At 45.8% G+C, this 526,825-nt stretch overlaps 3 protein-coding genes and 1 pseudogene across 5 annotated transcripts; 2 read left to right on the top strand and 2 right to left on the bottom strand.

Moving 5' to 3' along the window:
* Positions 1-139,483: 139,483 nt before the first annotated feature.
* SPATA48 (spermatogenesis associated 48) lies at positions 139,484-199,340 on the bottom strand. The gene is made up of 9 exons (XM_041773510.1): positions 198,782-199,340; positions 190,699-190,796; positions 169,249-169,325; positions 164,547-164,685; positions 162,923-162,990; positions 158,229-158,270; positions 153,846-153,953; positions 143,773-143,880; positions 139,484-139,607 (listed from the first exon to the last, which is right to left on the bottom strand). Exons 1-9 carry the CDS (start codon positions 199,338-199,340, stop codon positions 139,484-139,486), a joined length of 1,323 nt encoding a protein of 440 aa, XP_041629444.1.
* Positions 199,341-202,716: 3,376 nt separating this feature from the next.
* LOC121472315 (zona pellucida binding protein) lies at positions 202,717-291,988 on the top strand. 2 transcript variants are annotated; one of them, XM_041723577.1, is made up of 8 exons: positions 202,717-202,849; positions 204,476-204,556; positions 212,621-212,746; positions 219,030-219,179; positions 228,623-228,841; positions 235,655-235,731; positions 255,384-255,561; positions 291,793-291,988. In XM_041723577.1, the coding sequence occupies exons 1-8, from the start codon at positions 202,717-202,719 to the stop codon at positions 291,885-291,887; spliced, it is 1,059 nt and encodes a 352-aa protein (XP_041579511.1). In that variant the 3' UTR covers positions 291,888-291,988. The 2 variants fall into 2 exon arrangements, 1 of the variants encoding a protein (XP_041579511.1); XR_005982852.1 differs by lacking the exons at positions 202,717-202,849; positions 204,476-204,556; positions 212,621-212,746; ... (2 more) ...; positions 235,655-235,731; positions 255,384-255,561 and adding an exon at positions 282,357-282,441 and having other exon boundaries at positions 291,793-291,927.
* Positions 291,989-314,483: 22,495 nt separating this feature from the next.
* VWC2 (von Willebrand factor C domain containing 2) lies at positions 314,484-410,028 on the bottom strand. 2 transcript variants are annotated; one of them, XR_005982721.1, is made up of 4 exons: positions 409,333-410,028; positions 389,973-390,102; positions 315,327-315,711; positions 314,484-315,241 (listed from the first exon to the last, which is right to left on the bottom strand). XR_005982721.1 is itself a non-coding variant. In XM_041722717.1 (3 exons), the coding sequence occupies exons 1-3, from the start codon at positions 410,026-410,028 to the stop codon at positions 315,560-315,562; spliced, it is 978 nt and encodes a 325-aa protein (XP_041578651.1). In that variant the 3' UTR covers positions 315,250-315,559. The 2 variants fall into 2 exon arrangements, 1 of the variants encoding a protein (XP_041578651.1); XM_041722717.1 differs by lacking the exon at positions 314,484-315,241 and having other exon boundaries at positions 315,250-315,711.
* A 48,208-nt stretch (positions 410,029-458,236) lies between these two features.
* Positions 458,237-464,078, top strand: LOC121501664 (annotated as a pseudogene).
* Positions 464,079-526,825: the final 62,747 nt, after the last annotated feature.

Here is a 526,825-nt window from a genome sequence, read left to right as displayed (position 1 = left end):
CGACGAGGGCCCACCCGGGGGGTGGGAAAAGTTGATCCTCCGCAAGTGAGAGGAAGCTGCAGTGCATTTTCCCAGACAACCAATGGAACACCTCTCGCCTGTCTTCCCTCCCACCTGCTCAGGCAGAAGTTAGGATCGCGCCTCGCATCCCGGCCCGGGCGCACACGCGGGTGCGAAGGCGCCGCTGCGGGAGGAGGCGGCACCGAGCAGCCCCGCGGCGGCCCCGCGGCTCCCCGCGCCTCACACCCCTCCCCGCGAGGCCCAGGCGCGCGTGGAAGGCGCGGGGGCTGAGCCGGGATCGCGGCTCCCACAGCCGAGCCCTCCACGCCCGGGGCCGGGAGCCCCGCGATCCCATTGCCAGGCCCCACGGAGCGCGCACCGCGAGCAGGAGAGGGGCGCTTGCCCTGATGCCCTGATGCCCTGATGATGCCCCGTGGGCGTCGGGGGAGGGTCGCAGGTGAGCGAGCCTCCCGCCCCGCCCCTGCAGACTCAGGGGGGCCTTCCAGGTGCAGACAGGGAACAGGTGGAAAAGGTCGTTGGCGCGCTGAGCGGGGCAGGGCTCGGCACCCCGCCCCGGGAAGCCTGCGGCCTGGCTGCGCCTGGTGCCATCCCGGGAGAAGTCCTCCCCGCCGGACCCACGCGCGGCATCCGGACCCCCTGGGCGACACCTGCCACTCTGCTCCTGCTGCCCACGCTTGACAGATGTTGACTCCACGTGTTTGGAGCCCAGAGGAAGTGGGACTAGTGAGGGAGTCCTTGCTTTGGTCCCCAGTCTGCTCCTTGCCTATGTGACCTCCAGCAAGACACCCAGCTCGCAGCGCCTCATTCTCCTCACCTGCGGAGAGGCCAGTGCTGCTGCTGCATCCAGCGTCCTTGTCAGGATTAAAGGAGGCCGCAAGCACAGGGTTCAAGGGCTTGTCGCGGAGGGGTCACGGGTGGCCTCTGGCTCTTGGGCACACCGCACCCTTAGCCCCCAGGTTTGTAGATGTGTGACATCTTTGAATGTGAGACATACCCCCCCACCCCGGGAGTGGGAATAAAGGACTCAGATGTGGCCATCGGGCGGAGGCATTTCCTCCTGAGGCACAGGAATATGAGGCGAGGGACCCAAGGAGTGTAGACCGTGTGGTCTTGACCGAGTTCCTAAATCTCTCTGAGACTCAGCTTCCCCATCTATAGATTGGCGGTGATCATGGAAGGTACCTCATGGGGTTCCTTTTACATAGGAAAGCTCTCGCCACCTGCCCGGCCCCACACAAGGAGTCCGTGAGTGGTAGCCGGTGCTTATTGTAAACCCTGCTAGCTACCAGTGTCCCGCGAGACGGGGAGCAAGCCCGGGAAAACCGGGCTCTGTGGGCCACTCCCCCCACCTCTCTCAAACAGGTGGAGCAGAAGGAGCTCAGGCTATAACCCGGGGTCTGTGTGTGGGCACCCGGGCCGGGGAGAGGGTGCTTAAATGCTTAAATCAACAATAAAAGCACAGGGGTCCCTGGGTGGCACAGCGGTTTGGCGCCTGCCTTTGGCCCAGGGCGCGATCCTGGAGACCCGAGATCGAATCCCACGTTGGGCTCCCGGTGCATGGAGCCTGCTTCTCCCTTTGCCTGTGTCTCTGCCTCTCTCTCTCTCTGTGTGACTATCATAAATAAATTAAAAAAAAAACAATAAAAGCACATCGGAGAGGAAAACCTATCCAGAAAAATGGAAACATGGGATGCTTTTTTAAAAATCATGGGTGTAAAGTCGTTTTGTTTCTTGAGAATACATACCTTGCCGTGTTTCGTGAACGACGGCCTCCTTTATCCGGACAGTGCCTGCCAAACGATCCATTTTTCTTTGGGGATATCAGCAACACAACAAGGAGCCCGTAGAGAATGAATCACAGACGACTCACCCAGAGCTCACTCTACCAAGGGACGCAGCTACGGGCACTTTTGTTCCGGCAGAGACCGGGAGATTTCGCAGGAGAGCGAGGCCCCGAGCAGACGGACGGTGAAGGGGATATAGGGCAAGAGCCTTCCCTACTCCCTGTGTGAGTCCTGGAAAATCACCCAACCTCTCTGGGCTCCGCTTTGTCCTCCGCAGAGCACACCTGCGGGCCGGTGGCCCCGACAGCCCTAGGAGGGATTCCCTGAGCCTCGGGGGCGCCGACCGCAACTGTATCTTTGCACGTTGGTTGTAACTGTATCTCTCTTCCCTCTCAAAGTATCTGCTAAACCCCGCAGACCAGCCTCCTTGTTGTCCCTTCTACAATGTGTCTAAAATGTTAAAGTCCCGTAGCTCAGGCAGCTTCCTCTCTAAGAAACAGGAACAGAAGGAAAAGGACTGGGACATGGATGAAACTTTTGCAACAAGGACTCTGCTGCTTTGGTTTCTTTTCCTCAGCTTTCACCATCTCCAGCTTCTGCTTCTGCTGCTTTTGAAAGTGAACGGTGCTGGCCCGGGTTCTTGACTTTCTTTCTTTCTTTCTTTCTTTCTTTCTTTCTTTCTTTCTTTCTTTCTTTCTTTCTTTCTTTCCTTCTTTCTTTCTTCTTTTTGAGATTGTATTTATTTATTCATGAGAGACACATAGAGAGAGAGGCAGAGGGAGAAGCAGACTCCCTTTGGGGGAGCCCCATGTGGGACTCGATCCCGGGACCCCTGAAGGTAGACGCTCGACACCTGAGCCACCCAGATGTCCCTTGACCATTTTTCTCAAGGCTTACTCCTCGGCTTTGGCTTCTTCTAAGCACAGGCCCTGGCTGCCACTGCTTCTGGAAGGGAAGGAATGGGACACAGTGGAGGAGCATGGGAGCTCCCACTGGGCCAGGACTGCCCAGCAGGCCAGCAGGTGGGGGGGGGGGGCAGTGAGGGGTGGGAACCTGCCCCATCAAAGGCAAGGAAGAGCCCTCAGGGTGCTCCCTTTCCTGCAGTGTTCCCAAGGCCCTTGCTGGAGGCTCAGTTGCTCCTGGTTTTGAAACCCACAGACATCCAACAGCGCTGCTCATCACTCACATTTCCACCTCTAAGATTTGAATCCAGCATGTGCCGGAGCTGATGACCAAAGTCCTCCCACCTTATGACAGTTCTTTTGCTTTATTCCCCTTGGATTTTGTCCGAATACACTTAGCTTCTCAAAAATGGTGGCTTTTTATCAATATCATTTGGTTGGAAGAGATTGAAAAGCAAACCAGGTCGGATATAACGACTTGGAGAAGGTAGATGCACCCAGAAAGCTTCTGATGAAAAGTTTTCAAAGTGTGTTGGCTGAGTAAAGGGAAAGTAGGTCTTGATCTGAGCCGAACAGATCAGAATAAGGACAGAGGGGTGGGGGTCACCCTCCAGCTGATGCCCCTGTATGGGAACAAGATGAGGACGTGATCTGCGGAGTTAGCAGTCTGCCGGTGGCATGGATTCAGTGACAAGCTCTCCTGGCAGGTGGTACTTGAGACAGGATGTCCCAATGAGGCAAGACCATGAAAGGGCACCAACCTGGTAAAGTAGAAACAATTGCATTTCCATGCAAAACAGGTCAAGGTAAATTCCAATGCAAATCCTGTGGACACACAAAAGGGTGAAGGCTCTGTGGTCGCTAGAGTGGAAGGGCTTTGTGGATGGGCCCAGGGAAGAGGGGAAAGCACAGAGGAGCTGTAGGGAAACGCTAGTCTTCCCCACGTGGTGGGGGCGCTTGAAAGATTCTCCTCCCAAGGGAATTAAGGAAAGACTGGAGGTAGTATTCTGAGGGCTGCCCTGCTGAGCCCCGCTCTGTGAAGGACACTTGCACGCGTGATTTCTCACCTCACAGTACAGGAAAGCCCGCGTTGCCACCTCCATCCCACATAAGGACACAAAGCTCAGAGAGGGTGACTTGCCTGGGGCCAAAGGTTAAGGGACAGACTGCAGACAAGCCACGTGGGGTTGGTAGCTTGGCAAGTCACTAGGCCTCCCTGTACCTCAGCTTCCATTTCTGAAAAATGTGAATACTGACAACAGCATTAGTACTCGTTCCCCGGGTGGTTCATGGTCTGAAGGAGTTTGAGCATGGGGCATACTCAGGGGGATCCCTGACACCTAGTAGCAACGGTTTAGTGTCTGGTATTTTGATGTAGCACATTTTCTTTCTTTCTTTTCTTTTCTTTTCTTTTCTTTTCTTTTCTTTTCTTTTCTTTTCTTTTCTTTCCTTTTCTTTTCTTTTCTTTTCTTTTCTTTCTTTCTTTCTTTCTTTCTTTCTTTCTTTCTTTCTTTCTTTCTTTCTTTCTTTCTTCTTTTTCTTTCTTTCCTTCCTTTCCTTCCTTCCTTCCTTCCTTCCTTCCTTCCTTCCTTCCTTCCTAAGAGAGCAGGAGGCAGGGCAGTGGGAGAGGGAGAGAGGGAATCCCAAGCAGGCTCCAGGCTCAGCATGGAACTGGGGTGGGGCTCCAACTCACGACCCTGAGATCATGACCTGAGCCAAAAATCAAGAGTCAGACACTCAACTGACTGAGCCACCCAGGTGCCCCGGATGTACTCGATTTTTAAGTGGTTGGGCTGGGATACACACCTTGGTCAAATTTCTTAGCTATGCCCCGTACCTGTCCCTCCAAGGACTGATTCCTGTAAGACATCCTTCTCCAATTGGAAGGAAGTATGTCTTTCTCTCTTGTCCTCTTTCAATTTTCCATTTCCCATATGGCCAAATCGCCCATCCTGACAGCACCAGCCTTGATAAAGGGATCAGATGGGCACATCCAGGAAAGATTAAGGTTTACAAACAGACTTTCCAATCCATAAAGTACACGCACACGCGCGCAGGCACACACACACACACACACACACACACACGGAGTCCAGTTATTTCTGTGTTGGTATAGCAACTTTCTCTTTTCCGTGTTAAGAAATCACAGATCTTTCCTGTCTAGTCTTGAAAGGAAGTGGGATAGTTTTGGAGAAGGAGTTGAGAGAGGGGACCCTACAGTGGAAGGCATCCTAAAAACTCCGTGTCTCTCTCCTCCACGCACAAGGTGTGGGCACGTATCTGAGTCACCCTACTTCTCTGAACATCACATTCTCTTCTCCACGACAAGGAGAGTAAATCCTGCTGCACAGGGTCGTCGTGAAGTTTGAGCACGAACGTGGATCTTTCATCCTAGTACCTGGTGATGAGTGTTAGTTTCCCCCTCCTGCATTTCCCTGAAGAGTCTTAAGGTGATAACCAGTGGAAAGCAGATGAGGGAAAAAAAGCAGAGCCCCTGAAATATGTTCCCGGCGTCCACGGTTGGGATGGACCTTGATCTGCTCGCAGATAGGTTGTTTCTTTATCTCAGAAGAGCTGTTGAAAAGTGATCCCACGGTGGTTGGCGTCAAGTGCGGCCGGTTCCAGGAGCGGTAAGTGAGGGTCTATCTGGTGCTCTCAAATTTACACGCACTTCCACAAGCATTTCATTTGAACTTGTTGATACCAGTGAGATAGGTGTGCAGGTGGCCACGTTTGCCTGGGTTTTCCCTGTGTCGTTGGCTTCTCAGTCCTTCCTAAAATGGGGGAGCTCCCTGGACACAGTTCTTAATGTCATCTCTGTACTTGACCTCTGCAGTTCTGACCTTCCCCTGAAATCATGACTCATGCATCTTGCTGCCTCCTCGACACCTTCACCTGGACATCCAGGGGGCATCTTAGGTCTACCATGTCCCCCCACTGAACATCCCTGCTCTTTGCCCTCAATCCTGTGTCCCTGCAGCCTTCTTTACCTGATCAAATAGCAACTGGAAATTGCTGAGGCCAGGAGCCTTGGAGGCATTCTTGATGGTTTCCTCCCCCTTCCCCATCCCTTCACCACGACTCTCCACTGGCTCTGCTTCCAACAGGCATCCAGAATCCCGCCTCCATTGCAACGACACCATCTCACCTTTTGTCTGCAGATGGTGGGGCTCCTCCTCATGGCTCGCTCCTGTCCTTCCCCCTCACAGCACTCAGGGAGGGCCTACTGAAAAGCCCATCAGATCATGCACTTCTTCCCTGGACAGCATGCCAGCCCCCTGGGGACACGAGCTGACATCTGAAGAGCATGTGATTCTCCCCTAGTCCATCATTTCTCTCCCCTACGACTCATGTCCAGCCACTACTGTCTCACTTGCTCACTGGTCTGTGGCCACTTGGCTCTGCTTTGCTATTCCTCAAGGGCGGCTCGCTGCACCTACCTTTCTCTGGATACCTGCCTGCCTGCCCTCTTACCTGCTTCCATTCAAATCTCTGTTCAATGTCATCTCGGCTCTGGGACAGTCACTGCCCACCTTTTATAGGTGCAACAACCCCTACCCCCACCCAAGCTGCCCCTAATCTTCTCTCTTCTTTACATTTGTACACAACACTTATCTTCCAACATACTGTATAATTAACGTTTATTTTGTTTACTCTCTTTGAAGAGAGTGGGTTTTGTTTTGTTTTGTTGATTGATCTGTTTTGTTTCCTTAGTGCCAAGAACCAGAACACTCGGTAGATATTTCCATTTATTGGCACTACTTTTCAAGGGTTCATCTGACTTTTTTCTAACTCAGACAAAATTATTTCCTTTAAATTATATGACAAGGAGTCATCATATTGGTTTTCTAACCTGCAAAGGAAGGGTGTTTTCCTGGTCTTACAGCGGGAAGGAGCCGCCTTCCCTTTCTGTCCTGTCTGGGGCTCTCAGCTCATGCACGTGGTCATGCTTCTTGTCGATCTGTCTACGCTGTCTTGGCAGTGATGAGTTCAGCACAGAAATGTTCTGCGTGTCATTCCTTCCTTGATCCATAGGAAAGTTGATAGCATAGCTTGTCCTATCCTCATTCATGCGCTCTTCTGTAGACTTCCAAGTTGTTTTTCAGAAGGAAGTAAGGAATAATTTAAAAATGCAACCCTTTGGCTTCATAATGAAGTTTCCCTAATCCTGTTCTGGTTGTGTGGGGGCAATTATCCTGAGAGAGTTGATGCCTCTTTATTTCTGTAGGATAAGAACACCGATGAAAATTTATCAAGGCCAGGAGTCGGACTTTTTCTAAGTGGGTGATTTAGAAATTATTTAAAGATATAATGTATTCCGTACCTACTCACGGCCTAATGGCTATGTATTCTTTTAATATTTACTCATAATATCCTTATTACTTGCAGATATGTTTTTCTAATGAAGAAAAAGAACTCATTTTTCTATAATAGGCATCTCGGAAACAGGCAACTTTATTTCCACTTCAGAGCTCAAATACACAATTTCCTTTAGCTTAAACAGTGTTTTGCAATTAAGCCGAAGGGTTGCCTTCACATTATAATATTGCCTGATTCTCTGTGATAATACCTCATGAACATTTTCTGCCAAGCAGCATGTTTCCTATAGGTTGTACCCAATGACCCTGCACTGTGGGAGAAGGAATCATGTTGTCTCAACTTATGGATGAGGGTAAGGCCTACTGTTGTACAGAATGAAGAGCCCATCCTTTGGTACACGTTGAGATAATGGGATTTGTATATGTTTGTGAGACAGTTGACTATGGTTGGGGATGTATTCTATGGCCATCAAAGTGCAATAAGCCAAGTGACTAACAGGCCAGTACAACGAAGGGATTTGGCTTCTCAGGCTAAGCTATAGAGCGCAGACGTGCACTTATTGATCATTCAATCAATACATACTGATTATAAATCAGTAGAACCTGTATGCTAGTTTAATTACCTTATTATTAGACTATAATTGGTGAAGGGAAAGTCAGTTCCATCTGCCCTTACTCCTCCTGCCCCTATTGGCTTCCCAGGGCAGCTCTTGGCCCTTTGGATTCCAATGCCATTAAGCCTGCAAGACAGAGTGTTGCGCCACATGATTGATGCCACTTGAGCTGGACTACCTGATAGAGCAGAGTTCTTAGAGCAGATCCAAATGCAGTGGTCGATAATCATACACTTAGCAATTGCCACTCCACTCCAACAGCGCTCCAGTAATCACCACCAAAATACCCTGGACCCATCTCTCCTAGCACATATTTCTTATACATTTCTGGAGCTCCTGTTGATTTCAGAGAGAGTTCCAGGCACCCAGGGTGGCAGGGCAGCGGCATGCACAGTACTTGGTGATTTATATTTGCGCGGCTTTTGAGCTAATCAGCAAAAAGTACTCATCAATCGTCTCCTCCCTAGGAAGTTGGACTATGTTATTATTCGGATTTTGTGGGTGAAGACACTGAGGAAAAAGAGCTTCCCAAAGTGAGAAGATTGTGAAAAAAAAAAGAAAAAAGAAAGAAAGAAAGCTGCTTCTTGATGACCCAAAAGTCATGTTTGACCTCTGGTCTTCTACCAGATGGTATTGAGCATTTGGATTACTCAACAAAATGCCATTTTATGGAGACATTCACGCCAGTGGAAAACCCCGGTGCTCCACTATGTGGTTCTATTTTACTCTCTGAATTTTTTTTTTTTCAGGTAATGCTTGATCAGCTAATTGATGTGGAAAGGCCAATGGGACCGATTTGTGGCTTAGACCCCTCTTGATCAAGTCAGGGGAGTGCCCATGGTTGCTGCCCATGGGGTGGCCAGCCAAGACTCAGCACCCAAAGCCTTATAGTAATAACCGACATCACATGTCGAAGAGTGCAGAGCATGCCTTGCTTCTTTGCTTCTTCCAGGATAGGTTTGTGCTAGAATCATTTCCTAGGTATAATAAATTTAGGAGCCTCCCACAGTGGAGCTGACAGCAAAGGCAAAAACTGTCAACCCACCTCCCCCCCGTGATGGAAAACGTTTCAAGGTTTTCCCAGCAGTGCATTAGGCAGCTCTGTAAGAACCCACTGTTGTGCGCGTTTTGAGATTTCACGTCTTCCATTAACCAATTCTGAGACAGAAGACCAGTGTCTGTATTTCCCATGTTGTTGAAGTACCTTTACATAGACTTTAACCCAGTTGCTAAATTGCTTGAATTTGTTAAATGTACAAAAGGGCCTACTCCCCGTTGATGGAGTAAAAGTAGATGTTTGATTAAGTAGATAGCTAGATATTCTTTTTTTTCTCCCCATCTGGGTGTGTTAAGGGGGTATGTTTGAAACTTAGCACTCAGTTCATGCCTTTCCTAGGGGGAGGGAAGAGGGTATTTAACAAGGTTAATAATGACAGAGAGAGGAATTGACACCACAAAAGAAAAAGAATCATTCTAGCATTTCATGACAGTTCAAAGACAGATGTCGTTGGCTAAGTGAGAATCTCGTAGACGTGGGGGTAATATACACCTTATATGCATATGGATTAGTGAAAGCAGACTGTCAAATCGGTGAGTGTAAGATTGTCAAATATGAGACATAGCTGCAGAAAACCTGGAGAACTACTTACTATTTATTTCTTCTCTTAAAGACCCAATCCTGTTGTCTTTTCACAGACAAAAGACCAAGTCCTTTAAGAACTGAGGACCAAGGCAGGTCAAGGGTAGGATGGGATGGAAGCTTTGGATTGGGGCCTCCTGAGGACAGCAGGGTTGGCTATCTATTGTCTTCTGAAGTCTATTTTTCACCTTAATTATATGCACACTGTTCTCTTTTGTTTCTGTAGACTTTAGCTCACCCAACAGGGCCACATCTAATTCCATCTTCCTGGTGTTCATGATGAAAAAGTCTAGAATTACAATTGACGAAACCTCAGATTGAGCAAGTTATATTCCAAGCCCCTTGGAATTAATTTAATAACAGCAGTCAACCCTACTGAGGTGATTTTTTGCCTCTGCCATAGCACGAGGTGCATCAGAGAGACGTCACTGGCCTTCTGAGCTTTGGTAGAGGTTGGGTAGAGGCAGGGTGTCACTAGCTACAGACAGATTGGCTTGGTTTGGTTAAGTAGATGAAAAATGTTACTAGTTTGAGTCAGGAGACCTGAATTGGATCATGCATCTCTCTCTAAGTTCATCAGTCCACCCTTCTAAGCTTCAGTGTCTTTATTCATGAGATGAGAATGGTTGATGAGATCATCTCTACGACCTCTCGTAACTGATAGCCCATGACTTGCCTTTGGCTTTGGCAGTGTGTTTCTGTGGGCTGACAGGGAGCTGACAAACAGTCTTGGGGAAAAGCTTTGCTGGCTACTGCCCTATTGTCTCTAAGTTGACCCTACCTCTGTCTTTCAGTGCCATCCCATCCCAGAAGGCCCCAAGCACTGAGGGCCAGCTCTCCTGATGGTGGTCACAATTTATTACAGCCTCAGACACCCACAAACGTGACCACTAACTCCATCCATCACTTACTAACCCATAGTGACTAACCCCCTTTGGCCAAACCTAGATGGTTGGACTTCAGGACCTTGTGAATGAGATTGAAGAAGTTAGGAATTTGCTTAACCTGAATCAAAAATAGAACAAATGTGTGCTGGAGATAAAGACCCACCTGACTGATCTGTGTGGTGCCCTCACAGAGAAGTCTCCTGTGTCTTGCCAGTGGCAGGATTGTCCTTGGAAAGGCCTCCTGAGTAAAATAAGATGGTGCCTGGTGAAGACCAGGACTCCTGGGAAACACTACTTGCTGCATAAGCAAGGGAGAATTAGGGAAGATGAGTTAATATAGACTAAAAAAGTATATTGATCTGGGGGAAATCCTGAGCTCTATTGTGAGTTAGATGGTTGTAGTAAGTGGGAAATGCTTTGGGGAAAAACCCATGACTTCCCCAAATGCCTATGTAAATGCCTACAACATGGAAAATTAGCAGGAAGACCTTGGGGTCTCAGCTCACACTGTCACTTACATTGGAAATACTGAACTGCTCTTCAGGAAAGGCAGTGAAAAATAAGAATCACAGCCCCCTTTAGGTTCAAAGGCCTACAACCATCGTGATGGTCAGAGAGAAGAATGTGAGATGTGCATAGGGAACTGCTGAGTGCTGGAAAAATCTTCTGTAGGAAAAGAGAACCTGGTAAGAATTATAGAAATGTGGTCAGGAAGCCATGCAGAGTAGATGATATTGTCACTGGTTAAATAGGCAAAAAGGCCTAAGGGAAATGACCTGGGGGGTATCTATTTTGAAATGGATATATATTATCCAAAGAGTTTTACATGGTAGGTGACATTTTCTTAGCATTAAAGGTCAGCATGCTGGGAAAATAGCATGTAGTTTTGCATCAAAATGTCCTGAGTAAAAGAGATGCATCTGGATGTATTTATGGGTGAAATGAGCTTTATTTAAAAATATTCCAACAAGGAGTGCCTGGGTTGCTCAGATGGTCAAGGATTTGACTCTTGGTTTCAACTCAGGGTCATGATCTTGGAGGTCAAGTTCCACATAAGGCTCTGCACTCAGTGTGGAGTCTGCTTGAGATTCTCTCTCTCCCTCTCCCCCTGCCTTTCCTCCACTCCCTCCCTTTCTATCAAAATAAATCAATAAATCTTAAAAAAATAAAGAATAAAATGCCCCAGCAAAACAACAACAAAAACAATAATATAAATAAAAAGAGAATTTGAGAGATGGAAGAAGGTTGGCAACATCTGTGATAATTATTATTGGCTCTGGGTGGTGGCTCTATGGGGATTTGTCTTATGATTATCTCTGCTTCATATATATTTGAAAAATGTCTGTGATTGTGTTTTGTTAAGAAAGAAAGAAAATGAAAACCATCACTTAAATATATGATATTTTGAGATAATATTTGCAATGACCATGAAAGAAGGGTTGCATTTGCTCATATACAAACAGCTTTACAAATTTATAAAAAATAAATAAATAAAAAGAAGTAACTCAGTAATGGGCACTGTAAAAGGACTCCATTATATGACTTACAAAGAAATACAAAAGGCCATTGAATTCGAGGAAAGTATTCAACTTCAGTAATGGTTACAAACTGAAAATTAAAATAAATTGTGAAATATACTTTTTATTTATTACACCTCAGGGATTTTTCATGAAAGGGATAGAGAACTGAAGGCTCATGAGTGGCGTCCATGGGGCAGTTCTGAGGACAGTTAAGCATTACATGTTGATATAAAGCAAAATGTAAATGTGTAACTTTTCTGGTGTAACTTCAAGGAATACATGCTCAAGCAATAGGTGTGTGTGTGAGTGTGTGTATTAATATTCATTGGAATAAGGATTTTAAACAAATATTAAAAATAAACCAAATGTTCATCACGAGATAAAACAATGTTCATAGAAATGAGTATTTGGGAGCAGTAAAAATTGATGATGTACGTCTATGTTCTGAGATGAAAAGTTACTAGCTATGCACAAGTGAGTGATGATTCAAGCTGCAGCATAGTTTTAAGCATTTTGCAGGTATTTGGAAGGGGCAACAAAATGCATAATATGCAAAGTGTTTTGAAAATTTATTTAAATCTAAGAGAATAATGAATCCAAGAGTGTTGGATGCAGATATTTTAAAATCCTAATATTTAACTTTATTGAGAAAGTGAATGACTGGGTTTATTGAACACTGGTAAATACAACCCAGAGCTACAGAGTTTAGCAAGGCCCATGAATAATATGTCTCCAAAAGGATTTATGAAGACTGTATCACACATTTCAAGTCCCGAGATTTACCACACACACCTGGAGACCAAATTAACTGAAAAACAAAGTGTATTCACCAAAACAAAATGTTTTTCCAGAGCATGAGATTGAAGATGAGAAACATTGCTGCAACTCCCTTCTCCTGTAAAGAAGCTTGAAACACAGAACAATTCTATTTTTGAACAATGGAAGCACTAGTTTCTGAAACAGAGTTGACCGGTGAAACAAATTCAAATTACACTTTTGAAGCATTTGTCTTTTTTATTGTTGTATAATACACATAACATAAAATTTACAACCCAACCAACTTGAAGTGTTCAATTAAGTGGCAATAAGAACATTCACAGTGTTGTGTAACATCACCACTGTCTACTTCCAGAATGTTGTCATCATCTCCGTGGAACCCCCGTATGGGGGTCCCATTAAGCAATGGCTCCCATTTGCTTCTAGCCCCCAGCCCACTAATTAGTGGCAATCACTAATCTCCTTTCTGTCTCTAATGATTTTCTTATTCTGGATATTTCCTGTAAAGGGAATTCGATATTTTGTGTCTGGTTTCTTTCACTTAGCCCAGTGTTTTTGATCATAATGGTCATCCATGTTATAGTATGTATCAGTATTTCATTGCTTTTCTATAGCTAAACAACATTCTGTCATATGCCTATTTTGTTCACCCATTCATCTGTTGACAAACACTGGGGTTATGCCTACCTTTTGGCTAATGTGAACAGAGCTACAGTAGCTCCATGTTTGTGTACATGTTTTTGTTTGAACACCTGTTTTGAATTCTTTGGGGTAGATTCCTTGGGGTGGAATTGCTAAGTTATATGGTAATTCTTTGTTTAACTTATTGAGGAAGTTCTAATCCTAATCCATTTTTCATAGCAGTTGCACTGTTATAAATTCCCACCAGCAGGGGATCCCTGGGTGGCTCAGTGGTTTAGCACCTGCCTTCAGCCCAGGGTGTGATCCTGGAGTCCTGGGATCGAGTCCCATGTCGGGATCCTTGCATGGAGCCTGCTTCTCCCTCTGCCTGTATCCCTGCCTCTCCCTCTCTGTGTGTGTCTCTCATGAATAAAATCTTAAAAAAAAAATGCCCACCAGCAATGTATGAGTGTTCCAATTTCTCCACATTCTCACCAATACTCATTATCTGCCAATTTTTAGCTTACAACTATTCTAGGGGTTTGTAAGATGATATTTCATGGTGGTTTTAATTTGCATTTCCCTGATGACTAATGATTTTAGCATCTTTTAGTATGTTTGTTGGCCCTTTGGATATCTTCTTTGGAGAAAGATTTATTCAAGTCATTTACTCATTTTTTAATTGGGTTGTGTGTCTTTTTGTTGTTGAGTTGTAAGTGTTCCTCATATATTCTGGATACTTTATATATTCTGGGTATACTAGACTTTATATATTCCAATATCCAGAATTTTTTCCAGATATGTAATTTGCAAATATTTTGGCCCATTCTGTGGCTGTCTTTTCACTCTCTGGGTAGTATTATTGATGCACAAAATTTTTAATTTTGATGAAATACAACTTACTGATTTCTTCTTCTGTTGGTTGTGTTTTCGTTGTCATACCTTAATTTTCATTACATTTTGAGATACTCAAATTTATCCACAAGAGTAATGCTTTATAATCCATAATTAATTATTTAAATTTATTTTATCTTCCCCAAGCAATTTTATTGCTATTTTGTTGTTGTAGTTTTTTAAAATGCATGCTCTTTATCCATTTGGTGAAAATAGAAATTTAATGTAAAATTAAGAAGTTGGGAACTTTTCATAGATTTTATTTGCTTTCTTAAAAAACCTTTGAGCTAAAACTAAAAGTTTCTATGTTGGAAAGATGAAACATGTACTAGAATTGGAAAGAAAGCAACTAAAAAAGTGGAAGTTGATTTTATTCAGTGTGTTTAGATCTGATGATTTATACCCTCTGAATTGTAAGGAATTGAAAGGGTTACATGCTGAACCATTACTTATTCATTGAGGAAAATAGATAAAAATTTAATCTCCAACTTTTCAAATGGATTCAGGATAATTCTAAAAATGATAATATGCTTAATGATATCAATTCTTGGGCTAGAAGAATGGTGACTAGCTGTATTACTAATAGTGAGTCAAATACTTGAGCTCATTTTGTTTTTAGTTTTATGAAATGGGGATGCAGTTTTAGTTCTGGAGAAAGTTGATCCCAAATTAAAAACTAAGAAAGAATCAATGCAATAATTTCATGCAGAAACATGCTGACAGCATTTGCTATCAGAAACCTCATTGTTAGTAGAATAAAAAGGATAGAAGTAACATGAAGAGATGTGAAAATATACTCAACATCACATGTTGTGAAGGAAATGTAAATTAAAACAATGAGATACCCCTCTGCACTTATTTGAATGACCAAAATCTCAAACACTGACAACACCCAGTGCTGGTGATGTGGAGCAACAGGAATGTTCATTCACTGATGGTGGGAATGAAAAATGGTGCATTTGGGAGGTTTGAAAGTTTCTTACAAAACTAAACATACTCTTATCATATGATCCAACAATCACTATCCTTGGAGTTGACCCAAAAAATAAAAAAAACTTGGGTCCACACAAAAACCTGCACGTGGGTATTTATAGCAGCTTTCTTCATACTTGCCAAACTTGGAAGCAACCGAAATGTCCTTTAATAGGTGAATGTTGAAATGAGTTGAGGTCTGTTCAGACAATGGAATATTAATCAGCACCAAAAAGAAAGGAATCGTCAAGCCATGAAAACACATGGAGGAAACCTAAATAATATTACTAAGTGAAGGAAGCTGATCTGAAAAGGCCATATACATAACAGCATGACATTCTGGAAAAGGCAAAAATATGGAGAAGGTAAAACAACCAGTTTGCCAAGAGTTGGGGAGAGGGAGGGATGAATAGGAAGAGTTCAGAGGACTTTAGGGCAGTGAAACTGCTCTATATGATACTATAATGGTGGATACATGTTATTACACATTTGTCAAAATCCATAGAACATATACCAAGAGTGAACCTAATGTAGACTATGGACTTTGGGTGATGATGATGTGTATGTGCAAGTTCATGGATTATTACCCTTCTGCTGGGAGATGTTAATAGTGGGAGGGGTTGTGCATGTATGGGGACAAGAGGTTTAAGAAAAATCTCTACCTTCAAATCGGTTTTTCCATGAGCCTTAAAGTGCCCTACAAAATAAAATCTATAAAGAAGCATACAAGTGGTAGGTCTTTTTAGAATGCCACAGCAGGATTATTCTAGAAAATTAGCTTGAGAGACATACAGAATTGGAATTCCCAGAGTAGGTGACAAAATTGCATATCAAGGCAGGTTTGGCTCCCTACCTTCAAATTAAGCCCGATGAAATTACAGGAATCAAGGGAGAATTAACAAAAATGAACAAAAGCAGGTGAATCCCTTCAGGAGTCTGAGGCTGTCCTGAACTTATGTGTAAGGGAAGACGGATAGTTGCAGCTGGTGGAAGAAAGGGCCAGGAATTGCAGCAGGATGACAGATTGACCGGGAAACTTTTGACTTCTCCTTTTTTCCTTTTGCCCACAAGACGATTTCTCCTTCTTTTCTTTATTTCATGACTCTTCAGCAAGGGTCCAGGCCACTGATGCCAGGAGCTGTGGGGGATATCAGGGCAGAGAAGAGGCTGATTGGTGTGGGATGTTGAAGGAAATGAATGGATAGCTGGAGTGACTAGCTGCTCTTAGGCATTTGACTCCCTACTCCTCTGATTCTGAACCCCCAAAGCCAGGGTCTACAAGACTGCCCCTCTACTACCACTACGCTCTTGGGGAGTGGTTCTCAGAGTTGGGCACGTATCCACAACACCTGGAAGGTTTGCTGAGCCACAGATTGCTGGTGCCCAGTCCAGAATTTCTGCTGCAGTAGGTGTAGGATGAAGCCAGTAATTTCCATGCCTAACAAGTTCCCAGGTGCTGCTGATGCTGACGTCCTTGGAGAACCACTTGCTATGGGTTTAAAGGTGAAACCCTAATTGGAAGAGTCTCCTGGAGTATCTGAAAGTAGGTGTTTGGTGCTGTTGCTCTGGGCTCTATCCCGTCCCATTAAAATCTTGGGACTCATGCAGACCAGGACCGGCCTTTCCTCAACACACATGACTAGAGAAGCTGACGTCCCCTGGAAAATGAACTCACCAGATTAGGCATCCAAAGACAGAGTAGAAGTACTTCAGACAACCACAACAACCAACCAGGTAGCAACACCATCTGAAATACAAGGTTATGCGCTGAGGAAAGAATGTAGAATTTTCCAACTATACACCTTGTTATGCTCTGAATGTTCACGTCTCCCCATAGTCATATGTTGAAACCCTCCCTTCCCTGCTCTGATGATATTTGGAGGTGGAACCTTGGGGAAGTAATACGGTTTCCATGAGGACACGGGCATGGTCCTTGTGATGGGATTAGTGCCCTTAAGAGAATAAGGACAGCTCTCTCTTTCCTCTGTGGGAGGACACAGTAAGAAGACAGCGGTTTACAAGGTCAGGAAGCCAGTCCTCACCAAGAATTAAAACCACCAGCACCTTGACCTTAAACTTCCAGCCTCCCGAACTATCAGAAATAAATGTCTGTTGCTGAAGCCCCCCAGTCTGTGGTGTTCTGTTGAGGCAGCCTGAGCTGAGACACATGTCATTTCCCATCAGGGCCCACATCAGCAGGTGCACTGAGGTGACTTCTCAAATATGCTCTACCTGTTTCCTGACCATTCTTCCTAGAGGCCAGATACTGAACAGAGTGATGAGATCACATCTCTGTTGAACACGTTATAAAGCCCTTGTGGTATTTGACCTGACTGTTCAGAGTTCTGACCACCGGCTACGGTAGGTTGTGCTCACCCAGAAGCTGGCCTTGAAACAAGGATTTATGTGCAGGTATTTTCTCTGGAGTTGAGCCAGGATAGCCCTGGTGGTGGACTGGAAAGTGAGTCAGGGAAACCAGCACTGGTGCATTCATGAGCAAGTGATCCCTATGGGCAACTGAAGCAGAATCCCTAGGGGACCTCTGGGAGGTGATACAGCATAGACCATACTTATGTTCCACCCGGAGGAACGTAGGATATTAAGCCATGGACTTTCATTTATCATTGATAGAGGGCTGCTCCCCAGAGGTAATAATTTTTTGGCACTTCCATCAGTGGCCAGTGTGTGTGTGTGTGTGTGTGTGTGTGTGTGTGTGTGTGTATAGAATCAGTAGGATCCAAGAGGATGGGATAAATGCACCCACATCACCTTGCTACCTTATCTTCTCCCAATTACCCAGAAGACTAACATTTCATTCCTATCCTTTGAAATCCGAATCTGATCTAAGAAGCATCTTTCTCCCTATCTGGTTATTGAAGCCCGATAATCCTCTAAGTAGGGACCTTCTCCAATTAGAAAGCAGGAGATTAAAAAAAAAAAAAAACTGAGCCAAATAGTAGAGTCCAGTAGCCCTTGATCAGAGATCTCAGGGCTATGAACCCAGAAACTGCCTGCAATGCTGAGTTTGTGTATTTTACTGAGCTTTCTTCAGCTATCAGGGCAGGCCTGGGGTGCATCCAGCCAACTATTCCTCCCAAGAAGGTCAAGAACCATTGGCCCAAGTTGATGAAACACAGTCACACTAAAGTGTAGTCCTTCATGAAAGTAAACAGCCAGCAGCACTGCCTTCTTGATCCGACGTGGAGAGAACGCCATTGGAGACATTACGCCTGAGGAGAGGGAAAGGCTACGCAAAGGAGCAGAGAACTCCCTAAACCAACATGGCATTTGGAACTTTTAGTCTTGAGTGAAACCAAATAGCACCTCTGTGTTGATGTCTTGCCTGGCCCAGGACACTGACACGACTGCTTGCAGAGCTGAACCACAGGAAGCATGCCACCAACACTACTATAGTGTCATGTTTGGTATGTTTGCCTCCTTCTCCCCCCATTTCCTTTCGGTCCTTTCCTTTCTTTCTCCAAGTCCTAAATTTTTCTCCATCATAACTTATTCATCCCTCTATTGTCAACTGTTCACTGCTATATACCAGGTAATGGGTGAGGTCCTAAGCCTATAATATGCTAAGATAGGATGATGTCTTCACCCGAGAACCCCAACGTTTAGTGAGAAGGACAAACATGAAATGTAGTGACATTCAGGGTGATAAATACTATGTGGAGGGAGGAGATGAATATATGGAGAGTCCTCAGGAAGTCAGGGGCTGTTTTATAAATTCGTGCTATGGTCTGAATGTTTGTGTCCTCCAAAAATTCATACATGAAGTCTTAATGCCCAATATGATGGTATAGAAAGTGGGACTTTTGGGAAGTACTTAAGCCATGAGGGTTCAGCCTTCATGTTTGTGATTAGTGCCTTATAACCGAGGCTCCAGAGAGATTTCTAGCCTCTTCCACCATGTGAGGGCAGTAAGAAGTCTACAACTGGGAGGAAGGCGCTTAGTCAACCATGGTGGTACCTGATTTCAGATATGCAACCCCCAGAACTGGGAGAAATGGATTTCTGTTGTTTATTAGCTACCAGGTCTACAGAATTTTCTTGTAGAAGCCTGAAGGGACTAAGACATTGCATGTGGTAAATTCTGACATTGAAATCTGCACATAGTTATGGCTCGATATTCTCACTGCCCTCCATTACCCATGTGAAAACGTACTTTTTAATTTCAAACAAGAGCCTTTGGGCTTTGCAATTTTCTTCCAAGTGGTAGATGGGCTTGGCTGTCCTTACTGTCTTGCACACACATTCTGTGGTCACCAGCACACATTGGGTATGGGTTTAGTACTGATGGTCTGTCTGTATCAAAGGACCATGGTACTACTAAATGACCCATCAGTGACCTAACCCGTGATCTCTTAGCAAGCCAATTTGCCCAGTTGATAGATGTGGGCCACCATTGATCATACCCAGAGAGGACTCAGGCCCACTCAATAGTTTCTCACCCCCTGAGGTGTAATTCTAACCAAAGTAAAGAATGCCCAGAAAGAATGCAGATACATCTCTCTCCTCCAAGTTTCCAGAGATGCCTTTTCCTTATACATAGGAGCATGGACAAGGCTTATTAAATACTATAAGCCTATGAAGGTTATTAGCTAGCTTCTATAGTAGATAGGTCCCGGGAGCCCATATAGGTCTCACCCACACACAGAGGATAGGCCTTTGTTATTTCAACCATACCTCACCTCTTCCCTTCAGAGTACAGACTCCTGAACTAAGTTTTATTTCTAAAATGGGCTAGTTTGATTTTCACTCCCAGGAATTTGGAATTGTTACCTAACATGCTGGGTGTTATGCAAGAAAGGCAATGAGGCTGAAGTTAGGGTAGTTATATTTGGTCATCTATGTGCCTCAACAGGGAAATGCATCTTGCAGTTACAGGAATGAGAGCCAAGGAGGAAGAGATAAGACCCTGTAAGACCTGGTGGAGAGGAGAGAGGAACCTAGGTCCCTGGCTGGGTTCAAATTGGACGTTCCTGTTCCTTATTCCAATTTCCGATAAACCCTGGGCTACCTCTTTGCCCTTGGGTGCCACTGACATCCTTTATTCCTTATTGGGGAAAAAAAATTAAAACAAATTTTCACTTAAGGCAGCTTGAGTAGGTCTCTGTTACTTTCAATCCAAAGAACTTGACTAACTGTCCAAAGAGAGAATTTCTCACCAGCGTGAGCTATTCTTACCATTGCTGACCTTAGGCAATTTAATCTCTTGAGATAGTCCTTTAAAAAGAGATTATTATGACCATAATGACAGATAAATAGAATCTTCATGTCCACTGCCTGGTTCTGTGACCCTAGAATATAATGGAAGCATCTGGAGAGAATGAGGAACTGTATGAAAACAGGCTGGGTCGCCCTGAGGGAAATTAGCGTAAGTGTTCTGAAAGAGAGGAACTAGCTGTCAGGGGAAGCAGGAATGTCCCCATCCTGGAGATTTTCAGAAATAAGATAAGCAGTTACTTGTCTAGGATAGCTGGAAGCATTCAGATGACTAAGCTACCCTCCGTTGTCCCTCTTCTTTGGGCCTCTGGAGTCTGTATTCCGGGCTCCATGGTCATGTTTTGTGTTGGGAGGTGGGGTCCTACATTATGGGAATTTGTCTAACTGGCTCTGCGGGCAGGTGGTCCACTTTCAGAACCTTTGCCACAGATTTTATAAGCAGACCTTTGAAAATTCCTTGCTCTGCAATCCCCTGGATTCTGGTTTTCCAGTAGGCTCATTGGTAATGCCTTAAAGATGATAAGAGAAATGAATGATTCAGAGAAAACCAGTGAAACCAAATAGGAAGTTGGAAAAAGTGAAATTTTACAATACATTTTCCTGCCCTTCACTTGTCTGTCTTTTCCTGGCCAGGATTCATCCTGAGAGTCTATTTTTACCCTGTTCCTGACCCAGCGAAACCTTGAGGTTCTGCAAATCTTACCAGATTTAGAGTCCATTTGTGTTTTCTCTGTAACCTCTTATTTCTGGGAAAGAGAGGCAATGAGAAGGGACTGCTTCGACTTGTACTCATTTCTCTCCTACCACACTGACTATGCCTTCGGTCTCTCTTAGGGGCACCGTGTGTAGGACCTCAAGCAGCCCAACTGGGAAAGAAAAGTTTTACAAACTGAAAACAAAAAAAATGAGGCAAGACAAATCTCTTCTCCAAAAGGGCACAGGGAGTAGAACACCCCACAGTTTCTCAGACCGTTGAGGCCCTAATCTTGGGATATCAGAGCTGGGTGAAAGGCAAGTCAAAAGTATGCTTTCTCACTGTGGTTGCCAAAACCTGACACCATTTCAGAGCGGTTCCTCCTGCAGATGTAGATGCAGGCTGGTATCCTCAGGAGGAAAGGGCTTGCTGGGGCCAACTCCCAAAGTGTCGAAGAAAGAACCTTCCAATGCAGAATTTTCCCACACTCAGCAACAGGGCAAGGAGAAACCAACAGGCACAGAGTACTGCGGAAATCACAAGATGTGGTCTGCAGCTGGGGGAAGAGCGGCTACAGTTCTTGCCATTCGGGGCTTCTTCTGGCTGGAATATTCTTAATCCTAAAACTGGTTAGCAGGGGATTTTCAGGTGGGCTTGAGGGGAAGGAGTGAAGAACATACCTATTGAATCTCTCTGTGTCTGTCTCTCTGTCCCTGTCCCCGTCTCTGTCTCTGTCTCTCAGCATCAAAGCAGAACATGCTGCCTTGTCTGAACTGAGAGTGAGACCTGAAGTCTATTTCTGGTCTGCCAACTGACTCCCTGGTGACCTCAGTCACTTCCTCTCATAGCGCCTCAGAGTTCCCTTCTCTGAAGGACTCTTACAACTAGACAGATCCCCCAAACCTAGGAGATGCCAGTAGACACAACTTTTGATCACTACAGTCTGAGACCCTGTGGATTTGATTTTGCCAGTGGCAGGTGAGTTCCAAGGAGAATATTCTCTGGTCATGTTCATCCTGGAAATAATGGATCCAGGGGAAGCAGTTTCCTCCTGTCACTTTCTCTGGTTTCACAAAATCCTCTAGATTAACTCTTGGATTCCATCCAAAGCTGGTAACAGAGGATCCCCGGAGAACAGAAGTGGGGATGAGGAAAATATTGGAAAGGAACTTCAGCTTCAGGAAAAATATTGCCCAGATGAATTCTAAGGCATCAGCTACATTCTTTGTTGGGCTGCAGCTACCACAAAAGTGTGTAAATCAGAAGGATGAGGACTGGGCTTGAGGTGTTCTCAGGTCCTAACATAATCTGGATCAAGCTAAAAAATATTTGTTAACATGCATTAAGTGTGCGTATTAAAACTTCTGTGGTGACCACTAAAAAATGGTCATAAGGCATGTAACTTTCAAAATACTAGTAAAGAAAAACAAACTGAATTCAAAAGGACAAAAGAAAATAGTAAAAAGTTAAAAAGCAGAACAAACAGAAAATGCAAAATGATAAAGAGAAATCAGAATAAGTCATTACTTAAATTTTAAAAGGCTAAATTCTCTAGTTGTGATTGAATTGGATTTTGAGATGATTTTAAAAAATAACCCAAACTCTACACTTTTTATAATGGACATATAGCATAAAAGATTTCAGAAAGATTGAAAACAGAACAGTGGGAGAATTTCTAGTAGCCAAATAAAGACTGAAACAAACAAACAAACAGGTGCAACTATGTTCCTACCAAACGAGAGACTCTATCTAAATTCTAAAGGAAATTATGAGAGAAAAAGAGGGCTACTACATCAGTGTCAGAAAAATATAATTTTAAATTTGTAAACTAAGAAATAGCCTCATAATATAGAAAAATGCACACACAAGACTAGAAGGGGAAAAATAGATAAACCACCTTCGTAGTCTTAAATACCTAGGGAGATATACCATGTTCATGGATTGAATAACACACTATTGCAAAGATGTCAATTTTCCAGATTGATTGAGGAACTCAATTCCAATCAAAGCTCCACTTTTAAAAAGGGTCTTCCTTGGTAAAACAAAAATGAAAGCAGACGAAAACACCATTCTGGTGAGTGGTGTTAATGATGTACATGTGTGGGGGTAGGGAGTAGAAGGGAAATGTCTGAACCTCCCTCACGGTTTTGTTGTAAACCTAAAATCCATCTAAAAAATAAAGACTTAAAAAACTAAATAATAATAATAATAAAGAATTTAAAAATATTAAAAACTTCCTGTGAAGTGAATGAAGAGATAAATTACAAACTGGGAGATTCTTTGACGAATACATATAATAGTCATTTTCAGAATGTATAAACAACTCCTACACAATTGACTTTTAAAGTTGCTAATAAAATGAGAGTAAAATGGCGGAAGGTTTGAATAGACCTTTATGAAAGAAAACATGATGACCTATGAGCACTTGAAAAGGTGTTCATCTTCATTAGTATTCAGGTAAGATGCAAATTATAACCAAACTACCCAGTCACCAGATTGGGAGAAAAATTACAATATTCAAAAATATGAAAGACAGTAGCACTTTTTGTAATAGTAAAGACTGTAAGAAACCAGAAAGCCCAGTGGTATTTTTAAAAACTGTGGCCTATGTTTGCCGTGGGATACTACAGAGCAGTTAAAATGAACCAGCTATACGGTACACATGAATCTGGATAGATGTCATGAACTGGTTTTTGAGTGGAAAAAGCAAGTCACAAGAGAATACAAAAAGTAGATTTTTGGAGCTCCTGGCTGGCTCAGTCAGAAGAGCCTGCAACCCTTGATCTCGAGGTCATGAGTTCAAGTCCCATGTTTGGTATAGAGTTTACTTAAAAAAAAAAAGTATATTTCATTCCTCTGAAAGCCATTATTTATGGATGGAGGAAAATAAGAATAATTTTCTAAAGAACATAGGGAAATAAGCTTAAAAGTCCAGGTGATGAGTTACTTTGAGAGGGGACAGAAGGAAGTGAGATTAGGAAGGAGAGCTCAATGGTAATTATCGATTTTCCTAAAGTGCTAAGTGAGTTCATGGCTGCTAGATGGATATTCCTTATACTTTATGTAGATTTGTCATATTGTATCTACTCAATACTCAAGAAGAATTTAAAATGTTGTGAACAACCTTCTGATGCCAAATGGTCAGTTCTACTTCATTCTTTTTAGAAATACATAATATTCTATAATATGGACACATCATTTCAACTGAATCGCTTCCTATTGACATAATTTTAAGGATTTTGTTTCCAGACTTTTGGCTTTTCTCTAAAAAGGGATCTTAACAGTTAGTAATTTTTATTTTTTATTTTTAGGAAAGGAAGTGTCTTTGTTCAACAAAGCAAACACACCCATGCTTTCAAAGTCCTCCAAGTGGAAGATGTGATGCCCAGAAGCCAGAGAAGAAGGAAGAGAAAAGGCAGAGGGTGGGGGTGGGAGAGGGAGTGAGTCAGGGTGTGAGGTGGGGGTGACCCTGGCTATCAGGTTGAGTCATACCCTGTGATCTTGACCTATTACAAAGAACTCTGTCCGCCTTTTTCTCCATCACAGCGCACTGGGCCATTCACTTTACTGAAACTTCTTCGACCCCTCTGCTAACCAAACGCATGATTCTCTTATGCGGAAGTCCCATATCTGTAAATTTGGCATGTCTCCTTTTTGCCTGCAAACTTCAGGAATTGGATTTGCCATATGAGTATCGGGGAAAATTCGAAAACACAAGAACCAGAAGCTGGCTGCATAGAGACACGACAAGGAAAAGGCATAAATGGTGTAAAGTTCTCTTTGCAAGGAGACCCAGGCTAAGCCAATCCTGGGCATGCAGTGGTCCTCCCGCCTCTATGATGCTTCGTGAACATTTGTTGATTCCTTAATTTGTTGACCAAGTAAACGATAAAGAAGAATTTACTCAATTTACAACTGTTAATAGGTGTGTCCCTTTGTAATAGACAACTTGGCTATTTTCTAATAGGTTGCTGAAAAGATGGCCCAAGATGCCATTTAAATAAAGATGTTACAGTATGTAATGGGTCACAGAAACCACGAACACAATATCCAAGTAATTTAATAACAGTTAGGAATAAGATTTCCATTAGACATGCCTGGAATCGGAGCGTACTACTTTACTGCTTTCTATCAAGAAGACCTCTAAATTCCCAATTTAAAACTGATACGTTTCAAGCTCGTGAATTAGAGTGGGTATCTGAGTAAGAGAATAAATTGGGCCAGAGACTTAGCCATTGTGCTGCTGTGCAAACCTGATTGCTCCTGTGAGGTTATTAAAAATTCTGGGCTAATGTTCTGGAAAGAATGAATTTGCTATTATAGCAATCTTCCTGCATCATGGTACCTCTGCAGTTGAAGCGCTATCTCTAAATTTAGCATATGCTCTAGGAAGGAGATTAATTGAATTAAGAAGTATTTATTAGAGAAGAAATAAATAGCTTTTGCCAATTAATGAGATCAATCAGCCCAACCATTAAAGAGGATTAGGGAGCTCTGCCAGAGGTGTTGGGTTTTAAGATATGAAGCCTGATAGGCAATATTCCAGGGGATGTGGAACCCATTCACGAGCCATATACATTTAGAAGCACAGAGTAAATGAAGTGTAAAAGAGAGTAATGGAGCCATTGTAAAATCAGATTAGGAAAATGTATCACCTTTCCCTTCTCCTTCTTCCCACCCCCTCCTCCCAAACATCTCACTTACATAATCCTCTATACCGACTATCAAAACAGTATGCAGCTAACGATAAGTAGCTGCTTGGGAATATCATCTGATGATATTCGTCACCATTTGGACATTAGCAATGCATGCAGAGTTATTTTCTAATTTGCTGTTTAAAAAGGAAAACGTATTCCGTTTGGACAATCTGAAATCATATCAGATTTTCGCTTTGACTTTGCGGAAATTTCAATTAAACAAAGAGGAGTCCCCCTTTCCTCCAATACCTCTCTAACTTTTTTTTTTTTTTTCTCGGCCGTGTTATTTCTGGACTTCTTAGAACCGAGGAATCATTGGTTTGTACTTACACACATAAAAATGACACACAATATGTTAGTTTCCAGCCGCTGTGTTCTACTAAAGGCAAAATAAGTTTGCCTAGGGACACTCTTCATTTAATTTCCGGATGTAAACGCATCTTCATCCTGCAAATATCCATCAGCATGCTGGTGACGACCCTAAGTAGGATAATCTCTACTCCCGGAATGGAGAGACTGCTGGACCTGGAAGGGACCCCAGGCACAACAGGCACATCGCCGTGGTCTGGGTGGCCTGGATGCTTGTGTCTTCACCAGGACGCATTAGCGGTATCTCTGCAGGCTCCGTGAACCCACGGGGAGCACTTCAGGGAGGGCAGTGCCTGTCCTGCCCTGGAGCGAAACCTTCATCTGTGAAGGAGGGCCCCGGTCAGGAGAGGCGATCAACAGCTTCTGCTCACCAACGACGTCTGGACGCTGTGTGAACAGTGTTTGTGCATCACTGAAGCCTCACAACACCCCTGGGAGGCAGATACCATTACCCCCCTTTTGCAGATGTTATTCGTCTGGGCGGTTGATCAGTTGTGAAGTTAGGATCTGCATTCACATATAATCTGCTTAAATTTACTTACTTTTCCTTTTCCCTATTCCTGCTACTTCCTGTTTCTGCACTTGACACTCGCTGCTTCCCCGCCTGGGATAAGGTGCCGCAGCTAAGAGCACAGAGTCCACAGTGGGACTGCCTGGATTCCAGTCCTGGCTTTTCCTCTTACAGGCTGTGCATCCCTCGGCAAATTACACAGCCCCTCCGTGTCTCTGTTCCTGCATCTGTGGAATGGGTACCTGTCCACAGGGCTGCTTAGAGGATTAAATGAATTAGTGTTTGTAAAGCACTGAAAAGCATGCCGGGCACACAGTCTGTTCTAAGTCACTGTTGTCGTGATCACATAGGGATTACAATGGCACATGGCAGGCACTTAATTAAACATGTTGTTCTAGGAGAACATAATGTGTTCATTTCTGCACAGCTGTTCTTGAGTGTTCTCCATCTTTAGAGACAAGTGTTTAAACTTTGCTCTGCGGGACGGGAAGAGCAAGTTGCAGAAAGTCCACTGTTTGACATCATGGCCCTTCCAGGAGGGGGCTATTTGGATTTGCACCCTCCATTCGGACCGCTCCCCCCATCTTGGTTTAGTCCAATTAATTTTGATCACTGTCACATTATAAGTTTTTAAGGACAGAGTCCTGAGGATTTTTTCATATATATATATATATATATGCAGGTGCACAGTCAATGTTTATTGGACACACCGTTGGGTCCTTATTGCAAAATGGCAGCTCACGCTGATTCTGGAGGCGCGGAAGGCCGCCACCCGGACGCCTGCGTGTGTGTAGCAGGAGGGGCCCCACAGGTAGGAGGCCTCCATTCCACAATGTCCAGCAGGGTCCGTGGCCGGAGGCAGAGGCGGACGGTTAGCTGCTCAGCAGGAAGGTGGGCCTATTCCCCTTTGGTTCCTATCCAAGGAGGAGGGCTCATTGTGTTGAACACGGTGAAATGGCAGAAAGATATTGAAGGAGTAGAGAACCGAATCCAACTCTAATTTTGTTTGTTTGTTTGTTTGTTTTGCTTCACCCTTTTTAAAATTTGGAAATCCTGGACTCTCTGTACAGGAAGTAGCAGAGACAGTGATGTTCAGGCAAAGTTCTATGCAAAACACTGTGTTCCTGGTCTCCTTACTTTGTTGAAATACTAGAGAGAAGCTTAAATGCCTTAAAAGTTATCATTAAGTATTCCAACGTGTCATTTCGTGCGCAGTGAATGCTAGTTGTGGTTTACTCAATTTTGACAGCTAGACTTAATTAAACACGTTATTCTAGGAAAACAGATGACAATCACTGGAGGGCTCTTTTGATTATATGTATAGAAGTAACTCACTAATTTGAGCATCTGACATTAGCCTTCCCTCCCACTTTGTTGCAGGGTTGGCGAAGCCCTCAGCTGGGCGAGGAGGAAGGGACGTGGGGTCAGCGTCCTGAGCGATCGGATCCACAGCATTCACGTGTGTGCCTCCTGCCCCCGTCCCGCTCCGCTTCATCACAACAGGCTCCTCCTGGAGCGGAGCATTTGACCTTGACCAAAGGAGACGCTCAGCCTCTCTGTCTGCAAGTGATCGATGGAAGCGTCCATGACCCGAGCCTCCTAGACACCCTAGCCAGGCTGCAGACCTGAGCAGTGCCAAGGGCTTTATGGTAACTCCCCGTCACACCCCACACTGTCCCAGAAATGACCGTGGTCACCTGCTGCAGGTAGACAGCTGGGGTTCCCTCTACCCCTGACTGCAGAACTCTGGGGGAGCCTCAGGGCTTCCCACATTGGTCATTTATTCTTGACAAAAGAGTTGGGTCTCTAAGTCTAGACTCCTTTGTAAATAGGGTACAAGTGTTATTTGACCGAATCCAAGGATGTTGGGATTAAGCTTTTCTCTGTTATTTTAGCAAGAGTAGGGGGGCCGGGGAAGAGCATTCTTCACGGAGCTCGGCCCGAATATCACTGTCTGCTTATACTGTTGGCTACATGGCAATTTATTCAAATTCCCTAGGCTCCATTCTTAAATGAGTTGGCCCTGGTGTCACCCAGAGCCACATGGCAACACCTAATGACAGCTTTTAGGACACTTTTTGTGTGTGGGGTGGGGGAGTAACATTTCTCTGCTGCCTTGAATCCTTCTGTTTTTCCAGTGTATGTTGGTTAACTTTATTTGCATCGTTTGGGACTTTGATTTTAGTCAGCACAATTAATAATTTACGCCCCGACTTAATGGGGCTGCGGAGGGGATGAGGGAGATCTTGGTTCAAACGCTGCGGCTCCCTGTATGGACAGCTATGGGCATCTTGTGTGAGTTGCCAAGTGCATTACAGAGTAATAAATGTATAACGAGCCGGGCCGCCTGCGCCCTGCTATAAATGAACTCTGAGTTAAGCAAGAGAAGCCTTTCCATCGTGTGGCCTCCGCCCAGAAACTTCAAGAGCGGTGGGGTCCTGCGGGCCCTGCTCCCCAGAGCGAGTGCGGTGCGGGTGCGAGCACGAGCGGCTGCGGCCCCTGTAAATCCTGCATTAGTTTGGAGGCGCTTCTTCTCGAGAAGTTGTTTCAATCAAGAGAGATCCCTAGCCGTGTTCTGAATTATGCGTCATGCGACAGGGCTTTGTGTGACTCAGAATCTTCTCATATTATTATTGAGCTGGGCACGGCTGACACGCTTCCAGTGTAGTTTATGTGTGTGAAATGGTTAAACAGCAAAACCACCAAGATCTGCAGCTGGGGGTGGCGGGGGCGGGTTATTTGCCAACTGGCCACAGTCAATGTGGGAGAGTGAATCACATCCAGGATGAGGGAGAATTTGATCCCCTGGTGCTGAATACAGAGGAGTCTGTACGTCTTCAGATAGTTCATTGTAAAGCAGGGGAGAGGAAGGAGAGGACTCACACCCATGTAACCAAAAAGCTGCCAGAACATTCTAGAGAATACACTGGAGGAAAGACTCTTTTTTAGAGAGTTCAGATTTAAAAGCTCAGATTTAAAATGGTGAGCCTGAAAGTTCTCATCATTGACCGCCGAGATGTTTCTTCTGGGGGAAATGCTCACCAGTTGTTACTTGATTCTGTATGTTGGGCCGGTGGGGCCTTCCCTGGACTTTCCTGGTCACTGCTGGAGAGCAGGGCCATTGTGCGCCTCAGGTGCTGTAAGGGGTCAGGACAGAGCTCCCACGTGGTCTTCAGCATGGAGAAGTGTCTGCCCCTTGAAAAAATAAAATACGGAGATCCTCAAGTGGAGAGAAAAAGAGAGGGAGGAGGGCGGGCAGAGAGCACTCCATCCCCCCGCCCCAAGGCTTCTCCACCTGCCCTTCCTTCCCACTTCACATCTGCAAACCAGTCAAGCATCGCTTAACTAAGCCATTGAGTGTTGTTCATGCCAATTCAAATTGGGCTTCTGTAGCCGGTGACAGAGAGACCCCTGGGAACTACCATGAAAGAAAAAAAAAAAAAAAAACAGAAACGCACAAAAACCAAAACAGATGTATAAAATCCAAGGCCTAATCCTTGGGAAGCCTAATGATGAAGACAGATCCCAGAAATAGATACAGAAGTGAAATATGTGCCAGAAAGCTTTCATAATTCCCAAATTTTGAATGAAAACTTGTATGCGAAATCGGGAAGGGAGCAAATAACACAAATGGAATAGAAGCAGTAGAAAGCTCTGACAAACAAGTCAATGAAGGGAATTAAATGAAAGGGAAAGTAAACTGGAAACAATGTCAATAAATATGACAGAGGTTTAATTGGATCCTCACAAAAATTGGTAAGAAGAAAACTAGGGCTCCAATAGAAAGTTCAGAAAATTGAATGAACAGATAATTCACACAAGTTGATCATACATTTCCAATGTGAGACTTGGAAAAAAAAAAAAGGACCCCAGAAGTACAAGTTAATATCACATTGTTAAAAATAACGGAAAATGTTCAATATAATGGTAAAGTCATGCATCTTCTTGGCTTTTTGGTGGCAGGGTGTATTGACCGGATTCTCTTTAAAAACAGTGAAAAATTCTCACCAAGCTTCTAAGAAAATTAGTAAGCCTTGTCCGGGAAGTCCTTTTCCTTGAAGTGTATCAGAAGAGAACAGGATTTAAGAGCTGTGGTAGGAGACTTTGGCCAGGAACAATGGAATTCCAGCCTCAATAAACCTAAACAATTAAGCACTCTATTTCCCCAAGTAATTGAAAAAGCCAGGGGAGGAATGGCCTCGTAGGCCCGTGGAGGGAGGCTTTCAAGCAAGGCCCTTCTACTGCTGTGTCACCAATTGCCATAAAATCTGAGTCTTAAACCTGTTCCCACTTTTAGGTCACGACTCCTTGGGGTGGACGTCTGGTCAAGGTATGACTGGGTTCTCTGCTCCCGTCTTGTGAGGCTGAAGTCAAGGTGTGGGCTGAGCTCTCTTCTGGAGGCTCTAGAGATGAATCTACTCCCCCGCTTGTTCAGGCTTCTTGACAGATTCATTGTTTGTGGTCGTGCGACCGAGATCCCCATTTCCTCCTGGCCTGTGAGCAGGAGACAGCTATCAGCTCCTGCAGGCTGCTCATGCTCCCTGCCACGTGGCCCCTCCATTTTCACAGCCAGCGGTGGAGAACCTCCCAAGTGACAAATCTCCCCCAATGTTCAACACTCTCACTTCCCGCCTCCGACCTCTAGAGCTGGACTGCAGGGCTCATGTCCAGCTAGACAGTTTCTCTCCTGATTAACTCAAAGTCGGTGGATCATCAACCTTAATAACATCTGCAGAATCCGTTTTGTCATAGAACATATTTATGGGAATGTGATATTTTGTGCTCACAGATTCCTCCAACACTCAAGGGGAGAACATGACATAAGGGCGAGGGTCATTGGGGGTCACGTCAGGCTTCTGCTCACCACACTGTCTGTGTCACGCTCTGTCTCATTGCTTGCATCGACTGTTTTTCCACAGAATGGGTGTGATGCAAGCACCGGGCTCACGTTCCCCCTGGTGTGCAACCATATGCAAGAGAGGGTATTCTCGTCCCAGAGAGGGTGCACGAATCACATGGTCCATGGAATTACCCAGGGACCCCAGGGTGGCTCAGCCAGTTAAGCATTGGATCCTTGATTTTGGCTCAGGTCATTGTCTCAGGGTCCTGGGACGGAGCCCCATGGTGTGTTTCCTGTTCAATGGGGAGTCTGCTTGTCCCTCTCCCTCTGACCCTCCCCCATTCACTCTCTCTCTCTAAGAAAAAAAAAAAAAAAGAAATATAAATAAATCTTTAAAAAAATTACCCAGGTAAGGATCTTGAGATGGTCAACTTTGTCATGTGGTCAAGAGGAGATTAAATTAGCAGTTGACCTCATGCCTTAGTAAAAACATAAATCGAACAATACTGAGATAGAATTTGATACTTAGTCATTAAAACGAGACTTATCTAAACCATATAGGAAATGCATCCGTTCAAAGAAAAAGTCCACAGCAGGGGCAGGAAGAGCCGGACGCAGGGAAATCAGCGACTCCCCATTTCCACGGTCTGCCTGCTGCGGCGTCGGGCTCGGCCTCAGACTGCAGAAGGAGACCTCACTCAGATAGGCTCCACCCTCACGTCCAGACCTCGTGTTCTCAGCTGTACCATTTGGAGGAAGGGAGACTGTTTGCCCTTGAGGCTGTTGCATCAGACAGTTTCTCTTTCCAAAGACCTGGGAAATGTCCCTGGCTCTGGCCCTGGCTCGGGACTGATTGCTCTGGTCGCGTGGAGTGTCACACGCCAGGCATCAGCCACTGAGGCTGCCTCCGTGGAATCAGCGCTGCTGGCATGCAGCTCGGAGGAGCTTGCTGGAAGGAACTGCAGCCACACAGCAGGCATGGCCAGTGGGGAGCCAGCCCGCAGCCAGCGCTACAGGACGGAAAGGCGTCCCCCAGGACACAGGGCGAGAACCGTCGCCTCCCCTAGGAGCCCGTGTGCACCTCCACATCCCAGTCCAGGAAACAGAGCCCCGTGGCTGTCTTGCCCTGAGCAGCAGCACTTCTGGCAGCTGCCTGTCTGGAGCTCCCATTTCCCCTGCACGTGCAGCTCACGATCCGCAGGCCTAGGCCACACTGGCCTCCCAGAGCAGACCCCGTAACTGCCTTTCCAGTAGGCAGGAATCTCACTTCCTTATTTCCAGGCACAAATCATTGCAGATGCAAAACTGCAGCCTTATTTTAGATACAAGGGTGGAGAGGGCGGCTCCTAAGTCCTCCCCGAGAACTTTACCTCTGAGTAGGAGGCCACCTGATGCCTGCTTGCTGGGCCCTGAGGCCCTTGGCTCCTGTAGGACGTGAGCTACAAGACACGTGGCTGTGCCTTCAGTCCCCTCTAAACTCACTTCCATGTTCCTGGGGCTGCTTCTTACAGCCTGTTCCTTATGGAGAAGTTCCTCTGGGTTACCAGACTGCGTGCGGCCTCTGGGAGCCAGTGACACTGGCAATGACGTGGGTGGGGGCTCACGGGGGGCTCAGTGGTTGAGCACCTGCATTTGGCCCAGGTCATGACCCCGGGGTCCCGGGATCGAGTCCCGCATCAGGCTCCCTGCATGGAGCCTGCTTGGGTCCCTCTGCCTGGGTCTCTGCCTCTCTCTGTGTCTCATGAATAAATAAATACAATATAAAAAAAAAAATAACCTCATGTCATTGGGTTACCAGGCAGAGCCAGATACAGGTTCAAAAAGCAAGAAACACATTTTCTCCTTCTTTAGTGGTCTCTCTCTTAACTCCTCATGATTTTTATCTGCTTTTTAAAGTCATCTCCCTCGAGCAGGGGGTCGATCATGGGCGGTTGCAGAGCCCCACGTCCCTGCTCGCCTGGCCCTGTCCGAGCCCCCGAACCCCTGCGCCCAGGTCCCGGCAGGTGGAGGCGTTGGGGGCGTCGGCAGAGAACCCATTCCAGGGAGGGGGCGGCTGCAGACGGGGTTCTGCATGTGAGCTGAGGCCCCTTCTGCGTATGCTCCGCTGCACACACCGGCCTGCACACACAAAACCCAGATCCGGGACGAAAGGCCTACCAACTTCAGGATCGCATGGCACCCGGCCTGAGCGACGGCACTCTCCGTGGGCTGGGGGCTGGTCCTGCCACCGGGCCCAGCAGGCGGGGAGGGAAGCAGCAAGCACAGCGCTTAGCTGGATTTCTCAACTAGCTTCATGCCTCTGCTCTGGATGCGTTACGAGATCATGAGGGCGCGTCCTCACCTCCACGCTGCAGCTCCTCCCAGGGCAGTTCCCAGGGGGCCGAGGATCGCAGTCCTGGCCCACTGTAGGGGCTGCCCTGGGAGGGCTGCGGCCTGGCCCCCGCCCGGACCCGGAGCTGCAGCTGCTGCAAGTGGGGGCCTGGCTCGGCCTGTGGGCAGGAAGGCTGGGCGCAGCGGGCAGGGACCCACCACCACCCTCGGGCGAGCTCAGGGGCGCAGCTGGAGGGTTCACCTCTGGTCCCTGACAGCTGCTCTGATTTGGGATATTCCCGCTTTCAGTGCCCTGTGGCCTCTGCGGGGACCGCCCCTTTGCTGGGCTCCAGAGATCAAGGCCCCACGAGCCCATGTCCCCCAGAGCCCAGAGCCACACATGACGGCAGGGCCACACCGGGCCTCGGAGGCCTCGGAGAGGCAGACGGTGGCTCCAGGCAGCTTCAGGGCCTGGGCAAGGTGCTCAGTTCAGGCTGAGTGTGCAAAGGGCAAGCAGTGGGCTGGCGGGAGAAAGTGGAAGAGAGGTGCCCTGTGCGGAGGAGGGGGTGCCACAGAAGTGGGGGACAAGCTTCTCAGCTGCGGCCCAGACCCTGGGCAGCCTCCGCTTCCTCATTCCAGGGCCTGGAGACATTGGCACTTCCATGTGCCAAGAGCACGTCCCCACTTGCCTTGGGGCCCCTCATCGTGGCCATTGGGGTTGATTCCCCAGGACACAAGTCCTTCCTTTGCACACACCAAACAACGCAGAGCTCGGGGCAGGGGAGTGGGGAGCTCAGGGCACCTGCCCGGTTGCTGGGGGCGGGTGGAGCCCCCACCCTGCTCCTGTTTGGGAACCGGGACACTGAAGCCCATGGCCCCGCGTGGCGGTGCAAAGGGTGCTCTTCCTCGGTCCCGGCTGAGAAATGTGAAAGAGGGCGACCGGCAACATGCTGCACTGCGTGCACGGTCACAGAACACATGAAACGGAGGATCTCAGAACCCACAGGAGCCTGCGGTTTCTGAAATTCGGGTGGGTGGCTTCCTGCAGCTGCAAGGCCTGCCGGGAGGAGCTGGGACTGTCCGGGTGCCACCTCCCCGATGCTGGCTGCAAGCTTTTGCTCCGTGGGGCCGGCCTGCCGCTGCCCAGGGTGGAGGGAAGCCACCCGTTCCCAGGAAAGCGAGCAGCGGCCGCAGCCATAAACCCACGGGCTCCAACAGGACGGGGCCACCTGCCGCTGGGGACAAGCGGGAAGGCCCAGTTCACTTGTGCACGCACGCAGGCCTTAGAGCGTGTGCATGCAGCCAGCAGGTCCTCATCTGTCCTGAAGTCGTGCGTCGGGCTCCAGTGTACGCAGGTTGTCCCTGGTGGAGACAAGCTGAGCTGGGACACAGGGAGGCTGCGGATTCCCTGCTTCCGAAACTTTTTTTTTTTTTTTTTTGCATTACAAATTTTCAACAGGACAAGCAGAGGAGAGGTGTGCCTGCAGGAGGCTGAGGGGAAGCAGCTCTGACAGGCCCGGGGGCAGCCGGAGGGGGACAGCACAGAGGCCAGAGTGGAAAGTGACCCCCAGAAAGGCCAGACGCGGGCCCCTGGGGTCCAGCCCCGCGTCAGCTCCCTGCTCAGCGGGGACTCTGCTTCTCCCTCTGCCTCTGCCTACCCTCCCCCTGCTCGAACTCTCTAGCTCTGTCAAAGAAATAAATAAATTCTTAAAAAAAAAAAAAAAAGGCCAGATATAAAGTGAAATGCACTTGTCCAGAGGGCTACACTGGGGCGACGGGGAGAGAGGTGGGGGGATCCAGGTCTCTAGCAAGAGGGCTCCGGCGGTAGTTCTTGCGAAAGACTGGTTCTCAGGAGGGAGGGAACGTTGCATCATTGCATCCGGAGCCCAAGACGATGGAAAATTCACAAGTGCTGGGCTGCGTAGGTCCCAGTGGGTGTGACGCGAGGAGGCAGTGGGGTCCACTGGAGAGGGGGTGGCCAGGGGCGTGGAAAATAGCCCCCGCCCCGAGCTGGTGAGCTCAGCAGGTGCAGGTCTCTCCCTCCAGGCAGCAGGTAGGACACCCTGTCTGCTTAGTGGGACCTACCACCTTCAGACACAGTGTCTGGCAGGGGAACCAGAGAACCAGGGGAACCACAGTCACACAATCTTCAAGGTCATCCAGTCCCGTCCCAAAGTTAGGCCGCACCTCCAGGAATGGACAAGCCGGGACCCATTCTCCACCTGCCCAAAGACTCCACGAAGCCTCTGCCACTCTGATGGGCAGGATGATTTCTTCTCCCGCAAGGATTGTTGAAAAAAATGGGTACTTGCGGTACTTGTCTTTTTGGCAGGTTTTAATTTATTTTTTATTTTATTTTTTTTTAAAAGATTTTATTTATTCATGAGAGACACATAGAGAAGGGCAGAGACACAGGCAGAGGGAGAAGCAGGCTCCATGCAGGGAGCCCGACGCGGGACTCGATCCCGGGACCTGGGGTCACGACCTGGGCTGAAGGCAGACGCTCAACCGCTGAGCCCCCCGGGCGTCCCTTTTTAATCAGAGATGTTGTTAATGATTTTGCTCCGTAAATGAGTATCTCCTGAAGTTCAGGGCCCAGGACGGTAGTTCGGCCAGGTAAGGGGCTCAGACAGGTGCGGAGGCGGCCGTCCTTTGCCCCTGGCCTCCCGAGCTGGAACCCTGTCCCCTGCCTGTGCCTTTATCCTCCACCTGGGGCTCCTGCCAGAGCTTCGTCCCATACGCTCCACCTTCCCCCCCTCCCCCGGCCTCAGTGACTTGGTCCCTTCCCCATTTTGTTTGTTTAATTCTGGGTCCACTTTAGGACAATCTGGAAAGTAGGGGCGCTGTTTCTGTCCCTCGACTGGAACACCTGGGATGCGTCCTGACGGGACAGCGCCGTGGCCCTTGCGCATTTCCGCCAGTTTCACACTTACACGCGGCGGATGAGGTCGGGGTGACACCCCCCCAAGGCACACGGCCTGACACAGGCGGTCCCCAGGCACCGTCAGGAGTCCCCCTCTGGAGAGGCCATAGTGGCAGGAAAGAAAACGGTTTTTCTCTCCAAACAAGGAGACCTCAAGCCCCAGATGAGGCAGCGGCTGCCGCTGTCTCCTAACTTGGCTCCCTCCTGCCGCCTGAGCCTTCCCCGACCCCAGATGAGCACTGTCTCTCCTTCCTGCCGCCCTCCTGGTCCCAGAGGCTCACTCAGAAATCACCCTGGAACACGCTCCTTCCCCCCGATTCCAAGGTGGCACAGACCGTCTCTTTCCCACATCTTCCCCCCCCGGGGTCCCGCCCTCTTGCCCCGATGCCCGTCCTCTCCGTGACTCTCATGGCCCAGACGCCCCTGCCAGCTGCCCTCCCGGCCCCTCGGGTCCCCGGGCCTCCCTCTTGCTCTGCCTCCCCCCTGCGCCCAACCCACAGGCCCTGCAGGTCACACTACTTGTGACCCCGCACAGAGACCAAAGTCGTTGGGAAAGGCCGCCCCGTCCACCCACTGACCCCCGTCACCAGCCCGTCCACCTGACCCTGTTATCCGTTTGTTCTTCACGATGCTCCCTGCCCTCAGAAGTGATTTCCAATCTTTCCTGATAATTATCTAACCGCCCCATTGGAATTCAGGTGCCATTAGAAAAAAAAAAAAAAATCACATCTCTCCTGTTCTTTTGCTGTATTTCCACACCTAGAGGAACATATTAAGTGATTAAGAGAATACTTCAGAGAATGAATGAATGAGGAGAAGGAATAGTTAAGAGAATAAATCCGTAGAGGATGAAGGAATGGCTCGCTTCAGCAAGGCTCTCCGCATTGCTCCTCTGGGCTCTCACGCTAATCTCCATCCTTTGCTTTTTATTTGTCTTATATGAAACCCTGATATTGTGCTAGAGGACTGGCTCTTCTCAGCATTCCTGAACGTTCCTTGTTCTCAGCACAGAGCAAGGCCCAAAGTGCAGGCCTTGCTCCTGCAGGACCTCTTCACCCAACGTTTATGTGCGCCCAGCGTGATGTCCCCGGAAGCCACAGGGTTAGCATTTCTGCTTCCTGCTCCTAGAGCTTTCTCAGACCTCCCCCCCTCCTGATTCTTTCCTCCTATTTCCCAGCGGAAGGGATTCCCACCTAGACTGAGCAGTACTCCTTGAAGGGTCAGGGAGATTTGGGTTAAGATCCCACCTCCACTAATTACTGCACGTCCTTGTTTGTTTTTAGATCTGTTTCTTTCTTTTTTTTCTTTTTTAAAAAATATTTTATTTATTTGCTCATGGGAGACACAGAGAGAGAGGCAGGGACACAGGCAGAGGGAGAAGCAGGCTCCCTGCGGGGAGCCCGATGTGGGACTCGATCCCGGGTCTCCAGGATCAGGCCCTGGGCCGAAGGCGGGTGCTAAACCGCTGGGCCACCCGGGGTTGCCCCTTATTTGTTTTTATTTGTCAATGGAATGTTATTGGAAGAGACAGGTCAGGGGCCTGGCAACAGGGCAGTGTCCTTGCCGACCTTTTCTGGTGTCTACGGCCTATCCCAGGAAGCTTGTTTAGTCTTCCCATCCCCCCCAAAGGCAGCTCCAGCCCTCTGCCCTCATCTCTTTGATGAATCTCCATCAGAATCTACTAGCTGAACAGTGTGAGGTGCTTACACGTACCTGATACTGTTCTCTAATTTTCTGTATCGACATCACCCCCGCTCAACTGAGTCTTACCCTCCTATGGGGCAGGGAATTCGCTTTAGGTTTGTCTTCTCTTCAGCTTGCTCACCAGCAGGTAGTCTCTAGATGTCCAATGCTTTCATCAACCCATCCCTTTATTTGGTGTTTATTGAGCACCTGCTATGTGGGAGGTAAGATGCTAAGCCTCGTAGTGGGGGCTGCATAGGCAGAAAAAAGACAGATTTCTTCTTTAGGGCACTTAGGTCCTTTGGGCTTCAATCCACAGTGAAAACAGCATCATATAATTACATTGTTCCTCCCACGTGCTGGGGAATATGCTGGTGCTAATGGTACAGTGGTGAACCGAATAGGCATAATCTATGTCACATACGCTCATGCACTACATCATAAGACGGAAACTGCCCAACAGAGATCAGCTTTAATTGTTTTAAGGATTTTATTTATTTATCCATGAGAGACACACACAGAGAGAGGCAGAGACCCAGGCAGAGGGAGAAGCAGGCTCCATGCAGGGAGCCCAACGCGGGACTCGATCCCGGGTCTCCAGGATCAGGCCCTGGGCCTAAGTCGGTGCTAAACCACTGAGCCACCCAGGCTGCCCCAGATCAGCTTTAATTTTATGGGCTTTTAGAATAAGGAGAAAGAAGGATGAGGATGATGATCCATAATGAGAAAGAAAATGTTTCGTACTGAATTTCCACATTGGAAAAAAAAAAAGATCAAGATTGTTATTCTGAGATACCTCGGATTGGCAACTATCTGGGGAATTTCTGGGGTTGAACATACACCATCTGTACGGAGACTCCTCTGCCATCTTCTGCTGGTCTCCGTAGGCCTCTGTTGGTTTGCTTCCCGTCTGCTTCCCGTTTGCCCAGTTTTGGGTGGGTGTGCACCTGCTGAACCGGAATCGGATCCGGCGGGGACACCTTGGCTGTTCCTCTAGACTATAGGAAGGGCAAGAGACAGAGAAGAAAGCTCTTCCTGCCTCCTCTCATTCTGCTCTGGAATCCTGGCCGTCAGGGACAACCCCTCTGAGAGCTCCGTGCAGTGGGGATCTCTGCGTGTATTTTTGAGAGGAGGGATTTGAGACTCAGCAAGTGGAAGGTCTGGGCTGCTGGCGGTCCCACTCTGCCTCCAGGAAAAGATATAACCACTAGGTACAGTGAGAACCAGAAATTCCCCAACAGTGGGGCATGCAGCTGGCTGGGCCTGGGGTGTCTGAGGCTGGAGAGCAGAGAAAAGAGGTAGTTCCTGAGCAGTGTGTTTGACTCTCTCCACTCTACTTTCTGTCAGAAGCAGCCAGACACCACGGTGGCTTGTTGTTGTTGTTTTTTTTTTTTTTCTTGTTTCAAAGACTTTATGGCCCTCTGAAAAATCGGAAGGTTCTGGAAATCAGGCAACAAACCTTCATCTCATGATACTTCCTACCCAAATAGGCACTGAAAGTTCAGAGTTTCCAGATAAGCCTTCAACTTCTTGATGTTTATCTAACTCAAAAGTTTGAGCATTCTGAGGTTCATTGGATTCCAAAGCAGAGGCCACATCATCTCCTTTTCACAGGAGTTTTTACCAGCTATGCCACTGTGAGTTGGAGGAGTGGGGGCGGGGGTGAGTTCTCTATTTTTTTTTTTTGTTTGTTTGTTTGTTTACTCACTTCCCAGGAATAAATATTTTCCAGAAGGAGTTACTAGGGGCGGGGGGAATGAAAAGTTAAAATCCAGTCAGAAAAAGATTGACTTTTCAACAGAACGTGGTGTCCTAGATATCTGAACACCCACAGATACAGATCTCTCCCACACTCAGGCCTACATAGAAACGGGGGCCTCAACCAGTCACGCACTGCTTGTCGAGAGAGCTTGCACACGCTTATAAAGCACACTGATTGATTCACAAAGGTGTGTCCGTTTCCGGAAAAGAAAAAACAGGTCCCAAGCCAGTTAGCGATGATGGAAAGTGCCACCGTCAATTTGTATAATGGCTGGTACTTTTCAGAACAAGTTCACTCTCCTGGATCCTCCTGATAGGCCACTGATGCACGATATGCCCATTACACAGCTGGGGACTCTGAGGCTCATCATGTTGAGCAACCGCTAGAGGACCTGTAGGAAGTGACCCAGAGCAGTTGCTAGAATCCAGGTTTATAGCTCCCTATAAGGAGGTTGTGATCTGGATGTACTAATAATGAAAGAGAAGTTCTGGGAACAGCAGTGGTAGATACAATGAAGTGTGAAATCATGGCCAGCAAGGCAAGTGAGCCTGGTTTCATGAAAACAAGACAAAAGGAAACAACAACAACAACAAAACAGGAAAACCTTGAGTTTTGGAACTACAAGCCTTTTCCATTCCTGGTCTGGCTTCTTACTATTAACGGGATCTCGTGCATGTTACTTAGCTTCTCTCAACCTGGGCTTCGGTATGTGTGAAAAGGAGGGTTTTGTGAAGATTAATGAAATTATGTATAGTAGGCACATGCTACATGTTAGATTCCAACCTTAGTTCTTTCCCTCTTGGATTTACCAGAACCAAATATTCACATTTCTGGAAATTATTACTACTGGTAAGCCAGCTGCTTCTCCTTTTTCATCCTAGAGATTCCCCAGGAGGCCCACACTGTGTTATCTCGTGTATTCACTGATGGGAGATACAGAACTGAAAAGATATAACCCCTTTCTCTGGGGGGCTCAATGCTTATGGGGCATTTCTTCTTTCTTTTTCTTTCTTTCTTTCTTTCTTTCTTTCTTTCTTTCTTTCTTTCTTTCTTTCTTTCTTTCTTTCTTTCTTCTTTCTTTCTTCTTTTTAAAAAAAATATATTTATTGTCTATATAGAGATGTGAAAACTGTGGCCCATGGGCTAAATTTGGCCAACTGCCTTTTTGTTCTCCATCTGTAGCTAAGGATGATTCTTATATTTATAAGCAGTTCTCTATGGCTTTTTCCTGCTACAACCACAGAGTTGAGTAGCTGCCACAGAGATCCTATAGCTCAAACAGCCTAGGTCTTCTCCCCGGCTCATTGGAGAAGAAGTGCACAGATGTGTAATTTATATTCACCCTAGATTACACCATGAGAGTGCTTGATGCCAGGACAGTGTCACCAGGTACCATGAGCCCTTCCTTCTGCTTGCTTGAGTTTAATTCGCTCTCCTTTTTTTCTAGTTTCTCAAGCCTGAAGCTTAGGTTATTTATCTAAGACAATCTTTTCTCATATAGATGTTAAAGTTGTAAATCTCCCTGTAAGTGCTATTTGCACTGTATCCCATAGATTTTGATATTGGTTGATACCGGTTTTCATTTTCTTAAAATTAAAAATATTTAAAAATTTACCTTGTGATTTTTTTTACCCACTGGTTATTTATAGTCGTGCTGCTTAATTTTCAAATGTTTGGGATTTTCCCAGATTTCTTTCTGCTATGGATTTCATTTAATTCTATTGGGCTCAGAGAACATGTTTTATATGATTTCAATCTTTTAAATTTTTTGAGGTTGTTTTGTGGCCCAGAATAATGTTTATCCTAGATAACATTTCATGAGTACTTGAAAATAATATGCTCTCTGTAGTCCATGAGAGTGCAAATGTCAGGGGTGTCCTATAAATGTTAGTTAGGTTGGGTTGTTGGAGAATGCTGTTAGAATCATAGAGTTTTTGATAATTTCCTGATTAACTGTTCTAACAATTATTGAAAGAAGATCACTGTAGTCTCCAACTATTATTGACAAATTGGATATTTCTCCTTCCATTGCTGTATGTCTTTGCTTTATGCATTTTTAGCTCTGTTATTAAGTTCATATGCATTTATAATTGTTAAACCTTCCTGATGTATATACCCTTTTGTCATTATGAAATGTCTCTCCTTGTCTTTTTTTTAATTTCTATTTATTTATGATAGTCACAGAGAGAGAGAGAGAGAGAGAGAGAGAGAGAGAGAGAAAGAGAGGTAGAGACATAGGCAGAGGGAGAAGCAGGCTCCATGCACCGGGAGCCCAATGTGGGATTCGATCCCGGGTCTCCAGGATCAAAGGCAGGCTCCAAAGGCAGGCGCTAAACCACTGTGCCACCCAGGGATCCCTCTCTCCTTGTCTTTGACACAATTACTTTTTCTCTTGTAGTCTATTTTATCTGCTATTAGTATACCCATCTCACCATTTTCATGGTTATTGTTGGCATGTTATGTCTTTTCTCATCCTTTCGATTCCCTATTGTGTCTTTGAATCTAGTGTGTATTTTCTGTAGACAGCATATATTTGGATCTTGTTTTTTTAAATCCATTCTGACAATTCATACCTTTTGAATGAGGCATTTTGTCTGTTCACGTTTGATATAATCATTCATAAGGATGGGCTTATGACTGTCAGTTTTGAAGATCTGTTCTCTACCTGTCTCATGTCTCTGTTCGTCTGTTCTTTTTCTACTGCCTTCTTTTGTGTTCTTTTTTTTTTTTTTAAATTTACTTTATTGATGATGGGGAGGTAGGGAGGAGACCTGGAAGAGGACCTTGTGACCCTAGGTGGGCACTGGGTAGGTACTGAGACCCAGCCACTACTAAGCAGGAAGAACAGAATTGCCACTGAATGCACAAGGGATGAGCAGCTGCCAGTACTCCAGGGCAGCTGTTGCTCCATAAGCACATGTAGGGAGACTTGGTCATTGACCAGGCCCCGCCACTGCATCAGAAATTCCAGGTCCTTGGCCTCATAGTTTTATGTCCAGAAGGCACAGCAAACACCTCCAGGTCATCACAAAGATGCTGGAAATACTTGTCCAGGTGCTCCTCCACCATGTTGAGAGCCTTCTTCTCCATGGGCATCTTAGCGTAGAGGCTAAAGAGTTTCACATGGTGCCTCAGACCAGTTTTGTGGGAATCTTGACGGGGCCAGGGGTTCAGGCCCTGGGAGGAAGCCTAGCTGATGGAGGCTCCAGAGACTATGAAGGTAAGGCTGCAGTGCTAGGAAGCGGGGCTGGCTCAAGAACTGAAGTCACCTGGCCTGAAGAAACTCAGTGGTGTTGGAGGCCAATCCTGGACTTGCTGTCCTAGCAGAGATGACCTCAGCTCCTGAAGATCATTCTTGCTCCTTGGCCTCTGGGATCTGTCTGGTTCGGTCATCTCTGTATGTCTCTTAGGCTGTTCTGTCCTGACAGAGCCTTGTGTTCCTGTTGTATCCTTCACTTTGCTCACACTCAAACATTTCTCCATTAGATAAATATTCTCTTTTCAAAGCTTATTTATTTATAATCTCTGCATCCAATTTGGGGCTCGAACACATGACTCTGAGATCAAAAGTCAAATGTTCTATTGACTGAGCCAGCCAGGAGCCCCTAGACAAATATTCTTAATGCACCATTTTATTTTTTTTCCTAGAAAAAATTTAATTTTTTTTACATATCTTGTAATTGGAGTTCAATTTGCCAACATATAGCACCATTTTAACTTCTCTGTTTTTTACTACACCTTAAAATTTTGTTTTCTTAGTCATTATATTAGGGATTACAATATATACATCTCCTTTTATTCATTCCTCCTTTGAGCTATTACTGTCATATATAGATTATGTCTGTATTGGTTATTAATTTAAGAATACAATGTTACAAATTTTTGTTTCACACTATATTATGTCTGTTAGAGAAGTTAAGTATGTTTAAAGTGTGTTTTGTATTTATCCACATATTTATGATTTCCAATGCTCATTATTTCATCCTGTGGATTTGAGTTACTTTCTGGTGCTAATTCCTTTTGGCTGGAAGGATTTTAAAGCCATTCTTACAAGGCAGATCTGCTACCAAGACATTCTTGCAATCTTCCTTTAGCTGGAAATGTTTTTATTGTTTCTTTTTTTTTTTTTTTTTAGGGATAGTTTTACTGGGTGTGTAAATCTTGGTTTGACAGTTTTTCTTTTAGCTCTTTGACTATTTCCTTTCATTGCTTTCTGACCTCCATTGTTTCTGATGAGAAGAAAGCTTTGTCTTTTTTCTCTTGTACATGATGAGCCCTTTTTCTCTTGATGGTTTTAAAATTCTCTTCATATTTGTCTTTTAAAAATTTAAATGTGTCTAAGTGTACATCTCTTAATATTTGTCCAACTTGGAATTTATTGAACTTTTGGGTCTGTAGATCAATACTTTTAATCAAATTTGGGGAGTTTTAAACCATTATTTCTTCAAATAATTTTAATGTTCTTTTTCCCTCTCTCTTATGTTCTGGGACTCTAATTAACCATATATTGATATACTTGATGTATCACAGGTCTCTGTGAGTTTGTTCATTCTTTAGTCTTTTATGTTTGTTATGTGTTGGATAATTTCTATTGCTCTACTTCGAAGGTTATTGAATCTTTTTTTCTACCATCTCAAATTTGCCATTTAACCCTTTAGGGAAATTTTTCATTTCCATTATTACTGTCTTTTCAACTCCAGAATTTTCATTAGTTTTTTTTTTAATGAAATAGTTTCTGTCTGTTTATTGAGATTCTTTCTTTATTGAGTCTATTTGTTGTATTGCATGTATATTTCTACCAATATTTTGAAGGTAGAGGTTAGGACTTACTGACTTTTTGTACCCAATTAAACTGAAAATTAGATCAATGATATGGAGTGGAAACCAGAAGAAACTTTACCAGCTTTCTAGGAAAATGGCCACACATTATAGGTGTTATAGGGGAAGAAAATAAAGCAATGGAACAGAAGTTATATATATAAAGTCAAAACTGGTGAAACATTCTCTGAACTAATATAGGACTGCACTGATATTCAGGCAACTTTAATGAGCAGAAACCTACCATATCTATCTTGGCAAGATGTTTGAATAATAGAGATGATGATAGCAACAAAAACTCTTATAAGTATCAAGATTAAAAAGAAAAAAATGAAGAAATTGATTATCCACAATGTTTAATACATATCCTTATTTCATAGCTTTCTCTTGTAACAGTATTATGAGGGGAAAAAAAGCAGAAGCAGCAGCTACAGAATTTCTGGTGCAAAAGATATGACTTGAGAATGCGATGTGCCACTAATTTTTTTATTCATATACGGAGACTATGAAAAGACATTTCCAAGTATCCAAACAAAATGTACCACTTTCATAACCTTCTTTTAATAATGACCTAAAAATATGTGTTAGTGAACTAAGAAATAAATGAAAATTAATTGATCAAGAAGAGGAAAATTAAGATATAAAAACAAAACAACAAGATAGCAAAACAAAACAAAAGATATTAAAGGGCTAGAGGTGAAAAGTAAATTTAATTTTTATAAAATTAATTAAGTCTGGGGTGCCTGGGTGGCCTGGGTGATGCTTAGTCAATAGTCAGATACTTAAATAAAATCAAGAGGTTAGCTAGGGTCATGATAATCAGGGTTGTGAAATTGAGCCACATGCTGGACTCTGGGCTTAGCATGGGGTCTGCTGGGATTCTCTCTCTCCTTCTCTCTTCCACTCTCCACCCACCCCCTCCACACACACTCTCTCTCTCTCTCTCTCTCTCTCTCTCTCAAAAATACATAAATAGATAAATACAACTGTTTAAATTTTAATACAAACATTAATGCTATTATGAAAAAGAAAATAAAACAATTTAATAACAGTCATCTAAGGAACAAATGTTATTGTAAGGATAGCACAATTTTTATCTTGTGCATCGCTTCTGACCTCTTTCTATGGCTTCCTATAAAACATGAGTGTAAAGGATTCTGAGGCTACATCTGACTCAAAAGGAAAGGGCTCTGTGATTGATTAGTGGTATTTCCTGTGATTGACCTATAACAACTGAGTGTGAAGTCTCATCTGCCACATTCATGGCTCCATTGCATTTCTATAGCCTGTGAAGAGTTAAAGTCAACATAATCCATAATCCAGACTAATCCTAGTATCAAATGTTTGTAAAGGGTTAAAAAAGAAAGCAACAGAATGAACATGCTATATATATATCAGATAGAAACTGTAATATATCACACATTTGCAAGGTAGGGATTTCATTTGCCAATGGTTAAAACCAGGACCATAAATCATTCTAGTGAAAAGGTCTGTTGAAACATTTTCTGAATAGTGTCCACAGAATACGGGTTCCATGAGATATTAATCTTAATTGGTATGTTAAAAATAAAAATTTCCAGAACACATAACTGGAAATGTTACACATTAAATCAACATCATGGATATTGACAGTACATATTGGAATGTTAATGTCTCTAAGAAATTCTGCACTGAAAACAAGCCATTACAAGTAACTACACCCTTAATCAAACTTACCAAATGTAAAATGGATAATAGGCTTGGATACCAACAGTAATGGTTAAAATAATTAATAAAAATTCTATTCTAAGAATACAAGACAAATAAATAAAATATCCATTAATAGTCCTGAGAAAATGTGAAGAAAATACAAGAAGAATTTCATTAAAAGGTAAAACAAATATTTAATAGTGAGTTATACTGTATTTCTGAATGGAAAAGCTGAAAATAGTAAAGATGTCAGTTCTTGATAAATCTCAGCACAAAATCCTACAAAATTATTCTAGTAAAGCAATAGAGCAACCCGGGTGGCTCAACGGTTTAGCACCACTTTCAGCCCAGGACATGATCCTGGAGACCCAGGATTGGGTCCCACATCAGGCTCCCTGCTTGGAGCCTTCTTCTCCCTCTGCCTGTGTCTCTGCCTCTCTCTCTCTCTATGTGTGTCACGAATAAATACATAATATCTTAAAAAAGAAATAATATCACCAAGGTTTATGCAAAGGCATTAAGAGTTGAAGCTAGCTACAAAATTTATCAAGTTTCTTGGGCACCTGGGTGGGTCAGTAGGTTAAGCATTTGAGTCCTGATTTTAGCTCAGATCATGATATCAGAGTTATGAGGTTGGAGCCCTGCATAGGGCTCCACACTGGGTGAGGAGCCTGCTTAAGATTTTCTCCCTCTTTCTCCCCCTTGATCCTCCTACCACTCTTGTGTTTTTTCTCTCTCTCTCTTTCTCAAAAAAGAGAGAGAGAGAGCAAGAGAGCAGGGTTTGTGTGAAAGTAATACTATTACTATCGTGTTAAAATACTCAAATGCAAACTGCTTCTAATAGTTTTTGTACATAATGTCCAGCATGAAATATCAAATAACCAGGAATATCCATTAATTGGAGTAAAGACCAAATGACTCAAAATAGTAGGAATAACATTTAGTGGAATCAAAATAACAGGGAAATCCAGGAATTAGAATAATCGAACACTGGTTTTAATTGTATAACCTAATAAATTTAAAGAAATAAAGAACAAGAAGGAAAACAACAGAGAGAATAGAAAATAAGGAATGAAGTGAAACATTTTAAAATGTAAAATATAATAATTGAAACCATAGAGATGCATTTAATAGCAAATAGGCAGACATAAAGTGATAATGAGCTGGAAGAAAATAGCCAGATTAAAACTCGAGTAAGAAGTGGGTAGAAGATATGGATGATAACACAGGACATATTTGGGATGTGATTGAAAGGTCATACAGTTATATAATTAGATTTCCAGAAAGGCGAGATGATGGAGCAAAAGCATTGTTTAAAGGGATAATGGCCAAGAGTTTTAAACTTTGACACAAAGCATCAGCCCACAGATTCGAGGAACTATGAGAAACTAAAATAGTATAAATACAAAGGAGATTAAACCTAAGCACATCTCAGTCAGGCTGCTGAGATCCAAATACCAAGAGAAAATCCTAGGAGCAGTTAGCAGCAAAACAAAACAAACTAATTTCAAAACAGCCTGGAATGTCTGGGTGGAGAAGGTAGTCTTAAATCTTGGGGAAAAAGGAGCCTCCTGGACTGAGTCACTTGTGGCTGAGTTGGGAAGTAAAGGGAACCCCCACGGGATGGAGAATTTTTTCCCTCATTCAGAGATACCAGGCATCTGGTCAACACAGATGGGGGAATCCCACAACAAGCTACCTGGTCCTGGAAGCACTCTCTCTCTGGGGTTTGGAGAGTCTCTTTACCCACCTGTAAGTAACAGATATCTCAGCTGGGGAAACTCTTTATGCCCTTGGGCACCATTGACAGGGATCAGAGGGAGTCCCGGCAGAGTCAGATACCAAACAGATGAAAATAGTAGTGCTAATGCTTCAACAACTGAATAGTCACTGGAATCATAGTTTACAAAAGTAAATAAGGGCCTGTGTGCTAAACCTAAGTAGGGTGACTTCCTGCTTTAAAAAATTTAAATAGGGGGATCCCTGGGTGGCTCAGTGATTTGGTGCCTGCCTTTGGCTATCCTGGAGTCCCAGAATCTTTTCACCTAAGAATCCAAATGTCCAGGATGTAACTGAAAATCACTCATTGTACCAAGAACCTTGGATGAAAAACAGACAATCCACTGATGCCAACACTGAGATGAATCAGATGTTGAAGTTATCTGGCAAAGATTTTAAATCAGCCATCATAATAATGCCTCAACAAACATATTACAAATTCTCTTTAAACAAAAGAAAAATAGAAAATCTTAGCAGAGAAATAAAATCTATAAAGAAAAGCCAAGTAAATATCATAGAACTAAATGTTTCAATAACAGAAATAAAAAAAAAATCACTGGGTGGTTCAATGGTAAACAGAAATGACAGAAGATAGAATCAGGGAACTTGGGAACAAAGCAATATAATTGATACAATCTGAACAATAGAGAGAAAATAAACTGAAAAATGTAACAGAGCTTCAAGGGCTTGAGAGACAATAATAGAAGATTCATTGCTCATATGATTGGAGTCCAACAACTAGAGGAAAAAGAAAATTCTGAATACCTATTTAAGGAAATGTTGCTGGAAACCTGAGATTCAAATAACTGGCAGCTGAAAACTCCTGGATTTTGAGAAAGACATAAACCTACAGATTCAAGAATCCATATGAATCTCAAATAGAATAAAGCCCAAAAAATCCATAAAAGGCAAGTCATAATTAAACTTTTGAAAACTAAAGACAAAGAAAAAAATCTTGAACACAGACAAAGAGAAACTGCGTCAGTTTTCTTTTTGTTGTTGTTGTTGTTGTTGTTTTGTTTTGTTTTTATGATAGTCACACAGTGAGAGAGAGAGAGAGGCAGAGACATAGGCAGAGGGAGAAGCAGGCTCCATGCACCGGGAGCCCGACGTGGGATTCGATCCCGGGTCTCCAGGATCGCGCCCTGGGCAAAAGGCAGGCGCTAAACCACTGCGCCACCCAGGGATCCCCACTGCGTCGGTTTTCAATGATAATGGATTTCTCATCTGAAACCATGGAGGTCAGATGGAGACCATTTTGTCAAACGCTGAAGAAAAGAACTGGTAACTGAATTTTATGTTTAGGAAAACTATCATTCAGGAATGGAGAGGAAATAAAGACATTCTCCAGTGAATGTCACAGGAAGACTTATCCTTAAAGCATGGCTGAAGGAAGTTCTTCAAACAGAAGAGAAATGATAAAAGAGAAATCTTGGAGGAAGGAAGTAGGAACAAGAGAAAGAACAGAAATATCTTGTAATATATACAAGAGACCATCCTTCTAATAAGTTTTATAAATTATCTTTGATGATTGAAAGAAAACAATATCAGATACTCAAGACAAGTGGATAAGGTAAGAAACCTAAGTGGAAGTGGGATTTCCACACTTAAATTGGTAAAACGTTGATACCAACGGACTGTGATAAATCATGTGTGTGCAGAGTAATACCCAGCCACCACTAAGAACACCATATTAAGAAATATGCTCAAAAACAGTGTAACTAAATCAGAATGAAGGTCATATGAAAGAACAGATCAGATTGCTAGGGGTTAGGAATGGAGGTGAGGTGGGGAGCAGTACACGATGGAAGTGTTATAAAAGTTCACATGTGGGAGCCTGTAGGGATGGAATTCTTGCATATCTTGACCTGTGGCGGATACAAAGACCTACACATGTGATAAAATTTATAGAACCAAACACACACACATACACACACACACACACAAGCAATATGAGGAAATCTGAATAAGATCAGTGGAGTGCATCTATGTTAATACCCTGGTTGTGATACTGTACTACAGCTTTGCAAGATAGTACCATTAGGGGAAATGACAGTCAGGCTATATGGGATCTCTCTGTATTACTTCTCACATTGCATGTGAAAAGTGCAGTTACCCAACCCCTCAGCATGATAACAATAGGAAGGACACTCTAACATTGCTTAGGAAGTGGTAAAATAATTAAAAATAAGCCCAGAAGCAGGTTGCAATATCTAAGGTAACTGCTCAAAGAACAGTGAAAGATTAAAACTACCAAGTAAATAGAGGGAGAAATGATTTTTTTAAAATGGTTTAATTAGGCCAAAATGAGGGAAAAAAAGAGAAAAATGAAGCACATAAAAGGTGTAGCTGACAGAAAATAAGTTGGTAAGGTGGCAGGTTTAAACTTAAATATGAAAATATTTAAAATAATGAAAGCTGACAAAATCCCAGATAAAGACTATGGTTGTCATATTGCATTTTAAAATGACAAAAGAAAACTTGAGATTTATATGTTAGGTATAAATAAATAGAAACTTGAAAAGTTTTGTCTTTGAAAAAGCCAGTCAAATTGATAAATCCCTTGGCCAGACAGATAAATGAATGAGAAAGAGCATGCAGCTCCAATACAAAGCATCAAAGAAGAGACACTACTGAAGAACTATGGATGTTAAAAAACTAATATCAGGATTTTATTAAAACTTCCATGCCAAAAAAAATCAACAATTCAGATAAATTGGTGAAATTACTAAAAAAAAAAAAAACAGCTTTCTAAAACTGAAACAATAAAATAGAATATTTGAATAATCCTATATCTAATGAAGGAATTTAATCTGTTATGAAATCTTTTCAACAACAACAACAAAAAATTCTCATTCAAATAGCGTCATTGGTAAATTTTCCCATACACTTCCTGACAAGAGAAAAAAAGGAACTTTTCAGTTTCTTTGCAATAACCTTGACACAAAACTTGAAAAGACCATCACAATAAAGGAAAATGAGCAGCTAAATCTTGCTCATGAACACACTTGGCAAAAGTCCTAGTCAAAATGTCAACTAAATCCAGCAATATAATAAAGAACAATTCTTCACAACGAAATAAACTTGGGTTTATTTCAGGAAGTCAAATTTCGTTTACCATTTGAACAGTAGCTGATGGAATTCACATTTACAGATTAAGGAGAAATGTCTTATGATTATCTCAGTAGATAAAGAATTGTGTGATAAAATTGAGTAACTGTTCATTATAAAAATTCCTAGGAAACTGAGAAGAGAAGGATACCCTATTAATCTTATAAAGAGTATCCTCAAATACAAAATAGAACAAAACCAAACAAATAATAACCAATGGCAGCTCCCGCTATCTCTGAGTAAGCTCCTACTGGACCGAACCTTCCAGAGACCAAGCAAAAACTCTGGGAAAAACACAAAAATATAAGCTACAGGCATTGGAGACTGAAGGTAGGTGGATCTTGCAGCAGAGTTGATATTTGGAAGAAGAAAACAAAAGGGGAAAGTTTCTCTTTTTTGGGGGGGAGGCAGGGACTTTTAGCTGGTAGTAAGACTCTGATTGGTGCCATGTAACTCCGTGAGTGATATGTGAGCCTGACTGGGATGAGAGGCATCAATGCAGGGGAAGAGGTGACAGCGCTGGGAGATGGGCTACTTCCAGGGTGATGGATGGAACAGATCTATTAGGGATACTGAAACACAGGTTCTCATTGTTGGAGAAGGAATTTACACTTTTGGAAAAGGAACAAAATGAAAAACATGGTTCTGGATTGGAACTGGATTTGTTGCTGTAAATTCATGGTCTTAGATGTAGACATAGGAGTACACATGCTACCTTTGTGTGTGTGGATGCACACAGATATTCCCTAGATTCATTCATCAAGAAGAACTAGAAACAGCAGCACTCCATAGCAGTGAGCACACCTAGCCCCGATTCGTGGCTTCTACATACCTCTTTCCACCAGGTGAAACCAGGGCTCCTTGAGGTAATGGTAGATTCCAGGGCTGGGGCCAAGAAAACATGACATGAACCTGCAGTATTTTGTTTTATCAGAAAGTAAGGAAGTAAAGTTTGAAAGGACACAGAGGACAACTTGAAGGGGCTCCCATGATTCAAATATAGAAAAATTTGAGCATCAAAGTAAACGAAGATTGGAATAGATTAAAGAGGAAACTGTGAGCCCATACTGATACAAACGATAGATGAATAAATTATAACTTTGATAAAGCATGAGGTATTGACACAGTTTCAAAGTATGAAAATAATTGTTACATGGAAAATGACCATTGATTTTAAAGGGAAAAAGAATAAATAAGTTTACAGTGGCAAATCCTACCTCAATCAAACAAGCAGAGTGAACGTCACCAGTAATGGAATAAGTCAAGGTTGTGTTTCACACGGTGGGCCACCCACAGCACACGAAATATTAGGAGACGTTAGGCAAACACCCGTAGGGAGAAACTCCTAGAATAACAAGACCTGTACTCTTTAACCAAGTACAAGACCGGGAATTACTGAGTATGTTTTCCGGGTTGAAATAGATGAAAGGGACTTATAACTAAAAGTGATCTTTTGGCTGCAAAAGACTTTTTGGGGTCAGTGGATAATAAATGAGTAAGACTCGTGAATTGAGTGATACTAATATATCGATGTTTCTTTCCCATTTTGATGGTCTTATAGAGAAGATGTATAGGGTAATTTCTCTGTTTATAGAAAATATGCTCTGAAACATCACACAGTTGATGGAGCACCATGCCAGCAACCTCATAGCATATGATTATGGGACGAGTTTCTTAAAATTTTCTTGAAGATTTTCTCTAATTTGAAATTTTTCCCTAAAAATGTATCATATGATTATGGGAGAGGGAGTTTCCTAAAATTTTCTTGAAAATGTTCTCTAATTTGAAATGTTTTTCCCCCCCCCAAAAAACGTATTTTTAAAAAGAAATAACATGGCCAATTTAGGAAATTGCATATATGTCAATGTGTTTGGAATATCAACTACATTTGCAAAAATAGTGGGGGTGAAGCAAGAACCAAATCACAAAGGACCAAAGGATTCATCCCTTGTATGTCTTAGGACTTTAGGGGAAATAGTATCATCATTCCTGTAGCTCAGCAGAGGGTTTAATGAGGAGGGCTGAGACCCGTTCAAGGGTGACTGTCCATAAGGCAAATGACAAGCTGTCAGATGAGAACTCAGGGGGCCATGCTCAAGGCCACGTGTCTGGGGACCAGTGCCATTAGAACCAGCCAGAGAAGGTGGAGGGAATGGTCAGTTGGAAGCTAACCCATAGTGGAATGAGGAATACGGGGGAGATAAAGAGGTGGAAGCTTTGATAGTCAGATATGATGACAACAACCTTGCGTTGTTCATACCGCCACGTGCCTGAAGTGTGCTCATTCCTAAATAATTCAGAGAAGCAAAATTCTGTTGCACCAATGTATAGAACTGTTCCACTGCCTCAGGCAAGCATGTCACCAGCGAGGCAGAAATGAAGCCAAGAGGCCTTGGTTGGGACATTCTGAACAGGGGAGAGTTGGAGAAAGGGCATGTTTGGTGTCTACTGTGCTTGCGATGTTCGCGGGAGGTCTTGGGAGCATGCCAGGAAGGGCCAAGGTAGCAGGTGTCTAATGGCATTCCATGGAGGTAGGTGCCCGAGGGCAGAGGTGTGCATCCATTCTGGGGAGCAGAGGCGAGGCCGGATGACAGGAGTCAAGCCCCTGGAGGGCCCGTCCGGGACGAGGAAGGGAGAAGGAGGGTGGGCCAATTGCGGAGCCGCCGGCGGTGGGATGATGTGCGTGCTCCAATGGGACGCTCCTTGCACCTGCTCTGTGGATGCCTCTCTTATTCTCTGTGGCTTTGTGAGCTTATCAAGGGCAGGAATGGAGACAGGCTGGGCAGGAACACACTGAGGGCTTCTCTGTTCCAAGAACTGGGGGCATCGTGGAGACATCATGTGCCCAAGGCCCGCACCAAGCCTACCGGCAGGATGTTATCTAGGCTGACTTTATAGATAACACACCCAAGGCTAGGAGAAGTACAGTACCTTGTTCACATGGGGGATCCAGTGCTGCCTGGCTCCGAGGCCCTAGAACTTGCACCACTGATGCTTGGCTCAGAATTACTGAAAAGCATAAAAATATGTAAAGGGATGGTGGAAGAAGCAGGACAGGGAATATCCCTTCTATAACAGAACTGGAAAGTTCAGTAGGCAACTGAGAAACCTTGCCAAGGTCAATGAGGGCTTCCAGAATCTTACAATTTCAAGACTGACTAGGTTTAGTTGCCAGTTTATCTCTTTTCTCTTTAACCAGTTGAGAAATTGGAATCTAGAAAAGTGGGTCAAATTTGCCAGAAGGACAACGGCTATTAAAACTCGGAAGGGCTACGGCATTTTGTTGAACAAAATGGCAAAGCCCTCGTTACCTCTCTCAGTGGTGTCCTGTCTCTTTCACGAACCCGTCGTGCCACAGGATGTAAAAAAAAAAAAAAAGAAGACACCAAAAAAAAAAAAAAATCCCAAAACAAAAAGACCAAGAAATGCCCTGGAGTATGCTTTTAAATACTACCCATGACCACATTTTATAATCTGTTTGTGACCTGCAGATCACCACAGAGCGTTCCGTAAATCCTGGCGATTTTTGTAGTCTTCAGCTTAGTGAGCCCAACAGCGCCGGCAGAGACGATATGGACTTTGTAGTTTTGTAAACTGTGCAGCTCTCCTCACGATGGCAAAAAAGAAGTGGCGGCTGGTCTGTGCATTTCTGTGATTCTGTGATTTGGGTTATTATGACTTCAGAGACTCAATTTGGGGCATGAATTTTGGGTCCGCAGAATGAATCCATGAAAAATACAGTAAGTGTGGCTGGGTTTGCTTTGACTGGGGGGACCCAAGAGCTGAGAAGCACTAGACTTCTTCACCCCGCTGCTGGCCTGCTTCCACGTGCCACCGACGCACCCGCTTTGTCACGGTGTCAGAACGCGGCTGCTCTCCCGCTTCTCGGGCGTGGGAAGTACCCCGAGATCCTCCTCCCACGGTTGCCACTGCCTCTTGATATTGTCAGGCCTCAAACTCAATGTCAACCCAATGGTGAAACTAGCATTACCCTAACTTCAGTTGGAATTCCGCCTATTAGTACCGTGACTAAACATTTTCATTTTTTTTTCTCTCAAAATGCCCATCAAAAGAATTTTCCCACTTCTCTGTTGGATCATTTGTCATTTTTGTTATTTGTATATTGGGAGTATACTTACCTGTTTGGGAAAAAAAATATTTGCTCAGCGATGTGTGTTGCAAATACCTAATCTCGATGTGTGTTACCTATTCTCATCATCATCACCTAAATTTTAAGGCCAACTGGCCAACTACTTCCTCGATGGAATGTGCTTTCAGATGCTTTAAAAGGCTCTCCCCCGTCTAGGTCATAATATTCCACATTATCCCGAAGTGCTATAGTTTGGCTTTTAGTATTTATGTCCTACACCTACCTGGAAAAGATTTTAGTGTATCACGTGAGATAGGGACGCCAGTGCATTGTCTTCCGTATTTGTAAAAGTACTTCTCTGCATCATTTCCCATCAGTCTCCAGTGCATGGGGATCAGGTTTTATCTTTGTCTACAAAGTCGGCCTCTGGGTCCCGTCGTCATTGCATCAGTCCCTTGGTTATCTCTGCACCAAGGAAACTGGTCTTAGTCATATCTTACACTGGGCCCTGATCCTTGGGGAGGAGGGACGCTCCACCGCGGGCTCTGCAGCAGTGCTCTTCCCGCAAGTCTGCGACGCACAAATCGTAGAGGCAGCTTGATGCAGAAAACAGCCAACTGGAACTTTATTTGCATTTGCTTGGAGCACCGAGATCAATCTAAGAACTAACAGTTTTTAAAACATTTTATTTATTTATTAGAGAGAGAGAGAGAGAGAGAGAGAGAGAGCGCAAGCATGAGTGGGGGAGGCAGAGGGACAGGGAGAAGCAGACTCCCCCCTGAGCAAGGAGCCTGGTGTGGGCTCGACCCCAGGACCCTGAGACCATGACCTGAGCTGAAGGCAGACGCTTCACCGACTGAGCCCCCCAGGTGCCCCCTCAACATCTGTCTTCCCATTCAGGTGTCTCATTTTCTTTGCACGGGCCTTCTAAATTTGTGCATCTTGTAATGTGTGCAATATATCTGTGCATCTTCTAACGTATGTATTCCTGGGCATTTTACAATTTTTGTTTTTATTGTATTTACGGACACATTTGCGTGTTATTTGGTGTCACATTCTGGCGTATTTGACAATACATTTCTACTCAAAGGTACATACCTGTATACAGTGGACTGCGATATACAAATGCAACGGCCTTTCTTTTGTTTATTTTGTATCCTTCGTTCTCTTACAATTGTGTTATTAACTCTTATGATTCATGGGCAGATTCCATGAGGTTGACCATAGATCCATTATATAATCTACAAATAATGATAGTTTTGTTCTGCCCATTAACGTTCTCTACTTTTTGTTTCTTTTTCTTGTCTTTTCCAGCTGGCTACAGCCTCAAGTACAATTTGAAGAGCAGTGTGATATTAGGGACGGTTGTCTTTTGTTGTTGTTGTTAAAGATTTTATTTATTTGTTCACGAGAGACAGAGACAGAGAGAGAGAGGCAGAGACACAGGCAGAGGGAGAAGCAGGCTCCATGCAGGGAGCCCAATGTGGGACTCGATCCCGGGACTCCAGGATCACGTCCTGGGCCAAAGGCGGCGCTAAACCACTGAGCCACCCGGGGATCCCCCCCTTTTTTGGTTGTCTTCTTATTCATTTTAACAGCCCATGATGAAATGCAATGTTTTCTCTAGGGTTTCAGTAGCCACACTCTATCAGTTTATTTTTATTTTTTTTTTTTTATTTATGATAGTCACAGAGAGAGTGAGAGAGGCAGAGACACAGGCGGAGGAAGAAGCAGGCTCCATGCACCGGGAGCCCGATGTGGGATTCGATCCCGGGTCTCCAGGATCGCGCCCTGGGCCAAAGGCAGGCGCCAAACCTCTGCGCCACCCAGGGATCCCTCTATCAGTTTAAGACTACTTGATCTTCTACTATTCCAAGCCATATTTTCATGAATCTTGAATTTTATCATTCTTATTTTCCCCACTTATCTATTAATGTTTTTCCCACCAATGGGTCTTCTGATGCCAAGCCTTATGTTCCTAAGATTACATTTTATTTAGCCATAACATTAACATTTTATGCACTGTTAGATTTTGGTTTTCTCTCTGACTCTCTGTCTCTGTCTCTCTCTATTTTTAGAATTATTGAATCTGTATAGATGAGTGAGATGGTTCTGTACTTTTCTTTTCCCCTCTTCTGTGTTTTCTGGCTTTGGTATATAGGAGGAGTTGGCCTTCTTAACTGAGTTGAGTAGTTTTTCCATATTCTAAAAGAGTTACGGTGAGACTAGAATTCTTTGTTCTTTCAATGTCAGCTGAAATTCACTGGCGCAATTATCAGGTATGATGTATTCGTCTAAAAAATATTTCACGCCACTGATTCCATTTATTTATGGTTGTGGGACCATTCCATTTTGTGTTTAGCTCCTCTTGAGTAATTTTGTGGAGTTATATTTTTCTAGAAATGTGTCCACTCTATTTTGGTTTACATATTACATTGGAATCAAGTTGCACTTAACATCTTCTGCTTTTTATTGTTTGCAGCCTCCATAGTTGGGCTTCTTTTCTCCTTCAAAAGTTGCTTCTGTGCATTCTCTTTTTCAAATGCAAAAAATTCCACTGAAGATTTCTTAAATTCATGAGGCATAAAAGAATCAACCTATTGCTCTGTTGTTCTCATAGGTCATATGTCAGTTTTTTCTTCATGACTTCTGTTTTAATTACGATTTCTTTACTGCCACTTTCTTTGGGTTTATTCTGTTATTTTCCTAATTGAAACAAGAGGGTTATTTCATGTTTTTTTCAGCTTTTAAGTCTATACGTTTCCTATTATGTATCATTTTAGGCAGGTTATGTGGTTTATTTTCCAATTTTTTTATTGTGGTAAAATACATATAACATAAAATTTGCAGTCTGAACTTTTTTTTTTTAATAGAAAGGTTTCTTTTGAGAGAGAGAGAGAGAGAGAGAGCTCGCACATATGCAGGGGAGTAGGGACAGAGGGAGAGGGAGAGAGAGAATCTTAAGCAGTCTTTATGCCCATTGTGGAGCCCAATGTGGGCTTGATCTTTGGATAGTCGGCTGCTTAACCAACTGAGCCACCGGGCATCCCAGTCTTAATTATTTTTGGGGACACGGTTCAGTGGCATTAAGTACAGCCATATTGTTGGGCAGCCATCACTACCCTCCATCTCCAGGACTCTTCATCTTGCAAAATTAAAATTCTGTTCCCCCTTAAACATTAACTTTCCATTGTTTCCGCCCCTCTCTTAGCCCCTGGGAACTACTGTGCTACTTTCTATATCTGTGATTTTTTTTTTAAGATTTTTATCTGTTTATTCATGAGAGACACACAGAGAGAGAGAGAGAGAGAGGCAGAGACACAGGCAGAGGGAGACGCAGGCTCCATGCACCGGGAGCCCGACGTGGGACTCGATCCCGGATCTCCAGGACCAGGATCTGAGCTGAAGGCAGCACTAAACCGCTGAGCCACCCAAGCTGCCCTATACCTGTGATTTTTGACTACCTTAAATAACTTAAGTGGCATCAGTCTTTGTGTTTTTTTTCACTGCCTTATTTCCCCAAGCATCATGTCCTCAAGGTTCATTGATGTTGGAGCAGGTGTCAGAACATCCTTCTTTTTAAGGCTGAACAACAACCCATTGTAGGTATCTACCACATTTGGCTTACCCATGCGTCTTCTGATGGACACGTAGGTTGCTTCCACGTTTTAGCCATTGCGAATGGTGCTGCCGTGAATATAGGTGTACAAATATCTCCTTGAGATTCTGTTTCAATTCTTTTGAGTATGAACCCCGAAGTAGAGCTGCTGAATCACGTGGTAATTCTACTTTGAACTTTCTGAAGAAGTGCCATACTGCATTCCACAGAGGCTGTACCATTTTACATCTCCACTAATAGCACACGTGGATCCCGATTTCTCCAATCCCCACACACTTATTAAAATCTCTTTGTAAAATAGTGATCATCCTAATGGATATGGGATGCTTCTGTGTTTTATATGTAGCATTTTAAATAATGTTTGATTAAAAATATTTTAATAATGTTCCAAAACTTCAGATAATCCCAGAGTTACTTGGAATTGTGATTTAAATGCCGTAAACTACATACATCTCAGTTATCTTTTTGTTGTAAGTTGCACTGATATCAGCATTTATTAAGAATTGCTTTTCTGGGGGATCCCTGGGTGGCGCAGCGGTTTGGCACCTGCCTTTGGCCCAGGGCACGATCCTGGAGACCCGGGATCGAGTCCCACATCGGGCTCCTGGTGCATGGAGCCTGCTTCTTCCTCTGCCTATGTCTCTGCCTCTCTCTCTCTCTCTCTGTGACTATCATAAATAAATAAATAAATAAAAAAGTTTAAAGAATTGCTTTTCTGCCCTTAGTATTTAGGTACTTTTAGCAAAGTTTCCTTCGTGCAGGAAAGAATATGTATTCTCTGGTTATTGGATATAATGTTTTGCATGCTTAGGTCATGTTGTTACTTATGTGACTGAAATCTCCTAAATTTTCAGGAATATTTTGGTCTGATCTATCAATAATTGAGTTGTGTTACAAATATACTACCATGATGAAGATTGATTTCACATTTTCTCCTTATGTTTATGTCAGGTTGAACTTTATAGAGTTGAATCCATGGTATTAGATGCATACGAGTTTAGCCATTGTATTTTCCCGGTGATTTGAGCTTTATTGACTCTCTTTGTGCTATTAATCCTTTTTTTTTCTATTTAATCTCTATTTTTTTCTGCTATTAATATAGCTAGACCGATTTTCTTTTTCTTTTTTATTCTTTTAATATAGCGGGGACCATTTTCCTATTGTCCTTTCTTCACCCATTCTTTAATTTTTGATGTCTTTATAAAGATAGTCTCTTGTAAACATCATAGAGCTGGACTTTTTTTCATTATATAATCTTTCATATTTTAATGGAACCCTTAGTTGTATTGATTGCTTGGTACATAGTCAAGATTCTTTCCTTAGGATGGAAATGCTTCCTAAAGCTTTGTCACGGTCGTGGCTTCCAGCACTCGGTTCTGTTCTTGTTCAAGATTTGCTCTCAGCTACTGAAAGACACCTCAACGGGGTCCACATTTTCCCAGGGTAACCCACATCTAACTCCTGGCCGCACAGGGCCGTGAAAGTCCAGTTTCTCCATGCTTCTATTGGGACATTTCTGAAGGGCCACCCCAGTCCCAGAGATTCCTGTGGATTTGGCTAAGGCTTTTGTTGTGACTGTTTCACAGCTAAATATCTTCTACCTTGTTCTGTTTCTTGTATTCCCCCTTGAGCTGCTTCTGAGGGCACTTGCTAATGAATTTCCTGCCTGCAAATCTCTATCTCAGATCTACTTCTTGGGTAACCTGACCTGTGACATTCGTCCATTTACTTTTATTTTTATTTTAATGTAGTTGGCTGTTTTTCTACTATCTTATTTTGTGCTTTTAGCATCCTCTTTCTTTTGTCCTTTCTTTTTCTTTTTTTCTTTTTTTTTTTTTTTGGTCTTCTTTCGGATTTATTGAATTTTCAAATTTCTCATTCGTTTTCTTTCTCCTCTGATTCTTTCAGAACTTACATACTTTGTTTTTAGTGATGATCTTAGATATTTTAAAAGGAATAATGACAAAGTATATAGTTCACTAATATATCTGCCTTCCTCCTAAACAGTGCAAAGATCTAAGGTTAATATGCTGTTGATTTTTGGTTCAGTATTTTAGATTAACTCTGCTTTTATCAAACTCCTAAGATTAAATGCTGCTGTTGTTGTTGTTGTTATTTTATTATTTTGTCAAATAGTCAGTTGTTATTTAGGTTTACCTGTCAGATTTAGCAATACATTTGCCCATTATTTCTTCCTGCAGGTCAAATTATCCATCTGAGTTCACATTCTTTCTTTTTAGAGACCATTCTTTAGAGTTTTCTTTAGTGGGTGTCAATATATCAGTTTTTATTTCCCAGAGAAAAACTCCAGTTTCCCTGGATATACAATTTCATGTTGACTTGTTTTTGCCTGCACCTCAATGATATCATTCTCCAGCGTTTCACTTTTTCCTCAATTGTTGCCATGTTGCCATGTCAGCTGTCAGTGTGATTGCCATTTATTTTTAGGTACTTGTTTTTTTCTCTAGTTTTCAGATCCTTATCTTTGGTGTTCTGAAACAGCATTTCGTGTCTCGGTATACATTCTATTTTATTTTGCTTGAGATTGTCTGGGCCACTGAAATCTAAGGAGAGGTGCCTTACAATCAGTTCTAGAAGTTTCTCAGCTCTTGCCATGTGAGATATTGCCTACATTAAGATAATCTCTCCATCTAGACTCTGAACAAATGTGTGTTAAACCATGACAGTCCAATATTTCATGTCTCTTAACACACCTTTATATTTAGCATTTAGTTTTCTTTTTTGTGCACCAGACTCAATGATTTCTTCAAATTTGATTATCAGATAAATAATTCTGTCTTTGGTTGAATCTAAAATGCTGGCTACTCTTTTATTTTTTATCATATTTTAAATCTTAGCACTTTAAAATATTTTTCAGAAGTCCAATATGCTTTTTTTCTTTTTTACAATATGCCTGGTCATATTATACTGTCAACTAGTTTCTACCTACAATATCTTATTTCCCTTTATGGTTTATGATGCTCCTTTGAAATTTATTAGTGGGAATTCATTGAGAATTGGGTGAGACTTTAGTTTTCTGGAAATGATTTGTCTTTCCTTCTAGGGAAGTGTGGATATTACCAACCTGGGGCCATTGGGATTCCTGCCTTGAGATGTTTCATACCATAGAGATTTCCAGACTGTAAGTTGAAAATGCGCATGAAAGCCAGGTAGAGTTGATGAAAAGTCCCCCTTCTACGTGGTGCCAAAGCCCAGGGAGGCAAGTTTCTCCTGATTTATTTCTGAATCACCTTATCTTTGTGGCTTTTGATTATAGGTAGGCATCTTGTTGGTGACCCCCCTTGGGAAAAAATTAGACTTATCTCTTGCTCCTTATGCTCTGTGTGTGGACGTCAAACCAAAACTTTCATTCCAGTAAAGTTCCACTCTACTGATGGCTCTGGTGTGTGTGTGTTGGGCGGGGGGGGTGGGGGGGGGGGTGGAGCAAACTTGAGTACTTGCTTACATTCTTGGATCTTTTTCTACTTCATTAAATAATATTGCTTCTGAGCCATACATTAAAAAATATTTTTAAAGATGTACTACACTAAATTTTGTTTCTTTTTCATGGAAAAATATCTCAGGACCTTCTGTCAAACTGCCAGAAATGAAATCCAGTTTATTTGAAAAAAAATTTTCTTGGACCTCAAAAAATAGAAGATTTCATTAATCACACTCCCTACTTTATGACACATTATAATCATTAGCCCACCTCCCTGTCATGACTCTTACCCTGCAAACAATCATTCTGATGAGTCAAATATATATTTTGGTAATTTTCTTTCAAAATGTGTATTAGTATCCCATGTGTATATATTTTTAATTTAACCACATGGTATAATGTAATGTTTAGTACCCCTTTTACCACCATTAAGTGCTACTTAAAAAAATTTCTCTGTGTTTCACTCAGTACGTTGAACTTATTTCTCGAAACTGTTAAATAACAGATTATGTCCATGACAGACATCTTGCAAATTTTACCTATCTGCTTTTCCAGGATAAATTCTCTCATGGCTTCCAGCTCTCTGCCTCCACAGTGAATGAAGGCATCCTCACTCGTGTGCCCTTGAGAACTGCTGGCCTATAACTGGGGAGTGGTTATCCTTGATCAATAGTGCTGGATTGCCCTCTGGAGCCATTAAAATCATCTGTACCTCTCCCAGTATTGCCGGAGATACACATCTCTCATCTCTACTGATGCTTGACTTTATCTTGCTTTCTAATTTTATTTATTAACTTTGTCCATGGTTTTTGTCACTGCACAGAAATGCTAAATTTTGACATGATCTAATAACAAGTTTTTGTTGTTTTCTTTTACTTAAATTTTATGCTTTTCTTACTCTTCCAGTTCACAAAGGTAAGGCCCCACATTTTTTTCTCAATTGACTTTATAGTTTTCTCTTTCGCGCTTAAATTTTTAATTCATCTAAGGGTCCTGCTACATGTTGCTATTTAACACTTGAATGGCAGCTAGTGCATCTGAAGAATTGAATTTTAACTTTATTTGGTTTTAATTAATTTAAATTAAAAACTGAAGCAGGGTAAATTATTCTCCATCGTATTTAACTTATTGTTTTGATAGGTATATATTTAACCATTGTTATCATGTAAGGTACTGTGTTTTGTGGTGTGTAGGTTGGGCACATGCATCACTTCTATTATTACACATAAACATATTACTGATTTATTTGATGTCATCCAACTGATTTAGTTCAAATATTTCTAGGCACTGATGTACCATTGAAGCATGTTTATTTGAGCATGTTATAAAACAGCACAAGGTAGAGTGATATTTGTATAAATGACAATTATTAATTCATATTTTTAAATTATTACTAATTAATGTTTTTAGCTTACTTTACTAGTCTACAAGTAACTATTGCCAGTTTTTTGCATTTACAATGAAGCCATACCATTGATACAGAAACAAGTGGAGGTGCAGATGCATGCATTACAATTAGAAGCATTAAAAAAAAGGGGAGGGGCACAGAAATTGGAAAAACCTGTGTCACAAAGTTTATGATAAGTGGCATTTATAAATTGTTCCAACAGGAGGTGGAGGAGTAAACTTTAAACATAATAAAAAAATTTAAACATAATGTGGATAGTATTAAAATATATTTTCAGCAAGTACATAGCAAATTTGATAAGGTATCACTCAGAAAAGACAAGAATTTGTCTTAAATCACCTTAAATTAGAATTAAATTAGTGACATAAAAATTTCCAATGACATTTAATAGATTGGATGTAGAACAGCTTAAATTCTTGCACAGAAAAAACAAAGAATTTGTAGACAGAAATATGGTAGAAGGAAGTATTAAGTTACAGAAATTTTGTTAGAAAGTTATGAGGGGAAGATAAAACAGTGGAAAATATGCAGTTAAACAATTGCCCATAAAATAAAACAGTTTTCTAAGAACACCAAATATCAGTTGATTCAACATTTTAAAAACTGTAAGCACATTTTTTAGCTTTAGATGGGTCATCTGATAGGAGATGCTACTCAACTAATACATTTTGGTGTTTTTCACTTCCACATTAACATAGACATTTTGCCAATTCACAATCTAAAACTTTGAACTCGTGGCTGTTGAATCATTATATTTTTCAAAGAATAATATTAGACACACAGGGAAAAATTTAGCTCCTATTATAATGACAGACAGTGCTCTAGCTATGCTAGGTGAAAAACCCAGATCAACTAGATTTTAAAGTAAGAGATTGATATTTCCCTTATTTGCTTCATTTCACAACATGATAAATATTGAAACCATTTTTTTGCTCAATTTTCTGTAGCTTTTATACTTTTACTCAAAATATCACAAATATATTTATTAATGTCCCTCGGTATATAAATGCAAATGAATCAATAATCTTTGTTATTTTTCAGTGCCTGTTAGTTGAATGGGGGAACTATTTTGCAAAGATTTTCTTTATTGTTAACTACAATTCAAGATTTCTGGAGATAAAAGCAATGGTTACCAAATAGTTAATAATCAAAGAAAAACTGGCAAAATAGTACACATTTTCTTACTGACATCTTACTGGAGCGATCTAAATCCAAAGCTCCAATGAAAAGAAAGGTATTTTTGTGGCTTTGCTAAAAAGAAATGAGAATTAAGTTAAAATAGATACTTTCCATCATAGGAATTAATAATAGCAATTTATGTATTTTCCAACATGAATCAATATATACAAGATTTCAGTTGTTATCTACTGCATAATTTAAACTGGCTGCAAAAACTACTTGAAAAATTTGAAGTATGCTTTGTGGATGTTGATGAATATATAGTTGCTTTTCAAATTATACAATAGTCCTTTCAATTCCACATAAATGATGCTGAGCTGATACATGAGTTAGTGAACTTACCTAGCTTCGAAAGTTAGTAGTGGTGCTGATGTGCTTGCTTTAAAGTAAAATCAATCCTTATAAATTAAGCGAAACAGTTTTGTCAAAGTAGATACAAGTAGTACACTAAAATGATTTTTTTTCATGAAAAATTAAGTTGTCAAAAAATTGAGAGCAGCCTAGTCATATGAATTGACTTCTTTAACCACAAATTTTCTGACTATAGATAAATTATTTGTAGTGCCACTTAGAGGAATAATTAAAATTTATTATACGTGCAAAATACACTATATTTTGAAGACTTAGAAAGAAAAAAGGTAGTAAGATGTGTCAGGAATTTTCTAAAGATTGGTTACATATTGAAATGATAATATTTTGGATATACTGGGTGAAATAAAGTATATTATCAAAGGTACTACATCTGATTTTTTTTTAAGATTTTATTTATTTATTAATGAGAGAGGGGTGGGGCAGAGACACAGGCAGAGGGAGAAGCAGGCCCCATGCAGCGAGCCTGACGCGGGACTCGATCCCAGATCTCCAGGATCACGCCCTGGGCTGAAGGCAGCGCTAAACCGCTGAGCCACTCAGGCTGCCCTACATCTGATATTTTTGATGTGGCAACTAGAAAATTTTAAATTGCATCTATGTGCCACGTTATGTGGCTATTGGGTAGAACTGATCTAAAGCCCTCATTGTAGGGGCTACTTAATTTTTCTCCATATCATGAGTCCATTTACCCAAAACTATCTCCCAAAACATTCCCCATTCCTCTGTTGTGCCATTTTTATTGACAATATACACACGAATTTTCCTCTGAATCTCTTCTGCTCCATTGACCTCGTTTTCTTTTACTCTCTATTATTTTGCACACGTGTGCACATGCATTTGTTCAGTTTGCTTTATGTGAAATATTTCTCTATTCAGATCATGTTCTATGTCTTATAGTTGAGTTCTCATATTTTCTCCTTGGAGGTCTTAGGTGTTTTCTAGACACGTTGGCGTTTCTGCTACTACTTGTAGTATTATTTCTTGTTTTATATATGTGTGCACGCACAGTTGGTCCTTGTTATTCAAGGATTCCACATGTGCAAATTCACCATTTGCTAAAGTTTGTGACTCCAGACCAACACTCATAGTACTCTCCACTACTCCCAGATGTATGTGGAGTGCCAAAGAATTCAAATGGCCCTGCACATCCTGACAGCTGAGGTCATACGGGGTACTCTCTACCTTCTTTTTTCAGCTCTCTTACTGTAAACAAGTGTTCTCCTTGAGATCTTTCCCGTGACACATTTTTCCCCACATTTTTGTTGGTGATTTTGCTGCTTAAAATGACCCCCAAAGTATAGTGCTGTCTAGAATTACTGCAGGCATCCTTTGCTGACTTAACAGAAAAGGATGGCCGTGAATTCCACGTCAGCGAATCAACGATATATATTAAATAAGAGGTCACTAAACAGAAGCACAGTAAAACAAGGTTATGAATCGATTGACTAATGAGATGTTGGAACCAGACACGCGCTGGAGCCTAACCCTGTATTTTCCCGACAAGCAATGGTTCAGTATTTGCTAATCTAGTACTTGGGGTGACTTTATAGAACAGAACCACGAATAATGGCGATTGGCTGTATAGGTAATTGATTTTTGCTGTTGTGTAGAGATGCTATCGAATTTCGTAGACCAAGCCTATATCCACCAAAGCGGCTGAAAGCTCTCGGTTTTCATAGGTTACCTGGTGAGTGTGAGTCTGATGCTTTTCCTGCAAAGCTGATCCTGTCATATGCAAAAAGCATGGTTCTCTGGCTGGCCTCTCATCCTTCACCAACCCTAGGTAAAATGAAGCAGTGATCCTGACTATAATTCTTTGTCGCCCACTTAAATAGAATGCATCCACATTTCCTTCATCACGTAAGTATTTGCTACAAGCCTTTGGTATATTCTTCACCAGATGGATGAAGTTCTGTCTCTCTTCAGGCTAATTTTTCTCCATTTATTTAAATAGCCATAATACATGTTTCCTTAATATATTAACATTGCAGATTGCATTATAGATCTTTTGATATTAGCTACATTTGTGTTTCTGTCACTTTTATGATACCATATTAGACACGCTGTTGAATTTAGTTACCTACTAAATTTTATTTACAACGTTTGCACTCTCTTCACAAGTGAAATGACCTATGACTGCTTCCTTATTTGCATGAATCTTGTTTGGTTTGGGAACTAGGAACACACTAACCTCAAAAAATGAAAGGGGCTTTTTTATTTTTTTTTTTTTAAGTCTGGAACAATTATCTGTTCATGTGGTAGAAGTGACCCAAATCCAAATTCGCAAGCTAACCATGTCAACTATCATAAGAGACAGCGCAGGCCAAAAGCAGTCGGTAGCATTTACTGATGTCTGTGTTGTTGATGTTAGCTCTGTCTGTTCCTGAACATTCTAAAATGTTCCTCTTAGCCACTTGCTTTCCTACAAATAATGCTTTTTTCAAGTTTTTAATTTAAGTTCCAGTTAGTTAACATAAGAGTAATATTAGTCTCAGGTGTACAATACCGTGATTCATCACTTCCATATATCACCTGGTGCTCGTCACCACAAGTGCACTCCATCAACCCCATCACCTGTTTCCCCCATCCCCCCCACCGTCTCCCCTCTGCTGACCATCAGTGTGTTCTTTATTTTTTTTTTTAATTTTTTTGTGTTCTTTAGAGTTAAGAGTCTGTTTCCCAATTTGCCTTTCTTTTGCCTCCTATGTTTGTCTGTTTTGTTTCTTAAATTCCACATATGTGTAAAATCATATGGTATTTGTCTTTTTCTAACTGATTTATCTCACTTAGCATAATACACTCTAGCTCCATCCATGTCCTTGGATCGACATCCACCCATGTCCTTGCAAATGGCAAGATTTCATTTTTCTTAATTTTTTTTTTTTTTTTTTTTTTTGAGAGAGAGAGAGCCGAAGGAGAGAATCTTAAGCAGGCTCAGCAAAAAGCACCATACAGGACTGGGTCTCACAACCCTGAGATCATGACCTGAGCTGAAATCAAGAGTCAGCTTCTTAACCACCGAGCCACCCAAGTGCCCCCAGGATTTCATCCTTTTGATGACTGAGTAATATTCCATTGTCTATCTTTACCACATCTTTATCCATTCATCAGTCAATGGATGTTTTGACTGTTTCCATAATTTGACTGTTGTAGATAATGCTCTTATAAACATAGGGGGTGTCAGTATCCCTTTGAATTAGTGTTTCTGTATTCTTTGAATAACTACCTCGTGGCGCAATTGCTGGATCATAAGGTAGCTCTATTTTTAACTTTTTGAGGAACCTCCCTATGGTTTTCCAGAGAAACTGCACAAGTTTGCATTCCCACCAGCAGTACAAGAAGGTCCTCTTTCTCCACATCCTCACCAATGAGTCTCATGTTGTCTCATTTTAACTCTTCTGATAGATGTGAGGTGACACTTTTAGTTGATTTTTCGCTTTAGAACATACTTGACTTGAGAAAAACCTTTGGTAGTTGAGTAAATTCTGCTAAATAGAGAATATTCTAATATTGTTGTGTTAAAGTGGTATGTATGTAAGCCTAAATATTTTCTTTGGCATCATCTTTTTGCCTTTATTCATGAGAACCTTCCTTTAACAAAGATTTGTAAAACAGGACTCTAAATAAATCATCTTTTTTCATGATTTTTTTTGGGTAGTTTTATGGTTGTATTAACACAAATGATGACGTGCACACATGTTGTCTGTCCATTCATTTTCTTTGCTGTGCAGCCTGGCCTTGGGACTGGGGACTCTGATGGCCAGCTAGGCTGCTCTTTCCACAATGGCTTTGTGCTTCTTGGAGGAGACATTGTGAGCAATCTCTGCATAGTGAGATTTGTTGCACATCAGCAACATTTCAAGCTCCTGGACGTTGTGAACTAGGAAATTCTGAAAGTCACTGGGACTCATGTCCTTTGCTTTTTTGTTTCTCCCATGACCAGTGTTGGGCATCAAGATCTGGCCCTTGCATCTTCTGTGCACCCTGTTGTCAACTCCTCTGGGTTTCTGCTAGTTGCACTTAATTATGACCTATCGGTCTGACTGGTGCTGGGTGAAGTCTCGGTCCTCTTTTTAATGCTCTTGGGCTTCACCAGAGGTCTGAGAGTGGCCATGATGCCCTCAAGAAAGAGGCTGAGATGATGTCAAAGAGTCTTGGAGGGGGCTTTCCTGCTCAGGGCTTGAACATTTTTGCAGTGTCTTCCAATTGCCAGCTACTGAGCAAGCTGGGAATGGGAACCTCTGTCAGGCTTGCTTCCCCTCCCATCTCCAATGCTGGCAATCTTAAGGTGCCATCCTGGGAGGTCACCTTCTCATGACTCCTTGGAATGTTCTGAGATGGGTTCACATTGTGGAACCTCTCCCTTTCATTCTAATCTGATAGAAAATATGAATTTATCCAAAATAAAAATGAGAGCTCTATGGCAATATTGCTTCTACATACCTAGGTAATACAAAACACAATTTCAGATATTTGAAACTAAATCTAGTCTGTTGTTTGGACTCTCATAATGTAATTGCCCAGGTTTTTCTTTGCTTTCGACTTTGAGCAAGATATAGTCGCAGGATCGGTGTTCACGTTGCATCAGCTACGTTTCTAATAATTCCATTTGTTAAAATACAAAATGCTACAGATTCTTAGCACTCCACTGTTGAATACTTTTGGTTACAGATTTCCAGTTTATCTTGCATGAAACATCACCCAAATTTATAGTCCTTGTTGACAGACTTAATGACCCCATGTAGGTTCCTTAGTTTGATTTACGGCCATTTCTTAACCTTAAATCACTTCCATGGTGTGAGTAATGGTGGCGCCAAAGAAAAAAAGGCCAAAGAAAAAAAAGGCACTATCCCAGCCAAGGGGCTTTCCTTTTGTATGTAAACCAACGTCACAATTTCATAGTTCACTTACAATAACACTGAGTACTTTAAATGTACATAAACCAGTTTCTTAACTTGTTAGAGTTGTATTAACTTTTATGCTCCACGACCAATTCCAAGGACAGTTCTGTTTCACAAACATTATGAGCCTTGTTCTGTTTAGCATTTCACTTTATCAGAATCCGTATTCAAAATATTGCTGCAACGCTGTTAGTTTTGTCTTCAATATTGAATACTTTAACAGGATTTATAGTGAAATTTACCATAATGACAGATATTTCATTTTTGACAAATTGAATTTCAAAAACTTTACTTTGGTTCTACAAACTAGTTTAAAAACTCGAACCATTATTCGAATTTAAATATTTTTCTATTTGATTCATATGGTGTCCTTGATCAAAAGCTCACATCAGCTATATATGGGCACAGTACTTCTATTAATGGGCTAACATTGAAAAGCTAATACTTTACCTTTAAATATAGACAAAAAAATCTTGTAATTGAAGATAAAAGAAGTAAATTCCAAAAGGAACATTTAATCCAAATGGAAAATCATATTTCCCTGGGTGATATGAAATTGACTCACGTATCTTGATTTTTTTCATCTTCTTGGAATAATTCTTAAGTCTTGAAGTAGATGTTGGCAATTCATCAGATTTTTATCTTATGGTTTTCTCATGGTCTCTCGTGATACTACAGCTCATGTGGTGGTTGGCAAATGTTAACAAATATTTTGTGCAATATATAGTCACCATTAAGTTTATTGAGAAATGCAAACTAATTACTTAATTTTTCATTAAATATTTGCTTTAAAAAAGTCATTCTTGTCTAAATACTTTAGTATAAAATTCCAAAAGCATTTCACAAATGAATGACATTTGTGAATTAACATAACTATAGGTGTTAAAACAGATTAGTGGTTGCTGGGATTAAGGATGAGGGAGGGTGGGCACGGCTTTACAGGCACAAGAAGTCCTAGTGGTGATGACACAGTTCTATATGTTAACTATGGTGATAGTTACATGAAACCACACACATGATAAATTTGTATGGAGCTATACACACACACACGTGCATGACACTCGTGGAAAAGGATAGGTCATCATTGGTTCACTTTCACGTTTAAAGTTAAACTTGGTCTGCTCACTGGTTTTGTTACACACCCAGATGGGATCATGACAAAGTAGATGTCTACAAATGCCATCATTGCTTATTTTAATGCAACTATCAGTAATGGTGATTTTTCAATGAACAAATGAAAAATCTAAATTGATTTTACTGAATGAGAAGCTGGGACAATAGTCACTAACAAGGGCAGCCCTTATATCTATGTTTTGCAGACAAGAGGAACCTGATGGAAGAAACAGCCCATGACACAAGCAAGCATTCTGACTTGGAGCTGGATGTAGTAACTGGATAGGTCTTTGGGGTGCCTCACTTAGGGAGGGACTACATGTGTTCTGTGCCCTCACGTAGGGGGTGAAGAAGCATGTCTCGAGTTCTGGGTAGCCACGGTCACGAGCACAGCAGAGAATACCAGTTGGCCACAAGCCAACCTCATAACCTTTGAAATTTATTGAGGCTACTTTTATGGCGTAATGCATGCTGTATTTTTAGAAAGTCTTACATGTGCTTGAGAAAAATGCTTATTCTTTGTTTCTTGGGTGTAAAATCCTATATAAATCTAATAGTTGGAGAATATCAACTGTATTGTTTAGGAATTTTATATCTCTTATTTTTTCACTGCTCCACCTATCAATCCTTGAGGGTCATTTGTTAAATTACACAATTTGTTAAAATGAGAGTATTCAAATAAAGGTCAAAGCAGAAAACTTTTTTTTTTTAATAAACCCAGTGGAAAGCAGTATATTAATAAATTCAATAACTGATTCTCCAAAAATAGACAAAAAATTGAACATTTCAGGAAAAATAAATTAAGGGAAAAGCAGAAACACAGACAAAAGAAAAATATAAATGAAAAACCAGATACAAGAGGTACAGAGGAATTTAAAAATTCTAAGAATATTGTTAGACACACACATTTACCAATAAGATATGTAGTCCTGAAGATAACATGCTAAGAAATTTTATTAACTTTAAGTGAACAAGTAGTAGAAATGCCAAATAAATCAATAGTCAAAGAACTAATGTGAATTTTTGTCAAAGAATTTCCATCAAAAACTTGGTCATAGATATACCTGACACCACAGGTAAATTTCCTTCAAATTTTATTTTTTATTTATTTATTTTAAAAATTTCATTTATTTGCTTGAGAGAGAGCACAAACAGGTGGAGGGGCAGAAGGAGAGGAAGAAACAGAAAGCCCAACGTGGGTCTCAATCCCAGGGCCCCAGGATCATGACCTGAGCCAAAGGCAACTGCTTAATCGACTGAGCTACCCAGGCGCCCCAATGACTCCACTCATCATTTTGTATTATATTAGAATTTTTAGCCAACAAATCAAGGAATGAAGCAATAACAAGGGGCCCATATTTTGGAGAATGACAAAATTCTCATTATTTGTAGATGATACTACCTGCACCAAAAAATATGAATATATTGAGTACAAATGTTAACACCAATGAGAGAACTTGGTAGATTGGGTAGCCGCAAAGGACTTTTTTTTTTAATGCTAGCAACAGATAGCTGGAAAATATTCTTAGAAGATCCCATGAACCGGGGCTACATCAGGGCAACCAGAAACATAAGCTATACTTTAATAAACATAGGAGAACAAAACAAGAACAATGTAGATTTTTCTTACTGAACACAAGGGAAGGGCTTCAGCAAACGGATACACCTCATCAGGGCAGTCTTCGGACTGCAGACAGGGTCCAACAGGAGAAACAAATGGGGCGCATCTTTCCTGGACTCTGATTCGCCCAATGCAGACATCTCACATCTCATCCTTGACCCTCCATGCCTTTGTGTGCAGGGCAATACAGTCTCGCCTTTGGAAGGTTCGACCTCAAGGTGGACCTCCAACTATGGAGAGGTTTTCTCCACGTCCTCTGTCTTCCTGACTTGGGGGAGGCTCCACTCTCGTGGGCATTACCTATGCATGGTAGCATTGCCTTTCCATTTAATAAAGTGAGTATTTGTGTCCCATCTTGGGAAGATGTGCCATCAAGCTGTAGGTTCAAAATCCAAGGACCACCCTCCCAAACCCATAAGTGCGCATTTTGCTTTGAGTCCATCCTTCTTCAGGGGCCCAAAGAAGGTAAGGATCTACAGAAAAGTAGCTGAGGTCTGACATCACAAGCAGGCAAAAAGAGTCCGTGGTTTATTTTTTACCCTTGAGCAGATTTTTCTTGTTTTGTAACTCTGTGTTTTCTTACCTACCAGTGAATTCAATCATTAATTATTTTACCTGATATTTATATTAATGTGCCATGCACCACGTACTAGGTTAGGCGTGGGGGTAAATGGTGAATGAGTCTGTGTATATTCATATATGCATATGTATAAATGTCTATGTCTATGTAAATGTGTGTACACATACATGCATATGTATGCTACATACATACATATATGCTAATTATGAAAATACATATACAAAAGAAAACGACTACAAGATATAGGTAATGTGGTGATTTCTGGGAGGTGATATTACAGATGATTTTAAGATATTTTCTGTTTTTTTTTTAAATCCTTGTAAAAAGCATGGGTTATTATTTTTCATCTAGGAAAAACATTCTGAGGATCTTTTAAAAAATAGATTTGAGGGGCAACTAGGGGGATCAGTTGGTTGGGAGTCCTATTCTTGGCTTCGGCTCAGGTCACAATCTCACAGGTTGTGGTATTGAGTCCCATGTTGGGCTCTGAGCTTACTGGGGAGTCTGCCTGAGGTTCTCTCTCCCTCTCCCTCTGCCCCTCCCACCGCTGCTCACATGCACACACTCTCTCTCTCAGTCTCTAGAATATCTAAATAAATCTTTTAAAGATAAAGAGATTTGAATTATTGAATGGCAGTCTCTAGTTTTATGCTGGGAGTGTGTGCTCCACACTGACTATAATGTAGATCTCTCCGTGGGGAGTCACTGCCGCTGTGATCTGACACCGGGGCAGCTGGTAGTGGGTGGCTCTAACTGCAGGGTTAGCTCTGTTATGATGGGATGCTGGCTTTGAGGTAAGTTTGCTTCCTGAATTCTTCCCTGAGGTGACGTGTCTCGGGACACGGGTCCCTCTGATGTATCTTATTTCTCTAATGAGGAGTGCTGTGCTTGAGATTGATGAGCAGCCTCGCTCCTGGGATACCCAATCATCCACTTGCAGTGGAGCTTCCCTAAAAGGATGCATTAAATAGAGCTTAGAGAGAAGTATATCACAAGATGATAAGAAAAGCCCTGGCTGGAAGTCTTCAGGGCCTGAACCAAGACTCTTCCACTGCAAGAGTGGAGAGCAGAGACTGGGGATGGAAGATGGGCAGGTCCTAGACCAGCAAAGCTCATTGAGTGACTGTAGGTGGTCTTCGGGGAGAGAGAGGGGGGGAGGGTGGGGCAGTGATGCTCGGGCTTCTGGTTGCACAGGTTAAGGACATCCATGGAAGGTAAGTGAGAAAGGATGTTGGATAAAAATATTCGGCCCTCAGTTTCAAGCACAACGTGGTGCCAGGGGATTATTTATGCACATTCAGATAATTCATGGAATCGAGCCTTGCTCAAATTGACCCAATGATCTTTCATTCAGATGCTCTGACATCTCTCTAAAGCAAGGTGATTTGTTTCTATCCTGGGTTCTTTATTGCTGGGGTCTAAGTAATGACCTCTGTTTGAGTACAAAATACCCTCTTTGCAACCAGGTGATCCCAGGATGATTGGTTTTTTCCCAGAGTCACTTTAGTAATCTTTTATGTAGAAAACTTTTCCCCAGAGAAGACTTCTGGCTCTTAAGCCGAAAAACGCCCAAATAAAAACTTCCCTGACTGCTCTACACTGGGCTTTGTGATTTTCTACCCTCCATGGGATACATATTCTTCCCAAATACTCTTTTTAAACAGGTTTACTCTTTACCACCCTCACCCATTCCCGTGCTCTCCCACTTACCAACTCTTGGGGAGCCCAGGCCAACTTTCAGAAATCAATATGGAAAGTTGCACTAATGGGAGCCCGACTCCGGGTTCAACCTCACGACTCTGAGATCATGACCTGAGCTGAAATCCAGAGTCCAGTGCTTAACCGACTTAGCCAACCAGGTGCCCCCATATGATGCGTTCTAAGTCAGAAGCTTTAACATGTAGGTAATTAATCTGTACTAGTTCCCTACCTTGAATGCTTACGAATTCGATGCAAGCTGCGGTACGTTCATAATCTTGGCATCCTGGAAGGAAAAAATAGAATACATTTGCCTCACCATAAGCTCTGTCTTGATTATACATATCAATGACCGAGTGATTGAATGTCTAACAGAGTGATTTGAGACCTGGAGTAATGCAGAAGGACCACTCTGTTTGTGACTGTTTGCAAAATTCAGCCACAAGGCAGTGCCATGTCTGGAGCCAATGGGAGATCTATATTTATGTTTTAGGACGAGACTTGCTTCCTTTAAACCCTAAAATACTGCTGAAGCCCTAGAGAAAAGAGGAACACTTCTAAGTGGAAAGGGTTTAGTTGCTTTTCTCATTTAATAAGAGCAAATTTAGTGGAAATTTAAAATGAACTATTTAACGAGATAAAGATCAATTTCTGTTTAACTATAAATAAACATTCAAACACATTCTGGGTCCTGGCTGGAGATGAGAGTGGGGTGGGAGGGGGATGAGTCATTACAGGAGGAGGCATTTGCCTGCGGCATATGATTATTTTCTTCTTTGAAATAAATGAATTTTAGGATTATCAACAATTAGCCTTTGCCAAAGAGAATTCCTGTTTGGCTCTGGTGCATGCTGTCCAGTGGCTACTCGCTGACGTGGGCATTGGGGGACGGCTCTGAGCTCTCCATAGAAGCTGAAGGTGTTTGTAAAGTTCTCGTGTACACCAGCAGCCTGCACGTTAGGGGAACGGCGACCTGACGTGCTCTACTCCAACGGATCTTCTTACAGATTTGACTCGTAAGGAGATTATTTCAGACACACAGCAAGATGGGAAAGATATGTTGGTTTTGAAGCTAACTGTATCTGAAACCACACATAACCCATACAACAGTGCTCAGTGCTTACACAAATACGTGGCTTTTTCCTCCTCTCTTCCCATTTTTAAAACAAGCAAGTCAAGAAGTGTTATGATCTATGATGGAAAGAGCAAAATGGGGAAGGTGACCTTTAGTTGAAAATAGGAAATTAGTTCTAAGAACTGCCAGCTTGAAACCCCAATCCTGATTCTCTCCACTAGATAATGACGCAGGGAGTTCCTCTGTATTAATAGCAGGCCAGATAATGGCTGTTTTGAGAGAATCCCCCCAAATTGGAAAGCTTAGTTCCATGCAGAAAATATTTGGTACTTACCACCCATTTAAGGAAAGAGAGACAATTCCTGCTGCACCTTTCCCCACCCCAGCCACCAAGTAACCCAGACCTCCCTCTTCCAAGGACATTGGGGACCTGGAACCTCACAGCCAAGGGCCTGCTTTGCTTTAGATCTGAAGATCCCCTTCTGAGAGTTTTCTCTTGTAAATATAGAAGGGATTATGAAGAGTATCATGCTAAGTGAAATGAGTCAGAGAAGGACAAATACCATGTGATCTCACTCATAGGTGGAATTTAAGAAACAAAGGAGCAAAGGGAAAGAAAAAAGAGAGAGAGACAAACCAAGAAGCAGACTGCTAACTCTGGAGAGCACACTGCGGGTCACCAGGGGGGAGGCGGGCAGGGGGTGCGAAACAGGTGATGGGGAGGAGGGGTGCACCTGTCATGATGAGCACTCGGTGATGGCTGGAAGTGTTGAATCACGGTATTGTACACCTGAAACTAATATTAACACTGTATGCTAACCATGCTGGAATTGAAAAAATTTTTTAAATCGCTAAAAAAAATTTTTTTAAAAAAAGGAAAGAATGTAGCACTGGAAAGAACTATGAATTTGGAATTAAAGCCTTTGCTGGGAAGACATCTGGTCTCTCCCATCTATGTCCTCGGACTAGTCTTCTCCTTTCTAGGAGTGTGGCTGGGGGACCAACCGTTAGCCATACAGCTCAAAATATTGTTATAAGAATCAAAATAACACAACGATGGAAAAAGTACCCTGGACATTATGGTATGTATGACATTATTAGCAGGAAATTTAAGTGATTTATTTGGAATAGTCTAATTTTTGAAGTACTAGTATCCACTCATATAAAATGAGGACATTTTCTGGTACTTTCTAAGTCCCTCTAAAATCTCCCAGTAAGGCTGGACAGGGGCTGATCCGTGCCTCAGACCCACTCCAGTTAAGTTAGATGTCATTGAGTGTCATCATCAACACGTATGCATTCGGTTGAACAATATGAAATTGCTCCTTTTCCAGGTATACGTGGTCCAGTATTGCCTGTTGTATGCGTCTCCACCTACCGCTACCATTCTCCTCATACAGATGAACAGATGGGGCTTAGAGACAGAGGAAGATTGGCCCAAAGTTAAGCAGGCAGAGAGGGACTTCGACCCTTCTGTCTGCCTGTCAAGCCACAGCACCGTCGACAGCCACTGAGTCAGGAGCTTGTAAAGCCCCACCATCGCCTGGATGTGATTTTGCTGGACTTGAATTGATCCAGCACAGCCTGAGGACCCTCACATGTCCCCATTTATCTTGGGCTTCGTTTTCCTTTGTATTTTGTGGGGCAGGGCCAGAGGGTGAGGGAAAGAGAGAAGTCCGAATTGGGGCTGGGTCCCAGGACCCTGAGATCATGACCTGAGCCTAAATCAAGTCGGGTGCTTAACTGACTGAGCCACCCAGGCGCCCCTACAGCACCTTGTATTTCCGAGAGATCGCCTTTTGCCCGGTCTGTGTTTTAATTCTCATCCTGGCACTCTGGGTTGGGTCTTGTCGTTAACCCACATTAACTTAACAGGTAAAAGAAAAGGAAGCACAGGGAGCCTTGGTCAAGGGGAAGCAGCCGGGAGGACGGCGCTGGCATCCACATCCAGATGCCTTGGCGCCCCGTTGCCTCCCTGGGCTCGGATCCTGAGTGACTTCATTTGCTGACCTAAATATTTGATGCCGAGCCGTTCTACGTAAATACGTATACCTGTGATTCAGTATCCAGATTAAACAAGTTTTTTAACCCAGCAAGTCATACATATATTCATATTTTGTGTCAAGTAAATGAATCTTTTGACAATCGAACACATCTTCTTATTTTTAAGCAGATGTTTGGGGCCCTGTGGGAATCCTCACTGGCTACGTCAAACTTCCTGAGGCATAAGCCAGAGTGACAGGAAACGAAGACCCTTTTGTAACTATTTCTGCTCTCTCACATGGGACTGTGACAAGACATGAGGCCACCTCGGGCCTGGGAGGCCTGCGACTGAGCTCCAGGACGCCACGGGACCCCGGCCGTAGCAGGCTGGCTGCAGGGCTGTGTACGTGCTGGGTTTGGGGGGGTCTCCTCTTGTTAGTTTCTCACAACTTCACTTGGGAGAACCTTGCCTGGTACCTTGTGAAAACCCTGGCTTTTTTTCTAGAAGAGTTGGCTTTGTTTTGTTTCATGCTGCCTAAACTAATGGAGAGTGATGGATGTGCATCACTTGTTTTTCTAAATTATTAACAATTCCTTGAAATACAGAAAAAAAAAAAAAAAAACAATGCAGGGACTATATTCCTGGCAGACAGCATGACACAGCGGGATGGATGTGACAGGCAGCATCATCCCCGAAGGTGCTGGCTCCAGTTCTGGCTCGGCCCCCGACGGATGCACGGATGCATCCCCGCGGTTAGCTCACCACACACGTCAGCCCTCGCCCACCCGCTCTGTAAACCTGGGAAAGTCAACTCAGCTCTGAATCTCAGTGTGCTGCTTTACTCCTTTGCTTGTTTCTTCATTCATTCATTCACACCCACTCACACACCCACCCACTCATCTTTTAAGTTTCAGGCACAGGTTCAGGTCCTAAGTCAGCATTGCACCTGTGTCTTTTTTCTTCTTCTCTGAAATGGTAAGGATGTTCCCCTCTTGAGTTCCAAACATTCGGTGTGAAGTAAAATGTTCAGGAGCGTGCAAACACCTTCAAAGTTTCAGTACGACACAAACGTTGATTATTACGTTTTTAAAATTTGTGGCACAGGAAAAATGTTTGCAATCATCACTACTCGTTAGTTCAGAGTTTTGTTTTTTCTCACCCCACATGGAAACCCAGACCAATGAAGTCATCACTCCATATTCCTCGCTGTGTGCCTAGACCATATTTGTTTACCCAGCCTCCTGCTGATGGACATTTGGGTTCGTTCCACCTTTGGGTCTCATGAACGGGGCCACGATGAACCTTTGGGTCTCATGAACAGGGCCACGATGAACATCCGTGTAGAAGTTTTGGTTTGCCTCCCTGTTTTGAATTCTATGGGGGCACAGAAGTAGGAGTGGAAGTGCTGGGTCATATGGCAATTCCATGTTTAAATCTTTGAGTAATAATCAAACCGTGTTCCCCAGCAATCATACCATTTGTTGTTTCCACCAGCAGTGCATGATGGTTCCACTTTCTCTAAGATCCTCACCAACACTTGCCGTCTTCCACTGTTGTCATTATGGCCCTTCTAGTGAGTATGAAGTGCTATCTCATTGTGGTTTTGATTTGAGTTTGCCTAATGACTAAGGATGTTGAGCACCTTGTTATGTGCCTGCTGGCTATGAGTATATCATTTTTGGAGAAATATCTTTTCAGATTCTTTGCCCGTTTTTAAATTGAGTTATTTGTCTTTTTGTTGTTAAGTTGCAAGAGTTCTTTACACAATCCAGATATAATAGATCCTTATCAGAAATGTGATGTGCAAATATTTTCTGCAATCCTGTGAGCTGTTTTATCCTCCTGTCTTGATCGTATTCTCTGATGTGTGAAAGTTTTTAATTTTGCTGAAATCCAATGTTCATTTGTTCTTTGTCGTATCTAAGAAATCTGCCAAATCCATCGTCATGAATATTTACTCATATGTGTTCTCCCAAGAGCTTTATTATTTTAGCTGTTATGCTAAGGTTGTTGGAACATTTTGAATTAACATAGGTATATTTTGTGAGGTAAGGGTTCAACATCATTCTTTCACATGCACATTTCCAGTTGTCCCAATACCATTTGTGAAAGACAGGTCTTTACCTAAAAATGGGTTTGGCACCCTATTATACCTCAATTAACCATAGACATATGGGTTTATTTCTGGACCCTCAATCCTGTTGCATTGATCTCTATGTCTATCCTTATGCCAATACCACACTGAAGATTGGTAGTAAGCCTTGAAACTGGGAAGTGTCAATGTTCCAAATTTTTTCCTCCTTTTCAAAATTGTTTTGGTATTCAAGGTCTCCTACAATTTTATATGGAATTTGGGATTAACATTTCCATTTCCACAGAAAAGACTGTTAGGGTTTTGATAGGAATTGCAACGAATCTGCAGATCCCCTTGGGGAGCATTGCCATCTTCATAATAATAAATCATCCAATCCATGAACATGAGATATCTTTCCATTTGTTTATGTCTCCTTAATATCTTTCAGTAATGTTTTATAGTTTTCATTGTGCAAGTGTTGTCTCTTTTTCATTAAATTTGTTCTTAAGTATTTTGTTTTTTTGGTTGCTATTGTGCAATTGTAAATGGACTTGCTTTCCTAATTTCATTTTTGGATTATAGTGTATAGATTTACACTATCAATCTATCATGTGTATCATGTTGTTTCCTAAAAAAAATAGCTGGACTCATTTATTAATTCTGATATTTCTTTATGCATTCTTTAGGGCATGACATGAGATCATGTCATCTGCAAATAGTTTCACTTCTTTTCTAAACTCAATACCTTTTATTTCCTTTTCTTAATTGTTTTAGCTGAGGCCTCACAATTGAATAGAAAGTGTAAGAGTGGATACTCTTATCCTGGTCCTGGCCTTAGGGAGAAAGATTTAGTTTCTCTATTAAGTAAATTGTTGTCTATGGGTTTTCCACAGATGCCTTTTATTAGGCTCAGAAAGTTCCCATTTATTATGGACTGAATTGTGTCCATCCCAAATTCCTATGTTGAATGTGACTACATTGGGAGATAGGGCCTTTAAGGATATAATTAAGGTTAAATGAAGACAAAAGGGTAGGTTAATCCAATAGGACTTGTGATCTAGAAGAAGAAGAAGAAGAAGAAGAAGAAGAAGAAGAAGAAGAAGAAGAAGAAGAAGAAGAAGAAGATACCAGAGTTCTCTCTTTCTCTTTCTCTCCATGTACATGCAGAGGAAAGGTCACATGAGAACACAAGAAGGTGGCCATCTGCAATCCAGAAAGAGAAGCCTCACCAGAACCGGCCATGATGGCAACTTGATCTTGAACTTCCAGACCCAGGAACTATGAGAAAATAAATTTCTATTATTTAAGCCACCTAGTCCCTGGTATTTTGTTATGGCAGCCCTCAAAGACCAATGTACCACTTATTCTTAGGGTGTTATTTATTTATTTATTTATTTATTTATTTATTTATTTATTTATTTTTAGTGTTCCTTTTAAAGAGGAAGGGATTTGGATTTTTGTCAAATGCTTTTTCTGTATCAATGTAGATGACCATATGTCCTTTATTTTATTGTTAGGTGGTATTACACTAATTGATTTTCAGATATTAAACCAACCTTGCATTCTTGGTATAAGTCCCACTTGGAGTGTGTACACGTGATTTATAATCTATTTAGTATGTTGCTAGATCGAGTTTGCTGATATTTTGTTAAAGATTTTTGTATCTATATTAATAAAAGATATTAGTTTGTTTTCTTTGTTTGGAGACAATAGTGATTTTAGAACTCACAGAGGGTAAAAGAGCAAAAACAGATTGTTTTTCCAGGCTCCTAACAAATCAGGGAAATTTCATCAAATGACAAGACAATGTAGCAGGAGCAGGAAAGGGTACTATGTATTTTATACTTTTAAGGCTTCTTAATTCTACCCCATTTATAAAATTAAGTTTTGAATTGGCTAAGGAGACAGAAACTAAGCTATGCACCTATGTAAGACCTGCTATAATCCCTACATGAAGGGAAGAATGAACCTTTGAATGGCCTCACTTGATCCATCCACTTTTTTCCTTTGTATGTAATAAAGGACCTTTGAAAAGCCTTTTAAAAACAAAATGAGCCTGTCTCATTTTGTTTGCTGAAGACAGAATCTAGTAAATGGTAGGGTCCCTTTTCTAATCACTACATTACCTGGAATTAGTTAGACTGAGAAGCAAAATGTTGGCACTGCCAACATTTGTGAGGTTGTAACCACATGGTATTATTCACTTAATTTCTCCATTGTAAATTGTGTATCCCCACACACTACATATACATGTATAAATGTATTTCCATGTGTGTATGATTAAACTAAACTAACTTCTCCTTTTGAATTATGAGATGATTCACAGAGATCATCCGGATGGCCCAGGTCTACAGCCGACATTGTTGCACTGCATGAAAAAAGGAAAGAGTACACGGAAATCAATTTCTCAGGTGCTTGTTTGTTGCTTTCATAGTATTTCTGACATAGATTTGAAGCCAGACATTTTAACTTTGCCTGTTTGATTCTCTTCTTGCAAGCTACAAATGAATGTTCATTGCTGGTACTTTGGTACAGAGCTAGAGGAAGGGACCCTCCACCACTCCTCCTACTGAGGAAGGGGCCCTGAGCTCCCAGTGAGAGTTTTTCTGTTTAGGCGGCCACACCCCTCCCCACTTTCCATCCGGGTGCCTCCCCACAAACTAATCTCCTTTCCATTTCCTGCTGAGCTTCGCGATTGCCTAGTCCCTGCCAGTGTTGCCCCACTTCCTCTATTTGGAGGTACTCCTCTACCCTTTCCTAATTCATCCTCATGACGTGTGTCAAATTTTTCTACATGAAGCAGTCACTAATCCACTTTCCTCAAGTAAGGAGGTAGAGAGGTGGGCCTAGGTGGGCTCAGTCTGCCCACTAGGATAAGCAAACTTGGAGGAACTTGTGGGGCTGAGGATGCTGTCTGGGGCAGCAAGGTTGCACAGGAGTGTCCAAGGTCATGCCTCAGTCAGGGTTTTATAAACACTGTCAGCCTTCAGAATGGTATAAGCAGGATATGTTAGCATCCAGTAGTAGGTGGGGTGTGGATCATGAGCCAGGTGGGATGGAAACATCTGGATAATTGATTTCCAGAGACTAGGTTTCACCACCTTGTGAGGTTTTCAGAGTGCCAGGCTTCAAGCTCCAGAATTGTGAGCTCTGACATAAACAAGGGGCTTGGAGGACAGGATGGGACCCAAAGGGACCTAAAATCACTGTCCACAGATGAGTGTGCACAGGGCAGGGAGAGGCAGCCACTGGAGACCTGAACAGGAGCTCTTCATTCAGCCCAGTGAAGTGAAGGATGATATTAAGTTCTTCTTGCTTGGGCGGGCAGAAGGAAATGTTTGCAGAACTTTGAGTGCTGGGTAACTCAGTCAAAACTGATTTAGGAACTAAGGATGGGTTCGGGACTGGGCCTTTGGGTACAGGTGATCATTTAAGTGAATCTTAAGAAAGTATTGGGAAAGACGCAGCCTGGTGTCAGGAAAGGAGGCTCACTGATCACCAGGTTTGGCCATTCAGTCCTTCAATGTCTTTTCCAGGTCAAGGGTGAAGGCCTACAATGTTTCAGGTTGGAGAAGATCGATGTTGTCAATACGTCTCAAGGTGACCACATTCTCAGAAACAAATTCATGATATTCAAACTCATAAAATATCAAATCATAATCCAAGAATAAGGTGAGTTTTTTTGTTGTTGTTGTTGACTTACAATAAGGAACTATTTCTTTCTAGTGATATTCATGCATGCTACCCAAATTAGTAGGCATCAGGATATGATTAAGGATGGGATAGTGGCTGATATTTGAAGACCCTGGGAAAACTCTCAGGACCATTCCTGGTACTATGTAAGTCTCTTGAATATGAACGTCTGCCCTATCTCTCCTATCTGGCACTGCTGACGGGTACGCGTTCACATCTTGCCGCCTCCTGCCCCCTCCTTCCTTTGTAAACCATCATCTCTGGTATGTCACTACCATGGGTTTGACTACTGACCCTTCATTGATTCCTGCATGGCCTTTCTCTGTCTTGCTGTGCTTTATGGATGTCCCATCTCCTGAGGACTACCACAGAGTGGGGTCATCTCCATTAGGTCAGAATTCTGATAACTTAAACTTGGAAGCTCAGCTTCAGACTAAGGCCATGCTATTTTAACTTCTCTGCATTGATGAGGTGGGCACAATGAGACAATAGTCTGACACAACCTGCGTCCTTCCGAGACTTTCTATCCTCAATAATTTTAACGAAGGGTTGGATGGAAGGATGAGCACAAAAGGCTCATAAACTTAAAATCCAGGGACAATGCAACATCTACTAATGACTTTGGTGAACTCTCATTTTGTCTTCACTATATTTGTGTGCTTTACTATCATATCAAAACAGGATTTTTCAAGGCATAATAGCTTATTATGGCTCACTGGGCTTCCCTCCAGAGATTCTACGGACTCTTTCCAACCTGGGAATATGTGACCACCCGAGCAGGATGCTGAGTCTTGACCTCAAAGTACGGGAGGACCATTGACAGGAAGGCAGACCCATCACGTGGGAATCTGGACAGAATGCAGATTCTGAATCTGAGCTCTGAGATGGGGCTCAAGAATCTGCATTTCTAACCAGCTCCCAGGTGACAGAGGTGCCACTTGTCTGCAGACCTTGAGTGATAAGGCTCAAGTGGTTTGGAGACTCCCTGTCCTGAGTGATAACTTCACTTTCCTCCACTGTCAGCTCTGTGGCCTTGGGCAAATCCCTTCACCTCTCTGAGCCTCAGTTTTGTGTCTGTAGAGCAAGAATGCTCCTTACTTCTCAGGCTCCTGTGAGGATGGAGGTCCGTGAATGGTTAACACCTTTGATAGTGTCTGTCACTAACAATCCTTCCTTCCAGCCAATCTCTGGCCTCCATATCTGGATGACCCCACATGAGGACACAGTACAGCTGCCCCTAGGATTTTCTTAAAAGCTTTCAGTTTGCTCAGGCACCAGCTAACCCATTAATTTGTTGCCAGCTCCTGCTCTCAGTGGGAGTCAACCCTCCTCTAACTCTTGGATCACAGTTCCCAACACCCGGGCTCTTCCTAAGCCTGGGAATTCTGAGTGCACCTGGCTTGGATCCTCAGCACCTACAAATACCATTGCAAGGTGCCTCTGTGACATCATCAGAGGAGGGCAGACTAAACCTTTCTCCCACCATCACAAGGCTGCTATCTGGAGGTAGTGAGAAAGTCGGGCTTCCAAACTGAATGGGGGTTATGTCTATAGAGAATACATTTCCTTCCCAGGAAGATCTGCCCCTCTGAGAAGTTGGTTAGTGGCCTGGATTTTTTTCCCCAAAATGGAGTGACCCAGAGGCAGCCTGGGAAGTGGTCCCTTTCTAGCATTTAAAGACTAGCCCAATTTCATCGCCATGTGAGATGTGCAATCCCAGATTGCTGAGCAGAGCTTTGGCCACAGGTTTCCTGTGTACGGGGAAGACACTAGTCTGGCATTTCTGTTTGAGACAGTGCAGGACGCTTTTGTACAGAGAACAAGGGGAAATCATCAAGTTGTCCATGATTACCAAAGGATATGTAAGAAATATGTTGTCTAAGGTGGAAATTGCTACCCTTGGGTAACAGGAAAAGGCTGGCCATTACATTATAAGTAGGAAATGGGAGGTAATGAAACAGACGCCAAGCACACAGTGCAACCTCGATAAGCAAGTTTGCATCACAGCTGCTCAATCCATCCCCACAGATGGCTCTTCTCTGGGGCGTCGCAGCTCGGTCTCTCATATCCATCGGTGAAACGAACAAAGAGATTTGCCCGGCTGTCGCTATTGTTATTGGAGGCTAATAGCAGCAGAGCACTAGTAATACATCCCCAGAGTCCTCTAGGATGGAAAGCACCTCAAGGGACCCAAGCTGACCTGTGAGCGCGTGTGCTTCTGCAGCGCCGTGAGCTCTCAGGGCTGGAGCGAGTTACAGGGGAGTCACCGCCTCTAAGTGCTAATGGACCCAGGCCTCAAACAGTCTACACAGCCGGTGGGAACGGAGAGGCCACTGAGAAATGTCTTCTTCCCCGTGTGTGGGTTAGGGCTACCGCAATGCCTGGCTTCTTCCCCCGGTGTCCCCGCCTGCTGACGACGGGTCGGATTTCTGGCAGGATATTAGGCACAACAAACGATGTCCCCAAGCTACTGCGGGAGCAACTTGACCCTAAGACTCCTTCGAATGTGCGGCTGTACTCGCAGGAAGTCCATTCTGAGCGATCATTACTGCAGAGTCCATGCAGGCAGGCGCCATGAAGATCACCTCATTGTGCACCTTTAAAACATGGGTCTCAAAAAAAATAAAATAAAATAAAATAAAATAAAATAAAATAAAATAAAATAAAATAAAATAAAATAAAACATGAGTCTCAGGGAGGGAAGGTCCTTGATTAAACAGGTTAGAAACCAAGTTGGGACAAAGGCTCCGGGCTCACAGTCCAGTGGCCGGCGCAGCAGGATCCCTGACATCACACCTCTAGCCGCCCCTCCTCTGCTCTCACAGCTGCTATAAAGCAGGCTGTCCCGTGGGGAGTGGCAGTGAGGCCTCCGGAGCACCCAGTTCTGGGGCTGCTGTGCAGAGTGGTCTGCGGGACCAGCATCTTCTGGAATTGTGCAGTGCACGGCCCACACAGTGATCCAGGCCAATGTGCACACATCCACATCACAGGGGTCCTGAGCATGATACACAAGGATGGCACGAGCCCCTGCTTGGCACCCGGACCCAGCGGTCAGAGCTCAGGCCTGGGGTCTTGACGACAGAGCTCTGGAGGCCTGCGGGCCTGGGCCTCGGGGATGATCCATGCCCAGCCTTCAAGTCAGAGAAGGGGAAGTTTGGGTCAAAGTGGGAAGTGGTTTCCTCAGTGTCACTCAGAGCATCATTGGGTGAGCAGGGTGAGGACCCAGGGTTTCTGGATGCTGGGCCTGCACACTCTCCCCAGGATGCCTTAAATGGTAGTGAGATCAGTGCTCTGGGAAGGTCGGCTGGAGGAGACCGATGGCCAGTCCCAGGGATCACCTCCGGCAAGCTAGGGCGCAACAGCGCTGGGGCCACGAGGTACAAGGCCGCCCTCTGAACCGAGAGGCGCCAGCTCAGCTCTGTCTCTGTCTCCCTTCTACACAGACACGCACGTGCACGTGCACATCCTGCTCATCCCTCACCCTTCGTCCCCCGTAGACCAGTGTGATGTGTGCCTCATTGCCACGGCTCGGTATATTTTTTTAAAGATTTTATTTATTTATTTATTTATTTATTTATTTATTTATTTGAGAGAGAGAGAGTGAGCCAGCACGGGGCAGGGGGACAAGGCAGAGGGAGAGGGAGAGGCAGGCTCCCCCCTGAGCAAGGAGCCCAATGTGGGGCTTGATCCCAGGCCCCCGAGATCATGCCCTGAGCAGGGGGCGGATGCTTCACCGACTGAGCCCCCCGGGTGCCCCAAGGCTGAGCATTTCTTAAACTCAACGCCCCCCAGACCCTCCTGATGCCAACTCCGTACAGAGAGGCCCAGTCCGGTGTTGTGGGTCCCTGATTCCCCTCTGTGGTTGGGGTGGGGGGGACAGGCAGGGACATCGTCCAGAAAATGGGACAAGGGGAGTCATTGTTGAGGGTCCCGGAAGCTGAAAGAATTATAAGGGAGCCGTGCAGGCATGTCAGCCGGTGCTGCTGCGTGTGGGCTCTGCGTCCGCCCCCCACACCAGGGCAGCCTCCCCAGGCCCGTGTCCCCCTGGGCCTGTGCCTCGGTCTTCCCCCCTCCCCCATGTCACCCGGCGCCCCTGGGGCCATCAGTCCTTCCACAGAGCAAACCGAGCCTTGTCCTCCCTTGTGTGAACCCCGCCGGGGCTCCCCAGGGCTGCCCCTCCAGCGCACAGGCTCAAGCCTGCCGCAGGGGCTCGCTGCCATCCTGCCCCCACCCCGGTCCTGCCCAGCACCCCCGGCAGCAGACGCCGGGGCCTAGCGCATGTGCCCCCCAGGCCGCACGTGAGGCCCTTGCTCCTGCTGCCCCGGCTGGCTCGGGGTCCACGCTCTTCGCTCCTGTGTCGGCCCTGGGCCGTCGGCGCGGTGACCGGGCGGTCAGGGCTCCTGCCTGCAGGCCCCGTTCGGACGGGCGATTGGTGGGTGTTGCTCACACGGGACTCGGGACTCGGCTGCAGTTTCCGCGATGAAATGACACGTAGCCACGTCTCTTCATGGTCACTGCGGTCCGAAGGCCCCCGGAGGTCTGCGCCAGGGTCCGAAATGGCAGGGGGCGGGGTCTGAGGTGGGCACGATGTCGGATCCCCGGTGGGTGCCGTCGCTGCTCCGGGCCGGCCTTTACGCCGTGCCTGCGACGGATGACCTCAGAGGGACCCCGGGGCGCCCTGGGGAACCACAGGGAAAGACGAGGGGAATTTCGTGACTCCTGATATCTGGGGAAAGACAAGCCTCAAGCGGAAAAGACACGGGGCAAGGCCCATCCCGAGGGCAAGGTGATGGCAAGACGCCTCTGAGCGTGCGCCGGAGCGGCTCCACCGGGCCCTTCCCAGCCCCTGGCCCGTGTCCCCGGCTCCCCTTTGGGCCGGGAGGAGCTCAGGGGACCCTGAGGAGCACAGGGCAGTGGCTGCTGTTCAGCGCCTGGGGCTGCGGGGACCGGAGCTTCCTTCCACGCCCGACCGTGATAACCTGCCCCTTCCCTCCTCGACCCAACTCCCGCAGCCGAGGCCCTGCCGGTCTGTGCTCCGTGGTCCCCTCCCTGGGGCACCGCCGTCGCCGCCCCCGGGGTGCCCACTGGGCCTCTCGGACCTTGGTCTCTGGCAGGTGACAGCAGCTGAGCAACAGCCTCCCCTCGCCCAGCCCAGCAGGGCCATGTCCCGGGGCCGGAAAGTTGGCTCAGGGACCCTGCGCCGCGGCGGGAGCCAGAGCCAGAAACTCAGCACTTCACCTGCCCGACCTAGCACGGCTCCCTGGCCTAGAGGGGGGGAACTGAGGCCACATCCTGGAGCATGCTCTCCGGGACTCCAGCCTCTGGGATCAGATGTCCCTGTCCTGAGCAGATTCCCTCTCTGAGCCTTTCTGGACTTGCTGCTGGCAGAGGAAGGCAGCCCGCGTGAGGGACAGCGGACGGGTGGGCTGCGGGGGGGCAGCCTGGTGAGGACCCGCACAGGAAGACCAGGCGCCAGGGCTGTGCGCGGCACCCCGTGTGCACCGAGGGCCTGCTGTGCACTGGGCGGGGGTGGCTGGATCCTGCAGAGGAACAGGACGCGGCGTGAGGAGGGCCGGGCCGGCGCATGTGGACAGGCCGCCAGGCCGGGAGGAGAGCCCAGACCCTGCCACGTTAGCGGAGGCTGCTGGGAGGAAGCGGAGGCAGGTGGTGGAGCCCAGGCGTCCTCCAGCGCTGGGCAGTTCCCCTCGTGTAGAAGCCAAGGTACGGATGTGGTTTCCAACTCTCTGGAGGCCCCAGAAGATGTGTATCCTGGCCTCTGCGTGCTTGATCTACAGATAAGCACTGGGCTGGAACCGGAGGGAAGCAGGGAGGGGGCGGGGGCGGATCCCCACTCCGCCCAGTGGCCCCAGGCAGATTCCCTGTGCCCCAGCCCCTTCCCGCCCTCCCCCTCCTGGCCCGGAGCACCTGCCCGGCCGAGCCCCCAGGCCCCAGCCCCAGGCCCCGCCTGCGCAGGGACCCAAGTAGAGGTCCCCCACCTCTTGCTGCCCCCCAGGGCCAGGCACTGGCTGCGCCTTGGAAAGCCCCCGGCTTAGGAACGGCCGAGCCCAGTGGGGGGCACAGGCCACGGGGCCTCGTCACCTGCCTCCCCAGCCCCGTTCCCTCCGCACCCACATGGAGTCCTGTTTGCTGGCCCCTTGGTCGCCTGCGCTTGCTGGACATCCCGAGCCACGATGGGGGTGGAGCCCCCCCGCCCCCCGCCTCCGTGAGCCCGTCCTGGGTCCTCACCCTCCCTCCTCGGTTGGCACCATCTCTTCATGCGTCTGTGTTTCCGGCCGCAGGACGGTGTCACCGCAGAGACGGCGCCATCTGTCCCGATCTGGTCCCGGCCGGCCCACCGCACCGTGCGGGAGCCCCCGCTGCAGCCTAGAGACCCCCGAGGCCCGGTGCGCCCTCCGAGAGCCAGCCGCGAGCGCACAGCCTGCCCACCTTTCCTGCCACCGGGCCCCGGGCCCCAGGACCGGAGCAGGCCTCCGCCCCCGGTGCTTGCTGGACTTCCTCCCGCGTCCCGGAGGTGTCTGCCCGGGAAAACACCTTCTGAACGGCTGGGAAACGCAGCCTGGAGACGATTGTCGCCGGCGTGGGAGCAAAGCGGGACAGGGGGACGGCAGACGTGGCCGAGAGGGGAAGGGGTGGGAGGGGGGTGCAGGAAGCTGGGGGCACGCTCATCCCCTTGGGGGCAGCAGACTGGCCCCGGCCCCGGCTTCAGCGTTCCTCAGCCCGGAAGCGCCCTGAGAGCACAGGTGTGTGCGTGTGGCCCTGCGTCCCCCCAGGCCCGCCGTCCTCTGTGCCCCCGGCTCCCACTTGTTCCCTCCGTGGAAGGGCTTCTGGAACAAGCCCTCCGACCCCGCATGTGTCCTTGGCCGCATCCAGCTCAGTCTGTCCTCAAGTGGGGCCCCCCCACCCCCCAGGCCGCTGGAAGGAGGGCTCAGACCCCCAGGGCACCGGCCCCCCTCCGTCCGTCCCAGGGGCCGCCACGGGCGCCAAAGTGATTGTCGCGGTGGCCTACGGACCCGGCGCGTCCCCGGCGGGCACTCACTGTTAGCCACACTCACCGTAACCGACGCCGTTGCTTAGGTTGGCAATTTTCTTTCACAAACACGAATACCAGTCCCTTGGGTAACGTCGCGACAGAGCGATGCTCGCGTTAAAGCCATGCCGCTGTACCGAGACTCATTGATGCTACTGAAAACAATCAATTAGAGAAGGTTTTAAAAAAACTTTTTAAGGATTTTATTTATTGATTTGACACAACAGAGAGAGACGCAGAGAGAGAGAGAGAGTGTGCCCGGGGAGCAGAAGGAGAGGCAGGCGCCACGCTGAGCACGGAGCCCGACGTGGGGCTCGATCCCAGGTCCCCGGGATCATGACCTGAGCCGGAGGCAGATGCTCAACCCCTGAGCCACCAGGGGCCCCGAGAGAAGTTTTTCTTTTAATTGCTCTTTGCAGCTAGACACAGTTCATGGTCCTCCGTCTCGCTCTTTGCATGGTGCACGTTAACCTCCCGGGGCTCCTGGATCTCCGGTGCGCCCTGCGCCGCGGCGTGATCACGGGGGATCGCTTGCACCTGTCGGGGACCCCGCCTCATCCGACCCGAGCTTACGCGAGGACGGCGGGTATTTATCAGGACATTGTGAAGAGGGTAGACTGAGGCCCGAGGATGAGACGCCTCGCCCTGCCCGCACCCGGGGCCCCCCTCCCTGGATGGAGGCGCCCCCCCCGCCCCGGCCATGCCGCCCTCCAGCGACCGAGAACCGCACTGCCCAGTGCTCTCGGCACGTTCCGGGAGATCCGTTGTTCCTCCCTCACTTTGCCCACTTTCCAGCGTGACCCGGTCTCAGGTCACGATTCACTTGCCGACAGCAGAATTCAGGGCAAAGCCACAGTGCGTCCCCGTCCTGCTGGCTCTGCGGCCCGGGGTCCGGGGCAGCCCCTGGGGGTGGCGGGGAAGGTCCACGCTGCTCGGCAACAGTTAGGGCTGCGGGGGCTGGAGCCCGGAACCCAACCCCTGCTGCGCCGCGTTCTGCGGGACCCCGGGCAGGCGGCCTCCCCTCGCTGAGCGTCGGCTCCACACGTGCACAAGTGTCATCCCAAAGCGTGTGTGTCAGTGGGTGCCGCGGGAGCAGGCAGGCGACCGTGCCGAAGCCCAGAGCCCCACGAGGGCAGGCGGCCGTAGCGCGCGGCGAGGGGAGGCGGGGGCCGGAAGCACGCTGCCCTCGGACGAGGCTTCCAGGCCCACCTCTTGCCCTCTGCCGAGAACCCTTTCCCTTATGGGCTTCTTCAACAGGGAGGGCGACGGACATAGCTGGCGCGGTAACGGGTGTCCTGGTGAGAGGACAGCAGGGACCCATGGGGCGGCCGCTCCTCCCCTCCTGGCCCCTCCCGTCCCCTCCTGTCCCCTCTTGTCCCCCCCCGACCCCTCCCCTGCCCCTGGCCCGTCCCCTCCTGTGCCCTCCCAACTCCTCCTGACCCCTTCCGTCCCCTCCCGTCCCCAACCGTGCCCTCCCGTCCCCTCTCGACCCCTCCCAACCCCTCCCGTCCCCTCTCGTCCCCTCCTGTCCCCTCCCATCTCCTCCCAACCCCTCCCATCCCTGCCCAACCCCCCCTGTTCCCTCCTGACCCTTCCCTACCCCTCCCATCCCCTCCCATCCCCTCCTGTCCCCGCCTATGACCTCCCGACCCCTCCCCTGCCCCTGCCCTGTCCCCTCCTGTGCCTTCCCATCCCCTCCTGACCCCTCACAACTCCTCCTGACCCCTTCCGTCCCCTCCTGTCCCCAACCGTGCCCTCCCGTCCCCTCCCGACCCCTCCCAACCCCTCCCGTCCCCTCTCTTCCCCTCCTGTCCCCTCCCGTCCCCTCCTGTGCCCTCCTGGCCCCTCCTGACCCCTCCATCCCCTCCTGACCCCTCCTGTCCCCTCCCGTCCCCTCCTGTGACCTCCCGACCCCTCCCGACCCCTCCTGTGACCTCCTGTCCCCTCTCGTCCCCTCCCGTCCCCTCCTGTGCCCTCTGAGCTGCCCTCACAGGGACCACAGCATGTCTCTGCAGGGGGGTCTCGGGGCAGAGGTGGTGCAGGGAGACACGGGGGGACAGGAGAGGCTGCGGGGTCACCTGGATGTCCCAGTGAGCTCTGAGCTCCCGCAGCCCCCAGACGATGCACCGGAGATGACAGGTGCCCGGTGAAGAGCACGGAGGTCCTGGGGGGCCTGGCCCGTGCCGCCCCGGACACCCTCTGCGATGGCCCAGCTGAGTGCACACAGCGTCGAAGTCCGTGTCCCTGGAGGGTAACAGCTGGCGCTTTGTCCAACAGGCTGCCCGCGCCCCACCCCCCGGGCCCCCACGGTGGCTGCCGCGCCCCACTGCAGACAGGCCCCCTCCCCGTCCGTCCCCGCCCGCGATGGGCCCTCCGTGAGCCCTGGCCTCCGTCTGGGATGGCCGCCAGGTCCCTGCCCCTGTGACAGGCCGCCCGTCCCATGTAGCGGCCCAGCTGGGGGGCGACCGCGAAATCCCACCGCCGTCGGGGCCGCCGGTTCAGCCACACGCTCTCGGGACCCGAAGCAAATACCCGAAGCCTTTAGGTGTCTGCTTCCCCCTCCCTTGCCCAGGAAAGCACCTCAAACTTCTGCCTCAAGGCCTTTCGAAAGTTCTGTGACTGCAGCCAGACAGGATTTGCTTCCCCCAAATAGACGCCAGCCTTGAAGAGGAGCGACCGCGTCTCCGGGTCCGACCCGGCCCCCCGCCCCCCGGTGTCTGGGCGCTCGCTGCCCGGCGGCTCCTGGTCCAAGCGCAGCGGTGGGGGCCTCACGCCGCCTGCGTGGTCACAAGGGACCCAGGGCGCGGGGCAGGCGTCCACACCGTCCAGAGAGGGCAGGCCTGGCTTCTGTCCCCGCCAGGGACGCGATGTGGGGGGGGAGGTGCAGGGGCAGAGGGGCCTGCGGCCAGCGGGTCCTACGCACAGACCAGAGCCCCCGAGGAGCGGCGGGCGCCGGGCGGGTGGGGCCGGGTGGGGCCGGTGGGGACGCCCGTGTGCCCGTGACACAGGAGCCCTCGGGCTGCGTCCACACTTCCCACTCGACCTTCCATGAACTGAAACGTGGCTTTTGCCAGAAACCTCAGCCCGAGCTGCCAAAGGTCTTGGCTGACGTCGTGGGGCCGTCTCCAGCTGCGCCGACTTCATGCCACTGCTCTTCCCCGGCCTCTCAGGACGGTCCCCACCCCACCCCACCCCGCCCTCGACTGCACCGTGGGCTTCCTCAGGCTGCCCTCCTGGCGTCCAGCAACGCGGCGAAGCCCTGCACCCTCCCCAGACCCCCGTGCGGGCCCCGTGGCCCCGCGCCTCTTGTCCCCACGGTCACCTCCCCACGCAGCGAGCAGAGCGGTGGCCACACACCCACCTTGGTCATGTCAGCCCGACAAACCCTGGGCCACCCCTTCTCGGGTGACCCCGCAGCCCCCCCCCCTGCCCAGGACTCCCGGCTGACGGCCCCCCGGGCCCCACATCCCTGCCCTCGTCCCCAGGCCTGAGGCTCCTCCTGCAGCTCCAGGCTCCGGGCCGCTCTGTCCCTCGCTCCACACAAGCCTGACGCGAGGTGACCACTGCCGGGCCCCGGCCGTCCACCCCCCAGCCCCCTGGCTCCCCCAGCCCTCTGAACCCCCAGCCCTCTGCCCCCCAGCCCCCCATCCCCCAGCCCTCCGACCCCCAGCCCCTCTGTACCCGCAGCCCTCCTCCCCCCAGCCCTCCGCCCCCCAGCCCCCTGGCCCCCCAGACCTCCGCCCCCCAGCTCTCCGCCCCCCAGCCCTCGGCCCCCCAGCTCTCGGCCCCCCAGCCCTCCAAACCCCAGCTCCCTGGCTCCCCCAGCCCTCTGGCCCCCCAGCCCTCTGGCCCCCCAGCCCTCCGCACCCCCAGCCCCTCCGAGTCTCTGGCTCCCCAGGGCTAGGCGCTGCTCCTCAGGGCCAACGATGTGGTGGGGGCAGCCCAGCCCTCCCATCCCCGACCTCGGCTTCCCGTGGGCACCCCAGGGCTGGTGGCCAGGTCCCTCCTGAGCACGGGCCACGCTCCTGACCCTGCTTCTCCGCATGTGCCACGGCTCCCTCTTGGGGCCTCAAAGTCGGGTGGCCTGGCTGCTGCTCACGGCCCCTCCCGCCCGCCTCCCCCCCTCTCACTCCTGGACCTGGGCACCCCCACTGCCCACGGGCTACCTGGGCACTCCCAGCCCCTCGACCCCGCCCCTCTGCGCCCCTCATCCACCTGTGCCCCCCTCTTTGCTGAGTGTGCGCTGCCTGCCAGGCTCCCACATGGATGACCTGGTCGTGGACCCAGAAACACAAACTAAAGTTTGGCAGGTTCCCAGGGATCTCGGTGGGATCCGGGGGACAGATGGCCAACTGTGGTGCCAGTCGGGGGAGAGACACCCCAGAGGATGGGGGAGACTGGGGGGCCCTGGCCCAGACCCGGGGGTTGGGGGGCCAGGCTGTCCCTGTCACCCTGTCCATCCCTGTCCTCTGTCTGGGGCTTCGAGCTCCATCCTCTCTCCTCCCCCCGCAGGAGGGGCCTGGGTCAGACCTGGGGGTCGGGGGGTGCAGGCCGTCCCCATCCCTCTGTCCGTCCCTGCCCTCTGCCTGGGCCTGCGGGCTCCATCCTCTCCCTGTCGCAGGAGGGCCCTGGCCCAGACCTGGGGGTCAGGGGGTGCAGGCCGTCCCCATCCCCCTGTCCGTCCCTGCCCTCCATCAGGGGCTGCGGGCTCCCTCCTCTCCCCACCCGGAGGAGGGGCCTGGCCTCCCCCGCGGCCCCACGCTGACGACCGTGTGTAGACGGCCTGTCCCGCAGGCGCCGGTGCAGACGGACACAGCTGGCCCCTGTCCCCAAGGCGGCCCTGCACGGGCGGCCCACCGTCTAGTTGTCACCTGCCCTCCCTCCTCCCGCACCTGCCACCACAGAGGCTTCCGCCGCGGCTGCTTCTCTGCCTGGAAGAGCCTCACCTTCCTCCCCGGCAAGTGGGTGTTAATCACACCGACTTCAAACGGCCCAAATGTCACCCCTCTGCACCCGCCTTCCTGGCCCGCCCGCCCCTGCCTTGAGCAGGAATGCCCAGGTCCCGCGGGGGCCCCGGGGCTCCCCACCCACACCAGCCCACCCCGGGGCGGGGACCCTGGACCGCAGCCCCGCTCGCTGGCTGGCACCGGCCCGCACCCAGGGCCCGCCTCGGTTTCCTCCCCAGGCCCTACACAGTGGTCCCGGCTCAGGCCGGCAGGTGCGCCCGGTCACCACCGCCCCCTGCTGGCCGTCTACCCCCCACCCTCGGGCAGGCGAGCTCCTGCGGGCTGTGCACTCCCCGCTCTCCCGATCTGAGGGTGTGGGGACAGTTTCCTCCCCACGGTTTCCTCTCCCACGCGGCCACCCCCACTCAGACATCACCTTCCGGAGCAACAGCTCTGGGCAGAGTCTCGGCCTGTGTGGGGGGCGCCCAGCGCTGCGCGGACTGTGCTTCGACGGCCCCGCAGGACGGGGACACAGGCTCCAGCCACCCGGCCGGCTCCCGGGTCCCCGCCCTGCGCAGCTCGGGCTGCCAGGGGCACGGGGCTGCACTTAGGCCCAGACAGAGACCCGGTCCAGGGTGTGGCGACTACGCCGGCCCGGCCCAGCCCCTCGGGGCGCCGCAGCGACCCTCAGAGCCATGAGCAGGCCCTGGACGGGGGACGCGAGCTCCCTCCAGGGCCAGGGCCCCACAGCCGCCCGGCCAGAGCGTCTGGAAGAGCAGCCGACAGGAGGTCGCACCTGGCCTGAGGGGGGGCATCTGGACCACGAGGTCGCCTGCCTCGGATGCAGCTTTGCGCCCCTGACTTCCCCTCGTGTCCTTCTCAGTGCGTTGCCGCGGGGGCCTTGGAAGATAGTCAACAACCCCAAGGTGGGATTGCGGCCCAAGGCTTGGGTGGCCCTGAGTCTGGCACCCGGGGCGTGTGAGGCAGCGAGCGGGGTTTACGCAGCATTCCCTGGGCTCCGGCTGAAGCCTGCAAGGAAGCAGGGACTCAGAGATGGGCCCCGGCCTCCTGGGAAGGGCCCTGCCCCTTTGCCCCCACAGGGCAGGCGCGGGGAGGCTGCAGACCACCAGGGGAGCGCACTCCTCCGTTGCTCCTTCCTTCCTTCCTTCCTCCCTCCCTCCCTCCCTTCCTTCCTTCCTTCCTTCCTTCCTGCCTTCCTTCCTTCCTTCCTTCCTTCCTTCCTTCCTTCTCAGACAATCACTGAGCGCCAAGGACAATGCCAGGTGCTGCCAATAGGAAGTTGAGACGAGACCACTTCGGTTCCTGTTCTCAAAGAGCGTAGAGCCTCATGAGAGAGATGAGGATTGACCAAAACATCACATAAGCGATTGCATCACTGCCCCGAGAAGGCTACCACGCAAAATGACTTTTTACGGGACGGCACAAAACAAAGGGACTTTATGTGGCCGGGGTCCATCACCGCGCCCCCCGAGGAAGGCGCCTTTGCACGGAGGATGGAAGGACGGGCGAGAGTTAACCGGGTGGAAAGAGGGGAGAATGCTCCCAATGGCAGGAACGGAGGCTCTGAGTTCCCAAGGCAGAAGGAGAGGGGCCCCTTTGAGGATCTGAAAGAGGGAGTGAGCTGGGGCAGGCGGTCGCAGGCTGGGTGTCCCCCACCTGATCCCCAGGGCTGGGTGGGGTGGGGCACTAAGCACCGGGTGCTTTCTTCCTCAGGGGAGCATTGCACACAGTGGTGTGCAGAGCAGGGCGGCCGTCCGACGCCCGTGGGGGATCCTATGCGGGGCACAGAGGCCCCTCACCCACCGCGCTGTCCCCTAGAGTGAGGCCGGGGTGCAGCCAAAGGTCCTCTGCCCCAAACTCAGAAGGTGGCCTCCCGTCCGGGGATGACCCCAGCTCCTCCAGACTTCTCCACCTCCCTTTATCCCTGGGGTGGCTGGGATCGCTTTTGGATGGCTCCAGTCCAGGAAGGCAGTTGGGCCATCTCCCGGGGAGCATTAGGAAGCAAGGTTCACCGCAAACACACGCTGCCCCACCCCCCCGCGCTGCTCTGGCTCCGTGTTCTGTACTTGTTTCTCCTTGTTGCAGGTTATGCCCCCTTCTCACGGAGGTAAGGATGCTGTTTTAGGTCTAGGCTGGAGAACCCGAACTCAGAAAGTGGCTTATTCCCCGTGCTCCCTCTGCTGTAGGTACATGGTGGTCCTGGGGCCATTCCTCACAGCCGCCAGGCCAACGCGGCGTAAAGGGCTCCTCACGGCGGGGGGGCGGGGGAGGCTCCTACGGGAAGCTGGCAGGGGCCCGGGTCAGGGATGCCGAAGCCATTCCTGGACCAGGTGGCCAACCTCCACCTGTTCCGCTTTCAGTCTGAGGACTGTACATGAGAACCGAGGGCGCCGGAGGGGAGAGTCCGAGACCTGAGAAAGCGGCTCCACCTGAGGAGGTGGGAGAGAAGTTGCAGATGCTCTAAGCCTCAGAGGGGCTCAGTGACCCTTGAGATCCCTCCAATAGCTCTTCCAAGTGGGGATGTAAGCGGACGTCACGCAGGCTCCAGGGCCGTGTTCGGGTGATGGCCACTCTGGTAACCTCAAGGGGAAAAAATGGTACAGACACAGCTTATTGCGTGCTCGTGGGGGATTGTGAAATACAGGCACGAATCCTTCCAAAGCAGAGTGTGCGCGTGTGTGTGCGCGTGTGTGTGCGCGTGTGTCCTTGCAACGTGACTCTGCGGCGTCTCCCTCCTACCTCTGGAAGCGGGAGCATCCTGTGACGGACCAAGACCGTAGCCCTCGGGGAGATGATTGGACCTGGGATTTTGCAAGCCCCAGAAGCTAAGCCCCGGGAGATCTTGTGATTTTATTTTTTTGCCTTCACCACTTGAAACTGCGCTGAGACCACCGAGGAAGCATGCCGGCCTCATCCTCTGGAGGATGTACGGTCACATGGAGAAAAACCGAGGCCAGCACCAACTGCCGGGCATGTGACCCCCAGCCCGCTGACCTTGCAGCTGGACGAGGCTGCATGGACGAGCTGAGGCCAACAGCACAGCACGCAAGGCCCAGCCGCTCCAGCCCCTCCTCACAGCCACGAGGACGCCCAGAGGCACTAAGCTTAGGGCGGTTTGTTGTGTGTCGGCAAAGCACCAGGACGTCTCCTCTTTCACACCCAGGGCTCTCCTTTGACATCTTTTTCTTTTTTTTTTTTCTTTGTTTTTATTTTTTTTAATTTTTTTTTTCTTTGACATCTTTTTCAATCCCCACCATGACCTTGCAGGTTATTCTTTCCCCCTTTACAGCTAAGGGAACAGCCTCACAGAGATGCTGGGAAGCCCGTAAGTGGCTAGAACCAGAGTTTGCAGGCGTGTCTGTGTGGCCTGCTGGCTCCTCTCCCCACGCTTCACTCCCTCAGCACAAGCCGTGGAAATGGGGTCAGGACGGCACCTCCTGGCGCTGGAAGCCCAGGTCCACGTCTCAGTCTGCAGGTGCCCTTGACTCTTCTGGTCATAGGACAAGGGCCAGAACTGCAGAGTTGGATGCCTGGGGGGCTCAGCGGTTTAGTGCCTGCCTTGGCCTTCAGCCCAGGGCGTGACCCCGGGTCCCGGGATCGAGTCCCGCGTCGGGCTCCCTGCATGGAGCCTGCTTCTCCCTCTGCCTGGGTCTCTGCCTCTCTCTGTGTCTCTTATGAATAAATAAGTAAAATCTTAAACAACACCAACTGGAGAGTTAAGGAAAGACACACAGGCCCTCAGGACTCTGCGGAAGAAGCGATGGGCTCGGCTTTAACGCGCGCCACCCCCGCTGACGCGGGAGTCAAAGGCTATTGTGACTGAGACCCTCAAAGCTGGCACAACCTGAGGGCACTAGAGCCACCCAGAAAGGCACTGGGGTGTTTGTATTAGTTACGAGCTGCCGCGTAACAGCTCTCCCGAACCGCAGACCTCCAAGGGAGGCTTGAACCCGCGGGGACAGCTGTCGGCCGGGGCTGGCGAATGCATTTCTCCAGCACGTGGCTGGTGGTAGGAGGCCTCCATCCATCACCGGGCGGCTCACAGCCTGCAGCTTGCTTTTCTGGGGTTGTCGGGGAGTAGGGGGAGGGAGGAAGGTAGGAGGAGGAAGGGAACTCGGCATCCTTTAGACTCAGCCTTGGAAGCACCGCGCCGTCGCACTATGCCGCGGCTCACAGACCATTCCTGCCCGCTGCGGTGTGGGGCAGGGGCCCGGGGCTGGAATGCAGGACGGGGCCCACGGGGCTCGTGGAGCAGCTGCTGCCCCCGCTCCTAACAGCCCCTGGACATCAGCCGCGGCTCCGCGTCCCTTCCTTCACAGGAGGAGGGGTCAGCCGGGGAGTCCCAAACACGTTCAGGAAGCCTGAGGGTCTCTGCCCCCCGCACAGGGCTCGGATGGCACCACTACTTGCGACCGACACACGGTGATGATTCACGGCTTTCTCAGGAGGGGCCTCTATCTGTGGGCAGCAAGCACAGGTGAAGGCTTATCTGATAATCCAAAGCCAAAACCCTCCCCAGACCAGAACCCTCTTTGCACTTGACGAAGTCAGATGACCCAGTGGACAATCTCCGCGCACGTCTGAGCGTCCATGACTGTCTGCCGGCCTCCAAGCGTTGAACGTCTTCCAAGGGGAAGTGAAGTCATGATTGAGCCTCGATGGTCCAGCGATTCTACCGTCGAGAGTCTTTCCTCACAAGGGGTGGCATTTCCCAGGACCGTCCCGTCCTTGACCCCCAGCACACCCTCCCTCCTGCTGGGTGTCCCGGTCGTGCTCGGGGCCCTAAGTCGCCCTAAGTAAACCTGGTCACTGAGGGGAAACATGCCCTCTCCGTCCGTTGAGCTGTGCTCGGAGCATTGCCCGAGTTAGAATCACTCAGGTAAGGCCAAGAAGAGCAGGCGAAGGCCGGGAGAGAGGAGAGCACGGTAGGAAGTTGGGACGACCTACTGCTGGCGCCGTGAGTTGTTAGCCTGTGAGCTCCAGACAAGGCTTGTGGAGGGCTCAGCCGGAGGCGGGTCTGGGTCTCCAGGCCACCAGGGATCCAGAGGCCACAATGACCACGGGACGCTGGGTCACGACTGCGCAACACCTGCCAGACCGGCCTCGTGTCCTCAACGACAGAGCCAGGGCTTTCCGTGCACCGAAGCCTGCCAGCCCAGCGAGGTGACACGTCCTGCGACCCCCTGGCACGCACGTGTGCACTTTGCCTGGAGCCTAAGATGGAATTGCCACAGACTTTCCGACACAGAAGAACGATAGTGGCTCAACACTGTGCGAAAATGAGGCGCTTTCCCATTGAAAAATTAAATGCATTAAAATATAACCTAAAAGGACTATTTTACCCCTTTTTGAAGTGTACGTTTCAGAGGCATGGAGGCTGTGCCCATTGTTGTGCAACCATCACCACCGTCCACCTCCAGGACTTTCCCCCCCGCCCCAAACTGGAATCCTGTCTGCATTAAACACTACTTCCCCTTCCCCCTCCTGCTGCCTCTGGCACCACCACGTCCCTCTGTGTCTGTGAATGTGGCCTCTCCAAGGACCTCATGGGAAGGAGTCACGCGGGGTTGGTGTTTCTGTGGCTAAGTCCCCAAGGTTCATCCATGTTGCAACAGGTGTCAGGACGTCCTACATTTTTTTTAAGATTTTATTTATTTATTTGAGAGAGAGAGAGAGCGAGAGCACAGAAGCAGGGGGGGCAGAGGGAGAGGGACACGCAGAGTCCCCAGGGAGTGTGGAGCCCGGCGCGGGGCTCCACCTCACGACCCTGAGGTCAGGAGTCAGATGCTCAGCGGCTGAGCCGCCCAGGGGCCTGGCCTTCCTTCCTGAGGCTGGATCCTACTTGCGTTGTGTGCGCGGATCAACATTCTTTACCTGCTCATCCGGTGGAGAGTGTGTGGGTTGGCACCACCCTTCAGCGATGGTGGGTCGCGGTGCTCTGAGCACAGGTGCAAATCTATGTCCCAGGACTCTCCTCCCAAAGCTTTGGCGCGTGCATCCCGAAGCGGAGGTCCCTGACCCGCTGGGAATCCGATGTGTGATATTTTTAGAGGAACTGCCGTACTGTTTCCCACCGTTTTTACCTTCCCTCCGGCAATAAAAAAATTTGGATTTCTACCAACCCTTGCCAGCACTCGTTATTTCATGTTTATGCATTTTTATGTGTCTCTTGTAGCCACCCAGTGAATGTGGAACTGCTTTGTTTTACAGAATAAAAAACCAAGACTTAGCAAGTTTAAAGAGTTTGCTTCGGGCGGGGCTGGGATCTGTACTCAGGTGCTCTGAACCCCAAGAGCGGGATTTTCTTGCCAGGTTGCCCGTGCCTGAGCGCGGGGCTCCTGCTCATCCTAGGGGGCTCCGCTCAGCACACAGCAGGTGCCGAGGGACACGTAAAAAAATACCTCCATCAGCGACCAGTGAGTCTGCAATTGGTTCCATCAAAAACGAGTCGATAACCTGGAAGAGATAAAATCAGAATAACTCCTGACCTTTGGTGCAAACGCCAAGGGACCTGAATGTGGATAATTTTGGAAGCCAACTGAAGAGTTGAATTATTACTTGTCTCAATGCTTCCTGCTTTCGGTTGGGACTGGAAATGGAAGCGCCAGGCCCTGCCAGGAAGTCTGCTCTCGTGGTTTTACTGGTCAGGGCTAATTTAGGAAGTGCTGGAAATCTTGTAGAAACCCCTTGGGAAATTTTTACCTTGTTTTCCTGCATAAAAAGTTCCACTCAGTTAAAAAACCTCAGAAATGACATCTGGCCCTCCGTACTGGCTTATCTGGGCTAAGCCTCCTGCTCTTTCCCGGTGCAATTCGGGTGGTCTGGCCCGGGAGCCCGTGGCTCGCTCCTGCAAATGTCCTCCCCCTCAGCACACACCGCCCTGCGGAGTGCGTGTTGGTATCTGCCCGGCACCCGGGAGGACTTGAGAGTCGAAGAAGGTGAATTAGTTGATCCAACAGCAGCCTTGCTAACAAGCGGTCAACACAGGAAGCTGCAAGGCGGCACCATTTCCCTGATGCGTCTGTGTCCGAAGCATCCCAAACCACCCTTTCTCGACGAGGTGTGAGCTCTTGCTAGAAGACGTAGGAGTTCAGATTCCTCCATCAGACAGGAAACGTACATGCGGCATCAAGTCCAAGCTCAGGCCTCCAGGCCCGGCCCAGGGCCCGCCGGGAGATTGCTGCCCCCCCGCCCCCCCCGCAGCCACACCTGCTCCCGGCCACCTGCCCACCCCTGCCTCCCCGAGTTCCCCAAGCGCTTCCTTCACACACCCCCTCTCCTGACTCCCCAGGCCCTGCCCACCGGATCGTCAAAGATCGCCCCCCCCCCCCCGCCTTTCCCATGCCCACAGCACATGATTCAGACCTTCTGCACGTCTCCCTGGGAGCTGCCCCCGGGCCCCACCCGGCCGAGAGCGAGTGTGCACGGAACACCCAGCGCGGCGATGGCTCGTCCGGGCCTCTGGGAGAGGATCCCGTGAATGAAGGAGTGAAACAATGAGCGGAAAGGACCTGTGCAAAGTTCAGGGGAAAGGAAACGTGAGCTTGAAGAAGAGTAGGAGTCAGCCGTGGACATTAAGATTGGGGCGACTGAGATGGGAGGCTGAGGGAACATGGGAAGCAAGAGTGATGGAAGTGGGAAGAAGCGGGCGTCGGGGGTGGGGGGAGAAGGAGCCCCCCGCCCGGGGGAGCCCGCGGACACCCCCGTGGACCCGGCAACAAACCCTCCCTGTGTCTGCGGGGTCCTTTGACCTTCCTTCATAGAACAGGGGCAAAGAAGCAAGTGTGTCGCCCCGCACAGCAGCGGACAATCAGCCGCCGCTCACGCGTGTATGTAGTGAGTCCTGTCGAGGGTTTGCGTGTTTGGCGAGTCAGAGACGGGTTCCTGCTTTCATGGAACAAGTAGCTGAGCCCGAAGGATCAAGATCAAGACCACCGCCTGTTTCCTTGACACCGACCGTGAAAAGCCGCCCAGCAACCTGCGGACTTGAACGCGTGGATTAACGACTCGGTCGCCAGCAGTGCCGTCCCACCCGCTTAGTTTGACCCTGGCGGGGCTGTGGTCACACGTGCCCACGGGCGCTCAGCAAGAGCAGGAAGCCGGGGGATAAAGTCCCAGCTCAGTTTTTCCTCCTTGAAATAGATTTTAGTCGCCGAAGACCTGTCTCCCACGACAGATTAATCCAATTCTCTCCCCAACAAGGCCAGCTCTTGCGATTACTCACGGGCTAACTCTTGGTTATACAGGTGGAGGCCACACTGGGCGTCGCTTCTCGTTTTGTGATTCAGATACAGACTAGGCCATTTGGAAACTGTAGGTAGGGCTCTCAGACTCAATTTACATATCCAGAAGCATTTTGAGCTGAGAAAGGAAAGTAGAATCAAAACATCACTTTTCTCTGGAAAACAAGGTACCCGGGCTGGCTGGCAGCCTCTCCGTTAGTCATGGCCCAATTTCGTACGCCCACCCGGCAGGGCAGGGGTGCCGGTGCCCGCAGAGGGTGGGCGGTGAGTCGGAGCCGCTCTGATCCTGTCACCCACCTGGGTCTCGCCTGCCAGGGTGACTCACCGCTGGGCCAGCCCCTGGAAGCCTCCGTGGGCCGCCCTCCACGGGGCGGGGGCTTCCTGTGGCTCGGTTCCCAGGCCCCGGGCTTCTCCGGCGCTGAACCCACAGACCTGCTCATGCCCGGGTCAGGGACAAGTGAGCTCGTTTGCAACGGCGATCGGTTTCTGGGGGTCTCGATCAGTGTGCGGGGGGGGTGGGGGGTGTGGGCTCTTCCTCTCTCCTTGGGCGCCAAAGCATCGGCATTCGGCAGTAGCGAGAGAAGCGCGTTCTCCTGGAGGCAGAGGGCACCTCTGCCCAGGGGGTGGGATCGTGGGAAGCCCCCTCCCCCCATTCCTGGACTAGGGATGCAGGGCCAAGGTGGGGGTGCGGGTCGGGAGCCCTGAGGACGAAGGGAGCCCAGCAGCGTGGAGCAGTGCCCAGATGGAGATGGAGCCGCAGGGCTGTGCTGAGCTGCCCCGGGGGGCGGGGGGGGCATAGCTGACTCCCGGACTCGAGGTTTTCCTCTGCGCTGTAATCCTCTTGCCTTAGGGACTGAGGAGGGTCCTTAGACATGACAGTCGCAAGTTGAGCTGCGCCTTGAGGCTAAAAGGGATAAACTTCGACAGGGAGTTCATGGAAAATAAGCCGGAGGGGCCAGCGATGTGGAGACGGTGTAAGAGCCCACGGCCCCCGGCGGGATGGGTCCGAGGGACGCCGAGCCTGGGAGGTCGGGGCCGACCTGGAGCCAGCTCAGGGGCCGGGGAGGGGGAAAGGCGGCGGGCACTCCTGGGGGCGGGTCGCACTGATCCTCATCATCCTGGTCTGGTTCTGGAGCACGTGCTCCCAGATCCGAGGTCAGGCTGTGCTGAGGGTCAGGTCTACTCATCACGAGGCTGGGAGGGAGCCAGCGGAGGAGCAGCCGCCTTGAGGGTCGATCCAGCCAGAAAGCAGACACGCCCGAGCCCCGAGAGCAGCCCCCAGAGCGGCGGGCCGGGAGCGTGCAGGCCGAGGACCGGCAGGGACAGAGGAGCCAGCCCACCGCACCGGACCGTCTGGGGCTGCAGCTGGCCGCTTAGACATGACCGCTCGGCCTCCGCACGCCGACCTTCCCGCCTAAGCGAATCATCAAGACCTACCGTAGAAACGGGGTGTCCCGTCTTCACTTGGTGCAGCTGTGAACGACCTGCATCAACTTCACACCGTCCCAGTTCGGGGGTCACGCGCCCCTCCGGACACTTCTGTGAAGGTGGTTTGTTCTGTTTTGTTTTTAGATGAGATCAGCATTCAAACCAGTAGATGTTCAATGAACATTACCCTCCACGTGTAGGTGGGCCTCATCCAATCAGTTGAAGGTCTGAAGAATAAGCCCTGAGATCCCTCAGGGAGGAAGGAGCTCTGCCTCCAGACTCTATTTGGACTTGATGCCACATCAGCTCCTCTCGGCGTCACAAGCCTCCTTCCCTGCCTCACCGGTTTCAAGTCTTCCAGCCTCTAAATTCATATTCTAAGCCAATTCCTTAGAATAATCTCTCCCTATAAACACACACATCCCACTGGTTCTGTTTCTCCAGGGAACACAGGGTCATACACCCAATATCCGTTACCTTCCCTGGTCTGTGCCTTGGGCCCTCGATTGCACTTTTCTCAAACTTAGTCTCTGCGTGGCCTCCTTTGCGTCTCCTTAAGACCCTCCGCGCCCCCTTCCCTAGCGTGCACCTGGTTTGGACGGCCTCCCACGGAGCGTGATCCGCGCGGCGGCAAGGCTGTGGGGGGCGGGGCTCTCAGCTTGAACCTGCTGGGAATTGGCACGTGGCCTTGGTCAGGCCAAAGCTCCCCGACTCCTCTCCTCTGCAAAATGAGACGCTTGGAAAAACAAAAAACAAAAAACAAAACAAAAACAAAATGAGGCGCTCGGACCAAATCGGAGGTGGTCATCCTGGGTTCGTCGATCTCGAAGACTGTGTAGGAAATTTTGCGATGTTTCCAACCTTACCCGGGAGAGTGTGTGTCCAGCGTCTTCACCACGTTAGGCTCATTGGAATAATTAACCTGAAGAAATAGAAACAGCCATTTCCCACCATGCGAGGATCCAGGGATGCTCATTAAGTCCCAGGAAAATGAATCTTTCAGTGACGTGTGTGTGCGTGTGTAGAGTTGACTCATTTAACTATTTTTGAAATGTCGGTGCTGAATACGTTACATGAATAAGAATCTAAGCTGGTGGCAATAAGAAGGGTTACGAGGCGACATTTTAGACGCTGTGGTGGTGATCCTACAAGTCCTGAGGGACGCGCGGCAGCGGCCCACACCGCGCTCCTCCCGGCCGGCGGAGAAGGCGCCAGTGGGCCTGCAGCCATCCCGGGGCCTCGGGCACATCGTGAGACCAGGGGAACGCGGACGGCGGGACGGCGGCTGCTAACCAGCGGCGGAAAGGGGGGAGTGTCCCAGATGGACTCGGGCAGGGCCTCGGGAGCTGAGAACGTTTTCTGGGCAGAAGCCGCAGACGCCCCGGAAGGGGAGGCAGGAGCGGGTTGGCGTCCGCGGGGGCCTTGCCCCACCCCAGCCCCAGAACTTCCGGAAAGCCCAGCGCATCCTTGGTTTCGGCCTTGGGGACACCTGAGCACAGGCCAGGGCGGACTCTGCTCCGGCCCTTCCGGCGGCCCCCGTCCCCCCCTTCCCCAGGAGGGCTCTCCCCTGGGCGCCACCCAAAGGCACCTTCTGTCCTTACCTAATGAGGCCCCTTGACACAACACTGTGTCGGCAGAACTCGGCGCCGCTCCAACTTGTCTGTGGGGCTCTGTGGACTCTGATGAACGTACTTTCCTTCCTGGCCCAGATCCCTTTCCGTTCTCTCTTCTTCCTCTTCTTCTTTTTTTATTTTTTAAGACTTTATTTACTTATTTGAGAGCACTGGCCAGAGGTTGAGAGCACCGAGGGAGAAGGAGGAGCAGACACCCGCTGAGCGGGGAGCCCAGCCAGGAGCTCGACCCCAGGCCCCTGAGATCATGACCTGAGCCCAAGGCAGACGCTTCACCAACTGAGCCCCCCGGTGCCCCCTAGTCCCTCTGCCTCGTGTGGAAGTGTCGCTGGGCTCCACACCCTGGCCCGGGTCTCTCTTCCTCCTTCCCGAACCTCATCCAGCTGCAGGATCCGAACGCCGTGCTGCCGCTCATGCTCAGTCTGCGTGTCCGGATCCTGGCTCTCCCCGAAACCCCGACTCCCTGCCCCGCCCCCCACACCTGGCATATCTGGGGACCTGTCTTAGGCTTCCCCACCCGCCGCCGTCAGGGGAGCTCTGAGCTCCCACCTGCAGTAAAGGGACCTTCCTGTCCTGAGAAACAGATTCACTGAGTCACTGGGGCCGTGGATAAGTAGGATTTTTTTCTTTTTCTTTCCATCTCTCCTCGAATTTGCAACAGCCGTATCGAGCTATAATTCCATGCCCTAAAAGTCATTTAAATTGCACATTTCAGTGTCTGATTGGTCGTCGTTGTAGCGCATCCACAGAGCCACGCAACCCGCAACACAACCTACGTTGTAAGTATTTTCATCCTCCTCAAAAGAAACTTTGAACCTCCCGGTGAGCCCTCGCTCTGCCTCCCACCCCTGCTCCCCTTCCCCAGCCCCCCGCAACCAGAAATCCACTTTATGTTTCTATAGCTTTGCCTGCTCTGTACATTTTATAAAACTGGACTCTTCATACGTAGCATTTCGTGTCTGGCTTCTTTGACTTGGCGGCAGCTCGCTTCGGAGGCTCGTCTGTGTTGCGTGTGCGTTGGCACCTTGATCCTCCTATTGCCAAATAGTATTGCCTCCTGTGGATGGACACATCTCGCTCATCCATCACCGGTTGATGGGCCAGCAGGATCTTGTACTTCCTGGCTCCTGTGCATCGTGCTATGAGTCTTGGTCTTACAAGCTTTGTGGTACGTGTTTTCGTCACTCTGGCTCCCCACCGAGGACGCATCACTGGCCCACGTTCCCACTGTCTACGGTGGTTCCAACTTCCCCACATCCTGGCCGGTAGTTGCGATTGTCTTTCTTTTGATTCTAGCTGCGTCGTACGTGTGACGCTTTGCTGTGTCATGAGCTGAGTGGGCGCCCTCCCCACCAGAATTCATGCGTTGAACTCCTGACGCCCCAATGCCATGGTGTTAAGAGGTGAGGCTTTGGGGGAGGTGATGAAGCCGTGAGCGTGGAGCCCCCGTGAGTGGGATCAGTGTCCTTACGGGAGAGACCCCAGGGAGGGTCCTGGCTCTCTTTCTGCCGCGTGAGGCCCGAGCAGGAAGGTGGCCGTCCACGCACCAGAAGGCAGGCCCTCCGCAAACGGCAAGATCTTGGGTTGCAGCCCCCAGGTCTGTGAGAACTAAACGTCTGCTGTTTGAGCTCCCTGCTCTCCCGCGTTCTTCTGACGGAGCTAAGGCAGTGGGCAATGCCTTCCCGTTCCAATCCCTGCCACCCACGTTGTGGAAATATTCACGCGGGGGAAACGGTCCCCAGCCACTGATGTCGCTTGAACTACTCTGGGCAAGTCGTTCTGCTAATGCTCAGAATAAAGGAAATGACTAAGGCGCGATCCTTGCTCTGAAGTAACTTCCAAGCTTATAAGCTAAATGCATTCATACCGACTGGTTCTTAGGGTCAGATAATATCAAAAGCTCCAGTGGTTTGGGTAAAACACAGGACACCAGGGAATCGCATTGCTTGACTTGGAGGCTGCTCCCCCAGAGGTTCAGCCACCAGGACTGCCCTGTTGTCAGCCTGGGCAGTGGGGACATGTGGACGGTCATGCGTGGTTCTATCCCTGACGCCTTCCCCATCTTGCATCTTACCTCATTATCTGGTTTCCACTTCAACATCGTGCCTTATCTTTGTCGAGCCCTGTCCCCCATCTCACAGCCAGACCCCACATGTGACCTCGCTAAGCCGACGGGGAAGTTGCCCTCATGGAAAGTTCTGAGTTGGGGGGAGGTGGACTGGCGCTATGTTCCCGTGCTCGGGGAGCCTGACCTGGTGGCCATGGAGGGTGGTCAGGGAAGCAGGGTGAGCAGGCCAGGCAAGGAGCTGCTGTCCCAGTGCAGGTGGAGTTCACAGGAATCAGCTGGGGCAACGTGGGGGCATCTCCCAGGGAGGATAGGACCTGACCCTACATGGGCTGGACTTGGGACGGCCGGGGAAGCCAAGAGGATTCTCCATGCTCTTTCCCTCACACATAATGTGAGATTTATACGTGTGCGATAATTTAAGATTTTGTTCTTGCATAGAATGGGGTCTTAGGGTTTAAATAATGTGTAACTGATTTTTAAATTTTATTTATTTAATTATTCCCACCCCAACTTCATACGGCAGAGGCAGGAATCCACCTTGGAAAAGATCTTTGTGAAATAAGAGTCATCTGAGCAAAATCTGTTAGAACGCAGGAGGATATACTGACTTCTCACTGGACTTCAAACACCGTCCCATCCGCCGGGGTTCAGAGCCCTGGAGAGAGAGCACGACCTCATTTAGGTGAAGAGCTCAAGGCCTATGGGAGTGAAGGGGTGAGGCCCCCAGGCCCCTCTAGCTGGGTTGTAACTGGCTCCACTGCCAGGAGCAGGGCCGACTCAGCCAAAGGTCTGGGGGCCCAGCTGGGGCCTGGCATAGCAGCGCCGGTGTCCAGCCGCAGGCGATGACGTGAGGAGGGCTGGGCCGCGTCCCTCTGCTCGGAACGTGGACGTGAGTCAGGCCCCGGGGACCAGGCGAGCCTCAGTGGGGAAACAGGGACCTCCTTGCTACTAAGAGCAGATGGGGGGCTCACCCAATTCATAGGAAAGTGCCTTAATTTATACCCTGAGCCGATTAAACAGGTCACACTCAGAGATATATATATGCTCTATATATAGTATTTCCTTCTATTTTCTATTTTCTTCTCCAATATGTACAAATAGCTTTGCTTCTTCAGATGCAGCCAATGGACCATTGTCACAACCTATGGAGAGAGGGGCGGAAGGTCAGTATTCCTGACTTCTCTGTATCGTGGGAGGGAATTACCTGTGGCTCCGGTAAAATGTCGAGCAGGGCCTGACCCGTGATGCCACCGCGTGCTGCCTTTCTGTCCCCTGAGGACACCCCTTCCCCGCTCACTCAGTGGCTTGAAATCCAGTCCTGCCCTTCGGGTCCCCTGACCCTCTGGCACGACCCCGTCCTGCACCATATAAATTAGCCCACGTTCTGGGGCCCTTTGTCCTGTGCCCGCACCATCCTCCTTGCAATGGCCACGACTTTTCTATCAACAAAGAGAAGAGGCAAGCCTGCAAAACGGTCCCCAGGTTGATGATCACAGTTTTTATTGTCTGAAATCTAAGCGAAATGATATCGTTTCCCTGGGCTCCGCCGTTGACGTGGAAGGGACGCGTGAGGCTCAATGAGACGAGGAGCCAGGATCGCCGCCCTTCTCACATTACCGACTGCTTGGAAATAGTTTGTCAAATTGTATTTATGGTCAGACAGTTCACGCAGGGGCTTTAGAGTCACCCGCCTGGAACTATATTGGAAATGGAAGACGAGGGAGCGGGAGCATCGTATGGGGTCAGTTAGGGCTCCGGGGAAGAGAGGAGAAAAAATAAAATCGGAGAGAATGTTAAAAGGAATCGGAATTTTATTATTATTATTATTATTGCCGATTTGAACTATCAAGGGAAGGGATTGCATAGACAGGAAGAGCGTCCATCAGCTTGCGGACGGAGCAAACTGAGAAAAGCAGTGGAGAACCGGGTCAGGGCATCTCCGCAGGCCTTGACGGGGGGACGGCTCCGCTCAGCCGCTGGCGTGGCTCGGGCCCCACGTGCGGCGGAGCTGGTGTTGGGAGCCCGATATCGCAGGTAGTGACATGGAGAGGGAGGGGAGCTAACCCGCCCAGGCCCACCCAGAAGCCCCTGGTGGGGACAAGGATGGCAATGCCTTGGCCCATGCTGGTCCCCCTGGGCCTGTCCTCTCAGCAGGTTGTGTGGGACCTTCAGGTCCCCGAGCCCCGGCACGGAGAGCGGGGCCCACGTCATCCTCGGAGAGAGCCCCGCCTGGACTTCGGGAGCTCCAGAGGGAGGCAGGCGGAGGCCGGTGCCGTGGGCAACCCCGGTGGGAAGCTGGCGGCCAGCGGTGGCCACTAGACCGGGCAGGTGGCCTGGCGGGGGGAGCGAGGCTGTGGCCGGTGTCGGACACCCCTGTGGCCGCTCACTGCCCATTACGAGGGCTCACTCGCAACTGGGAAGTTCTCTTCTCCAAGACAGTGACTCCCTCCCAGCTCCAGGAGGATCCAGGGCCCCTAGCATTGCCCGGGAAATGTCTGGGTCTTCTCCAGGCTGCACCAATAACACCCGATCACATTCGCCTGGGCTTTCCAGGTGCCAGCTCCTCGGGTCCTCGGGAGCTCCGGGAGTCCTTGCTGAGAGGCCCGAAGTCTCCCCACTGTTAGTGAGGGAGCACAGCCCCAGGGCTCTCCTGGACTTGACCAACCTCTTGTCGGGCTCACCACGTCATGCCTGTGTCTTCCCAGATGTCAGTAGGGCTTCTCCGCACATAAAATCCCCCCTAGTTCCCCAGCGTGGGGTCTGTTGAGTGCTCAGGGTGCTGTGCAGTGCAGTGGGTGGGAGCCTGGGGTGGGGACCGAGCGGTGCTGTGGGTCTTCCCCGGGAGGAGGCCCTCGCTCATAGTTCTGTTCCCGGTTTGCACCTTGACCAAAGGGCGACCCATCAACGCCGCCGCCAACCAGCCCCGGATGGTTCACAGATGTCACAGCTGATCTCGTGTCCCGTCCTGATTCATGCACCACAGCTCCCTCCTGAGCGCCGGCTCCATGCACGCACGTGTGCCAGGTTGTGCCTTTAGCTCCACAGCAGCCCTTGCAGGTGGGGGACACCGGTGTCCCCACTTTATGCATAAGCCCCATTGCAGGGGTGGAGTGCTCCCCAGTGCATGCAGCAAGCAGCTTGCCCAGAGGCCACGGCGAGCGCGGGTCCCACCGACCTTCGGAGACACAAGGGTATGGAAGACTTCGGGAGAAGCCACCTCTCGCTCTTGGGGAGGAGGTTGTTTGTTCAATGGTACAACCGGCATCTGCGGGTGGGGACAGGGTTCCCTGCCTCTGCCCTCCGTCTGCCCCAGCTGGCTCTGGGCTCCAGCCACGCAGCAGTGGGACTGAGACGCAGCCAGCACGCCTCGAAGTACAGCTCATGCTTATCGAGGATGGACTATTTTCCTGGACCGTGTTCTTCATTTTCCAGGATGCGTATCCTTGCTGCTTCCATTCCATGGACTGGGAAACCAAGACTTGCAAGGGATAAGAATCACGTTCCAGGGCAAATGGCCTGAAACTGGTAGAACTGAGATGCAGGCCATGCAGCCAGTGCATCAGAGACACGAGAGGTCAAGAAAGAAAGAGGCAGCGATTGTCTTAAAGGTAGCAAGGTTGGGGCGTCCGGGGGGCTCAGTGGGTTAAGGGTCTGCCTTTGGCCCAGGTCATGACCCCAGAGCCCCAGGACTGGGCCCGCGTCTGGAGTCAGGCTGCCTGCTCGGTGGGAAGGCTGCTCCCGCCCCCCGCCCCTCCCGCCACTCTGCTGTCTCTGTCTCTGTCTCTCTCAAACAAATAAAAACCCTTTAAAAACAGAAAAAAGCTAGCCAGGTAAACAGGACTTGTCCCCAGGACCAGTCTGAGCGCCACCAGCACGTGGGCTTGGCAGAGGAAGCAGCTTTATGGAAGCTGTCGCGCAGGACGGAGGCAAAGGGTCAGCCTGTGGGCGCAGGGCACCACTCCCGGTGAAGAGCAGGCGCCCTGGGGCCGGTGCCCTTGCCCGCGTGGCTCCGTGGCCGGGGCTCTGCAGACCCGGGGCAGAACGGTGGCTGTGAGCGTCAGGGCGTGTGTAGAGGGCGAGCCGAGTTAAAGGCTGAACCGAGGAGGCCCGGGGGCGGGAGGCAAGGTGCCCGGGTGAGCCGTCTGCGGTCCGGGGCTCGGGCATTGAGCACGGTCGGTGAAGGGCTGGGAGCGGTGGGCGCCCGTCACCCCCGCTTGTTCCCCTCCTGAGGGGCACTGGGGGCTGGTCTCTGACACGGGCCCAAGGGGAGGGTGACGTGACCCCAGTCTTGTTCCCAAGGCGCGGCCAGGACACAAGCGGCGCCCGCCTGTCCGTCGCCATCGGGTCAGTGACACAGGTGGGTCGGGAGGAGCTGCGTCGAGCTGAGCGGAGAGCGAAGGCGACAGGGCCGGTGGCTCCCCGGCAGCGGCGCTCAGGTCCCTGAGCACGTCCCCGGGCTGTCGCCCTGCACGAGCCGCTGTGCCGGGCCCTCTCGGAGCCTGATGCCACCACCGCCTTGCAGCAGTCCAGGATTCAGCTGCGTTTTGATAACGTCCACCCCACGGCTTGAGTGCAGACGTGGCGGGTCTGGTGCGTCCTCGCGTGTCCCCGGCGGGTGTGCCAGCCATAGGAAGGCGCCTTGCCTGAAAGGGTAGAGGTAGAGGTTGCATTTTTTTCTTCTTTTTTTTTTTAAGTAGGTCCCCAGCCAGCATGGAGCCCAACCTGGGGCTTGAACTCATGACCCTGAGACCCAGGCCCGAGCCGAAATCAAGAGTCGAACACGTGATCCACGGAACCACGCAGCTGCCCCTAAAGGGACGGAGTATTTCAAAGGCGTCGTCATCGGTACAAGCGGTTGACCGGCTATTGGCGCGGCCCCGCCAGGGACGGCTGGCCCCGGAGGCGCCCTGAAGGTCTCGGCCCGGGGGGTCTTCGAATGCCTTCGGGCGTCAGCCCCCCGTCCGTGTAGACCCCACTCCTCCCGGGTTTCAAGAAGCCTCTCTCCAGCACCGTCGACGGGGGGTGGTCGTTCTTATCACGGCTACACGGTCCCCATCAGGCCCTGAGGCTTTACCAGCGGACGGTCCCTGTTCTTTTTCCCTCTTAAGAGATTATAGACGCGGGTGCGATTAGTATTAGTACGAATCTTCAGAACAGGGTGAAAACTTCTAAAACCTCTTATTCAAAATTGTGGCATTTGAATAGTTTTTGAGCTACCAAACGGAATTTATTTAGGCTAGTTTAAAGGCTAATTGATACAATTTCAATTTCAAATTGAAACACTACTTATAGTGCGTTGTCATTCATCCTAATGGGTGTTAATGTTGAGACATAATTGGAGACTCTTTGAATAAGAGCATCATTAACCCCGTTATTGCTGATCAATGTACCGAGGTCTTCAAACACGGATGCCCGTCCGGCGTGACTGGACGGACGCACAGTCTGGCATCTCCAGCCCCGAGAATGTCTAGGAGGAGAAGGACTTTGGGGTCTAGTCGTCGGACGCCGAGGAAATAAGAAAGCACACGAAGTGCCTGGCGTCACGCCTGGAAAGCAAAAAGCCCCCAAAAAACAGCTTCCGTTTCTTGAAGTAGATTGTAAGTTCAGTCGCTGTTTTCCAAACATTATTTTCCTTTTCCCACTGGATCTGGAATATATGTGACACCGAGTGCCTTAGGACACTCCCCAACTGCAACTGCCACGACCTAGAGAATTTCCGACAGGCGCCCACCGGGCTTACCCAGCAGAGCATCCATCCTGCCTGCAGCCCCACAAAGCAGGGATCGTGATGCCTTTTTACACAGGAGGACAACGAGATTGATTCTGGGGTTTTTGTTTTAGGATTTTATTTTTTATTTATTTATTTATTTGGGGGGGAGAAAGAGAGAGGAGGAGCAGAGGGAGAGGGACAAGCAGACTCCATGCTGAGGACAAAGCCCGACGCGGGGTCGATCTCACGGCCTGAGCCGGAATCAAGCGTCGGGTGCTTAGCTGACCGAGCCACCCAGGCGCCCTGTGGTTTCCAACTGAAATGTGTGTTTTTTTTTTTTTTTAAGTTTATTTATTCATGAGAGACACACACAGAGAGAGAGGCAGAGACACAGGCAGAGGGAGCAGCAGGCTCCATGCAGGGAGCTTGAGGCAGGACTCGATCCCAGGACCCCGGGGTCACGCCCTGAGCCAAAGGCAGACGCTCAACGTCCGAGCCACCCAGGCGCCCCTCCACGCAGCACTTGGACACTGAAGTCTGAAGATGCTAAAAAGTCCCCAAATTCACACGAGGCGCCCATTAAGTGGCGGAGCTGAAAAACCATCTGACCCTCGGCCCGTGCTCCCCGCAGCTCCATCCTGGCAGCTGGAAGGATTCCGGGGGACGCGGGGGCCGATTTCGGCCTCTGGTCAACGTGCATGACGTTGCCTGGTTTTCAGAAGAGAAAGGTGCTCTGTGGGACAACCGCTTCCCACTTCCCTTTACCTCAGGCGTCCTTCACTCGAGGGGCCCAGAGCCCCCCACCGTGACCATTTCCCTGAATTGCCTCCCCGCGGCTTCCTCACCGTCCTCAGGGTCATGGGTAGGTCCTGCCTCTGCCCTCAACTGTCCTGGGCAAAATGCTACAGGGTGCCCGAGGGCTCCGCCGTCGGGGCTCATCCGTCCTGGGCTGCGGTTCAGGTGTCCCTGCGACGGCGAAGGCCGCGGGGGAGGGTACCTAGAGGCCCCCACTGGGCCTTCTCCTGGAGGGGGGAGGTGGCCGCGTCAGTGCCTCCCGGCGGAGCCAGCCAAGCCTGGCGTCAGCCCCCGGGGCACCGAGGCCTTTCCGAGGGCGGCGCACACCCCTCAGCTCCCAGCCCCGGGCAGGTGCTCGGGGAGAGGCGGGCGTCAGGTACCGCGTCCCGGCCCCACGCTGGCCGCCAGGGGGGCGCAGAAACGCGAGTATGAACGGATCAAGCTGGAAGAGAATGACCACGACCACACGTCGCGTTCTGGGCGAGCTCCAGGCCGTAGGCCTTGGGGACAGGGAACCCCGTGGAGTGGGGGCGCGGTTGGTAAAACCACCTCGAGTGCAGGGAAACCGGCGTGCACATAAGTGAGCTGACGTCCTCCATGTCACGTGGCCGGCAGGGGCTGGGGGCTGCGGGCTGGGCCGGGGCCTGGGTCTGGCGGCTCCGCGGTGGGTCAAGGACAGCGTAGGGAAGGGGACGCCCCGAGGGCCGCGCGGAGGAGGCAGCGCTGATTAGAACCTTGACGCCTGAGTGAGAACTTGCCCAGGAATAAGAACAGAAGAAAATTCCAGCTGAAGAAAGAGCATGGCCCAAGGCCCGAAGGTCAAGGTCGTCTCATGGGTTGGGAACCTCGTGTGCTGTCACTCAAGTGAATGTCCTGGTGAGGGGGGGGCAGTGGGACAGGGAACGAAGCGGAAGTGGCGACGCTGATATGGGGGTCAGGTCACAGAGGCCCCCGTGGGCTCTGGGGACCCTGGGGAGCTGGTCCTGCCGACGGAGGAGGCCCGGAGGAGGGGGAGACCTCAGGAGCCACTGACCAAACATGCACGGAGGAAGGTCCCTGTGGTACAAGCACAGGGCTCCGTGACCGTCGGGGCGGCAGGATGAGGACGTTGAGGCAGCTCTGGAGAGGAGAGCGTTGACTTGTCAGGCATATTTCAGGGAAAAATGATCAGAACCTGGTGAACCAGTGTGTGGGTGTGCGTGCTGGGGACACATAGGGTGCCCTGGTCTACACAGCCTGGGTGTGTGTGCTGGGGATACGCTAGGGTGGCCTGGTCTACACAGCCTGGGTGTGCATGTTGGGGTCAGACTAGGGTGCCTGGTCTGCATGGCCTGGGTGTGTGTGCTGGGGACACGCCAGGGTGCCCTGGTCTGCACGGACTGGGAGGTGCATGCTGGGGTCAGACTAGGGTGCCCTGGTCTACACGGCACAAGTGTGCATGCCAGGGGTCACAGTAGGGTACCTGGGTCTACATGCTGCAGGTGTGTGTGCCAGAGGTCACACTAGGGCTCCCTGGTCTACACTGCGTGGGTATGTGTGCTGGAGTCACACTAGGGTGCCCTGGTCTACAGAGCCTGGGTGTGCATGATGGGGTCACACTGGGGTGCCTGGGTCTACACGGCGCACAGCGGAACTGGACTAAGTCCCGCCCAGAGGCTGCCAGTTAGCCCAGCTCTGAGGTCAGAGGTCACGGCCCGGAGCAGGGCCCTGGGATCCGGCGGCTGAGGGAGGAGGCGGGCACCCGAGACCCTGTCACCCGACTCCCTTGGGGAGGGCTGCGGGCCGTGAGGACGACAGATGCAGGGCTGCTGGGGCGGGAGGTGCCAGCAGGGGTCAGAGGTGGGGGCTTGAGCCCCAGGTCACAGCCCCGACCTCCCGCAGACCCAGCAGGGGCCCCTCCTGCAGACCGGGGACGGGTGGGAGGGAACGAGGGTGTGGAGCAGGAGTATGATCCGTGGGCGACACAGCAGCCACCTGCAGGCCCCCCACCTGCAGGGCTGCCCTCACCTGTAGGCCCCCCCACCTGTATGCCTCCCCACGTGCAGGCCCCCCACCTGCAGGCCCCCCATCTGCAGGCCTCCCCCACCTGCACACCTGCCCCCACCTGCAGGACCGTCCCCTCCTGCACTCCCACACTCCGCGCCCCCCCCCCCCCCCATCTAGAAGAAAGCACATCTTTGGGAGAGATCATCCGCTCGGAACAGCGTACACAGGGTGCTCCCGGGACGGGGGGCCTGGCTACCGGCCGGGATGTGGAGCGCCCTGCAGGCCCCGCAAGCTCCAGAGTCGGGGGCCTGGGGGAGTCACGGGGTCCGAGCGCTCACGTGGGGCAGAGGCTCAAGGCCACGTGCGCACTAGGAACCCGCAGGCAGGGATCTGGGGTCGTGGAGCTGCCCTGGCAGGTCCTCGCCGTGACCTTGGGGCCCAGCTTCTCAAGTCCAAGCACCCACGTGCTCAGAAATGTCAGCAAATACTTCTGCGGCAGGTCCTGACCCCCTAGCCTCGGAGGCGGTCAGTCGGGTTCTGGAAAGTTCCACAGGCCGTAGGCTGAGCAACAGGGGTTGAGAACTAACTGGCAGGAAACCCGAAAGGCAATCACGTGTCAACACGTGCTCCTTCCCTGCAGCTCCGGGTCCGGCACCCACTGGCCCAGGCTGCTCTGGCGCCGACCCCCGACGGCCAGTGAGCTAGGACCCGGCCCTGGGGCCTGACGGAGGAGGTGCCCATGTGCCCGGGTGCCAGGCTTTGGGAAGCCCTGAGCCCCCCAAGTCCTGGACATTTTTCCGGACCTTGGGCTGCTTGCGCGGTGCTGCACCCCAGGGCCCTTCAGTGACCCCCGCTCTCACGGCGCATTATTGGGCTTTGCGGGGTGGGGGGGCTCGGGGAGGGCAGGAACCTGGGAGCCCTCCGGCCTCCGTGGCTCCGCAGCAGCGGCGACAGCACCCGAGGAACGGGCCTCCGAGCCGCCACCGAGCCCGGGTCGTGCCCCTGGGTGCTGGCGGCTGAGCGGCTGCCGTGGGCTCCGGGGATCGGGGATCGAGGCCGCGCGGGGCTCCCGCCAAGCCCCCTCTGCCCCTCCCACTGCTCGTGCTTCTCTCAAATGAATGGATAGGGTCTCCAGTGAAGGAGGGGGGAGGGAGGGAGGGAGGGAGGGGGAGGGAGGGAGGGGGAGGGAGGGGGAGGGGGGCGGAGCTACAGTGGGAAACCCGAGGGCGGGCTGGGCCCCCAGCAGCCTTTCCGTGGGGGACAAGTCAGCAGCCAGGACCCGGGAGGAGGACGCCGGGGCTCGGGCGGGGGCGGGGGGACAGGTCGGGCCGGGACCTGGGGTGGGCAGCAATGCCCCCCATGAAGGACAGAGCAATTTGAGAGGGTGTTTGCACGTGGGTGCACGCGGAGCACGTGTCTCCTGCAGGCAACGCACGAGGGGGTGCACGGGCGACTGTGACCTGCCTTCTAAGGGCGCTCACAGCCCTGCTGCCGGTGGCGTCCGCCCACGGCAGGTGCCCGTGACCCGTGCAGGTCGCTGTCTGACGGCTGATGGAACAATCTGGCAAAGCCTGGAAGCCAGACTTCAAGGGCGAGTCCGGGAAGCTGAGGCTTTGGGAGCCAAGACCCCGGAGCCCGGCTCCAGCCGCAGTGGGTTCAAGTCCCGGCCCAGCCGCGGCTTCGCCGTGAGCCCTCGGAGTGTGGCCCCTCGTTCCCTACACTTGGGTCTCCGCAGCTGTGAAACCGGGTGCCGACAGCTCCATGTGCGTGACAGTGCACATGCGTGTGAGCACGTGCGTGAGTCACCTGCAACCAGGGGGGCGCAGAGCCAGGGGCTCCGACGTCATTAGCCGTCACTGTGACGGCAGCTGCACTTGGACGGTGCATGACCTGAGCCCAAATTCCTCATCCACAGGGGACGTCGGGGCATTTCCACCCCGTGAACGCCCGTTGCAGCTGCCGGGATGCGGCCGAGCTGTCCCTTCGGGCTCGTGGCCAGGCCGGTGGGACAGAGACCACCGTCTAGGGCTTCAGGGCACCTGCGTCTCTGCTCCCCTCCCACCCTCGCAGCTGAGGACCCATCTGCACGAGCGCAGGCACGTCCGCAAATAAGATCACACCTGAGGTTTCAAGTGACGGAGTGACTCGCAGGGGAGGTGGCCACTCGGCCGAAGGCGCCATCGCCCAAGGGACGACTGTAATTCGGCCACACTGGGCACGCCGGTCCCGAGAGGTCGCGCTCCCCGGGGCCCCCACGGTCCGGGCCCGCGCCGCTGGGGACGCCGAAGGAGGGGACTGGTGCGACCACCAAGGAGGCCCAGGGGCCCGGCCTCCCCGCCCGGGGCAGGGGGTTTCCGGCGGGACCCTTGGGCAATCCCCCGGCTCTTCCCCAAACGGTCACAGGGCCGCCGCGGACACAGGACGCCGGGCCTGCCCGGAGCGCGTCCCCGGAGGAAATGTGACAACCGGAGCTACTGGATAAAGGGAACTGCTGGGCTGGCCTTGTCCAGAAATTTCCTGTCGGGTGTTTCACTTCACGTTTAGGAAAGGATTGAGGAACTCCCGGGAATCCAGTTAGCGAGGGCGACACTCGCAGAGAAGAACTTCTGCCCCCACGGCTCCCCGGGCCTGAGGGCCGCGCACCCCACCAGCCTGGCCGCCGCCCCCCACCCCCACCACTGGGAGGGCCGCTTGGTCTGCAGCGATGCCTCCCCTGCCTGTCGCCCCGCACCGCCCCCTCCACACCCAGCCTGCCCAGAAGAAGGCAGGAAGCCCGGGAAGTGGCTTCGCAGCCCCGGGGCCTCAGCCCCGCAGCCCACCCTCCCGCAGCCCCACAGCCTCAGCCCTGCAGCCCCGCAGCCTCAGTCCCACAGCCTGCCCCCTGCAGCCCTATAGCCAGCACAGCCTCAGCCCTGCAGCCTCAACCTTGCAGCCTCACAGCCTCAGCCCTGCAGCCTCAGCCCCGCAGCCTCAGCCCTGCAGCCCCACAGCCTCAGTCCCGCAGCCTGCCCCCTGCAGCCCTATAGCCAGCACAGCCTCAGCCCTGCAGCCTCAATCTTGCAGCCTCACAGCCTCAGCCCTGCAGCCCCACAGCCTCAGTCCCGCAGCCTGCCCCCTGCAGCCCTATAGCCAGCACAGCCTCAGCCCTGCAGCCTCAGCCCCACAGCCTCAGCCCTGCAGCCCCGCAGCCTCAGCCCCAAAGCCCCACAGCCTCAGTCCCGCAGCCTGCCCCCTGCAGCCCTATAGCCAGCACAGCCTCAGCCCTGCAGCCTCAGCCCCACAGCCTCAGCCCTGCAGCCCCGCAGCCTCAGCCCCAAAGCCCCACAGCCTCAGCCCTGCAGCCCCACAGCCTCAGCTCCACAGCCCGCCCCCCACAGCCCTGCATCCCGCACAGCCTCAGCCCTACAGCCCGCCCCCCCGCAGCCCATCCCTAAAGGTAGCTCGCTCCTCCCAGCACTTTCTGCCCAAAACCTTCCCTCCGGCAGCCGGCTGGTGGAAATAAAACACCAGGCCCAGCCGGTTAAGAAAATGCTCCTGTTAAAAGTATGTGTTACCACCGCACGCAGAGGAGAGCACCCAGCTTTCAAAGCAGGCACCTCCTGGCCCTCGTCCACCGGCTTTAAAGAGCAGATTTTGGAAGACTGGACAGAGAGAGAGAGAGAGAGAGAAAAGAGCACGGGATTTTCTTTTCATTTCATGGGTCCTTAACCCATATTTAATGCAGACTCTGGATTTTAGACACAGCAAGTGTGCTTGTAATTATTTCAAACAGTTAAAAAAGCTAGTTAATGATGTTCAACATAAGTAATCATGTTAAATAGTAAAATTTAATTTCTTAAAAACTTAAATCCTCATATCTTCTGGAATGCATTGTACTGTAGGATGTCTGAGTAAATTAAATTCTCTCCCGCACACTAAAGCATCAATTTCCTTATGGTAATTATCTGCTAGATTGGATCTGTCAGAGGCAGGGAAGCAAGCCTGACATTATACCCTCTTTACAAAAAATGATTACAAAAAATTAAGACGAATGAGTAAAATTAAGGCCGCGGCTGGTAAGCCTCTATAAAGCTCTCATGGATCACTCTACATAAGATACCATTGTGCTGGGGACTAAGCTTTTAATGACTTGCCGTATAATCAGGGAGTCCATTAAAGGACAGGAGAGATAACCGATCACAAAGATAACAACCAGAAATGATTTTCCGCCAAGGAGAAGCAATTTATTATACAGCAAGACGCGCTGCTAACGGAAGTGTCTGGATAGAGGAGGCCCTTGCCGCGGCTGGCAGGATTCCCGTCCTGGAAGGTGGGACACAGGCGGCCTCTCCTGGGGTCCGGCGGGCTCCGCGTGGGCCCCCGGGGGCTCTTGGGGTGCGGAGGCTGGCACTTACCGGGGGCTGCAGCGTGCTGGCCCCCCGGGGCCCCCGGGGTCCGGGACCCCCCTGCCGGGCCCTCCCGTCGGGGGCTGCGGGTTGGCCGCCCAGAGCCTCGGTCCTGGGCCCGCTGGCCCGGTCGCGTCACGAGTCCGCCGAGGGGCATCCGGGCGTGTGAGGGTGCCGGGTGCAGCTGCCCACCGTCAGGGCCACACCGTCGTCCAACTGCGAGGCTTGGGAGAGGCGACGTCCCCCAGGAACCCGACGGGGGCCGCTGGACTAACGCTCGGCGCAGGACGTGGCGTGCAAGGCCCTGTGGCGGCCACCCCGGCGCCTCCGGCTGTCCTGGCCGGCAGACTGCTCCGTGCCATCGGGGGTGCCCCCGCCTGGACGCGCCCCACGAGGCCCCCCTCCTCCGAGACCCGGCCCACGGCTGGCTCTGCTCGCCCGCCGCCTGCTGCACCACTGTCCCAGGTCACCTAACGGGGCCTCAGCTCTCTGGTCTGTCCAATGACTCATTGTGACAGTGACCTCTGAGGGCGGCGCGGGGCACAGGGCTCTCCTCCCGCGGGCTCGGAGGGGACGGAGGGTTGCCTGTCACTGTGTTCCCACCCTAAGTGCGTCGGGTGTCTTTTTTTTTTTAATTTTTATTTATTTATAATAGCCACAGAGAGAGAGAGAGAGGCAGAGACACAGGCAGAGGGAGAAGCAGGCTCCACGCACCGGGAGCCCGACGTGGGATTCGATCCTGGGTCTCCAGGATCATGCCCTGGGCCAAAGGCAGGTGCCAAACTGCTGCGCCACCCAGGGTTCCAGTGCGTCGGGCGTCTGTCCGAGGACAGCGAAAAGGCTGCCACCCCCTTCTCCCCGGACGAGGGGAAGCTGGGCCGCGGGCCTCGCCGTCAGCCTCAGGCCACCTGCGCCCTGCGCGCCCCCGACGGTCTGGCCTGGCATCTGGAGGGCGACGGGTGCTCCAAGGGGCCGAGGAGGGGCAGCGTCGTGTCGGTGGCTCCTCGGCCAGGCCGGGACCCGGCTCACTTTCTTGGTCAGGATCACCCGCGGCCATTGCCGAGGGACATGCGGGAGTCCCAGCGCCCCTCCAGGGCCCCGCGGCCGCCTCTAAGGACAGTGTCCCGCTCGCCGTCCATCTGTGCCTCGCTGCCCCCGACCGGTGCCCGCTCACTCTGAAGCTGCCTCCCTCCGAGCTGGCGGGCCTGGCGCGCCCGGGGAACACGGGCTGAGCTCTGGTGATATCCCATGAGAGCGTGGACGGCAGGGCCCCCCCAGGTAGCCAGCCAGGGGGATGCACAGGGTATGTTTTCCTCTCTCCATTCATGCCCATACGCAGCCCCCCGGAGACGGGCACACTCTCAGACGAGCCCAGGTGCAGCCGGCAGCCAGGCCCCGGTGCACCTGTCCACCAGGTGTGTACCTGCGACTGAGCGCGGCTCCTCCCACCGAACCCTGACCCCAAGGCATCTGCTCATTCCTCGCTGGCCTTCTCCCTCCCGTCTTCCTGATGCCAACATGGATCACTCCTCATTGCATACGCTTTTTTTTTCAGTTGTGGTAAAATATCCATAATGCAAATCTCACCATTGTGGGGTACGGTTCGGTGATGTTAAGTACATTCACAAAGTCGTGCGACTTCTAGAACTTTCCCATCCTGAGTCACAGAAGCTCTGTCCCTACTAAGCACTGGCTCCCCTGCCCCGGGCCCCCCAGCTCCGGGCGGCCACCCTTTACTTCTGTCTCTAGGACTCTGACTTCCCCACGGACCTTGTATGATGGAGTCACGCAGTATTTGTCCCTCAGTGACGGACTCCTATCGTTTTTGTTTTTTTGTTTTTTTAAGATTTTATTTATTTACTCATAAGAATACAGAGAGAGAGAGAGAGAGAGAGAGAGAGGCAGAGGGAGGAGCAGGCTCCATGCAAGGAGCCCGATGCGGGACTTGAACCCAGGACCCCGGGGTCACGCCCTGGGCTGAAGGTGGCGCTGAACCGCTGGGCCACCCGGGCTGCCCAGACGAACTCCTTTCCCTTGGTGTATGGTCCTCAAGTCCCTCCATGTCGTTGCAGGTGTCAGAACGTGATGGCTGGTTAGGGTTGAACAATATTCCGACCCAGGTACACACCACATCTTGTTATCCGTTCACCCTTGGGTAGACGCACGGGCTGCTTCGCCTTTCAGGTTCTTGTGAATACGGCCAGCACAACCGTGGCCGGACCGATACCTCTTCCAGGGCTGCTTCCAATTCTTCTGGATCTGGATCTGGAAGTGGAATTGTTGGATCAAGTGTTTAATATTTTGAGGAACTGCTATAGGGTTTCCCATAGCGGCCGTCCCATCTTAGATTCCCACCGTAATGCGCAAGAGTTCTGATTTCTCCACATCCTCACCAACACTTGTTTTTTTGGTCTGGTATTTATTTATTTATTTATTTATTTATTTATTTATTTATTTATTATATATTTATTTACTTTTTTAATTGTCTTTTGGTTGTTTTGATAGTAGTCATCCTAACGGGCTTCTGGAAACATCTTACTGTGGGGCTTTGACTTGTATTTCCCAAAAGGTTAGTGATATTGAGCATGTTTTTATGTGCTCATTGACCATGTGCCTGTCTTGTTTAGAGAAATATCTGTTCAAGTCCTTTGCCTATTTTTTAATTGAGTCATTTATTTTGTGGTTACAGAGCTGTAGGTATTGTTTATAAACCCTGGATACGAGCTCCTTATCAGACATGCGACTTGCAAACACCTCCCGGTCTACAGGTTGCCTTTTCCACCCTGTCGATAGTGTGTTTTGATGCACAGAAGTGTTTATATGGTGATATGGTCCCACTTTTTAATTTTTTTTGCCTGTGCTTTTGGTGTTTATTCTGAGAAATCATTGGTAAACCCAATGTCATGAGGTGTTTTCCTTTAAAAGCTTCCTACTCTATACCTTATATTTAGGTTTTTGATCCATTTTGAGGCAATTTGTTTAATGTGACGTAAAGTCGGGGTTCACGTTTGCTCAGAGCAGAAGTCTTACGCTGACAAATTTTAGTCTTTTTTGCTTATTTACAAGACACACCTTCCCCTTAAAGGAGGGGAAAGTTTAAAGATGAGAAGAATTTCCTGAGGGATAAAGACAGTCTCCGCCATCTGGTAGCCCCAACACCCAGCTGAACAAACCTTTGTGAATTGAGTACGGATCTGTATCAGGATGAAGACGAACGCATGTGATGGGTCAGCACCACGCGGCTCGTTTCTACTCCTACGATTCCTCATCAGCCAATTGACAAGATGTAAGGATGTCTGAGGCCATCAGAAAAAAAAAAATAAGTATACTTATTATAGCAAATGCCTTGCCTAAATAATTCCACGCTATTTACCTAAGTTGTGATTATTTCGTTGGCTAACAAAACCCTTTAACAGGCTGGCGGCGCATACACAGCCCTCAGTTGTCCTGTAGTAAAGCTACTAACAGAGAAGCACAAAACCTGCTTCCAAGGGAACTCTGGGCTGATCCGGGACCTTCAGAAGAGATCTTGCCTGCGATGGGAAATCAAGGGAACGGGCCTCCAGCTGATGACCAGACAGGGACTCTTCTTTTGAGTTCAAATAGCAGAAACCAACTTCATGAGGAAGGATATGACAAATTATCCTACCTGAGCCACCCAGGATCTGGATGTAAGAACGTGACCCTCGGTGGCAGTAGGCATGCTTGCAGGACACAGCTGGCACCAGGTCATCAAATCCAATTTTCCCATTAGCACGCAGTGTCCGAAATCAAATGTGTTATATTTTGGTCGACTTCCTCTCCAGACCAGCTCTCTCTGCCAGGCTCAGAGGGAAAACACTTCCATCCTAGTCTAAAATAAGCTAAAGCAGCAGCCCACCGCTGGGCAGATTTCCCACCCACCCTGCCCTGTGACTCTCCACCTGCAGACAGCCCATCCCTTACCTGTTTACACTTTTCTGAGCACCTTCAATGTGCAAACTTTGAACAGGTCAGTATGCAACCGTTGGTCATTCCACAGAAAATCTCCAAATGTCGGCATATATGGCCCTTGGTGTTCTTTTTAGCCAGGTATGTCCCAGGTTCATTTCTATCTAGATGCAGCATATAGGGGATTTTTCCTGGGGCGTGGTGGGTTTTTAATAAGTGTTGCCTACAGTAGCAACAGATTGAGGCGAATGAATTTGCAATGTTTCCCACTCATCTTTGATGCTCTAGCAATCATGTGAGATAAGATGGTGGAGGGGTAAACGGATACCATCTTCCATCTTTCCTATATATGAAGTTTAGTTGACTTCCTCTTGACCTCAAGACCCATGACATCAGGACCTGAGTGGAAATCAAGAGTCGGACGCTTAACCAACCGAGCCACCCGGGTGCTCCATGCACACACATCATTTTTCAGTAAACCTACTACAGAAGAGGGCTGGCCACGCAGCCTGCACCAGGCCGTCCCGTCTGATGCTGCTGTTGCCCCCAACCCGCCAGCGGGCCATCGGGAAGGAAGAGGAGGAGGAGGCGGCAACCACAGGCTGGAGCTGGAACCTTACAAGGACTCACTGAAACCCTTGTCTGTGTGTCTGTTCTTGCTGTCTCTGATCTTGGTGCAGTGGGTGTCCTGGGGAAGCCAGAGCCCCTTCCTCAGGTAACTACACACACGTAGCCCAGGCATCAGAGACAGAGGAAGAACCGCGTGGGAGGGCCTCCATGGGTAGTACTGGACTGACTGGTACTTGAAAAACTGGAAGACAGTGCTACAGATGACGGCACAGCGGGCGTTGCCTCCCTTCCACCTCTAACTCTGGGGAGAAAATTTCCTTTAGAGCTCCTCCCGGGGGGACACGCACTAGAAGGGGGATCCTGAGAGTGGAGCTCACAAAGTGGGAGATGGACCAGTTGATTTTTGTGGAATGTGGTTCTACTTCTACGCTGCAGCTCATCCTGAAGAAACTACCGCTTATTGTCAATATCGAACCCAAAGGTACAGATGTGGTGAAATGACGGGACACCTGCGCCCCAGTGTTGACAGCAGCAATGTCCACAATAAGAGGAGCTGCGATGTCCTTCGACAGATGAGTGGATAAAGAAGACGTGGCCCATATACAGTGGAATATTCCTCAGGCATCAGAAAGGAAGGGTGAACACCTACCATTTACATCGATGTGGAATGAACTGGAGGGTATTGTGCTGAGTGAAACACCTCAATTGGAGAAAGACAATTAAATGGTTTCAGTCGTATGTTGAATATAAGAAAGAGTGAAAGGGACCATAAGTGAAGGAGGGGAAACCGAGTGGGGAAAAACCAGAGAGGGAGACAAACCCTGAGACAGGCCTGACTCTGGGAAACAAACAAAGGGTTGCAGAAAGGCAGTTGGATGGGTAAGTGGGGTCACCGAGTGATGGGCCTTAAGGGGGGCACATGATGAGACGAGCACTGGGTGTTATGTGTTGGCAAATTGAATTTAAATTTAAAAACATTAAAATTAAATTAAAAAATAAAAAAATAACAATGATCAAAGGAAAATATCACGATTTTTTAAAAATATTTTTGTTTAATTTTTATTTATTTATGATAGTCACAGGAGAGAGAGAGAGAGGCAGAGACACAGGCAGAGGGAGAAGCAGGCTCCATGCACCGGGAGCCCAACGTGGGATTTGATCCCGGGTCTCCAGGGTCATGCCCTGGGGTGATGGCAGGCGCTCAACTGCTGCACCACCCAGGGATCCCGAAAATATCACGATTACTTAAAAAGACTGTTAAAACTTGCCTCTCCTTACCAGTTACCAATCTTTACACTTTTTCCGTACTTCGACCAAAGACACCTATTGCCGCAGATTTGCAACGTAGAGGCAGGTACAAGAACACGGCTGCCTGTAGTAAGCCAGACACTAACAAGATCTGCGAAGCTTAGAACAACAAAACTCTACTAGATTTTTGGGGGGGTTGCACAATGTAGTTATTTTTCATAAAGAGTGGGTTGTGTTAACACGGGAGGACTTTCTTTCTATAGTTTTAAAATGACTTAATAAGATTTATTAAATTTGTCAGCTCTAACTCCTAATATAGCAAATGAATATCGGTGGTGGAAGTCACACGAACACATCCAGAGCCTTAATCATTTTCGAGAGTGTCGCGGAGTCCTGAGACCACCGTTCTGGAGAGTCGCCACCCCACAGGATGGAGGAAGTCATCAGTTCCCATCTCCAGTCCAACCGCGTATGTTCCTCCTTTGCTCCGGCTCCCATGTTGTCTGGAAGGTTCTCCATTCCCCATCCCCCACCCTTAGTGGATTTCGTGGCATTATTCAGGGCTCAGCTCAAGGTCATGAGCCCCAGGAAGCACCTTCTATTCTGTTCTCTGTTAGGGGCCCTTAGTTGTACCTGCTGCCCAGAAGCCCGTCTCACCTTCTGCTGTTTCTCTCTGCAGCTGGAACACATCACACGCCCCGGGAACCCAGCTGCGTGGACTGGGCCCCCCGCAGGCGCGTTAACCGAGTAACCAGCTGTGCCCTCGGGTCTCTGCTAAAGCCTGAGACGTGCACGGGAGTGCGATTAGGGACAGAGATGGTGGATGTCCATAATCCAGGCTGGTGGAGCTTACTTCCAGAGAAGCGGGCGGGGGACAGTCATTTTCCCTGAAGTGCAGCAGAGTCAGAGGTTCCTGTTTGGAAGGAATCTGGCAGTTCCACCTCGACTGACTGTGAAATCTGAATTGTTGGGTATTTTCAAAGAAGTGGTTTCTTCTCTCTCACTCATATTTAAGATGATTGGTGCTTGATTAAATAGAGTCACAATAATTTGCAATCGGAATATCTATTGTCTGAGCCTGGCTGGAGGCAGCCAGAGGCCAAGGATTCTGGGGACGCCCTGCCTTGACTAGAGCCCTCATTCCACTTGAGCTAGTGTGCTACCCCGAGCACCCGTCTGCATCCCGGTTCTTCATCTGTGAACTGTACAAAAGAATATATCCCGGGTAGGGTAGTGAAATGAAATGTTACTTTGACCTGGCACACGGCGCATTAAAAAGGTTTTGGCTTTCTCACTTCCCTTCCCTTCCGTTGCCCAGCGCTCAGTGAAATTGCAAACTCTTAATTAGTGGGTTCGTCATCTGCTTGTGATGTCGTTTGCATCTTTACTTGGCAAATTCAGAGGAAGTCTACTAAAAGTATTCGAGAACCCTGAGAATCGGGTCCAAATCAGTGAGATCGTACTGGATACAAAAAGAAAATCTTCAAAAAATTAATTTTAGATCCTTTTCTATTTTCATTCCAGTTTTAACTCCATGGTTTCATCTTGTACCGTCTTTCCCAGCTGCCCTGACCTACAAGTGTCTTTCTTTCCTATGAGGCTATAAAATGTGTACAATCTACACTATACAATTTAGCCCTTAGTAGAAGAATTTGGCGTGTTCTGTGTCCCAGTAAAATGCATGTGCACATGGAGACTGCTCATAGTCCTGGTGAACCATCATCCACCCATCTGTGTGTCTGTCCATCCATATGTTCATGCATCCATCCATCTATATGTTCATGCACTCATTCATCCATCCATCCAACTGTCCATCCATCCATCCATCCGTCCATCCATCCATCCATGTGTCCATCCATCCACTCATCCACCCATCATCCATTCTTCCATGTATTTATTACACAGATATTTTCAAGTAGTACCTAATACATGGCTGGCTAGTTACAGGGCCCTGGTTGATACCAAGATAAATAAAACATGGTCCCAGACTTCAAGGAATGGGAAAGGAAAATACATAAATGGATCTTTCACTACAAGGAGATAACTGCTATATTTTATATACATAACTAAAGTAAGGCAATATTATGAGTCACAGGAATGAGGGGACTTATTTGACAGCTATATTAAAGGGAGACCAAGTAGAATCCAAATTGGATGTAGGATGGCTCTCAGCGTCTGGGCTTGGCACATGGGTGAGTCATGGTGTCACCAGCTCATCAGGATGGCTGGAGGTTGAGCAGGGTCAGAGGCCAGTGGCCCGCAGGTGCTGTTCAGGGTGGGAGAAGGGCGGCTTGTCACACAGCTCAAGAGGGGAGCTATGATCTGTTTCAGAGGAGACTTATTTTTTTTAAGATTTTTTTTATCCATGAGAGACACAGAGAGAGAGAGAGAGGCAGAGACACAGGCAGAGGGAGAAGCAGGCTCCACGCAGGGAACCCGATGCGGGACTCGATCCCGGGACTCCAGGATCATGCCCTGGGCTGAAGGCAGGCGCTAAACTGCTGGGCCACCCAGGGATCTCCAGAAGAGACTCATTTTTAATAAAAAGAACATTATTGTGTGTCGAATGCTTCTAATGTGCCTGGTATTTCTGTATGTTCTCTCTTTGAATGTCCTCAACAACCCAGAAATTTTCTAATATGAAATGTGAGCATCAAGGTCAAAAATTTCTTGCCATGAATCAAGGAAAATACCAGACCCTGTGCATCTTCCCAGCCTGTGCTGAGGATGCATTTACTAGAAAATCAGAGAATTAGGAAGATAAAAGTTCTGAGTCAGGAGAAAGCTCCAACCCAGAGTAATCAGATACCCTGGTCCCACATTCAGTGGCCGGAGCCCAGGAAGGGCAGCGGTGGGAATTTGGTGTCCCCCCTACCCCTACACAGGACGGTTTCTCCCCGCTTGGCCCCTGTGAAGCCCCTGCCCTGCTTCTCCCCGTCACCCACTGCTTTCTTCTTAGGCAGGAAGTGAAAGTGAGCAACTCTCTCACATGCGGAGCTTCTGATGGAAAGGGCACCTCTCCGTGGGGCCTGTGAGAAAGGAAGGTGACTGAAGCTTTTTCTGAAGAACAGAACCTTCCTTCAGGAGCCTAAGACTCCATGCACCCTCGAGGACAAACCATAAAAAAATTCAAAGGAACTAGGGTCAAACCACAGTCAACATGAACAACAGCGCTCCCCACGTTAGCTAACCTCACCTTTTAAGCAGAAGAGGGTGAGGGTGTTTCAAAGGTCCACGTGCTTTGGAGAAATACCAGGAACTCTCACCTCCCTGGTATGATGATCTCCAGGTCTGAGCTCTTGGAGCCTTCTCCAGGGTCAGCCTGGAACCCGACACAGGGTATGGTTGTCCAGCCACCACTCTTGGGCATGGCACAGCCTCCTGCACCGGCCCTTACCGATGCCAGGTGCCAACTGGAGGGCTGGGGTGTCCTCCTCTGCTCTGTGGAGCCAAGAGCTGACGTCAGTGCTCAAAAGATTGGAGCCCCCCAAACAGGCAGCGGCCAGACTTCCTTGGGTGATGTGGAGCCCTGTGTCTGCTGAATGGAGTCACATCTGGGGGATGCTTCCACCAGCCTGGCCCTTGGGAACATAGGGACAGGGCACAGCCCACACCTGCGATCCCACCACGCACCCTGACGGCTCGTCCTCCTCATACGCCTTCAAGAAACGAGTTTGCTCTGTTCCCCTGAACCGTGACTTGCATCCAGATCGCTGGGGGCTACCCCTTCCCCACGCCCTGGGGTGTGTGGACATCACTCACCTGTCCCCTTGTTCTCAGAAAGCCTCCTCGAAAGTCCATAGTCCCAGCGTGTAGTTCACTGCTTTGTGTATGAGGCTGGCTCCAGAGAGGTCCTTTTTATTTCTCAACTGGTAAATTCATTATGAAATAATTCTTGGAGAGATACAGGCCACTGATTTTCTGCAATTTGCTACACCACACTTTAACTTGTGCTGAAAGCTGAGCCTTTTGGTCCTCTTGTTTAAGAAGTATATTAATATTTCTGTGACCTTTACTAGATGGCAGTTGAGATATATCCTTTTAAATAACAAAACCAAGAAAATCAATGACTTAAACTATATATTACTGACCCTGGTTTGATGAGCAAATTAGGAGAGATAAGCCTTTTCCTGAAGGAAAGAAAAAAGTCAAGAGGACTTGTAAAGTTCAAGTAGGATGATTACAGATTCAGGAATGGATGCATGGGTAGGTGGTCGATGGATAGACAGACAAAGAGACCAACAGGTGATGGGTGGGTGGAGAGATCGATTCCAATATTTTCAGACACGGGCTCAGATTCGTCTTGTGATATGCTGTAGCACTGTGTAAACCTGTAAGCTCCACATTAGATCTTAGGTAGTAATTCACTTGAGTTTTTAAAGGATCACACGTTTAGTCTGTATCTGGAAGACAATGCAGGCGAGGGCAGGAGGCCGCTGTGAGCACGCTGGGCAGGCCGGCTCTGAGCACGTCACCAGCCAGGAGGCCGGACGCCCTCCCGTTTGCATCGGTGTTGGTCGTGGCGCTCAGTGCCCGGTGGGCCCAAACCTGCGCTCAGGACCTGGATTTCCTTTGAGCCATGAACCTCCTCCCTGGCGGCTCCCAGTTTTCTCCCACCGGGTCCATGCTGCGTGCAGAGCTCAGCGTAAGGCGGACAGAAGCCCCGAGAGCTGGGCCTGAGCAGAGGCCGCACCCCCAGAGTCGTGGTGAGCAGAGAGGAGACAAGGGCCGACGTTCCCTTAGAAACCAGTCAGCGTGAAGCCGCGGCCTTGCCGTCTTGGTCTTGCGTCCCAGTTTGCGGCATCTCCAGTTGCTCCCGGCGCTCTCACAGCCACCTCAGGAAGGGCACACAGGACGCTTGGCTCAAGATGCCAAGGTCACTTGGTCCTCTCAATCCTTGGCTTGTTGCCTCCGTCGTCTTATGTGATTGAGCACAGACGAGCGGCCATGAGCCACGAGGTGCTGGGGGCATTCACCCAACATGCCAGTTTGGGTTTGGAGGCTCTGAGCTGCACAGGTTAGGTCGCAAGGTCCCAGGGCCCCCACGTTCCCACCTGTCTGGCTGGGTTTTCCCTTGACCTGCTTTGACCTGCCCCAAGCTCACCATCCGTCCTGCAGACCAAGGGCTGCACTCGGAACTGGACCATCCCCATCCTCCGTGCAGATCCCCCAGACCAGGCTCTCTGCCAAGGACCCCGCGGCCCCGGCCACCCTGTGCCTGCCCCTCCGCCCTGCCCGGTACATTGCCGAGCCCCCTGCGTCGTATCTCGTGGCTTTGCCCACAAAAGTCACATGGAACTGGTCTGCGAACGCCGCAAAAGTATTTACACTGACTCTCTACGGCTTTATGGCCAACGTGCAAATGCAAGGAAGTAAAGCTGTTTTCGTTTACAGTTCACAGGCTAGAACCAGTGGGGTTTGCCCTGGAAACCCACTCGGGGTGACTGCCATGTGGGGGTGGCCCTCAGGAAATGAGCCCTCTTCCTGTGCATCATGAACAGCGGGTACGGTGAGCCGGGCAGCTCCACCTCTCGGCGTCGTGGGCGCCAGCGCGTGAGGAACTAGGGTTAGGGGACGGGAGGTGCTCTGATGACGGTCCCTGCGAGGACGTTCAGAACCGACCATAAGGAGCTTCGCTAAAACCACAGTGGAGCGTCTGGATTCCATTTCGGCAGAAAGCCCGAGGATCTACTCGGGTACAGAGTCAGGAAAGAATATCGAAGCTGTGGGGCCCAGAGCAGAACACTTGCCTTTTTGCGCAGGTTTGTCAAAAGAATTTCTTGTGCACCTCCTGGGTACCCCCTCCCACCCACCTCACCGGTTAGCACTTGCGCTCCCCTGCCCCAGTGTAATTAAATAATTCCCAGTTCCAGGAGGGGCATACGCTGGGCACACCAAGGTCTTTTCCGGTCACCCTATATGACCAGTTCCCTGGATCATCCCTTAAACGTATCTGTGCGTGCGTGTGCGCAGGACACCTCTCTCACCATAGCAAGTCATGTTTTTATTTTTTAATGCATATTTTTTTAACGCAGCGTCACGTTTTGGAGAAGCATCAGTCCGTTGCCTACGCTAAGGGTCCAAGCCGTGGGGGCCTAGGAGAGCCTCGGCCCGGCGCGGCGGCTCAGCGGCCTTGTTGACTCGGACCCCGCGGCCCACTGCCCCGCCGGGTGCTCGCCGCCGCTGGCCCGGGGACGGGTGCAGCCCCGCACACGTCCGTCAGGTGCTAGCGGGCACCGTTGCACCTGGGCTATGGTTGTAAGCACAGCCCGACCTCCTCGGCTCTGCCAGGCCCGGTCACTTGTTTTTCCACAGAAGCTGAGGCTCGGAGCCGGGAAGCGGCGCCAGACCCGCGGGCCCACTCAGACCGGCTCTGAGGCACCTGCGGCCGCCGAAGGGCCCGGGCTCCCGGCGGGTTCCCTGAGCGGCTTCGGAGAAAGCACCACGTCCCACGGAGGCATTAAAAAAAAGAAAAAATTGATCCTGAAACTCACATATTTTCCTTAGTTAATTGCAGTTACTTGGCATTTGTCTTCTTTCCCGGCGGTTTGCACGTTGTAATGCAGAGCTCCGTGACCCCGGGGCTGAGAGCCCTCCAGGCTGCCCCTCCGTGGAGGGGGTGGATCTAACTAGAAAAGTCTCACTCATCAGAACAGAGTCCCCAGGGGTCAGGTGATCCCTGCAGCTGCTGCATCATTGGCGCCTCCACCGCTGCACCTCCAGGCGGGGGTGACCCATCACGCAGCCTCGCCGCATCTTCACTCCTTGTCCGGCCTTGGGCTTTCCTCTGGCGCCGGGGCCCCACCCGGGGCAGGAAGCGCTCGTGGGAACCACATTCAACACGTCTGATGAGGGCGGCCCGGGGGCCCAGCGGTTAGCGCCGCCTTCCGCTCAGGGCATGACCCTGGGTCCCGGGATCGAGTCCCGCGTCGGGCTCCCCGCATGGAGCCTGCTTCTCCCTCTGCCTGTGTCTCTCCCTCCCTCTCCCTCTCCATCTCTCTCTCTCTCTCTCTCTTTCTATGTCTCTCATGAATAAATAAATTAAATCTTTAAAAACAAAACAAAAAAACCACTTCTGATGCGATCGGGGACCTACCGATGTCCCCCAACAGTCAGAAATCTCCTACTATCGTGAGGATCTTAAAGTGGAAACAGAAAAATCTGAATCTATGTGGAAAGGGGAAAAAGCAGGTAGAGAGCCAGCGGTTCTCAGCGGCACCGCGTACCAGAATGACTCACGAGGCTTCAGAGGGTGTCGGTTTTGAACGTGGAAGCCCGACTCGTGTTTGCAGCGCCTCTAAGTCCGCCTGCTGGTCTAGTTCAGCCTCGAGTCTCTGGCAGGCACGGGAAATGGGAGCACTTTCCATTGTAGCATTTTCCACGTAGGGCACCTCCGTAATTTCACCCCTATCTATATTACAAACCACTGCACTTTAGAAAAGACGGAGGCGGGTGGCTGCATAATTCTCACTCTCAGACACCGGGAGGGGCCAGTGTTTCCTTGGTACTAAATTCATTAAAGAAAAAAAAAATCTGATAGTTCAGGGATACAGACTTCTTGTAACTTCTTCCAATTTTCCAATTTTCAAGAAATGTATGTCACCGTAAGTATAAAAATAGGCAATTACTATTAACGTGTTTTGTATCTCCCCACATTATTCTGTGTACCCCCATTTAAAGTTAAAATAGGGTAACTAAATACACACCGCTATAAAATCTGCTTTTTACACTTACCAGTAATCGCGTGCACATCTTTCCACGATCATAGAGACCTCTACTGTCCTTTCAATGCATGTATTGTATTTAGTATATTCATGTACTGCACTTTACTAAGTTTTCTCTCAACGGGCATTAAGTAGTTTCTAATTTTTCTCTGTCATAAATTGCCAAACCTTCAATTTTTTATATATGTATATTTAAACATTTGTTCACTGGTGTGAGTCTTTGCTTGACAAAATCCTAGAAGTGAAATTACCAAGTTTGGACCTTTGCCACCTGGAAATACTGCCGAATGCCCTCCGGAAAGGCGTTAGCAGGAGCAGGTCCTACTCACGGAAAACAAAGCTATGGATGTTTTCTTACCAGATCAGCAGGTGAACGTGATCCTACAGTCATGTCTCTAACACTCCCGAGGTCTCAAAATAGCATCTGTTCTTTGGCCATTTATATTTCTTATTTTTTTAGTGCATTTATTAGTATCGTTTGCCTTGTATCTATTGGTGTGATCTCCCCCCTCCCAATTATGGACTGTTTGTATAGTGAGGAATATGAATTTTTATCTGCCGTATTTTGCCAACAGCTTTTCCTTAAAAAAATTTTTTGGTGGTATTTTTTAAGTTAAAATAGCTATTTTCTTTTCTTCATAATTTCTGGCTTCAATGACCTCTGGAAAAATTTTCCTCACCCAATAAACCAATTCTCTTACATTTCCAGGTAACCTGCCTAAGGCTGTCAATTATCCACTTAAAGCTCTATGAGCAGTTTACTTTTGATTTATGGGGGAGACCTGGATGTATTTTTCTGTTTTGTCTCCAAACAGTTGTTTCAATATCATCTATTGAAACAAATCTATCCTGTACTCAGAGGCTTGACATAATTTCTTCTTATAAGATTTTGTTTATTTATTTGACAGAGAGATAGAGCCAGAGAACAGAAGTTGGGGGAGAGGCAGAGGCGGAGGGAGAGGCCGAGGCCCCGCTGAGCAGGGAGCCCGACTTGGGGCTCAATCCCAGGACCCTGAGATCATGACCTGAGCCGAAGGCAGACGCTTAACCTACTGAGCCACTCAGGCTCCTGTGACATAATTTCTTTATCTGCTTATTTTTAGATTTCCTCTGCTCCATCATGAGTATCATACTTTTCATATTATTGAGCTTGAGCAATGTATTTACCATATTTCATTGCAATACCCTTATCTTCTAGAATAAGCTCGTTGACATGCATTTTCTCTTATGGACGAACTCTCTTAGACTTTCTATCACCATCTTCCTCTTCCACCTAAGTTCCATGGACACTGCTGAGGTCCTCTGTGTTCGGGCCACCCCTAGGGATAGATGAAATGAGACAGTAATGTTGTCGGGCAGCCCATGCCGTGGCGAGAAGAACAAAGGGCAAGTGGCTAATCCGAGAGGTTGTGTTGGCTCCCAGTGCTTCAGGATGGCCCGACATCAGACTTCAGATCCTGACGAGCACACGCATACCCCTGAGGCTGTCGTCCTTGACTTTTACGATTTTCATTTGAACTGCTGACCAAGGAAACCTGAGTGACACAGCTGGCAGTCACAGGTAAAGGCCCGGGATTGCGACACGCTGGCAGAAATTTCTATGTTGGCCTTGAGTTCAAGGTCTGTGGTGAGCAGGATTTGCATTTTCCATTCACAGGAAACAGATCTGAGCTAGTTACAGTGCAAATGGGCAGCCGCCATCTCTCTTCTGCTGGATGTGGCCTGGGGATGCTACAGGCAAAGCCAACATTCTTCTAGAAACAGCTTTGAGGGTGCTCAGTGCTCGGGGAGGGGTCCAGTGAATCCTCACAGTAGAGGATGGAAATATTTTTCTTAACCTGCAGAACGTGAAGATTAGGTGTGACTAGTGCTCTGCCACAGAAAAGCCCAGAATAATAAACAGGTGCCTCTGATTTTGAGCAGTGACGCCTCCTGACAAAGTGGCCTGCCAGAGATGTTTACCACAAAATGTAATCTCTGGCACCTGCATTAATATGCTTCCTGGACAGGGCTAATCCTTCCCATTTGTGTTTGGGTGAGAATCTTCCAGAGATGAAGATTTTTGTGGTCTGATGACTTTTTTTTTTTAAATAGAATTGCTTATTCTGAAAATGATTAGGCCACAAGATTGGGTTCAGGTGAAGCCATTCCTTTTCTGTGAAGGCAAGTCAGCTTCCCAGGATGAATGGACACGGGCCTTCCCGTTTGTTCTGGCAGGAAGGCAGCTCATGGAGAGGGTCTAAAGAGCCAACCCCAGATCTATGGATGTCCACTGAGGCAGTGCCCAGTCTACAAACAAAATTAGCTGATTTTGCCCTTCTGAAGGCATAAGTGGGGCTTGTACACATCGGCTTGAGGTTCTATAGGATCATTATCTCATCTGGAACCTCTTGGAAGGAGAAAGCAGGAAGCACACACACACACACACACACACACACACACACACAACATCTTGAGAAATACTTCTAAAAAGTCTAGGTACATAAATTTTTTTTTTTTTGGTCTTTTTTCTGTTTCTGTTTGTTTTGTTTCTGAGTAGCTTAGTGAAGGTTATCTGGCGGGTAGAGAAATGGAGGCACAGTATCTAAATTTGGAAACCCTGGGTTCTAGCTCTAACCGTACTAGTTATTAGTATTTTGACCTGAAATAAATACCTCACTTCTCCTTGTGTCAGCCTGGCTGTTCATAAAGTAGCAAGGTATTTGTAAGATGCCTGCGTGGGGTTGGAGGGTCCAATGAGCTGAGGTCTGTGAAAGCCCTCCGGGAACTCTGACGAGATCCACAGACACGAGTACACAAATAGAAATAGACGTTACGTGTGTACAAGTGAACCTGCAGTTGTGTGGCCGGAGGGACCCCACACAGACCACATTCACTCTTGAGTGATTCTGGAGCTGGTGCTCTGTTTGGCCAAGGCCCGGACAATCCACAGCCTGACCCTAAAGTGGTCGTGACAGGTCACTGCTGCCCCTCGAGCCTCATGGAGCCTAGGGAGTCCTTCATTTTCTGAAAGAGAAATATTACAGCCAGGCAAGGGACGCTTCTATCCTCTAGCACAGCTGTGGTCACAGTGTGATGTTCTGTGTGAAAAGACCACGACCACTTTCTGTCTCAGCCACTCAGTCTTCCCATTAAGAACATATGGGGTTTCAATTGGATAGTCTATGGTCACAAAAGTCTATGATCTATGTTCTACAGTTATAATCACTGCACTGACATGGTCAAGACATGAAACCTCCAGGCGGACCTGGCATTCCAAGTCTAGCGAGGACTCTTCTAGAAATAGAACCACTGCTCCTGGTGGATGGCTTCCAGAAAATCTTGGCTGCTATTAGGGGAACGGTGGTACTCAGGCGAGTGACTGGACTTGGAGTCCAGGACACTCTGTCTCAGGCAGAAAAGAGCACCAGACCTCATCCGAACTCTACAGACATACCCGGGACACTCCTGGGTCTTTTATTTCCCCGTCGCACCATGCGCAGGGCCTCCCCAGGGCTGAAGTTTATAAGTCCCGTTCAGAGGGCACGCCTTTGTCAGTAGCCTGCAGTTTCCTTTTGCTTCTTATTGAAGGGATTGTAGGGTTTTACAGTTGTGACCATTCGAGACAGCGGTGCCTGGTGACCGAAGAGGTCAACTTCCATTTCTTTCCGTAAGATGCTATAGCAAGGTGGAGAAAGAAGAGAAAAGAAAATGGCCCATAAAATAAACGTAAAAAACGTATAACCTCATCTATTTTCCAATTAACGATACACGTGTTCAGGAGAGTGAATGAGGGTCAGGGGGGCACATAAGAGAAAGAGAGACTGGGAATGATTGATCCTTGTGTGCACTGTTTCATTTATTTCTTTTATTGGCTCTCAGTTTCATTTACTGCGTTGTATACATTATATTGTGATCAGTTTTGTTGACTGTAAATCTATTCTGTGCCTAGAATTACAGTAGGTGCTAAGAATATAGACAAGGAAGCGCTCAAAAGTTACCATACAGAGGCTCTATGGGGGTGAGCCTGGGGCAAGAGACACAGAGTTAGAGTCACCTGTCTGCGCTGAGAAAGGGACATCCCCCAGGGTCTATGTCAGCAAGGAGTTAAGGGAATTGTGACCAAGGCAGGTGGTAGATAAAGAAGGGGTGCAAGGAGAGAGAGGTGGGAGGGCACAGGGGACACGGGGAGAGGCTCAGGGTGGGGGTGATGAGCCACATGTAGGGCTGAGAGTGGGTTCCCCCCGGCAGTGGGGTTAAGCTGAACGCTCTCACACATCCTTATCCTCACATGCCTTAATTTGCTCATTAAGCAGCAGGAATAATGCTGTCTACTTCGTCTGTTGCAAAAAATAAAAGAAAATGAAACTAGAACACAACGCAAATAACACTTTCCTAACCACAGTTTACACCCAGAGGTGGTCTTCCCAGTGTGGACATGGGTCATGCCAACTCTCTTGAACAAGTGCTTACAGCCAGCGGCAGTTTTGCTGTGCATTTGGTGCTATTTGAGTCACATGCACACACAGTGTGGTGTTCATACGTGGAGGAAGTCACAGAGCACAGAGCAACTCAACCTAAAGTGGATTTTTTTGATGCTATGATTATCATGAAGTCATAATTTTTTTAAGTTGTGGGAAGTGGCTGTTGAAGAGCAAACTCCAGCTCCTGTGCAGGGGGCGTTCTGGTGTGAAGGAAGGAACCCACAGGAAACACTGGGCTGTCACGGAAGCAGGAGTCAGGATAAGTACCCGTGCACGTTCCTTCGCTCTCGAAATGGGAGAGTCACAACACTCGTCTCCCCCACCTCCTGCACAGTCTCATCCACTGATCTCTTTCCTTGCTATTCTGTGTCTCATCTCAATATTAACCTAAAGCACAGTCGGCCTCCTGCACACCTCGCTCAGTATGAGTTACCGGGACCCCGTGGACCGCAGCCCCTTGGCATTGACATTCAAGGCCTAATCTTAACCCCAAACCACCACGGTGGCCTCCCAGGCACAAAGATCCCCGGCAGACACACCAGCCCACCCTCTGCACTAAGGGTGTCCAGGGTCTCTTCTCTCCTGGTGGCCTTACCGGCCTACACCGGGTAAGCAGGAGCATCTTGGTTGACTGGTGATGTCAGAATGTGGATGTCGGGAGGTTGACAAAGAGTGGGCTGGGGGGCGTGTGGAGGGAGGGGAAGGGAGGCTGGGTGTTTGCCTCTGCAAGAAGCTTAGAGGAGAGAGGAAGGGAGGGCACAGAAAGGGGTGGCTACTCAAAGGGGACGCCTTTGAGGCAGCAGGGAGGTGGCTGGAGTGGGAGGCACGGGGAGGGGGGGAAGAAGGGAGGAGGGAGGATGAAGCTTCTAGAAGAGTGAGACCTTGTCTCTGCGGGGGAAGGAGACAGAAGCAGTGGTGGGAGCAAAGATCCTGATGTTGGGAGAAGGAGGGGAGAAGCCACTGCAGCCCCGGGAGATGGGCTGCCGGCACCACGGGGCGTGTGACAGAGCCGCGGCGAGGGTGCCGGGTGCGGGGTGCCCGGGGCATGCCCGTGTGCACACGGCCTCCCCGAAACAACAGGAAAAACACAGCAGATCAGAGGCAGCATGGGGGGAAGGCAGCTCACTAAGTTCTCAGACTCGTCACAGAGCGCCCTCCACCCCCACTTTCCTGGGGGAATTTTCAACAAAAATACATTAAATATAACGTCACAAAAATGGGGAGGTGATACTTCACGATGGAGAACCTCGAAGGCCCGGCTTGCCCGATCTCGAGGGCCAGGGCGCCTCCTGGCGTAGACGGAGCTTTGTAAAACCTGCCGGCGCCCCCGTGTTTTCTCGCCGTGGCCCGGCGCCTGTCAGGTGCCGCCGTCGGGGGGCGCGGGCTGGAGGTGTGGGCGCCGGCCCAGCAGCGCTTGGGGGCTTCGCTGGGAGTGAGCCTGGGGCTCCTGTTCCCAGAGCCGTGTGCACCCCAAGGATAAGAGCCCCAGAGGAGCCATGTCTCGGGGTCCCCAGGCCCCGGCCGGAAACAGTGGGCCGGAGCGCCGTGTGCGGGGTGTGCGGGTGGGGAGTGGGGCTTCCTGGGGTCAGCGGTGGGTTCAAATGTGGCCAAAAGATTCGAGTTCTTTTCCCAGGTGGTAACGGCCGGAGCAACAGGAGGAGCGGTGGGACCAGCAGCAGGAACAGTGGAGAACGGTTTTCCCCTGGGAGATACACGTTTCCTCGAGGTACCTCGGACGGGGACAGCAGGGTCGTCAGGGTCGTCAGGGTCGTCGGGGTCGTCGGGGTCGTCGGCTGCAGAAATGAGCTGGAGCCACGGGGAGTGAGAGCGGAGGCCCGAGACTCGGGGAGAGGACGGATCATGAAGGAGGGGGCGGGTGTCGGGCACGTTCGCCACCGTCTGGGAAGGCAGCCTGGTCTCTCCGCCGTCACCAAGTGCCCGGGCAGGGAGTGACTCCAGCCTGGCCGACACCGTCTAAGTGGCAGGCATCGGGGCGCATTCAGTATTGTCGCTGTTTTAGGTTCTTCAGTGAAATCAAATTCATTCATCGTCCAAGTTTCCCTCAGTCCTGCCTTAGCAAATGGACCTGTGACATCTGCACACGTGTCCCGAGGGAAGGCCGACCGGGTGCCAGCTACCGGCCCCGGGTCGGCCGAGAGCCAGCGACCTCCTTTCCTGCGCTTCCCCTCAGGTGGCCCAGGCAGTCCTCGAACCAAGCGTAGGGCAGGGGGCGACGCCCCGTCAGCGGGCCCTTCCTCCTCCACCGCAGCCCGAGGGGCCAGGTGGGGCGCACAGGGTGTGGAAGGGTCTGGGCGCCGCACACCGGGCCACACGGCCGTCCTGGGGCCCCGGCTGCATGGCCAGGATCCCTGGACGCCCAGCCCGGACGTGTCTATGAGACCGGGGCCCTCGTCCAGGGCTGGTGGCAGGAGCGTCTCCCGGGAAGCCCTGCGTCGTGGCCACGAGGCGCCCCCGGGTCTTCTGCCTGCCTCGCCGCCCTCATCTGTGGGGTGGGAACACAGGAGCACGAAGTCCCAGGGTCCCTGGGAAGGTGGACGAGTCGGCAAGTACCAAGCCCTTGGTGGGGGGGAGCACCCCCAGGGAGTGAGCGTGTGGTGACACGCGTCAGCCTGTCCTAGGGCTCCGGTGAGCTCCTGGGGCAGCACGGGCGTCTGTTGGCTCCAGGAAGGACGCGGGGGTGGGTAAAGGGGAGTGGGGGGGCCAGCGGGCAGCTGATGAGCCGAGCAGCGGCCCCTGGGAACACGCAAGACACCCGGGGCACGGCGCAGCCCCCGCGGGAAGGCCCCCTCGGAGGCCCTCCGGAGCGCCCCGTCCCCCGCGCCCCCCTCTCCTCCTCCAGCGCCCACAGCTCCCCACCCCCGAGCCCCTGTTGCTTCTCTGGCGCCTCGAGCACCTCTGCGCAGCCGTGGCGGCCTGTGAGCTCCCGGGGCCGCGGCCCTGGCTGTCAGCCGTGGGCTCGGGGTCCCGGGGCCGTCCGGAGCGTGGGCTCCTCGGGTGTTTGATGAACGCGTGGATCCTGCAGCAAAGGCAGGGAGGACCCTCGGGGGAGAACCGCCGCCCGCCCGCTCCCAGGCCACCGGGTAGGGACCTGCCGAAGCCCACGTGTGCGGGGTCACACCTGTGTCCTCCTGTCGGCAAGGCCAGGCCTTGCGCCAAACGTGTGCGGATTTGGGCTCCTTCAGCAACAGCGGGAAAATGACCGCTTCCGTCTTTGGGACTCGACACCCCATTTTCTAAACGATGCAGATTTGCCCCGGGTGTGCGATGACCCCGACGAGGGTCCCCCCGCCCTGCCCCGCGCATCTGGTGAGCACATGGGTGGCAGGACTCAGACTCACCGGTGGGCTTCGGAGTCCAGCGACGGGGTTGCCGGCGGGATTTCAGGGTGTGCAGGGCGGCTGGCTGCGGAGCGCCGCTTGCCGGTGTACCCCGGGATGTCGGCAGAGCTGGGGGAAAGGGTTCAAAGAGAGGGGAGGTGAGAGAGGTGTTCGTGAAGCAGTCGGGGGCCAGCACCCACGTGTGCAAACCTAAAGGAGGACCCTGGAAACCGGGGCCAACGGGAAAGGGGACGGGGTGGGGGGAGACGCTGACTCCGACGCGCAGGTAGACAGCAGCCCACGCTGCGACTAAGACCCTCCTCTCCAGCCCAGGTGTCCCAGGTGTCCCCTGCTGTCTGAATTTGCATGAATTTACATACATGATTCACTGCTGAGCTGTTTCCTAACGAGGGCGGACGCCGGCTCTTCACGGAACAGCAGACCCACATGTGACCCTGCCACGCTGACTCCAGTCCTACCGGACACACTTGCGGGCTCGTTTTTAAAGATTTTATTTATTTACTTGGAGACGGAGAGAATGGGCGGCAGAGGGAGCAGCAGACTCCCAGCCGCGTGGGGAGCCTGGTGGGGGGCTCGGTCCCTCGGCCTGGGGATCACGACCTGACCCGAAGGCAGACGCTTCACCCACGGAGCCCCCCGGGCGCCCCACACAACTGCGTTTTTAAAATAGTATTTTCTTTTTTTTTCTCTAAGATTTTATTTATTTATTTATGATAGTCACAGAGAGAGAGAGAGAGAGAGAGAGAGAGGCAGAGACGCAGGCAGAGGGAGAAGCAGGCTCCATGCAGGGAGCCCGACATGGGATTCGATCCCGGGTCTCCAGAAACATGCCCTGGACCCAAGGCAGCACTAAACCGCTGAGCCACCCGGGCAGCCCTAAAATAGTATTTTCTTACCAGCATTGCTTTACTGCGTTCCTGATTTTAGGCAATTTCTTAAAATTGCACAGATTTAAACAAGTGGTGGCGTGTTCAGCTCCACCCCGCTTGCTCTTCCACCTCCCCGGTCCTGCTCCCAGCGAGAGGGAAGAGGGGCCAGCACGGCACACGCAGGCAGGCTCTTCCCTCGAGACCGGCAAGCAGGTATCCCAAAAAAGTATCTTAGTAGCTCCGAGGCATGTGAATAATGACAAATATTTTTTCCATTTTTTTCAGCAAACGCTTTTTCGGTGGATTCTTGCTGTGTGAGAGGGGGAGGCTGAGCTCGGGCAGGCTGGTGGGCTCAGTCCCGAGGCTGCTTGCGACCTGCGGTGTGGCCTCCGGGACCAGGGCCAGCAGGGAACTTAACCCCTATTTCAAGGAGCCGCGCAAGTCCGCGAAGCGCGTGACCGCTGGGGACTTGAGCGGCCAGCGCCCTGCTGGGGCCTCAGCCTGCGGTGCGGGCCTGGGACGGGCAGGATCGCCCCGCGCCGCCAATCCGCTGCAGCCCGGGCCAGCCGCCAGCAGGCCACCCGTGCCACCCGCTCAGTGGCTGGCGCTCCCCGCCCCGGCCTCCCCGGGCTGACTTCCCTGGCGCCGACCCTCGTCCCACACGGACGCACACGCAAAAGGCAACGCGGCAGCGGCAGCCGAACCTCCGTGCAGGGGGAGGCAGGCTTCATCTGCAGGCCCCTCGCTCGCCGCCAAGGGCTTCGCACACCCCAAGACGAGCCAGAGGAAACATCCGGGGTCCATTTGTCTTAGGGGATACTTTCGAAATACGGGGCTTCGGGGAGGTCCCTACAGTGACAGGTGGGGGGGCAGAGAGGGGACGGGGTGTGGGTGTCTCAAGGGTCAGGGCTGGATTCAAGCCCCACGACTCCGCTCATCAGCACGCGACACAGGACCACACGCATAACCCCTCAGCCTCACTGCCTCGGCCTTGCAAGGGGGCGACCCCGCGACCTGCGTGAGGCTGCAGTGAGATTCCAGCTGTGACCGTGCTTGGTGGGGAAAGGCAGCGTCTCCTAATGCAGACCCTCGGCGTCCCCCCGGCCCCTGCCGCACGCATGGATCGTGGAGAGCAGCCAACCAGTGTGCCCCCCACGCGCGGGTCACGGTGCCGGCGCTCCGTGTACCCCTTCCCCACGGACTGGGGGCCGTGCACAGACCGTTGTGCATGATTCCTTTACTCCCCACACAGCCCGGCTGTGTCCCTCCACAGGTGTCCCTCCTCCCACGGTGATGCGTCAGTACTGGAACGCTAGAGAAGAGAACAGGTGCCAGGCAGGAGGTTGTAGTGATAAACCCCATCAGTGTCTTGCAAATGCCACGTTACAGTCTTGCTCTGACTACAGGTGACGACGGCTTACAGGCGCCCAACAGGGCCCCCAGACGCTAGCAGAGCGACGGGAACTTGCATCGATGGTAATAGCAGAACTGGATTAGCAGAAGTATTGGATCTTGGGAGGCGAGGAAAATGAGGCAGCGCAAGAGCGGGGAAGCCCGCTGCGGGGGGAGCCAGGCCTCTCCTCCAGGCTGACCTGCCCCGTACCCGGCTGTGAAGTTTTCCTCCGAGGATGGAGGCCCGCGAGCCCCAGCCCGGTCACCTGCAGCGGGGAGAAAACCCCAACCACCCCTTCACGGCTCATCCAGGGCTGGAGGGGTTCGATGCATGTGAAGGCAGGCGGCAAACCTCTAGCACTTCTTGGGAGCCCAACTACTTGCAGCTGAAACCCAAGATCTTAAGAACTTAGGGTTTTAATGAGGAATGTACAAAACGGGAGCCAAGTGGGCAGAGAACGTGAAGTTTATCCAGCACAGGCAGCCGAAAAGATGTTCAGTGGTTTCCCAACGTCCCCACAAACTGAAAGCTCATGGGGATTTTGCAAAGGTACCCAAGCCTGACTCCAGCCGCCCGACCTTCTGATTCAACTGGGAGGGGGTGTGAGCGGGGAATTGGGGTCTTCAAAGCTGTCGAAGATAATTCTAGGTAAGTGGCGCTTCGAAGTTTGGAAATCCCCGTGTCAGAGCTACATTTTCAGGTTTGTTGGAGGGACCCGGGTGATTAAATCAGAGTTGCCAAATTCTAGGCAGTGCCCTTTAGGATTTCCTGGAATTTTCTCGAAGAAGTGTGTGTGTGTGTGTGTCAGAGAGGCAACCAAAAACGGGGCAAAATTATTCATGTGTCTGTCTTTCCCCCAAACATTCTGCAAAGCTTCCATGCATGCTCGGGAGGAAATCCCCTTCCTCTGCGTGAGATGTTTTTTCCACTGCCCCTAAAACACCTGCAGAATTAAAATGCCTCTGAAGCCGTGGCCTTCCAGCAGAGCAGAAGATTCTTCTTCCGAAGATTAATCTCTTCGGTTAAGAGGCCGAAGACGGAGGCGAGGACTTGTCAATCGGGGCAGAGCCTGATGCGGAACACGGTACGGCTGCGTGGGCCTCGGGCACGCTGGCCAGTGCCGCGTCGTCGCCTTATACGCTGGACTCTAACGATGCTGTTACGTTGTGTTACGTCACATCCAAGAGCGACAGACCATAAGCCACTCGGCCTTAAGAAATGAATCCAGTTGCATAATAAACTAATTTTGAAATGTGGCCAAATATTTGAAAACAAAAGTCCTCTCCCACGCTGCTGCTACGTCCATTCCATTTGCACCTCTGCAGGGGCGTCACACGGGCACCTTTCTCCACCTTCAGTGCAACGTGCTGACCGTCTGTCAAGGGGAGAGTAGTCTCTGGGGGACACTCCGCAGCCGGGCTGCTGAGGGGGGACGTGGTTTTCCAGGGGAAGGAGACAAATCTACGAAGGGCGCTGAGATGTGCGGGCCTTGACGCGGACTTCCAGTTGGCTCCGCGTTCCAAGACCCCCGTCCGCCCGCAGCCTGGAGTCCTGTGAACCCCTTCTCGTGCCCCGATTCCCGGAGTGAGGTGGGGTTTCGTGCGCTACCGAGGGGATGGGAAGACATCATCACCTAGATTTGCGACTAATGGGTTTTGCCAACCTAGCATGACGAAATGGAAAATAAATGATTTTAGGTACAAGGAATTTAGTGAGCCTCTTAGAGAAGGGAGCACAGAGGGTGTTTCCTTAGAAGCCGAATAGGAAATAAAGGAATAAACGTGCGGGGAGGGCTTGTGTGTGCAGGGCAGGGGTGTGCGCGAGGCCTGGGGCTCAGCCCGCAGAAGCTTCTCTGCTGTTCCGCGGCACCCCCCAAGCTCACTGAGCGAGCGCTGAGCCCCCACAGTGTCTTGGACGCTGGCCTGGGGGGACCTAATCCTCACAAGACCCGCTCGTGGGTCCTAGAGTCGCACCTGCTGTGCAGACGCAGGAAGGGACGTTTCAGAGGAGGTCCAGGGGACGTGTGCAGGGCCGAGGGGGCGCCCCGAAGGTCCGGGCGCTGGGGGGGCCTTGCCACCTGGAGGTCAGGTCGCCGCGCCGAGCTCTCGGGGAAGGCCAGTGGCTCCGTGTCAGGCACACGTCCCTGCAGGCGTCGGGCTCCCGACGGCTTAAGCAGCACGTTTCTAGACGCACGTGAGAGGTCTGAAGACGGCAAGTGGGGCGCAGGCCACCGGGGCCAAGCGGGCGGTGGGGGAGGCAGGGTGCGGGAGGCGCACAGAGGAGCCGAGGCCGGGAGGCTGGCGCAACCCTGGGGCTGTCCCTAGACGGCGGAGCCCAAGCTCTCGGGGCCACACTGCAGGGTCCTGGAGGGGGCCGGGCGCGGCTGGTGGGTCAGGTGCGGGCCGCAGGGGGAAGGGGAGCAGAGGGAAGGGGGCTGCAGGGCCCTGGGGGCGCAGGCGGAGGGGATGGGGAAGGCGGCCGTGAGCCGGGGTTCCCTCGGTTGGACTGTGGGGTGACAAATGTCGGTAGGACCACAGCATTTGGGTCACTGGGCCGGGCTTCTCAAGAGTGTGCGGGGCCCAAGGTCTGTCCAGGAGCCGCAGCTTTACTGTGGCCCCCGAGCGCCTGTACTTGCTTTCCCCCCTTCCTAGAAGAGACACAGAATGAGGCAGAGGCTCCCAAGGGCGGCAGGGCTGGAGCCCAGGGGCCGAGGCGCGTCCTCCTGGGCAGGCCCGAGCGGCCTGGGCCCGGGGCGTCCGGTGGCGGCGCCCGGAGGGGGGGCCCTGCAGCCCTTCACCCCGGGCCTCGGCCTCGGCCGCCGCCTCCGTGAAGTGGGGACAGACCCTGACCCCGCGCCCCTGGCCTCAACACACTGTTTTGAAAAACAAATGAAGGAGTAGATGTGAAAGTCCTGCGAAAAGGCAGAAGTGTGGCCGGGTAAGGAACTACTATTCATAGCCCGCTCTTCAGCCTGGGGTGTGGCGAGGCTGGTTGCTTGGGTTTTTTCTAAGGTGTAGGTCCCGGGGTGACTGGCAGGAGGGCCCCGCTCCCCCCACCTCAGCCCTCAGCCGGCACCTGCCTGAGGATCCATGCGGGACACCCGCTGTTTGCAGACGTGAAGGCCCGTAACTATGGATCCGGGCAGAGTCCTGAAAGGCAGGATGACAGCCTCGTGGAAGACAGCCTGGTGGGGCAGGGGAGCCTGGCCCGTTGGGAAAACAGGCCGGCGGGGTCTGGAAAGCACCAGGTGGGGGGAGCATGGGTCACGGCCAGGGCCAGCTTCCACTTCCCGGGGCTACGGCCCCAGTGGGCTCCTCTCCTCCTCTGGGCCTGTTTCCCGGCTGGTGAGACGATGGGGGCTGAGCCAGGTGAGAGGCATCCCCGACACCCCATGTGGGCAGCTCCAACAGCTCGTCCTCGGCAAAAGAAAACTCACTTCCAGCACGTCCTTAGGAAAGGGCAGACGTTGTGCGTTTGGATCCTGACTTGGCACAGATGGGCTGTTCCCTATCATCCCCACGGTCCCACGCTTGGCACCGCAGCCCCATGAGCACAAAGCATCTCGAAGCTCCGTGGAATGAGTGATAGTTACCAAAAGAACACAAACTCCTCTTCAGTCTTGGTCATTAAGCTCTTGCAAAGGATTAAAAAAAAAAAAAACAGATTTGGAGGGAAAGGGGTTTCTTTATGTCAGTGTTTGCCTTACTTTTTTTTTTGCTTGATACAGATTCTAAGTGAGGAGTGACTTTGTATTTTTTTTTTTTTTTAATTTCTGAAGAGTACTCTGATCCAGTAAATAGTACCTGTTTGGAGAAGGGATGAAAAAGCCATTTTTCCTGAGCTTTAGGATTTCCTGTTGAACTCAATAGATGTTGTGGGTTCACTTAGTTCCTAAATTAGTCTCAAGTTAGAAGTGAAGGACCACAATGTACACTGCGTTAAGATTTTGAGTTCCTTAGCTGTGAATGTTTTGTGATAACTGGGCACTCCTACAAATTAGAAAATATTTCAATTTTAGTGGGAAAACTCTGTTTTTAGGGATTTCTACTACATCAATGCCTGCATAACTGTACAAATATGTATGTGGAGGTATTTATGGTTCCACTGCTTATAACAGGAAAAATACTAAGTCCTTGGCCTATGTAAACTGTCGTGTAGCCTCGTTTGAATCTCATGCAGCCATTCACAAGATTTCAATAGTCCTGCATGTCGCCAGGGAGAACGTGCATGGTGTATCTCCACTTTGCACACACAGACGACAATGCACATGCACCTGTGCTTTCCAGTTACTCACGTGTGTGGGGGGGGAGAGTAAAAAATATACCGAGCTTTTAGTATTGGAATTGAAAATGGAAGAGATATTTCACTTTCTGCACTTGAAAAATATTTGAATTACTTTTACAGTGAGAACATCTGGAAGGGAAGAAAGATGTCTGGTGAGCTTTAACGCCAGTACCAAAGGAGAAGACAAATGTAAAGGACAAGACTCGTTCTGATATAAATTTATATAAAATTCCCCCCAAATGAGTTTGAAACTTAAGAATATTTGTATATTTTGCCTCCATAATTCACTGCAAGGAGTCTCCCTTTAGTAAATGATCCCAAATCACAAAAAGAGTCACATTAAAAAGAGCTTGACGGCATTATTTATCATAACAAAAAAAAAAGCAAACAATTTGCATATGTCACCTAGTCGAGGGAACTAGTTGGTGACAAACACATCTACACAAAGATTATAATGAGTGCATAATAAATGTACCGGTGGTGATGTTGTGATGTTAAAATGGTAAAAATTTTAAATGTCGTAGGATCCTAGCTAATAAATACACAAAAACAAGACTAAAAAGTGCATCTGACAGATGAGATTATGTCAAAATCTTGATAATGGTTCTGTGTTTGTGGGAGAGTGCGCTTATCATCCTTATTGTGACCGATTTCGCTGTACTTTTTCCCATAATATCAGATCCAATTCTATGATTATTTTTTGAGCCCTTTTTTAAACAAATAGTACAATGACCTCACCGGCAATTTGAAAAACCCTGGCCGCGTCAGGTGACGTGGTCACCAGAGAACAGAACCTGATGTTAGTGAGGAAACCGTGAAAGACATTCACTCTTTTGGGAGATTGGTGATCCCAGCGATGGAGCCACCAGAACGTGGAGCCGGCGGCCTTGACGTCTGAAGCAATGGCTTGGCTCGCCCACCGTGAGTAAGTCTCCTGAATTATGCGGAAAATTCTGAAGATAATATCACGAAGACATTTTTTTCTTTAGGAAAGTTTAAAATTGGGGCACCTGGGTGGCTCAGTTGGGTAAGCATCTGCCTTCAGCTCAGGTCATGGTCTCGGGGTCCTGGGATCGAGCTCTGCATCGGGCTCCCTGTTCAGGGGGGCGTCTGCTTCTCCCTCTGCCCCTCCCCCCAGCTTGTGAGCTCTTGTTCTCCCTCTCTCAAATAAATAAAATCTTAAAAAAAAAAAAAAAAAGGAAAGAAAGTTTAAGATGTTTAAGATGAGGAAACAAGGGAAGAGTCACATTTGCTTTGGGACAGGATGGCACCCTATGTTCTGCACTTGGCACAAAGGTAGTAAGTTCATGTGGTTCTGGGTTTGGGATTTTATGCAAATGGCATCAGCGCGTCGTCTTTTAGTTCAGTGCGGTGCTGTAAAAACAACAAAATCTCGTGTTTAGAGATCTGTGTGTATGTAGTGAAACTATACAGCAGCGCAAGGGAAGCGTAAGCCTGCAGCCTGGGAAGGCGACCCAGGTGATGAGCCCGGGACGCACACACAAGTGGCTTCAAAGATATTAGTAAGATATTATCTCTTTATCTAGGCAGGAAATCACATGCATTATGTGTTATTTTACTCCATATGTTACATTTGAGGTATTTTTGCCGATCTACTAACATTTCATGATAAAAGTGAAAAGCATTTCTTTGTGTTCAAAGGTTAAATTTACGTTTAAAACTGAAAAGGTGACCGAAAGAAGAAACTTTGCGAGCTTGGTGGCCCTCTAGCGCTCAAATCGGACAAGTACAATTAATGCCCTTGAGTCTGCTGTGATCCACTCCTGCTCTCACTTCCTCCGAGCAGAAGTCACCAGCAGGAGGGGTAGAAAGGCCTGGTCCCGGAGCTAGTCAGGGAAAACGGCGTGTTTGACATCCACTTCCTAAGATGCTGCTTCACTCTCTGGGAAGAACCACCCAAAAGAACATGTCTTGATCTTTGGCAAGAATGTTTCATAAAATCTTTCAAAATTTAAAGGAACATTTCAAAAGGAAAAGAGTACTGGATTTTTATACACATAGGATGTTTTAAAATTGATTTTATCCCCAAGCCCTTCTTTTAAGATCTTTAGAATTACTATGTTTAATAGCATTGATTTTCTTGGAAAATTTGAGGAAGAATCACACCAACGGATCCTTCCCTCAAGACTCAGCTCAGATGTCCCACAGCCTTGGGGTCCCACGGGTGAACTGATCTCTCTGTGCACCTGAGCTTTGAAAACAGGAAGCTGACTTTTCCGGGGACTCATTGCATCCTGCTCTTTACCATAAATACTTGTGTACGGCGCTTATTCATCTTCAGATTCTTGAGCTACTCCAGGGCCAAGTCTCTGTCTTTTTTCTCTTTATGTTACCACAGTTCTTAACACAGTACCCGGAGCATTTTATAGGCTCTTTGGTCTTTTTCTTTGGGTGCATTATCTAGAGATTTAAGTGAGATGCGTTACATAACTGTATTTTAACACCAAAGTTAGTTTTGAAACGTATTTTATAGTTTGGCCAGGGAGTCAAGAGCATCACATAGACTAGATAACGGAGGGAAATGTAAGATTGCTGCAGGAGATGGCATTGCATCCGCCCTGCCACGGAGCACGTCTGCAGGGCAGCTCGTGAGAAAGGCAGCTGGTTCGTCTCATGGGCACGACTGATGGGTTTTTTGTTTTGGTTTGTTTTTAAAAGGAATCAATTAGCATCGAAAATACTGTCATAAAAAAAAAAAGGAAAATACTGTCATGATTCAGTTTGGTCTCGTGTGAAATGGGCAAGTTTGTCAGTCATCACAGAAACTGGTGGAATATCCATGACACTGAGCAACTCAGGAGCGTAATGAAAAGAGCACAGGATTTCAACCCCCAGCAGCATCTGGGGACTCCCGGGTTGCTAACGCCTGAGCTCTAGTGTTCCCATGGGTGAGAGCAAGTAGCTACACGTATTATACTGTATATACTTATAGAGCCCAACAAATCACATAGTAAATAAATTTTTGTATTTATATATGATACATTATGTGCAATCTATAATACTATATATTTTAGATATTATATATTTTATATATAGTATATCATATTATGAATTATGTTATATAATTTTTATTATGTCACACACTTTATCATCTATCTTACATGTTATGTGTTATATAAGTATATTGTATATAATAGCATATATTATATACATTGTTATTTATGTATTATAAAATATATATTTATGCTGTAAAAGATTATATGTGCATAAATATATAAGTATATTATACATAATTTTATAACATATAAATATATTTTGTATAGTTTATGTGAAATATTTTAAATATATATTTAAAACATTACACGAATACATACCCAGGCACCCAGGCTAGTCAGTGCAAAGCTCTGTGATCTCAGTTTGTGACAAGTGCTTTCAGGCAGCTGGTGTCTTTCTTCTTGAGCTATGTCCATGACAGACCATCTTTTATTTCCCATTTAAGATAAAGCCCATCACCATGTTCCATCCTTAATGGTAACCTAAGGGGAATAATTATGAGTGGGACTCACCGACTTGTGTTTGCATAGAGAATTTTAGAGCTCCGAGGCTTGGCGATGGATGTGATGTCTCCAAAGGGGTTGTCGACGTCATCGGCACTTGTGGACTGCACGTAACCACTGTTGGTGGGACAAGGAAAGAAAACGTGGGTTTCTTCATAAGGGAAACAGAAGAAAAATAGTGAAAGGGAATAAAGGGGAAAGGAGAAAAAATGAGTGGGAAATATCAGAAAGGGAGAACATGAGAGACTCCTAACTCTGGGAAACGAACAAGGGGTAGTGGAAGGGGAGGAGGGCGGGGGGTGGGGGTGACTGGGTGACGGGCACTGAGGGGGGCACTTGATGAGACGAGCACTGGGTGTTATTCTGTATGTTGGCAAATTGAACACCAATAAAAAATAAATAAAAAAAAAAGAAGAACAGAAGAAGAGATCAACAGTGTCCTGACAGCCAAAAGAAATCTTATTTGCTAACATAGATCAAAAACTGAAAAAACAAAATAAAATTATTCACCATGACCAAGTAGGATTTATCCCTGGGACACAAGGCTGGTTCAACACTCGTAAAACCATCAATGTGATTCATCATATCAGCAAGAGAAAAACCAAGAACCATATGATCCTCTCATTAGATGCAGAGAAAGCATTTGACAAAATACAGCATCCATTCCTGATCAAAACCCTTCAGAGTGTTGGGATAGAGGGAACTTTCCTTGACATCTTAAAAGCCATTTACGAGAAGCCCACAGCAAATATCATTCTCAATGGGGAAGCACTGGGAGCCTTTCCCCTAAGATCAGAAACAAGACAGGGATGTCCACTCTCACCACTGCTGTTCAACATAGTTCTGGAAGTCCTCACCTCAGCAATCAGACAACAAAAAGAAGTAAAAGTCATCAAATTGGTAAAGAAGAAGTCAAACTCTCTCTCTTCACAGATGACATGATACTGTACATAGAAAACCCAGAAGCCTCCACCCCACGATTGCTAGAACTCATACAGCAATTTGGCAGCGTGGCAGGATACAAAATCAATGCCCAGAAGTCAGTGGCATTTCTATACACTGACAATGAGACTGAAGAAAGAGAAATTAAGGAGTTAATCCCATTTACAATTGCACCCAAAAGCATAAGATACCTAGGAATAAACCTAACCAAAGAGGTAAAGGATCTATACCCTAAAAACTACAGAACACTTCTGAAAGAAATTGAGGAAGACACAAAGAGATGGAAAAATCTTCCATGCTCATGGATTGGCAGAATTAATATTGTGAAAATGTCAATGTTACCCAGGGCAATTTATACGTTTAATGCAATCCCTATCAAAATACCATGGACTTTCTTCAGAGAGTTAGAACAAATTATTTTAAGATTTGTGTGGAATCAGAAAAGACCCCGAATAGCCAGGGGAATTTTAAAAAAGAAAACCATAGTCTGGGGGCATCACAATGCCAGATTTCAGGTTGTACTACAAAGCTGTGGTCATCAAGACAGTGTGGTACTGGCACAAAAACAGACACACAGATCAATGGAACAGAATAGAGAACCCAGAAGTGGACCCTGAACTGTCATGGTCAACTAATATTCGATAAAGGAGGAAAGACTATCCATTGGAAGAAAGACAGTCTCTTCAATAGATGGTGCTGGGAACATTGGACATCCACATGCAGAAGAATGAAACTGGACCACTCTCTTGCACCAGACACAAAGATAAACTCAAAATGGATGAAAGATCTAAATGTGAGACAAGAGTCCATCAAAATCCTAGAGGAGAACACAGGCAACACCCTTCTTGAACTCGGCCACAGCAACTTCTTGCAAGATACATCCACGAAGGCAAAAGAAACAAAAGCAAAATGAACTATTGGGACTTCATCAAGATAAGAAGCTTTTGTACAGCAAAGGATACAGTCAACAAAACTAAAAGACAACCTACAGATGGGAGAAGATATTTGCAAATGACGTGTCAGATAAAGGGCTAGTTTCCAAGATCTATAAAGAACTTATTAAACTCAACAGCAAAGAAACAAACAATCCAATCATGAAATGGGCAAAAGACATGAAGAGAAATCTCACAGAGGAAGACATGGACATGGCCAACATGCACATGAGAAAATGCTCCGCATCACCTGCCATCAGGGAAATACAAATCAAAACCACAATGAGATCCCACCTCACACCAGTGAGAATGGGGAAAATTAACAAGGCAGGAAACCACAAATGTTGGAGAGGATGCGGAGAAAGGGGAACCCTCCTGCACTGTTGGTGGGAATGTGACCTGGTGCAGCCACTCTGGAAAACTGTGTGGAGGTTCCTCAAAGAGTTAAAAATAGACCTGCCCTACGACCCAGCAATTGCACTGCTGGGGTTTACCCCAAAGATACAGATGCAATGAAACGCCGGGACACCTGCCCCCGATGTTTCTATCAGCAATGTCCACAACAGCCAAACTGTGGAAGGAGCCTCGGTGTCCATCGAAAGATGATGGATAAAGAAGATGTGGTCTATGTATACAATGGAATATTCCTCAGCAATTAGAAACGACAAATACCCACCATGTGCTTCGACGTGGATGGACCTGGAGGGTATTATGCTGAGTGAAGTAAGTCAGTCGGAGAAGGACAAACATTAAATGTTCTCATTCATTTGGGGAATATAAATAATAGTGAAAGGGAATAGAAGGGAAGGGAGAAGAAATGTGTGGGAAATATCAGGAAGGGAGACAGAACATAAAGACTCCTAACTCTGGGAAATGAACTAGGGGTGGTGGAAGGGGAGGAGGGCGGGGGGTGGGGGTGACTGGGTGACAGGCACTGAGGGGGACACTTGACGGGATGAGCACTGGGTGTTATTCTGTATGTTGGCAAATTGAACACCAATAAAAAATATATTTATTATTAAAAAATAAAAAATAAATTAATAATAACCATGATGAGAAACCATCTTGCTTTAAAAAAAAATAAATGCAGGGGCACCTGGGTGGCTCAGCGGGTTGGGCCTCTGACAGCAGCTCAGGTCATGATCCTGGAGTCCCAGGATAGAGCCCCGTGTCCAGCTCCCTGCTCAGCGGGGAGTCTGCTTCTCCTTCTGACCCTCCTCCCTCTCCTGCTCTTTCTCTTTCTCAAATAAGTAAATAGAATCATTTGAAAGAAAAAAAGAAAGAGAGGAAAGAGATGTTCCCATTTTCAGTGCAACGGTTGCCAGGCCCCGATGATCCCAAGCATGGGCCGGGGTGGGAGTAGCAGGGGGTCGTGTGTTTGCACGGAGCCGGGCTGTCTCTGCAGCCCTGGGTTGGCGCCTTCACTGAGGACGGGGAGACCCGGGGCCGGCCAGAGGCCAGCACCTGCCGGAGCCTGTAGGGTGCCTGTTGGGGTCGGGAACCCGGAGCCCAGGAATCTGGGGCAGCCAGCAGGTGCCTTCAGGGCCCTGACACAAGGCTGTGTGCTGTCACCGTGTCCTCGCAGCACTTCTGGGGCCACGGGTTGGAAAGACTGGTCAACCCCGCTCTTGAGCAGTAATGGGGGAGGGGAGGGCGAAGATGAAAGACCCACTTTCTCGGATTTCCTCTGTCCTAGGTACTGTGATCTGAGTCTTTATGCTCCTCCCATGTGCCTATGTTGACATTCTAATGCCTGAGGGGAGGGCGTAGCAGGTGGAGGGAGTGGGGGGAGCTCAGGTCAGGGCGGGGCGCCCTCGGGAGCAGGATTAGAGGGTTTTCTAAGAGGGGTCCCCGGAGCTCTCTTGCCCTGCCACCCCGTGAGGACACACTGCAAAGTCTGGGAGTCCTGTCCCCACATGCTGGCACCCAGATCTTGGGCTCCCAGCATCCAGAACTGTTAGAAATAGCTGTCTGCTGTTTAGAAGCCAGGCGGCCCGTGGCATTTTGGCAGAGCAGCCCCAGTGGACTTCAGTCCACGCGAGGCCCCCCCACGGGGGGCGGGGCGCATCTCTGCGGACTCGGGAAAGCCAAGTTTATTTATTTTTTTTTTTTTTTTTTTTTTTGGAAAGCCAAGTTTAAATTTAGGAAAGGAAGATGAGACATTGCCTGTCCTCCTGCGTTAGCGAGCACGTCACACCTTCCGCGCCGAGTATCAGAGTCTTTCTGGTTGACAACACCCAATATTAGTAGCACCCAGGGTATTTCACTTCATAAAATAACCAATTTGGGGAAACAGAAAAATACCACTCCCCCTTTCTTTCTTTTATCAGAATTGTTAACGGATCTGTGATGGAAGTCCTGACATTGAGCAGGCTCTGTGCCGGCAAAACGTCAGAAACCTGTTCGAGAGGATAAGTTGTCTTAAACAGTGAATTACAAACATGAGTGAGCTGAAAGCCACTACAATTTAGATGTAAATCTAGTAATTTTTAAGACATTAAGAAACACTCTCACTTACGTATACAGAGGAATGTATTTGCTTCTGGAACTTGGACTCACGCTTAGAAAAGGAGAAAATATGGACAATGGAGTTACTGACATTAATGTAATAAGCACCAAATCATCATAGTATTTCTCTTATTAAAAGAAGAGCAAAGTCTTCAGAGAGACCTCATGGGAGTTCACCTCTAAGAGTTTGTAATTTTAAACAGAGGTGATTTAAAGGTGTAGTTTTAGGTGAAAATCAAAAACGGGACAAATGGGGTCCAGCTCCTGCAGACGCCCGCGTCCCGCTTTGCTCTCCGAAGCCCTGTTCTAGAGCCCGTCCCTCTGGCCTCCCTTTTGCCGGATGCTTCCCTGGGCCCCGGGTGGCCCGTATGGGGTGAAGGCGAACCTCCGATTTTCTTAGATACACGCAGTTTGCCCGGTGAGTGGATCTTACTGACAGTCCAGTGCAACCCTCCAGGGTAGAGACGAAGCTCCCGGCATGAAGGTCAGTGATTTACAGGAGATCACGGTTATTTACAGCATCCCAAGGAGCTCTGGGTTTATTTTGTATTTTCCCTGCTCCAGCCCCAGAATTGGCCATTTCTCTAGGAGTCTCAAAATTTCTTTTATTGGAGAATGGTGACTAAAAGCCAGTATGTGGGTGCTAGAGGTGCTTGTGGCCACTGAGGTGTCCCCGCTCCGGGGTCCTCTGAGCAGACGGAGCTAGGGATGCACAGGTGTGTAGGAACCTGTACATGCCACATGTTGGGGTATATTCCTGTTCCTGCTGTCTGTGTATATACTAAAGTCAACCTGAGTTCCCAGGATACCTCCCTCCTGATTAAATCCAGCACCACAGCGTTCATTCTTAGCCTTTCTCCCTTACTTATTTGTATTTCCTCCTGATAATATGAAACCTGCTTCCCAGGATTGACCAAACATTTCATTTTGTTCAAATCTGTACACGTAAGAAGTGTCAGAACCACCAACCCATTTCCCTGTGGAGACACGTGCACTAGAGCATCGCCCTTATATGCCATGCTTTTGGCCTTATGTTACTCAGTCAAAATACTGTTTCCAAACTTATTAAGGTCCAGAGTTATTTGGGACCATCCACTTAAGTGTAGTTATGTCATGTATTTGTAACTTCGATTCTTTTGTCACCATCTGCATTCCTCCCTGGATTCCCCCAGCCTCTGGCGGGATGGATGGACATGCGTATTTGTGTACGTCTGTATGTGTTTATTTTACTTTGCATTCAGTAAAGTGTGTTCTCTGTGGTGTACGGTTCTATTACAAATACAGAGTCATGAGGCCACCACCACAGAACCATACAGAACAGTTTATTGCCCCAAATGTTCCCTTTATAGGCCCTCTGCATTCATCCCTCTCTCCCTTCCCAGCTGCTGGCTGCCACTGTTCTGTTCCCACCCTGTGGTTTTGCCTTTTCTAAATGTCATATAAATGGAGTCATACAGTAAGTGACCTTTTAGGTCTGGCTGCTTTCCCTGAGCAAAATGCACTTAAGATTCACGCACACTGCTGCGTGTTGCATTTGGTTCTTTCATTGCTGCGTACTATGCCACTGCGCTGGGACACTCTGGTATGTCTGTCCAGCGCGTCCTTCTCCCTGGCCCGTGGAAAGGCATCCTGGTTGTTTCTGGGTTTTGGCATTATGTGTACAGCTGCACAAATATTCTAATACAGGTTTTAGTGTGGGCTCCTGGGAGCAACACGTGTTAGGGGAAGGCTGCAGAGCGAGCAGCACTCTCTAAAGTTCAGAGATGTGGCGATACTGACTGAGACGTGTAGGTTTGCCATTCATCCAATGATTTCCTACGTGAAAAATGCACCAGGAATGCCTGGGTGGCTCAGTCAGTTAAGTGTCCGACTCTTGATTCCAGCTCAGGTCATGATCTCAGGGTTGTGAGATCGAGCCCCACACTGGGCTCTGTGCTGGGCATGGAGCCCACTTGAGATTCTTCCTCTCCCTGCCTCTGCCCCTTTCCCCCCTTCCCTCTCTTAAAAAAAAAAAAAATTTTTTAATTTAAAAATTGGGGCACCTGGATGGCTCAGTGGTTGAGCATCTGCCTTTAGCTCGGGTCATAATCCCCGAGGTCCCGGGATCAAGTCCCACATCGGGCTCCCCACAGGGAGCCTGCTTCTCCCTCTGCCTGGGTCTCTCATGAATAAATAAAATCTTTTTAAAAAATTAAAAATTAAAAAGGCAATGGATTCATATAAACTGGGATATAAATTTTATCATTTGGGTGAACTATTTGTTATTTCATCACATGATATATGAATAAAAAGATGCTAATAAAGTGTTTTCACTAGTCCTCACAAAATATTAAGAGGTGACGCTGATGATTTACATCTTTATCAAGCTTGTTTTGTTTATGAATCTTATATTTCGCAAATGTCTTAATCTTTTAACAAAATTATTACCATTTAACACTAAAATCTATTTTTTTATATTTGGCTGTTTTACACATTTGGCAGAACATATTTTAGCTAATCTTGGTCATAAAGTTTACACACTACTTTTAGAATATGGCTTGATAAAATCTGAGTTTGCTAACAAGACAACATTCTTCTCAGTAGTTTCACAATTTACAATATTAGACACAGGAGTTAAATGTGATTATGATTTTGCATATTTTCACTTCATTATTCTTTTTTCTTTACTGATATAAAAATTAATTTCTAAAGGGCAATATGCTGGTTTTATTGAAGTGCTACACAGATTTGAAAAATGTTGTCTTTGATATTATTTTTCCATATTTGAAATATATTAAGTACTCTCATTAATTTTTAGCTCACTACAGTGAAAAATCTCCTGGATTTAGCAATTAGTTGTGGATTAGGTAAATATAAAATTTAATTTACAATATTAACCTTCCTATTGAGGTGATGATTGAATCTCTAGGAAAGAAAAGAGAATAATCACACTGTGGACATGAGTTTCTCTTATGCATTATCTGTCTGCTTCACACAATTCCTTATAAATATCTGCAGTATTTTTTGCAAAATACACATATCTGTTTAGAGTTCCATGTGATTCATTCTTATATTTTCTATTCTATTTAATTTCACAAAATGGTGGTTGTGACTCACCACCAATGGTTGCAATCAAGTGGCCACACTTCACTCATTAAACTACTCAGTAGAATCTACTCATTAAACTGTACTAGGGTAATTATATTCCATCATGTGGACAAGTGGATCCCCCCATTCACATTCTAAGCCAGAGTTGATTCCAAGTGGTTTAAAGAGAGAAATGTGGAAAGCAAACTGATTTTTAGAAAAAAAGTAAAAAAGAATAATATATTGCTTCTGGGTAGGGAAAGATCTGCCAAAAAACTCTATAATGGGACACCTGGGTGGCTCAGCAGTTGAGTGTCTGCCTTCAGCTCAGGGCATGATCCGGGGGTCCCGGAATTGAGTCCCACATCAGGATCCCTGCATGGAGCCTGCTTCTCCCTCTGCCTGTGTCTCTGCCTCTCTCTCTCTCTCTCTCTCTCATGAATAAATAAAAATATTTTTTAAAAGCTCCATAAAAATCATCAAACATGGAAGAAAATATTGATGAATTCAAAACTTTAGTTCAGCAAAGAGCAGTATAAAACAGAAAAGTCCCAGAGTAAAAGGAGATACTATGTTGCATATTACCAATAATTTTTTTTCAGAATGGTAAACACAAAAATTTATACAATTAATATGTTAAAGTTAAGGAACCCAACTGCAAAGGGGGAAAAATATGTGAACAGGTAAGTTACAGATGTGAACACCCAAGTAAGTCATGACCTACAAAAAAATGATTATTGTCTATCAGGTAAGTGTAAGTGAAAATGATAATAAAATATAATTTCATACTCATAAGATTAGAATTTTTTTTAGATTTGAAATTCCAAACTCCAGCCACAATGCACAGTAACGGGAAGTCAAGCATTGCTAATGGTTTAGTTTATGCGTACGACTCATCTGGAGAAGAATGTGCCAATACCTAGAATATAAAGAAATGCACACCTCTTGATGTAGCACTTGTAGACATAAATATGTATATGTAAAATCTAGAAACAGTTTTGTGCTTGGGTACATGAAGAAATGGAAACATTGTTTCCAACTGCAATAAAATCAGTAAAATAATTAAATTACGAGAATGGAGAAATAAATTGTGGTATATCCATACAACACAAAACTACCCAGCAAGGAAAAAGTGAGCACCTAAAGATCTAAATGCCAACATGCATAAATCTCACAAACGCAGTAAAAAAAAAGTGTTTTTGTTTGTTTTTTTAAGAGAGAGAGCATGTGTATGAGGGCAGAGGGGCAGAGAGAGAAAGAAAATCTAAAGCAGGCTCCACACTCAGCACGGAGCCTGATGTGGGGCTCGATCTCAGGACTCTGACATCATGACCTGAGCCAAAATCAAGAGTTGGATACTCAACCAACTGAGCCACCCAGGTGCCCCGTTCACAGTTTAAATTGTAAGGAAGGTTAAGAGAAAACAAGAGAAAGCCGGCAACACTGAACAACTGAAGGGGACTTGGGTTCTCTTTCCCATCACGGGGATGGAAACCTGAGGTCTCTGGAATGTTCTCCAGAGGATATGCATATGGCATATCAGCTCCTCTCTAAGCCATGGACTAGAGCACCGGACATATTAATGACGAATCTGTGAGAGTAAAAAACTTAGTGATGAGAACACGAGATAAAACTTACAAGGTAACTGGCTTGACCGGTGCCAAGAACGACCTTGTTTGAAATCTGTCCCAGAGTCCACCAACCATCTAAAATCGGCATCAAAATGAATGACATATTTAATGAACAAGTTATTGTCATTTTTTGTCTATAAGCTCCGGTGGCCTTAACCATCCCCACCGCGTGAAAGGCAAGCCTCAGTCTCCCAACGGAAGGCACTCCCCAGGCACCCCTAGCAACTCAGGGGTTTGCTCCAGGACCCCCCCTGCTCTCTGCTCTGCTCTCAGACCCGTGGTTCCCATTTGTTTTCCCTCCTCATTCACCTCCTTTGGTTTGAGGCCCTGCAAAAGGTCTGATTTGGGTTTTCGTGCCAGAGACTATGCTCATTAGATCCGCTTTGGCCCACAGTGTTCATCTACATAATTACTCTCCTCTTTAACGCCATGTGTTGAACACGGTAGAGAGCTTCATCGTGAGAGATGGTCCTGGGGCTTGTCAGGCCTCTGAGGGATGAGGAACAGAGCAAAAGGATGAGAGATTCAATGCAGGTCGGAGGTGCACTGCAAGCACAGAGCAGGGCCATCTAGTCCAGGGTCGGGGGGGCAGGAGGGAGGTCAGAGAGAAGACCTGAAAGAGTCACAGGACTTGACCTGGAGAAAACGAAACCCTGAAGGCAGTGGGACACTGTCTGCAAAAGACGTGGTGCGAGGAAGAGCGCGGATTTCACAGAGGCTCGGCCTAGAGCACTGATTTCACTTTACAGAAAGTGACGGGTTTTAATCAGCGGAGCGATAGGAAGTGATGCACGATTTAGGAAAAGTTCCCTGGCTGTAGTGTGGATAGTGTGGGAATCCGTGTGCTGAGTTCTTGACGTTCAGAAATGGAAACTGAGGGGCTCCTGGGGGGCTCAGTCAGTTAAACGTCCAACTCTTGATTTCTGGTCAGGTCAGGATCTCAGGGTCATGAGATGAAGCTCCGCATTGGGCTCCGTGCTGAATGTGGACCATGGCTGAGATTCTCTCCCTCCCGCTGTCCCTCCCTGCCCTCTTTTTCTAAAGAAAAAAAAATGTACTATACTATAATATACTATAATATACTATACTATACTATACTATACTATAATATACTATACTATACTATAATATAATATAAATGAAACCAGACATCTCTGGAGACAATCACCCCGGCTTTGTTTTGCTAGACAGTAAGAGCGCCGTGACTCACGGGCTTCCCCATTCTGTCTCAGAGCACAGGGGTTAGTTCAAGGTTCAATTTCAAGAACTGTTCTGGACACAGGTTCTCTGGTGGAATCATAACTGCTTTTCCATGCCGTAGTCATTATTTACTCCTCCTTGTGCATTTTTGATTTTTGAGATGGAGGCAGTCTTTAAATGAAATTTTTAAGAAGTCCAGTGTAGGTAATATTGAACTATTTGAGGTCACTGATGACTTTATGGTTATGGCACTTCCAGTCCATAAATATATACGTCTCCTTGTTCTTTCCACAATTCTTACGATAAAATGAGTATTTGGGTTTTGGCCTTCAGCTTAGAAATAAATGCATGGTTGCAGAAATGCACCTATATATATATATTTTGGTAAAGGCATTATTATGCACACACGACTGAGGTCCCTACTCACCGACCTGGGTTATTGCTGGGGCCGCTTCATATCTTTTCAGTGTAAAACACTGTGAAACCAGGTCAGCAGCTTTTTCCACCGTTGTTTCTTCTGGATCGGGTTTTGGTGGTAGCATCTTGTCCCAAGGAACAACTTCATATGCTCTGTGAAATGATCAATTAAGGACATTTTATGAAAAATGCATATTCGGATGGCATGAGCCCCAGCAGTGTCCTGCAGCGTGTTGGGCAGATTTTGAGGTGTCCCCCACGATTCCTGCCCCCTGGTTACATATCAGACACAAGCCCCTCCCCTCCGCTGTGGGAGAGCAGATGAGAATGACAAGATGTCCCTCCCACGATGCTTTGTCGGCAACTTTACACGGCCAAGGGTTGTGCCTACATAGTTAAGGTTCCCGATTGGTTGAATATGAGTTAATCAAAAGTGGATTCTCCTAAGTAGGTGACCCAAACAGGTGAGCCCTACAAGAGAGACACACACACAGCAGACACGCTTCAGCTGGCCTTAGAGAAACGCCACGAAGGGCGCGTGGGGCCCAGTCGGTTAAGCATCCGACTCTTGATTTCGGCTCAGGTCATGATCTCAGGCCCTGGGATCGAGCCCTGCGTGGGCTCCCTGCTCATCGAGGAGCCTGCTTCTCTCTCTCCCTTTGCCCCTCCTCCTGTCTTTCAAATAAGTAAATAAAGTCTATAATAAAAAAAAAGAAAGAAAAAGGAAACACTTCACGAGCCCAGCAGCTGGAACGAAGTGCGTCGGGCTCCTGGAGGCGAGCTGCGCCCCAGCCTCGTGGAGGGCGCGGATCCCCGCCCGGGAAGCTCGGGCCCTGAAGCCAGCTGGGCTCCGGCACTGCCACGGCCGGCGCGAGGTTTCAGGCGTGAGCTGTGGTCACGGGCCGTGCGGCGGCAGGAAACCGGTGCCTTTAATTATCCGCATCTCCCAGGTGGCGCACAGACACTGCCCCCGACCGGCAGCAGGGCAGGAGGCCATCGACTTACAGGTAAACAGGCTGTGGCTCCTGGTGGCGGGAGTCAGGACGCAGGTCGGGGGCTCCGCCCGCAAGAGTGGGCCACGCTCCCGCTGCCCCCCGCGATCCCGAGTCACAGGGCCTGCAGCGTGGTGCCAGGAGGCCGGCCACGCGGGTGAAGGAGCGCCGGGCGCACAGGCTTTAGCTAACGGTTCCACCTTGGATTCCAGGCGCGGAAGTTCTGTGGTTTCGGACATGCAGAGACGCAGGACACATGCAGCTGCGTCGACTGCCTCCCATCGAATCCCGAAGGAAACAAAGGGCTCTCGTTCCAGGGGCCGCACCGGAGGGACAGACGGACGGATGGCCGGAGCTCCGGCAGCCCCAGCGCGCCCAGCCGAAGGCTCCAGCCATCAACGAGCCTTCTCCTTCTCGTAGTCAGTTTGCAAACACTGACTCACCAGTGATCCTCATTCCCTCGACTAATTCTTATTCAGAGATTATTATGTTTCAAGTACTGTGCTAAGGGCTTGGGATGAAAGAGCGGATAAGGAACAACATAAAAATTATATTTACCGCGTAAAATGATACGAGGATTCATTAAATTAATATTTGTGAACCTAAATAGCACAGCGATGGCTCCACACCGGTGGTCACTGGTGCGCATATGCTTTCAACTCACTCACCCTGAAACGACCGTGGCCTAAAGAAAGGCTAAGTCTTATGAAATAGTTTTAATTGTGGGAAAAGCTTAAACGGCACATTTTTTGGATATAATATCGGAATGGTTCTGTGAGCTGAATTAAATCTTGCAAGATGCATCTCTGAGCCTCTGATGCATTCCACGAATATTTTATAGAATTTCCCATCCAGGTTATACAAGTTTGTTTTTCCTAAGAAAACTTTTATAGGATACTTTTTAAAGAGACTATTGAATAATGTGATGTCATACTTTGTTTCCTCAGAAATTCCTAGGTTCATGAGCAAAGCATCATGAGTTCAGCCAAATTAGTAACTAAGAGGACTGCGGAGTTTTTTCTGAGAGACGCTAAGATGTGAATATGATAGAAAATGAAATGAAAAGGGGATCCCTGGGTGGCGACAGCGGTTTGGCGCCTGCCTTTGGCCCAGGGCGCGATCCTAGAGACCTGGGATCGAATCCCACGTTGGGCTCCCGGTGCATGGAGCCTGCTTCTCCCTCTGCCTGTGTCTCTGCCTCTCTCTCATTCTGTGTGACTATCATAAATAAATAAAAATTTTTAAAAACTAAAAATAAACCTTTAAAAAAAAAAGAAAATGAAATGAAAAGCCAGAGAGAGGGCGCCTGGGGGCTCAGCAGTTGAGCCTCTGCCTTTGGCTCAGGGCGTGACCCTGGGGTCCCGGGATCGAGTCCTGCATCAGGCTCCCTGCAGGGAGCCTGCTTCTCCCTCTGCCTGTGTCTCGGCCTCTCTGTGTCTCTCGTGAATAATAATAATAATAATAATAATAATAATAATAATAATAATGCCAGAGAGGAAATTAGAGGCCATTTCCTTAAAATCCTTCATGTTTAACATGAGAAAGTTGAGAATCCGGGGTCTCACCAGTGGCCCCCAGACTGGGAATGCTTTCTTCAGAGCTCTTTACTCAACTTGTTCTAAGATTCTGAAACCCAGATCCATACCATGTTTCTTTCTCCTTCCTTCCTTCCTTCCTTCCTTCCTTCCTTCCTTCCTTCCTTCCTCCCTCCCTTCTCCTGGGAAACTCCCTATTCCTGAGGACACCTCGTGAAGCCTGGGGGTGTGTGTGCCGTTGACATGCAAGCGGCCTGGGAAGCTGGTGGCTGAGGCTCACCTGCTGGGTCCAGCGCCCCGGAGGGAAGGACTTGGGGGGGACCCAGCACTCTGGGGCACCCGCCCAGTTGGCCAGCTCCCCGGCCTCGGGGCAGCCACCCCTCTGCACCTGCCTCCCCACTCTCTGTTGCTCTGCTGCCTTCAAAGCCTCCCCGGGCCACCGCACTCATCTGCTCCCGGGCTCGTGGCCCTCGGCCCTTGGCAGCTCCACGCGCCCCTCCAGCACCCTAACCGAGCCTGCCAACACGCGTCCCTAAGCCCAGAGCCCCACACTTCCCTCCAGTAGCTCGGCCACGGCCCCCTGGCCCACAGTCCCTGGCCCACAGCCCCCTGGCCCAGGGCCGAGGCCACCAGCAGGTGTAGCGTCCCCTTATCCGGCCCCTCTGGCACCGAGCCCTGGCGTCTCTCTCTGGGTCCCGGGCCCCGCCGCAGCTGTGTCGCCTGCCGACCCGGCGACCTCGGTCTGCACTGCTGTTCGGCCTGGAGCCCCGTTGTTCTTGATCCGTCTCCTCCAGGCCCGTACCCTCCACTGAAAACTGTGCTGCTCCGGCCCAGGTGCAGGTGCAGGTGCAGCCCGAAGCCACAGGGCCAACCCTCCCGAGGGCGCCCTCCTCCCTCGCCGGCGCCCGCGCTGCCCGTCTGTCCTGCCCTCACGTCCCTCCAGGGAGGCCCCACGGCTCCAGCTGCTCCCGGGGCTGCGGCCACGGGCTCCAGGCCCTCCTTGCCTTCCCCCGCTTCTCCCCCTAACTGCGGCTGGTCCCACCCTGCTCCAGGCCCCGGGCCTTGTTCTTCCCCAGCCCGGGCGCCCCCCCCCTCCAGCCTTCCAGGCCCTCCGCGTCCCCTCCACCTGGAGAAGGGCCACCGCAGAGATCCACGGATCTCTCCTTCGGGGACGCCTTCCGAGCCCTCTCAGCGCCCGACCCCAGCGGAGGGCCCAGGCCTCCTCCCCTAAGGACGCCTCCCAGCCCTGCCCGGGCGCCCCGGATGCTCTCATCCTGTTCCAGCTGCAGCCTTCAGCTGCCAGGCTCATCTGAGATGGGAGCTGTGTTCAAGTCCAGCGTGTGCTTGCGGCCCACCTCCCTCTAGAATGAGAGCTCTTGGGGCAGGGACATCCTCGTCCACCGTAGTCCTGGGTGAAGCACACGGCCCAGGGCACAGACACCCAGAAAGCGCTGCAAGCGGCTGTGCTCCCAGTAAACTGCCTCCTTCAGGCCCTCCTGCTTTTGTTTTCTGTGCTGCTGCGCTCTGACCTCCTCCCCTCTCTCACCGTTTCCTTTCTGCTTTGGAATTATTCTTCTATTAAACACAGTTTTTCTTTAAGACTCTCCTTGACCGGGGATCCCTGGGTGGTGCAGCGGTTTAGCGCCTGCCTTTGGCCCGGGGCGCGATCCTGGAGACCCGGGATCGAGTCCCACGTCGGGCTCCCGGTGCATGGAGCCTGCTTCTCGCTCTGCCTGTGTCTCTGCCTCTCTCTCTCTCTCTCTGTGACTATCATAAATAAATAAAAATTTTAAAAAAAAGACTCTCCTTGACCTCCTCATTTTAGCCGTCAATGTGAGTATCTGCGTCTGATGTTCTCTGCATTACTCACCGAATCTGGGCCATGGTGGACACAAAGAGGTTGTGTCATGAAAGGAGACATAGAAACAATTCATTTTTCCAATTTTTCGTATCTTTTAAAAAGCTTGATTTGTTTATTTGAGGGAGAAGGGGCAGAGGGAGAAAAGGGAGGACAGGGAAAGTCTCAAGGAGACTCCCCACTGAGCACAGAGCCTGAGGCGGGGCTCCAGCCCAGGACCCGAGATCGTGACCCGAGCCAAAGTCACCGTCAGCTGCTTACCCTACTGAGCCCTCCAGGTGCCCCCAGAAATACATTTTTAAATCAAAATTCTACTGGGAAAAATGCTTACTTTTGTGTTGAGGACTTGTAAAATGAGTCCTTTGCAGTGTATTTCCTGTTTGGTTGTGGAAGCGGTTCTCCATCCTCCTAGAAGGTGTGAATAATAAGTCAAAGGGGATCACAGGAATCACATATACGGGGAAGTGCTCCCTCCCTGTTTTCTACGCACCATGCTTGCCCCCTCCCCTCTGCTTACCCCGAGGGTGGACCAGGTTTAACACTGCCCACTTCCCTCAATCGCCTTGGAAATTTGCCTTCCTTGTATAATCTCCCAGTGACTAAGTTAAAATTTACAAAATGTGTGTTCAAGTTCATGGGAAAGTCACTTCTTTAGGAGAAAGCTCTTGAATTTTAAATGTTGCCAAATGATATTTTCAGCACCATGTAATTCAAACATCTTAAAAAGTCTCGTCTGTCTTGTCTTCTAATGATAGGACATTAGTGCGGCACTATTTCCCTCTTCCTGTCTTTCATCTTATTTCATTAAAATTACTTATTATTATAACGTTTATCATTACTATCTTTAAGGATTACTTATTTAAAGTCTCCACAATATTTTATCTGTGGTTCTCTGCCTGGTTTTGCTTCTTGGATCCTATTTGTTTTTTTTCTGCTGCTTCCATTCTCTTTGGCTGAAGTTCTACTTTTGGTAATTTTTTCAAGGATATGAACTTCTAACTCAGCGTTTTAACTAACTCATTCTCACTTTTCTATACCATTCTGTTTGAATTTAGAATTCCAGTTTAATGGTTATGATTGTTTAGTAGCCTAAATACATCTCATTGACTTCTGGACTCTTCTCCAAGTGCATGGAGTATGACTGGCTGCAGGTATTCTGTGTCCGCCCACCCCCACCCACTCGTAGTATTTAGGATATTTGTCTTGGTTTTCCTATGGAGGAAATTTGTTCAGGAGAAGACATATCTCTTTCATCTGGCTTAAGCCTTCCTGTGCTTCTCTAATCTGAGAATGCATAACTCTCACCAGTTTAGACGAGTCTCCATTTTTGTCTCTTTATTGTCAGTGGATTCACTTTATTTTCTTCTTGCGAAGGTCCCATTAAGCAAATACTAGGCTTCCTCATTCTGTTCTCCACGTGTCCTAACTTTTGCATCTCTCCATCCTTAAATTCCCCTTCTGGCCTTATCCACTTTCCTGTTCACCCCACTTCCTTCTTCCCATTTCTGTCTGACATGTTTAAACTTGCATGTCATGTATTTTTTAATTTCACCAAGACTACATCTAGTGAAATCATGTAATATTCTGCTAGTAGGATGAATCATACATTTTTTTTCACTTAGAATTGTTTTCTAAAATTTTTTATTGGTACAATAATTTTGACATCTTAGTAATTTTGCTGTGAAAAATGAAATTCCACCTTACAAGAAAGAGGACACTCTTCAAGACCACTCCGTGGCATCTTTACTTATGTATCAGAGCAAATCAGCCAGTGAAAAAATCCAGGGCCTTCCATATGGCTCGTGGTTTAGTCAGATATTGGTAAGAGAGGGTTTAGTTGTGTCTGCCAAACTCTGCCTCAGTGATTTTTGGAGTTTTTCTGGTTTTGTAGAACTACTCTTTGCCTCCAAATGCAGGCATAACCTGCTCATAATGTGAGTTTGGAAGAAGACTGACTGGAGGGGCCACCGGAGCAGCATCTTCAGATTTTAACGTCTCATTCCAAGTGTTTGCATTGAAATTTTGGTAAATTCCATTGTTGATCACCACCCAAAGTACAATGGGCAAGTTGTACATGCAGGTAGTTGCCACTTCCACGCCAGAAAGCCAAATGCGCGGTCTCCTTCCACACAGTTGCCCGCTGCCCTGGGTTTCTATCTTTAGCCACTATAGAGGCTGCACTGGAAGATCTCAGACCAAGTCCCATCGTTCCAGAAGTACTCGCATCAAGCCTAGGATGGGCAAGGTCGTCCTGAAGCACAGTGTGTCCAGTATCCATAGGATTTGCTCCTTCACTCACCAAAAAACAGTTTCCAGGTAGTTGTTCTGGAACATGGTCAAATGCTGTGTAATAATTCATAGGCAGGGATTTGGGGGAAGCTAATTCCTGTGCTATTTTGGCCCGCTGGAGATTATCCCCAAGATGGAGGGGGCACCCTCTGATATTCCTACACCAGAGAAGAGAGGCAAGTTTCTTCCATCTTAAACTACTGTGATCCTTGGGATGCAGCTTCCTTGCTCTTCATTTTTCCTCTCAGAGTTTTCTCCACTTGCACTCTGGAGGACACTACCACGGTGTTTTATAAAATTGTCCTAAAAGCTGTCGAGGGACAGCGTTTATGTCTCCTAGCAAAGTCACAGCAGGCCTTACATTTTCCCCTAATTCTGTACAGATACCAGCCGTATGCTATCACTCCTATGTGGAATTTAGGAAAAAAACCAAACAAGCAAAGGGGAAAAAAAGAGAGAAACAAACCAAGAAACAGGCTCTTAACTCTGGAGAACACACTGATGGTCACCAGTAGAATGAATTATATGGATTGATTTTTTAATGTTAAGGGCATATTTTCACTCCTGGGATAAACTTCACTTGATCATAATATATTATCCTTATAAATTACTCATTTTGATTTGCTAACACTTTGTAATCATTTTTGTGTCTCTGTACATGAAGAATATAATTTCTGTAATTTCCTCCTTTTTTGTAATGTCTGTGGTTTGGGAACATTAGGTTAAGCTGGACTTCTAAAACTAGCTGGAAAGTGTTCTTTCTTCTATTTTCTGAAATAACTTAGATTGATGTGATTTCTTCTGAGAATGTTTGACAAAATTCAGCAGTGAAATCATCTGATCCTAGTGTTTCACTGCAGGCAGCTTTTTGATCAGAAAAATTAAATTTATTTAATACATTGGGGGCACTCATGTGTTCTATTTCATTTAGTAACGATTTTAGTAAGTTGTATTTCTAAAGGGATTTCTTCGTTTAATCTAAGACACCAAATGAACTGGCATACGGTAGTTCATAATATTTTCTTATTTTGCTTTGCGAATCAGCAGTAATAAACTTTTTCATTTCCAATGTTGGTAATATGTGTTCTCTCTCTTTTTCTTGATCATACTAATAAAATAGCTATCACTTTCATTGATCTTTTCAAAGAAACAGCTTTTAGCTTTAAGTTTTCTCTCTTAACGTATATTTTCTCTTTTCATTGATTTCCACTCTTATCTTTTTAATCTGCTCTCTTTTTTTTGTTTTAACATTCTTCTGGTTCCTTAATCATTAATCTTGAATTTTCAGAACTTCCTTGTTTTGTAATATAAGCATAAAAGGCTATTTTTTTTCTTTTCAGCAGACTTTTAACTGCATTATACAAGATTTGATAGCTTATATTTTCATCACTGTTCAACTTAAAACATTTTCTGTTTTCTTATGATTTCTTCATTGACCTTATGGATTATTTAGAAGAATGATTTTTAATTTAAAAGCATTCAATGTCTTTCTAAATATCTCATGGTTATTTATTTTTAATTTAACTCTGTGGTGGTTTAAGAAAACAAATAGAATTATTCCAATACATTTAAAGATATGAAGACTTGTTTTATGCTCCAGCATATGATTATGATCAATATATCATTTGTATTGATATGCTTTCTGTTCATTTACTTTCAGCCTATTTCTATCTTCATATTGAAAGTGTACCTCTTGTCAATCACATATAGTTGTATCTTGCTTTGTTATCCACCCTGATAATCTCTGCCTTTCAGCTGAAATGTTCAGGATATTAGCATTTAATCTAACAATTGATATATTAGGATTAGATGTACCATTTCATAATAGTTGTCTATTTGTCCCAATGTTTCTGTTCCTCTGTTCCCTTTTTCTTCCTTCCTTATATTATTGAAATGAGTGGGGTCTTTTAGAATTCCAATTTCTGTCATTGGGTGGCTCTTTAATGATACCCCTTTATAGTACATTTCTGTGTTTTAGAGATTAAATTAGATGTCTTTAACTTTCCACAGTCACTTGGGAGTTGATATTGTACCAATTCACATAAAATGTACAAATGTCACAACCACGAGTCCATTTACCACACCTCACCATTCCTTATTCTATTAGTTGTCACATATACTATATCTACATTCATAATACACTTCAGAGAACAATATTAGACTCCCGTTTTAAACAGTTATGTATACTTTAAAGAAATTAAAAGGAAAAATAATCTTAAATAGACAAGATTTCTTGTAGTGCATATTCATTGTAAATTTACTTCCTTTATTTTTCTCTTCTTGCAAATTTGGTTACGTAATCTTTTAATATGTTCAATATAATCAGGCCCCCAGATTCTTCCAGGTCCTAATCCCTGGAAACTGCATATGTTAGCTTGCACAGAGAAAGGTAATTTGGATTGCAGATGGATGTAAAGTTGCTAATCAGGTGAATTTAAAATTGGAAAATTGTCCTAGACATTCAGATGGGCACAAAGTAATCCTAGGGTCCCTAAAAGTAGAAAGTCAAGGCAGAAGAGTAGTCAGAAAAGGGAAGAATTCAACCTGCCACTGCTGGCTTTGAAGATGAGGACAAGACCCATGAGCCAAAGGATGCAGGTGGCAAGAAAATGGGATTCTACTTAAGAGTTTCTAGAAGAAATTCAACCTTGCCAACATCTTGATTTTAGCTCAGTGAGACCCATTTTTTACTCTGAACTCCAGAAGTATAAGGTGCTGGATTTATATTTTCTTAGCCACTAAATTAACGTTAATTTTTTATAACAGCAGTAGAAGACCAACAGCCTTCATCATTGAAAGTGAGAGTTTCTAGATGTAGTGCTCTCGTGTGATGTGTTTCTTTCTTTTGTAAATATGTCGCTCTACCGTCGTCTTGTTTCAGTAGTGTGATTAGAAAGAAGCCTGTAATATTTCAACTGATTTTTCTCTTGCTGCTCTCAAAGTTCTCTTCGTATCTTTTGCATCTGAATATCAGATGCCTGGGCTTTTTGAAAAAAAATTTTGTTCTGTTTGGAATTCAATAGGCCTCTTGAAAATTGTAAATATATATCTTTCACCAAATTTGGGGAAGTTTCAGTAATTATTTCTTCAAATATTATTTTCTGTTGCATTTTCCTTTACCTTTATTCTTGGACTACAATTAGTGTTAACTTTTTCATAATGTTACATAGGTCTCTGAGATTCTTTTCATTTATTTTTTATTCTTTTTTTTTTCACCCTCTCTCCAAGTTCTATTTTTAAATCCTTAATATTTTCCTTGTCATAGCCTTCCTGCTATTAAGCCCATATCCTTTCTATTTAAGATTTGGAAATTTTAGTTCTAAAATTTCCCTTTGGCTCTTTTTTATATTCTATTTCCTTGATGAAAGTTCCTGTCTTGTGATTATGAATATATTCTCTACTATGTCACGGAGCACAGTTACAACAACTGTATTAAAATCCCTGTCTGGGGGTGACAGGATGGCTCAGCCAGTTAAGGGTCTGCCTTCAGCTCAGGTCATGATCTCCAAGTCCCCAGGTGGAGCCCTGTGTCAGCTCCCTGCTCAGCGGGGAGTCTGCTTCTCCCTCTCCCTCTGCCCTCCCTGCTCCTGTGCTCTCCCTCTCTCTGTCCTTCTCAAATAAATAAAGTCTTAAAGACAAAAATCCCTGTCTTATAATTCTAACATCTAGCATATTGCCATGTGTGCTGATCCCATTTTCCATGGTTATTATATGTTAAATAATTTTGGATTTTTTAATTGGAGGTTGTACATTTTATGTGGAGAAGTCACAGTATTCTGCATTATTCCTGAGAGCATTTTGGGTAATAGTCAGATCTTAGGTCAGTACCTTGTTTGCCTTTGACAGAACTGCTTAGGGTCTGTTTTGAGCAGATAGTCCAGGGACCAACTGGACTTGGGCTGAGTTCACACATGGAACTATGGCTCCCTCTCCAGGTGCCTCCTGTTCTGGAGTCTTTCCTTTCATTCTTGGGACATGCTCCATTCTTCCATCTCTTTAGGGAGAAAGACAGAGATTTCTATTGAATTTGTAATCACTCCAGTTTCCTGAATGTAGCCCACCTTCCACAATGGGAAAAGCACCCTGAGTTCACCATCTAGGGTTCAACTCTGAAATTTGCCTGATTTTGTTCCATCACCAGGGGTCTTGATCCAATGGATGGGTATTTCATCAGAGTCTGCAGTTGTTATTGGTGGGAGGGTTAGACTCTTAGGAGCTCACTCTGCCACAGAGGAAGCAAAAATGTATAATGATGTATTTTAAGAGAAATGCTTGATTTTAAAGAATCATATTTGTTTCTTTTTCATATCTGCCTCTTCTTTTCCTTAAGTCCTGTTCTTTCCTTAGAACTTCTATTTCTCGAAAATTAATGTGTATTCAGATGGCTCTATTATCTGAGGCTCTTTGGGTGAGAGGTCCTGCTCTGTCACACCTGCTGATATTGTCTCACAAGTGTCCCTTTTCATGTACATAGTATGATTTTGACTGTGATTTGGTTTAGTGATAGTTTTTCCCTGTGGGATCTTGCATGTTGATGCCACTTTGTGGAAATGTTCCCTCAGAGCATCGCTTATTGTTTCTGGATACAAAATCTTTTCTTCTTTTTTTGATTTTAGAATGTGCCATTCCCACACTACATGTGTACTAAGAAATCGTGATCCATGTATCCACGTGGTACAGACCAAAGTTTCTATTTCCTCATGAATAAAATGCTGAATTTTCCCATTTATTGTCTTGGTCAGATGGCCAACTTCCTTCCGGTGTGTAAAGATTCATTCAAATTCCTACTCTTTGCTGAGATAGGCCTTGGTAGTACCTGTATTTACACAGAAAACTCAATTCCAAATATCCACTATGAGATTTCAGATGCCTGTTCCTATGTGGATATTCAGATCCTAGCCCATGACTCTTCGGCTTTTAGCTAACCCAATTTCATTCCCCATTTCTATAGTAAAAGAAGCTCATTTTTATTTGGACCCAGGACCTTAGATTAAAAATGAGTTTTCACAATTCCTTTGCAGCAAGTGCAATATTGAGTTCTGCCAACATCATTTAAAGTGCTGTGTCCATTTTCTGGAATAAGTCTTTAAAAGTGGAAGATGTCCCTCTTTGATTTTGCTTCTATCCTATCCTGATGCCCAACAGAATGTGTCTAGGAAAATATCATAGACTAGATCTGCCGGCTAGTCCAGGACCTATGGATTGTTACGTAAAAGAGAAATGAATTTTCATAGTGTCCCAACTGCAACATATTTGGGTCTCTGTTCTCCAAAGCTGCATCCAAGACAAATGTAATTTAAGCTGCACATCTATTTTTAGAACTGAACTTTCTCTTCCTTTTGGAAACTGGATCTTCCTCTCTCTCCTCTTGCTTTAGAGCTCAGGGAAGTATTAATTTTAAAATATATGTAGCATTAGAACATATCTGTAGTATTTCCATGTGGTGATAGGAGGTGATAGGGAGGATTTGTGGGAAAAGCTCATTCTTTGATAATTCTGAAAGGAAGCTTCTTAATCCTGAATTCTAGAACTGTGAGATTCACATACAGGAAAAGGCGTAGATTTCTACTGTGCGATTTAACCAGTTTGACTTAAATTAGAAAGTCATATAACCAATACCTCAGGCAAAATATAGAATGCTTTTGTCATCTCTCCAAATACTTCATTTCTACTTTCAATCAATCTTCACTCTCTGTAGGCAGCCACTATTCTATTTTCTATTACTAAAACTTAGTTTTTGCTTGCTCCTGACCTTCATGTAATTGGAATCAGGAGGTATGTACCCTTTGAGCCTGTCTTTTTTTGTGCTTATGAATATTGGCTCTTTAACAAGAATTTATTTATTTATTGGGAGGGGAGGGGCAGAGGGAGAGGGACAGAGAAAAGTCTCAAACTGACTCCTGCTGAGCTTGGAGCCAGACACAAGGCTCAATATCCTGACCCTGAGATCATGACCTGAGCTGAAATCAAGATTCAGACACTTAAGCCACTGAGCACCCAAGCTGCCCCTTAATATTGGCTTTTAATATTGTTGAGCTTCTCCCATGTTCTCTGGTCGATATCAGTGGTTTACCCTTTTTTTTTTTTTATTGAATACTATTCTGTTCTATGATCTATTAATCCATTTTACTTTTGATTGATTTTTTTGTGTACATATTAATTAAACTGTTACAAGCATTCTTGTACAAGTTGTTTTGTGGACACAGACTTTGATTTTATTGGGTAAATACTTAAAAATAGAATTACTGGGTCCTGGGATAGATGTGTCACTTTATAAGAAACACCAAAGGTATCAGAAGTCCAGTTGCTCTCCATCTTCACCAACATACAATGTTGGCAAGCAGCTTTTCCTTGAAAAAAAAAAATCATTTCAAATTATACACATATTAAAAAATACTGAGGCAAAGAATTATTTACTTGCTCTTTTTACATCATACTAACTTCCTGATGGTTTTCAAGCATCTTAGTTTTAGACATTCTGGTGGGTATTCAGTAGTATTTTGTTTTGGTTTCTATTTGCACTTCCCTCACAACTGAAAATGTTGACCATCTTTTCACGGGCCTATTGGACACATATATCTTTTTTCATGCAACATTTATTTCAGTCTTGAGGGATTTAAAAAAATCTTTTTGCTATGAAGTTGTGGCAATTCTTTATATAGCCCGGCTCACAGACCTTTGACAGATATTGCAAGCATTTTCTTCCAGTTTGTGGTTCACATTTGTGTTTTCTTAACAGTGGTCCAAAGAGCAAAAGACTTTAATGTTAACAGAATGAATTTTTTTCAAAGCATAGTGACGTTGACGTCCTCTGTGAGACATTTCTGCCAACCAACGTTGCAGATATTTTATCTTGCATTTTGTTTTAGAAGCTTCTTCCAGCTAGTTCTTCAGTTTAGGTCAATGACCAGCACAAAGCAATTTTTGAGAAAGGGATAAAGACTCCTCTTCCACACGGATGTCCAGCTGTTCAGAGACTATTTGTTGAAAATATTGTGTGTAAACCGTTGAACCGTCATGTTACTTTTGTGTAAAACCAGTCTATTTCTGGACTCTCAATTCTTTTCGGTTGATTTCTCTATTATTACACCAAAACAATACTGTCTTTCTTGCAGCATTACAGTGGGTCTTCAAATCAGGTAGATTAAGTTTCCTACTGCATGATTTTTTTCAAGATGTAAATTAATGTAAATTTCAGAGACAAAAGCAACTTTGCACAAAAAAAGCACAGAAGAATTATGTTAGGGAAAGCACTGCAACTATTTGGAGCTTAATCTGAATATTGATATCTTAAAAAACACTGAATTTTCCACTACATGAAAATGATCTATTTCTGAATGTTGTTAGGTCTCCTTTTATTTGTCTCAGCATTTCGAGATAGTTTTTAGTGCAGAGCTTTGAATATCTTGTATTAAATTTTTCCCTAATGTTATAGTTTCTAAAATGGTATTGTAGTGGTATTTTTATAATCTTATTTTCCACCTTCTACTCACTAGAAAAAAATTATTTTTTTTTTGTATTTTGGCCTTCAATCATTGACAGAGATAATAATAATATATAATTGTATATTTAAATTCTGTTAATACAATAAATCGCATTCATTGATTTCTGAATGGTAAGCCAATCTTGCAATCTTGGGATAATCTCTACTTCATCATGATGTATTATCCATTTTATATATTGCCAAATTTAACTTAATCAAATATTATTAAGTATTGTTTTGTTTGTTCGTAGGTAGATTAGACTATAATTTTTTGTTGTAATATAGTTTTTGTATTTTGGTGACAGGGCTCTGTTGTCCAGAAATCTATTGTTTGGATATGATGATATTATTTCTCTCTTAAATATTTTATCTTATTCATTAGTAAAACTACCCCAGTATAGAGTTTTCTCTGTAGAAAATGTTTTGTTAATCAATGCAACTATTTTCATAGACACAGGTCTATTGAGGTTTTCTCATGTCAGTTTTGGTAAGTTGTGTTTTTAAGGAATTTGTTTTATCTAAGTTGTCAACTTCATTGGCATAAATACTATTTTTTAATAAAAAAATAAACTGTATTGAGGTATAGTGTACTTGCAATGAATGTAACCCATTAACCCATACAATTTGATGAATTATGCACAACCACTCATAACACACAATATTCAGAGCGTTTACATTTTGCTAAAAGATTCTCATGCTCCTTGGCCATTCACATCTACCTCTCATCCCAGGCCAGGGCGACAGGTGGTCTATTTTTTTGTCACTGTGTATTGGTTTGAATTTTTAGAATTTCATTCAAGTAGAATCAGTGGTATGTAATATTTTGTTTCTGACTGCATGATTTTGAGATTCATTCATCTTGTTGCATGTATCATTAGTTTGGTCCTTTTGATTGCTAACTACTATTCCATTGTATGGATATACCATATCTGTTCATTCTTTCACATGCACAGAAACATTTAGTTCCCATTTTTAGACTGTTATAGAGTAAAGCTGATTTCAACTTTAATGTCCAAGTTTTTGCGTGGACATATATTTAAATTTGTCTTGGCCAAATATCTAGCAGTGGAATGGCTGTTACATGACTGGCATAGGTATATGTCAATCTTACAACATGGTCGAGAGTTTCCAAAGTAGTTACCATTTCACATTTCCCAGCATCTGAGTGTGAGTCCCACTGTTCTGTATCCTTGCCACACTTGGAATTTTCAGTTGTTTTAATTTTAGCCATTGTAAGGATATATGATATTTTAAGTTATATTTACTGATAACTCAGCATGTTAAGTATCTTTTCACTGTTTATTTGTCATTCTCCTGTTTGTGTGTGTGTGTGTGTGTGTGTGTGTGTGTGTGTGTGAAATGTCTGTTCAGATCTTTTAGTCATCTTTCATTTGGGTTGTTCTTCTTGTTATTACTAATTTTGAGATATCTTTATATGTTCTAGATATATGATTGTGGATATTTCTCCCATTGTTTCATTTTCTTAATGATGTCTTTTAAAAATTCAACTATTTCAAAAAGTTTTATAATCTTAATTTTATGTTGAGGTCATTATCCATTTTAGGTTATTTTTTTGTATATGGTAATGTAGTAAAACTTTTTGTATATGGTAATAAAATAAAACTTGACTTTTCTTCTCAGAAGGATATCCAGTTGTTTCAGTAGTTTTCTTTCTCCATTAAAATATCTTGGCACATTTTTTTTTAAAAATCAATGGCAATGTAGGTAGAGGACTCTGTTCCTGGACTATATTTCCCATTGCTCCATTTGTCAATCACTTTGTCAACTGGTATTGATTATTGTAACTTTATAGTAAGACTTAAAATCAGGTAGCATAGGATCCCTGGGTGGCGCAGTGGTTCGGCGCGTGCCTTTGGCCCAGGGCGGGATCCTGGAGACGCGGGATCGAATCCCACATCGGGCTCCCAGTGCATGGAGCCTGCTTCTCCCTCTGCCTGTGTCTCTGCCTCTCTCTCTCTCTCTCTCTCTCTCTCTCTCTGTGACTATCATAAATAAATAATAATTAAAAAAAATATTTAAAAAAATCAGGTAGCACAAATCCTCTAACTGTATTCTTTCTATCCAAAATTGTTTTAGCCACTTTAGATTTTTCAATTCATAGAGATTTTATAATAGGCTTGTAAATTTCCACAAAACAGCTTCTTAGGATTTTGATAGGGTTTGCATTGAATCTACAGATCAATTGAAGAAGTATTACTATATCAACAAATCCTCCAGCCCATTAACCTGGTTTATTTTCCATTTATTTATGTCCTTGTTAATTTATTTCACTCAGTAATGTACCAAAGTTTTCAGTGGAAAAAAATGCATGTATTTTATTAAATCTTATGTGGTTCTTGGTATTACTGTCAATGGAGTCTTTTAAACTTTCATTTTCTAGTTGTTTGCTTCTCATATGTAAGATTACAATTGATTTTTGTACATTAACAATAAGCCTGTCTCTGATAACTTCAACATTACATCTAGCAGTTTCTTTGAAGATTTCTAAGGATTTCTTACAAATATCACATCAGAGGTGCCTAGTTGGCACAGTTAATTGAGCATCTGACTCTTGGTTTAGGTTCAGGTCATTATCTCAGGTTCCTGAGATCAAGCCCTGCGTCAGGCTCTGCACTGAGCATGAAGTCTGCTTTAATTCTTTCTTCCTCTCTCTCTCCCCCTCCCACTCATTCTCTCTCTCTCTCTCTCAAATAAATAATCTTAAAAAAAAAACCCTCAATATCATCCTGTCATCTCTACATGAGATGGTTTTTCTTCTTTTTTTCCGATATTTATGATTTCTATTTCTTTTTCTTGCCTTTTTGCAATTGCTATCCCCTCCACTAAATGGAAAATGGTAGTGATGATAGCAGACACTTTTGTCTTCTTCCTGATATTCAGAGAAAGACATTTGGTCTTTTTTCATCATTTACTTTAGCTTCAGGTTTTTCACAGATGCTCTATATCACATTGAAGATGTTCTCATCCAAGTCTAATTTGCTGAGAGTTTTGATCATAAAAGAGCATTGATTTTTTTCCCTTTAGTTAATGATACTCTTGGTCATTTCTGATCCTTTGCTTCTCTGTATCTATTTGACAAAGAACTTGTCCAATTCCACATAAATACAGCTAAGATATTGATTTTGATACCACTGAAACTACAAAACAACTTAATAAGAGAATACACACGGTTTTCCCATCTTACACTTCTATTTCTATTTAACATGGTTTTCTTGTAGTCAGCATATATAGTTAGGCATTGATTTTTTTTTATCCAACATAAAAATTGCTGACTTTCAATTTCATTATATTAAATTGTAGCTAATATAACACCTGACATAATTTGGCTTAAATGCAGCTATATTTACTGCTTGTTTCATCTTTTTCTTTTCCTTTTATGTTACTTTCTTTTGTATTATTTGAGGTGTTTTTTTCTTTTTTTTTTTTTTTAAGATTTTATTTGTTTATTCATGATAGACAGACAGAAAGAGGCAGAGACACAGGCAGAGGGGGAAGCAGGTGCCCTGCAGGGAGCCCGATGTGGGACTTGATCCCAGGACCCTGAGGTCACACCCTGGGCCAAAGGCAGACGCTCAACTGCTGAGCCACTTGGGTGCCCCTTTTTTCTCTTTTTCAAATTTCATTTTGTTTCCTCCTACTAGCTTATTGCCTATGATTGGTTGATTGATAGATTAGCTTCTATTATTACAGTCACTCTAAGACTTATACATCTTTAATTCTAGGGTTTAAAGGATAATATTACACCACTTCATGAATAGTGTAAATAATTACCATAGCATATGCCTATTTTCATCCTTATCTCCCTGGTGCTATTGTTGTACAATTTAGGTCTGCATGTACTGTACCCACAAAATACATTGCTACTATTGTCGGTTTAAGCATTCAATGATATTTGAAATTCAAAGAATTTCAAAATGAAAAATAGCATTTTCTATTTACCTACACATTTACCATTTCTCTTGATCTCAATTTCATTCCATTGTACAAACTCAAATTTTCACAGACACTATATTCTTTTGTCTAAAGTACCTCCTTCATGTGTGTTGGCAATAGATCCCTCAGCTTTATTTTTCTGAAAATGTCTATTCTGACTTTCTTTTTGAAATTCGTTATTGCTGGTTAATGTATTCTTTTTTAAAAAAGAAAAATTTGGGATCCCTGGGTGGCGCAGTGGTTTAGCCCCTGCCTTTGGCCCAGGACGTGATCCTGGAGACCCAGGATCGAATCCCACGTCGGGCTCCTGGTGCATGGAGCCTGCTTCTCCTTCTGCCTATGTCTCTGCCTCTCTCTCTCTCTTTCTCTCTGTGACTATCATAAATAAATAAAAAAATTTTTAAAAAATTATTTGAGAGAGACAGAGAGAGCACAAGCAGGAGAGGGGCAGCAGGAGAGAGAGAATTGCAAGCAGACTCCATGCTGAGTGTGGCGCCTGATGTGGACTCGAGGTCACCACCCTGAGATCATGAGCTGAGCCAAAACCAAGAGTCGGATGTTTAACTGACAGAGCCACCCAGGCGTCCCGCTGGCTAATGTATTCTTAATTAACATTTTTTTGATATGTAAAATATGTCTCCAAATTCTTGTAGCATGCACAGATTCTGATAAGAGCCCGCTGTCATTCTTATATGTGTTCCTCTGTATATGACCCATTTTTTTCCTCTAGCTGTTTTTTTTTTTTTTTTTTTTTTTTTTTTTAATTTTTTTTTTTTTTAATTTTTTTTATTTATTTATGATAGTCACAGAGAGAGAGAGAGAGGCAGAGACACAGGCGGAGGGAGAAGCAGGCTCCATGCACCGGGAGCCTGATGTGGGATTCGATCCCGGGTCTCCAGGATCGCGCCCTGGGCCAAAGGCAGGCGCCAAACCACTGCGCCACCCAGGGATCCCATCCTCTAGCTGTTTTAAGATGTCCTTTTTATCGCTGTTTTCCAACAATATAATTTATGTGCATGGTTTCCTTTATCTTTATACAGCCTGGCATTTGTTGAGTTTCTGAGGTCTGTGGATTTAAAATCAGTTGGGAACAACACTGGCCGTTGTTTCTCCAAATATTTTTCCCACTTTCTTTTTTTTCTGTTACATGTGTATTAAACAGCGTGATATCATCCCACAGCTAACTGATGTTTTATTTATTTGTGTTCTATTTCATCTTGGATAGTTGCAGCTATGTTTTCAACGTTACCGACCGTTTATCCTGCCGTGTCTGAGCTGCTCTTAAAACTATATCCATTTACGGGTCATTTTAGACCTTGTGTTTTTCGTGTCCAAATGTCCTCGAGCTGTTTATGTCGTGCATTTTCCCCATCTCCACAGTTGTGGTTTCCTCTCCCACCCGAATGGATGAGACATATCTGCAGTGGCTGTTTTATATCCTTGTCTGCTGTTCCTTCACGTCTACCGCTTCCAGGTCCGGTATTTGACTCGATGTTCCTCCCGACTGGGGTGATACCTTCCTACTTCTCAGTGTGTAAATTACTTTCTTTTGAGTACTTTTGGGTTTTTGAGCACTTGGGTTGTTGGTTGCTAAAGCTTGTTGTATTCTTAGATACTGTTAGGTTCTGTTCCAGCACAAAGTTAAGGGATCAAAATCAGCAGGTGCTTTTCACACCCTGGGGCAAGTCCACGGAGACACTGGAGGGGGGCTAACAAAGTGTTCTACAAGTTCCCTCATCCAGCCTGCGGGGGCCCGACCCGTCCTCTGCCCTGTCCGAGCTTCAGAGAGCGACCACGACCATGCAGCGCTCTACAGCACGGGCCTGCTCCCCGCCAGTGTTTCTTTCCTGCTGGCACTGCACAGAGCACTGCTCGCGGACCTGCACGCCCTCTGCACCGGCTCTCCAGAGCTCTGTCTCTGCGGCTCCCTGCTCTCCGCGGCCCTCGTCTGCAGACTCCGGATGCCTTGGGCTCCCAGAACTCCAATCTCGGTCTTCTCAACTCGAGAAGGCATGGGCTTAGTTTCCCCGGACTGAAGCTTGGAAACTGCCTACAGGCAGAGAGCGAGTGAGGTTGTACAGTTCACATGCTTATTTTCCCTCCGGGATGCCAATCCTTCAGTGTCCGGAAACTGTTATTTCTCATATTTTTTCCAATTTTCTATGTGTTTAAGGCAGAAAAGTAAATGCAGCACCTGAAACTCCATCTCCTCTACTTCATTTATATTATTTATTTTATTATTTATTATTTATTTTTATTATTTATTTTAAAGCTTTTTTTTGTACTTTCTTCTGGTTTACTTTGCTGTTCATCTTCTAGCTTTGGAGAAGGGACTGTCACTCACCAGGAGGGTGCTCCCAACACCTATGGGCAGAAGTCAGAATGCTGCTACTTATTCTACATTGCACACAGTAGTCTTTCATGGCAGAGAATTTTCTAACCCAAAATGTCAATGGTTCAAGGTTGACAAACCCTGGTTGAACCTACTAATTCTATTCCATTGATTGTTTTTTTCCTCCCGGGGGTTCCACCCACATGGATACCATTTCTCCTTTGCCTATCTTTCATCTCAATCAGTTTCACACAGATATTTTTAGTGGATTCATCTCCTTTTTTCTATTGGATTCTTTCCTGCCTTTCCTCAATGTCCCTTCTTAATTTTTTTTTATAAAGATTTATTTATTTGAGAGAGAGACAGAGAAAGAGAAAGGGGGCACATAAGTGGTGGGGGAGAGGCAGAGGGAAAGGGAGAAAGGCTCTCCAGCAGACCCCCCACTTAGAGCAGAGCCAGACACGCTGCTTGGTCTCACGACCCTGAGTCATGACCTGAGCTGAAATCAAGAGTCAAACACTTAGGGATCCCTGGGTGGTGCAGTGGTTTGGCGCCTGCCTTTGGCCCAGGGCGTGATCCTGGAGACCTGGGATCGAATCCCACGTCGGGCTCCCTGTGCATGGAGCCTGCTTCTCCCTCTGCCTGTGTCTCTGCCTCTCTCTCTCTCTCTGTGACTATCATAAGTAAATAATAAAAGATAAAAAAAAGTAAAATTAAAAAAAAAAAAAGAGTCAAACACTTAATCGACTGAGCCAGCCACCCAGGCACCCCTGTCCTTCTTTAAATTTTTATTTGAATCTCTTCTCTTGGGCTGTGTAATTCTTAATTTCTGGATGAATTTTCCATTTCTTTCATTTTTTACGGTCAATTCTATTTGTATTTAATTTTTGAATTTCTGTAGGAAGGCAACTTTTCACATCCTCAGATGCTTGTTTGAAACATATAATTCAGTTTGGAGTATTATAGCACAGTTCTCTTCTGTTTCATAGATGATTTGGTATTTTGTGTTCTTATTAAAGTATTTTGGTTCTGACTCTGATTCTTCTTTTCGCTGAAGTATTTTGATTCTCTTTTTCTGTCTTGTTACAGTTTCCTGGGAAGAGGTATATCCTGTTTTCCTCCCTTCCCTTGGTGGAAGTTGCTGAGGTTCGCAATATTCTTAGTTCAATGCTGCCCCCTCCTGTCAGCGTTGCAAAGTACAGACTTTCTGGAATAAAGTTTCCTTCTGGCCGCTGATTGTTAGCAGACGGGTTCTGTGACTGCCAGTTTATTCTTTTTGTCTTTCACAATATTAACTGTTCCTCTTTCCCTCACTTTTTTTCTTTTCGTCACCCAACCTCCAAAGGGTGACTCTCCTTTCTTTTAAACTTCTTCTCTTACATAATACTGCTGTTCACAATGCCACCTCAAATCATGTATGCTTTTTAAATTCCTTCTCTGCAGATGGAAAGTCTCCTTTGTCTCCATCAGTGTTTGTTAGATCAGTCCTAGGCTGGCTTCTCCCTACCATGCATTTTTATTTTTCAATGTTTTCCTCATTTACAAAAACAAAAAACAAACAAACAACAACAACAACAAAAAGGTTCTGTTAAGAGCTTGAAGCACAACTTGTTAGGATTTTGCGTTTTCTTTCTTTTTCAACTTGCAGTAATTTGAAGTTTATATTTCTCTTTTATGTGTATTGAAGGTATGGCTTTTGTGTGTTATCGTTTGTCTTATTCTGCATTGCTTTTAGGCCATGTTGGGGAGCACAGTTTTATGCAGCTGCCATTATATTTAGCTTCTTAATTGCTATATTTTTTGTTCTTTTTGATCAGCATTGGCAGATAGTCATCATTTTTTTTCAATAAACTAACTCCTGGCATTGGCGATTTTAAAAAATGTTTGTCTTCTATTTCCTTATTATATTATCTTTATTATTTCCTTCCTCTATGATTTTTCTTTGGCCCATGACTCATTCATAAATATATTTTTACACTTCCAAATACAAGATTTTCTGGGGTGTATTGATCTGTCATAATTGTCTTGTGGTCAAAGAACATACCTTGTATGATTTAAAATATTTGAGTAATGTATAGAATCGATGGATCACTATATTGTACACCTGAAATCGATATAGCATTATATGTTAATCATTATGAAATTAAAAGGTCAAACACATATATAAGACAAAAATTTTAAAAATTGAATATTTAAAAAATTTCTGGTTGTTTTATGGTACAGTATGTGGCAATTTTCATTAATGGTCCTTGCGAAAACATATATTTATATATGTCTATTAGGTCAAGTTGTTAATTGTGCTGCCTTATTCTACTATATGTAGTTTTGTCTATACTAAATCCCCCAATATAGTGACTTCTTACCAGCAAGAGTCATGAACAAATATTTCAGTGCCTCTACAGATTAAAAAGAAATCTATGTTTAGCATACAGGTCACCCATATCAATCTAACATTGTTGATGTCCTATCCTAATAAGCATTGAATCTTTGCCAAATCAACTGCTGCGACATCATCAGTATAATATCTAGATCTTCTCTGAAAAATCACATATATAGATAAGAACTATTGGTAAACATGAGTAAGAGTGTTAGAGACAGAACAAGCAAGCAAGTAAAACCAGTGGATGCATTGTCAGAAAGAAGAGACGTGGGAATGCAAAATCACTTAAAATTTTCACTTCTAAAAAGTATACTAAATTAGGATTGATAGCAATTCACTTAAAATATCTTTTAATGTGAGCTTCTCAGCAATTCGCAAGATCTGTCACAATCAGCCATGTTCTGTGGGTAACGTACTGATAAGGTTGCTGGGTAATGTGTGGATGGGAATGGTCCTCTTCTTTTAGGGGCAGAGATTCTGAAATTTGTGTGTCCTTATTGTTCTTCATTAGGGAGACAACTAATTCTTCCGAACCTGTGTCCAATCTTCACTAGCAGTATCTGAAATTTATGCCTTCTCATTTTCTGGTGGTTCATATTATTGTTCATCATCATTTTAGTATATCATGGATATCATGATATACTCTTTCATTGGAACCTGGATTTTTCTCCAATACACCATCTTTTCTCTTTCCTGATTAGTCTTTATAAGCTGCCACTCCTGTATTTTATGTATCTTCAATTTCTTTATGAAACGTTGGTTTTCAGATCCTCAAATGTATTACTTAACACCATTTTGTCAAAGAAATCTTTATAGTATCTATTCTCTTGCAGGTGTAATATTTTACTCTTTCTGTTCTCTACATGTTTTGTGTGTACTATTTCATAAAGAAGGGACTAAATTTGCTATTTGGCTTCATCTTCAGTATTCTTGGAATTTGTTTCAATTTTTATTCAACCTCTCTACCAATGCTAGACATTTCTTAGGTTCTATGACAAGACATCGAAGAAGATCTTCCTTTACGTCCTAATACTTTAGCATCATTCACATTAAGGTCCTTCATCACCATCAACATCATAAACGCCTCAACTTCCTAGAATTTCCTCACATTTCACAAGAGCTGACAAAAGATGACTGTTGATGTCCAGATTCCAAACAACGAATTACCATAAACAATGTGGAAAAAAATCAGGAATTTACTATTTCTTTCCATTCTTGTGTCTTTCATGCTTTGGCTCTCTCTTGAAAATTGTGCTGCCATTTGCATTGGTGCTGGGAGGAACACCGACAGCTTGTGTTGCTGTGGTATGTGGTGCTTGTGTGGAGCCCTAGCGCCCAATGTACAGCAGGGAATGGGAGGGGACCCTGCAGGAAACCCCAGGAATGAACATGCGGTGGATGTATTCATCCTGAAGCAGTGGATTATTTTCAGAGATCAGTTCCAACTTTTGATCTTTTATACTTATGAGACTACAAGGTCCAGCTCAAAGTTGTAGTTACCCCTCCTAAAATGGCAAATTTCTGCATAGCCAAAGTGGCATGCAGAAATTTGAGCACTAGGCTTAAATCTTAGTTTCTATCCTTTCGTTGACTTAGTCACTTTTCTCTATTAGCTTTTTGATATTTTAAGGAAAAATAAATACTAATTAAGTTGTTTTCCATTACAAGTATTGTCCCATGTTACCTGGTTAGCTTCCACTACTGGAAGTAAAATATCCAGATTTATTTTCTGCAACAGAAAGTCTAAATTTATTTTGACTTTGAATAAGTATGTGAATAAGCATTTACGTGACACACACCTACTTCAATATTCTAACTCTAAAATGGTAACTAGATAAGGCATGGAGACTTGCCATGAAATTGCAGCTTAAATGAAAAACAAAAGGCACCAATGCCTTCAATTTCTTATAACATTTACTTTGATTAGCTCTCAAAGGATTTACCTACAGGAGCAATGAATACTTTGAGAAGTCTGGAGATGGAATACGTGAGACTATTATAGTACACATTTTCTTTACCCTTGCAACCAAATTCTGCATTTTATCTTGGTTTAGAATGACTCAAAACAGGCCAAAATACTTGAATTTCTAAGGCCAAGATTTTCTTATTAAGAAAAATCTATATATAAAAAAAAAAAAAGAAAACTCTATAGACAAGAAAAAGCAGGAAGCCTTGGCATGGGTGCATGATGTCTTGATAAAGGAGGAACTGATGACATGTATTTTGAATGCCCTTGTTGCTCCTTAGTCATGTCCTGTATAGTACAACTGATGGTTGTGGGAGGTATGCCCCAATCCCCTCTACGGTAAAATCAGAATGGGCAATCATGAAGGAAGAGGTGGGAAAAGTGGAAATAAATTTAACACCATAACTGCAGATAAATTAGCAGGCAGATCAATTTTAGTAAGGAGTACATATGGGACTTACCGAAATGGAAACTGATTCCTTAAAAGTATTCACATCTTTACTGCTAATGGGTATGGGGTTTCTCTTCGGGGTGATGAAAATGTTCTAGAATTAGATTGTGGTGACATTGCTCAATTCTGTATCTTTTAAAAAAACTGAACACTTTAAAAGGATGACTTTTGTGCCGTATGAAATATATCTCAATAAAGTCATTTTTTTTTAAAGAAAGAAAAAACCTTGAGCTATCTGTATATCCCTTAGGGTCATTGAGTCATTTAAATATCATGGTTTTAGGAACTAAACAATCCACATAGAAAAATGGTTAATAACACAGTCCTTAAAGTCAGAAGGATACCTAGGTTTAAATTTTGGTTTCATATTTACTGTGTGGTTAAAAGTCAATTAGTTAACATCACTGGGGATTAGCCTTGTTAAATAAAGTGGGGATAGCAACATTGCCTTGTCCAGAAGAGGGGATGGAGACAGGATTTTTGCGGAGTAATACATGTAGGAGCACTCTAGGTGAAGAGTAGGGTGGAAGCAGGACAAGAAGCTAGTGAGTGACAATGTGGTCTCAGCAGGACCCAGCTTAGCTTTAGGTCTATTTCCTCAAGGAAGTCAGGCAGCCTTCGGCCAAAGTCTGAGGGGACAGCGTGGGAGGTGCAGCCCTCCAGGCTGGTGGCTGTCAGCCATTCAGTGGCCACCACTCACCGCTACTGGAGGCGGATGCCTTTGCTTGTAAAGGGCACATGGCTCCTCCCCTGACTATTGTAGGAAGCACAAGATCATATGTGATATGCAATCACTGTGAAGGGGCACGCGGTGCCTGGCACCTAAGAAGCACTTATTAAATGGTAGCTACTTTTTTTGCATGAAATATCACACATACAGACAATAAAATTACAAATACTGTATAACATAATCAAGGACATCTTACTGTACATGTTGCTTCTTCATCAAACGCATATGTGTGATTTACTGAGCATGCTTCATGACGAGGTCGTACATGAGGAACTTTCAGTGGGCTTGTCCAACCTGAAAACAAAAATGTATGTGCTTTGGGTTAAAAATGCGATACACTTTTCTTTCACCAGAAATACTTCCTAGTAGAAAGCTAAACTGTGTGATGTTAACTGATGTTAACTTCCATTGGATTATCTAACAACTTTTCTTAGCAGTGAGAACTGAATAGCTCTGGAATGTACACGTTAGGATAATTATAATAGTGCAGAATTATTTGTTATTACTCATTACTTGAAGAGGCCTGTTGGGTACTATGAATCTGTAGATGAGCTTGTGGATGTTTTGGGGATGGTGGCAACACAAAGGAATCAGGTTACTATGCAGATAACTTATCATCTCACAATAGATGTCCTAAGAGACTAGCAAACATGCACACTGACTTCAACAAGTATTTACTGCGCCATAAATGGAGGTAGGTGTGTACACCAAGGCAGAAGGGGGTTCCTGATGCTGAGGTGAACAAATGGAAAAGAGTCACGTAAGTAAATGATTCCCATGTCCTGCAGCAACTGTAATAATACTTGCACTCTGAGTGCTGTGGGAGGGCAGAGGAGGAACAGGAGCTCAGCCACACTGTGGGGAGATAAGAACATCTTCCTGAAGATGATACATGATCTCACCATGACAAAGGGGAAGTCAGAAACATTAGAGGCCGAGGAGGCCTCAACACACCGCTGTTGGCTTGGAAGACGGAGGAGGCCGCGTGGGAGGGAGCAGCCTCCAGAAGAGGAGCATCCCTGGCTGTCTGAGAGCGAGGAAACTAACACCTCTAGTGCCAGAAACCAGATTCTGCACCACCTGAACAAGCCTACAGTAGGTCTTCCCCAGATGCTGCAGGTTTGGGCAGTGAGGTCCTGAGCAGAAAACCAGTTGCCCCTGCTCAGACTTCTCACAAAACTGGGAGCTAATGAATGGGTTTTGTGTTAGGCTGCTAAGTCTAAGGCCCTTCGTCACAGCCTCATTAGAAAACATCGAGGCATAGGCGAGAGGTCAAGGCACAGTGAGAAAGGCAGTGCTGAACCCCATGATTATTTCAGTTTTGAGAATAAGGATAATTCTGTCTGCGACACAGCTGGCCGGAGGAAATGCTCCAGAGGACTACCATGCCAACAGCAGCAGGATGGCGCTCTGTGGTTCCTTCAGATTTGCTGCCATTGAAGCAGCGGCTTTGAAAAAGGAGGAAAGTAGAACAGAACCTAAAATTTGATTTGTAAGCCAGAGTGAGAGATGGGGAACAGGACACTGAATTACAACTATGAATGTCAGGGTCACGACATTCACACCTAAATAAGATGAGGTCATTTCCGTTGCCTTCAGTATCTACTGCTGCAAGACAAAGCACTCCGAAGCCTAGGATCTCAGAACAACCATTCATTGTCCTCCAGGACTCTGAAGCTAGTCGGGGTGCTACATGTCATGCGGGAGAGCTCCAGAAGTCCAAAATTATCTCGCCCACTTGCCAGAGTGGGTATCGACTGTTACTGGGGAGCTCAGCTGGAGCAGCTGACCAGTACCTTGCTTTTTGTTATTTTTTTCTTCCTATGGGCCTATGTTGAATTGTTCACAAAATAGTGACTAAGAATTTAGAGGGAGAATCACAAGAGGCCCAATCCCAATGTGCAAGTACTAAAACAAGTCTCCACTTGCTAACATCTTACAGGCTGAAGCGCAGAGTCAATGTGCGAAGGAAACAGACCTCATCCCATGGTAGGAGGGGAAGCAGGCGCACATAGGAAGCAGTGAATTGCCAAGGGCCACTTTTGGGATCAGCGATCGCTCATGTCTACTTCACAATGTACAGCCTCACTTCACCACTTTCAGGCCATCAAACCAGTATCAAGTCCTTTGTCAGGGAAACCACTACACTATTTCTTCACTTATTAGAGATTTAACATATTTGAAAAAGTGATATTTTCATCGTAAGTTGGTTTTGTATGTAACCCATGAAATTGTATGAGTTTGGAGAGGTCTGCCATGAACACTATTTTTCCATAGGTCCTATTATTATAAAACATTTCCATAATGTGGTGCTTTTAAAGAAACAGAACCTTAAAAGAAAGATTTAAGGACTATTCTATTGATATTTTCTCATTCATGTGTTTTCTCTCCTCTAATGGCTAGGAATATGTTTTTTCAACATCTAAAATACCATTGTTAGTAGTCTTCTCTGAGTTTTCTTTCTCGATATAGCTAACAGTAGGCCAATTTTGTTATTTTCAAAGAAGTATTTTCAGGTTTAGTTGATTTTTTTTCTGCTTTTCTGTTCTCTATTTTACCTATATGCACCAAACATAGATCTTCAAGATACATGACACAAATATTGACAGAATTGAAAGGAGAAATAACTCTACAATAATAGTTGGAGACTTTAATACTCTTTCAGTAATGGATAGAACAACTAGACAAAGATCATCAAGGAAATAGAGGACGTGGGGTGCCTGGGTGGCTCAGTTGGTTAAGCATCATCTGCCTTTGGCTTGAGTCATGATCTCAGGGTCCTGGGATGGAGCCTCACATACGACTCCCTGTTCAGCGTGGAGTCTGCTTCTCCCTCTCTCCACTCATACTCTCTGTGTCTCTCTCAAATAAATAAAATCTAAAAAATAAATAAATAAATAAATAAATAAATAAATAAATGAAAAGGAAATAGAGGACTCAAAAATTTGACCCAAAAGGATATACAGAACACTTTATCCAACAGGATCCCCAAGCAAAATACATATTTTTCTCAAGTGCACATGGAACAGATTATGGGATGCCTGGCTGGCTCAGCGGTTGAGATGTCTGTCTTTGGCTCAGGGCATGATCCCGGCAGGATCGAATCCTGTGCTTCTCCTTCTGCCCGTGTCTCTGCCTCTCTCTATCTCTCATGAACAAATAAATTAATCTTTTTTTTAAAAAGAATAGGTTATGTTGTAGGCCACAAAATAGGTCTTCATAAATTTAAAAAAACTGAAATAATACAAAGTATATTTTCTGATCACAATGGAATCAAAGTAGAAATTGATAAAATGGAATGAAACTACAAATCAATATGTGAAAATTAAACATCACATCCCTAAATAAACAAAGAAGAAATCCTATGGAAAATTAGAAATTATCTTGAGACAAATGAAAACAAAAACATAATACAACCGAAGTTATGGGATTCAACAAAAGTAAAGCTAAAAGAGAAATTTATAGGAATAAATACTCATATTAATGAAAAAAGATCTCAAGTAAACAACCTAAATTTGTAACTTAAGGAGCTACAAAAAAAGAAACTAAACCCAAATCTAGCAGAAAGAAATAATAAAGATCAGCATAGAGATAAATAAAAGAAAAAAAAAAAAACAACAGAATCAATGAAAGCAAAAGTTGTTTTTTTGGAAACATAAAAAAAAATTGACAAACCTTTAGCTAGACTGACTCAGAAAAAAAGAAGATTCAAATAAACTAAAATCACAAATGAGAAAGGACACAGGGCAACTGATTTTTGTTGGAGGAAGTCATGAAGAAGATGTGACTGTAAGCTGGACTCCGGCATGGGAAGCTTCTCACCCACTCCCATCCTTGAAATATACCTTCTGCCCCCCACTCCCCCAGTAGGAGCTATTCTAAGAATGTAGCCCAGAGTAAGGTGTTGTTGCGATCATCTGGATGGTATATATGTCTAGACGCTGGCAAGGTCTTTATATAAACTTTTAGGATTCCAGCGGCCAGCTGTGGAGATCAATTTGTCTTGCAGCCACCCAAGACAAGCCTGTATGTAAGTCCTCTTGCTTATTAAACCTGCCACTTACCCATCTGGAGTGACCTGCCTCTTTCTTTGTTCTCCCTCTGCCCTCTGTGTATGAGAGCCAGTTTTGGATTTCACCCAAAGAACTCTTGAGGTTGCAAACTAACAACTTTACAGAAATAAAAAGGGTAAGAATATACTATGAACAACTGTGCACCAACAAATTTTATAACCTAGATGAAATAGACAAATTCCTAGAAACATGAAACCTATTAAGATTGAATTATGAAGAAACAAAAAATATGAACAGATCTGTAACTAATAAGGAGAATCAATAATCAAAAACTTATCAACAAAGAAAAGTTCAGGACCAGATGGTTTCACTGGTGAATTCTACAAAACAAAGAATTAATACCAATCCCTCTCAAACTATTTCGAAAATATTGAAGATAAGGGGATGCTTCCAGACTCATTCTATGAGGCCTACATTACCTTGATTACAAAATCTGACACAGACAGTACAAGAAGACTGCAGATCAACATCGCTGATAAATATTGATGCAAAACTCAAAATACTAGAAAACAGAATTTAACAGCACATTGAAAGTATTAAATTCCATGACCAAGTGAGCTTTATTCCTTCAGTGCAAGGAATTGTATTTGTGCATTGTCAGAGGCAACGTAAAATGGAAGAGCCATTATGGAAAACCCGTATGGTGGCTTCTCAAAACATTAAACATGGAATTATCGTGTAATAGAGAAATCCCACTTTTGGGTATATACCCCAAAGAATTGAAAGCAGGCTCTTAAAGAGGTATCTGCACCCCTCTGTCTATAGCCATATTATTCACAATAGCCAAAGGGTGAAGCAACCCAAGGGTCCATCGATAGATAAAAAAACAAAATGTGGTATATACATAGAAAATTATTCTGCCTTAAAAAGAAATTGACACTTGGAACGACATAGACATTGTTGTCCATGAGGACATTATGCTAACTAGAATAAGCCAGTCATGAAGACTTTATGACTCTACTAGACTTCACTTATATAAGGTTTCTATAGTAGCCAAATTCTGAGATAGAAAGTAAAACAGTGATTGCCAGGGGGTAGAGGTAGGGGAGGAGATAGGGAGTTAGTATTTAATGGGTTCAGAGTTTCAGTTTTTTAAGATGAAAAGTGTTAAGGAGATGAATAGTGAAGATGGCACCTAATGCCAATGAACCACACACTTAAAAATGGTTGACTGTTATGGATTGAAGGTTTGTGTACCCCCTACAAATTCGAATACTGAAACGTTTAACCCCAATTGGAAGGTTGGGCCTTCGGGTGATAATTAGGTTTAGATAAGGTCTGGAGGGTGTGGCTCTCAGGATAGGATTACTGTTCTTATAAAAAGAGGAGGAGAGACCAGAGCTGTCTCTCTCTCTCTCTCTGCCATGTGAGGAAGCAGAAGCAGGACCTCTGCAAGCCAGAAAAAAAGGCTCTCACCAGGAACCAAATTAGCTGGTACCCTGATCTTGGACTTCCCAGCCTCCAGAACTGTGAGAAATAAATGCCTGTTGCTTAAGCCACCCAGTCTATGGTATTTTGTTTTAGCAGCTTGAGCTGAGACAGTGGCTAAAAAAGAAAAATGTAGGAAGATATACTAAGAGTTATAAATATTGATATTAGGAAGCTGAATGTAGGAAAATCAAGGATGTGATAACTGGCAACCTCTACTTTCTCTGTGGTAAGGAAGATGTGTCACCTGCTTAAGGAGAGGCAAAAAGACCAATGAAAGGTTTGAATACAATTAGGGTAAGTGTAGAGTACTTGATTGGTAAATGAGAAAGAACGTCAACTAGGAACAAAAGAGCGCTGAACCCAATTAATTGTCTAGACAAAGTTGGAATAAGGCAAGAAATTGGCAAATTGGCAATATAATCATTTATGATATTATTTTGGTATTTATGAAAGCCCACTGAAAAGCATACTGATGTGTGATCTAACTAATTTTACAAAGACATTCTTCTTTACCAGAATGTATTTGAAATTATGTGGATTTAGGTTGCTAAAAACTGAAAAGTACTTATTATTTAAAATTAACGATTATTTCCAAGATGTACAAAATCATTGAAAACCTAGGACAAATTATATTAAACCAAATCCATGGCCTGCCAGTATTACTCTTTGAAACTGTAATAGTTAATATTAACAGCTACTATTAATTGAATGCTTTAACCAAGTTCTAGGAATTTTGTTGTGTTTTACATGTCTTAATTCACATAATCCTTATAATTTTATGAGAAGTACTGTTAATGCCAAGGAAATGAAAATTCTGGACTTTCTAATCACTAACATTTATTGGTGCATTCACATATTCCTATGTGAATTACACGAAATAGTTCTATGACCTTAGGAAGCATTATTGGCACATGAATTTACAAATATAGATACATAAAGGCATAAAGATTAGCAGCCAACCCTGGGTCGTAGTACGAGTAAGCCTTCGATCAGGACGAAAGCTCAGCAAGTCTACTGAGTTCTGTTGTAGTGATCCAGGTAGTGAGTTCTATACTTGGTTCTGAATTGTTGGTGCAGTCTGTTGACCCTATTCTCGTTGTATGTCAGCTTTAATAAATGATTTCTTCAACCTCTACTTTGTTGTAATAATGTCTTGGGAGTCCGATCTTAGAGAAAGTTACAAACCAAAGATATTGTTCTTAGAAGTTACACTACAGTAGCCTAGGGTGACTGCTTACGTGAAGTACTATGCTTGTCCAGGGTAGGAGAACTAGGAAAAACGACTTCAATTCTTTTAAAGACATACTCTATTATTTTACATTGAAACATTAGCAAAAGAGTGAGCTCAAGTTCTTTGCTTCACAGAGTTGGAAAACAGTCACTGGTTGGGAATCAGTAAGGTGTTCAGCGTCGGCAACACAGCCCTGAACTCATCAGTGGTTGAGCGCGAATGACAGTAGCTTTCAGTAATGCTGTGGTTCACTAGGTGGCACTTCCGGTGGCTTATAAAGTGCTCATTTCTTAAAACAGGTTGTGAGCCTCATCCATACTCTTCATATGGAAATTCCAAACGAAGGGATTTCCTGAAGCCCATGTGCCAGTCCAGAGCTGGAGTGCACACTAAAAGCCTAACTCTTACCATATGCTTGCATCTCTCCAAATCGCTGTCTGCAGGGTGGGGCGGGGAAGAGGGGCTCTTCTTGTCTATCACTTTTTCCCTTTTTCTTACCCCCTGCCAGGTCCCGAGAGCCTATGGCCTCTCTCCAAGGAAAAGTGGCAGGAACCACGAGTCCTCACTGCTCCAAACACTGGTGGTATCACTGTTCCTCCAGACTGTCCCGTAGGCCTGTAGTCTGTGGGCAGTGCCCAAGAGCAGTGGAGGGGGGTGTAGCCTCTGGTGCTAGACGAAGCTTAGCATCTCTTGCTACAGCATGTGGTCCTTTCCCTTCCACACGCTCAAAGATGTTAACCTCCTTGCACTCCCTGCTTGCCACACACACCCCCATACAAAAGTACTCCGCGTGGCTTTCCTTTGGACGTGTTTCTCACTCTTCCCGTAGCAGGCCTGTGACACTCTCTGGGAGTTCTCACACAGAAACCCTAAGGCTAAATATCAGTAAGAGGTCATCCATTCCGTGTCCAGGGCTACGTAAGGGTTGCTTCCCAGTAGACCCGGAATCTACCTGTAACTACCTTCCGTTTCATTTCAGCTTCTGTGACCTCGCTCTTTTATAACCACCAGCAGATTTGTTTTTTCAAGGGAGACAGATATACGCAGCCATGCTACATGAGTATCAAAACTAAACATGTATGTCCTTGTGGAAAATTTAGGTTATCCATATGTCTAGAATAAGTTATCTGATATCACTTTGCGTTGGTCACTTACCCTAATTAATGCACTTTTAAAAACCATTTTTTTTTACAAATAGGTTTATAAAAGGCTAATCATTCTTTTTTTCTTACAATCTATAATTTTATTTTTTATATTTTTTTATTTATTCATGAAAGACACACAGAGAGAGTCAGAGACACAGGCAGAGGGAGAGAAGCAGGCTCCATGCAGGGAGCCCAATGTGGGACTCCAGCATCATACCCTGGGCCGAAGGCGGTGCTAAACCCCTGAGCCACCCGGGCTGCCCAATCTAGAATTTTAAAATAAGAATCCTTATTCAGTTCTTTACAACTTTATGTTAAATTTACTGCTAAATACTTAATCTTATATCCACACTCTTCTCCCTCGTTTAAAAATTGTAAGGCCCATGTAACTTTATTTACCTCCAAGTCTTGCTCTGATGGAAACGTCTGGTACTTCCCTGGAATTCCATCTCCTGTCCTGTTTTAGTTCTTCTAACAAAATGTTTTGCCTTTTTAGCGTTGTTTGAAATCCCGTGTCTGGCCTGGGAACTCGATGCTGCGGTTTCACATCACTGAAATCCACCAGGCTTGGTATGGCTCTGCCAACGCCAGGCTTTAGGTCAGCATCGCCACCAGGACTCAAAAACCCTGAACAGCAATCGCCCAAGGGCACGTCATCTCGAAGTGGAAATAATGGATAATCCTGCCCATACGGTGGGGGATAAGGGTAGTGTAAATGGTAGTCTGGCAAGACTGAAGGGGGGTAAGGGTGAAATTTAAGAAAAGCAGGGTTGCATTTCTTTTCGATTCTGCCATAGTTGTGTCTGTCCTCAACTCCTTTCACAAAAGGCATGTTCATTTTCCTTAAGAGATCACAGTAGTGGGGGTAACCTATATTCTCAATGGCCTTTTTTCCTGAAAGGATGGACCTCTCAGAGATACTTATCTTTCCAGGTCCGTACTGTGGACCCATATCCATGGCCTTTCTCTTTTGAATTCTGGATGACTGTAAATTAAGTGCTTCTGAGGACTCCTATTTAACTATAAAACTTACTATCTCCAATAGTTGAGGATTGGTTCATCTAACATAAAGTTACTGATTTGCTGTTCTAAATGTCGATAGAGTATTTTTTTTTTTTTTTAAGACAAGTACTTTTTCTCTACCAAAAGTATAGAGCAGTAAGGGACCAGGACAGGAAAAAAAAAAAAAAAAAAAACAGAGTCCCTGTTGCTTGGCAACAGCTGGAACTTACACACTGGACCATTTGCTATATATGTCATAATTTAATTCTTAGGAAGAACAAGAGTCGCCTTGTTAGTATTTTCATGATAGCCTCCTTACCACTGCTCAGGAAAACTGTGCTCATTTGTAATTTGTTTTTAAATGCTTCCATAAGTTGACACCTTATTCACTAAAGGGTACAGAGCAGCTAATCAAGTGAGAATATATTTTTTAATGTATAAATACATTTGACTAAAATTAAGTACTTAAAGACAGGATACGATAAATTACAAAACTCCCGACCTAAATAAATGTAAATTTAAATGCAATGCAAAGAAAGAACGGGTATTAGACTATAGTTCATTCAGTGCACCTAATTTTTAACAAAAATAATAGTCCAAGTACAAATTCATCTTAAAATGCCCTAAATTATCTTACTCTTTGGCTACCAACGTACGGAGTAAGACCAATGGAGTTTGTGCACTCATTTCAGAAAATTACTAGAAAAACTAGTAAAATATGAGCTATTACCTCACATGTAAAAAATAAAAACATTAATGTATTGGTTATTCAGAAGCTCATTTCAATGGGATAATTTGGACTTGCACGAAAAGGAAGTTTCACAGGAATTCCAAATATTGGATTTGAGGCACGAGGTTCACACCATCCCTATTGGAATAATAATAAAAAAAGCAAACATCAATGAGACACCTACTTCCTTATTCTAGCAACTGGCTTTCCATCTTTAGATTCCCAATACTTAGGGACTAATCTCCAATATAACGTCCTTGACCACAACGCTTGTCCTACTGTCAAGTTAAACGTGAGGAATTTACACAGCAGATGAAGGTAGGAGAGACCAATGAACTTACGCAAATTCTTAATGGCAAAAGTCAGTGGCAGTCAGAGGACCATTTGGTGTTGGTCAGGCTTTCTAGTTTATAAAACTGAAAAGGCGGGACGCCTGGGTGGCTCAGCGATTGAGCATCTGCCTTCGGCTCAGGGCGTGATACTGAGGTCCTGAGATTGAGTCCCATGTCGGGCTCCCCGCATGGAGCCTGCTTCTCCCTCTGCCTGGGTCTCTGCCTCTGTGTGTCTCTCATGAATAAAATGGGAAAAAAAATCTTAAAACACAAAAAAGTAAAATCTATAAAACCAAGTATCGAAGAGGATTGGAATAATAGGTCCTCATACACTGACGGTGGAATGCTAAAGTGTACAATCACTTTGCAGACCAAACTGATTAGATCTCATAAAAGTTGAACATTCACATACCCTACAATCTAGAATGCTACTCCTAGGATTATATATCCTGGAGAAATGATTATACCTGCACAGCAGAACACAGGCACAAGAACGTGCCCGGCAGCGTATTTGTTGTAACAAAAACTGGAACAGGGACGCCTGGGTGGTGGTTGAGCATCTGCCTTTGGGCCAGGGCCTGATCCTGGGGTCCCAGGATTGAGTCCCGCATGGGGCTCCCTGCATGGAGCCTGCTTCTCCCTCTGCCTGTGTCTCTGCCTCTCTCTCTGTGTCTTTCATGAATAAATAAAATCTTAAAAAAAATGAAAAGGAGATTCAGCAGGTGCCATACCTAGGCATAGTGATTGAGCACTTTTCAGTAAAATCTGTATTGATTTGATGTCCTCAAAGGAACTGCAAGGTCTTGACCACAACGCCGGCTAGATCCAAATCGTACTAAAGCACCCTCCGGCACAATTTAATCAGAAAGAATTTCTAAATATATAAATGTACTCAGTGGAATAAAACACACTGCGGACAGTTCACCAAACATTTAACATCTGCAGACAGAGCCAGAAAACTCCAGGAACGTCCTGATCCTGGTCTGGAAAAAGGCCTTGTTCCTTTTTCCAGTTTCTTTCCTTCCTCTCGTCTGTCCTTCCTTCCTTCTCCTTCCTTCCCTCCTTCCTTCTTCCCCTTCCTTCCTTCCCTTCCTTCCTCTTCCTTCCCTTTCTCCTTCTTCCTTCCCCGCCCTTCTTCCCCTTCCTTTCTTTCCTTCCTTTCCCTTCCTTCCTTGCTTCCCCTGCTTCCTGTTCCTTCCTTCCTTCCTCCCTTCCTTCCTTTCCTTCTCCTTCCTTCCTTCTCCTTCTTTCCTTCTGTCTCCTCCCTTCCTACCTTCTCTCCTTCCTTCCTTCCTCCTTCCCTTCTCCTTCCTTCTTCGTTCCTCTTCCTTCTTCCCCTTCCTTTTTCCTTCCTCTCCTTCCTTCCCTTTCCTTCCTTCTTCCTCCCTTGCTTCCCCTTCCTTCCTTCTCTTTCTTCCTTCCTTCTCTCCTTCCTTCCTTCTCTCCTTCCTTCCTTCCTTCCTTCCTTCCTTCCTTCCTTCCTTCCTTCCTTCCTTCCTTCCTTCCCTCCTCTCCTTCCTCTTCCTTCCTCCCCTTCTTTCCTTCTGTCTCCTCCCTTCCTACCTTCTCTCCTTCCTTCCTTCCTCCTTCCCTTCTCCTTCCTTCTTCGTTCCTCTTCCTTCTTCCCCTTCCTTTTTCCTTCCTCTCCTTCCTTCCCTTTCCTTCCTTCTTCCTCCCTTGCTTCCCCTTCCTTCCTTCTCTTTCTTCCTTCCTTCTCTCCTTCCTTCCTTCCTTCTCCTTCCTTCCTTCCTTCCTTCCTTCCTTCCTTCCTTCCTTCCTTCCTTCCTTCCTTCCTTCCTCCCTCCCTCCTTCCCTCCCTCCCTTCCTTCTTCCCCTCCCTTCCCCTTCCCCCTCCGTCCTCCGCTCCTGGAGCTGAGGTTGCGGTGGCGGCAGCGCAGGCAGGCAGGGGCCCGGCTCCGGGGGCGGGGGCGGGGGGGGGGCGCCCGGCCGTCGGGGTGGGGGTGGGGGTGGGGGTGGGGGGGGGTCCCCGCGTCCCCGGGTCGCGGCTGTGCCCGTCCATCCTCGCAGCTGCAGGGCCGAGCGGGCGGCCCCGGATCCCGCCGCGTCCGCCCGGTTCCAGAACCTTCTGGGCTCGGCGTCGACGGACGCGCGCACGCGGCAGCCCCCCCAGCCCCGCCCCCGCCGCCGGAAGTGGCGGCCCGTCCTTCCGGCCTCCCTTCCGGTCCGCGGCGCGCCGACTTCCGGCGGGCAGGTGCGCGCGCGCCGCCTAACGACCGTCCGCGGCGACGGTGGGCAGCGGCGGCGAGCGGATGGAGGCCTCTGCCCCCGGCCGGCGGCGGCGGCGGCGGGGCTGGCGGCGGGCCCGGGGCGCGGGCTGCGCGCTCAGCTGGGCCGCGGTCGGCCTCGTGCTGTCCGCCTTCGTGGCGCGGGCGTCCCCGCCAGGTGAGGCGTCGGCGCCCCCAGCCGCGGAGGCGCCGGGGACCGTGCGGGGCCCCCGTCCGTCCGTCCGTCCGTCCGTCCGCTGCTCCGAGGCCTGGAGCCGCAGCTGACCTCGGAGCGCGCGGTCCGCGTGGATGCGCCGGAGGGGGGGCTCCGGGGCTCACGGCCTCGGGAGGGCGGCCGGGCGGGCGGGGACTGAGCGGGAGATGCTAGAGCCGCGCGTGCCTGTGAGACTCGTGGGGATGCAGGATGGAGACGCAGGCGCCCGCGGAGCCCCGTGCGGGACTCGGGCTCGTAACCCCGGGGTCACGACCTGCGCCCAGCGGGTGCCGCCCGCTGAGCCCCCCCCTATCCCTGGGGATCCGAGAGCCTACGGGGACCTTCCTAGGGCAGGCAGCGGCCTCCCGGCCCCGAGGACACTCGCCGCCCTGGGTTCCGCGCTGTTGGGGCGGGCGCTGTGCTTTGCGCTGCTGCTGCTGCTGCACTGGCCCCACGAACGTGAGCGCGCATCGTACCCGAGCCCCACGCGGTCTGTGCCACGTGCAGGGTGCTTGCTGGTCAAGGGGGGGTCACGGCGGGCCCTGGCCCCTGGCCCTGCTGACGCAGTGGGAGACCGTGCAGGCGCTCGAGGGACCCGTAGGCGGGGGCAGAGCATGTGCCTGGAGGGAGGGGCTGGAGATGGGGCCAGGGCAGGCCGCGGGGTTCACCGGGTTGGAACAGCTGGAAGGGCGGGGCCACGGGGTTAGAGCAGCTGGAGGGGCGGGGCCACGGGGTTAGAGCGGCTGGAGGGGCGGGGCCACGGGGTTAGAGAGGCTGGAGGGGCGGGGCCACGGGGTGAGGGGCTGGAGGGGCGGGGCCACGGGGTGAGGGGGTGGAGGGGCGGGGCCACGGGGTGAGGGGGCTGGAGGGGCAGGGCCACGGGGTTAGAGCAGCTGGAGGGGTGGGGCCACGGGGTTAGAGCGGCTGGAGGGGCGGGGCCACGGGGTTAGAGCAGCTGGAGGGGCGGGGCCACGGGGTTAGAGCGGCTGGAGGGGTGGGGCCACGGGGTACAGCAGCTGGAGGGGCGGGGCCACGGGGTTAGAGCGGCTGAGGGGCGGGGCCACGGGGTTAGAGCAGCCTGGAGGGGCGGGGCCACGGGGTTAGAGCGGCTGGAGGGGCGGGGGCCACGGGGTTAGAGCGGCTGGAGGGGCGGGGCCACGGGGTGAGGGGCTGGAGGGGCGGGGCCACGGGGTGAGGGGGCTGGAGGGGCAGGGCCTCGGGGTTAGAGCAGCTAGAGGGGCGGGGCCATGGGGTGAGAGCCCTGGAGGGGCGGGGCCATGGGGTGAGAGCCCTGGAGGGGCGGGGCCACGGGGTGAGGGAACTCGAGGGGGAGGCCCTGGTGACCTCAGTCACCAGGTGCGGGTCCCCAGGTGCAGAGGATTGGGCGTTTGAAAATGGGTATTGCAGGTGGTTGTGGAGACCCCGGAGGCGGGCGATAGCGGGGAAGCAGGAGGAGGTGAATCTCGGGGGAGTAGACGGAGGAGGCCGCGCCTTCCCTGTGACCCGCCGCGGGCACTGCCACACCCGCCGCTGCGGTGCCCCAGCTTCTGACCACGCACGTTGCTGATCTTGTCTTCTCGTTCTTCATAGTCGGATATTTCATTCGATTTCCAAGAGGTTTTCACTTGACCCAAGAAACGGTGAAAATTGTGGGATCATCCAGTTTTCCAGGTATGAACAAATAGACCTTCAGTCATTTTAAGAAAGTAGTTAACATTTGTTTAGATTTATCAGCCCCGTCCCAAAGGCTGATGTTCCCCAGACATCCTGGTCTCCTGGGGTGGAGATGTATTAGAGGCTTTTCCGTGTAGTTTTATTCCTCCACTTGTGATTCCGTTTGTCGTAACTGCCTAAGTGTGTGTAATGTTTTCAGGAGTTAGCTGATTGGAGTCGTCTATAGTGCTTGTGTTTGTTACAATTATTAGCCATAATATTGAACTTACGCAGTTTGAATATGCTGAGAGTCTTCGCAGATGAGATCTGCATGTTGTAAAGGTTTTGGATTCATGAGCTTTTCCAGGACACACATGAGAGGCACTAAAGGTTTTTGGTGGTTTTTTTTTTTTTACTGAAGTCAATTTACACGCTTAAAATTCCTCCTTGAAGTGCACATTCCAGTGGTTCTTAGCATACTGGCAACGGGTTTTGCAGCGATCACCATGTATTACCATAGCGCTTTGACAGCTCCAGCAAGGAAGGCTGTACCCCGTAAGCAGTCACCCTCCAAGGCTGGAAACCACTGATGTTTCTATCACTATTAATTTGCCTGTTCTGGACATGTTATATAGGTGGAATCATATGTGATGTGGTGCTTTGCATGTGGCTTCTTTCACTTACAGTGTTTCAGGGGTTTATCATGTCATAGGGTGTATCAGCACATCATTCTGTTTTAGGCCTGAATAATATTCCATTGTATGGATATACCACTTTTTGTGTATCCGGCAATTGATGGATATTTTTTTATTGATTCCACTTTTTGGCTATTACCAACAATGCCATTACCAACATTCCTGAAGAAGCTTCTGTGTGAACTCAATTCTAATTTATTTCTCCTGAATATATATACCTAGAACGTTGGGTAGCTCTATGTTTAACATTTTGAGGAACTGTCAAACTGTTTTAAAGAGCCTTTAATATTTTACTTTCACACCAGCAATGGACGAGGATTCAAATTTCACATCATCCTTGCCAACATTTTCCGTTTTTTATCTTTTTGATTATAGTCATCTAGTGTGTGTGAGGTGGATTGTCATGTGGTTTTGATTTGCATTTCCATAATGTCTAATGATGATTAAGATCTTTTCATGTGTTTAACAGACATTTGAGTATCTTCTGTGCAGAAATTTCTATTCAGATCTTCTACCCATTTTTTAATTCAGTGGTTTTTTTTTCAAAAAAAGTATTGAGTTGGACTTTTTTTTTTTTTTTTTTTTAAGCATTCTGGTCACTAAACCCTTGTTTGATTTACAAAGTTTTTCTTCAATTCTGTGGATTATGTTTTCACTTAAATTTTTTTTTAATTTTTAAATTTTGATTCCAGCATAGTTAACATGAAGTGTTGTATTAGTCTCAGGTATACAATATGGTGATTCAACCATTCGGTACGTTACTTAGTGCTCATCACACGCGATAAGGGTGCTCTTAATCCCCTTTACCTATCTCTCTACCCCTCCTCCTACCACCCCTCTGGTAACTATGTGTTTGTTTTCTATAGTCAAGGGTCTCTTTCTTGGTTTGCCTCCCTTATTTTTTTTCCTTCCTTCATTTGTAAACAGCCCAAATTTGTCCATTGATGGATGAATAAAGAAGATGTAGGGTGTGTGTGTGTGTGTGTGTGTGTTTATATACATATGTGTGTGTCACACAAAGAAAAGTCAAAAGACTTTCTTTTTCTGTTCACTTGTCTTGATGCCTTGTTGAAAAACAATCGATGTATGGGTTTTTATTCTGGACTCTAAATTCTATTTCATTGATCTCTATGTCCTTATGACAGTATGACACTGTCTTGAGTTCTTTTGCTCTACAGTAAGTTTAGAAATCATTAAGTCAGAGTCCTTCAAACTCAGTCTTTTTCAAGATTGTTTTGGCCATGCTGGGTTTCTTGTAAATCCATATTAATGCTAGAATCAGATTGTCCATTTCTGCAGAAAATCCCATTAGGATTTTAGTAAGGATTGCATTGAAGTGTCAATCAATTTTGGGAGTACAACCAACGTAACCCTATTAGCTTTTCCAATTCATGGACTTGGAATATCTTTCCGTCTACTTAGATCTTTAATTTCCCTTAGTGGTGTTTTAGAGCTTTCAGTGTACAAGTCTTGCACCACTTTTGTTAGATTTATTACTAAGTATTTTTTTCTTTTTGATGCTGTTGTAAATGGAACAGTTTTATTTAGGTTTTTAATTGCTCATTGCTGTTCTATAGAAATACAGTTGAATTTTTCATGTGGTTGTTGTATCCTGTCACCTTGCTGAATCATTTATTGGCTTTTTTTTTTTTTTTTTTTTTTTTTTTTTTTTTTGGCCAGTTGCTCCAGCCAGAACCTGCAGTTCAGTGCTGATGAGAACAGATATCTTTGTCTTACTCCTGATGTTAATTAGAGAGAAGGAACGGTTTCGGTCTTTTGCTATTAAATATGACCTTAGCTCTGATTTTTTTGTAGATGCTTTTTGAAATTGGGAATGTTCCTTCTGTTCCTAGTTGGTTGAGTGCTTTTATTGTGAAAAGTTTTTGGATTTTGTCAAATTCTCTTTCAGCATACATAGATGATCCTGTGTTTTCTGTCCTGTGTTCTATTGATATAATTCAGTGTTACATTGATTGATTTTGGTATTTTGAATAAGTCATGCATTCCTGGGATAAATCCTGGTTGATTATGATGGATAATTCTTTTTCATGCTGCAGGATTGGCTGCTACTATACTGAGGATTTTTACATCTGTATTCATAAGGGAAATTGTTCTGTGGTTTTCTTGTGTTGTCTTTGTCTGATTTTGGTTTTAGGGTAATAGTGGCTTCATAGAACAAGTTAGGACATGTTTCTTCCTCTTCTAATTTTTTTTTAAGAGCTTGTGAAGTGTTGTTGATTTGACTTGACTTCTTTGGTGAAATTCATCAATGAATTCACCTGGTGCTGGGCTTTTTTTTTTTATAGGAAGATTTGTAATTACTAATTTAGTCACTTCACTTGCTTAGGTCTATTCAGACTTTGTTTTTTATTTATGGTTTCTGATGAGAAATAAGCCACTAATTTGAAGATCATGTGTATGCAACAAGTTGCTTTTCTTGTCACTTTCAAGAGTCATCTTTTTAGACTTTAACAATGACTATTATGTGTCTAGATATGGATCTCTGAATTTATCCTAGTTTGAGTTCATTGAGCTTCTTTGATATGTAGATTCATGCCTTTCATCAGTTTGTGGAAGTTTTGCCATTAGTTCTTCAAGTATTATTTGTGCCTTTATACTCTCCACCATTCCATGGAATTTGTATTACGTATACACTGCTGTGCTTGATGGTTACCTACAGGTCTCTGGGTACTGTTCATTTATCTGTATTTTTTTTCCTCTTTGACTGAATAATCACAAATTGATATATCTTGGGGTTTGCCAATTCTTTTTTTCTGCCTCTTTAGATCTGTTTTGATTCTTATAGTGGGTTTTTCAAATTTTTATTGTACTCTTTAATCCAGAATTTCCTTTGGGTTCTTTTTTTTTATATATATAACTTCTTTCTCTTTATTGATTTTTTTTTGAGAGAAATCATTTTCATACTTTTTTTTTGGTACTTTAGGTGTTCTTTGATCATATTTGAAACAACTGATTTAAAACGTTTGCTCAGTAAGTCCTAAATTTGGGCTTCCTCAGGGGCAGTTTCTTTTGGTTGCTTTCATTTTTCCCCTACCTATGATAATACTTGTTTTTTTTTTTTTTTTTTTTTTGCATGTTTCATATTTTGGTAGAAAACTGGACTTTTTAAATAATTTAATATAGGAATTCTGGAAAAAAGGTATAAATGTTTTTGGTGTTTATTGTTATTGTTGGTAAGTTTAATAACTTTTCTGAACTGCTTAAGTTATACGTATGTGTAGCCACTGAAGTCTCTTCTCAGTTAGCATAGGCTGATTATTGGATGGAGATTTTATTGACACCTGGAGCTCATTAATCTGGTCTCTGCTGAGGGTGTTTGCATGCTTGTTGTCACACACCCTGAACATTTAGCTAGGCGGTCGATAACTCTGTTCTTTACCGTCTGTTGTGCAGAGCATTGGTTTCAGCTGAAGGTACGGACTTAAGTCTCAGTCTTGACGGAACATGCTCAGTGCATGCATGTGGCCTTCTATTTTCCCAGAAATATGTTAGAACTTTTCAGAGCCCCTATGGACATGTCATTCCCAGCTTTTCCTCTCAACCTTTTTGGTTAGGCAGCTGTTACCTACTGCATCAGGCATTTCAAAGTTAAATGAAAGCATCTAGTTATTTTTGAAAAAATACTTTTTGGGAAAAGGTTTGTACAGTGGCTGTGCTTTGAGTTAGATAAATGAAGACAGGCTTGTAAGTAGTGTCTTCCAGGAAACTTCCAGGAAAAGCCAAATAAAGACAGTTCTTTGGGAAGGAGGCCTTGAAGTCCCTCCAACCCTGTTTGCCCCTTTAGTAGCTGCCAGGCTGCTGGTTCTTACAGTGATTGGCGTGGTGGTTGTCAGAGGGAGGGCAGATCTGGGGGGTGATGGGAATGGGGAAGTTTATGATGCTGCCAGCCCATGAGGCCCTCCTAACAAATTACCGCAGACTGGGTAGATTAAACAAAATGTATTGTCTCCTAATTATGAGGCCAGAAGTTCACATGGAGGCAGGGTTGGTTCTGTTTGAGGGCTGTGAGGGAAGGGTCTGTTCCAGTTCTTCTTCCTTGGCTCGTGGGTGGTCAGCTCTGTTTAAGGTCTCTTCACGTCATGTACCCTCTGTATTTGTATGTGTGTCCAGATTTTCTCTTTTCATAAGACACCAGTCATATTGGATTTGGGCTCACCGTAATGACCTCATTTTAAGTTAATTACTTTTGTAAAGATTCTGTGGTCACAAAATTATGGTCACATTCTGAGGTACGAGGATTAGGGCTCAAACTACATACTTGGGGAGAGGCATAATTCACCCCATAATGCTGAGAGTCAGTTGTTTTTCTTGAATAAGTTTTTCACAGGTTGCTGTAAATCTTTAATTTTCAGAGTTCTGAAGATGTTGATCTTGACAATTTCTGTCAGTTTTTGCATTACCTTTATGAGGGAGATAATTTTTAGTTCCTTATCTAGCCATTTTCATGGATATCACAGCTTTTAACACTACAGCTTTTAAACCTAAATTATAAAATAGACCCGTAATAAATACAGAGAACAAACTGATGGGTTCCATAGGGGAGGAATAAAGGGGAATGAGCATAAGGGTGAAGGGGAGGGGAAGATACAGGTCTCCAGTTAGGGAATGAGTTAGTCACGGGGATAAAAGGTACAGTGGCAGGGATGTAGTCATCAGTATTGTAAGAGCATTGCCTGGTGAAATATGGGAGCTACACTTGTGCTCAGCACAGTGTAATGTAGAGAGTGGTCGAATCACTGTGTTGTACCCCTGAAACTAATGTGACATTATCAAGTATACTTCAATAAAAAATAAACATGAAATACAAAGAAAAGACTGTTCTGGGAGTTTGCTTCTGTCAATATTAATTATATCAACATGAAGATAAATTGGCATCTTTAAAACTAATCATAAGTGTACAGTCCTGTGATTATGGCATTCTGGTCTAGCTGTACATCTTTTGCTGGAGTCTGAGCATATTCCCCCAGTGGCCTTGTTTGATTATCAGTTAACTTCTGTTTATTGTTCTCTAAATGTTATCTTCTTTTTTATTACGTGGCTTAATACATTATTGATGAATGAGGTGCTATTTACTTGTGTATGTTGATGTTGTGTTAGGAAACTTCGCAGTTCACTTATATCTTCTTTGATTTAAAGAGGTTGGTAGAGACTAGAGGGAAGGACATAGGCATGGCATGAGTTATTTGTTTTGTCACAGACAAAGCAAGAAGGTTATACCTGTGCTGAGTTTCTACAGATGAGGACATTTGGATACTTACCTGAGTAAAAGCACAGAGGAGTGGTTCAATGTGCTGCTTTAGGGAGGGCTGAGTAGTTTGGCATGGTTGGGGCAAGTGATGTGAAAAGAAGTGTAATGAGAGAGATGTAAAAGATCATGCCCAGAAGAGCCAGTAAGTCATGCTGAGGAGTGACAACTGTATACAATAAGCATGTATCTAAGAAGTCAGAAAAAAGAAGTGGAATTTAGCTGAGGCAAGTAGGGAAGAAATAAAAGGAGGAATTAATGAAAGAGACCAGAGAACAACAATAAGTTGAATGGAACTAAACTCTGTCTTTGGAACAGTTAGTAGATGAGCTTTTGATAAATGTTTTCATGAGAGTAATGAAAGTACAAAAAAAATGTTCCAAGTAAAGATATGCTGATTTTTATATTTTATAATGTAGTATTTTGAATAATTTTATGCTAATAAGCTTTAAATGAAAAACCCTAGTAAAATACAAACTTATAAAACAAACTTAAATTACTTAGAAGACTAATAATCAATTACATTCTCTTGATTGGTAATCAAAAATTTGTTCTCATACTTTTTTCTATTACAAATAAATAAAGAATGAATGAACGAACCAGGCTAAATAGTTTTCTAAGGACAAAACCTCTTTCCATAGGAAGATCTGCCCAGTCAATTTTATGTGGCTATTACAACTTTGGACACCTTCCTTAAGCATTACTAAATTGTAACTTTAGTAATAAAATTGGAAAAGAACAAAAGATAGTATAAAAATTATACACAGTTGTATTTCTGAATGTAGGTACGGGTATCCCAGGAATAATATTTACAAATTGAATCCAACAGTATTTTTTTTTATTTGTTTATTGATTTATTTGAGAGAGAGAGGTATGTGCATAAGGTAGGAGGAGCAGAGGAAGAGAATCTCAGGCCAACTCCCTGCTGAGCAGGAGCCTGGTATGGCACTTGATCTCATGACCCATGAGATCATGACCGGAGCTGAAACCCAAGAGTTGACGCTTATCCATCAGGCACCACTGAATCCAGCAGTATTTGAATAAAAGAGCATGATCAGTTAGAATTATTCCAGGAAAGCAATAGTATTATCAATCATTCCATTAAAATATTCAAGAAGAAAAAAACAATCATTTCATTCAGTATAGAAAGAATTGTTAAAATTCAATAGCAATTAATGATAAAAACAAATAACCAAGAATACAGGGTAACTTTCTTAAGCTACGGAGTAGTATCTATCTAAAACCTACATTTGTGATGTGATGAGCACTGGGTCTTATACTATTGTTGGCAGATTGAATTTAAAGAAAAAAGAAAGCTACATTCAGTGAACATCAGGATATATGGTAAAACATGAGAGATACAGTCTCTATTTAAAGTTAGGAATTTCAATTCTCAAGTACAATTTTATTTTATTGAATCACAAAATTTCTGTATTTGATGAATCAGTGAAGAGTCAGCATGCAATTACTGAGGAATTACTGGAACCTTTTCTAACAGCTTACTTAGGAGCAAATTCAGGATAATTGAATTGTTACTGCATTCCTTTTGTATCTCCTAAAGATACTATTTTTACATGGTTAGTGATCAAAACCTTTAAATCTTAAAGTGGGAAAAATGCTTAATAAATAAAATCATAGTGTAATTTATTGAGTTTTTACACACATAATCTTTAAATTGAATACTTTGGGTCACATCAATATGAATAATCTACTATTCCTCTAATTTAAACAAATTTATTGGTTCCTTTCAGGCTTGGTATCATTGCAAAAACAAAGTCTTAATTCATAATTGTCTTAATAATTTGTAATTAAAGTCATATTCTGGGGATAAAATAAGTTAGTATGGTGAGCTCTTCATAAAAAACTAGTACATTATTTTCAGATTGAGACATACACATGCTCAAATAAAATACATGTGTATATTTTTGAGTGTTTGTTATTACATGGAATGCAAAGAAATTTAGTTTTTTTTTTTCTTAGAAATTTAGTTTTTATCAGGTAATTGCAATATCCCCCAAAGAAAAGTTATGAAAACATGCAGCCCAGACTACCAAATTAAGGCATTATAGAGCATGAAAGAATACAAAATATTATTGGAACATTTTAATATTGTATTTTCAGTGAAAGTATATGTTATGCTCCATCAAAAGAGTCCGCACGTGTTATGTGTAACCCCACGGCTGCGAAATTCGGAAATGGTAGATCCATCATTCCAATGGCATGGGCCAAAAGGAAGAATTATTTCAGGTAGGCTTTTGTTTCAATTATCATAATTACATTAATATACTAAAATATACTCAGAATAAAGAGAATATTCGTATCTCATCTATTTCTGTTTCCTCACGTGTTTTTCTTGTAATTTCCCTTTGGATTGAGGGTCTCACGGTGTGTGCCTAGTGTAACCATTCTTCACATATCTTAATCTGAGAGACACAGTAGATGACTTAAATGTTTGGAAAATTCTCTAGGCAGCTATATTCGACAAAAATGTGACTTTTTAAGTTCATAAAGTCATTTGGGGTTACCTTAAGAGTTTTGTTAATCAAGTGGCTATGAAGAAGCTGATATAGTTCTAGTTTTTGTTAAAAATACTAACAAGCCTTTTGAGCTGCAAATTTACAAATACAGTTTTATTTGTTTTTCTGCAGCCCCATATAAGGACAACTTGAGACTTTCCTAGTAGAGATTTACACTTTTTGGCCTTATATTTCTCTCTGACTAAAATCCATACCATTGTGGATTATACTTGAAGTAACTCAAATATTATTTCCATTAAAAAAAGACAAAATTTAACACAGTATTTTAGTATTAAAAACATGCTTTTAGATACGCTCGCTGCATGGAGTGACAACAATTGTGTACTAATATATTATTGGTGCTGTGTTTACAAAAGAAGGAATTTAGTATTCAGGTATTAATCCAGATGAGAAGGTAAACTCGAAACCCATCTGAATGATATCGCCTTACAGTTTTCGAAAAATTTTTGAGGAAACAAGATCTTATTCTCACAAAGGTACTTTTTTCCACGTGAGATTACTGTTGATATGACTGATCAACATTTTCTTTACTCAGCTGCTTTTGTTGTCTTGAAATGCATATCTTTTATTCTAATTTTTCATTTGCTAAAAGCTGATTTGTTTTTGCAGCATGGTTTAAAAAATATTAAATTATGTTAGCTGTTCTTGTTTTCAGCCTTGATAAATATCCAGCTTAATGAATTTTCATCCTAAAGATCTCTTCAGTGAAACACCTAATTATTTTTGCATACCTTCTGAGGAAGTTTTCTTTATTGCTCTGTTTACCATATTTTGTTCCTTTCTGTTTTTTCTTTTTTTTAAAAAAACCCTATTGGTATTTTGAGACAGTGCCTATGGGCAAAAACCTACAGGTTTATTTTGTTATGTGAGTTAAGGGAGAGCAGTATATTCATACCAGTCCTTGCTGAGGAAACATTCCTTGGAAGTATTTATTTTGTAATTTGCTAATTCATATTTTTATACATTTGAATGATCTCACTTGTATATTACTATAATATTTATGTGGATTCTAAAGTAGCTCAAGGTTTGAAGAGGTACCCTCTCTTTAGGTGTGGTCCTTTAGAGTGAATTACTCAGCCCCTAATGAATGACTGCCTGGTGGGTCCCATTGTGCTAGGCTTTGATAGAAATTCAAAGATCAAATCTAATATCTCTGCCTGACTGTAGTGATGCAGGCAGAGGGAGTTAGCAGAGATCAATGACAGAAATCCTAAGAGATTGGGCACTTAATATAAATCCATGAAATGGGCCAGGTATAAAAGCATCCAGTAGTGAAAATATATTGGATTTTATTTTTACTGCTCTGTAATAGTAGCACATAATGTAACACACATCTGTATTTTAAATATAGTTTAAGTTTGATGTTACAACTCTGTTAGCTCGGAAACAGAAGAATTTAAGTATTGTTCTATTGTAATTTGTTACACCTTTGATTTGGGGATTGCAGTCTAAGCATTTTCTTCTCCAAGAGGCCATGCCAGTCTTGTAGTTTATATTACAAAGGATAGCATATGATTGAATTTTGAATCCTTCAACTAGGAGCAATAATTTATTTTACTCACTTTCATATTGGAAAATAGATGTTCCAATATGAATTACATGGAATAACTACAAAATTAATTAATGTTCTGGGCAGCCCTGGTGGCTCAGCAGTTCAGTGCCACCTTCAGCCCAGGGTGTGATCCTGGAGACCCGGGATCGAGTCCCGCATCGGGCTCCCTCCATGGAGCCTGCTTCTCCCTCTGCCTGTGTCTCTGCCTTTCTCTGTGTGTGTCTCTCATGAATAAATAAATAAAATCTTTTTAAAAAAATAATGTTCTAATATGAATTATATGTAATAACTACAAAAATGTAGTTATTTCCATGTAGTTATTTCCATGATAAAATATTAATACAGTGTTTTTTTATTTATAAAAACTATTCTCAGAATTTCTGGTATTCTGACGTCATGATCATATTTTAGTTTGCAGTATATGATTGCATCATAATTCACTTGTCCATCAGTTTTAAAGCTCATTAGTTATACTATCATTTGAACTGGAAATGTTGTCTAATTTTCCTAAGCTTGAAAAATAGAGAATCTCTTTAGACTTTAGGTTAAACTGCACTGTGCTCAGTTATCTTTTTATGAGTATCCCAAAGATAGTTTCCCAGAAATTGAACAAAAGAAATGTAATTATGTAATTACTTGCACATTTCCCTGGAGAGAAATATTCAGATTGCTTAGATGGATTGTAAAATATAGGAGACCAATCTTAGATTTGGTCTCTCTCTCCTTCCCTCTCCCTATTTTCCTTTCCTCTCTCAGCCCCCAGTTTCTCTTTCAATTTCTGTTTTTTAAGAGTGAGAGAGAGGGAGACCATACATGAGCAGGGGAGGGGCAGAGGGAGAAGGAGAGAGGATCCCAAGCAGGCTCCATGCTTGTGTGTAGCCCAGTGCAGGGCTCAATCTCGTGACCCTGAGATCATGACCTGAGCTAAAATTAAGCTAAGAGTTAAGAGTTGGACGCTTAACTGACTGAGCCACCCAGCACCCCTCTTTCAATATTTTTTATTTACAAACATAGTCAGTTTTTTGCAAAAAGACCTGTACCTCTTATGCCAGCCTTCCTTCATTCTGATGAGTTAACTCATTCTGGTGTGTGGACTTTCCCACTTTCCTGAACATCTATAAACACATAAACGCACATGTTAAATTCTATCCTGTAACTACACTCTTATTTTTAATGAGATGCTAGTATATTTTATTCTACCTTACTATTTTTTTATGGGATGAAGCATTTTATATATATAAATATATATAAGATATATGCAGGTTTGAAAATACAATAGAATACAATAAAACAAACATTCTAGAACCTACAAGTCAGGATATATCATTACCAAGACTGTTGGGTTGCACCTCCAGATACGTTCCTTAAAAATCCTGTTCTTCTATCCCCAAATCCCTTTTAGGTAAACACTAGCTTGAATTTTTACAGTATTATTCTCTAGCTTTTCTTTATGCATTTGTCACATACCTAAATACATCTACAGATGCACTTACACATCCTAGTTATTTAATTTTTTGGACAGCCCTCTTTAGTAAGTACAATCATATGCTCCATTGTATATGATAAACAGAGGCATTGAGAGAAGAAGGTACTTACCTGAAGTCATGTGGCTTTGAAGTCTGGCTTCAGAGTTAACAGGTATAATCTAAATGAGGTAGGAAAAGGATTTTCCCTTCTTACCATTTTGTGAGTTTTTGTATCTTTTAAAGAATTTGTCCACTTTAGGGATCGTGCCCTGAGCCAAAGGCAGCCCCAACCACTGAGCCACCCAGGTTTCCCTAGCTGAGTCTTCTTAAATGCTTGGGTCCTTTTTCTACTTATAGGTTGCTGTCTATCCCCAGATTTTAGGTTTTTGGTTGCCTTCCCACCTTGATTTTTTGATAGGTTCAAGGAAAGTTGTTAATTGACAGTTTATCTTTTTCTTACTGCAATAGTGGGATCAATGTTCTCATAGTCAATTTCCATAACTGAGCAGAAACCAAAAGTGTAGACCTATTTTTCAAAATAATAAGTTGTAATGAATGTGCTTTAAATTTGCCATCTAATTTTAGAGCTCTAAAACATGGATTTCTGGAAATCTAATCCAAGTCTGAATTTTTAGATGATCAAACTAAGTTGTAAAGAAGTAGTACTGACTTTAATTCAATTATTCACTGACTATATGCTGTTGTATGAATTGTTACAGTACTATCCTGGCATCATGAAATTCTCATTTAAACTTAGTTACTTAAGAATCATTTGAATTGTTATTACACAATGGCTTTTCCTATTGGCTATGAAATCTTCTGGGTATCTTTTAGTGTGCCACTTTTAAGTTTTTAAAAATAAGGTGAAAGGGTATTTTATTATGGATCATATGATTCTTGATTTTCTGGCTGTCCTAGTATGGCAATTTTAATTTTCTTTATAGTTTGAGAAGAATAGGTATTAACTCTTATTTTTTTAAGTGTTCATTTAAATTCTGCTTAGTTAACATAGAGAGTAGTATTAGTTTCAGGTGTACAATGTAGTGATACAGCACTTCCATACAATATCCAGTGCTCATCGTAAGTGTCCTCCTTAACTTAACCCCTATCACCCATTTCATCCATCCCCCACCTACCTCCCCTCTGGTGACCCTCAGTGTGTTCTCTAGAGTTAAGAGTCGATTTCCTATTTTGTCTCTCTCTTTCTACTTTTCCCTATGCTCATTTGTTTTGTTTCTTAAATTCCACAAATGAGTGAAATCATATGGCATTTTTCTTCTTTGATTTATATGGGCATCTTTTATCATACTTACTATCAAGTATTTGTGCTGAAATATATAGCAAACACTTAAAAACTTGTTAATCTGTCTTAGAAAAGAGACATGTTATGATAAATATGTAATCTTTCATTAAAAATATTCATAAGTAAGCACTGCAGTAGAAACATAGTCCTGGGACACCTGGGTGGCTCAGTGGTTGAGCATCTGCCTTTGGCTCAGGGCGTGATACTACGGTCCTGGGATTCAGTCCCACATCGGGCTCCCTGCATAGAGCCTGCTTCTCCCTCTGCCTAAGTCTCTGCCTCTCTCTCCATGTCTCTCATGAATAAATAAATAAATAAAATCTTAAAAAAAAAAAGAAACATAGTCCCAATTTGTAATCCTTTTTCAGCTTCATCCAGGATATGGAAATAGGATTATTTAAGGCATAATACTGTGTAAATTCCTTGAGGGGGAATATATCCACCTATTTATTTCTCCTTCAGTATCTGAAGTACAGCTTTGCATGTACTAGAAATCCAACACATTTTTATTGAGCAAATTAACATTGAAAATTTCCTAAGAATATTCTTTTGTCTTATTTTGAGGAAATAAATATATTCAAAATAAATTTAACTTGAAATTTATAGTGTTATTTGCTTAAAGTAGAAAAAGTTAAACAAGCATTCATTCACTAGGATGATACTTTTCATTCAATGAATGGCATATTAAATTATTGGGTGAGTTTTAATATAATGATTTTCCAATGGAAACCTGGTTATGAAGTTTCAGAATGACAACTTGAGTTGCTTCAGAATTTGTAGCTTTGTTAAGTACTTTAACAGCTGTTGCATTTGTCACAAGAAAACAATCCTGTGAGGGATGCCATCATGTATTATGATTCTTTGTTTCACAAATGAGGGAACTGGACTCCAGGAAGATTAAAGGATCACCCCAGGATTACAGCGTTCATGAGAAAGAAAGGCAGCCGTAAAACCCACGTCTGAAGCCTCTACATCACATTCTTTCCCGTCACACATCATCGCTTTCTCCCAGTGTGATACTGAAGTATAGAAGCACTTTTCCATCCAGTCCTAATTCTCCACACTGCAGCTCTGTGCTAGTGTGACCTCAGACAAGTTGGGTGACCCCATCTGCTTTGTTTTCTTCCTTGAGCAACACTTAAGGTTGTGATCTAGCCTTTGCCTGCTGTCACATGTAATGACCAGAAGTACCTAGTTGTCAGTGAGTTTGTCGGGTTAGCCTTGGTTCTGGGTGCATTCCTCCCTCTCACATGTAGGTGCAGTTTGTAAGCTTAGGGGGGGCATAACTCCTCGATAAAATACGTGTATATGTGATTACTTTATAGTGTGTGCGGATGTCTGCGGCTTTCATACTCTGTGAATTTCTGATCGGCCCCACGTCAGTGCAAGGAGATCAGAAGTGCACTAAGTACCTGTAATTGTTAGTCTCTTACCAGGTAGGCAGCCACACCGGAGGTGAACTCCGGTTGCTAAAAACCAGATACTAAGCAGGTCATCCTGGCACCTGCTGCCAACAGACGCCAGAGGCAATGACTAGTTATGCCCCCAACTGCTTTCTGTGATTCTGTAGGTACATTTTGATGGTTTTGCTCTGTTCAGAAAATGTTTTGTCATTTTATCTCAGTGTCCTATAACTTAAGCAACTGAATACCATGTCTTGTTCCTTTATTAGAGAACAGCACTGCACAAGTAACATCCACAGGGAGCCTTGTATTCCAGAACTTTGAGGAGGGCATGAGTGGCGTGTACACGTGTTTCCTGGAATACAAACCAACTGTGGAAGAAATTGTTAAAAATATTCAACTAAAATATCTTATATATGGTAAGAAGTGCATTTAGTTGTATTTTTAATGTTTTCAAATATTTAAATACCTTTACATTTGTCTTAAAGGCACTTTGTCATTTTTAGTCTTCTTATTAAAGAAAAATTCCTGCTTTCCTGTATTTTACAAAGTTCTCTCTAAAGTGTTAGTGGTGAGGGCGGGTCTTGTTTTTTTTGTTTTTGTTTTTTTTTTTTTCCCCAGGGGAAAGTTGACATGAACACACAAATTTAAGCCAATGAATGAAAATAGGGGTTATAGAAATCACGTTTTCAGATTATTACAATATCAGAGTCTGCACTGCTTTTCAGTTCTGAGTTTCATGTTTGATGGCTCACTGCCAGCCCCCAGACAGGAGCGTGAAATGCCACTGTAAAATCTTTTTCTAAAAGCAGTTTGATCTCTGGAAGTTTGTGATTGGGAGAGCTGGGTTGATAATGGAGTGGCCAGGAGAACAGCCTGAGCAAAGGTTGTTAGTTCCCTCTCTCCTGGAGGCCACGTGTGGTGGAGAGAGTAGTGCCCCTCCTGGAGGCACATGTTCCCTTGCCAGCACCTGTGAATGTGCTACCTCAAAGGTGGCAGAAGGGACTCTGCACATATCAATAGGCTGAGGATCTCGACAGGAGGAGATAATCCTGAAGTAGCTGAGCAGGCCCAATGTCATCACAGGGTCCTTAGAAGAGAAGGTGTGAGGGTCAGCGGCAGATAAGGACACCTCAGGGTGGAAGGAGAGGTCTCAGGGGGTTTCTTTGAGGATGGAGGAGAGGGCCTCTAGAAGCTGGAGATGGCATACCTGGAGCTCCCAGAAGGAATGCACCCTGATTCTTTTAAGAGTAACTTTGGACTTCTGTTGTCCAGAACTGCAAGACAATAAATTGGTGCCATTTGATGCTACTGTATTTGTGGTGATTTGTTACAGTAGCGATAGGAAACTAAAGTACCCTCCTGTCAAGCTGAGTTGCACAACAAATGGCAGAATTATTAGTGGTTTCCTGACAATTTGGATCACTGAAAAAACCACTATCCCATATATCCAAAGAAAGACATAATTTTTTTATGAGAAATTATATTAACTTTTTTAGGCAAGTTTATTTCAACTTCTGAATCAGTCGTGTTTCACTTTTTTTAAATTTTTTTTTTATTTTTTAAATATTTTATTTATTCTTAGAGACAGAGAGAGAGGCAGAGACACAGGCAGAGGGAGAAGCAGGCTCCATGCAGGGAGCCCCACGTGGGACTCGATCCCGGGTTTCCAGGATCACACCCCAGGCTGCAGGCGGCGCTAAACCCCTGCGCCACAGGGGCTGCCCTCACTTTTGTTTTGTTACATAGTTTTCTCCATCTTGTTATTTCAGGGGTCTTGTCTATACCAATTGTAATCTCGTAGGTGTAAGCTGACAACTATGGCTGTGCCTCAGATGAATGCTAGTTTATAGGAATGATGAGCGTCGCTCGTCGGTGCCAGGCAGCGCTGTGTTTTTAGGGTGTAGTTCTACTAACAATAAAACGCATGCAGTGCTTGTGCAAGGCATTGTCGGAAGTGCTTTACGTGTATTCTACACTTTTAATCCCCACAACAAACCTGTGTGGTTTGTAGACAGTGCTGTGTTCCCTCTGTGGATACACACTGGGGCACCAGGGGGTTAAGTGACTTGGTCCAAGCCACACTGTTGAGAGTTTGGGGAGACTCAGCTGTGACCCTAGGAATTCTGATTCTGCAGTTGTTTTTATCCTTGTGTTCCAGGAGGATGAAACCTCATTTAATAAACCCTGATTTGGGCGACCTATTATTTTTGTGCTTAAAGCAGATCACATAATTTAGTGCCATTTCATTACAAAGACCCACTTTTATCTTTCTAATGGTCACACAGTTTGACAGATTTGAGCAATCCTCAGTTGATGATCCTTGAGTTTGTTTCAAATTTTCCCTACTTCAGACAGTACTATATGGAGCATTTAAATAAATCCCTCCCCCCGCCTTTCCGCACTTGTGTGTATGTCTGTCTCTGTCTCCAGCCTATTTGTGTGTAAACACACAGACTACACACCTTCTGTATATATGTATGCATGCACGTGTGTATGTACTTATGTATATATGTATTTATTTATTCATAGTCTTCCACCATGAGGCACACTTTATTTTTTCCAGATTTAAGAACAGGAAAAATTAGGCTATCAGATGGAGAAATGATGGGGATAATCACCTCTTTATTAACTGGTTTTGATATAATAGATTTTAATCCTAGAAATCCCTTTTTAATGTTCGTTAGACTCTATGGGGCGCCTGGGGGGCTCAGTGGTTGAGCATCTGCCTTCAGCCCGGGTCATGACCCCAGCGGGGTCCTGGGATCGAGTCCCACATTGGGCTCCCCTTAAGGAGCCTGCTTCTCCCTCTGCCTGTGTCTCTGCCTCTCTGTGTCTCTCATGAATAAACAAATAAAATCTTTTTTTTTTTTTTTTACTTCCACCACTTCCATGGTCACATGCCACCCCTGTTTCACAAAGCCCTTTAGTTTTATTTTTTTAATTTTTTTAAATTAATTTTTATCGGTGTTCAATTTACCAACATACAGAGAAACACCCAGTGCTCATCCCGTCAAGTGTCCGCCTCAGTGCCCGTCACCCATTCCCCTCCACCCCCCGCCCTCCTCCCCTTCCACCACCCCTAGTTCGTTTCCCAGAGTTAGGAGTCTTTATGTTCTGTCTCCCTTCCTGATATTTCCCAACATTTCTTTTCCCTTCCTTTATATTCCCTTTCACTATTTTCTATATTCCCCAAATGAATGAGAACATACACTGTTTGTCCTTCTTTTAAAAAATTAATAATATATGTTAGACTCTATTACTATGATCCAATATATAGATTGGTTCGTATAATTAATTACTTGAGCGTTTCTGAGATCCCATTTTACGAAGCCAATTACAAATGCTAAATATTCAATTTTTTTTAATTTATTTATGATAGTCATACAGAGAGAGAGAGAGAGAGAGAGGCAGAGACACAGGCAGAGGGAGAAGCAGGCTCCATGCACCGGGAGCCCGACGTGGGATTTGATCCCGGGTCTCCAGGATCGCGCCCTGGGCCAAAGGCAGGCGCCAAACCGCTGCGCCACCCAGGGATCCCTAAATATTCAATTTAATTTAATTTTGCTTCTGTTAGAGCATCTGTGCTCAATATGGGTTGTTTTAAGGCAGTGAGTACCATGACTATGGCAAATTTAGGCAAGGCTCCAGTTAAAGTGAGGCATACTTCTTTTTCTCTACATGTATTATTCTAAGATAACAGGGAGTAAAATGTTTAAATTTAGATGATACCCCAGGTGTAACCATAATTTGAGCCCCTGTATTGATTAGGTCCATGGAGTTAGGTCAGTTGGTGGATTTTAGCAAAAGTCAAAGTTAATTTGTATCGTACAGGTACGAAAACCAATCAGATAGATCCCTTTTTATCTTTTTTGAAAAAATAAAAGTTCTTCTCTATGTATCCTTGGTATATAAATGGGCTTTATGATTATTTTTTAGTGTAGGTGACACAGTGTTACATGAGTTTCAGGTGCACAGCGTGGCGACTTGACAGCTGTAAGCATTCTGCTCTGCTCACCACAAGGTCACACGTATTTTTGTGTTGTATAATGGAAATTAAAGTGTCAGTATTTTTATAAGAAGAATTTTGTAAGGCAAAGGCTTCGACAGAGTATTCGGGGTTATTTTGCTGGATTTTGCCAGTTTTCCTATCCAGAGCGGACCAACCAATACCCCGCTGCAGTACACGAAGACCTCATCCTCTGAGATTCCTTTGGCTTGTGCTGAGCAAGCTTCCCTGAATCAGAAGAACCAAACTCACTTATAATTACATTACATTTTTATATATAAGATGTGTAAAATTTTAGAAAGTAACAAAAATAACACAACACTGAAAATTACTCTCAGATTTAAATATGGCAAGACCATGGGTATATAGTGACTCATTCTTTTAAGATGCCGTCCTTAATTAGTACATTCGAGCATTTAAGAATATTTTTGTCACTTAGATTATACTGCTTTTTCAGTGTTGATGCCATTTTTATTTTGGATGGTTTGTCTTTTTCTCAGTAATTGATAGAGTTTATCGTTCTGGATACCAGTACTTTCTCTATCATGTTGCAGGACCTTCTGCCTGCTTCTCACTATGTTTATGTCCCAGAAGATTCAAATATTTTTGTAGTGAGCTTTACCGTTACTTTTTTGAGTTGTGATTTTTTTTTTTTCTAAGAAGTTGTTCTTTATACCTAAAAAGTAAAAAGTTTCCTGTATTTATTTTGCTGGCTTGTGTTTTTTAAAATTATTTTTTTATTAAGATTTTGTTTATTTAGAAAGAGAATGAAAGGGCAAGCAAAGGGAGGGAGAGGCAGAGGGAGAGAGATTATCTCAGGCCGACTCCAGTGTGAGCATGGAGCCTGACATGGGGCTTCATTTCACAACCCTGAGATGATGACCTGAGCCAAAATCAGGAGTCGAAAGCTTAACCAACTGAACCACCCATGGCCTATTTTTTTTAATTAAAATTTTTGTTTCAAGATGATTATAGATGCACGTGTAGTTGTAAAAAGTAATAGAGACATCCCTTGTACGTGTTACCTGGATTCCCCTTTTAGTGCTTTCTTGTGAACATCTAGCACATTATCGGGCCAAGATACTTAGTTTATGTAGAGCACCAACCTTAATCAGATTCCTTCAGTTTTATAGTACTCCTTCGTGTGTGTGTATTTAACTCTCTTAGGCTTTATCACAGGTGTAGGCTCACGTATCCACGCTACGGTTAAGATACAGAGCAACACCAGCAGCAGAAGTATACTCCGGGTTGTCCTTTACACTCAGCCATTTCCTTCCCTCTTACCACCTCGTTATGACTGACAACCACAATTTCCTCCAATTCTATAACTTTATCACTTCCAAACTATTATATGAGTACAGGAATGTAGTATAATGTTTTATGGGATTGTTTTTTTTTTTCATTTGGCTTAATTCTCTAGAAATTCATCTAAGTTGTGTACATTTATTATCCATTCCCTTTATTCTGAGCTGTATTCCATAGCACAGATGTGCTAGACTCTTTCATCCCTTACCTGCTGAAGAATAATCTAGATTGTTTCAGGCTTTGGGCTGTAACATATAAAGTTGCTATGAACCTTATGTATAGTTTTTTGTGTAGATACAGGTTTTTTACCTGTGGGATAAATGCCCAAAGTGCACTGGATGGATCATGTGATAGTTACATATTAGTTTTACAAGAGATTGCCAATTTCTTTGCCACCGTGGCTTTGCCATTTTACGTTCTGACCAGCAGCAGCTTCTCTGTCCTCACCGGTCAATATTGGTTGTTGTAATTTATTTTAACCATTTTGATGAGTGTGAAGTGATACTTCATTGTGGTTTTCATTAGTGTTTACCTCATGTCTATGGACATGACATATGAACATGTCTTATGAGCATATGGAAGGCAGTTGTGCTCACCACTGTACCACCAACACGATCCCCTGTTTCTGGGTTCTCTAATTTCTTCCTTGCTAATAGTTAATATAACTACATAGAAACATTCAATACCAAGTAGAGTGATTCCTCCCACTATTTTTTTTAATGAAGATTGTTTTGTGCCCCTACTTTATATAGTTTTGTGTGTTTTTGAGAAGCCAGAAATAGGAGGGAAAGTGTATGTTTATAGGTTTAAACATTTAGTCATCTTGTTGATCATTTTGATTTTCATCATTTGCTCCCATGTATCAAGCTGCCATCTGTAGTCCTTTCTGTAGCCCCAAAAGGAGGATCGGTGTTAACATCGTATGCAGATTTCTTTTATACAATTGCTTTTTAAATTCTTAAAGAGGAAAAAAGTAGAAGAAATATGCACTTATACTACCTTTATAATTATATAATTACCTTTACTGGGGCACTTTGTTTTTTTGATGTAGATTCACATTATTGACTGGGGTCATGTTCTCTCATTATGAAGAACTGCTTTTAGCTGATTCATTTTTTGGCTAGATCACATCTCCTGCTGAGCTCCTTGGTTCATTTCTCCTTTCAGTGCTTTCAATTTTCAACTGCAGAATGTCCAGTTGGTTTGTTTTTTAGAGTTTCTAACTTTATAGATATTCTATATGATATGAGATTGTCATTATGCTTTCCATCTTTAATCATAATATCCTTTAATTTTTTTTTTAACATTTTCCTTCAGTTTTAGAGAAGTAGAGTGAGCATGTGCATGAGCCAGGGGTAGGGGCAGATGAGGAGAGAGAGAAAGAATCTCAAGTAGGCTCCATGCTCAGTGGGGAGCTCGACAAGGCTCAGTCTAGTGACGCTGAGATTATGACCTGAGCCGAAACCAAGAGTTGGATGCTCAACCGACTGAGCCACCCAGGCGCCCTGTTTTATAATATTTATAAATATTGAATGCTTTGAAATTTTTATCTTTTAAGTCCCACATCTGATCATTTACTCAAATAGTTACTGTTCCTATTTTTTTCAGTACATGAGTCATACTTTCCTGTTTACTTGCTTTACTCAAATTTTTTCCACAAACTGGACTTTTTAGATAGTGTAGGAACTCTGGGTAAGGACCCACATCCCTGCCCTCCCCAGGCTTGCTGTAATTATTTCATGTTTTTTTTGCTTAGCAAGTGCCTACATCATTTCTGTGGAGTTCACTCCTCACCTACCATAACGTGAAGACCACCCCCCTTCCCTGAGTCTGTTTTAGGAAGGTGCAGCTGGGGTGTACCCACAGTAGTTTGATGGATCTTTTGTTTTCAACAATGCCTTGGGCATAAATTCCTCTGAAGACTGACCCAGTTAAATTTGGGTTCCTTTGAAGGGATATTCCCCAGGTGACTGTGTGAGATTTTTTCTGACCCGGATAGCACCTCCCAGCTGACTCTTCCAGTGTTGCTCTCTGACAGACTAGCCCCACTCTTATTCACCTACTTAGCAGATGAATCTATAAATCCCCCCACCCCTTTGTCTTTCACTAAACCTCTGCTGTTTTTGAGACTTCCCTGAGGTTTCAGCTTCCCTGCACTTTATCTCAAGTGATGTCTGTTCCTTTGAGAAAAGGTTCTGAACTCTGTTCTGCAGCCTGCTCCTGCCCCTTGGCAGATTCTCCGACCTGCAGCCCTGGAGCTCAGTGGGCACAGTGCTGTGCTCCCGTTGAGAGCCATCTTGCTCTAGGAGCTTAGTGGGGGGCGGGGAATAGTAGCAGCTTCTGTGGACTCCTCTGTTGGCTGTTCCTGCTGTGCAGCCTTCACACCATAAACTGCAAGGGCTGTGAGCGTCCAGGGATTCCCAGCATTGCTGCAGCTGGGTTTGAGCCTCTGTGTCACAGAATGCTGATGGGAGGACGAGAGGAGTCCTCCCCTCTCCAGTGTGTCAACTGCAGCTTCACTTCAGCAACAGGGAGCCGTGGTCAGAAGTACTGCCATCCTGCCCCTCCTGGGAGGCTACTGCCTGGGAGCTGGGGGAAGAGAGCACCCCACGTTCCTTTCTACACCAGTCCGGAGTAGTGTTTCCATCTAGCTGAGGGGAGGGAGGGAGGTCTGGGTTCAAATCCCCAGACTCCCTGTTCTTACCAACTTCTAGTAGGTTTTTTTGAATAAATTTTTTTTTCCACTTTTTTCTTTGCTCTAAGTGTTATTAAAAACCCAGTTCCCCTCTTGGTGGGTGTCAAGCCAAAGGACACAACCAAGCCAAAGAACGGAAGGAAGGATTTTGCTTGCAACAAGTAAGGAGAACACTGAGGATCTTATCCACAGCAGTGTGTCCTGGAACAAGAAATTGGGGAATCTATAAGCTGAGGGTGTGTCCATGTTCATGAAGGGGCTTGCTCCAGGGGGAATACAGCATGGAATTGGGGCAAGGTCATTTCAAGGTGACTGAGTCCTAGGGCCAGCAGGGGTGGGCGTCATCGGTTCTCGGGCTCAGGTGGGTCCAGTGTCTGAGTGCTCAGAGGGTTTTTGATCCTAAAAGCCCCTGACTGAAGGTAACTCAAGAGTGAGCATAACAGACCTCATGGTGAAATCAGCACTGGGAGTTTGTGTGATTGGTTGTCTGCTTACACATTTTTTGTTTGTCTTCCCACAATAATTATTTCTGTTATCAGAAAAGTAGTAGATAATAGTTGATGAACATTTACTGGCTGTTTACTACAAGAAAATATTTAGCCTTCCTTAGTGTGTACAGACACTGCTTCCTCCCCAACCAGGACCTCAGCCACCACCCTGTGGATTGGTTAAGGATTGTGTTGCGGGCCAGTGTTATTTTACCTCCTGGCTAGTGCATCCTTTCCCCTACTCTCACCCAAAAGAATGTGTTTAAATTACTTCGAGTTCCCTGAGCAATAGTGTACAAGACTGCAAAATGAGTGGCTTGGACTAGATCTCTCAGTTCTTTTGGAGCTTCGAAGTTTTAGCAGAGATTCTTCTAAAAGGTGATGATAGAAGAAAAAATGCAGTGAACTGCTGTCTGCTCATAATTAATTGAGATAGTTGTCATAACTAACCAGAACTGGGAATTTTATCACTAATTTATTGTCTCTGATATGATTAGGCTGTCTCCTGGCCTGTTACAGGCTGTTATTTCCTATACCCTTTCATAAGATGGCTGGGACCTAACATGACTTATGTTCGGGAAGCTATGTCTTTCTTTTTTCTGGGAACCTCTGTTAGGACCATTAGGACCATTTCAGAGGCTATAAATAGTTGATTTCTGAAAATAATATACATCCCTGTCATTGGGAAGTGGGCTTGTACCATTTTTCCAACTGTCATGTCCTGCTACTATAATTGTTTTAAGAACATTTTTCATCATCATTACTTTATTGGATATGCCATTTGCTATTCAGTAGTATTTTATTTTAAAATTTTTGATGGATTTTTAATTATTGATTTTTATTTTGATGTCACTGTGTTAGAAAATGTGGTTACATGATATGTATATAATTATTATGGATTTCCTATCATATTTATATATTTTCTTATTTCAGTGAGATTTTGAAGTGCTTAAGAAAAAAAATGTTCTCAGTTTCAGATATTGTAATGGAACTCAATAAAACTGGTAGATTTGTGAGAAACATAAAAGATTTATTTATTTTTTCAAGAGAAGGGAGAGGGAGAGAATCTCAAGCAGACTTCCTGCCAAGCATGGTGCCCAATACAGGGCTCAGCCTCACAACTCCTGACCTGAGCTGAAATCAAGAATCAAGTGCTTAACTGACTGAACCACACAGGTGCTCAGAATCTTAATTTTGATACCATAGGGATTGGATATTTGGCATAATTCTTGTATCCTTCAGTTTTCTTAGGATGGATATAAAAGTACTATGAAATTATTACAAGTAATCATTTCTTTTTAACAGTTGCAATATATTTTAACTGTTTAAATAACCACTTTTGTGTTATTCTTTAATTTTTTACAGCATATCGTGAGCCTCATTATTATTACCAGTTCACAGCTCGATATCATGCAGCTCCCTGCAACAGTATCTATAATATTTCTTTTGAGAAGAAACTTCTTCAGATTTTAAGCAAATTGGTTCTTGACCTTTCATGTGAAGTTTCTTTACTGAAGTCGGAGTGCCATCGTGTTAAAATGCAAAGAGCTGGTTTGCAAAATGAATTGTTCTTTACGTTTTCAGGTAAGTATATATAATTTTTTAAAGAAAAGCAAATTTTGAAGACATAAATTATCTGCAGCATTTTTTAATGTAAATGTTATAGATCTGAGTATTATAATGCTCTCTACTTTGGCTTAGGTCTGATAGGCCTCAAAATAAAATTCGGATTCATGTACTTAGTGAAATAACTAACTTGTAATTGGTAACAGCTCTCAAATAACTAACCTTTGCTGTGATAATTTACTAGAGAATGAAATTTAGAATAAGGAAATGCCTGTCTGTATATTTAACTGTTACGAAGATTTAATTTGTAAAAGAATCTAATTCTGATAACATGAGTTAATATTTTATAGATCAGAAGGACCATTCTAAGGGCTTACGGTGCTTTTCCTAATGATGCGGAATGGAGGCCCAGTGTTTTCTGGAAAGCGAAGAATTGATTTTGTACCAATACTTGTAAAAGGGCCTGTTTATGAATAAACACTGCAGAATAACTATCCCTATGTTTTTATTGAGTCCCCATGGCAGTAGGACTCCATCCTCTATCCATCTCAAATGATATTGCTTACTGTTTTCCTTTCTTCCTTACTCTGTCCTTGATTTGTTCACTGCTGGTGTTGGATTGTACCCACTCATTTCTCCACTTTTCTGTTTTGTTTTGTTTTTGGCCATCTCTGATTGAATTTTTAGACACAACTAAGAGTTGTAAAGCTTTACAGGAAAAGAACGAGAAGTTCAGCCTCCTTTTTACTATCTTTTATTTTCTTTACCACTTTTCTTCCCCTCCAGAAAAATTTTGAAAGTTATTTTGTAGCCAAGGAGACAAAGTTATCACAGTTAGACTCTTGCTTTAGCTCTTCAAGGAATAGTATTTGCATTCGTGAGTTAGGAGACTTTTGCCCAGAGTGCTTCACAGGTGCACTTAAATAGGCATTTAAGAATCCTTAGAAGACCTTGAAAGTAAAGTTGAACCTATAAAAGAGATGATACACAATAGAAATGAGGCCTGTGGGCTTGATATGCATTTCTTTAATGACTAATGATGTTGAACATTTTTTCATGTGCATTTTTGGCCATTTGTATATCTTTTTTTTGGAGAAAAGTATATTCAAGTTCTTTGTCCAGATTTTATTTTCTTTCCAGCTTTATTGAAATAAATTGATATATGACAATATGTAAGTTTAAGAGGTACACCATAAGTATTTGATGTGTGTGTGTGCATGTAAAATAGTTACAATTTATCTTATTTTTTTTGTGGTGAGAACTTTTAAAATCTCTTTTTGCAATTTTCAGACACTCCGGGATCAGGCCCTGGGCTGAAGGCGGCACTAAACCTCTGCGCCACCTGTGCTGCCCCCTTTCTTGGAGTTTTAATTTCTCTCCTTATATATTACCCATCCATTCTTGCATGTTGGCTACCTTTTCCGTTACAGCCCTTTGCATCTTGTCATAGGTATTTTAAATTTCCAGTCTAATAATGTCAACATCTCTTGCTTATCTGAGTATGATTATAATGCTGTTGTTTCTTTTTTCTTTTAATATTTTACTTATTTTATTTGAGAGAGAGAGGGTGTGAGCTGCGGGGGAGAGGTAGAGGGAGAAAGAGACAGTTTGAAGCAGACTCTGCACTAGGCACAGAGCCTGATGCGGGGCTCCATCTCATGACTCTGACGTCATGACCAACATCACGAGTTGGATGCCTAGCCTACTGTGCCAGCCAGGCAACCTGCTTGCTGTGTTTTTAAACGTCTTTTTTGTCTTTTAGTATTTCTTGCAACTTTTTATTGAAAACTGGATATGATGTACCTCATAGTAAGAACTGAGTTAGGTATGTCTTACTGTAACATTTTTTGTCTATTTGTTTAGGATTTGGGCTGTATATACTATTTACAAAAACTATAGGCTTCAGGGGCTAAAAATATCTGATACACTTATCTTTGTCTGCTTTGTTGTCTTTGAGTTTCCCCAAAGTCATCTTCCTAAGTATGAGACTTAAAATCCTTCTGTTATAATCTCCTGGTTTGTATGATGTCCTGTTGATGTGCTGGTAGTTAGTAGAGGCAGCAGAAGCATTGTGTGGCCCAACAATCAGATCTCAGGATTTCAGAGAGCTTAGATCTTTGGTCTGAAACCTTCAGCAGTGCTTTTCCTCCTTTTTCTTGGTTTGCACTGGAAGCCTACAGGTAGCTGGAATTGGACATTTCCAATCTGCAAGGTCCTTTAGACTTTGGCAAACCTCCAGGTGCTTAAGCTGTGGAAAAATATTTCTCCTTAAGGGCAGGCTTTTGTTGAAGACAAGTGAGTACTCTTGGTACATTTCAGAATGTTTATTTTGTTCCTCCTCATGGTAGAAGTACAAGGGGACTTGTTTTCTCTTCCCTCCCAGAGAAGTCTTGGGACTCATGAAAGTGTGGGGGTCCCTGTGAGCTGGAATTTTTAACACTTGGGCTTTCTCACTGCGAGCCTTCAACAGATTCTCAGTTGCTGGTTTTCTCCTGCTGCTACCAGCTTCCCTGTCAGGGTCTTTCTCTGGTGCGTCTGTTCCTCATAAGCAATAATTCTCCATAACCACCTTTTTCTCTCTACCGTTTTGTGGGTAGCAGTTTTCCCTGAGACCTCAGTTATCTGTTAAATCAAAGAAAAGTTTGTGAGTCTGTTTACAGCTTTTCTTGTGAGGACAGGAGTGATACCATCCGAGTGCCTTTCATGTGGGACTCTGAACCAGAAGTTTTCTTTTATCTTTTTTCTTTTCTTAATGCTCTGTTACTGATTTTTCTTGGGTTTAATTAACTGTAAAATAGCATTTTGATTTTATTTTCATTTTCTTTTCTGAATATATTCCAGTTATTTTCTTGGCAGTTATCCTGAGTTTTACAGTTAATAACTTAAATATATAACTACATTGTTTGAATTAATACTAGCCTGGTTTACTCCTTCCTCTCTATGATGGTCTTTGTCATTGCATTATTATACATTGTTTACCACTAACATAGATTTACAATTATTGTTTGATGTATTTATTTCTAATCATATGCATGAAAAAAGTGGGAGTTAAAAGAGTAAAAATACAACAATATTGCCTTGTATCTGCAGAGTTGACTTTATCACTATTCTTTCTTTCTTTGCACAGCATTGAATTACTATCTGTCACCCTGTTACTGGCTAATAATGTTAAACATTGTGTTTGGAATATTTTACTTTCTTCTTCATTTCTGAAGGATATTTTTCCAGATACAGGATTCTCGGTCGAAAGCTTTTTTCTTTTAATACTTTAAATATGTTATCTCACTGCCTTCTGACCTCCGTGGTTTTTGTTGTTGTTGTTGTTGTTTTGTTTTCTTTTTTTACAAGACATTTGTTAATCTTACTATGGACTTGTAGTAAGTGACAAGTTCCTCTTTTTCTTCTCTCTTTCTGCTTTCAAGATAATCTCTTTGTCTTTGATTTTTGACAGATTGGTTATAATGTGTTTCACTGTTGAATTCCTTGACTTTATTTTAAAGATGTTTTAAAAAATTATTTATTAGAAAGAGAGAAAGCATGAGCAGGGGAAGGGACAGAGGGAGAGGCAGGGAGCCTGATGTGGGGCTTGATCCCAGGACCCTGAGATCATGACCTGAGCTGAAGGCAGATGCTTAACCAGCTGAGCTACTCAGGCACCCCAAATCCTTGCCTTTATGCTACTTGAATTCCATTGATCTTTTTGAATACATAGGTACGTGTCTTTTATCACATTGGGACATTTCTGACATTATTTTTTCAGATGTCCGTTTGGTTCCTTTTTTTCTCTGTTATGCGTACGTGGTGGGGGTATTAGGCTTTCATTTCTTTTTCTGCTTTTTCTTTCTGCTCCTCTAGCTGGATAATTTCAGTTTACCTATCCTCAAGTTCACTGATTCTTTCATAAGATCAACTCTGTAATTGAAAGCCTATAGTGAGTTCTTCATTTTAGTTGTTGTAACTGTCAGTTCCGGAATTTGTTTAGTTTCTTTTTATATCATATTTCATTTTATTAATGTATTCTGTTGTGAAACCATTTTCCTTTTTGTTGTTGTTGTTCTGTGCTTGTTATTTGCTTTAGCTTTTTGAGTATATTTAAAACAGTTGACATAGAGTCTGTCTAGTAATTCCAATTTCTGTGCTTCCTCGGGGATGAATTGTTTTGTTAAGTATTATTATTTTTGGGTGTTGGTTCATACCCTTCTTTCCTCACATTCCTTATATTTTTTTAAAACTGTACATTTTTAATATTCTAACAAGTAGTAATCATGAAATCAGATTCTTTTACCTCTTTTGTGTGTGTTGTAGTTGTTTAGTGATCCATCTAAGTTACCTTTGTAAAGACTATATTCCTTGTTGTATGTGATGTCTGATGTCCTTTAGCTTGATGTTAGCTAGTGTTCTGATAAAAAGATTCTTTGTTTTGTGTGGAGGTCAATTTCTGTTGACTCAGCATTTTCTCAGTTACAAAAATTTAGCTATTTTCCAGAGTTTCAACATAACTTGATTCTGTTTTGAGTCTTGTTTGTCCAGGGTTCCTGTGGTAGGATGTGGCTTGAGGTATCCTACCTTACCATTTTACAGGTGTCATTTCTTTTTCATTTTTAAATTTTGTAAAAAGTTTCATATAAAAAGAGAAAGAGGGTACATAGTTTCATACAGGTTGAGGTTAACCATCTAACCTAACTAAAGCAGGTATATCAAAGAAGGCAGGAGTTCAGGAAGAAGTTGTGCTCTCTCAGATCCAGAGAGCTAATTGAGTAAACTGATCTAGACAGTGTAAGTATTATGTGGTTTGCCTAACATGGGGGGGGTGGGGAGTAGTATACTGCCTTTTGGCTTTACTACCTTTAGTACTGGATTATAACTTAAACATTCTAGGTGTTAATGACATGGTTAATCACTATCTGTACTGACTCTGAAGACCGGATAATTTCTGTGGATTCTGTGTTGTTTCTAACAATTTTGCTTTAGTTTAATAAATAGTAGATTTTGATGGATTTTTCAATTTGCTTTAAACTTTTATAAGGATTCAAGTTAAAAATAAAATTGTGTACCTTCATGATGATTTGATCTCAGTCATATTATATATAGTAGACTCTGGTCTACCATCTTCTGAATTACTTAATGAACGGTAATTTCAAAAGCTTTATCTTAGGTAAATAATATTTTAAATATTTGGCTACATTTTGAAAATGCTTTCTGTAACTCCACTGTATATTTTTGATATATGAATCTTAGAGATTCTACATTTCCTGGGTCTGGTTTTATGATTATTTCATTTTAAAAGGATTTAAAAAATAGTCCATTGAAAAAAACCTTTTTTTTTTTTCCCAAATCTACAGCCCTTTTGGGAGGTCTGCTTTAGCTTCACATCTGTTCTGTTTGATTTTATAAAATCACTTTGATTTTATATTTTATATGTTGTCTTTTTTGTGATATTTTATACTTTGTGATATCAGTTCAAATGGCAACACAGAAATTTCATGTGTGTACTGGTTTGGGGAGATATTTTAAAAGGATATTGAAAAAATGAGGACTTCCCAGTTTTCTGCAAGTGTATTCTGCATTATTAATACTTTTGTGGTCAATTTTACTATCTTCATCATATCAATGCTTATCCATCTAATATATTTTATATAACATATAAATTATTTTAGGCAAATGTCAATAATATGAGCAAGGATCTGTCTTCAATAAGGTCATATTCTAGTTAAAAGAAAATATATAACTAGTACAGGTTCTGTAAATATTATGGCAGAGATTCTAGGTACTCTGTGGGTTCTATGTACATAAAGATGTCATTAGGAGATGAACAGTTGAGATCCATGAAACATTATTGGTGCTTTAAAATAATTCCATGCAAAATAGCAATTTAAAGTCATGTATACAGGGTATATTTGGGGAACATTCTAGAAAATTTAATCGGTAAGATGTATAGAGAATTTGGGGACAGTCAACTAGTCATTGCTTGTGGTTATATTATACAGAGCTTAGATAGTTAAGATTGATATATTTTAAATCATATTTTTATAGGTAGAAAGAATGACAATCATAATATTTAGTCTCTTGTTTTACAGAGCAGAGAGTGGGTCTCATGGAGGTATTAAATAATAGCCTGTGTTTATTAGTGGTAGACCTAGGGCTAGAAATCAGGTTTTCTAAATGTATTTTGACCAATAGTGAGAAGTAACTGAAGGTTTTAGAATTGTGGCAATTAAGTTGATATAATTTAGAAAGATTATTTAGTGGAAATCTTTGTCATCTATTCTCTCTTTGAATTTTATGTCTTCACAAGTTTTTATGTCTTCTAGGTTGTACAGTTAAGTGGTACATAGTTATTCTCAGTAGTCTCTTAATGATCCTTTGAATTTCTGTGTTATCAGTTATAGTGTCTCCTTTTTTATTTATAATTTTGTTGCTTTGGGCCCTTTTTTTATTCCTTGGTTAGTTTCATGAGGGGGTTGAAAATTTTGTTTACATTTTGAAGAAACAATTCTTAGTTTGGTGAAGCTTTTCTGTGATGTTTCTATTATCTATTTCATGTACTTCTGCTCTAATCTTTCTCATCATTAAAATCATCATTGTTATTATTGTTACAATCATTATTATTAAGTCTTAGGTTCATCGCAGTCGTGAGGGTTTCCTGATTTATATAGAACAAACCTTTGGCTTAGATTTATATCTAAATGATTTAGTGTAACATTAGGAAAACGCTTAATTATTACTGGAAGAGAAATACTAGATAAATGATCTATTTTATATTTCAAAAGCCAATTTTAATACTGTGATATAGATTTTGGGCCCTTTATAAAATATACTGTATTTTCTCAGTTTCCTCTCTAGACACTGAAAAAGGACCTAAGCCATGTGTGGACCATAATTGTGAATCTTCCAAAAGACTGTCTAAGGTATGTTATGTGAGGCTGGAGAAAATAAAAAAAAAAAAAAGAAATGAACGTGCCTAGTGTGTAAGTAAGCATTTAGCTATTTATTGAACACATCAGATCCACCCATTACATTCAGGAAATTCAACAATAAAAATAGAATGTCATCAAATAATAAATGATAAGAACTTGAATTAACTAATACAGTTAATATTTTTATGAAATGCTTTAAAGTTTAGCATCTTGTTACTGTGTTAAGGAAGATAAGTTTTCCATTTCTTTGGCCTTATTTGTTCCACGTTAATTTATAATTATTAATCAAGTACTACCTTTACAGCAAATCTAAGAAGTAGTATAAGGATTTTATCTTGGTTTCTTTTCAAGGCTTCTCTAGATATTCTAGGTCCTTTTTATTATGTCAGATTTCTAAAAACAAAAAATGCCCTGGATTCTGATAGGCGTCAATAGGTTAATTGGTGAGAAGTGGTATTTTGAAAATACTAATAAATTTTCCAATACGTATGTTAGTTCTCCCGACTTATTAAGGTTTGCAAAATTTACCTATTTTATTTTATTTTATTTTATTTTATTTTATTTTATTTTATTTTATTTATTTTATTTAAAAATATTTTATTTTTACTCATTTTTATTTTATTTCATTTTATCTTTTTGCAGTTTTTAGTTTAAAAGTCTTGCACATTTTCTGCTAAATTCATTCCTAAGTATTTTGTGTTTTTTTTTTAAGTGCTGTCTTAAAGGGGATATTTAAAAAATAAATTGGTCAGTTTCAGTTTTCAATAGATGGTTTGCATGTTGCATATTTGCATGTTGTACTTAGCCACTTATTAAATTCATTTGTTACAGTAGTTGCTTTAAAGATTGCTTAGGATTTTCTATGTAAATCATCATGTCATATGCAAATAAGAGTATTTCTCTTTTTCTAATGTCTATGCTTTGTATTTCTTTACTTACCCTGTTTCTATCTACAGTATGATGTTGAATAGATGAGAGAGAATAGATATCGTTTACTTGTTCCTGATTGTAGGGGGAAAGCATTTAATCTTTCACTATTAAATAGGCTGTTAGCTCCAAAATTTCAATGCCTTTTACCAGATCAATTAAGTTCCCTTCTATTCCTAGTTTACTGAGAGATTATGTTATGTATGTTCCTTCATTTGTGTTGAATATTAACTCAGCCTTTATTGAAAAAAACCCACATATATCTTCATTATAAATTTAGCAGAAAGCATGCAATACCTTTAAAACTAAAAACTGCAGTTTGTTCTTTTATCCCTATGAAACGTCCCCTTTAATTTTTTCTTTGAAATTTTATCTAAAATCAATGTTATTAATTCAGACTTCCTATGCTTACCGTTTGCAAGGGATGTAGGTTTCTAACTAATTTGAATTTTTTGTCTTTATATTTGAAATGCATATTTCTTGAAGATAACATATAATTGACCCCTTTGTTCTCTCAATAAAAAAAATCTTTAATTGGAATTCTAGTAAAATTTAATGTAATTATTGATACAATTGTATTTATGCCTATTTTTTGCTATTGTTTCCCAATTTTTTCCCCTTTTTCATTCTTTGTATTTTTAGAATACATTTCATTTTATCTACCGATTTATTTATATTGAGATAAAATTGACATATAACATGATATTGGTTTTAGAAATTTAATGTGTTAGTTTTAGGTATACAGCATAATGATTTGATATATGTATAGCCATAGATTACCACACTAAGTTTATGTGTACAGACACGTAGAGTCGCACATTTTGTGTGTGTGATGAGAACTTTAAAACCTATTCCTCTAGCAACTTCCAAATATACAATACAATGTTCTTAACATCCCGAGACTGACTTGTCTTATACAGTTGTCCCACCATATCTGCAGCTCCACTTTCCTTGGTTTTAGATACCCATGGTCAGCTACAGTCCAGAAGCAGATGATCTTCCTTCTTTTGTTTGTCAGTAGGTCATTAGTAGCCTAATGCTCTGTTACAGTGCCTGCATTATTCACCACACTTGATGTCATCATGTAGGCATTTTTATCATGTCACATCATCACTCATATCACATGTGAGTAAAGTATGATTTTAAGAGTTACAGATAGGAGCAGCCCAGGTGGTTCAGCAGTTTAGTGCTGCCTTCAGTCCAGGGCCTGTTCCTGAATACCCGGGATTGAGTCCCACATCAGGTTCCCTGCATGGAGCCTGCTTCTCCCTCTGCCTGTGTCTCTGCCTCTCTCTCTCTCTCTCTCTCTGTCTGTCTCTCATAAATAAATAAGATATTTTTTAAAAGAGAGAGATAAAGAGACTTCATTCACATAACTTTTATTATCATATGTTATTATAATTGTTCTATTTTGTTAGTATGGTTAATCCCTTACTGTGGTATACTTTATAATTTAAACTAGACCATAAGTATATGTGGGTAGGACAAAACATGGTATGTCTGGTGTTGAGTAGTATTTACAGTCTCAGGTATCCACTTGGGACATATCCTCCATGGATGTGGGGAGTACTGTTAACTGGAATTTTGTACCTTTTGATTACTTGTTTCTTTTTCATTGCTGACATGTACTTTGAATGTTTATTTAAAATCAATTAATTAACATATTATTCGTTTCAGAGGTAGAGTTCAGTGATTCATCATTTCCTTGTAATTCCCAGTGCTTATTACATCATGCCTCCTTAATGCCCATCACTCAGTTACCCTATCCCATTACCCCCTTCCCCTCCAGCAACCCTCAGTTTGTTTCCTGTAGTTAAGAGGAGTTTCTTATGGCTTGTTTCTGTCTCTGATTTTTGTCTTATTTTATTTTTCTCTTTCCTTCATTTCCCCTATTTCATCTATTTGGTTTCATAAATTACACGTATGGGTGAAATCATATGATACTTGTCTTTATCTGACTTATTTTGTTTAGCATTTTGGCTACTATAGCACCTCTAGTTCCATCCACATCATTGCAAATGGCAAGATTTCATTCTTTTTGATGGCTGAGTAATATTCCAGTGAGTGAGAGTGTGTGTGTGTGTGTGTATCACATCTTTTTATCTGTTCATCAGTCAGTGGACAATGACTTCTTTTTTCTCTTTATGTTTTTTGCCTTAATGACTATTTTTTCTTATATAAATATAGCTTCTCCAGCATTCTTTTAGTTTCCATTTACATAGAATAACTTTTCCTGTTCCTTTACTTTCACTTCTTGCGTTTCCTTAAATATAAAGTGAATTTCATGTAGACAGCATACAGTTAGGTCTTGTTTTGTATCCAGTCAACCACTCTGTGCCTTTTGATTGGAAATTTTAGTCCCTTTACACTTCAAGTAATGTGGATTCACTGGCATTTTATCACTTGTTTTGTGGCTTTTTAAAAAAATTCTCTTTTTCTGTTGCTCACTTTCCTTGTGATGTGAACATCTGCAATGTTAGGTTTAGATTCCTTTCTTTGTCTTGTTTGTACTTACCATAGGTTTTTCCTTTGTGGTTACCATGAGAATTACATAAAACATCTTGGAATTAGAACATTTTATTTTAAGCAGATTACTTAAGTTTTATTCCCCTTAAGTATTTATGTTTTTATGTCCCTATTTAAATCTTATTATCTTGTATATTCATTAACAAATTATAGTACTTATTATTGTTGTAGTTATTTCTACTACCTTTTGTCTTTTGATGAAAAATCACAAATACTATATTTATAATTAACCTGTTAACACTAGATTATTCAGAATTCTACCTGTAGATATACCTTTTCCCCAGAAATTTATACTTTCACATGTTTTCTTTTTACTACTTAACATGCTTTCCTTTTAGTGTAAGGAACTGCCTTTAACATTTCTCATAAGGCCAGATTGGTGGTGAGGAGTTCCTTCAACTACTGAATGTGTGCAGAACTCTTTATCTCCTTTTATTTCTGTTGTACAGCTTTCTCAGTAGGAGAATCTGTGGTTGGCAGATTTTATCTTTCAGCACCTTGAAGATATTGTGCCATTCCCTTTGGCGTACAGAGTTACTGTTGAAAGCCTATTAATAACCCAAATACATTCCTTGTATGTAGCAAGATGTTTTTCTTTTGCTGCTTATAAGATTCTTTTGCATTTAATTTTTGATAATTTAGTAAGTATGTCTTGGTGTATGTTTCTTTGGATTCTTCTTCAGGACTATTTGGGTTTGCAGGACCTGGAATTTGTTTCCTTCTTAAGGTTAGGGAAGTTTTCAGCCAGTATTTCTTCAGATAAGCTTTCTGCCCCTTCCCTCTCTCTCTCTCTCTCTCTCTCTCTCTCTGTCTCTCAACACCCATGATAAGAATATTGGGCCATTTGATGCTGTCCTTTAAGTCCCTCCTGTGTCTTCATTCTTTTCTAATCTTTTTTCTTTTTACTATTCTGATTGGATGAACTTCATTGTCCTGTTGTCAGGGTTGCTAATTCTTTCGTCTACTTTACCTTGTCTACAATGAACCCATCTCTTGAATTTTCTGCTCAGTTCTGTGATTTCTGTTTGGTACTAATTCTTTTTATATTTATTGGAATTCTCACTGTTCTCATGCGTTCTTCTCTTGACCTCAGTAGATATCTTTATGACCATTATTTTAAAATCTTTACTAGGTAAATCAGTTATCTCCGTTCCAATTTGGTCTTTTTCTGGAGTTTTATCTTGTTCTGTTTTTTTTTTTTTTTTTAAGCATTTTCTGCTGTTTCCTTATGGTCCTTAAATACTTTGTGTTGATTTCTATATGAGATAAAACAATCACTTCTCCCAGTCTTGAAGGTATGGTCTTTTAGGGGAGATGAACCTTATCGTTCAACCCTGCTTTGACTCTTGATTGTTTTCATGATTTTGTGATTTTCGAAGCAACTTTTTTTGTTTTTGTGGTTCCCAGTAGTTGAAGGTGTGCCAAGAACTCTCCATGTCCCAAAGGGAAGATCTTGTCAGTACCTATATGCTGGGTGATTAGAAGCCAGATCCTCAGGAAACAGCATTTAAATTATGCACATATGCCTCTTTTCAGGGCAAGAGGGAGATATGGAAGTTTCTGTCTGTTTCTTCTGTAAGGAGCCTGTCGGTTTCTTTGCTGGTGCCCATTGAGTCCCTGAACGTGAGCCCTGCTGGCCACCAGAGCCCAGTGATTAAGGGGACTTCCGTTTAGTGGCAGCTGCAAAAACCAGAGCACAAAGACATTTACAGGAGCTCCTTCTCAGGAGATAGCTGACCTGGACAGAGACAGAGGGAGAGTACACAGGTTGCACCTCAGCCTTTCTGATCCCTGGAAAGTATGCAGTTGGCCCCTTAATGTGTGTTAAATTGGAAGCCTTCCCCATAGGCCACAGCTATTAAAGTAAGCAGATGGGCCTCTCAGGATTTTTAGTTAGCTATTCTCATAGCTATATACTCTTTGCCTTAGTTGTTTGAGTGGTTGCTCTAAAAATTGTGATATACATTGTTTATTATTTCACAGTTCACTTAAAATTTATATTTTGCCCCTTCCTGCTAAATATAGAAATGTTGCCATTTTATGGCTTCATTTAAACTACCCTCATCCTTTATGCACTGTCAGTCTATCTACCTATATTTTAATCTATAAAAATACTGTCGAGGGTGATTTGCTGTAAATAGTTATACATGTTTTAAAGATATTTCAAGAACAAATAGTCTTTTACATGTATAGTACCACTTTCTATGTTTCTATTTCATATGAGGGTCAGGGTTTTTATCTGCTATTATTTCCCTTTAGTCTGAAAAGTCTTCTGTTGCATTTGTTGTGGTTATCATCTGTTGACAAAGCATTCTTTCAGTTTTCTTTTACCTACAAATTCTATTTCCTTTTTTTATTTATAAAGAATATTTCATTGGTTAGAGAATTTTGGTCTGGTAGTCCATTTTTTTTCAGCATTTCAAGTAATTTTTTCACTCTCTTCTTAACCTCTATTCCTTCTGATAAGAGGTCCATTATTTACAAGTTTTTTTTTTTTAAGACTTGTTTATTTATTTTAGAGAGAGAGAGAGTGGGTGTGTGTGGGGGGGAGAGCAGAGAGAGAGAGAGAGAGATAATCTTAAGCAGGTTCCACACCCAGCATGGAGCCTGACCCAGGACTGGATCTCTCAACCCTAGGATCATTACCTGAGCAGAGACTAAGAGTCAGATCTTAACTCTGAGCCACCCAGGTGTCCCTAGAGGTTGTTTTCTTCCATATTTAATGTGTTGTTTTTTTTAGCTTTCAATTTATTTTTGGTATCTTTATAAGCAATTTGATTATGGTGTGCTTTGGTTCAGTATGTGTTCTATATGAGATTGGTGTATGGTTACTGAACCTGTGATTTCATGTTTTTTTATCTTTTTATCTTTTTTAAATTATAGTTATGATCTCTTCTATTTTTTCTCTCCTACACTTTATTCTATACCATCTCCATATTTTCAAACAACTATGTGGCTTAAAGTTCTCACAGCAGATTGTTTCTGAGAGAGGGTATCACCTTTTTTTTTTTTTTAAGGTTTATTTATTTATTCAGAGAGAGAGAGAGAGGAGAGGCAGAGACACAGCAGAGGGAGAAGCAGGCTCCATACAGGAAGCCTGACGTGGGACTCGATCCCAGGTCTCCAGGATCACACCCCGGACCACAGGTGGCACTAAACCACTGCACCACCGGGGATGCCCACCTTTTTTTTTTTTTTTAAGGTTTTATTTATTCATGAGAGAGACACGGGGAGAGAGGCAGAGATGTAGGCAGAGGGAGAAGCAGGGAGCCCGATGTGAGAGTTGATCATAGGACCCTGGGACCATGACCTGAGCCCAAGGCAGATGCTCAACCACTGAGCCACCCAGTGTCCCCAGGGTATCACCTTCTGTAAGAAAGCCATAGGATGGTGAGTGTTCCAAGAAGTGAAAGCCATAAACTGTAAGGCTTTTTCTGACCCACATTTGGGAGTCAGTTGGCATCTTATGTATTGTAGTATCTTGGTCAAAGCATTCACAGGTCTGCCTGATTTAAAGAGAGGGGTTCAAACACCATTACTCTATGAGATGAATGCCATAGAGTGACCATGTTTTAAAATTATAACCATTATAAAGAGACACTCCTACCTCAGTTGTTTTTAATATCTTTTTATTTTACATTAAAATGTTGAGGAGAATTTTAATTAGACCTAACAGTTGTAAGAAAATTATAGAGAAACCCCTTGTATACTTTGCCCAATTTCTCTCAATTGTAACGTCTTGCAAACCTGCTGATAGAGAACAATATCACAAGTAGTGGTAGTGACATTGCTACCATCCATTGCTCTCATTTAGCTTTGGCCAGTTTACTTGTATTCATTTCTGTGTGTTAAGTTCTTGTGCAGTTATGAATCCACCACCATAGTCCAGGTACAGACAGTTCCAGTCCTGCAAAGATCCCTGTGTTGCTTTTTTATAACCATGCCCACCCACCTCTTTCTTGACTCCCACCACTCCTTTCCCTTTAAGCTTGGCATTCACTATTCTGTCCTGTTTCTGAAGTTTCAGTGATCATAAAGAATGTAACTTTTCAGGGTTGGCTTTGTTCCCCTTGGCACAATTTCCTATAGATGCATCCAAGGTGGTACATGTACCAATAGTTTATTCCTTTACATTACTACGTAATGTTCCATGGTGCATATGCTGCAGTTCGTTTAGCTTTTTATCTGTTGTAAGACATCTGGACTGATCGGAGTTATTGATTATTAAGATTAAAGCTTTTGTAAACTTTGGTGTACAGGTTTTCATGAGAAAATACCATTTTGGCTCACTAATTCTGGGTCATATTACACTTAATTTTACATTTCCATCAACAGTGTGTGAGTGGTCCAGTTTCTCCAGCTTCTAACAGGATGTGGTATTGTAACTGTTGGTTATTTTATTCCCCAAGGGAGTTATTTAATAATATCCCATTATGGCTTTAATTTGCATTTCCCTTATTACTAATGATGTTGGTCATTTTATGTTATGCTTATTTGCCACGTACACATCCTTTTGGTAAACTATGCTGCTCATTTTCTCTTGGGATTGTTGGCTTTTTTACTGTTGAGTCAAGAGGGTTCAATGTATTCTAGATCTAGTGGGTTTTTTTTCCCATACGTTGTTTGTAAATATCTGTCCCACATTTTAGCTTGTCTTTTCTTCCTCTTCACATGGGTTTTTCAAGAAAGAGGTTCTTAATATCTATGAAGTCAATTGTATCCATTTTCCTTTATGGGTTGTGCTTTTTTGGGTCACATCTGAGAACTCTTTGTATATCTACATTTTGAAGATTTTCCTCTCAAAAATTATTTTTTACATTTTTTTTTACATTACAAATCATTTTGAGTTAGTTTTTGCTTTATATATGAGATTTGGTGCAAGGCTATTTTTGTTGTTATTGTTTTGCCTGTGGATGTCACATTTCTCCAGCATCCTTTGTTAAAAATTCTGTCCTTTCTCCACTAAATAGCTTTTGTTCCTTTGTTAAACTATAGTTAAGAATATTTGTGTGGCTCTGTTTCTGGGTTCTTTATTCTTTTCCCTTCTTTGTGTTTATGTTTTTCTCAATACCTCACTGTCTTAATTAACTACTGTGGCCTTAATGATGGGCAGTTATTCATCCCATTGTATTCCTGTATTAGCAAAATTGTTTTATCTATTTTAGAATCTGTGTATCATTAAATAAATTTTAACTGAGTTTTGTGTATGTCTAAGAAAACCTTTGGGATGTTGGTAGGAATTATGTTAATCAATCCTGCACAGGCATACCTTGTTTTACTGTGCCTTGCTTTATTGAGCTTCACAGTTATTGCATTTTTTTTACAAATTGAAGGTTCCAGACTTCAGTGGAGGAAGTTACTGCAGGTGTGGTGGAAACAGCCAGAGAATTGGAACTGGAGATGGGACTGAGCTGGAATCTCAGGATAAAACTTGAACAGATGAGAACTTGCTTCTTATGGATGAGCAAAGAAATTGGTTTCTTGAGATGGAACCTGATCCTGGTGAAATTGCTGTCAAGGTGGTTGAAGTGACAACCATGGATTTAGAATATTGAGGAAGCCTAGCTGATAAAGTGGTAGTGACGGAGTTTGAGAGGATTGATTGGAACTTTGAAAGAAGTTCTATGGATAAAATGCTATCATACAGCATTACAGGCTACAGAAAGATCATTCTTGAAAACAAGTGTCAATTGATGTAGCAAAATTCTTAAATGCATCATTTAAGAAATGGCCATGGTTGCCATCATTCAGCCACCACCACCCTGGTCAGTCAGCAGCTGTCAACATCAAGGTAGACCCTCGACCAACGAAAAGAGATGACTTCCTCTTAGCTCAGATGATTGCTGGCATTTTTTAGCAAAAGTATTTTTTAGTTAAGATATATACAGTGTTTTGTTTAGACATGCTGCCATTGCACACTTAATAGACCTCAGTATAGTGTAGATATAATTTTTGTATGCCTGGGGAAACCCAAAAATTCACGTGAGTTGCTTTATTTTGATATTGGCTTTACTGTAGTGGTCTTTGGAACCAAACACACAATATATCTGAGGTATGCCACTGTATAAATTTGGGAATAACTTTTACACTTTTACTATGTTCGTTCTTCCAATCTATGGACATATGCCTCTACATCTTTTAAGATCTTCTGTGATTTTTTTTATCATCTTTTTTTTTTTTTGTAATTTGTAGCATACATAACCTATAAGTTTTAGTAAGTTTATACTGTTTCCTTTTCTATGAAACAACCTTAAGAAATACTGTGTTTTAATTTTGGTTTCTGTATGTTCATTGTCAGTGTGTGGTAATGCATTTTATCAGCATGTGTTCATCTTGTTTCTGAGGTACTTGCTGAACTTAAATATTAGCTCTAGGAGGGTTTTTTTTTTTTTTTTTTTGTATTTGTGGAGTATTTTATATTCCTTGGGATTTTCTTGGCTGACAGTCTTGTCATTTCCAAATTGAGGCAGTTTTATTTTTTTCCTTTCCAGTGTTCCTTTTTATTTTTTTCTGGCTCATTACTGATTTTTTGACTTATTCAAGTGCCTAAAGCATCCAGTGCTGTGTTCAATATGAGGAGTAAGAATAGACTTTCTTTCCCCCCCCTTTTTTTGAGCTTATGGAGAAAGCATTTATCCTTTTAACATGAAGTATTATGTTTGCTGTAGGTTTTTTGTAGATGCTTTTGGTAAATAAATCTGATGAAACTCCCTTGCAATCTTATTTTGGTGAGATTTTATTAACAATAAGTATTGCATGTTGTCCAGGGCTTTTCTGAGTTAATTGTTGAGATCATAGGATTTTTCTCTTTTTACTTGTGGATATGTGGGTTATGTTAATTGGTTTTAGAATATTGAAGCAACCCTTGCTTGCCTACCCAGATTAAATCCTACATGGTCACGCTGCATAACATTTTAGACATGGTTGGATTTAATTTGTTCATATTATATTGAATTCATGAGAGATATTAGTCCATAGCTTTTCTTTGATACAGACTCTGTCTGGTTTTAGTACTTAGGTAATACTAGCTTCACAAAATGAAGTGGGAAGTTTGTTTCCTAAAGAGATTTCATTCAGCATTGATTTTTGAACATTTGGTAGAATTTTCTTAAGAAACCTGGGGATTTCTATTTAGGGAGCTTTTTTCTTACATATTTAATTACTTTAATAGTTATAGAACTATTTAGATACTTGTTTTTATTGTTGAATTTTTATATTTGGTGGTGTTTGAAGAATTGGTCCATTTCTGAGTTGTCATATGCCTGAGCATAAAGTGATGTGGAGTTTTCTGTTACTTTCAGTGCCTGTGAGTAATATTCCCATTTTATTGCTAATCCTTCTGTTTGGTCTTCTCTGTTATTTTTTCCACTCTTGCTAGAATTTATTAATTTTATTGATCTTTATGAAGAACTAACTTTGTGTGACATTGACTTTATTATTTTCTTATTTTCAATTCCATTAAATTTTACTTCCATCTTATTACTTCCTTTTTTCCCCCATTTGCTTCCTTTTTTTTGTCTTCTGGTTCTTTTTAGTTTCTTGAGGTAGGAACTTTGGTTATTGGAACTTTGGTTTTATAATTTTTTCTTTCCTAATATAAAAATTTGTTCTGGGGGATCCCTGGGTGGCGCAGCGGTTTAGCGCCTGCCTTTGGCCCAGGGCGCGATCCTGGAGACCCGGGATCGAATCCCACGTCAGGCTCCCGGTGCATGGAGCCTGCTTCTCCCTCTGCCTATGTCTCTGCCTCTCTCTCTCTCTGTGTGTGTTACTATCATAAATAATAAAATAAAAATTAAAAAAAAATTTGTTCTGTAAATTTCCACTCAGCTTTGCTTTAGATCCATCTCATATTTTCATATGTCATTGATTTTGTTTTTCTAAGTTTTTATTTAAATTTCAGTTTACATAGAGTGGAATATTAGTTTCAGGTGTAGAATTTAGTGATGCAACACTTCTGTACAGCACCTGGTGCTCATCATAATGAGTACACTCCTGATTCCCCTCACCTGGTTCCCCCACCCCCCCACCTGCCTCCCCTCTAGTGACCATCAGTGTGTTCTCTGTAATTAAGAGCCTGTATCTTGGCTTGGCCTCCCTTCCACTCCTTTGTTTTAGAGAAAACCCAGAAGACTCCACCAAAAAGTTGCTAAAACTGATACACAAATTCAGTAAAGTCACAGGGTACAGAATCAACATACAGAAATCTCTTGCATTTCAATACACCAATAATGAAGCAGCAGAAATAGAAATCAAGGAATCAGTCCCATTTCTAATTGCTCCCAAAACCTAGGAATAAACCTAACCAAAGAGGTAAAAGATCTGTACTCTGAAAATTATAAAACACTATTGGTGAGAATGCAAGCTGATACAGCCACTCTTGAAAACAGTATGGAAATTCCTTAAAAAGTTGAAAACAGAGCTGTGCTATGGTCCAGCAATTATACTACTAGGTATTAACTCCAAAGATACTAATTTATTGATCAGAAATGGCACCTGCACCCCAATGTTTATAGCAGCAGTGTCCACAATAGGCAAACTATGGAAAGAGCCCAGATGTCCATTGACTGATAAATAGGTAAAGGAGACTTGGAATATACACAATGGAATATTACTCAGTCATCAAAAGGATGAGATCTTACCATTTGCAATGATGTGGATGGAACTATAGGATATTATTCTAAGTGGAATAAGTCAGTCAGAGAAAGACAATTATCATATGTGGAAGTTAAGAAACAAAACAGAATTGTAGTGGAAAGGAAGGGAAAAATAAGATAAAATCAGAGAGGGGATACTCTTTGGAAACAAACTGAGAGTTGTTAGAGTAGAAGAGGGTGGAAAGATGGGGTAACTGAGTCATGGGCATTAAGGAGGGCATGTGATGGGATGAGCACTGGGTGTTATATGCAACAGATGAATCACTAAACTCCACATCTGAAACTAATGATACACACTATATGTTAATTGAATTTAAGAAAAATAAGATAAAAAAACACTGATCAAAGAAATTGGAGACTATATAAATGAAAAAACATTCCATGCTCATGGATTGGAGGAACAAATATTGTTAAGATACCTATATTACCAAAAGTAATATACACATTTAGTGTAATCCCTATCAAAATGCCACCAGAGTTTTTCACAAAGCTAGAAAAAACAATCCTAACATTTGTATGGAACTGCAAAACTCCCCAAATAGCCAAAGCTAAGCTAGGTTGCAGGCATCACAATTCTGGACTTATATTAGAAAGCTGTAATGATCAAGATCTGTGGTTCTGACATAAAAACAGGCACATAGATCAATGGAACAGAATAGAAAGACCAGAAAGGGACTTACAGCTATGTGGTCAATTAACATTCAGCAAAGCAGGAAAGACTATCCAATGGAAAAAAAAAAAAAGTCTCTTCAACAAACAGTGTTGGGAAAACTGAACAGCAACCTGCAAAATAATGAAACTGGACCATTTTATTACATCACACACAAAAATAAATTCAAAATGAATGAAAGACTGAAATGTGAGACAGGAGAGACCATTTTAAAATCCCAGAGGAGAAAACAGGCTGTAGTCTCTTTGACATTGGCTGTAGCAGCCTCTTACTAGGTATGTCTCCAAGGTAAGGGAAACCAAAGCAAAAGTGATCTGTTGGGACTTCATCAAACAAAAACAAAAAAGCTTTTTCACAGTGGAGGAAACACCAACAAAACTAAAAGGCAACCCACAGAATGGGAGAAGATGTATTCACAAATTACAGATTTGATAAAGGGTTAGTATCCAAAAGTATATTAAAAACTTATAAAATATATAAAAAGCTTATAAAATTTAACACCCAAAAAACAATCTGGTTTAAAAAATGGGCAGAAGATATGGATAGACATTTTGGTAAATAAGAAGACTACAGATGGTGAACAAAACACTTGAGAAGATGCCCAACGTCACTCATCATCAAGGAAGTGCAAATCAAACTGCAATGAGATATCTCACACCTGTCAGAGTCAACACAATTAACAACATGGGAAACAGCAGGTGTTGGCAAAGTTGTGGAGAAAGAGGAACACTCTTGCACTCTTGGTGGGAATGTGAACTGGTATAGCCATTGTGGAAAACACTATGTAGTTTCCTCAAAAAGTTAAAAATAGAACTACCCATGATCCAGCAATTGCACTACTAGGTATTTACCCAGAGGATGTCATTGATTTCAATTCCTTTAAATTTGTTGAGCTTTGTTAGATGGTCCAGAACATGGCCTATCTGGTTTTCATCTGCAGATCTTTTTTCATCCTATACTTCTAGTCTATGAGTTTCCTTAAATCTAAAGTCACTTTCTTGTACACGGCATAGAGTTGGCTCTTGTTTTATCCATTAAGCCACTCTGTGTTTTTTGACTAGGAGGTGTTAATCTTTTTGCACTTAACGTGATTATTGTTATGTAAGAGCTTACTCTTTCCAGTTTGTTAATGGTTTTTTGTCTACTGTATAGTTCATTACTCTTTTCCTCTGGTGCTGTCTTCCTTTGTTTGATGATTTTTTTTTTTTTTGTATTGATAATGCTTTGATTCCTTTCTGTAGATATTTTCTTTGTGGCTATCATGAAGCATATATTTAAATCTAATATTTATAACAGTCAATTTTTAAAAAGATTTTATTTATTTGACAGAGAGAGAGCACAAGCAGGGAGAGCAGCAGTCTGAGGGAGAGGGAGAAATAGGCTCCCTGCAGAGCAGGGATGTCTGAGCCAAAGGCAGATGCTTAACCGATTGAGCCACCAAGGTGCCTGTAACAGTCTATTTTAAGCAGATAACTTAACTGCATATGAAAAATCTATATTTTATCCCCCCCACACACACTTTGTTATTGATGTCACAATTCCTGTCTTTTCTATTGTGCTTCTATTAACAGATTTTTGTAGTTACATTTATTCTTAATACTTATGTCTTTAACTTTTATACTAGCTTTAATTAATTTTTGTGTCACCCTTATAGTACTACATTATTTTGTATTTGCACATATATTTACATTTACCAGTGAGTCTTATACTTTAATTTTTTAAAAGATTTTTTTATTTTAGAGAGAGAGGACATGAGAATGTAGGGGGGATGGGCAGAGGGAGAGAGAGAGAATTTTTAAGCACACCATATGCTGAGCACGGACCCCAGTGTGGAGCTTGATCCCATGACTGTGAGATTATAACCTGAGGCAAAATCAAGAGTTGGATGCTTAACCAGTTGGGCCACCCAGGCATCTCTATACTTTCATTTTTAAAAAATGTTGCTATTTAGCATCCTTTTATTTCATTTTGGTGAACTCTGGTTAACACTTCTTGTGAGACAGTGTTCTACTCAGATTTTGGGACTTCTGATGGTATTGAACTTCTTCAGTTTTTGTTTGCCTGGGAAAATTCTCATCTCTCCTTCATTTTTTTTTAATCTCCTTCAATTTTGTTAAGATTTTATTTATTTATTTGAGAGAGAGAGAGAGAGAGAGAGCAAGCAGTGAGGAGGGGGCAGAGAGAGAGAGGGAGAAGCAGGCTCCCCACTGAGCAGGAAGCCTGATGCAGTACTGGATCCCAGGGCCTGTAGATCATGACCTGAGCTGAAGGCAGATGTTTAACCTACTGAGCCACCCGGGGGCTCCTTCATTTTTAAAGGGAAGTTTTGATGGGTATAGTATTCTTGACTGGTAGTTTCTTTTTCCTTCTGCACTTTGAGTGAATTATTACACACTTTTCTGGCCTGCAAGGTTTCTACTGAGAAATCTACTGATAGTATCATAGGGCGGGGGGGGGGTACCTTTTGTTTGATTGGTTCTTTTTCTCCAGCTGCTTTCATAATTCAGTCTTTGTGAATTTTGACAATTTAGTTACAACGTTTCTTGGTGTCCTTGGTAGTCCCCTTTGTGCAACTGATTTGGGATTCTTAAAGTTTCATCAGTCTGGATGTCTGTCTCTTTTCCCAGGTTTAGGAAGTTCTTTGGTATTATTCACTTAAATTACCTTTCTATTTCTTTGTCTTTCTCTTATACTTATGGGACCTCTATAATGCATATGTTGACTTAGTTGATGTCAGATAAGTCCTGTAGAGGTTCTTCACTCTTTTTTTTTCCCCCCTTTTGTCTGATTGGATAATTTCAAATGATCTGTCTTTGAGTTCATGGATTCCCTTTCTGCTTGATTGAGTCTGCCTTTCAAGCTCTCCATTGAATTTTTTAGTTCAATCATTATATTCTTCATACCAGAATTTCTATTTGGTCCTTTTTTATTGTTTTTTGTTGCTTTGTTGAACTTTTCATTTTGTTCATGTATTATTTTTCTGATTTCATTTATTACCTCTGTGTTTTCTTGTAGCTTACTGAGCTTTCTTAAGATTATTTTAAATTATTTGTTAGGCAATTCATAGATATTTATATCTTTATAGTCTGCTATTGGAGTTTTTTTGGTGTCATATTTCCCTGATTTCTTTGATGATAGTAGCCATGGTTGGTGCCTGCACATTTAAAGAAATTGTCACTTCTTCCAATCTTTATGGTCTTGCTTTAGAAGGGAATGACCAGACTACAGATTTTGTGGGTTCGGACGGGGAGTCTCTCAAACCTTTTCTGTGGATGCGCCTGCTTAATTCCTCTAATTCTATCCTGGGGGAATGTCTTAGAATTGTATTCCTTCTTTCAATTCCATAGATCCATGCTGGGTGCTGAGAATCACAGCAAGTGTTAAGAGCAACTCGGTCCTTTTCTCTGTAACAGTGCTCTGAAATGTCTGGGCTTTGTGTGCCAGCTCCACTTTTTTCCCTCCCTTCTAAAGGAGGTATTTTAAGATTTTGCTCCTTCTATTATAGTTTGTAGGGTCACACCAGCTATGCTAATGGTTACTTTTCTCTTTTCCCTAAAGCAGTGCACTTAGATTTAGGGCCAGTGGGTACAGGTACCATTGTCTTCCCTCTTGAAGGTCAACCATCGTGTAGGAATTTACAGAGGAGGTTTTGCTATCCCCATCCTTCCACTCCCTCTTCCCCTTCCAGCTCCTTTTATTCCCCAGCTTTTGATAGAGAAGCTTTCTTGTTATTTTCCCTTTGTGACTAAATTATTTTCTTGGTTCATTTTTTTTTCTTAGAGTTTTTTTCTTCAACATATTTAAGGCTTATTCCCCTTATCTCTGTAGGCTGCTAAGTTAGAACATTCTGGAATGCTCGGATTGATGTGAAATCAATCAGGAATTTAGCTACAATTACATTTGCAATTGTCTCCTCATTTTTAGCCTCCTCTCTCTCTCTCTGTCTCTTCCTTCCTTTCTCTTCTCATTCTCTCTCACTGTTGAAATGTAGAAACAAGGTCTTTGTCCTCTTATGTTTATGTTTAGTGAGATGATTTGTAGCAGGAGGATTTTTCAGGATATCTACTAATCTGTATGTTTGGAAATGGAAACCTTCCTGTATTTTTAAATGTCATTTTCATACTCCCATTGCCTGTGGGCAATTAGAAATATGCTACTTTAAAATTTTTAAATATAACTGTTTAAATCCCTAATAATTTCAAAACAAATTACGGTTTGCCTTCAGTTCTTAAGAAGAACTGAAGTTTTTCTCGTGCAAGTTTCACTTGTTCTGGAACTACCACCACCACAGTGACATTGCTGAGTGAAGAGTAGACTCTCTTTTGTCTTTTGCTTCAGGATTAAGTCATCTCCACACTGCAAAGTTAAATTATTCTACGTGCTGGAATTCAGTATGTATCTTTGGAAAGGATTCCAACTTTCATAAAATTTAACTGTTATATAAGTTTTTATTTTCTTTCTTTTGCCTTTGGTTCTGCTTTGAAATTGAACTTTATCAAAAAAAAAAAGAAAAAGAAAGAAAGAAAGAAAGAAAGAAAGAAAGAAAGAAAGAAAGAAAGAAAGAAAGAGAAAGAGGAAAGAAAGAAAGAAACTGAACTTTATCTCATAGTTCTGTGCCCAGTTCACTGGCATATGTGTACAGCATCCATGTTACAGTGTTCCCACCACAAAATGGACAGCTTTGTGTTTCTGTTCAATAATTTTCTATAGTTCTCCTTTGGGACCTTGTCTTATGAGACATGACATCCTTTCTGTCACTTGCTCGCTGACCACCAGTATCACTGGTCTTTCCAATGCAAACTCACAGTTCTTTCTATTTCATCCAAGATACCTTTAAGCTTCCATCTCCTTTGTTTCTTAATTCCATCCCCATTTGAAGACCATAGTTATTTTCCACAGAGATTTCCAAATATATGTGTAACTTAAAATTTCTAGAGGATTCTAACTTATGAGTGTACTATCTGTAACGCCTGGTAGATAGTAGTAGCTCCTCCTAGCGGATAGTAGAGCTCTAGTTGGACTTGGGTCTTGTGTAATGTGTGCTGTGTTGCCTGTTGTGGAACTCCCATGACGTTAAGTAGTTCCTGCTTTCTAGGCTTGCTGGACTAATGTGGAGTGGATATTAAAGCCTTTCCAGGCACCTTTACTCACTACCTAATTTGGCATGGTCAGTGGAGCAGATTGTGGTATTTAAAATAAGCTATTCAACATCTCTTTTATGGAATTCAGATATTTTATAGACTGCTCATTATTGAAATAGTAATGTTTTCTTGTTCTAGTTCTCTAATTAATTTATCCAGTCATTGTAGAATATATTCCTTCCATAGATGCTTAACCATTTTTTAGTTTTCTGGGGGATTGTGAGGGGAGGAGTAGCATGGACTAGGAACTCTGATATTTATTCAGTCAGATTAATTCTTCATATCTGAGACCAGATAATTGGTGGAGAGTTTCTAGAAGTATGATTTGTTCTTATACTATCCAATTTGGTTGAAAATGTTTTACATTAAAATCCATAATTCTAAAAAAAAAATCCATAATTCTTACCCAACTCAGAGAATTTGTCAATTTCACCCATTGGTATAAATAATTCCATGTCAACCATAAACATACTTAATAGAAAACATTTAATTAATGATTTAGCAGTCTTTTGCTTTCTTTTTATTTTTGTCAAAGACGATATCTATCTTTGTTCTTTTTAGAGGGAGCATAAGAAATAGCAATCTGTTTATGTGATCATTTTTGTTCCTGTCAGTTTTTCCCATATCTAGCATCATTGATTTTTTTGGGGGGGGAGGTAGGGGAAGTAGTATTAGGAAGCTGAGTGATTATAATTGTGTCTCCTGAAACTTTTAATTATGGCCTGGCATTTAAATATAGTTAATTGGATAGCATATTTATATCAAATTAATTTTTAAGTACTTACTTAACCAAATTTTTTGTTTTTGACCAAATAAATAGCAACAAATTTACCAAAATTTATCAAAAGCAAACCATTTAAACTATAAAAAGTTGGTGAGTAGTTGACTAATAGAATAAACGTTGTATATTTACTTTAAATGCAATATATTGCATAACATTTGTACAGTTACAATCATCATGCAAGGAGTGTAATTTGTAAGACATTTGAAGAAAATCAGTACATTGTAGCCACCTTCATTGGTTATAGATTGGCATGAGTCCATTTGCTTCTGACTGCATTAGAAGTTAGAAGGGTAAAATGGAGGAGAATTAACTGGCTCGTAGAAGGTTTCAACTTGTGGCCCTATCTCATGCTTTAACACAGAAAATCATAAGCCTCTTGTTAATTTTCAGGTTCAGCCCAGAATAATTATTACAAGCATAAAGGTAATTATAGATCAGAGTGATCCCATAATTATTTTATAAATTTAATTTTGGAAATTTTAACATTTGCTGTATTTCCTGTTTTTAAACCTGATTTCTCTTTGTGGAAAGAACAGAGGGTATTTCTTTTGAAAGGGTATGCTTTTTAAAGATACTTAAAGTACATGTTTTTTAAAAATCACATTAATTGTTGGAGTACATGTCTTGGGGAGGTTTCATTTCAAAAAGCTGTTTTGATTTTTCTCATATGCCCATCCATATATTATTCAAAATCTAAAGGGACTAAAATGTTGGTTATATATCTGAATGATTTCTTTGTGTTGTATTTGAAGTACATTTGGAAATTTGATGTTTATAGGTGACATATTTTAATTTTCACATGTGTTATTTATGTCCTATGAATATAGGATAAGGACCTCAAGAATTTGTTTTCAGTGCTTCTAAGTACATAAGCACCCTTATTTGTTCTAAAATTACATTATTTATGATAATAATTTTCTCATATTGTATTTCAATTTTAGGCTAAAAATCTTATAGAGAGATTTTTTAATCAACAAGTAGAAGTTCTAGGCAGACGTTCAGAGCCATTGCCTGAAATATACTATATTGAAGGTACTCTCCAAATGGTTTGGATTAATCGCTGCTTTCCAGGGTATGGAATGAATACCCTGAAACATCCAAGATGTCCTGAATGCTGTGGTATGTACTGAACTATAATTTCATGGTTTATACTTATGAACTCACTTTATAATGCCTAAACGAATGCCTATTATTTATTCTTACTGTCATATAGATATTTCTTTAGCTCATTTGAAGCAGTATTTGAAAAGACTATGTGAATCTGAAGACTGAAAGAAAAAAAGCTGGCTTAATTTCAGCCTTTGTATTAATATTTATGCTAAAGGGGTTGGTTGGAAGTGTTAGGCGGTGGCCTGGAAGGAAAAGCAAAGAATGCAAGTCAGAGCTACTTACCCTAACAGGAGCTGAGTGACATATTGTTTGGAATCAGTTATGGATGCGTTTACATTTGTGTAGTCTAGACTAGGTATATTTTTACCTTTTTTTAAAATTTAAGTATGTGGAGTGTTTTATTACTAGTTGTTTTTTCTTACTTGACCCTAGCTCTAATGAGCCACTCACTGGCTTTCATCTGTCTTTTTCTTATTATTGAAGAAAGTTCTACAGAGGCTATTTAGGATGAGTTAATTCATGGATTCCACATTTTCAAATTTTTATATTCAAAAGTTGAGTGAGGCAGTTAATCTTCAGTTTTAAAAGGCTTGCATATATCAACATCAATAAATTAGTACCATTATCATTTGGTCTTCTCTGTTTTTTTCTCTTTTCTGAGAGCTCGAGTGGGATCAAAATCTTTTTCCTATAATAGAGCACTAAATGTTCCTTTTGCTTTGTGTATTTAATCTGCTAGATTTTACTTTTAGGGTTTTTTTTTTTTTCTGGTTTAGTTTTCCTTAAAGGATATGAAGTTGACAAAATGTACTTGGAAAGTTATCTTAGGAAATAGGACACGGATTTCACAAACAAAACACTATAACATATGTCAGCTTTGTAGCTGTTTTGATGATCTGTGATTATGTATATCACTTTATCACAGAAATGATGAAGAAAGCCTGGAAAACCAAACAGTAAAACCAGAACCTGATAGTTTAGCTGTCTAGTAAATGCATTTATATTTTCCCTTAATAAAGACCTAAGATAAATGAAAAAGTTTAAATGTTTGCATCTCATGAATTCCAAGGATTTTGGAATAATTAAACATAGCTCTTTCAAGTGAAATAATAGAACTGAACCCATGATAAGCACAAAAATTTTTACTACTAAAATTTTTTGCATTTATAAAATTTGGATAATAATATAGCTGTCAGATTCTCTCGTTTTACCACGTAATTATAACATTCAGTCTGTTAAACGTTGTACTGTTTGATCCAGTTCATTAAGCAGTTATTTTATTCCTGACAACAGACCCCATGGGGGGTATGTAGTGAAACTTAAAAATCTCAAAACTTTTTCTCCCTACTATTTTGCTTTCCCAGAAATATGGCCTCTGCCCACAGAGTTTAGAGACACGGGAGATACATCCGTGGAACAGTTAGGGAACAAAAGCAGCAGGGGAGAGAGTGAGGAGATATGGAGCAGACTGAGATAAAGGGGGGTGGGCCACAGGGGGTGTGATTGAGATACCACCTGCCTTCAGGAGGATGTGAGACTGGAGGGGCTTTGAAGATGCAGCGGTAGCATTTACTCTCCAAGCTAGAGCTGGAAGGAGCAGCAGATTTCTGGGGGAGTTTTGTGTAACCGGGTGAGAGGACTGGTGGCGCAGGAGCTGTGGCCTTGGCGGGGCTTACAGAGCAAAGTGGAAGGGTTCAACTTTAGCGTGCCAGCATGAGTCACGTCTTTGAATAGAGGAGAGAAATACAATGTTTTTTAAAAATTTTATGGGATCATTATCATTGCCCAGTATACTTATTAACTAGTGATTTGCTAAATTTCATCTCATGCCATCATACAGTAAATATTTTAATTTAGAATTACCTTTATACTGTTATCATCTATCAGACAAATGAAGCAAGACTGAGCTTGCTTTCTGAATGGAGCACAGTCTAACGTGTCTATCATATATGGTGGTTTTTGTCTATTTTTACGTGAAGCCATCAAAATTTTTGAAGAGCGTATACTACCCAAAAGGACATTTAAATCATTCTTTGAGTTGGAAGGCATTATAAAATATAACACTAGTTGTAAGACAAAATTAACATTTTAAATGAGCTTAAAATCCTTTTGAGTATAAAATGTAATACTAGATAGCAGCAAATAAAGCATACAAGGGGACTTTGTAAAACCACTTATTTCCAAAATGAAGATGCTTCAAGTTTATGTTTAATAAAGAAGATTGAGGAGGACATGAATGTTTGTTACATGAGACAAGATTACATACTTTTTTAGCAGTTGGTGAAGTGAGCAGTGGTGTTTTCTTCTCTTTTGGATGTCTTCTGCGAGTTTTACTTATAGATGACAGGTGAACACTGTATATTAACTAGTGGAGACTTAACATTTTCACCTGTGTTCTCTTCCTCGTTTCTAATTTGCTTAGCATTTTAAATTAATTTTCACTCTAAATTACTTCTCTAGTTTTACATTTAGCATTTATTATATGCATGATTTGTCAATCATTTTGGCACTGAAAAGGATTCTAATTAAATTGGGAATTATAGATGTCTCATAATTTCATAAATTATATTGCAAAGATAATACAACCAAAGACCAGCTAGAGTATTCTGATAAAATTTTTTTAAAACAAAGATTCTGAAATAGGATTTCCTTGGTAATTTCTATAGTTTTTATTGTTTCTGTAAAACTCTGTATGTCTTGTTTTTATCTTTCTCCATTTTATTCTTATCACCTCAGAAAAACACGTGTATGTTAAATAACATTTTTTTGACATAATATCCACTTCACCTTCTTTTTTTTCCTCTTTAAACTATGGTAGTGGTCTTAAAAATCTGATGTATATCAAAATTACCTACAGATTTTCTCAAAAATAAGTCAAGGTATGTGAAGCAGACATCTGCATCTGTCATAGGCATTTTAGGTGATGCTGAAACAAGTAGAAGTTTGAGATTCCTGGGTATCAGCATTGGTATGGTAATACCTGGTAAAGTGCTTACCATACCCTTAGCTTTGGTGTGGTAATACCTCGGGGAAGTGCTTGGGTAGTAGCCCTGGAAAGGCAGTATCTAGGTAAGAGAACTTTCCTTCTACTGGGAAACATTACTTTTCACTGACTGTTGCAAATCCAATGTATAGTTCAATAATAGTTTATGCAATATCATTAATTTCTGTTGCCTTCTTTATACATAAGATTTGCTGTTATACATTCAAACTTTTGGGAATTCCAGGAAGACTCAAGCAAGGAGCTCTTTGATAGTGATATAGTGTCTGTGTGAGCAGTCAGAAATAATTAGATTACAGGTTAGAGTATTCAAACATCTTGAGATGATTTTATTAATAAAGCGGTTTTATTAATAAAGTCCTGTGTACCTTTGTTCTTCATGTAGTGAAAGTGAATTGTTTAATAGGTACAGTTGTTTTTAATAAGATGTTTTAGATTCTGAAATTTATTCTGCTAAGACATGCAACCCTCAACCTTTGTTTTAATTTTAAATCCAAAAACCAAAAAACAAGCTGATATTGACAAAACACAATCGAAGGCAAGAAGTCTCACCACATACACAGCATTACATGATGATAAAAGGATAGATCTACCAAAGTAGATATAATAATAAAATACTGCTAAATTTGTGATTACTTAGTAAATAACATAGGTTTTAAATACATAAAACAAAAATTGTCAGAGAGGTAATGCCAAGCCATATAGAAGAACAATGAAATTGGACCCAGTCAAAAAATCACCTCCAGATGTATTATAGATGTAAATACATGAAGAAAAACTATAAATATTTTAGAATATCATGTAGGAAATTATCATCATATCTTTAGGATCAAAAAAAAAAAGATTTTCCAAAACACAAAAGTCCTAAGTTTAATAAAAAATGAGTGATATTTTTTTCTACTAAGTTAAGTATTTCTGTTTATCAAGACAGTGCAGAGAGAGAAAAGATAATCCACAAAATGAGAAAATTGTAGTGGATATAACCAACAAAAGATTAGTACTCAGAACATGTAAATTAAAAAATTCAAAACAATTTTTAAAAATGGGAAAAGATTTGAACAAGTGTACTTCACAAAAGAGTAATTCCACATGATCAATGGATACCTGAAAATATATTCAAACTTTGTCATCAGGGAAATGTAAAGACAGAATGAGATGCTACTGCACAACTCTGAGATGGGCAGATGTGAGCAGCCCTGACTGACTAGGTGCTGGACAGGGTGCGGGGCCCCACAGCCTGCCTGCCCCAGGGGACGTCCTGCCACTTTGGAACACAGCGTGGCGGGGCGGTGACTGCGGTGCGCACCCTGTGACTCGCATTCAGCTCTTACAGACGGAAGTTTCATCCCAGCCTGTTTCCTAATAGCCCCAAACCAGAGACAGCCCAAATGTCCACTAATGGTAAAACGTATGAATAAACCGTGATCTGTTCCTACAATGGAATGCTTTACAGGAGTGACGGTGAGCGAGTGGGGGTCACAATCCTGTGGATCCATTTTATAAACATGGTCTGGGAAAGAAGCTGACCGCCGCAGAGTCCACGTAACAGGCAGGGCTGACCTCTGTTTTAGAGATTCATTCGTGAGTGCCCAGACTCTCGTGCAACCCGAGGAGATTAGTACACCCAACAGAAGAGTGCTGGCGTCTGCAGGAACGGAGGGAGCGTGACTGAAGGGGGCAGAGGAGGAATTTGGGGGGGAAGCCAGATTTCTATGTGATGGCTTACACTGTTTCTGGACAGGTTTCATCATGTTGTGCAGTTATGTCTTTTTTTCTCTCTCCATGGGTTATATTTCATAATAAAATGTGAAAATATTAAGTTTTCCCCTGAAGCTTGAACACCATTGTTAGAGGTGAAGGAAAAAAACTTGTGTGTCTCCTCTAATAGTTCCAACTTATCGTTTCTGTTTAGTGTCACTTGATCTTTGTCTTCATAAATTTATAATTTTAATAGAGCTATTAGAAGTGGCTCGTTCAATGATAATGAGATTATTATGACTTATTATCTGTTAACCATTCAGTTATAAACATAGTTCTGTTTTACTCTGCTGCCTTCATACTAGTTTTATTTATTTAAAATGGCTAACTAAAAATTATTTTTCAGCATTTTGTTTATGTTGACCTTTAGATTATTTCCTATTTTTACTACTATAATAAAGGTGATTTACAATTACATTTAGCTTTTATTTTTTGAGTTATTTCCTTGTATGAATTTACAGGGATGTGATAACTGATTTTTAAAAAGTGAGCGTTTTGACTCAGATATTTTTGGTATATTTTATTTCAGATTAAGATGTTCATCCTATCTTAACCTTTCTCACAATAGAGGTGTAATTAGACTTGTTGGAACTACTTTTATTGGACTCTGAGCATCACTTCCTGAACAATAAAAAGCAGACTTTAATTTTTTTATTATTTTTAACTTTTTATTTAAATTCAGTTTGCCAAAAAATAAAAATAAAAAAATAAATTCAGTTTGCCAACATAGGGTATAACACCCAGTGCTCATCCCATCAGGTGCCCTCCTTAGTGCCCTCACCCTCCTGCCCTTCTGCCACCTTTGTTTGTTTCCCAAAGCCATAGAAAGTAAGGCCTGTGTCCCTCATGTCGCTAAAATCCTCCATTAATTGGATTGCAAGGAAGACTTCACCCAAAAAGTGACTCTTGAGTTGAGCCCTGTGTGATAAGAAGCAGGTCATGGCAGAGATCTGTGAACTGAGTTTTCTTGGCAGAGAGAAAACGCAATTGGGATTTTATCTGATAGGGATTGCATTGAATCTATAGGTTGCTTTGGGTAGTATTACTATTTTTATCTTAATGGTTTTAAGTCATCTAATCCAATAATACAGATGTCTTTCCTATTGTTTACATCTAATTTGATTTCTTTCAGCAGTGTTGTGTAATTGTCAGTGTACAGGTCTTCTACCTCCTTACTTAAATTTATTTCTGAATATTTTCTGATGCTATTGTAAATTATTTTTAAATTTCCTCTTGAATTGTTCATTGCTAATTTATAGAAATGCAACTGTTTGTATTAATGTGCAACTTTGCTAAATTTATTAGATTCTTATGAATTTTTTTAGAGTCATAGGATTATGTCACCTGTGAACAGAAATAATTTTCTTCTTCAGTTTCAGTTGGATTCCTTTGCTTTCCTTTTTCATATCAGATTATACATATTTATATGTTGAATATAAATGGCAAATGTGGATGTCTCTGTTGGTTTTGATCTTGGGGAAGCTTCAGTCTTTCATTGTTGAACATGGTGTTACCCAAGAGTTTTTCACATATGGCCTTCAATATGGTTAGGAACTCTTCTTCTATCCATAGTTGATTATCTTTGCCATGAATGTGTGTCAACATTGGGAAAATGGTTTTTCTGTATCTGTTGAGATGAGCATGTGTTGGGTTATTTTCTCCCTTTATTCTGCTAATGTGTATTATTACATTGGTCAAGTTTTCATATGTTGAGTCATTCTTGCATTCTGGGAATAAAACCAACTTGGCCATGTGTATGATCCTTTAATAAGTTGCTGAATTTGGTTGCTTTTATTTTGTTGAGGATTTTTGCATCTATACTCATAAGGGATATTGAACTATATTTTTCTTATAGTGTCTTCGTCTGGGTAATTCTAGCCTTATTAGACTTAGGAGGTTTTCCCTCATCTACAAACTGTGGATGAGTTTGAAAAAAAATTTGTGTTACTTTTTGAATTTGGTAGAATTCACCAGTAAAGCCATATGATCCTAGGCTATTCCTTCTGGGCAAGTTTTTGATTACTGATCCACTATCTTTTTTCTTTTTTAAGATTTCACTTATTTATTCATGAGAGAGACACAGAGAGAGATTGGCAGAGACACAGGCAGAGGGAGAAGCAGGCTCCATGCAGGGAGCCTGATGTGGGACTTCATCCCGGGTCTCCAGGATCACGCCCTGGGCTGAAGGCAGGCACTAAACCGCTGAGCCACCCAGGGATCCCCCTGATTCACTATATTAATAGTTACATATCTATTCGGATTTTTGATTTCTTTATGTGTCATTTTTAGTGGATGGTGTGCTTCTAGAAATTTGCCTGTTTCATCTAGGTTATTCGGTTTATTGGTACACAGTTATTCAGTTATTCATAATATAGTTTATATAATGTGTAAAATCAGTGGTGATGTTCCTACATTCCCTAATACTGTGATTTTAGTGTTTTGAGTCTTCTCTCATTTAATCTTAGTCTACCTGAAGTGGTCAACTTTGTGCATCTTTTCAAAAGAACCAACTTTTTTTTTTGTTGATATTTCTCTATTGTATATATTATATGTATACATATATAATTTATGTATTAACCTCACCTTTCATCTTTATTATTTCCTTCATTCTGCTGGCTTTGTGCTCAGTTTGTTCCACTTTTCCTAGTTCCTTAAGCTAAATGAGTTTATTAATTTGAGATCCTGCTGCTTTTTTTATGTATGTGTTTAGAGTTATAAGTAACACTCTTAGCACTCATTTTGCTGCACCCTATAAGCTTTTTGGTATATTAGGTTTTCATTATTATCTATCTCATAGTATTTATTTTCTTTGTGTTTATTAGTTGATACATTGATTAATAATATACTGTTTGATTTCCAGGTATTTGTGAATTTTCCAGTGTTCTTAATTTACTTATTTTTAGCTTAATTCTGTTGGGATCAGAAAAGATACTTCATTGATTTCAATCTTTTAAAATTTATTAACTTTTTTTTTTTTTTTTGTCACCCAGCAATGTAGTCTGTAGTGGAGAATGTCCCGTGTGCATTTGATAAAAATATGTATTTAGCTACTTTGATGCAGGCTTCTATGTATGGCTCTTGAGTCCTATTGGTTTATAGTTTTGTTCAAGCCCTGTATTGATTTTTTGTTTGGTTGTTACTATTAAAAGTGGGGTTTTCAAGTCGTTTTTTTGTATAACTCTTTTTCCATTCAATTCTGTCATTTTGCTTTAATATTTTGGGACTATTTTATTAGGTGCAGTGCACAAATGTTTATAATTGTTGTGTCTTTATGATGAACTGACATTTTCCTTCATCAATGTGTAATGTCTCATCTTTTTATTTTGTAACAGTTTTTGTTTGTCCATTTTGTCTGATATTAGGATATCCACCCCAACTTTCACTTGGTTATTTGCGTATAGTAACTTTTTCTGTTTTTGTTTTTTCCACTTTCAGCCAGCCTATCTGCATCTTAGATCTATTTGAGTCTCTTGTGGATAACATGTAGTCACATAATTTTTTATCTGCTCTGCCAGTATCTATCTTTTGATTAAAGAGGTTAATTTACTTACATTTAAAGTTATTACTTATAAGGAGGGGCTTCAGGGTTTGTTTCTTTTCTTTTTTTTTTTTTTTGATACATGTTTCCTGTATTTCTTAAAACTTTTTTTGTACTTTATCTCTTCCATTCATGCCTTCTTTTCTGTTAAGTTGATTTATTATGGTGACACTTTTGATTCCCTTATTTCCTTTGTATGTATAGCATACTCTCTGATTACAACGGGGATGACATATGACAACCTAATTTTATGACAGTCTAATTTTAACTGATACCAACTTAAATTTATTCAAATATAAAAGCTGTACACCCCCTTCAAATTATTTGTGTCCTAAATTGTATCTTTAATACTGTATACCTCCAAACAGAGATATATAATTATTTTTATGCATTCACCTCCTAAATCCTTTGGAAAATAAAAAAAGTGATTATAAATCAAAATAATTATAATAATACCTACATTTATACTCCTCATGTATTTACCTTTACCAGAGATCTTTATATTGTCACCTGGCTTTGAGTTTTTTTTCTAGCATTCTTTCATTTCTACCAGGACTCACGTTAGCATTTCTTGTAGGGCAAGTATAGTGGTAATGAACTCCCTCAGCTTTTCTTTCTCTGGAAATAGCTTAATTTCTCCCTCATTTTTGAGGGGCATAATTACCAGATACAGAATTTTCAGGTAATTTTTTTTCCTTTTAGCTCTTTAAGTATATCATGTGACTTTCTTCTGGCCTACAAGATTTCTCCTGATAAATTAGCTGATAGTCTTATGTAGGAGCTCATGTACATGATGAGTTGCTTATGTATTGGTTCTTTCAATAATTTTCTATACTGTTACCTTTCAACAGTTTGGTTTTAATGTGTGTCAGCATGGGTCTCTTGAGTTTGTTCTACTTGGATTTGTTAAGTTCTTTCATTTGTAAATTGATGCATTTCTTTAAGTTTTTTACCATTATTTTATTGTCTTTCCCTTCTCCTTCTGGGATTCCCATAATTTCAACTTCCAGGTGTCCTGCAAGTCCTTCTGATTCTATTCATTTTTCTTTATTTTTCTTTCTATAACTTAGACTTGATAATTTCAATTGTCCTATCTTCAGATTCACTGATTCTTTCTTATATGTACTTATATCTGCTGTTCAACTCCTCTAATCAGTTTTTATTTCACTTACTGTGTTTCAGCTACAAAATTTGTTTCCTTTTTATGATTTATATTTTTTATTGTTATTCATGTTTTTTCTCATATACCATCTTCCTCTGTCTTTTGTTCTTTGTAGTCTTTTAAGCCTTTTAAACATAGGATAGTTTTTTCTAGTAAGTCTGAATTCTAGGCTTCCCTCAAGAATGACTTCTATCGGTTTATGATGTTCCTTTAAGGGCACATGATTTTTTTTTGTGTTTGTTTCTTGCATGTTTTTTCTTTTTTAATTGAGCATTGAAATATTATAATGTATAGTCCTACAAGTCTGTCCCCAGCCTCCCCCCTGCAACTTTGGGCATCAGTCGTAAGCCCCATGCTGTTAACCTGGGCTTCTCATCAAGCGGCTGTAGATTGGAGGTTCCAACAACTTCCTTAGGTTTGATTAATATACTAGAGTAGCTCACAGAACTCAGGGACAACTATTATTTTATGTTTATTAATTTTTTAAAGGATGTGATAAAAGATCTGAATCAGCAGCCAGATGAAAAGATATATAGGATAAGGACCTGAAGAAAACAAGCTTCTGTCCATGTTGAGCTTGCAGCCTACCTTAGTAGCACAAGAAAGCATTCTGAGTACACAAGTGTGGAAGCTCGTAAAAGAAAAAGATCAAAAAGTTGTTCTCATAGGTTTTTATAGAGGTTTCATTACATAGTCAGGTTTTTCCCTTTCACCACTTTGAATATATCATGTCACTCTCTTCTGGCCTGCAAAGTTTCTGCTGAAAAATCAACTGGAGGTTTTATGGGGTTTCCCTTGTACCTAATTATCTGCTTCTCTCTTGCTGCTTTTAAAATTCTCTTTGTCTTTAATCTTTACCATGTTAATTATTATGTGTCATAGTGTGGATTTCCTTGGATTCATCTTGTAGGGAGAGCTCTGTCCTTCCTGAACCCAGGTGTCTCTTTCCTTTCCCAGGTTAGGGAAGTTTTCATCTATTATTTCTTCAAATGTGTTTTCTCCTCTATCTCTTTATCTTCGCCTCCTGGGCCCCTTGTAATGCAAGTTTGTTCACTGGATATTGTTTCAAGAGATCTTCTAACCTATCCTCATTTTTTAAACACCTTTTTTCCTTTTTCCTTTTTTTTTTTTTTTTTTTGCTGTTCAGCTTGGGTGCTTTCCAGTTACCCTGTCTTCCAAATTGCTGATTTGTCTGCATCTGCTACTCTGCTGATTCCCTCCAGTATATTTTTCATTTCAGTTATTGTATTCTTTTTAAAGTGTATTTATTTTTTTAGTAATCTGCACCCAACATGGAGCTTGAACTCATCACCCCAAGATCAAGAGTTGCATACTTCTCTGACTGAACTACCCAGGTGCCCCACATTTCAGTTATTGTATTTCTCAACTCTGTTAGATTCTTTATTATATTTTCTTTTTGTTGACGTTTTCACTGAGTTCTTATACTCTTCTCTCCAACCCAGTAAGCATCTTTATGATCATTACTGTAAATTTTTTACCAGGCATACTTCTTATCTCTGTTTCATTGTTTTTTCCTGAAGATTTGTCTTTTTCTTTCTTTTTAGAGTAAATTCTCATCCTCTCATTTTGCTTGACTTTTTGTGTTTCTGGGAATTAGGTGGAATAGGTACTTCTCCTAAACTTGAAAGAATGGTCTTGTGTATGGTCATTCCCTCTGTGGGTTGTGTGTGTACCTGCTCACTGTGGCTGGCATGGCTGGGGGTGCTATGGTGTGGTGACTAGAGCTGAAGTTGGTGTGGGTCAGGTGGTCTTAGGGCTGTGCATGCAGAGAATACCCCGTCAGGACACCTGAAATATATGGAAGCCAGTGGGTCCTGGGTTGTTCTGTGCCAGAGGTGCCCTGATTGGGTGGCTGGAGTTAAGGTGGAGTGTAGACCAGGAGTTATGGTGTGCTTTACGCAGGGACAGGTGGAGTTGAGGGTGGGGCATGGATGGTGGGCTTGGGGCGTGGGGTCACCCTGACAGGAAGGACAGCTGTTGCTCTGGTTCTTTCTTAAATATGTTTAAGGATCTTAATTTTTTCCCCCTTTGCTCCTTTTCCACATCTCTACTCAACTGCCAAAGAATACTTTTCCCTTTTATTCTTTTTCCCTCCTCAAAAAAAAAAAATATATATGCTTCTTGAATATTTTGGAGATTTTCAAAATATAATTTGGTACTGATTTAATCTACGGTGGTGAATTAACATACTCTGTGTTAATTTAATCCATATATTTATAGTTATTTTATTGGAAACGTGTATATACTGCAGTTATTGAGTGTATTGGTTTATAAATACCAGTTATGTCCATCTATTTGATAATGTATGTTTGTTAATATATCTTATATTCACATGGATTTTTTGTTTTCTGTGAATCTTTGTTGTCATTTACCAAGATAAAATAGTTAAAATTCTCAAATACTGATTTTTAAAAATAATTCTCTGACATTAATAAAACTACTCCAGATTTTTATTTGTGTGATTTTTTTCTAGCCTTTTCACTTCGAGTTTTTTTGTTTGTTTGTTTGTTTGTTTTTGTTTGTTTTTTAGAGAGAGAAAGAGAGAATGAGCAGGGGGACGGGCAGAGGGAGAGAGTATCTCAAGCAGATATGGACATGGAGCCCAGCTCAGAGCTTGATCTCATGACCCTGAGACGATAACCTGAGCCAAAACCAAGAGTCAGACGCTTACCTGACTGAGCCACCCAGGGGCCCTAACCTTTTCATTGAAGTAATTAATGTGTGTCTCTTATATAAGGAATGATAACTAAGTCTTCAAGTTTTAATCCTTTTTCGACAGTGTCTTTTAATCCATTTAATCTATGGCTCACTTTAAGTATACTGTAATATGCTGTATTATTCACTTAAGTATAGTGTTTTTATCAGTTTCAAAGGTATTAAGAGGTGAGATGTAGACAGTATCGTTTTGAGGGACATAATTGAACACACTACAATCTGCCTTTTAGCCCTCAAATATTTTTGACTATACCACTTTGAGATACATTCCCCCTGTCCCAACTAATCTCATCTAAATATTAGTTCAAAAATTCCAAATTATCATTATATAAGTTACCCAAATTATGTATGGTTGTAACTCCAGGCATAATTCATCTTGGGGTAACATTTCTCTCTTCTATGGACATTTGAACTTAGAAAAAAAATTATATACTTCCAAAATAAAATGGTGGGATAGGCATAAGGTAGACATTACTGTTTTGAAAAGGGAGAAACTGGCAGAAAGGGGTCAACAAGTTTGAAACTCAGGAGGGAAAATTCTGTTAAATTTCAGGGCTTTGGAATAGACCTGTGTAGCTCCGTCCTCTTCCCATGGGAGTCACAGAGGCACTAACTCCGTGGAGTCTCCATTGTCCCAGATTCCAGGCCTGTGGCTTTGCTGGGTCAGCCTCTGGGCGGGGGACATATTCATGTCAGTCATTCTTTTTTATTGAAGGGTAGCATGTGTTTGAAGATAATAATGCAGCCCATTTCCTGCTTGTTGTAAACATTTGGAAATCTAACAGCCCTCTTTAATTTTATCTTGTCGGTATCCCCTTTAGTCCAAGTTAGCCATGTTTCTGCTGTGAAACATTCTCAAAAACTGGCAGATCTGTGTATGTCCTGGGTATTCACACCATTCATCAAGACAGACAGGTTTTGTGGAGACCCAGATCTTTCCAGAATAACTATGTATCGATTCCAGATTTCTTCTAGGATAGTTGAGTGGATCTATGAGTCACAGACCTAATTTCAGTAGCAAAAGTTTATCTAGCCATACCATCATTCTCTCCAGAGCTTGCTTTTAAGCAAGTGAATTCTCCAGTTTTAGCATCTTTTGCAAGGTGGATAGGCTAAGAACCTTTCAAATCATCAGGTGCTGACTCTATTTTGCTTCTCAGTGCAATCTTCAATTGATCTGTTTTCTCCTGCATTTTACTATAAATAACAAGGCAAAACCATAGTACACTTTTTATTTTGTTTTGTTAGGCAATATTTTTTTGTCTTCTGTTTTTTGCTAAAAATTCAATTTTTTTAATACACAAGGCTATTCAGGTTATCTTTTGGGGGGCAGCATTTTGATAATTTGTATCCTTTAATATCCTAGTATTCCTTTAGTGGCACCTCACAGATTTTCACATGTTGTGTTTTCATCTTTATTTATGTCAAAATGTTCATTTCTCTTTTGATTCTCCTTCCAGCAATCAGTTACTTAGAAGTGTGTTTAATTTCTAAATGTTATGGGAATTCCCAGAAGTCTTTCTTCTGTTGAATCCTCATTTAATTCAGTTGTTGTTAGAGAGCATACTTTACATGATTTGAATACTTCTTAGGTTTTTTGACATGTTTTATGGCCCAGCAAATGGTATATTTTGGTAAATGAACCATTTGTACTTCAGAAGAATATGTATTTTTATTTCATTGGGTAGAATGTTCTCTAAATATCAAATAGGTCAGTTTGGTTGTTGATGTTATTTGAATTTCCTATATCCTTTTTTTTTTAAAGATTTCATTTATTTATTTTATTTATTTATGAGAGAGACAGAGTAGAGTGTGTGAGAGAGAGAGGCAGAGACACAGGCAGAGGGAGGAGCAGGCTCCATGCAGGGAGCCCGATGTGGGACTCGATCCCAGGTCTCAGGATCATGCCCTGGGCTGAAGGTGGTGCCAAACCGCTGAGCCACTCAGGCTGCCCGAATTTCCTATATCGTTATTCATTTTCTGTTTATTAGTTATTTAGAGAGGGGTATTTACCTGTCTTAGTAAAGTGAATTGTCTATTTCTCTTTATAGTTCTATCAATGTTTTTTTCATTTCTTTTGAAAGTTCTGCTCTTTGGTACATAAATGGGTAAGGTATTATAGCCTTCTGTTTATATTAATACTCTTATCACCATTAAGTAATTCCTTATAATGCTCTTTCCCCTGTAGTAGTTTGTCTAATGTTAACATTGCCAAATAAGTATTAAAGATTTCTTTTTATTAGTGTTGACGTGGTTTATCAGTTCAGTGTGTGTATATATATATGTATATATGTATATATATATACACACACATACACACACGTATACATGTATGTATATACACACACACACACACACACACACATATATATATATATATATATATATAGAGAGAGAGAGAGAGAGAGAGAGAAATCAAGAATTGGACGCTTAAGCACTGAGCCACCCAGGTGCCCCAACATCCATTTTAGTTTTACATGTATCACAAATCTCACACCACATTGTTACTATTTTTATTAGCTGATTATCTTTTATGAGGATGTAAACAATAAGAAAATCTTATGTATTTGTATTTACCCATATAATTACCATTTCCAGTGCTGTTCCTTCTTCACATAGACCCACGTCCATCCGTCCATCCGCAGTTGATTTCCAATGGCCTGAAGGACTTTATTTACTCTGCTGTTGAAAACACTTCATCTTCTTAATATTTCATTTTCTTCATTTGAGCTATTTTGTTTACTGGATATAGAAATCTAGGTTGACCGTTTTTCTGTTCTTTATACATTTTCCTAGTGTTGCCGTGTCTTGTAATTTGAATTGTTTCCACTGGGAAGTGTGCTGTCATCTCAGTGTTGTCAATGATGTCTTTCTGAGCATCCTTTGAAGAGTTTCTCTTTGTCCCTGCTTGTACGAATGTGCATATGTTGGGCCTTGGTTCAGTTTCTTCATGATTCTTGTGCTGGGAGTCTGGCTCTGAGTGTGTTGGATCTGTGGACACCCAGTGCTCTTCAAATTGACATTTTTGGCATGGAAAATTATTCTGCTTTATTTATTGAAATAGTTTTTAAGTACCCCTTCTCCTTTAGAGACTCCTTTAGAGACCCTTGTCCTTTAGAGCTTGACTGACATTTTCTCATGGCTTTTTATTGATCTCTTCATAAAGTTTTCTGTGTGTTTTATCCTGGAGTTCCAATTGTTGCCTCTTCACACTTCCTTGTCTTTTCTTTGGCAGTGTCATATTGGCTGCTAAGCTTGTCCTGTGTACATTTTCATCTCACACATCTCGGTTTTGACCTGCAGGTAATCTAAACACTTTTTTTATCTTCCATGTATTAAGTCTTGAACTTAATGGAATATTGCTATATAATTGTTTTAATGTTCTTTTCTGCTAGTTCTCACATGTTTGTTCATAGGTCATGGCAATTTATTTTTCTTTTTATTATGAGTCATATTTTCTTGCCTGTCATACAGTTAATTTTTCACTGAATGCCAGACATTATGCATATTTTGTTGTTGTTGAATATTTTTGTATTTCTGTATTTTTATGTTAGTTTTGTTCTGCCATAGAGAAGTTGTTTTGACCATTTCTGATCTTGCTTTTAAGGTTTATTAGGCTGAACCAGAGTTCAGTCTAGGCTAGTTATTCTCTGTATTGCAACAGTTTCTGTTGACTAAGGCCATGTGCCTATCTATCATTCATGAGGGTTTCCATACTGACTCATGGTAATACTGTGCACTGAAACCAGCGCTGCATGAGTACTGGGTACTATTACATTAGAGTGTGGTGATGGAATCTAAAAGCTCATGTCCTAAGAAAACAGTGGAAAGCTGTGTGTTTTAGGACTAGCCTCAGAAGTCACCTTGTGTCACTTTTGCCATACAGAGGTCTAATCAGGTTCAGAGGGAGGTGACACAGTCTCTGGTGTTCAACAAGGTCACAATTTAAGAATGTATAAGATGGGATATATTGTGTTTGCCATCTTTGGAAAAGTCCTATGTATATCCATTTACATTTTAGAATCAGCTGGTCAATTTCCATTTTCAGTAAGTGTGATAGAATTATGATTTGGAGAGAATGTGGCTTTGTATTCATGAGCTATTTTATTTTTTTCATCATTATTATGGTATTATTGACAAATTGTATAAGATGTACAACCTGATGTTTTGATAATGTGTGCATTGTGAAATCACCACCACAATCAAGCTAATTAACATATCCATCAGCCTCCCATTATCTCCCATAGGTACCACTTTGTGTGTGTGTGTGTGTGTGTGTGTGTGTGTGTGTGTGGTGGAATCACTTACTATCCATCCCTTCAGTAAATTTCAAGTATGCAATTCAATATTATTAATTATAGTTACATTGCTATATTTTGATCTCTAGAAATTAGTTCATCCTACATAACTGATGCTATTAATATCTCCTCATTTCTCCTACCAGCCCCTCACAACCACCATTCTCCTCTCTGCTCCTTTGAGTTGGACTATTTTAGATTCTGCATGCAAGTGAAATCATGCGATATTTGTCTTGCTATATCTGCTTTATTTCAGTTAGCATAATGTCTTCTACGTTCATCCATGCTGATATGAATAGCAGAATTTCCTTTTTTTTTTAAAGGCTGGACAGTATTCCATTGTACATATAAATCACATTTTCTTTATTCTTTTATTCATGGATGGGCATTTAGGTTGTTTCCATATTTTGACAAAATATTTGCAAACCATGTATTTGCTAAGGGGCTAATACCCAAAATATATAAGGAACTCCTACAACTCAATAGCATAAAAACAAGTAACCCAATTAAAAAACAGGCAAATGACCTGAATAGACATGCAAATGGCCAACAGGTATATGGAAAGGTATTCAAAATCACCAGGGAAATGAAAATCAAAACCACAATGAGATATCATGTTATTACCAGTAAGACAAAAAATAGTCACAAATATTGGTGAGGATGTGGAAAAAAAAAACTCCTGTGCACCATCGGCAGGAATGTAAATTGCTATAGCTATTATTATGGAAACCAGTGTAGAGGTATCTTGGTTCCTTTAGGGCTTCTTAAATTTCTCATCAATATTTTGTCATTTTCAGTGAGAATGCCTTACACATTTTTTACTCTATGTTAAGTTGGACTTTTTAATTTAATTTTCAATTGCTGATTGTTAAAAAACTGGAAATTTATTTTGTATGTAGGATTTATTTCCTATGACCTACTAAACTTAGTTATAGCAGATAATTTGTAGACCTCTATGACTTGCTATGTAAACAATCATAGTTTAGCAAATAAAGTATTACTTATTCCTGTCAATCTTTGTGCCCCCTATTTCTTCTTTTCCTCTTTCAGGGGCCTTGAATAAATATTTAATTTAAATTATGAGAATGAATATGCTTTTCTTGTTTCTAATCTTAGGAAGAAGACATGCAGTATTTCACCTTGAAGTATGATACTAGCTGTAGGGTTTGTTTTTTACATGTCCTTTATCAGATTAAGAAATTCCTATTTATTCTTAGTTTATGAGTTATTATAGATGAGAATTGGATTTTGTCAGCTGTTTTTCTGCATTTATTAAAATAAAAGCATGAACTATATTTAATCTTTAAAAATATTTATTGAACTTTACATTCCTTGGACAAACTCCACTTCATCATTACATATTGTCAGATGTAACATACTAATATTTTAAGGAATTGTATTTATATTACGTGTTTTATTATAATTTATTTCTCAGTTTTAGTAATCAAGGATATTCTGGCCATTAAAAACAAGTTGGCAGTGTTCTTTCTCTGTATTCTGAAAAGTTTTATATATGTATGTATGTATAGTACATATATATATTACATGTGTTTGTGTATATGTGATATATATGTTCATATATATATGTAATAATAATAATATTTTTTCCTTAAGTATTTTATAGAATTCACCCAACGAAACCATTTGCATTAGGAACTTTATTTGTGGAAAAATACATATGGTGGTTTTTCAGAGAGCATGTGCAAGTGATGGGGAGGGGCACAGGGAGAGGCAACGAGAGACTCTTAAGCAGGCTTCACGCCCAGCGTGGAGAGAGATTTGGGGCCCAATCTCAGGACTCTGAGATCATGATCTGAGTCCAAATCAAAAGTCAAGATGCTTAACCAACTGAGCCACCTGGGCGCTTTGGGAAAATATTTTTTAATCAACTTCACTAAGATGTCTGATAAGTGCACACATTTTAATTTTAAGGTAAACATTTTAATTTCACAGTTTAGTGAGTTCTGATGTATATATTCATTGATTTAACTGATATGACTATGAACATACAGAAATTTCTGTTCCCCAAATTGTTCCCTTATGCCATTTCCTATCACTTACAACTACTTATTAAATGTAACTATCCATTCAACTCTTCAAAGGCATTTGGGTTGTTTCTAGTTTTGGCTATTGTGAACAAAGCTTGTATGAACATTTCTGTATGAGTTTTTGCGTGGAGCTATATTTTTGTTTCTCTTGGATAATATATGAGAGTGAAGGTGTAGGGTAATATGGTAAAGTATGTTTAACCTGTTAAGAAACTCCCAAAGTTTATTGAGTATTGATTGAAAGATTTTCATACCCACCAGCAAAATATGAGATTTCTACTTGTTTCACATTCTTGCAGTCTTAGTATTGTCCACTTTTTAAATTTTAGCCATCTCAGAGTGTAGTATTATCTCATTTATAGTATAATTTACAGTTACCATACAGTTGATGGTACCAAGTATCTTCTAATGTTCTCTTTGAGCACTTACACATATTCTTTTGTGAATTGTTGTTCAAACATTTTATTCTACTCTTTTATCAGGTCATTTTTCTTCTCAACGTTCACTTATAAAGGTTCATAGATGCTGGAAATAAAACGTGTATTCTTCTGACTTTCTGTATGGTATCTTTCAAATAACTGAAATTTTAATTTTGACAAAACTAACTTTCTCAGTTTTTTTCTTAATGGCTCACAGATAGTGTGTTCATCCAATAAATTTCTGCTTATCCCAAATTCATGAAGAATTTTTCCTGTTTTCTTCTAAAAATATTGACCTTGTCTAATGTGGTCTTACTAGACACAGTTATTGCACTGAGAATTTATTTTTTATTTTTAGGATTTTTTTTCTTACCTAATAATGTCACATAAGAATAAAGACAGTATGACATTTTTGTTTAAAGTTCTATCCCCTTTGTTTTTATTGCCACATTAATCTTGGCTGTCACATTCTGAAAAGGGCTGAGAAGTGGTGAGAGTTGGCATCTTTTTCCTCTTCCCCTTGTCATGATCCACAGGCTTTCCCAGTTAGGTGTGATACTAGTTGGAGGCTTTTCAGAGGTCCCATTGATTGATGAAGGAAATTTTCTTCCAGACCCTATTTATTTTTATTTGTGATTATGAATGAAGTTGAATTTTGTCATGTTTTTTATACACTATTGAAATAATCATATATTTTTTATCTGTTATCATACTTATGATGCATTGATGGATGCACAGATGTTGAACTGACGTTGTATAAGCTGACATAATGTAAACTACAAGTGATCATCATTTATAATTTCCATATGTCACTAGGTTTTATATGCTAACAGTTACGGATTTTTGTATCTATATTCATGAGGGACTTTGGTCTATAATTTTGTAAATATTTGTAAAATTTTAGTATTAGGGCACTGCTGTTTAAAAAATGAATTACAGTCATTCCTTCTTCTTGCTTTTTCTAAATAGTTTGTGTAAAATTTATATAATTGTCTCCTCAAGTGCTTAAGTCTTCATTGAAGTTATCTGTACCTGGAGGTTTATTTTTGTTTGTTTGGTTTTGCTTTTGGTGTGAAGGTGTGTGTGTGTGTGTGGCAGAGAATTATTATGGCTGTTTGGAAATAAATCCCTTTTTTATAATGGTATATTTCAAACATCTAGAAATATAGAAAATGATATTGTAAACAAGTATGCACACATATCATTCCAGCGAGCAAACAAGTATGTCATCTGTTCAAAAAAAATTTTATATTTTCATTTCATACTCTAAGATTTAAGGCAATTTAAATACAAAATAGCTGAAGCCTCCTATTAACTAGGTGTCTACAGTCCATTGTCTTTTCTTTCTGCGCAGATAGATCTGTTGTCAGAATTTGGTATTTTTTATCCCAATTCAGGATATTTTACTTTTAACTTTTTTTATTGCAGTAATCAATAGTGACAGTATTGTTTTGCATGGTAATGACTAAATACATATTGTCTTACCTTAACTTCTATAACTTGCTTTGTTTGGGGCTCAACTTTGATCTACAATTAACTTCTCATTTTGAAATTATACAGTTTATTGACTTGGACATGCATATATCCATGAAACTATCACTACAATCAAGAAAAGGATCTTTGCATGGTGAATTTTGCTTGTGCCCTTTTGTAATTGACATGACTTTCACATTCATTCCCAAACACATACCGATGGGCTTTGTGTCACTATGTATTAGCATGCGTCTTTATAACTCTCCGTAAGTGGAGTCACGCAGTATATAATGTTTGACTACTTTCACTCAGCATAATGATTTTGAGATTCACCAGTATTATTGCACGTATTCATAGTTTGTTCTTTATTGCTGAGTATGGATATACCGTTGTATGGATATACCGCATTTTGTTTATCCATTCACCTGATGATGGACATTTGGGTTGTTTCCAGTTTTAGGCCATTACAAATAAAGCTGCTATGAACATTCCTGTACAAGTCTTTGTGTGGACATATGTTTTCAGTTCTCCTGGGAAAATACCTATGACTGCGATTGCTGGGTCATACGGTAAGTGTATGTTTAACTTTATAAAAAAAAAAAAGCCAAATTATTTTCTTAAGGCTGTACAATTTCATGTTCTGCCAGCAAAGTTGGGAAGTTCGAGTTATTCTAAATCCTTTCCAAAGCATAGTATGGTCACTGTTTTTCATTTTAGCAATTCCATTTGTGTGTGTTTGTGTGTGTGTAGTGGTATCTCATTGTGGTTTTAATTTTCAGTTTCCTTTTAAAAAGATATTTTCAAGCTCCTATTGGATATTGGTATTTGATTTGCACAGTATCTGTTCAAAGATCTTTCCCATTTTTTAAGTGGATTCTTTGTCTTACTGAGTTGTAAGAGTTCTTAATATAGTATAGATGAAAGTCACTTTCTAATATACAGGCTTTCCCCACTATCTTAAGTTTCACTTTATGCCACTTTGCTTTGATGAAAGACCTGCCTTAGAACCGGTTTTCAGTAACTGAAGAACATCCAAGAGGATTTCCACTTCTGTGAAGTGGTAGGTGCTTCTTTGCTTTATACCATTTCATCTTCCAGATGTTTCAGTGGCACACTCTGCTTTCAGATAGCGAGGGGAACCTGTATTTGCCATGAATGTATTCTCCTAGACTGTAGCCTGCTTTTTTTGTTCTCAGAGAAAAATACTAAGGTCCGACTTATTAATATTTTTGTTAGGTGGTTTATGTGTTTTTGTGTTCTAAGCTCACAAAGATTTTCTCTTGTGCTTTCCATTTAGTACTTTCAGGTTATACATTTAGGTCTGTGGTCCATTTTGAGTTAATGTCCATTTGGTATAAGTAATGTTTGGTGATTTTTTAAAAATATTTATTTATTTATTTATTTATTTATTTATTTTTAAATTTATACCATGCAGATATCCTGTTCTGGTGATCAAGCACTATTTGTTGAAAATTTTTCTTTCTCCATTAAAATTTCTTGGTACCTCTGTCAAAAAATTCAACTGATATCTTTGTGTAGGCTTAATTTTGCTCCATCCATCCACATGTCTATTATTTCACCAATACCAAAGTGTCAATTGTTGGAACTTCATAGTAACTGTTACACTACATTTTAAAGATTGCTTTGGTCATTCTACTTTTTAAATTATTATATACAGTTTAGAATTAGCATGCCAATTTCTGCAAACAAGCTTGCTGCAGTTTGAATAGATTGTATTGATTCTAGAGACAAAATTGAAAATAATTATCATCCCAAACACGTTTAGTCTTCTGAACAGGAAACATGGTTAACCTCCATGTCAATTATTTTAAATTTGTCTCAAGGATGTTTTGTTGTTTGCAGATTTTTTCTTGGATTTATTTGTAAGGATGTTGTGATCTCTTTTGCTCTTGTTCTCAATGATTTGTTTGCAATGTAAATGGAATTGTTTTTAGTGATTTAAATTTCTAGTTAGCATATAAGAGTGCAGTTGATTTTTTTCAAGAGTATATTAAATCATTTATTGATTATCCATGATATTGTATGATACACAGGCTTTATTCCCATTTATTATTTTGATACCATAATTCAGTTTAGACCAATCATGTAAGATATGCCAACAATCATATTAATAACCAAATAAGCTCTGTGACTTTGTTTGGGTGATCCTTTTAATGGTGAACTCCAGGTCACAACAGTAACTGTCAGTTCAACTATGTTAAAGTTTCTGGAGACAATGGCTCAAGAAGGTTATAAATACATTTTGGTTTCTTTCTTTTTCTTTCTTTCTTTCTTTTTTTTTTTTTTTTAAAGATTTTATTTATTCATGAGACACACAGGCAGAGGGAGAAGCCAGCTCCATGTGGGGAGCCCAACGAGGGACTCAATCCCAGGTCTCCATGATCACGCCCTGGGCTGAAGGTGGCGCTAAACCGCTGAGCCACCCAGGCTGTCCCATAAGTACATCTTGAATGGAACCTGGAATCACCTTGAAGTCATTCTAACTTCATATTGTTGGGGTAGTTTACCAGAGTGGCTTCAGAGTAGACTAATTTTATGCTACATTTTTAAAAAGACACATTCATTCAGCATCATGATCAAACTATTACATTTAGCAATTGATACCACCAGTGCAAAAAAAGAAAAATCTACAATAAAAACCTTTGTTGGAATGCTTTACACTTTCCATAGAAGAGAAACTAAAATAACCTGTTATGCAATTATCTGAAAATAAAGCCCTCAAGTTTTTGTCCATGCATGTGAGTATTGTCTAAAACATGTCTTGTAGCAGCTAGGGCCCTGCCACCACTGTGCTTGGCTGAGTTCACAAATCTTTTGTAACCTGTAGCTTCCCTATCGTTTCTCTGGCTCTCCTCTCCTGCTCAGCTTTGTTTCCTGACATTAGTTAAAATCTTCTGCCGCTGTCATAGCTGTTTCTGATAAAACCACCACAGCCACCTTGGTTTTATGGTTTGGCAAAACATTGGCCTCTACCACCTTACGGGCTTGGAGGTTCTGTCTCCAAAATTTCCCTCGTTTCTTGGATCAAAATTAGAAGATTGATTGTGGTAATTGACAAAATCATTTGTAGCTTTCCTCGCCTGCAGAATAGCTTCCATCATTACCATGTCCACGATAGCCATCCCCATTGTTTCCGTATCCACCGACCACCACCTCCACTGCCAACAAAGCCGCTTCGCTTCCTGAAGTTCCTCCGTGATCATCACCAAAGTTTCCAGAACCATGTCGACCTCTTTGGCTGGATGTAACACTAGCCATTTCTTACTTCACAGTTGTGGCCATTCACAGTATTATGATATTTCTGAATGATAATCTTATCTATGGAATCCTGGTCATCAAATATTACAAAAGCAAAGCCTCTATTCTGGCCACCATCTCAGTCAATCATGATTGCAATCACTTCAGTTTTCCCATACTTCTCAAAATAATCTCTTAGGTGATGTTATTTTGTGTCTTCTTTAATGTCACCAACAAAACTGATTTTCACAGTTAAGTAGGCGCCAGATCTTTGAGAATGTTTTCTTGAGACAACCCTCTTTGGATCCACAACTCTTCCATCTGCTTTGTGTGGCCCTGCATTCATGGCTGCATCCACCTCTGCAGTGGCTTATGTGACAGACAAAACCTCTGGAGTGCTTGGTCTGTGGATCTCTTATCATTACACAGTCCGGGAACATTCCCCAGTTCTCATGGTGGCCTCTGAGACTCATTGACTGTTTCCAAGCTCCAGCTCTGATGAACAGCTTCCACAGCTGCTTGATGCCTTCAGGAGACTCTGACTTAGACATCACAGCAGTGGGAGAGGAGACCTTAATGATGCTTACTCAGTGACAACCACAGGCAGAAATCAAGTGCAGTTGATTTGTAGATACCTGGATCATGTGACTCTATTTAATTAACTGATTAGATCTTGAAATTATTTGTATACTCTGTTTTTCTTATAGGGATAAATATATTATCTATAAATAACAGCAGTTTTACTTCTTTGTCTTATACTTTTTATTTCTTTTACTTGTTTTATTGCAATGACTAGGTATTCCACTACAGTGTTGAATAGAAATGGACACCTATTCTTGCCCTCTTCCCAGTCATAGAGATAAATTTTATTTTATGTATTTATTATTTATTATTTTTTAAAAATTTTATTTATTCATGAGAGACACAGAGAGAGAGAGAGAGAGGCAGAGACACAGGCAGAGGGAGAAGCAGGCTCCATGCAGGGAGCCTGATGTGGGACTCGATTCCGGGACGCCAGGATCACACCCTGGGCTGAAGGTGGCGCTAAACTGCTGAGCCACCTGGGTCGCCCAAGATAAATAATTTTTAAAGTATGATATAGGCAGTAGGATTTTCTTAGATGCTTGTTGTCAGTTTGAGGGGGCCCCTACCATTCTTAGTTTGCTGAAGTCTTGATCGTGAATAGTTAGTGAATTTTGTCTGCTACTTTATTTGCGTCTTTTGAAATAATCATATGGCTTTTGTCCTTTATTATGTTAGCATAGAAGTTTGCATTGATTGATTTTCTAATGTTGAAACAACAACATTTCCAATTTCACTTGCATTTCCAATTTCACTTTTTGATATCTTCTTTATTCAGTTGGTCATTTAAGAGGGTGTTAATTTTCACATATTGGTGAACTTTCCACTTTTCCTTATGTTATGGATTCCCAGCCTCATTTGAATTGTTCTGATTATAAATGATTTATATGCCCATCTTTTAAGGTCTGTATTCTGGACCAAAATACTCTCTATCCTAGAAAATATTCCATGTGCATTTGAGAAAAATGGGCATTCTGTCATTGTGGGTGAAGTGTTTTATGTATGTCTGTTAGGTTCAGTTGATTTACTGTGTTGTCAGTCCTCTGCTTATCTGTCTAAAAATTCTATCCATTATTTGAAGTGACATAATGAAATCTCTAGTTATTACCTTAAAACTGTCAATTTCTCCCTTAATTCTGTTGGTTTGCTTTATATATTTTGCAAACCTGTTGTTTGTTGTATATTCTTTATAATTTTTATGTCTTGGTGAATGGACCCTTTTGTACATATATAGTTTCCTTCTTTTTCTCTTATAATAGTTTTTGAGTATTTAGTGTGATATTAGTATAGCCACATAGCTCTCTTTGTTAGCATCTTCATGGAATGTCTTTTTCCATTCTTTCACTTTCAATAGTTTTATCATGTTTTAGTTATTCATTCTGTCAACCTCAGTCTACTGATAGTGGAATTTAATCCATTTACATTAAAAGTAATTGTTGTTAGGTGAAGACTTATTTCTGCCATATTACTATTTCCAGTATGTTGATTTTTTTTTTCCAGAGTTCTTTCAAAAGTTGACTCAGAATTTTTGTTTGATTTTATTCATGTTCTTTTGGTTGGGACAACCTTTTGGAGCTGCCAGTACTTTTGCTGATATCACTGTCTATTCAATTTTTGAAACTTTTGTTTCTCTTTATTCTGCAGAATGGGCAGTTCCTGTTGGTATGCATATATCTTCATATTTCCTGACATACTCTACTTTTGTTACTATTTTGCTATTAAACACATCCAGGTTTTTATTTTAATATTTTACTTTTGGGGTCTAGAATTTTCTCTTTTTTTGTTTTGTTTTGTTTTAAAGATTTTATTTATTTATTTATTTATTTATTTATTTATTTATTCATTCATTCATTCATTCATGAGAGACACAGGGAGAGAGAGAGAGAGAGAGGCAGAGACACAGGCAGGGGGAGAAGCAGGTTTCATGCAGGGAGCTGGATGTGGGACTCGATCCCAGGACTCCAGGATCAGGCCCTGGGCTGAAGGCGGCTCTAAACTGCTGAGCCACCCGGGCTGCCCTAGAATTTTCTTTTATGTGCTTTAGAGCTTCTGTTCCCTAGTGCAGTTTTCCAGTCTGCTTTCTTATTATGATAATGTATTCCTTTATGTCCTCCAATATATTTATGCTAACTCTTTAAAGTCTCTATAGCTAATTACCACATCCTGTTATTTTGGATCTGTTCCTATTGATCTTTATCCTCTTGACTGGGAGTCACAGTTTTCTGTGTCTATGAGAATCTAATAATGGTATATGAAACTTATAGTACTGTTAGAATCTTCTGGTTTATTTTTCTTGTGAAGATTATTGATTTGTCTTTTAATAATATGCCAAATTCAAAATCTAAACTCCCTTAGTGTAGGTATCATCTTCTCAGTTTGTTCAGCCTTCCAGCTCTTGCTTTTTGCTGAGCTTCTTGCAATATTATTGACAAATGTGAAGGTTATACATTAGCCAGTTATCTGGGTGGAGTTTATTTGCAGATTTTAGAGCTCCTGAGTCTGGTTCACTGAATTTCTCCCATTACTTTCCATATCTTCTGGAGACCTAATAGTCTGTCCTTCTACTTTTCATAAGCAGTAAGACTGAATTTACCCACCTATGGGACACTTAGACTGGTGAGTGCCCATTGCAGAAATATATACCAGTGATTTTACCCAGTACAGTTCTCTTCTTTCAAGAGTTAACATGCCTTCAGTATCTGCCTGCCTTTGCTACCTCTTCAGTGCTGTCAAATAGTGTGTGCTTTTTTCCCTCAGATTTTATTACTCTTATTGAAGATCGATTAAGTCAGTAGAAGCCTGAATAGAAGTTCTTACCACTTGTTTTTAACATTGTGGACGTTTTCAGTACATATTTTTTGTTTGTTGTAGTATAAGCCTTACTGCTTTTCTTTGTTTCTTTTTAGAAAAGTCTTGCCTTCCTCACAGACATAAAAAAATCATTTTCCTGGTAATTTATTTCATTAATGTTAAAATTTTGTTTTGTTACCCTCAGATCTAAAAGTAAGGGTACATGCCATATATGTGTCTTTCAGTGGGCCCTCTCTTTTTTTTTACTGATCTGTGGTAATTTTTAGAGAGCATAAATCACTTTCTTTATTCTTAAATGCTACCATTTTTAAATTGCTCATCAAGTTACATAAAAGAAAATTATAGTTGAGGTTTTATTTGACTGTATTGCTGGTATAAATTAACTGGTCAGTATTTACATTTTTGCTTTAGCAGTTGGATTTTTAAATATCTAGCTTGAGAATCTGTGGAATGGGAGGCCATTTTAACTGATTCACTGATTATTGTAGTATGATCAATAATCAATAACTGATTATTGTAAACTGTATTTGTGAAATTCATATTTTTGTGGTTATAACACAATCTTTAAAAATTTCTATTTCTACATGATTATTATATGAATATATAAAGGTTTATATGTCTGTTTCTTTGTCCAAAATCGCTTTGTACTTGTTTTTTTTGCTATGATGAACAACGCTGTTATGAATATCTTTGTTTATATATCCTAGTATCCAAGATTCTTCAAGGTCTTTACTAATACTGAGTCATAAGACATGCAATACATTAAAATATAAGTCTGTTTTCCAAATTCGGTGTATTAATTAACACTTTTGCAATAACAATGTAGGAGAAATCCTGTATGCAATTCTTGGCATAATCACACTTTACATATCTGCAATCTGATAACCCTGTGTAATGCATCACATTTTTTAAATTATGGTAGAATATACATAAGATAATGTTTTAAGCATATTTAAAAGTATAATTTCATGGCATTAAGTACATTTACATTGTTGTATAATCATCAACACCATATATCTCTAGAACTTTTTTCATCTTCCTCATTTGCAATTCTATACCTATTAAACAGTAAGTCCCCAGTCCCCTCTTCCTTTAGTCCCATTCTTATTTCTGTCTCTATAAATTTGACAACTAGAGGTGCTTCATATAAATGGAATTATATGGTATTTTCCTTTTGTGATTGGCCTATTTTACTTAGCATCTCATCTGTGTTGTATCATACGTCAGAATTCCTTTCTTTTAAAGACTGAATAATATTCCATTGTATGGATGGACCACATTCCCATTCTCTAAAATGTGTGGTAGGTTACCATCACACATTTTTCAACCCATTCTATATTACTTTCCATAGTGTCACATTCCCACATTGTTTCACCGCTTTATATACCACGTCTTCTTTTTTATAATTTTATAATTTTTTATTTGAGTATACGTGACACACAACATTAGTTTCGGGTGTAGTGCATAGTGATTTGATAAGTTTATGCATTATGCTATGTTTACCACAAGAATAGCTATCATCTGTCCCCATATAATGCTATTACACTATCATTGACTATATTCCTTGGACCATGTCTTTTATTTCTGTGACTTATACCACATCTTCTCTATCCACATGTATGTATCACATTTTCTTTATGCATTCATCTGTCAGTGGAAATAAACTTGGGTTGTTTCTACCTCTAGGTTATTGTGAATAATGCTGCAGTGAAGATGATGTGCAAATATCTCTTTGACAATCCTGCTTTGAGTTCTTTTGGATAAATACTGTGTCAGTCAGTTTGGGCTTCCATAACCAGATCCCAGACTGGATGGCTTAAATAGTACAATTTTTTTCCCCACAATTCTGGAGTCTAGAAGTCTAAGTTCAAGTTTTTGGCTGATTGTATTTTCCATGAGTGCTTTCTTCTTGGCTTGCAGATGACATAGCATGCCCACCTTCTCATTATATCCTCAGATGATCTTGGTTAATGTGTGCAGAAAGAGAAAGAGAGCAAGCACTCTGCTCTCTCTTATAAGGACACTAACACTGGATCAGAGAGTCCCACTCTTATGACCTCATTTAAACCTAACTACTTTCTAAGAGGCCGCATCTCTAAATGGAGCCATACGGGGAGTTAGGTCTTCGACATATACATTTTAGAGAGGCACCCATCTTCAGTCCATGTGCTTATACCCAGAAGTAGAATCTCTGAACCATATAGTAATTCGGTTTTTAATTTTTAGAGAAACCACCATACTGTTTTACATAGAGACTGCACCATGGTACATCCCCACCGCCAAAGCACAAGGCTTACAGTTGGTCTGCATCTTGGCCAACAGTTGTTATTTTCCTTTTTATAAATTTAAATTCAGTTAGCCAAGAAATAGTACACCATAGTTTCAGACTTTTTTTTAAATAACTTGCCATCCTAATGTGTGTGAAGTGTCTCATTGTGATTTTGATTTGCATTTCCTTGATGGCTAGTGATGTTGCTCATCTTTTCATGTATTAATGGTTATTTGTATGTCTTGTTTAGAGAAATGGATACTCAAAGTTTTTGCCCATTTTTTAATTGGTGGTTTAATTTTTGTTGTTGAATTAGAGGAGTTCTTTATTACTATTATTATTTTGAATATTAACCTCCTTTGCCAATAATTTTTTCTTTTATCCATATACTTTTGATGATATATAAACAAACCATTGAAAAATGTAATGTCATGCATCTTTTTTTCCTATACTTTCTCCCAAGAGTTTTACAGATTAGTTCTTCTGTTTGGATCTTTGATCTTTTTGAGTTTTTACATATGGCGTTAGGTAAGAGTCCAGCCTTGTACACTTGCATGTGGATATCTCCCTAACCCTACTACTATTTGTTGACAAGACTGTCCTTTCTTCATTTGAATGATCTTGGTACCCTTGTTCCAAATCATTTGAGAGTTTATTTCTTGTCTACTTTATTTTGTTTGTCTCAGCTCTGTCATTATGCCAGCACCATGTAGATTCATAGTGTTAAAATCAGCAAGTATGAAATTTCCAGCTTTGTTTTTCTTTTTTTCTTTTTTATTTTTTTAAAATATTTTATTTATTCATGAGAGACACACAGAAAAGAGAGAGGCAGAGAGACAGAGGGAGAAGCAGGCTCCCCGCAAGGAGCCCGATGTGGAACTCGATCCCTGGACTCCAGGATCACACCCTGAGTCGAAGGCACATGCTTAACCGCTGCGTGACCCAGGCATCCCAAGCTTTGTTTTTCAAAATTGTTTTGGCTATTCTTGGTCCCTTGAGGTTTCAGTGAATTTTAGGGTGGATTTTTCTTTTTCTGAAAACATTGTCACTCGGATTTTGATAGAATTTGCATAGAATCTATGTATGGTTTGCAGTAGCATTGACATCTTAATAATACTAAATGTTCCAACCTATGAACATAAGATGTCTTTCCATTTATTTCTGTCTTCTCTGATTTCTTGCAGTGATTTTTAGTAGACAAGTATTATGCTGCTTTGCCTTGTTTATTCCTAAATACTATATTTTTGATGCAACTGTTTCCTGAATTTTGTTTTTCGGATTGTTTATTGTTAGTGTATAGAAACACAATGGATTTTTGCATGTCAATTTTGTAGCTGGTAACTTGGCTAATTTTTTTTTTTTTTTAGGTCAATTAGGTTTTTTCTTTTTCTTTCTTTTTTTTTTTTTTTTTTCTTTTTTTGGTGGATTCCTCAGGGTTTTTTGCATTGAAGATCATAGTATCTGTGGACAGTCTAATGTTACTTCTTTCCAATTTGAATTCCTTTTTTTTTTTTTTTTCCCTAATTGCTCTGGGTAGGACTTCCAATATTGAAAGAAGCAGAGATAGTATTCATCCTTCTCTTTTTCCTGATTTAGGGGAAAAGTTCACAGTCTTTTCTGGTTATGATAATTGTGAGTTTTCATGAAGGCCCTTTATCAGGTTGAGGAAAATCCATTTTATTCCTCTTTTAAGTGTTTTTTTTTTAAACATTAAATTAATATCTATTATATTACCCATTACCAAACATGGTTTTAAGTGATAATGAGAGGGAATTATTGAAAACACACAATTGTAGCTTGTGGGAATTTTAGGGAATGTGTAATCTAACTGGATATAAATCTGAACATATGAAAATATAAGTAGCAATTAATGACCAAATGTGGAAAGGGCCAGATGGGCTCTACAGATTTGCTACAGGAGCTCAAGAAGGAGGAGAGCACAAGATTGAGTTCTGTCCTAGTATCTTGAATGTGAACTGTTTCAGTCAGTGCATTAAGCTCTGCTCACCTCACAGAAATAGACACTTCAGTGGTTTATTTATGATAATAACTGAAACTTTGCTAATAGTTTGGCTAGTGTTTTCTTAAACATCAAATATCCTTTTGATATAGGAAGTATCCCAATTTTGTAATCATGGAACTTTAATCTCAACAGTTTTAGGGTACTCGCATGTGTTCATAAAGATAGTAAATGAAAAATTAGAATTTGAAACCAAAATGGACTCACTACAAAACTCCTCTTCCTTTTATTTGGCTGCTTTGCCTTGTGCTCCTTTACTGATGTTACTTCAGTATCTTTCACACCTGTTGAGGTATAATGGACAAAATTTTAAGATACTCAAAGAGATCTTTGAGTACGTTGTGATGACTTGATATATGTATGCATGGTGGGATTTCTCCCATTTAGTTAATTAACACCACCATCACCTCACAGATGTATCTCTTATTTTATTTATTTTTGGTGAGAACATTTAAGTTCTGCTTCCTTAGGGCACAAGCTTTCTCAGCTGTAAGATTAATAAAGTCTAAGGATCTAACCATAGTATAGTCTAACATAGTAATAACTATGGTTGATAGCACCCCATTATATAATTGACATTTGCTTAGAGTTTTTACCATGATATGATGATGAATTTTGTTCAATACTTTTTTTGTGCATCAATTGAGATGATTATAATGTGTTTTTCCCTCTATCATTCTGTTCATGAGATATATGGAATGGTCCTTGATTTTTATATATTAAACTGTCCTTGTATTTTAGGAATAAATCCTAAGTGACTGTGGTATATCATCCCTTCATTATGCTATTAAGTTGGTTTAGTATTTTGTTTAGGATTTTTACATCAATATTAAGAAGGGATATTGGTCCATACTTTGTTTATCATGTACTATCTTTTCTGGCCTTGAAGAATGAATCTAGAAGTTTTCCTTCCTCTTCAATTTTTGGAGGAGATTGAGAAGGATTGGGGTTAAGATATATTTTTTTAACTATTTGGTAAAATTCGTCTTTGAAGACATGTAGACTTGGCCTCTTATTTGTTGGATGGTTTTTATTCTCTTGTATTATTTTTTAAATTTTTAATTGTAGCTAAAAAGCACATAACGTAAAATCAACTGCCTTGACCATTTTGAAGTATGCAGTTCAGTAGCCCTAACTCTGCATTGCTGTGCAGCAGATACCTAGAACTTTCCATATGCCGAAGGTGCATACCTTGTAATGACAACTTCCAACTCCTGGAAACCAAAGCTCTTTCTGTCTGTGTGACTTTGATTTGTTTAGATACTTCTTGTCAGCAGAATCATGTACTATTTGTCTTGTTGTAACTGGTGTCAGTTCACATAGCGTGGTATTCTCAAGTTCGCCCCTATTGCAGCATGTTGCAGGATTTTACTTTTAAGGCTGAACAATATTCTGTTGTGTATATATACCACATTTCCTATCCATTTATCCATTGAGGGGCCCTTGGGATCGTTTCCCCTCTTGGCTGTGGTAAATAATGCTGCAGAGAACAAAGGTCTAGAGATGTCTGTTCAGGATCTTGGTTTCAGTTCTCTTGGCTCTATATCCAGAAATGGGACCCCTGGGTCATAAGGTACATGCATTTTTAATCTTTTGAGGAACTTCCATATTTTTTCTATAGCAGTTGCATCATTGTACATTCCCACCAACAGTTCACAAGGGCTCCAGTTTCTTCACATCTTGTCAGCACTTGTTCTTCTTCTTCTTTGTTTTTTTTGTGGGGGGGCAGTTGTCATTCTAATGGGTGTAAAGTGATATCATACTCTACTTTGATATGTACTTCCCTAATAATTACTAACATTGAGGATCTTTCCATGTGTTTGGTCCTGTGTGCTTTCTTCTGATTCCTGTGTATACTTGGCTATTTTTGAATATCTTCATTTCCTTGAGAGTCCACACGCTGCTTCTCCTGTGTTCCTTAGGGTGCTATGTTGTATTTCTCAATCATCAGTCTCTTGTCCCAGGTATCTACGGGTCTGTTGTCACCTTATGGTTCAGGAATGTAAACCAGGACATCCTCTAGCCTGAGATTTAAACTAGCTCTGAAATGAGCAACACTGAGATCAGTCCGTCAGGCGGCCTTAGACAGGTGGCCAATCCAGTCTGCCCTGCTCCCTGGTGTGTAGGAAGGAGCCAGTGCTGGGTTGCTGCTCCCCTGAAACACATGGGTCTGCCCTGGAGAGAAGCTGGGACAAGGGAGAGCAAAAGATGCCACAGATTTTGTACACTTTGGAGCCTGACTACATCTTGATTGGACATTCATTGGGTTGCTGTTAATCTCTAATTTCTAGAGCTCTTGCAAGATTATTTTAGCCAGTCTTTAGTTGTTTACTTGGTATTTCCATGGGAGCCTGGGGGGCTTGGAGCTGTCTTCTTGCTGAAGTCACTCTCGGTGTATTACAGTTTGCTGTTATTTTGCATCCCAAATTCTTCATTTCTTTGAATTTTTTTGTGGGTGTGGCTCAATAAAAATGACAGATATTATTTCTCTTTTGTTCCTATTTTTAAATTGGTTTTCTGTACTTTTCTCATTGATTCATATGAATTATTTGTATATTCTGGATAGTATTCTGTTGGTTATTTAGCTGCAACTGTGTCCCCATTTTGTTGCTTGACTGTTGTTACTTTTATGATTTTTTAATTAAGTTCTTAATTTTGATATCACATGTTTATGTTATGGTTAGTTTTTTCCCTTTTTAAGGAAGCATTCCCTATCCAAAATTCATGAAGATCTTGTCCTTTGTCTGCTTCTCATCGTTATGTTAATACTGATCAGTCATCAGTGCTTTCGTTGCCTCTTATCAAGATTTAATCAGGTTGCTCTTGTAACTGCAGCTGGGAAATATTCTGCTCAGTGAGACTGAAACCTAGAAGATAATTTTGCTAATCTACTTTAAATTAACATTTGAGAATTTTTCCTCAATTCCACATAAAAGAGAACATGACATTTTAGGATATTTCTTAGGGGAGAATACTATAGATAAGTACTTTGAGATATTGCACATACTGTGTTATAAAGGTTTATTAATTCTAAGGACATTTACTAGAAGATCATATTTATTTAAACTTGAGTTTAGATGATTTCATGCCAGCATCTGCTCTGCTGGTGACACTCAGGATAAAGTATGTGTTTAAAGATTGCATGCAGATTTATGTTTCTCTTCTCCCTGTATATTGACTTAACACTGATACATTTTCTCAGTATTTCCATATTTGTGCTTTCAGAGATATTAATACATGTTTTGAAAGAAAGAGTACCATGGTCACACATCTTTGAAAAATGTCATATCATTACAATCTTACCATATACATCACCACTTTAAATGCTGTTGTTGCTGCAGCAAAAAAATCTATTTAACTTCGTTTACCCAGTATTTTTTTTTTATCTGAAACATTCCCCCAATAAAATATCTATTAAAACTTGAGGAAATCTGTTTAACCTAGAATGAAAAATACTTTCTCTGAGAAACAGTTAAAATATCTCACAGTTAGAATATTTTTTGAAAGAATGATATGAAATTAAATAATGTACTATACCCAGATCCAAACAGTGGTGTGTATTTACTGAATCATGGTGCCAGAACAAAAGACTCTTCTCTGATGGCCCATAATGGCCGTGGGCCAGTGGTCAGTGAACATCTTTGTGAATTGTTGGCTGACTACATTTTTGCAATAGGAAAAGGAGGGACGGTATGATCAGAGACCTCAGCCCAGTTAGAGGGCTTGGCATCACATGACCTTCATGCACTGGGAGAGGTGGTGGTCCCACAGAGGACAGAGTGTTTATTGAAGGTTTATGGTATTCTGGATGTGTTTTCATCTAAGTCATCTGATTTTACTGATTTTAATCCTCACATAATAATATAGACATGGGTTTTTTACTGTACCTGTTTTACAAATGAGGAAGGTAGAGCTAAGAACTGACCACTTACCAGGATCCCAGCGTCAATGACAGGGGATGTATTTGCCGTTGGATTCTTTCTGCCCATCCTTACTTTCTGTCAGACAGAGATCTCTGTGGTAGCACCTTCACTATAATCCGTCATCCATATGTTGGGGATGATCAAACTGAATTAAATTAGTGATTTTTCTGAAGTTAAACATTCAGCAAGTGACAAATAGGATGTGTGAGGTCAGGAGATGTCTATGTTCAGGGCTGTCTATGCATGGAAGGTGTGGTTACGGGTGTGGGCCGTCTTCACCTCTATGGCTTCTGATGCAGCTGACCAGGTGGCCCAGCTAGCTCTCTAAACTCAACATTATGTGGTCAGTAAAACCCTGTGGGGCCACAGACTTGGTCTAAGCCAGGATTGGAGTGAAAATTTGTAACTCCTAATAGTAGTCTAACTCCTAGCAACCGACAGTAGAAGGGTTGCTGCTAGGTATTAGAGGAGGGGGACATAGAGGGGTGTTTAATGAGTACAGACTTGCAGTTTTTCCCAGATGAGAAAGTCCTGGGGATCCCTGGGTGGCGCAGCGGTTTGGCGCCTGCCTTTGGCCCGGGGCGCAATCCTGGAGACCCGGGATCGAATCCCACGTCGGGCTCCCGGTGCATGGAGCCTGCTTCTCCCTCTGCCTGTGTCTCTGCCTCTCTCTCTCTCTCTCTGTGTGACTATCATAAATAAATAAAAATTAAAAAAAAAAAGAGAAAGTCCTGGAAGTTAATTGTACAACAAGGTGAATATACTTCACACTGTTTAGCTGTATACTTAAGAATGGTTAAGATGCTCTATTTTGTGTTATGTATATTTTACCACATTTATAAAAAGGAAAAATCATCTTTTTTTGAAAATGTATCCTCAATGTAAAATTAATTTCTGTGGCATTTGAGGAAGCTGTTACCTATTAACTTGCTCTTTATTCACAGTGATCTGCAGCCCTGGATCTTATAACCCCCGTGATGGAACTCACTGCCTTCAGTGCAACAGCAGCCTGGCGTTTGGAGCAAAAGCATGCTTATAGGCCATTATTTTGAGATCTTTGGTGGTTTGTTAAACACAAAAGTATATTTTTGAAATATTAATACATAATAAATCACTATTATGCCAAAATTAAAGACATTAGATTTTACAAAATATGGTGTCATCATTTTAATTGAAACATTGTATGTATAAATGCTTTATGACTGGAGCACTCACTAATCATCCATTAATACCAGAACTACATATGACTTCAGAATATTTCTTGGATCCCTGCTTTTTAAAAAGAACTTGAAAAAAAAAAAAAAGAATTTGAGATATATTCTACTGGCGTTAGCCCAAAAGATTTTTCAGGATTGTTTTAAATAACCATTCTGTCTTTATATAGTATGTTGACTAATCTCAGGCCACCATATTCTTTGATAATCATTTTAATTCCACCTTATTTCCTTCCTTTGATTTTATTCTATGACATTTTATTTCTAGTTTGACCTTTCATCGTTCAAGGTCACTTTTTAAAAAAGCCTGTGCAGCTTATTATTGCAACTTTTAGCCACTTCAGTGTGAGGCCAGGCCCCAACTACTGGATGGGTTTTCAGTGTAGTTCAGTGTGGCGATCTTCACCTTTTCAGCTTAGAAATGTTCAGATTACCTTTCTGACATTTCAGAAGGGAATAACCATTATAGGTGCCCAAATCAACCTTTGGACTTTCAAGACATGTAGGCAAAGAGAAATTAGGCAGTTTCTTGCCCTGATAACGCCTCTAGGGAAAAGTATCAAGCAGTCATTGCATCTTTTGTCTCATTCCCTTTATTATTGAAGTGTTCTGTCACAGATACTTGTGCCACCACCACCACACCCTCTCTCACACTGGGGTGCTGTATTTGAATATGAAAAATTACCCAAAATCTTTTAAGTACCAAAAAAATACATGAGCAACTTACAAAATTAGCAGTTCCTCAATTTTTTCATTGTTTCATTTGTGACATTTTATATTCTCTTGGACATTCCGTTTTTGTTTTTTTTTTTTCCCTTCGTATTTCCTTTCTGAAGACATAAACATCTGTAAATGGCAAATACACACAGGTTGGCTCTAGGCACAACTGTGCATTGACAGGGGAAAAGTCTACTTGTATATCAATATTTAGTTATTTATCAGTAAATCAGATCTATTTGATGTTTAAAAGTGACCAGTTAATAAGTTAGTCTCTGGCGTGGTCGTCCCGTGGACAAATATTACCCTGGAATTCTCACATAAGTACAAAGGGAAGTGAAATGACATTTCTTTGTTACTTTGTTAGCCGTGGTGACCTGTTTTGTTTTTTATTTTAATATCTTGTAACTTTTATAAAGTAATGTTGTAATTGTTTTCATATGATTTTTAGATTTTTTTTTAAAAGCCTTTTTTTTTTATAAATTTTTTTTTTAATTTTTATTTATTTGTGATAGTCACAGAGAGAGAGAGAGGCAGAGACACAGGCAGAGGGAGAAGCAGGCTCCATGCATGGGAGCCTGACGTGGGATTCGATCCCGGGTCTCCAGCATCGCACCCTGGGCCAAAGGCAGGCACCAAACCGCTGCGCCACCCAGGGTTCCCTTTAAAAGCCTTTCTTGCTGTAGTCACATATTTTCCATTATACTGTTTGGGGGGCTGTGGTTCTTACAGTACATGTTTTTTGTAACTAGAAAAAGACCTAAGTCCCCATCTCTAAAGCAGGGCAGCCTCTAATGCTTTCCAGTTTCTAAATTGTGTAATAAGATAAACCGAAATACATCTTGTTTTGTACTCCCCCCAGTTTGGATTAATTTTTTTTCCTGGTATTTAAAAATGCTGAGGAATTTAACTTACAAAATATTTTCCTAGGGATGAACAATATCAGCCCAGTAGCTAATCAGCCTTGGGAAGCAGAGCAGCGTTAAGTGGTGGTGCTGGTTACCGAAGGTCACAATCCAGTCAAGAGGAGAAGGTGCTCTGGGATCAGGGTAGGCAAACAGTAAGGGAGTCGGGAGGGTGAGGCACGGGATTGTCCTGTGAGTATAAATACTTCAGTAATTAAGATAACTTCATTTATTAAGATATAACGTAGATTCCTGGAAATTGTTTTAAGTGATGACAGTGCATGAGGTAAAAATTATAAACTAATCCCTGAGAGAGATTATTGTCATAGGTGGTTTTATTTTGTTTGCATCAGGATAATATATTTACATAATGCCTTCATTTTAACAAAGCACTTTTTAACATTCAGACAACTTACAAAGCTAGGATAAGTATGATTCCCATTTTATACTTTATTAAGCAGGTCTTTTTTTTCTTATTACAAATGTGTAAATGTGCATTCATTTGACAATCTGTAAAAAGAGCCTTAGGTAGGGAGTTTGGCCCAGGAATGTCATCATGTACAGGAAACTATCTTAAGAAAATAAATCAGAAATCAGCTGGAGGGGCCCCTGGGTGGCTCAGTGGTTGAGCGTCGCCTTCAGTGCAGGGCGTGACCCGGGGGCCCGGGATCGAGTCGCGCATCGGGCTCCCCGCTGGAGCCTGTTTCTCCTTCTGCCTGTGTCTCTGCCTCTCCCTGTGTCTCATGAATAAATAAATAAAATCTTAAAAAAAAAAGTAACAATCAGGTGGGATGTTCTAGCTGGTGGTATAAGTACCCACATTCCACATAGTAATGACCATGGAATTCCTATCGGTGGCCTCCGGGAGTGAAGTGGTTGAGTCTCTTAGGCTGCTTCCTTGGGGTACCGAGCTCCGTAGTCGTCTCGGGGTTTTCAGTCGAAGGAACCAGAACGTCAGCAACACCCGTTTCAGGTGCTGGGGTCGTGTGGGAGGTATTTTTGGCATCGTGTTTCTCAAATTTCCTACAAAGAAAGAAACTACTTCAAAGTCTTGGAGGCCGGAGTGGCCTTGGACAGAGGGAAGCAGTAGCGCCTGGAGAAGACACTGTTGCCCCCGGGCGGTCCTCGCGGCCCGGGCCGAGGAGGGGGCCCGCGGAGGCCGCGGGGCAGGCGCCCGAGTGGGGCCGGGCCTCGGCGGCTGTGCAGGCCCACGCGCTCCTGCGGCCGCTGCCGCGCTCGCTCACCCCAGCCGTTGCCAGCTATTTGCTGGACGTTGGCAAAGCTGCTACGGTTCCGTGTCTCCGCGGTGGCCGTTCGTGGCTTTCCAGAGCCCCGCGGCCACGGCCACGTGCGGCGTCCCGGCCGGCCCTGCTGTCTGAGGGCCTCGCGCTGAGCAGGCCGAGGCGGCCCGGGTCGGGGCGTCCGTCTGGGCCGCGGGCCACCTGCCAGGCTCCGAGCCGAGGGGCCAGTCCCCAGCCCGGCAGCGAGCCCTGGGGACCTCATCTTTACAGCGTTATTTTGACAGGTGGAGGACTTGCCCGGGTTCTGCTCAGTCTGCGTCTGGGTGGGCGCCTTCCTCGGGAGGGCACCGCTGCCCTGGCCCGGGACCCTTCTCGCCGGCCCGCACTCGGCGTGACAGGCTTCGCGTGAGGCCCGCCGTGCACCCCGCAGGCCTCCGCACCCAGCGTTCCCGGCTCGGTGGCTGCTTATTCTCATCTTACGTTTGAGAAAAATGGTCACAGTAATTATGACTTTCCCGGTTTCCGGCGCTGGGAAGCCAGAGGACGTGGGCCGCTCCCGGTCTGGTGCCGCGAGGGGCGCTCGGCGCTGGCTCCGTGGCTCCCGCCCGTGGGCCCCGCGGCCCCGCGGCCCCGCGGCCCCGCGCACTGCAGCTCCGGCCGTCCCGGCCGCCCTGGCTCCGGGCTCCTGGGCATTGAGCTCCGCGTCCGCTCAGAAACAAGAAATGAAAACGAAAACCCTACGCAAGACTTCTAAGTTATGCCGAACGCACGGACGCCACCAGGCCCCCAGCGCTGCAGAGGACTTTTATTCTCATCAGCAGAAGGAATAAAGGACACAAGGACACGTACTTGAGTGTGGGCGGGTCAGTATCGTTCTCCGTGCAGACCATCCCCTTACCTCGTCCCGTCAGTTCACCCCCCCATGGCCGGGTCTACACATACGATGCTCATTGCCTCCCCCAGGCAGCACAGCCTGAAATTCTCCTCTGGTTACTGCCTCCAGGTAGAAGTGCAGCCTCAGGGCTGATGGAGAGAAGCTTACATGAGGCCCACGGCCCCTGCGGTCTAGACAGTTCATTTGCCTCCAACTTCCCCAGTGTAAAATGGGGCAGAAGGAAGTGAGCAATTAGTTTAAAAATACCCATTCAGAGAGGACTTAAAGACATCCCAGTCGACCCACGTAGGTAGACAAGATACACTGGGATCTTCCCACCACCACACTGGTTCAAAATCTCTGATTCAATTCTGGCTCTAACCTGCGGTCATCTCTCTTACCCATTATATTCCACTTTGTGATTTCAGTTCACTCTCTGCTAGAGATCAGGGCCCCAGGGCACAGGCTGGCACGGGTCAGACTTCAGTATCCAAGGGGCCGTTGGGTTGAGTTCCGCGGGGCTGTGTCATCATGGTCAAGTGGGGCGACAAGATGGAGAGATGCCTCAAGGGCTCAGCTGGTCCCCACTGTGCTGTGCCTGCGCCTTGCCCTGGGACTGCTGGCTCCGTAGGCCGCCAGTGACCTGAGGCGGGCCACCCACCGCTGGGTGTGCACAGGAGGAGCTTCCCCAGACGTCTCATTCTCCACAGCTCTGCCTTCTTACGGATGGAGAGACAAGATGGACTGTCGCTGGTTGTAATTCGGACTTCAGTGGCAGAGTATCGCTTAACGCCCATTGTACCCGGGGTCAAGTTCCTGTAGAGGACAAGGCTTTGGCATCCAAGCAGCAGGTGAGATGGTATATTTTAATGAATACCATGAAGTATAAGGACTGGGTGAAGGAAAATGGTGAGTCTGGGCTTGGAAGAACCAGGAAGCCTCTATGACCGCCACGAAAGTAGCCCTCGTTTCCTGTGGCCACACGGGTTTCTGATACCTTCTGAGCAGATGGTGAATTACCAAGCAGCTTGAATTCACAACCTAGTAACGTTTGTCACGCTGCGGATAAGACACTGATCGGGAAAGAGAAAGAAGGACCCTCAGAATTGAGATGATGGCCTAGGGACGATCCCAGTGAAGCCGGGGACATTAAACCCGACATTAGACTGGGCTGCTTTTGCCAATACAAGCAGCCCGTCCACCCCGAGGAAGTTAGTCTTCCGCTTGTCTGAAGAGCCTGTTGTCTCTCCTGAAATAGTAGTCTCGCCTCCCTTCCACAACCATCATCATCATCATCTTTCGCTGCTTCTCAACCTGTACCTAAACTGGAATCCTGGCAGTGCCCGGTGACTAGCCAGTTTCTATCGGAAGTTACCTGGGATATACATGCTGTGTCGACACAGCCTATGGGGACCCTGTCCCCGATGAGCTCTGTCTTGTGTAGTCCTGTCTGGAGTGTGGGGACGTGCCAGTGACTTGGTTTCAGACAATAGAAGATGTCAAAGGTGGGACGGTCACTTGTATGATTCCTTTACACCATATAAGACTTTGTGTCAGCAGACTGGAGCAGCAGATCGTCCAGCTGGCCCCAGAGAAATGAGCTGCCATGTTGTGGCAGGGCCTGGAAGAGGACCGGGAGGCACGTACCTGCAGGGAGCTCTGGACGCTGAGAGCAGCCCCTGCTGTCGGCTAACACACCAGGGGTCGAGCTCTCCAAGTGCAGAGGGCTGAGCTCCATACTCGGAGAGGAACCGGCCCAGCTAACCCCTTGACAAAAGCTGTGTCCTGCACCGAGGACCCAGCTAAGCCACACTCAGACTCCTCCTCACCTCCAGAAAACTGAGAGGCTAAATGAGTGTTGTTTCAGGTCACAAAAGTCACAGTAATTTGTTACGCAGCAATAGAAAACTTATAACTGATACATATGGGAGTAGATCTAAGGATTCCGAGAAGACCCCTTCTCAGAATGAAGGGAAGTACTGTTGGACTGGACTGAATTTGACGAAATGGATATAATTATCCGAGGTTCTAGATTCAGTGCACTAGCTTGAGCAGCTCGGAGCAGCACTAACAGAGTCTTTCATCGGATTGACTTTGGAATCCGTGAATCAGCCTGGATCCGGCAGTGGGCGATGCTGAACGGAGATGACGAGGGTGGCATTGCTTGCGTGCTGAGTAAGGTACCTAAAGGCTGAGAAGACCTTCGGAATGCTGAAGTGGGTTTTCTGTGTAATCTCGGCCTGCCCGCTCCCCTATTTCTGGCCCCTGGTAGGTCTAGAGGGCCCTCCTTTCATTAGCGCTTGGAAGAGCTCTTGGTGAATGGAGTGCTGGCTTTCTTGAAATCCCATAATGGAACTTCTCTGTGGTGCAGGAATGGGAGCTGGGATGCTGTCATTGAGATGGACTGCACGGATCTCCTAGGCGCGATGGCCTCTAGCAGTTGTGCCAACAGGAGGTCAAAGACAGGTGGGCACCAGGGCTGAAGCAGTCATTAGAACGATTTGATCCACAGGGACCTTTGGCCAGGGCCTGTTGGCGGTGGCGTCCCTAGCACTGAGAGGGGGACGGCAGTCCAGACCACCGTTGTATAGAACCCAGGCTTAGAGTCCCAGGCCCGTTTCAAAGAAGCCTGGTTTAAGTCGCAACAGCCGAGTCATGACTTCTTAGCTAATTGTATGAGAATTGAGTCACAGACTCAGAGATTTTTACACCTTGAACAGGGTGGGGCAGGGCTGCTCATGGTGACCCTTGAGGAACCCACTAGCCTGCCACCTATTTATGCTGCAGGTCTTTCTGGCCTTCCCTAGTGAGACTCACAGCCATTGGCTAGGGGGACTGCAGAAACGATTATGAAACCCGGCAACTATTTTGGAGATTACTAGATTCTGGCTCCCACCTCATGCTCCTTCTGGGAACCGAAATGCCTCTATGCTTAGGGTAGAGACTGATGAAGGAGTTTAGGGCTAGGCCCATCCCACAGTGGGTTGGATGGGTCTCTTGGCTCACTGAGTTCCAGAACGCGTAGCTGGAATGCCAGCTGGACATGTTCCTCCGTTTGATTCCATGCATGTGGAGTTACGGTGACTTCAAAGAAAGGCTCAGTGAGAGGCCCTACAACTATCCTTCCCTACCAGAGCAATAAACCAAAGGAATATTTTTTTTAAAGATTTTTATTTATTTATTTATTCTTGAGAGATAGAAGGAGAGACAGAGCCAGAGACACAGGCAGAGGGAGAAGCAGGCTCCATGCACCGGGAGCCCGATGTGGGATTCGATCCCGGGTCTCCAGGATCGCGCCCTGAGCCAAAGGCAGGCACCAAACCGCTGCGCCACCCAGGGATCCCCAAACCAAAGGAATATTGCATTTCTGGAGGGACTGCAGAGACTAACACCGCTTCAAAGGCTAGAAGGATGAAGGGATGGTGGTTCCTACCGCGTCACTGTGTATCTTGTGTCTCCGCCCTGTGCAGAAGGTAGATACGGGTCTTGGAGAATGGCCGTCCCACTCGATCAGGTGGGATTCCAGTTGCAGCTGCTTTTACAGATATCGTTCATTTGCTAAAATAGATTTAAGTAAATAGTCCCCAGTGTGTGGAATGCAGCTGCGGCTTTAGAGAATACTTTCTTCTCTATACTTGTGGGTAGAGACCACCAGAAGCAGTTTATTTTCAGCTGGCTGCCCGGAAGCACACTCGCTGTCCTCCTGCAGGGCTGTGTTGTATTCCAGCCTCTGTCACAGTCTTGTCTTCGGGTAATTTCATAATTTTTCCGTTTTGTGAGCCACTGTGCTCATCTACTGCATGAAAGGCACCATCATGAGTGCATCTGGTGCACGGAAAGCATCGAATTCTTCACACGACTTTGTGAGACGTGCATGTCAGAGGGTTGGATATAAGCGCCCAATAAGAGTTCAGGAGCCTGCCTGAATTTGGTAAAAATTCTCGAGGTCCTGTGATCTGGGGTAGTTGATATCCTTCCGTGATCATGGGCAAATTTCTTTACCTGGCTTCTTCCACAAATAAAGAAATGCATTGCCTAAGAGGTGGGTTTTCTTGGCTTTGAAGTCAGCATTTATTTCATTTGAGCGTCGTTTCTGCTCGTTTACTAAGTAGCATGAAAGGCCACCGGTATGGAGTGAGGCTCAGAGCAAGAGGCGGCCCTGCAACCTCTGCAGCCACTGCACCAGCTGCTCCCCGCGCGGGAAACGTGAGCTGGCTAGGCCTGGCACACCGGGAACAGCCTCGGGCAGGATTCTGGAGGTGACTCACAGTCCAGCCTTTGGGTTGTGACAGAAAGCCACGCTGTCCTCTTCAGACAACTGTTCTCCTTTTCGGAAGCAGCTTCCGGGCTCGTTCTGTGTTCTGGAGCCGGTTGCCCAGCTGCTGTGTGAGCTGAGCTGCCAGCAAGATGGTTGTGCCCTAACCCACGAGCCGTGATGGTGGGCGCGCACAGCAGCACTGTCAGCCAGTGGAAGTGTCAGCCACGTGTCCGTGGTTCCTAGTCCTGCCGGGCTGCCCCCTGCACCTGTGACCTCACGTGGTATGCTCTATGGCAAATTTACTGAGGGAGGAAGGGTCCGGTCCTAATTTATTGTGCACCCAATTTTGGCAGCGTCCAAAAATAGCTACAGTCACACGCGGGTGATCCCGAAGGGGAGCGCTGAAGGGGAGTCTTCTCCACAGTTACACCTGTGAGCCGTGTGCCTATTTTTCCACTTTGTCAGGAATGAGAGATGACTGGAAGTATAGGTAGGTCTGTGTAGGTTTTTAAGGAGAAGTCAGCGGTTCAGCTCACTGATCAGAGATTTGGAAGGAACAAGATTGGAGATTTGTGGCAGAGGGTTAGACAATGTGCATGATCTTTCCAAACGAGCACAAAGTGAAACTCCGAGGAGAATGCTACTGAGGAACGAGCCGGCTACAGCCACTTCTGAGCGCCCGGCCTCCCAACAGCAGTCCCCTGCGGGCCCCCACGTGGCAGTATGCACCGGCGAGACAGCCCGCCCTCTGAATGCCCGTCGGCTGCACTGGGCCAAGGTCATCATGAGCGGCTCAGCCCTCTGTTCTCCCTGGAACTGAAGAGAGGTTTGCCTTCCCCGCATACAGTGCTTCTGCCCAAACCACCATCTGTGGATTTAGCAAATGCTTTTTATTGCTTCATTATATTCCTTACAGCATTGCTGCTGACCAGGGAACTCATTTTGTAGGAAATGAAGCGTGGCCACGGGCTCATGCTCATGTAATCCACTGGCCTTAGCATGTTCCCCATTACCTTGAAGCCACCTGGACTAAAGTTGAAGACGTTTTACGGTGCCGGCTGAGTGACGTCACTTACTGGGGCTAGAGTGATGTCTTCCTGGGCCTGATGATTCATGCTCCGAGTCACCAACTGTTAGCAACTAGCCACATTGCCCCCCATTGACTTTGTGCCTGTGGAGTGACAGTGATTGCTGTAAGATGGGCACAGTGGGAAACTCTAGAACTATAACTGCCCACATGACACTAATATAGGGTGTTGTCACTTTTATAGTTACGACTCATGGGTCTCAGAATTGAAGTGTGTGTGTGTGTGTGTAGGTGAGGGGAAGGACTCCTCACTATTGCCCTGTCCATCCACTAGAAAAACATGTGCTTCCGGTCTCTGCAACTTTAGATTCTGCTAGGTTAGACATATTACTGACCTAAGGAAGAATGCTTGTATTAAGTTGTAGGCTGGAACTTCCACCTCATGCTCTTGAGTCAATGAATAAAAAGTTGGTGACTATACTGTTTTGGACTGATTGACTGGAGTCATCAAGGGAGGATTGTCTTGCCATAACACAGAGGCGCAGGGAGGAATGCTAGCGATCGTCCATGGCAGGTCTGAGTACTCCCTTGTCCTGTGATACAAGTAAATTGGAGACTACAGCACCCAGCGTAGGTGGGACTGATGGTACAGGCATGGTGGGCACGACAGTCGTTACGGGAAGGCCTGCCCCACTGCTGCCCGTTGAATCCACCTCTACTCGCACTGATGCTACGCTTCTCACCGACTGCTGCCACCAGTGGCTGAGCATGGCCCCGGTCATGGTGCAGAAGCATTATCAGGTCTGTGGAAGTTTCCTGATGGGCAGCTGGGGTTGGAGGACCACTCATCAGCTCAGCCAGTTCCTTCTTAGAACCGTACTACGGTCTACAACTCTGCCTACGATCTTCCCTCCTCCTCGCCTCATGGGGTCCAATCTGCATAGTTACATGAAGCTGTCTTTTCATCTCCTCGCTTCCTCTCCTTTCCCTCTCACAGATACACTCCCAGATTCATCTCTTGCGCATCTAATCCTATTTCTTGTGACTTTCCCAGAAGTTCCAAACTAACCCGAGTAATGCCCAGAGCTGGACTGAGAATCTAGGCAGGAAGATGGGGCTTCAGGACTTGTTCACTGATCACCCAGTGGGCAGAGGAAGTGCTCTGCTGAATGTCAGCTTTGCAGGTTGTGATGATTTAGGTCTTTGAAAGATAAGGGGACAGTGATGCCAACAGGTCAGCAGAGTTGGCTTACCACTGTCAGGTCAGACAGATGCTTCGAAAAGGAAGAATGTGAAGTGCAGGGAGTTTTAACAAGGAGTTGAAGACCAGGTATGAGAGCCAAAGGGCCTCTTTAGTGGCATCCAGAAAGACCCTATTGTACTGGCAGGAATCAGGGATTGGAGTTTGATGATGTTTGATCAAAGGAACTGGAATATAAAACTGCCTGCGCAAGAATTTATTGACTAGTACACTTTTCAAGAGATAGGATATTTAAGCCCCTGGCACATGCCCTACGTTATGGGGAAACATACTGCTTGGGGGTTTTCAATGCCTGGAAGAAGTAGTGGACCACACTGAGCAACACAGAAATGCCAGAGCTGCCCCAGAAGATGGTAGAGGAAGGAATGCTGGAATTGATAAATTATATGAGGCTAAAAAAAAAAAAAACCCCAACGAAAACAAACCCAACACAGCATTGTGTTCCACAGGAGAGTTCAAGAACATTCCATTTATGGAGCCATCAGGGATGTGCTGGTCTGAGTATTAGTGGGTTTCCTGTAATAGGGGAAGTAGCCAGAGTCATACGAGTAATAAAGCCTGAGGGAATGCCTAACTGTGGGGCACCAAGTGACCACGAACCCAGAACTGTCTATTACGATGGGTAGGTTGGGTCTGAATTGACCCAATGTCAATCCGTTGTAAGATGGAAATGGTACGTCGAGAACTGAGTCCAGGCAGGACCAGAGGGCCCGCGGAAGTAAGCTGCATGAACTGGTGATCCAGACCCCCACATCTGCTCCAGGCTCACATCAGTTCATACAGCTGAAGGATAAGGAAAAATCCCAAGCTTGATTCTTGGTGGATTGACTCTGTCAGTGGTTGCAACCCAGAATTTGAGGATGGTTATCCCACTGCAGAGGTGGCCCTGAAAGACTGGAGAGAGAGTAAACTAGGGACTGTTCCTAGTCAGTGGTCAAGAGCCTGGCTCTAGTTTGGAGCCTAGAAGGAAGAAGATTGGGAGACTGGAAACAGGGGGCTCTGGGGTAGGGGCCTATGGATAGAAGTATGGTGTAGGTACAAAGTATGAAAAATTTTCTCTTTATTTATTTGAGAGAGAGGGAGTGAGGGGTGGGGGTGAGGAACAGAGGGAGAGGGACAAGCAGATGCCACATTGAATATGGAGCCCAACATGGGGCTTGATCCCACGACCCTGACAGAGATCGTGACCTGAGCTGAAATGAAGAGTCTGATGCTCAACCAACTGAGCCACTTGGTGCCCCAAAAGTGTGAAGACTTTTAATCCTGTATTACCACCCAGAAAAAGGCAAGTTTCCTGAGAAGAGGTACTGAATGACCGAGTAGCCCCAGGGTCTCAGCCAGCTTTCCCCATCAGCTGCACTAGCACTCCACAGGGACATGTAAAGGCAATGGCCAGGACAGGGCGATGGGGCTGCATATGGGTCCAATAGCATGGACTCCCACTTCCCCAGGCTCTTCTAGCTAACGCCATCTCTGAATGTCAGATCTATCCCAAACAGAGGCCACTAGTGAGTCCCTGATAGGGCACCATTCCACAGGGACCCCAGCCATCCATGTGGCAGCGAACCGATGACATCCAGCTCCTTCCAGTGTTTCATCCATTCGGGGGTGTATACCTACACGCTATATGTTCAACACGGCTGCCCGGGCTAGCAAAGGCCTGGCCCCTGAGCCATGAAATCCTGCACAGGGAAGCATCCAGCCAAGGTCTGGGCCACTTCACAGTGTAAGAGGTACAGGGAAGGCCCCCAAACCACCCAGCAGGGCCATGGGAGTGCCCTCCGCTTCTGTGGGGTGGTGGGTGGGTGGGTGGGTGGGAGGACAGCTCCCAATGGGACCACTAGGACCAGGGGTGCAGGTACAGTTTTCCCTTGGTGCTTTCCCTCGGTAGGGTGGGTTTATGGCCAGAAAGGTCTTCTGTTGCTAGCTCATCATTTCACATCCAATTTTTTGTCTGTGTTTGATGACGGACCTGGAATATATGGGAGGCACAGGGAAACCAGGGACCTTCCACGTGGTGTCCCTCAGCTCCTGAGGTGCTCAGGCAGCCTTCTCTTTTCCAACTTCCCAAGGTTTCTTAGGCTTGCTTGTGTTAAGGATTTTTAGTAGCAAGAGGGAGAATCATGGAGGAATGGGGATACTTTATTTTGGCAGAACCGGCAATCTCCTGTAATTTAATTTCATTATCTTCGTATCTTCAGAATCTGTGGTGAGTTTGCCTTTCCCATTCCTGACATTCTTTTTCTAATTTCTTTTCTAATCCTCTGCTAAAAATTGTAATAATTTTGTCTTGTGCCTGCTTGAGTGCAGGAAATCAGCTTTATATTCTGGATCTGATTATTGCATCATTAGACAACCCGTGATTCTGCACCTGTTGTTCTGGACCTCTGCTCCTTTGTGTTTAAGTTGTCTCTCAGCCCTGTGTGCCTCTTTAGCTTTGACCATATGCTTTGTGTTTGGAAATGTCTGTAATCGTAATTTAGGGCCAAAGATAGTATCACTTATTCCTACAGAGGAGCCAGAGACTGCAGTAACCTAAAGGATCACTTTAAGCCAGTTTCAGCAGCTGGGATCTTCTGGAGTAATCCAATGACTCAGAGATGAGCTGTGTTAAGATGGCACCTGGCTCACCGTCAGATCACCTGTGCACCTCGTATGCAGCCCACTGGGGTCACACATGGAAGTGTGGGGAGGTGACCAAGGCCCCTGTCTTTGATGCACCCAGACTCCACATTTCACCCTACACACTCACCCCGTGAGATGTCAGAAGTGCTGTTCAGTGTCTCAGTAGAAAAACTGTCCCACCTAGCAGTCGTACTCAGGCAGGAATGCTCAGAGTGGCAGGCTACACTTTGTATTTGGGCTTTTCCTAGGGTTTTGGGCCTTCAGTTGCTTCAGAAGGGATTATACATTCCATCCAGTTTATTTTGTTGACTTTGGCAGGCAGATTTTTCCAAATCACCTAATATGCCAACTCATGAATATGAAAGTTCTTAGCTTTAAATTTTTTTGAATTAATTTTTAAAGAAGGCTTTCTTCCTGCCACAGCAAAGGAAACTCTAGTGAGGGTCCATCAAAAGAACTTTAATTCAAGATATTCACTTACCATTAGTCCGTATTTCTAGTTACTTGGTTTAAGGAACATCATTCACTTTTAGAAATGACAAAGTAAACACGTACCATCATCACACCTCTCCTGTGGGGCACGATTATATTGTAGATATTACTTCCATGTAAAGCAGTGTCCATCCTTCATTTAAATAACACACGTGAAAGTCATAATATATAGTTGAATAAGCCCCAAGGACTATGTTGAAATAACTCAAAATAATTGTAGAATTTTGAGTATTTTTAATGATACACACTTTATTCTTGTTTAATCTAGTTTAAAAGGCTGAAATATTTTAGAAGTATTCTCTTAAATGTGACTCTGTCTAGAAGTGCAAAACCCAGTTTAATAAATAGTTTATTTTATAAATCAGTTCAACGCACATACCCATGCAACAACACATACAGATTGGGCCTAACCATATAGATTCAGATCCACATAATAAGGTATTACAAAACATTTTTTTTCTGGCAGATATTATATATAAATGGGATAAAATTTATGATATTATATAATTTATATGTTTTAAATTTAAACACAGGAATAAAATGAGTCCCAAATTAGACATTCACTTTTACTGAATTAGAATCTTCAAAATGTTTTGATTTCAATATTCTCATATTTCCAATATATTAAGTAATAAACACCTTTATATGGACCTTGTGCTTTATCAGTATTACCTCTTGTTGCCTGTGTGTTTTACAGATACGAACTCATTTACCTTAGGGGTTGGTACGTCGTCCTCATACTAAAGCACAATCTGAAGTGCAGAGGTAGGTATCCTGTACTGATCAGCATTCAGTAAGTGGAAGGACTGTGTTAGAACCAGACCTCTAGTGGCGACAGTCTTTACTGCTAAGTTACATAAAGAAAGATAATACAATTTTTTTTTGAGGATACTTATAAATATTAAAAGGATGCTTTGGCCTTGGATTTTAGCCACCACAAGTCTATAAATGTGCAATAAGGCCCATGCCAGGGATGGAAACCACTTGCCTGTGCCTTCTGTGCTGGCACCAGAGCCATCCCTCCAACCAGCCTGCCCTAGCCCTTGTTCTCTGAAAGCATCGTGGGCATGGCCTTCCCTTTGGATCAGTTTCCTCCCCTCCTTTTCCCTGACTGGAATTCCCCTTGGTGTCTTCAGCACTGAGCGTAATGGTCTCCATATGTCAGATAAGCAGGAAAAATGATGGCTGGGGATTCCTCTGTTGTTACACTTGGTAGATAAAATTGATGTTGTGCTCAGAACAGGAACGCTTACTGGCAGACTCACTTTCACTAAAGAACTTATAAAAATATATCATTGTTCTCAGTCTGTAGAAAACTGCCTGTAATTCATAAATGTAATAAATGCAACATCTTACTATATATTCTTTTTCCTACAGCAGTCTTTTAAAAATTAAAACACAAAGACATGGTCTCCTAATTATCCGGCACGTGGTAAAGCATCACATATGTTTGTAAATGATGCCATTTAAAATCTTTTCTCTTTTCACTTTCAAATACTGGGTCCATGGAATTAGAATTTAAAATTCTTCCAAAAGATTGATTCAAATTATAAATAGTAAACAACACTATTAAATACATAGGTGTATATACACATGCTTAGATTTGTAGCTACGCACAAGTAGTTACAGGCTTTATGTAGCTGTATTTACACAGACAAATGGCAAAATCGGCTGAAGAGAGTCTCCGTCTACTCCATTGCACCTGTTACTGCTTATATCCAGTTTCCTTTGATATTGGACTTAAAAGGAATGTCTAGCCAATAGTGCATTGCTTCTTTTGTCTTTTGTTCATTTTGTTTTGATCATGTCCTGCTCATATTTACATTTTAGGTCTTGGCAAATTCATAAGGTAACATTATCCATTTGTATAGATGCATGCCTGTATAGAAAGAAAGCTTCCAGCTGGAAAATCGACATACTTTTGAGGAATAAACTGAGGGAAAATTATCTCACCCGTAGACCACCTTTGTCTCATTATTTTCCTTGTTTCTGTAAGAAAGGGGCTCATTAGATATTTTTGAGTTTTTAAGAAATACCTCTCAATATTTGAAAGGTTTCTAAAATGTCTTTTAAAATTTGTATTACCCCAAATTTCAACTTTTCCATTTTAAGTTGCATGTCCAAAATAATCACTCTATACATTCCTCCCAATTCTTCTGTAACATTATTTGTCCTTTCAAGTGTACATATGCTCTTTATTGTACTAAAAAAGCCCATCATGTTTCTTTTAAAGACATTTAATTTTTTGTAAGGGGCACATTTTGATTCTCATTTCAGCATTGCTATTTGTAAGATCTCTCTCTCTCTCTTTTTTTTTTTTTTTGGTACCAACGCCATAATTAATCCACAACATACAAAAAGACAGATGGGAAGTATTTTTATATCGAGCCCCTTTATTGCAGCGATGCCTATTTTTAAACAGGAATGTTTTCTTCTAGAGGAAATCAACCTGGCCAGTGGTCGGCAGCTGGCAGCTGGGGTACCTTCTCCTCCACCGTCCTCCGATTGTTTGGAGAAATAGCATGTGCTTTGAAATCACAAGCTTAACATTATGTAACATGAGCAGAGTACTTCATAATTAATTATAGTCAGTCAATTAAACTGGAGCTTGCGAGGCTGAAGTGGAAAATGTGTGCAGAGTGTGTTGTAGAGAGAGCTTAACTAACCCAAGAAGGCACTTAATTCTTTTAAAGTCATTGGTTCTCCACAATATGAGCTTCATCGTTCAGTCACTAGTGATGTATATAGTGGGAGGTAGCAAAATTCTGTTTTAAATTATTAATGGTGTTACCGATGCAAGTTAATGACTTTGATGTGAAAGTTCAAAATGGCCTGTGATGCCATCTCCGTGTTTACTGATTTTTGCCCCTCCGTAGGTGTACATGGCTAAGAGCTCCACGGGCCCCAAGGCCATAGATTTCGTAGTTACTGAGGCCTAAACCCTACTTGACACGTACCATACACCCAATAAACATCTGTAGAGTGATGTCACTTCCACTCTGGTGGAAGGATATTTGACGCAAGCAGCGTGATCCATCTCAGCCCTGACCATGCCCCATGCAGGAAAACGGAACCAGATGGAGATGACCTCACTTCTCTCCCTGACACTGAACAAGTTACCCACCATGTGTTAATTTCCTCACCGATACAGCAGAGTGGACAAAAGGAAGAAATCAAATGAAAGCATTTGCAGTGCCTATCGTAGTGCTTGTCATATAACTGGCACGCGATAAACATTGGCAGTTGGCTTCACTTGGCTTCAGGAAGACGGGGTCATGACATTTGGCCAGATAGCTGGCCCTCAGTGGGAGGACCCTAAAAGAAGACCTATAAAACTCCACTGATGCTTGAATACTATTTTAACAAGAAATCTGGTTATCGTTCAGATAGGAATCAAAATATATGACGAACATTTGGATGAGGGAGGTCACGATATTGTGTGAGGAGCGACTTTTTACTTTGACAAATGTCAAGATTTCCATAGTTGACTTAGGGGATTGGGAGGCTGTCTATTCCCGGCACTCGTGAGGAGCAGAACACAAGAGCATTTTGAAAACCGGGTCTTCTATCTAGAGGCCCTTCCTTTAACAGTGAATGATAAGACTTCAAATCCCAGGCTGGAGCGTAAGCCAAAGTTTGGGTCTTAAACCCATCGTTCACTAGCCTGAAGTTTATGACTATTTCTGAACTTCCCCAAGCCCACATTGACTTTTCTGCAAACAAGGGGAGAATATTAACCACTCCCTGGGGATATTGAGGCTAAATGAGATAATAAATGAAAGCACCTCTAGGGCACCTGGGTGGCTCAGCTGGTTAAGTCTCTGACTCTTGATTTCAGCTCAGGTCATGTTTTCAGAGTCTTGAGATTGAGCCCTGAATTGAGCCCTGTTGTCGGGCTCTGCACTCAGTGGAGAGTCTGCTCTGCTTCTCTTCTTCTCCCTTTACCCACCGCCCCCCTTGCTCACTCTCTGTCTCTCTAATAAATAAGTAAATCTTAAATAAATAAATAATTCAATAAGTAAAATAAATAAATAATGAAAGTGCCCAGCATAATTCTTGGCTTAGAATTTATGTTTATTAATTGCCTGGTGGTGGATTTTTTAAGATTATTAAATCTCTTATATACACTTATAAAACCTTAGTAGTTTCATAGAAAGACATTACTTCTTGGATACTTTTCACTTTTAAAATTCTAATTATAAGAAACACATGCTTAGGAAGGGATTCCTGATGAAATCAAATAAAAAGAGAATTGTATTTGTTTCGTAATGTAAACATAATAAATAAAGGAAAATGGGAAAAGGGATATTCCCATAGTGTATTTGAAAACAGTTCTGCCTAAAACTTAAGTTCCAGGAAATTTTAAAATAGAAAATCAATCAGGGGCCCCTGGGTGGCTCAGTCGGCTAAGCATCTGCCTTTGGCTCAGATCATGATCCCAGGGTCCTGGGGTTGAGCCCCGCATCAGGCTCCCTGCTCAGCGGGGAGTCTGTTTCTCCCTCTCCCTCTGACCCCCCCCCGCCCCACTGCTCATGCTCACACTCGAGTGCTCTCTCTCTCAGATGAATAAATAAAAAATCTTTAGGACAGCCCCAGTGGTGCAGTGGTTTAGTGCCATCTGAAGCCCAGGGCGTGATCCTGGAGACCCTGGATCGAGTCCCACGTCAGGCTCCCTGCGTGGAGTCTGCTTCTCCCTCTGCCTGTGTCTCTGCCTCTCTCTCTCTCTTTCTCTCTCTATGAATAAATGAATAAAATCTTTAAAAAATAAATAAATAATCTTTAAAAGAAGGAAAATCATTAAATATTACTAACTTTTAAGTAAGAGTGAGAAATGTTTATGTTTCCTGAAAATTGATTTGAAACTAAGGAGGCAATATTTTCAATTGCTTTAACTCATGTGTCATGAGAATGTGTCAATGATGTACTAAAGTGACTTCAGGTATATATTTTGGTTATTGTTGGTAATTCTGTACCCATGTAACATGTAAGTCATAGGGTTCGCATACTACTCTGAACTCACAGGAAGGAGTTGAACAGTACCGATCTTTTGGAGCATCAAATGCCCGTGTGCCAAGCATTTACAGTGCATTTTCACTTAAACCTTCCTAATGTTATTGACACGTTGAGCGAGCATGTCGGTGTGACTTAGTCTTCAACAGGATTTTTTCCCTTAAAAATTAGTTGTTTGGCACCCAAAATAATAAGATACCTAGGAATAAACCCAGCCAAACAGGTGAAAGACCTAGACTCTGAAAACTGTAAAACATTGATGTAAGAAATTGAAGATGACACAAAGAAATGGAGAGACATCCCATGCTCATGGATTGGGAGAACAAATACTGTTACAATGTCTATATTTCCCAAAGCAATCTCCACATTTAATGCAATTCCTATCAAAATACCAACAACATTTTTCACAGAACAAACGATCCTAAAATTTGTATAGATCCACAAAACACCCCAAATAGCCAAAGCAATCTTGAAACCAGAAAGCAAATTTGGAGGCATCACAATTCCAGGCTTCAAGTTATATTACAAAGCTGTAGTGATCAGAACACTGTGGTACAGTAATGAGCACTGAGTGTTATATGCAACTGATGAATCACTAAATCCTACCCCTAAAATTAATAAAAACAAAGAAACAAATTAAGAAAAAAACCTCTGTGGTACTAGTACAGACATGGACATGTAGATCAATACAATAGAATATAAAGTCCAGAAATAAACCCACAACTAAATGCCAATTAGTCTTTGTCAAAACAGGAAAGAATATCCAATAGAAAAAACACCATCTCTTCAACACATGTGTTGGGAAAACTGGACAGCAACATGCAAAAGAATGAAACTGGACCACTTTCTTATGCCATATACAAAAATAAATTCAAAATGGATTAAAGACCTAAATGAGAGACCTTGAAAACATAAAAATCTTAGAAAAGAACAGAGGAACTTCTTCGACATCAGCCATAGCAATTTTTCTTTCTAGAGATAACTCTTGAGGCAACGAAACAATAAAAAATGAACTACTGGGACTACTACATCCAAATAGTAGCATTATCTACAATAGCCAAATTATGGAGGCAGCCCATCACCTGATGGGTGGATAAGGAGGATGTGGTATGTGTGTGTGTATATATATACACGTGTATATATATGGAGCATATATATATGGTTGGAAAATATATATTCCTCACCCTTAAAAAAGTGAAATCCTGCCATTCCTGCCGTTTACAACAACATAAGTGGATCTAGAGAGTAAAATGTTAAGCAAAATAACTCAGAGAAAAACAAATGCCATAGGATTTCAGTCATGTGTGGAGTTTAAGAAAACAAATGAGCAAAGGGGAAAAAGAGAGAGGCAAAGCAAGGGACAGACTCTTTGCTCTAGAGAACACACTGCTGGTCACCAGAGGGGAGGTGGGCAGGGGGTGGGGATGGAGGAGTGCACCTGTTGTCATGAGCACCAGGTGATGCATAGAATTGTTAAATCACTCTATTGTACACCTGAACCAAACATAATACCGTAGTTAACTAATGGGAAGTAAAATAAAAATGTAAAAAAAAATAAAATAAAAGGTGTACGAGAAAACAAACACCACGTGCTCTGCAAACCTCTTGAGTGAACGTCGGCATCTGGTGGAACACAGACAAGCACCACCTCCTAACACTTTTCCAACGGCCTCTGGAAACGTGTGTTTCTGCAGAAATGACCCAATTACCTTATTCGACACCCGAATCGAGTGACTAGGTTATGTGTGCAGATGAAAGTCTGCATACACGCTGGACTGTGAAGGTCTAAGACAAGAAGTTTATATTCTGAAAGTTGAAACTAGGTAAGTAAATACGGCAAAGACCAAAGCTGTAAACTCCACTTGTTTAACCGTCACTAAGGACCTCAATGTAAGAAATTATTTCCACCATCAGAAATTTCGCACCAAAAGCGATTTGTTTCCTAACTTGCATCAAAAAGGGCTGGTGGGGTTTGGTCCCGGTCGGGTTGCCGTCCCCCGACACGGAGATTTGCAAGTCGCCCGAGAAAGCATGCGACAGCGACAGCAGCGACAGCGGGAGGCCAACAGCCCCCGGAGCTTGGGCTGCTCTTCAGAACAGCTGCTGGCCTCACGCGCGGACAGCAGAGGACTCTGGGTTAATATACTGACTCGGACTCAACACGCCTTTAACATAAGGGCGGTGGATGACCTTCCAGGGACCAAATGTTCCACGGCCTGAAATAAGGAGATTTTAGGATAAATAAGAGAGCAAACAGACAAAGCGGGGGATGAAAAGTATGGTGTGGTCTCTAAATCGTTAAACCGTGCGAGCGTCAAATGCCAAATGGGTGGCACGGCGGAGGCACCGCGGGACAGTCCTTGGGCCCCCAGGGCTGAGAGGCAGGGGCTGGTTCAGGGCGCAGTGAGGCCCGGGCCCGACGGCAGTGGGAGGCTGCGGGGAGCCCTGAAGATGCCAGGCCGCCCGCGGGAAGCTCGGCCCAGCTCGGGGGCGCAGACGCCCTGTGTCCGGCAGGTGAGCCTGGAGGATGGGAAGCTGCAGGGCGGGGGGGTGAGCCAGGGGGCCCCGGAGGTGGGACGTGGCACAGCTCGGAGGCCTTCACCCCGCGGGTGAGCCGTGGTCTCTGCAGGAGAGCGTGCACCTGCCCCGCACAGCCTGCAGCACGGAACAGCCGGGGCGGGCGGCCTGCAACATCAGGTCAAGTTGCACGGGCCAACGATGTGGCCGGCCTCCTCGCACGGGTGGGGAGCACCTGGTCACCCTTCCTGAATTGCCGACGTAACCTCCACCCTCAGTGTGGGGCTCGAGCTCGTGACCCCGAGACCAAGAGTCGTGTGCGCCACCGACAGCCAGCCAGGTGCCCTAGTGCATTGCAGAAAAGCATCTGATTCTTAAAGACTTAATAGTAACAGTAGGCTTGATCTCTTGCCTGTTAAGGCAAATATAATAAACTGTTAATATTTGTTAGGTTCGGCTTGTGTCTATAATTCTGTTTTCTGTATGTTTAAAAATAATAGAGGTGAGCTCTCAAGTTTTGGCTAAGCTGGCGGGCGTCACCTCCCGTGCGCCGTCCAACGGCGTCTCAGAGATACGGCTCACACGCTGCGAGGCCTGCAGCATCGTATGTTTAAGAAACGCTTCTCCGTCCCCCCAACACAATCGTTATGTGCATGCAATGTCTAGAAAATCCAATTTCAGACAATTCAGGTGTTTTCTACCTTGATGTTTGATTTTAAGCAGTGAGATGTGTTTAGTGCATCCACTAGCTGAAAGGCGCATGACACACAGGTGTCCTGTTAGGACAGCTAATGACCCCCCTCCCGCCCTGGGGGGAAGGAGAGCCCACTGTTGGCAAAACCATCACTTGCATAACCTGGTCTCAAAAAAAAAAAAAAATAGAGTGACGATGGCCGACGTCAAGGAGCCTTTACTGCCAAATGTTCAGTTTCCAAAGCAACTCGCTCATCCTTCCCCTGAGGATTTTCTCAAAACTCTAGGCGCATGGAGCCCGTTTGGCCCAAGGTGTTCTTGATAAACAAGATGCACACGGACTGTGAGCATGTGGAAAGTTCTGGAAGCTTCCGCTAATGCCGGCTGTCCATGTATTAAGGTACACAGCGGTTCACGTTTTCAATAACGACAAGTATATCCATTTTTCTTGATTAGTCGACCTTTAACGAGTGAACGATTTCAGTGCTGGAGGCTGTTTCCGTACTCCCTGCTCTTCTCAGGACAACTTTCCAGCCTCTTTGCTGACGGGCTGACCTGCTGCCCCGAGGCACTCTCAGTTCTTACTCGTGTTAGGCCAAAGGCCCATGAAGGCGAGAAACCATGCTCTATTCCCCCCGCCCCTTTTTTTTGGTCATCCAATGGTTGGTATTTAGTAGGTGCTCAATTCAAAATTTTGGAGTAAAAAAAAAATATGGGGGAAAAACCTATAAGGAGTCAAATAGCGATTATAATCATGTCTCCCCGCACACCTGTCAAGACCAGCGCCCTTCCTCATCAGTGTGCCAGGTGTCAACGGGGTTGCTAAAGGCAGAAATATTCTCTAGGACGCGGGGACCAGGGATCAGGGTATTTGCAGTGGCTTCTTTTATTCCCTGTCCAAGCGAAGAGAAAGAAAATCCACGTGGGATCACAGGTAAGCAACCGAAGGAGCAGCGCGCAGGGGCTCCCGCTGTCCCCTCTCTGCTCCCCGAGTGTGGCTCACGCGGGGAGGCCCTTCGGATGTTACCCAGTCTCTTCCGGAGGGTGGCTGGTCCTTCCAGCAAGAAGCCTGCGTCCGCTGCGTGGACGGCGGGGACCCTGCACCCAGCCGGGCCCACCCGCTGCGGCTTCTGGAGCCACGGTGCCTACGTCATCGTCCCCTGCTTCGAGGCCGCGGGGGGCTTAGGAGAGAAAGAAGTGTGCATGGGGGGTACACGTCTGGGTCGCTCTGGGGCCCCGAACACCGCATATCTGTCCCCCCATCTCCCAGCGCCCGGGAGCAGGGACGGTAAAGGCAGGCAGGGGGTCGTCACTGGGCAGGCAAGCTACTGACGTGCTGGGTCTCTAAGGACAGACACGAGGCCCGTCTCTGTGATGGAACGGGACGGGGCCGGATCTCAGGGTCCCGTGGCCTCGTGGTGCATCGACGGGCGGGCGCCGGCCCCGCAAGAGAAGCAGCGTCGGCAGCCGCCACCGAGCTCGCGGACGGAACCCGAACTGGAGGCGACAGGCAGGTACACAGTGAGGACGGTTGACAACACGGCATTTTTAATCTGTATCTATAGAAAACACGTATATAAGCTCTCTAATGGAGGGATTATAGAAATACATCGAATATATAATAGTGCTCCTCGGTGTACTTACTGTGAAAATAGCACATTTATTTAGAGAGGGGCTCATGCCCCGAGTTCTCGTGGACGTTGGGAAATGTACCCATTTCTTTCTCTCGGGGGAGCAAGGATCGCAGAAGCGCCGCCCACCTGCCTCGTTCCTCATCCGACGTCTCCTCCCGTTGCAGGATGCTCCCCAGGGTCCTCTGGAAGGTTCCCATCCGTAAAATGTTCTAGAAAAACGTCTGTTTTTTTATGGTCCCGTTTCTACATCTGCCGGCACTCGTGCCTCGTACACATGGCCTGCCTCTCGATCCTCCACGTCCCCTCCTCGTAAGTACAGTGACATATGGTACATTCATCAGTCTTGACCTCTCTTCCAGCCGGGATGACCGCGGTTTCCGCGAAGCAGTTTGGGCCTGAAACACACAAAAACGGTCTAGGTCAGGAGCGTGCAGGCGCACCTCGCGCGTTGCCCGGGTAGTTTGTCCACGGTCTCAGGAATGACGCTGCGAAGGGCTCGGCCTAGAAGGAAATACTCCCACTTTCGGCCCCGAAACAAAACTGGTGTGGTTTAGGTTTGTTACGGCAACACTGCCACTTCCACCCGCTGTTCCATTTGTGGGCCTGAGGCAGGAGTCGAACCTGCAGTCTTTTGATTTAATGAATTCTAAGCAATCGTAGGGGAAAAATGAATTAACGGGGGCTTTCAAAGAACCGGGTTTATTCTTCACGGCAGCTTTGCAAGGGGCAGTGCACACGGGCCAGCTGCTCGGGGCAACGGTGGGCGCCGTGTAGCTTCCACACCTGCCAGAGTGGGCTGTGGGGCGCTGGCAACACTGGCCGCCTGTCCCCCTCCCCACCCCCGGGCGGGCTCGGGTCCTCGGCCCCGGGGCTGCTGCTGCTGCCACCGGCTTCGCGGTGACCAGGCCTCTGCACCCCCGACCGCTCTGCCGTGCACTTCCCAGCCCCGTGCATCTTCCTTCGTGGAAGGTCAAGGATGCGGAGACGTGGTTTCCAAGACACGAGTCGAACAGAAGTTACTGTGTTGTGGTTCGTACACCTGGTTGGGATGTGACAGGTGAGGGGTCAGCGTAGGGCCTCCAGCCCGAGCCTGAGCACTGAGGCAGATTCCCCAACCCCTCCCCCCCTTCACTTCTAGGTCCTCGATAATGCGCTCCCACCACCCCGAGCCGGGCTGGGAGGGACCCCGTCCTAAGGGCACGAGAAACATTCGCCTACACAGCACAGTTCTTAAACATAAGCGGATCCAAACAAGCTCCAGGAGCAAGACTGGCTCCGACGCTTCTAGGCAGAGGAGTCCCAAGCACAGGAACTCACGGTTTCCCGGCTGCGGTTTTCACGTTAGCCCAGTGGTCAAGCGCAGCAGCTCCTCGATGCCACCGTGTGGTCCCCGCGCCCCGGCACACAGGGCCCCTGCTCCCGCAGGGACTCTGCTTGCTTCTCGCCCCCAGCCCTTCCCACAGGGCTTCTCCCGGGACTTACTTTACCTCCATTGGAGACCTCGAGCAGGAAACAATCATCCATCTGGGAGTGGATCCAAATTGCAGCTCCAACCCTCTCTCTCTCTGGAGCAGGGTCCCATGTGTCCCGCCCGCTGACACCTCAGACGCCCGGGGTGTGGTCAGGTCCCTCCCCTCCGCCGGCTTTGCCATATTTTAGATACAGACCCTCGCCCACCCAGATGGCCGACGTGAGGCCCTCTAGCCCGCACATGCCTGCACAACCCACTTGGGGCTGCTTCCCGACGTCCTCGGCCCAGGACGGCTTCCTCAGCTCCATGAGGTCAGGGCCCAACAGCGCCATGGCAGCCGTTCTGGGTGGGACCCACTTTGTCTACACTTGGCCCACTCGGCACGTGAGACACCTGTGATTTTGACAGTCCACTCTAGCTCTCTGCAGTGTGCTGCTTTCTGTTTGTCTCTTTTATGGAGTTTAATCCAAGGACACAATCTCCTTCTAATTGGCCCTAATATCTCCCAGTATGCCTTGCACACCGAAGACACACCCTAATTGCACTTGCAGGTCCCCTCTCCCGAAACATCTAGATTCAAAATCGGATGGCACAGCTTAACAGTTATGTGACCCTGGACTAAGTAATTTCATTGTTTTGGGCTTTAACAGCCTCCTTTAGAGAAGGGCAGGGGACCCCGAACGGACACTTTTCCAAGGAAGACATCCAGGTGGCCAACAGACCCAGGCCAAGATCCTCAACACGACTCGCCGTCAGGGAAATGGAAACCAGAACCACCATGAGATACCACCTCGCAGCTGTCAGAGTGGCTAAAATCAAAAGACAAGAAATAACAAGCGCTGGCGACGATGTAGAGGGAGGGGCCCCTGTGCACGGCTGGTGGCAGTGTAGACTGCTGCGACCACTGTGGACACCGCGTGGGGGTTCCTCGGAAAATGAAACATGGAAATACCATCCAATCCAGAAGCCCCAGTACTGGGTATTTACCCAAAAGACAAACCCACTAATTGGAAGCTCTGTGCACCCCTGGGCGTTGCAGCGTGGTGGACAACCGCCGCGCCAGAGCAGCAGCCTGAAGGCCCCCTGATAGGCGAGCGGGCGAAGGCGGCGTGGAATCTACACGCTGGACTGCCGCCCGCTGCTGGGAAGGATGCGTCTTGCCACGTGCAACCACGTGGATGGACCTGGAGAGTATGGTGCGGAGTGAGACAAGTCATTCGGAGGAGGACGAGTACCACACGGTCATAGATTTTTCGTGTGGATGCCCAACTGCTCGACACCGTTGGTTGAAAAGATGATCGTTTCTTCATTGCACTGTGTTCACCTCTTTGTCGAAGATCAGGTCGCTGTACGTATTTGGGTGTATCGGGGGGGCCTCAATTCTGTTTATTGATTTATCTATCGATGCTTTTGCCAATACCGCACTGTCATTTCACGTGGGTTGTTGAACTTGTGGGCACGGAATTGTCCCTAGAATTCCTCTGTTATCCATCTACCATCTGTAGGATCTGGAGTGATGCCCCCTATTTCTGAGATTAGTAAATCGTGTCCTCTCTCTTTTTTCCTCAGTGAGCCTGGTAGAGGCTCCTCAACTTCACTGAGTTTTCCAAAGAACCAATTCAGTTTCTTTGACTTTATCTCTGAATTTCACATTTTCAATGTAATTGATTTCTGCTCAAGTTTTTACTTTTTTTTTTCTTTCCTTCTGCTTCCTTTGGATTTAATTTGCTTGTCTCTTTTTCGGTTCCTTAGGTGGGCGTTTAGGCTGATTTCATTACTTTGTTATTTTCCAATATACGCATTCAGCACCTTATGTATCCCTCTCCAAGCACCACTTTTGCTGCATCCCACAAATTCTGATCAGTTGTGTTTTCACTTTAGTGAAGTTCAAAATGTTCTAAAACTTCTCTTGAGATGTCTTTTTTGATCGATGTGTTTTTACAAGGCTGTTGTGTATCTCCAAGTATCTGTGGATTTTCCTGTTACCCTTCTGTTATTGATTCCTGGTTTAATTCCACTGGGGTCTGAGAGTAGACACTATATGGTTTCTATTCTTCTAGATGTGTCACAGCGTGTTTATGGCCCAGATCGCGCTCCATCTTGGTAAACGTTCCATGTGAACTTGAGAAGGATGTGCGTTGTGCATTGTTGGATAAAGTAGTCGACGGGTATCAATTATCTGCAGTTGATTGATGGTACTGAGTCCAACTATGTCCTTACTGACTTCCTGCCTGCTGGATCTGTCCGTTTCCAACAGGAGATGTTGACGTCTCCAACTGTAGTAGTGAATTCATGTATCCTTCCATCATTTTCTGCCTCATGTATCCTGACACTGTTGTTGGTGAGTACACATGGCGGATCGTTACGTCTTCTTGGAGAAGTGACCCATTTATCATTAGTAATCACCTCCTTTATCTTGGATACTTTCTTTGCTTTGAAGTCTACTCTGAAATTAATACAGCTACTCCTGCTTTCTTTTTATTAGTGTTAGAATGATATATTTTTCTCCACCCACTTACTTCATATATATATATATGTATGTATTTATATATTTTATATTTAAGGTGGGTTCTCATAGACAGTACAGAGCTGGGTCTTTTTTATAAGATTGTATTTATTTATTCATGAGAGACACAAAGAGAGAGGCAGAGGGAGAAGCAGGTTCCCTATGAGGAGCCCTATGCAGGACTCGATCCCAGGACCCCAGGATCATGACCTGAGCCAAAGGCAGATGCTCACCCACTGAGCCACCCGGGTGCCCCCACATAGGTGGGTCTTAAGTTCTGAACTACTCTACTTCTATCTCTTAGGCCATTAACATTTAAAGTGAATATTGAGGGGCACCCGGGTGGCTCAGCCAGGTGCCCAACTCTTGGTTTTGGCTCAGATCACGATCTCAGGGTGGTGAGACTGAGCCCCACGTCAGGCTCCGTGCTCAGTGGGGAGTCTGCTTGTAGATTCTCTCTCTCTCTGCCCCTCACCCCACTTGTGCACACACATGCATGCTTTCTCTAAAATAAAGCTTTAGACAAATAAAGTGATTACTGATATAACTGGATTTGTATCTCCCATATTTGTTACTCTTTTCTATTTGTTGCCTTTATTTTTGTTCCTATTTTTGTATTTTTCTTTCTGCCTTTTCTGGATTTAACTTAGCATTTTATATGATTACATTTTCTCTCCTTTTTAAGCGTATGTTGCACTTTTTTTTTTAACTAATCCAAGCCCACTTGCAAATAACACTTGTGCTTCAAGAGTAGTGTGAATAATGACAAATAACAAATAATCCCAATTCCTCCCTCCCAGCCATTGCATCCATATTAGTATTCATTTCACTTATTCATGAGCATAAATATAGGCATCTATCCTGTTTTATTCCTGTTGTTAGTAGTTTGCTTCTTCTCCCCCCTAAAATCCTGTTTTGCTAGAAGTTTATACATTTCGTGGATCTTTCCAAAGAACTAGCTTTTCTTTCATTGATATTTCTCTAGTGATTTTCTGTTTTCAATTTTATTGATTTTTTGTTCCCATCTTTACTATTTTCTTCTTGTTACTACTCTAGTTTCTTGAAGTGATGACTTAACTAATGTAAGAATTTTCTTCTTTTTTAATGTCGACATTCAGTTCCATAAATTTCCCTCCTGGAACTGCTTTAGCTGTTGTCTCAAGGGTGTGGATGGGTTGTATCTTCCTTTTCATGACACATTTAGTTTTACAGATTTGTAACTCCAGAGCTACTAAGAATCTTGAGGGGGGAAAAAAACAACTTCTGCTTCTGCTAACTTGGCTTATTGGAGCTCAATTTGCCAACATATAGTATAACGTCCCGTGGATCTCAGCCACAAGCAATGCCAGGAGGCAAGAAGATGTGGTATTGATGAAGGCAAACCTACGCCAGTGCCTGGAGGCGTATCTCCTTCTCTTCCACCAAAGACTGAACACGGAGGCACAGGCCGGAGCACGAGAACGACAGGGCCCTGGAGCAGGGGTCCTCGCGGTGTCGGAGCCCCGTGGGGCCAGCACTGGCTCAAGGCGGCCCACGTTATTCGGGGCCCTAGACGACTGGCATTCTTTCCTTGGGAACCATGATGTTAAGAGATGATTCCCAACGATGCACAACTCGGTATCAGTTCCCGGTCTTGAAACAGCGACGTTTGTCTCCCCTGTTGCAAATCACGTTCCCAACCCACAAATCTGTCTCTTCTGAACGTGAAATCCCCGCACTGGTATTTACAGAGGAAGCCACGAATGCATTTCCATTTCCTTGACATGCACCTGGCGTATGTTAGATTCGCAGGGCACTGGTTTCAAAAAAAGACGGGAAATACTGTTTCCCTAATGTGCAGTCTCATCTCCTGCCGCGTTAAACAGAATCACCAAGTGCACGCTCACGTATGTGTGAGCACACGCGTCCATGTGCACATCCACGTTCTTCCGGGAAGGATCTAGTACAGAGGCATTTCTTAACCAGAAAGCAGCAAAAAGGACAATTAAAATGGGGAAAAATTTTAAATGGCAGTAAATTATGTACCAAAAGGAAATAGACTCGGTTTCTGCAAAAGGAACCTTTTTCTCCAAAAGGGCACTACTCTGGGAAGTGAGTGTCCTTCCCTGGGAGCAGCTCCGGGAGTGTGCGGGGGGGACACGGTGTCCCACACCGTTCACGCTTCCTTTCAGGAGCGCGTCCTTCCCGGATTCCCGGAACGGAGGTGCTAACTCCCAGGTCCTCCTACTCCGGTCCCTCCAGTCGATAAGTTCTGATTCATCGTACACCCCCAGCCTGCGCCGAAATCCAAGAGACAAAACAGTCCCTCGTTTTTAAGTGAGACATTCTCAGAAAACGCTTTAGTAAATCCTATGCAGAAATGCAAGAAGTATTTTCTGAAGTTCTGAAATATGGTGAAAGGTCTGCTGTTTCAAAAAAAAAAAAAAAAAGCCCCCACCGTCAGCGAAGTCGGGGCAGGCTCCATTCAAGGCCGCAGTGGGATTTCCGTCTGCAGACCCCAGAGGTGAGGTGGGGCCCACCCGGCCCGAGAGCCTTGCAGGAAGGCCTCGACGCCCCCTCTCCGGACTCTCCCCCCCTCTCCCCGAGCACGGGGGCCTTGGCGCACAAGCAGCTGCTAACATCCCGACGCGCGTTTCTAATCCACGGAGCAGCGTTTGAAACATGAGGCCGTAACAGAAGGGCAGAGAGGGGGACAGACCCCCCCCCCGGCACCTGCAGAGCACACAGGGGACCCCGGGGGCAGCCCAGGCCACGCTCCCGCCCCCACCCCGCGGCCCACGGGCACGCTGCTCACCTTGACACTGGGCGGCAACCCCGGGGGCAATCTGTACTGAGCTTGGCTCCAGGACTATAGGTCCTGTCATCAGTCCACGCAGACCAGGAGAAGACGGCAGGCCCCGGCCGCTGGCTGTGGGTCTGGGGCTCCGTTAAAAGTAACGAACGCATAAGGGGCCGTTGGGGACCGTCGTGTCGCCTGCCACCCGCCGTGGAGCACGGGGGGAGGCCGCTGCCTGCGATGGGCCCGGCCGGCGCGCACCTGCTACCTGGGCAGCCCGCGCTTCTCTGGACACTGCTGACGTCAACTTTTCATCGTCCGGAAAAACGCACAAATACTCGGTCGCAGCGCTGGGTGAGTGTTCCTGAGCCGACACAGGTGAGGCCGCACACAAGCCGAGGGGCGGGGCGCTGCTGTGGCCTGAGGACCCCCGGGGCCCTGGGTCCCCGCACCGCGCCCCCCAGGGTTGCCCGTGTCCGCACCTGGTGGGAGGAGAACCGTGGGCCCGGATCCCGCGCGGGGGGCCCCCTCCTCGGAGGCCGTCCAGGACCCGTCCCTCTGCCCCCACATCTTTGGCTCATTCCTATTCCGTTTCAGGAACATTCTACACCTTATTTATGCTACTACTGACAGGTGTCTGGCCTCCGAACTTCTGTCCCCGGCAGACGGCTGGAGTGGGCCCGGGGCAGCCGTTCTCGGAGTAAAGGCCGCCGTCTACACGCTTAGGTGTGAGTCCAGGGTGCGCTCCGGCCCCAGGAGTGGGGGCTCGGCTCACGCCGTGTGCGGCCCTGCGGCCCTGCTGCAAACCCAGACACACACACTGCCCCACAGCAGGGGTGCCAGTTCGGACCCTCAGGGTCAGGACGTGGCGACTGTAGTTCATCCGGGTCCTGCGCAACACTTGACACTGTTAGTCTGTATTATATTTTATCAGATCGGCTGCATGTGTCATAATATTGGGTTGTAGTTTTATTTTTCCATTATTTTTTAAGTTTTTTTTTTCTTTTAATTTAAGGGGAGGAGGAGGAGAGAGAGCACAAGATTGGGAGGGGGAGAGGGAGAGACAGAGACAGAGACAGAGAATCTCAAACAGGCTCCAGCTCAGCACGGAGCCCGATGTGGGGCTCGATCTCATGAACCTGAGGCCGTGACCTGAGCTGAGATCAGGAGCCAGAGGCCTAGGGACGCCTGGGGGCTCAGGGGTTGAGCATCTGACCTCGGGGTCCTGGGATCGAGTCCTGCATCAGGCTCCCTGCATGGAGCCTCCTTCTCCCTCCTTCTGTGTCTCTGCCTCTCTCTCTCTCTGCCTCTCATGAATGAATAAATAAATAAATAAATAAATAAATAAATAAATAGTATAAAAAACTAAAAAAAAAACAAACATCCAGCTGCCTAAGCAACTGAGCCACCCAGGCACGCCTAGGGTGTGGTTTTAATTTGCATTTCCTTGATCACTCAGGATTTCGGTGTTGGTGTTGACGTTCAGAACGTGCCATGCAGGTCATATGCATTTATTTCCTACCTGATGGTCCAGAGTTTCTTGTTTATTTGTAAGAACTCTTCACATACCGCGGATGGGTCCTGCCTGTGTCTGATACATGGCTGTGAATAAAGCATCCAATTATAATTACAGAATTATTGTCTCTACTTTTAGTTCTCTTATTTTTCTTTCTTACCTACTTTAAGGTCATGCCATTGGGCACATATATATTTAGATGAGTGACGTGTGACCGTTATATCGATCCCTTTTATCACTGGTCTCCCCTGATGCTTCTTGCCTTAGGATCTAAAATCTCTGACATCATGTAGGGCCAACTGCTCCCACCGGTTACGTTACGGGGTCCGTCTTTGCCTGTGTTCACATCCAATATATATATTTAAACCTAGAATTAAAGCATCTAGAGTCTAAAAAGTGCTGCGTGGAAATCTGTGTCTTTTAATGACACTTGACATCTACTGGACGCAAAGCTGCGTACCTTTGGGCTTAGATCTGTGCCCCTGGATCTACTTTCTTTTCTTCTCGTTTGTTCCTCTTGCTTTCTCTCCCTTCGCCGTCTTCGTGTGGGTGAATCCAGCGCTTTCCCTCCTTTAGCTCCGCTGTCTTAGCTTGTTGCCTGCCTGCCGCCGAGGGAGCTGGGCTGCCCCTGGTTCAGGGCTGGGCAGCAGGTGCTCCCCGCCCTGCTCCTGCTGTGCTTCTGGGTGCTGCGCACCCGGCCTGGTTCCCGAAGGGTGATCGTGCCCCCGAGTCCTGGGAGCCCACTGCCCGCCTGTCGAGCCCTGCTCCTGGCTCCTGGCTCCTGACGCAGTGTCCAGCCTCCTGGCCGCCGCGGCCCCGGGCTCCGCTCCCTGAGACTCCCCCCCACGCCCTGCCCTGGGCTCTGCTCCCTGAACCCCCCCCACCCCCTGCCCTGGGCTCTGCTCCCTGAACCCCCCCCCCCCACCCCCTGCCCTGGGCTCTGCTCCCTGAACCCCCCCCACCCCCTGCCCTGGGCTCTGCTCCCTGAACCCCCCCACCCCCTGCCCTGGGCTCTGCTCCCTGAACCCCCCCACCCCCTGCCCTGGGCTCTGCTCCCTGAACCCCCCCACCCCCTGCCCTGGGCTCTGCTCCCTGAACCCCCCCACCCCCTGCCCTGGGCTCTGCTCCCTAAGCCCCACCCCCCACCCCCAACCCTGCCCTGGGCTCTGCTCCCTGCACACACACACACATACCCCGGGCTCTGGCTGGTGGGGGGACACCTACCCCAGCTCTGGGGACACATCGACGCCCAGAGGAGCAACGGCAGATGTGCCCCCTGTTCCCACAGCACCTGCTCTCTGCTGCCTCCAAACCAGTTTCTTTGCTTGTTTTTGTTTGGAATATGCGTGTCTGCTCTCTCCTGCCCAAGATGGGGGGGAGGGGGGCTCCCTCATATGCCCTCACTTCCGGCCGCCAACAGTGGAACCATGGACTTAACATTTTGTTCTCAAAGCACATCGGACTCACAGCTGCCAGGTGAGAGGGGCAGACCCCACGTAGCCCTGCACGGTGAGCTGTGCACCTGTGGTGACGGTAGGACGTCCCCCCAGGGAGGCCGGGAGGCAGCGATGCTCGCGGAGCTGGTCTGAGTCTTCTCTGCCCACTCCCATCTGAATGGACTGTCTACATCCCTGGGTTTATTTTTAATTTAATTAATAAATTAATTTGACAGAAAGAGAGAACAGAGTGAGGGGCAGAGGGAGACACAGACGCCCCGCTGAGCAGGGAGCCCGACGCGGGACTCGATCCCAGGACCACGACCTGAGCCACCAGGCACCCCACGTCCCCAGTTTTATTTTATTTTTTAAAGATTTATTTATTTATTTATCTATTTATTTATTTATGATAGACACAGAGAGAGAGAGAGAGAGGCAGAGACACAGGCAGAGGGAGAAGCAGGCCCCATGCTGGGAGCCCGATGCGGGACTTGATCCCGGGTCTCCAGGATTGTGCCCTGGGCCAAAGGCAGGTGCCAAACCGCTGAGCCCCCCAGGGATTCCCCCTTGTCCCCGGTTTTAAACAAGCTCTGTCATATCCCTGCTCTCCGGTCATTAGCAAGTCAAGTACAATTTTGCGTGTCTCTACCCACTCACGTGAAGACGTAATGTTACCATTTGTAATTCATGTAAAAATGCGACTTCAAGGTCTGCAGCAAATGCGCCGGCCCCACGATGAGGAGGACGGTAATCCCCGGCCCCGCGTGTGGCTCTGGGTGGCGAAGCCTCGCTCTGCTTTAGCTCCGTGTCTCCTCCGTTGGCTCCCGCGGCAGAGGCGCCGCTGCCGACCGAAGGCAGCAGAGTTGGGGTTTAGAATGTTCGGCTTCCAGACCGTCAGACCTGGAAACCTCGTGTCCAACTCCTCCCCCCAAGACGGGAGAACAGGCGCCTAGAAACACCGAGAGCGCGGCGGCGAGGGCACACGGACGCCTCGGGTCCGCACAACGTGCATCTGTCTCTCGGACTTTCTGGATGCCGTCCGCCGTCCGCCGTGCCAGGTGTGAGTGACGGCGACACACAGGGACAGGACACGTGTGCACCGTTGCCGAGGACCAGGGAAGCTTCTCGAATCCGAGTGGGAGACTGGAAACCGTGTTCGTTAAGCCCGTGGTCCTTCCAGCACCGCTCTCCCTCCCACAGCGTGTGGGTCACCTGGAAGCCACGTGTGGGTCCCCAGGTTCAGCTCCGAGGGGACAAGGTCCACAGGGGTTGCTCGTGCGTCCCGACTTCAGCCCAGGCCACCGCCCTGCAGCCGCCTGCCTGATGGCCCTGGGTCTGCCCCCAGGACGGCCTCCTGCCCCCGGCCACACTCCCCGTGTCACACACACCTTCCCTCTGTCCCCACACGGAGGACACCTCGCGTACGACGGAGCAGTCTGTTTCAGCGATGTGTGCAAGGCCGGGGCACGTCCTCAAAGTCACCTCCAAAATGGAGCCGAGGTGGCATCCTGCCTGAAAAGCCACGGCAAGTGGCCCCCGGGCCGTGGTCCCCCTCGGTGCCGTGGATTCATCTAAGACGCACGGAGCCCAACGTGCGAAATGAGGACGGGACGGTGCGTGTGGCCCCCGGTGAGGGCTGGGCCCGCGGAGCCCACGTTCCCCCCGCCGGGTGGCTTCCCGGCCCAGCCCCCCAGGTGCTGAGCGCCCTCTGCGCCCCGAGGCCGGGCCGGGGCCGCGGCTGCACTGGGACGGACCCGCCACGGCAGGGCTCCCAGGCCCCGCACCTGCAGCGACCCCTCCCCGGAGCGCAGCGGGGCTCACGGGCTCCCCTAACGTGGCCCGGCAAGCTGGGGTAAATCCAGGGCGAGGAAATCGGAAGGAAAAACCCAAATCGTTGTATTCCCGATAGAAGAGCGTGTAGCAGCCCCACGGCCTTCCAGCCCCATGTGACCGCGACGCCGTCGCCTGAGAACTGAACTCTGGAGGCACAGCTGCCGGGCCGACCACATAGGTAAACCCACGTTATCGTGGGCAGGTAAGGAGAAGCAAGGCCAGGCTTGCCCCTGGGCTCTGGGGACCAGGACTGCAAGCAGGAGAAAGAAAACAACCAAAAAAGGCAGTTGGTGACGTGATGGCGTTGACGACCGGCGTTCGGAATAGCAACAAGGGAGAAAACTGCTTAAAGATGCAGGAAAGGGATGTGGGCAGTCGTCCCACGGAGTCCAACCGGAGCTGCCAGCGGGAGCTGGGCTGAGCCACGCGCGAGACCCCGCGGTTCGGTTCCGGCAACGCACACGTGTACACACCACGTGCCACAAAGAGCGGGGGGCGGGGGTCGTTCTGTGGAAAAATACGGAAAAATAAAACACGCGATCCACAGCAGGAAAACCATGGAGAATCCGATACAAAAGGAGCACGATGTCAACCCCGCCTAAACCACGTGCAGGAAGCCCCTCCCGAAGGCCCAGAGGCATGTGCAGCCTTCGGGCTCCAGCAGGCAAGGGAGCCGCGTGGAGCCTGCAGAACGCTCCAGAAATGAATGAGGCCAAACTCCAGCAGGAGCCCGCGTAAGATACGTTTAAAAACACCGAGAAGATACAAGCAAACAGAACAGGCTAAGAGCAAAGTACAAAAAAGCAAACCAAAAAAAAAGAAAAAAAACAAAAAACCAAAAACTCAAAAAAACCCAAAAAAGGAGCCATAAACTATGAAGTGGAAAGGTCTCATCGGAAGAGATCTCCGTGTCTGCTACAGGCTCAATGTCTGCAAATAAGAGCAACGTAGAGAAACCAAAAGGAGCCAGCGAAGATGTGGCCGGCAAGGAGCACAAACACAAATCACCGACGAGAAATCCTAAATAGAAATATTAATTTTAAACAACACATCATTCCTACCAAAAAAAAGAAAAAGAAAAAGAAAAATAGCTCGTCATAGGATATATAAAGAAATGAATAGGGAAACTTTGTAATAAAAATGAAATCTAAAAAAGAAAAAATGAAGAAAGTGTAGGCTTCACGCGAACCCGTGAAATACCCGAAGGAAAATGCCTCCGGACCCAGCACCAGGAGGTACAGTCACATCCCTGTGAGTCGCGTCTGTAACCTGAGGTGTTCTGGAGGCGCGTTTGGGGCCCCAGGAGACTCCGCAGGCCCCGCGGCGGCCAAGGGCGCCTCCACCCAGGACCAGGGCTTTCACTCCTGGTGAGCCGCACCCCGGTGGGTGTGCCCGGCTCCCCGCATCCTGAGCGCGCACCCCCCACCCCGACCTCTCCCCGCCGGCTCCGCACCCACCGCACCTTTGTGAATTCACGTCACAAGTTCAACTCCGAGGGGCAGCCTGGGTGGCTCAGCAGTTGAGCACCTGCCTTGGGCCCAGGCCGTGACCCCGGGGTCCCGGGATCGAGTCCCATCGGGCTCCCCGCATGGAGCCTGCTTCCCCCTCTGCCTGTGTCTGTGCCTCTCTCTCCGTGTCTCTCATGAATAAATAAATAAAATCTTTAAAAAAAAAAAAGAAAGTGAGCAGAAACGCATCCTTTTGGCCCCCAATCCTGCGACCCTGGTACCGGCCTCGTGTCGTCTCCGACGTCGCAGACCTTCCAGGCCAAGTGGGAACAGGTGTTCAGCCTTAAAAGCCTATCCTGGCCTTTCACTCTTAGAGGGAGCTTGAGTCCAGACACCCCTCGTATTTAAAGACGTTTCTAGAACGAAGCCTACGTTCTTCCCGAGTGACTGCCTCCTGGCATGTGCTTGGCTGATATTTCAGTGACCGCCCTGTGCATCCCAGTGAGTGGGGGTTTCTGTAGCCTCTTACAGGGCTATTTCTTTGAATTTGGTTGTGGAAGAAATACCCTGATTTCATGAAATGTGTTGAGAAACTACGTCTCCTTTCACAAGCTCGCGACCTGAACCGAAACTCACTGAGCCCCCGAGCGCCCCCCCAACTAGAGACGTATTATTTGCTTCTTGAAAGCTTGTGAAGCCACCACGGAAACCCTCCTGAAACTAAATCATTTAACAACCATTTCAATTTCTTACAAGCTTTTAAGACTGTTCCAATGTTCCGCTTCTCCTTCTGAAGCATTTTTAGCAAACCCAGAAATACTTCACGTCTTTGAGACTTCGAAACTTTATTAATTAAATAATCAGTTATGTGCTAAGCCTCACACGTGTACAGTGGCTTCTTCAATATTGTGACCTCAGCCCCACAGCTGTGACATCCTCTTCAGGTCCCCTAATTTTACAAGGTAATGCTTCTCACCTTTTCCTTTACTTGCCTTGTTAGAGGTTGTACTCTCATCGGTTTGGTCAAAGAAGTCGCTTTCTGGGTCTGTTTCTGGGCTTGTCTCGGATTCTCTGTCTCGGAGGACAGACGAGGGCAGAGAAACCCCAGGTGACGGCGGCAGGGGACGGACGGGAGGACGGGTGCCTCCCTCCCAGGCCCGATGACAGCGCGTGACTCAGCTCCAGGGAGGACAAGGGGCAGGGGAATTCAGATGAGAAAAGTGCATAATTACTGCTTGAAAATTGCCTTAATCCCCTTTCAGGAATTAGAACAGAGAATCGACCTCGTTTGCGTAGGTTCTTCTCGGGCTTCTCGAATGCAACGTTGCTCACATGTGGCTCCAGGACGGTTCCGCGGTCACCTCTTCACCTGAAATCGGGGGCGGGGAAGCCACGCGCTTGCCAGCCCTGCAGGACAACGTCTGTCGGTCTGTCTGTCGCTTTTTTCCCCTCCTTCCCTCCTCCCCATCTCCTTTCCTTCCCAGCGACACTGTCGTATCCAACCATTCCAGTGGGAGAGAACAAGAGAACACAGAAGTGAAGGCAGTGGGGGCTTATTGATACGAGAAAGTGTCTTCCTCGTTTGCTTTTTATTGTTATGACATATGTGCGGACGTTTAAGACGAGGTCGGGCGGGGTGGGGGGGAGGCTTTGCAGAATGGAGAGGGAGATCCAGGAACCTCGGCTCCTACTTCTATTGCAAATATCAGACAAGCTCTTGGTAGGGAAGAGAGTGTCACTCCCTTCGTTCTGTTCTCTGATAAATTAACAAAAGAACAGAATGCATATTAATGATATCTCTAGTCTATTTTGATGGCATGTGTAAATCTATTCTTAAATATTTATACACAATCATTTTCTGTGTTAAATAATTTTTAAAACAGAAAAAAATCTGCGTGCAACAGTTAAGCAAGCAGATGGCACTTGGATGCTTATGGAGAAGCTGTGTTCATTTGCTCTCAGGCATGTAAAATGGTATAAAAATATAATTTATTTTCAGGACAAGTTTAAACAAGGAATAGCAAAACTTTACTCAACTAATTACTTGACTATACCAAATAACAAACATTTTTATCTTAATGTCTGTTTATTTCTTTTTTTGTTCATTTCTTTTAAAAAAAGATTCTTTGTATTTATTTAAAGATATATATATATATCTAAATCACGTATATGTAATATATACATAATATATTAAGTCATATATATATGCATATATATGTAACTTAATCTTCCATAAAAGTGCCAAGAGCACACAACGGGGAAGGACAATCCCTTCAATAAATGATGTCATCAGAACTGGATTTCCACATGCAAATGGTAAAAATTGGACCCCTGCCTTACACAAGACATAAAAATCAACTCAAAATGGATCAAAGGCTTAAACATAAGACCTGAAACCATAAAACTCCTAGAAGGAAACTGAGAGAAAAAGCTCCTTGACATGGGTCTTGGTGATGATTTCTTGGAGGTGACGCCAAAAGCACACGGGGAAGAAAAAAAAAAAGCAAAAATAAACCAGAGGGACTGTATCAAGTTAAGAAGCTTCTACACAGTAAAGGAAACAATCAACAAAATGCAAGGCAACCTACGGAGCGGGAGAAATCGTTGCGAACCACATGGCCCGGTAAGGGTCAATATCCAAAATACATAAGGAACGTATCCGACTCAATAGCAAAGCCACACAAACAAATCACCCAAATAAAAAATCGGCAGGGGACCTGAAGAGGCGTCTTTCTCAAGAAGACATCCAGGTGGCCAACAGGTACATGAAAAGATGGTCGGCATCCCTCATCATCCGGGAAGCGCAAGTCAAAACCTCGGTGAGCTATCACCTCACACCTGTTACAATGGCCACTGTTAAGCAAAACAAAACAAAGAAGCAAAGTGTCAGCGGGGACCTGGATTAAGGGGCTCTCATACGCCGCGGGGTGGGGGGCAGGGACTGAACTGGAGCGCCCACTATGGAAAAGAGCATAGACGTTCCCGAAACAACCTAAAGCAGAACTACCATGGGATCCAGCTATCACACGAGGGAAATAAAAACGCCGTCTGAGAGAGACGCCTGCACCCCCAAGTTCCCTGCAGCCAGGAAACGAGAGCGACCTAAATGTCTGCTGACGGATGAACGGATGGAGAGAATGTGGCGTGTACACGGTTCAACATTACTTGGCCTAAGACAGAAGGAAGCCCTGCCACGTGCGACCCCATGGAAGCAACTGGAGGATCTTAGGCTCCGTGAAGTAAGCCAGACACAGGCAAAGACCGCATGATCTCACTTATGTGCCGAACCTCAAGATCAATCAGACGGAAACAGACAGTGGTCAACCGGGGGCTGGGGCTGGGGATGTCGGGAGAGAGCCGTCAGAGGGTGCGAACTCTCAGTGGTGAGGTGAGTAGGTCCCGGAGATCTGACGTACAGCCAGGTGGCTACAGGTGGCCTCTGTGTACTGTATGTGTGACGTCTGCTGACAGAGTAGCTCTTAAGTGTTCTCATCAAAAAAATAACTAATTACCTAATAAGGTGATGGATAGCTTTGGAGCTGTTGGGGGGGAGGGCAAATTGCATAAAAACCACTTAAACTTCCAAGAAGAATTAAGAAAGGACAGGAAAACCTAATGTAGCTGATACAGGTGCTAAGGCCCTCAGTGGAACACCTGCATTATCACCACAGCCACAGCATGGAGCCCAGACTCAAGGGGAGGGGGAGCAGATGGGGGAGGGGGATGACAGGGACAGAGAACCACCCGTCTCTTCTTCAGCATCATCATCATCGTCATCATCATCGTCAATAATTATCGTCATCGTCATCATCGTCATCATCACTGTTGTCATCATCATCATCATTGTTTTCATCATCATCATCGTCATCATGATCGTCGCCATCATTATCATCGTCATGGTCATCATCATCATGTCATCGTCATCGTCATCATCATGTCATCGTCATCATCATCGTCATCATCACTGTCATCATCATCAAAATTGTTATCATCATCATCATCGTCACAGTCATCATCATCGTCATCATCATCATTGTCCTGGTCATCATCATCATCATCATCATGTCATCGTCATCATCATTGTCATCATCATGTCATCGTCATCATCATCATCATCATTGTCATCGTCATTGTCATCATCACTGTCGTCATCATCATCATCATAATTGTTATCATCATCATCGTCATGGTCATCATCATCATCATGTCATCGTCATCATCATTGTCATCATCACTGTCATCATCATCATCATAATTGTTATCATCATCATCGTCATGGTCATCATCATCATCATGTCATCATCATCATCATTGTCATCATCATGTCATCGTCATCATTGTCATCATCGTCATCATCATCGTCGTCATCATCATCATCCTCAAGGCCAAATGAAAGCAGCTGATAGTGACTGTCCAGGGGATAAGTCATGACTCAACGTAAAGCCTGTGACCCCGATTCCAGGCTCTGTGTGTCCCCTCCACTGCCCCCCCCCACTAACTGGCACATCCAGCGGTGACAAACCACAGCATGTCCCTCCAGGAGCCTCCCCAGGGGAGGAGGGCAAAAGGATGAATGAGCGAACAGGTGGCTGCAGGGAGGCTGGTGAGTGCCAGCGACCCACCTGGAGAGCACCAGGGGTCCACACATCATTTCTCTGAGGACTTTGATGCCAGCAGCAGGGGACACTGTGGCGGCCTGCCTCCGTCCCGTCCTTCTGGCATCGCCCCTCATCCTGGGAGAGATCAGTCCTCAGGCTGAAGGCCCGGCTACTCCGGGGCGAACAGGGAGCAACCGTGGCCGCGCACCCTCCCGACCTATCGGAAGGAAGGAGTGGAGCAGGGCGGCCGTGGAATGAGCGCGTCGGAGGCTACATGCTGATAAATTTAGACCCTGTGTTTGAAGTTGACTTGGTAGGTTGTGTCACACGCCTGAGATGTGACGGCTGAGCAAATAAAGCAAGTCCACACTGTAATTAAGAGACTCGTTTTCCAGCTAATTAGACCGTATTTATGCGTACCCAACAGGTGATAAGTGAGTGCACAGACGGCCTCGCGGAGGGAGGAGGAGGGGATCTTAGAGGCTCTGACGGGGAGACTCTTGCCCGGCCCCTCTTCCGGGGCTGCTCTCACTCACTCACTCACTCACTCACGCGGCTTCCTCAAACCAGGATTTAGCTGAAGTGCTAACCCGCACACGGACCCTGCGGAGAGCATCGCCGGGTCCAACCAGAGCGTGTGGCACAGGGACACGCGCTGCTGGTGAGGCTCGAGCTCAGCACCCCCACCCGGCCCGTGACTGGATCACATCCACGTACCCGTATTTCCCCCATTACTCATGTCTGTTAGGGACTCTCTTCTTTTTTTTCTAGAAACAAGGTCACCAACAGCGTCTAGTCCTGTCTCCCAGTCTTAGTCTATGCATGGGGATAGTATCATGATGATGAAACCACTTCAACTACGTCTTCGCGTAACTCAGAACAACCTCCGGGGGAGCCTGGCGTCCCAGCAGAGCTCCGTCCAGCAGGAGGGAACAGCTGGGGGGAACCGCATGCACAGAGGAGGCGCAGGCGGAGGCCGACGGGTTCAGGGCCCCCGGGCTGCGACACGCTCCGGCCACTCGTGCAGTAAGCGCTGAAGTCCCAGGACAGAGACGGGCCCGGCATGAACGCCCTTGTCGTGGTACCTCACGTGGCGGCCACGCCAGCCTCCTCCCGTGTTGTCCACGTGTGTGTGGCTGCGGGCCCGCGGCTTTGCTGTTCCAGGCCACCGCCGTGACCGTGGGGTGACGGGCCCACCTGCCTGCCCACCAGTCCCCCTCTGTCCCCCGCGGCAGAGAGCACCCCGTCCAGCTGTGCTGTGCGCTGCGGCTCCACGGACACACACCCCCATCAACAAAATGCACTGATTTTCATTATTTGCTTTTGATTTTTACACCGAAACCGTCACGTGCTCACACGGACGCATCGTGCTTCCTCCGTTTTCACGTAGTTACCGGGTCTTGCGACCGTCCTCCGCGGGCACGGCAACAAGCGCCGTGCAGCAGTACCGCGCACGGGGTGCCCGAGTCCCCTCTCCACCCTTCCACCGATGACCGCTACTTGGACTCCTGCCTCCTTCTTCTGTCACTAAAAACAACAGTCGCACCCGTGCACGCGGTCCCAGGTCCCTGTACGAATTCCACGCGGGCTTCTCTCTCTCCCCGGAATCAAAGATGCACGGTTGCTGCAAATTGCTTTGCTGGGCTCACTTACAAACGTAAAATACGCAGCCAGGGTTTTTTTCCCTTTTTTCCCCAGAGCTGCCCTTCTGGGTGCAACACGGCCGGTCCCCATCCTCGCCGGTGGCTGTCACGGTCATTCCTCTACGTACCGGCTGGGGCTTCGCTTTCCTCGGTAGTGGTTGGCGGTCCCCTCGCAACCAGCAAGTTTGGATATGTGCTCCGTAGACTTATTTTCAGCAATATTTTCTTCTGCACCTGCTCCCTTCTCAACACTTTTTTATTCGTTCATAGTTTAATTCAATTCGGATACCAAGTCCTTATCTTCACAGCCTTTGTTATATTTTACTGAAGAAAAAAAGTCACACGTTTTTCTTTTCTTTTCTTTTCTTTTTTTTCTTTTTCTTTTCTTTCTTTTCTTTTCTTCTCTTTTATTTTCTTGTATTTTATTTTATCTTATTTTTATCTTGGTCGAGAACATCTTCACTGCCCGTAAGATTCCCGAAGACCCGATCACCCGCTCTCACACACGGATGTCTGTGCCAGCCAGGACTTAGGTGCACACGTGAGGGAGGCCTTTCCCTGCCAGGGCTCCCACGGGGACCTGCCCGCTCTCTGAGCCCGCGACGCCCCTGCTACTGCAACATGCCCACCACTGGGCTTTTGAAAATCACCTGTTTGGAGATCATTTGTGTGGGGCACACTCTTGGGCACCGTCCCCTCCTGTATGCATGACACTCGATTCGCTGAGGTGCACCTGCCCTGCGTCTTTCGGCAATAACGGGCGGCGGCGCGTTCCTCGTCCTTGTGGATACGCAGGGGTCTCCTCCGGCCTCGTATGCAAAGGGAATTTGATGAACTGCAGGCTCTAGGCCCAAACCGCCTGCTCTCCGCGCCTGGACACGTACGTTCGTCGCCGTGCACGGACGCCGTCCACGGGCAACCGCTTTTCCTCTGGGACGATTTACAAGGATTTCTCCCGCGGTTTCCCTGGGACGCAGCTGGGTGTGACATGCGGGCGGTTGTCCCAGGACACAGAGGGGCACTTTCTCAAGCCCCTTCATCTGCCCCCTCCACCGATCCGCCAGTCCACTGCAGTTAGAGGTTTGGGGCTTGCTTCTACTTCTTTCTGTAGCGTAACTACTTTTTTCTGCTTTGTACCCAGCTGTTCTATGGTGCTCTTCCTTGGTTTGCTCTTAGTGATTGTTCGTGGTCTTGTCACTTCTCCTTGTCTCCTCCTTCTTCCCACCCACTTCTCTCTCCGTCTCTCTTTCCCTGTGTGTGTGCTGTGCATGCCCATGTACATGTGTGCTCAGGTGTGCAATTTCCCAGAAGTCTGATTATGTAACCCATGCTATTTTCTACTCTCATTTCTTTTTTCTTTTTTTTTTTTTTTAAGATTTTGTTTATTTGTTCATGAGACACACAGAGAGAGGCAGACACACAGGCAGAGAGAGAAGCAGGCTCCCTGTGGGGAGCCCGATACGGGACTTGAACCCGGGACCTGGGGTCACACCCCGAGCCAAAGGCAGATGCTCAGCCGCTGAGCCCCCCAGGCGTCCCTGTCATTTCTATTCTTTAAAGAAATTATTTAAAAAAAAATTAAAAAAAATAAAAATAAAGAAATTATTTAGGGGCACATGATGGTTCAGTCAGTTAAGCATCAGACTCTTGATTTCAGCTCAGGCCATGATCCCCAGGTCGTGAGATTGAGCCCAGCCCAGCGCAGAGCCTGCTGGAGGTCCCCTCTCCCCTCCTCCTCCCTGAAGTCCCTCAAAAAGAAAGAAACCATTTATTCATGTGTTTGGATTTCCCCTTCCTTCACCCAAATCCCCGCCCTGTGTGTGTGCAAACCCACAGTGCTGCACCCTCGTGTGCTTCCTCCCGTCCTCCTGTCACTTGGGAACCGGATGAAGAAAAACACACAGGTCTTGGTTTGTTCTGTGTAATGCTTCTCTTACGGAAAACCACGTCTCTGTCTCTTGCTTTTCTACCTGAAACCACACCCTGGAAACCCCACCAAGCATCCCGTCTACCAGTACGTCGCCCCTGAAGTCACTGAGGACCGCGTGCCCGCCCTTCCCCAGCCAGCCCACCACGGACCCGTCCTTCCCCGCAGGCCTTCCCTGCGGCGCTCCCCAGAACAACCCCCGGGCCTGGAGGCCCCACCTGAGGAGTCAGCCTTGGGCTCCACTGTTCACCCGAGGCAGGAGGCAGCCGAGTCTCATGAAGACACTGGCGACCCGCATTGTCACTCATCTTACATTTCCCAGTAAAATTTCACTGCAAATGGAGACTATACCCCTCCATCCTTTTTTTTCCTTTCTTTTAAAGATTTATTTATTTATTTATTTATTTCTTTATTTATTTTAGGGAGAGAGAGAGAGTGAGAGGGAGAGCGAGCGAGAGGGAGAGTGCGCACCTGAGCAGGGGGAGGGCAGCCTGGGGTGGGGAGAAGCAGGCTCCGTGCTGAGCGCAGAGCGGGGCGCGGGCCGACCTCACAACCCGGAGTTGGTGACCTGAGCTGAATCCGGAGTCGGAGGCTCCACCACCTGGCCACCCAGGCGCCCTGCCCTTCACGTATTTCTAACGGAACACACTTGTTTGAGGTCCGTTTTGAAATGCTCCATTCTCTCTGCATCCTTAGGACTAAGTTCTCCAACGTGTCGGCTCCGTGGGGTACTTTCCACGGCTTTGTAGTGTTTAGTACAGTTCCTCGTTTTCAATGGTCAACTCGTTCTCCAGAGGATGTTCTTCTCAGAAGGTGTCTCACCTCCCAGAGCGGTTTCACGGGTGCTTTGCCCGGGCTCTATGGAATTCACCTGTCACTAACCAGTTTCTTGAACGTTTCTTTTTTTTTTTTTTTGAAAAAAAAAAGATTTTATGTATTTATTCATAAGACACAGAGAGAGATAGAGAGACAGAGACACAGGCAGAGGGAGAATCAGGCTCCATGCAGAGAGCCCGACGTGGGACTCGATCCCAGAGCACGCCCTGGGCCAAAGGCGGCGCTAAACCGCTGAGCCCCCAGGCACCCCCCAAAAGTTTCTTGAATTAGGATCCTCCAGGAAGATCAGTGTAAAATGAGATGGAAGAAAGATATTCGTCTCCGGTGAGGACCCGACTGTCCTCATGACTCGTGCCCAGAGCACCTTCCCAGCCCAGTGAGTGGGGGGAGCTTTCTGTCACCGGCCCAGGATGATGTCACGGCTCCCCAACTCCTTCCCCCAAAGCGGAGCCTCTCTTGCCCTCTCCCGTGCACAAGGCACCTGCAGCCTCAGCTCACGTGTGCAGGTTTGAGACTCTCCATCCTGGAGACATGCCCGGCGCATGATTGCCCGGTGACCATCACCATTATCATCTATCATTCACTCGTCTTTTTAAAAAATTTTGTTTAGAATGTTTTATTTATTTGAGAAAGAAAGAGCGAGCGTGTGTGTGGAGGGGGTAGAGGGACCAGGAGAGGGAGAGAATCTCTGCTGAGTGCAGAGCCCAACTCAGGGCTCCATCCCATGACCCTGAGGTCACAACCTGAGCTGCCATCAAGGGTCGGACACCTAACCGACTGAGCCACCCAGGCCCCCCTATCATTTACTCATCTTTTAAAAAACCTTAGGTTTTATACAGAGTAAAAAATACAAATCTCACAGCTTGGAGGACATTTGCATATGCCCATGCAGAAGGACCGCCCGTGCCCGTCACCGACGGAAACGTTTCTTTGCCCAGGAAGCTTCCCCAGGCCCCTCGCTAGATTAAACTCCAAATACATAAAATCATACAGACGCACTGTTTTGTTCAAGGCTTCGTTTTCTCGGAACAACACTCTTGAGATTGGATGGGGGCTCGCGTGCGAGAGGTAGCTCATCCCTTTCGACGGCTGAGTGGTGCTGCGCCCTGGGGTCTGTCACAGTCTGTTAGTCCATCCTCCTCTGGATGCGCAGTGACGCCGCTTGGAATTTTGAGCTCTTCTGACTAAAACAGATATGCCCAGTTCTGCAAATGTCTTTTGGTGCAACGGCTCCTCCTGGGTCCGTATCCAGGAGTGGAGGCGCTCGGCACAGTCCGGAAGCCCCGGCGGCTGTACGTCCCCTGTCTCCTGCTCCTGGCAGGCTTCGCATTTTTAACCATTCTGGTAAGTCTTCGTTTACGACCCTTATTTCAATTACTTTCAGCAAAGTGTGTCCCAGTAAGGATTTAAAAGTTGGCAAAAGGGTCAGGGCACCTGAGTGGCTTCCTTGGTTGAGCATCTGACTCTTGATTTCAGCTCAGGTCATGACCTCAGGGTTGTGAGATCAAAGCCCCAAGTCGGGCTCTGGGCCGGGCGTGGAACCTCCTGAAGATCTTTCTCCCCCTCTGGCTGCCCCCTGCTTGCTCTCTCTTGTGCTCTCCAAAAAAACACAAAACAAGGACAACAACAACAAAAAACACCAAAAAAACTCTTTTTTTGCAAAAGGATGAAATATAAAAATCTAAGCTACTTAACACCTAAAAATACTGTGACACGCAGGTGATTGTGGCACCGTGAGGCCGTTCTTTCCCCTCGTCTGTGACTTTCCTACTCTCGCGAGGCCTTGATTTTTAAGACCTTTCACCCGTTGGCCTGCTGCTCCCCGACCTGGACTCGCGGGCTCCGCCTTGCAGACCCGCTCAGCGCTACCTCCGGCCACCGCGCACCCTGCACGTCCTCCATCCGCCGCGCTCATCGCACGCACTGGCCGAAGCCCGGCCCTTCTCCGAAGCCTCAGGACGCCACGTGCCACTCCTGCAGGGCCTCAGCAGGCAGCTCGCCACCGTCCGCAGTCACGGAGGAATCGCAGGACAGCATGACGTCCCAGCATTTGCGGAGTCGCCATTCAGAAAGATCCGCAGCCACCGACGTGTTCTCGCGCTGTGGCTTGTCCCTCTGAAAATCCTATTCGGGGCTGCCCTGCACATATTTGAGGCAAGAACAATTCCTGCCACGCAACCGTCCTCCTTGCCTCCCCGCGCGGGAGCGTTTTCGTGCTGTGTGTGGGTGTGGACGTTGGGGACCTTGATGATCAGCGCACGGGAATCCACATCTGGGATCGTTTGTCAGCACCTTCTCTCCTTCCGGGGGTTCAGGTGCTTTGGTGAAATACAAACATAAGCCCCGAGCGCACGCGGTGACCTGAACACGATGCGCCTCGCCTCACAGCGCTCGGCGAGCGCCACGGAGACCAACTGCCCGTGCTCCCTGAGAAAGTCACAGACTTCACGTGGCCGAGGAGGCCCAAACCTGGCGTCTGCCTAAAGCAGTGAAAAACAGATAAATAAATGGAATTAAATACATTAAAACAGCTGATGCCTTCTGCTAACTGAACGTCACCTCGCCCTGAGCTCTGGGGAGACAGAGGTGACCGATGGATGGAGCGTTACCTCAAGGGACAAGAGCACCATTACTGTATGGAAAATGGATTATCAGCTGAGTCCTGGTGACCCACAATGGGATTTTCTTAAAAAAAAAAAAAAAAAAAACCACCAACCTGTGCTGCTGGGGACAGTGGGCACCTGGAAAGAGCCGGGTCTCCCTACAGGTGTCGGGGGGACGTTCCCAGCCCCGGCGTGTGGCGAGCTGGCGGGTGTCCCTCAGGGCCAGGGTTCTCCGGGTCTTCACCCCGGGCCACTCCCGGAGCCAGAGCTTGCAGGGGCGAGCCGCTCGGGCCTCTGGCCCTTCCAGCGCAGCACGGGGCCATGCCCTGCACGGGGCCCTGGGCCAGCACACGCGGTGTGGCCGGTCAGCGCACCGCGAGGCCCAGGCAGGTTCCGGCACCGACGAGGGGCTGAGGCTCAGCTCTCGGCGCTTTCCCCCTGCTCCTCCTCCCCGGCCATCTCCGGGAGCGAAAGGTCTTCACATCCACATCGCAGTGACAGCTTTGGGGGCAACATCATTTCTCTGGGGAGTCGGGAGGCGGCGCCGTTAGTCTGTCTCCGCGCAGCGAGGCGGCCACAGCGGAAAGACTTTTCCCGCACCCTGTTCCGCATACGCTGGACTCTAGCGAAGCCTGCCCCGACCGCTGGCAGCAGCGCTGGGTGTTGCCATTGAATTCCACGAGCCATCGTCTCTCCAGCCACGTACGGGACAATGAAGGTCACTGGGCCCGACGATGACGCCTGCCCCAGCCGCAAGAGGCCCCAGGGGCCTCCCTGGATCCCCCAGCCCGCACCGCCTTCGGCACGTCCCCCCCCACCCCGCTGCCCAGGTTGGCACGGAGCAAACGCGCGTGCAAGCCCACAGCGGGGACGCAGGGCTGCACCCCTCAGAGCCCGGCTCCAGGCGCGGGTCCAGCCCCGATGGACGGCGGCTCCCACGAGCCCCCTTCTAGCAAACGGGAAACCGCAGCTCTCCTGGCGCTGCCGACGCGGCTCCTGGCACCCCTGTGTGACGAGACCCCGCGTCTCCCTCCAGGAAGAACCAGGGTCGGATTCTCCGCCTTCTGAGCCAGGACGTGGCCGTGTGACCTGCTCCAGCTTGTGGCACATCAGCTAACGAGTGGACCTGCCAAGGGCTCACCCACTGGCCCAACCTGTCACCCGTCCTGCAGCCCCGAGGCCACCAGGGACCGGCTGTGAGCTGCTGTGTGGTGCAGGCGTGGGGCCTGGGCCACCGGCGGAGGCCTGGCGGGTAGTGCAGACAGACGCCGCCGGCCAAGCCGGGATCTGGCGGGGGTGACACTGGTGGCACATGTGACATCCAGGGCAGCGGGCACCTCACTCGCTTTGGGATGCGCCTGGGAGTCACTGTCCTCCCAGCCGGGAACGGTGGGGTGTGAATGGGGGGACAAGGAGGAGCTATTTCTCTTAGAAGCAGAATGTACTGGAATCTGGGGGCCAGGCATTTCGGGGGTGAAACACAAGAGTCTCTCATTTCTCCTATGGCCAAGGAGAGAAAGGCTCTCAGAGGAGGACACGGCCCCAGGAAGCATACGGCACGGCCTCGACGCTAAGGATGTCAGGCGAGTGCAGGCCTCAGCTGGTCCAGATGGCTGCTGAGATCATGATGGCATCGGCCACGGCGCCGGGAAATGCCCCCTGGGCCGAGCCACCACGATGCGGACACGCTGGGGTAACTGGGGGGGCTGTGGGGGGTCTGGGAGGCAGTGGGTGTGGGTGAGGAAACTGCTACGTTTCAGTGACTTACACAGGTGACCCCACGGAAGGGAGAGGACCTGTGATGCGACGGAGGGGAGGTCAGGTCGCAGCCCCTCGAGACGCTCTCACCTTGCCCGCCTCGCCCCGGCCCCGCTTCCAGGACAGGCCCCCTCGCTCACGTCCATGTGCTCATGAAAGCAACAGACCAAAGTACATTCCTACACGACCTGTTCCAGCTGGAAAACGTGGCACACGCCGCGTACCACTCAGGATTATTACAACCAAGAACGAGACCTTTCAGGACACGTGGGGCCGCGTGGGCCAGACGGCAGAGCTGCTTAGGCACCGCCGCGAGCCGTGGACACGGAACCAAGGGGCAGGCAGCGGAGGAACGGAGGCCCCCCCCCACCCCATGCACCCCTCAAAGGCTGCAGCTGCCCCTCCCGCGGGAGCCGGGCCTGGGCACGGGGAGCAGCACCCAGCACGTGGACGGGTGCTTGGAGCTGCCAGGCCCGGCAGGACCGTCACGGGCTTCTGCGAGCTCGGACCCCGCCGCTCAGGGTGGAACGTGCACGGTGACCGCCCGCAGCACCCCGGCCTCACGGACGTCGCAGCCCGCGGCCTCCCGCAGCGAAGGAGGAGAAGCCTGGGGCCAAGTGTCCTTGGGGTGCCGAGCGCTCCGAGGTGCTGAGCGGGGAGCTCGCGAGCACGGATGCACTGCAAGCCACACGCGTGCTCAGGAAAGTCCTGCTAAGACCCTACGCTCCCAGCTCGGGCTGGCCGATCCCTGCAGCCCGCAGGAGCCCCGCTGAGCACGGGGCCGGGGCCGGGTGTGGACAGCCTGTCCGCACAGCCTGCCGTCTCTTCCCTGACACTCAAGGGCATCTCTGACACCACACATGTGAAACGGCTGCTAAGGAACAGAGACTCGGTGGCACGATGACAAGGTACACATTCTGCACAAAAACGGTTGAGAAAAATCACCACACGAGCCGATTGTGACGGCCTCGGACGCGACAGCCGGGCCGACCTGCTGGTGCAGCCACGAGAATCTGACCGCTGCCTCTGTCACGTTGTAGCGATCACGTCTCCAGTTTTTCAATAATAAACTTATGAAAAAATAAAATAAAAAAATAAACTTATAAAAAAAATAAAAAAATAAATAAAACCTTACGAAAACACATCAGAATTTATGGGATGCAGTGAGAGCCGTGCTAAGAAGGAAATTCATAGCTGAGAATCCTTACGTTATAAGGAGACTCTTGTATCAATGCACCAGACTTACACCTTAAAGAACTCGGGGAAAGGCCTACACGCAGCCCACCGCTAACAGGAGAAAGGAAACGATAAACTTGAAAGCCTCGATGACAAGAGAGCAGGAAGACAATTGAGAGAATAAATGAGAAACAGAGAGCTGGTACTTTGTAAAGATCAGCACTGTAGACAATTTGTAGCTAGAGGCCAAAAAAAAAAAAAAAGAGAGAGAGATAGAAGACTAAGAACTAAAGGTGGAAATAAAAATGGGAACCTGCAAAAGTAAGAAGGATCAGATTTTATATGAACAGTGTGCGCCCTACGTCAGATGAAACGCACACATGCTTCCAGACACAGACACGGCACGGGTCAACCCTACCGCGGTATAAAAATGGAAATGAAAAAAGGAATAAACTGGGACCCCTGGGTGGCTCAGCGGGTGAGCGTCTGCCTACGGCTCAGGGTGTGACCCCGGGGTCCCGGGATCGAGTCCCGTGTCGGGCTCCCTGCATGGAGCCTGCTTCTCCCTCTGCCTGTGTCTCTGCCTCTCTCTGTGTGTCTCATGAATAAATAAATAAAATCTTTAAGAAATAATAATAAATCAAAATAAGTCTGTAGCTAACTGATTTTTTTAACAGATGTATTTATTTAAGGGAGAGAGAAAGAGAGAGAGTGGGGGAAGGGGCAGGGGAGAGAGATCGGCAGATAGACCACCGATGCCCCATGAGCCTGGAGCCCCACGTGGGTCCGTCTCCACCTCACAGCCCTGAGGTCATGACCTGACCTGAGCCACAGAGAGCTGGGCTCGTGCCGGCCTGAGGCCCTGGCGCCTCCACGTTGGTCTCATGATGGGAGCGAGTACCCCGCCCCCACCCCAGCCGTCCCTGCATATGACACTGGCCAGGCCCCCTCCTCCGCTTTGTCCTCTGAGCGGATGTGCACGAGCACAGCGACCCCAGCAGGCAGGTGGCCAAGGGGACAAGGCCCCAGAGCCCTTAGCTGGCTCAGGCCGCAGGTACGAGGACAGCAGGAGGGCGGAGGACTCCATGCACGTCTAGGCCCGTGGGCTGCTCTGCCCGACTCCACCTGGGCCCTCGCCCGGAAATGGCAGCCCCTGTGTTACCTGTACCCCCTGCTGGGGACCACCACACACCTGAGGGCCCCGGGGCGTGTCTGGCACCACAGGTTCTCCCAGCGCCCCAAGGAGCACCTGCTGCCCCCAGCCCACCCGCGCCTGCGAAGGCAGGGCAAAGGCACAGCTGCTCTCACCAAGCGCCAGGGACCCCTGCTTCATCTCCCGGTCACCCGTGCACCCCTGAAGGGCTTTTACTTTCAGGTTGGCTCCCAGGTTCCAGAATCTTCCCTCAGTGCGCATCCTGAGCTCACCGACTGAGCCCCTGGGACAACAGGTATCAGATAAGCACCTCAGATAAGAGTCTCTCATTTCTCCTATGGCCAAGGCCACCTGTATTACAGGAGGACGCAATTTGGGGCGTCCTCACACAAGCAGCCAGATGGGGGCCAGGGACCAGGCACCGGGGTGGGGGCAGGGCACAAGGGACCGGGCACTGGGGCAGGAGCAGGGCGCAGGGATGGGGCACTGGGGCGGGAGCAGGGCGGGGGATGGGGCACCAGGGTGGGAGTGGGGCGCAGGAGCCCTGGAATCAGCAGGGCGCCCCCCTCAGCCTCCCCGCCCTGCCTCGCTCCCCACCATGGAAAGCACAGGGAAGGCTGTGGCGCAGGTGCGTCCGTCTCCCTCCACCTCAGGCCGCCTCCTGGGCTCCTGGTGTGACGTCTGCAGCCTGCACGCCCCGGTCTCCCCAGGTGCCCTGGTCCCCCAGGTGCGGGCTCCCCTGCCCTGATAACCCCGCCAGGGCCCTGCACAGGGCCTGTCCGGGGAGGGGCGCAGAGACGGGCGGGCTGGCGGGCCAGGGCACTGCTGGCCCAGCGACAGGCCTGCCCCCGTGGCCCACGACTACACCGAGTTAGATCAGAGACACAAGGCAAGAGACGGCACATGATTTGTCCGGGGTCACCTGCCCAACCCTGTCAGATAAGCCATGTGTCGCCTGGCTGCTCGTTACCTGGGGACACGCTCTCCCTCCCGCTTCTTACAATCACTAGGACGGAAGGTCCCGGCGTGGGGCGCCCTTTACAATTCCGCTCCTCCCGCAACCAGACCATCCCTGCAGCTCACTGTCCTCTTAAGACACTTTGCAAACAAGGAGCCGACAGGTCGAGGCCGTCCACAGCTGGAACTCGCCCGAGCCACACTCTGCGGGCAGAGAGTTCACAGCCTCACGCTGCACAATCACACGCGGGGCGCCAGGCCGCGAAGTATTCTCTGAAGAACAATCAGGTATTTGTATCGTAATAGCTCACCGCATCCAGGAGAAACTGCCAAGGCGTCAGGGTGATTAGGAATTGAGCCCTGGGCCTGGGGGTGGGGGGCGCTGGGGAAGGCAGGTGCACGTGGGGGGGGGGATGCAGGGGCCCCGAGCATCACCAATCCCTGGTGAGGGACTAGCGGGTGAGCGACTCTTGGGTCCACGGATGCCTGACGCCATCCGCGTGGTGGTCCCCTGAGCGCAGCCGGCAGAGCATCCCAGTATCACAGTCCTGGCCAAGGAGATGCTAACAATGGTGTCCTGGGGGGGCGGTGGGCTGCTCCAGGCCCGTGGGGTCGCAGCCCAACCGGGGGGGGGCCCTGAGCCCAGGGAACGGCAGGTGCAGAGGCAGCGGGAGGGGGGGAAGGCTCTTGACACCTCACTGTGGCCCGCAGGTGTGGGGAGCTGCAAGGGCAGGGGGGGCCAGGATTGCCTGTGGGGAGCAGCCTGTGGGGAGCAGCAGGGACCAGCACAGCCCGTGGGGAGTGGCCTGTGGGGAGCAGCCCGTGGGGAGCAGCAGGGAGCAGCACAGCCCGTGGGGACCAGCACAGCCTATGGGGAGCAGCATGGCCTGTGGGGAGCAGCACGGCCCGTGGGGAGCGGCCTGTGGGGAGCAGCATGGCCTGGGGGACGGGAAGGCAGCAGCAGGACAGCCGAGGAGCCTGAACGAGGGCCCAGCCCTGTGACGTGACGCCCGGCGCCTGGGGAGTTGAGCCGCTCCACGCCCTGAGACCACCGTCACCTTAGACGTCAGGCGGTGGGTGGGAGGGAAGCGGAGGTGGGAGGCCAGTGCATATTCTCTCTGAGGGAAGGAAGGGCATGGGGGGGAGTGGGGCCGATGGCTGGGCTGGGCCGGGAGCCTGCGGGATGCGATGCAGGACCAGGGTGGGGGGACCCACGCCCAGGGTCCCAGGGTCTGCTGGGGGAGGGTGGAGGAGGGCGGGCTGGGTGCCCCCCCAAAGGGAAGCCGCGGTGCAGGGTGCGGGCGCCCCACATCCAGCGGGAGGATGGCCACGGGGCCTGGGCAGCCATCACCTGCACCTCTGCACCTTTCCAGCCGCTCAGCACTGCGCCGGCACAGTTGGGGGGTCTTGTTCCCCACCTCACACTGCGGGGAGCCCGGCTGTCATCCCCACCGCCCGGCTCCGGGCACGGTCCTCACCCTGTCCAAGGAAGTCCCGTGGGCAGTTCGCGGACGACACCCCGTTCACCTGCGCCCGTGATAAGGCGTCTTCACCCACCAGCCACGGAGCAGCAGCAAAAACTGGTCTCCCAAGCAGAGCGGGCGCGGAGGCGGGCAAGGGCGGCCAGCCACGCGGGACCCTCTGGTCTGGGGGCTCACCGGCTGTGACACACAGCAGCCACCGTCGTATGCGAGTCGCTCCTCCAGCTCTGGCCTCAGTTTCCTCTTTTGCAAAGGCAATCAGCGGCGTGATGTCCGGGGCCCAGCCCGGCTTCCCCATGGCTTCTGGGCCACAGTTTCCACGCAAACGCCCGTGTGCACGTAGGTCAGTGACTTCAACAGTGACCTTCGCCCCGGCCAGGGACGCCCCTTCGACACTTAGTAGTTTCACTACAAAAGCACCAACGCGGGGCCCCGGGGGACTCAGTGGGCTGAGCACCCGACTCTTGCTTTCGGCTCAGGTCGTGATCCCAGGGTCACGGGGTCGAGTCCCGCCCTGGACTCCTCCGTCAGCGCGGATCCTGCGTGAGATTCTCTCTCTCTCTCTGCCCCTCCTCCCACTCGCTCGCTCTCTCCCCCAAATAAATAAACAATTAAAAAAAAGAAAAGAACGAAGCGTGAAGAGCGAGCCAGGCCATGAGACGCAGGACTCAGCGAGAGTCTGTGTGACACGGGTCAGACGTTCACGCGAGAAGGAATCTCCGGGCCGAGGACGTGGTCCGTCTTCACAAGCAGGCGTCCCCGGTGTCAAGCCAACAAGCCCCTGTGGTGCTTTGGACACAAATCATAATTCGTGGCAGGAGGTGCTGACATTTCAGACCAATGACCCACAAGAGCACATCCTGGTCCAGAAGTGGGTAAGCTTTGTGGTCCCCTGTGGCACGTGGCACGAGGCCCCAGCTCCAGAAGCTTCTCCCGCTGGAGTAGCACAGGGGGGCGTCCGGGGCAGAGGGAGAGGGCGTGTGTGGACGTGTGCGCTCGCTCGCACGGGGTCTCCAGGTGTGGTCACTGCCGTGGCTCCGAAACCCATCCTTGCAGGTGTTTCGGCCTGAGCACGCCCCTGACATACGCGTTGGAAGACGTGGCCCTACCCCGTGGGGACGGTCCCTGCACCAGCCGCCTTCCCATAGGACTCCGCGGCGCCTCCCCAAAGCAGGTGTGTCCACGTTCGGCACCGTCACACCGTCGAGGGGGCCCGTCCCGAGGATGCAGGCAGGCGTCCGGGGCCTGGGTGCCACTCATGGGCCTGGGGCCAGACCCCAGCTGTGCTTGTGTAGGGGCCCCGCAGCAGGCTCCCCAGCCCCGGCCCCCTGGGGACCGCGGAACAACGACGGAGGAGGGAGGAGCACAGGCACTTGGGATGGGAACCCCTTCCGTGCGCCGAGGGGGACTCTCGAGTGTTTTGGTCTGTCCTCCCCAAGGGCCGCTTTAGGGAAGCAGGACGGGCAGGGGCTGTCCCTGCTGCCCGGACCCGTCACCAGCAGGCCCCGGCCCCAGAACGATGACTGAGAGCATGTGCCCCAACCTCCAGACCTGCGCCCGGTGCCAGCCGGGGCCCCCCGAGCCACACCCCTCCTTCCTTCCCCGCAAAGCTGTGGGCCTGGCGACTGCTGACCTGCAGCCTACACCCTCCCGGGCCTGCAGTAACCGGGGCCCACGACACAGCGGCTCAATCCAGAGAAAATGAAGTTAAAAAGCAGAATTTGGGGCAGCCCGGCTGGCTCAGCAGGTGAGCATCCACCTTTGGCCCAGGGCGTGACCCCAGGGTCCCAGATCGAGTCCCGCGTCGGGCTCCCTGCATGGAGCCTGCTTCTCCCTCTGCCTGGGTCTGTTCCTCTTTCTCTCTGTGTGTCTCTCATGAATAAGTAAATGAAAATATTTTTTTTTTTTTTTTTAAGAAAAGCAGAATTTGAATCTGGATTTACAAGAATATGGGCAAGTACTGGAACTCCTGTATTTGCCGCGTCTTCTGGGTCATGGGAAGTAACGCCGTCTGGGCGCCAAGGCATTGGATGCCCTCACGGAGGCATCGGGCCCCGAGTCTCAGCAGGGGAAGCACAGCTCTATCCTGCGGGTCCCGCGGGGCTCTCTTCCGCCCGCAGCCCACAGCCATCGCTCACGCTGCCTTTGCCCTTATTACCTCATCTCCCGTGTTGATGCTCGCAGCGTCGATGACAGTTCAGCAGCGCCCGGGCGCGGACCGTCCTGGCAAGGGCTTCCAGGCAGGCTCACTGACATGGGTTCGGGGTGATCTGTTGATCTACTTCGGCATGAATCCCACAGATCCATCTCACGCCATCCAGTGCCCCCCAGGGTAGACCCCCCCCCCACATTCGGACCCTGACCCATGCTTTGTGCTCCTGTTATCTGGGATTTTCTGTTCTCCCGCACTGACCTGCCTGAACTACCCTGCCTGACAGGCATCTGCTTACAACCAAAGTAAAATCCAAAAAAAATAAAAAACAAAAAGTGAAATAAAATAAGATAAAGCAAAATAAAAGTGAAGTAAAATACAAATAAGCCATGGCATTTTCCCCCCATTCTGTTAAGGTGGATGGAGGAGAGGTTTTCCCCAGACTCCACTGCCGGCAGGTGCATTCTCGTAAGCCGCGCGGTGGCAACAGCCATTACGTTTCACGCAAGCCCATGAGGGAAGACTCGGCGCGGGCTGCCCGAGCGATTCCGGGACGCTCCCGACATCCCCCCGTTCTCCATCAAGCCCGGTGTGGTACCCGGCTGGTGACCCCGAGGGCTGAGGCCGCACCCCACACAGGTTCTGGTGCCGGCCCACGGGGAGAGGCGAGCTCCGCTTCCCCGCAACGGGCTCTGCGCCACGCGTGCCCACGGCCCACGGTGCATCGCGCAGCATGTGCACGAGGACACCGGATGGGGAGGCAGGCAGGGAGGCGGGTGCGCAGGAGCGCCGGGGAGGGCAGGCCCGCAGGTGGCTGGAGGAGGCCCGTGTCCAGGTCCCGCAGGACGTGGGCCCCAGCGGCCCGCACCGCCAAGCGGGCCTGCGAGGTGTCTGCATGTAGGCGCGACTTCTAGCTCCGCGCGAGGTGGTGGGTGCCTCCCCCGGCCGCGGCCACCACGTCTGGGTCCCCCCCTGCACTGCGTCCCTGCGGCCTTACTGACCTGAGGCTACCGCGGCCTCGGGGCCCAAGAGGATGGGGCGCCACGGGCCACACACGGGCCGGCTCAGAGCGAACCGGAGGCCCTGGGCCGCTGCACGGGCCCCGAGAAGCTTCCCGGACGCCCGACCCACAGACCCAACCAGTGAGTCGGCAGCTTATTAGGCGTGAAGCTCCTGGTGCTGCGTGGAAGTCAGGGCCCCAGGTATCTGGGGGGAGAAACGTCATCTCACAATTCGCACCATAAGCGAAAGCAAAGGACTGTCCCAACAGGCGCCTCTGTGGGAACCTGACCCTGACCGTGACCCAACGGCCCTTGGCCCGCGGCCCAACATCATCAGAGGCGGCCCACGGGCGCAGGGTGCAGAGGCCCGCACCGGAGGGTGCTCGGGAGCCGCTGCCGGAGCGCCTCCGTGGCCCAGCCCGGCCTTCGGGCCTCCGGGGAGGGGGTCTCCACTGGTGCCCAAAGGGGGGACGCAAAAGCCCCCGGTCACACATCCTGGACCCCAGGGTCCTCCAGCTGTGCTCTCGCCTGATCCAGGTCCCTTGTTGGTTTGGCTTCCCTCGCACTGAACGCCAGAGTTTTGCAAACGACAGACACCCCTTTTTCACCAATTATTCCAAGTACGTCTGAATTTAATTAAGTCTGATTACACACGGCAGTATGAGAAACGTCTGCACGGTCCACTGAGTTCCACAGAGCCCCGGTTATTTAAATATTCCCTCATTGAATATCACAGTTGCGATTCTTAATTTAAAACCCTCACATCTCTATGGAATATGTTTAATAAAAATGTTTGAAAAGAACTGGGTCGTTTCAGTTAAGTTTCTCAACTCACTTCAATGGTTGCCACGTGACATCATCTCAAGAAGCCAATTTCTGATGTCACACAAACCAAATAGCTTAGACTTCAAAGACTCAAACTTCGAGTAATTACTGGCTATATCCTGTAGCAATTAATTGTGCCGCACGTTCTCGCGTCTTTTGAAGTTTTGCTCAAGGGCAGGACAAAGGTCGTGTGAACCTGTGACCTGACTTCTCTCCGAGCAGATCACATGATACAGACGCGTCTACAACTACATAGAGGTTCGGTCTCCTTTTAAGCGCACAACTATCCTTTTGTGTCCCCAAATTCTGAATTATTTTGCCAGAGCCCGAGAAATACTTTTACGAATTTGGTGCGCACTTAAGTATAGATTTTAAATGAGTCTGGAATAAGAGCCATGGACAAAACACTACTTCTTGTGATATTGTTGGTAAAACCGTAAAAATATTAATGAACGTCGTCAACCTAGTCAGCTCTCTCTTAATTTACTCTAAGCCAAGGATTGCTACTGATTTGTTTTCTATGTGCCAATACACCTCTGGAATGGCCCGGCCGAAATATTGTGTCCAAATTAAAGAGGCGGCCTGATGCCTGTATTGGGTTAATAATCTAAGAAAACAGCATCACAGACTGTTGTTAAAACCAGCATGAAAGCCGCTTCACGAAGCCTTGTCCTCCCGCTTCTATTCACCACTATGTACAGACGCCATCCGGGGAGAGAAAGCCAAGGAATGACATTTTCATCTAAAGCAACTGAATTTATCTCCAATTGTTTCGTATAAGGAGCCTACCCACATCACGATAAAGGCTTCCATTCTCTTCTTTCCCCTGACGGTCATTATGACAAAATGGGGGGAAATATGTCAGGAAGGAAACGAAAAGTATTAACAAGCCAGACGGCCAATGACGATAGTTTGTACGTGTCCTTCCAGTGACATCAGTCAATAACCCATTTATCACACTTTCTAATTAGTTGGTTTTGGTGCATGGGAAAACCACTGGCCTTTCCTTTTCTTCTCTTCTCTTTTCTTTTCCTTTTTATTTTCGTATTGACAATTTAGTGCCCTCTCTTTCTAGCTCGGATGGCTTATCTTTAGATTCTTTGGATTTTCTACATTCTGTCTTCTGGGAAGAGAACTGAAACCTTACTGTCTCCGCAGAAGCCTGGACTCTAGGTCAACTGGTACGGTCCCAGCCCAGGAGCAAGCCAGGTCTTGCATTCCTGACCCTACTGGTCTTCGATCACAGAATAGCCCCAGACTCCTCAGAACTAGCCAGCCTAAGGCAGCCGAGGCCGGCTTGAGCGCAGCCACCAAGTCAACACCAGTGCAAATGAGCCAAGAAATACCTTTGCTTCATTAAAATGTTGAGGTCTCCACTCTAGGAGGAGCACACGCGTCATTAAGCTCACACCCCACCCACGTCGAGGCATGTGCTCTAAGCACACCTGTGCACTCGTATGCCCACCCTCACATGTGAAGACAACGCTCCCCTGAGTGTTCAGTCATCCTGACCCTAAATAGAAGGAACCCACTCACCCTTACTAGGGGAGCCAGGGCTGTGGAAGCTACTCCCCGTGATTTGCTGCAAATAAAGTCTCCTTTGCGTGATGACATCCCATAGGGTAGACACTAGGACTCACATCAGTCCAGTTACTACACTGCCCTCACTCCTCTTCCAATTCTTATTCCCGTGCATCTTCCACTTGTCTCCTTGTATTTGTTAGGATTTCCAATAAAATGTTGAGTAAAAAAAAAAAAAAAAAAAGATGGGAACAGGTAGTCTTTCCTTTTCCTTGAAGAGAACACTTAAAATGTTTCACCTTTAAATATATTTCCTTTACGTCCTTGTCTTGTTTTCATACTGTATCAGATTTTAAACTTCACTTTTATTCCTCATTTATGATGGTTTTTATTTTTTTGGCATGAATAAGAACCGAGTGTTGTCAGATACGTCTTTGAAAGCTGTTAAAAGAATCGCACGTTTAATCCCTTTATATGACTGATTATCTCAACTGATTTTCTTATCGTGGCCGTCCCTGAATTCATGGATAAATGCTGTTTGATCATCAAGGGGTTTTCGTGCCACTTTGATGGATTTGGTTTGATGATATTTTATGTAGTAATTGTTTTATCTGTGTTTGTGGGACTCTTACAGACACTACCTTTGTCAAAGATTTTTTTCTTTTCTTTTGCTTCAGGAAGGGCTGAGTGACTTTGGCATCCTTTGTCAACCACACCCTGTATAGAAGTGCAAGGGTTACCTGTTTCTTGAAAATCTGTAAGACAATCTGGACCTATTCTTTGTGATTAGACTTTTAAAAACTAAGTCACTGATTCCTTTTTTTTTTTTTAATGTTTGCATGGCGGTTTGGATTTTTATTCTTTTCTTGGATCAATTTTGGAAATTTATCTTTCTCCAAAAATGTCTATTTCACTCACACTTTCAATATTTTTGCACAAAATTATTCATTGTATTCTTCTAAATATTATAAACCCAATTATAGTTGTGACTAGGTCTCATGTCTTTTTCTAAATATTGCTTCTGTCTTTTCTCTATTTTATGCTTCATACTGTGAGTCCATCATTATTTTTCGCTGTGACCTTATTTTCAGTGCAGTTTTATAGTTTCAGGGATTCCTTTGTTCCTGATTTGTGAAAATGTCACAGGTGTGGTGTGAGCTTCCTTCCACAGTGTTCCATGTGTCTAAATGTTAATTTGTGAGCTTTGAACTCCCAAGTGTGACGGGCCCCCTGAGACTGTGCTGAGCCCAACCTGTCTGTAGCTGGCTCCCACCTGCATGGCCCACTGAGGCCACCCCAGCTCCTCTAGTCTTTGTGGAGTCTCTGCTCAAGAAAATGCAAAGCTGCTAAACTTTGCTAAACTACTTCATCCAACCCACAGCCAAGCCACGTTCGGTCACTCTCCACCACCTCTCTTCTGGAAACTTCCATTTCCCCAGCCTCCAAATCCCCTCTTTGCTCCTCCTTTTTCACTTCCCCAAAACCCCTTTGTTCCCTCTGTTCTCTGCTAGAAACCTCCTTGCCTATCTTGGCTGACGTTGAGCTCTGTCTACACTGGTCTCTCTCCCCGACTGAAGTGGGCTGAAGAGATTCAGTCTTGCCCCTTGCAACAACTGTCCATGCTTCTGCCCCTTGACATTTTCTAACCCTGTTTTTTTCTGATCCTCACCCTGCACACAGAAAAATCTGCACCCCAAGCCCATGCGTGGGATGGGGAGAATACACCACCCTAAAATATGCCTCTTTAGTATAAGGACCATTTGAGGTTGATTATTTTTGAGAGCCTGCAAACACAGGGAAATCTCTGCAAACAGAGATTGCCCTTTCGGAGGAAAATTTATAAGAGAAATCATGATTCATATCCGGAAGAGAAAGCAGGCTAAATCATAAGAAACTCTTATTGTTGGGAAAGGCAGTGCCTTAAATCTCCTAACAACCTTACCCTAGTTTGCTGTTTTCCTGATCACCTCCCATAACTGGCTTCCACGCCCCAACATCTTGGGGACTTATTCGCTTTCTCTGGGTCTCTCCAAGTAGACATGGAGTGTACAGTTAATAAATCTGTTTACTTCTCTCCCATTTAAGTCTGTCTTTTGTTACAGGGGCTTTGGGCAAGAACTCATAAAGTTAGAGGGATTTATTTTCCTCCCCTACCTGTGTCACCTACAGCCAAATGCCCCATCCCCATGGGGGACCACAAGGCCAATCGCTGGGGCCTCCAGCCAGTCCCAAACTGCCAGGTCACTGCGATAATGACTGTCTCTGCAGAAGCCTGGACTGTCTGATATTAATCTGGTTTCCACTTCATGCCTAGCACCTGGGGGATTTTACTTACTTTTTCGCTTTCAGATGAAGCTACACATTTCAAAAACAAAACAAAACAAAACAAAATATATATATATTTTTTTCCAGCATTTCTTGTGAGTGGTAGGAAGGCTCATGAGCCTCAGCACTGTCTCCCATGTTTCCAGAAAATCTTGCATTTTCTACTGATACCTCAGCCTATAATGCAGACACTGACACTTAGTAGGACTGATGAAATTGCTGAATAGTCAACTTGCTCATTAGCTTGTTGGAAGAATATATATTTGCATAATGGGAATTCTATTCGTCAAGCTTTGTATCTTATTTCCAGCATGGGCTTCTTAATGTGTGATGAAAGCTCTCTGCCTAGATTCACTCTCCATATAATTGAACTATTTAATTCCCACAGAGTCCCTCCTGGAAATGAATTAGCCCTTGGGGATAATGAGCAGAAGACAGAGGAACATACCAAATGAATTGCATCAAGTCAACCTTGAAGTTTGCCCCAAGGCCCACATAACCCATAAAATGTTATTCAGTTAAACGCAACGGCCCTGCTCAAGGATCAGGGAGGATTGTTTTTGGAAAATAGTAACCCTACCTCACTCCCAAATCCTATGCATCAGCCCATGACTCTGGAAAACCACTGTTAGTCTTGCCCAACCATTATACTGTCCCCGTGGTACAAGGCCAACCTTCCAGACCCTGGATATGATGATGCAAAGACCACTTTCACATCTGCTTCTCCGGCCTGGGCGCCTCCTTACAGACTCCAATTCTCTAAGTGATAAAACCTCTTGAATCTCTAACAGCCTTGCCAAACTTGACTCATCTAAAACTGGACTCCTAACCCATCCCTACCCTCTTGGTGTGCCCACATTCTCAGCATCAACAGATATCAGTGCTGTTCTTCTAGCTGCTTAGGCTGAATTTCTTGCACTTAATCTGGACATCCCTCTTTAATGCCCCAATTCAATCCATTAGCAAGTCACATAGGCTTCCTGGGGTGTCTTTAGTCCTGATTCTACTCATCCTGATTTCCTGGATTCTGTGCATTTCCCACTCAAGACATCCATGGTCTAGAGCTGCAATTGTGGAAATGCCTTTCTCCCTGAAACATTTTTAGGGTGATCTCCTTGGGGCGGGGTCGATTTATGGGCCACATCATTAGCTCTGGGGCCTAGTGGAGCATGTGGTAGGCATTTGATAAATGGTCGAGGAAAGCAAAATGACTATGGGGCACAGATCACTGCCAAGAAGCTAAGAACACATGAGAAAGTCGTGACAATGCTGAGTTTTTTCTGTAGGTCCTTCTTTGGTAGGTCCATCGTCTTGCCTTCTGGAAAATGACTGACTACCAAGAATGACTCTTCCCCACATGACTTAGATGAGTTTCATAGATGCTCCCTTCTTCACTCATGACAGAGCCAGACACAGAACCTCTATATTCCTACTCTGCTCTCATAAGTGATTAGCGGGACTGATTTATCCCCACTGATCGATCAGAACAAAACGCATACTAACCTCTCCTCTGGTCCACTGTCAGCCTGAGCAGCAAACAAGGCTGCCCCTACCTGGAACACATTGGCCTCAGGTAGAATGTTCTCTGATGTATTTTCAATCATTCCTTCCCTTCATCCTATGTTCCCAAACCCAGTTATCTCTGCCTTGTTTATTCCTATCAAAGAAAACCCATATGGCCTGAGGCCACCTGCAGTGCAGGTCTTATGGCCACAGTGTTTTTGGCTTTTGCAATGCTCCCTTCCCCCCTTGCAATAATCCTCTTGAATGAAAGTCTAGTCCTACTAAGTAGGATTTTTTTATTAAATTTCTTAATTCCAGTATAATTAACACAGTGTTGTATTAGTTTCAGGTGTACACTATAGTGACTCAACATTTCTGTCCTTTATTCAGTGCTCATCATGACAAATGCACCCTTAGTCATTATTAAAAGTTTCTCTTTACACTGAGCCAAAATCTGCCACCTGTGAATTCATTCTATCCACAAGGGCCCTCTAAGCTATGCAGAATAAATCTAGTTTCTTCCCCATTAAATAAGGGCTCAGTTATTACATTTCTCCCTTGAAACCTTAAAATCTTCTCTTCTCCAGATTAAATAATTATGCTAAAAAAATACAACATTTGTAGTATCATCCCTAAATCCTGGTGTCCACACTACATGGAATGATTCTTTTTTTACGACTGTGGCTGAAACAACTTAAAAACTTAAAGTACCAAGAGCTCCTGAGTGGCTCAGTCAGCTGAACATCAAACACTTGGTTTCAGCTCAGCTCCTGATCTCAAGGTCATGGTCATGGAATCGGGCCCCACATTGGGCTCAGTGCTCAGAACAGAGAATCAAGGTCTGCTTGAGATTGTCTCTCTCCTTCTCCCTCCATCCCTCCTGCTCATGCTCTTTCTCTCTCAAATAAAATAAATAAATCTTAAAAAGATTAAAGTACAAATAATCTAAAGCACAGAATAATATTTCACAAAAAAAAGAATAATATTTCACTCAAAATTAATTAGGACAACCCCAAAGAACCGCCAGAAGCAAGTTTGTTGGAACAACACAAGAACAGGCAGCTGGGGACACGTGTCCTCCCCTTGGGAGCCAGGAACAGCCTCCCCGAAGCAGCAGAAGAAGGGTTACTCCCTAGAGGAAGTGACAAGCACACACTATTGCATAGGCCACGCTAAAACATGAATTCAGAGGACTTGGGGATTAATGAACTTTCCAGAAGGTTAACACCACTGACTAGAAAGGAACAATGGAAGATTAATGTGAGATATATGCTAGTCCAGGAAAACTATCACCAGACAAATGGACGGGAAAACAAAAGCAACACAAGGTGAATTCACAAATTCCAGTTAACTCCCCCTACCAGGAAATCAAGACTCCAGAGAGATCAGAGAACTCCAACCACATAGAGCACCCGGCACCACCCAGAGTTCTTAAGGAAGTGGCTTCACTTCCATTCTGGGACTTCTACTTGCTAAGGATACTTTTTTAAACTTTTTTTTTTTTTAAGATTCTATTTATTTATTCATGAGAGACACAGAGAAAGAGGCAGAGACAAAGGCAGACGGAGAAGCAGGCTCCGTGCAGGGAGCCTGCTGTGGGACTCAATCCCGGGAACTGGAGTCACGCCCTGAGCCGAAGGCATTCGCGCAACTGCTGAGCTACCCAGGCATCCCATACTTTTTTAAACTTTAAAGGAAAATTGAAAATCCTATGACTTGTAAGAACAGAGAAAAGGAGAATGCCTCAGATTTGCTCCCGGGAACTTGGAACCAGGGGAGACCTTCAAGGAAAAAACAAACACAGCCAAGAGAAGGGAAGCCACCCCTTCAAACACCCCCCTCCGCTGTGTTGACGTTCTTTTGAAGGCAGAAGAAAAATGTCTCAGTAGCTGGAGGACACAAGAAAAATTCTTGAACACACTCCCATGGCTGGAAAAATCATTATAAGCAGCAATAGAGATCTGAGAGCAGATTAAGTAGAGAAGCAACAATAACCAAAAAAAGAGTTGCTGATATACAAATGAAGCCCTGGGAAGCTCGGCTTCCAGGTACTTGGAACCGTTTCTAGCAAGTAAACAGTCTCAGGACATCATCCCCCCCACCAAAACCAGGAGCTGGGTGCACTCGAGAACCATAGCTAGGCTTGATGGTGTTTAATGTGTTAATCATTTTGGAGCAAAAAGGCCCCAAGTGGATAAATCCATAAAAAGACAAGCCTTCCATGAGAGACGTGTGAAATGGTATCAAACACTTAAAAATTGTCAATTTCTTGTGACTTTAAACATAGACCTAATGCACGGCCGACTTCTTATGGTTCAGTCAATAGCCGCAGAAGTGTATGTCCATGCAAGGACCGGTACACAAACGTTCATGGAACTGCATTCATTATAGCCAGACCTGGAAGCGACTCACGTGTCCATCAGCAGGGAACTAGATCTCCAGGTTGTAGCCTATCTGTACAGCAGAGAACCACTCAGCAAGAAAAAGGAGCCAAAACACAGATAAGCCAGTGTCATGGAAGACTACCAGAAATGCTGCTTGACTGAAAGAAGCCAGGCACATAATATCTCATGTATGACTCCACTTATATGAAGTCTACAAACATGCAAAAGTTATCTATAGAAATAGAAACTAGAACATAGGTTCCTCTGGCAAGTGGAGTGGGGTGAAGATTAAATGCCGTGTACCTGAAGTAATTTTCTGGGGTGATGGGGTAGGTGGATGTACATGACCTAAATGTACACATCAAATCAAACTGGATAATTAAGATACATGCACTTTACTGCATGTAAGTCATGCCTCAATACAAGCTTGATCAGAATACAGAAACAACCAAAATTCACTTTGAAAACATATTCAGACATCAGCCTCGGGCTACAGAACTAAAGAACTAAGAAGTGAAGGGATGTCCAGAGGGCCTGTCCCTGATGCCCCATCAGAGAAGATTCCCAGAAAGTCAGGGAGGCAGAGAGTCCATAGGACATTGCAGATAGCGTACAATTGTTCCCTGTATAAAGTGGACATCTCACATGGTGACTATCATAAACAAGAGGATTTCCTGTAAGAATGGCAGGAAGCAATGAAAGCACCTTTCTAAAATGTAATATTATAGTAAGTCAGACTGAGAAAGACAAATACCATATAATTCCACTCATAAGTGGAATAAAAAAAAATGAATAAATGGGGCACCTGGGTGGCTCAGTAGTTTAAGCATCTGCTTTTGGCTCCGGTTGTGATGCCAGGGACCTGGGAGATCGAGCTCTGCATCAGGCCCCCTGCTCAGTGGGGATTCTGCTACTCTCTCTGCCTTTGCCCCTCCCAGTCTCATGCTCTCTCTCTCAAACAAATAAATAAAACTTAAAAAAATGAATAAACAAGTTAGATCTATAAATAGAACAAACTGATGGGTGCCCGAGGGGAAAGGGGTGGGGGGTGGGCAAAATGGGTGAAGAGGATGGGAGATACAGGCTTCTGGTTACAGAGTGAGTAAGTCACAGGGATAAGAGGCACAGCACAGGGAATATAATCAATTATTATAATAATGGAACGGGATAGCTGGTAGCTACATTTATGGTGAAGACAGTATGATGTATAAATTTCTTCGATTGATTAAGTCATACTCCTAAAATTAATGTAACATTGTGTGTCAACTACACTTAAAAACAGTCCTAGATAATAAATTTAATCACATGCAATTACTTTTTGTCTCATACAAAGAAAAAGAATAATAAATACAGAAATAAAAGAAGACAATAGGCCACCAAGATGACGGTACAAGCAGATCCGGAACTCCCCTCCTCCCATGGAAACACTGAACCTACAGCTGCATATCCAGTAATTTCCTCAGAGAAACACCTGAAAACTGGCTGACCAGCTCCTTCACAAGTGCTAAAAGGACCATATCAAGATGCGGTCTTGCCAAAGTGCCACCCCTGGTGCAGTGACCCACATCGGGAGAGATCTCACAAATCCTGAGCTTCTCTATGAGAAGCAAGGGGCTCCTGCCCCACAGCAGGTACCACAACCCTTAGGAGCTGCACTGGACAGAGGAGCTCCCAGAACATCTGGCCTCGAGAACCGACGGGGCTCACGTCCAGGAGACCCAAAGGACATAGGGAACTGTAACACTGCTCTTCAAGGACTCATATGCAGACTCACTCACCCTGGCCTGGCACAAAAGCAGCATTTTAAGAAGTACCTAGACTATAAGTTAGGGAGATTCATTTGCAAATCTTAAGGGGTCTGCTGGAGGGCTGGGGCCTATCAGAACTGTCTCCAGACGTGGAGGCAGTGTGGGTTGTCATTTGTACACTGTTTCCCTACCTTGCTAGCTCTGGCAGGTGTTCACAGTCCCTAAGCTCTCCTGCTGCTCCCACTAAAATGGGCAGGTGGATCCCAGCCCTGAGCTCTCCTGCTGGTACTCTAAAGTTGGAAGACACACCGTGGCTCTGTGCTATCCTGACGACTTGCTAAAGCCAGTGGGTACATGCAGCCCACCCAGAGGATGCCCCTTGATCACATGGTTCTTGTGTGAGGGACATGTTGCATTTCTGGGTCCCATGGATCTGAAACTACTGGAGAGACGGTTCTTGGCAGGTTACTATCCCCACAGTACTTCACAGATAGTGGATTGAACTAGACCTCCTGTCTTTCTCTGAAAAAGGCCTATTTACTTGTCCTAGGGCTTCAGCCTAAGGGACAGGCTCCAGGTTTACATCATATCTAGAGGCTACGGAGGTGTTCTTAGTATCAGGGGGACACCATCTTTGGGTTCTCCCTCAGTCTCACTAAATCTCGCCAATATCTCCAAGAAAGGAGCTTCTGCACTTGTCTAGGGCTATGATTTTTGCAACCATTGCCCAGGAGACACCTCCTGATCACCTAGTCTAGTGACCAGCAAGGATTACAACTGTGGTTTCAGAGGATTATAGATGTTTGAATACTTTAAAAGCTACTGCCTGGGGGGGCCTGGGAGACCCAGTCAGTTAAGCAACCAAATCCTGATTTGGGCTCAGGTCATGATCTCGGGATTGTGAGATTAAGCCCTGCATCAGGCTCCAAGCTCAGCAGGGAGGCTGCTTCTCTCTCTCTCTTCCTCTGCCCCTCCCCCCACTCACACTCATGCTCTCTCTAAAAATAAAATCTTAGAAAACCCAAAAGCTGCTGCCTGAGGGTCTTCCTGCTTCCAGTCAGCCTGAAATTAGGTGCTAACTGACATCTCTCCCTGTGGAACACTGACACCTTCAACATCTTGGATCTTTTAGGAATACACCAGGCTCCATAAAAAAAAAATCACAAAGCTCAGAAAGACAACCAAGAGCTAGAGCAAAGTGGAATGATAAGATTCATCTCCTATGCAAGGCCAACTCTTCAAGACTGAGAGATGTATCTGTTTTGCTTAATACATAGAAAGAACCACAGCATGTTAAACAAAACAAGGAAATAGAGATATATGCTCCAAGTGAAAGAACAAGATAAAACCTCAACACACACACACACACACACACACACCTCAGTGAAACACAGATAAGTAATTTACCTGGTGAAGATTTCAAAGTAATGATCATAAAGATGTTCACCAAACCCAGAAAAATGGGTGAACATAGTGAGAACTTCAACAAAGATATATAAGAAAGTATATATTTTTCCTTCCTCCTCGCTCCCTCACTTTCTTTCTTTCTTGCTTGCTTTCTTGCTTTTTTTCTTTCTTGCTTTCCTTTCCTTCCTTCTTTCTTTCTTTTCTTCTTTCATAAAAAATATACCAAACAGAAGTCACAGAGCTTAAGAAGAAAATAACTGAACTGAATACTACAACAGAGGGTTTAGCAGCAGACTAGATGGAGTAGAAGAAAGAATCAGTGATCTGGAAGACAGGGCAGTGGAACTCACCCACTGAGAGAAACAAAAACAAAGATGAATTTAAAAACTGGAGATAGCTTAAGGGACCTATGGGATAACATCAAAGGGAACAATATTCACATGATAGAGGTCCCATGAAGAGAAGATAAAGAGAAAAGTGGAAAACATATTTGAATAAGTAATGTCTGAAACCTTACCTAACCTGGGGAAGAAAACAGACATCCAGAAACTTCCACACAGGAGGAATCCAAAGAGACCCACACTAAAACATATAATTAAAATGTCAAAAGTTAAAGAGAGAATCTTGAAAGCAGCAAGAGGAAAACAACTTGGTGCATACAAAGGAACCTCCATTTGACTATTAGGAGATTTTCAGCAGAAACTTCACAGATCAGAAGGAAGTGGTAAAATACATGCAAAACACTAAAAGAGATAGTTCGTAACAAAAATACTCTACCCAGAAAGTTTATCATTCAGATTTGAAGGAAAGATATAGAGTTTTTCAGATGAGCAAAAGCTAAAAGAATTCCACACCACAGAGCCAGTCTTTTGTTAAAATGTTAAAGGGAGGGGCGCCTTGGTGGCTCAGTAGGTTCAGCATCCAACTCTTGATTTTGGCTCAGGTCATGATCTCAGGGTCAAGAGATCAAGCTCTGCATCAGGCTCTGCACTCTGCAAAGAGGCTGCTTGTCCCTCTCCCTCTGCTCCTTCCCCCACTAATATGCGCTCTCTCTCTCTCTCTCTCTCTCTCAAAATCTTTAAAAAATGTTAAAGATTCTTTAAGCTGAATAAAAGGGGTACTAATTAGTAATCAAGAAATGTAAAAATCCCTGTGATAAAAGTAAATACATAGTAAAGGCAGTGGATTATTCACTTACAAAGCTAGTATGAAGGTTAAAGACAGAAATAAAAATAGCTGCACAGGGATGCCTGGGCGGCTCAGCAGTTAAGCATCTCCCTTCAGCTCAGGGTGTGATTCAGGCAAATATACTCAAGAGTGGAAAAGCCGAAGTCTTTTCCTCTAAGATCAGGAACAAGTCAAGGATGTCCATTCTTGCCACTTTTACTCAACATAGTATTGAAAGTCTTAGCCACAGCAATTAGGCAAGAAAAAGAAATAATAGCCATCCAAACAGGAAAGGAAGAAGTAAAATTGTCACTATTTACAAATGACATAATTATATGTATATATATATATATATATGTATATATATATATATATATATATATAAAACTCTAAAATCTTCAACAAAAAACTGGTAGAACTAATAAATTCTGTAAAGTTGTGGTACAAAGTTGACATATAAAAGTATGTCGTGTTTCTATATACTAGAACAATCAGGAAGGGAAATTAAGGAAATACTATTTACAATTGCATCGAGTAGAATAAAATACCTGGGAATAAACTGAACCAAGGAGGAGAAAGACTTGTACATTGAAAACTGTAAGCCACTGATGCAAGAAGTTGCAGAAAGAACAAATACGTGGAAAGATATTTTGTGCTCATTGGTTGGAAGAATTGATATTGTTAAAATGTCCACATTACCCAAAGCAATCAATGCAATCCCTATCAAAATTCCAATTGTATTTTTTACAGAAATAGAACAATCATACAATTTGTATGAAACTACAGAAGACTCCAGACTCCAGACTCCAAAGAGTTAAAGCAAGCTTGAGGAAAAAAAGTACAAAAATGGAGGCATCATACTCATATATTTCAAATGACATCACAAAGCTACAGTAATCAAAACAACATGGTATTGGCATAAAAATCGACACATAGATCAGCAAAACAGAATAGAGAACCCAAAAAATGAACTCACACATATAATTAATTATAATTATATTAATTAATTATAATTAATTCATAACAAAGGTGTTAAGAACATAAAATGGCAAAAGGAGGGTCTCTTCAATAAATAGTGTTGGGAAAATTAGACAGCCACAAGCAAAAACATGAAACTAGACTACTACCTTATGCCATATGCAAAAATCAACTCAAAGTGGACTGAAAACTTGAATGTAAGACCCAAGACCATGTAACTCACAGATGAAAACATAGGTGGCAAGCTCTTGACACTGGTCCTGGTGATTCTTTGGATTGAAACCCAAAAGCAAAGACAATAAAATCGCAAACAAGTGGTACTACATCAAAAGCTTCTGCACAGCAAAGGTCAACGTCAACAAAACGAAAAGGCATGCCACTGACTGGGAAAAATATTTGCAAGTCATATATCTGAAAAAGGGTTAATATACAAAATGAATAAAGAACTTACACAACTCAGCAGCAAACAATAATAATAATAATCTGATTAAAAATGGGCAGAGGTATTTTTCCAAAGAAGACATCCAGATGGCAAACAGATGGCAAACAAGCACATGAAAAGATGCTAAACATCACTGATCATCAGGAAAATGCAAATCAAAACCACTTATGAGATATGACTTCACATACAAAACATGAGAAATAACAACTATTGGCAATGATGTGGAGAAAAGGGAATTCTTATTCGCTATAGGCATAGCCACTATGGAAAATGGTGTGGAGGTTCCTCAAATAATTAAAAATGAAACCACCATATGATCCAGCAATTCCACTTCTGGGTATTCATCCAAAGGAAACCAAAACACTAATTTTAAAAGATATATGCATTCCTCTGTTTTCACAGTAGTTTTTACAAAAGCTGAGATACGGAAACAACCTAAGAGTCTAGTGATGAATGAAGGAGCAAAGAAGATGTGACACATATATACAATAGAATGCTCCCTGGCCATAAAAAAAAGAACGAAATCTTGCCATTTACAACACAGTGGTTGGATCCAAGGTTATTACTACGTGAACTATATTAGACAGAGAAAGACAGAAACCATATGATCTCACTTATATGTGGAATCTGCAAAACAAAACAAATGAACAAACACAACAAAATTCAGAGATAAAGAGAACAGAATGATGGCTGCCTGAGGGGATGGTGTCTAGAGGTGGTAAAGTGGGTGAAAGGGGTCAAGAAATACAAAATTTCATAAAATAAATAAGTCATGGGGATGCAATGGATGGAGAGGTGACTATAATTGATAATATTGTGCATATCTGAAAGTCGTCAAGAGAGCAAATCTTAACAGTTCTGGTCATAAGAAGAAAAATGTGTAACTCTGTATGGTGACGGATGTTAACTGGACCTACCGCAAGTGATCATCTCAGAGTGTTCACAAATATTCAATTATAATGTTGCAAATCTGAAACTAATATGTGTCAGTTATACCTCAATAAAAAGAGAGACAACAAAAGACTAGCAACAATGCTGAACCAATGGGAAAATGGGATTCAGTATCTCTAAAAATACCAAAATGGGTTGAACTCTTGTGTAAAAAATCAGACCTTGCTGCCTTTAAGATGAATAATAAAATTTAAGGCAATTGAAACTTTTCAAACTAAAAAAGGACACTGAAGATCAAAATATATACACTAAAGTTTCAGAATGGGTAAAGCTTCAATCTACCTGGCATGAGTATAAACGTATAAAAATCGAGTATGAAAAACCAAAAACATTGAAAACTATAAAAAATACAAAAATTACAAGCCCTAACTCGAGAACACAACTGCAATCTGTAATATCTACCTGTAGTATCAGACTATGAAACACTGAGGGCCTGGGTGGCTCAGCTGGTGAAGCATCTCACTCTTGATTTCAGCTCAGGTCATGATCACATGGTTGTGAGACTGAGCCTTATCCAGGCTCTGCACTCAAAGTGAAATATGCTTGAGGAATTCTCTCTCTTTCCCCCTGCCCCTCCCACTCATTCCCTCTGTCTCTAAAATAAATAAATCTTTAAAAAGAAGAACATGAAACACCACACTAAGAAATTATAAGAATAACTGAAAATACAGTAAATATTATATTAAAACAGGGGGAAGTTACAGAGATGAGATATGTACACATACGGTGCATATAAGACAAAGAAAAATTAGTTGTGAATACATTATTTTGTCCTGACTTGCTAAAGATGAAAGTTTCACCCTAGAAAATATAAATAATTCATGCAATGCTAAATTTACCACAGGGCAAATAATACGTAGTACTTGCTGAATTCATATGTATATTTATACAGTACACTTAATTAGGTGTCAGAATAACTTATGTCAGCTTTTGTGATAATGTTTTCCAAAGTTTCAAAAAGGAATTCAAATCTATCTCCATGCATAAGAAATCTACTATGGACTTAACACGTACCTGCTAAAAACTTCTGACCAGGTTGTAGTACACAAAAATATCAATAATAAAAATCATCACGCGTTGGGGCACCTGGGTGGTGCAGCGGGTTCAGCGTCTGATTCTTGGTTTCAGCTCAGATCTGATCTCATAGTTGTGAGATTGATTGAGCCCCACATCGCCCTCTGGGCTCAGTGCAGTGGGCTTGAGAGTCTCTCTCCTCTTCCTCTGCACCCACTCCCTCCTCCCCCACTGCACACTCACTCACGGAAATAAATAAATCCTTAAAAAATTGTCACTCATTTTTTGACAGGTAAAATTTATTTCTATTTATTTATTTACTTATTTATTTATTTGAGAGCGAGTGAGCAGGGGGAGGGAGAGGGACAAGCAGGCACTATGCTCAGTGCAGAGCCAGATGCTGTGCTGGATCTCATGACCATGAGATCGTGACCTGGGTGGAAACCAACAGTCAGACCCTAAATGGACTATGCTGCCCAGGCACCCTCCATTCATTGCTAAACATTATATGATTTCAGCCTGATTTCTTCATTAAGCTAAAAATAACGGAGAGGAGAATGTTTCTTTTTTAATTGGAATTGTTCAGGCCAGACACATAGGTACCTCCAGATACAGACCCATGCTTGCTTATCTGCATACCCTGTACTTAGAACCACATCTGGCATACGGCAGGTACGTGACTGAAAATCACTGCTTCCCTGATTACGGGCTTCACCTTCTTGAATCCATCAATAATCTATTAATGGCCTAGTCCATGATTACTTTTTTTAGAGGTCCTAAAACGTTTAGCCATTTCTTTTTTTTTTTGGCTACAAGATTTTATTTGTGGATTATTGAACTGAATGTGTTAAAGAATTCTCACATTTTCATTTAAAAAAAGTAGTAGACATCCTGTAATGGTGGTAATGCAGTTGAAAAAAACCTACAGTTGACAATGATGAAAACAACACAAAAAGATGAACTATTAGAAGGTACTGGAAAGCCACCAAAAGCAGGCAAAAACCCCAAGAGTGTTTATGCTTAACAGGCACAGACAGCAAAGCATGGGAGTAATGAGGGTGTGGCTTTTTGCTTGAAGGCACTCCCAACACCCTCTTTCTCCTCTAGGCACAGAAAAATCAGTCTCACTGCCCTAAGGACAGTCAGAGTTGATCCAACAGCTGGAAGTTTACAGGCTTGAAGGGAGAGTTGCCACAGAAGGATAAGATGCAAAATCCAAGTACAAAGTCGACCTGGATTCCTAGCAAGTACACATGTGCAGCACAGAGTCGGAGGAACTTGCTATAAAGTAGGTGCAAATGAGGAGGACGTCTATCCTTGAAAGACAGAGCATAGCGAGTCACATCTGTGACTATGCTACCCTTTGACACATGCATTTCCCAGAAGAAGTGTAGTTTGTGCAAGAGAAAGCTGAAGCCTTGCTGGCGGCAGATGTCACAGGACACAGGTGGGATGGGTAGAGAAGCTGGAAAGTCGCAGAGAAAATTGGAAACAAGAAAGCTGATGGAAAGGCTGGACCCAGGGACACCTGGGTGGCTCAGCGGTCGAGCATCTGCCTTTGGCTCAGGGCATGATCCACAGTCCTGGGATAGAGTCCCACATCGGGCTCCCTGCATGGAGCCTGCTTCTCCCTCTGCCTCTTTCTCTGTCTCTCTCTCTCTCTCTCTCTCTCTGTGACTCTCATGAATAAACAAATAAAATCTTAAAAAAAAAAGCTGGACCCAATCACAGCATAAATGGCATGAGTACACAGCTGGCCACTAACCTGCCCAGGTACAGCAAGACCCAAGAGGGCCTGGCTGGAAAAGAAGCAGCTGTAAGCACAAAGGACAGGGCGAGGCTGCCAGGCTCCTGGGAGAGGCCTGCATTTACAGTGTGAGTTCAGGTAAGCCTCGCACCCACAGAAAACCGTCAATCCTTAGAGGTAACAACAGAATCCAGAGTTGCTGCAGCAACATATCTATAATGTACAGTTTTTTTTATTTTTTTTAAATTTTTATTTATTTATGATAGGCACACAGTGAGAGAGAGAGAGAGAGAGAGGCAGAGACACAGGCAGAGGGAGAAGCAGGCTCCGTGCACCGGGAGCCCGACGTGGGATTCAATCCTGGGTCTCCAGGATCGCGCCCTGGGCCAAAGGCAGGCGCTAAACTGCTGCGCCACCCAGGGATCCCTAATGTACAGTTTTTAAACAAAAATTAGTAGCCACAAAAAGAAATGACAACAAATAGGTCTACCCCAAGCAGAAGGAATGAGACTATTAGAAACTAAGTCTGAGAGGGTCTAGATGTTGGATCCACAAAGGCATCAAAGCATCTATTAAGATATGTCCGGGGGCACATGGGTGGCTCAGCTGGTTAAGCATCTGACTCTTGATTTCGCCTCAGGTCACCATCTCAGGGTTGTGGGATTGAGCCCCACACTGAGCCCCATGTCGGGCTCCCTGCTGCATCCAGAGTCTGCTGGAGATTCTCTCTCTCCCTCTGCCCCTTCCCCTTCCGTGTGTGTGTGTGTGTGTGTGTGTCTAAAATAAATAAATAAATCTATAAAAAAGATATGTACATAATCTTTAAATATGGTCTTAATGAATCTTAATGATTGGACACAGAGAAATGAAAATTAAAAAATGATTTAGTGGAATTCCTGATATGACAAAAACTCCACAGCACACTGCAGAGCACAGGAAAGAATCAGTGAACTTCAAGGTGTGTCAATAGAAACCATCTAATTAAACAACAGAAAGGAAATAAGAGAAACAATACGATGTCTTCAAAGACTTGCGGGGCAATATAGGAAATTTTCCTATGTGTACTGGAATCCAAGGAGGACAGGAGAGAGAAAAAAAACACAGAAGTAGTGGTTGAAAAACTTGCAAATCTGGTGTATTTAGCAAGGTGGGAGGATACGAGGTGAATTAACAAAAATCAAATGCATTCCTATGCCAAAGCAACAAAAAACTGGAAAATGAAATGTAATAAAACATTTCCATTTCACATTAGGGAAAAATAATCCCAGGAATTAAATTAACAATAGTTGTGCAAGATCTGTGCAATAAAAACTCTAAAACATCATCTAAAGTAATTAAGGACCCAAATGGAGGGACATACCATGAAGGACCTGAAGACTCAATCTGGCTAAGTTGTCTATTCTCCTTGATATTATTCTCTAAACTCAATAGATCTCAAGCAAAATCCAAATAGGCTGAAACTGAAACCTGATTTAAAATTTTCACAATGCAAAAAACAAAGCAATTAAAAACAAAGTTGAACTTCTTATAGTTCCTGGGGCCCCTGGGTGCTTTACTCAGGGAAGTGTCTGGCTTCAGCTCAAGTCATGATCCCAGAGTTTCCCCGATCAGTGGGGAGCCTGCTTCTCTCTTTCCCTCTGCCCCTCTCCCCTGCCCATGCTCTCTCTCAAATAAATAAAATCTTAAAAAAAAATCTTACATTTTCCAACTCCCAATTATATTAGAGTTAATATGATTCTACAATCATCAAGGGTCTGACATTAGCATAAAGATAAATGGGTAGATAAATGGACTAGAATAAAGATGGTCAAGAATTAGGCCAAACTTCAATGAATTGCTTTTTGACAAAAAAAAAAAAAGTCATGACAATTCAATAGGGAAAAGATGTTCTTTTCAACATACAGTGCTCGGATATCAACATGGGATAAACGTAAGCATCACCCTTAATCTTCCACCATTTATTACAAGTATGGACCACAGTCAACAAATCTGACTTAAAATCATAAAACGTCGGAAGGACAACATAAGAGAAATCTTCCTAATCTGTAATTAGGCAAACACGTCATAGATAAACGGTATAAACCGTAAAAGAAAAACTGATGATTAGACTTCACCAAAATTTAAAACTTCCACTCTTTGAAAGATGCCATTAAGAAAATGGAAAAGCCAGACACAGGCTGAGAGAAAGTAGTCACCATGGATCGCAAAGGAGGTGCATTACGCGAAGTCCATCGTGAAGACCAAATACCTCCATAAGAAAATGAGCCAGAGACTTGAGCAGGCCTGTCATGACACAAGCATGTCAAAAGATGCTCAGCAGCAGCAGCCCTGAGGGAAAGTCAAGCTGAAGTTCACTAGAACTACCAGAATTTCTAAAACTAAACACTGCCAATGCCAAGCACCGGCAAGGACGTGACGTGAGTGTGCAATATATTTCGGAATGTGTGGACCCAGTTTTGAAGTCATGGTTGAAACTGTCAACCCCCCTTTGGAGGTGGTTTGCTAAGCGCCCAGTCCAGCTCCTTCCCTTAGCAAACACTAACGCTCCTGAGTTGGGACCCACACATCTCCAGCTGCCGAAACCCGGATACTTCACACCCAAGAATGGCCCCTTCTCGCCTGGGACCACGGAATTACTGAAAACCCCGCCCCCAGGAAGTCTAGGTAGCTCCACTTGGTCACCTGAGTGTCGCCTGCCATACACAAGGCACCTCTTACGGCTGCGGTTTGCTTTCACCCTGTCCCTGGGTGCACCAGCTGCGTGGCCCCCCGGAGCCTTGCCCTTTGGAGTCCTAACTCCTAACCGAGGTCTTCCTTCCAGGGATCTGAATTCCTTTGTGCTGTCGAAGTCAGACAAACACACACAAATCACTCCCGGCAATCCCTTCGCTAGGAACCTGCGAGACCCTAGCTCTGCACAAAGGCTTATACGTGAAGATTCACAGGAGCCGGGAAACTGGTCAGAAACCGGGAACGACTCAAGTGACCATCAAGTCGTCCATGGACGCACCACAGTATATTCATAAGTGGAATTCAATAAGCTGTGGTCTCTCCACGTAGGAACGCAATCAGCCGCGGTGTAAAGCCAAATGCTACTCAGCGGGTAAGAGGACCCGTGCGTGCAACAACTGCGTGTGTGAATCTCAAAAACCTGGCAGGTGAAACGAGCCAGACACAAAGACTCACACTCTATGATTCCATTTTTGTGAAATTCCATAGATGATAGGCAAAAAAAAACCTCTTGTGACAGAAATCCGACCAACAGTTGCCTCAGAACAGGTGTCTGGTGGGGGCTGAGAGGTGAACCACACGGTTGCAAATGGGGCTCTTTGTTACGTATCAACTAAAACTGCTGCAACACTGTAAACGCTAAAACTGAGCTTAAAGTACTGTGACATTTATATATGATCAAACAAAGTTAATTTAACCAGGAAGGAAAATCTGTACAAACCAACCTTGCTAAGCCACCCTTCCTAGTACTTCCTTCTTTTAAGTTGATTTCTCTTATTTTCGTAATCTCTATACCCCAAAGGGGTCGGACACACAACCCTGAGATCAGGAGTCCCATCTCGTCTGAGTGAGCCAGGCGGGAGCCCCAGCCTCGTGATTCTTCGACACCAACTACCCCTGGGCCCAAACACGCTTGGCAGTTCTTCCCAGGTGCGATGTTTGTTTGTCTAAAAGGTCAAAGAGCTGCCTGCTGTGGTCATTTTTCAGGTCTTTATTCCCTTGTGAAGACTCCATAAATGTGTAGAAATTTAATGAAATTTGTGTGCTTTTCTCTTGATCTGTCTCTATCAGTTTTCTTTTGACACCCAGCCAGGGACAAGGAAAACTCTCTTCTCCCCTACACCGGGAATCATTATTTTTGGTATAGTCCAGAAACTTCATTTCAGTTCCTTCAGGATACAATCCCATTTTTGAGAGAGTTTTTTCAATAGTCTTACTATTTTAAATGTTTCCATAAAATTACCTGGAATTTTTTTCCAAATTATATTTTATGGGGCCTATAAATTTGTAATTACTAGCAAATTGAATAGACTTCTCTAAAGAGTGTGTTTTTAATTGAGAAAATTCTCTCTCTATGGGTGCTGAGCAACCTGGCAAACTCAGAAAAAGTGTTAAGCAGCAGACATTTTCATTTCTAATAATGGTATTTATGGGTATGCCAAATATTTTCATAGGTACTACCCTTATAGCACTGCAGAGTAATTTTCCTTAAAAAAAAAAATACGTTTTAAGACAAAATTCACCATATAATTTGTCTCTGTTTACGATTTTTTTTTTTTAGTGTTCCCAGAATTCAAATGCTAGAAAAGCCACAGAGCTCCTAAATTTTGTGTCATTTCAGTACGGAGTACCTAGAGATCCAATTTAACATACGAGCTCCATAGAAATATTCTTCTCACACCGATATATCCCTACACACGACGATGTGAAAACTAAATCACACACGGTGGCAGCCCGTTGTGTACACTGCTCAGTCCGCCCAGAGCCATCGAAGTACCATCTGGTTCACAAATTTGGCTTTCACAGTGGTAACTTTCTAAGATGTCTAAAGCTAAAATCTTCTATTTGTCGAATATTTGACCAAAGATTCCCAATTGATCTCAAAAGAAATATACAGACAATGCCTTTATTTAAAAAAAATATATGTCAAAAAGCACTGTCAGGCACTTAGGCTGACTTTACAGACCTTCCAAGGTTCACCTGTTTCTGAATGAAACCCAGCAGGCGAAAGAGGCACCAACAAATCAGCCAGCGATTTTTTTTTTTTTCTCTTCACAAAATGACGTGCTTGGATTAGTTTGGAATTTTGACAATTAGAGCCTCCATATTTATCTCTCGGATACTACCACAGTTTGCTCGGATGCAATCGCAAATATCGTGTGCACCACACTCAACTTCAAATGCGTTTCCATCCTACTGGTTTATGAAGTTAGCAAGGTCACAGTGGGGTTTTTGTTTTGTTTTGTTTTGTTCTGTTTTGCTTTGTTTTGCTTCACAGAGAGAGAGCGAGGCGGGGGTTGGGGCTGGCGTAGGAGCAGAGACAGGGAGAGAGGATCTTAAGCAGACTCCACACCCGGCGTAGAGCCCGACCCGGGGCTTGACCTCATGACCCTGAGATCGTGACCTGAGCTGAAATCAAGAGTTGGACACTTCACCCACTGGGCCACCCGGGCGCCCAAGATCATGTTCTTATGGTGATACTCTGCCAAAAATGTCTTCATAATAGCAGCCAGACAATGATTTTACTTGCAACCTTGAACTTATTAAAATGCATCAAAAATAGACTTAGCAATTGCTTTTCATGTTGTACCTTTGATAGAATTAATTTTCAAAAATTTTGCTTTGATTCCAGGAACTGAATCTCAAAAACAAAACAAAACAAAAAAAAAGAACAAAACAAAACAAAACTGACTTTGGTTTGGAAAATAATGAAGTTGATTTTCTATCCGAGGTATAGGAGAAACTGATAGAAAACTGGCTTTTTCCCCCCCTGCATTTTACTTCTGGTATTGGAGACACCAGATTAAGAGCTGTTGTTTTACCTTCTGTACAAAAACCAAAACCAAAACCAAAACCAAAACAAAACAAAAAAACAAAACCAAAAACATGCAACTGAAAATGAGTGCATTAACCCACTGTTAGTGGCTCTCATGAGGACTCATGGTTCAGAGAAGGCCACCGAAATATGCCTTCGGTAGCCTCCCACCTGAAATCATCATTTTTAGACAGTCTTCTTTTTTTTTTTTTTTTTTTTTTTTTTAATTTTTTTTTTTATTTATTTATGATAGTCACAGAGAGAGAGAGAGAGAGGCAGAGACACAGGCGGAGGGAGAAGCAGGCTCCATGCACCGGGAGCCTGATGTGGGATTCGATCCCGGGTCTCCAGGATCGCGCCCTGGGCCAAAGGCAGGCGCCAAACCGCTGCGCCACCCAGGGATCCCTAGACAGTCTTCTTAAAATCAGTACTAACTTCTGAACTGGTAGCCATGCTTTCTTTTTTTAATTTGATTTTTATTTTTTTAAATCTATTTGAGAGAGAGACAGAGGGAGAGAGAGCACACGCACAAGTGGGGAAGAGGGAGAGACTATCCAAACCGACTCCTGCCGAGTGGGGAGCCAGACGTGGGACTCGATCTCACGACCCAGGAGATCTGGACCTGAGCTGAGACAAAGAGTGGGGGACGCCGGGGTGGCTCAGGGGGTGAGCGTCTGCCTTCAGGTCAGGGCGTGACCCCGGGGTCCTGGGATCGAGTCCTGCAGAGAGCCTGCTTCTCCCTCGGCCTGTGTCTCTGCCTCTGTGTGTGTGTGTGTGTGTGTCTCATGGATAAATAAATAAAATCCTAAAAAAAAGGAGCCTCGAGAAATACAGTCAATACTGTTTGCTAAATGTTCACTTTTCCTCCGAATCTTATCCCTCTCCTCCCCCCTCTTTTTTTCAGCTCATTGCTCATAAAGCGAGTAGCCGCGAACAGGGCGCCCGGAGCGCAGCCCGGGCCTCGACTGCTCCCCTCCCCGCCCGCCGACCGCCTTCTCGGGATCCCCTGCACTGCTCCCCGGGGATGCACCCGCCTCGGCTTACGTGGATGCACGTTGCTTCTTTGGGGTATGATTGTCACTTTTTAACTTTTTGGTCATTTCAAATGACCGATTTCTACTCGTTCAGTCAGAAGCCGGAAGGGCACATCGGTGTAAAGGACGGAGGAGCCGAGCTGTCTCCCCGCCCCTGCTCGGAAGCGCTGCCACCCCTCAGAACACAAAGCAAAACCCGGGTGATCGTCAGGCCCGTTACGGCTTGTGCACAGACCTGTCACCAGCGGGTCAAAGGCCCCTTTGCAGACACCGCATTTCGTTGTGATTATTATCTTTCCAGATACATTTACATTCTCTGACACGCTCTTCTAAAGCGAGACTAGACGGGGCAAACCGGTTTGCTTTAAAACCAGCATCTCCTTCTCGCCTGCTTACAAGATCTCACCGAACGAGCCTCCCTGCGGGCCCTTCATTACTGCCGGGGCCTGGAGGGAACAGGCCGGGCACCTCCGGCGTCCGAGGCCATTAGCGGAGATAACGCACACGGGGCTGCCTTGGCGAGTAGCGCCCACGGGGCCTGCGGTGGGAAGCAGTGGCTGAGGGACGTGCGTGGCCCGAGGTGGCTCGGAGCCCGGGGAAGCCCAGGGAAGCCCCGGGGTACAGGGCCGGTGAAGTAGCCACGGGGGCTAAAGACACACAATTTCCTCCGGGGTCTCCAGAAGCCTGGCGTGGTCACCCTCTCAAAGCTCGCAGGGCAGCTGGGCCCCCTGGGCTGGCTTCCTTCGGAGGAGATCAAGACCCCGGAGATACATGACCCGGGGGCACGGTGGGGCACGGTGGCTTCCACCTTAGTCTGCGCAGCCGTCCCCACGGGGCATGAGATGAGCCAGCCCAGTCCCCTAGCCCTGGGCTGTCCTGAGGCTCCTGGGCAGAACCAGGCCACCAAGGAAGGGTTCCTCGGGGTCTGGATGCCAGGGTGGGGCGCCTGGGAACAGGCAAGCGAGGCGCACGGGCACTGGCCCTTGAGAACAGATGGGAGTTTGCTTGTTCTAGAAGGGCTTCGAGGCATTCCCGGGAACTGAGCGATGGAGGAAGAGCGGGCGAAGGGATGAGCCCGCAGCTCCATGCCCAACATGAGAAGGTGGCTGCAGAGGGGTGCGGGTGCCGTGCCGTGCCCGGGGGCCGGTGGGAGGGCTCCAAAGGTCTAAGCGTTAGGAGCTAAGTAAATTTGCACTTTTCAGGGGGAAACTGTGCAACACGTCTCGTAAATACAGTTGACCCTTGAATAACACGGAGGTTATGGGCACTGACCACCCACACGGGCAAAAATCCATGTTACTCTTGACCCCCCCAGACAGAACCACTAACAGCCTGTGCTGACCAGAGGCCTCACCAACACCTTTTTTTTTAAATTTTTTTTATTTATTTATGATAGTCACAGAGAGAGAGAGAGAGAGAGAGAGAAAGAGAGAGAGGCAGAGACACAGGCAGAGGGAGAAGCAGGCTCCATGCACCGGGAGCCCGACGTGGGATTCGATCCCGGGTCTCCAGGATCGCGCCCTGGGCCAAAGGCAGGTGCTGGACCGCTGCGCCACCCAGGGATCCCTTCACCAACACCTTCAGCCGTTGGCCAACACATATTTTGTGCATTGTATGTAATATATACCGTGTTCTCACGATAAAGGAGCCCACAGAAAAGAAGATGTTTTTAAGAAAATCATTGGGGAACACGTCGGGGGCTCAGATGGGGAAGTGTGTGCCTTCGGCTCAGGTCATGATCTCAGGATCCCGGGACTGACCCCGTGTCCGTGTCGGGCTTCCTGCTCACCAGAGAGCCTGTCTCTCCCACTCCCTCTTCCTCTCCCTCTGCCCCTGCTCGTGCTCAATCTCCCTTAAAAAAAAAAAAAATCTTAAAAAATAAAAACTTAAAAAAAAAAAAGAAAATCATCAGGAAGAGAAAATGCATTAGAGCCATTTACATTTATCGAAAAACATCCATGTAGAAGCGCGTAGTTCAAACCCGCGTGGTCAAGGTCAACCGTATTAGTCACACCTCTTTTATGTTCTAAGGCATTTCCTCCCCTTTAAATAATAACCTTTTAAAGAAATCCCAAAGGCGCCTTCATATGTGTTCTCTCCCATGTGACCTACTTCCTTTTACAGATGAGGAGAGTGAGGACCTGAGGGGATGCAGGCGGCGGCAGGGCCGAGTGGAACCCGCCGCCACCCTGCCAGGGTTCCCGGGTCCCCGCCTGGATTTTATGAGTCTCTCCGTCTCTCTGTGGGTCCGCGAAGCGTGTGCATCTTATTTTAAGCGAGTACCTTGTTCACGTACAAAATGACTTACTGATACAAGTAAGATGGGGGGAAAACAAGAAACCATGGTGCCTTCGCCCGACAAAGCACCCCTGTTCTCTCCGTGCGTCCAAAGTGGGTTGCTGAGTATTGGTGTGGGACACATGTGCGCCTTAGGGCCAAAGAGCAGCCTCCGCTCCCGTCCACGTGTGGCCTGGGCTCCAGGGCCTTGCACACTCTTGAGGGATTGTTCTCACGGTCGGAAGCGCCTCCCACCTGCTGGGGTCCGAGGTCTACCCACCAGGGTCAGCGCCTCACGCGACCACAGATTTGTTCCAACAACTGCTTTTGTCTCCCGTGTTCTGAGAATCAAGTTGGGACAGAGAGAGGTTAAGGGGCCCCCGGAGGGCTCGGGGGTGGAGCATCTCCCTTCAGCTCAGGTTGTGACTCCCAGGTCCCGGGATCGAGTCCCGCATCGGGATCCCCGCAGGGAGCCTGCTTCTCCCTCTGCCTGGGTCTCTGCCTCTCTCTCTCTGTCTCTCATGAATAATTTTTTTTTTTTTTAAATGGACACAGGTTAAAACCCAGACCCTCCTTTCAGGGCTCCCAATTCTCATTATCTATGAAATTTAATTGCTTCTCATGAAAGAACTGGTGCTGACTTGCCCGGTACGATAATGCTTTCCTTAGTGTTGGCTGATGTGCTTTCAGGACACTCAGCAAATGTCTGGTTAAAGATAATTCGGGGTCACGCAGCCATCGGGGTCACCAAACCGTAAGCGCCCTTAAGTGAAGGCATTTGTTCTAGAAAAGATGAGATACAATTTTCAGAGCCGGTGGTTGATGGATCCCTCCTGGGGAAATGGGCACCTTTACAGCTAAGGTTTATCTTCCTGCGAGACACATAGAAGGTGTGGGTTTTCCGTAAGCGCCAAATGTGTCTTCTGATCCACAGAGACGGTTCTTTATATTCCCGGCGCAGCCCCGAGCTCCGCTCCAAGAATACTCCGTGGCTCGTTCTCCTGGATGTGGAGGCCAACTGGGGAACCGGGCCGCGGGCTCCTGTCTTCACAGCGTCGGCCCGTGTCTCCCAGACGCACCCCGCCGAGCGCCCCGGATGCGGCTCACGCTCCTGCGGTGATGGCCCACGGGCCGTGCTTTGCACGCGCGGAGACACCCGCCCGCCCCGGCACGGACGGCTTGACCGCACAGGGCGACAACTGACTTCCCTTTTGCCCAGGACACAGGCTGGGGACACGTAGGCCCCCGGGCTGACGACCAAGTGGCTCTTACCAGATGAGTAACGGCCAAAGACGATGACTCGATAGTCCGGAGACAAAGGGAAGCGCAAGCCCTTCGGCCCCCTCCGTCTGCCTGAGACCGGGCACACGGCCACAGCGTCCCTGCTACGAATCCGGGGGCCCCTCCGGCGATAACCTGGCGACAAGCGTGACTGTGAAGAAGCACAACGGGCAGCGGAGCTCGGGACGGAGGAAACTGAGCTTGCGTCTTGACCCCGCAGAAGGCGTTGATGTGTCTGAGCCTCCCCGCAGGGCGCCCACGGGCCGGCCCCAGGGGACGGGGACACACACCTGCTTGGCTCCAAAGCCAGGGGTCTCCACGGCTCTTCAAGGAATCTAGCCTAACTTGACAGCTCTGAATGCCCAGCAAGGGCGTCCGCAAAGACTCTGCTTCCACCCAGCCCACAGCCCGCTGTCCCCGGGGCCGAGCCCCAACCCAGACTGGCTGCTTCGGTTCAAATACATTCGTGCCTCGTCTACCCTAAAGCCCCCTGTGGGGTGCCTCCCTGACCACTGGCCTGGCACAAAGGTCCTTGGCGAGCTTCTCTGCACCCATCCTACAGCCCCCCAGTCCTCTCTCCCCCATCCAGGCAATCCCAGCCCCTTCACTCCTGCACGTGCCCCCCACCCGGGACCACCGTCCTGGCTCCTCCCGTGTCCAGAGCTCCCCACTCCTCTCCCAGGAGCTTGTGCTTCCAGAGCTCTTCCCGTTTGCCAATGCACCTCCTAGAGCAGACAGTGATGATGTCAGAATCTGGACTGAGCCAATGAAGCCCTTGTGAGCCCACCCTGGGCCTTGACTGTTACAAGACCTCCACCGACGTGGCCCTACGTCCCCTCTACGGATACGAAAAGGCACAGGGGAACCCAGGGCCTTGAGCAAACTCTCTCCACGCCTCTCTATGACAGGGCCCCCGGGATGTGGTTTCCACAGCAGCCACTTTCAGACATCACAGGCTGTTAAAGTCTTGCTCCAAGTTATTTTGTTTAGAAGGCAGCAGAGTAGACTACGTTACAGGGAAGAAAAAAAAATGCCATGGAATATTTTAGAGTCTGGGTGCTTAGTATGAAAACAACAACATTTTCTATAAATTAAAAGGATTAGCAAGGTTACCACAAGACCAAAAACTTTATAAATGTGCACCCCCTTCCTCAAAACAACATGACGACATGTGTCCGAATCGTAAAAAATGTTCCAACCCTTTGATCTAATCGTCTCACTGCTGGGAATTGATCCAAATGAAATGATGCAAAAACAAATAAAGGCCATTCACACGGCAACGCTTACTGCCGTGTTACTCAGAGGTCCCCCTCCCCGCTGTCATCCTAAATCCCAGCAAAGCAGCAGACACGAGTCACTTACAGGCCTAGCGTCCCCCTGGACTGTGAGCTCATTAAGGGCCCGCACCATCGCTCGACTCCTCTTTGTACCTGCAGTAAAATAGGTAAGAGGTGCCTCAATGTTTTATAAGAGCTACCTATATGCGCCCGTGCACCTGTGTGAGTGCACACGTGCACGTATACACACTCCTCTCTCATCGTCCAAAAAAAAAAAAAAAAAAGGCCAAGTGTTCAAGAGAAGACCACGTCTAACTCATGATGCTCATGATGTCCCCCCAGCTCCTGCATCAGGATGCAAGGTGATTAGGGCTCTGGCCTCTGAGAAGCAGCAACGGTGCCATGAACCTGCCTTCAGAAGCAGCCCAGAGAAGGTGTCCCAGGTGAGGACAGGTGAACACACTCTTCACAAACAAGGGGGACGAAAGAGGGACTCCAGGTCCGGTCCCCAGCAAGATCCCAGGTACAGTACACACGGAAATGGCCAAGCCTGGTGGACGCGAGCTGCTGACCTGAGAGGCCCTGATTTGTCTGAAATTATTTTTGATTTTTATTTATTTTTATTTATTTATTTATTTATTTATTTATTTATTTATTTATTTATTTATTTTATTTTAACTCATGGCCAAATGCAGTTTGACTTTAGGAAAGGACAATGACAACAACAAAAGCCACCATCATCCACTTCCTGCCCGGGAGCTTAAGAATTACGCTTCACTCCGAAAAGTGGTTCTTCATGATAATCAGGTAGCAAGCACTTTGGGGCAGTCGGGGTCTCACTTGAGCTATTTATCTTACAAATAGGATTCCGGCCCCGATGTTTGCAAACAGAAGGGTCCTTTTAAGCTACTCACACATTTACAAAGGAGAGCGGCTAAGGCAAAGATCTCAGGAGGCGATGAAGACAAAGTAAGCTCCTGAATTTAGGATTTCACGCTCTATTCATCCCTCCTCTTTATCTAACTGAAAGGAGGAGCCCTGAGAGCCATCCGAGCTCCCCTGTGGATCCCGAGGATCTGAGCCTGGAATGTGCAACCTCCAGGGAGTGAGGGGCTGGTGAAGGGAGCGAGGAGGACACCAGGGGACATTCAAGAGCTTCCCTAAAGAACAAATGAGGGACCCCGGGGGGGGGGGGAAGGGGGGGCGGGGGGGGGCTCAGCACCTTGGGCCCAGGGCGCAATCCCGGGGTCCCACGTCAGGCTCCCTGCGTGGGGGCTACTTCCCCTCTGCCTGTGTCTCTGTCCCTCTCTCTGTGTGTCTCTCACGAATAAATAAATAAAATCTAAAAATAAAAAATGAAAAAAATAAAGAACAAATGGTGCCTCCGTCAGTTAAGCATCTGACTCTTGGTTTCGGCTCAGGTCATGCTCTCAGGGTCATGAGATGGAGGCCCCACATCAACTCTATGCTCAGCGAGGAGTCTGCTCCCCACCCCCACCCCACCCCACCCCCTCTAAAAATAAATAAATAAATAAATAAATAAATAAATAAATAAATAAATCTTCAGAAAGAAAGAAAGGATGATTGATGCTCACTTTATGAGCATTAACGGGATGCCATCCGCATCACTCTTCCCACAACACCATAATCTAAGTAAAAGACGCGTGGAGAAGAAACACGTCAGCACTCCGGAGCTGAGCTCTTGATCTATGTGTTGGGAAATGCTAATAGAAACCGAATAAAACTTCTGCATTTCTTTTCTTTCTTTAAAGATTTTTTTAAAGTAATCCCTGCACCCAACGCAGGGCTGGAACTCATGACGCCGAGATCAAGAGCCGCTTGCATCTACAACAGAGCCAGCCAGGCGCCCTTAAAAGCTTTTATATTTGTAAAAAAAAAAAAAAAAAAAAAAAAAAAAAAAAATCCACTCTTGTGTTATTCCAAGGCAAACTGTTCACTAGGAAGTCATTTCTACTGAAAAGCAGAATTGTGGTGTATTTCTCTTTGTAGGTCCCATTTCTTACCCTTCTCACTCTTGCTTTGGCTTCTAGGAAGCTGAGAGTCCGATCCGCGGCCCATCTACCCTACGAGCCGTGTGGGGTGATGGAGAGCACAGGCCGCGAGGAGCCTTTATGATTTGCCACGCAAGTCATTTTCTCTCCGCCCTGATAGTTCAATCTTTTAATGTATTATTACCTGTTATAGATTTCCATAAACTCTAAAATCTCTAGAGAAACACCAGCTATAAAATAATGCCTTTGGAAACGCATCCAGGGATGCCTGGGTGGATCAGTGGGTTAAGTGTCTGCTTTTGGCTCAGGTCATGATCTCAGGGTCCTGGGATCGAGTCCTGCATCAGATTCCCTGCTCAGTGGGAGTCTGATTCTCCCTCTCCCTTTGCTCTCTCTCCCCACCTCTCAAATAAATAAATAAAACCTTTCTAAAAAAAGGAAATGCATCCAAATTTCTGGATGATGTCACGCATGTGTAAAGCCTCACAGCTCCTCCGTGTCCTTCTCTTCTTACACTTGACCAGGAGGACAGAGTGAGAAAGTGCCTGCCTGAAATCGATGGTTCTCCAGGGGGGCTCCCACCCCAGGAGCAACCGAAACAGGAGCGTGAGACTCTTGATCTCCGGGTAGAATTGAAGCTGCATGTCGGGCATAAAGTTTCCTTTTAAAAAATACAAATTCTCAGGCCCCAAACCTTCCAGGTCAGGAGCTCCGGCAGGGGTGCCCAGCAGGGCTGTGCTTGGATAAGCCCTAGAAGCAATTCTGATGCTCACCAGGGTTCAGCTGGGTGCAAGTTGCATCCTGGGGTCTGGGCTCCCACAAGAGCACAATATCTACCTGCTTGAGGCCTGCAGGCACCTCGCAGCCCCCGTTCTCCTGGTACTGGCGGCCCCAGGTCCTGGGGAGTTCAGTCATGAAGAGGAAGAGTCTAGAATGACTAGGAGAAGTGCGCACTCCCCCAGGAAGGAGGACAGGTATCTACAGTGCAAGCGAAGGATAACCAGACGGGGTAGGTGTGGGGGGCCGGACGTCGGTGCTAGCACAGGGGAGCCGGAGCACGGCCAGTCTGGGAGAAGCCGTCCACCTCGGCTGGGGTTGTACGTCTGCGATTCTTTACCACCCGCTAGCTCTTGAACGTCAACGACAGTCTACACCCAGCAGGGGCTCAACACCCAGCGGGGGCTCAACACCCAGCAGGGGCTCAGCTTCAACAGGCTTCATTAGAAGAGCCCATAGTTATCAAAGGCCCCAGACCAGGATTTGAAAAGGTGGTCTCCGAGGGACGATGAAAGGGCGTGTACTTAGCGCAGCCTCGGGAGTGCGTCGAGGCAAATTACAAAAGTTACACTTGCTCTTTTTATAAAAAAAAATTATTTATTTATTTGAGAGAGATCGCGAGGGGGAAGTGGGGGCAGAGGGAGAAGGAGAAGCAGACTCCCCACTGAGCATGGAGTCCAATGCGGGGCTCAATCCCAGGGCCCTGAGATCACGACCTGAGCCGAAGTCAGATGCTTCACCAACTGAGCCCCCAGGCGCCCCAACTTTGTGTATCTTTTTAAGAGACTGTCAATACTTCTAGCAGCATTATTGAGATATATTTTAAATACCATAAAACTTACCCATTTTAAGTATATAGTATAATAATTTTAGTAAATATATTTAACCACCCAATTTACAAACATTCCGTCACCTCAATAACCCTCACGTCCATTCGCAGGGAAACCTCCCTCTTCGACCCCAGGCCTAGGCCTCTAGTGACAGACTTTCTCCCTTATATGTAAATTTGCCTACTCTAGACTTTCCACAAAAATAGACTCCTACAGCAGGTGGCTTCTGTGATCGGCTTCTTTCATTCAGCGATGATTTTGAGGGCCGTTCTGTTGTAGCACATCCCATTACTCATTTTTTATTGGTAAACGGTATCTCATTATGTACGTGTACCTCACGTCGTTGATCCATTTACCAGTCCTTGGGCATTGGGTTATTTCCATTTTCTTTCTTTCTTTCTTTCTTTCTTTCTTTCTTTCTTTCTTTCTTTCTTTCTTTCTTTCTTTCTATTTCTTTCTTTCTTTCTTTCTTTCTTTCTTTCTTTCTTTCTCTTTCTTTCATTTCTTTCTTTCTTTCTTTCTTTCTTTCTTTCTTCTTTCTTTCTTTCTTATTTCTTTCTTATTTCTTTCTTTTCTTTCTTTCTTCTTTCTTTCTTTCTTTCTTTCTTTCTTTTTCTTTCTTTCTTCTTTCTTTCTTTCTTTCTCTTTCTTTTTTTTTTTTTTAGCTATTATGGATAATACTGCTATGAACATTTCCATACACATCTTTATGTGGACATATGTTCTCAATTTTTGGAGACATATGTTTTTATTTAGTTTCACAAGATTTTTGTTTATAGTGCTTGTTTAATTCTGTTGAATCCTTTTTTTTTTTTAAGATTTTATTTATTTATTTATTCATGAGAGACAGAGAGAGAGAGAGAGGCAGGGAGGTAGGCAGAGGGAGAAGCAGGCTTCATGCCAGGAGCCCAACGTGGGACTCAATCCCGGGGTCACGGATCACGCCCTGGGCTGAAGACGGTGTTAAACCGCTGAGCCACCCAGGGATCCCAATTCTGTTGAATCCTGTTGAATCCTGTCATTAAAGAACATATTTTATGATTGTCCTTTATGTTAATATGTGAAGACTCGTTTTATGTCCTGACAAATGGTCTACCCCAGAGAACGCCCACCCTTCCTTGTAAGGAATTCTTCAGTGGTTGGGCGCCATTTTCTACACATACGTCAGGTCAAGTTAGTTGAGAGTCATTCAAGTCTTCTATATCCTTGGTAATTTTCTAATTTCTCTTTTAATTATTGAATGTTTGTTGAAATTTCTAACTACAGTTGTTCAAAGTTCCTATTTCTCCTTTGAACTGTGTCAATTTTTATTTCATGTATTTTGGGGCTTTGTTATTAAGCACCTAGACGTTTTTCATTTGTTTTCTGCATGTTTCCTGCCTTTTATCTTGTTCCTCCCTGACTGCCTTTTTAAAGTCAGATAAATAATTTTAGCGTGTCATGTTTAATTCCTTTGTTGATTTTAATTACCATTCTAAGAGTTTTAACATGCATCTCAATTTATCACAATCTCCTTTAGAGTAATACTGATTTAATTTCACTAAAATAAGAAATCTAATTTTTTCTTCCCCCACTCATGTCTTTGCACCAAGAATAGGCCCTGTCACACCAGTGTTAGGTTGTGGAAGGGGTGGGGAGTGGCAGTGCTCAAAACTCAATAAAGAGAAGAAGGACACTGACGTCAAAAGAGCGTTGGGAATCCTCATCACATTTTTCTTTCTTTTTTATCTCTAAACTTTGCTTTAATGTGTTGGGATTGTTTGGTTCTTTATCAGATATATGTACTGCATTTTTCCCCAAATATATGGGTTGCTTTGCCCTGCTGGCTTAAAAGAAATATTGTTTGATGAACAGAGGTTCTTAATTTTAACAAAGTCTAATTTACCAATTCCTTTCATCATGGTTAATGTTCTTAGTGTCCTTTTAAGTTAATCTTTGCCTACTGAAAATCATAAAAATGGTCTCCTATGTTTTCCTCTAAAAGCATTATTATTTTAATGCTATCTGGAATTGATTTTTTTGTACGGTGTGAGGTAGAAGGCAAGGTGTCTTACACCTCGTATCCAATCAACCGGGCACCATTTACTGGAAAGACACCCCTTCCCCACCACACTGCAGGGCCAGCTTAGCTGTACATCTAGTGACCCTTATGTCTGGGTCCTTTCTGATTCCATTCTTCTCTCAGTGATCCATCGTTTTATCTTCAAGACTGTATCACAGTATATTCATTACTTGTGTAGCATACATTTTCCAGCTTTGTTGTTTTCCTGGCTAGCCTTTAACTTTTATATTTCCCTGTGGATTTTAGAATTATTTTGGATATTAATATTAATGCTAATTATTTATGTATTAATTATTAACATCAATGTTAATATTAACATCCACACACCCAAAAATCATCGGGTCTCATTTTTACTGAAATCGTGCTGAACCAAGAGTTTCCTCTGAGACAGACAATTTTTACATTATTGAGTCTCCCAATTACTAACACGGTACAATATTTAATATGTATGATGCTATTTTAAAGATTAGTTTTGAAGTCATTCTATTGGTTGCTGGTGTACAGAGACATGGCTAATTTTTGCATATTGACCTTGTACAACAACTTTGTATTAAGGGTTAATTCTGATATTTGTAGTGTTCTTTATATTTTTAATGGAGAAAATCATGTCGTCTAAGCATTTCCATAAGATTGGTACTATTTCTTTGGTAAAGATTTTGGAAAGATTCAATGATGAGGTCAAAGGAGAGTAGATTTTTCCTTGTGAGAAGGACCTTGATAGGAATTTCTCTCCTTCTCTCTCTCTCTCACTCATACGCACATGCACACGCACCACTCAGTACTGTCAAACTCACCACATGTGGTTTAATTATGATCTTATCCCACTTGAAATACGTGAGAGAACAACAACAAAAACAGAAAACCCAAATTCTTAGTCTCTGTTTCTCATGTGTTTTTCATGGAAGGCTCCCAGTGCTTTGAATTCTCAGTATTTTTCTTAAAAATAAAATATTTTGGGGGCAGCCCAGGTGGCTCAGTGGTTTAGCGCCGTCTTCAGCCCAGGGTGTGATCTTGGAGTCCCGGGATCGAGTCCCACATCCGGCTCCCCGCATGGAGCCTGCTTCTCCCTCTGCCTGTGTCTCTGCCTCTCTCTCTGCATCTCTCATGAATAAATAAATAAAATCTTTTAAAAATAAAAAAATAATAAAATGTTTTTCTTAAAAACTTTTTATAAAAGTTTTCATTTCCTTCCCCAAAAAGCCATATTTATTTTCTTGTGGAAATAAAGCTGCAAGTAACTAGTCGACCCTGGAACAGTGTAGGAGTTTCTGGTACTGACTGATGTGCGGTCAAAAATCTGTGTATAACTTCTGACTTCCCGAAAACTTAACTACTCACGGCCTAGGGTTGACCAGGAGTCTTACCAATAACACAAAGAATTGATTAACAGGTATTTCGTATGCTGTATGTGTTATTTTCTGTACTCTCGCAAGAAAGTAAGCTAGAGAAGAGAAAACGTTAAGAAATTCATGAGGAAGTGAAAAGACATTTATAGAACTGTCCTTTCTTTATTGGGAAAAAAAATCTGCAAATAAGTGGACCCACACATGGTTTAAACCCATGTCGTTCAAGGGTCAACTGTATTGTTCGTGGCAGAGACACTGCACATGTACAATCTTCAAACTCAGGGCCTTGGTGCTCTCGAAATGCCTCATGCCCCCTTGGGTGTGCTCTTCCCCTTTAGAGAACCAGAGCTGATCCCAACAGAGTCAAGGCCGTGCCCTGCTTGCATGCACGAAGGAAGAGCGTGCCCAGGTGCAGAGCAGAGTCTCCTGATCTCTCATGTCACAAGTGTCCTGAGACTAAGGGGCTTGGGTGGGATGAGTGCTGGGAACCCCCCTGCGAGCACACCTGTCGCCAGAGCAAACCCGAAATCTTGAAAAATCCATATAAATCACATTTGCTGTTTGTATCACTGGGAAAAAGAAGAAGGAAAAGAAAAAAAAAAGCAGCGCCACACAAGCCATTTTATCAAAAGAAAATCCCTGGGGGACTGAACTATACAAGTCACCAAAGTGAATATATTAAGTCGTACTTGAGTTGTGATCATTTATTTATATCTCATGCATTCTTGGATTCAAACGTTTGCTCCTTTGATGCAGGTGACGTTGGCAGCTGGCAACCAATCTCCAATTCTCCCTCCGTCGGGAGAAGGAAGGGTTTCACGCTGCAGGTCAAGACACTAGAGGATGCAGAGAAAAGGCCTGTTTCCTGAGATCGGGATTTCAACCTTCGTAGTCTACCCAGACTAAACATCCACGCATTTCATTTTGTGTAAGGCATTGTTTCTGATGTCTTATAATCTGCGGGTCCACGTGTAATATTTTCTTACGAAAACACTGTTTTCCGTGTGCGGGTGGCAGGGATGGACTGCCATAAATGAGTCGCTAAACTCAGTTAATTATCACAGAGCATTCACGTTCAGTAGAAATTCATTTTTCAAGCCCACCTTTTGGTAGGAATCCCAGCGCCATCCACCCCGTGGGGGTCTGTAGCCGGCAGAAAGCCCCGCTGCACCTGTGAATATGCTAAAACTCATTAGTGTTTATACCATTGGGCACATTTAAACTTCTCTCTCCTTGGTACTCCTGCAAATAAGAAGTTGTTGATGTTTTGACATAATTGGATCAAACCTTTTCATACAAATCCTATAATCTGTAATCCTTCTTGAATCTGGTTCTAAAAAACATATTTAAGCTCCTTCTAAGAATCTCTAATATGCCATCCCCCAAATCCTGCCTCTTTCCATCCCCAGCCGACTCTCAAAGCAAGAATCCTTGAAACTTTAACATGCGCATACGAATTAGGAGTTAATTCAGGAACAAACCAGCGACTGGCGACCGCCAAGGGGAAGGGGTGGGGCTGGGAGGAACTGGTGAAGGGGATCAAGAGGCGCAAACTTTCACTTATAAAAGCAACGTTTTTTAATGGGGATGAGAAAAAAGAATTAATCCACGTGATTTCTTTTTTTTTTTTTTACATGATTTCTAAACATCGTTCGCTGACTCTTGTGCCTTAACTGGGATAAATCCTAAGAGCAAACAGCTGCAAAGAAAAATCTGGAAATGCACCGTGTAGGCTTCGTGCGAGGGGTGGTGTAAACGGAAGGTCTCCAGGGTGTATGACTGGAAAGAGCGACGAAGTAAATGTACTGAGGGCGCTGGGTTAGGCCCAGAGACGGGGAGGAGCGGGGACAAGGCCAGGGACCCGAGAGATGAAGCAAAAACGGCAAAAGGGTCGTGAAAGGTAACTGCAGTGCAGGGCACACACCTGGGCACCGTCCAGGCGGTCCAGCTTCTCTGTGGGTGTCAAACCTTTACCAAGTTCCAAGGATTAGGACCTCCTCAGAGGCTGACATCGCATCTTCCATCTTTTGGAAACGCCCAGACTCCCTCTTTAATGCCCAAACTTTGTTTCCTACCGCGCTTGGCGAGAGAGACACACGCTATCTTGGATTCTTAAGAAACCGAATATTTGAGCGCCCCCAGGTAAGCCGCTCACGAAACAGCGCGGACTCCCGCCAGGTTACTTGTGCAGTGCACACCCCTGCCTCCGAGCAGGAACCGCAGCCTGGACACGCGCCGCCCGGACCTCAGGGGCCCACCGGCACCCGCAGGCCCCTCGCACCGCACACCGGGGGTGAGACCCGAGTTGTGAAAAGCGAAGCCTGTGCTCCCTTCCTCACACTCAGCGCAGTCCACGCGGCCGACACCACCCTGGGGGTGCGCTCCCCACCCTTCCACACTGTCCCCTTAGGGTCAGAGCGCTGTGCAGGCCGAGCCCCCGAGCCTGTTCCTCCTGGACCGTCCTTCTTCCACAGAAGCTTGTGCTCCCTCTGTCTGTGCTTGTGGCAAACTCTGGCATCTGCGTGTACCCCTGAAGGGTCCCCCCCGACCCTGGCATCTGCATGTAACCCTGGAGGGCATCCACGACTCCCGGCCCCCCGGCCCCTGTGACCCCCGCAGCCCCTGGCACCTGCGTGTACCCCTGAAGGGCACCCCCCGGCCCCCAGCATCTATGTACCCCCTGCAGGGCATCCACGGCCCCTGGCCCCCGGTCCCTGCGGCCCCCCGACCCTCTCTACCCCCAGCATCTGCATGTACCCTCTGCAGGGCATCCATGGCCCCCGGCCCCCGCAGCCCCTGGCATCTGCATGCACCCCTGCAGGGCCTCTGCGGCTCCCCCGACCTCCTTGACCCCCAGCATCTGCATGTACCCCCTGCAGGGCATCCACAGCCCCTGGCCCCCGGGCCCCGCAGCCCACGGCATCTGCGTGCACCAGGGCCTCTGCGGCCCCCCGGCTTCCAATGGCCTGACTGCAGAGCTCAGGCTCCTCTTAGGCACCAACAGCCTTGTGTCATCACCCGCCACCTTCACAGCCTGATTGCAGGGGCCCCACGACCCCACGGTGACAAGGTAGCCACCTGGGGACACGGCCACCCCTCTCCCACCTGCTCGGGCTGGGGAATTGCTTGCATTGTTGGGAGCCAATCTGCGGCTTCGACCTCGAGTCCTAGCGCCGTGTCCCGGGGCCACGGACACCCCGTCCTGCTCACAGGGACTCAAACCCCTGAAGGCCCACGCGGTGCTCGGCACTTCCACGCACAAGGCAACTCCCAGTGTCCAGGATGAGGCAGTGCTCTCCCCGAGCCAGCGGTGATCAAGGACATCCTGAGGCTTTTGCTCTGCCACGGGCTCTCGCTGCAGAGGGGTTCTCCTCCTGCCTGATTTACTTATGAAAAATATTCAATTACGTCCCAAGTTTAATTCACTTAGTAATGAAAAGTAAATGAGCCCAACCGGCAAGTTTGATTTGTCTTGGAAAGAGAAACTGCTTTGCAAAGAGCAAACAAAGTTAAATTAAAATAAGTGACTCTCCGCACTCTGGAAACTGAATTTCTCCCCAACACACTCCTTGACAGCTCAGGGACACGGGCTGACACCCGCGGGGAGCACGCCGTCCCGGGGACAGCTCTGAGGCCCCTGCAGCCCAGCGGCCACGTGGGGTGCATGTGAGGCTGGTAGACAGGGGTTCAAGCCCTCCCAGGCAGACACCCCTCCTCCCCCAGGAAGCAGGCAGCCAACCTGAGTGAGGGGACTGCAGGGGGCGGCCCCACGGGGGGGGGGGGCAGCAGATGAAGGACATTCGGGGAGGGCGCGGCCCTGGAGGGTGGGGGGGCTCGGGGGAAGGCGCAAGGCCCCCACAGGGGTCTGGGGGCGGTGGGGGGCGGCAAGGGGTGGCTCTGGGTCTTCGGGGGCGCCGGGCGCGGGGCCTACCGTTCTTGCAGATGGGGCAGCACTGGTCCGGCTCGTACACGGGGTCCACGCACTCCGTCTGCGGACAGGCGGACACTGTGCACAGCACCTCCCCGCTGGCCTCGCAGCGGCAGCGCTCGCACGGAGACACCTGCAACAGAGGCGGGGTCAGACTCCGTGTGCCCCCCCCGCCGCGCCCCCCCGACCCCCTGCGGACGCCCAAGTGTGTTAAAACGTCAAACAGGTTCCAGCCCCAGGCCGAGCGGGAGGCTGCGTGTCACTGGCCGCTGGCCCAATGCACACAGCCGCCCCCCTCCCCGGCCTGGTGCTCATAGCCCCCTCCTGGCCCGGTGCACACAAGCCCCCCTTGCCCAGTGCACACAGGCCCTGTCCCCCCGCCTGGTGCACACAGCCCCCGCCCCCCTGCCTGGTGCACACGCCCCCCTCCCCACCTGGTGCACACAGCCTCCACCCCCCCTCCTGGTGCACATGCCCCCCCATGTGGTGCACACAGCCCCCACTCCCCCGCCTGGTGCACACGCCCCCCCATCCCGCCTGGTGCACACAGCCTCCGCCCCCCCTCCTGGTGCACATGCCCCCCCCATGTGGTGCACACAGCCCCCACTCCCCCGCCTGGTGCACACGCCCCCCCATCCCGCCTGGTGCACACAGCCTCCGCCCCCCCTCCTGGTGCACATGCCCCCCCCATCTGGTGCACACAGCCCCCTGTCCCCCCGCCTGGTGCACACAGCCCCCGCCTCCCCGCCTGGTGCACACGCCCCCCCCACACCTGGTACACGCAGATCCTCCCCCCCAGGTGCCCCCCACAGAGGTGGACGGCAGAGCAGAGCGGGGGGGGGGGGGGGGCAGGGGTGAGGGAGGAGGTCCCTGGCAGGCCGTCCCAAGACAGCCTCGGGGCCACGTGTCCTGAGGAGGCCGCCCCGGGGACGGGGACAGTAGGTGCGGCCCCACCGAGCACTGTGGGGCTCCCTCCCGCTGGGTGACCTTGGTGACCACGGCCTCTCCCGGACCCGCTGGCCCTGCCCGCCGCGCTTGCAGCCGCTGCCCCATCGGCCGAGCCCTGCACCCTCCCGCCAGCTCTGCCCGCCGCTGCCCCTGCCCGCTGCCCGAGGAGGATTATTTATTGTCCTGGTCTCTGGGAAACGAATGGGGGGTGGTGGAAGGGGAGGTGGGTGGGGACGGGGGGTGGGGGACGGGCCCTGAGGGGGGCACCTGACGGGAGAGCACCGGCTGCTGTGCTATATGTTGGCAAATCGAACTCCAATTAAAAATATACAAAAATATATATATATATACACCATAGTCGATTTAGAAAAAAAAAAAAAAGAAACACGAGGAGAGTGACGTCTCCTGGCGGTTGAAGCAGGACAAAGGGGAAACGGAGGCAGAAGCTGCGACGCAGAAACACAGACTTTAAACGTAGTGGACGTGCATGTGCGTGTGGGGGGTGCAGCCGGGCGTCCTGCGCAGGGGCCTGGGCCCCCGGGGGTACGCGCGCTCACGGCCGCCAGAAAGGAGAATTCAGACCTGCACCCCCCGCCTGGCTGCTTCGGGGGCCGGGGCTCAGCTGGGCGGGATTCAGGGCCGTGGTCCGGCTCTGGCCCGTAGCTGGTCGGGCTGGGAGTGAGGGCCGAGGGCGAGGGCGGTGCGGCTGTGAGCGTGTGTGGGTGAGCGTGTGCACGGGTGTGAGGCAGACCCAGGGCCTGGGGAGCAGACGCCGTCTGTCTGGCCGCAGTGGGGCTGCGGTTCCCAGGAGCGTGGCGGGCACCGTGGGCTCCCCTGCTCCCGGCAGGGCCTCTGCGGCCCCCACCCCCCACCTGCAACCCCCCCCCCCCCCGCAAGGTGGACTAGGTAGCAGGCACCACAGGGAAAGGCTGTGCAGGTCGAAAGGTGGGGTTCCTGGCGCATCAGAGCCCTGTGGGGGCCCTGGGCCAGGCAAGGGCGGCCCAGCCGGAGGGGACGGTCGTCCTAGAGGAACAAGGGGGCCCGGAATCGCTGGGGTCTGTCCTAGACAGGGGCACAGGCCGGCACCACGGCCCAGGCTGCCCTGTGGGGATGCGGGAAGCTGGTGGGGCCTTGAAGGAAGGGGCGGCCAGGCCTCCTGCCGTGTCCCCAGGGGGGCTCCAGGACAAGCCACGAAGGGGCGACCGTGGGCCCCAAAGGACGCAGACGCTGGGCCATGCGACAGAGTGGGCCTCGGCCCGCAGCCCCCGCGGGGCAGGGCACCTGGGAGGACAGGCCTGGGCACACGCGTCCCGGCCGAAGCCTCTTTCCCTGGAGGCTCTGCAACCCTATCAAGGTCCCCGGGGAGTTTTGCTGCCGCAAGACGTGCAGGAATCCTGCCCCAATGGCTGGGACATGGATGTCTCAAGACCATGAGGTGGTGGTGGGAGGGGGGGGGCAGCAGGTGGCTCAGGGCTCCAACGGCTGAGCAGGATTAGGCTCAGGTCATGGCCTCGGGGGGCGGGGTCGAGCCCCGTGGCCGCTCGCTGTTCGCCGGAGTCTGGGATTCCCTGTCTCCCTCCGACCCTCCCGCTGTCCCTCCCTCCCTCCGTCTGTCTCTCAAATAAATGAACCCCACACAGGAGTTGAGGCTCAGAGGCTGGACCGTCCCAGGCGCGCGCATCATGCTCTGACCTCACCTCCGGCCACTGGCCCGGCTCTGCCCTCGCACAGGAGTCCGGCCCCGCCGAGCCCCACGCTGAGCCCGGTGGCCCACGCAGGCGGCCAGACCCCTGTCCCCTCGGAGGACACATGGGCGCCGCCGACCCACCGGGGAAGGGTCCCCTCTGAGCCGAGCTCCCCCATCTGGTCACAGATCCCGGGAATCCACTCACCTACCGGACCCCTGCGGGCCTGCGGGCGGCCCCCAGCCCACGGCACAGACTTGCTGGGCCCCGGGCCACCCACCCGGCCGGCGACAACGCAGCCGACCAAAGCCCGGGCGGCCCCTCGCGAGCCAAGCGCGGCTCCACGCGGACACGGGCTTTGCACTCCGCCGCCGCATGTGCTGTCCCGTCGCCCAGGGAGGGCTCAGCATCGGCCGGACCCTCTGCACTTGACGCTCAGCCTGAGCACGTCCCCTCTGGGAAGCCTCCCGCGGTGCACCCGTGGTGCGGTCCCCCGTGGAGCCCGTCACCCCTGATGCTCCCCAGGCCGCACACAGCACCCGGGCGGGAAGCCTGCGGAGCTGTGAGCCCCCGACGCTGCCACCCCAACCCCACGTGCTCACGTGCACCCAGCAGCCGGCGCGGGAGGACTCGGCCGCTGTGTCCACTTGGGAGTGGCCCCGAGGCCGCACGGTCCTCCCCTGGCAGCCCGAGCTCCAGAAGGCCTCCTGCCGTCGCCGTGTCCCGCGTCCCTCCGCGTCCCCACCGCCAACTTCAGGACCGGCCGCACCAACTTCCGGGCGCCTCTCTGCCGACGACTGGCCCCTGCCTCTGCTTCCAAAGCTGTCCTCTCCCTGACAGACGCGTGGCCAGCGGCGACCTAACCTCGACACCACAGTGCCCCTTGCTGGCCAAGCGGCTCGTCCAGCGTGTGCAGCACAGCGTGCGACACACGCCCTGCCATCCTCCGGGCGCAGCCCCGAGTGCGGGATGGACAGATTTGCACGCACGGCCTCCAGGAACCCTGGGCGTGGAGGGAGCGTCTGCACCACGGGCCGGAGGGCGGCAGAGCAGGGACCGGGTGGACGCACACGGCCGGCTCCGCGGTAGCCCTGCGCCCACCCCAGGCCCGAAGCCAGTTGGGTGAGTCCTGCTCCCGCCCTGTTTCTGGAAGGAAGGAGGAGCGCGGGCGGGAATTGGGGCGGGTGCGCGAGCCGGGCAGGGGCCGCGGGCCCTGGGAGAGGCACGGAGCCGGCGCCCCGGCCACACGGCCTCCCGGTCAGGGGTCAGGTGCTTGTGTCCGCAGCCCGACGCCAGCAGTAGGGCCGGGAGATCCAGGTCGCACCTATTTCCAACCAGCCGCGTGGGCACAGGCGCCCCGGCCTCGAGGGGAGCGGCTCTTCCGCGTGCAGGGACGCCCACTCGGAGGGTGTTGCTTGAATCAAGTGCCCGGACGCAATCAGTGAGGATGTCGACGGCAGAGGGGCACAGGCGGGTGGGACGGTCCTGAGGAGGCCGACGTGTGCCCCTTGGACCTCGTCCCGTATGTTTTACATCAGCCAGCTGGGTTGTCGACAGGCGCCGGCCGGCGGGAAGCGCACCTCGAGCGACGTCGCAGCTGGGATCGCAGTCGCCCTGACCACGAGGAAGCCTGGTCTTGCGTGTCCAAAGTCCCGTCCCCTCGGGGAGGCTGAGACTGCGTCCTTCCCGCCCACCGCGTTCGCTCGTCCGCTGGCCACCGCCCACCCACGTCCCCCAAGTGCAGCTTCGACAGCTTCGGCCTCCCTCTGGGTGTGCTGCCAGACAGGGCCGCGGGAGAGGTGCCCCGGCCGCGGGTCCCAAATCCTGTCACCGTTGCTGGAGTCCAGTCTGGAACTTTGAACCACGCTTCCCGGAGGAGCAGCCGCGAAACCCCAGTGGCACCCGATATGGTGGCTCCTGGTGGCTCCTGGTGGCTCCTGGAGGCTCCTTGTGGCTCCTTGTGGCTCCTGGAGGCTCCTGGCGTCTGGAGGCTCCTTGTGGCTCCTGGTGGCTCCTTGTGGCTCCTGGAGGCTCCTGGCGTTTGGAGGCTCCTTGTGGCTCCTGGAGGCTCCTGGTGGCTCCTGGTGGCTCCTGGAGGCTCCTTGTGGCTCCTGGAGGCTCATGGCATCTGGTGCCCAGCAACCCATCCCATGCTGGAGGCAGAGGCTTCCCTAGGGGCAGACCGTCCCCGAAACGCTGGAGCGTGCTGGGAGATGGGGCGGGTGTCAGCCCGGAGAGAAGCAGCAGAAGAGGGGCTGAGAGCACAGGGCTCCCCGTCAGCTAGACTCATCCCCGGCTCCGTGTCCACCATCAGCAGAGCTGTTCCCTTCGTGACCCCCAAACTACCGGGTCGGCAACGCCGCGAAGTGAGAGGAACCTGAGAACGGAGCAGGGCCTGGCACCCGGCGGCCGCTCCCTCCCCCCGTCCCCAGAGGCCCAGGAGCTCGGGGCTCCAGCACTTGATCCTGTCCCAAGAGCCAGGGCAGCAGCCGCTGGATTCGGGACGACTCAAAGCCAAGGCAGCGCGTCGGTCACAGGGGGTGGTCACAGAGTGAGCCCGTTGCACCACCTACGACGGAAAACCCTGGAAAGGCGATGGACGGCTCGGCTGCAGGACGGTCGCTCAGCACCTGGGAAACAGCAGGGCCAGGCGGGGCGCCCACACCCGGGCGGGGGGACACAGACGAGCCTCTCTGCGGGCAGGGGCCATGTGTCATCCACACGCGGAACAGAAGGCCGGTCCCCGGCGGGACGGGGCCGAGAGCGGGTGAGCCGGGTGCACCCGGAGACGCGGCACCTGCCCGACGTGGGGAGGCAGGGCCCCCAGACCCTGCGGGAGCCGCCCCGAGCAGTCCCCAGGCGGAGTCAGAGGTCACCCCGAACCCCTCCTGCCCTCCTCCTAACCCTCCTGTCCCGTCCGCCGGGCTTGCCTTTGGAGAGCCAAGGTCTGTCCCGAGTGTCTGGGGACCCAGACTCGCTCGCTGGGCCAGCGGACGGTGCGCGGCCTGCGGGTTGGGGACGAGGGACACACAGGTCCTAGGACGGCAACTGCAGGACCAGCCTCCCCAGGTCCCGACGCCAGCCCCCACGTCCACGCGACCCCACGGCCCCCCTGCCCTGAGGGGTCCCGCAGCCCCGCGGTCAGGAGCGGACAGGTCACCGCGCAGCACGGTGCTCGGCCCGGGTAGGACGAGGACGCGTCAATGAGACGCTGACGGGAGGGCAAGAGAGGCCGGAGCTGACTCAGCTCGAGCGTGGTCAGAACCTGCGAGGCAAAGCTGTGGCCTCTGATCGGAAAGGGAGGGACGATGGCCGGGACGGCGGGGACGGCGCAGGGGGGAGGGCGAGGGGCCGGGGGTTCCTGGGGGGTCAGGGCGGCACAGAGGCCCCAAGCCCCCCCGCAGAGAGGCCCAGGCCACAGCCCTGGGGGGCACAGCACCCACACGCAGCCTCACCCCCACGGGAGCCCTGCACCTGCCAGGGTCCCTCTCTGGGGGCCGAGCCGCCCTCCCCAACACCCTACGGCAGCGTGAGCCCCCGGCACGGTCTAGGGAGGAACGAAGGAGGTGAGAGACGTCTTCAAGCAGGGAGGAATCCTGCAATGCCGAGTGACTACCCCAGACCATGACACTCCCAAGAGCTCCAAGGCCCATGGTCTCGCCCATCGGCAGGTGCGGGGGCCACAGCCCAGGGCAATCGTCCCAAAGCTACGGGGTGTCCCTCCTCCGCCCCCGCACCTGGGCCCCACCTGCACATCCTGACCCTGGTGAAGGGGCCACGAGGTGCCTGGGGCGCGGGCGGTGGCCGGGTGGCTCCGGGTGGGGATGACAGGCAGCCGGCCCAGGAGTCACCGTCGCGTTCTGGTCACCAGATGGCAGAGGCGTCCTTTCCAGCGGCTGAGCCGGCGCCAGAGCTCCGGGCTCCCACTGCCCACAGGGACATCTCGGGTGGGACCGCTGCCTCCGGAGCCCTGCGACCCGGGAGCCCGAGGGGACTGCGGGTGCTGCCCCTCAGGTGGGGGTTTCTGTGCCTTTTTTGTTTGTTTCTGGAGCAAAACACACCCAGGAGCCTGAGCATCGCCAGGAACACGTGCACGGCAGCCTGGACAGGGACCCGGTGAGGCCGCCCCCCACCCCGGGGCAGTCCCGGGAAGGCACTGGCCGGCTGCCTCTCCCAGCCTCCCCCCTGCCCCTGCAGGAAGCCGGGGAGGGGGGGGACCGCGCTGTCACCGAGACTCAGCCCATCCCCGGGGCCCAGCCAGTTTCCTCCCCTGGAGCCATGTCACGAAGGCTGCGGCACTGCAGGGCCTGTCCCGCCCCCACCCGAGGGACCACGGAGGAGCCCCCAGGGCGCCCCCAGCCTCAGGGCCAGGCCCCCGCACGCCCCTCCGCACCTGCCTCCCAGGCCCGAGGGGAAAGGGGCTCCTGCCCGGCCACCTGCCGCCTCCAACACCCGCCCCGGCCCGCAGCCCTAGGAAGCCTCTGCCTCCCGCGCCCGTCGCCCATCGGGAAAGAGGATCACATTGTTTTGTTCTCTTTGTCCTTCCGCTTTCTGTCAGAGGCGGACCTGCACACCGAGGGACTTAATTAAGAACTGCCCCCCGGAAGCTGACAGCTTTCCCGTCTTGGCCCCGGCCGCACGACCCATCAACAGGACGACAGTCCGACAGCCCGAGCCGGGCGGGGGATGGCCCTCCCCTCCGCGGGTCTAGCTTGCGGCAAGGACGCTCTTCCAGTCCCCAGGGGACGAACTCCCTCGGCTTAACACCGACCACAGGACTCACCCAGGAGGGGCCGGGCGGGCAGTGTGGACAGTGCGCTGTGCTCAGGGCACCGCTGCGGGGTCAGGACAACGGCGAGGAGGCCACTCCTCCTGGGCTCCAGAGGCAGCCCCGGGACGCAGTCGGACCACGCCAGCCTCCCGCTCCGGGCTGCGCGGCTGGCATCCCCCCAGGACTCCCAGGCCGGAGCCTTCGTTCTCAGCGGGACAGCGTTGGGGGGGCGGGGACGCTAGGAGCCGAGGTCAGGAGGCTGGGGCCCCCGCGGGAGCACTGCCCACAGGAGGACGCGGGGAGAAGGCGGCCACCTCCCAGCCGCCAATGAAGCAGGTCCCGCTGGCACCTCGGGGTCGGGCTCCCGGCCCCCCCCACGGGGAGAAGCAAGTGTCTGTGAGCGTGTGCGGTGGAGGCACGTGCGTGCTCCCGAGGGCCAGCCCCGGCCCGCACCCTGGCCCCCCGCTCACGGCCCCGGCCGCCCGCCCCAGCAGTAGCGGGTGCAGCTCCCTTAACAGACGCTCTGCTCAAGCACAGATTCCTACCCGAGCCCCGAGCAGAGGGGACACGTGGCCCACAGGGCAGTGCCCCCCCACCCCGGGGTCACACCCCGTGGACAGCCCTGCGAGAAATGTTCCAGAAGCCAGACTTCCTTTTTTTAAAAGTCTCTTGTTTCAGAATTGGGGTGGAGGGTGAGAGCCGAGTAAACCCCCGAGAGAAAGAAGCGGAGACCGCGGCCTCTCCCTTAACATACAAACGGCTAAAATCAAATGTCTTCCAAACACGAGGCTTTTCAAAGGTGGGTGTGAGGGTGTGATGGGGGATTGGCTCTCGCAAGGGTCAGAAATTTAGATTTTTTTTTCAGGGGCCTACGGGGTAAGGAAATAAGCTGATGAACAGGTGCCTAGTAGGGAGGGGTGGGGATTGCGACGCTCTAGAAGGGAAACGACGCACGGGACGCGAGAGGCCGACGTCCTCACAGGTGCGCACACAGAGCCCAGAAGAAAACTAAGCCATGCGGCTCAGCTGCGGCATCCCTCATTTGAGAGGACAGTGACAAGGTGCATCTTCGCGGAGAGGAATCAAAGTGGCCAAGGAATAGGCGCATTTCCTCTCCCCCAAGCTGGCCAGGCCCCAGGCCCGGGGCTCGCACTCCCCAGGGTTCAGGTGGCCCGCAGACACCCGTCTGGACGGCATCTGAGGTCAGAGTCTGGCTGCCTTGAGGCTCCGTTCAGCGAGTGTGAGCTGCCAACTACCCAGAAGGTGCTGGACCAGGGCCGGAGCCCAGGGCAGCGGGCGCTGTCGCCTAACACGCAGGCCCCGTGCTTCTCCCTGGAGCTGGGCCTCTTCCAAGCCTCCTGGAATCCCGACAGGACGCCGCCAGCCGTCCCTCCAGGTAACGAGGTCCCTTTCCGCGGGGCTCTAAGCTGGGCTCTCGCACAAGCCGCGTGGTCCTGACAGCCGCCCGCCGCCCCCAGGAGCAAGATGTGCTTTCCTCCTTGGCTTCCCCGAGGCCGCAGCGACCAGAGGGCGACTCTGCCGTCAGCGGGAGGCGACCTGAGCTGAGGCTGGCATCAGAACACAGCTGATCCCTCAGGCTGCCCCGTCCCACTCCGCACAGGCCCCAGGAAAGGCAGTGGCCTTGTCGGATTTCTTTCCCTGCCGACCTCTGCGCCCCTGACACGTCCGCATGTGCGACACGGTGAAGCTACCAGCAGGTCGAGGCACAGGTGCGCGGGGACGAGACAGGGGACTGCTGGCCTCCTGCACTGCTCCCGTGGGGACAGAGACGCCACCGTGACAGGCCGTCCGCTGGCCGAAGGCTCGTGTCCCCGGAACATAACTGTCAAGGATGCCACAGTGTGACCAGGAGCACGGCGACCGCTTCTGACACCCTGACGGGGATTAATAAATGAGTCTGGGCTCGCCTGAAACCAAGCGTGTGTTCTATCTGCCTTAAGCCTCTATGGAGACACCGAGATACCTTTTCAAGAGACACATGAGGTTTGAAAGTAAAATATAAATAAGAAATTGTTTTTAAAGCTGAATGAGGGGGACGCCCGGGTGGGTCAGTGGTCGAGCATCTGCCTTTGGTCCAGGGTGTGACCCCCGGGTCCTGGGATCGAGTCCCACATCAGGCTCCCTGCATGGAGCCTGCTTCCCCCTCTGCCTGTCTCTGCCTCTCTCTCTCTTTCTCTGTGTCTCTCATGAATAAATAAATAAAATCTTTAAAATAAATAAATAAAGCTGAATGAGGGAAATATGTTCATGTAGCACGTCAACCCACGGGGAAAGCAGAGAGACCCTCCAGAAGGACCAACCCACCGGTAGATCCGGGTACAGGCATTACCATTTTCTTCCGAGCTGCCTCGTGGAGCTCAGGAATGGTGCACCAAGCAACGGGGGCTTGTCGCCTGGACGTGTTACCACAGGAAGGTCAGGACAATGACCCACAGGCCATAAAAGCTTGGTGGCATCCATATCCAACAGCCCTGGAAAGCAGGAGGGGCCTCTGGAACCGCTCACCTGTGGCATTACTGGGCCTAGAGCTGAGATAGCTGCCCTCCCCCGCATAATAACCTTTTTCCAAGAACATTTAGGTTATATCAAAGGGCATTTCCTGTTTGTTCAAGAATAAAGTGCCCAACCCAAAATTCAGCCCGGAGACCACTCCCCTCCTCAGGCAGGTGGGGCGTTCAGCGCCCGCACTGCGGACGGTGGTTGTCAGAGGCTGCCCTGCATGCTCGTTTGACAGCATGTGCTCTATTTTTGTTTAAAAATATCTTTGATCAGGGCTGCCTCAGTGGCTCAGCGGTTTAGCGCCGCCTTCAGCCCAGGGCATGATCCTAGAGACCTGAGATCGAGTCCCACGTCAGGCTCCCTGCATGGAGCCTGCTTCTCCCTCTGCCTGTCTGTCTGTATCTCTGTGTGTGTGTCTCTAATAAATAAATGAAATCTTTTAAAAAAATCTTTGATCGGGAACACCTGGGTGGCTCAGTCAGTTAAGCATCCGACTCCTGATTTTGGCTCAGGTCATGATCTTGGGGGTCGTGGGACTGAGCCCCGGGTAAGGCTCCACACTCAGTGCTGAGTCTGCTTGAGAGTCTCTGCCCTTCCCCAGCTCACGCTCTGTAAATAAATAAATGAAATCCTAAAAGAAAATAATTCTAAAAAAATAAAATATCTTTGTTCAGGCTCCTTCCTGAAGGATAGTTTTGCTGGATATAGAAATTGGGTTAACTCTTCTTCCCTCTTTGCTCCTTTAAAGATGCTCTACCGTTTGGGTTTTCCACTGTTGACAAGAAGCCGGCCGTCCACCTAGATGCTGCTCTTTTGCAGGTCAAGTCTTTTTTCTCTGGTTGCTCCTAAAACCTCTTGCCTTGGGTGCTTTGCCATCTCACTACAACATGGCGAGGGGGTCAGACGACCTTTTGGTTTCTCTTTCTTTAGGTTCAGGGGGGATTCTTGAATCAGAAAATAGCAGTCTTTCCACCCAAAAGCCTGAGACACCAACCCCTCGTTTCTCCCATATTCTCTCTACCACCTCTCGCAGAACTCTGATCTGATCCGTATTGAATGTCCTCTCCGTGTCCTCCGTGGATCCAAACATCTCCTTCCTATGTTCCATCTGTGCGTCCCTGTCTGACCTGGGTGACCTCTACAAATCTATCTGCCGGTTCGCTGAATTGACCCGTAAACCACCAGATGTGCTGTTGGGTCCCCTGTTGAGCATTAATCCAGACTCTCATATCCTCTCTTTGTACGACTCCCACCTCTTTCACGAAGCTGACTAGTATCTGGACTATGCTTACCCGTACAGTTTATGTCAACACGTATATTTTTGCACATTAAGTAGCCCTATTTATACCCCCACATCTGGGTCCTACTGGACTACTTTGGTCTCGGCTGACTTCTGCTTATGACATCCCTCCTCGTGTGTGATTTCCGTTGTGCTGTCACATCCCTTGGAACACTGTTTGTGGAGATTCTTTGCAGCCCGGGTGGAGTGTGCATTCCTCCTGGGAGCATCGGCTACTGTCAGATACCAGTGGCTCCTTTAAATGAAAATACCCCACCCGGGTTTTGGGGGGGCCACTCAGGGGAGCATGAATACGGGCTTCATGCTCATAAGAGACCGTGTGCCCTGGAGACAGCAAGTGTTCAGAGCAAGCCTGTCGCCTGGGCTCAGCCCTGAGGCCCACACAGGGCAGTCTGCTGCTTCTTTGCAGGACGTGCTCTTGGGGGAAGCACGGTCTCCTGGGACGCATCCTGACCTGATGCTCTCTCCTCGGGGCCCTGGGCTTGTCACGTGCCCCCGCCTGGCCCTGAGCACCCAAGGCCTGGACCCCCGGCATCAGGAGATGCTCTCAGGTGGCCACTGCTGCAGGGCTGACTTTCCTGTCTGGATTCTACTTCCAGGGATTAATTTCTCTTACTTTTTTTTTTTTTTTTTTTTTTTTTTTTGCCATTTCAGCTGTGCTTTTAAGAAAATGTGTTTTATATGATATCTGGGATTTCACAAGTTTTGTAAGTGGTAGGTTTTCAGGCTATCATTGTTACATATTCCCAGGCAAGCAAGGGGTGGTCTCATCATGTTTAAAGCAAAATCATTTCTGGAAATGCTCAGAGCCACATGCCATCTTAATTTTCCATCCCTATGCTTTTCCAGGGGCCTAGGGCTTCCGAGAGAACTTGCAGGGCCATGGGCAGATGCCTGACATCATCCTTTTCTGCAGATTCGAAAGGCACTCCATGTCCTGGCCGCACCCCAGTGCCCGACAGAAATAGAATGAGAAGTGAAATCCAGCTGGCAGGATCTCAGGCTTGGAACAGAAGCAGCAAGAAAAGGATTTCCAGCTATGTGGTCAGAACCATACCACGAAGGATGGCGATAGGGTATGTAGGCTGGGGTGGAAAATCGTATCCTCCATCCAGACTCTCAATTGTTCTCTTCGAGACAAACTCTCATCTCTTCCCTAGAAACCTGCCCCAGGATTGCTCGGTCGCTTAAAAACAAGCCAGCAACCAGGGAGTCTGGATGGGCGGCTTCCACCTGTGTACCCTGCAGAGCCCCATGATGCTCCTCACAGCATATCACACACTCTGGGGTCACTGCCTGTTTACTGGAGGGACTCCAAGGTTTGTCATCATGTCTCCAGTACCTTGTGCAGTGCCTGGCAAACATTTATCCAAAAAAAAAAAAAAAAGAAAGAAAGAAAAAGAAAAAAGAAAAAGAAAAAATGTCTTGAATTAAAAAGCATGCAAGAGTAAATTCTTTTGGGGGATTTATCAGATTCAGAGATGCCGATCACCAAGGAAATACTTATGGGCAGGCCCCAGAGAGCCCCAACCTGATGACAAGCCTCTGCAGGAAGGCTTCAGGGACCAAACACCCCGCCAGGGGGTAGTCATCCCCACGAGATGGCACAGGCAACAAGACACACCGAGAAACCACACCAACCTACTGCAGGCTTTTTTGTTTCTATTCTTTTTTTTTTTTTTTTAATTTGTTCAGAGATGTGTAGGTTCAAATTGCTTTCACATATATTTCATCTACTTCTCATAAACAGAGAGATAATCAGGATACTCTGCTCCGTACCACAGGGAAGACAAGGAGGTCTGAGAATTGCTCAGGGACACAGGGACGCAGCGGAAAAATGGCTCACACAGAGCTCTTCAGCTGGCAAGTTCTCTGTCCTCGAGGTTCTAGAAGACGCTGACTCTACTCACACGAAGGGGCAGGGCATGCTAGCATGGGACCCGGGCTCCTCAGCGGGCATCTCTCCCCCGTAACCAGAGGCATTACACAGCCCTGTGGCCGCAGGGCCGAGGGTGAATCGCGCCTCGTGGGCTGCGGTCAGCTGGAGGGCAGGGCCCTTCCACGGGAGCAGCCCAGCACAGCGTCGGCAGGTGGCTGCCATTTGGGAATCATTCCCTTTGACAGCTAATTGGCAATCGAGGTATAGAGACGAGCGACTCATTCGTTAAATATCTGTACTAGCCACACAGACGCCTTCCGTGCGGCGAGCCAAGCAGAACACCTCCCCGGGCTGCAGCTGGCCTCGGGCCACCAGTCTGCCTGCTGCGGGCCTGACAACGCCTGGGGTCCCGCCCACGTCTGGAGATCTGTTGTTCTGTCCACTGCCCACGGGAATCCTCCCCGCCTTGCCCTTAGGGAGCTCCTGGAAGTAAACGCTTCTGTCCTCGTTCCAACTCCAGATGGCATATGTTGAAGGACACAGGTATTTACTTTGTCCTAGACGGCCTCAAATAGGGCATATACCCACATCGATAGACGCTTGGTCAAGCTGACCACATCTCCCGGACACGGATGTGAGGCAGGTGCTCTGAACCTGCAGGAGCTTTCCCTCCTTCACGTGCCTAGAACTCTCTTGGTCACGCACAAGATGACACTTCATCACCATTTGGTCACGAACCTAAGACGGTGCCAGTGGAAGCCCACGATTATCAGCGTGCAACAGCCTAGGACTCAGACCCGGTCCCCCCACGTACTGGCTCTGTGGCCTTGGTCAAGCTTCTTAACTGCATTGAATCTTAAAGCTCAACATCTGACCACACTTGAACGTTCCCAAGGAAGCATATGGACTTCCCCCTTTAAAGAAACTGTTACCAAAAATCAAATCAAATCAAATCAAATCAAATCAAATAAAAAATAAAATAAAATAAAATAATAAAATAAAATAAAATAAAATAAAATAAAATAATAAAATAAAATAAAAAAAATAAATAAAATTTAAAAAATGGGATCCCTGGGTGGCACAGTGGTTTGGCGCCTGCCTTTGGCCCAGGGCGCGATCCTGGAGATCCACAATCGAATCCCACGTCGGGCTCCCGGTGCATGGAGCCTGCTTCTCCCTCTGCCTGTGTCTCTGCCTCTCTCTCTCTCTCTGTGACTATCATAAATAAATAAAGAAAAAAATTAAAAAATAAATAAATAAAATAAAATAATGAAATGAAATGAAATGAAATGAAATGAAATGAAATGAAATGAAATGAAATAAAATAAAATAAAATAAAGAAACTGTTACCATTTAGGGGCAACTGGGCGGGGGGCTCCATCATTGAAGCATCTGCCTTTAGCTCAGGCCCTGATCTCAGGGTCCTGGGATCGAGGCCCACATCGGGCTCCCTGCTCCTCCCCTCCTGTGTATGTGCGCTTTCTCCCTCTCTCAAATAAATAAATAAAAATCCTTAAAATAAATAAATAAATAAATAACTGTTACCTATTTACATGGCTTTGGATAGAAAGGCAGAAACCGAAAAGTCCAGTACTTAGAAAATCTGACTTGAAACCAAAACAAACTCAGAAGGAGCACACAGCACGAGCATCAGGGCCAGCTTAAGATCGCCAGCTTCACACAGCTGGACTCCGCGTTCTCTGCAAAGGTAAATAATAACAGTGTTGTTCTGTGTTAGGGGACATCAGCCAAGAGAACATAAAGACCATGAAACCGAAAAGTACGACGCCTGGGTCTCCCTCCTCGCCGGCACCTCCTGGTAACGGCACGGAGATCTCCGTCGGTGGAGCTTTGGATTCCAAATCTCATGGAAGAATGTTTTTCATCGCTGAACTTCTGGAAATGAGGTTGTGCAGTGGGGTGAATCTTGGGGCAGACAGTGGCACCCTGGGGGAGCCTGGGTCCACCCCGGCCCTGCGCCTGTGGGTCTCCAGCCAGCTGCCTCCCGTCCAACAGGCCTCTCGCTCTCAAAGACAGTCGAGCGGGCCATGCTCGTTCATAATTCAGTTCCCCCTTTTCTTCAACGAGACAAAACCGCCCCTCGGAGCTCCTGCTCCCTACGAGGGCTGCTGTGCCAAGACCGAACGGGTGTCCCGCCGGCCGTGAGAGCCGTCTAAGCAGGTCCCACAGCACACTGAAATGAGCCCGCAGACCCCACTTCTGGGGGTCAGGACACCCTGGGACGGGGATGATTTACTTTGCAGCTCCACAGGAGGGTCCAGCTTTGGTGTGCTGCTGGCCTGCCCGGTAGCCGTCGGGACGGATTGGAAACTGCCCCGTGGAGCCCCCGAGAGCTCAGACCCGAGGGCAGAGGTAGTAGAGTAGCCCCTAACGTGGCGCCCAGAATGGGAAAGACACGGACCGAGCGGGCTCGGGCGGGCTGCTGGCTCTGCTTCTCGGCGTCCAGTTTGTCATCAATCCCTCCCAGCCTTCTTTGTAAAGCCTCCCTTCCATCGCACCTGCCCCTGCAGCCTTCCCCGCGACCCCCTCCACCCACACTCCTTGTGCCTCCCTGGGCTCCTGCATCTGCGGTCAACTGTGGCCTCGACACCTGTGACAGCTGCGTTACAGCCCGGAGTGCGTCCTCCCTCCCAGATTCCCGCATTCGAGTGCTGACCCCCGGTCTCTCTGAGCGTGACTGTATTTCGAGACATGAGACGAGATACGTCAAAATGAGGCCATACAGGTGGGCCCCCGTCTGCTACGAGGAGGACACAGGTGGCCTCGGTGGGGACACGGGAGAAGACGGCCGTCTACACGCCCAGGAGAGAGGCCTCGGAAGGAACCAGCCCGGCCTACACCTCGATCTCAGACCTCCAGCCTCGAGGGCCATGAATCAACGAGTCTCTACCATTGGAGCCGCCTGGTCAGAGGCACTTTGTCACAGCGGCCCCACGAGTGAACAGACCTGGGAGGCAGACAGCACGTGCAAACACCATTGTTATACAAAAACATAAACCCACAGACCAGCTTCCTTGTTCAAAGTCGGACACCTGCTGGCGTAAGCTGACCACCAGGCTACTTGGGAGAATTTGAGAGCCAGCGCGGAATATGCTCTTCGTTACTCGGTGTTTGGTTTGCATTTACAAGTTGCAAATGCCCCCAGAAAAATGCGGGTATCTTATGAGCAGCCTAACGGGACGCCTTGGAAGCAGTGAACGAGGTCGTCTGCCGACACCGGGCTGAGATCAAGCAGGCGGTGAGGAGCGGAGCGGGGCTGGGACAGGGCGGGGCGCCCGGAGAGGAGGGAAAAGTCGGAGCTCACTGTGGGACCTGGGCAGGGAGCCACGTGTCCAAGACGGAGAGGCACCTGGCACGGAGGGGGTGCGGGGGAGGCCCCCCTGGGGCCAAACCTGCCTCGCAGGCCCTGGGCAGGATCTACTGTTCTAGTGGCTTCTGGAAGGAGGCCCAAGGTGAGCCCCCAGCCCCAGCAGGACCCCCCCCAGCAGAGAGCACAGGTGCCTCCCAGGGAAGGAGGCCCAGAACCAGCCACCTTGCCACCTCCTCCCTGCCACAGTCCACAGCCTTCCACGCAGGACCCCACGGTCCCACAAGCTTCGCCTCAATTACATCTTCGGAGAAGAGCAGAGCATTTTCCCAGGGCAAGGCCTCTCCACAGCCCCTCTCCACGCCCCTGCTCTGCACACGGCAACCACAGTGGCGCTGCACTCCCTGCGAAGCTCCGCACCCCCAGACCAGGCAGGTGGACACGGTCGCCCAGCCCTGCAATTCTGCGCGACGGCAACCCCCAAGACACCCGGGGCTCAGTGCTGGCCCCGCACCCTCATCCCTCTGACACCCCCAGCAACGTGCCACAGCCCTTCTGGTACATGAGAGGAAACAAAGACGTGGACGTGAAATGACTTGCACCAAACCACAGTGACTTAGGGAAATGCCTAGAATGTTCCCGACAGCAACAGAAACGAAGGGGCACGGGGTGCACACCGTCCAGGCGTGAAATCTTCACGCGTCACAGGAGCAAGCACACAACTGAAAGCTCGCGGCAGCTCTGCAACACCCTCGCCCGCGCACGGCCCGGCAGCCGGTGGTGATTGGATGAAAGTTAGAGGTGAGGCGTCACCTGAGGATGGAAGATGCTCTTCATGCTCTAAAAAGAGGCTCGCCGGTACCTTAATCTTCCCAAGATCATGATCTTTGCAATCTCCCTTTTGTTGCTAACGTCGCCCGTGTCCAGAGCCTGAAACACAGTCTCCGCACTGAGCCCCTCCCTTCGGAAGCAGGGAGTCCGGGAAGGGCTCCCTCGTCCCCCCGCAAAGGCAGCTTCAGGGGGGCCCTGTGCTCAGCAGCCGAGCCCGGAAGCCGAAGTGCAAACTCTCCCTTCTGTCTGCCGTCTCAGGGACGCGACGGCCACCTCGTGATGTGCTCGGGCTTTCCAGATCAAAAATGCAGTGATTCCTCGGCCGACGACACTCAGGGCTCACAATCAACGTCATTAATTAAAACCCTACAGCTGGCGTGTGTTCTCCTGCGTCCTACGTTTCCTTACGAGCCTCAAACTCAAGAGATCTGTGTGCGAGGCCCACGGCGACAGCCCTGCAGGCCAGCACAGAAGGGCCCTCCTCTGGCCTTGCCTCCGCGCCAGCGCCCCAGAGGCCTGAGCCGGCCCCCAGCCAGAGCACCGGGCCGCCCGCTCCCACCGTCCTCATGGCGTAGGCCCGGCCTGGGTCGGAGGAGTCGCCCCACCAATTTCTCTTTGTTTCTCCAAAGGGCCCCCGTGAACAGCTGTACCCCCAGGCAGTGGGCGTGGAGGTGGGCCCCAGCCTCAGGCTGCCAGAGCCCCAGCAAGCCCCAGCTCACCTGGCGGCCCCTCACCTGGCGGACCAGGAACACGAACATGGAGGGGACAAGCGCTCCGCTGGTTAGTGGCAAGGTCGGGGTGGACACCCCGGTTTCCTGACTAAATCCCAGCCTTGTCTCCACTTTATCTCCAGGTCCGGCCTTCCTGGCTTTCTGGCTTACAACCCTGATGATTTATTCCTGAAATCCACGCGGTGCCATCGCCTCCCGGGCGTACCCTGAGGTGCAGGTCTCCGAGGCTGGGCGCTGGGCGGCCTCCAGCAGCGGGCAGGGTTCCTCCCCAACTGCCTTCTCCCTTCGGCTTTCGCAGCTGCACCTGCACGCTGCCCCCTTCCGCCCAGGAAACCTCCCAGGCGCCACGTCAGCGGGCCACGTCCAGCCCGGCTGTAGGTTGAGCCTGCCTTGCTGGGGGGGGGGGGCTGGAAGAGGAGCTGAGCGTTTCAGCCCAGCCCGCCAGTGACAGGCAGGGCTGTCAAGTTCCCCAAGGGGCCCACAGTGGTGCCAGCCAGCACCTCCATGCAAACCTGCCCCCGGCTGGACGGGGGGGGGGGGCTTGTGTGTCCCACAGAGTGTGGGGGGAGAAGGTGTCACAGTGGAACCGAACCGCTTGGCCCCACCGACGCACGAGCCTGCTTCTCCACAGCCGCCTCGCCTTCACCACATTATGTAAAGATTCCTGCCTCGGTTTCCTCCTCTCCATCAGCTGGAGACCTTAGGTAATAACCTGTTTGGCGCGTGGTGTGCGGTTTAGCTAAGTCCACGCACCTGGAAACCGCAGGAGAGCCCGACACACACGGGGCATCCAGGAGCCCGGGCGCCCTTGCACAGCGTTCCCGGTACCCACCTGGACCTGCACGATGTCTAACCCTACCCCTGGGCCTCCTGCCTCTGCCCTCCTCGACGTCCGGGCGGCCCATGAGCAAGCATTTTCCTCTCCTTTTCCTTTTCAGAACTTGTGCATGACACCCGCCGCCTAATCTGCGGGGACGGCTTTCTGACGGGACTAGTCTTCCTTCGTTAGCCGTTAGCCAAGGACGCATCCCAAACGGCCGCAAACCAGCCTGCGCCTGGAAGCAGGTGGATTCGCAGCCCGGCAACAGGAGCAGCGCGCCCCGCCCCGCCCCGCCCCGCCTCCCCGGGGGGCCTCGCCCTCTCCAGGCCCGACCCCTCCCGGGGGAGACCCCCAGGCCCCCGGGGTCACCGCGGACTCGGATGGGCCACACCGCCTTGGAGATTACCTCTGCACCCAAAGAGGGATCGTGCCGAGGGGCCGCGGGCACAGCCGTGCGCCTCTTCTTCAAAGTGGGGCGCACGGGGCGCCCGGGGGTCGCGCCCCGGGCGCTGGGAGGTGCAAAGTGGGCCGGCGGGCGCTCGCCTCTTACCACGAACTCCTCCAGAGTCTGGTAGGTCCTGCCCCGGAACTCGCAGTAGTTCTTCCTCTCCTTGCACTGCGGGCAGCACTGGCTCGTGTCGACGTGGATGCAGCGCGGGTGCAGGCGCGGGCACTCGGGCTGCGCGCACAGCGGCCCCTCCTCGGTGCACAGGCAGGGGCAGGCCGAGGGGCCCGGCGCGAACTTCTCCCCGATGGCGTACACGAAGCCGCTCTCGTCCACGCAGCCCTTGCCGCGGTAGTCCGGGTACGCGTACTCCTCGGGCGGCTCGGGCGTGGGCGCCGGGTCGGCGCGGGCGGCGTCCTGCGCGGCGGGGGCCGGGGGCTCCCCCTGCGGGGTGTCCCCGCGCGCCCGGCCCTGCAGGTCCCCGGCCCTGGCGCCCGCGCCCTGGGCGGCCCAGGCCTGCTTCTGCCTGCTCCACGCGTCCCGGCCGGCCAGCCCGCGGCCGCCCCTGCTCTTCCAGTCGCGGCCGCCGCCGCCCTCGTCCCTCGCGGGCCGCCCGAGCTCGTCCACCCGCCCCGGGCCGTCCCGAGACGCGTGCTCGCGCTTCTCCTGGCCCGGCTGCGCGGGCGCCTGGGCCAGCTTCTCCAGCGGGATGCTCGGGCTGCACAGAGCCACCATCAGGCAGCAGGTGACCAGGAGCGAGCTGGACAGCGCGCCCACGGCCATCGCGGCGCCGCGGGGCATCCCCTCCCGCGTCCCGGCGGGCGGGCGGGCGGGGGGCGCGGCCGAGGGGCGAGTCGCATTCACGGCCCGGGGGCGCGCCGCCGCCAGCCGGGAGCCGCCGTCCCTGCGGAGAGAACAGCAGCACAGCTGAGCCCCGCGGCCCGCGCGCGCCCGGCCCCCGCCCGGCCCCGGCCGCGCTCCAGACGAACGAGCCGCGCGGCGCGGGCGGGGGCAGCCACCCGGACCTCCCCGGTGCCCGAGCCGGTGCCGGTGCCGCTGCCCGGGCGGACGCCGGCTCTGCCGCGGAGGGGCCGCGCGGGGCGGGGCGGGGCGGGGCGGGGCGGGGGGGGCGCCCGGGGCAGCCGGGCCCGCGCCCCCCGCACACCGCGGACAGCGCCGCGCCCACCGGAGCCCGGGACCCCCCCCCCGCCCCTCCCCCGGTGCTACCCACACCGTCCCGGGGCTCGCCACACGCCTGAGGATTCCGCAGTGGAGTTGCGCGCGGGGCCCGTGCGCGGGGGCTGCCCGAGGGCGCGAGGCCGAGGGCGCGGGAGGGGCTTCGCGGAGCTCCGGGGCCCGGGACGCATCTCCAACAACTTTTCCAAAGCCTGGAGCGCCGGGAGCGGACGCCGCCCCCCCGCCCTCCTCCCTGGCCCCCGGCGCGGAAGGATGGCCCCGAGCACCGCAGGCACCGGGTCGGGTCCCGGGGTTCCGGCTCCTCCACGCCCGCCCCCCGCCCCGCAGCCAGCCGGTCGCCCCCGGCGCTTAGGTGGGAGACCCCCGCGCGGGCCGCTTCCACCCGGGAGGGGGGCGCAGCGATGGAGCACGAGGGTCCCGGCGGCCCCAGGGTGCGCGTCGGGGGGCCGGGGATGCAGGGCGGGGGCACGTCCCTGTCACTCTCCCCAGCTCCGAAAGCCTCTCCGGGTCCCAAAGTTTCTGCAGCCCGAAGGGGCCAAGGGAGCCGTCGACGCCGCGGGGAGCGGGCCGCGCTGCCTCTCTCCGCCGCGCCCCGCAGCCAGCGGCCTCCGCCCGGCGCGCCCAGGGGTCGCCCCCGCCCCACCCCACCCCCCACCCCAGGTAGGGCTGGGACAGTGCTGCCCTGTGCTCACTCCCAGCCCGGCCGAGGACCTCAGCGCGGGCGAGCCGCCCCCCCATCTGCGAACCCCAGGTCGGGGCCGGGGCCGGGGGCGGGGGCCGGGGGAGGCCCTCGGAGCTGCAGGAAGGAGGAAGGGCGCGCCGGGCGCAGACGCCCCGCATGCACCCGGCCCGGGGAGGCGCGCAGCCTACGTACATGAGCGCAGAGCGCGGGCCGGACGCCGGGCTCGCCGCGGGCTCGGGGGCAGCAGCGGCGGGCGCGGGCCCGGGGCGCGGGCGCCCATCCTCCGGGGCGGGGCCCCGCGCCCCACCTGCGCGCTCCGCCCGGCGCGTGCACCGGCCGGGGCGGCTCCGCGGGCTGCTCCGCGCGCTGCCCGAGTCGCCTCCGTGCCCGCGCCGCCCGCCGCCGCTCCGCCCCGGCTCTCGTCCCCGCGGCGCCGCCGCCCGCGCTCTGCACCCGCGGGCTGGGGACACCTCCGCGCCGGACCCCGCAGCCCCCCGCCGCCCAGGGACACGAGCCGCCGGAGCGCGCCGCGGGGCACCGAGGCCGGCGTGGGAGCCCGCGCGCCCCCCCCCGCCCCCCCCCCCGCGCGCCCCCCGCACCCCCGCGCGCTCCCGTCCGCCCCCCGCGCGCTCCCCGCCCCCCCACCCTCGCGCGCTCCCCGCGCGCCCCCCACACCCCCGTGCACCCCCGCCCCTGGCACCCCCTGCGCGCCCCCCGCACCCCCGCGCGCACCCCCGCCCCCTGCGCGCCCCCCGCACCCCCGCGCGCACCCCCGCCCCCTGCGCGCCCCCCGCACCCCCGCGCGCTCCCCGCCCCCCCCGCCCGCCCTGCGCACCCCGCTCCGCGCGCACCCCCTGCCCCCCGCCCTGAGCGCTCCCCGCCCCCTGGATCCTCCCGCCCCCCGCGCGCTCCCCCTCCCCGCTCCCTGCTCCGCGGCCCCAGCGCCTGGCGCGGCTGCGCTGCGGGGTCCGGGTCCGGGTCCGGGGTCCGGGGTCTGCGGTCGGGGACCCCCCCCGCGCCCCGCCCACCTGTGGGCGCCCGCCGGCTCCCGCCGTGTCGCCCCCCTCGCGCGCGCCTCCCGCCGCCTCCTTGCTCTTCCCGGCTTCCTCCTGCCTAACTGGCCCCTCCGGCCTCGCCGCGCGGCTGTGCCGGCTGAGGAGCCCCAGGCCGGCGGTGCGGGGCTTGGAGACCCAGGGCGCTGGGCTCGGCCCGCGGGGAGGTGCCCTCCTCCTTAGGGTCAGAGCCCCAAAGGCACAGACACTGTACACACCCGGGCAGGGACCACCGCGCTCCCGCCCCTCAGTCTCCCCGGGCGCGCTCTTCGGCCCCAAATGGAAACATTCGGGTTAATTTCCTGCGGATGCTAAACTGCTCAGCAGAGCCCTGTGCAGCCCTGGGTTCCCTCGCCCTTTGGTCTTGGCCAGGGGATGCGCTACTTTTCTTGGATAAAGGTACCTGTTCCCCTGAACTCCCCTAATGGCATCTCTATAGGGATGTGCAGCCCCGCCCGGGCCAGTGTCCTGGGAGAATCCCTGAAAACGTTGGGGCCAAACACTTCCTCCAGGCGAGGTCAGGCTCTGGGCTGGGGAGTGCGCGTGGGAGGAGGGCCCCCATCCCTCTCTCTCTTAAGTGCCCTGAAGGTGGAGCCTGGAGCCCAACTGAGACTTGAACTCAGGACCCTGAGATCAACACCTGATTTGAGATGAGCAGGGGGGTGCTCGACCAACTGAGCCCCCGGGGTGCCGCTCCTCCTCCCCATAGAGTGGACAGACAGACGGTACTAGAAAGGACAAAGAGGCTGCGGGGGTGGAGAGAAGCTGCTTCCCCTTATGCACACAGGCACACACAAAAACAAAAACCAAATCCCCCCCCCCAAAAAAAACATGAAAAATCAAAAAAAAAGAAGAAGAAGAAGAAGAAGAAACCATGGCTGGGTAGAGGGCCTGTATGTCCAAAATGATTTGAGCCTTTCGGCCTTGGAGTCCCTACGGTCTCTCCTTCCTGTCACCTGACCTCAAGAAGCAGGCCACATTGGCATGGGGGGTGCAGCAGCCCGGCCACCCAGGCTAAGTCTGCTGCCACCGTGTATCCCGTTTCTTTTCAGGTCGTGGCCTGGGGGTAGCCCCAAGCCCATGGGCTGATGACAAAACCCTGTGTGCCCACAAGCTTCCGCTTCTGGCTGGCAAATTGGCCGGGGGTCCGACTGAGGGACTGGTGATGTCTCCGCATCGATCCCACCTCAATCACAGCTCCCGTGGAATCAGCGAGCCTTTGTCGCAGCCTCCGGGGCACAGCGGAGAGCCGTGATTATGAGACGGAGCGGCTCGCGGGGAGAAGCCTGACAAAATTAGGAGCTAATTGTGCGAGCCAGCATCCACACCACTTTCTGTCAGAAGCTCTCAGAGGTGGTGGGAAGAAAGGGGGGGCAGTTCTAGAAGGACTTCTGTCCTTTTAGGTAATAATACCCATGCAGCCTTGATTAGCCGAGAAATTCAAGGAACTATTGGGACTTTGCAGGCATCAGAAGGATTTGCAATTTATTGCATTAGCAAAATGATCCTTCCTTCCTATTTTCCCCTCCCTCCCTCCTTCCTTCCTTCCTCCCTCCCTCCCTCCCTCCCTTCCTTCCTTCCTTCCTTCCTTCCTTCCTTCCTTCCTTCCTTCCTTCTTTCCTTCCTTCCTTCCTTCCTTCCTTCCCTCTCTCTCCTCTCCTCTCCTCTCCTCTCCTCTCCTCTCCTCTCCTCTCCTCTCCTCTCCTCTCCTCTCCTCCCCTCCCCTCCCCTCCCCTCTCCTCTCCTCTCCTCTCCTCCCCTCTGTATTTGCCTACTGTCTGGTCAGGCTGCAGATAAAGAGGTGGCAGCAGAAAGATTTCCAATCAGGGGGTGAGGTGACATGGGAGTCATCTGGGATCCGGCAAGGGCAGTTTTGGGACCTGGGATGAGTCACTGGGTGTCTCAGGGCCTTTGTCTTCTCATCTTCAAAAGGAAGAAAAGAAAGCCTCCAAACGGATGGGGAGCCCGAGGTGCCCGGGCACTGTGGCGTGTTCCTGCCCCCTTGTCCGTGCAAACCCAGCGGCTCCACGCACGTGCCCCTCTGGGGGCCCGGTTAGCACCCTCGCAGGGAGTCTGGGAGCCAGCGCCCATCCCCAGCAGCAGGCACAGGACACTGGTTCCAGGCCAAGCTCCAAGGTGACTCTTCAGTCCTCTGTTCCATTTTAAATAAGACTATGGAAGGATTTTATATGGATACAAGGAATCTTCCCTTCCCCTCCCTGCAAGACCCGCTGGGGTCACGGCTAACAGAGCTAGAACCCAGCTGACACTGAAACCTCAGACTAGTTGGGGTTCTGTTGTCCCTGGGAGGGGTGGCACCATGGGTGGTCTGCAGGGGGGACACTGTGTCAGTCCCTTCCTGGACTGGACCCTCTCCCAACCCCCATCCTGCCTCTCTTGGGACTGCGCACACTGGGCCCCTCACCCCCAGGCACAGAGAAGCCCTGGGACACGGAAGGGACTAGACCAGGCCCTGTGCCCTGTAACTGAGGTGGGATGACCTGATGAAGAGTGGCTCGGATCCAGCAGAGGAGTGAGGAAAGGGGAAAGGAGAAGCCGCAGAAGGGAAAAGCTGTAAAACCCTCATCTTGGGGAGTTAGGAGGATACAGGCCCCTCCCTGGGAAATCCAGGGTGAGCAGGGCTTTTGTGTCCCCGACAGAAGGATGACCACTAGCTCAACCTGACGAGTGGGACAAGCCACCCCTGGCCCTCGGGTGGCTTCTTCTGCACATGTGCAGAGGAGCAGCCTGGCTGCAAAGGGAGCCAGGAATTAAGGCTGTGCCCCGGGTTGGGCTCGCAGTCAGCAGAGGCAACGCCTGGGGCACAGTTACTGCTCCCCGGGAGGCCCTTGCCCTCCACCTCGGAGAGGCCTCCCTCGGGCCATCAGGCCAAAAGTCCGCGGCATCTGTTCAGATAAGCGAGTGGATGACTCACAGACGTTCTTCTAAAATCAGTGGCAAAACTGTGTTCCTTGAAAGGAGGTTTCCAGGGATCTGTTTTTAATATACTATCAAGTCATGCCCTGCGTTAACATCCCAGGCCCCACACACGCTGGCCCACAGGACAGTGTCAGAAGCCATCATCGTGGGGCACGGGCCCAGCAGAGCGTGTCGGCCCAGGGGGTGCAGCAGGCACCTAGGTCAGGCGTGTGGCGTGGTCCACGTGCCCTGGGAGGACAGGGCCCGCGTGCACCGCAGGGTAGTGGAAAGAGCTCAGCTGCCCTGTTTAAGGTTTTCTCCTTCTTCTAGACAGTTCCAGAGGAAGAAGTCTATGGCAGGTGCTGGGTGCCACCCGGACTACAGGCAGGACCTCCTTGGTGTTGATAAAGAGAATCCGGAAGCCACTCTCAACCACCTTTTTTTTTTTTTTTATGATTTTTATTTACTCATTTATTTGACACAGAAAAAGAGAGAGAGAGAGAGAGCACCAGCAGGGGGCTCGGCAGGGAGAGGGAGAGGGAGAGGGAGAAGCAGGCCCCCTGCTCGGGACCCCGGGATGGTCACCTGAGCCAAAGGCAGCCGCCTCACTGACTGAGCCCCCCGGTGCCCCCGGGGCACTGCTAATGCGGGATGTGTTCCCTCCTGACTGCTTCTCTGGCCCACGGTCTTTGCAGGAGTCGGCGCCAGGCCCAGCTATGGCCCAGCCAGAGACCCAGCGCCTCTGTCCCGTGCTCCCAGGGCCCCCAGCATGGCTCTTGCGGGGCTTGCCTTGCTGGGCTGGGCCCAGCAGCCAGTAGCGTGGCGAGGAGGGTATGTCCAGGTGGATTGAGAACATAAACGGGTGGCACATGTGTCTTTGGTAGAAAATCAGGCAACAAGCCTTCCTGGGATGACTTCTCTCCCAGGCCCCAAGCTGCTTCTAGAGCCTTCCATGATATACCAAGGGGACTTTGAAATAGCCTGGGGGCATCTCATGTTCTCCCCGATGTCATCAGCTGCTCTGGTGATGGGATCTGAGGATGGGGAGCTACAGGAGGGAGCAAGTTCTGAACACGGTTGGGTCTGGGGCCCTGCCTGGGGCTCACAGGCTGGGCTGGGCTTCACACATGAGCCTCTTGGCTCATGATTCGTGACAATCGTGCTCATTAGTTATTGCATTGGAGCCTGTGGGCAGGTAAATAGCTACAGGAATCTCCGTGGCTCTAGAAATATAACTGCCCTGAAATCCAGGCCCTATATGCTTGTTTCTGGTAACAAACCCTAATCTGACTTTCCTCTGGAGAGCCAAGCTCTGCGCCGCTTCTCAGTCGCCTGCTTCTCAGGCAGAGCCGTCCCTTGGGGCAGGGGCCACCGGCAGCCTGGTCCCTGGGCCGCGGGGGGTGGCCACAGATGCTCATGTGAGCTCACTGGGGACCAAGAGACTCACACTGGAGCCATCTGAAAACAAAAGTTCTTCTCTTTCCCACTGGACTTGAGCTTTTTTTTTTCTTTTTTTGATTTTTTATTTACGTATTTGAGACAGAGAGAGATAGAGTGAGAACGAGCACACAAGCAGGGGGGAGGGGCAGAGGCAGAGGGAGGAGCAGACTTCCCGCTGAGCAGAGATCCTGATGCAGGACTCGATCCGGGGACCCCAGGATCATGACCTGAGCTGAAGGCAGATGCTGCACCCATGGGGCCATCCGGGTGCCCCTAGAATCAAGTCTTAAAATTATGAAGGGCAGATCTGCTAGGGGCTTCGGGAGTGAGAGGTTGTGCCCGAAATGGAGCCAGCACAGAAGAAAACCAAAGCAAGAAAACAGGACAAATTAAGTCCTAAAAACATTTACATGAGGCCCTCACAGCCTCAAGAAGTTTCTTCCCGGTGTCTCCAGACGCCAAAGCCCAGGTCTCTCTCTCTCTCTCTCTCTCTCTCTCTCTCAATCTCTCTCTTGCCCAGGGCCAGGGGGAGAGGGGAGGAGGGTGATTTGAATTGGAGTTTTCTCTCCCTTGCAAACCCCAAAGCCCCGAGGCATAACACAGTTCTCTGAATTCAGGGACACCCCAACTCAGACGGCGGCCCCAAGCGTATCTGCAGAGCCCCGGGTCCCCCCACAATGGTCAGACTGTAGATGGCCTCAGCCCCGTCCTGGGCATCCTCCAAAACGCCCCCTCCCTTGGAAACTGGGCCCCCGCTTCCTTTCGCACAAGAATTCCTTTCATGCTCTTCCAGCAAATCGGCCTCTGTGCGCTCAGAGGCAGGACTGTTCCTGAATTGTGCAAAGCGCCCCCGTTGCCAGCTCTGCTGCATTTTTTTCTGGCAGCCCCAGCATCCAATCAAGACTTCTGGAGCTCTTCCAATTATAACACCATTTAGAAATACTCAGCATTTCCCAGCCTTGAATAACGTATTGATCCCTTTCGAAGGAGAAAATATTCTCACAGCCCCCCAGTGTCCACGCACATTCCTTTTATTGTGATCCCACTTAAATACACGCGGACGTAACCGCCTACAGACTCTTGGGCTTATGGCTTGGAAGCGACTATGAAAATGAATTTGCAGGTCAGATATCAAAGGGACCCCAGGACTAAGGAAACTGCGCCAAGCCCCCTCTGGTTACGAGGTCGGACGACAGGGGAGGCTCGCGTCCCCAGGTCCGCGGGCTCTGAGCTCGGCCTCGTGGGGGCTGCACCCTCCAGGCCTTGTCCGCGCTCCCCACCAGGTCCCGGCAGCCTCCACGGAGCACGGCCGCGTTTGCTCGTGGAGCCTCCCTGTTGCTCTGCAGCAAGTCTGCGAGCGCTGGCGTTGTGCCACGTGTCGCAGCGGCACGGAGGCCACCTCGTGTCGCCTTCCCCCACCAGCGGGCCGTCGGGGGCCCCGAACATCCTCTGCCGTCCCTGACCGACTTTTCCGAGGAGCTGTTTACATACAGCACATCGCACAGCTTGTGTTCACTCTGGCGCGTGTCGACGAGTGTGTGTCCAGGTGTGGCCAACACTGCACTCGGCGTAGACCCCGCCTGGCCTCGCTCCCTGCTCAGTCGTCCCTTGCCTGACCGCCCCGCGTGTCCTTCCCACCTTGACCGACAGACATCATGCCGGGCCGCGGATTGCATCCCCGCGCGTTTTGAAAGACTGCAATCATAAATAGCACGTCCTCTGACATTTCAGTTATTATTTTTTTCAAACATTTTATTTATTTATTCATGAGAGATACAGAGAGAGGCAGAGACACAGGCAGAGGGAGAAACAGGCTCTATGTGGGGAGCCCGACGTGGGACTCGATCCCGGGACTCCAGGATCCCACCCTGGGCCAAAGGCAGATGCTCAACCCTTGAGCCACCCGGGCTGCCCTGACATTTTGATTAAACTTCAATATTAGTGATCACAAAATATGTAAAAAATATTTGGAAAATCTGCAGACTTTATATTTCTTTTAAAGATTTGATTTAAAAAAAATAAAAATAAAGATTTGATTTATGACGAGAAGACGTTTACGGGGGTAGTGCAGTGTCTTTTTAAGTGGCATTGACAGCGACACGTAGTTATATCCCAAATCACTTCTGTCTTGCTGGGTGGTGACCTGTGCCCACAGCATCCCTGGCACCACAGGCCTCCCGGGTCCGGGTCTGTCACCCACTGCGATGCTCCTGGGACCTTCACGGGCTCTGGGCACCGAGAAGCCGCCCGTTCTCCTTGCGAGCAGCATCCTGCTGTCGGCTGGTCCTTCCGCTCACCCGCCGGTGGACGCGCGTGGTTTCTGCTTGGTTGATAACGGCCGATGTGATCCTTCTTGTACGAGTCTTTTTGTGACTCTACGTGTCCGTGTTTCTGAGCGGGAGGATGACGAATCGGGGCATTATTGTTACTCGGCTAAGTTCGCTTATTAATTCTAATTATTTTTTACATTCTTCACGATTTTCTTTTTTTTTTTTCCTCTTTTTTTTTTCTTCACGATTTTCTTTTCTTTTTTTTTTTTTTTCTTCACGATTTTCTAAGCAGAACTCATAGGGACTTCACATAACGCCAGCTTTAATTATTTTTCCGTCCTTACTAGTTGTTATCTTTTCACACTTGCCTACATTCTTCGGGGACCACCACCAAAACACGGAACAAAGGATCAGAGCCTTGTCTCCAGTCATACATGGGAAGTGTTCAAAAGTACATGATTAAACATGTGCCGGCTATAGGTTTTTTTTGTATCTGACGTCCTTTTCGGATTGAAGAAATCCCTCCCTATTTTTTCTCTGCTGATTGTTTTTATGAGGAGCAAGTGCCGAGTTCTGTCCCTCTGTTCTGCATCTGTTAACCCGATCCCAGGGTTTCCTCCTAACGTCTGAATTAACGCTGATTGATCTTCGAACGTCGAGCAAACGCGGCGTTCCTCCTGCTGATATTTCATGCAGATTTTTATGTTTATGCTCACAAGAAATATCGGTCCGTAATTTTTTCCTTGTGAGCTCTCCGTCGGGCTCTGCGGCGGGGCAATGCTGGCTGCACAGGAGAAACTGCGAAGCGTCGTCTCATCCTCTCGCTTTTGCAAGAGCTTCAGATGATGCCTTTCATTGGGGTTCGATGTAACTCCCCAGCGAAGGCGTCCACACCTGCAGGGGTTTGTTGTTGAAGGGGGTCATCGAGAGGCCGCGGCTGCCCGTGGACCTGAGAGCCCGGCCTGGGTGACCGACGGCTCCCCAGCCTCTCCCCTGCTCTGGGGGAGCGGGTCCCCCTCGCCTTCCCTGCTGCCAGAAGCTGCCCCAAGGACACAGCCCGCGGCAGTGATGTGCAGCAGAGCCTACCCGGTTCTGCGACCGGCAGAACTCAGCAGAGTCGCGGTTCAGCGACTGAGCCCAGGGACCGCGTCCGCACCATTTGGGAGTGGGGCGGAGGGCTCCTCGCCCCGTTGCACCCGAGACCAGGCCCATGCGTGAGGCCCCTTGCTCGTGACCCCTGCCGGGTGCCCGTGCGGGGAGGCTACCTCCGAGGCCAGGGCTGGCTTCGGATCTCACCGGGAAGCTCCCGAGGCTGTGCACCGACACCCGTGAGTAGATTTTTAATTATAAATCCAATTTAAAAAATAAACATCTGACAGTTCAGATTGTCTCATCTGTGCCACTTTGGTAAGATATTTTCAAAAACTTTGGTCATTTTATTTAAGATGTCAAATTATTTTCACATAGTCGTGCTGATAATGTGCCTTTGCCATCCTTTTAATGCCTGAACAATCCAGTCTCTGGTTGTCACTCCAATTTCTTCCGTCTAACAGGGGTTTTCTTCTATTCCCTTGGAAGTTCCCATCAATCTTTCAAAGGCACCAAAGTTGGGCTCCACAGTCATGCTCTAAAATTTGTTTTCCATTTCATTGCTCTTTTTTCCCTAGTGTTTTTATATGGGAAGCTGACACAATTAATTTTTACATTCTTTTGTTACGATATAACTATTTAGAACCATTAATTTTACTTCAAAAGACACTACACGACATCCTGTAAGTGTCTTCTCGTCATTCAGTTCAAAATATTTCCTAATTTTTCTGGGGGACCCCTTTCTTATTTAAGTCGGCTGCAGATTTTCCAGGTATTTTCTGCATATTTTGCGATCACTAATACTGAATTCTAATGTAATCGAGATGTCCGAGGACGTCATATTCACGATTGCAGTCTTTTTGAAATGTACGGGGCCTCCTTTCATGGCCCAGCATGATCCCTCTTGGTCAATATTCCACGAGCCCTGGAAAACATTTTGTATTTCTGCAGGTATCAGGTGTGGTGTTTTATAAATGTCAATTGTGTTGAGAATTTTATTCATACCTTCTCTATTCTTAGTGAATTTCTGCTTGAAAAAAGTGTCCTATCGTTTATGGGGCATTAAAATCTCCAACTATGACCGTGTGCTCCGAGTGCATTCACTTCTGCCCATGTGTGCTCCGTGAGCTTTCAGATGGTTACATCTTTTCATACACATTAGGGATTGCTATGACTTTTTGATTATTTGACCTTTCTGTCACCATGAAAAAGACTCCCCTTATATGTGGCGCCAACCAGGGAGAGGCTGTAGAGCAACCAAAAGGGTTTATTTGGGGTCTTGGGGCTTGCAATCAGGGAGACACAGAGTTGACCCAAATTGAACGTGTGCTCCGAATTGCAAGTGGGGAGTGCAGGCTTGCAGAGGCAAAAAACACTAGGTTACATAACTTGTTTTGAAAGAATTATGATTGGTGCTGGCAAAATTAAACTGACAATCTAATACATGATGGGCTATTTAGCTCACAGATGCTGCATTATCTCTGCCTCAGCCCAGAGTAGAGCGACGTGTGGTAGGAGGCCATCCAGGTGCAACCACGCGCCGCAGGGACCCAAAGGGGGAAGTCCCCGTGTTTGGGCAATGGCAGCGGGAGAGCTGGGCTGGCCCCAGCAGGGGCGGGCGGGGGGGCTTCCTTAGGGACCCCCTGGGCACTACTTTGAATGACTCTCTTAGCAACGCTTACGTCCCCTCGCCATCTTCTTGCATGTTGGCAATTCTCCTCCTCTGAAATTCCATCCTGTCTGAGGGAGTCCCGCCCGTCTTCCTAGGCTTATGGCTTGTATGAGCTCTGGTTCTCTCTTCTTTCAATCCGTCTGCATCCCTCTGGATTTAACCTTTTGCATTAACATTCTTGCCCGGAAACAGCATGAAGGTGGGCAAGGCCCAGCTGGCCATCCCCAGGCATGAACATCTCTCTGTTCTCCATCTTTGATACGTTTTAAGTGAAAATCTCTGCCTTTTATTGGAGGTGTTTAGTGCATTTTTATTTACTGTAATTGTTGCTATGGTCAGGTTTACGTCTACCATCTTGATGTTTGTTTTCTGTTTGTCCCTTACGATCTTTATTTCTTTGTTCCTCTTTTTATTTTTACTTTTCTGGAATGATTAGTTTTTTTTGTTGCTGTTGTTATGTCATGACCTGTCTTCTGTTGGCTTTTTAAGCTAAATGTCTGTGTTACTTTTGTTACAGTTGCTCTGGGGACTATATCGGGTGTCCTTACCTTAATCATGGTCAGCCTTGATTAAAGCTGTAGCACTTCATCCATATACAAGACCTTTACATCATAACTTCAGGTACACCCCATCCTATTCTTCGTGCTATTGTGGTTACGTAGTTTACTTCTGCATGTGTTATAAACACTACAACATATACTTATTATTTTTTTTTACTTTTAACAGTCACTTAGATTTTTTTTAAATGGGGGGGAAAAGAGAAAATAATATTTCTATTTACTTACAGACTTACTCTTTCCAGGGCTTTTCATTTCTTTCTCTAGATACAGGTTTCCACTTCATACCCTCTTGGGGTTTATTTCCAGCCTTTAAAACTCCCAGTAGCAGGTCTGACGGTTAAGCAGCAACATCTCTTAGCCTTCATTTATCACAACATTGACTTTCATTGTGGAAAATTCTGATTACTGGATATTGAATTCTAGGGTGATAGATTTTTTATTTTCCATAGATCTTTAAAGGTACGATCTCCGTATTTTGATCTTCCATTGTTTCGAATGAGAAATCCAGCATTAAAAAACATACGAGCAAACAAAAAACACAATACATTGATCTTTTGTATCTGTTGTGGATTTTTCTTTGGTCCCATTTAAGATTTTGTAGAAATCAGTGGTTTTAAGCCATTTGTATGTTGTTGTCAGTTATCATTTCTTATCGATCCTGATTAAATTTACAGAGCTTTCTGAATATCTGGATTGCTGTTTTTGATCAAGTTTGGCAAATTTTGGCCAACATTTTTATTTATTTATTTTTTTAAAAAGATTTATTTGTTTATTTATTTGAGAGCTTGCGCACCAGCAGGGGGAGGGCAGAGGGAGAAGGAGAAACAGGCTTCCTGCTGAGCACAGAGTCCCATGAGAGGCTAGATCCCACAAATCCTGACTTGAGCCAAACGCAGACCCTTAATTGACTGAGCCACCTAGGTGCCCTTTGGCCAACATCTAAAAAAATCATTTTTCTTTCCTGGATTGTCTCTCCCTCCTATTCTTCTACTGGGGCTCCAATTACACCTACTTCCAAATGCTTGACAACCCAGGTCACTGGGGTGTTCTTCATTTTTTAACAATTATTTTTCCCCCTTCTTTATTGAGATTTATTGTAGGTGTACAACGTCCTGATTTGATATATGCATGTATTGCAAAATGATTACTGCAATAAATTTAGTTGACATCCATCACCTTGTATAATTACAGACGTTTTTTCTTGTGTTAAGAGCTTTTAAGATCTACTCTTTTTGCAACTTTACTTTCTTTAAGATTTTATTTATGTATTCATGAGAGACACACAGAGAGAGGCAGACTCAGGCAGAGGGAGAAGCAGGCTCCCTGTGGGGAGCCCCATGGGGCCTCAATCTCAGGACCCTGGGATCACACCCTGAGGCAAAGGCGGATGCTCAACCAATGAGCCAATCCAGGAGTCCCTGGATTGTTTGTTTTTAAATATTGAATTGTATGCATTCTTTATATAAATATATATATATTTAATTATACATATTTTTTCTTTTAAATAAGGGTGTCTTACTTGCATATTTATTTAATACAAAGTTTAATATGAATTCTTTGCTTTAAGGGATAGTCATTCATTTTTATGGTAGAAAAAAAGAGCCATTCTGCTTTCTATTTGCATGTACTCACGAAGCTAGCTGGCGACCTTGAAAGCATTGGCACAGCCAGCTAAACATGTGATAACATATATGGGCAACAACTGCTCCTCCTCTGATTTCACAAACCACATATGAAAACTTAGTCAAAATTATAATAGAAGAGGGGCACCTGGGTGGTTCAGTCACTTTAAAGTGTGTGACTCTTGATTTCAGCTCAGATCATGATCTCAGGGTCACAAGATTAAGTCCTACATGGGGCTCCACGCTCAGCGGGGTGTTTGTTTGAAGACTCTCCCTCTCTCCCTCTCTGCTCCCCCTCCCGCCCCCTCACCTCCAAAACAATTAACAGAAGAGCACAAATGGGTTTTGGAGAAACGGAGGGATGTTTCAGCATCATCTCAACTTGAACGCCTTCTATTTGCACATCTGGCAGGATCCAATCAGCATGCACTTTACCACCATGGGCTCCTCCTCCTAAGCGGCAGCCGAGCCACTCTGAAGGCGAATCTCCAGTCCTTGGTCAGGATGACAGTGGATCTGGGGTTCAAGGAGAGGCAGTTACTCAAACTCCCCCACCGTCCCCACCGTCCCTCATCACCACTCCACACAAGGTTTGAAGCAGGCAGAGGCCTCCAGGTGTCTGCGAACCACAGGGTTTGACATTAAGCCCTTATCAGATAAATCATTCATAAATGTCTTCTCTCATTTAGCAGGTTGCCCTTTCATTTTGTTGATGGTTTCTTTTGCTGTGCAGAAGCTTTTTAGTTTGAAGTGATCCCTCTTGTTTATTTTTGCCTTTGTTGCCTTTGCTTTTGGTATCAGATCCCCCCAAAAAAATCATTCTAAGACTGATGTCAAGGAGCTTACTCCTGTGCTTTCTTCTACAGGTTTTTTTGTTTGCATGTTTGTTTCAGGTCTTACCTTGAAGTCTTTAATCCATTTTGGATTGATTTGGGTGTATTAAGTAAGATAGAGGTCTAGTTTCATTCTCTTGCACACAGGCTGGCCATGTCTCCTAATACTTTTTATTGAAGAGATTATACTTTTCCCATAATATCTTTTGGTTCCCTTTTTGCACATTAGTTGACCACATATGTATATGCATTGACCACATATGCATGGGTTTATTTCTGGGCTGTCTCTGCTGTCCCTTCCATTTATGGATCTGTTTGTATGCCAGTACCATACTGTTTTGATTACTCTAGCTTTGTAACGAGCTTGAAATTTCAAGATTGTTTGTTCTATTGCAATAAAAAATGCCATTGGGTAGGCACTTTGATAGGTACAGCATTAAATATCAAGATTGCTGTGTATAGTATGGACATTTTGACAATATTGATTCTTCTGAACCATAAGCATGGATTATTTTTCATTTGTGTCATCAATTTTTTCATCAGTGACTTAGAGCTGTCGGTGTAAAAATTTCACTTTTTCAGTTGAATTTGTTCTAGGTGTTTTATTCTTTTTGATGCAATTATAAATCGGATTGTTTTCTCAACCCCTTTGATAGATGGTTATTAATGTATAGGGATACAATGATTTCTGTACATTGATTTTGTATCCTGTAATACAGTAAAAGCCTTTACTGAATTTGTTTATTAGTTATAACAGGCTTTTGGTGGAATCTGTGGTGTTCTCTGTTTGTAATCTCATGTTATCTGCAAATAGAGGCAGTTTTATGTCTTTTCTGATTTGAATGCCTTTTCTTTCTTGTCCTTGCTCTAGATAAGACTCCCAATGTTATACTTTATACTATATATAAAAAGGGTGAGTATGGGCACTCTTGTCTTGTTTCTGGTCTTAGAGGAAAAGCTATCAGCCTTTCACCATTGAGATGATGTTGACTGTGTGCTTGTCACATATGGCCTTCATTATGTTAGGGTCCCCACCTTCTGTACATAATTTGATGAGAGTGTTTATGATAAATGGTTATTGAATTTCATGAAGCGCTTTTTCTTCGTTGATAGAGATAATAATTTTATTTATTTTTTAATTTTCTTATGGAATCTCTATGCCCAACGTGGGGTTGGAACTCACAACCCTGGGATTAAGAGTCACATGCTGTACTAAGCCAGCCAAGCACCCCTATGATCATATTAGTTTTATGTTTAGCTTTGTTAATGGCGTGTATCACATTGTTTGGTTTGCATATTTTGAACCATCTTTGCATCACTGGAATAAATCCCATTTGATCATCATGTGTGATTCGATTGTGTTACTGCAGTTGCTTTGCTAATATTTTGTTGATCATTTTTGTACCTATGTTTATCCAGGATGCTGACCTGTAATTTTCTTTCTTTTTTTCTTTTCTTTTTTTTTTTTTTTTTTTTGTCATGTCCTCATGTGGTTTTAGTATCAGGGTAATGATTACATCACAAAATACATTTGGAAGTGTTCCTTCCTCTTGTATTTTTTAGAACAGTTTGAAGAGAGTTGGTATTCTTACTTAAATATTTGATAGAACTTACTTGTGAAGCCATCTGGTCCTGGGCTTTTGTTTATTGGGAGGTTTTTGGTAACTGATCCAATCTCCTTTCTCATTATTGATCTGTTCAAATTTTCTAATTCTTCATGATCAGTCCTGGTAGGTTCAAGGTTTCTAGGAACTTATCCATTTCTCATAGTTTGTCCATTTGATTGGTGTCTAAGTGTTCATAGTGTTACTTGTATTTCTGTGGTATCCATTATAATGTCTCCTCTTTCATTTATGATTTTATTTATTTGAGTCCTCTCTCTTTTTCTTGATGAGTCTAGCTAAAGTTCTATTTATCTTTTCAAAAAATCAGTTCTCAGTTCCATTGATCTTTTGTATTGTCTTTTTAGCATCTACTTTGTTTATTCCCTCTATTCAATTTTTTTGAGAAAACAGTATTTTCCCAGCCTATAATTCAACTTGGATGATTTATATTGACTTTTCTTCCAGTTCACTTTTCATTATTCTACTGTCATTTTATACTGGTTTTTTTTTTTTTTTGGTCTCTCCTAAAATTCTTCATCTTTTTACTCTTTGTCTATACTTTTAAAAAATATGTTAATTTAATAGGTGTGGTAAAGTACTTATCTGCTGATTCTGAAAGGTGAGCCATCTGTTGGCTCTCTGGAGTATAGTTTGCTATCATTTATTTCCTTGCATATTTCTTTATTTTTTGTGTGCTGATGTACTGGATGTTTTCTAAGAGGATAATACAATATATGCTGAAAAAAGTATACATATGTGTGTAGACAGATACAGTTTAGATATAGACATATACCGATTCACATGATATAGATACAGATATTTTCTCTTTATTTTAGGAAACACTCTCTTTTATCTATAGGACAACTAGAATATTTGGACTGATGAGTTTGATTCAATCATGACTTGAACTGGTTAGATGGACTTTTATACTTATAGCAGCAATGCAAGCACCAGAATTACTTCATTTATCAGCTTGGCTTCTAAGTTTCTGAAATGCAAAGGGATGTCTACCCTCATTTTTAACACAAGCTGAACTGGGCTGGTATTTGGTTACATCTTTATTTAGATTCAGCTCACCTGTCACTTCAGATGCTTGGAGGCGAGTCCAGGCTTCTTCCTCCTGCAAGGTCCTGTGGCTCTGGGGTCACACAGGAAAACCACTAGGCTGCAGGGTCTCACATCTAGAAGACCCAGAGGCTGCTGGCTACGGAAATTGTGAGGCCAGTGGCTGAGTTCCAGATGGTGCAGGAGTAAGATTCACAGAAGGGAGTTTCATGGTCCAACCTTACCCCCCACCCAAGACCCCCAGCAAAAGTCATAGGTTACATAATTATGGTGGAGGGGATGGATTATCTTTGCCCTTATTTTTTCCCGAGACTCAAGAGTGGCATGTTGTCTTTATATCTGAGCACTCTTGCACTTCCTCAGGTTGAGTTAGCCACCCCCTCCCCCATTCCTGCCACCAAGCTCAGTAGCAACAGGAAAAGATGTTGGCTGCCCTCCATCACTAGGACAGGCTTGTCCTTCTAGACTTTAGTTCTTTCAGTTTCTTTGCACCCACAGCTTTTCCATGACTTGTTAAAAAACCTTCCTTTGCCTTTTTGTTGGTGTGATGGGAGTAATTTTTTTCCCACAGTCTTCTGAATACTAACAGGAAGTGGTATCTGCTTATATGATTTAAAAATATATTAAAAAGCTGAAACTAAAAAATTTAAATCAAACAGAATAGCTCAAAGCCTGTGTCTCAAGATGCTCAGGCCCAAATTTGGCAAAAAATATTTTAAGCCATCACAACCTTTGGGAAGCTTCTTATAGGGCATGAGAAGCCTCTACATAGGACATCAAGACAGTCAGTAGCCAGTGGTCCTATTTAATATGGAAAACTGAATTCCAGGTCCTAAGGCCAGGGTAAGAGTTTAAGATTAAAAGAGAAGTGTTCTGGGTCGCCTGGGTGGCTCAGGTCATGATCTCAGGATCCTGGGATCCAGCAGAGTCCGGAATTCAGCTCCCTGCTCAGCAAGGAGTCTGCTTCTCCCTCTCCCTCTGCCCCCCACTTGTGTTCTCTCTCTTTCTCAAAAAAAAAAAAATACAATAAATAAATCAAAATAAAAAATAAGTCTTCTTATCCTAGACCTTTTCCACTTGGGATTGGGACCTTTTCCACTTGGGAAGGCATAACCACTGCAGGAAGCATACTTATACTAAAAATATTGTATGTTGTTTATCAGAAATTCAAATTTAACTGAGAATCCTGCATTTTTAGTTGCTAAACCTGAGGACCCTATTTCTGTTGCATAATACCAATTCCTTTTATGTTAGCAGTTTCTACAAGAAGACATTATCATAAAAGTTTCTCCTTTTTTTTTTCTTCCTAAATCAAAAGGTGAAAAAGTGAGTTTTTGACATTCTTTCTTCTGTGTGATCAGAGTTTTGCTGATAGAGATTTTTGACATACAGTGAAATCACTTCATGATCCTGGGATTTGTGGAAAGGATCGAAGCAAATGTTTCTGGGGACTAACATTTCTTTCATTATACTGTAATTTCCTTGTGGGAAGGGACACACTCTTTCTATTGATATTAAAGATCATATGAAGGGCATTTGATAAAAAACCTATGTTCGTGTAAGGACATTTGGAGAATTAGAACCTTGCATTAAGAAAATAAAGCAACAAAAATTCCTGACCCAAGAGAAGCTCTTTCCCATTCTGATAGATTCTTTTTACTCTCTATATAGATATGAGAAGGGTGTGGTGTGTGTGTGTGTGTGTGTGTGTGTGTAACATCTGTAGACTCACTGGGCCTCAGCTTGTGACCATCGACATGACAACAGAAGCAACTTTTTGTAATGACCTGCAAGGCAACTCTTAAAAATGCTGACTACGTCGATGTTGACGCACACAATTGTAATTCTGAAGTCCTCAGATGCCATTCTGTCCTTTGTCCTGGGGATTGTTACTCCAGACTCCTTGTCTCGCGGAACGATACGTGCGATCTCAGACATCCCATTCAGAATCCCCTGGCTTCTCCTTTGCCCGATGCCCATCTGTTCCACTAACAGCAGCTAATTGCTTGCTTCTTCGTAGCTTTGAGTCCAGGGAGTAGTTGGCTTTCCCATCCCCTTGGCACTTGCTGGCAGATGGAGGAGCTGTTCCACCCCATGCCAACGGAGGCAAGGGCCGTCTTGAGGGGCAGCCATTTATTGCTGAAGAGACTATAAAACTGATCCAAACACAGAAGATGCTGGAATTCTCAGAAGTAGCGCTAGGCCATCTCTAATGGTCTAGAAATAGCTTTTGATGCCTCTTTGTTGGAAGATTAATCTCATCCATAGCACGTTTACTGCCGTGACAAATAAGAACTCCTAGGGGACAGCGCGGTCGTCTATGCAGCTAGCGGCTGGGGCCTCACTGTTGGCTGGTGCATGTAGTGTTTCTATTACACCGTGTTGCTTAAAGTTAGTTTCTTCCTGTGACTGGCGACTGGGGCTCTTTCTTTGCTTTGGAAAAAAATCTGTCACGAAGGCACAAGTCTGCCCACAGATCATGGAAGGGAGAGAACCCCGGAGCCTGCGCTTTCAGAGAGAGGTCCTTCTAGAGCCAGAAACAGAGCTTACAATTTGAATGTCTGGGTTAGCAGGGAATACTGTCTTACATTCTTTTTTTTTTTTTTAATTTAAAAGCATTTTCAGAGACACTTCCACCTGCTTTGGAAACTGGGCAAAGTCATTTCCCCAGTTGGCCCCAAGTTTACCAGAGAGATGTCCACCTGCCAGGGCTCTGGAGCAGGGTCATGCTCCTTCTCTGCTGCTGCTTCCCAATCTCCCAGCCTTCCTTCCCCAGCTTTCCCCCTGCGTGCCCAGCTCCATCCGAGAAGGGGCTCCCAGCCCAGCATGTTGGGATTTCAGTGTGGCCTTCCCTGCCTGGAACCCAAGGCGCCGGGGAGATGCAGCCTGGTTAGGGCGGGGAACGGGCAAGGGCTGGCCCGGGAGCGCTCTGCTCCAGTGCTTGGCTTCTGCTCCGAATCCCCCAAGTGGGCCTGTGCTTTGCAAGCTGTGGACCTGGGTGGGTTCCACCTGTCGCCCCAGGAGGTCGGAACCACCCCGGTCTGTGGTTGTAGCTCTGTGCTGCGGGGTCACGGGCAGCTTATGAGAACACAGGTCCTGGTGAAACCGGGCACCTCAGAGTCCTGGTCTAGACTGTGGGGTCGGGAGGAAGCAGCCGTCAGCCCCCCACGCTGCCGGGCACTCACAGGTCTTCACGCTTAGGCTGGCTCTCGGCCTTGTCCTCCTCCCCACCCGGACTCCTCCACAAGCGTGGACCTTGCTTTCATGTAAAAGTCCCTTCGGGTGTTGCCTGGAGGCGGTGATGGGACCCCCGGGGGATGGTCTGGAGAGCTAAGGGCTGGCAGCTTGCATGGGCTTCCCTCCCTCACCATCCGCGGGCCTGGGGGCAGGTTTGCTCGCTGTTTACAAAACCCAGTCAGGGGGGCCCCTTCAGACGGAGGGCGTCGGGCCATGATTTCCTGCGATGTTCCCCCGCAAGGAAGCCCCCCAGCACTCCTGCAAGGATGCTGCTGCTCCCCCGTGTTGGGCCCCACAAACCTGTCCTAAGCAGGGGGGATGTTTGCCCCTAGAGCTTCTGCTGGATTCACAGCCAGCTCGAGGCCGACCACACGCCCCTCCACCCGCCTGGGGCAGGAGGCCGAGCTCAGATCCGCCCTGCACCCGGGATGTCGGGATGTCTCCACTGTGACTCCTACCCCGCGGGGCCGGGCAGGTGCTGCGTGTCCAGGGCCGGGCAGGTACCACGTGTCCAGGGCCGGGCAGGGGCAGCATGTCCAGGGGTCGAGCAGGTGCAGCGTGTCCAGGCCAGGCAGGTGCAGCGTGCCCAGGGCTGGGCAGGGGCAGCATGTCCAGGGGTTGGGCAGGTGCAGCATGCCCAGCGGCGCCCTCTGCTCCCCTCCTGTGGGTCCCGTCGGGCTGCGTCCTCGCCACCGGTGCCCCAACCCTCTTTGGTCTGACGCAGCCCTGTCCGGCCCGTGGAGCAAGCTGCCCCCCTGCCCCCCGCCCCGGGCCCCGAGGTGAGCTCCAGGCATGCACTGCGGCTCCTTGGGGGTTTACCCGGGGCCTTGCCCCTCGGCGAGCTCTGCATCCTCACCCGCTTCATCCTCCGGGCCGGGACCCTGGGGAGCTGCCGTGTGTGCAGAGGACTCACCGCAAGAGGATCTTCGCAAGGGGATTCATCTAGTAGAATACAGAGCGCTCGCCCACACAGTGGCCCAGGGTCTTTTGCCATTTCACGTCCTTGCAAGTCCATCCTTTTTGGTAAAGCTGCTTCTCCAGCCTCCACCTACAAATCGTCCAGTAAACGGGGCCAAACCCGAAGCAGGGGTCCCTGAAAGGAGGAGAGACGTTTACTCACCCGGTGCAGAGCCTGGCGCTCTGAGAGGAAGGAGGTTAAGAAAGACCAAGCATTTTACATGCGTGTGCGTGTGAACCCCAAGCACACAGCCACTACGTGAACAGTGGTTCTTTCTAGAAAATGGAATTCTACGTGACTTTTCTCATGGTCTTTTTTGTTTTTAATCTATGTTTCCTATCCTCCCACAATGACTGTATTATAGTTTATAAGAAAAAAAGGAGACCCCGGTTGCGTGCCTGGGGGGCTCAGTCAGTGGAGCATCTGCCTTGAGCTCAGGTCATGGTCTCAGCGGCCTGGGATCCAGCCCCACATCCGGCTCCCTGCTCCAACGAGAGTCTGCTCCTCCCTCTGATCCTCCCCCGCACTTGCACATTCTTTCATAAATAAATAAAATCTTAAACAAAAAAAGAAATGCCCTAATCTGGGTGCATCCATCCAGTTTTGAAGGTGTGCTGAGGCACTGTTGCCGTGAGGTGTGGGGTGAGCCTCGGGCACCGCAGCGGGCCTCCGTCTCAGAGGGTTGGGCTTTTAACTTTTTTAAGGATTTATTTATTTACTTATTTGAGACAGTGAGCGAGAGAGCGAGTGTACAAGTGGGAGGGCAGAGGGAGAAGGAGGGAGAACCTCAAGCAGACCCTTTGCTGAGCACAGAGTTGGCCCTGGGCCTCGATCCCGTGACCCTCAGATCATGACCCGAGCTGAAGTCAAGAGTTGGATGCTTCACCAACTGAGCCACCCTGGTGCCCGTTGGACTTTCGTTCTTGACGCTGTACGTCCTTAACTACAGTTTCCAACCTGCAAGACTTGTTTCGGTTGAATTAAGGCGGTGAAGGCGGCTACAGGCTGTCGGAGCATGTGCCATATGCGGGAGCCTACCCACACCCACCCGCACCGACTTTACTACCTAAACAAGGACAATTCTGACCTTTGAAAACCTATAGAAGTCGACAATTCACGAGCCCTGTGTGCTTTTCCATATAAAGCCCAGCTGGTATGAGACAACAAGCAGTGTTCCGTTTTCCAAGCAGAAGCTATCCAGATAACCGCTAAAACGTGGCTTATCTGAATGCCGTTTTCTAGAACTCTCTGCCTTTCCGCTGCCACGGGGACTTTGTGCAGAGCAGGACAGCCGCTGGTCTGCATGCACTACGGGTCGGGTCCGACATCAGACACCCTTTTACACAACTTGTATTCCGTATAATTGACATAGCCGAGAAAAATAACTAGCCGTCACGTAAAAATAAAAATCCTTGGTTTTAATTAAGAGATGCATTCTGGACTATTTTAGTTTTTACTCCCAAAAATACAAGTAGTTGCCTTGGAATCCTCATTAACAGGACCATTTGGGGAGATCTGTGCTTCTGTTCATTGATTTTCCTGGGAGAGAATGTGTGCAGAAACATCGCCGCGTCTTCGGATATGTAAAATGCCTGGCTAGTCGCTGTCCTTTCTAAATTTTAATTTTGAAGGTACAGGCACACCTTGGAGATGTTATCAGTTGGGTTCCAAACCACAACAATAAAGCAAAACATTGCAATAAAGCAAGTCCAATGAATTTCCTGCGTTTCCCAGGGCGTGTGAGCCTTCTGTTTACACTAGACTGTCATCTGTTAGGTATGCACTAGCCTTGAGTGTAAACAATGAGCAAACCTTAATTAAAAATACTTCATTTCTAAAAAAAAAATGCGAACCATCGTCCCGGCTTTCGGAGAGCCACGGTCACTGAGCACAGGTCACCGCAACAAAGAGAGGAATAATGAAAAAGTCTGAAATATTGTGAGGATTATCAAAACGTGACGTGGAGACACGAAGGGAGCAAATGTCGGAAAACCAGCCCCGAACCACTGGCTCCACACAAGGTTGCCACCGACCCCTACGGTCTGTAGGAACCTCGAGGGCCCCGGAGCACCCCAAAGCAACGCGCGGTAAAACAAGGTGCACGATAGTCGCTCACCCGTCTCCTCTCCTGGTTCTGGTTCCTCTAGTTGTTCTTACTCAGCCTGTTGACGCGGGACGTTCACGTAGCAGGTCCACTCTTGGTTCCGGCTCCTCTTTCAGGGACGAGGAAATGAGCACAAGCCATAGTGAGGCTTATCCTTGGTCCCCAGAGGGCCACCATCCCAGGGCCACCTCCAGCCTCCACGACCGCAGAGAGCAGGCCTCCCCTCAAATTTTCCAATGACTTCTTACTCTTAAACCCAGTTCTTTTTTTAAAAAGTGTTTTTCTGGGGATCCCTGGGTGGCGCAGCGGTTTGGTGCCTGCCTTTGGCCCAGGGCGCGATCCTGGACACCCGGGATCGAATCCCACGTCGGGCTCCCGGTGCATGGAGCCTGCTTCTCCCTCTGTCTATGTCTCTGCCTCATTCTCTCTCTCTCTCTCTCTCTCTCTCTCACTGTGTGACTATCATAAATAAATAAAAATTTTAAAAAAAGTGTTTTATTTTTATTGTGGGAAAAAAACATGTTTAACATGAAATCTGTGATACATGATGGATCTCATTGATTGACGTTCAAATGTTGAGCCGACTTGCATTCTAGAGAGAAACGGACTTGGTCGTGATGTGCGAATCTTTTGTAGATATTTCTGGGTTTTATTTGTGAGGGTTTATTGAGAGTGTGTGCATCTATATGCAACAAATGATATTATTCTGTGGTTTCCTTTATGGGTACGGTATTTGTTGGGTTTGGTCTCAAAGTGAGGCCTGCATCATCAGATACGTGGTCCCCTTGATGTTCTTGTTGAGCTTGACCACTTGGGTATGTTTTCTCCTCCTTAAGGACTTGCCCGAATTGGACAGCGGAGGCGCCTGCGCCTGCAGTTTTCTGTGCTGGAAGATCCTTAACTGTCAAATTAATTTCTCTAACAGATAGAAGACAAATCAGACAAGTCTTTTAAAGAGTTTTCCATTTCATGTAAACCGTGGGATTCCTGGGTGGAGAGCCATTCCAGCTCTTCCCTCATCATCCCTTTAAGGCACTTAGTGGGCTTATGTAGAGAGATGTCACCACTCTTATTCCTAATGCTTGTAATTTATTTCTTCTGTATTTTTTATTGGTCATTCTGGTTAGAGCTTATACAATTTTATTGATGCCTCTCAAAGCAGCAGTCTTTTGTTTCTCTGGCTTTTCTTCCTATCGCTTTTCTATTTAAATTGAATTGATCTTGGTTCTTAATTCTTTTCTTCCTCCTACTTGCTTCGGACTTACTTTATTCTTTGTTTTTTGGTTTCTCAAAAATGACAATTTAGGTAATTGATTTACTAGATCCTTCCTCTGTAATGTAAGTATTTGCTGCTATGTTTTCCCCCAAGGGAAAATGCTTATTGAGCTACATTCCACAAATTTTGACGTGCTGTGATGTTATTCTTGTTAAAGTATTTGCTATTAATTATCTTGTTCTGGATTATTTAAGTGTTTTGTTTAATTTCCAAATATTTGGGGATTTTTTTCCAGCTCTGTTTCTCTGTTTGTTTCCACTTCATTCTTATTGTGACCCAACAACATTTTTGGTATAATTTCAAAATCTTCAATTTGTTAAGAGTTGGGGGTTTGGGGCCAAAAATAAAGTCTATTTTGGCAATTGTGCCGTGTACATTTGAAAAGCACATGTATCTTGTATTGCTGGAAGTGTTCCCTAAATATCACTTAGGTCAAATTAGTTGAGAGTGTCATTCGGGTCCATTATATCTACGTATTTTTTATTATACTGATTACCAATAAAGGAGTGTTGAAGTCTCCGATTACAATTGTGGATTTCTATATTTCTCTTTTCATTTTGTGTACTTTGAAACATCGTTGCTACAAGGAAAAGTATGCAATGACCCTCTTTATCCCTGGCAGCATTATTAAAGGTACTATGTCTAATATTTGTATAGATGGTCCATTTTTCTTTCAATTTGAAAAATATATCTTTTTATATCCTTCAGCTTTTACCATTTATTTATTTATTTATTTATTTATTTATTTATTTATTTATTTATCTTTATGCCCCACATGGGGCTCGAACTCACAATGTGGAGATCAAGAGTTGTATGCTCCACTGACTAAGCCAGCCAGGTGCACGCACGTCTTTATATTTACAGTGGCTCTGTTACAGATAGCATATATTTGGGTCTTACTACGTTATCCATTCTGGTGATCTCTGCTTTTAAATGTTATGCTTATGTCGTTTATATCTAATGAGGTTTTTGATATGATTGCATTAGGATCTATTATCTTGCTAGTCATGTTTTATTTGAACTTTTATCACTTTTTCTCTTTTTTCTTTTATTGCATCAATTCAGTATTTTTAAAAAATATTTTATTTTAGGGGATCCCTGGGTGGCTCAGCAGTTTAGCGCCTGCCTTTGTTCGACCCAGGATATGATCCTTGAGTCCCGGGATCGAGTCCCACGTCGGGCTCCCTGCATGGAGCCTGCTTCTCCCTCTGCCTGTGTCTCTGCCTCTCTCTGTCTCTCTCTCTCTCTCTCTGTGCCTCTCTTGAATAAATAAATAAAATCTTTAAAAAATGTATTTTATTTTGAAGTAAACTCTACACCCAACGTGGGACTTGGATACACAACCCTAAGATCAAGAGTCGTGTGCTCTACCTACTAAGCCAGCCAGCCAGCCCCCTTAGTTCAGTATTTTTTTTTCTTTTTTTGTGATTCCTTTCTATACTCATTTTTGGATTATCATTTGGTCTTCTTTTTTAGCATCTATTTTTGGGTGATTTTTTGGAGGGGTATTTAGATGTATATATTTTGAGTTAATCACATCCAAATCACATCCACGTCTTCAAATATTATACTGCCGGAAATGCGTAAAGATCTTCAGCTGGATTCACCCAACTTTTCCCTCCCATCATTTGTGATGTTTCGTCATACATTTTACTTTTACATATGATATAAAGGTGGAATGTGTTGTTACTCTGTTGTTTTTCACAGCTCATCATATTTTAGAGCAATTACACACAGGAACAATAGATCTCTGTGTACCTTCGTGCACGTCGCTCGCAGATCCGCGTTTCTGCCTGCCATCCTAGCCTTTGCCTGGAGAGCTGCGGCTGCCAGTTCCTCCAGTGCGTGTCAGCTGTTAACGGCTTTCCTAAGCTTTTGCTTACCTGAAAAAGCCTGTATTTTGCCTTTTATTGAAAGGTATTTTTCAATAGAATTCTGGGTTCACCTTGTTTGTAATTCTTGTAATTCGTACTTTAAGCATATCCCTCATTTCCTCTCACTTGAAATTTTTTTTTTTTTTTTTTTTTTTTTTTTTACTTGAAAATTTTCTGGTGAGAAGTCTATCTTCAAGATTTTATCTTACAGTCTCGGCTCTCTGATGGATTCGAGAACAAGTCTGATTTTTAAATTATCCCCCTTTTTTTTTCTTGTAGTGAGGTTTCGAGTAATGCTTCTCAGCTTCTTAGATCTTAATTGGAAAACAGAAACAAGGCCTTTTAACTGAACCCTTCATGTCCTTTGTTCTTGGAAGGTTCCTTGAATTACTTCACTGATGGTTGTCATGACTTTGTTTCCTTGGTTATATTTTCTTGGAACTCCTTTTACTGGGCTGTTGGAGACTCTGTCCTGAAACTACATTTCTTACATTTTATATTTTCCATATTTTAGATTTTCTAATCATTTTCCATAGGTTTCTTTGACTTTCCTTGTACATTCTTCTATTTGGTTTTATATTCATGCTATTATGGCTTTAGTTCTTATAAATTCTTCACTTTTTATTGAATATAATACATATGACCTAAATCAATGGCACATATATGGCAAATACATACATATAATTCTTACTTATTAATATTATTCATGTATAAGGATTATATTCTTGTTTATTGAGCATTATTTATATATAAGTATATTCTTTTTTATATATATATTTATTTATTTTTATTTTTTTATTTTTTTATTTATGATAGTCACACAGAGAGAGAGGCAGAGACACAGGCAAAGGGAGAAGCAGGCTCCATGCACCGGGAGCCCGACGTGGAATTCGATCCCAGGTCTCCAGGATTGCGCTCTGGGCCAAAGGCAGGTGCCAAACCGTTGCACCACCCAGGGATCCCTATAAGTATATTCTTATTTATTAAGAATTCTTATATTTATTTGTACATCATTACATATAAGAACATGAAATATATATAAAAGATAACGTGTATATATATATATAATAGCATATATTGTAGTTTCTTCCTCTGAGCATGTTAATTTTGTTTTGTTTTAGTTTTCTTCTGCCAGCATGAGCTCTCTTTCCTCCAAATTGCTTCCCCCCCTGATTATTTCCGGAAGTCTCTCTTTTCCTAGATAGGAGCTTTCTCAGATATATGGTAATACATGACTGTCTTCTCGTAATTAGGAGTAGGGGCTTGAAAGCTAATTGGAAGCTCTGAAATGAGTAGAGCTCGTTAATTTTGACCCCAACTACTTGGAGCTGTTTGTGAGGGTAATTATTGACACTATCTTTAGGTGTTTCCTAGGGGTTAGTTGAATTGCCCAGAGAAGAGCATTTCCATCCCCTGCACGGGAAGCAAGGCCTTGTTTCCGTTCATTATTATGGGAGCTGCTCGTGGGGAGGTGGGGGTGGATTCTCTGCATCCAGGGGTCAGCCTGCATGGTCACTGGACTCTCTGCCGGTGGCAAGCACAGTCTCTGTACTCCCAGGTGGGCTGGGAATTCCTCAGTGCACTTCCAGGCCCCTGCCAGGGGCCCAGCCACGTAGACGGTAAGAACCGCCAGGCAGCGTTGTTTCACATTGTGCCTTTACTCGGTAATAAAATTATTTTTTCCTCTTCTTTTTTTTTTTTCCTTCTTTTCCTCCTCCTCTTCCTCCTCCTCCTTCTAATCTGAAAAGGTTTCTTTTTATTCTAAATAACACATCTTTTTTCAAATTTTAAGGACGCTCTCCAACATGAAGCTCTTTTCCTGGGTTCATCCAAAAGAGGGAGGGAGATGTAGGTGGGTTCCTGGCCACACGCAGGCAGCTCCGCTCCGCTCCCCCTTCTGAACACACACACAGGGATATGCTTTCGCTCCCCTGTGCCGTGAACACACGGATCAACACAACCAAGGGGTAGGCAAGATCGGAGACACACAGAAAGGATTTCTGTCTGAAGTCACTTGGTTTCCAGAATTGTTTCTCTAGGCCACTCTCCCCATATTTTCTTCCATTTACTGATTTATTTGTACATTATGTGAACATTTCTGCGATTCATCTACTGCATCCACCTTTAGGTCTGTTGCTGGTATGTTGTTTGCATATTAAATTGATGAAAAACTCAATTTAACTTTTCTTTTAAGATTTTATTTATTTGAGAGAGGGAGAGAGAGAGAGAGCGCATGAGCTGGGGGAGACGTAGAGAGAGAAGGAGAAACAGACCCCCCCCCCCCCCCCCCCCCGCTGAGCAGGGAACCTGATGTGGGGCTCCACCCTAGGACCCTGGGATCATGACGCGAGCCCAAGGCAGATGCTTCACCGACTGAGCCACTGAGACTCCCCCAAAACACTAAAGTTGTAAATGACATTGCAGTGGGGAAAAAGGCCGAAAAATTAAAAGAAGAAATCTGTGTTACAGAGCACTAGCCAATAACCAATGACTCACTGTGTTTCCATAAATGCCCCAAAGACTTTACAATCTGAAATCAAATAAATATTCATATATTTTCCAGTGTTAGTAACAGTTATAAATCCTCTGTAACTTTACTTAATTGTATGTTGGCACCAGTCTTGACCAGAATCTCATAAAATACATGAGCTCACTAGTTTCATACATATGATAATTTTTATCTAATGGGTTTCTGGCAAATACTTTTAAAATGCAGGTGAACTTCATTTTCAGTTCATGCGTTAATGAAGCGGACACATGATTTGAAAATGCTTGGAGCATTCCAAGAAACACGCTCATCCTAGTTTCTGGAAGTATGGAATGCATGCTTAAGGAGGAAGAGAGGGTCTGACATCTCGAAAACCCCTTTAAAAAGGCGTCTGAATTGCATCTGGTGAATCCTTAAGTGGGCAAGCATGTGACGGCTGAATGGAAAGGCACGCCCGCCCCCTGTCCCCTCCCCGTCTTGCCCTTCCGCTTCTTCCTCCCCAGGCACTGGTCCTGTGGCTCCATCCTCACCTTGCTGCCACCAAAGCACAGGGGCTGCAGGGAGACCAGCGGGACGTGCCCGACTGACGCGATGCGACTTCAGGCCACTGGGGATCACCCCAGCGAACGTGGTGGGGCCTCCCTGCATGCTGTGGGTGACGGGGACCGCGTGGCGTTGCGGCTCAGGCCTGCGGTAGCTGTCCCCTTGCCCTAACTGTCCTGCTGGCTCGCAGGGCTCTGCAGAGGTAGCTGCTGGGTTCAGGGCACAACTCTCTTTGCGGGGAGCCGTGCTCGTCCTCTGCACGCCCCAGCAGGTACCGAGGCAGTTCTTGGGCCCCCGGGTCCTGGTTTGGGCTGTGGAGCCGGGTCTGAACAAGGTCCTCCACTCGGCTGCAGGAGTCACGTGCCGGTTGGGGACACGGCTGGGGTTGGCTCCCCTAAGCCGGCCGAGCGGACCAGCATGGGAATGCCACAGCCTTGCCAGCCCTCCGGCCACGGTGGAACCGTGCTGTTGTCAGCGTCATACTGTGTCCCCATGTCCTGACCAGGCTTTGCAGGGAAGGCCCTGGATGCTGGTTTGGTGGTCATCCATGAGCGCTGGGGACGAGGGTCCCTCCTGGCCTTGGCACGGGGAAGCTGCTGGAGTCTGCGTGTGGCAGGCCTGTGCTCCGCCCACAGCCGGTCCCCTGGGGCTGGAGCTCTCCAGGGAGTGACTGACCCTCCGCCACCTCGGTACAGGGGAGGCCAGTCTCTGTGGGGGACCATGAGGCCCTGTGCCTCCCTCCTTGTATCTAGCCCTGTCCCTGCAGTAGGTCTGGTCAGGGAGGCACGATTTTGTGGGAAGAATCAAGCTGCTTCCTGCTTTCTTCTGGGCTGGAGACTCCCCTCCTTCAGGGCTGCTAGGCCAGCTCCCACCTCACCTGTTCCTTAACTTTGCACATCGCCTTCGAGTGTCTCTTCCCCTTGTCTCACTGTTCCTGTGAGTTTATGGCTCTTTTCAAATTAACCTTTATTTTTGAAGCATACCTGGAAGGAGCAAATTTGCATGTCCATATTTCATTTTCATTTGGACTCAGAAGCTGAATGTGCGGAGGCGAATGCCTGGCACCTCCACCAGGCACAGAGTGAAGACAATGGGTGGGGGACATTAATTACAACGTATACATGCATGACAATTAAGACATCCCCAACAATTAAGGAAACAGAAATTCTTGGAATGGATATTGGTGCACATAAGACCTTAATATATCAACAAAGAATGACTCTAACTCCACACGAGAGAGAATAAACAGCTGGAAATAAAATGCAAATATATGAAGCAGTTATGTATTTTAGAAATATTTCCTTAAGGTTGGCTTTGTTAGTGAAGTGTTAGATTCACAGCAGATTGAAGGGAAGGGATAGAGACCCCCCCCCATGCCCCCTTTATCAACACCCAGCACTGGAGTGGTACATTTGTCATGACCAAGCTACGTTGGCACATCAAACTCTCTCAAAGTCCTGGTGGACATGAAGAGTCTCTCTTGGGGTTGTCCACTCTGTGGCTTTCTGCAAATGAGCATCACAGGAATCCATTCATTCAAGTTCACTGCCCTAAAAATCCTCTGTACCCCACCCATCCCTCTCTCCCTCCCTCCCTCCCTCCCTCCCTCCCTCCCACCCTGGGCAACCACTGACCTTTTTTTTTTACTGCCTCCATAGTTTTGCCTTTTCTAGAATATCGTCTAGTCAGAACCACACAGTTCTGTAGCCTTTTCTTTCTTTCATGTACTAACATGCATTTGGGATTCCTTCATGTCTTTCTATGGCTTGGTTGCTCATTTCTTTTCTTTTATTACCAAATAGTATTTCACATCATCTCAGCAACTGAAGGCCCTCTTGAGTGCCTCCATATCTTAGCAATTAGGAATAAATCTGTGCGCAGGTGTTTGTTTGGACACAAGTTTCCCACTCCTTTGGGAAAAATGCCAAAGAATGAGATGCCTGGATCATACAGCAATACTGTATTCAGTTTTGTAAGAAACCACCAAACTCTCTTCCACAGTGTCTGCGCCATTTTGTATCCTTCCTGGCAATACGGGGGAGTTCCCGTTGCTCCATGTTCTTGCCAGCATCGGCCGTTGTTCATGTTCCAGATCTTGGCCATTCTTTTTTTTTTTTTTAATTGTGTATAATATAATTTTTTTAAAGATTTTATTTATTTATTCATGATAGACATAGACAGAGAGAGAGAGAGAGAGGCAGAGGGAGAAGCAGGCTCCACGCAGGGAGCCCGACGTGGGACTCGATCTAGATCCCGGGTCTCCAGGATCGTGCCCTGGGCCAAAGGCCGGCACCAAACTGCTGAGCTACCCAGGGATCCCCGATCTTGGCCATTCTTATAGGTGTGCAGTGCTATCCTCAGCTCCCTGAGGTTTTAATCTGCCTTTCCCTGATGACATGACGTGGAGCAACTTTCCACGTGCTAATCTGACATCTGTGTACCTTTGGTGAGGTGTCTGTGAAGGTCTTCGGCCTATTTTTTAATCGGCTTGTTTGTTTTCTTCTTGCTGAGTTTTAGAAGTTCCTTGAGTAGTCTGTATACGTCTTCTCTTAGATGTGCCTTTTGGAAATCTTTCCACCCCATCTGCAGTTTGTCTCCTCATTCTTTTGACATTGTCTTTCACAGAGCACAGTATTAACGTTTAATGAGGTTCAGCGTAACACTGACTTCTTTTGCTTTCATGGATCATGTGGGGAGAGAAAAACTCTCTAAAGGGCTCACATACGAGGAAGGCCACTCTAGGTTTCTTTCTAAGTCAACATGACTGTATATAAACTTTGTTCAAACCAAAAGCCTGATTTACAGCCTTCTACACACACGGTCCATGTGGTTTGCGAGAGAGTGGCCTGAAGGGAAACCATCTTGTCCTGGAGATATGCATCAGCACTCCTACTCCCTGCATTCCTTTATGATAAAATCTGTGATTCCTGCCTCTATGCTAATCTGTAATCTTTTGAGCTTTTACAAGATGTAAAAAGTATGTCATGCTGTAAAAGCTATTCATTCTCAGGAGCAGTCTCTTCCCTGTGAAGAATGCGGTTCCAAGCAGATGTCCTAACTTGGGCTCAAATAAAACTCTCTTTCTTGCCCTTAAAGATTCCAAAAATTTGTTCATTTTGTGTCAACACCTGCCAATGGCGTCATATGTAAGCATCATTGCCATATACCAGGGCATGGTGGTTTTCTTCTGTATTATCTTCTAGGATTTTTAATAGTCTTTTCGTTTTACATTTGGGTCTGTGACCCACTTTCAGGTCATTTCTATGTAGGGTGTAAGGTCTATGTCTAAGTTCTTGTTTCTTCTTTGCATGGGGACAACCGGTTGCTTCAGCACCATTTGTTTGCTCCATTGTGTTGTCTTTGCTCCTTTGTCAAAGTTCAGTGGACTTTATTTATGGGGCCCATTTCTGAGCTCTCTATTCTATTCAATATATCCCATTGATATACTTATTTATTCTTTCACCAGTACCACGCTGTCTTGATAACTGTGGCTTTCTAGTAAATCTTGAAGTCAGGGAGTGTCAGTCTTCCAACTTCATTCTTCTCTTTCAATCTTATATTGGGTTTACTGAGTCTTTCACCTCTCTATCTAAACTTTAGAATAATTCTCTCAAGATCCACAAAATAACTCCCTGGGGTTGTGATTGAGATTCCATTCAACGTACAGATGAAGTTAAGAAGGATTGGCATCTTGGTAATACTGAGTCTCCCTATCCATGAATGTGAAGAGTTGTATTTTAAACATAAAATAATTCTGTGTTAGAAAAGGTAAGTGTACACTTAGTGATGTGATGAGAAAATGTGTTTTTAGAATAAAAGCTGTAGGTGAAATCATGAAAAATATATAATCGGGTGCCTGAGTAGCTCAGTGGGTGAAGCGTCTGCCTTTGGCTCAGGTCATGGCCTCAAGGTCCTGAGATCAAGCCCTGAGTTGGGCTCCTTGCTCCAAGGGGAGTCTGCTTCTCCCTTAATCCTTCCCCTGCTTGTGCTCTCTATCTCTCTCATATACACACTTTCTCTCTCAAATAAAGAAATCTAAAAAAAAAGAAAAAATATATAATCATGTACATAAACATTTTACATCTTCTGTATTTCCTGGTATACTAATTATACATGATTTATCTCTCAACTCAGGCAAAAGATCCTGTAGGCAAGACATGCCCTAATGGGAACTAAAACTATCCCCTCAAGCAATAAGGGTGGTCCTGAGCCAGCAGGATGCGCCCCCCCCCTTACCAACCCCAAGACAATGATGGACCTGACCTTTACTGCCTGCCTGCAGGTACCCACTGGCCTTTGTGCCACATTCTCCTTACTTAAACCAGAAGTCTCTTGGGCTCTTTGGAGAGAGTCTTGGGATGCTAGTCCACTGTTTTCCCCAGTGTTGGCCTCACTGCAATAAATTCATTTCTTGTTTTCCCATCACTTATTTCTCTGCCTTGGGATTTTGTCAGTGGCAAGTGGCTGAGCCTGGTCTGTTTGGGATCCCCAGAGCCAGGGGCTCTGGCATCCCTGAGTCCCGGCTACAGTTTTGCTCTTTGAAAGCTTGTTTCTCACTGAGCAACCCACACCACGATCCCCCCCACCCCCTTATATGACTCTTCTGATTTCCACAGAATGTTATCTGACAAGCACCATTTTATAGATGGACTAACACGAACCATAAATCGTTTCCCTTCCAAAGCGGAGATGAGAAATGTCTACACAGTTGCCATTTTGGCAGCGCTATAAAATGTCCCTTCTCTCTTAATTGTTTTCCTGTCAAGGAAAAGATAAAAGAAAGACATCAAACACAGATCATCCCTAAATACCTTTAGCGCTTGTGAGAACTAAAAGCCTTATTCTCATTTTTAACTAATAAACTCCGGAGTTTATTAGCAGCTCACATTTATTCTAGGCATTATGATCGGTATAGGAAGAGAGAGAAAAATGAGAGCCAGCCATCGTCCCGGGATGACTTACCTGCACAGGTGTCAAGACGACAGAGAAAAGATAATTGTATTATCCATACAGTGACTGCTGTAATAACATTTTGGTTTGTCGTCAACTGTACGGTCTCGGGTGGAGGGCGGGGCTGGGTGGGGAGTGTTTTGGTCAAGGCCTGGGGACTGCCAGATTGTGGATTCCTTTGAACAGAGGAGTTCCTCCGAGCTGCTGTTCCCTTGTAACAGGTGGAAACGACCCGGTAGCTCCTATATCTGAGCGTTGGGCTGGAGGCACTTGCTAGTCAGTGGTTTGCTGGCGCTTAGGCCAACTGAGCAAAGCATTTGAGATCAGAGCCCAGCAAAACTCTAGACGTGTAGGTCCCACACATTTTTGGTGACAATCGCAAGAGCACACATGGAGGTCAGCCAGATACCCCGTCAGGCCTGCACCTCGTTGCGGGATCTGCTGTGCGCTGGGGCTGAGGTGCACTGAGCTGGCTCAGCGGGATGGGCCACAGTGTCCCTTCTGACTGAGCTCAGTGTCCATTCTCATGGGTCAGGGGCTGTTCCACCGCGTGCTAAAGGCTCTGGATGTCGACTCTGCGTACACCGTGATGGATCTGAGCACCTGACGGTGGGCTTTGGGTGCCGGGCCTGAAGGGGGGCATGGGGTGTGATGAGCACTGGGCATTAGAGGCAGCTGATGATTTATTGGACACTACATCTGAAACTAATGGTGTACTGTATATCGGCTAATTGAATTCCAATGAAAAGTAAAAAGAAATGAAGGTGGGCTTTGAGAAGCTGTTACCTCCTTTGCATGATAAAATAAAAGGAGGGACAGCTGAAAAGGAGGGACATAAAGAGAAAGGGCGTGGGAGCCAGTGATATAGGGCCTGAGCGCAAGGAATGTGGGGGATGGAAAGGCTTTCTCCTCCTTCAGAGGGGAGGCGCCCAACTGACTGCTCAGGTTAACTATGTGTATTTCTTTTTTCTTCTCTTTTCTTTCTTTCTTCTCTTTTCCTTCTTTTTTTTATTTTTTATTTTTTTTAAATTTTTTTATTATTATTTATTTATGATAGTGAGAGAGAGAGAGAGAGAGAGAGAGAGGCAGAGACACAGGCAGAGGGAGAAGCAGGCTCCATGCACCGGGAGCCCAACGTGGGATTCGATCCCGGGTCTCCAGGATCGCGCCCTGGGCCAAAGGCAGGCGCCAAACCGCTGCGCCACCCAGGGATCCCTCTTCTCTTTTCCTTCTTTCTCTTTCTTTCTTTCTTTCTTTCTTTCTTTCTTTCTTTCTTTCTTTCTTTCTTTCTTCTTTTTATTTTTCTTTCTTTCTTCTTTCTTTCTTTTTTCTTTCTTTCTCTCTTTCTTTCTAATATCCAGTATGTTCAAAGGAAGTCAAAATGAAAAAAAAAAAAAAAGGAAGTCGAAATGAATAAAGTATACAGTAATCCACACAGCCCTATTTTCATCCCCTGCCTTAAGAGCAGAAACAAAACCAGAGCCCCAGGTGCTTTTTCCTCTTGGGATCTATCCTCCTGCTTCCCTTCCCACCCCAGGGACGAAGCCTCTGTCCCGCACACTGCGTAACTCGCTCTTTTCCTGTGTGGTCTTCTCGAAGTTTATTTAAATTATTTCACATAATTTAGCATGCTTTGGAATTTTACATAAGTGTATTACTGCTCTGTGGATTCTTTTTTCCCCCTTCACTATTTTTTTCCTCCCAAATGGCATCCACTGTCATGAAATGTAATCCTGATGTCTTCTGGTTTAGTCTTCTGCACAATTTTGTTGTATGAAAACACCAAGCATCGTTTCTCCACATTCTCCTGTTGTTGGATAGTTTGCTTATTTCCACTTTTTCCCCCCATGACCATCAGTTGTGAGCAGTATTGTATTATCTGCTACATGCAAGAGATTTTTTTTTAAGGTGTATGATCTGGAAGGAAATTACTGGGTCACGGGATATGCAAATCTTCAACTTTATTGAAGTCCACCAAACTGTTGTCAGGTTGATGGTCCCATTTCCACGCCCACCGGCGGTGGCTATAAATTCACTTTGTTCCAAGTCTCCCTCCATCGCCAGAGGTTGTGAATGACTTTACCATGGTTTAATTAATTCATACTGAATTCTAATAAAGTTGAGTTCATCTTCATATATATATTTTGTCATTCATGTTTTCTTTCCACTGAAATACCTGTTTAAGTAATTTGCTCATTTTCCTTTTAGATTGTGGGTCTGATTATTACTGAGTTGTAAGTTTTTTCCTTATGTGTCTTATATCATCCTTTGTTGACTATACATGTGGCAATATCTTTACCAAATTCCTGGTTTAACTTTTCACTCTTTACGGTTTTTATTTTTTTAACGGATCTTAATTTTAATGTAGTCCATGCATCAAACTCTTTTTCTAACTTAGTAGTTCGAAGCAATTATAGATTCATAGGAGGTTGCAGAGAGGGTCCAGGTAGGTCCCATATGACTTTCACGCCATTTTTCCAGAGGTTACGTTTTACCATCACTACAGAAAAATATCAGATACAGGAACGCACATGGATATGGTGTGCGATTCTCCGCCATTTTCTCACATTGTAGATTATGTAACACCCGCGATCAAGACATGAACTGATCCAGGGACATGCAGCTATCACTCCTGCTGCTCCTTTATAGTCACCCAACACCCCCCACCGCCCCCAACTAACCCTCCCTTGACAACAACTCATTCTTTTCTTAATGTGTGCATGTGTGTTTGTTCTGGTTTTGGTTTTACATTTATTTTATTTTGTTTTGTTTCCCTACGTCCAATGTGGGGCTTGGACTCACAACCCAGAGATAAGAGTCACACGGTTGGTTGGTCTCTGTCAGCTGAACTAGCCTGGTGCCCCCGTTTGCTTTTTTACTTGAAATTCATGTAAATAAAAGCAATCATTTTAAAGTGTAGCATCTTTCACTTAGCATGTTTTTGACATGTTAGCATGTATCAATAGTTTTTTTCCTTTTTATGGGGTATAATTTCCTATTGTATCTATATACCTTGGTTCTTCTCTTCATCAATATTTTGGTTCTTTCCACCTTTGGGCTGTTGTGAGCTGGGTTGCTGTGAGGGTATGAGCATATACACTCATTCGAGTACCAGTTTATAGTTTCGAGGGGTGTATACTTCGGAGGGCAATTATAGGATCACATGGTAATTCTAGGTTGAACTTTTTGAAGAATGTCCTCATGAAAATGTAATGAATTTTATTAATTTTCTGATATTTGCCAACTGTGAATTACAAAGATTCCTTTGCCATGTATCATATATTGATGCTTATTCTATATTATTTTCCTCTATATGTCATACTTTATGTTTGCTAAACTTTGTTGTATGTATTTTATTAAAGGTTTCTGCATCTAAACAAATGCTATTGTGCTTCTTATGTCCCCATAGGAGATGTTGGAGGGCGTTGCTTTTTTGTATGTTTCGTACAATTGTGTAACTTTGGAATTATCTACTTACTGAATGATCGGTAAAATGTCTCGATAAATTCGTAAAATCATCTGGACTCAATAACTATTTCTACATTTCTTTTAGAAATAATTTTGGTAACTTCCATTTTTTTCTGGGAGTTTAGCAATATACTCTTAGTTTTCAAATTTATTGTTATGAAGTTGATTATAATACAGTTATCTTCTCTCTCTTTTTTAAAAAAGATTTATTTATTTGAGAGAAAAAGAGAGGGTGGTAGGGAGGGGTGGAGGGAGATAGAGAGAGTCTGAGGCCGACTCCCCAATGAGCAGGGAGCCCGATGCAGGACTCGATCCCAGGACTCTGAGATCATGACCTGAGCAGAAATCAACAGTCAGATGCTTCAACAACTGAGCCACTCAGGTGCCTCCATAGTACACTTATTTATTATTCTCTGCTACATTTTTAGTTAGTTAACATTTTTCCATTCTTAAAATTTCATCCCTGTGTTTCCTACTTTTCTTAAGGCACAATTTCTTGAATTCTTTCTCTATCTCAGGCATCATGACAGATTCTTCCCAGTGTTATAACATTTTTGGTGTTGGTGTTATTCTTGCCTCATTTATTCTTTTTAAGATCTTAGACCACTTTTAAGTGTACAGTTCTGTGGTATTAAATATGGTCACTTACTATATTCCTAGTATATTTAAATAAATAGCTTTTGGCATCTACTGAGTCAATTTTTTCCAATATCTCTCATTTCTGCTCTTACCCACTTCTATTCATTTCCTCAGGCTGTTCCTCTGTTTTTCATGTTCCTAAGTTAGATGCTCACTCTTTTTTTAATCAGGCTTTCTTCACATTGATTACTTCAGCATTAATGGCTGTGAATTATCCTTTAAAGTTCATTGGGTAGGGATTAATGTTCATTATTTTTCAAATATAAATATTTTCAAATTGCTTTTTGATTTCCTCTTTGACTTATGAGCTGTTGAATATGGTATCTAAAATTTTCAAATGTATACATACTTTTTTCTCTGTTTGCTATTGATTTCTAACTTAATCGTATTTTCTTTTTTTTTTTTTAAGATCTTATTTACTTATTCATGAGAGAGCGAGAGGCAGAGATGCAGGCAGAGGGAGAAGCAGGCTCGATGTGGGGAGCCCGATGCGGGACTCAATCCTGGGACCCGGGGCTCACACCCTGAGCCAAAGCCAGGTGCTCAACTGCTGAGGCACCCATGGATCCCTTAATCATATTTTCTTAAGATTAATTCATATTTGTGATTCAAAGCTTTGAAATGTGTTGAAGTGGCAGAAAGAGGATGACATCTCTTCCATGATTTGTTCACTGGGTCAAGTTGACCGTCCTTCAGATCTTTGCTAAATTGTGCACATTTTCAGGCCTCTTCTCTTCTGTGTGCTTGGTCTAGCAATTTCAGAAGAGGGCTGCCAAAATCTCCAACTCTGATCATCTCTTTTTCTCATTAAAGTTTGCCTACCTCTGACCCCTTTGTTTTAGTGTAAATATGTATAAATATTTTTATTATTTATTTATTTTATTTTTTGTATAAATATTTTTAAAAGGCAAAAACATTTTATAGTGGATTCCTAGAAAACCACTACATGAACATTACAGGTGACATTTTGCGATCTCTCTGTCCATTTGTCCACCCAGCTTATTCTTTTGATGCATTTCAAAGTACACGGCAGCATATACTTCCCTACCCCACCAATATTTTATCATGCGTAACATTAAAAATACTTGCTTATGATCTGACTTTTTGTTTCTTTTGGATGTAAAGTTTACTTACAATAAACTGTGCACATTTTAAATGTATCTCCTGGGGGCACCTGGGTGGCTTAGTCGGTTAAGTGTCTGCCTTCCTGTCAGGTCACGGTCCCAGAGTCCTGGGATGGAGCCCCACGCTGGGCTCCTGCTGAGCTGAGTCTGCGTCTCCTTCTTCCTCCGCCTCTCCCCCTGCCTGTGCACACACACACTCTCTCTCTCTCAAATAAACCTTTAAAACCTTTAAAAAATATCTCTGGTAAGTCTCAATGACTAACACACCTGTTCAACCAAAGTCCCTGTCGACGTACAGGACATGACCAGTACCCTAATGTCCCTGCCTGCTAGATTCCTGCTTAACCCCAGACGCCCATCTCTCTGATTTTTTTTTCTACCATAGATCAGTTTCCTTTTTATTCTTGAACTTATATAGATGTAATCATATTGCATCCTTTTTTACAGGCTTTCTTCATACATTATAGTATTTATAGTATTTATAGTATTTGATATTTATCCACGTCATTGTATTTCATTCTTTTTATTGCCGAATAGGATCCCGTTGTAATTATGGATGTACCACAACTGTTTTATTCATTTTCCTATTAATGGACTCATTTCTGTTTCTATGTCTCAGATTATTGTGTGAATAAAGCTCCTAAGAACATTCTAGTACGATCTTTTCTTTTAGTGTGTGTGCGTGTGTGTGTGTGTGTGTGTGTGTGTGTGGACAAACCTAGGAGTAGAATTATTGGATCAGATAGCAGATGTATGTTTAGTTTTATTTTAAAAAACAAACAAACAGGGCTCCTGGGGGGCTCAGTCAGTTAAGGCTCTGCCTTCAGTTCAAGTCATGATTCTAGGGTCCTGGGATCGAGCCCCCATAGGGCTCTCTGCGCAGGGAACCTGCTTCTCCCTCTTCCTCCGCCTGCTGCTTCCCCTGCTTTGCTCTCTCTGTCAAGAAAAAGAAAAAAAAAAAAGCAGCCAGTCATTTTTTTTCCCGGAGTAGTTGTACCATTTTGCATTTCAATCAGCAAGGGATGACAATCCCAGTGTCCCAAGTCCTTGCCAACATTAGATGTTTTTCAGTCTTTTAAATCTTAGTATTGTGATGTCTATGTAGTGATGAATAATTTTAGTTTTAATTATTGTTTCCTTGATGACTAATGATGGTGGACAATGTTTCTTGTGCATATGGGATATTCATATGTATTCCTTTGTGAAATATTGGCTCAAAGCATTTGCCCATTTTTTCCTGGAAATCTTCCTTTATTATTGAGTTGTAGGCTTACTTTATAAAGGGTGCACACAGTCCTTTGTCGGACATATGTTTTGCTCTTATTTTCCCCCAGGATCTGTCTCTACGTGTTCTTTTTCTTAATTGTATCTTTTGATGAACATAATTTTAAACTTTTGGCGAAGTCTGTCTTCTCAGTTTTTTTATCTTTATTGGTCAGGCTTACTTTTGATTTATGTTGTGAGGCTATAATATTTGGTGAATTTGCAATCAGCTATTTGATTATTCTTGGTGAATTGTTTTTAATTAGTTATGTGTAGTAACCTTCTTTGTCTCTCGAAATGTTCATCAAGTCTCTTCCCAGATACTCCTGTAACAACACTGATTTTATTTTGATTAATAAAGCCAGCAGTCTTTTTCTACCTTTGATCTTTGGTCTCTCCAGATTTTTTATTCTTGCATGAAAATGTCACTTATTAAGAATCTTTAATTCTTTTGCACTTATTTGAATCTTGATATATTTGCATTTGTTTCTTATTTTGTGCATACTCTTTGTCCTTCAGACTGGATCTTTGTCTTTTTTTGGATTAATTGTTTAATATTAATCAGGAATTTTATGATTTTCATGATCAAAATATAATCTTCATGTGGATGATTTAACTTGGATCATTTCCTTTCTAATTCTTACACTATTTATGTTCAGTATTTTGGTTTTACTTGTTTTGTTTAGCTCCACAAATTGCACAGAAGTATTACTGGTCTATCTAGTATATGTTACTAATTCATTATTAAAATTGTTGCCCATCCTATTTTCTGGTTTATCTGATTTTTCAGTTTGGGTTATTAATTCCTACTAGGAACGTTATCTTTAGAAGTTACTTAAGTTTTTGTTGGTGGTAAAGCTCTCTTCTTTGTTTTCAGGCAAAATGCCTTTATTTCTGTAGCTGATTTTAAGATTCACTGATCCTGATTCTGAGGATTGGTGTTTTCCAGCTGTTCTCAAAAATTCTCAGCTGTTATCATAACCAATATTGCCTCTTGCCTAACCTTCTTTCAATCTGTCCTTGAATTCTTCTTAATAATCTTTCATGTATGTAAAGCTCTGCTTTATATTTCTAAATGTTATATATTCTTCTCCTCTCTGTGCTATTCATGTTTTCTAATTGTATCCTCAGCTGTAGCTAATCTGCTCCTTAATATGGCAACAAGTCTCCAAATTTAACAATTATTTCCTCAATTTTGAGAAGTTCTGTTATTTATTTTCCCCAAAATCTACCTGGTCCCTTGCTCCTTGCATATATTTCAACATACTACTTCTCTTTTGGGACAAGTGTTAAACATAATTTATGTTCTGTCTCCATTCTAGTAGCTTTATTGTGAGACTTTACTTGTTTGTTTGTTATTCACAATGCCTATCTCCTTGAATGTATTTTTAAAGATTTATTTTATTTATTATTACATTTACTTTTACTTTTATTTATTTTTAAATTTTCATTATTTAATTTATTTTTTTCTCTGAAGGATTACACTTGAAAAGGCATTTCTGAAAACTTACTGGTGGTTTGAAATGGTATTTCTTCAGAGATTTCCTTCTGTCACCTCTGATACCACCCACCAAAGACTACATTAAGTTGAATTCTTCATTTGAGGTTTCTCAGCAACACTGGTGGCATAGATTTAGTCTATAAAATTTGGTTAGGTTTGATGAGGGAGATTTAAAAAATTTTTTTTTCATCCAGATTTTAGCTACAAACATGTTCCTGGTGTTTTGTCTGTTTTTCAGGATTGATTTTTCATCAACACTCAACCTGAGGGTGTGGTGTTTATGTCAAACCTCTAAACAGAGGTCAACTTTTAGACTCTCAGCCATGAACCTGTCCTTACTTTAAACATCTGTTTTTTGCCAAAATACTGTTAAAAACAAGGTTGTTCTCAGAAAACTGTAGACCACTCATGAAAGAAATTGAAGAAGACACAAAGAAATGGAAAAAAATTCCATGCTCATGGATTGGAAGAACAAATATTATTAAAATGTCTATGCTACTCAGGGCAATCTACACATTAAATGGAATCCTATCAAAATATCATCGACTTATTTCACAGAGTTGAAACAAATAATCCTAAAATTTGTATGGGAACACAAAAGACCCCAAATAGACAAAAGTATTGTTAAAAAAGAAAACCAAAGTTGGTGGCATCATAATTCCAGACAAGTCAGGAAATGACACATACTGGTGAGAATGAACCCTCTTACACTGTTGGTGGGAATGCAAGCTGGTGCAGCCACTGTGAAAAACAGTGTGGAGGTTACCAAAAAGTTGAAGATGATTCATGATTCAGCAATTGCACTACTGAGTATTTACCCCAAAGACACAAATGTAGTGATCCAAAGGGGCACTTGCACCCCAATGTTTATACCAGCAATGTCCATAATAGCTAAACTATGGAAAAAGTCCAGATATCTATCAACAGGTGAATGGATAAGGAAGATGTGGTGTATATATATATATCACACACACACACACACACACACACACAATGGATTATTACTCAGCCAACAACAACAAAAAGAAATCTTGCCATTTACAATGATGTAGGTAGAACTAGAGGATATTATGCTGAGTGAAATAAGTCAGTCAGAGAATGATAAGTACCATGTGATTTCACTCATGTGGAATTTAAGAAACAAGACAGAAGATCATAAAGAGAGGGAAAAATAAAACAAGATGAAATCAGAAAGGTAGACAAACCACGAGAGACTCTTAATCATAGGAAACAAACTGAGGGTCACTGGAGGTGGGAGGAGTGAAGGAATGGGGTCACTGGGTGACGGGCATTAAGGAGGGCACGTGATGTAATGAGCACTGGGTGTTATATGCAGCTGATGAATCACTGACCTCTACCTCTGAAACCAATAATACATTATATATTAATTGATCGAATTTAAATACAAATTTTTTAAGTAGGAAAACAGTAAAAAAAAAAAAAAAAAGAACGAGGCCATTTATGGGGGTACCTGGGTGGCTCAGTTGGTTAAGCATCTGCCTTCAGCTCAGCTCATGATCTCAGGGTCCTGGGAGTGAGCCCTGCATCGGGCTTCCAACTTAGTGGGGAGTCTTCTCCTTCTCCTTCTGCTCCTAACTCACTGTTCCAGTCATGTTCTCACATGTTCTGCTCGTTCTCTCTCAGATAAATAAATAAAAATCTTTAAAAAGAGAATAAGGCTGTTTAAATTGAGATTCTTCATGTTGCTAAGGCATAAACTCCTCTGCCCTTCCTAAAACCTCTTCAGTAAAGTTGGTTTTGTAGCTATTTTAATTTCTTTGTGCTGTGCCCATGTGTATCCTGAGATTCTTTCTATCAGTGTAGCAGATGGAGAGGACGTTTGTAGAATTTCTAGACAATTGATTTATGAAATCCATCATGTCAGTGGAAACAGTAATTTAGAGCCCTTAAATATGTAAGAACACACGAAAAGATGCTCAAAATCACTCATCATCAAATGCAAATCAAAACTACAATGAGATATCACCTCATACCTATCAGAATGGCTTAAATAAAAAACAGGAAATGGCAGGTGTTGACAAGGATGTGGAAAAGGGAGCCCTTGTGCATTGCTGGTGGGAATGCAAACTGGAACAGCCACTCTGGAAAAGCATATGGAAGTTCCTCAGAAAGTTATAAGTAGAACTACCAAACAATCCAGTAATTTCACTACTGGGTGTTTACCCAAAGAACATGAAAACACTAATTCAAAGGGATACATGCACCCCTGTGTTTCTCGCAGCATTACTTACAATAGCAAAATTATGAAAGTAGCCCAAGTATCCATTGATGGATGAACGGATAAACACACACACACACACACACACACACACACACCACACACACACACACCACACAATGGAGTACTATGCAACCATAAAAATGAGATTTTTGCCTTTTGCAACAACACGGATGCATCTAGAGAGTATAATGCTAATAAAATAAGCCAGTCAGAGAAAGACAGATGCTATATGACTTCAATAATATGTGGGGTTTAAGAAAGAAAAGAAATATCCAAAGGAAAAAGAAGGAGAGAGAGAGAGAGAGAGAGAGAGAGAGAAACCAAGAAATAGACTCTTAACTCTAGAGAACACCTGGAGGGTCACCTGGAGGGGAAGGGGTTGAGGGGATGCCTGAAATAGGTGATGGGGATAAAGGAGTGCACTTTGTGATGAGCACTGAGTAATATATGGAATTAATAAATTACTATATTATACATATGAAACTAATACAACACTGTGTGTTCACTACATTGGAATAAAAAATGAATGGATGATCTCAGAAATTGTCAAAAAATGTTGTGAAGAGTTTTGACTATTATAGGCTGTGGATTATATGCTATAAAGCTTTTCTTTTCAAGATGTAGGGCTCCCATCAGACTTTTGACAAAAATATAAAAATCATTTCTCAATGTCTCTTTTAATTTTCTCTCTTTTCTTTGGATTTATGTCCCAATGGGTTTTCTACTCCAAATGTTAGTCTTTTCTAGAAGATTTCTCAATTGAAACCAACTGCCACACTTTGGAAAACATTGTTTTTCTTTAACTATTGTATTTGATCCAGCGGCTACCATAGTTGGTGACAATGATCAACAAATGCAAAGCCCAGCAGGGATTGTTCGATGTGTTGAGATTGAGTTTGTTGTTGACATCTTTCCATCTTCTGTGGATTTGAACAAGGGAGGCTGCTTTTCACAATTCGTCATAGTCATATTTCAAAATAATTTCTTGAGCATGAGCGTACAAAGGGTAGTCATTCCTATGGTAAAGATTCATTAAAGGAAATAATTATTTTTAAGAATAAAAACATAATCTAGGGTTAAAGAGTTCACGTTCTAACATTTGTTTGGATCTTTATAAATTGTAAAGTGTTACATAAATGCTGGATTTTATTTAATTCAGATACTAATTTGGCCTTTTTACCAAGCCTGCTGCTAATTGCTTTACAAGAACCGAATGCCTGCCATCAAAAAGAAAATACAAGCAATCAGGCGCTGTGTGAGCATAGCAGGTGCAGGAAACAGAACAGAATAGATGATGCCTACCCACCAGCTCCTTCCTACAAAGACAGACTTTCAAGCTCCGTTTGTGATAGCCCAATATTTCTGTGGATCTGTTTTGATGCCAGGGTGCCCAGCCCAGGAGCAGATTTGCTTAATTGGGATTATGTATCTGTTGTCTTAAAACACCCATCTAGAGGGACACCTGGATGGCTCAGTCAGTTGAGGTCATGATCTCAAGTCCTGGGATTCCCAGGGTCCCTCTGTGCTCTCTCAAATAAATGAATAAAAAATCTTTAAAAAACAAAAACCAAAAAAACATCAATCTGGAGGAAGTGCTAATGCTACAGGCAAATCAAATAACATATATAAAAGTGATTTTAAAACTAGTAAGTCATTATCCAAATATTAATTATTGCCACAACTATTACTTTCAAAATAGTTTTGGTTCCTGAACTCTATCCTCAGAATCTTCTTCTTAGCATCCAAATTTAAAAGTCAACTGTTGGAATTGAATAATTGAACTATGTTACAGTATCTTTCTTTTTTTAAAAAAAATGATTGATTGATTGATTTAGAGACAGGGGGGGAGGGGCAAAGGGAGAGGGAGAGAGAGAGAATCCCAAGTAGACTCCCCACTGAGTGCAGAGCCTGATGCAGGGATTGATCTCAGGCCCCTGAGAACATGACCTGAGCTGAAATCAAAAATTGGATACTCAACCAATTGAGCCACTTGCATTCCCCTGACTGTGTTGGATTTTCTGAACAATGACCATACCACCGTTTTTTTTTGTTTTGTTTTGTTTTGTTTTGTTTTTTGGTTCAAGTTTTCATGGTAATAGAATTGTCACTTACACAATAATAGTTGTTTTTCACCAGAGAAAAATTCTTTAATTATTCTCTGCTCTGTCCTAAAAGAAGCCAGACTGTACAAAATATTGCAAAGGAGCACTTCCTTGGTTTCCCCTTGTCCTCCAAAGGTCACAGCTTGCGTTTTGCGCTTAGAGTCTATTTCAATAAATGGATTAAGAGAAAATGATAAGACACGTGGGGAGAGATGTACATGTTAAAGACTTGTGAGAAAACAGATTTGTTTATCACAAAACTATTCATAATAGCAAAGTATCAGAAGCAACCTCTTTATCTCGTTTATATGGATTGAATAAAACTTGATGTATCCATATAGTAGAATGTTATATAGTGATCCAAATATTTATGAGGAATTTTTATGAGATTATATTCATGGTATGATTTTCAGTGAAATAGTAGTAGTCAGGATTATCCATCCATTAGGATTTCAATTTCATGTAAGAGTTTGGCAAAAATACTGGATGGAATGCATATAAAAATATTTCAGTGGTTCTCTGAGTGGTGATGTGTAGGTGTTTTAAGATATTATTTTTTATACTTTTCTATTTCTCCTAAATTGCCAACAGTGATTACAAGTTTTGTTACTGTTGGGACAAAAGAATAATGTTTTATTGAACATACAAAGACCTTCCTTTAAGACAGGCAACAAACAAATCCAGGTGGCAACCCGGATCTTAAAACTGTGATTGGGACACGGCTACATTCACTCACTGACGTGTCTTCTGATGATGCTCTGTGTGCAACTGCAGAGCTGCGTAGCTGCAGCAGAGACCACGTGGCCTACTCAGCCAAAAGGTACTTACCACTTGAACCTTTGCAAGGGGAAGTGTGCTGCTCCCAATGCTATGCTGTCATGCTGCTTTAATCTCTCCCAGCCATTCTCAAGGCCACATCTGAGAAACCATCCAGTGTTTAGCATTTGCCACCATATGGTTGACATTATACCCAGAATTGCCGTCAATTTTTCTGCTGGTACAGAGGATGCTGCAGACCTATTTACTACCCCTAGGCTACCACTTCCCCACAGCAGCACCGCATTGGCTTCCCTAAGCCCTGATGAGTTGAGTGAGCCTCTTCAGTTTCTCTTGAAACCCTTACACATATTTTTTTGGGCCGCATCTATCTTGAGACAGCCCCACTCATGTGCCCTCATCTGTGCTCCCTACTCATTGGCAGTGGGAAACAAACTTGACTTTCCCATTCACCAGGCATGCACACAGGTATGAATTATTCTTCAGCTTAAAAACAAAAACAAAAAATAGAAACAACAAAGCCACAAACCAAGAAGCAAAGTTTGCATGACCTACTAGACACTCACCTACATAACTCAAACATGTTCCAAGAACTTTCTATATATTATTCGTTTAAATCGTCCTGAGGACTGTGATGAGTTTCATGCTATATTATGGATTTCCTGAGTTGCTAGTGATAAATCACATCTCTGAATATTAATGTCATGAAGTCAAGAGCTTACCTTGTCTGCTGACACAGAGATTTAAGTCTCACATGAATGAGCTCAGGGCTGTAGCCTCCCTCTGAGGGGCCTCTCCAGCTCACCTTTTTGCCTCATAAGCCCTTCTTTCCAGGTCTCTGTAGCAAAGATCCCTCTTTTCCATGTGACTCTAGCTCAATCCTTAACAACCAAGAATCCTGACCTTTCCCATTTGACTTAGGCAAGCTTGTATTTTGTGTATACTACTTCACATTTCATTGTGGGTCACCTTCTTGGGTCTGTCATGGCCAAGGGTCCCTATGGTTCAGTTGTTATTATGTCATATTATGATAAATCCAGTTGGGTATTTGGGATACTGACCCATTGATCCATCAGATTAGGATCTGATGAGGTTGTCATTCTCCTTCAGATTGATTTTGTAATGTTGTATCCTCCCCTCTCAAACCCAGGGAAGGTATTTTTACAGCTTTAGTCTTCCCTTGTGTGCATCAGTTCTTAAGGGTTTTTCTCTTAAGAGAGCCCCTCCCACCACTATACAGTTCAATTAGAATTTTGCTTATGCACTCAAGATTCTCCAAGACATTGGATTATAGTCATTATTTGTCAGATAAAATGGAGCTGAGTATGTGTTTTGAGCTTTGTCAATATTATCAGAAGAAGAGTCAGAGGAAGCTATCAGAAGAGAGTAGAAAATATTCAGAGAAGCTCAGCATCACCCCAACAGGAAGCCTGTGCTAAAGCCTGTTCTCAACTCGAGTGTGTTCCCGGTTGTAGATGCCGAGCCTCGAGGTCCTCTTATGGTGGCCATTCTTTGCACACAGTCCTTTAGATACCAAGAAAGTTTCCTTCCCCAAGGACAGCAGACTTTTTACACACCCTAACCACAGCCAACTTTATCACAGATCTCCCTTGGGAAGAGAACAGAAACATCACTGAATATGTATTTTATTTCCAGATTGAATGCAATTCACTCACCTACACTCCTAAGCCATTAATCACCTTTATGTGATTTTTTTCTTCTTCTTTTTTCTTTCTTGCAAGAAGTGATGTGGCTGCATCCATCATTTAAAAGTCCACCTTCATAAATCTGAGCATGGACATCACGTTCAGAGACAAACATCCCGACTAACATGCAAAATGGGGGCATCATTTTTCTGAAGCCAGGAGAACCCTGTATTCCTTGCTGTTTGCTGCTCTTGCAATGGGCATGACTGCATGTATCTCCTTCTCTAGTACTGAGCATAAGTCATGTTTTTGTCACATGAGTCACTCACTTTTAGGCTATCTTCTGACTACCACCACCCTCACCCCAGAGGCATTGCCCACTTTAGGAAGGAATGTCAGGGTTGACTGTGCCATGTAAGAGCCTTCTCTGTGCTCACTTCTGTTGCAATGAAAAGCTAACCAAGGGCTCCTTTCTGGGGTTCATGCCAGGAGATGTTTGACTGGTTTGCTCAGCCTCAAATGGAACAGATGGAGGGACATGGTCCCTAAGGAAAACAAAAACTGATATTCCTTGAGAGGAAAGCTCCTCCCCCAGAAGGAACCAGTCTAGGAGGACATTTTCTTTTGTTTTATTGTTTTTAAATATGTATATATGTATGTATGTATGTATGTATGTATGTATGTATGAGAGATAGAGAGCAGGAGTGGGGTAGGGACAGAAGGAGAGGGAAGGAATCTCAAGCAGACTCCACACTGACTGCAGAGCCTGAGGCAGAGCTCAATCTCATGGCCCTGAAATCATGACCTGAGCCAAAATCAAGAATCGAAAGCTCAACCAACTGAGCCACCCATGTGCCCCTAGGATGACATTTTAGTATTTCTTACTTTACTATTTTAAGCTCTGTGGAACAGAAATATTGTCAATGAGCTTATTGACATTTTTAGGAAGGTGGTGTGGCTGGATTCAACAAGGAAAGCTGGCTGAGCTGGGCACATGTTGGCAATATGAGCTGTGACTCAAGTACTCATTGAACCCAAGGCTTGGCCTTGAACGCAGCTTATGGGTCACTCACTTTCCTCGGAATCCTAAAACTGGCCAAGCCTGAGGGAGGTTGACTAATGTTAAATAAACTCTTGACAAGAAGGATCTTGTACAATAGATACCAGTTTGTTCATGTGCAATGAAGAATCAAATGGTCAAGGGATTACATTTTCTTGAGAAATGCTGTAATGGTGCCTTCCCTCTGAAGATAGCAGGCAGTGTGGAGAAGCTGGTGCAACCAGGGGGGTGCTTCTGGAGTTCAGAACTGAGCTGATTTTGTTGCCTGGGCTGACTTCATGCTTCTACATTCATAGTAGCAGAATTTTTTCTTCCAGGACCAGGGCATGCTCAGCTCCGTGGCCAGGCACCTCCCCTCCCGTGATGGGAGACATGTGGGAGTCTACACATGTGGGAGTCTACACAGTCTGCTTTCCCCGCACTGCATTTCCAACAGTTTTGTTGCTAACCAACCTGCCTTTTTTTTTCTCAAAGATTTTATTTATTTATTTGAGAGAGATAGAGAATGAGCCAGGGAAGCAGCAGGCAGAGGGAGAGGGAGAAGCCAACTCCCCACTGAGCAGGGAGCCTGACATGAAGCTGGATCCCAGGACCCCCTGATCATGACCTGAGTTGAAGGCAGACACTTCATTGACTGAGTCCCCTCCCACCCCACCCCCACCTGCCTTTTCATGGATCCCATTTCCCAACTAAATTCAATAATATCTCAGTCAGGTGTTTTTTTCTCTGAACTCAGTCTCATTGTGTGAATGTGTATGTTGTTGTCCTGGTGTCATAGAAATTCATTTACTGTAATTCTCAAATGATAGTCTTAGGACATATTAAAGATCACAGAGTGGGGGGTGCAGGCAGGGGAAGGATTTATGGCCACCTCAAATTATAAGCTTCTCTCATAGCAGAAAGGATAAAATGCACACCTGGGCTCCTCACTCCTCCACCCCAGGCAAAGTTTCGAGTATGTGCACCTTGTATTCACTGTTACTTCATTTTTCTTTCTATACTGCTTCTCTCTGTCTCTGTAGTTCCTAAGTTGATTCCATTTAAATCCTCTCTCTTCTCTCTGGATTATTCTGACTGTTCCTGAGACACTTAGTTTCTAAAATTACTTCCCCCTCTTCCTTAATGTCAATATCCACCAATGAAATCTTTCATTCCCTTAATAGAGTATTAGGAAAAAAAGTCAGTTTGATTGTGATGACATAGGGTGAGTTCAAGATGATCAGCTATATTCAATCCAGGATTTAACAGGAAAGATGCAAAGACAGTGGACCAGTGGAAAGGCTGATGAGATGGATTTAGAAAGCGTGAGTTTTTTTATTACTTGGTGGATTGTTATTAATTCACTTCTATCTGTGTCCTAGGATGAGGTGATGCAGTAGGATCATGAAAAAAACTGAAAGAACTGCTCGTGTTCAACATCACAGTAGAGTCCTACCTATTCCAGTAAGACAAGAATAGGAAATAAATGGCATGCAGATGGGAAAGGAAGAAACAAAAGTGTCTATTCTTAGCTTATAGGATTGTCTATATAGAATCGATCAAAAATTCCTTGGAACTGTAAGTGATTATAGCAAAGTGGCAAGAGACAAGGATGATGCATATCAATCTATTTTCTATATACGGGCAATGAACATTGGAATTTGAAATACAAAACACAATAATAATAAACATTGAAATATTTAGGTCAGATCTTACAAAATATGTACAGGATTTATATACAGAAAGGTACAAAACTTTGATGAAAGAAATCAAATAAGATCTAAGTAAGTGGATAGATTTCTGATGTTCACAGATGAGAAGAGTCAGTATTAACATGCCAGTTATTCTGAACTTGATCTATAGATTCAATGCAATACTAATTAAAATTTCATCAAGTTATTTTGCATACATTGACAAACAGATACTGAGGTTTATAGGAAGATGCAAAAGACTTATAATAGCCAACATATGATTCTATAAGAACAGAATCAGCAGGCTGACACTACTTGACTTAAAGGCTTCCTGTAAAGCTGTAGTGATTAAGACAGAGTAAACAGGGGCATAGTGGGTTAAGCCTCTGACTTGTGATTTTGGTTCAGGCTGGTCTTGGGGTCATGAGATTGAGCCCTGCCTTGGGCTCTGCACTGAGCTTGAAGCCTACTTGAGATCCTCTCTCCCTCTCCATTGGCCCCTCCCCTACCCATGTTCTCTCTCTCTCCCTCCAAAAAAAAATAATAATAATAAACAGTTCAATGAGCAGAATAAAGGGCCTCCCAAAAAACAAATAAATATAATCAACGTATCTTTGACAAGGAAGCAAGAGCAATACTGATGAAATAAAGATAATGTTTTCAACAAATGGTGCTGGAACAACTGCGCTTCCACAGATCTTATACTTCTTACAAAAGTTAACTCAAAGTGGATCTTACACCTACATGTAAAATGCAAAACCATAAAATATCTAGAAGAATACACAGGAGAAATATCTATGTAGCCTTGGTCTTGGTGATGAGTGTTTGGTTTGGGTTTTTGTGTGTGTGTGTGTGTGTGTGTGTGTGTGTGTGTTTTCTCATATAAGATGAAAAGCATAATCCATGAAGAGTATGGATTAGTTGAATGTTATTAAAATTAAAAACCTCAGTTCTGTGAAAAAACATTTTTAAAAGAATGAAAAGACAAGCCACACTTGGGGAGAAAATATCTGCAAAATACCTATCTCAGAGCCAAAATATATGAAAAGTCCTTAAAACCCTAGAACAGGAAATCAAACAACCCGTGTAAATAATAGACAAAAGATCTGAGCAAGCATCTCATCAATAACAACATATAGATGACATATATGCATAAGAAGAGATGCTCAATAACATTTGTTCCTAGAAAATTGCAAACTAAATTAACACTAGCACTTATTAAAATAGTCAAAATCCAAATGCTTTAGGACGTGGGGTAACAGGAACTCTCAGGTAGTGGCCTGGTTTTCTGCCTTTGTCTTCTTGTCATTGAGGCTGCTTTGCTCTTGTCAGTCTCTGGCCTGCAGTCTGCTTGAGACCAAGCACCGTGCCTCCATATAAGCTGCAGAGTTCTGATGGAGAGATATTTGAAGTTGATGTTGAAATTGCTACACAGTCTGACTATCAAGACCATTTTGGAAGATTTGGGAATGGATGATGAGGGAGATGATGACTCAGTTCCTCTACCAAATGTTAATGCAGCTATCTGAAAAGAGGTCATTCAGTGGTGCACCCACCACAAGAGTGACCCCCCTTTTCCCAAGGATGTTGAGCACAAGCAAAGGCAGACAGATGGTACCCCGGTTTGGGACCAAGAATTCCTGAAAATGGACCAAGAAACACTTTTTGAACTTATTCTGGCTGCAAATAATTAGGCATCAAAGGTTTTCTTGATGTTAGATGCAAGACTGTTGCCAACATGATCAAGGGGAACACTCCTGAAGAGGTCCACAAGACCTTCCATATGAAAAGTGACTTTACTGAAGAAGGGGAATCCCAGGTGTGCAGAGAGAACCAGTGGTGTGAAGAGAAGGGAAATGTTATGCCTGATGCTGTAACACTGTCAGGACTGCTCCAAATGCTACTTGCACTGTTCTGCTTATAATTGTTAATATTAGACAAATGCAGCAGCAAGTCCGTTCTTTGTAGCTGAATGGTGTCCTCCTTGTATGTGTAGTTTGAGTACAGATTCCAAACTTATGGCTGAGTTTCCTCTTGTATGATCAAAAGTTTTTTTTTTCTTTGCTCTTAATAAAACTGAACTGTGGGTTCTCTGTAGAAGGTGGCTTTTTGGTCTTTCCCCCTCTTTGTGAAGCAATTTCTGCCTAGCTGGTTGTCTGGTTGACCTTAGTTTAATGACCTTTTAAAAGTTGGCATTGTAAATAAAACAAGTTAAAAAGAGTTTTCTGAAGTAGAATTAACGCATTATCTTTATTCATGAGTTGGAAACTGGAAAAAGGCTACTTGAGGTAAATGTTTTCAGTGAGGTTATTGTTAGGATATCTTCCAGCTTCCTGGAGTCCAGGAGTACCACTGGTATTGATTAGCCTGCATGATCCAGGGCTCTCTTAATTGGATCTAAGGACTTGTTTTTGCATTTTTAATCCTCGGTTTTGAATATGTTGGCCAGAGTCAGTTTGTGGTTTTGGGGGAAATATAACTAGCCAGTCTGTTAGCTTTTCAATTAAAAAAGACAAATTAGAAAAAGACTCTCATTCATTTCTGGTAGAAATGCCCATGGAGTGACTGTTTGGTAAGACAGTTCTTTAGTTTCGTACACAGCTAGACAGTCTTACTACAGCAGTCACACCCAGGTGTTTATCCAAGTGATCTGAACACTTATGTCCACTCAAAAACTTGGATGAGAATGTTTATAGCAACTTTTATAATCACCTAAAATTGGAAGCAACCAAGATGTCCTCCAATAGATGTGTGGATAAAAAGCTGTTGTCTGTCCATACAGTGGAATATAATTCAGGAGAGAGAGAGAGAGAGATCATTGTCAAGCAATTAGAAGACATGGATAAATCCTAAATGCACAGTAAAAAGAAGCCAGTCTGAAAAGCTTCATAGTACGTGATTGAATTATATGCAACAACAAGGAATCAAAGCCATAGAGACAGTAAACGGTGACTGTTAAGACTGTTAGGGCAAGAGGAAGTAGGGGAGAGAGAAAGTGTTGAATAGGTGGAGTCCAGGGGGTTTTTAGGACGGTGGCACTATTCCGTATGTTACTGTAATGGTGGGTCTATGACATTATGCATTTGTAAAAGCTTACAGATATTCATAGCACAATGAGTGAGCCGTAATGTATGAGAAAATTTAATTAAACAATCACTGAGAAGGTCAGGGAACACAGGGTGGAAGCAGAATGCCACAAAGCAGTCTAACTGTGCTGCAAATGCATGAAGCCATCTCACTGAAGGGGGCGGGGAATAAGGTGCTGACCTCAGTTACTTTGGAAATGACTGGAGTCTGTGAGACTACAGGCAAAAGTAATTTTATCTAAGCATCGTACTCTAGTGGATCAGGTTGTTTCCCACGGGGATATGCTCCTGACACTGTTAAGTATGCATACGAGAATTGGAGAAGTAAATGGCTGGAAGATGGTTAGAGCCACGTGTCTCACTGTTGGAGTCGGTGTCACAGGTCAGCAAGGAGAAGAGGCCAGAATGATCCATGGATTAGATGTTGTGATGGATTCCAGTTGAAGCCATCAGCACGAGCACATGTTTAGATGATAGATACAGTAGTTACACCTAGGAGTATTGATAGACATGTGTGTACAGATACACGTACACATGTGGGTTTGGATAGACATAGGCCGGTCGGCTGAGTGATGCTGGAAGCAACAACACCCCACTTGCAGTGGGGACACCTAGCTCCTGCATCTTGGTTTCTAAATACTCCTCTCCAATAAAAGGAAGCAAACATCCTAGGAGAAATGGCTAAATCCAGGAATGCATAAAGATGAATCAGAATTATCTTCCTGGACCAAAAATTTAGAAAGTGCTCAAAACAAAATAAAACAACAACAACACACATGCAAACAAAAGCAAGCAAAATAAATGCCAACAAAATGAAAATATTTCAAAGGGACATAAGACAGACAACTAAAAATCTCCAATATCTAAAGCTAGAAAATTTGAGCAAATAAAGACATAAAATAGTATTGGATTATAATCCAAAGTATAAAATAAATATCCATAAGTCCATACTGATATAAATTATGGAATAAATAAGTAAAAGTGATGAGCAGCCATCTCCTATACAGAAGAATTCCTAAAACTTTATTTTGACACTCTGCCCTCAAACAGGTGTAATGTAACTTCTCACTCCTTAAATGTGGGTTGAACATAGTGACTTCCAAAGAGCTCACTGGGGAAAAGGGGTGAAAAATTATAAATCCACAGTGGAGACACCTGAGAAATAGTACCTCAAGCTCTAATGGTAACTCAAGTTTCTAATGTACACCCTTGATATGACGGGAGGGCTATGACAATTTACCGCTGGTGTTCCTTCCCCAAATCCACATCCCCAATGTAGTCATGATCACACAGCCAAGAGGAGCCTACGGAGACATGACAACCTAACACGGTTCCCTGACTGGGGTCCCAGAACAGAAAAAAGACATTAAGTAAAAAGAAATCTGCCCATTGCAACACATGTACCACAGTTATGCACAAAAATAGACTTTAGTTATTGTTAATAAATGGCATTATACTATTCACTAATTAGTATACTATTCACTAAGTAGCATTGGTACACTATTAACTAATTAGTATACTATTAATAATAATACACTCTACACTTATAATTTTATACTATAAATTATACATTTTTTGCCGTTTTTCTATAGATCTAAAACTATTCTAAAATAAAAAAATATTTTTTATTTTATTTTATTTTTTTAAAGATTTATTTATTTATTTATTCATGATGAGAGAGAGAGAGAGAGAAAGGCAGAAACACAGGCAGAGGGAGAAGCAGGCTCCATGTCAGCTCGATCCTGGGGCTCCAGGATCGCGCCCTGGACCATAGGCAGGTGCCAAACTGCTGAGCCACCCAGGGATCCCCTAAAAAATATTTTTTAATTAAAAAATTTTAAAAAATATTTTATTTATTTATTCATGAGAGATAGAGAGAGAGAGAATCAGAGATATAGGCAGAGGAGAAGCAGGCTCCATGCAGGGAGCCTGATGTGGGACTCGATCCCGGGACTCTGGGATCATACCCCAAGTCGAAGACAGATGCTCAACCATTGATCCACCCAGGCACCCCTTTTTAAAAAATTTTAAACAACTAAGAGCTGTTTCACTAAAGTTCCAGCTAAACACAATCTGCAACCTTTTTAATAAGTGGTTTGTACCATCCACACTGAGATGACTTGGGATGAATTGGAGCATGAGCAGTGGCCTAGCCCACCTGTCACCTTGTAGGGAAGGTACAAAAGAAGCCACCATGGATCCCTTTATCACGGGCATTAGTGGCATCAATACATTTAATGGCAACATTTTGCGAGGGTCTGACAGTGGCTTCTCTGGTTTCTCTGTAGGCTGCTTCTTTTTTCTTTAGCATTAATACAGGTATATCTGCAGGGAGCGGTGGCTGAGACAAAGGAACTTTGCAGATACTGGAAACTCTGCAACAGCCTGGAGAGATATTTCATGAGACTCACGCGCTCCTATCAGGTCTTAGCCCTGGGCTCTTTGAAAATGTGCTTCTCCAACCCAGTAATGGAATAATCCACAGACTGCTAGTTTTGAGTGGACCCAGAAGGAGAGACAGCTTTGGGGCAGGTCCAGGCTGCGACATGAACATCCCTGCCCCGTGGTCCAGTGAATTTAATGGGGCTCAAGGAGAAATCTACAGCAATTAAGACCACTTTCAGGGTCCCCGGCTATCTCTAAATGGAGAGTCACAGGGAAGATCCTGAGGGGTAGAGAAAGCCATGCCCCCCTCTGTTGATTACTACGCCTCTTTTAATAGTTAGCTTGTTGCCTGCTAGTGAGTCCCGGTAGAGACCACCACTCGCCATGAGGCATCAGGTGACTGACTGTAAGACTTGAGGTTTCCATGATGAACGGGTCGATATCCAATCACAAAACTGTAGGCTGAAGAGTATAGCAGCAATATATTTTAAAGTGCAGAGGTATATACATACAGTCGGGCAGATCTATAAGCCATAAACAGTCTGAAAGAGAAGGGGACTAAGACTTTTTATCCTTTCTTAACCTTCCCGCAGCCCAAATCTATGGCCTCAAGGGAAATTCCCTTTGGCCAGTTACTGAGAAGGAACAAAATCTCAGTTCTGGTTTCCAGAAGACTCTGTGTAAAATACCAGCATCAACCAAAAATGAATTACTGCCCCAATAAGATCCCACTGAGGGACGGCCCTGAAAATTAAGTGATTATGGGCAAACCTTCTAAAGTATAGAACTTCCAGAAATAATCTCAGGCTCTCCATTTTGAGTGGAGGATGAAACGGCCAGCGATGTAGACATATCTTAATCATGGGAAGTGACTTACAGTTTGGACATTTGGGCAAGGGTTTCAAATTGATTGGTAGGGAGCTTTCCAATATCAGCAACCAATTCTCCAGATACCAGTTGGGTGCCCAACAATTCAGTTTGATTCTGACACTAACTACTTGAGGTTAGCATCAGATTCCACAGGTCTAAGAGATTGGTCCCGCAAGACTGTCCTCACTTCAGACATGGGTTGCAAGTCATGGGCCCGCATACTTATAACTGGCTATAAATTGAGGGTTCCCACGATCCTCTCCTCAGGTGTGATAATTCTTTAGAATGGTTCATAGAACTCAGAGAAACACTTCACTTACATTTACTGGTTTATTATAAAGAATATATGCAGGAACAGCCAGATGGAAGGGAGGCATAGGATATGGGGGAGGTGTGGAGCATCCCTGCCTCCGCTGGACGCACCACCCTTCTAGACACCCTCCCAGCCAGTCCATATGTTCTCCAACCAGGAGGCTGTCCAAATCCCATTGTTCAAGACTGTTTATAGAGCTGAATCCTAACTCCCCCAGCCCCTTTCCTGAGGTAAGGGGACTGGCTGAAAGTTCCAGCCCTCCAATTACTTGTTTCTGGTGATCACCTTCATCCTGAGGCTATCTGGGGACTCTGCCCTAAAGCACCTCATCAGCATAAACTCTGCTGTGATCTCAAAGGTTTCATTATAAGTAAAACACTGCTCTCCTCAGAAAATTCCTAGAGTTTTAGGAGCTCTGTGCCAGGAAGCAAGGACAAGGACAAATATATTATTATACAACAAGCAGAGACAAGAAATTCTAGGGAAATATAGGAAGTTGAGACTATTGTAATAGAGAAAGAATATGAGGATATTTGTGTCTCATAAAATGTTCAAGGTCATCTGCTGTAGAAAAATTATTGGCAATGAAGTGACCAAGAAAATCCATCCCGTGGATGTGAGCCAGCCACTGTCTGCAGCCAGGTGGCACTTGCTCACTGGCCCATGTACAGTGGCCATAGTGGTGGAGGTGGGGGATCTGCTTGGCCTCAAGATAGACCTTCCTTCACTGAGGCTGGAGGTTGAACACCACTGCTTGGCCAACACCGGGCTCCTCCTCGTCCTCCCAGGAGGATCTGCAAGTTCCCTGGGAACAGAGATTCTGCCAACTTTGTAACCTCACTATGATGGATTAGGGGGCACAGAGATCTCACTCCCTGTGATGGATTTATTTTGTATGCCCAGAGTGCTTCTGCCAGCTGCCATTGTTTTGATATTTCTCTATAACCTAGGAACGGCTAGCCTGATAGATTCACGTTAAATGTCCATTGATGGCTCAGATATTATTGGAGACCTCCACCTTTAAGATTGGATTGCGATGCTATAGGATGGAGTATATGATGAGCCAGAACCAGTACATGGGCGACCTTTCCTAGGCCTTCGCTTCTTCCTGTCCCTTCAATCCTGACGTCTGTTGGTCATAAACGCTACTTTCCCAGAAAGGAATGCTTGCATCTGGGGATACATCAGTTCCATTCGGTTGGAAGATGAGAGCACTACTTGGCTAGTGTTGGTTCTTTGGGACTTTGAACCATTTGGCACATGTGACTATTGTATTCTTTGGGATGACTGGTCCTGATTATTAAGGGGAAACTGTGTTGCTACTTACAGTGAGACTAGGGAATATCTATCTAGAAATGAGGGGATTCTCCGGAGTGCCTCTTAGTGATTCCAGGTTCGATGATAGTAGCTCTATGTGACAGTAGTGACTCAGCAAAGTGAGGACCGTTATGCACTCTAGCAGAGGAAGGATGCAAATCAGTCAAGGTGCTAATGGAGGGCGAGAGTGCCCGGCAGCAGGTGTGGGTGAGAGAAGCAATCCAGAGAACCACAGTTATAGAGAAGAGAAGTGAAACAGTTGTAGGCTTTTGCTGTGTGCACAACAGCCAGTGATTGCCTGTCCATGATTCCATATGAGGCGTGTTGATGGTAGTTCGGGGGTTATCAGACCCGGTGGAGCCACGTCACACATCAGCGGGAGAACTGCAGATCCATGGGATCCCGGGTTAGAAATGGATGTGATGAACAAGGGCACAGGGTGAGAGCCTCATCCTTGGACAGGTCTTGGCTGTGGGTTCACAGAAGCTGCTGCTGTCCTCAGTGGTCAGTAACAGAGTCAATGGGCTGAGCTGATCCCGAGCTTGCATCTATGGTGGAGTAAAGGAAATCCCATGGAGAGTGGAGAAGAGGAGCCCTGACGGGGGCACTTGCACACACGTACCACTCCTTGCAGCCTGCTTCTCCGGCAGGGGGAGGGAAGATCATTCTCATCTTGACAAGGGAGGACACTGTTCATGTACGAATTTTGTTTTCTGCTTTCAAGAAAGAGAAGGAAGATCTCTCCCTGCCCCAGTAACACCACACTCACCACTGCTTCCAACCAATTGAGAAACTGTCACAACCTCAAACTCTTGATCTCCTCCGGTGAACTCTTGTTCAAAACAACCCTACCCAGTTTCCTCCTAAAACCTAAGAAAAGCCGACCTTCCCTTTGTCTCTTTGGATTTGCCTGTGTCTTGCCCAAGTTTGCTTGCCTTGAATTGCAATTTCTCTTCTATTCTCAAATGATATTTTTCTAGTAAAATAACTGGCTATTGGGGCACCTGGCTGGCTCCATTGGTGGAACAAGCAACTCCTAATCTCAGGGTCCTGAGTTTGAGCCCCACGTTGGGCATGGGGACTACTTAAGAAAAAGAAAAAAGAAAAGAAAATGTCCTGAATTAAAGATGTCCCTGAGTTTTAATAAATAAATAAACAAACAAACAAATAAATAAATAAATCACTGCCTATTTTATCTTTAAGGTCGACACCTTTTTCAGACTCCCCTATCATCTTTCTCCTTCTTTGGTCTGTCTCACAGTGGGGCTCCCCCATGCAGGCTGAGCACTCAGGCTCCTGTGCCAGTTGCCTCCCCACAGGGTTGAGTTGGTAGGAGACCCTGGGGGGAGTTTCAGGAAAAGGAATGAAGAGCAGAGAGACCAACTATCAGTGCAGTTTTTGCGGGGTGTCTCTTGCTGCTGGGTTCTGGAAACCCTCTTCCTTTTGTCCCTCTGTCTAGGGCTACTGATGAGGGCTTCCTGATATGACATATTTCTGGCTGTTTCATTGTCTGTCTTCATCTTTTCAGGTCTCCCATGTCTGAAAAACCCACTCCCTGAATTCACTTCTCTTGGTTTCAAATACTTCAGGTGGCTCTGGTTTCCTGGTTGGATCCTGATGAATGGGACCATGCAGGTGCACAGAATCCTGCTTTTGGAGGGGCCCTGAACTTGGTTCAGTGTTTGGATGTCACCATATTGAGACATTTCTCATTGCACTGACGTAGCCAGTGTTGTCGACTAACACATGTAGAAACTCAGTACTGCTGGCTGTGCAAGCCTACCTGGGGTTTGTCCTTGACAAGACTGCCTGTCAAGGGCTCTAGACATAGGATGGGATATTCACTGAGACATGTAGACTGAAGGGCAACCAGTAGCTCCATCAAGGAGAGAACTGCTGGTGAAGGGAAGTGCCATAAAGCATAATGACACAGGCAGTGAGGTAAGATTATAAACAAGATCATGAACGACAAAGTCAGAAGCTGGGAGAACTGATGGCTCCTTGTAGGACTCACTGGTTTGCTCTGAGACCATGAGGAGGGCAGGGGTCTCTGTGTTAGTAGAGTCAGAAAGCCTCAAATGGCCCACCCGAGTTCTCACATTTTGTGCCCAGATTCTTTTTCCTTTCTCCACAATGTGTGAAAGACCTGGTTTCCTTTCATGCACATTAATGCCGTTACCAGGTCATCTTGAAAACACAGACAATTTCTTCATTTTGTAGCCCACTTGTCCTAGATATCCAGAAGGAATGTTTGCACCTTTGCCAAGAACATGTCATTATCAAAATTCAGACTTTTGCAAGTAAAAGTCCAGCACGGAGCCAAGAGCTTCCATCTTGGTCCATTGGGTCTTTGAAGGAGGTTGCTACCCAGAAGATTTTGAGGTTTATAAACCCTTAGTGGAGGGAACAAATACAAGTCTTTGCATCTTATTTATAATGAAAATAATTTCCAGCACTTATATAAGACATACTCGGATTTGGGTAGCATGTTAACAATACGTGTCTCTGGTTATCTCCATAAAAAACACCGTGGGGCACCTGGATGACTCTGTCAGTTGAGCATCCACGTCTTGATTTTGGCTCAGGTCATGATCTCAGGGTCCTGGGATCAAGCCCTGTGTCTCACTGATGCTCAGTGGGGAGTCTGCTTGAGATTTCTCTCCCTCTCCCTCTGCCCCCCCCACTCTCCTCTGTAAAGTAATTTTTTTTTAATTGTGAAATAAGACTGTTGGTATACTCATTTCACTCTTGAGAAAACCCAGCTTGGAAAACTTAAAATAAATACTTGTTCCAACTTATATAGATAGTAAATGTTGGAGCTGGGATCCACACGTAGGCAGTCTGTCTGCAGAGACAGTGCCCTCAGCCTTAGCCTTAACCTCCTTGCCCAATGAGGAACTAAATTCTAGCTCCCTTACACTTATATTGAATATGGCTAAGAAGGCTATTATGACTTTAATTGCTTCGCTAAAACCAACCCTTCCTTTTAACCCTTGACCCACCACATAATGCCCTCTCTCTGCAACCATATTGTCTTGGGAAATGGCTCACCGTAGTAGCATGTAGAATATTGGGTCTGATTGCTGACTTTCTGGCATGCTCTCTTGACCAGTCCTGGGTCTCTTGGGGAAAAAAAAATGATGCTATATTTCTTTCTTTTTTTCTTTTTCTTTCTTTCTTTCTTTCTTTCTTTCTTTCTTTCTTTCTTTCTTTCTTTCTTTCTTTCTTTCTTCTTTCTTTCTTTCTTTCTTTCTTTCTTTCTTTCTTTCTTTCTTTCTTTCCTTCTTTCTTTTAATTAGAGGGAGAGAAAGATTCTTGAGGAGAGGCTGGACTTACAACCCTGAGATCATGACCTGAGCTGAAATCAAAATTTGGAAGCTCATCTGACTGTGCCACCAGACGCCCCAATGCTGCATTTCTGATGTCACCATTTAGAGACATGTCTAACACTTAAAATTACCTAACACATGTCAACTGAAGGGGTGGGCGAAAGACTGTGGGTAATTCTAGAATAAGATCTGGGAGGTGAGACGGGGGATGCAAGCTTTGCCACTCTGTCTCACTGCTCTTCTGCTGCTTGACTTCTGCCCACCTCCCTTTCTGTGGCCTCTCTGATCTTTTGATAACTGCTGATCTTCCCCCTTTTTTATCCTCCCATTCCCAAGTGCTTGGCTATTTGCAGTTTTTATGAACATGGCTAAAAGGGAAATTCTTGTCTTCCTTTAGATCTTTTTTCTTCTTTTTGCTATACCTGACAACTCCTCCTGAAATCAAGAACTCCATAGGGAGGACTTAGGGAATGTCCAAAGCCTCTCCAGCCAGCAGAGCCATATCATCCTTCTTAATTTCTGTCTTCAGGGAAGTTTCTGGATTTGTAGAGTTGAGCAGAGAGTCTTTGTTGATGCTGGAGGAACATAGATATTTGGTAATTCTTCTGTATTCCCGCCCCTGCTTCAGGATAAAGCTTTTATTTTCCACATTTCTTCTCCTAGCTCCTGCCAAGTTAGCATCTTTTTTTTTTTTTGACTAAGGAAGAGCTGGGAGCCAGGAAAAGGTACCAGTTTTATTTAGATAGTGCAATATTTTATTTCTATCTTCAAAGCTGTTTTTACAGCTTTTGCTTTTCTCATTCCCCTCCAGCCAAGCCACTGCAAGGAGATGATTCTACAGAAACTGCTCTCTTATTTGCTTTCTTTTCTGACTCATAGGGTAATGTGATTAGTCACTAATGAAATAGGCCAGACTCAATCAAATTCACATTGTGGTCATGCACAAATGTCACATGTACAGGGCTATAAAGTAGTATTGGGAGGTGAAGCAAAACAAACAAACTCCTATGAAAAAAAAAAAAAAGCTTGACTGGCTCTGGTTAAGTCCCAGCTCTGACATTTTCTACATATAGAATCTTGGAAAAGTTCCTTTTTCTCTCTGAATCATATTTCCTTTTTCTATAAGATGGAGGTGCTGTGGACTTGTGCCATTATTTAATTTTAAAAAAGCCTATGTAAAGTATCTCTAATAGTGTCTGGCAAATAGTAGGTGTTAAACTCATATTAATGTCTTTTCCAATTTTCTATATCGGAAACTGGATATCAAATATTTATGTAGTGTAAGCATTTCATCCTTTTCTGGTATCCTAACAACCAGCTGTTCTATCTCTGCTTGAAACCTTCCCTGGTAATTCACTCCCCTCCATAGAGCCTGGTCTAAATTTTTAGAAAGAGTGGAAGAGAGTGACATTGAGCAGGGTGGATTTTGTTTGTCTGTTGCTGCATTTTCTTGCTGCATTCTTTCCTAGTAAGAACAGCCAGTGTGGCTGATAGACTGTGTCAGTGTCCCCAAAGATCCCCACGTCTTGGGTCCCACACCCTTTGTTTCCTCCCCTTGAGTGTGGACAGGGTCTGTGACTTGCTTTTCTCCAATAGAATACAGAAAAGGTGATGTCCTTCCATGATTACCTGTGGTAATATTGTGTGTTTCTAGAAGACTCTATGGTACCCTTACATGGTGACACTCAAACTAATTGCTTGTTCACAATCATTCAATGGAACAGTACACTTTTGGAGCCTCCTGTCGGTTTGGTATGAGCTTTTCATACACAGGATTCAGTAAGATGAAGACCACATGCCCAAGCTTGGCCCTGAACCAAGCATGCCTCCACGCAGACCTACTTGCTCCCTGCCCTGAGCTCTGGCTTCTTTCCTCTGCATGCTCATTCCTTTCATCCCTGCCTCCAGCTTTGGACCATGGTTAATTGATATTTTTGAAGCCAACTTACTGCTTCACCTGAAGACCTCCTCACTTTTCATTGGACATTTCTTGGAGAGACTATCTGGAGTTTAGAACTCCTTGGCTTGACCTTCTAATGCCCTCTTAGTGCCTCTTGGCAGCCTCAGTAGACCTGATCTGGCATTGCCTACCTGGGTTCCTGTAGTGCAAGGATAGAAATATCAACCGGGTACAAGGAAAAACTCTGATTCTTTCCCCCTTTCCTAAACTAGTAGAGGGAATTTTATCTTTATTAATCATCATGTTGGCTTTGCCACAGCCGATTAAGGTCATTTGGATGCCAGCATCCAGTAAATTTGCTAATTATCCTGGCTTTTGTCCACTTCAAAAAATGATGAATACTTTGCCAAAATAGTCTTCTACATCAGTGATACATTTGTAGGACAAATCTGGACACAAGGTAGAGTCTTAGTCTCTAATGTAGTTTTTTAAAAAAAAAAAAACTACATATTTTCTTTATAGAGAGTAAAGTAAATACAAGGAGAATATTTGTTTGAATATTTAATGAGAGATTTTGAGAGAAATTTAAGACTCTTGTGCTTAAGAGATTAAATCCAAATACATTGATTCGTTTCCTTTATGATTCCTTTAAAGTGATAGCATAGGGGTGCCTATGGGTGGTGCAATTGGTTACGCATCTGATTCTTGGTTTCACCTCAGGTCATGATCTCAGGGTCATGAGATTGAGTCCCATGTCAGGCTCCAAGCTCAGCACAGAGTCTGCTTGGGATTCTCTCTCCCTCTGCCCCTCTGTCTGTTTGTGTCTTTCTCTTTCTCTAAAAGTAAATAAATCTTAATTTTTTTTTAAAGAGAGAGTATATACAGGATGCAGATGCACATGATGAAGACTTTGTCGAATGTGGGTCACCCTTATTACTACGGGCTCTACTTTAACATCCTATGATTCTAATGTCCAGAGAGTTCCTAAAATGCTGATGTTCTGGATGCCTGTTCTGTAAAGCAGAAAAGTCCAGCCTCCCCCTGCCACCTCCCTCTGTGCCTTGAAGCCCCAGCAGAAGACGCCGTGGAGCACGTATCACTATGCTTCCTTGGTTCTTCATCTGTCTCAGGATCTGTGAGGAGGGCTGGCAGTGAAAGGCATTTGTTTTACTGCACCAGACACATGGTTCTGTGGCCCGTGAGGGAGACCGCCCCCTCTTCTTTACTGCAGGCTACGAGGCAGTAATAACTCTCCATCTGAATGCAGGGCTAGATTCAAAGGGACCAGGAAGGAGAAAGTTCTGGAGCTTTTTGTTTGTTTTGTTTGTTTATTTGTTTTAAACCTCTTCCTTGGGTCATTGGTTTTTAAGTATCAGAACAATTTGCCTTCTGGTTGTTGTGTTTTCAAAAGGATTAACAGTGACCTTTGATGTGTTGTGACTGTGTCCACTTTGGATTGAGTGGTAGCCAAAAATAATAATAATCATGGTCCTCTTTTATTGGAAGTATTGCCCCGGGTACCATCTGGCTACAGATTTTATTTATCACCCACCACTTCTCCACTTCCTTATACTGTGGAAAAATGAAACTCACTGTACTGATAGTGTAAGTATCAGTACTTTTCTTTTTTCTTTATAAATAATTTATTCATTTGCAGAGAGGAGGGCAGAGAGAGAGGGAATGAGCAACTCAAACAGACTGCACTGAGCACGGAGCCCAACATTGGGCTCAATTCCATAACCTCGAGATCAGACCTGAGCCAAAACCAAGAATCTCCTTTAACTGACTGCACGAACCTGACACTCTGTATTTTTCTTTTAAAAACAAGGAAACTGAGGCGCAGAGAAGTTAAGTGTTCAGATATGTGACCTCAAAGTCCAAAAAAAAAAAAAAAAAAGAAGAAGAAGAAGAAGAAGAAGAAGAAGAAGAAGAAGAAGAAGAAGAAGAAGAAGAAGAAGAAGAAAATGGTCCTTTTTTAAACAGGCAGGCTCACATATATTTTGGTGAGTGAAGCAAGCTCAAATGGTGGGTGAAGCTTGGCATGGGCTATAAAAATGCTCACACCAACCTAAAGACATGAGAACAAGATTACCCTTAGTGACTAGAAATGCACATATCCTCAGTACAAATTAGTCAGGTGGTAACCTGAATTGTTTTGCAGTCAATTAAAGTATAAAAACTGCATTTACAAAGATATGAGTACGTTGCTCAATTTTGAGCAGGTTTGAAGCCAGATTCTAGTTCTCTTCTGGTTTCTTCTTTCAACAAGCGTCTATGAAAACTATAGGAAGATGTGCACACTCGTGTATTTGCAGGCGTGAGACCCAACAAGAGTTCAGGTGACAGATGTCATCTGCTTGAGTCAGGCACGTGGATCCCACCCACCCTTCTCAGCCACAGAGGGGCTTCTTCTGTTTCATACATTCTTTAGGAAAGGGGAAAAGTTTTTTCATCACCAGGCTTCTTGGGAACTGATGTCTTCTTCCAGAGTGTTCTGTCCCTAAAACAAATCAGACTGTCTCACATTCGTGACTAAAAGCTGGCAGTGGTTCCCCAGAAGCTTCCTGTTGAAATCAAATTCCTTTAAATGCTGGAGCTGATTGATTGGCTCCTGTTCACATCTCACAGAGGCAGAATGGACTTCCTCCTCCCTCAGCCATGGGCTGTGTCCTGTGATTGGTTTTGGCCACCGAGGGGTGACAGCCAATGGGACATGGGGGTTTCCATTGTGCTTGCACACTGGGTGAGTTCTCTTGAGCTTCTGCTATTGATCTGGAAAGAACCAAGTCCGGTAGCCAATTGGTCCTGCATGGAGAGGAAAGACATGGGGAAGGGAGTTGCCTCAAGGATATGCTACCATGTGAGCAAGAAACAGATACTTCAACATGCATGGCATTGAGATTCTGAAGTTGTTTGTTACGCAGCCAGAGCGAACTATTGCAAGTCCTTACAGTACCTCCCAGGATCTGGAACTGCTCTAAGAGCTCCTGATTCTTTTGCTTCACCCCCACCACTTGTCCCCTGGTGACTTTTCCACAATAACTTCCATAGGCTGGCATCTCCTTGAGAATGACTTGTCAGCTTGTGTTGCTTTCTGGCTGGCCTGAACACCTGTAAAGATTGTCCTCAGAGTTTTGTCCGCCGACTCCTCCAAGGGAAGATGATGCTCACAGGGGTGGGGAGGATGGCCTTGGGGCTGAAGGGCTCCAGGTGAGGGATACCTGCTAGCTAAGCCGGTGTGCCCATAACCACTCTACCCATAGTTTTCTCATCGGGAACATGTGGACAACAGTGTCTCACTGGGTTCTTAGGATGATTGCATGTGTAGGGATCATTTGTTACACTAGCTTAACCTACTCAATAAGATGAGCTAATGTGAATTATTTTTCTTTTTTTACATGAGATCCATATAAAAGTTACTTTATCCTAGTGTTTATTTATTCTCATTTCCCAGACTTCTGTCTCCCTGTTGTCCAAAAATGAAACTCACTGTACTGAACTGAGATTAGGAAGACCTTAAACTCTCTGAGGGGGAAAATGTTTCTCATTCAGTGCTGGTTGGCATGTTAATAGGGATCAAATCTTGTACTGGACTGAGCTCTCCTCCTGGATTACTGCTTCTTGCTGCCTTCATCTGCAGACCCAAACTTCCTGCCGGAAGGAAGCTATTATCCGTCTCCCTTTTCAATACCCTCCCTGCATCCCTCCAACTGTGCATTGTTTACTTCTTATAACCAAGTGCATTCATCATTCTTACATGTTTTCTTCCAATGGAACATGATGGACATGATTATTCATATGTAGGGGTAAACAAATTCAGCTTGTTTCCTTCTGGGAACCAATAACCCTAGAAGCTATTAATTTAGACTGGCGAATAGGAGTTTAAAAAGCATTTCCCTTTTTAATGATGCATTCCTTGTAATTCTATTGTATTACATTTGGGAAATAACATGAGAGTCCTCTTGTGGCTAATTTAACACCTGTTCTAGGATGGAAAGATCTTTAACCACCAGTGCATTAATTACATTGCCTTTTTGAAGAAGAAAACATAAGATGAAATATATTTCACAAGAATTAAAGAAAAGCAAATGGAATGTAGGTTCTGTGTAGTACTGCCCTATTTAAATATTTCCAGGAACACTAGATTAAAAATGGAATGAATGTCATCATTCATACACATTGCATTTACTTCTGACAATTTTTGCAATCCTTTGGTGCCCATTTCTTTGTACCAGTTGTAAGGAAATAACTTTATTTTCCATAACTTTTTGATAGCCTTGAAGCAAATAATTAACTATTAGGGATTTGAACTTCTAAAGGAAGAAGCATAATGTACATAGAAGAAAAGAGCTCCCATTTTGAAGTCAAAGAAATGTGCTTTTGGGCAACTTATTGTGTGAAATTAAAAAAACATATATCTTCTCTGCATCTCAGTCTTCTCAGCCATATAACAGGAATAATAACACAGACGGCAGAAATGTATGATGAGATTAAATACACAATGTCCAAAACATACCATATCCTTCCATTTGAATAATATTCGTTTGGCTAAAAACAAATGAAGCTCATTTCCTCATCACTGGGGGGACAGACGCAGCTGGGGTTGCTGCCTGCAATGTGAGTCCAGGATACACACCAGCTCCTTGTTCACTGTGTTGTCCCGAGTCTCCTGCCCTCTGAAGCCTCAGGTTGGTCAACCGTGGACAAGGACACTTATTAAAATTTTAGAGTTATGGAGTAGGGAGGCCTGTCAGGGGGGATAATTATCAATTGACTTCATTGTGTTCCTTTTTGTGTGGACAGCTTTATTGAGATAAAATTTATACACCACAAAGTTCACCTACCTAACATAAATAATGCTTCTTGGAATATTTACTGAGAACTCATCTCTGAAATCTAATTCTAGAACGTTGCCATTACCCCTCAAAGAAACCTGTACCGATCATCAGGCATTCCACTGGCCGAGCCCAAAGGCAAAGGCAGCTCCTTATGTACTGTCTCTCCGATTGCCCAGTTATGGGCATTTCATATGATAGAGTCGTAAATGTGTTTTCTTTTCTTTTCCTTTTTAAAATTTTTTTGTGACTGGTTTCTTTCATTTGTATAATGTTGTTGAAGCCCATCCATGCTACCACGTGCATTTTACATTCCCATCAAGAAAGTATCAAAATTTTAATTTTTCACACACACAATTGCTGGATCATAGGCTAGTTCTACTTGTAATCTTTCCAGGATCATTTTTAAAGAGAATTTATTTATTCACGAGACACAGAAAGAGAGCGAGTGAGTGCGTGAGAGCCCATGAGCAGGGGGAAGGGCAAAGGGAGAGGGAGAAGCAGACCACCTGCCAAACAAGGACCCTGGGATCATGATCTGAGCTGAAGGCAGCGCCTGACTGTCTGAGCCACCCAGGTGCCCTGTGAGGAGCTTCTATACTGTTTTCCACTGTGGCTGCACCAGTTGGCATTGCCACCAACAGTGCAGGAGGGCTCCTCTTTCTCCACATCCTCACCAACACCTATTGTTTCCTGTGTTGTTGATTTTAGCCATTCTGACCTGTGTGAGGTGGTATCTCATCATAGTTTTGATTTGTATTTCCCTGACAATCAGTAATGTTGAACTTCTTTTCATGCATCTGTTGGCCATCTGTATGAACCTTTGGAAAAAATGTCTGTCTATTCATGTCTCCTACCAATTTTTTAATTGGATTAGTCATTTTTAGGGTGTTGACTTTTACAAGTTCTTTATATATATAAGATACCTAGCAATAAACCTAACCAAAGAGGTGAAAGACCTGTGTTCTGAAAGCTATAAAATATTTGTCAAAGAAATTGAGGATGAAACAAAGAAATGGAAAGATATTCCATGCTCATGGATTGGAAGAACAACTATTGTTAAATTGTCTTAAAAAAAAAAAGTCTAAATTACCCAAGGCAATTCACACACTTAAGGTAATCTCTATCAAAATACTAACAGATTTTGCAAATATCTTCTCCCATTCTGTAGGTTGTCTTTTAGTTTTGTTGACTGTATCCTTTGCTGTGCAAAAGCTTCTTATCTTGATGAAGTCCCAATAGTTCATTTTTGCTTTTGTTTCTTTTGCCTTCGTGGATGTATCTTGCAAGAAGTTACTGTGGCCGAGTTCAAAAAGGGTGTTGCCTGTGTTCTCCTCTAGGATTTTGATGGAATCTTGTCTCACATTTAGATCTCTCATCCATTTTGAGTTTATCTTTGTGTATGGTGAAAGAGAGTGGTCCAGTTTCAGTCTTCTGCATGTGGCTGTCCAATTTTCCCAGCACCATTTATTGAAGAGACTGTCTTTCTTCCAATGGATAGTCTTTCCTCCTTTATCGAATATTAGATGACCGTACATTTCAGGGTCCACTTCTGGGTTCTCTATTCTGTTCCGTTGATCTATGTGTCTGTTTTTGTGCCAGTACCACACTGTCTTGATGACCACAGCTTTGTAGTACAACCTGAAATCTGGCATTGTGATGCCCCCAGCTATGGTTTTCTTTTTTAAAATTCCCCTGGCTATTCGGGGTCTTTTCTGATTCCACACAAATCTTAAAATAATTTGTTCTAACTCTCTGAAGAAAGTCCATGGTATTTTGATAGGGATTGCATTAAACGTATAAATTGCCCTGGGTAACATTGACATTTTTACAATATTAATTCTGCCAATCCATGAGCATGGAATATTTTTCCATCTCTTTGTGTCTTCCTCAATTTCTTTCAGAAGTGTTCTATAGTTTTTAGGGTATAGATCTTTTACCTCTTTGGTTAGGTTTATTCCTAGGTATCTTATGCTTTTGGGTGCAATTGTAAATGGGATTGACTCCTTAATTTCTCTTTCTTCAGTCTCATTGTTAGTGTATAGAAATGCCATTGATTTCTGGGCATTGATTTTGTATCCTGCCACGCTACCAAATTGCTGTATGAGTTCTAGCAATCTTGGGGTGGAGGCTTTTGGGTTTTCTATGTAGAGTATCATGTCATCGGCGAAGAGGGAGAGTTTGCAAATGACATATCAGATAAAGGGCTAGTTTCCAAAATCTATAAAGAACTTATTAAACTCAACACCAAAGAAACAAACAATCCAATCATGAAATGGGCAAAAGACATGAAGAGAAATCTCACAGAGGAAGACATGGACATGGCCAACAAGCACATGAGAAAATGCTCTGCATCACTTGCCATCAGGGAAATACAAATCAAAACCACAATGAGATCCCACCTCACACCAGTGAGAATGGGGAAAATTAACAAGGCAGGAAACAACAAATGTTGGAGAGGATGCAGAGAAAAGGGAACCCTCTTACACTGTTGGTGGGAATGTGAACTGGTGCAGCCACTCTGGAAAACTGTGTGGAGGTTCCTCAAAGAGTTAAAAATAGACCTGCCCTACGACCCAGCAATTGCACTGCTGGGGATTTACCCCAAAGATTCAGATGCAATGAAACGTCGGGACACCTGCACCCCGATGTTTCTATCAGCAATGGCCACAATAGCCAAACTGTGGAAGGAGCCTCGGTGTCCATCGAAAGATGATGGATAAAGAAGATGTGGTCTAGGTATACAATGGAATATTACTCAGCAATTAGAAACGACAAATACCCACCATTTGCTTCAACATGGATGGAACTGGAGGATATTATGCTGAGTGAAATAAGTCAATCGGAGAAGGACAAACAGTGTATGTTCTCATTCATTTGGGGAATGTGAATAATAGTGAAAGGGAATATAAAGGAAGGGAAAAGAAATGTTGGGAAATATCAGGAAGGGAGACAGAACATAAAGACTCCTAACTCGGGGAAACGAACTAGGGGTGGTGGAAGGGGAGGAGGGCGGGTGTTGGAGGGGAATGGGTGACGGGCACTGAGGTGGACACTTGATGGGATGAGCACTGGGTGTTTTTCTGTATGTTGGTAAATTGAACACCAATAAAAATTAATTAAAAAAAAATACTAACAGATTTTTTCAGAGCTAGAACAAAGAAACCTAAAATTTGTATGGAACCACAAGACTCCAAATAGCCAAAGCAGCCTTGAAAAAGAAAAGCAAAGCTGGAGGCATCATGGTTCTGTTCTGCAAGTTACATTATAAGGTTGTGGTGATCAAGACAGTGTGGTACTGGCATAAAAATAGACACACAGAACAATGGAACGGAATAGAAAAGCTAGAAATGGACCCACAATTATATGGTCAACTAATTTTTGACAAAGCAGGAGAGAATATCCAATGGGAAAATGACAGTCTCTTCAACAAATTGTGCTGGGAACATTGGACGGCCACACGCAGAAGAATGAAACTGGACCACTTTCTCACACCATACACAAAAATATATGTAAAATGGATGAAAGCCCTAAATGTGAGACAGGAAACCATTAAAATCCTTGATGAGAACACAGGAAGCGATTCTTCTGACATTGGCCATAGCAATTTCTTACTAGATACGTCTTCTGAGGCAAGGGAAACAAAGCAAAAGTCAACTATTGGGACTACATTGAAGTGAAAAGCTTCTGCACAGCAAAGGAAACAATCAACAAAACTGAAAGGTGATCTTTGGAATAGAAGAAGATATTTGCAAATGGTGTATCTGATAAAGTGTTAGTATCCAAAATATATGAACAATTTATAAAAAGCAACACCTCAAAATGAATAATCTGTCTTTTCAAACAAAATATTTTATTTATTTATTCATGAGATACATGGAGAGAGAGGCAGAGACTTAGGAGAGGAAGAAGCAGGCTCCCTGCAGGGAGACCGATGTGGGACTAGATCCCAGGATCCCGGGATCACCTCTGTGCCACCCACGTGTCCCTCTATCTTTTTATTTTAACCATTGTAGTGGGTATGGGGTGGTATCTCATTGTACTTTTAAATTGACTTCCTAATGACTAATGATATTGAGTATCTTTTCAAGTGCCTATTGGCCATTGGTCCATCTTCATGGAGGGATGTCTATTCAAAATGTGTCTATTTTAATATCGGGTTATTTATCTTTATTATTGAGTTGTAAGAACCCTTTGAGTATTCTGGATTTATATTCTTTATCAGATATATGAGTTGTGAATATTTTCTCCCATTTCTTTGATTCCCTCACTTTCCTTTCCTTTTTTTATTATTTTTTTTTCATTTTCCTTTTCCTTTCTTTCCCTGACACTGACATAGCTTCTATCTCTGCAGGCTGTTAGGAGCCATTTACTAATAATAGGTAAAACCTAAAAATAAGTGCCCATTTTCTTAATTTTGCTCAACTTTGCTGCCCTTCTTTCTTCACAAGCTGTTAGATGATATTTATCACAGATAACCAATGTCATCTGTCTCAGGTATAATTGTACTTTGGTGGAATAGGAAAGGGTGTGGGGTGGGAGTCAGGCAAACATACATTGTTTCTGCATTGTTTGCAAATCACCTACCTTTTCTGGGCTTGATTTCTGGTTCTGGAAACAGGATAATAACACCATCCTTACATGGATAATAAGCTTAGATGAAATGGTCATATAAGGAGGTGTATATAAAAGCACAAAGCAGTGTGCCTGGGTGGCTCAGTAGGTTAAGCACCCAACTCTTGTTGTTGACTCAGATCATGGTCTGAGTGTTGTGAGATCGAGCTCACATCAGACTCTACACTCAGTGGGGAGTCTGCTTGAGATTGTCTCTCTCCTTCTGCCCCTCCCCTTGCTTGCTCTCTCTCTCTCAAATAAATACTTTATTTATTTATTTTTAAAGATTTTATTCATTCATTTATGAGACACACAAAGAGAGAGGCAGAGACACAGGCAGAGGGAGAAGCAGGCTCCCTGTGGGGAGCCCTATGTGGGACTTGATCCCGGGACCCCAGGATCAAGCACTGAGCTGAAGGCAGATGCTCAACCGCTGAGCCACCTGGGTGCCCGGATAAATAAATCTTTAAAAACAAAAAAATGTGTAGCAAAGACATAGTGGAAATAAATAAATGGCTGCTTTTATCATTTCTCACCTAGGTCAGAGTCTATGAATACAGACCAAATAGAAGTGGTTTGGTTCCCAGGAAAAACACATTGACAAATATTCACCATATAATCCTAGGTTTGGGAGGGAGGTCAGGTGTATCAAGTGGATGGCTAAGGAAATGAGAGAAATGGTTATTCTCTCATACAAATGATTGAAGAAATAATTTTTCATTATATACAGGCAATTAAGGCATTTGGCTCCCTTAGATTTGTATATTTAATGGCATAAACCTGACATTTTTGTGTTCTTCCTACATTGTCGTGGTTTTGATTCCTCGGGATCCCTGAAAAGGCGACTTTCATTATCTGAGGTAAGAGGACCTTTGGCAGAATTGACATTCTCTTTGGTACGGGTTCCAGTTTTCTAGGTAATAATGTACCAATGCGATGGTCTCCCATACTCCCCTTGGCCACATGTCTATCTCTCCTGTCATCTGTTACATTGTCTCCCACCTAGCTTGCCTGTCCCCCCTCTTGTCCTGTCCATATGCAACACAGTGGTCAGAATGTCCTGCTTATCCAATTGCTCAAAAGGCAGACCTATGTGCTCTGCCCCCAGGACCCTTTTTCCCATTGTCTTTCTGGTTAGTTCTTATTTAATTCTCCAGGATCCCCTCTAAACATCACCTGCTCTGACAAAATGAAGCCTCTCCTGATTTCTCTTTTCCATGTGTCCACTAGAACTTTTCAATCACTTGTGTGTGTAGATTCTTCTCTTAAATTATGAATTCCCCAAAGGCTGAAAAGAATTCATTATTACACGTACCCCCACCAATCATTCAGCAAAGTGTGTGGCTCCTCATGCACATTCAGCTCAAGTGTATTGAATCCAATAATTAACTACCACCGAGGACACCTGAGGAGACACCACCCTCTCAGAGTGTCACTGGCCCTCCCTAAAGCGGCAAGGCTGTCACAGGGAGGGACTCTCGCCAGCTTGCTCGGTCACTCAGTCTATTTTAGACACCTCGAACAACAGATTAATTTGGCAGTCCAAGGACAATTTCCCACCAAAGAGTCTTCTAATTCTTCCTTTCTGCTTTCATGTAAACATTTGCACTTGCTGACACAACTTCTGCTTAGCATTTATTTCTCTTTTTACCAAATTAGGCTAGTTATTGCCTCATTTGCATATAAGACTCACTACTTAGGAAGTGTTCACAAATCACAATAATTAATACTTACTCGCACTCGATATCACCTATCTGCAAAGCAATTTAAATTTATTAACTAAGTCAGCTAATTGGTAAACAAGTATAAACCATTGCCACTGTTACAGAGAGTGGGGAATGGAGATGTGGAGGCTCTAAGTGATTTGTCTAAGCCATTCAGCAAATGAATTGCAGAGAGAGTTTGCACTAGCCAGTTGTTGGCTCTCAGCCCCACATCTAGACTGCTGGCACTGTCCGTGCAGCACGCGCAACGGAGGGCAATTAGCTATGCAAATCAGGTAATTACATACATAAATACTCATTGCTTCACGCCACGTCTCTTGGCCAGGGACAGCTCAGTCAAAGCCAGGTCTTGAAGGACCGTATTAACAAACTCAGCAGGACTTTGTGGCTCAACCTCGATGGGGGAAGAAACTATTATCCAGCGGATCTTGTCTGCCACTTGGGTTGTGTAAAGAAATATCTAAATTCTCAAGTCCCATACTGTCTGAAATGAAACTCTCCTGTCATGTTGACATGACATGGGCTATCTCTTTGAGAAAAATAGGTAAGTTAATCACATAATAGGTGATTTAAATGAGACATTTGTTAAGACCTTCCATGATGGCATTTGGGGAAAAAAGGTGGTGAAAAAGATAGTCTCTTCCTTTATGAGAATTATCAAGGAAAGCCATTGTGTTCCAAGTCCTTTGATGTGTGCGGAGCTCTTACTCTCTCGGGAAAGCTCTGGGAAGTATAATTGTTTTTATTTATAAGTAGGGGCCGTGATAGATGAGGAGACTTGCCCAGCTTCAAAGATAGGAGTGAACATCTGGAGATTGACACTCAAGTCTGTATGACTTCAGATCTCAGGCGTTTTGTGGGTATGTCATGAACACAGCAAAGTGCACAAATCAAAAGTGATAAACTCTCACAAAGTGAAATCACCTAAGTAACCAACCCTGGATTAAATCTCACTCATTAATAATCAGAGTGACTGTTTTAGAGCACCTGCTGTGAGGCAATGTTCTAGAGGCCATATCTTCTTGGTCATCAATTTATAAAGAGGGCACACCTGCCCAGAGAAGACCCCACGTTTGGTGGAACCAAGATGACCATAGGTTCCTCTTTGTTCAGTTAGTTCTCATGTCTTGTGCTCCCCTTCCATTTCTATTCCTCTACTCTGTCATTTTGGAGACTCCCAGCTATACTCAGAGTGTAATTAATATTTTGGGTTGGTTCTGATCCTCCTGGATGCTCTGGGATATCAGCTACTTACTTACCAGTCATGGGCACATTGAGGGAAAAACATCATGTTACATGGGAGAGATCTGGACACTGTGTGAAGAGCCTTGCTGGCACGTGGTGCCTGTCGTCAAGATAGGACACTTGGAAATATGCACACAGGGTATATCAGGAGATATAGAAAGGAAGAACGATGAACCAAGAGGGAGAAGCTGACGATAAAATAGACACAGTCCTGTTCAAATGCATTCGTTCTGCTCGGTGAAGACCAGGGAAAGTGGGGTGAGGTGTTGCAGGCAGCATGGAACACCTCCATGGCTTTAGCTACTCTTGAATGAGAGAATGTCACATGGCATGTGGGGACATGGTCCCACTGCATGTTCTCTCAGCAGCCCTCCCTGGGCTTGGGTCTCCTTATCCCAGAGCCCCAGAGCTTTCGATAGGATGATCTCTACCTTGACTTGCAGGCCTTAGATTCTGTAATCTTGTCTTGTTGTGAGGATGAGTGTTGGGTTTGGCAGGAACCATTGATCTGTGGGCAGCAAGGGGCCACTCATCCCTGCACATGGACTGCAGTTTGTGGCTGTATGTTTGGGGGCCAGTTGTTTAGGCTTTCTGTTCCTGCATGCCTTCATCTGTAAAAATTGAGGCAGTGATATTAACTTCCATACACTATTTTTGCGAGTTAAAAGAATGAATATTTGGAAAACATTTAGAGCAATATTTAGCATCTAACGAGGCTCTATGAAAGTCTGTGTTGTTATTGGACTTGTGGATTGTGTCCACCACGAGGGCAGGGCTGTGACTATATGATTAACAGCAGCATTGCAGGGCGTGACGTGATTGGTTTCAGGCACACACTGGTTGAGGCTAAAGGTTGGTTGAAGGAAAGATACAGAAAGCAAGACTTAATCTCAAGGCTCTGCTAATGTTTCTACCATGACCGCCTCATCATTTACTTATTCCCTTGAGCATGGTCTTATAGAGAAGACCAATCTCTTTCTGCATCTTCTCTTAACCTTAAAGTAACCAGACATATCTGTTCTTCAATGACAGACAGGCCTGATTTCTTGGTAAGTAGAATTCTGAACTAATTAAAATGGGATCAAATATTTTAGGCTTATGCAGACTTGTTTTCTGGTTCTCTCTGACATTTATGAATGAGCATGTCTTCCCACAACACACTGTAGAATGGGAAGGTGGAAGGTGGTTGGGGAAGCAGCAGATGAGGGACTGTCAGCAAGGGACTGTGCCGAGCAGGTGGGAGGGAGGAATGTTCTGTAGACCAGAGCATCTCTGCAATATTTGCCTTTGGTGTAGGTGTTACATCTTTGGGCCTAAAAAGGGATGCCGGGGGGTGTTGGCTTAAAAGTGGAAATTAGGAGGCGCTTTTCAGCATTCCTGCCAGCATGCTGCTCCTGTCTCAATGAGATCTGGAGTGAATCTGATGGGTGTTCTGGGAATAATGTTAAAAACATAAAGTCCAGAAAGCAATCACATTTAAATAAAATAATGGCTACCCAGAAATAAATACGAGGAAGCAAATGTTACTCTCAGTGAGAACATCAGACCACTTCATCTCTCACAGTGGAGAACAGACCATCTTCTTTGATGTATCTTTTGCAGATTAATTTTTTTTATTAAGAAGATAAATAGTACACAATCAACACTTCAATCTGGATAATGTTGAAAGCAGCCGATTAATTTAAAACGAGAGAACTGCACTCAAATGAACTTACCCTGCAAGGAGAGCCTCATGTATCATGAAGAAAGAATCAGATTAAAATGGGCAAGCTTTGTAATAAAACTAAAGCAGCAGGCATCTGGGAATCCAGCCAGGGAGATGCTAGTGGCTCTGATTTTTCAAATGGTAAAAATAGAATTATAAGGTGTCCTGGGGTAGGTGTTTTTGTTAGGTGGCATTCTATTGGTGGGTGACAATGAGATTTTGTAAAGATAAAGACATCTGTAATATTTGTATTTATTTGTGAAGTTTTGAAATTTAATAAGATATAGGTAGGTACATGTAGCACGCTTGCTATTGTTTTGCAGGATGGTATACATGATGGGGGCTTAATAGAGTTGAGTAGTAGAACATTTATTTTATTTTGTTTTAACTTATTTTTAAAGATTTTATTTATTTATTCATGGGAGATACAGAGAGAGAGAGAGAGAGAGGCAGAGACAGAGGCAGAGAGAGAAGCAGGCCGCATGTGGGGAGCCCGACGTGGACTCGATCCCAGGACTCTGGGATCATGACCTGAGCCAAAGGCAGATGCTCAACCTCTGAGCCATTCAGGCTTCCCATGAGTAGAACATTTTAAAAGTGTGAGAGATAACAAATAGCACAATATTCACTAGTTCTGCATAGGGCCAGTATTGCAAGTGCCATCTTGGATCTATTAGGTATTAGGTACGGACATTTTTAAAAGATTTACTTATTTATTTGAGAGAGAGAGAATGAAAGAGAAAGAGAGTGCGTGGTGGTGAGGGGCAGAGGGCGAGGGAGCAATCTCAAGCAGACTCCATGATCAGCATGGAGCCTGGGGCAGGGCTGATTTCAGAACCTTGAGATCATGACCTGAGTCAAAATCAATGGGTGGGCGCCCAATCGACTGAGCCAACCAAGTGCCCTATTAAAAAAAAAAAAAAAAAGAACTAAACATAGCAGATGTTACTCATATGAAGCAGTCACTCTGAAAGGCTGTGAATCTTCATTACAATGTGACAAACTCTCTATGGGAACTGTTGATCACATGTGCTGTAATTTAAAAACTAATGTGCATTCTCCTCTCCACTATTAAAAGTACATCCATTATCCCAAAGATGGACATGCCTAATATTCTCACGCTTTCATTTGTCTTCACCATCCCCACATGCATTGCTTTCATTTCACATAAACACATATTGTAAATAAATGTTGTGTCAAAACATATCAATTTAATATAAATTATTAGTAAATTCCATGGCCCTATGCATTTTGGACATCTTTGTAGTCATTGCAGTAATTGAGTGAATAATAAACTGAAGTGTAATTAACGACTCTTCTGCTATTGGACTGTCCCCTTAGTCTCTCCCATAGACAGCAGTGTCTCCTCAGCAGTGTGCAAGTCTATTTTTGTAGATGAGTTTTACTTTGGAGCAGCCAGGAAACTCAGTCGTGTGTGGTTTATAAGAAGTCTTTACAGTTTTAGCAAATTCTTTATGTATTACTGGGAAGCCAAGTAGGTGGCCTTCTCCTGGAAATGCATCCAACACACTGTTCTCTGGCAGCGGGGTGCTCCTGTGGAACTTTCTGTGGCTGGCCAGCGGGATGGGCTTGGGTTGGAATGGCACAGCATGGTGGGGAAGGTGAGAGAAATGGAATTCTGTATAAAGTGATGGTGATGGTGAGAAGATGTAGAAGTTCTGTTCGCCTTCTCCAGAGCCACGCCAGCCCTCTCCCTGTGCGTGGCAGTCAAGTGTTCTTGGTGGGGAGTTAATCTAGGCCAATCAGGGCCATCCGGTGCCCCAGCCTTAGTGGTTGGTTGGAGAGTAGGCTCATGGCTTGGGATGGTCCCAACACAGTGAGGCTGAAGGCACTTTTAGAATAGCTCTGGGAAGAGACATGGTTTCCCAGATGAGACCCGCGGAGTCCCTGCACACTGTCGGCCGTCTTTCTGGAGGCAGAGACAGCATCTGCACGGGGGAAGAGCCTACGTAATCCTAGAGAAGTAGCTGTGGCACCCAGGGTGTCAAGAAGACTGCATGAAGCCTACAGACCTTCTAACTTTTCAGTTGCTGAGTGGATAAATCCCCTGTAACATGTAGGATTGTTGAGTGGCTTTTTGTCTCTTCCAACTGAACAGATCATAATGGTGCAGGGGCTGCTAGGTCACACGGGGAGGAGGAGAAGAGGAGGTTCTATGAAGATAGATAATGCTGAGGACACATAGGGGTCAGGGTGGAAAAATATCAGGAGCAGGAGTCACAGGATCTACGCAGACCAGGGAAACAGAAGGAGGAAGAACATTCTGTGGGTCTGGTCTTGCGATCTCTTGTGAGAAACTAAAGCTCAGCTGAGTTAATTTTTGAACCCAAATTAGAGCATCGATGAAATAGCAAAGCCAGGAATGGAGCTGAGATCTGGCTGATGCCATGCTTTTTTTTTTTTTTTTTCTCTACATTACTTTTGCATTATCACCATTCACAGAAAACCCAAATGTCGAGCTATAAGGGAGGGTGTGGAAGACACCTTTGTGATGGGTGGCCTTCTACGTTAAATATTCTCTAAGGACAGTCCCTTCCTGCCAACACTGGTTAGTTTGCACCAGAAGCAAATGAAGGTTGAGCTTCATCTATTCAGAGGTCAGTTAGGCCTTAGGGACTTGTCCGTCTGTGTAAACACGGGTGATTCACATTCACTTTCACGGTCCTACCTCGGCTTCTGAGTCATGGACTATCAACAGCGTCCTGAGGAAGACCACAATGGACAAGTGTTAGATCTAATGCAATGCAAGCTTGGTAAGTACTTTATGGGGGAAAATCCAGAATTTTATATTCTTCTTTCATAGAACACAGTGGAAACTCTGGGTGACTCTCCATGTCACTGACATCAGTAGGATAGAGTATTCTAAAGGTGGGTTGAATTCCGGAAATAGATGACCAACTTGTCCTCCGCATCCTAGAGTTCTGGTAGCAGGTGTTCTGTAAAACCTCGCCGAGCAGGGAGACGAAGGGATTCTTATGAAGAAAGCTGCACTCACTCTGCTGACTGCTACCTGTCAACCATGGGCCTAAAACTCATACACATTATTTCTAGGAGAAAAAAAAAAAGCTTTTATTATGTATTTCCATGGTACCACTTTTGTTGACAAACAATCATCAATTTGGATTGACTCATTAAACAGAGTTGAGATCTTTTTGCCTGTCGACACTTCAACCCCTACTCCGTCCGCCGATGAGTCACACATGAGGCAAGGGGTCAGGAGAACACAGGACTCTGAATAGCTTGGGGGTTTAGCTACATAAACTTGAAATATTTGTATATGTGATTAAAAGAGAAGAAAAAGAACCAAGAGTAATTTAGCATTTATGATGTGCCAGTCACAGTGCAAAAGGATTTATAGGCATTACCTCATTTTGTCCTCACACTAGTCTCATGAAGAAAGCGATGTAACCACCATTTTCCAGACGAGGAAAATGAGCTTCTGGGAGGATGAGCAGCAAAGGTAAGAAGCCCCCATATTCTTGGGTCCAGAGTCATCCCTCCTACATCAGGAAAACCCGGGACATAAATTTAGTTCTTGAGGTTCCAAAATAGGTACTCTTTAGTTTAACAAATAGACAGTCAAAAGTACACAATGAGAGAGAAAGATGCACTAACCACATATTTTAGGAAATATTATTAAAATATTTGTAGTATTCAACACATAACACTTTGAAAATTAATTCCTAATTTTAGTGTAGATAAAAGACCGACTACTGAGGCCAAAACATAATTACAAATCAACAACACAACATTCAGAATGAAGGTGGGAGGGGCAAGTGGGTAGAGATATTTGAGTGTTTTTTAAAATTTTTCATTTCTGAAATGAGGACCATGTGCCTACTTTTCATGTGATTTAACAAAAGGCCTCTACCTTCCTGACCCATAATTTTCAGAATATTGAACATTTTTAACATCTGAGTGGCGATGTGGACTGATTGCAAGATGCTGAACTACAGCAAGAGGTTGGGGATACGTTTTGGAAAATAAACTGGAGCAAATCTCAAAAACCAACTATGAAACAGTCACTTTATTTTAGTAACACATCTTAATTTCTGTTCTTCTTCCATAATCGGTGTGTTTTCAGACTGAAGTTTAAAAGATTTAGCTGGGCAGCCTGGGTGGCTCAGCGGTTTAGCGCTGCCTTTAGCCCAGGGCGTGATCCTGGGGTCCCGGGATCGAGTCCCACGTCGGGCTCCCTGCAGGGAGCCTGCATCTCCCTTTGCCTGTGTCTCTGCCTCTCTCTCTGTGACTCTCATGAATAAATAAATAAATAAATAAATAAATAAATAAATAAAATCTTAAAAAAAATTAAAAGATTTAGCTAAGGAAAAGTCTAAAAAGTCGCCAGCAATCAGAACTTCTACCAATAAAAGAATAAAAAGTTTCAGTAATAATCTGAATATAAACCTCCTTATTCTTGCGTCCCACAGCTAATCAGTAGCTATCCCGAGAGTGGGGGGCAGGCCCGAGCTGCTGTCCCTGCTGACCGAGCTCTCTCTGCAGGGGCCTAAGGCAGCCTCCCAGTGATCCCAGGGCTGCCAGGCAGACAATGGGAGCCACCCTCATCCCCTCCTGGTGTTGGGCACGGGGCCTGCCTCTGCTGCAGGAGTGTACATGGCTGCACCTCTGGGGAAGAGTCCCTGTAGCCTCTGCCTGGAGTCATCATCCTGACGCTCTGTGCCCCAGGAACCCACAGTCCTGTGGGCTTATCTCCACCCATCCTCCCTGCCTCATCTGTTCTGCACTGAACAAGAAATGGACCCTGGAACCAGATGTGAATTCAGATATCACGATGACCAGCCAGCTGGGTTGCTGAGGACAGTGAGGTTTGGATGTGCAAACGGGCTTTCTTCAGAATCCCCTGAAGTGACAGCCATAAGCTCCAGCTGGCACCTTCCTTTCCTGGAAAACAGAGAAGCGGTTAGAAGCAGAGCCAGGAACAGGCCAGGTGCCCAGCAAAGCGGTCCCAGGAGAACCAACCAAGGGCAGTACACAGAGGGCATGAAAATGTGAAGATAGCACAGTGTTGCTGGAGAGACAAGCAGTGTGGTGCAGCCTGGAGAAAGGAGGGTCCTTCCTACAAACAGGCTTTGTCGTGGAAAGTGCCAGGCCTCACCTGGGCTGCACACGGAAGCTCCAGCTCCGGGCTGCCTGTGACAATGGCCTGAGCAGAGTTTGAAACAACCGACCTCTGGGCTGGTCATCAGGCACTCTGACTGAATTTATCAGGGAGTCGATGAGGCCGTAGCACTTTCAGAATTCTCCCCAAGCGATGCTAAGGCCAAGCCAAGGTTGAGAAAGTCAACAAGACCCCCAAAGTGATACCAATGTCACTGGATGGTCTTCAGCTCTACTGAATTAGAGAAAACTTCTGGGGGTCAGGAAGGCACAAGGCATGGGGTAGATGAACCAAAAGGAAATGTCCCAGGGTGGCAGCCAGCACTGTTCAAGGCACCACACTGAACAGATGAGGAGGCCCTTGCAGGACACACTCAGGTTGCTTCTGGGGAGAAAGCAAGCCTCCCTCCCAATACTATCGATCAGGATAAACCAGCAGGGCTCCAGCTGCCAACAGGAGGGGCTGGAGGACAGGGGGGTGATGGGCGCGACGTGCAGGTGGGGTGAGCGCGCAGGACACCAGGGCTGTGAACACAGAAGACAATCGGAGGGAGGGAAAATGAGAAAGAATTCAGGCTGGGCATCGCAGAAGCTATTTCAAACACCCCATAAGCTGAAGAGCATCAGTGATCTGTGACTGAGAGAAGTTGGGGTTCTCCCTCAGAATCCACCCAGGAGGACAGGCTGTGTGGTCCAGCTTTCCTGGTCCCTGACCGCGTCCTGAGGAACTCTGGCTTTTCCCGGCAAGCATTCGGGTTCCTGTCTCCTTTCACCAGAGCAGCTTGGCTTTGTACTTTGTTCTATTCTATGTGCTGAGATTTTGAATCAGCTTTTTTTTTTTTTTTAAGGAAAAAAAAGAAGAAAAGAAAAGAAAAGAAAAGGCCTGGTGCTTAAGAAAATAGGCAGCTTCGAAGCCATCACCTTAACGTTAAATATATATTATGATCATTCCAAAGAGTGAGCCCAATAATCCCAGACACGTCTTTTACTTATCACCTTTTATGAAGTCACAGGGGCCACGTACTCCCGCTGGTATAGCTCTAGACAGACAAGTGGCAGGGTGCACCCCACCCTGTTTGCTGGGTCTAAGGACAAAATAAGATACAAAGAAGGACCCACGACACAGTTACTTCTGGCCAAGGATGCAGCCTTCTCTACATGAATGGGATTGGTGTGGGTCCGCGTACACTCAGATTTTTGACTGTGGAGTGGGTGGAGCCCCCATCCCCGTGCTGTTCAAAGGTCAACTTATTTTTATGATGTGCATTAAATCCTTTTTCAAATATTGCATAGTAAACAAAAGACTTGGGCACCAAAATAGCAGAAAAAAATAGCATTAGCACAAGCCTCTTAGTTACCGTGTGCGCATAAAACATTCCGAATGCACGAATGCACGTGTCAAGCTCCCAGCCCCTAAAGAAGGACATGCAAATGAAATGAGTTTGTTTATGTAAACAATCGGAGACAGATGATGGCAACTGGGTCTGAATGAGGGTAAAACGATCCAATTCCTTCTTGTACTACATCAGCTTTTCTAAATTTGTAGGTAGTTCACGCTTGAGCAAGAAAACAAGGTCTGTAAACTTCTGAGCAAACGTGGAGGGTTTCGTAGCTCTGAGTGTTTGAATGAGAATATGGGAAAGGGGGGCAGAGGCACCTCTGAGGAAGCCTGCACACACTTGCGCAGGGGTACGCGCGTGGGTGCCCGACTTTGACAACAGGAGACACTCACTGTGAAAGCAGGGTGGTGAGCCCTGGGTGCATAGGCGTCACTGCATCGAGTTCTTTCCTTTGATGGCCGGAGCTTGGTATCTCATTTAAACCTCCCTGAAACCTTATGGTGCCTTTGTAACATGAGGAAGCTGGCTGAGCGACTGGCCTTAGGTCTCAGCTCCCCCATGGCACAGCTGCTGTTCGGCTGCGGTCCGGGCACTGCAGACTCCTGCAATGCTCATCAGCTATGCTGGCTCCTGTGTTTGTTCTTAAAACAAAACAAACTAAAAAAAAAAACAAAAAAACAAAAAAAAAAAAAACAAAACAAACTATCATGATGGAATGAACACTGGAAATTACATGCAACTGATGAATTATTGAAAATCACATCTGAAACTACTGATGTACTAGATGTTGACTAATTGAATTTAAATTAAAATAACAACAACAACAACAGAACTATTCCTTAATAATGGCCCCACACCCTGGAGAGGCTTCCCAGTTGGCTGAAAGAGAATCATGGTAGCCTCATGTCTGGGAATCTGGATGAAACCATCCTGGGTGATCTTCAGGATCTGATTAAAATTTTTGATGTGTAAGCAGTTTTGCAGGCATAGCGTTATGATTTTCATAGCTGGGTTGAAAACGTTGGAGGTTGTGATATTTTATTCTAATTTTATTCTGCATAATATGGCCCAGTGAGGATTCCTCCAAGCCTAATGAACCAGCACAAATAAGTTATTTCACATAGGTTAATGCTGCAAACGATAGAGTTTTTCTAACCTTTCATTTGAATCTCTGTTGTGATTGCATTAATTCAAGTATTTTTGTTGCTTTTATCACCCCTTTTTCAACAGATGTCTTCGTGTTGCCTTGGTTTTTTTTTAAATATGCATATATAGTTACGAAATTATTGTTTTATAAGGAACAAGTTTAATGAATCTAGCTTTAGCAAAAAATAAAAAAAAAGAAGAAAGAAAGTAAAAACAAGAAAAGAAAGAAACATAGAAAAGATATTAACTAACTCACAGATTCCTGCATCAAAAAATCTATTTGATTTTAAAAGGTCTGACTGACAAGACAGAGGCTGGTTTCTCTCCCTGTTCCCTCAAAAGAGAGCTTCCTAACTACTCCCCCCTTCCCTCCTGCTCTTCCCTCCCCCCCTCTCTCTTTGTCTGGCTCTCAGCTTTTTCTCATTTTCATAAGCTGGCTGCCTCAGACTCAGTTTTAAGCATCCTCTCAGTTTAAACAATGAATTGTAGTGTCTTTGCCCCAATTTCAAACGATTGAGAGAGGAAAGGGATTTGCCCATCCTGAACTCACAGTATATTTCTCTTGCAGTCAAGGTCAGCCTGGCCAGCAGGTCTGGAGGGATGACGTGTACTTGCAGCCCTGGGAGCCAATCCCTAACAGGTGCGAGTAGAACCATGGATGACAAGCTATGTCCCAAATGTGGACATGGTGAGTCCTAGATAAATATTCTCCTATAGTAGTGTTTAGTGAATGATGCTCCCTTGTAAGAGGAGTAGGAGAAAGGTAAGGAAAGTGAGATGTGAAACTGGGTAGAAAGGTAAAAATTATTGAGAAAAAAACAATAAGAGGATAACAATGGAAGAGAAAGGCCAACATCCCTTGTAACATCAGAGATAGTTCACCAAATAGATGTTTTAAATCATGAAAATATTATACAGATATCTGTGGATATCAATCTACTATCTATCATCTATCTATCTATCATCTATCTATCTATCTATCTATCTATCTATCTATCTATCATCTATCTATCTATCATCTATCAAGAAAAGAAATGAAGGAGTTAAGAAGACAACCATGCCCTCTCCTGCCTCACACAGACTCAGATTCCATGTGGTTCAAAGTACCTGAGAAGGAAGAGGAATCTCCTTCATCATTAGTCATGTCAAGAAAGACTGAAACAGAAAACAGACGTTAGCCATGCTGAAGGTAGTTTGGCAGCTTCTTCTATGAGTCTTGAAGTTATTGTTATATTTTAGGTAAATAAAACTCTAGGATAAGTGAGTTGTATCCCTGGGGTACAATACCCCAAATCACTTTCCATGATTCCAATTCCTAGGTTTAAAACAATAAATACCTAAAAATGTCCCAACTATTCTTTATCTTGTATGCAAATTGGGATCACACAGATTACCTTGGTCCTCTTCTCTAGACCTTGTATCAGACCTCCTCCCCTCTGTGTATGCTTTGTACCAAGAGAAAATATTGTATTTTATAGTTCATACTTTAGTTTCAAATTCATAACTAAAACTTGTTTTCTGATAATTATTTTCATTAATGAGAATTTGTGTATCTTTTTATTTTGATAAAAATATCTTTGAGTGGTTCTAATAAGCTACCAAAATAGAATTCTATTGACTGAAAGTGTTGGCTTTTTTCTTCTCCTCCTGAAAATTATTCAAATAGTCAAATTAAAAAAAAAACACAGAAGCTCACTTTTAGCAAACTAGGAGACACATCTAATTCTTAAATTCCAACAGTCTATAAGAGATTAACAAAGGAGATGGGGCAAAGAAAAAAGTGAGAAGGAGGTGAGAGGGTTCAGTGGCTTGAGACCCAGGAATCATCATGTGGAAGGAGAAGAGCAGAATCCTGAGTGTAAAAATCCAGCAGCTGAAACAGCACAGCCAGGGATAAGCTCACAAGAGCAGAGGAAGTTAAGGAAGAGCACAACTGCATTGTGAAAACCAGGAAGCCTGGAAAATGTCTCTCCTCCTTGGCCAGCAAGAACTTCATTCCACAAAGGACAAGGTGTTGAATGAAGAGATGTAGAAAAGCTGTAACGTAATACTGATGTGCAGATAGCACAAGGAGAAAAAAGAAAAGAGTAGCAAAAACTACTAACAGAGAAAAACATTCACTGGAGAAATGTCGCCCTAGAGAAGACAAGAATTATGACTAAAATTTTTGACTTAAAGAAAGAAAAACAAAGCAAAACCCCCAAATTGAGCAAATAACTGCCTTTATGAGGAAAGGCTGCAAAACAAGAAAAAAATTAAATGTGGAAGAAATAGTATAGCAAGGAGGAGATGAAGCACATGCTGGCGTAACTTAGGAGAGCTACACAATAGAAGGAAAACCATTATAAAAATAAAGGACACAATGGATACCATTGAAGACATAGTATTGGGGACAGAGGAAATAAATGAGAAAAGTAAACAAAATAAAATGGAAATAAAAATGTTTTGAAAGAATAGAGAGAAAATGAAAACCACAAAACATAAGGAAGGGTGATCCAACACATGTAAAATTGGAATCACTAAGGAACAAAATCAAAACAAAAACATGGAAAAATATTTAAAGAGAATTGGAAAAAGTAAAATAAGGTTGCAGCTTGTGTCCTGAAGGATTATACCAGATACGAAGCAAAATTTTACCTAAAATGTCTACTACTCAGACATAGAATGATAATGTGATTGGATCTCATGTATAAAGAAATACTTGGGCATTCATAAAAGACAGCAAATCACTTATAATGGAAAAAAAAATAGTCTCAAACTTCTCCATGGAAACGTGCAACACATTTGATACAAGACAGTAAAATTGTACCAAAATACATACAAGGAAAGAAATGGTGAGTCACATATTTTAAATTCAACAATTGTTCTTTTACAGTAAAGGCTATGAAATAGGAGTTTTCAACATTAACAAACTCGGGAATACTTTTTCTTGAGAAACTTTCTAGAAGACATTTTTTTAGAGACTGGAAACATCCCCAGATAAACTATGACCAAAGACTAGCAGTGGATACTGAACGCATTTAATAGATTATCACAACAAAAGTTGCTGTGGATTTTAGGATGCCCAGAGCACAGGAAAGTCAAAACAGGTGGGAGGTGGAAGGTGGGCAGTGCCCTCTTTGATTACCTCATCTTACAAGGCAAGAATGGAAGGAAAGCTAATTTTACAAACGCTCTAATAAAAGATTAGTGTAATGGACAGTAAAAGGGACACACTGAAAGATTATATGGCTAAATTGAATGGGAGAGAAGACAGTTGATGGGAGAAGGTGAAAGGTGAAAGAGGTATAAGGCAACTTTATCATGGATCATGGTTAGGGGTAATAGAAACATTCAAATAATTAGAAATAAGGAGAGCATATTACTTATACCTATAAAGGTAAACACTGGCCAAAAATGATAGGATCTTGAAATAGCAGAAATATCACACACACACACACACACACACACACACACACACACCTAAGCACATAATAAAACACTCAAGGGAAAAAAACCCACCAGAGAATAGCATTAAAAGATATAAAAAAAAAATTAGAACCCAGGGATCCCTGGGTGGCTCAGTGGTTTAGTGCCTGTCTTCAGCCCAGGGCATGATCCTGGGGTCCTGGGATTGAGTCCGACATCAGGCTCCTGCATGGAGCTTGCTTCTCCCTCTGCCTGTGTCTCTGCCTCTCTCTCTCTCACCGTCTCTCCCTCTCTTTCTGTGTCTCTCATGAATAAATAAATAAAATCTTGAAAAAAAATTTTAGAACCCATGTATCTATCATATTTATAAATGTAAACAGGCTTAACTCACAAAAGGAAAAGGAATCAAATTTCCCATGTTGGCACACAAAACAACACCCAGCTCTGTGGCCCAATACAAGAGTCACATACTCACTGGGATTCCAAAGGTTAATAAAATTACAATCAAAGGCAAGGAAAATGAAGCAAAAGTCAAGAAAGGAGAATTCATGATGTTACATCAGACAAAATGGAACCCAATGAAAATTTATTACATAAGACAAAGAGGAACACTTAATCATGTTAAAGGACACAATTACCAATGAATACATAATCTAAATATTTATAAGGTAAAAATTATATCACAGACTTTTAAAAAGAAGATATTACAAGAGATATGACAGGTGAGGAACACATGGAAGTTCACTAGGACTAGGAGAATTTAATTCACTTTTCTCAGTATGAAAGGATTGGGATAACCCCAAATAAGTAAATAAGTGGAATTCCAAAATAACCTAATTAATTCCAAAATAATATAAATATATAGTGCCAAAATAATATAATTGATAGGGATTATCTGGCATTTATTAAAATATGTGCACTTTTTTCAGTGCACATTTCAATTGCACTTTTATAAGAGCCCCTGTCACATTCACAAAATTTGACTGTATTTGACCATACATTAAATGCAAAATATACCTAGAATTTAATTTTAAAGACCAGAAGTCAATCAAATTTTTTCCTACTAAAACTTTAAATGAATTCACTTATCTTCTTGGTCAAGAGGAAAAAAAAAACACAAATAAAAGATATACACCACTGGAACACCTGGGTAGCTCAGTCAGTTAGGTGTCCTGCCTTTGATTTTAGCTCAGGTCATGATTTCAGGGTCATGGGATCGAGACCTGTGTTGATCTCTATGGTCAGTGGGGAGTCTGCTTGAGATTCTCTCTCTCTCTCTCTCCCTCTGTCCCTCCTCCCCTTCTCTAAAATAAAGTAAAAAAATCTTTAAAAATTATGTGCAGGGGGATCACTGGGTGGCTTGCGGTTTCGCTCCTGCCTTTGGCCCAGCTTGCGATCCTGGAGTCCCGGAATCGAGTCCTGCATCTGGCTCCCGGCATGGAGCCTGCTTCTCCCTCCTCCTGTGTCTCTGCCTCTCTCTCTCTCTCTCTATGTTTATCATAAATAAATAAAAATGAATCTTAAAAAAAATATGTGCAAAGGAGGAAAAACTAATAATGAAAAATGTAAGGCAAACCACAGGTATAGAGCTGAAGACCCCTGACAAAAAAGCATAACCTTAACTACTTACACCAATAAAATATACGACAAAAGCAAATGATTAAATGTCTGACCTGCAAGATCCAGGAAAGGATGGAATAAAAAAGAAAAGAAAGGAATTACTAGAGATAAAAGCAGAAAATAGAAAACACTGAATTAAAGAAATCTAATGTTGATCTGTGGTAAAGACAACAACATGAAATTCTTTGTTGATATAATCGTAAAAAATGCTCAGAATAAGAAACGAAGAGAACATCACCACAGTCAGAAAGAAGCAAATGGAATTATGTATTTGCTTTGCTCAGTTCCCTATGTTTGGAGCCCCGGGTGGAAATGAACATATCATGTGAATGTCTCTACCTATTCTGAAAAGCTATTGGGAAAATATTTTTAAGTCTTGAAGCAATCAAATTATTAAGTTAAAATAGGCAGATACATGTGTAGCCTGATCAAATGTATCTATTTCAGAACAAATCTGGGGTTCTGGCATCACTTCTCTAAGAGCCATGAACCACATAGTGATGAGTCCCAGTTTCTATTATTTTATGCCGTATTGGAGATCCTAGCAAAAACATTCAACAAAGAGGAAACAGATATATAAAAATTAAAAGGAAATTAAGGCAGGTGCTCTGTGAAATTATTCAAATGTATACTGAAGAAACCCAGGAGAATCAGCTGGAAAAGAAAAAAACAGATCAACAAAGAAGTCAGGCTTATTATAACTAAATCAATAGCTTTCATATGTGTATACCACAACTAATTAGAGCATATTAATAGAAAAAGCAGCCATTTACATGATAACAAATAGAATAAACACTTAGGAATGAACTACACAAAATATGCAAGACTAATTAAAAAATAACAGTTGGGGCATCTGGGTGGCTGAGTTGGTTAAGCGTCTGACTCTTGATTTCAGCTTCGGTCATGATCTCAGGGTTGTGGGATGGAGTTTGGCTTTGGGCTCCATGCTCGTCTCAGAGTCTGCTGGGGATTCTGTTTCTCCCTCTCCATCTGCTTCTCCCACCACTTGTGCTCTTTCTCTCTCTCAAAATAAATAAGAAAATCTTTAGGGAAAATAAAAACAATCAAAATACTTTGGAAGGATATTTGAAAAATAGAAAAATCTACCATGGTGTGGGCGGGAAGGGTCACCTTAATAAATACATCAGTTATATCTAAGTTAATTTATAAACTTAATGAATTATAAACAATGTCACATAATTGTGAATTGTAAACAAAATGTCAGTAAGTTCTTTTTTTGGTGTGAATTACACGGGATGTTCAAAGTTATATTGAAAAAGAAATTCCATTTTGTTTTATTTTTTAAAAAGATTTTATTGATTTATTTGAAAGAGAGAGAGAAAGAGCACGAGGGGCGAGCAACAGAGAGGAGGAAGCAGACTCCTTGCTGAGCAGGGGGGCCCAGTGAGGGGCTTGATCCCTAGGCCCTGAGGTCATGACCTGAGCTGAATCAAGAGCAGGACACCTAACTGACCAAGCCACCCAGGCAGACACTTAACCCACTGAGCCACCCAGGTGCCCTTGAAAAAGAAAAAGAAAAGAACTGTATAGGAATGGAAAAATCAATGCAGATGGATGAGTCATAACAGATTATTAAATACTTCTGTAAAAACTTAGCAATTAAACAGCATAGCACTGGTCTACTAATGTGTATCAAAATGCATGTATATACATATATATTTATTTTTTTAATGATACATTTATTTTTTATTGGTGTTCAATTTGCCAACATACAAAATAACACCCAGTGCTCATCCCGTCAAGTGCCCCCCTCAGTGCCCATCACCCAGTCACCCTCCCCCGCCCTCCTCCCCTTCCACAACCCCCAGTTCGTTTCCCAGAGTTAGGAGTCTTCCATGTTCTGTCTCCCTTTCTGATATTTCCTACCCATTTCTTCTCCCTTCCCCTCTATTCCCTTTCACTATTATTTATATTCCCCATATTTATTTATTTATTTATTATTTTTCCCCGTATATATTTAATATAAATCGAAGTTGGTGTCTCAAATCAGCAAGGACAAATAAGGACTTTTCAATAAATATTATTGATAAAATGAGGCCTGCCATCTGGAAAGAAATTAATTTGGATCTCCACCTCACACTGAACAGCTGGAAAGGCTCTATATGGGTCAAAGATTTAAATATAATTAATTGAAATTAGAATTCATTTATAAACTTGCAGTGAAGTACTTTTAACTGTAATTTAAAATGCCCAAACCAGGAAAAGACAGTCAGAAAATTCTAGTATATTAAAGGCGGTAATCACAACCACAAGACATGTATTTGGCAAAAAGAAATAAACTGAGCACAGTCAAAATTCAAATGATTGGAAAAATGTTCCAATTTGCATCACAAAGAAATGATTTCCTTAGTCGACAAGGAGATAGATCAGATAATGTGGTTAAGCTTCCTTAAACTCTGTTGGATTGGCAAAAAAAAAAAAAAGGGAAAATTTGTTAATATTCTCTATTACTAAGGCTGTGGAGAGCGGGAATCACACGTATTGTTAGCAGACACGTGAATTAGAAAACTCGTAGAGGACACTATTCTATCAATGCTTGGAACCGTATCGCCGGCCAGTCCTACATATAGGAAATAATCCTATAAGCATATTCTCACATGAAAAAAGTAGCATATTACTGTATTATGCATTGCAATATTGCTTTACATAGCAAAACAAAACAAAAAAAAGTTCCTGGATTTTCATCAACATGGGATGGTAAAATTAATTCTGGTTCCTTTCCCCCCCTATTAATTACCATGAAACTTAAGAAATAAAATAAAATAAAAAAAGTTCTCCAGGCAGCAAATGGGAATTTCTCCGGGGTGCATAGTTAATTGAATAAACCAAGAGGCAGCACGCTGTGGATCACATGCTGCCCTTTGGGTTAAAAAGCTGGAACACTGTCATTTTTGCTTGTATGTTCACGACGTAGGTCTGGAAGGATAGACGTGGAATGGTGGTTACCTGGCTGGTGACCTGGTTGGAGGGGAGATGGATGGTGATCACGTCAATGCTGAACGAAGCACCAGGGAGGCTTCTCACTGCAGTCTTAGACTATTTGACTTTGAACCACGTGAATATATACTTTCCAAGTAGTCAACAACCACCGCAAAGATAAAAGCTACTGTTTTCCTGTGTATGTGGCTGTAGGGAACAATTCTGAATGGATCCAAGGGGATCTCTGAAACATATTCCAGATCTTTGGACTCTTTGTTTTTTGCTATGGAAATTTCCAGTTGCCTCCTTGTACATTTTCATGTAACGGACATGATTACATTTCCCCAAAAGCATTTTTGGCAATTTTCATCTCAAATGCCAGTTATGCCTGGGACATGAGCTTTTCCTTTGTACATTAATTTCTCATTAACTGACTATGCTTGAGAGCTTGGTATGAAGGATTTTAATAAAGTTGACCCTTGAACAATGTGGAAGGTGAGATGTGTTGGCTTCCCCTCCCCGTGCTCAGCTGAAAAACCACATATAACTTTTGACTCTCCAAAAATTTAAGTATTAATTGCCTAACATTGATCAGAACCCTTATTGATAACATAGTCTGTTAACTGTAGTTCATTTTGTATATTTATTATAGACTTTACTCTCACAATAAGGAATCTCAAGCAAAGAAGATGTTATTAAGAAAATCATAAGGAGAGGGAAATATATTTACAAGCTGTGCTGGATTTATTGAAAAAAAAAATCTACAGGTGGATCCATGCAGTTTAAACCTGTGTTGTTCAAGGGTCAATTGTAGTTTAAATAGCAATGAAAATTGCTCTTGTAGGTCATATGGCAAGAAAAGTGTTATAAGTGCACATAATATTTATAGATTATATTATACAGGGTAGATTATGGAATCAACGTGGTTATAGATTGTCTATAGTCTTATGAAATTTGAGATAGACAAATTGATTTTTTTAAAAAAATGTATTTTTAAAGATTTCATTTGTTTATTTGAATGAGACAGAGAGAGAAAGAGAGAGCCGGGAGGGGGGAATGGGGGGAGGGACAAGGGGAGAGAGAATCTTAAGCAGATCCGAGCGGAGTGCAGAGCCCGACTTGGGGCTTGAGATCATGACCCTGAGATCACATCCTGAGGTGAAACCAATACCCAACCAGCTGAGCCACCCAGGCGCCCCAGGCAAATTTATTTTTTGATTATATTTCTGTATTGACATTTTAGAGTGACCCTTGACCTAAAAATAGAGATTCTTTTCGTGTTATTATTTTGAATTTGTATTTAAATTCCAGTTAGTTAGCATACAGTGCAATATTAGCTTCAGGTGTACAATATAGTGACTCAACACTTTTGCACACCAGCTGTGCATCACGACAAGTGCCCTCCTCAATCCCCACAGCTGAGCTGAGACTTAGCAGGACCTCAGAAGGGATGACAGAAGACACACGCAGCTGGACAAATCCTGGTGTCCAGTGGAGATGCAGGTGTAGTGGACCAATCACCATTTTAGCAATCTATGTGGGATCGCCACTAAGTCCAGGTAATATTTTCCAGTTTTCCTCATGTTTCCGTTTTGATTCATTGGTCACATAAAAGACTGTTCTTTAATTTCCATGAGGTTTTGAATTTGCCAAATTTCCTTCTGACGTTGTTTCTCACTTAACTCCATTGTGGTTGGAGAACATCCTTGGTGTGATTTCTGTTATTTCAAATTTACTGAGGCTACAGGATGTTCCCTGTGGGCTTGAGAGGGATGTCTGTTCGGCTGTTGTTGGGTGGGGTGTCCTATGGACACCTGCCATGTCTACGTGGTTTAGAGTGTGGTTCAAGCCTTCTCTTTCCTTATTACCCCTGTCTCGTTGTTGTATGTAATGTCAGGGAGCAATATCAAGTACAATTAAGCAATGGTCTTGTAGGACTGAGCTCAATTTGTGGCCTATTATCTCTAAGTGTAGGTCTCAAGAAATAGTGACATAAAGAATCTAGTAGTTCTAAGATATTCCAAAGTGAGACCCTGCGTGTCACTGAACCTTAACCCATTACGAACCCTGTAAAAAAAACAAGCTGAAAGTATCAAGACTCTGGAAATATGGCACAAAGTAGAAATTAGGCCACCTAAATTTAGGAGCATCTGAAAATATGAATGTATGCCATTTGTCTCAGTGTTGGATGGGTGTTTGCCTGGACCGTCCATCGCCTGTTAGGTAACAGGGTGAGTCGTGCCACAGCTTCACAGATTCCATTGCTTTTTCCTCGTCGGCAAGGCTTTCGTACGAAATAACCCAGAACAGCTACTTTGGGTTGATTTATTCTCTATCACAGATGCTTGCTGTTGTTTTTCCTCAGATGTGATTTTTACAACAGAGAATTCTATGTGGAGAGATGAGTTCTGTAACGTTTGCAGCAGGGACATGATGTATTCACCAAAACCCATTCTGATCTCTTCCTTGGCTAACTTTGTGTCTCAGGGTATTTTTACACTTTGAAAAATTGTTGGTGACCTAATTAATACAATGGTGTTTCACGTTCTAAAGCTTATGATATGATCATTTCATGGTTCCTGTGAACTATCGAATCAGAGCCTGATTTGATAGCGGGTCAGTGTAAAATGTCATGTGGAAGTATTGGTTGATTACTAACTCAACGCAACCTAGAGTGTGACATAGCAGCCGAAAACCCAGTGAAAATATCTTTATTACAACGTGGTAGAGTCAGAATAATGCTCATGATTCCAGAAAAAGCATCCAAGGGAAAGAATATTTGCAGTCACAACAGCATCAACAATAATGACCTTTTCTAGAAAAGGCAACAAGAGTTTCTACAGTCAGTAACTTCAGAGATACAAGCTGTACCCCATTTTCCCATTGGTCATCCCATAATTTTGAGCCTATGTGATTTCTCCATGTTTGTTCTGTTCTTATGAAGGAGGATCTGGTAATATCCGATAATATCACCTTGAATCCAGTGAGGATTGCCCCTTAGCATTGCGACCCCTGGGATGATTTATCTCTGTCGGTGCCCCTTGAGTTGAACCAGTTTCTCTTTTACAACAGGCACGTCCAAGTTAGATTTTGAAGTCAACTCTTAAAAATGGATTTGTCAGGGCGCCTGGGTGGCTCAGTCAGTCAAGCATCCGACTCTTGATTTTAGCTCAGGTCATTATCTCAGGGTCATGGGTTTGAGCCCTGTGTCAGGTTCTGCACTGAGAGTGGAGCCTGCCTGAGAGTGTCTCTCTCTCTCCTTCTGCCCCTTCCCCACCCCCACTCGCACTTTCTCTCTAAAAAAATTATATTGGCAATTCTAATGATGAAATATCAAATTTCTTAATCAACGTGTAGGCAATCGTCTGAAATAATTCAGTGAATAGTGTTTCGGCATGTGAGGAAAATATTCCCCTTGAAAGTATTTCATAAAGTAAAATAAGGTTACAGAGGGGCTATTATAGATTTTCGATTTGATTGGGGAATATTTTATATAGCAAATAAATAGAGACAGAAAAATAATGTATAGAAAGGAAGAACTTAACTAAAAAAATTGGATTTGGAAACAATTAAATAGTAGAATTAAACTTGCAGAAAAGGTAACCAGTAATACTTAGATAAAATTAAGAAACAGCAAAAAAAAAATTAAGAGACAGCGGATTAAAAAAAGAAAGAAACAGTGGATTGAAACAATTTTAGAAAATCGAATGAAACAGAAAATAATGTAATGTAACTTAAGCTAAGAAAGAAGGGGACTCTTGATGAAAATGAAGAAAACAGATGAGAATATATTAGGAAAGGAACACTGGGAGAAAATTATCCAGAAGTAGGCAAATAAGCAAGCCTCCCAAATTGCCTAATAAGAGAACTCATCCATTTCTTCCATGAATGCAAAAAAGTTTATGTAATAATGACCCATGTGGTCTTAATGAAATGCATGACGGGGTTGTGGTATGTCCAAACAATGGAAAATCATAAAGTGATAAATGACGAGGGGGCACCTGGGTGGCTCAGTTAAACCTTCAACTCTTGGTTTTGGTTCTGGTCATGATCTCAGGGTCGTAAGATTGACCCTGCATTGGGCTCCCCACTCAGCAGGGGAGTCTGTTTCAGGATTCTTTTTCCCCCTCTCCCTCTGTCCCTCCCTACTCACAATCATGTTCTCTTTCTCTCTCTCTCTCTCTCTAAAAAACAATAGAGAGAGAGAGAGAGAGAGAGAGAGAGAGAGAGATTTTATTTACTTATTCATGAGAGACCCAGAGACAGAGGCAGAGACACAGGCAGAGGGAGAAGCAGGCTCCATGCAGGGAGCCCGATGCAGGACTTGATCCCGGGACCCCAGGATCATGCCCTGTGCTGAAGGCAGATGCTCAACCACTGAGCCATCCAGGTGCCCCTAAAATACGTATATTTTAAAAAGTGATATATGATGGACTTATGCCCCAGGTGTAATTGAGGGAACAGAGCAGACAGAAAGAAATAGGTGTTTTGTGATTTTATTTGCATGGGGACATTATACTTAAGACCAGAGGATTTCTTTATTTTTCCATTCTTATGTGTGAATACATTTTACCATTTCCAATACTAATGCCTCAATATGTGGCCTATGCTAATATTATTGCCTATCATTAAAACATCATTACTTGGCTTTTTTTTTTTTCTCCTTATAGATATCTCAAAATAGATGTAGCTTACAGGAAACACTGGACTTGTGTCTGGGGAGTTTAAATTCTAGAGCTTTCTCCACTGCCCTCGCAACGTGTGATCTTGGGAAAATCATGTAGTTTCTTTGGAGATCAGTTTCCTCATTGACATACCAGATAGTAGCTGACGAATTAGAAGCAATGACGTCTAAGTCCTGAGCCCATCAGGTGTAACCTGATGTAAACAACAGCAATGCCATTATTTTCTTTCCTAATTAGGAAGGCATCGACCCCATCCTTCAGTGTTTGAGTAAAACCACTTCAAAATACTTTTAAAAAATATTTATTTACTTATTAGAGAGAGAGAGAGAGAGAGAGAGAGCATCTGAGGGAAGGGGGAGACAAAGGGTGAGGGAGGGAGGATCCTAAGCAGACTCCATCCTGAGCCTGGAGCCCAACATGGACCTTGATCCCAGGACCCCGAGATCACGACCTGAGCCAAACCAAGATCCTGATGCTTAACTGGCTGAGCCACCCAGGCGTCCATGTAGAAAATATATTTGAAGCTCTAAAGTAAATTATGATGCACCCATAACCTATCAATAACAAGCAGACATGGGCATCAAGCACATACGCTGAAGAGCACACAACTGTCCATATAAACCAGAGTTGCCACCATGCCTGGTGGTCTTTTCCATGATAAAATGTAAATATTCCTAGTGCAAGTAGGAACTGTAGCAGCTGTAAAGTCAGGGCTTGCCAAATTGACAGTTGTTTGGAGACTGCAAATTATTAGCACTTGTGCTGTGCTTGGAAGCCGTTTTTGCAAAAAAAAAGAAAAAAATAGGAAGCAATTTTATTCTAACATGGATTTTTAAAGCAAGTGCATTGGTTTGGAGAGTACACAGGGCAGAGGTTTACATCAAACTGACACTTTGGATAACAAGCATCGTGGGGAAACTTGGTGTCACTTCCCTCTTGCAAACTGTGACCAGGCTTTGACCTTAGAGGAGCAAAAGGAAAATTTCTTTTCTAACAAAATTGGGTCTATAAGTGTGGGGCACGGAGAAGCAAAATATCAAAAAGAGAGAATTCCCCCAATAGTGGGTGAATTATGTGCTCCTGGTATACATTTCTAAGACTGTAGAAGCGACAAAGAAAAAAAAAATCAAATCAACTAAATTCCCATTTCTCAGAGAGCTATGATTTATTTTTACAAGATTGCAATTATTTGGCATATTGGATTCTCCATTCTGCTTTTCTTCACCTAATATCCAATCATATGAATTTTTCCTCCATCATTACTTGTTTTTATTTTTAAAAGTTACATTTTGTGATTGCACTTTGTGGGTCCACTATAATTTCTTTAACCATTATTCTGTGTTGGAGACTCCACATTTTTGTTCTTACTTACAGAAGAAGTATGTTGAATATGTACATTTCTGCCCGTATTACTGATAATTTTCTTAAAACTGTTGCTGGAAACAAAAATGATTGGGTCAAAAATATGTCCTAGTTTTAAGGTTCTGTAAAAGTATTTTGAAATTGTTTTTCAGGCAATATTTATCACTTGCATCCACAACAGATTATTAAATTTTGTATGGATTCATAGAGTTGAACAGTTATAAGGGTCTTTGACCTCCACACAGGCTAGAGGGACTTCTCTCTTGTATTGGGATTTCCCTTGACTGCCCTCAGGAGGTCAGAAGCCCCAGGATAGGAATTCACGCCAATACCTCAGGATAAACATAGGCAACTGGTCAAAGCAACTTTGAGAATTTGTTTTGGCCGGTTTGGGGAGTTGCTCCATGGAGTGGGAACTCTCTGCTTCTACAAGAGCTTACAATTAATTAGAATCTACTTGTCTACTGGCTGAAATATTTATTTCTCTGGAGATATTTCAAATAAAGTAAAGGATATATTTTGGGGGCAAGTTCATAAGTATAGAGTGCGACAGCAGAGAATGCTTAAAATAGGCAATAATATAATTATATAATAAGACAGAAACCAAGCCTTCCTTTACAGCCTTTTGTAAGCCCTTCTCTGGATCTGTTATATGAGCTGGTTTCTATTTTACATGGTAGTTTTTTCTCCGAGGTGTTTTGTTTTCCTTAATTATATCTTCCTGTGAATCTAGCCCCAGGACCCCGGCTGGAGCGCTGGAAATAGTCGTGACGTTTGTTGAATGGGGGGATGACGGACGGCATCAACGAGTGCTTCCGGGAGTTTACCTGTGGGAAACCAGCTGCCCGTCTAGTTCCTGGACACTTAACCAGTTAATTAATTCTTCCTGGGTTAAGTTCTGCTCTCCTAAGCTGCTTCAACAAATGAACATTATCTAACTCGTATTCTATTTCTTCTTTTTTTTTTTCCCAACCACTTTTGGGGTTGAATTGGTTAGGACATCAACCTACACATCTATAAAGTGGGTTCAAGGCTTGGAATTCAAGGACTAACCCAACTAAAACAAATAAAATGAGAAGACAGTCATGGGGTTGGTAAATTTTAAATCTCATCAGAAATATAATTCAATGTAATGAATGACTATTAAAATCACTTTCAGAGGATGGAAGTCATGCTAGCACCCCAAATAGGAAGGATTTATCCTCTTCCTCCCCACACACTTTCTTTGAACCTAAGAACTATCACTTCAAATGCTTTATGTTAAATTCTTCTGGGAGCTGATTGTCTAACAAGTATTTATGTGTTTTTTTTTCTTAATTGATTGGTCCTTCTCCCTTTTTTAGTTTTAAAAAATGTTTATATTTTATATTTTTAAATGTTTACATTTTAAGGATAAATGGCCTATCCGGCTGAAAACCTATTTATTCTTTAAATCCAATTTTCTTTAAATTTAGATGTAACTACCGATTGTGTACTTTATTTATTTTTTCGGCTATTTTAAATGACCCCTCCACTCTATTCCTGCTGAATCCTGTCCAAGGAGTTGCTCCAGCTTGTAACAACGGTCCCCACTTCACTCCTTTTACTAAAAAAAATGCAAAACACAACTCCATCGTGACTCTTAAGGGTTCCAATGGTCAAAAGTAGGAAAACAAATCTTTAGAATAGCTAATGATGTTGAATTTTTAAGAATCCATACACCTGCCATTTGATTGGGACAGGAATCCACTCCTGTCTTCCGGGGAATCTGATCCTGCTCCATGAATCCTTGCGGTTCATCCTCCCTAGTCTACCCACCTCGTGGTCTGAAGGAACAACATTCATTCTGATTGAAAAAAAGTGATTTGGTGATAAAATATCCTTTGCTCTCATTGGACTGAGGACCACTGCTGCACTGGCACGGGCTGGCATTTGGGAACGAGGGACAGAAATATGTTCTTCTCAGGCTGGAATTGTTTATCCTCTGGTCCTCCCTGCTGGTGGCACTCCCTTGGTTACCACGGAGATTACGGCTTCCTTGGGAGACGTGTTGTCACACTGAGCTGATTTGCGACCTTCATATATGGTAGCCGTGCAGCCTGTCTCTCTTTTGTTCTTCGACTGTTTTATGAGAAATACCTTTCTGAAAAAAAAAAAAAAGAGAAATATCTTCCTGTAATTCTGAAATTTCAAACGAAGTCACCTATTTGTAGACTCCTAAAAGTAAATGATATTCAACAGCTTATAATACAGCACGATGATCCCTTGTTTCTTCGTCCCCCAAGCTCTTTCTTCCAACTTAAGGGTCATAATTTTGAACACCTTTGTTTTCATTCTTCTGGAAGCTGATTCTAAAGCTGATAAGTATTTATTTGTTTAATTACTGATTGACTGCTTGGTTGACTTTGCACGTAATGTAGTGACTTCCTGTCAAGGCCCCCGGTGGCCACTAATGGACCTTGGGGTGAATTAAGAAAGGCGCCCCCCTTCCTGCCAGGCATGCACGCTGGTGCAAGAGCTCCCTCACTAAGGGAAGGTGTCTGGGTTTCAGCTCCCACTCAGTCCCACTGGGTGACCCGCTGTGTGCAGGTCACAGCCACAGGAGCTGCATGCAGCCTCTTTGCTTCTGACTGTGTCAAACCAGGAATGGATCTTCCTCTCCTCAGCAGCACCCCCTAGACATCGTCTTGATTGTGCCTGACTATGACTTGAGACTGATGACTTTCTCCTATTAATTCTTTTTTATTTATTTTTTTTTTTTGAGAGAGAGGGAGAGAGAGAATATCAAGCAGGGGGCTGGGAGGACAGGGGGAGAGGGAGAGAAGGAATCCCAAGCAGACTCAACCTTGAGCTTGGAGCCCGACTCAGGGCTCGATCTCATGACCCTGAGATCATGTCCTGAGCTGAAATCAAGAGTTGGACACTTGGGATCCCTGGGTGGCTCAGTGGTTTAGCGCCTGCCTTTGGCCCAGGGCGCGATCCTGGAGTCCCGGAATCAAGTCCTGCGTCGGGTTCCCGGCATGGAGCCTGCTTCTCCCTCTTCCTGTGTCTCTGCCTCTCTCTCTCTCTGTGTCTATCATAAATAAATAAATAAATAGACAAATAAATAAATAAATAAATCTTTAAAAAAAAAAGAATTGGACACTCAACCAAGTGAACCACCCAGGTACCCTTTTCCTGTTAATTTCTGCTGACCTTGGCCCATCCAGCTCCCAAGTACGTCTTCGTGCCAGGATGAGGTGCACCCAGTCCTTTTTGAGTATTTAAACCTACCCTGCACTCAGCATTTCATCTTGGAACGTCTCTGCATGCACTAACTATTCAGAGACATAGTTCCTGTAAGTGTGACAAGAGGTAAGTTCAAAAACCTGCCGGCATATGGCTTCCCCGAAGTAATTTGTATTGAGTCAGACTTAGCCAGATGCCCCACACAGTCCTCTGAGTCATGGATTTTGCCAGGTTTATGGTATAGTCATTAAAATAAAACTCTGTGTTCTGTGGCTCAGGTTTAATTTATGACTCATGACCAGAAGTTGTTGCGTTGGATGAACGTACATTAACAGGAGCTCAGCAGATGTTAAAAATAAGACATCCTTGTAAAATATAAAAAAAACTTTCTCTGATCTGGTGCCAGAACCAATTACGCAGGGTTGTATTGCAGATAATCAAAGAAAATGAAACGCCGAAACTACACGTGGATGGAGATCGGTGGATCCCGAAAACCACCTTTCAGGGCATTAGAATAGTCCGGATAATGAGTCCCGTTCACCATTCTGCAGATTCCAGGCAGTGAGGAAACACACTGCGTCCTGTGAGTTTGCACAGTCTTTAGTAGTGGGCCAGACTGGGTCCACTTACATTGCCCGAATGCATTTATTTTCCAACATTACAACAGACAATCTCAAAGAAACCCAAGATAATAGTGGCAGACATTTCCTGTGCTCGGACTCTCGCACACGGTCTTCCACAGCTTCTACATGCATCGGCTCCTTTGAGGAGTCCAAGCCAGCCACACCACAAGAACACCGGGGTCTGAAACCCTCTTTTTTTGGTACTTTTAGGGGCTGCAAGCTCTCTTCCAGAACTTTTCTTTAATCCTCCCCCTCCTGGCCCATTTCCTCTCTCTGCACATGGTCAGAGATGACCTCCAGGGAGCCTGACCCACCTCACTTGCTCTGTGGATGGGTCTTTGCATCAGATGCCCTGTGTCCGGTCAGCAGGGGTCATGTGGCACAAACCTTGCCAGAGGCCGTCCGATGTGATTCCAGGTGTAGGAAGTGGACTGTCAGGTGTCCCAGATCACATCCAGGGACCCACTGAAGAATGGAGCTGCCTGCAACGTGAAGGCGGACGGGAGCCCTCCTGGGTGCGTGGGCAAGATGTGTGCGGCGAGTGCTCAGGTGAGGTGGGAGAGAAGGGGGACGCCTCAGTCCTTACCCCGATGCCTTCGATTCCTGGTTTCCCAACGTTCCCACCATCGCAGTGGAAATTGATTCTCCCTCCAAACCACGGGTCGGGCCCATAGTTACCCTTCACTAACGTAACCGGAACCTCTGAGTCTATGGCTGCAATTTCATTCGTTGATCCTACGACTCCCAGCAGCTGCTTTTGGGGGATACCAGGGGCCCTGGTAACCGGGAGCCGATGCTAAGAGGTGGGTGGGACTCCGCCAGGGATGGGCTGGTGTCCAGCCTGCGTGGCCTCCAACAAGGATATGAGCCCGCTCACGGCCCTACCCCCGGGAGTCGGGTGCCTGGACGCTGAGAAACTGTGGCCTAAAGAACAAAGCTCCGGCCCGGGCAGGCCGCTAACGCCCTGGGGAACTCAGCCTCGCCTCCCGCCTCCCTCCTCTGTCCACTCAGCGCCACGAGCGGCTGAACGCTCTCCCCACAGGCCCAGGGCCCACTTCCCGAAAGGCCTGTGCTCCTCTTTGGTTTGTCCTCCACGTTCTTTTGTAGAACTTGAAATGCTCGAGTGCACCCGCCTGCCAGCCTGCGGACGTCGCTTACTCATCACGTCTTGTCTTGGGGCGTCCCCAGTCTTTGGAGGCCCCTGCGGCCCCCTCGCTCCCCGGGGCCAGGAGCCAGACGCCCTTCCCGGCTCCCTCGCCCGGGCCTGCGCGCTCCTGTTGATCGTCTGTTGTAATGTTGGAAAATAAATGCGTTCGGGCAACCTGAGCGGATCCGGCCTGGCCCACTACTAAAGCCTGTGCGAAAAGGAGCCGGGCACCTGCCCCCACCTACTGCGACTTGCTCAGGCCGCGGGGCTGCTCTCACAGGAGGCCGTGAGCCGGGCAGCGTGTTTCCGTCGGCGTGGGCCGGGAAGCCCAAGCCAGGCACCCACAGACGGGGTGGGGTGTCAGGTGAGCACCTGGGGAGACGACCTGGCCGGGCCTCCGGGCTCCACCATCACGGCCTGATCACCTCCAGCACCTCAGCTCCAAGCACCTCGCGTCCGAACACCAGTGCGTGGGCGATCATGTGAGTCAGGGGAGGGGCTGCAAATGCTCCCCCACAGCAGAGGTGGCCTCTCATCACCTGGGGGAGCGTCGGCGTTGGCCGCACACAGACCGCAGGCCCGTTTTCCACGTGGACTCCCGAGTGGCGGGGGGTCTAGAGCCACGGCTGTGCTCCCCGTCATCCCCTCTGTCCTTCCTCTCCACGATGCCCCAAGTTGGGGCCACGGCGAAGCCTGCACGTGTCGGGCCACGCGGGGACGTCCCAGGCCAGCAATCCAGCTGCCACAATGGCCTACAGCCTGGGGCTTCGCCAGGGCGAGTGGCGTCCTGGCCGCCCCGGCTTCCCCGGGGCCGGGACAGCTGGGCCCGAGGAGACGGTCAGGCCTGGGCCAGCCTGGACGTCGGGTCGCCCGCAGTTATCTGGTGGGTTTTATCCGAGATGGGGCCTCTGCCTCCTTCATTTTTGATCCCTGTACGTAGCCTGGCGTCGGGGCACAGGAACGCTCAGCAAATGTTTGCAGGAAGGAGGAGTGAGTGGATTAATTGCCAAAGGCTGCGCATCAGCGAGGAAAACAGGCGCGGCCAGATGCAGGCTGCTGGGCCCGCGGACGGCGGAGGCGCTCCCTGCAGCCCCGGCGCCGCTGGAGCTGGAGCGCGGACCCGAGCAGGCATTTGGCTGCTAATGGCTCCGTGGCGCTACGGGACTCCCGGGAAGCGGGAACGTGGTGCTGAGGAGCTGCCCACTTCCGAATCCACTGCGTTTTACGTGGGAAGCAGAGGACGGAGCGAGATGCGCCGAGGACGCGGGCTAGGCCGGCCTGCAGCCCCGCGTCGGCTCCCCTCCGCACCCCTCGCCCTGCTATTGATGCCATTTATTTGGCTCCAGGTTTGTGGCAACGTAATTGTCAGCAGACAGTCTGCTATTCAGCAATGGTCCTTGCGACCATAAAAAATATTTCACCGTCGATTTTTCCGCCTTTCGGCTCGGGCTGTGGACCCGATGGCACAGCGTGCCATGGGAGGGGCTGACATGCTCCTCGCCGAGCCCGGACCCACGTGCACCCCAGCACGTCGTCTCAGCCGACTGCCAGTCCAACAACGTCCGCGGCCGCCCGTTCTGTGCAGGGAGTGGTCCTTGGCCAGATCCCGGCCCCTGAGCAGCAGGCGGTTAAGGGCCCCCGGCCCAGGCGGGTCGAGATCTGAGCCACGCAGATGGGCTGCAGGGGAGCCCGAAGTCCGGAGGGGGATCCTGGAGGAGACCCCGCGCAGGAAAGCGTGCTGCCAAGGCGTGGGACCGAGGCGCTGGCCAGGGGGAAGCCGGGCCCGGGGGCACAGGTGGGAGCGAGGCCAAGGATGCGCCAGCGAGGAGGCGGAGGCTGCAGGGTGGGAGGTGGGTCCTGCAGAAGCTCCCCGAGGTGAAGCCCCCGTGCCCCTGGGCAGGAAGGGAGCCCAGCTGGGCAGCCGGGCCCGCAAGACGGAGACGACGGAGCATCACTGGAAGCCTCAGCTCCTCGGCTATAAAATGAGGCCGAGGCTCCGGCTCCCCTGCAGCCCCGGTGGGGGACCACCGGTGACAGGTGTACGCAGGCCGCAGAGAGGGCACAGGCCAGGGAGAGTGGGGGGGCTCCTCCAGGGATCTCCTGTGGGGCTCCTCCCGTGTGGCGCAGGCCCTTGCTCTTCGGCCGCTCGGGCCGGGGGAAGGCAGGTGGCAGCACCCTGAATGCCAATAGAAGCCCGGCAGCGACGCCACCGAGTCTCCGAGGGACAGATGATTCCTGCCTAGAGAGCCGAGTCCTCACAGAACGGGGGCTCTGGAGGGCCAGTGTCACTGTGCCTGTCCCGCGTGGGCCCCGCTGGGAGACAGCCCGCCCTGCCCCGGCCCCTGTGGCTCTGTGGCTCTGGGCCCGTCGGGGTGCAGGCGAGGGCTGGCCACGTGCGGAGGAGCGCAAGGGCGTCGAGGCAGTGGCAGGAACCAGGGCTCGGGGTTGGGGGGGCTTGGGGACATCGCGGCCAAGAGCTGGCTGTTAAGCTCGGGGCACACGCGGGCCGGGAGGGCGGAGGGCGTGTGGGGCTGGGCCTCCCTGGGGGCCGAGCCAAGGGCTGTGATGACTGCAGCTGGGCAGGGCGTCTGTCCGGGACCCCGGGTCAGGGCAACCGCACCTGGAGGCAGCCAGGACGTCTTAGAGGCCACGGCAGGTGCTCCAGGTGAGCGGGGAAGAAGCCTAGTGGGGGAGGCGGGAATCAGACGCCCTTTGGCAGAGGCAGTGTGGCATCGTGCCCCGCCGGTAGCACCGCAGCCCGCTCGCAGGGACCTCCCCCCCTCCCCCCCGGGCAGGTGACCTGACCCGGTCCCAGGTGATCACGCTTGGTGATGCTGGGCTGCTGTTCTCCCTCCCACCTACTGCACCGAGGAAGCCGGGTGGGCAGACAGGCGGAGGGAACGCTTGCCCCCCAGGTACGCGCACCCGTGTACACCCCGAATTTCACATCGAGGGAGGTGACGATCGACAGGAGCAGAGAAGATGCGATCGGGAATAAAACCGCGACTCAGTCTGCGGGAAGAGGTGGTAGCCCTGCCAAGGACGGGGAAAGCCTGTCCCTCCCCGTCGCGCTAACACTCGAGGCCCAGCTCAGGGCCCTGTGCTTCGTGTGGGAGCGCCTGTCGGGCGAGCGACCTACACTCTGCTCCCCCTATGTCTCATCTCGGGGAAAATAGGAGGATTTATCCCGACATGATTGTCTTGAGGATTGAGCGACGTAACAAGTTCTGCACAACTAGCGTCTCTGCTGATTCCCCGATGCCTAGACTAGGACTCTGCACGTACAAGGTCCTCAGTAAGTACTTGCTGAACAAAACAACTCCTATTGATTTTTGTGTTGGCACAACAAGGATATTACTTTTGGTTTTTTTTTTTTTTCTTTTTAGTGTATTTCCATACTCTGCTTTTTTTTTTTTTTTTTTTTTTTTTTTTTGCCCCGGAGACTTCACACTCATTAAAGCGATGCTCCAGAGGGAGAAGACATACCTGTTAAATCAATAAACTAGTTTCTCCAGTTTGACTGCCAAGTAGATTTTTTTTTTTTGTCTTAACCTATATGGAGATAATGCAATTGCATAGCAGGCTTTGCGGGGATACACAGGAGCTGCGGGAAGAGCAGGAGGGAGAGGAGTTCCCGAGGCCCCACAGCCCCGTGGCAGGTGGAGGGTGGAGGATGGAGGAGGGCGCCCAGGACGGCGGCCTCGTGGGAGTGAGGGCTCTCGGCCCAGGCTGCAGGGAAGGAGCTTCGGCGTCAGAGGCGCAGGTGCAGGAGGCCCTGAGCAGGGCTAGGGCGTCTGGGCCAAGCCCTCAGGCTGGCTCAGGGGAAGGGGCGCCGGGCAAGGGGACAGGTCAGTTCTGAAAACCCCCTTTTCCACCCACCACTTGGGGCTGTGCCTTGGCACGGGGATGGGTTTTTAGAGACCTCCTGGTTAATAATCCGGATGACACGGCCGTTCGGATGGCAGAGACGCTGGGCCGGGGTGCGGGGTCCTCTACACACTCTCAGTCTTGCACATCCTCATCTCCCGGAGCCTCGAACCCATAACTCCCAGGAGGCCGAGCCCCACACAGTGCTGAGCGCGAGGTCTGGGTGGGGCAGGACGCGCTCCCTGACAGTTTGCTGCCAGTGAAGTAGTTCCAGGTGCCCATTCGGGTCCCCTGGGCTTCCCGTGTCATTATCTGCTTCTGTCCCTTTGATCGTGGGCTCCTGGAGGCCAGGGACCTGGCTCGTCTCCCTCATCTAAGCGCTCTGCTCTGATCGGCGCTAAGCTTTCAACAAATATTTGGTAAATGGAAACATGAGCCAAAGAAGGATCAAAATGTGGTCGCAACACCAACAGTGATATGAAGGGATATAAAGAAACAGTACACGGCCATTAAATTATTTTCCGATATAGTTGAAGTTATAGAGACACGGTGACGTTAGGATGTTACCAGTATAACGCGGAATTCGGTATGTTCCAAAGATGCAAAACAAGTCGTCTGAGAAAAACACCTCAAATGTAGGCAGTAACTCGGGGAAGGGGGACTGGGGTCAGGTTATGTTCTTCTTTCTGCTTTTCCTAAATTCACCTACTTAGTGTTGGCACAGCTTGTGGATGACAAAATGCTATGCAAGTAAGCGCACGTGAATATTGGCCAACATGCCCCTAGTACAGAAACATTATTATAAATGAAAGTTATTGCTTTAAGGAATGTAGCCCCGAGAGCCCAGTGAGCGGAGCCTGGGGAGCGGGGATGTAATTCTAAGGACCTAGCAAACCGTGGCTGCCTCACAGGAGCAATTGCCAGGGAGGGGAGGTAAAAGGGTCCCAGGGTTGCTCTCGTCAACTGAAGAGTTCTGTCTCCTGCAGCCCTGGCAAGTCAGACGCAGGAAGCTGAGGACGACGGTGGATGTCTAGGGGGACGGTGGGGCCGGCCTCCTCCACAGTTCTGCTCTTGCCGTTTGCGCCACGGCAGAGGTGTTCTCCCTACAGCTAGTATGAGGGAACGGACGTGGAAACCCGAGAGACATGGTCTTGCTTTCCTCACATAGGTACGGGTGGGTTGGGGATGTACGTATGGGTGTAGACATGGACATGAATGTCTGAGTACATGCAGATGCAGATGCAGCTCTAGATGCAGATGTGGATCTAGATGCAGATGTGGTTCTGGGTGCAGATGTGGCTCTGGATGCAAATCTAGATGCAGATGCAGATGCGTCTCTAGATGTAGATCTAGATGCAGGTCTAGATGCAGATGCAGACGTGGGTCTAGATGCAGATGTGGGTCTAGATGCAGATGTGGGTCTAGATGCAGATGTGGGTCTAGATGCAGATGTGGGTCTAGATGCAGATGTGGGTCTAGGTGCAGATGCAGATATGCATGTACATGTGGATATAGATATCCCATGATCTGTCCTGATTATGCTTCTCCAACTTCCTCTCCCTACTCTTATTTTTCATGCATTACAGTTTTTTTTTTAATATTTTGTGCATATGCCATGATGCTCTATGTCCCCTTGCTTTTTCTTACATTGTTTCCTCCTCTTGGAAAACCCTTCTCTTCCTCTATCGACCAACCTCTTCAACAATGATCCCATGAGTTACACTTTCAGGAACAGTCCTATCCTCTTAGGCCAGTGGGGGATGCCCTCTACAATCCCATGGGCCCCTGCATTTTCCTCTGCCTCCGCATTTATCACACAGGGAGATAGTTGACTTTTCATTTATGATGGAGGTAGAGGAGCCTGATGAAGGGTTTCTCACACCCAGGGCCCAGTTTCTTCAGGAGATTGCTGCCCTACACCTGACCACAGCTGGGAGATTTTAATGGCCACGAGGGGATTTGTGTTTATATTTCAGTTGGTGCCCAGAAAAACTTCTTTCACGGTTCCCTCGATAATGGGAAAAGCACAAGGTGAATTAATTCATGAGTGATGTGCTTTCACCTGGTGGTGGCCAGATGGCACCATGACACACCGCACTAATGAATTTCACAGTCACCGGGACACAGGAAAATGGTGGGAGGCATGAGTCCCGGCAGGTGCTGGGGCTCACAGCCACACGGCGGCAATTTCCTACAGCAAAACCACATTCTGTGTCTCCTTAAGTTATGTTGGTGTTGAGGTTTGTCTGTTACCTGTAGAAGGTTCCGTTTCGTATTTGCATGGGACCTGGAGGAATTTATGCTTGATGTTATGTCTCTAGGTGATTAACGTCAGCACAATGAGCTCTCGTTTGAGGAGACCCTGGGTTCTTGAGCCTTCCTTCCTCCGTCAAAGAAAAGTTTGGGAAACACTGGCCAGGTGGTTAAGCATGTGGCCTCCAGCGTTTAGTGGCTTAGGTTCAGGTTCCTCCTCTCCTACTTATTGTATGAATGACCATGGGAAGATGTCTTTTTTTTTTTTTAAGATTTTATTTATTTATTCATGAGAGACACACAGAGAGAGAGAGGCAGAGACACAGGCAGAGGGAGAAGCAGGCTCCATGCAGGGAGCCCGACGTGGGACTCGATCCCGGGTCTCCAGGAGCAGGCCCTGGGCTGAAGGCAGTGCTAGACGGCTGAGCCACGCAGGCTGCCTGGAAGATGTCTTTTTATACGTCCTTTTCCAGGGAGGACACTGTCAGCATGTATTGTATGTAGTTTTTATAAGGTTCAGTGAGATAATCCATATAAAGTGTTTATTACAGTGACTCACACTGGTTAAAAACTAAATCCATGTCATCACCATCAACTACCACCTGGGTGTCATATCGTATTCAATTCTGCCCCTGAACAAGTCAGTTGTTTAGAGTGTATCGAGTGTAAAAAGTTCATTAAAAAAAAAAAACGTATATATATATATATATGTATATATATATCATGATTTTTTTTCTCCTCCGTAGTCCCTCAAAAAAGAGGCTTTCTGCATGACGGGTTAGTGGTTCTTGAGTCAGTCCTGACTGGACCAGAGACTATGTCAACAGCTCTGTCTCTCAGCACCTGGGCCTTTTTATTTATTTATTTATTTATTTATTTATTTATTTATTTATTATTTTTTAATTTTTTTAATTTTTAATTTTTTTTAGCACCTGGGCCTTCCAGTGAAGCCACTCCCGGAAGCCGTGACTCTCAGAACCCAGAGTGGATTCTAGAATTTCCTTTGCTCCTAATCAGACCCAGGCCTTTCATTTTAGAAAATGAATCTTTTGCTTTGGAAGTTGATTGCCCAATGCTTCTCTAAATCCTAGCTTGACTTAAACCCATCCCCACCCACCCACACAACATTTCTCACTGTGTAGACTTCTGTGTTAATCCACATTCACCGGGCCTGGGGGCTCCTCCTCAGGGCAGATCCTGCTGTCTCCACCTGCTTCCCCAGCTTGCCCTCACATGTCCTTGTCCCATGGACATAGCTTCCAGGTGCTGAACGTATTTCCACAAGAACCTTTGCTATCTTCTAAGGCTTGGACCCCCCCCCCCCACCCACAGGGTGTCGCTCGTCACTCGAATGGTGTCTAGACTTGTCCAACCTGGAGCTGCTGTTCACCCGCTGGGAATTTCTAAGGTGCTCATTGGACCCAGCCTAAAATATATCCTCATTCCAGGGGGCATGTCCTGGGCCAGACTCATCCCCCTCTGCTCTCTAACTTCCGGAAGTTTCCTTTCCTGTGATCATGACTTGCTCCAAAGTCTGAAAACAAGAACGCTCATGATAGATAAGGCCAGTGAGAGGAATCACGTGGGGTCAGGGCCTGGAAATGGCTGTGTTCCTTCAGGGTGAGGCGCAGAGGCAACGTCTCCTGTGACAGGCTCATCATTAGCACGGACGATCAATAGAAAGATGCCGCAGACCTGAACAGGCGTCTTAAAACACGAAAACGCATGGGCAGCAAATGCCCGTGCTGATTTCCAGTAGCATCTGGGGAGAGAGAAGTGAAAGCTGAGGACACATGCTCATCCCGCAGACGCACAGAAAATGCCCAGAAATGTCAATTCTGGAGAGGCCGTGGGGCCGCAGGGGCCCTCTTCTGTGGTCAGCTCGTCTGTGGCCAGTGGATGGACTCTGAGAGCCGTTTCAATGGAAAACAAGCAGGGCCTTATTTCCTCAAGTGAAATATTTGCACACTTTGCAACATGTGACTCCCGACACGTGCACTCACTGCTCTGAGTTTCAATGTTCACCTTCAAGTCAGAAATGAGTCAATGTGGGGGAGCCTGGGCGGTGCAGTCGATGGAGGTCCGACTCTTGCATCTGTCTCAGGTCATGATCTCAGGGTTGGGCTCCACGCTCAGTGCAGAGTCTGCTTGAGATTCTCTCTCCCCCTCCCTCTGCCCCTCCCTCCCGTGCTCTCTTTCCTTCTAAAAGAAATAAATACATTTTTTTTAAAAAAAGGAAATGAATCAGTATACTCTCAGATTTGCTGTGAGGGTCGCATCAGATAGACGCAGGCCACCATCGCACTGCACCACAACACGGGACAACTTACCCAGGGACCGTGCAAGCTGGAACCGGCGAGGCCATCTAATATTCAAGGGGAAAGAAATGATTATTTTGTGACCTTTGAAAAAATTGTGTGGAAATGTTAAAAACACTCCCACTGTTGGTTAAAAAAATATATAGGGCAAGAAAAGGGCAATAAAATTGATGTTTTATAGTACACGGTAATTTAAAACATCAGGAATGTTGAGAATCGGTGTTTTATGCCTTTGTTACATGCGGATTTAAGAGGGGTTTGGGGGCAGCCCAGGTGGCTCAGCGGTTTAGCGCCGCCTTCGGCCCAGGGCCTGATCCTGGAGACCCGGGATTGAGTCCTGCGTGGGGCTCCCCGCATGGAGCCTGCTTCTCCCTCTGCCTGTGTCTCTGCCTCTCTCTCTCTCTGTCTCTCATGAATAAATAAAATCTTAAAAAAAAAAAGAGGGGTTTGGGCAGCAATGCCTGGGGGACTCAGTCGCTGGAACATCTGCCTTTGGCTCAGGTCATGATCCCAGGGTCCTGGGATCGAGTCCCACGTGGGGCTTCCTGCTCCGTGGGGAGTCTGCTTCTCCCTCTGCCTCTGCTCCTGCTTATGCTCTGTCTCACAAATATATAAATAAAACCTTTTAAAAAATAAAAAGAGGGATTTGGACGGTGTTTGCATCTTCTTCTCGAGCTGTGATTCAAGAGAGGGAGCCCGCATTTCGGTGCCGCAGCCAACTGCCTGCACGTCCTACGTGTGCATCAGCTGCCGGCACTTTGTCCCGTGTGCTGTCCGGTGGCCGGGTCCCCCTGCACCCTCCTTTGGGGGGAAGACTGTGCCAGGAGCCTCTGCCCTCAGGATCACCCACAGCCCGTTTCCATGGGATTTCACGTTCCCTTCGGACAGCCCGACCTCCCGCCCCTTGGCTGTACCGTCCTGCCTCCGGAGACGCGGGGGCAACACGAACAGGCTTTCCCGTCTGTGCCCCCAGGACTCTGGCTCCTGGCCCAGCTCTGTGGGCGATGTCCAGGCCGCGGGCGGCAGGTGCACCCCCGGGGAGGCCCCTGCCCAGGTGCCTTCCCGCCAGGGGTCGGCCCGATGTGTTCCCCACCCCCACCGCCGAGCCCTGTGCTGAGGCATCCCTCTGGGGGTGAGGAGGATGGGGAAGTGAGTGGGAGACACGCTTCTGATTCAGGGCCCGGTACTGGCGGCTCCCGGATCCCTCTCCCTGCCCCCCAGCCCCCCGGCCCGCTCCTGGGTCTGAAAGCCTGTGGGAGCTTCTAGTTCAGGGCATCTGCAGGGGTGAGAGGGGCCTGTCTGCACTGACCGCTGTGCACACCTGGCTCTGCGCCCTGTCCATGGGGCCAGGGGAACCGGGGCTGGGGGGTGGGGGGTGCTGGCCTGCAGGGCAGTGAGGAGGCTGCGGTGCTACTTCTGCTTTGGGGTGTTGCTCCCCCAGCAGGCAGCCGGGGGTGTGAGTGCCCCCACCCCCTGTGGCCTGCCGAGCTGCGGGAGCCTTGGACTCTGTGCAACCACCCTGACCTCAAATCTCCTGGTGATGATGGAGGCTGCTGTTGGAGGCACGGGAGCCTTGTGTGGTGTGTCCCGGGAAGTGCACCTGGGTGTGTCCCAAGCCACAGAGCAGGGACCAGAGCAGGGACCGCCTTTGGGCTTTATGTACCAAGGCCATTGGGGCTACTCAGCATGGCTGGGGCTTCCCCAGGGCTCACCCCATGTCAGCTGCTCTGAGGATGGGGATGGACAATGGCCCCCTAGGGAGACGGAGGCCCCAAGAGAACCCCCTCTGCCCCCGCACCTCCAGGGTCCACCCCGCGTCAGCTGCCCTGGGTGGGGGGGAGATGATGGGACAGTGGGAGAAACTGCTGTTTCTTTTTTTTTTTTTTTTTTGTCAAATGAAGATAAAATAGCTGATCCTGAGTTGTTTTTGGTGAGAAATTGATTTTTTTTGAAATGTGTAAGAAAGGAGCAAAGGCGATTCAATGGAGAATGGGTCGTCTTTTCACTAGATGGTGTGGGAACAGCTGGATGTCCCCGTTCAAAACTGCGACTCTAGACGGAGACCTTAATTTACCCCCCAAATTAATTCAGTTAACTTAGATCATAGATCTAAATGTAAAATGCAAATCCACAAAACTTCACAGGGCATCAAAGAAGGAACTGGTGAGTTGGACTTCATTAATATTAAAACTTCCTCTCAGTGGAAGACATGGTTAAGTGCATGAGAAGGCAAGCTCCTGGATGGTAGAAATTATTTCCAAAACACATATCCACTCGAGGACTGGTATCCAAA

The sequence above is a fragment of the Vulpes lagopus genome, chromosome 11, assembly GCF_018345385.1.
Source record: "Vulpes lagopus strain Blue_001 chromosome 11, ASM1834538v1, whole genome shotgun sequence".
Lineage (NCBI taxonomy): Eukaryota > Metazoa > Chordata > Mammalia > Carnivora > Canidae > Vulpes > Vulpes lagopus.
The sequence above is the reverse complement of the archived record's forward strand: the minus strand, read 5'-3'. Positions and strand labels throughout refer to the sequence as shown.

Excerpts from the sequence above, each read along its gene's own strand:
- SPATA48 (XM_041773510.1), bottom strand. The coding sequence starts at position 199,340 with ATGGATATGGGTCCACAGTACGGACCTGGAAAGATAAGTATCTCTGAG. Across the intron at positions 190,797-198,781 it reads CATCAGAGCAAGACTTGGAG|GTTGGACAAGCCCACTGAAA; the intron begins GTAAATAAAGTT and ends TTTTGTTTTCAG. Across the intron at positions 158,271-162,922 it reads CCGGTCAAGCCAGTTACCTT|CGTGAGTCCAAGTTCCAGAA; the intron begins GTAAGTTTTATC and ends TCCTTTTCTAAG.
- LOC121472315 (XM_041723577.1), top strand. The coding sequence starts at position 202,717 with ATGGAGGCCTCTGCCCCCGGCCGGCGGCGGCGGCGGCGGGGCTGGCGG. Across the intron at positions 204,557-212,620 it reads GGGATCATCCAGTTTTCCAG|TGAAAGTATATGTTATGCTC; the intron begins GTATGAACAAAT and ends TTGTATTTTCAG. Across the intron at positions 219,180-228,622 it reads ACTAAAATATCTTATATATG|CATATCGTGAGCCTCATTAT; the intron begins GTAAGAAGTGCA and ends AATTTTTTACAG.
- VWC2 (XM_041722717.1), bottom strand. The coding sequence starts at position 410,028 with ATGCCCCGCGGCGCCGCGATGGCCGTGGGCGCGCTGTCCAGCTCGCTC. Across the intron at positions 390,103-409,332 it reads AGACTCTGGAGGAGTTCGTG|GTGTCTCCGTGCGAGCGCTG; the intron begins GTAAGAGGCGAG and ends CCTCTGTTGCAG. Across the intron at positions 315,712-389,972 it reads CTGCCCCATCTGCAAGAACG|GCCCAAACTGCTTCGCGGAA; the intron begins GTAGGCCCCGCG and ends TGTGTGTTTCAG.